Below are 576716 nucleotides of genomic sequence, written 5' to 3'. Positions count from 1 at the left end.
CAGCAACTTTATCTGCTGCCATGCCTTCCATTAAAGATGAGTAAACATGACCCTTGGCATCCATCTTTTTCGGGAATTTGGCAAGGCCAGAGATGGGCTTTTGAGGAAACTTGAGACGATTTGCCCAGAATTCAAGTTACACATAACATTGTGAAAAATAATTATTCCAACCAGTATCTCATCTCCGCCCCGGAATCCGGGCATTATGAGTTAAAGTTACAGGAATGGGACTAACACATCGAGCCAGAAATATGGAGTCCTTTACCACATGCAGATTCCTGATTCCCGCAACTTTGCCATGGGTATTTTCCACCTGCTTGGAGCAGGTGGATAATGTCAGTGAACTTGTGGGATGTTTTTCCAAGTGCTGAAATACACTCTGTAAAACCAGACGTGGTATTCCTGCACTTGGTCATTTGGGAGCAGCAACACTGGCCCACTTATAATGAGTGGGAGCATTTTCTCCTCTCCAAAGATTTCCGCACTGCCTGACTCATGATGAGTCTTATGCACTGCTTGGACACCAGAGTCCTCTTCCAAATGGGTCACAGGAAAATTAATTACCTTGGTCTTCTTCTTCATGATTCAATAAGGAGTGTTTTTTCAGCTATTTTTTGTATCGCGTGAACTTGACATTTACATTTACATGAGAAAATAAGTTATCCCCTGGGTCAACCAATCAAGCATCTAGCACATACTGAATTCACACATTCAAACCCCACCCTTCAGTTGTCACTTGTGTCATATGTATATTTGATAGTCCTAAATCTAAATCACCCCTCCATAAAGCTTGTAAACACACCTGAACAAATCAATATTACAGTCATGGAGGTAGGGTGGTGCAATCTGCCCGGGATGTGTCGTCCGGCCGGCAGGCACCTCGCACCTCCTGGTACCACGTTTGGAAAAAAATGCTTATATTTTTTTTTTTTATAGCCAAATGAACACACCCTGAATCCGTAAAATAGTATACTGGCATGGGTGATAGGGATTAGTTCCAACAATGGTATTCTCAGTAAGAAAATAATAATATGGAACCACATATGCACTTGAGTTTGAGTGATAATCTTAGATCACTCTGCTGTTTTGATAGTCTAAACGTCTGATGTAAACAGAAGAGTGCAACCAGTGGGTTACGGGGTGTAACTCTATTGAGGTAAAAATACATTTTATAAGGATCAGGAATTTAATATAAATAGGACCTGAAAGTAGAATTTAAACAATAAAATTAAAAATGTTTCTACTAATTAAATAGCACCTGTGGAATCTTGCATGGGAGTATTTGGCGTCCAGCAAGCCTCGTGTTTTTAAGTATGTGAACATATGAGTATCTGGAAAAAGTGCTTGAGTAAGAAAGTTTGATGGGAAGCATGGTATGGGATGCATGTTACATCTAGACTAGGTAGAACTGTGGTTATGAATAGGAAACTGACCATGTTAGGTACAGAAAGCTAATACACGGCATCGAGTCATTTGTAGCAAATTAATGTGAAGAACTGTGAGGTTTTATTTTAATTCAGGAATGTAATAAACAACAAATTAATGTGATTAAAATGTTGTATGATATTGTGAACTGGGGATTAGGAGGTGATATTTACTGCATATGGAATCTACCAGGAACACATTTAACAAAAGAGATATGTACCCATTGTAAGAACGATGATAAGAGAATATTTCAGAATGTTTTTTAAAAAAATAGAAAGGGTAATTGTATTTATGAGCACATGCATAGCTAGGGGAAAACAACACAGCCTGAACAATTTTAAATAGCCGATGTGTAATGTTGTTTTTATCCTTTTATTTTTGTTTAGATAAATTTGTCCAACCAAATTGTGGGTACGAAAGAGACAGGAAACTTTGTCTTGATAAAAGTGTTTCTCATTAAGTAATACACCAAAACTCGTCGACGCATCTGTTAAACATCAAATTCAAGGAACAATGTACCAGAACTGACCTATTGGATTCTGGTGATGTTTATCGTGATTCCTTTGAATTGATACACCGATGATTGTATATAATATCACGGAATTTGAGTCTCTTTCTGGGTTTTTTATTGTACAATGTATGGAAATGTTTATGCAATAACATTGCCGCTATATTGTTTTTAATGTTTTTAATGGATTTTGGATACTAATAAATATACAGACTGTAATATTGAATTGTTCAGGTGTGTTTACAAGATTTATGGAGGGGTGATTTAGATTTAGGACTATAAAATATACATATGACACAAGTGACAACTGAAGGGTGAGGTTTGAATGTGTGAATTCAGTATGTGCTAGATGCTTGATTGGTTGACCCAAGGGATAACTTATTTTCTCACGTATTGTGGTACCCTGTCCCTTGGATAGCTGGGCCATTCCCTTCTATTTTTACATTTACATAACACATTTACATTTACATATACATGTATATTTACATTTACATCAGAGCGCTTTACATGAGCACCAGTTACAGTTACATAAGGACCAAGGGCGGCTCCTCCATGTGGGCAGAGGAGTGTCGCCCCACTGCTTTTTTTGCAGTGCGAGAAGCAGAAACATAAAATGGTATTAAAACTACCATTTTCCGTTTCTGCTTCTCGCACTGCGAGAAAGCAGAAGGGTTTGGTTGAGGGCTGATGCTTGGGTGGTCCTGCTCTAGGACAGAGGAGGAGTGGCTTGTCCACTCTGAGGGCGCTGACTGTTTTGTTGGCACCAGGGCCGACCAAACTAGTCACACGCACTCTCCCTTTTCTCCATGTAGGCTGCATGCAGCCTACATGGATAAAATGGCCCCCCATAGATGCCTGTCTGGTCGGTGTCCCAACCAATCACAATGCTACAATTGCAGCATTATAATTGGCTTAGGGTAGGGTAGGGAGGCTGCCTGCTTCCTGTGTGGAGCAGAGACGACGCTGGATGATGCAAGACAGGACCGGGCCAGCCAAGGTATGTTAACTTTTTTTGTTTTGTTTTAATTAAACCAGCCCCCCGCACTCCGCCCCACCCGCGAGTCATGCTGGCCACGACTTATAATGACACATTCCTTTTTTGTTGGGCACAGAGAGATTAAGTGATTTGCCCAGAATCGCAGGATGTTTAGCGTCATTGCAGTGACTCAAACCCGGTTGCTCAGATTTGAGGTTGGCCGCCCTAGCCCTTAGGCCACATCCTCTCAGAGATGTTTTAAGGCATGGAAAATTGGGCAATTGCCTAGGGAGATAAAATGTTCCCCACCACTGTCTATTCCTCTCCTTCCATCTCTCCCTTTCTCTGCACCTACCTCTCCCGCTGACTCTTTCTCCCTGAAAGTTTAACGTGTATTTTTTATTTGCTTCATGCAGTCTTCAAATAGCAGGAAAGGGTAATAAAATGGAAAGCTGTTCTGAACAGTGTGAAAATATGTCTTTCCCAGGCCCCAAAAGCCTTAAGATGACACTGGCTTTAATGTGGAGGGGGTGGGTGGCCTGAAGTGAACTCGCGAAGCGAAGCGCGTGAGGAAGTTCGGGTCCGTAGGGTTTTTAATTTTATCGTAGGCAAAGGACTTAGGCTGCCACTGGAAATTTGTACACTCTGGCTTTGCTGTGCTAAATTCGGATATGCATCGTTGCGTTTTTGTATTTTCTTGATTAAAATATGATTTTACTCTTGTTTGGGGAAAAGTAAACATCATGTTGGTAAATAAAAATATATAATAGTTCTCCTTTAATATCATTTTATAACTTGTTTGGGGACTTTTAGTTGCCACCACATACTCCCCAAATGTGAATTTGAGTTGTGCATATGCCTTTCAGTATTGAAATGCTATTTAAGTACAATATAATAAAAAAATGGATCATGCTTATTAAAATTACTGATTGAGGGTGAACTGAACATTTCACAAAGGGCGGTCTGGAGTCATAAAAAAAAGTATTGCCATGGGAAAAAAGAATAAAGAAGCAGATAGAGGCTGAGAGAGACGAGGCAAAGAAAATTGAAGGGAAGAACTAATGAAGAAAGGAAGGGAGGGATGGAGGGTGAAAGGAGGATGAAAGGGAGGAAAGGTAGGAATAGAGGAAGGAATGATAAGAGGGTCTAACTAGGGAACGAAACAATTGAAGAAGGAAACTGTGGAGGAAGGGATATGGCAAAGAAGGATGTGAGAGAGGAAAGCTGAACGCACGAATAAATAGTCAAAGAGAAAGCAAGAACAAAAGAAGGAGAGGGAATGATGACGAAAGGAGGAAGAAATACAGGAAGAAAAAGGTCAGAAGTAGTCGATGGATAAGTGAAAAAGTCAAGAACCTCTGGCGGTGGGTCCCGGACAAAGTCTCCCCGCCACTGTAATGGGGACCTAAGTGTTGTTCTGCGGTCTCTCATTCACGCAACGTAGCGCAATAACTTACTTGGTGCCCTGTGTTCCGTGGCTTGCATGTAAATCTGGACCCAGGTGTTTCATGTATTCCTAAAAGGTGAAACGTCTGATTCTGTTCTCAAGTGAAGAGGAAGACAGTTCCTTAACGTGGGTACACTAATGGGAAGGCTATGATCTCCCATCCTCTCTTTAGCAAACCAGGGTATTTCCAGAAGGTGCAGACTGCAAGGAGGTACGTATTTTTAACTCTGCTTGAGAGGAAAATAGGTGCTATATTATGAATTTCTTAACATTCTATACACAGAAGAACCTTAAAATCAATCCTGCATTTTGTGAGTAGTTTATGGCGTTATTTCAACAAGGGAGGAACACGGGCTCTTCTGGTGATTTAATATTCAGTCACACTGCGGTATGTAAGCACAATTTGTAGCCGTTTTAGGTCTTTGGCTGGAAGGCCCAGATATGATAAATTAACATAAACCAGTCGAGAGCATATTGCTGATTTAAGTATATCTCTTGAAAGGTATGGTGCAATTTGTTAAATCGGCCCAGGCATAAAAATGCATTTAGAGACACTGCAGAAAGCTGTGCACACATAGAAAGCTAAGCTTTCCATCAATAATACTCCCAGGCTCTTAGCTGAAGGTTTTGCAATGGGCGGCATTCCCGTGTCAGTCTCCATGAAGTGGAGGGATTCTCCCAATATGAAACACATTGCAAGCCTTTCCAGTGAATTCATATTAACACAATCTAAGTCATTCCACGAATAACCACCGAAAACACACACACACAAACACACACACACACACGTGAACACTTTTCCTGACACAAGCACACAGAGTAACACAGAAATATCTTTAACTTACTTTGATTGCGCTCCCCGGATGGGCTGTTCAGATCAGGGCACTCTTCAGGTCATGCAACAACAGAAACTCCACGCCAAGGTACAAGGAAGCTGGATAGAACAGTAGGGGTGGGAGTACCTATAGGAAATCCTGCCTGAAACCCTCCCCGTTTTCTGAGAGAGACAAATAATATCAGAACAGGCCTGTGATCAAACCCGTGCCGTTTCCTCGCAAATCCAATTGGCCACAGGGAATCGCTGATGGATGCTCTGGTTGCCTAGTTTTAGCAGATGCATTGCACGGTTCACTAACACAACATCAATGGAAAAAATATTGATGTTAAAAATATCAAGTAAAAAATATAGACAACAAAAATATCGACTCCGGAACTTAAACAGGTAAGTCAAAAAATAGCGACTTAAAAATATCGATGAAAAAAATACAGATGTATAAAATATTGACTTTTATATAAATATAAAATAAAATATATTAAATATATTAAATATTGAATATAATATTAACAAAATAAAATAAATGTAATATACATTTTAATAAAATATAACAAATACATTTAAACAAAATAAACACACAAGCATAATAATTTATACATATAGTTACTTTAAAACAATTAATAAACTATTATTTTTATTTTTGTTAAAAGTTTAAAATGATATAAAAAAGTAACATTATAGATTAATAATTTAAAATATAAAAAAACAAAAATCTATACTAAATTAAAACATTAAACTATAGAAAAATATTTAAACTTACATTTCACAATACAATCAGTGCAACAGTAGGGAAAGTGTTAGATAGCAAAGGGGTAAAAATAACTATTCCCACTCCAGTGAGTGCAAAAGTAGGGTAAGTGCTGGATGGCAGAGCAATTACATTTACTATTCAAACTGCAGGGCGTGCAACAGCAGGGAAAGTGTTGGATAGTGGAGGGGTAAAAATTAATATTCCCACTCCACTGAGTGCAACAGTAAGATAAGTGTTGGATAGCAGAGAGGTAAATATTACTATTCCCACTCCAGTGAGTGCAACAGTAAGGAAAGTGCTGGCTAGCGGAGGGGTAAAAATTACAATTCCAACTCCAGTGAGTGCAACAGTAGGGAAAGTGATGGATAGCGGAGGAGTAAAATTTACTATTCCCACTCCAGTGAGAGCAACAGTAGGGAAAGTGTTGGATAGCTGAGGGTTAAACCTTACTATGCTCACTCCACTGAATGCAACAGTAGGATAAGTGTTGGATAGCGGAGGGGTAAACATTAATATTCCCACTCCACTGAGTGCAACAGTAAGATAAGTGTTGGATAGCAAAGAGGTAAATATTACTATTCCCTCTCCAGTGAGTGCAAAAGTAGGGAAAGTGATGGACAGCGGAGGGGTAAAAATTATTCCACTCCGGTGAGTGCAACAGTAGGGAAAGTGTTGGATAGCTGAGGGGTAAAAAGTACTATTCTCATTCCAGAGAGTGCAACAGTAGGAAAAGTGTTGGATAGCGGAGAGGTACAAATTACTATTCCCACTCCAGTGAGTGCAACAGTAGGGAAAGTGCTAGATAGCGGAGAGGTAAAAATTACTATTCCCCTCCAGTGAGTGCACATTAGGGAAGTTTTGGATTGCAGAGAAACAAAAATTACTATTCACACTCGAACAGTTAAAAATATTTATATATATATATATATATATATTTTTTTTTTTAAATAATACAAATAAGTAAACAATATTTAAAAAATAAAAAAATATATATTAAACAATTAAATGAACACATATAATATTATTTACATATAACAAATACCTACAAATATTATATAAAATAAAATAATAAATACATTTATAAAAAATAATTATTTTAAACTGGAAAACATTTACAAACAAAAAAAAATTATTAAGACATACATGTATTTATTTTATTTCCTACCCTATAATCTCACACCAATAACAAAACACTACAACATTTTTATTACATGTATTTCCATAATTAACATAATTAACATTATTACTAATCAATAAAAAATATTATTAACTCCTTCGCCGCGGGGCTAATTCCCCCGTGGCGCACGGTGCCCCGGTGCTGATGACCAGCCCAGGCTCATCATGCAGCACGGTGCTCGTGTGCTGGTGACGAGCCTGGGCTCGTCATGAGCCCGCCGCGCAATAGAACGCTCAGCACAGCGGGGGAATTATCCCCGCGTGTGAGCGTTCCACGGCTCATGATGAGCCCAGGCTTGTCACCAGCACACGAGCACCGTGCTGCATGACGAGCCTGGGCTCGTCATCAGCACAGAAGCGGTTAGTAAAAAACTGAATAAACATTAATTGACTACAAACATTTTAACACTATAATATCTACAACAAACACCTAAATTAAACTATAAAATAATAAAACACAATTACAACTTATTTTTAAATTAAAAACTATTACTATTACCAACTAATAATGATATAAATTATAATGTATTTAATACTCACCCTTTACCACTTTAAAAGTATAAACAACACACAAATAATGATCAAATAATTAACATTAATTAACAACTATATATTAATTATTTAAACACAAATTACTTCCCACCCTGTACTCCTGTAAACATCACAATACACACCATAATTAATTACCAATTAATTAATTAAATTAAGTTAATAACCACTTAATAATTCCTATAAACATCACAACACACATCTAAAATTAAATACACAACTACCCAATTATTACTTAATTCATAATAAATTACTTTACGCATTTAATAATATAACATCTCAATTAATAAAATATGAATAAATACATAAAAAATCCAATAAATTAATATAATTAAATGACTTCCTTCCCTATTCCCCTATTAACCCACAACACGCTACGGAACTAACAACGCAAAATTCAACAACAACAAAAATAACTACTAGAAATTTAACACATATATTAAAAATACAAACAATTCTTATGCAAAATATATACTAAAATAAATACATAACATTAAAAAAATGATACTTTTGACAACTATATTTTTGCAAATGATATTAAACACTTTTAAAATCGGTATTACTTACCTTAAATCGATATTCTTGACCAGAATATTCTTGCTGGTGATATTTCTGAACCACAATATTAATGACTCGATATTTGTACAGCTCGATATTTTTTACTCGGTATTCTGTCTCTGCATTGCATTGCACTACTTGAGGCATGCACAGTACATCTGCTAAAGAACCTGAATTGTGCCTATGTGAGCAGATGTCACCTATGTGAGCAGATGTCACCCATGTGCAATCCATGCATCTATCTGCAGACTCCTGTATGCAAGGCAGTCTGCAGATGTATCCTCATCATTTTAGGCTGAGTGCTCTACTATTCCTTTCTCCTGTCAGATCTCTGAGCACATAGTCTGACATGCGCACACCACACCTTCAGCTTTCATGAAAACAGTATCTGTTTTCATTGAAAGCTTCCTTGGAAAGTATTGGAGAAACTTTCCATAAGTTAAGGACCTGGGAGGCAGCGTTCACAGAGGTGGGGGAGTCGACGCAACTTTACATGAGCTACCTCTGTTTTACGGAATTTACATCCATCCAAGACCAGAGATACCATATTATTATTATATTATGAAGGCAGCTGACTCTAAAGTTTCACCTAAATTAGTGAGTCAAGCACTTACATGTATATCTTGCAGCCAACGGTCGCAAGATTCACTGTTAATGCTTGACCATATACCTCAAAAGGGGATGGAGGATCCTTTTGGAACTCCACACATTATAGGCTGTCATTTTCCTATCAAAGAGGAGAGTTGCGCTGCATGGAATCGGTATCTCAGAAAGGACAATAGTAATATACTGCCAGGCCTCTGATTCCTGCTGCTGCAACACTAGATCTTATGGTCAGTCGTGTCAAAGGTGGCTAATGTATCAAGCAAGACCAAGGCTGTAGTGTGACAGAGATCATTGTTTTCATCTATGATCATCTAATATGGACAGTATAATGGACTCAGTGTTATGGCTCCACTCAACAAAAAAAAATTGGAAATTATCAGGGAAATTCGTCATGTATACATTTTTCTTTTGTCATAACATCATATTGCCTTCACCATTGGCACTTAAAGTAGTCTGATTTTATGATTTTAGAGTTGAACCAAGTTGCTGCCTTTAATCTTTTTTAGGTCTCACCTAGGCAGTGCATACACTGTCTCTTCAAGACATGCTGTATCTAGACTATTGGCTTTAAGCACCATCCATCTTTCTTATTGGCTACTTTTGCTGTCCTTTTTAAATGGCTGCTTTTCACTGGTTAATATGGTCACCAGTCCCTCCTTTTTTACTTGTATAACCTCTCATGAGGTCTGCCCCTATTACATGTGGTGTTACTCGTCATGTTATTTAATACTGTCTGAGCACTCCTTTTTCTTTTTTGCTTGTTTAGGCTCAAGAACTCACTTGCGTGCATGCTTGCCCCCTCTCCTTGTTTTCTGAACAGCTGCTCTTCATATTTGGTAAACACTCACTCCCCCTCCTTGGCTACAGCTGCTGCCTCCTCCTTCCTCCTGCTTTTTTTCTAATAACAGAAAGCATATGTGGCATGCCACAACGTTGTGCTTTTTCTTTAAAAATGCAGGCAGGGCCTTTTAAACATTTTTAACTATGCATGTGCACTTATGTGGGTGCGTGTGTGCCATGAGTCTTTTATCAACAGTGCCCACCATGCTTCATATTTCATATTTCATGAAGCTCCGTGGCCATGAAGCGGCCACCATGTTGTTAAAACAATGCACGTCGCTGCTGCTGCTCCAACAGGCCAAAAAATCTTTCCCTTAATGGAAACATGTTCTTCGTAATGTGCTTTTTTCAGTTTACAGGTACATCTGGGCTGTGAAGGAAGCACGGCTGCCTCCAAGCCATTTCTTAGCTCTTCCATATGAGAAGCCGTCCACCATTTAACAATGGTAGTCACTGATTGTTTTTAACATTAAGGGCCCTATTGCAACATCGGGTGGAGATTCCTCCGCCCGACACTGCCTCAGTCATGTGACTGACTGACATCTGGTTGACGGTCCCGACCGACTAATTAGGATGCGACTGAACACAGTTCGGTCACATTGCTATACTTTACAATGGAGGCATGTATTTTGGCCACAATGCCTGCTCCCATTGCAAAACAGGAGGTGTAGTTCATCCCTGCACCCTGTGGCAGGCACATCAAGGTGCATGCAACGCGGTGCAAGGATCATCAGGGGGGCACCATAGGTGCCCCCTCGGCCTCCAACCAGAAGCCGTGCACCAAAGGGGACCCTGCTGGGGCCCCCCAAAGTCGAGTTCCGACAGCCTTTCCATGTCGGAAAGGCGGGCACTGAAAGACTGCCAAAAACCCGGAATATATTGATGCGGTTGGAAAGACTCTGGCCGACAGTTGGAGCCTTTTCCTACCTCATCGTAATCTGCCCCTAAATTCTTTGACCCTCAGCCTACATACGCACAACGAGGGCCTGCACAGTGCTGGGAAATCACATACTTCATCCAGGAGTTCCAGATGAGCTTCCTTGTGTTCAATGAGAGGTTATGATTATTTTAATTGGCTTGTGCTTCTTTCTAACCGCCCAGCCTGTTGGTGCCATTGCATGCAGTACTTTGTTGGAGACGATGAATTTCAGCAAAATAAAAGAAACAAAACTTCAGAAAGGGAGATGACGAGCCAAGATGCAAATTAATGGCTAATACAACTCAGTCAGGTCTGTGTATTGTGAAGCTGCAATCGCTGGTAGACAAGTGACTTGGAAAGATGTGGTTTCCAAGCATCTCTTCACTTTTCTTAAATACGGAAAATCTTTCTGAGCCTCATGCAAAGAGCATTTACAAGTAGTCCAGATTTGTGAAACTGATCTTAGCCTATCTGCCGAAATAAATCAGCAATTTTTCTTCAGTAGGTAGCACATTGGATGCAAACAAGTTGGTAAAAAAGGGCATCAACATAGGAAGGATGTTTATGAAAATGGCTTTAGTGTTAAATATGTTATAATCATTATATTTATTTACACCGATAACCTTTAGCCACAACTATATGTCTATATTTTTTTCATATCTTTAAATTGATCCCCATGCGTCCCTAAATCCTCACTCCAGCGCAAACAAAAATTAAAATGATTGCCATTTACAACTCCAATAGCTCTAACTTTCACAAATGCGAGATCAATTGCACTGCAAAAGCTTGTTTAATTTGGCGACTTATGACAGGGATTTATTTAGCAAAAACTTAAGTTACCCAATTGGTAAGTAGAGTGGCCTGCTGAAAAGTAGTAAGGGCTATTCTCAGTCCATTTTGGGCCAGTGACGCACTAAGTAACCTCATTCCTATTAATTGTTCTAGATTTGATGATGAGCAAAGTCAATTGAATATGAAAATGGCCTGAGTAGGGTTCGACAAGTAAATTAGTTAATTCTAAGTTATAAATCCATTTTGAATCTAGATTGTGGTCCGTTTTATGCATGGGTCTTTGATTTTTCTGAATAAAACTAATTGAAATCATGAAATCTAGAAATTCGATGTACTTATCCCTAGCTTCATGTTCCTCTGCCCATAGTTAAAATCATCAATTATTGCTAACTAAGTATGATGAACCAGTTATGGGCAAACACACTCATTGAATTGTCTGACAAATTCTGGCATGCTTTAAAGAGGTTGGTAAACCAAAATAAATATTCTAGAGCTGTTGTTTAAGTCTAGCTAAACAATAGATGCTCTGTAACATGTTATGGAATCAACAGGAAGAGGTCAGATGGATAAGTCTTTGCTTAAGAATACTGCCACTCCCCTTCCTCTTTTAGGTTCTTCTCCATTTCTATGAATCAAACAGTTTCCTAGTGGAATAGCTCCCAGCACATTCGGTGCAGACAGTTAGTTAACCATGGTTTTGTTATAAAATACATTTCTGCATCACCCTTAGTAAGCAGATAGCCGATTTCTACATTGGGCCTGATCCTGATTCGGTTAGGAAATCTTCCCGACCGAATGGGTTTGAGAATAGTTTCCGACCCACTCGGATCGGGAGAGTCCGACTGACCGAGTACGATGGATCCAGATACTTCCAGATACGAATGGCTCGGGCTCCAATTGACTTCAATGGGAGCCTATGTTCCGACCGAATGCATAGGCTCCCATTGAAGAAAGGGATGGCTGGAGAAAATTGGGTAACCTGTGGTGGGCACCCCCGGATGCCTGTTAAAATGGCCATGGCTGGTAAGGGGGGGACACATGGTACCCCCCACAGGCCTGATTGGGAAGGCTCCGGGTGCTGACTGCCGATTCGAGTCAGACGATGTTAGGGGCCATTGAGCGCTGTGGAGACACAAACAGTCGCATTCAATGTTCTCGAACTACAGTTCCCAGAAGCAGACAGGATTACGTAACGTGACCTTGAGGTTTGAGGTCACGTGCGCGGAACTGCACAAATGCGGTGTGTGTCGACAGGACGCTGCTGATAATTCCGGATCAGGAGGTTTGGAGCGTTTAGACAAAATATTGCAGAGTACTGGTAAGAGTGTCAAGTGACACATTCTGTTATGGTCGGAGCGGAGAGTTATTGACGCTGGGAGATTCCAACAGTGCATTTCTACGTGCCGAGTATTGTGGCCAGTGTCGGGTGTTCGGCAGGATTGCCGTCAACGTTCTGGTGTTTGTGCACATTTTCAGATTTGAAGTTCCGCGGCCAAACAGACTCTCCCTAAAAAACTGTAGACTTGTAATTGTACTTACAGAAGACATTTCCTGAGAGTTGTTCCTCATTGGACTACAGGAAGTTAGTCGATTAGTTGCTCTTTTCCCTACGTTGGCGAGCTTCTCTAGAAAGGCATCAATCGGAGCTCTTGCGAGGGAAAAAAGGGTTTCCTGTTGTACTGAAAGAAGCGTGGAGTATTGAAGGAAACTGTGTTCTCTATATCGCTGTAGCGCTTTATACAAAGTGGTATTTGGTTATCCAAGTGTGTTAACTTATTTATCCAGAACTGAACTAAAGTGATATGAACAGTAATACTCCTTTTGGTTACTGAGTGAGGAAACTCAGGGATATGATTATCCAGTGACATGATACCCTGCCAATATGAACTGTCAGAAAATACTTATGCTTCATCGTGTTTAAATGCCATATATGTTTTATGTTTTGTTTCAGGTGTAGTGTATGGATAAGGAGAAGCTTCTCATTTAGTCAGGTACAGGAAGGTTATATTTCAGTGTTGTTAGAGGTGTGTTCTCGAGTGAGACCAAGACCGATAACGTTCTCCTATGTTTCAGATGTTCTGACGGTTGACAAGCATTATATACACTGCTCCTGAATTTGAACTATGTTATTTTGTTTTAACAGGTTAGTGGGAATAGCAACATTGATATATTAGAAAGATACGGAGAGAAGGAAAACAGAACACTAAATCTTCTTTATTTGTTCTTGTGTCTTGGTACAGGTCTCCCTCCCCGCAGTCCCCTTCCTTTCCTTCCTGAACACAAACATATTTTCCCTCGCTTTACCATTCTTTAGTCTGCGTAATACTATATTGCAGACTTGGGGCGGTGGAGAGATGGTTACCCATTGAGCATCGTTTCAACCCTGAGGATTGGATTTGGAGCGGAACAGACCACACCATTCGAAAGGTTGTCCGATTCCAGCGTCGTACTCGGATGTTTGAAAACGTGGCCCGTAGAAACGTACGATTCTGCTCTGTACGGCTCTGTCATTCCGAATGCCCTCGGGTTTGGATTGGGTTATTCCTAATGCCTAACTCGCATCGTACTCAGTTGGTCGGAAACCTTTCCGATTCGGTTAAGACCTTCCTAACTGCATCAGAGTTGGGCCCTCGGTCGGAAAGACACGTTCCCGATTCAATTTGGAAGGAGCAAATGCCATTAGGACGCCTTCTTAACCGCATCTGAATCAGACCCTAGGTTTGTGTTTTATAACATTATATGTGAGCTATATGTATTCTTATATGATACCAATTAACCTTGATTTCCAAGGTTTATATGGGGAAACCTCTGCACATTCTTGAGTTTCCACTCATAATTGCTAAAGAGGCTTGACCTATATGATAACTGCATCTACAAAATTGGTTAAAAAGGTGCTTAATATTTTTCCAAGTATAATACATTTGTTACATTTCCCTATGCATTACCATAGGAAGAACACCATCACCAGAGCAGAAATCTAAAGTATTAGAGATCATTTAAAAAGTAAATTAAACTTTAAAAAATAAGTAAACTATTTTTATCTTAAATATAAATGTAACTTCATGTAATACATTGATTTAACATTTTGGCTTAATTAAAAAAAAGTCTACAGCACCTTTAATGTAATTTTGAAATAATTATTTAATTAATTTACATATATTAAATCAAAAAAATAATTTTTGGGGATTTATTTTAAAAAATGCTACCTAAAGTAAAATGTTTGTATTTACTTTAATCAATTTTTTTACAAACAAATTATGTTACACATATTTATAAATTAAACAAGGGTTACTAAAATATGTTAGCATTAAATAATATTTATTTTTAAAATATATATATTTTTAACATGCAATTTATTCATTCAAAGAAACTTTATTTCGGTCAATATGACCTAAAAAGGGCAGCATATAAAAACATTCATTTTTACAAATACATCAAAAGAATTTTTAAAACTTGACATTTCAAGAAGGTTAAAAACACTAGAGATGTCATTTAGTAGATACATTAGTTCCATTTTTAAAAAGGGAGGGTGAAAGGCGTACGGTGAGATCATAACACATATACATACAAGTTTGTTGAAAGTGCATAGTGCTTTAAATAAATAAATAGCTTAAGTAAAAAACTTTGATAAAAAACGACAGGAAAACCCTTCAGTGGAGAATTGTGAACTATAGTACAGAGGGAGGTTATACCAGATGACAATAATAATCTTATCATTTACTGTAACTTATCCAATGGTTCGTTAGATGCTTTCAAAAGTACCCTTCTGGTGCACCACATAGAAAACAGGAATCCTGCGACTGAGTAGACAACTGGGATGTTAAGATCGTACTTCAGTATCCTGAATACTTCAATACAGCTCCTACTGCCCAGGTTCCTGCAAATCTGCACCAGCCATCTTTTCCTCACTTTGTTATAGCCTGGGCAACTAAAAAAAACATGCAACTCTGATTCCTCTGGATAATCACAGGCAGAGCACCAGGCCGCATTTTGAGCTCTCCACTTCGATGTAAAACAGCGGAGAGGCAAGACCCCAAATCTAAATTGTAAATAAAGTTTTCTTGTGGTCACAGGTTTAATAAGATCTAGGACCTTCTCAAAGGTAGAACTATCCTTTATTTCCAGAAAGGCTTTAGTTAGTTTGCCTGTTTTAGAGCTGGAGTGCAATAAAGCCATTCTGTGGTTTTCATAATGAGCCTTCATTTGTTTCCTGAAGATTAGTGGACAAGCTAGCTCTGGTTCAGCCCAGCACTCCCCCAGGCCCATATCTGTCAACATATGCTTAATGTGGGCAAACCAGGACAATCTAACAGCACCCCTCGTCTTCAGAACTTCAGACAATTCTTCTTTGTATGGGAGAAGTTCATGAGTCGACCACAGACGACGCCAGTACAGTAGTGGTCTAAGACTCAACACTTCTGCTAATGCCATTAGTCCGACATCTAATCAAAGTGGAATTAAAGGAGTGCTGCGCGGCAGCCTAAGTAAGTTCCTAATATAGTGATCCTCAACCTGTGATAATGGCTCGGAGTTGCAATGACCCGAGAGCTCTGCGCCATATATTGCGCCCCCTCGTGCCTGAGCCCTGTAGATTTCTAGCGCCGGCTGACAGCGCTCTTGTCTGACTTGTTAAAAACCTTCATGATGTCCCCTGTCGACTGGGCCAATTTTAGTGTTGACTTCACAATGTGGGCCCCCAGTGCATGGTCTCAGTAATGGTGATGCCTAGGTATGTAAAAGATGATACTCTTTCAAGGGGTTTACCGTTAAGTGAAGGATTTGGACGGGTGCTCTTTGATTTGTTAAACACCATAAATTTAGTTTTCTGTAAATTTATCTCAGGACCTCTTTCCTCACAGAATAACTGAAATCTATCCAGAACCCTTTGAATCCCCATTGGTGATTTAGATACCAAAAGGGTGTCATCGGCAAACATCATTGCTGAGATTCTTCGTGAAGCTAATTTTGGGGCATCTAAATCACTTTCTAGTGACAGAGCGTCCATCAGGCCATTAATACAGAGGCTGAACAAAGTTGGCGCAAGAACACAGCCCTGGTGTACGTCACGTTTAATAGGTATGGGTGCTTTCAGTTTTCCATCCCTTCCATATCTTATTTGCGCATAATTATTTTCATGTAAGCGCCTAATAAGTTGAATTAAATACACAGGGGCCCCCAACTCAAGTAAAACTGACCACAATTTTTCCCTTGGCACCAAGTCAAAGGCAGACCTCAGGTCTACGAATATTAAATAGAGGCTACCCCCCTCCAGGTAGACCGTCTTCCAGTACAGCAGTTGTAATCTTAGTACTTGGTCCAGGGTCGACAATTTTTCCCTGAACCCTGCCTGGAGGGGGGAAAGTACACTCTTATCATCCATCCAGGATTGCGGCCTGAGGAGCAAGACTCATGCAAAGATTTTTTGAGGGATGTCAATTAAACTAATTGGTCTATAATTACTCGGTAATAGAGGGGAGCCCTTTTTGAAAATCGGGATTATCTCCACACCGACCCAACTAGTGGGGATCTTCATACCCATCATTATTGCGTTAAAGAGGACCCAGAGGTACGGAGCCCAGATGGATGGCTCACTCCTGAAGAGATCCCAGGGATCTTGTCCAAGCCTGGGGCTTTGCCTGGGGCTATTTTTGCCACTGCTCCCTTTATGTCCTGTAGGCTAATAGTCGGTCCCGAGCTGCCATCAGGATAATAATCTATATCCCTTATAATTAGAGGGTGAACCACTAGTGGGGGGCATCCAACTATTGGAAGCGCCTCAGGTCTCCCTTCCTCCTTGTAAAGGGATTCGAAGTAGTCCCTCCAGACCTCTTCATCCAGATTTGGTTCTAGCGCTCTTTTGGGTATGGTCGAACCAGAATTTACAACTCCCCAGAATGTTCTCATATCTCTATCCCCTAGTGCTGTTTTTAATAAGTCCCAATTTTTCATTTCCCACCTATGTTTCGCTTTATGGACAACTGCTTTATAGGTCCTTCTCAAAAGTTTAATTTGAGGGCGATCCTTTGCTTTAATAGAAGCCACTAATGCACTTTTAGCATTGAAGCAGGATGCGTTATAACACGGGTGGTGCACTGGCCTACCAAGTCTGTTAGGTTTATTGGGAAAAAATAAATGTAATAAGATTTCTTTTAATTTGTCAAACTTTGACCCAATCGCCTCATTATCCATAAGGTCCCTATTATAATTAGATAGGGTAGAGGCTTCTAAGGGAATAAAAAAATATTACCCATGTTCCTCCCAAACTCTGATGCTAAAACTCTTTCGGTTATCATTGGATTTCTAAAATGAATGACTATGCAGTTTCCTTGAATGTCCTTACGTCGTGCGCCAATCCAACCCACCCTTCTTGTAGATAAAATCTCTTTGGTATTTTCGTATCCAAAGTCACTATGATTTATTAACCAGTGAACACATTTGTTATGTAATTCTTGGTGGGATTCTATCTGTCCCTTTCTTAATTCGGGTACCCCTGCCAGAATTAGAACATAGGGAGTTGACTCCGGGGGAAGATTTATGATTGGTGGGCAGTATATTTGATCATTATGCTCATGATTTGGTTGCGTTACTTCTAACCCCTGGCCTTGTTTGTTTAAAGTTTCTCCTGTGCCTTTGGTCGCTAATGGATGGTTAATTGTTACATTTGTTTGGTTTGCAGTAGACTTTGCTGCACTTTTTTCTTTGGACTTCCTAGCCTGTTGTGCGCATTCTGGGATTACATTTATTTTTGGTAAAGGGACTCTTTCATTCGGAGCAAAATGGGGTTTATCTGCTGAGCAGCTATTAGTGGCCTGATTACTTGTCATGGTCTCAGAGGTGGAGTTAGCCTTAATTGTCTCCCTTGATTTTAACCCTTCATTCATAGTTCCATTCAGCCCCTCCAACCTTTCTAATATAGGTCTGAGCTCCTCTTTAATAATAGCTCTCATCTGGATCTGGAGATTTAGTACCAACGCTGCTACCCAGCCAGGCTGATCAGTGGCCTGACATGTGGAATCCACCGCTGTGCTATCCATCAAGGGCTGCTCTATATCTACAACGAGGCCCTGTGTTTTTTTTCTTTTAGCTGGCGGCTTCACTTTAGATCTTACTTTGGCTTTGGTATTTCCGTCTAACTGGGGAGAAGCACTACAGCTCGGGGACTCCATGCACGTCATACCTGAATTTAGTAATGGGTCCTTAGACAACTCAATAGGAAGTGCTTCTATTTCACATGAAGGGCTGGAGATCAGCGAGTCAGGTTCTAGGTACGGTGTAATAGATAAGCGCCTCTCAGTCCGTTCTATTTCTGTAGCCATGGCTCCAAGGGCTTTCTCCAGCATCCTATCTATTGAGGTTTAGGCGGAGCTGGGATTCGTTTCTTGGTCACATCTTTAAAAACTATCGAGTAGTTTAGACAGTTAACTAAACAGACCGATGTGATATACAGAATGAGAGTAGACACACAAGAGATTCAGCGCGTCCTTAGCAGTTCCTTGTCGGTGACAGGTATATCGGTAAGCCGGACCTGGGGGCTTTCAATCTAAATAACAAAAAGGCAAGCAAGTACCTTTGTGTCCAAGTCCCTCTTGGCGGAAGTCAGGGGGGTAGCCCGGCCCGGCCTCTTCTGGCCCCTGACGGCCACAGACGGCCTGCCCTTTGCCCGGGCTTAGCCCAGCAACCGCCCGCTCGCGTCCCTCATTGCGGGAGTCTGTAGGTGGTTAATAGCCCTCGCAGGTGAGGTGGGAGGGGCTGCCATTGTGCTCTGCGGCCCGCTGGTTCCTGGGCCTGGGAGTCCTCTGCTGCTGCCCACAAACACTGTCCCCCGCTCACGCAGCATCTCCCGCGAAGCAGAGGCGCAAGGAGTTGATGAAGCCCCCGCAGGTGAGGTGGGAGGGGCTGCCGGTGTGCTCCTCGGCCCTGCTGGTTCCTGAGCCTGGGAGTCCTCTGCTGCTGCCCACAAACACCGTCCGCCGCTCACGCAGCGTCTCCCATGAAGCAGGAGGCGCAAGGAGTGTATGAAGCCCCCGCAGGTGAGGTGGGAGGAGCTGCCGGTGTGCTCCTCTGGCCCGCTGGTTCCTGGGCCTGAGAGTCCTCTGCTGCTGCCCACAAACACTGTCTGCTGCTCACGCAGCATCTCCCGCGAAGCGGGAGGCGCAAGGAGTTGATGAAGGCCCTGCAGGTGAGGTGGGAGGGGCTGCCGGTGTGCTCCACGGCCCCGCTGGTTCCCAGGCCTGGGAGTCCTTTGCTGCTGCCCACAAACACTGTCCCCCGCTCACACAGTGTCTCCCGTGAAGCGGGAGGCGCAAGGAGATGATGAAGCCCCCGCAGGTGAGGTGGAAGGGGCTGCCGGTGTGCTCCACGGCCCCGCTGGTCCCGGGCCTGGGAGTCCTCTGCTGCTGCCCACAAGCACTGTCCACCGCTCACGCAGCATCTCCCGCGAAGCGGGAGGTGCAAGGAGTTGATGAAGGCCCTGCAGGTGAGGTGGGAGGGGCTGCCGGTGTGCTCCGCAGCCCCGCAGGTTCCAGGGCCTGGGAGTACTCTGCTGCTGCCCACAAACACTGTCCGCCGCTCATGCAGCGGATGCAATTTAATTTATATAGATTTGTAAAATGTCTAACTAAATTATTTTAAGTTAGTATTGTTTCCTATGGTATTCTAAGTTATGTACCTGCCTCCATTATTTTCTCTGGAAGGGTGTTGCAGTATCAGTGGTTTTTCAAGTATGATTGTGGACTTACTATTGCTCCTATTTGGCTGTTATAACGTACACTCGTAAATTTGCCTTCACCCCTGTTTCTACACTTTTGAGTAACTTTACACTTGGAAGTGTGAATAACCAAAATAAGTAAAGATACTCAAAAGTGTAAGGGTAAATGTACACATGTAAAGTACTCACAGTTGTAAGTTACCTTTGTGAATAGCCTTTATAGTGTATTTCCATTCAGTCTTGGGGCCCAATTCCTACTTTGGCAGTGTGGGAGTGGACCATCACGCCAGCACCCCGCTCCCACACTTCCAAAGTCGACCGCTGCTCTCCTGACAGATTATGAGTTTCCTCGTGGTCTAGTGGGCAGTGCTTTGGTGGTCATGCGATGTTGTAGTACTAGGGCTCATAAGTGATCCTTTGTACTGCAGCGCTGAGGGAGCGCCAAAGCAAGTTCCTGAAGCAAGTTCCGCACCGGCCACACAGGAGGAGGAATCGCTATCGTCCATAAAAAATCAATCCACATCTCAACCAGCTCTGACGTCAACCTCGCCAACTCTGAACACCTTCACTTCCAGATCCACATCGACCCCAAGACCACACTAAGAGGCACCCTCCTTTACAGACCACCAGGACCCCGCGCAAAATTCAGTGAAGACATCACGGACTTCATCACTCCACACGCGCTCCCCTCCAAAGATTACATCCTTCTGGGAGACCTCAACTTTCACCTTGAAAAGAACAACGACCGCAACACCACCACCCTCTTGGACAACCTCGCCAACCTCGGACTTAAACAACTGGTCACTTCCCCCACCCACATCGCAGGTCACACACTCGACCCCATCTTCACCTCCAGCAATCATGTCTCCTTCAGCCACACTACGGATCTCCTCTGGACTGACCACAGCTGCGTTCACTTCACCTACAACAAGCCGAAACCCACCAACCACCACCAACCAACTCTGCAAAGAAACTGGAACAAAATCACCATCGACCAGATCTCCTCATCGCTCCTTCTTTACACCCCAGCCCACTCTACTAACCCAGACCAAGCCACCGCCAACTTCACCCTATGGCTATCCAACACCGCCGACATCCTAGCACCACTGAAAAAACGTCAACGCAAACCTGGCAGCAAGAAGGCCTCATGGTTCAACAATGATCTTAAGAAGTCCAAGAAACTCTGCCGCTCCCTTGAAAAGGCCTGGAAAAAAGACCCAACCACTAGCACCAAGGACGCCTTCAAAAACGCCACCCGCACACACCACCAACTTATCCGAAAGGCCAAGAAAACAGCATTCAAGGATCGACTAGACAACAACGCCCACAACAGCAAGGAACTTTTCAACATTGTCAAGGAATTTACCAACCCCTCGGCCAACTCCAACGACATCACCCCTTCTCAAGCCCTCTGCGACTCCCTGGCTCTATTCTTCCACAACAAAATTGCAGACATCCATAACAGCTTCGACAACCAACCCGGAGACCAACCCACCCAACCATATGCTGAACATTCTCCCCCCTTGAACACTCTTAATGACTGGAACCCAATCTCCACTGAGGACACCATCCGCCTGATGAACTCTATCCACTCAGGATCCCCCACAGACCCATGTCCTCACCACATCTTCAACAAAGCAGACTCCATCATAGCACCGCACCTCCGAGACGTCATCAACTGCTCCTTCAACTCCGCCACCTTCCCGGAAAGCTGGAAACACGCTGAACTCACCGCCCTTCTGAAAAAACCCACAGCGGACCCCACCGAACTCAAAAATTACCGCCCCATATCGCTCCTTCCTTTCCCAGCCAAAGTCATTGAGAAAGCTGTCAACAACCAACTCGCCGCTTTCCTCGAAGCCAACAAATCCCTCGACTCCTCACAATCTGGCTTCCGAGCAAAACACAGCACTGAAACCGCCCTCATCGCAGCAACAGACGACATTCGAACTCTACTGGACAATGGAGACACAGTCGCCCTCATCCTCCTCGACCTCTCTGCAGCCTTCGACACAGTCTGCCACAGCACCCTTTTACAACGCCTCAGAAACATCGGAATACAAGGAAAAGCACTTGAATGGATCACCTCGTTCCTCACCGGAAGAACCCAGAGAGTCCGCCTTCCACCATTCAAATCCGAGGCCACTGAAGTCATCTGTGGCGTACCACAAGGATCCTCACTCAGTCCCACCCTCTTCAACGTATACATGAGCCCCCTTGCGGCCATCGCTCGCCAACACAACCTCAACATCATCTCCTACGCGGATGACACTCAACTGATCCTTTCTCTCACCAATGACCCCAGCACCGCCAAAACAAACCTACACGAAGGAATGAAAGAAGTTGCCGAATGGATGAAACAAAGCCGTCTGAAACTGAACTCAGATAAAACAGAAGTCCTCATCTTAGGTACATCCCCCTCTGCATGGGACGACTCTTGGTGGCCGGAAGCCCTTGGAAAAGCACCCATCCCGACAGACCACGCACGGAACCTAGGCGTTATCCTGGACTCTTCACTCTCAATGAACAGACAAGTTAACGCCGTATCCTCATCCTGCTTCAACATTCTTCGCATGCTCAAAAAAACATTTCGCTGGATCCCCACCGAAACCAGAAAAACAGTCACCCATGCTCTGGTCACGAGCCGACTGGACTACGGAAACACCCTCTACGCAGGTACTACCGCTAAACTCCAGAAGAAACTCCAACGAATCCAAAACGCCTCAGCCAGGATCATATTAGACATCCCGCGTAACGAACACATCTCTGGCCACCTGAAAGACCTCCACTGGCTACCCGTCAATAAGAGGATCACTTTCCGACTGCTAACCCACGCACACAAATCACTCTACGACATCGGACCAGAATGCCTCAACTCACGACTGTCCTTCTACACCCCCTCCCGCCAACTACGTTCTTCCAGCCAAGCCCTCGCCACTGTACCCCGCATCAACAAGACCACCATGGGAGACAGATCCTTCTCATATCTGGCAGCTAAAACATGGAACTCACTCCCCACCTACCTTCGCCTTACCCAGAACCACCTAGCTTTTAGAAAGCAACTTAAAACGTGGATATTCGACAAGTAATCCTCCTCCCCTCCCTAAGCGCCTTGAGACCCTCTGGGTATGTAGTGCGCTATATAAATTCTCTGACTTGACTTGACTTGAATGGCATGGACAGTGCAGTCCATGCCAAGAAGGAACTGGGGTGCATACACCGAGGGGGGCACACCATATAGGCTGGACTGGCAATTTCGGGCACCGGGCAAACCCCGGGTAGGCTGGATGGGGTGGGGGCCAGTTTTGTGACTGGGGAGCCGGTTCTCTTGCTGGGGGTGATTTGGCCTTGTCGGACCGACCCATCAAACAAACATTGCTTTAACTTCCATTCCTGCACATTGCCACCTGATCACAACGATTCTATGCATAAAATGCTGGTGCTGTGACATGAGCAGTGACCTGACCCGCCGGCCGATTTCAAAGTAATTTAGACAGCAGGCAGATCAGACCTGACTCATTATAATTTAAAAACGACCTAACCATGTGATCATGATGACGTAGCTGCTCGCAGATGTCACCCCTCCGCGTCTGTGCGCCGCGGTTTTAGTTTAATTCAGCCTTAGGGTGGACCCTGCTACCTGGTGATGCTCATACACTATTAAAAGTAAAAGTGCGCGTGACTCTGAGGCGAGGTCGAGGAGGAGGCAGGCATCACTCGCTCTCAGAGGCCAGACAGACCCCATAATTTAATTCTCCCTGTTTGCCGCCCGCAGCCGCAAGTGAGTCTATTTATGACTGGTATTAGGAGGACCTCGGAGTTGGACCCTATCCAGTCCCGGACCTGTGATCCAAACGTGTGTCTGATACCAGGCAAGTTCTAAAGCAAAACTGCTGTCTCCAAAACGTATATGAATCGCCTGTCACTGACACCGAGTGATGTACACCCTCATGCCAGACATCTCAGGCCCACCAAATCCCACTGAAGACAATTGCCTACTCGCAGATCTCCTCAGCCCAAGGAGTGAGGGCTATGGGTGAAAATAAATCCCCAGTTCCTTGACCCTGTCCTCCCCTCAAATTAGGCCAGTTCCAGTAAAGAGTGAGAGCGGTATGTCCAGCACTTGGAAGAAAGTGCTGCTGACTATTTTTAGAGGCGCTACCAAAAGGACTGTTCCGCCGAAGCAAGCAAAACAAGGGGCCCGTACCCTGGCCAGACTCTTGCATGTGTAGAGAACAAAAAACAACAATTAACAGGCGATACCTGAAAACAAGTCCAGAGCAATACACAGCTGAACTATACCATCGTCCAATTTAGACTGAAAAATAATTCGAATAATTGCAGGGAAACTGGAAGAGCATCAGCGGGAGCAATCCGCAATTTGTATTAGGTTACATTTTCAAAGGGCTTTAATCTTTGCAATCGATGTATGCCTTTCCTCCAAAGAGGAAGCCACCGCTCTCACAGGACGCCTCCGTGTATTAGCTCCTCTGACTGTACCCGGAACCCAGGGTTAGTGGTAAATCCAGTGATGGTTGTTGGCAGGCGCGCAACACGCATTGGCCTCAAAGGGCTTCAGCGTCCGTACCGCCCCCCCGTCGTGTGTGGCAGCCCGGGAAGAGACACTTCCCGGGCCCGATCACAGCCGCACCCGAGAACTTCACAGGTCTTTAAAAGACCTTGTGCATGTTAATGGTGCTTTGTTGTTGTTTCACCCCTTCTAAGAGCCCCTGCTGCTCGACTCTGCCGATTGCCTAAAGATTCAGCCCCCCCCCCCCAAAATTGTTCTTAGTCCCCCCCGAAATTTGACTCTAGTTGCGCCTCTGGTTGTTGGTGACTGCGATTACTTATGTACTCTCAAGGAGACCCCTCCATCCGTCACCGAGGAGCCACACAGCCTTCCCTCATCACTGTCTACTCCATCCACCACCCCTAACCCCACCCCTGTCCAGTCCATCCTTGCCTCCATGTCGTACTTCTTCTCTTGTCTCCAGCATCCTCCATCACTTTACATTGACTCTGTTCTCGTCTCTCGCGCACACGCCTCTCTTTGTCTTCATTCTCATCGTGTTTTTGCTTTTCCTTCCTTTCTCTTCCTCCCTCTCCTTCCTTCTTACATCGCTTCTCCGACGCTCTCACTTGTACACTCTCATTGTTCCTCTCCCTGTCTGTCTCTCCTTCTCTTCCCCCATTCTCTCTTTCCCTTTCACCACATCCCTTTCCCTCTTTCTTTTTCCCTCTTCATTTCCTTCTTCCCTGTACAGTCCACCTCTCTCCTCTGCCTCCACCCCTCTGGTTCTCTCCACCGTTATCGCCTTCTCCCTCCTCCGCTGCTTCTCTTCTCCCTCCACCATCAATGTAAACACTTTCTTCTCTCATCAGTGCGTTTCCTTCATCCCACCCTTACGTCTATCTCCTCTCTAGTCTTCTTCCTCTCACACCCCCTTTCACTCCATCCCCCTGCCTTTCTTCATCCCTCATTACTTCTCTCACTTCCTTTCTCTGTCCCCTTTCCAGTCCTATACCTCACTCCATTTTTCCCACAGGTGCTTCCTGCCTCTTTTCCATCTCACCCCTCACTTGCCCTATCTTCTCTCGCTCCATTTTCCTTTGCCTATTTCACCCCCTCTACCTTCCCTTCCCTGCCTAATCACACTCTCTCTCTCCACTGCCCTGTTTCTCGCTCTCTCTCTGCCTCACCTTTCCACTTGTCCTCTCTGTCTGGCTGTGTGAGTGTGCTCATCTCCTCCGAGCGCCATCACTCTGACTTTCCCTTTTCTTCGCCGGCGCCCCTGCTAGTCTTGTCTTCCCCACCCCTCGGCACTCTTCCTCACGGCCCCCTTCCCATCTCCCTAGCGGCCTCCCACGGCCTGTGCCACTCATGCCCACTGCCTGGTCTCAGTGGCTGCGAGGTGCTGCAGTCTGTGCTCATGGCAGTCTGTCTTGCTCTCACTGACCTCACCCAGTCAGGGCTGAGCCCGTCACTCACAGGCTAGGCTGAGAGGAGGGCGCACACCTGCAACTGGGCTCCTACCTGCAGAGAACACGCACCTCCACACTCTGTGCTGGGGGGAGGGGTGATGGCTAAGTTTGCGCCGCCGCCCGTCACGCCTGTGAACATTTGCACGTTCTGCCTGAATTCAGTCGTTATCCAGCCAATATGGTCAGGTGTGCCCTCAACCCAGCCAATGTGGTTTCACTTGCTTGCAATATTTAAAATGTTAAATAATACTTGTGAGAAAATGTATTTGGTACTTTGGCTAATGGTGCTCGAAAAAATTCTTGGACACGGGGGTGGGGCACAGAATTAAAAAATATGAAGACCATTGGTCAGATGATAAGTTGCTGAGCTTTGAAATCAACACCAAACGTATGACGCAGTTCGAATAGTTCCTTCTCTCTCTGTGCCTACAATTGCAAATCAGTGCACCTGTGTAATGCACATATGTGTAAAATCCAGTGTACTGTGCAGAGCTCTACACATGTTTTTACCCTTCCCCCTCAGCCCCCACACGTGTTGCAGCCTGGCAGACGCCTTTAAGCACTGACCACAGCTTTTCATCTGAGCTGTTGAGCACAGGGAACATTGTGGTAAACACGGCTTAGTGGTTTAATGCATGTGCTGGTGAGCAGATCTCTGTGTCGGGGAGCAGATTAAGACATTTCAGAGGGTTAATGTAGCTGTTGTGAAGCTCACTAACCTCCATGTTACAATCCGGTAAAATAGCATAGAGGTTAATGCACCTGCTGCAGAGTACCAGCAGGGAACAGACTTTAACTTGGCATATATCAAAGATTTGAGGTGGACAGTCCTATCTGGCCCTCCGATTCTAAGGTCCCTAACTTTACGAGCAAAAATACTGGTCAGTTTCACAACAATGACTGTAAAAAACCCCAGTCAGGGTGATCTATGTCACCCATGCAGCCTGCTTACATTTCACATTTTACTTCTTGCATTCCTTATGAGTGTTTGTTTTTTCCATATGTGTTTCTGTAGTTTTTACACAAGGTATGACTCTTGTATAGTGCATATTGTGAACTGATTTGGCTCTAGGCATATGAGTGAGTTCAGGTTGTGGGTGGGTGTTTATGATGGAACACAATTGATATCTCTGCAGCTGAGGCTGAAGAAGTGTGAGTTTCTTTCAGTTCCTGTCAGTAGGTTATACGGGTATTCAGACTGCATGCACATCCCATCCTTGGACTCTCCGCAGAGCGCACAGAGCGATGGTCTCATATGTTCCAATGATAACTGTTGGGAAGTGTGTGAAGGAAGTACACAGCTTTCAAAATGTAGACCGTGCCAAAGGAAAAGAAATTAAATGCTTCCAGGTCTGTGGGTTGTGTGTGACAGGGATGGTGGGGTGGAGAAGATAAATGCGGGTATGTGCAGAAGGCGAGAGCGAAAGGAATGGCTCAGAAGAGGAAAGGGATGACACGGTTTTGCAACTACATGAAGCACAGAATGTTAGGTCCTGTGTTTTCAGCCATGCCCTTCCTTACATAGACCACGACTCTCGGAAAATATTTCTAGTTCTACTTTGCCACATCCCTTGTAGAGACCCCTTGCCGTTTTTATCCTACTTGAAGCACTCGGTATGTATATACTACACTAGGTAAATGCGCCTGTTGTCCATATGCGTGCATAACCCGCGGTCAGCAGGCTTGATTGCTCATCTGGTGCAGTTATCACTCACGCTGCAGACAGCTGCAGGCTCAAATCCCAAACCCACGTGCCGCAGTCCACTTTACAACAGTGGGTCATTGAGTGTACCCGGTCCCTTTCCAGTCTTTTCATTACTCTCAGACTCAATATTCTCATACTCCTGATGGGCAGCAGCGTCATCCTTCTTCACACAACTACAGTATATCTATTGTCATTTGCTTGTACCTTTTAAAGGAAAATAAAGAAGAGAAAAAAAATCAATAGTGGAAAAAGAACGGGATACAAAGGAGAAGGGAGTGAAAGAGAAGCTAGGATGGGAAAGGGAATCGAAGGCAGAAGAGACAAGAGGAAGAAGTGAGAGAAGGAATGGAATAAAGTAATGGGGTGAAAGGAAGGAGGAACAAGGGTAAGGGAGGGAGGAATGAGAGAGCATTAACCAGAATAGAAATTAAGTAAAGAATCTTAGGTGATCATGGAGAGATGGTAGGGAAGAGTGAAAGGGAAAAGAAAGGAACACAATGGAATGAGAGGGGAGATTATATTTAGAACATGGGTTATAAAAAAGGAGAGACAATGAGGATAAGAACTGAAAGGATAAGAGAGCAGAGGAAAAAGAGAGGAAAATCAAATGTCCAAAAAGGTTTAAGAATGGAGAATTTGACATCTGAGTAAAAAGCGCAGAAGGCAGGATTAGGAAAAAGAGTAGCAAGGGAAAGAAAGGTAACTGGGAGAATGCCCTTCTTTCTGGGAAAGAACACGTTTTAACCCCTTCCATGCGGCCGCGATTCTGCGCCTGTGCGGCGGGTTTATGACGGCCCCCAGCTGTCATCAGCACACGAGCCCCGTAGTGCATGACGGCTGGCCGTCATCAGTATGCAAGGGGTTAAAAAAAGCATAATAAACAGCTAGACACAGATTATTGAATCTGGCTGAAAGTGCTTGAGCAGTAGTGAATGTGAAGAAGCCAGGGGCATCTCATAAGAAATGTGTTTAATAGCCAAAGTAGTACAGTCAGATCATCCTTTTATATCTGAGCTAAACTTGCAGTTGCAGTTTAGGGAGATAGTGGTCTTGTTCTAACTGGTGCTCCTCAGTGAGACACTAGATGCCCCCCACAGTGTATTTATTAAAATGCAAACAGAAAATAAGATGTTTACGATTCACTACTTGTGTCTATTTTTGGTGCTCTCTGAAAGAATGTCTATGGGTAAATATGAATGGGTGGGTAACCAGGTGCTCTTTCAGGTCATCATCTTATTATTTATCGTCCCCCGGGTCCCTCTGAGGCCTTTCTTAAATCATGTGGGGATGCGATGGCAGAGCGAGATTTACGCTTTTCCCTCCTGGTTTTGGGAGATGTTAATCTTCATCTTGACCAACCTGACACTGGAGATGCAGCAGATTTCTTTAGTTCTCTTCACCTGGCTGATCTTTCACAACAGGTCACCCATCCTACTCATCAGGGGGGCCATATTTTAGATCCCCGTCTGCACTAACTTTCCAATTCAGGTGGCCAAGCCCTTGTCGGTGTCTTGGTCTGATCATTTTCACATCTGTTTTTCGTGGAAAATTACTCAGCCTGTTAGGCAGGCTAACTGTCATTGTCCACCAACCTTCAGCAAAATAGGCCCTATCCAGTTTTCCAATACTTTGGCCGCGTCCCGGCCTTCTCTCCAGGATGATCTGGAGGGGAATTTGTCCAACTTCTCTGATTTCTGCTTCGGTTTCGCCCCTTTCTGCACCTTGTCGGCCTAAGTTGGCCAGAGATTCTCCTTCTAAACCTTGGTCCTCCTCAGAATTGAAAGCCTTGAAACATGAGTGTAAAGTACTGGAACGGGCATGGTGGTCTAGTGACTATGGCCTCCCAGCAAAAATATTACTTAGAACAAAACAAAAAAGCTATTATAATGCTATAGCAGCCGCAAAAAGCCGCTATTTTGCACTATGTATTGATCAGGCCAATAACAATTCTAAAGAAATATTTGCTATTGTGCAAAGTTTTATGTCTCCTAGCGCTCAAGCTCGAACTGCTCCAGTCTCAGTGACTTGGTGCAACACTCTTGCGAAACTCTTCCTGGATAAGATTTGCTCTATTCAAGCTAGCTTCACTTCGTGTACCAAAGCTTCCATGGTCCCGGTGTCTGGCTGGCCGGTGGACACTGTTACTAGTACCTTGTCAACTTTTTGAAACTATTGAGTTAGCTGGCTCGCTGAAAATTCTTAAATCCTTGAAGTTGGGTTCTCCGAATGACCCCTGTGCCTCTAGACTGTTGGCCGCGTTGCGGATACGATCAACCCTGAAGCTAATAAAATTGTTAATATGACTTTGCGGGAAGGTCGTGTTCCATCTTCTTGGAAACAGGCACAAATCCTCCCTCTCCTCAAGAAACCGTCCCTTGACCCTAAGACACCGGGTAACTATCGCCCTATATCATTGCTTCCAAGCTTGGCTAAAGTCTGCGAAAAGGTTGTTACAAAGCAATTGACCAATTTTGTAGAGGCATCAGGTCTGTTACATCCGGCTCAATTGGGATTTCGTGCCTCGTTCAGCACAGAGTCTGCCTTGCTGGACGTGACGGGCAATTCGCGAGTGTCTGGATGCCGGCGGAAGACCCGCCTGGCCTTGGTTATGCTTGACTTGTCGGCGGCATTCAACACTGTACCACATGTTTTGCTTCTGGTTCGCCTGTCGGAGATTGGGTTTCTGGTTCTGCCTGGCGTTGGGTGAAATCTTCCTTGGAAGACTGGTCTCAGCAGATCTGGCTCCCTCCTTGTGCCTCGGCTCCTCAGAAGGTAGCTACTGGTGAGCCACAGGGGTCATCCCTTAGTCCCTTTTTTTTTAACTTCTATGTTACTCCGCTGATTTATTTAGCGGAGTCTTTAGGGGCTAGGGTGATGGCCTATGCGGATGACACCCAGCTCCTGTTTTCCTGGGGAAGGTCAGAGGACTCGGTCCTTGCAGCCCAACACTGTCTTTCCTCGGTCTTTGGCTGGCTCGCCCGGTCACAGTTAAAATGTAATGAAGAGAAATCAGAGGTTCTCTTGTATGGTGGTTTTCCAGCTGACTTCAGAGAAAGGTTATAGCCTCCTGGTTTCCCCTTGCCTAATGCCATGGGCACTGTGGCAAAAAATCTTAGGGGTTTGGTTTAATGACAATCTGACCTTTTCTACCCAGGTCAAAAAGTTGGTTAGAGGACCTGCTTCGGTACTCTGAAAGCCTTGAGGAAGTTCCTGCCTCTTCTTTCTAGACCTGCCAAAGAAACGGTGGTCCATGCTTTTCATTTTGTCTCGTTGGATTATGCCAACGCGTACTATATGGGCATCTCTGGCTACCTCCTGGACAAATTGCAGGTCGTACAGAACTCTGCAGCTAGACTTCTACTGGGCATTTCACGCAGATGTAGTGTGCGTGCGCATCTGCGTTCTCTGCACTGGCTACCTGTGGAGGTGCGTATAAAATTCAAAACCCTGGTTATTGCCCACATGGCCTTATATAGATGGGGTCCTTCCTATCTCCAGAAGAGGTTTTTCTTTTACAATCCTTTGAGACAGTTGCGGTCATCCTCTCAGCTTCTGATGCAGACCCCTAGATATAAATGGCAGAGGTTAGGTGGGAGTTCCTTTGGGCGCAAAGCTGCCTTGGCCTGGAACGCTCTTCCCTTGAATTTACGTAGTACTCAGGACTCAGTGATTTAAAAAAAAAAAGTTAAAAACTCTCCTATTTGAAAAGTGGTGTGGCTAGTGGTTCCTTTTCTGAGCGCGCGCCGGGACACTCTTCTGAGTATCGTGCGCGATATACAAATGTATTTAACATAAAATAACATAACATCTACTATTTACTGTGCTTTCAAACTTGATACAATTGAATATGTAATAAAATATGCTGTAAAATTCGCCATCTATGTCTATCTTTTCTTCTTCCCACACCCCCCTAGTAGCGGTTGGGCTCGCTCGGTGCGCTTGCTCGCTGCGCGCGGACGGGGGCTGGTCTGGGAAAATTTGCCAGGGCTGCTTTAAGTTCCCAGTCTGGCCCTGCACACCATGTGCTCCTCTTCATGCACCCCCATGCACAGGGATACCAGAGGGCCTTGTAGGGCCCTCTTACTTTCCTTACCGCTACTCTTTTCATGATGGGATCACCGCCATGAAAAGTGTGGCATTAAGGAAAGTCGTAATATGCTTGGCAGTGCCTCAGTGACGCCACCAGCATATTGCTGCCCCAAACTGCCGCTCCACCACCGAGGGATCGCAGATCCCTGGCAGTTAAGGTGGTCGTTTGAGGGTCCGACCGCTGTAGTCCTATTATGGCATTTGGACAACTGGTGTGGCTGTCCCGGGCTGCCACCCCACCTTCACCGTGGGTTTGGCGCTCCAATGGACTGCCAAACTTGTAATCAGCCCCTAAGTGAGTTTGTGTTACAGTAATAGAAAAACAGAATTTGAGGTGATATCTTGCTTGGTGTTTCATTCTTTACCTTAGAACATGTAGCAGAGGTAATTTGACTGTTGTTTGCCTCCTTGTACATGGACCGATAAGCCCTCCACAGACCTACTACTAAGAAGCTAGTCCAGTTATCTTGTGTTTGTGAAATTTCTGTCTGCTGCCTTTTGTAGAGATTTTCCCTAGCTCCTTGCTCCCAGCCCACCCCTGTATCTCTATCCCCTACACATCATATTTAACCATTCTAATTTGGTCTCTTTGTATGTTAGTTCCATGTCCTACAACCTTCCTGCCCTTCTTTGGTAAGAGCGTCTCTAAATCTTCCTTATCTAGGCTTCTTGTTTCTGATAATAGCTGGGATTGTACAGGAGATGACCACCAGTCTACCAAAAATCACAATGCTAGCCCACCATATATGGATGCAGAAATGGTGGGTGTCAGAGATTTACCAGGAGTCACGTTAAATTGCTAAAATAGCTATGTATTTGACTTTTTGCATAGCATGGTCCAATCACAGTGACCAGAGAGCTCTGCTACCAGACATGTTACAAAGTTGCACCTGGTTCTCCCCAATGCTGCTTCCTACCTCATGTCTAGAGGATACCCACTTACTGCATCCACCTTTTTGTCCCCCAGAAAACTATAATCAGTCTGTCAGTATTTCAGGCCTCATTTTAGTCAAGCAAAGGTGTTGTGAAGCAGTTCTATTGCTCAGATGTGATATCGGAATGAGTGGTGTGAGGAGATTCTATCAGTAAGATGTGATGTGGCAATAAATGATTCAGGAGGTTTTGTATGAGATGTTGAAACAGATTATTTTATTGGGGTTAGGTTTGGTCTTAATTACGGGGTGGGAGATGTGAAGGTGTGTCTTAGAGGTGAGGAGAAAGGGAAAGAACAGGCAAATAGGAGAAAATGAAAATTACATTGAAGAACAAAGGCAGAGTTAGAGAAAAGTGAGGAGAGGAGTGGAAACAAGTTACAAAAACAGAAATGTTGAGATGGAAAGGGGCAAAAATGATGCACAAGAGAGAAAGAAGCAGGTGGGTTATTATAGCAGAGTAGGAGAGGAACAAACAGGGTCTGAGAGGAAGGTACAAAGACGTAGCTTGAATAGTAAGACAAGAAAGATAAGGGTTGTCAAAAGGGTGGGATGAGCCTAGGAAAAGAAATGAAGTGGTAGGAAAAAGGAATGCTAGTGAGAGGCAGTGTGAGAGGAAATGAGATGGACAGAGTGAAGGAAGTAAGAAGAAAGTGAAAGGCTAAAATAGGGAAAATGTGTGAAGGTTGTGATAATATAGGATGGAAAGGGAGGGGAGAAATAGCAGAAGGGAGTGAGAGGGAAAGAGATTGAAAAAGGTATTGAATAGGGGGCATGCCACAGAAGATAAAAAGGAGAAAGGGGCGGTCTTTATCCACGGCGGCTGTCCACGTAAATGGGAAATAGTATGGGGAGCGTGGAACAAGTTTAGAGGTTATATTTGCGATCCACCTCAACTGGAGGCGGACGATGTGTCTCACTAATAGACAAGAAAACTAGGACGACAATGAGGAGGGGCCAGTTGCAGCATCTGTGCCAACGTGGGTGTTGTGGAAATGTGTAATGTGTGACATCCTAAAGCTATGCTTCCAGCCACGTATGTGTATCATGTGAATGCATTTTGTCCTGATATTAATACCAATATAAAAGTTTTCAACAAAAAAAGGAGAAAGGGAGGAGAGAAAGAGCAGAGGGAATGCATCGTATATTGTCCCAAAATTGATTGTCACCAAAGGGATTGATGTAAGACAGACGATTATGGGTGTGATGTGAGTGCTTAGGGTCTGGTAAGATTTGAGGGGTCTGATTAGAGCTTGTAAGACTTTTTAAACATACATCAGGAGACATGAGAGCACAAGAGGTGTGGTAGAAAAGATTGGTTAGGTATGATGGATATGGGTGGGAGGTATGGTAGACTGAGTATGGTAGGTTAGGTTTGGCAGCTAAGCTATGCATGGAAGGTTAGGTAAAATAGGTAGCTACGGTATGGTAGGTTAGATGTGGCAGGTAGGTGTGAGAGGGCATCTATGGTAAGTTAGGTAAAGTAAGATAGTTATGGTAGGTTTGGTATGGTTGATAACGCTTGGTAGGTAGGTATGATAGGGTAGCTGTGGTAGATGGTTAGGGAGTAGCTAGGTTGTAGTTATTGTAGGTAGGTATACTAGGGCAGATTTGGTAGATAAGTAGGAATGGTCAGTAGCTTTGGTGAGAATAGTAGATAGGTATGAAAAGTTAATCACTTTTTGTCGGGTAATAAAATGTTTATATTTGATGCTGTAAATTGTCTATTTCTTATTAACTATAATTCAAAGCTTGAAATGAAGACAAACCTTTCCTTTCGAAGAAGAAGGAAATGGTTTATCAATGCAAATGCATGTAGATTGTTGTTAATCATTATTTCTATTATTATTATTTACAAAGGGCAGCTTTGCTGGAAGGACAAACTGTGTAGCAGAGTTAATCTGTACCCTCAAATAAGAGTGCTATGAAATGGAGACTGAATATGAACTTACTTTGTAAGTGATGAATTAAAAAAACACAGGTAGCAAGATATTAGAGAGTTTAGACGAAGGTCGAATATTTTTGTTGCATTTTTAAGAATGCCTATGTGCCGTGGTCTTTAATTTGTGAATAAAACAACAACATGTTATTATGACAGGAAAGTGAAGCACATGAATGCTCAAAGGCGATGAGCGAGTAGCATTGTCTTTATTTTGTGACAGGCTTAGGCATCCAAACAGCAAGCAGTATAGCAATAAATCAGCAATAAAATGTTGTTGGGACAGCAATGTTAATAATGCAGTTCGTGTCTTCATTTGAATCTACACAACATGCTGCATCTGGAACAAACTGACTACTTATGCCATGCTAATATCTACTGAGAATAGAGACTAGACAATGTAACCATTCTTAAAATGCCATGGCCTCAAAAGAGATCCAAACTAAGCAATGGCAAGCCATGAGAAACACATGAAAGCCAATGGCTCAGCTCAAGAGCACTGATCCGATTCTCACGCTCTCTCTAATCTTTTTGATGTATTGATGACCAGTGCTCTCACAACAGACAGCTAAAGCTGTCTGTAGTGAGATCTAAAAATTGGTGCAGCCCTGAAGAGCATGAGAGGTTGGTAGATAGGCTTGGTGCCAGAGAATATCAGATGATATGTATCCACATAGCCCAAAATTGGCAATTGCATGAAAATTAAGTTAGGGATCCACATTACATTATTTAACAGGACACGAAACAGGCATGATATGACATAACATAATGTGACATATTAGAACATATTTATTTGTAAATTGCACATTCACTCCTTGTGGTACATTGGAATCTGAAAGTTACTCAACTCATAGGCACTCTACCCATACATAGATTAAGGAAGCATTTCGAGTAACGATATATAAACAGGTATTTGGGGGAGCGAACTTTACATACGTAAATAACATGTGGGTAGTTAACCATAACAGAAAGGCACAGGCAGGTTTTATAATAACATGCAGGCTGCAAGTGACAAAAGGGTTCCTGGCAATGTCAGAGTGGTGATGAAGGCAAATCTAGTAGGGTGCAGGGTTGGGGGTGAGGAAAAAGGGAGTCCACAATGAGCAGGAGACATCAGAGCTATGAACAGCAAAATAGTATTACAATCACACGACAATTGTATTTTGTTTATTTTTTAATAACCCGGACAAAGGGCGCTATTTACTACAAAATGGAGTAGAGCGGCATTGCAAGCCATTTTGCTGCGGCGAGCAGCGTCATTTTAAAAGCACAGGGATGCTTCATATTAACAACAATATGGTGCATCCCTGTGCTTTCCCCTGTGCTGGAGCATAATTGGCTGCCATGCGCCAGTGCAGGCACCCTTGCACCATGTTGCAAGGGTGCCTGCGTTGCAGAGATGATTGTTTTTGTGCAGGAAGGGACAACTCCCTACACAAAAACAATTGTTAATTATATTCTCCTCTTTCTAAGCGTGCTGCATCTGAAGCATGCATAGAAAGAGGAAAAAACAAGTGAAAATAAAAGCATTTCTCCTCATTGTGCTTCTCCTGTACCTCCCCATGGGGAAGCGAAGGATTATGACCCATTTCACACTTTACAAAACGTTGAAAATCCGGGAATGTGTCAGGTTCCATGGTTGTTGCGTGGGAACACCCTCAGCAACACCCATGGAACGCCCCTTTCACGTAGAGTAAAGTGTGTAAGGGGCCCATATTTACAAGGACATGAAAAGTCACACAGGGTGACTTTACATGGCCGTGTAAATATGGGCAAGCCCATTGCGTTGCCGATGCATTAAAAAAAGTGATGCACCAGCGGCATAATGGGCTTCTGAATTGAGGCCCAAAGTTTCTAGCAGATTGAACATGAATTCCCACATTGCCTCTTTATTTCTGTGTTTGTGGTCTTAAACTAAGTTGTCTGGGGATTTTATTTTTCCATGCGACAATCAGAGGTAATCCTCTGAATCAGTAGTATTGGTCCCATAATCATAAGGTACTTTATTACCCCTATATTTAGGTGTTTCCACATATATATGTAAGTGGAAAATAACTATAATGTTTCGATATGTATCCTGGCAGTAATGAGCAGAATAATACCATAGGAATTTTGATGGATGTAACAGAGTACGGTGTTTCACATCCTTCATGGTGTATTCACACAGTACTAGCAAAGCTTATCTGTGCCTGAAAATGAACTTAAGGCTGAAGTCCATTTAATATGAAAAGTCCCGTTCTTGCAAAACAAATTACTTTTCAAGACACAAAGTGAACCACCCCTTGGACCTGAAATATTAGGTATTATTATTATCACCACAAAATAAACAGGGTCGGGCTGGCCTATTGGCAAGCTGGCAGTTTCGGTAGGGCTGATCTGACAAGTTGGTGGTTTTTTGTTTTGCCTTTTTGTGAGACTTTGTTATGGTCTGGTTGACCGTTCTTTACTGTTCATTTTTCTGCCATTACCACAAACATTGCCTGCAGCAAGCACACATTCACACAGTCACATAAACCTTCCAAAACACTTATACAGCATGTCTTTACATGGTCAAAGCTGCCCTGATTTGAAATGTGGGCCTCTTTTTTAGGTGTCTGATTTGTTACTGAGAGACACTTTTAATTTGGTGGCAGGGCCTATTTTCTGTTACTGTCCGACACTGAAAATGATTAGTCACTTGTCCTTGAAATATTAGATGTTAATATTAGCCATTTCAATGGTACTGTGATCGTTGCTTGCCACTAAAATTGATCTTTAACCTCACAAAATAAATCATCCCCCGAAACTTTGTTAACACAGGGAGTACCTTTGATATAACATGTATCTAACTACCGCATTCCAGATATAACTCTTGGAGGAAACAATCATTTAAGGCCTTATTATGAGTTTGGCTGTCCTACCGCCCGAACACCGCATCTGCGGCAGCCATTACCCCTCAGCGCTGGCTGTCTTTAGATCGCAGTATTGCGAGTTGACCACAGGACCCGTGGTATGGCTGTGGCGGTCTTGCGGTAGTGGTCAATGGTTTTCCATATCTATCGATGCTTGTGTGTACACATCAACTGCAAATGTGTTGAATTCATACATATGCATGATACATGTGGAAAAATACCACTTACCTCTTGCCGGAGTCCGGCCCCCATGTGGCCAGTCCAGGCAACGATTATATGATTAAAAAAGGACTTACCTGTAGATCGCCACAAACAGGGTCGGATTCTTCGGGGTGAAGATGCTGCTGTGAAGGGTGGGCCTAGAGAAAGGGATCCACGTCAAACTATGACAGGTAGAACATGAAAGGGGTGGGTATGCACTAGGCGTGGGCGGAAAATCCGTTCCGCTCGCGGATTTTGCGGATTTTCGGGAAATCCGCAATCCGCGAGATTTGCGAATTTCCCGCAAAATCCGCAAATCCGCGAGCAGCGGATTTTGCTCGCACTGCTCGCACTGTTAGCGTGAGTTCGCGCCCCGCGAATAAGTGCGAAATTGCAGAAATACGATCTTGGCAAAACTGAAAGTAACTACTTACCAGGTTCAAAAGTTCAGGCACATCATTAGTAGCCATTTCCTGCAGTGCTTCCTGAGGGGCCCCTCCAGAGTTCAGTTGCCAGTTGAAACTATTATGTGACCCTGCTCTGAACCTCAGAATAGTTACACATATGCCACAAAGGTCCTGAATTACAGCTAAGGGAGACAAGCAGGAGCCAGGCTGGAAGTTAAAATCCATTAATCAGCCCCTAATTCATTATTGTCAGTTGGGGCAGGGCAGGTGTTGTAACTAATTTTGCAACAATGAAAGCACTTAGCAAGTGCAAAAGATCACTAATCAGGGCGCACTAAGGAAGCAGGTGCCAGCTAAAAAAATATTCTGTGACACATTAATCAGCCCCAAATTAATTCAGGTCACTTGAGGCAGGGAAGGTGTGCTTTGCTTTGCCGAAAATAATGTACACTGGACAACCAGAGGGTGTAGTGATGAAACAGAGGGTGGCATGGGTGGGCCAGAGGGTGGCATGAGTAGTCAGAGAGTGGCAGTGGTGACAGAGAGTGGCAGTGATGAAGAAGAGTGTCCCAAACAGGCTGGACACGTAGAAACAACAAGTTCGCAAAACTTGCGACCCGACAGGTAAGTTCGCAAATTGCGAAATTGTAAAAACCCTCGCGAACTGGCAGAAACACGGGCGAACACAAAAAAAAAAAAAATCCGCAAATTCGCGGGAATTCGCGGATTTTGCGGATTGCGAATCCGCAAATCCGCAAAATTCGCGGATTGCCAATCCGCAAAATCCGCTCATGCTTAGTATGCACCCCAAATTTAGGTAGATTTCCACTTCCTGGTGAGCGCCTATTGACCCGTTGATGCTCAAGTGAGCATGACATGAAACTATTGATTAATTAAATGGAATACAATAAAAACAATACTGCTTATGACTACTTAACCTCATAGCTGCTATGGAACGTCCAGCTCCAGTGCTGGACGTTCCATTGCGCAGGTGCAGTTCGAACGTTCAACGGCCGACGGCAGCACTACGGAGGTAGTGGTGCCGTTGGCCGGTGAACGTACGCAGCACTTAAGGGGTTAAATGATAGGTGTTATCTTAAGTCAAATCAGTGGAATGGCACATGTAAATTGCTGATTCAGCTCTACCGAGTTTTTAAGGTCTGATTTACAAGGTACACATGCATCGTACACTCACACATAAACCATTGAGATTTTTCAGGGTTCTACGTTTGTTATGTTATGTTAAACGTAGGTTTGTATAGCGCACGGCTACTCGATCAGAGTGTCCCGGCTCTTTTACCGATCAGTAGTGAGGTCTGAACACAACATGACGTTTAAAGTTACCAATAGACCGATCCTATTACAGTCCACTCTGAATCTAGTGAACACCTGAGGGCATCATTGTCATAACCCTATTAAAGTTGTAAGATCTACCACAGGGGTATGCAGATGCACTTAACGTGATCCTACGCAGGAAAAGAATTTGCTCAAATAGCAAAGCTCTGATGTGCCAACCTCTGCCTGCCTTCTGACATCCTCCCTCTAGAGTGTCCTTATCTAGACAGAATATACTCTGAGAGCTGGAAGATCAACTCATATAAGTGTCCACTGGTCTCGAAATGTAATTGCTAACAAAACAGCCAGGAGGTTGGAAGGTCAACTTGAAACCTTTTAATAATTGGGCTGATTTTCCGTGCATGGCTCCATGCATGGCATTTTCCAAGACATTTGGCATTTCTTCAAATAATGGATCGAATTTTTTTTAACTCAAAAGCCAGGAATTTCGAATCCATTTGTTATTCATTTTCATTACATCACAGCTAATATAAAGTTTAGCTTACTATAAAAATAATTGTTCATTATTCTGAGAAAATATCTTCTATAAATAGCATTATATTACGTCCACTGAGTTTACTATGTTTAAAGATCCCAATACATATGGGTTTTTTATGTGCTTGAGGGATTGTATTTGAATAATGTATCGAGCTGTGACTCCACAGTGCTGAAACACATGCGCACACTGTGTGGTCTACGCTGACAGTGAAAGGGAAAAATAGTCCAAAATGTTTTAATGGTCTCAGTCTGGTTATTAATGCAGGGTAGGTTTAACTGAACTGAGACGTAACAGACCCAAACTCATAAACAACACCATTTTTGTACATAAAGTGGCTAAGAAACACTGGGGCTGGTTGAGAGGCTCCTTTTTCCCTTTAATGGGCACTCTCCATGCCTTAGTCTTTGAGGTGAATATGTTAGGGAAAAAATGGGGTCTCACAGGTCACTGTCACAAGGAATGAATGATCAAACAAACTTGCCAGTTATTATAGGGTAGGTCAGATAGATCCTAATCATCACTCTACAGTACCTATTATGCAATACCATAATCGCCTTGTATCATAAAAGAAGGTGCTCCTGTAGAGTTGCCGCTTTAGTTGTTTCACGTCACGTGATGACGTGACGTGAGACGGCAGCCATTTTAGGTATCGCGCGTTCCCGAGCGCAATCAGTCGGGCGCCGGAGCTGTGTGGAGTTAACACGCTTGGCGCTCTGTGTGCTAATTTAAATAAATAAATATACCTGCCTTAACCCCCAGAGAGCCTCTGTTATTCCTACAAGGTATAACTTTACAATGGCGACGAGGAGTGCTCGACATTGACGAGGACCCACGAGGTGGAGCAGGCAGAAAGAAGAAAAAAATAAACGGGCCTTGACCACCACCCCCCCTCCTCCCCCCCTGGCACTTCCACAGAGCTTGGTGGCCTACTGGTGAGCAGCACCTCTGGGGAAGAGGAGACACGCAGAGGAGCACACAGAGCACGGCAGAAGCAGTTGAACCCTGTACAGACAGACATAAGACCACGATCTGAGGTAATAAGGCCACTACCACCTCCTGCCACGGGATAAGGGACAGCAAGGCAGCACAGGATCCAAATCTCACACGAATACCCAGCCGAACAGTAGCGCTGGCGGATCCAGGTGCCTTAGAGAGTGGTGAAGTGGGAGACAACCAAACCCAACCATGTGAGGGTGAGGAGAACAGCGCACCAGGCAGCCCTAAGACCCAGAACGTGGAACCAAACAGGCGGGCAACCATGTGCGCCCAATCGTCCTCGGCGACGGCACCGGTCCCATTCCTACCAAAACCAGGTGAGCCCCTAATGAAGTGGGAGGACTGTAAGGAATACATCACAAACTACATAGAAGTCCTGGAGGACGAGAACGAAGAGACTTTCACCAGCATCAGAAAAAGGAGAACCTTGCTACCCAACTTGGGCCCGGAGGCTATCAGAGTATTCAAAAACCTGGTACCCAAGCAGAGACAAGCAAGGGAAGACGATGTGTATGCGCACGCCTTGGAAGAACTTGATGAACATTACCGACCGGCGGTGTGTGTATCAATAGATCGTTATAATTTCCAACAGCAGAAGCAAGAACAGGGCGAATCAATCGACGAGTATGTGGCGGCATTAAAAAAGTTGGCGTCCACGTGCCAGTTTGGTGGGCTCCATGATGAATTCATCAGAGACCAAATCGTAATGCATACGACAATGAAATCAGTACAGGACAAGCTATGGTCTGGCGGCACTACCACGTTGAATGAAGCGATCGCAATGGTGAAAAAGGCGGAGTTGGCACGTCGATGCGCGGACGCGGCAAAAAGAGAAATGGCGGCGAAGCCCATGGTCAACAGAATAGAGGATGAAGAGCCTAAGGGCGGGAACAGGAACACGGGTCCGATCTACAAGGGACCCAACAAGTGGCAAGGGAAACCTGGACCGCCAGGGAGGCAGACGAAAGGAAGTAAGACGTTGTGCTACTGGTGTGGCAGTTGGGCCCATGAGGCGAATGATAAAAGGTGTCCAGCATTCCGGGCCAAATGCATGTTCTGCGGAGTGATGGGACATTATGAAAAGGTCTGTCGGAGGGAAATGGCCCGCAACACAGTGAAATTTGTTGATATGGACCAGGAAGAGGGGGGAGGAAGATGCCACGTGGAAGAGGACGAAGTGCTGTGCATCGAGGAACAGGTACTGAGTGTAGGCACCAGGAGATCGAATAAAACAGTGCTGGACGTGTTAATAGGGGGCGTAATGATAAGTATTGTGGCGGACTCAGGCTCACCATACACATTGGTACAAAGAACTGTATGGATAGAGAAGTTCATGCCCCTTCTAGGTCCGCACCTGGAACCACCGGACATCAGACCGGTCACGTACCTGGGAAATCGCATCCCCATTGCAGGTTATCGACTACTAACATTCGAGTTCAGAGGACGCAGTGCAGAGTGCAAACTATATGTGACGGAGAAAAGCCCATCGGTATTGCGTTGGATGGACCAAGGAGACTTAAAAAATAGGCACTGATAAAGCCAATTGGCCTTGCTTATAATTTATGTTGTTTCTGTTAATTGTTAGAACTGTAGGTTACGCTGGTGAAACAGAATGATACTGTTTCATGATTTTAATAGCGTACACAATGTATTGAAACTGGCGGAAAAACACCCTGTCCTTTGGCAATAAATGGTAACCCTATTTTCACCACCCCTAGCAAATCCCTCCTTTTAACTGATCCCTTGCTGACCAGCGTTGTGCCTTGACTCCCTTTGAAGAACTAGATTTAGATTAACTCCAACGCGGATAAAACCAGCAACTTTTGCAGGCATGGTACTTGAAACTGTTTAGGTCAATGACTACTTGGGGATCTCTTTGAACAACAAGTTGCCCTAGCATGCCCATGCTGTCAAGGCGGCAGGCGCCTTACAGCATCTGCCAACGCAATCCGGTGCCTCAAGAACAAGATCGGCTAACACTCATTAAGAGCTGATCCCCAGGTATACAAGCAAAAAGCAGTGGCAGCAGCAATCTACGGTGGAGAACTATGGGGGTATGGCAACAGCAAACAGCTTCCAAAGATGGAAAATGCTTTCTTGAGATCAACGCTACATTTGGGCCCTGGCACCCGCTTCTTTCCCTGAATCAGGGAATGGGCTTGATCCCTATTTCTGAGCTCCAAGCCCTAAACCTGGTCCTTTATTGGCAGTGGTTAAGCTGAGGAGAGTCCCATCTGGGAGCAATGCTTGAAGTGTTCCCCAGAGGGAAAATCCTTCAGAATCCCTGGGCAAGCTGTGTGAGAAACTGCCTCCATACCCTTGCCCTTGAGCATCTTTGGCTAGACCCAGCCCACATTCCCAGTACTACTGCTGTCACGGTCAAAGAAGCATTTTCCATACTAGGCTCAAAGCTCGTATTGGCATAGCCTGCTCGTCCATTTTAACTCACAATTATTTGTAGATACCGCACACCCTGGCTATGGAATAATATCTGAATGACATTAGCCCCAATGCACGCTGCACTAAATTCCTAAAATTCCGCCTAGGCACCTTGTCCATTAACCCCTTCGATGCGGATGACAAAGCCAGCTCCTCATGGGTGTTACCTGCGCTGGGCGCATGACGAGCTGGCTTTGTCACGAAAGCCACAATTTTGAAATTTCAGCGCGCAGCGGGAAAACCCGCTAGCGCGCATGCAGTTAAAACCAATACTGCTAAATTCTCCAAAAGAAACATCAATTCTGAACTCTGGGATTAAGAAGTAGGCGTCAATGAGTCAATAGTGCACGTTATGCTATTTTGTATCAAGAATAAGCATTTACATATTAAACAGTTTTCGATCACATCTTGCACAGAAGCACTAGCACTTTGCACCAGATCAGAATTAAGAACCATCTACAAGCCTCTGTCCAGTTATATTATGGGAGCTTGGTCTGTGTCAAGAAGGGCACAGAGAGCCCTTACTGAGGCTACTGATCAATCATAGTCTTATATAATTGGGACAGTTTTATTACTATTGGATTTTAGTCAATATATTTTGTGTAACTAGAACGTTTACTGGTATTAAAATACTATTGTTTAGCATTTTATGGCATAAACATGCTAATAGAGAGAGCTACATTACCAACAAGCTTTGAACAACTCACTGGGTGACACCAGAATGGAGTGAAGTAGCCAATGTTGAACCAGTAACAGGAGAGGAATCCTGCAAAAGGCCACTTCACATAACACAGGGTTGGTCCAGTCGCAATACATGGGGTACAAGTTATTACCTAACTCACTGACTCTTGTTCTCTCAACCTCAGAAGGAAAAAATAGAGGATTAAGCACCCATGATTCAAATATAAGGCTTTCAGGCGTTGCAAATATCTCTTTGGTGCAACCATTAGTCAAATGAGTAGCCTTACATACTGTAGGTGTATTCTGGTGTGATTTTTCTATACCATGTTAGGAATATCTTGCTTAAACTTAGACAGTGCTAAGTCCATATGAAGCGCACTGCTGTCAGGGTATGCTATGCTGTCATATGTCATGCTGTGCTAGGCTATGTTACGTTAAACCATGTTTTTAGCATTGTTGTTGTGTGTTTTGTCATTCTGAGTTATGTTGATGTATGTTATGTTGTGGCATGCTGTGCTATGCTGCGTTTTATCATCCTGTGTTTAGTTGATGTGTGTGATGCTCTTTTATATTGTGTTTTATCACGTTGTGTCATTTGGTTAGCCAATAAATACAGCAAATAGAGCAAACATTACCTCTCCATTACAGGCTACACATCATATTGCACCTTCTGCAGTCTTACAAAAGGACTACCTGATGCCCAATCACTCAAATCTAAAAGGAACACATATGGGACAATTTAACCATCCCTGAAACGCCATAGGCTTATGGAAGTGTGGCTCAGGGGTTAGAGGCGGCAGACCCGGAAGCTGAGATCGGCCCTGGTCCAGGGTTCAATTCCCCGCCTCAGTAGGTCTTGGGCTCAAAATTCCACAGACTCGACAATTCTCGCTCCGGTGCTTACTCAACTCACGGGTTCACACTCTGCGACTCTGGGAAATAGCTTGCTTAATCTCCACAACAGCCCCTCGCGGTGGGATGCCTGGCTTTCACCTTGTGGATACCCTGCCGGGGTTATCTCACAGGGGAATACCAGGACGGGTTCCCTAAGCAAGCGCTTAGATACCGGGTCGGTGATTTGCGCTATATAAATACAAGTACATTTACATTTACATGGACAGCAAATACATGCAAATGCCGAACATGAAAGTCAAAGTTGATGCTGAACGACCAAAGTCCACTCCCTCTCTATACCACTTCTTATTGTACTATTGATGACATAAAGCCTAAATTGGTTAAAGCACTCCAGAACCAGATCTAGAATGACAGTACCTTTCTTTTTTGCTACCTCATCACTTTGTGTGACTCATATTTTGTACCTAGATAGGTTTCCAGGTTGGAAAGTGACATTGGAACAGACCATCCAAAGAGATGGAAACATTGATGTGTGCCCTGGTCAGTTTGCAAGTTAACAGGCTACCTGGTGGGACAGGAAACCAATGAAATACAGAGCTATAAGTTTAACTCGGTCTCATTAGCACATTGTGTCATATATGCTAGGGTGTTAATGCTTGCTTTTGTTTTGTGTTCTTTACCATGCTGGTGTGCTTATTTACAAAGGGTGAGTGTGGTATGATTATGTTCTTATTCCTACATGTATTGTATGGTCAAACTCGGAATGGGGCTAGCAGGTTCCCAAAGCGTTCACAGCTGTCTGATTTTGCCATTTGCTGCGAGTCTTCTGATCATGCTGGTCTTGTTCTTCTGTTGTGAGTCTTGAAAAATAAATCTCTTCCACTAAAACCACTGCCTTCCGGTCCTACATACGCACCACAGATTGGCGATAAGATTACCAGGTGATTTACAGCAACAACAAAGTCCTGGAGCCCATCAATATAGATGCTGTGAAGTGTATTGGTATCCCTGTTGTCAGTGCCACAATGAAGAATTTAATAAAAGTGTTTGCTTCTAGCAAACAACATTGTGGAACAGTGTTTTGAACAAGTTTTAAGGTAAAGCATTAGGAAAGTGCATAACTATTTTACTCAAGAGCGCCTGCGTCGGCCATTAACTGCCATCACAAGAACAGCACATGATCTCATGGCATTGCACAGTAGCTCTTTTATGTGAGCTCTAGCTCCATGAGACTCTGCTCTGTACATCTGACTTCACTCATTGTAAGCCATTTTGAGTGTGTCTAACTCAATAATACACGCACATTACTGCACTGGGACCTTGGTTAAGAAGCGGTGGAGGAAATCATTGCAACAACGCTGTTTAATACATAAATCATAATTGTTGTTGGATTTTCAGAACATATCAATTTAATATCTTCTCATCTGAATTTGGCTTGTTAAACATCTTTATTCAACACAACATTAACTCCCTGTGAGCTGTGTACCCTTCCTGTAATTTGCAAGGCGTGTTTACACAAATCTTATAACTGGTCTAATCAAGTTCAAGTTCAAAAGACCTTTATTCGAATTTCATAAAATTCATAAAAGTACCGATTACAGCAATAAATCATCATTGAACTATAATACAGACAAAAGATAAAAGAATTTGTACAGAAAAACATTTCATAATATCATAAAAATTCATACAATAACTATACAATAGATTCCATTTCATTATATTGTAAACATAATAACACCATTTTGACTGGTTTCTGGTTTCAGGGATTTTCCATCGTCGTATGGCTGATCTTAGAAAAGTGCTAGTGCGGAAGGTCAGTTCTTCAGTGTCCAAAGTAAGCAGCATTATATAAGATTCTTTGAGTGTGAGAGGTCTATGTTTTTTAAAATAAGGGGTTAAAAACCATTTAATAAATCTCAGGTAAAATTTGCAGAAAAATAGAAAGTGCAGGTCATCCTGTGTACTCACACCATCACAGGGACATGGAGTGAGGTCAGCACTATGTCGGTATCCCATAGGAAAGGATAGCAAAAATTTTACAGTTCCTGCCCTTAACCGGAATAATAAAGATCACTCCTAGCTGGACATAGGGAGGGAGAGATAGGGTGGCAGAGTTTGCATACACAGTCCATTTCCTATATATTTCATAACGCTTGATTTCTGGGATTCTCTTCCTGTACGACCATTTCTGTAAAGTGCATAAAGTGCGTTTTGAACCTCAACTTTGTCCTTTAGATCAATTGACAATCGATCAGTGAACAAAGTGCCTCTATCAACTTCATTAAGTGATTTAAAAACTTCTGTGAACCAAGGAATCTTCATAACATGTTCGCAATTTAAGCAGTCCTTAATAATATTTTGTGTGAGGACAGCAGCATCATTCCTCCAGATTCTAATCCAGAAAAGAGCTGGTCTAGCTCTAATAAAATCACTTATATAGGGGAGATTGAGTTCATTATGACAAATAAAATCAGATGAGGAAATCGGTGCACCCAACACTTTTCTGCAAAAACGGTTTTCCTCTCTTTGTATACAAATGCTGCTTCCTGATCCCCAAACCTCTGCTCCATACGTAGCGACAGGTGAACACTGCAGTTTAAATATCTTTAAAATAGCCTTAGTGGCACCAATTTTCTTTGGGCGTGGGAGGCTAAAGACAGAATTGTTGGCTATCGAGAACTTGCTCGTGGCGTGGGCCAGATGCCCACTCCACGAGCTGTTCGCAGCGAAAACCAACCCTAAATAGGGAAATTTAGGAACAGATTCTAGTTTATCTGTGCCTATTCGAATTGTGTTGAGTTTCCTTTTGCCCGGGCCACAGGACATAATAAAAGATTTTTTGAAATTTACCTTCAAGTCCAGACCCTCCATAAAATTAACAAAACTGTGTGCAAGCAGACGAAGGGCATTAGGAGTGCGGGCCATAAGCACCGCATCGTCTGCGTATAAAAGCACAGGTAAAGGATTACCTAGAATCATTGGGACATCTGAGGTGGCTTTTTTCAAACAATTAGATAGACCATTGGTATAGATAATGAATAACAGGGGTGCTAAAACGCACCCCTGTCTCACCCCCTCCCTATCTCAATGGCTCCTGAGACCTCTCCACCCATCCCAATACGTACCCGTGCTTTCATGTCAGTATGGAGATAGGCTAGAAATCTAACGAGAGTGTCATCAAGACCATTGGATTAGAGAATTGACCAGAGCTTGGATCTATTCACAAGATCGAAAGCGGATGAAAGATCCATAAAAGCAAGGTAGATAGGGGATGAGCGGCCAACGCAATATTGATCAATTATCAATTTCAGATTTAAACATTACTCCACTGTACCTACCCCGCTCCTAAACCCCATCTGACAGGGATCTAAGAAGTCAGTGTCAACCGCCCATTCCAATACCCTATTGTAAATTATACGTCCTAGAACTTTTAAGGTGTTATCCAAAAGGGAAATAGGACGATAATTCGCTGGATCTGACCTGTCTCCCTTTTTATAGATAGGGACAATAATACTGGTAGCCCAAGTAGCCGGCATGGCTGCTTTTGGGAGACTTTCTTAACTCTCTGTTGGCTAAGGAGGAAGATGAGTCAAACCACCTTGGCTCTTTGTGTTCCTTGGGAAGTGGGACTGACAAGAGGGTTTTAATGGTTAGGCATAATACTTCAAAATCTGCAATTAGTTTATCATGGTTTCCACTAGCGGACAAGCAAGATTTTATCAGATGTGGGTGTGTCGTTTGTACGCTATCTAGAATGGTCCCACAATCAATTCCCCTCCATTTTAATCGAAGACCATCAATTGAGGGTGTGATATCTCTTGCCCCGTTTAAATTCATAAAATTCGGACTAGATGCAAAATTTAAAATCACCAGCAATGGATTATGATCACTAAAGGATGTTTGCACCACAGAAGTTTTTACTATACAGTCTGTTAGTAGTGGTGAAGTGAATACATAATCAATAATTGAGCTATTATCCCTGCTGATAAACGTGGGGGAGTAAGGGAAATTCGTATTGTACCCTACCCTCATAGCATCAGCAAGGTCAAATTCGGTTAATATTTTAGACAATTCTGTTCCCCTACGATCTACTGCGTCAGGGTAGATAGGATCATCAGACCCATAATTCTGTTAATTTCACATTAAAATCGCCCCCTATTAGAATGCCAGTCTTAGTATCTACTGATTGAGAACATTCAAATATACTTAAAACCTTAGATAATGCCAAAAAATTCTTGTTCGGTACACAATAAAAATCATTATTGTAAAAATTGATTAAATAAATCGTGGTCTTTGGCTTTGAATTGTACTCAAGAATTTGAATATTAGGGTTTGCAAGGTTATCGATCTGCAAGTCTCTGATTGTACCACCTGCCAGAGTTCTGATCCCAATGAATAGGCCACCCACTGCTCGGCCAAAACTGGGTTTAGGTGATGTTAAACTAAAACAGTGATAGACTTCTATGTACAGATTCCCTACAGCCCATGTTTCTTGAAACATAAGAATATGGTCTAATCAAAATTTGAATATCAACTTTTATGATGGCATCTGCAGAGCAATTTATGCAACCCCTTCCATTCCGTCCCCATCCAGGCAAACCTGCAATAAAAAACACTTAGTTGCTATTAATGTCAGGAGGTATTCAGCGCCTAGGAAAACTGCTTTTTGAACCTCTGGGCCATGCTGGTCAACAAGCCTGAGGTGTAAGCCTGAGGCATAAGTTCCTCTTTGCCTGAGGGGTAAGCTCCGCAGGGGAGTTTATTGCCTGGCATGGGTATTGGGAAGCAAAGGAAAGGATGCACACACAATATTCAGAGGAACCAAGCTTAATACTTGAAAGGCACAACTTCTTGAAATACAAAGAGTGCAGTAATGAAAGTGTTGAGGTGTATGTAGCTTCATGGCGTATATTAGCATCTATATTAGAGACCAATTTACTTTTCGAAGACGGTCCAAGAAAGACTATTAACTTGCAGAAAGCCAAGTTTGCCAGATGTTGTTACATTGCAATTTTTTGGGAGGAGTTGATGCCTTTTTTAGAAGCTCCAGTCACTCTTGGGGCATCAACTCCGGTGAATATTTTTCTCCATAATTGGTGGTGCTTTTAACTCAAGGAATAAGATACACAGAGGCTGTAACAGGAAATTAATTCCTGCTTGGTATAGGTGTAGGGAAATACCCTAATTGTCCAGTACTTGGAAAAAAATGTGAGTACTGTAAAAAGATAGAGCATTTTCAGGCTGTTTGCAACACTGGAAATACCAGAATGAAAATGAGTGATGTGGATGTAATGAAGTAAGATTGTGTGGATAGGCTGGCCAGTGTTGTTTGAATGTGGATTCAGATGTGTGTTTACTGGGTGAAAAAAATTGATGGGACCAATGTGTGAAGCATGTGCTTGTAATACATCTGTAACTGTGATGGCAGATTCAGGAGCACTCATCACCATGATTTCCCGTAACTTTTTGTAAAAAAATGGCAAGATGAAACTGTGCTACATTGCCCAGATATTGGCCCCAGGGCCTTTGGGGGACATAGTATTGAAATGTAGTGTAATTGTATTAGATCCATAGAATGTTTGACCAGGAGGATACACGCTAAAATGTATGTGGCAGTGAAGGCAAGAACATTTTGGGATGGAGAGATTTGACCAAATTAGGATTACCTTTAGAACCAGGCTCACATAATCTGATAGCACTGAATGAGACATTTGTGCTGTCAGTGGAAGCGAATGAAGAATGGTGCAGTATATGTTGTTTTACTGTTCCATCATTGATAAACTTCACTCTTCTACATTTTCTGCAATTGTAGAGTGTCTTTCCACATGAGCTCTTGCAATCCTATCCATATCATCCTCAGCTAATGTGTACATAGAGTTTATATAACTTCCAAATCACCAATCAACCAACTAGGATAATAGTCAGTATGCTGCACCCTCCATTTAAGCACATTGAAAGCACTAATAATGGTCCTACTAGGAGGTGTAATTGTGATAATTCAAAATCCTAGCATGGGCAAAGTCAAAGATATTTGTCCATCCAGTGACAGCTGTTTGTTTAGCTTCCGCAATCACCTTATTGAACTCTCAGTCAACCCATTCATATGAGAAGAGTACAAGGCTGTTACTTTAGGAATGGTGAACTTGTTTAAAAACTCTGAGTTTGTTATAAGTAAATTGAACTCAGTTATCTGAGGTAAGAACAAAAGGCAAGCCCTGCTTGTCACAACATTACTGCAGAAACTCTATGACTGCCTCAGTTGTAGGTTGATAAATCCACTTAGCTTCAGCCGCATGTAAAAGTTATCAATTACACCAGCAATATAACCTGATGTTCGAACCTTATATGGGTCAAATAATTTTTGGGTTAACTTCTGCCACAGACCATAGGAAAATACGCATTTTTCAGACTGACACTGCTCAAAGATTCAGAACTTGGGAGACAGTGAGTTCTTCACATTGTTCTGCACTTGAAAATCCATATAAGGCCACCAAAAGTTTTCTTTGACATTTTCCGTGCCTGATTGTCCTTGATGTCCTGCACCAGTGAGAGAAACATTAGTTGTTTGTAATATCCTGGGAGGAACAAAACAACCCTCCTTCAAAATAGGAATCCCTTACATAGATAATCTTTCCATAATAGTCCACATCAGTGGTAAATCAGAGGACAAACCCTTTTCCTTTGTCCTCCCTATATATATATATATATATATATATATATATATATATATATATATATATATTATTAATATATAATATATAATATATATATTAATATATATATATTATAATATTATTATAATAAATTATATATATATTATAATATATAATATACATATATTAACTTGTAATACCTCATACAGCAACATACTCTTGCTCCATTCTTCCCCATAAATCATGATGTGGCATATGACAATGACAGCAGATATTTGCACCACTATACAATCATCAAGAATTTCGACTTAAACAACAAAACAATTATACGACAATATGTACAAACAATCACCAACAAGGCTACAAGACCGGATATTGTATGAAACCTCAAAATTGTATCATCGAATCAAAACAGAGATAGAGGACTAGATAAGCTAGTCCGGATCCCCTAGGTTATATGTAGATTATCAAGGAGGACTAGCTAGGTTGTGAAAGGAGACTCAATGGGTACGTATGTGGGCAAAACCATTTCGTTTGGTCATGAAGCCCTCACCCACCAACCTAGTTGGTGGCATGCTTCATCATCGGGCCCATCACAGTGACACTGAATGTGTCCAGGGTGTGCTTCGACTCCAGATTACTGAGCAGCTGGTATACTTGCGGAAAGTGCAGTGTTGGTGAGTGTGAAAGGTGATAGTTAAAAGCTATACAGTGGGTCCCAGTACCCGAGGGTAAATGGATAGACTTTAATCACTGGGCCCCTGTTAGCAACTAAAAAGGCAAACGGAGGCGTTGGAGTGAATTATGATCTCCTTTATCCTGTGTGGTCTACATGTTTCAGCCAGGCCTTTTCTTTACAACTGGCTTTCCTCAGGACCAATGAGTATATGATAGTGCAAATAAATACTTTAAGTGATTGTGATGTTGTTCAAAAGTGTCGCACTCGCTAAGGTGCGGTACGTGTTAGAGGGGGATTCCCTCTGCTTTACTGTACACATAACATAAATGACACAGACAGACATACAGGGTAGAGTCAGTTAGCAAGATAAGTTTACGAACACAACGTATTGACGGCTGCTAAGGTGTGTGAACGACCTAGAACCGGCAGAAAAACGTGGGCATGCTAATCTTCCTTCAGACAAACGGAACTTCTATGGGGAGTGTTTTCTCCCCCAGCGTGGCGGGACTGTACGTCCACCATTTTGAACGAACCTACATTGAGGCACCCACCAACCCCTACTCAGCCAACATAATGACCTGGCGCCGCTATATTGACGACATTTTTATCATTTGGGAGGGGAACGAAGAGACACTAACCGACTTCCTCACATGGATCAATAACCGTGACACCGACTTCCGGTTTACATGCACAAGTAGCTCCACCGTACTTGCTTTCTTGGATCTCAATATCAAAGCAGAACATAATGGCCTGACAACCACCACATATTACAAACCTACAGCGAGGAACTCATTACTCAGATTTGACAGCTTCCATCCCAGACCCCTTAGGGAAAACCTATCCTTTGGACAATTTCTGCGTATCCGACGCAATTGCAGCAACATCAAAGACTACAAACTACAGTCCAAGGCCCTGGTCCACAAACTGGAGGATCGAGGCTACCCCACCAAAATCATCTCTAAAACCTGCAAAAGGGCGCGGAACCAAAATAGAGAGGCACTTTTGGAAACTATCAACAAACCACCAGTAACACCAGTCATCACATGTGTCACAACCTACAACACCGCCTCAAATCAAGTGTCCAACATAATCTTCAGAAACTGGAAGATCATCAACTCGGGAACCAGAAACTGGGAAACCCCACGTTTCGCGTACAAAAGAGCCAAGAACTTAAAGGACCAATTGGTGTCTACCAGATCAAGGGCGAACCCCCGCCCCACAGAAAACATGATCTTGAAAGCTTGGCCACCAACCGTGCAACAAGTTTGCCACCTGAGATCCCCTTCTAAAACTCTTTCCCTGGAAAACGGCAAAACCTGGACACAGCGCCAATTCACCAATTGTAACTCGTCCAACTTAGTGTACCTCATAACGTGCAGGTGCGGCCTCAGGTGCATTGGCATGACAACCCGAAAAGTCAAGACAAGAATGACTGAACATAGGAGTACCATCCGTTGTGGAAAAAACATAAGTAAACTCACGGAACACTTCCTTACCCATAATCACACCCCAAATGACTTACCCGGACAGTCATCGAACAATTTGATGTGACTCACTTCAATGGAAAGGCCCTCCTTGTGAAGGAACAGCGCTGGATATACCGCCTGTCCACGCATATAGATGGGCTGAACGACTCCATCCCATGGAATTCATTGACAACCTGAGCCATTTACCTCACTTTAACACGTTTATGAGTGGCTCCAACCATGATATCTGAAACTCGTCTTTGCCCCCAGGTTGACCACACTCATCGTCTAATCATGTAAGACATTATTGAACTGCAGGTCATCACACCGTGTGCTCCACATGCGCTGGAAGGATGAGCAACCCCTGCCTTTATCGGTACTCTTTAAACAAGAGCCCCCGCCAATATCTCTGCATCCCAGTCTGTATCTACTTAAAAATACGCTTACAGTTAATGCACATGATACCCTAAGTGTATTCAAATAGACCACACATCGCGGTTCTGTTTTTCCTTTATTGACTTTCCCATAATCTCGCGCTGCTACACGCATGCGCACCATCGCGGCACTACTTTGGTAGTACCGATGCCCACAGCGCATGCGCAAATACCACTGATCACGCACACATGCGCAGGGTACTAGATGACTCAGCGCTATGAGCGCGACCGCACCATCTTCTATTTTTACTCTAGCTCCAGGTGCTGTGAATCATACGGGCTACTTAAACCCGACCAGCGGCCCCATTCATTTACCCGGGACACCGCAGCAGGACAACAGGTCTAAGGAGCACGCAGATCGGCAATTCAATGAGTAAAACGCTGTCCTACCACTACGATCTAGGTAAGCAGCAGCATTTTCCTCCCTACAGGTTTGGCGCTAACCTCTTTCTCAACAAAATCTAGGGTCTTTTCTCCCTGCCAGGTGTCCCAAGGAAGCTTTAACAGCAAACAGCAAGTGTGAGGAAAACGGATTATACTTACCTGTACCTCACCCTGCACTTACCCCGCTGTTTAGCCCACCACCCACACATCGGTTTTTCGCTTAAAAACCACACCAGCCATGCAATTAGCATGCCCACGTTTTTCTGCTGGTTCTCGGTCGTTCACACACCTTAGCAGCCGGCAATACGTTGTGTTCCTAAACTTATCTTGCTAACTGACTCTACCCTGTATGTCTGTCTGTGTCATTTATGTTATGTGTACAGTAAAGCAGAGGGAATCCCCCTCTAACACGTAACGCACCTTAGCGAGTGCAACACTTTTAAACAACATCACAATCACTTAAAATATTCATTTGCACTATCACATACTCATTGGTCCTGAGGAAAGCCAGTTGTAAAGAAAAGGCCTGGCTGAAACATGTAGCCCACACAGGACGAAGGAGGTCATAATTTACTCCAACGCGTCTGTTTGCCTTTTTAGTTGCTAACAGGGGCCCAGTGATTAAAGTCTATCCATTTACCCTCGGGTGCTGGGACCCACTGTATAGCTTTTAACTATCACCTTTCACACTCACCAACACTGCATACTCAACAAGTATACCAGCTCCTCAATAATCTGGAGGGATATATGATGGTACAACGCGTTATTTTACAACGCAGACCGTTACATCGCAATTTTTACAACGCAGGATCCATTACAATGCATGCCTTTACAACGCATGTCATTACATAGCAGATACTATTACAACGCATGCCATTACAAAGTAAGTATAGGTAAGTATATCTTTTTTTAAATAATGTAATTTAGTTAATTTAATTAATTTAATTTAATTAATTTAATTTTATTAATTTAAAAAAAGTAATTAATTTAATTTAATTTAATTATTGTAATTTAAGTAATATTAAAATTGCAATTAATTTAATTTATTTAATTTAATTTAACTAATGTAATTTAATTAATTTATAAATTGTAAATAATATAATTTAATTTATTATAATACATTTAATTTAAATAATTTAAAAATAATAATTAATATAATTTAATTTAATTTAATAAATGTAATTTAATTAATTCATAAATTGTAAATAATATAATTTAATTTTATTAATTTAATTAATTTAAAAAATGTAATTAATTTAATTTAATTTACGTAATGTAATTTAATTAATTTATTAATTGTAAATAATATAAATAATTTAATTTAATTTAATGTAATTAATTTAATTAATTTAATTTATTTAAAGTCGTGTTTTTAAAAAAAGTGAACACTAAAAATACCCCTGTACCCCAAAAACCAAAACCCAGGCCTAAAACCTAAAAATACCCCTGTACCCCAAAAAACAAACCTAGCCCTAAAACCTAAAAATACCCCTGTACCCCAAAAACCAAACCCAGCCCTAACACCTAAAAATACCCCTGTACCCCAAAAACCAAACCCAGCCCTAAAACCTAAAAATACCCCTGTACCCCAAAAACCAAACCCAGCCCTAAAACCTAAAAATACCCCTATACCCCAAAATCCAAACCCAGCCCTAAAACCTAAAAATACCCCTGTACCCCAAAAACCAAACCCAGCCCTAAAACACTAAAAATACCAAACACCCCAAAACATATACTCCTATACTCATACTTATTTTTTTTAATTACTTAAATTAATATATTTAATTTATTTTATAAAAATACATAAATAAATATATTTATTTATTTTTAATATTAATTTAATTAAATAATGTAAAATAAAATATAAAATAAAATTATATACTTACCTATACTTACATTGTAATGGCATGCGTTCTAATAGCATCTGCGTTGTAAAGGCATGCATTGTAATGGATCCTGCGTTGTAAAAGTTGCGATGTAATGGAAGTGCGTTGTAACGGGTGTTTCCCATCTGGAGTCGAAGCACACCCGGGACACATTCAGTGTCACTGTGGTGGGCCCGATGATGAAGCATGCCACCAACTAGGTTGGTGAGTGAGGGCTTCATGACCAAACCAAATGGTTTTGCCCACAAACGTACCCATTGAGTCTCCTTTCACAACCTAGCTAGTCCTCCTTGATAATCTACACCTCAAAATTGTACTCATACACCTTTGCAAGAAAACGTGCAAGCCTATGAAAAGCCTTTCCTTATCCAACGTGAGCATGGACATTGAAGGTTTATGATCAGTGTTGATGCAGAATTGTTTTCCCTACAAATATATCTTGAAATGTTTGATCCTTCAGGCACAGAGAGGTGCCACCTCTCTAGTTGTATATTTCAGTTTGGAATCAATACAGGTCTCGAAAGTGCAAGTGTTCTTCCCTGGTGATCGATTTCCTTCAATTCAAGACTATCCCCAAACCCTCACTGCTAGCATTAAGGATCTTCAAAGCGGGCTCAGCCGAGAAGACGCACCAGCACAGTAAAGGGTGTCATAAGATCTACTGCAGTGATGGTGTGGTACAGATTAAAATATACAATAAACTGCATGTAGAATAGAAGGCGCTACTCAGTCTTCTGATACATCCGACTTTTTATTCTATTAATTAAATCTGACCCTCTCTGTTTACCTAAGATTTAATGCTTCATGAGCAAGCTTGCATGCCTTTGGAACACGCTCGGATTTTGTTCTGTGGTATTTACAGTGCTGGCAACAAGATGAGAGCAGAGTGCTCAGCCTTTGCCAAATGACATTGATTTAGCAATTAGTGTCACAATAGCTCAGAATTCATAATTGTTAATTTGGGCACATTTTAATGTTTTTTTAGCGTTTAGAGGGCTGTTTAAGACATACGAGCTGCTGTTTGATTACAAGATGATGAGAGTGCCCTCAATCATAGTGAAACATCAGAGGGGTTCAATTTAGCAGTTGTCTGTGTTTTTTCATGTTCTCTATGCATTTTAAATCCCTTTTTCCAGTAATATACCTGCATGCTGATGTTTATAGACTAGGCGATTGCTTTGCCATCAGTTGATAAATGTGACAATGTAAAACAAGTGTATTGATTTGAGGCCTCAGATCGAGGTCTTTAAAGAAATGCCACAGCATCACTGATACAGGACATTGGTAACCTATGGAAATTCTAGGTATTACATATGGGACCCTGAGTGTGCCCCAAAATGAGAAATTAATGGAGGAATCAGAAATTCTGGTCTTCATCCCACTGATGATTTCTCATTACTGCTGGTGTTTCACCTGGGCCTCTGCCTGATTTTAGCAATCAGAGTCTGCACATGAAAGACTTAATCTCTGAGGAGTTCCTACAGATCTTGTCATTCCAATGGGGCCAGTAACTTCTTTCACTGACTCAATTGGAATTATATGGGGTCTTGCGATCCCCAGGTCCATAATAACCTCAACTCCAGTGTACATTGTGTGGCTAGCTGTCCTTGAGTACATTGGCAGCAGGCTGAATTTGCACCACAGGAAGAAGTGCCAGTTTGCACCTCAGTGTATGTCAATAGATGTCCTCCCTTTCTGCAGTGTAGATTCACCCAACAAAGCATACAGATATGTTAGAATGTGAAAATAGTACATAGTACCATGAGTGGAAGCATTTTACATTTAAAAGGATTTGTGCTGGAAACCATTTTTTCTCCTCTATCTTAGCTGTGCAAATACCTGTGCACTTAAGAATAAGGTCTGACCTTGAGAAAGTCATCTATATGTTTAAGCACACTTGGGTGGACAAAATCCCAACATCCCAAAAGTATGTACAATTTCGAGTTTGCAAATACTGTTCAACGTATTGATGGTTTGGTGATAGAATGTTGTGCAATGACAAAAGGTCAGAGTAGTTCCTGCTTCAAGTTATTCTTAAACACTATATATCACTTGCACGGCTGTTTGCACGTATATTGGCATTTTATATTTCACAAAAACGACATGCAACTGTTTACATTCAGCTGGCAAAATCCTTCAAACCAACATTAGCTACAAAATATGTGCCTTTGTAGTTCAGAGGCATAGACGTGTCGCATAACCTCCAATACAAACCTAGATGGTACACATATTAGAAACTTCAGAAGGATGAAATTATGTAAATTGCATGAGTGATATGACTGGCTCGTTCCAAGTAACCACCTAAAGGCCCGGTTTACTGAGCTCAGAAAGGTGAAAAGCAGAGCTGAGCATGATATTTATGCGCCTTACTGTACCCAGCACTGCAGAACTTTCAAAAATTCGGGCCTTCTATAAATCCTCCCTTCGTAATATCAACCGCCTCAATGGTACACAATCAGGGCTCGAGTCGGAGTACCACATGGGTGGACGGAGGCCCCCCACTTATTTTACCGGGGGGACACCATCCCCCCTGCCAAACAGCTGGACTTCACTCTTTGGCTTCTCTGGAACAAGGAGCTCGGGCAACTTTCGTGACGTCACTTTCGGTCGTGACGTCACTTCCGGTGACAGCGTCCCCCCCACTTCTTTTTTTACGACCTGTGCCCTGTACACAATAGCAAATGAAGCGTTCACAAACACAAGTAAAATTGCAGAGTACCGAAAAAAAAACGAATCCAAATCTTTTTTGAACATTGTCTATATAAAACAAGCATTTACAATGCAACGGTCTCGCCTTTGCAAAAGTTAGCGCTTTTGGCATTGTAAATGACAAATGTTTTATTTATGTGTTGGTTTTGGAAACAGATAAATAAATGGCATTGTCATGAGCAGTAGAGAGTGAGTAGTAGAGAGTGAGTAGTAGAGAGAGTAGTAGAGAGAGTAGTAGTGAGTAGTAGAGAGAGTAGTAGTGAGTAGTAGAGAGTGAGTAGAGAGTAGTAAGTGAGTAGTAGAGTGTGTAGTAGAGAGTAGTGAGTGTGTAGTAGAGAGTAGTGAGTGTGTAGTAGAGAGTAGTGAGTGTGTAGTAGAGTGTGTAGTAGAGAGTGTGTAGTAGAGAGTGTGTAGTAGAGAGTGTGTAGTAGAGTGAGCAGTAGAGACTAGTGAGTGTGTAGTAAAGTGGTGAGTGTGTAGTAGAGTGGTGAGTGTGTAGTAGAGTGGTGAGTGTAGTAGAGTGTGTAGTAGAGTGTGTAGGAGAATGTGTAGTAGGGAGTGTAGTTGAGTGTGTAGTAGAGAGTGTGTAGTAGAGAGTAGTGAGTGTGTAGTAGAGAGTGTGTAATACAGAATGTGAAGTAGAGAGATTGAAGTAGAGAGATTGAAGTAGAGAGATTGAAGTAGAGAGATTGAGGTAGAGAGATTGAATTAGAGAGATTGAGGTAGAGAGATTGAAGAAGAGAGTGTGGAGTAGAGAGTGGAGAGTCTGTAGTAGAGTGTAGTAGAAAGTAGTGAGTGTGTAGTAGAGTAGTAGAGAATGTGTAGTAGAGTAGTAGAGAGTAGTAGAGAATGTGTAGTAGAGTAGTAGAGAGTAGTAGAGGGTGTGTAGTAGAGTGTGTAGTAGAGCGTGTGTGTAGCAGAGTGTGTAGTAGAGTGTAGTAGAGTGTAGTAGAGTGTAGTAGAGTGTGTAGTGTAGAGTGTGTAATGTAGAGAGTGTGTAATGTAGAGAGTGTGTAATGTAGAGTGTGTAATGTAGAGTGTGTAATGTAGAGTGTGTAATGTAGAGTGTGTGTAGTAGAGTGTGTAGTAGAGTGTGTAGTAGAGTGTGTAGTAGAGTGTGTAGTAGAGTGTGTAGTAAGTAGTGACTGTAGTAGATAGTGTGTAGTAGAGAGTGTCTAGTATAGAGTGTGTCGAAGAGAGTAGTGGCTGTAGTAGTGAGTGTGTAGTAGAGTGTGTAGTAGAGAGTAGTGACTGTAGTAGAGAGTGTGTAGTAGTGTGTAGTAGAGAGTAGTGACTGTAGTAGAGTGTGTAGTACAGTGTGTAGTAGAGAGTAGTGACTGTAGTAGATAGTGTGTAGTAGAGAGTGTCTAGTATAGAGTGTGTCGAAGAGAGTAGTGGCTGTAGTAGTGAGTGTGTAGTGAGTGTGTAGTAGAGAGTAGTGACTGTAGTAGAGAGTGTGTAGTAGTGTGTAGTAGAGAGTAGTGACTGTAGTAGAGTGTGTAGTACAGTGTGTAGTAGAGAGTAGCGACTGTAGTAGAGAGTGTGTAGTAGAGTGTGTAGTAGAGTGTGTAGTAGAGAGTAGAGTGCGTAGCAGAGAGTAGTGACTGTAGTAGAGAGTGTGTAGTAGAGTGTGTAGTAAAGAGTGTGTAGTAGAGTGTAGTAGAGAGTAGAGTGCGTAGCAGAGAGTAGTGACTGTAGTAGAGAGTGTGTAGCAGAATGTGTAGTAGAGAGTAGTGACTGTAGTAGAGAGTATGTAGTAGAGAGTGTGTAGTAGAGAGTGTGCAGTGATTTGAGTTTTACATCAAATTAAAAACGGGAACGGAACAAACTCATCCTATACATTATTGTGGTAGGTGCCCACGCATATAGGGTTAAATGATGCGTTAGATGCCACAGGTCCCACCAACACGCTTCCTTTATGATAGGAGAATGCCCAACATCGCGGAGATTTGCTCTCTGTTCTTCCCGGATATTTGTATTTTCAAATGTATAATGTTATCCTGCTAAACGAAGACGATGCTCAAACTATAAAAGAAGAGGGTTTCACAGATATGTTAGTCCTTCCGGGCAAACGAAATGACCCAAAGAAAGATCAAGTGACAGTTTAGAGCTCCAAGTGAGTCTTAATAAAATCAGTGTCTGGAACGCATAGCATCAAAAAACGAGCGGGGCATCAAACTGCAGTGTCATTCAATCAAAGCTTCAAGGCTTCTGAGCGCTAGCCGAGAATTATTTTTTGTGAAGCACTAATCACTGTGGAAGGTGCCCCTGCTATCCCAGATGTGAGAAGTCAGTCTGATATGAAAATAAGCAGTATTTGGAATGAATGTATTTGGCAGGGGGAAGGTGGGGCGGCGCAAGACCGTACTGACGAGTGAACAGGAGCCATTTTGTACTGAGTGATTCTGCCTGTGTGCATGTAGACAAACCAGGCAGCAGCATGAGCATGTGATTCGGTAAAATAACAAGCATTTACAATGCAATGGTTTTGCCTTTGTTAAAGTTAGAGCTATTGGCATTGCTCTTGACACTCTGAAGCTCCACTCTGCACTCTGAAGCTCCACTCTGCACTCTGAAACTCCACTCTGCACTCTGAATCTGCAGCTCCACTCTGCACTCTGAAGCTCTACTCTGAATCTGCACTCTGAAGCTCCACTCTGAAGCTCCACTCTGAAGCTCCACTCTGAAGCTCCACTCTGAAGCTCCACTCTGAAGCTCCACTCTGAAGCTCCACTCTGCAGCTCAACTCTGCAGCTCCACTCTGCAGCTCCACTCTGCAGCTCCACTCTGAAGCTCCACTCTGCACTCTGAAGCTCCACGCTGAAGCTCCACTCTGCACTCTGAAGCTCCACTCTGAAGCTCCACTCTGCACTCTGAAGCTCCACTCTGAAGCTCCACTCTGAAGCTCCACTCTGAAGCTCCACTCTGAAGCTCCACTCTGAAGCTCCACTCGGAAGCTCCACTCGGAAGCTCCACTCGGAAGCTCCACTCTGAAGGTCCACTCTGAAGGTCCACTCTGCACTCTGAAGCTCCACTCTGAAGCTCCACTCTGCACTCTGAAGCTCCACTCTGAAGCTCCACTCTGAAGCTCCACTCTGCAGCTCCACTCTGAAGCTCCACTCGGCACTCTGAAGCTCCACGCTGAAGCTCCACTCTGCACTCTGAAGCTCCACTCTGCACTCTGAAGCTCCACTCTGAAGCTCCACTCTGAAGCTCCACTCTGAAGCTCCACTCTGAAGCTCCACTCTGAAGCTCCACTCGGAAGCTCCACTCGGAAGCTCCACTCGGAAGCTCCACTCTGAAGCTCCACTCTGAAGCTCCACTCTGAAGCTCCACTCTGAAGCTCTACTCTGCACTCTGAAGCTCCACTCTGAAGCTCCACTCTGAAGCTCCACTCTGAAGCTCTACTCTGCACTCTGAAGCTCCACTCTGAAGCTCCACTCTGAAGCTCCACTCTGAAGCTCCACTCTGAAGCTCCACTCTGCACTCTGAAGCTCTACTCTGAAGCTCCACTCTGCACTCTGAAGCTCCACTCTGCACTCTGAAGCTCCTCTCTGAAGCTCTACTCTGAAGCTCCACTCTGAAGCTCTACTCTGAAGCTCCACTCTGCACTCTGAAGCTCCACTCTGAAGCTCCACTCTGAAGCTCCACTCTGCACTCTGAAGCTCCACTCTGAAGCTCCACTCTGAAGCTCCACTCTGCACTCTGAAGCTCCACTCTGAAGCTCCACTCTGAAGCTCCACTCTGAAGCTCCACTCTGAAGCTCCACTCTGAAGCTCCACTCTGAAGCTCCACTCTGCACTCTGAAGCTCCACTCTGAAGCTCCACTCTGCACTCTGAAGCTCCACTCTGAAGCTCCACTCTGAAGCTCCACTCTGAAGCTCCACTCTGAAGCTCCACTCTGAAGCTCCACTCTGAAGCTCCACTCTGAAGCTCCACTCTGAAGCTCCACTCTGCACTCTGAAGCTCCACTCTGAAGCTCCACTCTGAAGCTCCACTCTGAAGCTCCACTCTGCACTCTGAAGCTCCACTCTGAAGCTCCACTCTGCACTCTGAAGCTCCACTCTGAAGCTCCACTCGGAAGCTCCACTCTGAAGCTCCACTCGGAAGCTCCACTCTGCACTCTGAAGCTCCACTCGGAAGCTCCACTCTGCACTCTGAAGCTCCACTCTGAAGCTCCACTCTGAAGCTCCACTCTGAAGCTCCACTCTGAAGCTCCACTCTGCACTCTGAAGCTCCACTCTGAAGCTCCACTCTGCACTCTGAAGCTCCACTCTGAAGCTCCACTCTGCACTCTGAAGCTCCACTCTGCACTCTGAAGCTCCACTCTGAAGCTCCACTCTGCACTCTGAAGCTCCACTCTGCACTCTGAAGCTCCACTCTGCACTCTGAAGCTCCACTCTGCACTCTGAAGCTCCACTCTGAAGCTCCACTCTGAAGCTCAACTCTGCACTCTGAAGCTCCACTCTGAAGCTCCACTCTGAAGCTCCACTCTGCACTCTGAAGCTCCACTCTGAAGCTCCACTCTGAAGCTCCACTCTGCACTCTGAAGCTCCACTCTGAAGCTCCACTCTGCACTCTGAAGCTCCACTCTGAAGCTCCACTCTGCACTCTGAAGCTCCACTCTGAAGCTCCACTCTGCACTCTGAAGCTCCACTCTGAAGCTCCACTCTGCACTCTGAAGCTCCACTCTGAAGCTCCACTCTGCACTCTGAAGCTCCACTCTGAAGCTCCACTCTGAAGCTCCACTCTGAAGCTCCACTCTGAAGCTCCACTCTGAAGCTCCACTCTGCACTCTGAAGCTCCACTCTGCACTCTGAAGCTCCACTCTGAAGCTCCACTCTGCACTCTGAAGCTCCACTCTGAAGCTCCACTCTGCACTCTGAAGCTCCACTCTGAAGCTCCACTCTGAAGCTCCACTCTGAAGCTCCACTCTGAAGCTCCACTCTGAAGCTCCACTCTGAAGCTCCACTCTGAAGCTCCACTCTGCACTCTGAAGCTCCACTCTGAAGCTCCACTCTGAAGCTCCACTCTGAAGCTCCACTCTGCACTCTGAAGCTCCACTCTGAAGCTCCACTCTGAAGCTCCACTCTGAAGCTCCACTCTGCACTCTGAAGCTCCACTCTGAAGCTCCACTCTGCACTCTGAAGCTCCACTCTGAAGCTCCACTCGGAAGCTCCACTCTGAAGCTCCACTCGGAAGCTCCACTCGGAAGCTCCACTCGGAAGCTCCACTCTGCACTCTGAAGCTCCACTCGGAAGCTCCACTCTGCACTCTGAAGCTCCACTCTGAAGCTCCACTCGGAAGCTCCACTCTGAAGCTCCACTCGGAAGCTCCACTCGGAAGCTCCACTCGGAAGCTCCACTCTGCACTCTGAAGCTCCACTCGGAAGCTCCACTCTGCACTCTGAAGCTCCACTCTGAAGCTCCACTCTGAAGCTCCACTCTGAAGCTCCACTCTGAAGCTCCACTCTGCACTCTGAAGCTCCACTCTGAAGCTCCACTCTGCACTCTGAAGCTCCACTCTGAAGCTCCACTCTGCACTCTGAAGCTCCACTCTGCACTCTGAAGCTCCACTCTGAAGCTCCACTCTGCACTCTGAAGCTCCACTCTGCACTCTGAAGCTCCACTCTGCACTCTGAAGCTCCACTCTGCACTCTGAAGCTCCACTCTGAAGCTCCACTCTGAAGCTCCACTCTGCACTCTGAAGCTCCACTCTGAAGCTCCACTCTGAAGCTCCACTCTGCACTCTGAAGCTCCACTCTGAAGCTCCACTCTGAAGCTCCACTCTGCACTCTGAAGCTCCACTCTGAAGCTCCACTCTGCACTCTGAAGCTCCACTCTGAAGCTCCACTCTGCACTCTGAAGCTCCACTCTGAAGCTCCACTCTGCACTCTGAAGCTCCACTCTGAAGCTCCACTCTGCACTCTGAAGCTCCACTCTGAAGCTCCACTCTGCACTCTGAAGCTCCACTCTGAAGCTCCACTCTGAAGCTCCACTCTGAAGCTCCACTCTGAAGCTCCACTCTGAAGCTCCACTCGGAAGCTCCACTCGGAAGCTCCACTCGGAAGCTCCACTCGGAAGCTCCACTCTGCACTCTGAAGCTCCACTCGGAAGCTCCACTCTGCACTCTGAAGCTCCACTCTGAAGCTCCACTCTGCACTCTGAAGCTCCACTCTGAAGCTCCACTCTGAAGCTCCACTCTGCACTCTGAAGCTCCACTCTGAAGCTCCACTCTGAAGCTCCACTCTGAAGCTCCACTCTGAAGCTCCACTCTGAAGCTCCACTCTGAAGCTCCACTCTGAAGCTCCACTCTGCACTCTGAAGCTCCACTCTGCACTCTGAAGCTCCACTCTGCACTCTGAAGCTCCACTCTGCACTCTGAAGCTCCACTCTGCACTCTGAAGCTCCACTCTGCACTCTGAAGCTCCACTCTGAAGCTCCACTCTGAAGCTCCACTCTGAAGCTCCACTCTGCACTCTGAAGCTCCACTCTGAAGCTCCACTCTGCACTCTGAAGCTCCACTCTAAAGCTCCACTCTGCACTCTGAAGCTCCACTCTGCACTCTGAAGCTCCACTCTGAAGCTCCACTCTGCACTCTGAAGCTCCACTCTGAAGCTCCACTCTACACTCTGAAGCTCCACTCTGAAGCTCCACTCTACACTCTGAAGCTCCACTCTGAAGCTCCACTCTGAAGCTCCACTCTGCACTCTGAAGCTCCACTCTGAAGCTCCACTCTGCACTCTGAAGCTCCACTCTGAAGCTCCACTCTGAAGCTCCACTCTGCAGCTCCACTCTGCAGCTCCACTCTGCAGCTCCACTCTGCAGCTCCACTCTGCACTCTGAAGCTCCACTCTGCACTCTGAAGCTCCACTCTGAAGCTCCACTCTGAAGCTCCACTCTGAAGCTCCACTCTGAAGCTCCACTCTGAAGCTCCACTCTGAACTCTGAAGCTCCACTCTGAAGCTCCACTCTGAAGCTCCACTCTGCACTCTGAAGCTCCACTCTGAAGCTCCACTCTGAAGCTCCACTCTGCACTCTGAAGCTCCACTCTGAAGCTCCACTCTGAAGCTCCACTCTGCACTCTGAAGCTCCACTCTGAAGCTCCACTCTGCACTCTGAAGCTCCACTCTGAAGCTCCACTCTGCACTCTGAAGCTCCACTCTGAAGCTCCACTCTACACTCTGAAGCTCCACTCTGAAGCTCCACTCTGAAGCTCCACTCTGCACTCTGAAGCTCCACTCTGAAGCTCCACTCTGAAGCTCCACTCTGCACTCTGAAGCTCCACTCTGAAGCTCCACTCTGAAGCGCCACTCTGAAGCTCCACTCTGAAGCTCCACTCTGAAGCTCCACTCTGAAGCTCCACTCTGCACTCTGAAGCTCCACTCTGCACTCTGAAGCTCCACTCTGCACTCTGAAGCTCCACTCTGAAGCTCCACTCTGAAGCTCCACTCTGAAGCTCCACTCTGAAGCTCCACGCTGCACTCTGAAGCTCCACTCTGCACTCTGAAGCTCCACTCTACACTCTGAAGCTCCACTCTACACTCTGAAGCTCCACTCTGAAGCTCCACTCTACACTCTGAAGCTCCACTCTGAAGCTCCACTCTGCACTCTGAAGCTCCACTCTGAAGCTCCACTCTGCACTCTGAAGCTCCACTCTGAAGCTCCACTCTACACTCTGAAGCTCCACTCTGAAGCTCCACTCTGAAGCTCCACTCTGAAGCTCCACTCTGCACTCTGAAGCTCCACTCTACACTCTGAAGCTCCACTCTACACTCTGAAGCTCCACTCTACACTCTGAAGCTCCACTCTGAAGCTCCACTCTACACTCTGAAGCTCCACTCTGAAGCTCCACTCTGAAGCTCCACTCTGAAGCTCCACTCTGAAGCTCCACTCTGCACTCTGAAGCTCCACTCTGAAGCTCCACTCTGAAGCTCCACTCTGAAGCTCCACTCTGAAGCTCCACTCTGAAGCTCCACTCTGAAGCTCCACTCTGCACTCGGAAGCTCCACTCTGAAGCTCCACTCTGCACTCGGAAGCTCCACTCGGAAGCTCCACTCTGAAGCTCCACTCTGAAGCTCCACTCTGAAGCTCCACTCTGAAGCTCCACTCTGAAGCTCCACTCTGCACTCTGAACGGTCAGACTCCAAAAATCGGCCCTAATCACAATAGTATTATTTCACCTGCGTGAATATAAGTCTTTGAAATTCTGGCCAGTGGTAATACACACAAGTAATATAAAATTGTTGTTCCAAAGAGCATTAAATGGAAATAAAACAAGTACCAGACCCATTGACGCCTGCACCTTTTAAGTGAAACTGACTGAAGCAAGCGCCAGGGCCACGTTGAAAAAAAAAGCCACACACATTAGATGCAGTCAAGGCGCGCTCACGAGGTCAGAAGGCACTCCACAGGAACAACTACCAGACACATTGTTTCATTTCACTCTGAAAGTGCAGGCGTCAAAGTGAAACTGACTAAAGGAAGCGCACAGCCCATTAGATGCAGTCAAGGCGCGCTCACGAGGTCAAATCTCCAAAGGAGAAGCTCGTGACAGCCTGACTACAGCAGAAAAAGCTCGTAACAGTCTGATGTCCACAATATTCCCAGAAAAGTGGCAACATAAGTTGTCTCGCATAGACAGCAAAAGCTTCGCTTTTGCTTTCGTCTAGGCGAGACCTAAAAAGGAAAAAAAGACAATAGCAGGAATGAACACATTATTACATTTCCTTTTCTCCTGAGAAGTCAAGATAGATTTTAGCTCTTGTGAATTACCCGAGCTCATGACCGCCAGGCCTTGCTAAGATAAAGCCAAAACGACTGCTACATCATTAGTATTCACATACACGAGCAAGGTCTCCCTTACTATCTGTATCCTCTTGGCTTGTAGACGCTAATTGACACTTTATACATGCCAAACCCGAAATGCCAAAGTATATGGACAGATCTCCGTAGTTCTCATTGACATAAATGCGTCTGTGAATGTTATGTCTCATGAAGAGTTGCTATGACTTGACCTATGACCAACCCTAGTGCCAACAGAAGTTAGTAACTCTGCCTTGTGGGATATGGTTCCAATTGCCCTCAGCTGGGGACTCATCACTAACACATCACATGAGTACCACACAGTCCAAGCTTGCTTATTCACAACAAAAAAGAAAATTCGACATTTCTCAGCAGCCTCACCCCTAAAGGTCTACAACTCATCTGCACTCTGCAACCAAACCTGTGAGCCTAGTGGAAGGCCCAAAGATTTCCAAACACTATTTATTCCAAAAGAGTTTAGTGCTTGATAGAGAAAGAATCAAATCCCTCATCGACCACACTGCGCAGCCTGTTGCATAGCTTACAAGGCATGACAGCATGTTGAAGATGTACTAAGGAAACTTGGGACACTGGTCTCATCCAATATGAGCGAGTGCCACATTGCCCCCACAGTAGATGACCTTGTGACAGAAGTCATTTATTCGTGTCACTTCTCGCCGCCCACGTGAATTTCACCAGCAGTGTGTGTTCACTTTGTACATCTAGCGAGCATTCCCTTACACAGAAAACAAAGCAACGGTGAAAAGCCATAACACTCCAGCTTTGTGTATGAAAATAAATTGATCAAAAGTTCATATGTATATCATTGCCCAATAAATATCTTTTTTGTGCCGGAAATCTATCCACGGAGATTTAACCTTTAACAATTTATCAGCTCATCATCAGGACAAAAAGAAGCACAGGAACTATGATTGCTACCTGCAGGGCCGGACTGGTCCTAGCGGACAGTGGACGTTTCTCCGGTGGGCCGCCAGGGTGGGGACCAGTTTTGAACCCCTTGTGGGCCGTTTTTAGGTCTCGGCCTACGTAGGCTGCGCTTGCGCAGTCTCGCTGGCGAGAAATTTTGTTTTTCAGTATGGGGGCTTGAACTCGCCCCTCTTCTCCATTGGTTGGCTTCCTAAACGGAGACCAGCCATTGGAGGAGAGGGGCGTCACTCTGTTCAAGCCCAGATTCAGGGGGGGTGTTTTTTAGCTTCTTTCTGTTTTCTTTCTCTCCTCTTCCCATCGGCTGGAATTTTACATTCCAGCCAATGGGAAGAGGAGAGAATGAAAAACACGCCCCCCAGTCCGAAAATGTCGGGGCTTTTCAGAAGCCATTTTTGCTGGACCGCCGCCGGAAGAAGTAGAGAAGCTGCCAAGTCCTCCGATGAGTGCTCGCTTTTGTTGCATCTGTTCCCTGATTGTGCTCGTTTTCTTGCCTCTTCTTGGCTCTGTTCCCTCGTTGTGATTGTTCTTCTGACGTCTGTTTCCTCGTTGTAATTGTTTTTTTGGCGTCTGTTCCCTCGTTGTGCTTGCGCTCCTGCCCCCTTGTTGTGCTTGCTTTCCGGCCCCCTCGTTGTGCTTGCTTTCCTGCCCCCTCGTTGTGCTTGCTTTCCGGCCCCCTAGTTGTTTTCCTCCCCTCAGCTGCTCCCTAATCCCCCCCCCCCTCCCTGCCGTTCCTGCTCTTACCTGTGCCCCCACTGACCCAGCCGATTCATTCTTCCTGCTGTTTACATCTCACGGGCCGGGGTGGGGTCTTGCCCCGTAGATGCTTCAGATGCTTCCTATCAGGCCCCAAGCACTGTCTCCCTCACCAGTGGCCCTGGTGCGATGGGGGTACATTTACCTTGACATACTGGGTGCGATAGGGGTACATTTTCCTTGACAGACTGTATATTGGAAAAAAGCTTGTTTTTGCTCACTATCAACAACCTCTTAGAAACAAACGCTAGGAATAGCGGAGTTGGAAGGCAGTTATTGACGTCAATTGACCACATTGTATTTGTATTAATATTTGTAAACTAAATTCTCCTCCACCGTCTCGTGAATTTCGAGCGTGGGGAAAGATGTGCCTTGGCTGTGGTGGGCGGCGCCTCTGTTTGTACGTGTGTATCTTGGTTTCATTTTTTTGGTGGAAAGGGGCCTCGGTCTCCCCCCAGTACCTCCCTGTTGCCAGGCTGCCTCAGCTGATCCTTTGCGGGGGAACTCCCTGACACGTGCTCAGGCCGGGCTCGGAAAGTTCCCATGACCCTCATTTCAGCCTTTGCGAACTCGGATTCAGTGCACGTTCTGAAACTCTCGGGTTTCCCCAGAGACTATTTTTTTCCCCATAAAGAGGAACCGTCGTAGTCACAAGAACAGCATAGCGCAGACCTGATGGCTCATATCATATGCCCCTTGGCCATTGCTCATACATCCTATAATCAGTCTTTTTCTTTTCTCTCCTCTTTCAGCTGCCTGCTTTTTTCCCCGCCATTTTCTTTCTCCTCTTGTTCACCCCTTTTCCTCCAGTTCATCCCCTTCTTACTGCTCTCTTATTGTTTACCATCATCCTTGCCTCCACATTCTTTCATTTCATTTACAGCCCCCTGTCTCCTTATCCCGTGCTTACTTTGCTGTACATATTCATTGCCAATGCTTGTTACTTTGTGCTGCGTCTGTTCCTCCAAAGTATCCCCACCCTGTTTTGTTCCATCACTCCATCCCATGTTTTCTCTGGTTGCCTCGGTCCCTCCCTCTGTTCCCCCTCGAACCGTCTGAAATGAATCACAAAACAGGGTGCCAGAATTTTCTGCGGAGCGACTATCCTGGGCTCTGCAGTGAGAACTGCGTAACTCACACCTCTGTCACACGTTAATGGCCTGGGGAATTTGGTGGCAAACATACAGGAGGAGTGTCCTGACGGCTCTGCATCCATGCCAGCAGCCTCTCCGGCCAACGCCACTCCCTGTGCCGCTCCCCAACCCAGCTGGGCTCCCCCGGGGTAGCAGTGGCAAAAGGAAGCAGCAACAAGGCAGCCGGTATCTGCCATTCCAAGATGTCTGTCTGGTTAGCTATCTGCAGTAGTCGTGCTGTATTATTGTCCTGTTTCCCTTTCCATGCTCGATTGTGGGTACTCGGTGTGGCCTGGGAGAGAAGGGTAGAGCATCAGCTGTATCCAGCCGTCGCATCTCTACCTTAGCAGCATGTATTACTGCAATGGGGACAACTGTAACCAAACTGACAACGCCATGGTATGAGACCCTGGATGCAAAATGCTTCACTGGCTTTCTCTGAACCATGCATGGTTGCTCTACACGATCCACTGGTGGGTCAGTAGGAAGTTGGTGTGGGTGTCGTATTCTCAGGGTGATGATATGCTGAGCCTTAAAGTCCTTTTCATGTTAATGCCACACGTATCCACTGCTTCAATGGAGAGGTGATACGGGGCAAAAGTTTTCCATTGGCCCTGATTTTGTAGTGAAACTCCATCCAAAATACATATAAAGGCGGCTGTGTGTTAAGTTGAAGTTATTTTTCGGGGCTCTGTGTGTGTGTGTGGCTCTCTGTGTATGTGTGTGGCTCTGTGTGTGTGTGTGTGTGGCTCTCTTTTTTTTAAACTCTTTATTCATGACTGCATCAAATATCACATTTTACATTTATACACATTATCATCCAACAGTATTTTCTCTTTTTCTCCCTTTAACTTTCGGCTAAGTGATATGTAATCTTTCTCAGTTTACATTAAGTACAGTTTGACTATCATTCATTACAGCAGTGGTCGTGTTGCGTTTGCATAACATTGTCGCCTCGTTACTTGTCCCTGTCCCACCCAACTCCCACCCCACCCCTTACGCCTCCTGGCTCCTCCATTGGTTAGGCACTGTGTTTATCGGCAAAGTGACCCTATTCTGTCCAGAAAACCATATTCGTGTGGTGCTGGCTAACCTGTGCACTTGGCGGACATATCCCTACTCTGCATTTCCTCCGCTCTCCACCCTGTAGGTCTGGTTATAGGGTATTCGCCTGTGAGGGCTCCAGGTCATGTCCTCTATCTCCACCAGCATCCGCTCCCATTCCTGCGCAATTGGGTGTTTCCGGAGCCCCCTCTCCTCTTCTCTGCGCAGGATTACACTCTCCGCCCTGCCCCATTTCAGCAAATCTGATCGCCACACCTCTACACTCGGGGACCTGGCTGATTTCCACCTCATAGTTACGACTCTAATTGCCAACAAGAGTGCCAGGTCTAAGAACTTCAGCTGGGCTTTTTGGGTCTTGGGTCTTTTCCTGTGCCCTATCAGACAAGGCAGCGCCCCCTCCGGTATCTGCAGGGTTGTGACAGTATTTAGTGTATGGTGGACTGTCCCCCAGTAGCTGCGCATTCGTGGGCATGCCCACAGCATGTGGAGGACATCGGCCTCATCCATTTGACATCGGGGACAACTATGGGGGAAGCAGGGAACATCCTAAGGAGCCTCTGGGGGGTGAGATATGCTCTATGCAGCACCATAGCTTGTATGAATTTGAACTTGACGTTTCTGGACACCCTTCTGTGGTGTTCTAGGACAATCTTCCAGGCCCCGTCTGTCATAGCCTCTCCTGTGTCAAGTGTACAGGTGTCCCTGAGTGTGGTAAGAGGTAGAGCAGCGTGTTCTCTAATGCCTATGTAGAGCCATCGCACTAAGTGTCCCCCAGTCCCCATATAATGAAGGAGATGTACTAGTTCATGCTGCTCTGGTTTGCTGCGCTGCGGGGCCCATGTGCATCGCACATAGTGTGTCACTGTAGCATGTAGGAAGTACAATCGCAGTGGGGCTCCCGTTGACTGCGCGAAGGAGGCGTGATCCAGTAGTGTGTCGTCCCCAAACAGGTCACCCACTCTGTCAACTCCCGCCTCTGTCCAAGGTTGTAACCTGTGTTGCGTCAGACGTCCCTGCGGTGTTGGGAGCCCCAGCAGGGGGATGTTGTCTGCACAAGGTGTGGTCCCCGCAGTGTACGCCAATGCCTTACGCCAGCACATCAGAGCAGTATGTAGAAAGGGGTGGCAGTCTCGAGGGATCCTGGCTCCGGGCAACAGAAGGGAGTGCAGCTCTCCACGTGTTAATCGATCCTGTGTGATGTCAATTTCGTGTAGGTTCCTACCCGTCACCCACTGTAACAGCCATTGCAACTGGCTTGCGTAGTAGTAACCCCGTAGGTCTGGTACTCCAAGGCCCCCCCGTCTGGTGCTCAGCTGTAGTTTCCCAAGACTTATTTGCCGTCTCCCAGTGCCCCATATGAGAGTAATCAGGATGGTGTTTAGTGTAGCAAATATGTGTTGTGGGAGGAGAACCGGCAGGTTTACGAAATAATACAGTATACGGGGGAGCATGACCATCTTCGAAACTGCTATCCTGCCCATGACGGATAGTGGCAATGACGTCCAGAAGTTCACGCTACTCCGGAGCCTATTAATGGCCTTCCGCACATTACCTTCAATCTGGTCTTCCAGTCTTCTATAAACGTTAATGCCCAGGTATTTAAATGTGGTCGGCGCTATTTGGATCCGGTCATCACCAATTTGTATGTGGGAGGGTCTTTGCCCTTCCCGGAAATAGAAGCCCAGTGATTTCGTCGGGTTAATGGCCAGGCCAGACACGGTCTCAAAACGGTGAAAGATGGTTGCTAGCGTTGAGTGGTTCCCATCCAAATCTCGAAGATACAATAAGATATCATCAGCGTAGATTGATATCATATTGTGCGTTCCCCCAATAGAAATGCCCACCTCGCCCGCTCGGGTCCGGAGTGCAATCGCCAGAGGCTCGAGTGTCAGTACAAACAGCAGGGGTGATAACGGGCAACCTTGCCGGGTGCCTCTGTCTATATCATAACTATCTGAGATGTACCTACCAGTACGCGCTCTAGCTGTCGGGTTCGTGTACAGTAGACAAATCCATTTGATTAGGGAGTCGGGAAAGCCGAAACGCCGTATGACCACGAACATAAACTCCCATGTTAGGGAGTCAAATGCCTGCCGGACGTCCAAGGCGATACAACCGGCCTGAGGAAGGTCCATTGGCGTGGCAGACATGAGGGCGTGGAGCCTTCTCGTGTTCTGGAAAGTGCTCCTCACTGGGAGGAAGCCGCATTGGTCCGGGTGTATTAGGGTAGGGAGGTGGGCCTATATTCGCAGGGCGATAGCTTTGCTAAGTATTTTATACTCTGTGGGGAGCATTGAGAGGGGTCTGTAGTTGGTCAAGTCAAGGGTATCCCTACCAGGTTTTGGTATGGATATAACTGAGGCTTGCATTGTCGAGACAGGCAGGTGACCGACCTCATAAGCTGTCTTATAAATATTCTCTAAGATGGGTACTAGCGTTGCGGAATACGTCTGGTAAAATTCTACAGGCAACCCGTCCATGCCGGGAGTTTTACCTCGATTAAGGGAGCTAATGGCTATTTTGTGTGTGTGGCTCTCTATGTGTGTGTGTGTGTGGCTCTCTGTGTGTGTGGCTCTGTGTGTGTGTGTACAGCTCTGTGTGTGTGTGGCTCTCTGTGTGTGTGTGTCAGGGGCTCTCTGTATGTGTGTGGCTCTGTGTGTATGTGTGTGTGGGGGGGCTCTGTGTGTGTTTGGGGCTCTCTGTGTGTGGGGGGCTCTGTGTGTGTGGGAGGCTCTGTGTGTGGGGGGCTCAGTGTGTGTGGGGGGCTCTGTGTGTGTGGGGCACTCTGTGTGTGTGGGGCTCTGTGTGTGTGGGGCTCTGTGTGTGGGGGGCTCTCTGTGAGTGTGTGTGTGTGTGGGGGGGTTCTGTGTGTGTTTGGGGCTCTCTGTGTGTTGGCGGGCTCTGTGTGTGTGGGAGGCTCTGTGTGTGTGGGGGGCCCTGTGTGTGTGGGGGGCTCTGTGTGTGTGGGGCTCTGTGTGTGTGGGGCTGTGTGTGTGTGGGACTCTGTGTGTGGGGGGCTCTGTGTGTGTGGGTCTCTGTGTGTGTGGGGCTCTGTGTGGGGGGGGCTCTGTGTGTGTGTGGCTCTGTGTAGCTCTGTGTGGGAAACAACCTTTACAACACAACTTTTACAACGCACTACCATTACAACGAAACTTTTCCAACACAACATCCATTACAATGCATGCCATTACAACGCAACTATTACAACACATAACACTACAATGCATACCACTACAACGCATGTCATTACAACGCAGTCATTACAACGCATACCATTACAACGCATAGCATTACAACACATAGTACCCTTACACTATCCAACACTTACCCTACTATTGCACCCCCTAGAGTTAGAATAGTAATTTTTACCCCTACACTATCCAACACTTACCCAACTGTTGCACCCCCTGGAGTTAGAATAGTAATTTTTACCCCTACACTAACCAAAACTTACCCTACTGTTGCACCCCCCTACACTATCCAACACTTACCCTACTATTGCACCCCCTGGAGTTTGAATAGTAATTTTTACCCCTACACTATCCAACACTTACCCTACTAATGCACCCCCTGGAGTTAGAATAGTAATTTTTACCCCAACCCTATCCAACACTTACCCTACTGTTGCACCCCCCTGGAGTTAGATTAGTAATTTTTACCCCTACACTATCCAATACTTACCTTACATGCAATGTAATGTTATGCGTTGTAATGGTATGCGTTGTAAAGATAGTATGCGATGAAATGGAATGCGTTGTAAAGGTAGTTTTTAAAAATTTGTTGTAATGACATGCGTTGTAATGGAATGCGTTGTAATGGATGTTGCATTGTTAAAAATGCGTTGTAAAGGTATGCGTTGTAAAAGTGTGCGTTGTAACGTCATACATCCCTCTGTTTGTATGGCTCTGTCTGTTGTGTGTGTGGCTCTGTCTGTGTGTGTGTGTTTTACTGTCTGTGTGTGTGTGTGGCTCTATCTGTGTGTGTGTTTGTGTGGCTCTGTCTGTGTGTGTGTGTGTGTGTGGCTCTGTCTGTGTGTGTGGCTCTGTGTGTGTGTGTGTGTGTGTGTGTGTGTGTGTGTGTGTGTGTGTGTGTGTGTTGGGCTCTGTGTGTGTGTTGGGCTCTGTGTCGGTAGATTTTTAGGGCTCGCCTGCTGTGCGCATGCGCATAGCTGGCAAGCTCTATAGGGGCTTAAATAAGCTTTACCTAGACTGGCGATTGACTGGCGATTTGATGCTGTGCCCGTGGCTTTTAGGTCAATGCGCAAGCGTATTGACCTAAAATGCGCGTGCACAGCATCAAATCGCCAGTCAATCGCCAGCAGCACTCCTCCCCTGCTGCTTCACACCCTCATGCCGCTCTCCCCGCTCCGCCCCCTCCCCTGCCCGCCGTGTCGCATTTCTCATCCCCCCTCCCCACAGCAATGCCCTCAGCCGGCCGTACTTTCACGTTGACGGCCGCTGGCCGTCTCATTCACAGATAAACTCACTGTCATTTGTTCAGTCTCACTCACACTCCCCAGACTTGTTACTCATTCATTCTCCGACACCCACCTTCCTCACTTGCAGTCACTCTTTCATTCTGATTCACATAGACTCAGTCCCACTCATTTTCACAAACTACTTGCCAATTAATTTCACCCCCCTGCACTCACACGCATGCTCACACATCCACTCACAAGCACGCACATGACATACATTTAAAATTGAGCACTTTTTATTTTTCTTACTCCGCTGCCAGTGACGGTCTCATTCTAGTCCCTGGCGCTCAATTTTCTATTACAGTAACAGTTAATAATCGAACAATATTTAACTTGCTAGTGTAATAATCAATGGGTAGAAAACCAGGTGATAAGAGCCCATAGTTCTGCGTTCCTGGCACCGATTTTGCCACCTCGGAGGCCAGGGGTTGGAAACACAGCCGGTACCAGGAATTGCAAGGGGGAAGCCAGAGGTTGCAGCTGGGATGCGAAGGGTTGCAGCTGCGAGCCCTAAATGATGTCTGTGTTGAAATTATTTTGCCCGCACCTCATTATTGTTCATATTAGGTCTTGCTATACAATAAGGTTGTCCACAGGACCTATTGTTACAATTTCCTAGAAATGTATGTCCAGTGGGTTTTAGCTCTATTCAGCGGTGTATTTCTCTCTCAACTCATACGATTAGATTCTTGAGGTATAATGTCACTGCCTAAGGACTACTCGTATTGCAAAGACAAGTTTAAATATCTAAAGGAGTACACTGAATCATTACATTCTTAATATCATACCTACACAGTATACTCAAAGCAATCCATTTTTGTTTTTTCACAGAGAAAGACTTTTTTAATGTTTAGTCAGGAACTGTGTTCGAGTTATGCCCACATGTACACATTTATGTTTACACGGACAGATGTACAAGCCCGCTGCTTGTAACAAACAAACATTAACAAAAACAATGGGTTTCGATTTAGTGTAATAATGCATTAAGACAAAGGCATTTCACAATCAAAACTGCAGTCTGCATAGATTAGTACCTCGATGCCAAACCCATTAGCTTTATCAATGCTTGTTTTTATTTAAGAATACAATTTACTTCCAAAATGTAAAACATGTTAGAATTTAGTCTTCCGTAAAAAAGAAAAAGAAAAAAAAAAGAAAATGACTTTCAGGCAAGAAAGGTTAGGTCTCCATGTCACATGTGAATAGCAGCAGACCTCACATTTATGGGAACGTTTTTGTTGCACTTTGCATTTCGGGCCAGCTTTAGCTTGTCCGATTTCCTCAGTGAGGGTTTTAACACTGTTTTTAGTTCTGGTCACCCCTGGCCTTGGACATTTAATCCACTTTTGCGCACAATGTTCCCAACCAACCTTCTGTTGGCATGCTTCCAAGTAGAAGTGCTGATGCAGCGACCCATAAAAACGTCTCTTAGCCCCTTTCGAATAACTTTAGTTGCCTGCTGGGGTTTTCCATGCCCTTCTTTGAATCCGGCTGGGAGTCTGTCCGATCTTGCTCTGAGGCTTGCTATTAGCTCAGACGGCTATCAACTTCAAACAAAATATACAATCTAGGAGTTCCAGCGTCTGAGCGGGAGAGGGACAGCACTGCATGATATTTTTGCTTATGAGGAAAAAGTAAGCAATTCAGGTGTGGGCCAAACGTGCTCAACAATAATTACAGGAGCCTGCGCGCTGTTTAACTATCGGGATTACACTTACCACAGTGAGAAGAGTCGGTGTCAGACAAGGTAATATTTTCATGTTGGAAATTGGCTTTTGAAATAATCGAAGTTCATATGTCTGTTGTTCTAAACCACAAGTACTAGCTGTGTGACGGGTTGGAACGCCGCATCCACCACCACCACCGCATCCACCATCACCACATCCACCGCATCCACCACCACCGCATCCACCATCACCACCACATCCACCACCACATCCACCACCACATCCACCATCACATCCACCTCCACATCCACCATGACATCCACAGCCACATCCACCACCACATCCACCACCACCACATCCACCACCACCGCATCCACCACCACCACCACCCCATCCACCACCACCACTGCATCCACCACCACCATATCCACCACCACCGCATCCACCACCACCACCACCGCATCCACCACCACCACCGCATCCACCACCACCACCACATCCACCACCACCACCACATCCACCATCACCACATCCACCGCATCCACCACCACCACATCCACCACCACATCCACCATCAACACCACATCCACCACCACATCCACCACCACATCCACCATCACCACCACATCCACCATCACATCCACCATCAAATCCACCACCACATCCACCACCACATCCACCATCACATCCACCATGACATCCACCGCCACATCCACCACCACATCCACCACATCCACCACCACTTCACCACCGCATCCACCACCACATCCACCACCACATCCACCGCATCCACCACCACATCCACCACTTCCACCACCACCACATCCACCACTGCATCCACCACCACCACATCCACCACCACATCCACCACCACATCCACCACCTCATCCACCACCTCATCCACCACCTCATCCACCACCTCATCCACCACCTCATCCACCACCGCATCCACCACCACCGCATCCACCACCACCGCATCCACCACCACCACACCCACCACCACTACATCCACCACCACCATCCACCATGACATCCACCGCCACCGCCGCATCCACCACCACCGCATCCACCACCACCACCACCACCGCATCCACCACATCCACCACCACCACATCCACCACCACATCCACCATCACCACCACATCCACCATCACATCCACCATCAAATCCACCACCACCCCCACATCCACCACCACATCCACCACCACATCCACCATCACATCCACCATGACATCCACCACCACCAAATCCACCACCACATCCACCACCACCACATCCACCACCACTTCACCACCGCATCCACCACCACCACATCCACCACCACCACCACATCCACCGCATCCACCACCGCCACATCCACCACCACCACATCCACCACCGCATCCACCACCACCGCATCCACCACCACCTCATCCACCACCTCATCCACCACCTCATCCACCACCTCATCCACCACCTCATCCACCAACTCATCCATCAACGCATCCACCACAACCACCACATCCACAACCACCACATCCACAACCACCACATCCACCACCACCACCACATCCACCATCACCACCACATCCACCATCACATCCACCACCACCACTTCCACCACATCCACCATCACATTCATCACCTTCACATCCACCATGACATCCACCACCACATCCACCACCACACACACCACTTCCACCGCATCCACCACCACCGCATCCACCACCACATCCACCAGCACCACCACATCCACCACCACCACCACATCCACCACCACCACATTAACCACCACCACCACCACATCCTTCACCGCATCCACCACCACCTCATCCACCACCTCATCCACCACCGCATCCACCACCACCACATCCACCACCGCATCCACCACCGCATCCACCACACCCACCACCATCACTTCCACCACCACATCCACCACCACTTTCACCACATCCACAACCACCACCACCACATCCACCACATCAACACCACATCGACCACCTCCACCACCACCACCACATCCACCACCACCACATCCACCACCACCACCACCTCCACCACCACCTCCACCACCACCACCACATCCACCACCACCACCACATCCACCACCACCCCCACATCCACCCCCACATCCACCACCATCACCACCACATCCACCACCACCACCACATCCACCACCACATCCACCACCACATCCACCACCACCACCACATCCACCACCACCATATCCTCCAGATCCACCACCACCTGGCTCTGTGTGTGTAGGTGCAAATGCAATGTTCTTGGATTGTCGTCACAATAAAATACACTGAACATAATCTTCACAAAAGTTATTTACAAACGTTTAAACTATTGCCATTATAAATTACAATAACTTTTATTTAAGTATTAATTATTTACAAAATTAAAAGCCATTGTTATTTGTAATATCAATACATCTAAGTCACGTAAATACAACACACATTGCATTACAAATGCTATAGGTGTCACATTTGCAAAAGTTAAAACTATTGACATTGTAACTGACAAAGCTATTAATTTTGCTACTTTCAAAACCAACACGTAAATAAAAAAAGTGTCATTTACAATACCAATAGCTCAAACTTTCCTAATGCGAGACCTATTGCATTTCCAATGCTTGTTTGTAGGTGGGTCTGTGTGAGGGTGGCTCTGTGTGTGTAGGTGGGTCTGTGTGAGGGTGGCTCTTTGGTGTGTAGGTGGCTCTGTGTGTGTGTGGGTGGCTCTATGTGAATGGCTCTGTGTGGGTGGCTCTGTATGTGTGTATGGGTGGCTCTGTGTATGGGTGCAAATGCAATAGGTCTCGTATTTGCAAGATATTAAGCTATTGGCATTGTAAATGACAATGCCATTTATTTATACGTTTTAAAAACAAAAACATAAATAAAAATATTGTCATGAGCAATGCCAATAGCTCTAACTTTAACAATGCTGAGACCATTGCATTGTAAATGCTTGTTGTTACTGGGGGCCAGTAACAAAAACAGCTGCAGTGTTTTACAGGTTACAGCAGTGGCCCGTGCAGGTAAGGGAGGTGAAGCATTGGGGCCGGCTGGGGGGCTTCCACAGACGATGACAAGGGAAAATTAATAATTTATTTTATTTTCTGCATGGCTGTCTGCCGAAATCCCCCCCTAAAAACTCCTCCCCCCTCCCCCACCCCCCCACGGATGGCTTGACTTAATTGCCAGGGCCAATTTCCATTCCCGGTCTGGCACTGTCTGCCTGGTTCCCGAATGGTAAAGTATATTCAGAGTAGGATGGTAAAGTATATCCAAAGTAGTCCGGTAAAAAAGTTAATGGCAGGGACAAAAGGGTGTCTGCAATTAGTTCCGCGCAGGGTATCTTCAATTGAGTTAAGCTGTAGGAAAGATTTGCACTAACAGTGAGAGCAGCGCTGTCACCGAAGCACCAGAATCCTTGTGCTCCCTTTGCACATCGAGCACTCTCTTTATTTAATACTCGATAGTACCATTAATCAAGTATATATTTTGACATCTACAAAAACATTAAATAACTATTTTTTGGATTATTGCTGGCCATATCTTTCTTGTAATTCATTTATATAAACAATACATTGGTTTGAAGTATTGTATAAATGACACGAATTGTTTGCTTAAAATGGTGCCCCTCTGAACATTTTGTGACATTAAAAAAGGAGGCCACACCAATATTTATTTGGGTGTTGCAACTAGCACCTCTACTTATATTGCGCCAGCTTTTAAAAGCCACTAATAAATTCCCCTGTAGTCATGATTGTTTTCGAAGCCAGCTCTGAGGTTTGAGAATTGGACACCAAATATCCAGAAATTCTAGTACATATGATTTACAGACTTTCTAGGACAACAACTTTATGGACAACATTTGGATGGCTAGCTCCCCACCCATCTGACTGACATGCTGACCATCTTGGTGGTTCCTGGCACACCTGCATTTAGGATACCATCCAACTGGAGACAGAAAAGTGTAAAAAATGTTAAAAAAGGAACAGAACTACTTCATCTATGCACCCAGTACCTGGAACAATATGCCAGTATCCATCAGCAGCATCCCAACCATGCTGCAATTTAGAAAAGTATTTAAGACGCACCTCTTTAAAAAACAATACATCATGATGCAGTAACAGTACACGTGGACTGACAAAACCCATCTATTTCTCCATTCGCTTGTTGACTGCACCTTTTTCTTTGACCCTGTGAAGCGATTTGCTGCTTTTTAGTGAAGTTCAAGATATGTAAGTATTACATACATACAGGAATACGTACAATTAAAGTTTGTTACATTTTCCTACAGCAATAAAGCGTATTCCCTAAGCTGTTAATTGTTTTTCATGGTGCTGCACCCACAGAGTGGCAAGACTGAGGGGTCACTTATAGTAAGCTCACATATATCACCCTAAAAACATTATTTCACACTAATATCATTACAAAACATAAAAATATTGTGTTTGTATATATATATATATATATATATATATATATATATATATATATATATATATATATATATATATATATATATATATATATATATATATATATATATTACCTACTGGCGGTCGCCAGTAGGTATATATAGTTAGGATTTTTTCTCTATGGAACTTTTGAAAATTCTATGTCTAATAACTTTGGCGTTTGTGGACGGAATCGGCTGAAATTTTTTTTGGGGGTGTTTCGTCAAGGGGGGGCCGAGAAAAAAGGGGGGTCCCAAAACGCGTTTTTCCCATTCATTTTTCCATAGGGCCTTTGGCCTCACTTTTAGCTCGAACGGCTGAATGGATTTACACGAAACTTGGCAAAATTGTAGGGACTGTTTGCCCGATGTGCCTTTGCTGGGTCTCAATATATGTGCTCCAGTGGATTTTGAGAAATTAACGTTTAAAAAAACAGAGATATCTGTGACAGCGTCCTAGATAGCGCTCCAGATCGCGTACTTTTCGCGTAACGGAGCTTTGCGAAGCGAAGCTGATTGGTTCTCCGGTGTCTGTCAACATTCTAAACAGTCCGTAGCGGCCACCATCTTGTCTCTCGGTATGATCGAGAGACAAGAGGAGGCCAAAACGAAGGGGGAAATGAAGGAAATGGGGCAAGGTAGACCCCTTCTGACCCCCTAGGATTGATGAGGGGGGATATTAAAGTGCCTCGCGGGGCCAAAAAAAAAATTTTTTTAAATTGTTTTTTTCGTGGGGTGCGCCCTGTTCGCGTACCGGAAAGCGGTCTGGGGAGCGTACTATAAGGAAACAAGAATGATTGACTTTTAACTTATTGTATGTTTATTGATTGTTCGTTTTGTTGTTTTTTTTTGTTTATTTTTATTTACGTAGCTACATGTAGGTATCAATGTAGAGTCTATAATTTAATAAACGCCGTCTCCTTTGTAGATATCTTGCCTGTTGTTAAAGAAGTTTTTGTGGTACATGGAATTCATACCATATTCTGTCTGGAAAGCCGAAACAACATGGAGGCAGGAGATGATAAAGAAATGTTTAATATACATTGGAGATAATATAGTGGGAGAAAGGAAGTAACTATGAATAAAGTTAGTATGTAATACTAAAAAGTTGCACAGTATATTTAAAGTCTGATTTCACGTTTTTATCAATTTGCTACTAGTTTTCAATATACATATAAAAATAAATAATGTGTGAAACTATTTTTGAATTAAGAAATTAAAATTTATTTTTCAGATTGTTTTTCAAAATTTAAAAGAAAATCTAAAAAGTCGTGATCATTTTTTTCTTCATTTTTCAGTAGAAAATCTACTGCATCTACAAATTGCACAGGTTCATTATTTATTGTGTCGTCGTAGAAATCCATGTCAACTTCTGTCTCAATTTTTTTTTCTGTTTCAGTTTTCATGTTGTTTTGTTGTTCTTCCATTTTCAATTCTGAAAAATTAATTTTTAAAAAATATATCAGTACAGAAAGGGCATTGTTGGGTTTCAGTACAGACAGGCAGTTTGGTTATTTAAACAGTGTTTTTTACTTTGGGCAGTGTATGGTTTCAAATTGGAAGTAGAAATAGGAGAAAATTATCAAATAAACTCTTAGTCAATTCTGAATTATACTATAGAAGTCTAACTCTATCCTTATCTCAGGGCCTCGCACTCAGCCCACCGGCTTGGTGCCACGCACTGGTGATGTGTCCTTTTGTTTTCCTGGAGATCTATCACAAAGAAAGGTGTCGCCTGCAATTAAGGTCCATTGGCGGGGGCCCCTCCTTGGGCCTCTCATGGATGGTGTCAGGAGGTATAGGGGAGGGAGAAGGAGACTCTCCCTCAATTGCAAGGAGACCATTCACAGACACCGTGGGGGGCCCATTGTCCAGCATTTTGGCGCTCCCTCATTTTTAACTTTTAGACCACAATCAATTCTCACACCTATGAAGGTGTGAGAAATGCGTGTGGATTAAAAGTTAAAACTGTGGGGGCGTCAAAATGATGGACAATGGGGCCCCCACAGTGTCTGTGCATGTTCTCCTTGTAAGTGGCCAGTTATGTAATTTGGAGGGGGACTTGTGCACGTTCCCTTTTAGCTCAGGCCTTGCAAATCCTTAGACTGGCCCTGCCATAACTAAAACAGAGAAGTCTATTTTATTCTATAAGTATTACAGAGTGAAAGAATAAAACTGTTTGAAAATGTTTTTCTAATTAGCTTTCAGTACAGAACATACTTCAGTTTTAAAAATAATATCTTACCTTTTAAATATAATTTGAAGTTATCAGTTGATTTTTTGTTGTTCTGCACTTCACGAAGTAGTAGTCAAAATGGCTGTGTTTCTCTCTTTGTTTATATATGTTCAGGTACATAACCAATCAAATGTCATGATATAATAGTAGAAATTGAAAGTAATATTTTAATTGGTTGTCATTTCCAACACTTCCGATATGTTTTGTGAAGTAATTTACCTCAGGGATTTTAGAGAGTTCTACATGCTAAATGGCTAAATGGTATTCCAACTAAATTTGTGAAAATGGTAGGAATTGGTATGTAGTATGAGCTACTGTTTAATTGGTGAAAGTGTCTCCAGTGGTTTTTCTGTAAATTACTTTCCCACCTTTTTTGAGCGAGTGCTTGTCAGTGCGTTTCCCGGTATGTGAACTTGCAGTGTTACGGGAGTCCTCCATTTTGTGTTTTGGTAGAATTGAGATACAAGATGGAGGGTAAATAATGTTCAGAATGGGTAGATTGGGGTACTTTAGCCGTATGCTGTTTCCCTAAGTTTTCTGAGGGTGGCTGAGGAGGGTCATATATGTCGATAAAATAAAAAAGGTTTTTTTGCGTGGTTAGCTGCAGGTACGCGAACTGGGTAGCGTACCGGGAAGCGAATATAGGTGAAATTAAGTGAAAAAAAGGTTCATTCGAAATTTTAAAAGAGTACACTAAGTTAAAGTAGCTCTGAAAAGAGCTTTTGGGTTTTGTGTATGTTCTAGAAAGTTATAAGTAGGAACCAATACACATTCTTAAATTTAGTATGAAAACTCTGTTTCCCTCATCTGAGAAATGCACGCCATCTCCTCTGTAGATATCTTGCATGTAGTAACGCAAGTTATTGTTGTAGATGCAGCCCATTCCATGGTCCCTCATGTAAGCTGAAACAGACTTATTTACATGCTTCCTCGTTTTCTCAATTTGTGGACAAAATTGATTGGACCACCTCCATTTATGTCTTTGGCATATATTAGAATATACCAAGGCAGTTTGAGGAAAAAGTGTCATCAATTGCTCAAAGGTGTCCTTTAAAGGCATTTCCAGACCTACCCCAGTGCCCAAATCGTTTCCTCCACAGTGCACTATTATGAGGTCAGGGTTTGGCAAATGCAAAAAGGTTTTCACCAATGGTATCAATTGGTGACATTTCAATCCTCTTCGTCCAATCCATTTGATTTCCACATTTTGTAAATTGAGGTTGTGTAAATTTTTGTTATCAGCATACCTGTGAGCCCAGTGGATGTAGCTATGTCCCAGAATCCAGACTGAAAACATGGCTAGAGGAGTTTTTGCTGCAGTCAGATGAAGTGTGGGAATGAAATGGCAGTTGAAATAGTGATGTTTGTAATGTAAAAAACTGTGGAGTTTAAGTGCAAATGATTCATTAGCAGTGATTGGTGTATTTTCATTGCTGAAAACAGAAAGTTAGGGTGTATTGATGTGTTCTTTGAAAGATGTATTTTGAATGGTTATTTAAAAATGTTGTTATGAAAGATTGCAGTGGATTAGCAGGTGTACTGAGAGTTCAGAGTTCATTTGAAACATTGTTGTGTGAACTTGTGGCCATGATAGGTCAGGCAGGCGGTAGTTGCTATGGAAAAGAGGTAGAAAGGGCCGAGGGGGGAAGGGTGTTGATTTGAAAAAAGTGAGGGAAGAGTTTTTATTGGCTGACATGAGAGATATGTGTGTTGAATATCAGCGTTTCGGTGCCTTTGTTGGTTCCAGCCTCTGGAGTGCATACCTTTAATTCTGGTACAGAATAATTGGTGTGTTTCTGAGACTGTTTTCAATTTCAAAAAGAATTTGTAAAGGTGAGTTATCGTTTATATATTTTAGTTAAAGAGTAGTATGCTTTTTTGCGTAAATAAGAAAGTCAGCTGTGTATTTAAAATGATGTTTTGCGTCAAGTGTTTGCATTCTGCTTTCAAAGGCGATTTTGCATTTTTCATTTATAGGTGTATTATTGTTTTACATAAAAGGTTTGAAATCAAATGCATGCACACTTAGGGCCCGATGTAGGTGGTCGTTTAGGCCATTTACCGACTGGTTACGGCCGATTTCGGTCGTTTCCGACCTGTAAATGGCGAAAAGGTATGTAGGCGCCTAAATCCAGGGTCACATGTAGGTAAATTTACATTTACAGAATCGGAGAAATTGTTTTTGATGGTAAAATGATGTGACTCCTGCAATGCGTCGCTTTTGCGGAACAGATATATGATGTAATTGTGTTGTTAATGTTACGGTGTACATGTAAAAATGTTGCATAAGTGTTGCACGGGCATTGTAGATACTCTCATATGTGTGCTTAGCAATTTCAAGTCACTTCCCCCGGGTTCAAGGGCCTTGTAAATACGTCTCCATGTGTGTCTGGTCATTTGAAGTCATTTTCCTTGTAGTGTAAGGCCCTTGTAAATACGCCCCCATGTGTGCCTGGCAAATTTTCATTTTGATTGTTTGAGTTACATAGCCATGTTAAAAGTTATTGAAAAAAAGGTGCAAGTTCCTTAAAAAAATGTTTTCATGTGTATTAGGGCATTTTAAGTCTGTTCCCCATGAATGTAGGGGCTAGATGTAGGTGGCTGAAAATAGCCATTTACCGAAAGGTAACGGCCGAATTCGGCCGTTACCGACCGGTAAATGGGCATTGACATGTAGGGGCCCTTAAATGTAGCGTTTTCAGTAATTTTACCGAATCGGTAATTTTACCGATTCGGTAATTTTACCGAATTGGTAATTTTACAGATTCGGTAATTTTACCGAAAATGCAAGATTTAAATGTGGGTAGCCAATTTTCCATTGGCACATGGCTTTCAGAATCGGTATTTTACCATGGAATACAAATCCATGGTAAAATACCGATTCCTGTGTACATGCACATCTGTGCATGTACACATATGCCATGTGACAGACAGACGTGTCCTTAGGGCATGTCTGTGTGCCATATTGCACACATGCCCTTTTTTGGGGTGCTAGATGGTGTCAAAGTGATACCCCCTGCACCCTTGACAAATTCGGTATTGAATCGGTATTTGAATTGAATCCTACGGGCTTCAAGGCCCATAGGATTCAATAGCAAATACCGATTCGGTATTTACCAAATCAGTAAATACCGAACTTTTAAGGAATCGGTAAAAAACGATGTGTATTAGGGCATTTTAAGTCTGTTCCCCATGAATGTAGGTGTATTATTGTTTTACATAAAAGGTTTAAAAACTTTGTTTGAAATCAAATGCATGCACACTTAGGGCCCGATGTAGGTTGTCGTTTTAGGCCATTTACCGACCGGTTACGGCCGATTTCGGCTGTTTCCGACTGGTAAATGGCCGATCGGTATGTAGGGGCCTAAATCCAAGGCCACATGTAGGTAAATCTACATTTTCAGAATCGGAAAAATTATTGGTTCGGTAAAATACCGAATCGGTAATTTTACCGATTCTGTAAATTTGCTATGTAGGGGGGACTCTTCTGAGTCCCAAAGGCCTTAACGAGTCGGTATTTTAACATGAAATTAAACTTCATGGTAAATTACCGATTCCGGTGTGCATGCACATGTGTGCATGCACACTTATGTCATGTGAAAGGCAGACCTGCCCTTAGGGCTGGTATGCCTGCCAAATGGCACCTGTGCCTGTTTTGAGGGTACCAAAGGGTGTCAAAGTGATACCCCCTGCACCCTTGAGAATACTTTTTTTTTTTATAGCATTGTCGAATCTCGTTCTTACTGTTATTGATTTACTGTTTGGTAATAGTGGTTAATAACATTTTTTATTATATTTCACCACAGATTCAACTGCAGATTATTTGGGAAATAGACAATGCCGTCTAAGGATAGAATTCGAAAGGCTACAAAACGTCAAAGACAGCAGTTACCAAAAATTTTGCAGCAGTCCTCTACATTAATATTAACTCAACGGACGAAGAGAACACCGGGTAAGAGAACGAAATCATTCCTTAAAAACATTTGTAGAAACAAAAGTATAACTACAGAACAAGTTTTAGTCCAGAAAAAGAGAGCCAATTTAAATGGAAAGGAAAGGCCCGTCAAAAAAGTTTGTGCTAGAGCAGGAGATAACTCTGTGCATGGCAGTAGAAGGGCAAATATATTCAGGGACATTCGTAAGCGAATGTTCCGCAACAGGGTAATTGTCAATTTGCTAATACAATTTAAAAAAGGTCAACAGAAAGTGTCATTTTATAAGAAAAAGAAAAATGTAGAGAAAATTATTGATCCGGCTTTCGAAATCAAGCGAAAGTTATTTATTTTGGTAATTAATAGAATTAGGAAACTAAACAAGGTAATCTATGTTTTCAAATCTAATAGTAGATGGAAGAGAGACGTCAATCGGAGTAATTTTTGTGAAGTTTTCTTAGGAGAATGGATGCATAGTTCAAATAGTGAGGCATTTTTTAATGAGAAGAGTTATTTTTTCAGGACAATGATTTGGTGCATGCAGTTGACAGCAGTGGTCGAGCATATGAGGTAAAAGATGGTCATCCGGTTGAAAAAGAAATACTTGTGTCTGCAGATGCAGAAGAGGCGCTAAGTGATGAGGTTTTAGGGAGACGTCCTAAGGGACCAGTGTACACCTGGAAGTGTAGTTCTATTTGCAGTGTGCGACAGGATTCCATCAATTTGCTTTGTGATTTTATACGGACGTTTCATAAGAAAAGTGTAAAGCAAAAAATAAAGTTGTTGCAAGAATTAGATCCTTGCAGAGTGAGACAAGTGACAGGTTTGCGTGGTCATTCACTGGCTTGTCTTTCTAGGAGAGTATGCCAGAGTGTATTTCATCATTTCAGGATGCTTGCAGTGCATCATAATAAAGTGAGGAAATTAGTTAGAATGTTGCATTATGCTAAGAGTCCAGCAATTATGCTTAAAAAATTAAGCAGAGCTCTTTTGCATGGTTCTGAAGTAGATGTGAAGAATATTTGTCAAGAAATTGAGTTCTGGGGGAGGAGCCAAGATGGCGACCGGAGCAGACGTGTAGGCTCCCGGCTCCACCAGCCCTTGAGCCCCGCATCAATATCCTGCTTTCTATCCTGTTTGATTCTGGCGGCGGAACGATTGGAATGATGCGCTGACCCTTTCTGTAACTCCCCGAGCTCTCAGCCTGCCCAGAGGCCGGAGATATCAGCGATGCAGTTCGCAGCGCTGGACCCTCGCCTGCACTGCCGCTCGTCACCGGACCTCGGATGCATGATGGCGGCCGGTCTACCCGAGTAGCGCCGAGGACCTGGATGTGGTGCCATTCCCAAGAGACACGGTCCTGCCTACACTGTCTGCCGAGGTTTTTCGCCAGCTATGCCCAGAACGTGATTGATGGACAGGGGTGCTCCGAAGGTGCGGATTCTGTGTGCGGAGCCGTATGTACGTGGCATGGGTAGTTCGGAAGTCCGGATCACTGTGGGCAGCCTGCTTCTCTTTTCCAGCGTCCAGCCTGATGCAAGGCGGCCCTAATTGACGGGCGCCCGATTGAACTCTACCCGGGTGGCATCGGAGATCTGCATCGGTGCTTGTTCTTGCCGCACCTACCCCGGCTGCTTCAACGGACTATCGGTAGTATGGCTGGACTTGATGACTCGCGGCGTGGCAGACATCGCCCACCCCTGCCCGTGGACTGTGTAACCCTGCCTGCGCTGTGGACTAGCTCGCATGCACTTGTTTGGGACACCGAGCCAAAGGGGCTCCAGCCGTCACTGTCATGTGGATCCGTTCTGGCCGCCCTGTGTGCATTCCGCTTAGAGATGCGCAATGGCTTTTACGAACTGGGTGAGCAATTTGACGAAATGAAGTCTGATCTGGGTCGGGGCGCAATGCCTGTTTCCAGCAAGGCTTAGACTTGTCTTTGCCGTTTACAGTGATTCCTCATGCCTACAGTGATTGTGTGCCTGCTGATGAATCTACCGGCGCCCGGGGCCACCTGCCCGCCAGACCCGCTCGTGATACTTTGTTTCCCCCTCCTCCGGAGACTGCCTCACTGTTGCCAGCAACATCGCTATTGTCTAGGGAACTGGCTTTGCAACCTTTGGCCCCCTCGATGACTCTTTCATTGTGGCTTTCGCTCTTTTCCCCGCGGAACCTATCTTCTCCGGATGCCCAGGTGGAACTATGTAAGGTGGACAAAGGACTTTATGACGATGGTCGACGGCCATTTTGCGCGCCTGAGTCATCTCCTTCTTCTATGCGGCCATATTGTCTCTTTGTGTTCGGGGGGATGGGCCTTCCTGGGGGAATGTACTCTGGGTTGCATCCACGATCGGGTCAGGGCTAGGCTGCTTTTCTTTACTGTCGCTTCACGGGCTGGCTGGGACGGGGTTGGACCTGTTTGGTAAACGTTTTGGGCGCACACCGCGTGATGACTTTCTCCATCTGTACTGATATTGTTACTTGCTACTGTACTGGAGTTTTCAGGGTGGATGATTTACTTGTGGCTGGGGTGACTGGGAACATGTAGAAATGGCCCTCCTCTCGATTCTTCCGTGTTTTTTGAGGGTTGTAGATTAGCATGTTCTTTTCTCACTCTCTATATCTTGGGTTTAATAACATCTTCCTTTTTTCTTCCTTTTTCTTTCTTGCTAAATTTCGGGTTTATGGGGCGACAGACACACTGCTGGGGGGGGTAGGCCGTAGCCTCTGCATGCGTGTAGGGTGGGGGATGGGATTTTAGTTTCTTGGTTTCAGTTTCTATGGTGCCTTATTTTTCTCTTCACTTTTGTTTTTCCTTCTTTATTCTGTCTTGGGTCCGTGTCTGGGACTGTTAGGGGGTGGGTGGCAGTGTACACTGGGTGTGATGTTGGTGTTGGTACCTCTAACGTATGCAGTTCTAGCCGCCATGCCGCCCGGGGGGGACTTGACTGTTAGGATGTTGATTATGTGGTATTAGTAGCTACTGTCATGTTACGAATGCACGGACTCTACCTTTTTAGCTTTATTTCTCTTTGTAAAATTAAGAAAACGTCAACTTTAATAGCTGCATCAAATATAAAATTAACCTTCACTTCTCCTGGGACATGGTATCGCGGCACTTTACAGTGTAACTTCTAAATGCTTGCTGATGGTAATGAAGTGATATTGTGTCGCCGTATTGCATGCACTGGTGCTTTAAATATCCGTGGCCGGCCTGATGGTTGTGGGCCCGTATTTGTTCTTTTACTGATGCACAATAAAGGTTTTCCAAAAATTTAAAAAAAAAAAAAAAAAAAGAAATTGAGTTCTGTTATTTTGCTGGTAAAGAGAACAATGTTGATATTGAACCACTAGAAGATGGTAATGTGGAAGACAGTGAACAGATTTTCAGTACAGATAAGTTTCACAAGGAAATTTCCACGTTTATGGTAAAATCAAGTGAGAGGCCTAATTTCACTTGTGTGTGTTGTCAACTGACTTATTATAAGAATCAGACTAAGTTAGTGGATATATATGCAAAGAGTGATGTGGAAAACAATAGTGAATGGAAGGATTTTGCCACATACTTGATGGTAGAAAATTGTTTTGATTTGGGAGCAGACCAACATATGTGTACTTATTGCTATAACAAATTAAACCAAAATCAGATGCCTGCTAGAGCGGTTTATAATAATCTGGAAATAGATGACATTCCTTATGAATTGAAGGATTTAAATACTTATGAATCTATTTTGATTCAAAGTGTCCATCCCTTCCAGGCTATTGTACGAATGGAGCCAAAGACAGGGAAGTTGCCTCCATCAGATTTACAGAGAGGATTAAAGGGAAGGGTTGTTTATTTGCCTTTGGATTTGAAGAAAAACATTAATACAATTGGAGTAGAGAAAGTGGAAGAGGAACCTCTGGTTATCATAGTTAATGGTGTTCCGACAAAGAGTAAGAAAATCTGGCAAGATTTAGTGGATGTTAGGAAAGTTCAAAAGGCAACATTGTATTTGATAAAAAATAATAAGTACTACAAGAATGTATGTGTTGCAGAAGAGGAAGTAAGTGAAGAAGAGGACAGCGATTTGTGTCCTGGTCAAATTGAGAAAATAGAAGCCTCTAAAAAGGAAGAAATATATGAACATTATAGTGTTCATCCTTTGCATTCCAAGGAAGTCATGGGGAATGCTATTGAGTTGTTTCAAATGAAACAAGCCAAAGGGAGTCCTATTAGTGTTTGGGAGGAAAGTTTGGAAGCTCGGTGTTTCCCTCAGTTATTTCCCACAGGTCGAGGAGGACGTTATGATGAGCGACCTGTTCAAATTCCTGCTTCAGAATACCGTACTTTAAGAATGTATACAGAAGATCCTAGGTTTCGACAATGGATTCCCTATTTGTTTCATCTACTGTTTGAAAGTGATCTGTCTGGACTGTCTTATGCAGTGAACCACATCTTGAAAAGTGGTATACAACTGCGAAATATCTCGGCAAGGGACTTTATGGATAAAGTCAATGTGCAAGACAGTATTTTGGATTCTCACCTGATTAATCTCATGGCTTGTCAGCGTGGTACTAATGAGTATTGGTACCGCCGTCATGGTGACTTAAAATGTATGCTGAGGAACTTAGGAACTCCCACATGGTTCCTCACTCTCAGCTGTGCTGAGTATGGCTGGGAAGACTTACTTGAATTTCTACGAGAGGTAAATGGAAACATTGAAAATATTGAATTTAAGACACCCGGAGAACTGTGCTCTTTGGATCCTGTGAATGTTTGCAGGTACTTCAATCATAGATTTGAAGCTATGATGTCTTTCATCACGAACAAGAAAAATCCACCTCTTGGAGAGGTGTTGGATTTCTTTTGGAGAAAGGAGTATCAAGCAAGAGGTGCTCCTCATATACATATGCTACTATGGATCAAAGATGCACCCAAATTTGGAACAGATCCGGATGACTTGGTGATGAGTTTCATAGAACAGTATGCTACATGTGCTGTTCCAAAGACAAATGAAGACAAAAGTCTAAGAGAACAAGTTTTACGGTTTCAAAGTCATTGTTGTGGAAAGTACTGTCGTCGTAAATTCAGAAACAAGGACAAATTCTACACAAATGTCGTTTTGCATTTCCACGGTCGGTGTTATCAAAAGGAAGAGTTAACAATTTGATGTCATCGCTGCGACATAATGTGACGAGGAAATCACCCAAAAACACATACAATTTGAAAAGAAACGAAGAGCCCAAGTACATCAACGACTACAACCCAGTGATTTTGTCCATGTGGAATGCTAACATGGATATACAGTTTGTGGCTGACAACTGTATGGCTGTGGCTTGGTATGTGACGTCTTACAACACTACAAAAGAAAAGACAGAACTGAAGGATATGTGGGAGGATATTTCCCATGAAAAGAGCCTCAGTAAGAAGTTGTACAGTTTCAGTCTGAAGATGTTGTTGCATCGAGAAATTGGAGCTTACGAATGTTCTGACCGGTTATCTTCAGCAAGTCTCTATGCCAAATCTAGGAGTATTATTTGGGCGAGTCTTGGTCTTGCTGCAACGCGTAATCGAGTTTTGAAACCTGTACGGGAAATTGAGTATTTGGCGGAGAAGGAGCCAAACAGTACAGATATTTTGAAGAGCAACATGTTGGATACATATTATCCAAATAGAAGCAGTCATCTGGAGAATGCTTGTCTGTATGAAGTTCTTCAAAATTACGTTTTCAAGAGGAACATCAAAGAAGATATTGATAAAGGTGTGTATGCTGTAATTGGAAGTGAGGGATGTCTGGTCAAGCAAAAAAAATGTTAATTGATAAATCATCGAAAATTGGATTGCGAATCTCCCGAAAGAAAAGAGTTTTTCTATTTAGCTCTTTTGCAACTTTTCAAGCCTTGGCGTGCAGAAGAGGAACTGCTTGGGGATTTCCTCTGTTACGAAGACTCTTTCAATGCAGCCAAGGAGTCCATAGAATGTCCTGTTTTTCCAAAATATCTACAAATGTTGAATGCAGAAATTGAGCAGGAAGCAACAATTGCAGCCGAGATTGCTAGAGACAGTTCTCAGGACAGTCAGAGTTCTGTTTCATTGAGTCAGGATCCACTAGGAGAACCAGTTATTGAAAATGAAGCTGCCACTGCCATGATTGAAGTGGAAAGAGCCATGGCACATGCTCAGAAGGATGCGGTTAACTTAGAAGAATTGGAAAGACAACTTAACGTTGAGCAGAGGAAAATATATGTTGAAGTTACCAACCAAATTGAGCATGGATTAAGTCATGAGAAGAAAGAGTGCTCATGTACGTCGTTGAAGCCTGTCCGACTGTACGTGAGTGGAGAAGCCGGAACTGGAAAAAGTTTCCTTATTAAAGCAATTTCATGTTATATGCAGAAAAGGACTGATTCATCACTGTCATGTGTTGTGACCGCTCCAACTGGACTGGCAGCTCATAACATTAAAGGGATTACTTTGCATCGGTTACTGATGCTGCCAGTGGAGCATGATAACAAATTACAATACCACAAGTTATCTGGAGATGCTTGTTGTGAAGTATCTCAAGTTTTGAAGAAGATGAAACTTCTTATTATTGACGAAGTAAGCATGGTTTCCAATCTCATGCTTGCTTTTGTGCATTTAAGAATGCAGGAAGTTCTTAAAACAGAGTATGATGTGTTATTCGGTGGCAAACACATCATTGTTTTTGGTGATCTTCCGCAGCTGACACCAGTGAAAGGACAACCAGTGTTTAAACTGCTTACACATGAAGATACCAAGAAGTGCCTAGGGAGCATTGGCAACGTTAACATATGGTTAAACTTCAGTTATGCTGAGCTGCGTGAAAATATGCGTCAGGCGAAGGACGAAGATTACAAGAATATTCTACAAGATATTAGAATCGGGAGAGTGACTGAGCGTGGTAAACAAGCTTTACATGCACGCTTATTGTCAAATTTATATCCAGAAGAAGACGTTTTGCCAGAGGATATTTTTCAGAAAATTACTGTGAAGAAATCTGGAATATGTTTGATGCCAACTCTTGCAGAATGTTCCATCTTCAACAACAAAATGTTGAATTTAGAAAAACAAGAGATTGTAAAACTTGAAGCTATTGACAAAATAGAGCATATGGGAGCAACAATTATTTTGTCAGAGAATTTGAAATCTAAATTGGATTCATTAGAGAAGACTATATCTAAAACTGCGGGTTTTGAAAAGACTTTGAATGTATGCTTAAATTGCCGAATCATTTTGAGAAGGAATTTACATGTTGAAAGAGGTCTGGTAAATGGATCAATGGGTAATGTTGTTGATTTTGAGAAATACAGGAATAGAGATGGAATTGAATTTTTAAAAAATAAATTTGATGGCATTGAGGAAGTACAGGTAATTGGTCGTTGCTCTGCTAGGTTTTTGCTTGTTAAAGACTTATATGTTCGCCGTAAGCAGTTTCCTGTTTGCTTGGCATATGCAGTGACAATTCATGAATCGCAAGGTTTAAGTGTAGACACTGCTTTAGTGAATATTGGCAGTTCTGTATTCAAAGAGGGTATGGCTTATGTAGCATTGTCACGAGTCAAAACTTTATTGGGTTTGTACTTGATTGACTGTGATGTCACAAACATTTGTGCAGATCTAGATTGTGTTAAGGAATACAATAGGTTAAGAAGAGAGTATGCGCCACATTTGCCTCAATATCCTTTGATTGAGAAGCGTGTGGTAGGCCGGAAACGAATAAATATCAGTAATAGTAGGGAGGTTGTAGCAAAAAGAGCAAAAGTCGATGAACCCAAAAGTGGAAGCAGGAATAAAATGAATTCTGTTGATAATGTTGTTGGTTTTAAATTTGAAAATAGTTCTGGTGTGAACTGCTATGCTAATGTAGTTGTTAATGTTCTCTTTTCACTAGAGACTTTCAAAGAACAGATTGTGATCAATTCGGAACAAAGTTTATGCTGTTTGTTGAATTCTGTGTTAGAAAAATGTAGTGCTGATAAAACGAGAGTAGAAAGTGTGTCTGAAATTCGTTTTCTGTTAGACGAATGTTCAGGTCAAACAGAATTCTCTGAAAATATTCAGCAGGATTGTCAGGAGTTTTTAATGTATATGCTTGATGTATTGCAAGATGAGGGTGTAGATGTAGATTATCTATTTGGCCTTTCTTATCAATGGCAGCATGACTGCGAGAACTGTAGGCTATCAAGTACTACTAGTGTAGACTCAGAAAGATTTATATATTTAACTTTGCCTGACAGTAAATCAGTATCCTTCAATAAGCTAGTAAATGCAGCCGATCAAAACATGGAGTGCAGCCAATGTAAGTCTGGAATGCTGTCCACGTTAATTTTACGAAGTTATGGCCAGTATGTCATTTTAATGTTCCAACGATGTAGGCCTGATGGAACTAAATTGACAACTTTAATTAATAATTTTGTGGCTTCGCAGTTGTCAATATCAGGAAGGACTTTTAAAACTACTGCAATTATATATCATAACGGTCCATCAACTAATTCAGGACAATACACAGCTTATTTAAAATCTGGAAACGGATGGTCATTCTGCAATGATTCTGTTTTAACTTTTAAAAAAAGATTGCCTTTCCATCTTCAAAATTCTTACCTGGTGTTCTTACAACCAAAATTTTAGGAAAGGAAGCTTGGGATTTGTTTAGAGGAATTTATAGAGGTTCCAATGGCTCCTACTATATATGGCCTTGTGGATAATTGTAGTACAGAGCGAAAACTATTTGTATTTATAAGCAAAGTCAAGCAGCAGATCAAAAAAAGGAGTAGAGTGATGTCATCAGTGATGTCACTGACCATGTCATTAATGATGTAATATGTGACATCATCAGCAGTGGATTGCGGGTGCGCGATATATAGTTATTGCAACTAACTATATATGCGAATTTCTATGGTTTTGTGCGAGTAAATTAAGGTTTTGTAAATGCTAACCCCTAACTATATATGGCCTAAAACCTATGGTTTTTCAGTGAATATATATATATATATATATATATATATATATATATATATATATATATATATATATATATATATATATATATATATATATATATATATATATATATATATATATATATATATATATATATATATATACATATATTCACTGAAAAAACCATAGGTTTCACGCCAGTTATAGTTAGCTGGAAATTTTACTGACATAAAACCATTAAAATTCCCACGTTATAGTTAGTTGGACTCACTATAACTTGCGCGTGCAATGCACTGCTGATGACGTCACATATTACATCACTCATGACATGGTCAGTGACATCACTCATGACATCACTGATGACACCATCCAGTGAATGTGTGTCTTTCTGAAAAATAAATATTAGTGAGTAATGTTTGAATTTTTAAATATATGTATTAGTGTTTCACTTTGTGTATAAGTAGCTGCATGGGTTGGTGAGTAGGTACATGTGTATGTACATGGGTTATTAGATGTTTTATTGGTATCAGTATGAGTGTTTGTATTGTTTAGTGTGGGAATTACTTACAACATTGATGCATGAGTGTCTGACTCACTGTTTGTATGTGTTTTGAAGACAGCATATGTGCAGGACTGTATGGGTGGATGAGTGTGTATATGTGTGTGTTAGTGAGTGAATGACTGTCTCACTAGTGTCTTTATCAGTAACAACATATGTTTTCATCTGATATATGTGAGTATTGATGTTTATAAGTGAGTATATGTGAGATTGTAAGAGTGCCTGTGTAAATAAGTATGCATTTCTATAAGTAATTGTTTAAGAGAGTGAGTATGTGTAAGTTTCCTTAGAAGTAAGGTGGTAGTGTGTGTATAGCTGTATTTGCAAATTAATGGATGCTCAATAGTTTATTTGCATGTGAGATTATGTGTGTGAGTAACTTTTGGATGGCTGTCGGTGTGTAATAGGATGTATAGGTGTTTCACTACATATGATGAGTGAATATATGTATGAGTGACTATGTAGAACTGTTGGTGAATGAGTGGATGTGTATATAGATGGTGGTATTGCTGAATTGGTTGTTGTAACTGGTATGGGTATCACCACTTTTTTGGAAAATGTTAGTTTTTATTTTTCAATGTGTGTTTCAAGGGTTACTTTACAGTGAAAGGAGGTCAGTCTCTCTGTCACAAGGATGGTGTCATCAGTGATGTCAGTCAGTCAGTCAAAATACTTTATTGCGATAACTTAATATCATATAAAGACAATGGCAAAATACAGATTGTTTAAAATACATATACAAAAAGTACATACTTTAAAAACAGTTAAAATACAGTAAGAATAAAAATCATACAGCATGTTACAATTCATATCAATATAAAGTACAAAGTGCAAAGTGCTAAGATGCTAAAAGGATACTAAAAAACCCCAGAAAGACAAACATAACTGGGACCAAATGTGTCCCTATTACAAGTCCTGTTATAATTACAAGGTGCCTTTTAAGGTACACAGTCTGTACTACTTAGGGGAGTAGCCGCATTTTGTAATCTAATATTCCTGCTCCTAATAGCACTCACCAGGAAACTAGCCACATGAAACATAATCTTGGGAGTCTGTAGAAGCTGTAAATAAATAAGAGCAGGTTTAACTTGAATAAATCCAGGCTCCTTAAGGATAGGCACAAGGAACTTTCTTCTAGCATAAATGTAATGACTACAGAACATCACTAGGTGCACAGTTTTTTGTTCGGAGAAATGATCGCAAGAGCATGGTAACGCCTTTTCTGGGGTGCTCCATACGGGATAAAAACCAAGATTAAAATGTATCAAGTTAAAACGGAAACGAATTAAAATAAGCCTGTGGTAAGGGTGAGTCACCTTATTCAAATAATTTTCTGGGCCGTCAGGTATAGATAATATTAGACTGGCCCTAACACTAGGTTTTTTCAGCTCACACTCTTCTCTCTCCAAAGATAGAAGCTCTCTCATTGCACACTTTGTGAGCGCAATATCTTTGGGTGTTATAGATTCTATTGCAGAATATAGCTCTGGCCTCCCCAACCTGGAAAAATTTTCCTTGATGTATGTCAACCACTTAATGTTGTTAGCTTTGTCCAAACACAGACAATCTCTCATGATGATATGGTTTAAAGGGATTTCTTTGTTAAGCCACAACCTCAGCCATGCTACTAAAGGTGCTGTTTTTATCAAGTCTGTGACGTAGCCTTCCCCTAATTCCATATGAACAGTGTAGGACGGGGTCGATTGTGGAACACCAAGAACAGATCTAAAAAATTTATTTTCCATGATCTGTAGGGGATCCAGTCCCCTATATCCCCAAATTGAACTACCATAGGATGCTACTGAGATACATTTAGCCTTATAGATTTTCAATATGGCTGCGATTGGCCTGGCCCCAAGTTTCTTAGAGAACCCCTGAAGAGCTGCAGATGTTCTTGCTAACGAAGTTACTCTATTCTTTACCTGGGCTCCCCAGTTTCCCTTCTCATCAAATGTAATCCCTAAATAGGGGAAGGAGGTAACTCGAGCAAGCTTCTCCTGTCCGCAGAGAAAAGTTTTGTGACAGTGTTTTCTTGCTACTCTGCCCATAAGCATAATTTGGGATTTCTTCGCATTTATTTTCAGATCTAGTGAACCCATAAAGGTTTCAAAGGCGTCCAGAAGGCGTTGGAGCCCCACCCCGGTACGCGCAAGAAGAACCGCGTCATCCGCGTAAAGGAGAACAGGGATCCCCTGTTCCCCTGCACGCGGAATATCGGGGGTCACGTCCCTAGGAGCAGGTTCCAAGCCATTCACATATAGTGTGAACAGTAGGGGTGCCAAAATGCACCCCTGTCTGACCCCTTTTTCTGAAGCGAAGGCATCGGTACACCTTCCACTCGAGGTAACTCTAATTTTTGCAGTAAGGCCCGAGTGCAGGTCAGCCAATAAATTGACTATTGTCCTATCCAAGCCCATTTCCAGCAATTTTGACCAAAGCTTTGATCTGTTAACCAGATCAAAGGCAGAGGAGAGGTCCATGAAACCGAGGGACAAGGGCCCCTCCTTAGCCTTGGTGTATTTCTCTATCAACAAGTGGAGATTAAGACATTAGTCCTGGGTACTTCTTTTAGGTCTAAATCCATATTGCACATTTGTCAGAATACTGTTCCCAGTGGCCCACTCATTTAATTTTACTAATATAACTCTTCCAAGGATCTTAACTGATGAGTCAATCAATGAGATTGGTCTATAGCATGCAGGATCCTGCCTATTTCCCTTTTTAAACACATGGATAATTATAGAGGTTTTCCATGAATCAGGAATATTATCATGGCTTAATGCATTAAAGACCCTGCAGAGTAGTCTAGACCAGAAATTAGGGAAGCATTTAAAGGCGTCTGCAGGAACACCATCGGGTCCTGGCGCTTTTTTCTTCAGAGTACAGTCTATGGCATGTAAAACTTCCGTTGCCTCAAAGTGCAATTGATTCCCAATGGCTATACTGTCATCCCCCTGAGCCCCAGGATCTTCGCTGGTATGATCAGAATAGATATCACTAAAGTGTTTTATCCAACCTTCATCAGGTATATTAGTTTCAAGGGGGGAATTCTCCTCCCCTGTAAATAAAGGTTGGTTGACAATCTTCCAGAATTCTCCACTGTTGTTCAATGTTGCTGGATCTAAGAGCTGGGTCCAGGCTTCATCTTGAATCTCTTTTTTCCTATCTGCTATGGCTTTTTTATACTGGGCTCTACAGGTAGTGATAAGTTCACTGTCTTTCGGAACAGCCTTTAAAGCATTTAGCAGTGCAGAATGTGCTTTTGAACATCTGTGATCAAACCATCTTTTGATGGGCAATGTCTTAAGTTTAGAGCCAGCAAACAGTCTGTGATTAATCTTACTGCAGATGCTACCAAAGGCAAGTATCACTTCCCTATTTTCAGCCTCGCTAGAAAGGCACACATCAACCTCGTCCTCAGCATCAGAGAGTACCTCTTGTACAAAGGATTCAGGGGTTATATTATCCCATTTCAATCTGCGTCCCTGGTCTTTAACTTTGAGTACTTGCTTATTAATGCAAGGACCATCTTTTCGCCCTATGAGATCAGTAGTTACTAGGTCCAAGGAGACAGGATTATGATCACTGAAAACAGAGACCACAGTTTTGTACATTAAAACCTTACCTAAAAAACACAATGAAATAAATATATAATCAATAATAGAGCCATTGTCTGTTCCCTTAAATGTAGGGGCCCTGACCCCCCCCTCCCCGCACCCAGACTTATATAAGTTCCATCTTGCTAAAAAGTTTTCTAAACATTCCCCCTGTTTGTTATGTTCAAGATGGATAGGCGAACAATTGGGAGGGGATTCTACTTCATCGCAAAAACACAATAATAGACACGGGTGTATATTAAAGTCACCCAAGAAAATGATTTCAAAAGAATTTACATTTTTACTGTAGACTGACAAGAACTGATCCAATCTATCTAGACTATATAGAGTACAGTCAGATGCATTGGCGTTATAAAAATTTATAAATAAAATATTGGGATATTCTGCTGAAGAAAGTTCAACAATTAAACATTGCTCGGAGCCCGAATCACATTTCTTTAGGCGACCTTTAATATCTACTTTAAAAAGGCTTAACATGCCTCCCTTGGCTCTTCCTGCAACGCTAGACACTGCTGGAATACAAAAATGACTATAGCCATCTAATGAAAAACTATTTTTTGTGTCCCATGTTTCTTGTAATGCAATAATGTCAAATTTAGTCATAACATCTGTCCATGCCACATTTCCTACTTTTGCCTTGATTCCTGCAATATTCCAGGTAAGCATACTAAATACAGGTACATATTTCTCTTCATGGCTTTTTTGTTCAGACAAAAGTCAATCATTTTGGTCCAAAAAGGATAGAGGAGCATAACGGTTAGACAGCAAAAGGGGTTGTGCAAAAGGATTTTGGTGAACTGAATGAGCTGGATGGTTTACAGTATTACGGTGTTGATCTTGGCCCCATCTGTTATTCATATCCCAATTATTGTCCCACCCGAATGCAGGGGTCCTAGGGTAGGTGACATTCTGTTGTTCTCCATAGAAAAATTTTAAGGTTAATGGGACAACAGTACCCTGTCTACGTTGGGGCGGGAGTAAGTTAGTGAGGATGTTTGGCAAAACGCCTGTATGTGAAAAACTCACTGCTACACGATCCCCTTTAATATTTTTGGGACAATTTCCTAACCAGGGAACCCTTTTTGCGGTCTTAATCTCCTGAGCCAGTTGCTGCCCCCCCCCCCGGGGCTAGCCTCATGTTATTTGTGAGCCATTGCAATGCCTTATTTGACAAAGAAGTGGGAGATTCTACTATACCGGCTTCTAGGGGGGGAACGTTGGCTAGTACTAGTACAACAGGTGAAGCTTCAACTATAAATTGTAAGGGATCCGTTATCTGGGCTTGTGCTGGGGGGATATCAACTGTTAAAAGGACCATCCCCTTTACCAACTGTTTCATTAGCATTTAATACCGGTAACTGCGTTGGGGGATTATTATACAACAGTTCATCTATTCCTTCACCATCAGCATTCTCTCCAGTATTATTGCCCAGGTTAACAACCAACGTAGTAATATTTTCAACTCCCTCCACTAGCTTGTTCTGCTGCCCTCCTAGCTTTTTAACCTCAGTTTGTAGTTTATCTATTTTAGCTACTAGAGGTTTAATGATGGCTTTAATTTTACTTTCAATCAGCTCAGCAATTTTTACAAACAAGTCATCATCAACATTAAGTTTTGCTTTCCCCTCTCCATTTTCCTTTAATTTAGCCTTTGGAGTATTTGCCCTCTTCCTCCTTGTCCCCGACCTTAACCCTCCCCGTTTTGGCTGAGTTTTTGCACTAGAACATTCTGACCGAGGGGCATGGTCAGAGGTGGACTGACCTTCATCTGAAAGACAAGCCTGTATCTCCTGTTCAGAGTCACTGTCTAAATCGTTCACAGGGTCCGCAATAAGTACCTCGGGGGTTGGCACTATATTCTCAAATGAATTGCTCCTGCCCTGGTTAGTAGGAAGGATAGGACGATCCTCGAGATCAGTCTCCAAAGATATAATGTAATCGGTGGTAGGAAGTATGGTAGGGCTCAAGCATCGTAGGTCTGGTGATTGACTCAACCCCAAAGATTCTCTCCTCTGTATATTTATTTTTTGCACAGTTTGGACCAAGTAATTTTCCATAGTTGTTGTTGTAGTAACAGTGCCGTTTTCGGCATCCTGCCACTAGAGCCAGAAGACTATCTCCTCAGCCTTAAGTGTAGGTGATAAATTAAATACAACAATGTCTTACTTGGTTATTAGGGTGTGCCTCGAGCGTCCAACAGCGTTTCTGGCCCTATCCCTGTCGATTCCTGCCGATGAGGGCCGTAGAGGGCCCGCCCTTTGCCCGGGCTTAGCCCTGGGCGTCCCGCGAGACGGGGGTCGCGCTGGTTAAATGCGCCTCCCGGGTCTCTCTGCGCGTCAATGATGCGCACCGCCTCTTGGCCTGCCGGGCAATGTAGTCCCGGAGCAGCGACGCGTAAGAACTGCACCTGATGACTCCTGGCGGTGGCGGCTGTAATGTGCCTTTCCCTTGCTGCCCTCCGTGTCAAGCAGTGCTCCGCGTTCTGGCACAGGTAAGCGTGGCCTCTCTGGATGCTCCCCCGCTCTCACTGGGGGTCGCGCTGGTTAAATGTGCCTCCCAGGTCTCTCTGCGCGTGAATGATGCGCGCCGCCGCTTGGCCTGCCGGGCAATGTAGTCCCGGAGCGGCGACGCGTAAGAACTGCACCTGGTGACTCCTGGCGGTGGCGGCTGTAATGTGCCTTTCCCTTGCTGCCCTCCGTGTCAAGCAGTGCTCTGCGTTCTGGCACAGGTAAGCGTGGCCTCTCTGGATACTCCCCCGCTCTCACTAGGGGTCGCGCTGGTTAAATGCGCCTCCCGGGTCTCTCTGCGCGTCAATGATGCGCGCCGCCGCTTGGCCTGCCGGCCTGCTGCCCTCCTAGCTTTTTAACCTCAGTTTGTAGTTTATCTATTTTAGCTACTAGAGGTTTAATGATGGCTTTAATTTTACTTTCAATCAGCTCAGCAATTTTTACAAACAAGTCATCATCAACATTAAGTTTTGCTTTCCCCTCTCCATTTTCCTTTAATTTAGCCTTTGGAGTATTTGCCCTCTTCCTCCTTGTCCCCGAACCTTAACCCTCCCCGTTTTGGCTGAGTTTTTGCACTAGAACGTTCTGACCGAGGGGCATGGTCAGAGGTGGACTGATCTTCATCTGAAAGACAAGCCTGTATCTCCTGTTCAGAGTCACTGTCTAAATCGTTCACAGGGTCCGCAATAAGTACCTCGGGGGCTGGCACTATATTCTCAAATGAATTGCTCCTGCCCTGGTTAGTAGGAAGGATAGGACGATCCTCGGGATCAGTCTCCAAAGATATAATGTCATCGGTGGGAGGAAGTATGGTAGGGCTCAAGCATCGTAGGTCTGGTGAATGACTCAACCCCAAAGATTCTCTCCTCTGTATATTTATTTTTTGCACAGTTTGGACCAAGTCATTTTCCATAGTTGTTGTTGTAGTAACAGTGCCTTTTTTCGGCATCCTGCCACTAGAGCCAGAAGACTATCTCCTCAGCCTTAAGTGTAGGTGATAAATTAAATACAACAATGTCTTACTTGGTTATTAGGGTGTGCCTCGAGCGTCCAACAGCGTTTCTGGCCCTGTCCCTGTCGATTCCTGCCGATGAGGGCCGTAGAGGGCCCGCCCTTTGCCCGGGCTTAGCCCCGGGCGTCCCGCGAGACGAGGGTCGCGCTGGTTAAATGCACCTCCCGGGTCTCTCTGTGCGTCAATGATGCGCACCGCCGCTTGGCCTGCCGGGCAATGTAGTCCCGGAGCAGCGACGCGTAAGAACTGCACCTGGTGACTCCTGGCGGTGGCGGCTGTAATGTGCCTTTCCCTTGCTGCCCTCCGTGTCAAGCAGTGCTCCGCGTTCTGGCACAGGTAAGCGTGGCCTCTCTGGAATCCCCCCGCTCTCACTGGGGGCCGCGCTGGTTAAATGCGCCTCCCGGGTCTCTCTGCGCGTGAATGATGCGCACCGCAGCTTGGCCTGCCGGGCAATGTAGTCCCGGAGCGGCGACGCGTAAGAACTGCACCTGGTGACTCCTGGCGGTGGCGGCTGTAATGTGCCTTTCCCTTGCTGCCCTCCGTGTCAAGCAGTGCTCCGCGTTCTGGCACAGGTAAGCGTGGCCTCTCTGGATACTCCCCCGCTCTCACTGGGGGTCGCGCTGGTTAAATGCGCCTCCCGGGTCTCTCTGCACGTGAATGATGCGCGCCGCCGCTTGGCCTGCCGGGCAATGTAGTCCCGGAGCGGCGACGCGTAAGAACTGCACCTGGTGACTCCTGGCAGTGGCGGCTGTAATGTGCCTTTCCCTTGCTGCCCTCCGTGTCAAGCAGTGCTCCGCGTTCTGGCACAGGTAAGCGTGGCCTCTCTGGATACTCCCCCCAGTGATGTCATGAGTGATGTCACTGACCATATCATGAGTGATGTAATATGTGATGTCATCAGCAGTGCATTACACGCGCAAGTTATAGTGAGTCCAACTAACTATAACATGGGAATTTCAATGGTTTTATGTCAGTAAAATTTCCAGCTAACTATAACTGGTGTGAAACCTATGGTTTTTTCAGTGAATTTCATAGGTTTTTTAAATTCAAAATTCCTAACTATAAGTCTCACTTTATAAGTAAGACTGTTAACGCTCTAGTTGTTCTTGAGAACACTCTGGTACATTGTATCATTGGGCTATAGTTGGGCTACATATGGCTGATATTTGGGCTACATTAGTATTTTTTTTCTCTGGTGGGCATCTTTGGGCTACATTTGGGCTACATTTGAGCTACATTTGGGCTGTAACATATATTTAGCCCAATGTAGCACAATATATATTTTTTTAAAAGTTATTTTTCGTAAAAACCACTTGAGTATAGCAAAGGCACATCGGGTTACCAATCCCTACAATTTTTCCCATTTTTAAAAATTATTTTTTTTTCTTCCTAGGAGCGCTCCCGGAGCGCGCCCCGGTGAGCGCCCCAGAGAGCGTACTCGTTTGAAGCGCCCCGGGGAGCATCCTGTAAGCGCCAATATTGCGAACGAAAACATGATCGTGACGTATCGCGTAACCGCGTGATGCGTCATATGACGCACAGCGTAAGCGCACCCGACAGCACGCATGCGCATACGATCGCAAAACGTTCTGACGCGCTTACGCTACGCGACCCGGGGCACGCCCCGCGGCGCGCCCCGGGTCGCGTAGCGTAAGCGCGTTGGGTCATGTGACCTGAAAATAACACTTTTCATTGGTTCAAAACACTTTTGGTTTCCAAATGATGAAAGCCCTGGTCATGTGACTTGAAAATAACACTTCTCATTGGTCCAGAACAGTTTTTTTTCCAAATGATGAAAGCCCCCTCCTTTTTTCTTTATTCTGACTTTGTCCTTTGACTGAGGAAGACCTGTTTGGAGATCTGTCTCTAATATATTCTTCTTAAAAAATGGCTACAGTAGCAGCAGCAGCTGGAGCATCTACCCCACCACCACCACCACCACCATCAAAACGACCACCAGAAGATCACATTGGTGGTCAAGAAGAAGAGGAGGAGGAGGAGGAAGAGGAGGAACGCTCAAGGCAGTTCCTGCAAGAAGTTCATCAGCCCTACAAACCAAAAGAACACTTCGTATGGTAGTTCTACAAAATCCCAAGGTGTTTCAAAAAAGTCAACGCTGCAAAGGTGACTTGTTTGATTTGTGTTGCAGAGCTGTCATGGGGGAACCCTAACAAAAAATATTCCTTCGGGAATCATACCATGATTCGGCACATGATCCGTTGGCACCAAATCAACTATCCTGCTGCAGAGGTAAGGGGCCTCTGCAGTAATCTGCCCCCATCATCATCTAGGCCCTCAACATCAAAAGAACCAACTCCATCGGGTTCAGAGGCAACAGAGACAATGCCTATCATACAACCCAAATTTAACGATTTTAAAATCATGTGCAGATATTGTGGTAAGTTAATTTGCTATGGTGAGCAAAGTGTTAAACTTATCATCTGTGCTGGGGAGAACCATAAGTGCCCGAAAAAACCCTAATTTTTTGCACAAATTTTTTTGCTCCAGTTGAGCCATTTACAATTCCCTGTTTTTTGTTGCTCCCCCAAGAAAATACAAAAAAATATAAAACTGTTCAGAAAAGCCATAAAAAGTAAAAAATGTTCAAAAAACAAAAAAGAAAAAAAAAACAACAAAAAGAAAAAAAAAACAGTTATTTTCAGAACTACCTCCCATTTATATAAAATGACTTACATTTTTAAACTCTGCCATTCTCTTTTCTACCCGGTGCGCTCCCCGGTGCGCTCCCCGGTGCGCGTACCGGGTGCTCCCACCGCACAAATCGAAAAAAATAACATTTTTTTTTGCCCCGCGGGGCCCTTTTATAGCCCCCACATGAAACCTAGGGGGCCAGGGGGGGTCTACTCTGCCCCCTAATGGTCTTTGCCCCCTTTGTTTTGGCCACCTCTTGTGTCTCGATCATACCGAGACACAAGATGGTGGCCGCTCCGGACCGTTTGGAATGTTTACAGACACCCGAGAGCCAATCAGCTTTCCGTGCGCAAGTCACGTAGCGCGCCCGGAGCGCTCCCCGGAGCGCGTACCGGGTGCTCCCCCCACGGAAATCGAAAAAAATAATATATTTTTTTTGCCCCGCGGGGCCCTTTTATAGCCCCCACATGAAACCTAGGGGGTCAGGGGGGTCTACTCTGCCCCCTAATGGTCTTTTCCCCCTTTGTTTTGGCCACCTCTTGTGTCTCGATCATACCGAGACACAAGATGGTGGCCGCTCCAGACCGTTTGGAATGTTTACAGACACCCGAGAGCCAATCAGCTTTCCGTGCGCAAGTCGCGTAGCGCGCCCGGAGCGCTCCCCGGAGCGCGTACCGGGGCGCTGCCATAGATATATATATTTTTTTTAACCTAAATTTCTCAAAATCCACTGGAGCACATATCTTGAGACATAACAAAGGCACATCGGGCTACCAGTCCCTACAATTTTGCCAAGTTTGGTGGAAATCCATTCAGCCGTTCGGGCTAAAAGTGAGGTCGACCGCCCTATGGAAATTAACATGGGGAAAACGTGTTTTGGGACCCCCCTTTTATCTCGGCCCCCGCTTGACGCATCCCCCCCAAACTTTCAGGGAAGGACCGGGGCTCAACGAGGCCATTTTGAGGATATTTTCAGGCAGATTCTTCAACCGGAACCAAAGTTATTCCAAATAGAATTTTCAGATTTAACATTGAAAAAAATCCTAACTATAACTACCTACTGGCAACCACCAGTAGGTAATATATATATATATATATATATTTTTTCTTTTTTTTTTCAAAGGCTCTGCAACTGAAGAGGCACTCCACAGCAGGTAGGTGATTCCTACTTTATTACAGCATTTGAAGGTGCAATTCCATCAGAATTTGAATCCTTTTGCCAACGCGTTTCTTTGCTGTGCGCTCTTTCTTCATGGGCTGATGGCGACTGCTCTGTTCAGCAAATTGCTCCCACATGCTTATTTATTAGTTTTTACATCCAGTATGTTTGCTACATGGCACATGCACTCTGGGAATTGTAGTTTGCCTTTCTTTTCACCCATAGTGGGTTGTGCAGTTCGTCATCCATATTTTAAAGGTCACAATGATTTGTAATGTTCAATGTGCAATGTAAAGCCCTCCAGTGGGCCCCGGCATGTTAATAACACCTCCGATTAGTTTTGGGCTCCGCTGTGCCATCACTTCACTCAGGCAGTGCTGGTTCCGAGGGCCCGTTCACCTACGGCTTCCTCCTCACTTTCTGGGTGGTGCTCCTTCAACGAACAAAGCTGTTCGTGTAAATATTTTTTTCAAAGGCTCTGCAACAGAAGAGGCACTCCACAGCAGGTAGGTAATTCCTACTTCCTACAGCCTAACTCAATTGAACATATCATCCGCGTACCCAAAACGCAGCCTGCACGCACCCTAAAAAAAGACGCAATCATCCCAAGGCCCGCTCCCTCCTTGCACAACTCTGCAAATGCGCCTCCTGGTCGATTTTTGAAACGTACAAATATTTCTCTAAAATTAGCCGAACTACGAATTCCGATTTACTGACCTGTTATCAGGAGAGAAGCCAGTGCTGCATCTTTTAGCCCAGCACTGACCCTGAAAATTAATTCTAAGCAAACTTACCAGTAACTTGTATTACCTTCCATAGGAATCCATTGTGTGGTTTTCACCAGAAAAGTTTCTAAGTGTGGATTTTTGAAACCTACAAATATTCCTCTAAAATCAGCCGAACTACGAATTCCTATTTACTCACCTGTTATCAGGAGAGAACCCAGTGCTGCATCTTTTAGCCCAGTTCTGACCCTGAAAAGTAATTATAAGCGTACTTACCAGTAACTTGTATTTCCTTCCATAGGAATCCATTGTGTGGTTTTCAGAAGAAAAGTTTCTAAATGTTGATTTTTGAAACGTACAAATATTCCTCTAAAATCATCTTAACTACGAATGCCGATTTAGTCACCTGTTATCAGGAGAGAACCCAGTTCCAGTCCCAGTCCAGCCCGAACTCCAGTTCGGCTGGACTTTTCCCATGAGGCACAAGGTCAGACTGATTTGCATATTGCCATGTCTGAACTGGGGTGGCAGAGTGGGCTAAAGAACGTGGATGGATTAAACCCAGATCTGTTGACTGGGTGTGAGTGTTTGATTGGTTCAGATGCTCCGTCCATCACCACCCCCTTTTGTACCGCTTTGTTCGCCATAAGTTGGCAGGGTATGCTCAGACCTGAGACCCTTGCTCACTTTGCCACTGGATTCAAGCAAGCCTGGCTGAAGATGGCTGTAATGCCAGAAACCGGTCCTAGGAAGCTTGTTTCGGGTCCAGGGAAGTCATGGCTTGGCAGTTCGGGCTGGACTGTTCCCATGAGGCACAGGGTCAGACTGATTTGCATATGGCCATGTCTGAACTGGGGTGGCAGAGTGGGCTAAAGAACGGTGATGGAATAAACCCAGATCTGTTGACTGGGTGTGAGTGTTTGATTGGCTCAGATACCCCATCCATCACCACCCCCTTTTGTACCGCTTTGTTCGCCATAAGTTGGCAGGGTATGCTCAGACGTGAGTCCCTTGCTCACTTTGCCACTGGATTCAAGCAAGCCTGCCTGAAGACGGCTGTAATGCCAGAAACCGGTCCTAGGAAGCTTGTTTCCGGTCCAGGGAAGGCATGGCTTGGCAGTTCGGGCTGGACTGTTCCCATGAGGCACAGGGTCAGACTGATTTGCATATGGCCATGTTTGAACTGGGGTGGCAGAGTGGGCTAAAGAACGGTGATGGAATAAACCCAGATCTGTTGACTGGGTGTGAGTGTTTGATTGGCTCAGATGCTCCGTCCATCACCACCCCCTTTTGAACCGCTTTGTTCGCCATAAGTTGGCAGGGTATGTTCAGACGTGAGTCCCTTGCTCACTTTGCCACTGGATTCAAGCAAGCCTGGCTGAAGACGGCTGTAATGCCAGAAACCGGTCCTAGGAAGTTTGTTTCCGGTCCAGGGAAGGCATGGCTTGGCAGTTCAGGCTGGACTGTTCCCATGAGGCACAGGGTCAGACTGATTTGCATATTGCCATGTCTGAACTGGGGTGGCAGAGTGGGCTAAAGAACGGTGATGGATTAAACCCAGATCTGTTGACTGGGTGTGAGTGTTTGATTGGTGCAGATGCTCTGTCCATTACCACCCCCTTTTGTACCGCTTTGTTCGCCATAAGTTGGCATGGTATGCTCAGACGTGAGTCCCTTGCTCACTTTGCCACTGGTTTCAAGCAAGCCTGGCTGAAGATGGCTGTAATGCAAGAAACCGGTCCTAGAAACTTGTTTCCGGTCCAGGGAAGGCATGGCTTGGCAGTTCGGGCTGGACTGTTTCCATGAGGCACATGATCAGACTGATTTGCATATGGCCATGTCTGAACTGGGGTGGCAGAGTGGGCTAAAGAACGGTGATGGATTAAACCCAGATCTGTTAACTGGGTGTGAGTGTTTGATTGGATCAGATGCTCCGTCCATCATCACCCCCTTTTGTACCGCTTTGTTCGCCATAAGTTGGCAGGGTATGCTCAGACGTGAGTCCCTTGCTCACTTTGCCACTGGATTCAAGCAAGCCTGGCTGAAGACGGCTGTAATGCCAGAAACCGGTTCTAGGAAGCTTGTTTCGGGTCCAGGGAAGGCATGACTTGGCAGTTCGGGCTGGACTGTTCCCATGAGGCACAGGGTCAGACTTATTTGCATATAGCCATGTCTGAACTGGGGTGGCAGAGTGGGCTAAAGAACGGTGATGGATTAAACCCAGATCTGTTGACTGGGTGTGATTGTTTGATTGGTTCAGATGCTCCGTCCATCACCACCCCCTTTTGTACCGCATCTTTTAGCCCAGCACGGACCCTGAAAAGTAATTCTAAGCGTACTTACCAGTAACTTGTATTTCCTCTATAGGAATCCATTGTGTGGTTTTCACCAGAAAAGTTTCTAAGTGTCTATTTTCACAATCTAAAAATATTCCTTAAAAATTGCCTGTATGGCTTAAACGCATTCTTTCGACTGTTTACAGGAGATGCACTGTCTGTGGAACAGTAGGGAAAGCGTTGGGCTTCGGAGAGGTAACATTTACCATTCCCCCTGCAGTCTGTGCAACAATAGGGAAAGAGTTGCACTTCAGAGGGATACGATTTACTTTTCTCACTACATTTTGTGGAACAGTAGGGAAGCTTTGGACTCCAGAAGGATAACATTTACAAGTACCAGTGCAGTCTGTGACAACAGTAGTGAAAGCGTTGGACTTCAGAGAGGTAAAATCTACTATTCCCACTCCAGTCTGTGTAACAGTAGGGAAAACGTTGGACTCCAGCGAGGTAACATCTATTTATTTATTTATTTATTTAAACTTATAATGCGCACAGCTACCCGCAGTGTGTTTCCCGGCGCTCAGGGACAGACTAAAGAAGAAGAACTAACATGCTGATTTTACTGATATGTAGCTTCAAATCACTGCTGAAAAAGCCAAGTTTTGAGTCCCTTGCGGAAACGAAAAAGATTGGTTTCCGTCTTCCGGGTCACAGGAAGAGCATTCCAGAATTTAGGACCCAGATGGGAAAAAGAGCGGCCTCCCATTTTTGCTAGCCTAAATCTGGGAACGGAAAAATCACCATTCCCTGAGGATCGCAGAGTTCGACTTGGCTTCTAGGCCTGAACTAGGCCCTGAAGATATTTGGGGGCTGAGCCTTGTTTGATTTTAAAAACATGACAAAGGGCTTTGAATTTAATTCGGCTCAGGATTTTGAGCCAGTGAAGGTCACAAAGTGCAAGAGAGGCGGATGTTCTCCTAGGGACATTGCGAAGGAGCCGGGCAGCCGCATTCTGAACAACCTGGAGTTTCTTAATAGTTGTCAGATCGGCTCCAAGATAGAGGACGTTACCATGATCCTGGCGTGAAACAACCAACGCCTGGACTACGGTTCTTTGTGTGGAAGGGGGCAACATCCACAAGATTTTTTGAAGCCATCTCAAAGTGGCAAAGCAAATAGAGGCCACCTTCACAGCCTGCTGTCTTATTGTGAGTTTATCATCAATGAGGAACCCGAGATTGCGTACTACAGTGGTGGGCTGAGGGGTAGATCCCATATCCTTGGCCAATGGTGGGGGCCCCAGAGATCCTTACCCTTGCCCAGTATCACAACCTCGGTCTTGTCACCGTTTAATTTCAAGAAATTGCTCTTCATCCAATCGGAGACTGGGGTCAGACCTACTTTCAAAGCAGAGGTTTCATTTCACTCCTTGTTAGAAAGAGAAAAGATAATTTGTGTGTTGTTGGCGTAGGAGTATAAAGTTAGACCGGCTTCCTCCACAATAGTAGCCAGGGGTCTCACATAAATATTAAATAGTAAAGGACTAAGTACAGACCCCTGGGGAACGCCGTACGCCGATGGACAAATTATAGAGGAGGCAGAGGCAGAGAAGACCTGAAAAGTATGGCCACTTAAAAAAGAGGCTATCCAGGCTAGACCAGCGCCCTCCACTCCCAGGGACCGAAGAGTCGCAAGACGGATGGAATGAGACACAGTGTCGAACGCTGCGCTCAAATCAAGAAGAATGAGAGCGGATGTTTCTCTGCGATCGACACTGTGTCGCAGACTCTCGGTAACTCCTAGAAGTGTGGTTTCGGTGGAATGATGTGCTCTAAAGCCTGACTGAGACGGATGTAAAAATCCCGAGCTCTCAACAAGATGGGTTAATTGCATATTAATATGTCTTTCCAGGATCTTAGAAAGAACGGGAAGCAATGAGATTGGCCTGAAATTAGATAAGTTGGCAACATCAGCTCCAGCCTTTTTCAGTAAAGGAACAATCATAGCATGCTTCCACTCCTGTGGGACATGTGACTCAGATAGTGAGGAATTGAGAAGTTGCTTTAGCACGCGGCCTGAACCAAGATCGAGTTGTTTTAAAATTTTGGCCGGTACCGGGTCGCGAGGGGAGCCTGATTTAATGCTATTCAGGCAGGAAAAAAAGGAAGCATTGTCGAAAGGTGACCAATTTGTAAGTTTAGCCGTCAGAGAAGGCAGATAATCTGGGGTCAATGCTGGCTCTGGCAGCAACGCATTTAGAGGGACTCAATGAGTCGTAGATACGTTCCACTTTTACTATAAAAAATTCTGCAATTGAATTGCATTGAGCCTTGTCTAGGGCAGGGGGAGCGGGTACCAAGTCCGCTCCTGTTCGTTTTTTCACAACAGAGAAAAGAGTACGAGGACAATTTCGGGCGTTCGTGACCATATTAGCAACATAGGCGGCTCTGGCCATTTTGCATTGGTTATGGTATTCTCTAAGGACTTCCTTGTAGGCCACTTTACGGGAAGCGGAGTAAGAACGTCTCCATTTCCTTTCAAAGGACTTACAGTTGGATCTCATACGCTTTAAATCGTCAGAAAACCAGGGTGCAGGAGGCCGATGAAGTGAGGAGTTCTTAAGTGTCAATCTGTCATTTCCACTCCAGTCTGTGCAACAGTAGGGAAATTGTTGGACTCCAGAGAGGTCAAATGTAATATTCCTACTCCAGTCTGTGCAACAGTAGGGGAAGTACTTCACTTCAAACACATCAAATATTGGAAACATATCCCTATTAATTTTTAACAAATATAAAGCTCTTAGTATAAAGTTTACTAATTAACCAAAAATAAATTATGCACATAATGATTAAAAACAATTAAACAATTAACATGATTATTAAACAATGCTAAAAATGAATTCATGATTTAAAACATTGGCCATTATTTACTTAACCTACCACACTATACTCCCACAAACCTAGCAGTCAACACTTTAGGTATAACTAAAATCAAAAAATGTAACACAATGAACATAATTAATAACTCATTAAATATTAACACATACATTAATAATTAATACTAATTAATTAATAAATTAAGATGTAATTAAGTATTGATTATTCAATTAATTATTAATTAACTTGATGATGGCCAACCTGATTTTTCATCCATAAAGGTTTGCTAAAAGTATGACAAAACAAGCAAACATTGACAAAGCCAATAGGCATACAGCCAAAGTAAGACCTATTGGCTTTGCAAATGCTTGTTTTACTCATTGGCACAAAAACGCTCAAATCTCCAGCCCAGTGGCTTCCTTGACCTGCCTGTATGCTCTGTGCACTAATGAAGTGTTGGGCAACATTTTCAAGGGCTACTCTAGGTTCCTACATCTATCTTGCACACACTGGTTTCCTGTTATTTAAGTTGTATTAACAAAATAAGGAATATAGAAAATAAATGTTTTAACTTTTCCAAATATGAAAGTTAGAGGCAAAATCAGTGACTTCCACTGATTGGACATGATAAAAAGAAGATCAAATCTGTTTGCTCTATTCTGTATCAGACAAATAGCAAAGAGTACAAAACAATTTCCCCATATTTTTCCCACCAGTTTCAGTAAAGTGACTCCTTTTGTTGAAGCATCCTCTAAGTATTCTCTTCCTACCTACTTCTACTCATGTGCCGAGTCTATTTGATGTTTGAGGCACTTCGCACTTATACCTTTTTTACACAAAATATATGCAGGGCAAAAATGTGTCCTTTTTACACATGCTGGTGATTCAAAGGTGCCCAGAGTTTGTGGATTCTCTGGGCCAAAGTGTAACAAAGGCGTTTTTTAAATAACAAAAGGGCAAAAAGTGATGTGGAAGAAGATTATTTATTTCTTCTAAAAATGGCATCAACAAAAGGTTTACTGATCTAAGATCTCCTTCATCACAGCTCTCAGAAACAGGCTCTGTTGTAAAAAATATTTTTATCCATGCTTTTTTCATTTTTCTGAGTGGTAGTTGAGTTGTCCTATTTTTCCGTCTTATACCCACTTGCAGTCTGATGTGGAAACAGGTGTAAAACCCATAGATGAACACAGAAACCTATACAGTTCTAAAATGTAAAAAACATTTGAAAATCAGCAAGGCGTCATTTGTGTACCTTGCTCAGGGTTTTCCAATATAAACTAGCGGCTGAACAAAACAAGCATTTGCAATGCAATTGTTATCGTCTTTGGGACCTTATAAGTATTTAGTGAGGCAGCATATTATCGCACATTAGTGAAAGATAGATCTCTGTGGCTATAAATGTATCACTGTGTAAGCACTCGTCAAATAATCAGATGCAGCCACCTCTAAAATTCTACAGCATGTGGTAGTTTGGCGGCTAATGTAAAGTGAAATTGAACACCCATGGGGAGATTAAATCAAGCGCGGAGGAACTGTTGCCTTCCTTAAGAAAAGCCAGCTTTAAAGGTGCACTTTTGAATGTCGGAGAACGAAAACTGAAGCTGACGTCATCAATCAAGCAGCATTCTGAATGCCTATTGTTGATGACCGCGAGAGAAGCAGAGCTGTACTAAGAAGTTTCACATGACTTCAACAGAAGGCGACCAACCGATGTTGATTTCATTGTGGAGAAATCCAGCAGCCCAAATTGAATACTTCGACAGATTGCATGCAGGTCGCCTTGTTTTGACAATCTCTTGGGTTTGCCATCTTTTGCATGCCTGTCAGGACATGGCATATACATAATATACCAAGAGTTAGTGTACATTACACACATAAAGAAAATAGTTAAACACTGTGGGGTTTATTAGGATGGCAGACGGATGGCCGCAGCCGGGCCGGCGGTAGCAACCTGGAAAACCGCCGGTCCCATTAGCATGGCAGTGAGAGTTTCCGGCCGCCACTTTTCCGCCGGTACCAGTCTACACGCCCGCCTAGCGGGAGGAACTGGACCACTACAATGGTGCCAGTGCAGGGCCAGGCTCTGCCAGCATGAATATGATGCCGGCGGTAGCCAGCCTTTCCGCGGCGGTGGAAAAGCCATGGAAAGTAACCCTGGGTGTAGTACTACAGCACGCTTGCGGGGTGTGCATAGTTTGTGCTGTTACTCACTATGCGAATTGCACGTAGCACAGTGCAAAAACGCGTAATGTAGCGGGCATTTTTTGCTTGCTCGCGGTCCGCAATGTCAAGTTGGCGACCGCTAAGAGCAAAATCAACATCCCGACGAGACTTTTTCATCATTCGCGATTGGCAACATCAAGTTGCCGATCGCGAGCTTGAAAAAGAAACCTCCGGGTGAGTTTCTTAACCCGGGGAGGTCAGGTTTCTCATTGCGAGTGGTATTGTATGCTCGCGACCGCTCGTGATGAGAAACTACCAGTTCGCGTTGAGAAAGATGCTGCTCGAGTACAAATCTACTCGAGCGGCAGAAAACAACCGCTTGCACTGTGCAAGATGCCGTTTGCAATGATTGCACAGTGCGGACAAGCATCCGGCACTGTTCAATCAGTGCGAACAGATTTTCCCTACCGCACTAAGCAGTTCGTGTAGCTACGCGTAGCGTGCGTAGTGCAAAGTGCCCTTCTTGTAGCTACGCGTAGCGCTACTTTACAAACTACGCCCAGGGTTATTTGGAAAGGCATGCAGAGAGTGTCTCTGGGTTTGCCCAATGCAGGCCCCCAATGTGTTTGGGGGTGTGGATGCACTGGGGGGGTACCATGTCCCTGTACCAGGTGGCAGGCACTGTGAAGTGCCTGCCACGCAGTGCAGTGATATGCTCCTTTTCACATTGCGGCAGTGCTGCTGGCAGCAGCAACCGCCGCAATGTTAAAGGCCACGATCGTTCCGCAGCGGTCGGATTTCGACTGCGGAGCATACTAATTGGACCGGCAGTTATGTTGTGGTCCTAGCGGGCGGTATTTCCCGCTACCATGGCGGTCAGTGTGAGTTTTTGACCGCCATCCTAATAGATCCCATAGATTTTACCTTTGTTAATTGCGTGCATTCTTGTATTCATTGAATGCAGCATGTCCATGCAGAAGTATAATTGACATAACCTTGAAAAGGGTTAGTGTAGTGCATCGACCCCCTAAATGTGTCATGTCCTAACATCAACAGGAAAAGTAAATGTATGCATAGGTGTTTGTAAAGCAGTTTACAAGGGGAGTCCTGGAATGTGTTTTTACATTGTTACAATGGAGAATAGCATTCATGAGTGGCAAGACTTAATCACTGCTTAATTTGAGCCTGTGGTTGTAGGTGGGGCCTACCAACACTCATTTTTGGGATTTGCAATTATTTTTCCTCAACAAACTTCGATTCAGTGGAAGCGAGAGGAAAACATTAAGAGGGAAAGAGAAAGACTGAATAACGCTGACAGAGGAAGAAAGCAGGGATGAAAAATTGTCTGTTAGAGTGACATAAAGGGGTTGTCTGTAGTGATGGATTAAAGAGGCATGAGATGGAATCAAGTTTATGCAGCATTGGTATCTGGAACACCAACCTTTGATAGCAACAGCCGCAGACTTTTGGGCCAGGGCACTTATTTTTTTTGCAAATTAAGCCCTCCATATTGCACGGAGATGTGTTCTCTGAAGAGGGTTGGGGCAAATCTAATGTTAACAGGGTCTTTGTTGCTGAGGATAGGGGCAGAGATGGAGAAGGCCTGTCTTCTATTAGTTAGTTGCCATTTTTGTTTGCAGTCCGGGGATGTCCTGGCTTCTGGTCAAGTCAAGTCAAGTCAAAAGATTTATATAGCGCGCTACATACCCAGAGGGTCTCAAGGCGCTTGAAGAAGGGTGGGGAGTTACTTGTCGAATATCCACGTTTTGAGTTGCTTTCTGAATGCTAGGTGGTTCTGAGTAAGGCGAAGGTGAGTGGGAAGTGAGTTCCAAGTTTTAGCTGCTAGGTAGGAGAAGGATCTACCTCCCATGGTGGTTTTGTTGATGCGAGGTACAGTGGCAAGGGCTTGGTTGGAGGATCGTAGCTGGCGGGAGGGGGTGTAGAAGGATAGTCGTGTGTTGAGGCATTCGGGTCCGATTTCGTAGAGTGCTTTGTGTGCGTGGGTTTGTGTGGCATTGTGCTTCTGAGATGGGTAGTTTCTCTACTGGATATTTTCACGGGCCCTTTCTGAGAACCTTATACGTGACAGTGGTGGTCTTGAAAGGACAATTGCATGAAAATGCAGAACAGAGAAGTCAAGTGGACCTTATTTTAGCATCCTGGCACACATCTTTTTAGCTACAATATTAAGAAATGAGCTGAAAGTTAGAATGAAGCCAGGCAAATCTTGCTGAGTTTAAAATTACATTTCCCCTCTACATGCAAGCTGGCACACATTTGACTAAGAATGTACAAACATTGGGCTATGGTTTCCGTGAGCATACCCTCCACACAAGCACAAAAAGTTTACCAAACTAAGTCACCTTTGCAAAATGCATTGAATGCCATTAACCAGCGAGATTTGCATTTTATTTTGGTTGCTGAGGCATCATAGCTGCATCTTTCCCTCTCAGAGTAGCCAAACTGTTCTCACTAAAAAACAGCAACCATTCTCAAACAGGAGTCTTCCAAACACTCAAAAATTACCTGTTGTAGAAAAGTGGGGACGGATTCCGTAAACCTTCCTTCTTATTACTCCGCTTTTCTCCAGAAGATCCAGAGCGACTCTTGGTATGTGAGCTCCTTTAATAAACTATATTAGTTTGACGTTTTTAAAATGTAAGCTTTAACTTCAAGGAATCGTGCAGGATCTGAACATTTTAGCTTTGTTGGGACCTAGCGCTGGTGATAAAGCCACCACCCCGTCTTCGCCTTTGGTGGGTTTTTAGTGGTGTTACATTTCGGGGCTGCCGGACTAATGCCCGCTCTCATTCCTGTCTCTTTTTTTCTCTTAGCGCCAGGATGCCTGCAATGGTGATAGTCGCGCTTTACAAATGTCTAAAATAATAAATAATAATAATAATAATAATAATAATAATAATAATGCTACTTTAAAGAATGAAGGAAGAGACGTCAAGCGAGTGACGTATGTATAGACGAGGCAGCATTTCAGTGAGTGCTACCAGTCATACTATAGGCTTAATTTAGCGTAACTTTCACGCTCTGGTGAAATGCTGTTGCACTGAAGAGTCCTGCAAACAGAAAAACATGCAGGCGTTTCCATAGCCAGCCTTTAGTGAGGGTAGTCTCGTATCTTATTAGGTAAAAATACCCACAGAGCACATTGAGATAAGTAGCACAATCAGCAGAATCCTATAATTATGAAATGAATGCAGTGTTTTAAAAGTGAGATGTTTGTTTGGGTTGTGAATCTCTCCAGCCACTGGATGGGGCAGATGCTGGCCATCGCTGGGTATAAGCTATCCCTGCTTTCTGGTGCCTGCCTCTACTGCAGAGCGTAACAAGGCACCACAGCCAATGGGAGGGAGGGAGGTTAAAGTCACCACGGACAACAGGAGGGAAGGGGGTGGGATTAAGGGACCACAGACAACTGGAGGGAGGGGGTTGGGGTAAAGTCACCACAGATAAATGAACGGAGGGGGTGGGGTAAAGTCACCATGGACAACAGGAGGGAAGGGGAGGTAAAGGCACCACGGACAGCGGGAGGGGAAGTAAAGGCACCACAGACAACGGGAGAGGGGGGTGGAGTAAAGTCAGGAGGGAAGGGGAGGTAAAGGCACCATGGACAAATGGGGTAAAGTCACCATGGACAACAGGAGTGGTGTGGGGTAAAGTCAGCACAGAAAACAGGAGGGAGAGGGTGGGGTAAAGTCACCACAGACAACAGGAGGGAAGGGGAGGTAAAGGCACCTCGGACAACAGGAGGGAAGGGGAGGTAAAGGCACCACGGACAACAGGAGGGATGGGGGAGTGGGGTAAAGTCACCACGGTCAACGGGAGGGACGGGTTGGGGTAAAATCACCACAGACAATGGGAGGGAGAGAGGCTGGGGTAAAGTCACCACGGACAATGGGAGGGAAGGGGAGGTAAAGGCACCACAGACAACTAGAGGGAGGGAGAGTGGGGTAAAGGCACCACAGACAATAGGAGGGAGGGGGTGGGGTAATGAATGTCACCATGGACAATGGGAGGGAGGGGGTGGGGTAAAGTCAACACAGGCAATGGGAGGGAGGGGGGTAAAGTCACGATGGATAGCGGAAGGGGAGGTAAAGGCACCACGAACAACTGGAGAGAGGGGGTGGGGTAAAGTCACCACAGACAAGGGGAGGGGAGGTAAAGGCACCACAGTCAATGGGGGACGGGGTGGGGTAAAATCACCACAGACAATGGGAGGGAGAGGGGCTGGGGTAAAGTCACCATGGACAACGGGAGGGAAGGGACACTAAAGGCACCATGGACAACGGGAGGGAGGGGAGTGGTGTAAAGGCACCATGGACAACGATAGGGAGGGGGGTGAGAAGGCACAGACTGCAGGAGGGTGGCACGAGAAGAAAATAGTCCCACATCTAAATAAAACATACTCTGCAACACTCGAAATAAAGGGGCCAGTAGCCATGGGAGGATACAGATGACAACAAGGCTGTCATAAGGAGGGATTAACAAACCTAACACCAATTAGAAAGCAGCATTTAGGAGCAACAAAGACACAAGCCAATGAAAAAGACGGGCGGAGAGTCAGTAGAGCTTCCAGAGAGCTTCCACTCCTACTGAATAATGCATGCCTCGCAAAGCGAGCAGCGCATGCACGCTGCTGCTATAGGCTCGACGTAAAAATGAAAATAAGTAGGACAAAATTGAAATAGGTCACAACGTTTTTATTGGTGATTTTCTTTGTCCAGATGGTCAATTTACAAAAGTAAGTAATATTCTGTTCCATCAGACCCTTCAGGTCAAAGGGCTATATAACATTTTTTGGTGGCTCAAAAACAAGGGATACCCAGAGCAAACAAATGAGCTGCACCTTTTCATGATTTTACATCAGCCAACACTTCACAAGAAATGTTATAGTGGGAGAAGCCTCTGGTGCAAACTCTGGAGCCCCCACCACATCTCAAACCAGAGGTGTGGTGACGCGTCTTTGAGAGTCCTGCTATGTCATGGAATCTGCCCCGTCAGATTCCATGACAGGCAGTTGCTCTCTGGCCCCATTTAGTTGAGACACGTAGCCGTGTCTCTCATTTCAATAAACTCTTATAACTACCTAAAAGGATCTCCTGGCATTATCTTCCACATTGGCGATGATCGGGAAGAACAGCGGAGTGCACATTGAGTGAACCAACACAAAAAAAAGACGAGTGAAAAGACGAATGAAAAACGATTTAAGAAGAAACGCGGTGAGGGGCCAGAGAAGCGGTGAGATCATTCCTTTTTCGCTAATGTGCAGCACTTAAAGAAACGTAAAGCGTTAAAGAAATCATATTGTTTTTTATAAAATATTCGGGTTAAAACCCACAGCTGACAAGAGAAGGTATCCCGAATGAAATACTTACTGAGAATGGTGTACAGTTTAGTTCTTGTGAGATGCAACTATTCTTAGAAAAATGCAACATCAAACACATCCAAACACCGTTGTACAGTCCGCAAAGCAATGACAAAGTAGAACGGTTTAATAAGGTTTTAGTTGAATGTATTCAGTCTACTTTGAAATGCAATATGGATGTGGAATTGTCCCTAAAGGAGTTGATTTGGAGTTACAGAACAACACCCCACAGTGTCACAACTAAAACTCCGTTTGAGTTAATGCGAGGAAGAAAAGCTAACACTGAATTGTGTCCTTCTTGGATGTCTTCTGATCTTTACAAAAATGTGGATATCAGCGATACATGGGAGGTAGCTAAATATAATTCAGATGTTTACAACGCAAAGAGAATTGTTAAAGATACTAAAAAAACAAAACTGGAATTAGGAAATTGGGTACGGGTCAAAAATCCTTGTCTTGTTGGGAAAGGTTACTCTAAATTTAAAACACCATTGCAAATTGTAGATTTAAGAAGGAATGCTGCTAAGCTATCTGATGGGAATTGGTGGAATATTTCTCGCTTAGCGATTTATCCTAGTTCTAGTTATGTTAACTTCCTAGTTCTAGTTATGTTAACTTCAAGCATTCTAATGATCACTACAATGTTAGTAGTGGAAAAATTGAAGAAGGAAGTGTGAGAAAAAGTTTGCGTACAAAATTTATGCCAAAAAAATTAGAAGACTTTGTTTGTGATTAATTGTTTTTTTTTTCATTAGAAGGAAGGAAAGGCAGTTTTCGATCTATAGTTGAATTATAAACATACGTATACATCATCATTTGTAATATTGTTTTAAGTATAAGTACATGTTATTGTCTACATGCTGTAATGTTGTTTATTCATCTTTTGTTTGAAAAAGGGGAGATGTGTGGTGACGCGTCTTTGAGAGTCCTGCTATGTCATGGAATCTGCCCCGTCAGATTCCATGACAGGCAGTTGCTCTCTGGCCCCATTTAGTTGAGACACGGAGCTGTGTCTCTTATTTCAATAAACCCCTATAACTACCTAAAAGGATCTCCTGGCATTATCTTCCACAAGAGGTCGAGATGTTCATGTCCTCCACATTACTGCACAATTGTGGAGTATGTGAACATCGCATCTTCTGAAGTTAAATTTGCACTACAGCCTGCATGGAGAACGTGCCTACCCCTCCAGCCCCTGGCTTGGCACGTGTCACAGTGCTCAAACCAATCACAATGCATCGCATCACAGCGTTGTGATTGGCTGAGGGGAGGGAACCTTGATACCTGATTCCTGTTCCTGTCTAAGTCGGAGGCAGGAGAGCAGAAGTAGAGAAGACGCGGGATCCGGCCTCAAGGTAAGTTTTAAAAATGCATTTATTATGACCCGCCTGCGTAACCATCCACCCGCAACTCGCTCCCTCCACGACTCCCACAGCACCCAGCCCCCCACCCATGACCCCCCTGCGCCTGCCCCCTCACCCACGTGCCCTACCGGCTGCAACTGTAAATAAAATTACATGTCCGATAAAACTATGCCCTTTAAAAGGCACAAACCTTTGAATTTACATATTGTTAAAAAAGTAACAGGTAATTTTCTTAAAAAAGGCACACGATTACACCTCTTTTTCTGAAAATGAATAATTGTAGTGCAGCTGCTTTGAAAACCCCCAGAGTTAAATGTTTCATATAAAGTTTTTGACGGATGACAGGCTCTCTCCTGACTGAGGGTTTTTGGCAAAAGCTCTAGTTGGCGGTGATGAATGATTGCTAGGCATGGCTTTGCCACCACATCGGTATGATGCGCAGAAGCGAGGGCCCAGTAACGTTTGCCAAAAACCTTGTCCTATTAATTAGTCATATGCCAATAACACACAACGGGGCACTGTAACTGGGTTTTTATACTTATGCTTGGATGACATTCTTAATTAGGTGAGAAACAGCTGGTTCAAATTTAGTCCAGACAGGTACATAAGCAGTATGTGTTAAATGAGGAGAATATGACACATTTTTCCATTCATTTATAAACAGCATGCATTATGATAGATATTTACATAGGATAGTTTAACGGATTAAGATGCATATTTACAAGCCCCTATTGCCACAGGAACGTCACTTTTTAGGCATTCCTGTGGCGATAGAGGCTTCTCCTTATTTACAAGGTGGCATTAAGCCACTTAGCGTGAAAGGGGTGGGCAATGGGTCTGGCCGTTTCGCACAAACACTCATTGATTTTGATGCTGCTCCATATTTATACGGGTGGTGTAAATATGGGCAGCGCAAAAATGAAGACCAGGGAAAACGTGGTCATAAACAGGTGAAACAAGGAGAAATGCTTTATTTCTCCTCATTTTTGCTGTTTCTATGTGTGCGGCAAAGTGCAAAACGCTATGTATGATTCAAAAATGACGAGTTGCAACTTCTATGTGTGCTGCACAAGCAGCACACATAGGAGTTACAAATCGCCATTTTTAATTGTTTATGTACAGGAAGGGATACCTTCCTGCACATAAACAATAATTCCCACAATGCAGGCTCCCTTGCACTATGGTGCAAAGGGGCCTTCGTTGGTGTTAGGCACCTAATTTGTGCTGCCAGGGCATGGAGAAATGCAGGGCTGCGCCGTATTGTTGTAAATAAGGTGCAGCCCTACGATTCTGAAGAGTCGGAGTTCGGCGTTAACCTTCTTGGCTTAACGCAGCGCTCTGCCACTTTAGTTGTAAATATGCCCCTATGTTTGTTAACAGAAACCTATAATGGTACATTAATTAGCAATATTACCTATTATTTAAGCTTTACTTAGATTTAATCTTGTGGTGAGCACTATTCAAGTTGTCAATATTGTTGTAAGTATTATTTCTGTTATTATTGTTGTAGGAAAGTGGAATATTATTTCGGGTGCCTTTTATCAAAAGAGAGAAAACTCACAAATGTTCATACTGAAGCCTCTCTGTACGGTCTAGTGGTGGCATCCCTATTTGTTTAAAATGGTTGTCACGCTTGATCATTGGACCTTCATCCTGTGTACCTTGTGTCACCCTTGGGGCACAAACAAGATAATACAATTGCATGTGTTACGCACGGAAATTCAGTATATTATCACCGATATAGAGGTGTTAAGTTTAAGGGCCTTATTATGAGTTTGGCAGTGCAGTCCATGCCGTGCAGGTACTGGTGTGCATGCACATGAGGGTGACACTTCGTGTGCCTCCCTGTGTGCATCCACATGGCATGAGGCACCAGGGGGCCTGTAGGTCCCCCTTTGTTTTCTCACTGCCACACTTTTCATGACGGTCACACCACCATTCCCTGGAGGTGACGCAGCGGTCTGGAAGTTGCAATATGCTTGGTGGGGCCACACGGTCCTGCCAAGCATATTACAAGTTTCCTCTCCACCAGCAGTGTCATGGAGGCTACTCCTCCATGTACACCATGGCGAACAGGAAACAAAGGGGGCACTACAGGGCCCCCTATGCCTCCTACGCTTGTGGATGCACACAGGGGAGCATAACATGTGCCCCCCTGTGTGCATGCACAACAGTTTCTGCATGGCATGGACTTATGAATCCATGCCATGCAGGAACCTTGTGAGGCGTTCCCATTGCAGTGCCTTTTTCAAAGGCACTGCCTCCTTTAAAAGAGACACCACCCTGGGACTGCCTTCGCCGCCACCCACCTTCCACACCACCCTAGAGTCGTAATCCGGTAGACGGGTGGCTGTGAGTCTCGGTGGTGTGGAGATGTGGCAGTGGTGTACCACCCTACCTTGCACCAAAGAAAAAAATATCAGTCAGAAAGTTTAAAAAAAAGTTTCTAAGTCCCACTTCAAACTAGGACTGGAAAAAAATTGAAATTTCTTCTATGTCTCAGTGCAGAATGGGATTGCATCTCTTTTTGAGAAGAAAAATCCTCTTTGTGTAGGACTGAATGTGTTGATACCGCTGTGGAACAGGAGGTCAGATACCTCAAGCACGTCGGTTCCATTGGTGCTCTGGAGCTTTCACACTGAAAATCTTTGGAGTTCCAACTCAGGATGAGAAGCTGAAATTCGATTCCAACACTGTGGATCATATACTTTTCTTGGAAAGTGTTCCTGAAGCTCTGGAGGCAAAATTATCAAGTTTCCAAACTTTCTTCTGCTGCCCAAACGATCACAGGAGTTTACTTCTAAGGACCTCAGGACCTTAGGGGAAGGCACTTATAGACCCTCGTCTTGCCAGATAAAGGTCAACAACAAAGCACAGTCCCAGGCCACTTGCCACTGATCCAGTGGGATTATTCACAGGAATATCCTCTTTAGCTTATTTATGTTTCTGGATGCAGCCTGGGGATCAGCCTTACGGTACTTGGAGATTTTTCTGCCCTTGGATTTCTAGTGGAAGGGTGTCCAATCTCCTCAGGTTCATTTCACAGGTCACAGATGCCATGTGGAGCGGTTGTATGATGGAACAAGGCATGCCTGAACAGAGCATGCCTGTACCATGCATTTTCGTGGTAAAGACATGATTGGTAAAGGGACAAGTATGATAAAGATCATACTCCTGCCCCCAGCCATGAAAACTGTCCCTTTTACCCCATCCAACTCAGCCCTAAAAACCCCAAACACTACCCTGACCACAGCCACCCTTCGCACTGAGACCTAAAAGCTGTCCCCTACACCTGTAAAGTACCCCGACCCAGCCCCTTGCCCGAGGCTTAAAACTGCCCTTCAAATTGTCCCTTTTCCCCCACCCCGCCCTGAGCCCTAAAAACTGTCCCCATGTCCTAAAAACTACCCCGACCCCAGCCTCCCAACCCTGAGCCCTAAAAACTCTCCCCACCCCTGTAAACTATCTTGATGGGGCCTACAACTGCCCCAGTCCTGAAAACTGTCCCTTTCCCCAGCCACGTCCTGCGCCATACAAACTGACCCCACACCCTGAGCCCTAAAACCTGTAATGAACCCCGACCCAGCCTCCCCGCCCTTAGCCCTAAAACTGCTCCCTGCCCTATAAACATCCCGACCCCCAAGCCCTAAAATCAACCGCCCGCCTGAAAAAGTACCCCTCACTCCCAAGACCCGGCCCAAGCCCCACTTACCTTACTTCATAATCTCCCAATCTTCCTCTTCCTGTCTTCCTGTGCCCAGCCATCCACTCTACATCCAGACTACGCATTGCTTTAAACACGCGAATGCGTTGTTAAGGCTTATGCGTGGTTAAGGGAAGTGTGGTTTGGCTTGCGGGTAAATGGCACGCGTGGTGACGCTGTGTTGTTAAGGCCATTTCCCATGTTGAGCAGGTTCAGTCTGCCTGGTATCCTTTCACAACTCCAGCAGTGTTCAGAGGAAGTTTGGGGGAGGGTGCAGCGTTGTAGAGTTTATCAGACTTTGGGTTGGAGACACCCAAATGCACTCTTAGTCCTTCTCTTACAAATAAAGGGACTGTTACCTGGCTCTAGCCTGCCTACTTTTCCAGTAGTTCCTGTTTCCTTTACGGGAAACACACCCAAAACTCAATATTTCAGTGCAAATCCAAGCTGGCCAAAGTCTTCTGCCACATTAAACTTGAATTCTGAGTGCTGGGGTATGTAGGGGACTGTACTTTGAAAATTACTAGTGACCTACCTCATTTATTACGAACATTTGGTTTGAAACAGGCCCTGGATCCATAACAAAAAATTGGACTGATGTATTGTAAGACAAAGAAGGGTTCTTCAGCAACCAGACAGGGGATACACACAAATTGTGATCTGAGCCTGTTTGACTCCTTACAAAGATGTAAAAGTTTTACATGTGCCTCAGACTGGCCTCTCATGCAGGACTTGACACTGTGATGCCAACAGGAGGGGCAGTGGCTCCCACTTTGAATATTTTGCTAAGCACGGATTGGTCATCCTTGCCCATTCAGGTTGACCTCCCAATCAAAGAAGTCTATTGAGTGGCTCCTGAAAGGAATTCCACAACTCGTTACAGGTAGGGTATCAGCTGCAGATCAAAGCTCACTAATCTACACTGTCTCCGGCAAGTAAATCTGAATTTTTCTGAATGCCATATGTATTAGAAAAAAAACAACATTACCAATGAACTGCATTTTTCAGAGCAGGAAAAGTTGCTGCAGCTCTTACCTCAGGGATAATGCAGTAATTGTGATGTAATCTGTTTTATCAGTATTTACCAGTTTTACCATAGGAACTTAATTAATTTAATCATCTGACACTTCCAATCCACCCCAACTGATTGGCAATAAGGTAATTGTGTGAATTATTTAGCACGCAAAAGTGGGTTATTATGCCTGTGAAAGAGTTTGTTCTAATAGATATATCTGCAACCATGAAAGCTGATGGGCTGCAGGCGACCAGGCCTCAGCGTTTCCGGGGTCACAAATAATGCTTCAGTCCACATGCAACATTCATTTAATGTTACATGCCATATGTGTAGCTTTTTACATAATAAACAATGGCCTTATAGTAAAATTAAATATGCCAAATGGTTTTTTTTAAGCAAATCTCAACTTTATAGGTAAGAGCACATACGCTATGTATTGGATATCAATATTCCAGTACTAGAGTTCAAAATTACCAGCGGGTGAGTCCCATAAAACATGAAAAACTAGGGCTGACCACCGAAGAAGGCTTGATTTTGCAAAAGTTATCATCCTTATTATTATTATTTATTATAATTTTTACTACTACAGCTATCAGTAGTAATGGTAGTATTCTTATCAGTATCATTTTTGTCCGTGCAACCTCCTTGTATAGAACATTTCCAGAAAATTGTGCAAGAAAGTATATAGATTGTATTTCTTTATCATATTTAAAGACTACTTCGGAAAATGCAGCAATAAAAATTATTAGATCTGAGCATCAGTGAAGTGGAAGAAGGGTTTTGAAAGTAAGTGGGGCGGAAAGGACAGCGTTTTAGTACAGGTAAATCAGACTTGATAAATCCGCCCTCCATGACTCAAGGCGTCAGAGTATAAAATGTCAGCTATCCTCTTGAGTAGAGCATCAGAGAGTGTGTATATACATTGAGTGTGTATATATATATATATATATTCACTGAAAAAACTATAGGTTTCACACCAGTTATAGTTAGCTGGAAATTTGACTGACATAAAACCATTGAAATTCCCACGTTATAGTTAGTTGGACTCACTATAACTTGCGCGCCTGCAATGCACTGCTGATGACGTCACATATTACATCACTCATGAAATGGTCGGTGACATCACTCATGACATCACTGATGACACCATCCAGTGAATGTGTGTCTTTCTGAAATATCAATATGTTTTATATATGTATTTGTAAAGGTCGATGGACGAATAAATGTTTATATAAGTGTGTAAATAAATGTTTATTTTTAATAAAGTATTGATTGGTTAACTGGCTTATAAAGTGTATCTTAGTGAATACATATATTAGCGAGTAATTTTTAAATATTTTAAATACATATATCAGTGTTTCACTTTGTGTATAAGTGGCTGCATGGGTTGGTGAATGAATCACTGTTTGTATGTGTTTTTAAGACAGCGTATGTGCAGGACTGAATGGGTGGATGAGTGTGAATATGTGTGTGTTAGTGAGTGAATGCCTGCCTCACTAGTGTGTTTATGAGTAACTACATATGTTTTAATCTAGTATAGGTGAGTATTGATGTATATAAGTGAGTATATGTGAGAGTGAGAGATTGAAAGAGTTCCTGTTTAAATAAGTATGTGTTTCTATAAGTGATTGTTTAAGAGAGTAAGTATGTGTAAGTTTCCTTAGAAGTAATGTACTAGTGTGTGTATAGCTGTATATACAAATAAATGGATGTTCAATAGTTTATTTGCATGTGTGAGTATGTGTGTGAGTAACTTTTGGATGACTGTCAGCGTGTAACAGGATGTAAATGTGTATCACTACATATGATGAGTGAGTACATGTATGAGTGACTATATAGAACTGTTTCTGAATGAGAGGATGTGTATATAGATGGAGGAATTACTGAATTGGTTGTTGTAACTGGTATGGTTAGCTCAATTTTTTTGAAAATGTTAGTTTCTATTTTTGAATATGTGTTTCAAGGGTTACATTACACCCAAAGGAGGTCTATCAGTCTGTCACAAGGATGGTGTCATCAGTGATGTCATGAGTGATGTCACTGACCATGTCATGAGTGATGTAATATGTGACGTCATCAGCAGTGCATTGCAGGCGCGCAAGTTATAGTGAGTCCAACTAACTATAACGTGGGAATTTCAATGGTTTTTTGTCAGTAAAATTTCTAGCTAACTATAACTGGTGTGAAACCTATGGTTTTTTCAGTGAATTTAATAGGTTTTTTAAATGCTATTTCCTAACTATAACTGGTGTGAAACCTATGGTTTTTTCAGTGAATTTCATAGGTTTTTTAAATGCTAATTCCTAACTATAACTGGTGTGAAACCTATGGTTTTTTCAGTGAATTTCAAAGGTTTTTTTAATGCTAATTCCTAACTATATAAGACCTGAAAGCCCACCAGGAATCTCCAGTATGCGCCAGGGGACTGCATTGCAGAGAGGTGTAATGAAGCCACAACCCTTTTTACACCTCTCTGCAACGCAGCCCCCGTGCATGTTTGAAGAGGGGGAACTAATTCCCCTTGCATACTGGGGGCCCCTGGGGGCCAACTAGCCCACCTGGAACCTCCAGTATGCGCCAGGGGGCTGCATTGCAGAGGTGTAATGAGGCTATGCCCCTTTTTACACCTCTCTGCAACGCAGCCCCCTGCCGCGTTTGCAGTGGGTGAACTAATTCCCCTTGCATACTGGGGGTCCCTGGGGGCCAACTTGCCCACCAGGAGCCTCCAGTATGCGCCAGGGGGCTGCATTGCAGAGAGGTGTAATGAGGCCACACCCTTTTTACACCTCTCTGCAATGCATGCCACTGGCGCGTTTGCAGAGGGTAGACTAATTCCCCTTGAATACTGGGGGTTCCTGGGTCATATCTGCCCAAACACCGATATTCCGAACGATTGAAAATGACTTTTCTTGAGAAACATTTGGATTTGGATTATCATGTCCTATACTTTGGAATTTTTGAAAGACTAACTTTGAGGATGCTATAAATTACTCAAGTCTGCCCGAATTTTGTGGGTAAAATTGATACCTAGTCACTTTGAATAAGAATGTACTTACGTCTCGTCTAACATTTGGAAGAAATATCTAGTTATATGACAACAGGATACCGACATAACTTGAAGGAAATAAGAACGCCCTGAAGACGTTCTGTTGTACAGAACAAAATGTTTCAGCTGGCTGTGGTACATAAACTTAAGGAAAATAAAAGCATTTGAATATTCACCAAGATTCAGCGCTTCAATAAGAACTCTAAGTGATATGATTTGATTGGACTCATGGTGCTGTGCCAAACTTTGGAATATTCTCCACTACTCTCTACTACTTACTCTCTCCTACTCCACTACTCTCAAATACTCACTCTCTACTACTCATTCTCTACTAATCTACTACTCTCTACTACTCTCTCTCTACTACTCACTCCCTACTACTCGCTACTCACTACTCCCTACTACTCACTATCTACTACTCTCTACTACTCACTCTCTACTACTCTCTCTCTACTACTCACTCTTTACTACTCACTACTACTCTCTACTACTCACTCTCTACTTCTCACTCTCTACTACTCTCTACTACTCACTCTCTACTTCTCTCTCTCTACTACTCACTCTCTACTACTCACTCTACTACTCACTCTCTACTACTCTCTACTACTCACTCTCTACTACTCTATCTCTACTAGTCTCTACTACTCACTCTACTACTCACTCTCTACTACTCTACTATTCTCTCTGCTACTCACTCTCTACTACTCTCTACTACTCACTCTCTACAACTCACTCTCTACTACTCTCTACTACTCACTCTTTACTACTCTCTACTACTCACTCTACTACTTACTCTCTACTACTCTCTACTACTCACTCTCTACTACTCTCTACTACTCACTCTACTATTCACTCTACTACTCTCTACTACTCACTCTCTGCTACTCTCTCTACTGCTCTCTACTACTCTCTACTACTCACTCTCTACTCTCTACCTCTCTACCTCTCTCTACTTCTCTCTCTACTAGTTTCTACCTCTCTACCACTACCTCTCTACCTCTACCTCTCTACCACTACACCTCTACCTCTCTACCTCTCTCTACACGCACACATATACACATATATGCATATGCATTTCTATATATGTATGTGTATGTATATATATATAAAAAAAACAAAAAAAAGATTTTTTTTTTAAAACAGCTACTTTTTTTTAAAACTGTCATTCTTTTTCCCCATGGTACGCTCCCCGGTACGCTCCCCGGTGCGCGTACCGGGCGCTCCCCCGGCGAAAAGCAAAAAAAAAATTATATTTTTTGCCCTGCGGGGCTCTTTTATGGCCCCCACATCAAATCTAGGGGGTCAAGGGGGGTCTACTCTGCCCCATTATGGTCAATTCCCCCTTTGTTTTAGCCACCTCTTGTGTCTTGATCCTACCGAGACACAAGATGGCGGCCGCTCCGGACTGTTTGGAATGTTTACAGACACCCGAGAGCCAATCAGCTTTCTGCACGCAGGTCGCGTAGCGCGCCCGGTACGCGCCCCGGTGCGCGTACCGGGGCGCGCCTATAGATATATATATTTTTTTGAACCTAAATTACTCAAAAACCACTGGAACACATATCTTGAGACATAGCAAAGGCACATTGGGCTACCAGTCCCTACTATTTTGCCAAGTTTGGTGGAAATCCGTTCAGCCGTTCAGGCTAAAAGTGAGTTCAACCGCCCTATGGAAATTAACATGGGGAAAACACGTTTTGGGACCCCCTTTTATCTTGGTTCCCGCTTCACGAATCCCCCCAAACTTTCAAGGAAGGACCGGAGCTCCGGGAGGCAAATTTGAGGAAATTTTCAGGCAGATTCGTCCACAGGCGCCAAAGTTATTCCAAATAGAATTTTGAGAATTTGCATTGAAAAAAATCCTAACTATAACTACCTACTGGCGACCGCCAGTAGGTAATATATATATGTATATATATATATATATATATATATATATATATATATTGCAGTACTCTATCCACCAGGAATCCAATGGGGCAACACAGACTCAGATAGACACACGGACCCAATTTCTTTGTGCAATTTCATTTATTCAATGTTCTGCCCTGCATCCCATGCCGCCATGACGCGTTTCGGTCCGACCTGTACCTTGATCACATGACGCGTTACTCATGGACAGGCGCCAAATTTAAAGTGCAAAATTCACAAAATACCAAGCAACTGTGTCATCACATGTATAAAACTGGAAGACAGACTATGTATTGCAATATAAGTAAAACATACTGCATATTATTGCAAAGTGGCTACAATGAAATGTACAAAGTTAAAATTCCATATAAAAATTTTCATTAATGTACAGAACTTAATACATAATAATTTAAATATGTATTATAAATAAAGTTTTTAAAAACTCCTTAATTTTATCCAAGAAGTTTTAACTACATATATACTGAAAAATCTCCAGTAGCCACACAATTTGAGTACTAAAGTACAGTCTGTAAATTGCTGCTAAGATAATAAAGCCCAAGTGGGCAAGCACTTCAGATAGGCAACCAAACCCAAAACTTAATGATCGATTATATCAACTGCCTGAATGTCAAAGGCACAAACTAACGTGATATATGAAGTAAAAAGTGGAAAGTGAACCCAGATTGAATCCCTAAAGATCCAAACATATCACACCATTGTGTAAAAAGAATTGCTGATAAGTGAAATGTGTTGTTAAAAACAAAATACATTATTTCAATCCAAAGGACGCAAATTTATACATTTGAATCATAATCTGACGTATGAATGGAATTAAACTGATGGGAATCTAGTAAGTTGGACTTCAATTAATCATTCAAAGCTCCCTTATGGCATTGAAATTTCAACACCGTATAAGTATATACTCTCCATAACATAGGTTTCATCAAGAATAAAAGAGGACCAGCTCCACACAGTACAAGGTATAATGATTCATATACAAGTATATAAATCCTCTGTGGTGTTTAAGCCCGTAGGAGATTTGGAGTTTAGCTCCAGAATATATTTGGTCTCTAATACTCGTAAGGCACTATCTCTATCCCCACCCTTGCGCGACGGCGGTATGCAGTCGATGGCATAATACCAAAGAAGAGTGTTATCACTGCCATGTTTGGCCTCAAAATGCCGTGCAACGGGGTATGATTGGTCTTTGTTATTGATAGCCCGGAGGTGTTGTAGAATCCTCATGTGCACGGGTAATTTGGTGCTGCCGATGTAGCGGAGTGCACAAGGGCACTCCAAAACATAAACCACATATTCCGTTTTACATGTAATACGTCGTTTGATTTTTACCGGTTGGGGCAAGAAGGGGGTGTTATACTCCTTAACGTTTCTAGCATGTTTACACGCTTTACAAGTAAAGCATTTGAAGAAACCTTTTTGTTTAGACATCCAATTTGAGGGTGGCCTGATTTCTGGATTACATTTGTCTAGAGTGTTACCCGTGGATCTGGCTTTGCGAAATGTCATTTGCGGGGTATGATTGCTCTTGATCAAATCTTCGCCAATGACTGGATCTTTTAACAGTAAATCCCGATGCCTCCTAAGTATTTTTCTTATGGCCGCTTGTTGTTTACTGTAGGTGACGATGACTCTCACCTTATTAGTAGCGCCATTAGATGCAATAGGGATTTTAGGGGCCAGTGCACTGTCACGAGTCAGATGCTCCGTCTTGCGGATAGCCTTCTCTATAATAGAGATACTGTAACCCCTTGAAAGAAACCTTTCCTTACAACTTTTTTGGGCCAGTTTGCATTCCTCCACACTACTACATATACGTTTGATCCTCAGCATCTCCCCATACGGGATGCTGTTAATCAAATGTTGGGGATGGTGGCTAGATGCATGTAATACTGAGTTCCCAGCGGTCGATTTGCAATGTAGTCTGGTACATATGCTGTTATTACATATGTACACCTCCACATCAAGGAAGACTACCGACACTTTGCTCATTTGAGCGGTAAACTCTAAGTTCAGTTGATTGATATTTAACCTGTTAATGAAATCTCTGGCTAGGTCCTCTGACCCCCTCCACAAAAGGAAGAGGTCATCAATATACCTAAGCCAGAGAGGGACATGTGTCTTCAAGGTTGCCTCATGCTCTTGTTTCAGGACCTGCTCCTCCCACCAGCCCATATGTAGACAGGCGTAGCTGGGGGAGAAGCAGGCCCCCATGGCAACCCCCCTGATTTGTTGAAAAACAGTGTTATCAAAAGTGAAATAGTTATATTCCAAACACATTTTGATCATATCAATCAACATTTTGTAATGAAGCATAAAACATGCAGGTCTGCGATTTAGATAATGTTCAACTGCTATGATCCCATCCCGATGACCAATAGAAGTGTAGAGGGACGCAACGTCCATGGTAATTAAAATCAAGTCATCAGACCAGTTATTGTCATGAATTTTTCTTAAGAAGTCCGAAGTATCCCTGACATAAGATGGCAATGTAAGCACCCATTCCTGTAGAAAATAATCTATGTATTTGGATGTGTTTTCAGTCAGGCTACCAATAGCTGAAATTATGGGGCAACCTGGGGGTTTGTGGATGTTTTTGTGCACCTTGGGAAGAAAGTATTTAGAGGGTACAGCAGGGTAATCATTATGCAAGAATAGATATTCATCATTGCTAATAAGCCCACTGCTTTTCCAAGCTAACAATTTCCCATAATAATCCAACCAAGATGACTTCACCATTTGTAAATTACTACGTTTATAGCAAGATACATCATTCAATTGACTGTATGCCTCCTCCATATACATGAGTCGCGGCCACAGGACAATGTTGCCCCCCTTGTCCGATTGTTTGATGACAAGTTCCTCATTGGCCTGTAATTTCTTCATCAGTTCAATGTAGCACCGTTGTTTACAGTTCATTTTGGTGCCACCATGATTGGTGACTCTGTATAGGTCTTTTAAATCAGAGGCAACAAGTTCATGAAATCGATCCACGTTGTCATGCATCATTATAGGCAAGAAAACTGATTTTGGCTCTGTATCTAATTTTAGCAAGTTTAAAGAGTGGTGCATTTAGGGTAACTGAGTGTAACAACTAAAGAGCGAGAGCACGTTTTTTTTACAAGGGATGCTTCACCTGTGTAGAGTTAAGTGGATAAAAGTGGGCGGGAGCTGGGAGCAGCCAAGAGATTTGTTGCTGATGGCACAGGCCAGAGTATTCCGTGGCTTTCCGTCGGGTGAGAGAGAGAACATGGATGATTTACGAGCAGGAAGCGCTCACAATGAACCGATTTAAAAATAGAAAAGCATATGTCACGGTAAGCGTGGGCTAGTTTAATGTTTTACTAGATTAGTGAGCCTTGGTTGGAGGGGTGATTAATAAGGGAGTGGAGCATTTCTTAGTAAACTTTAGATAATGGTTCTGGGGAACAGGGGTTAACGTAGGATGATGTTTGTCTTGCTGTTGTTGGTAATAGGTATATCCAGAATGTGCACACAAGCGCAGGCAATATACTTCATAGTTTAACATTCACAAGAGTACAGGTAGTCATCAAACTGTATGATTACGATGATAGTGGCAAGTGTTAGTGATCTGTATATTTGTATTTCTTATAGATGCCCCCGAAGAAGGGTTTTATATCCGAAATGCATTGGGCGTGTTTGCAATAAAACGTGACATGTGGAAACTTACGTCATCTTGTGCTTTTTGGAGAAAGACATGAAGAGTAACTGAAATGAGTAAAATGAATTGACCAAACAAAAGGAGAAAAAAGGATAAAAAGATTAATTAAACTGTTGTATAAGCGTAGAATTTTATGCTTTGATTCATTGGATTCGTTCAGACACATGGTTGTGCAGTTTGATGGGAATCGACATGTGGTTCTCTTGTGTTCGTGTCTTTATGGTACTACCAAAATCCATAAATTCTAATCCCAGTGCACCAATAGGTTCATTTTGATCTCCCTGTAGTTGTTGTAAATCTAAAAACAGATCCACATCCCCTGCGGAAAGCAACGGTGGGCTACTTGCATATTGAGGAATGTTAGTTTTCTCTTTCCTAGCCTTTATTTTATGGTGTTTTTGCAATTTCAGTTTGCGAATAAACCTGAAAACGTCCAGCCGGGTTTCAGAATAGTTAAAATTGCTCTCAGGGCTGAAAGAAAGACCAAGAGACAATATTTGACATTCGGCCTTATTAAGTGCAACATCAGAGAGGTTGATTACCGTATTGGCAGTGTACCCAGGATTTACTTCCGATTCCACCTGCCTCTCGTGGCTTTCTTGGGCGGTTTGTTCGCGTTTGCGCCGCCTGTAGCACCTCCTCCTTGCCCCCCGCTTGGCATTGGCGCGCCTTTTTGCTGTCGCTGCTTCTTCCGGGGTCTTAGCGTGTCCCTCCTGTCTTCGCACAGGACATTCATTTAATCCGCCCGTGGCATGATTAAAACCCCGTCTTTTGCCACATTTGACGGGCCGCCTTCTTCTTCATTTTCACTGCCAGTGGTGGAGCTTTGCTCAGAGGTAGATGTTAAAGAGGGTGTACTATCCCCCATGGTGCCTTGTTTCTTACGTTGGTTAGCCACATTACCTTTGTTTTTTGCAACTCCATATCTTCGGGCAAAGGTAAAGACATTACCGTTTTGATAATCCAATTTGTCTCTGTTAAATTTGAATGCTTTGCGTTTTTTTATGGCATCTTCATCTTTCTGTAATTTTGTCAACATGTCCTGTCTCATTTTCTTGATATTTTCAGTTTCCTCAATAGCAGCAATTTCCACATTGAGTTCATCAATTTTTGCCTGCAATTTGAGTCTATCACTAGCTGCATACTTCACCAGTATGCGTAGCAGTCTGGCAGATGAATCAAGGTTACAATCCGCCCATTCGCCTAACATTGCCGGGTCCGGATTTTCATAACTCGGGGCCAGGGTAATCCGCAAGCCCCTAGGGACCCTGCCAACTTCCAGGTACCGAGTAAGCGACTTCTCCTCCCACCATTTCGCTTGCTCGGCACGCATCAGTTTTTCCAAGCGTCTAAATAGGTCTCTTGCGCCTGAGTTCACTTGCGGTGCAGCGTCCTGTTGCTGCACCGCCATAGCTGACCCCCAGCCGGGGAATCATCAAAGATATCGATCGCAGCCTCCTCTCGGCTTCGTAACGCCTCCGCGGCCATGATGCAAATCGGGCAATAAGGAATTTAGACAGTGGGAATTCTTTTCAACACAATTGCAACTCCACACTGAGCACTCTCCTTACTGGATAATCCGGTGATCTCCTACCTTGCCAGATATCTTCCGGTTGCTCGGATTCACACTCCGGCCACCTCGATTCCGGTATCCCAGGCAAGAGTTCCTTAACGGTTTCCAGGGGCTTCTGAGCGGCTCGCTCCTCACCAGAGCAAAATGAATACGTCCCGCCGAAACGAGACCAGCTGCTTCCAATGCCGCAACGCCCAAAACGATGGAGGGGTTTTCCGCAAGTGTCGACGAAGCAGTTTGACACCAAAACACTGCAGTACTCTATCCACCAGGAATCCAATGGGGCAACATATATATGCAACAGCTGCAGCCTCCCAGAGCTTCGTACTGAAACGACCAAGGAAAACCACACGAATCCAGTGTAAATGAAGTGTTCAAAGGTTTATTTAAAAGCTGAGCCTAACACAATCTGACACGTTTCGGGCATCCGCCCTTGCTCACAGACAGTCAGTAAGTAAGACAACCACAGTTAAATACCTGGTGCTCCACAGTTTTTTTCAAGTTGCATTTTTTTCTTTCTCTTGCATTACACCATGTGATCATAGAAATGGAGGACATACTACATTTTTAGTGCTATAAGGTCTGTTTTCCAAACAATTTTTACCAAGGTCTGTTATTAACTATATAAAATGGTTAAAATCCACATTTTTAAAAAAGAAATCAATCCATTATTCCTTGTAAAGTGCATTAAGTGACCAACATAAAATAGATCGGACACTCAGTATTGTAAATCAGGCAACATGACTGCATATATTGCTAAAAAAGTCCAATTTGTAAGTAAAACCTTATCTATGTGCAAATAAGCAATAAAGTGCATTTTCAAATATCCTTATAAAGTGCCAATGCAAAGTGCAAATTCCACGACTCTATATATAGTCAAATAAAGTGACAAATGAAATTTGGTGCAAATTACGCAAAAATGTAAACAGTTGGATGTAATACAAAAAGAAAAGGTTCTTTGATATTCAAATGTAATATAGCAACAACAAATATAAATGCCTAAAATGCAGATAAGGACAATAGTCAAAATGCCAAATTGGAAAAATTGACTAATAGTGGAAAAGGACCACTGTTGAGTTTTCTCAAAACAGTTGTAGATAAAGAAACAGAGATTAACAAATAGTACCCGATGGCTATGTCCAAAGATATAAATGAGATAAAGTGCTACCCAAATAAAAATTAAATAAAGGGAAGCTTGTATGATAACAACCATGAAGCCATAAGTGATAGGAAAAAGGGGAAGTGGTAAATGAACGAAATTCTGTATATTAAAATTAAACATGAAGGTGTATAGCGGCTGACACTTAGACTAACCCAAAATAATAAGCAAAAATATCTACAGGAAAACATGCAAATCATCCGTTGTGTTAAGCCCATTTGGGAATCTGCTATCTAGTTCCAAAATAAATTGAGATTCCAGTCTCCTAAGCATCCTATCTCTGTCACCACCCCTAAGAGGCTTATCCACTAAGGCGCATGACGAAGTAGGTCAGGCATTGAAGATCATTTTTGTGATTGGTTTTAAAATGCCTGGCCACCGGATATGATGGATCGTTATTTACGATGGCTCGAAGGTGCTGGAGAATCCTGACATGCACAGGCTGTCGTGTACTTCCAACATATCTAAGTCCACATGTGCATGTCAGGACATAGATAGCAAACTCAGTCTTGCAAGTAAACTGACCCTTGATGTTAACTGGGTCAGGACTGAAAGGTGTATAATATTGGGTAGTTGTTTTACCGAATTTGCACGCCTTACAGGAGGTACAACGTTTGAACCCAATATATATATATATATATATACAGCCGTATATAATCTTAAGAAGGGTTGCCATCGTCATAGATGTCCCTACTGTCTTTATCTAATTATATAATTCAGACATGTATATCCATTGTTATAGTCTATTATAGTATACATATTTATTCTTGCGTATTTTGCACAATCATGATGTTTACATTTTCTATATGAACTGTTCAAATTTTAATATGAATGCTATTTAATTTTGATAAATTGTAGCCATTATTTATTGATTTTTAATCAAATCAATAAATTATTATCAAATTGCATATATTTGCACAGTCAATATGTTTACATTTGTTAATACAGAATGTTTAGTCCATATATGTTTACATTTGCAATTTTGCACTAATACTAGTTAGACTATTTCTACGATTATCTTGCATTTAGGCAGATATATTTATTTCTACATGTTTGAAATGAAAATTAACAATAGAGAATGACATCACTGAATTTATTCAGCATAAGATTTATTTGATGTGTTTATATTTGCATCTATCACCCTTCGTTTCGAAATCTATGAACTTTAGACATTGTGAGTAGTATGTTGTCTATATCTATGATCACATGGTGTTCACTAACGCGTTTAAAAATAATGGCACACACCGGCCAGACTATCTGTGAGCAAGGGCATCCGCCCGAAACGCGTCAGATTGTGCTGTGGTAACCAATAAACATCTTGCCTGAATCTTTGGGACTCGCTTTGGTTTTTCTGCTCGCAGATGTTGGAGGTGCAGGACCAGTATTTTTTAAAAATATATATATATATATATATATATATATATATATATATATATATATATATATATATATATATATATATATATATATATATATATATATATATATATATATATATATATATATATATATATATATATATATATATATATATTATGGGGAGACTTGAAGCCACAGAACACTGACCTTTGTGTTCCTGCCATGAGGGGAACGGCTCGCTGAACTTGTGCCCACTACCGCCGTGAGGTGAACAACTGCTCCACCGACCACAACATCGCCGCAAGGACAGGGACTCCATTTCACAGCTGCCTCTGGGATCCACGGCACACGTGTGATGCCATTGCTGCGCCCGGAGGCACTTGAAAACTGCAGACCGCCGAGCACTCATTGGGAAACTTGAAGCCACAGAACACTGACCTTGTGTTCCTGCCGTGAGGGGAACGGCTCGCTGAACTTGTGCCCACTACCGCCGTGAGGTGAACGGCCGCTCCACCGGCCACAACATCGCCGCAAGGGCAGAGACTCCATTTCCCAGCTGCCCCTGAGAGCCACGGCGCATGTGTGACTCCATTACTGCGACCGGAGGTGCTTGAAAACTGCGTAGCGCCGAGCGCTCATTGAGAGACTTGAAGCCATAGAACACTGACCTTTGTGTTCCTGCCGTGAGGGGAACGGCTCGCTGAACTTGTGCCCACTACCACCGTGAGGTGAACGGCTGTTCCACCGGCCACAACATCACCGAGAGGGCAGGGACTCCATTTCCCAGCTGCCCCTGGGAGCCACGGCACACGTGTGACGCCATTGATGCGCCCGGAGGCGCTTGAAAACTGCGGAACGCCTCACGCGTTGCGGGACGCGCGCAGGACTAGCCGGGCTGAGACCGGGCAGAGTGCGGGCCGTCTGTGGCCATCCGGGGCTGGCCAAGGCTGGGCTGGGCCACCTCCCTTTATCTTTGTTGTATTTTGGTTCTTTATGTTTTTATGTTTGTTTATGAGTCCGTAATGTAGTGTTGTATGCGAAGTGAAGTGCATTTGTTTATATTTTTGGTTTTCCCCAGTTAGAGTCCCATTGTCCTGTTTTTCCTTTATCTAGATTCTCCTTGCTCACCATTAGGGTTGAGATTCCACTATGACACCCATTCCAGGGAAGGGAAGGGGAAAAACTAGCGCTACTAGCATACCGGGTGGGTCTATTTCTAGAACTATGGAACAGTTTATAACGCGGGCAGCCGTTGTATTTGAACGTGAGATTGCTCTAACCGAGAAGAGACTCTCTCTCTAACCTATTTTTAATAAACGCTCCTCAATGGGTACCTTAAGAGACGCAACCACGCCGAACCGCTCTTCCCTCCACTCCTCTAGAGAGGTAACTGGTTTGAATACCAGTAGTGTTGTTGAAGGTTCCGCGGTATCTGCCGATAGTTCCTCTGTTGCTCCCTCTCGATTAAGGACACCATCGAGGCTGGGCTCTGCAAGTTCCAATGTATTACCGACCAAACACGGGAAAAGGAAGCGTGGGGGAGGAGCCCAAAAGGGTAGGAACGCTAAACTAGCTAAAACCACTATCCAGTGTAAAGCCACTGCACCCCTGCCTTCTGAGGGAGTTGCCAATTTACCAGCGAATAGGGACTCTGTAGAATTGCCATTCCAGACTTCTGATAAATTATTGGGCCAAATAGAGCACCTTATGAAGTCTCTGATGTTTCCCCTTTTTGAGAGGATTAAAGGGATTCTCGAAAAATTGGGGAACTTGGATAAGTCAGTCAAAACTAACACCTTGGCTTTAGAGAAGGTTATCTGTCGAGGTAGTGATCAAACGAGTCCAGGTCCGGGAGGCCTAACTCAGGATTCCGGTACTAACCTATCGACTATTACTAGGCATGCCTTGCCCATAGCACCCCCATGCCAAAACTAGACTGAATTGAAGGGCATAAATGAAGAATACTCAGGCACTGTCACTAGTAAGAGTGCTGTAGTACCACAGAGTGTAGTTAGGCAGGAGAGGAAATCACCTACAGTGGCAGCAGTAGCCACCCAAAATGAGGAGAGGGTAATTGAAAATACAGGTAGGAAGTCAAAAACACCCATTATAGACCTCCCGCCTGACTCAGCTCCCTACACTGTTATTCTGTCTGGAGTACCTGAGTTGCCACAGGGCAAGTTGGAAAACCACAGGGAACTGAAGAACAAAGTCATTTTTTGACTTAGCAGTTTTAGACCTCTCCCTGTTCATATCAATTAGGGAGATTTTACTAGTATGGAGGGTTAGCTGGTTGGGTAGTAGACGTATGGACAGGGAAGGGGATTGTGTGATTGTAGACTTCTGAGATCCCAGAGCAGTAACGTACATCTGTGAAGGGTGGGGGAGTTACAGGGAGGGTGGGATAAAATCGCATAGCCTTTGTTATTTTTATCCTAGATTAAATATGGTCCCGTCCCTACTCACAATGAAAATGCCTGATTTCCATCAGAGTCTTTTGAACCCAGTATTTAGGGATGAGCCTCAACATCATAGGTATGACCACTTTAATACTCGATTTAGCCACCCAATCTCCACATTTAACCGTTTTACCCCGCTATCGAATCTAGGGGAAATTGACTGACTTGGGGAAGAGAAGGCCCTGATACAATCCCAGCAATCTGGCTGTCTTCCATCTGTCTCTTGGGGGGTTGATGACATCCATGTACTGCAGAAGTCAGACCCGGCCGCCCCTCTCTCTACCCTGTGTTTAACACCTATCCTAAGTTTAAATAGCTCAATCTCTGTTAATTGCCAGGTTGGGACCCGTAGCCCGGTTGTTCCTATGACGAAGGCTTCATCCTTGACCAAAGCTGGTCTGGAATCTAAGCTTGTACTACCTGACTGGACTAGCTTTATTGATAAATCAGATATCTGGTCATTTCAGGAAACTTGGGCTATATCCCCGGCTTTTCGAACAGGTTTCCTGAATTTCTCTAGACCAGCGGTGAAGGGCGTAAGAGGTAGACCAGTGGGAGGCTTAGCAATCTGGGTCCGCCAACGTGAGGGTGTGATATCAATAGAGATCCCGATTGATAGTTTGGATATGATGGCTATTCGCGTTAGCTCTACAAAGGGCTTGGATGTTATCTTTATCAATATTTATATGAGGGGTCTTCCAGGGGGGAAATGTTCCCCGGTTGCTCTCTTACTGGAGAGTTTTTTAAGCACCTTACCGAATAGTGTAAACAGGGTGGTGATGGGTGTATTTTAATACCTGCTTCGAGCCCCTAGGTTTAGAGGATGGCAGGCTCTCAGAGGCTGAGGATTCTCTGTGGGGTATCCCCAGGTTGGAATTACAACCCATTAAGAAATGGACACAAGCTGCCCTGTTTATGAAGGGGTTATCACTGAATAAGGGTATGCGAGCAGTAAATGGTAGACTGAAGTCAGATAGACTAGGGGCTGTGACATATGACAATGGAAGATCTGGGTCCCGTATAGATTACATTATGGTAAATCTAGAGATGTGGTCTGGCCTGTTAGATATGGAGGTCATAAGTAGAGCTGAAAGTGACCACAATCCCCTAGTACTCTCTATAAAAGACAATAGCTTTTCTGAGTCTATTCTGGCTAAAACTCCTAGGGTTCAGGCTACTTTAGCCAACAATGAAAGAAGGGTAAGATGGCCAAAAATAGCCTTAACCCCTTAAGTGCTGCTGACGGCCAATGGTCATCAGCAGCGCTACCTCCCCAGTGCTGCGCACGACCATTGAACGTCCATTCAGCACTAGTTCTAATGGACAGCGCAGCACTGGGGAGAAATGTTTACACGCAGCTAAGGTGTTAAATGAAGGTGCTATGTCTCGGATTAGGAGCATGCTTACGGCCACATTGGACAAAATCCACTCTTTCGGGCAGTAGCAAGAGCTTATAGAAAACTTTCCTACCTTACATAGTGCCGCTTTACAAATCTTAAATTAATATTTGTTAAGAGTTTTCCGCCTAATACCAGAAGCAAAGAGCTGAGACCTTGTTCATGGTTTGTATGTAGACAGGCTCAAAGAGCCCTGCACATAGCCATAAAATCTAGAGCCCAGGATACCATTCGTAGTTGTAGGGCCACATACAAGGCTGCACAAATCTCAGCTAAAAGGAACTGGGATGAGGAACGTTGGAGGGAACTGCTTGAGGCTTGTCAGGGGCATAATATGATCAAATTCTGGCATTATCTCAAATGGGGCAATCGCCCCAAAGATGCAGTTCCTTCAAATTTTGTGGAGCCAAAGGAATGGGTCTTGTATTATGGCAATCAATTTAAAGCTAAGCCTAACACCAGTGCCATACTGCCTACCATTACTTGTGATGAAGCCCTGGTATTTACCACGAGTGAAGTAAGGGCGGTCCTAAAGGCAATACGGAGGTGTAAGGCACCGGGTCCTGACTCTATTCGGGCAGACAGCTTTAAACAGGATCATGATCTTTGGGTTCCATACCTGACATCATTAGCTAATGCCCTTGCGATAGGAGCAGGGGTTCCTGATTCATGGCTGGGAGCTGAGATCCTTCCAATTTATAAGAAAGGCGACCGCTCCACTCCGGCTAATTATCGACCAATTAGCCTTATCGATGTGATTCAAAAAATTGTGGCACGCCTTCTCTTGGGCCGAATTCAGTGCTGGATGTCGGATTTTGATATTTTATCACCACTATAGGCAGGCTTTCGCCCGCATATGGGGACCCTTGAACAGGTATTTAGGTTTATGCTCTTATATTGGAAAGTTGTACTATTGGGGGGGGGGCGTTTACTTTTTGCGGCCTTCGTTGATCTTAGGTCTGCTTTCGACCTAGTACCCAGGTCTAAGTTGTGGGAAGTCTTACTGGGGTTGGGCATGCCAAGAGAACAGGTGGCATTACTTATGAACATGCATGCGAATACCTATGCCAAAGTCAGCTTGGGCAAGCCAGGAGAGGTGACAGATAGATTTGCGGTCGCTAAAGGGGTTAGACAGGGTTGCGTATTAGCACCGACCCTGTTCTCCCTGTTTATTAATGGGGTGACAAATTATTTTTCTAACTTCCCGACTGATGCGCCCTCCCTAGCGGGAAGGAAAGTTCCCTTGCTCATGTTCGCTGACAACACGCTCATAATTTCTAAAACGAGGCAGGGCTTACGGTATGTCACTGTTACAACGCAACTTTTACGTCGTAATGCTGTTACAACGCAGCTTTTACAACGCTGGTTCCATTACATCGGATGCCATTACAACGCAGGATATTACATAGCAGATGCTATTACAACGCATACCATTACATCGTAAGTATTGGTAAGTATATAATTTAAAAAAAATTTTTTTTAATATTATATAATTAATTTAATCATTATTCATTTTAAATAAATTAATTTATTTATGTTTTTTAATATTATAAATTAAATATATTAATTTAAGTAATTTTTTTAAATAAGTATGAGTATAGGAGTATATGTTTTGGGGTACTGAGGTATATGTTTTGGGGTGTTTGGGTATTTTTAGGTTTTAGGGCAGGGTTTGGGTTTTGGGGTACAGGGGTATTTTTAGGTTTTAGGGCTGGGTTTGGGTTTTGGGGTACAGGGGTGTTTTTAGGTTTTAGGGCAGGGTTTGGGTTTTGGGGTACAGGGGTGTTTTTAGGTTTTAGGGCTGGGTTTGGGTTTTGGGGTACAGGGGTGTTTTTAGGTTTTTGGGCAGGGTTTGGGTTTTGGGGTACAGGGGTGTTTTTAGGTTTTAGGGCAGGGTTTGGGTTTTGGGGTACAGGGGTGTTTTTAGGTTTTAGGGCTGGGTTTGGGTTTTGGGGTACAGGGGTGTTTTTAGGTTTTAGGGCAGGGTTTGGGGTTTGGGGTACAGGGGTGTTTTTAGGTTTTAGGGCTGGGTTTGGGTTTTGGGGTACAGGGGTGTTTTTAGGTTTTAGGGCAGGGTTTGGGTTTTGGGGTACAGGGGTGTTTTTAGGTTTTAGGGCTGGGTTTGGGTTTTGGGGTACATGGGTGTTTTTAGGTTTTAGGGCTGGGTTTGGGTTTTGGGGTACAGGGGTGTTTTTAGGTTTTCGGGCAGGGTTTGGGTTTTGGGGTACAGGGGTGTTTTTAGGTTTTAGGGCAGGGTTTGGGTTTTGGGGTACAGGGGTGTTTTTAGGTTTTAGGGCTGGGTTTGGGTTTTGGGGTACAGGGGTGTTTTTAGGTTTTAGGGCAGGGTTTGGGTTTTGGGGTACAGGGGTGTTTTTAGGTTTTAGGGCAGGGTTTGGGTTTTGGGGTACAGGGGTATTTTAGGGTTCAGGGGTAGGGGTAGGTTTGTGTTTAGGGCTAATTAAATTATATTTACCATTTTTAAATTAATTAAAATTTATTTATTAAATTAAATTAATTATATTACATTAATTACATTTTTTAATTAAATTAATTAAATTAAATACATTATTTTAATTAATTTAATTAAATTACATTTTAAAAAATATTTAAATTAAATTAATTTCATTATATTAATTTAATAAAATTAATTACAATTTTTATTAAAATTAAATTAAATAAATAGATTTTATTTTATTAAATTAAATTAATTACTATTTTAAAATGTATTTTAATTTAATTAATTAAATTAAATTAATAAAATTAACGTAATTACATTTTTTTTAAAAAGGTATACTTACCTATACTTACGATGTAATGCCATGCGTTGTAATAGCATCTGCTATGTAATGCCATGCGTTGTAATGGCATCCGATGTAATGGATCCTGCGTTGTAAAAATTCCGATGTAACGGAATGCGTTGTAAAAAAACGCGTTGTACTGACACCAATCCGGGCTTACAGCTAGCTTTGTCCCATTTTGAGCTTTTTTGCAGCGAACATGAGCTGGTGGTGAACGTTGGAAAGACCAAATTTATGGTCCTTCAGGGCCCAAGAGTTGTTAAATCCAAGGTTAAAATTAGTGGGGTTACATTGGACCAAACAGAGGTCTTTACATATTTGGGTGTCACCCTGAGTGAAAACCTTAGCTGGAAACCCCAGCTAGACCTTTTGTCCCTTAAACATGCCCAGCTTGGGAGGGCTCTACTGAAGGAACATTCTAACTCACTTACTAAACCCCTGGCCCGATTGATTAAAATTTATGGCTCAAAAATGTTACCTTCCATTTCATACGGAGCGGAACTGTGGGGTTATAGCGACTTATCTAGACTGAAGGTGGCACAGAATAAATTTCTCAGAACAGCTATAGGTCTACCCCAATCTACTCCTTGCCTCCCCCTATTGTTTGATTTAGGATGTAACCCGATAGAGGATGTGGTACGGTATAGACCACTTGCGTTCTGGCGGCGCTTGTGGACTACTGAGGCCATCTTGGAGAGAAAGGGATTACAGGGGGCTTCTAGGGTTCCTTGGTTATCCGCTCTTAGAGTGTCATTGCTGGATATGGGATTGGAGCCTCTGTGGGTAGATCCAGCTAGCGCCAATTTTCCACCGAAGAATATCTTTAAAGAAATGTATTGGAGAAGGATCAAGGAGAAGAGATTATCTACTGCGTGGGGGACCTCTATGACCTCGGCCTTTCAAGTTATTAAGGAAGTTCCGAGCTATGAAGATTATTGGGACATTATAACTAAACCACTCGATCAAAAATTGTATCACCAGCTGAGAGTGGGCTCACCCCCCCTACGTGGGTTAACACACTCTTGGAATTCGGAAAGTAGTGATAAATGTCCCTTTTGTATAAAGGAAGTAGAAACTATTGATCATTTCTTATTTTGTTGTACAATGTACTCACTACCCAGACGAGTCTGGTTAAGACCTGTATGTTGTTCATTGGGCAATAGATCTGCAAGTACTGCATGTAGGATTCTGAAATCGGACACTTCCACCTATTTTGTCATTGGTGTGTCAAAGTTCGTTAGCTGGGCCTGGTCTATACGATCACAGAATCATAGTCCCTGAGTCATACTTCAAGTATTGTTCGTGGGTTAGATGATGGTTTTAACACTTTCTTTTTAGGAGTTGTCCTTTTTCCTATGGAACCAGTCATGTGTCTTTCGGTGTGATATTTAATACTGTTTTATTCCAGGTTTTAGTGTGTACAGTATTTATGGTTTTGTAATAATTATGAAATGTATTTTATGCTTGATGTATATTTGTCTTTTATGATACAAAACGAAATAAAGACCTCTTGACTTACTGACTGATATATATAGATCGAGAGACAAGAGGAGGCCAAAACAAAGGGGGAAATGAGGGAAAGGGGGCAAGGTAGACCCCTTCTGACCCCCTAGGATTGATGAGGGGGATATTATAGAGCCACGCGGGGCCCCAAAAAAAAAAAAAAATTCCGATTTTTTTCGCCGTAGAGACGCGTCTTGGTACGCGAACCGGGCAGCTAACCGGGCAGCTAACCGGGAAGCTAACCGGCAGTGTAACGGGAGTCTGAGGAGTAGCTGATTGGCTGTCAACATTGTAAACAGTCCGGAGCGGCCGCCATCTTGTCTCTCGGTAGGATCGAGAGACAAGAGGAGGCCAAAACAAAGGGGGAAATGAAGGAAAGGGGGCAAGGTAGACCCCTTCTGACCCCCTAGGATTGATGAGGGGGATATTATAGAGCCACGCGGGGCCCAAAAAAAAAAAATCTGATTTTTTTCGCCGTAGAGACGTGTCTTGGTACGCGAACCGGGCAGCTAACCGGGCAGCTAACCGGGAAGCTAACCGGCAGTGTAACGGGAGTCTGAGGAGAAGCTGATTGGCTGTTAACATTGTAAACAGTCTGGAGCGGCTGCCATCTTGTCTCTCTGTGGGATCGAGAGACAAGAGGTGGAAAAAAAAAGGTGTAAATGATGAAAAGGGGTAAGGTAGACCCCTCCTGAACCCCTAGGATTGATGAGGGGGCTATTAAAGTTCCCCGTGGGGCAAAAGAAAAAAAAAATTGCGATTTTTCGTGGTAAAGGTGCTTCCCGGTACGTTAACCGGGCAGCTAACCGGCAGCGTAACGGGAGTCCGACATATTGTGTTTTTTGAACGTTTGTGATATGTGCACGTGTGGATTTTGTCTAATTAAGGTTAAAAAAATATATATATATCTTTAAGCGTGCTCTGGCGTGCTTACGTTATGGGTTTGGTTTGCGCTGCAGAGACGATACGTCACGGTTATGCGATGCATCATGAGGCGTCTCACGGGCTACGTGATACGTCACGTAATAAAGAATATATTTTACAGCTATAGATATTAGCTTTTAAAAAACCAATGAAATTCACTGAAAAAACCATAGGTTATAGACCATATATAGTTAGGAATTTGCATTTACAAAACCTTGAAAATTCACTGAAAAAACCATAGGTTATAGACCATATATAGTTAGGGATTAGCATTTACAAAGCCTTATTTTATTCGCACAAAACCATTGAAATTCCATATATAGTTAGTTGCACTAACTATATATCGCGGACCCGCAATCCACTGCTAATGATGTCACATATTACATCATTCATGACATGGTCAGTGACATCACTGATGACATCACTGATGACATCTCAAATGACATCACTGATGACATCACTGATGACATCACTGATGACAACTTCCAGTGACTGTATGTTTCTGTAAAGTTAAAATATGTCTTACATATTGAAGTATGAGTGGATGTATAAGTGTCTGGATGAAGGATTTAGTAGGTGCATGACTGACTGTATGAAAGAATGATTAAATGTGTCTCACTGAGTGCATGGGTTAGTGATTAAAGTGTCTTAATTTGACAATCATTATATATGTTGTTCTGTAAACTGCTGCATGTTTAAATCAGTAGCTATATCAGTAACTATATGGGTTATTGAATGGTTGCCCAAGTATTTGTATGGGAGACTGAGTATGTGTGTGGGTGGCTGGGAGGTGTATGACTCTGTGCATAGATGTGTGAGCAGTTGATTCCCTAGGTGTATGGGTTCAAAAGTACATGTAGAAACAGCTTTATGGACAGTTGACTGTGTGCATTAGTGTATTGGTGAGTGAATGGATATCTCAGTGCTACATGTCAAAGTAAGTACATATGTAAAACACAGTCCATGTGAGAGTTGACATATATAAATAACTGAACATAAGAGCCAGTGAATGTGAGAGTGGCTGTATGGATCATTGTGAACTTGTATCAGGGATTGTATAAGAGATTAAATATGTGTTAGTATATGTTTGAATAAGTAAGGTGTGTATAACTGTATAGTTGAGGAAATGGAGGTGTGATTGATTCTTTGCATGACTGATTAGGTGTGTGAGTAACTCCATGGATGTGTGACAGTATGTGAGTGTCTGTTTACACTGAGTGTATCTAAGGTTATATTAGAGTCTGAAGATGTTCATTGTATTATCACATAAACGATATCATCAGTGATGTAATCAGTAATGTAAAATGAGATGTCAGTGATGTCATCAGTGATGTCATTTGAGATGTCATCAGTGATGTCATCAGTGATGTCACTGACCATGTCATGAATGATGTAATATGTGACATCATTAGCAGTGGATTGCGGGTCCGCGATATATAGTTAGTGCAACTAACTATATATGGAATTTCAATGGTTTTGTGCGAATAAAATAAGGTTTTGTAAATGCTAATCCCTAACTATATATGGTCTATAACCTATGGTTTTTTCAGTGAATATATATATATATATATATATATATATATATATATATATATATATATATATATATATATTATAAAGCATTTTAACTTACTGATATCTCTTGTTGCAGTACATTCGCTATAGTTTGTAATATTTTGTGGAAGTACCGCTGTATACAGTGATGACAAGTCAAGATGTGATTGACTAATGACTGCCTTTACAACAGTTAAAGGCAGACTTGCTGTTTTAGGTATACTTTGGCAGTGTTCTGCCTTACCCCTTCAGCTATAGGTAAGTATTAGGCTTGCTATTTCCTAAAATGGCAATAGCTGAGGAAAAATATTTATAAGTTTCTACATATTTTTTTTTTAATAAACGGAGTACTGCAGTACTTTCTCAGGGGTATTGACGTTTTTAAAATAAATTAAAAAATAAATAAATATGTTAAAACAATTTTAAATGCAATGCACTATACTATATTTTACAAATATAATGTGTTAGAATGCATTTTCTATTTTTAACATATTTAAATATATGCAAAAAAAGTTTACAGAGTAGCACAGTAATATCTACAAATTACTGAGCTACCTAAAATATTTTTTTACAAAAATGCGCTGCTCTCCCTAAAGGTCTCAAAAAGTATATAGATAATTAAATAAATCTTTCTACCTAATAACACTTCAATAAAGTGGTAATACGTAGGGAACAACAATAAAACCTACTATTTACCTTTATCCAAGACCCTATCCAGAACACAGAAAAATGTGGGACGTAGCCAAACTGTAGTAGAAGCTACATGGCTGGGGGTATGGCTTGCCGATCCAAGATGGTGGACTCACTTTAAGAGTGCTCCGGGACCCCTCCGCCATCTGCCCGTAATCCTCACCTGAACTCAGCCATCCTATAATGAATCTTGCTGTGTGTGTGGCGTGTCGGTCCTGGCTGTATTCTCGGGACTTCCGGACTTCCACTGAGCCGTCCTGCTGCTATGACCTGGGGCGGCGCATCTCGCATGCAAAATGGCGGCCCTCGCAGGTGACTGTGGTGCTGGCTGTCACTGCGGTGCCCTTCCCGGCTCTGCGGGCGCTCTCCCATGAGTGGGGGGACGCCTTGGACACACGATCTGATCAAAAGCAGCTGTCAGCCTGAAGGACTTTTCCCCTCGCCGCCCGGCCTTCCCTCGTTGGTGCTGGCGGACACAAGACCTGACCAAAAGCAGCTGCCAGCCTGCAGAACTTTTCCCCATCCTGACCAAAAGCAGTTGCCAGCCTGCAGGACTGTTCCCCTTGCCTCCCAGCCTTCCATCGTTGGTGCTGGCTGAGGCGGGTCTGAACTGCGGGGAGCCTCGGCAGCCTGGCTGTGACTCGCGGCTGGAGGCTCTCCTGGAGGCGTGGCCACTGCCTCGACTGCCACTTCGGGCAGCATGGATGAGAACCACAGGCTGCACTCCTGCTGAAGCCGGGAGATCGACGGAGGACCTGAGAGCGGCTGTTTGGGACGCTGTGGAGCGGGTGAGTCTTGGTGGTGTTGGGGGTTCCGGAAGGCTGCTGGGACCCCCGAGTGCCTCCTCTCCCTATCTCCTGGCCTTTCCTCACAACCTCATGCCAGCGCTGACGGAACTGAACCGGGTGCGTGGTGTTTAAGTGGCTGGCCCTGCATCATGCCCAGGTGAGCCTTCTAGAGGGGTGGCCATGACGTTGGCTGCCATATCGTGCAGGGGAGGAGGAGGCTGCACTGGCTTTGGTGGCGGGGGGACCTGGAGGAGTCCTGGGGCGGTTGAGCAAGGAGTAGCAGAACAAGTGAGTCCTGACGGTGCCGGTGGGGGTCCAGATGGTGGCTGCCCCCCCTGCGTGCGCGAGAAGCTAGTGGTGGTAGAGCCGGCCCTGTATTGTGCTAGAGATCCTGCCTGACTGGGAGGCCTGAGCGGTCCCCCCCTGACCTTGCTGGTAGGGCCCCCCCCTGACATTACTGGTGGCAAAGAGAGGCGCTCGGGCAGCGCTCCCTGGGCTGGGGTGCTCGGGCTACTTCATCGTGTGGGCCCATTGCTCCCCCTGGTTGGCCCTGGCCCCTCCCTTCTGTGGATCACGGTGGATGGGGGAAGACTAGGAGTCCCTCCTGATTTCAGCGCTTGGGCGGTTTCCCCTCACGGATGCACCACCATCCAGGGACCTACCACCTGGGCCTGTCGGCCATGTATCTCGAGAGGCGCCCTGTGGTATTTTAAGACCTCTCCCCGGGACTCCCTCGTCTCTCCCACCGGGCTGGGGCCTGGCACGGTCCCCCCACCCCAGCCAACGTCCTTACCTGCTGCATTTTTGGCCTAGAGAGGGGAAGGCCTCCTGCTGCATTGCTGAGGCGTGGCCGTGCCAGGGGCGCGGGGGCCTTGGTGGGCAGGGGTCCACTCATGATCCTGGCACGGACTCTGTTCTTTCTTCCCACCTGCCTCTCACCACCTGTGCTGGTGTGGCTGCCCCATCTGGAGCGGAGGGCTCGGCTGCACATATCGGGCCGCGGCGGCTTGGGTCGTGCCTTGTCTGAGCATTGGTAGCATTACTTGCTGAACCCTGGTCTACTTGACTACATCCTTCGGTCTACTGCAGTGAGAGATCCACTTCTGGCTCCCACAGGTGCCATCATGGGCAGAACGGATAAGTCAGCAAAGCTCCCTGTCACCCAGATGAAAATGGATTATTTCACTACCTCGGAGGGTGGGGCGACCGGGGGAACTGCGGAGCACGAGCCTCCCTTATCCGCGGACTTGTCCACTATTCTACAGGCCATCCAGGCCTCACTAACCTCGGTCGAAGGTAAGATTGCGGAGGTGCGCAATCTTACCTGCCTCATCTGGCAGGACCTCAGGAACGCCCCGGCCCAGATCAAGGAAACTGAGAGCCAGATCTCTACCATTGAGGATGATATGCAACAACCCAAGGGGCAGGTGGCCAGTCTCCAATTGCGTACGCAAGAACTGCACCGCCAGGCAGAGGATGCAGAAAACAGGTCTCAGCGCAACAATCTACGCCTGGTGGGCTTCCCGGAGGGGGGCGGAGCAGGGTCTCACGGCAGGCTTCCTGGAGAGGTGGTTAAGATCATGGGTCTCTCTTTCTACATGGTTCGCGAATGAGTGGGCCCATCGCTCTCTCGCTCCCAAACCGCCACCGGGTGCGGCCCCATGACCAGTCCTAATGAGGATGCTTAACTTCAGAGATCGTGATGCCATCTTGTCTGAGGCTCGCAAGCAACAGTAGCTCCACTACAAAAACCACACAATCATGATCTTCCCGGATTTGACCCGTGAGGTCCTGGGTCAACGCCACTCCGTTGGAGAAGCTAAACAAAAACTGAGGGCACTCAACATCTAATATAGGCTCCTTTTCCCGGCACACCTGCGAGTGGTGTTCGCTAATAAGACCACGTTGTTCGACAATCCCAAGGAGGCTTGGGCCTGGGCGACGGAAGACCGCCCTCTGCGCATCGCTGACCAGCCATCCCTTGTGGGGGGGGGGGGAAGGGGGTGGGCCTATTCAGCCACACCCTTCACTCCCCAGCCTCAGCGTAACAATTCATGCAGGCATCGTGGACAGAGGCGGACCAGGTCAGAATCCCCACCGGGCCAATCCCCACCACAGCCAATATTGCTCTCCAATGGTTCCTTGGCCGGGAGGCGCTCTGGATCCTCTGGACACCTGGGCCAAGGGGGTGCCTCGCCACTGCCTCTGATCGATCTCCCGGACACGGATCTCTTCCGCAGCCCAATGCTCCTGGGGGACCCTGCCTGAGGGGGTCTCCTGCCAGGCCTAGCTCCGTAGCCGGAGATGGCCCTCACACATCTGAAACATTTCTTCCTTTTCTGATGGACTCGTTCAAGCACATCCTGGCAAGAGGAGGGGTCCTACATGCTTTCCCATTTCCAAGCATTGAAGTTTGGATTGATTCACTAGTTTATTGTTGGGGCGACAGATGCTTCAGTACCTGAAGTGTAGGGTGGGGGGTGAGGGAGGGTTTGGGGGTGCTGGGCCGTTGCCCTGAATGTTTTTCTTAATTTTGTTTATCTTGTTTTTTAGTTTTGTCACACCAGCACTCACACAACACTCTAATTGGCGCAAACTGGGACATGTAGACTCTACTCCTGACACCTTGGTAAGCAGGACGATGTCTGCCTCGACTACCACGTTCCCCCCTTGTCGACCCATTACCATACCATCACAGCCGGTATGCCTGACGCACCATCGCTAACCACCTCCCTGTGTATCATGTCTTGGAATGTTAATGGTCTCTTGGATCGTTTCAAACGCATCGCTGTTATACGGTATGCACAGCGTTTGGGGGTGGACAGTCTGTTGCTGCAAGAAACACACCTGTTGGGGAACCATTGCCCCTTTTTGGCATGATACAGGTATGATAGAGCTTGGCATTCGGTGTTCACTTACGGCTCTCGTGGGTTGGCGATTCTGGTGAAGCGCTCCCTTCCCTTTGTGACAGTACGGATGAGCCTCGATGCCCAGGGCACCATGGTGGACCTTAGTGGCACCCCTTAACCTCATATCAATCTATTCTCCCCCCCCGCAATGCTGACAGATACCCTAACCAAATCTGCCAACCTTCTGGCTTCCTTGCCTCTGGGTCCCACTTTCCTTGGAGGTGATTTCATTGCAGTTTCCGCACCTGCCCCGGACACAACTGGCCACCCCTCCCCTAGCAGGATTGCACAAGCAAAACAGCTGGCGGCTTGGGCTACATCCCTGGGTGTCTGTGATGCCTGGCGAGTTTGGCACCCGCATTCTAAACACTTTACACACACCTCAGCATCGCTCCACACTCCACACTCAGGCACACATCAACACCATCTTTGTCCATCAATGGACTGGCTCCAGATTCAAGATGTCTCAATTCTCTCTAGAGGCATCTCTGACCATTCCCCAGTGATGCTCCATACGGGTCCCCCCGCCTTTGCCCGTCAAACATGGAGGCTAAATGCCTGGCTCCTTCAGGATAAAGAGTTTCGGAAGGTGGTGGGGCGGGATCTTAGGCATTACTTCCTTTCTAATGAAGGGTCGGTCTCCTCACTGGGTACCCTACGGGAGGCGGGCAAGGCCACGATTAGAGGGGTTGCTAAGGGCCAGCTCAAGATCCAATATAGGCCCAATTGGAGCAAATTACCACACAGGAGGTGTGGGTTCTGCTCCTGGAGCGCACCCAGGCCCGATCCCTTGATGCTTCCGATGCAAAACTTCTAACCCGGCTTCGCGCGGAGATCATGCAGCTGTCGCTGGATGCCGCCAAGCTCCTTTGGCGCTCATCTGTGGCCAGGGTGTATGGTTGGGGTGACAAGAACAGGTCCCTCCTTCAACGCCTTGCTACATACCCTAGGGCGAATCGCATTATTCCCGAGTTTCTGGCACGGGACGGTTCGCCGTGCCGCTCCCCTATGGCTTTGGCCCAGGCCTTTGCCATCTATCATCCTCAGCTCTATGAGGCCAGACCTCCCACAATCTCTCTGGCAGCCTCCCATGTGTGGGCCCCATTGCCCAAGCTGACCTTCACCGACCTATCACCTGCGAGTTCGGGGAGGCGATCGGCCTTCTTTCCTCTGGCAAAACACTGGGTACGGATGGTCTCCCCCAGGAATATTATGCACGCTATCGGGACACGCCTAGTAGGGCTGTATTGGGAGGCGGTAGAGAAGGGCTCCTTCCCTCGTGAGATGGACATGGCCACCATTGTGATTCTGCTGAAATTCCAGCCGCCCTCGTCCTGCTGCGCCAATTAACGCCCAATTTCACTCATTAATACTAAGATCAAAGTGTACGCCACAATACTCACCCAGCGGCTTAAACCCCATTTATCCACACTGGTTCATCCCGACCAGTATGGGTTCATGCCCTCATGTGGAACTGGCATTGTCTTCATAGATTGCAATCCGCTCTGGCCAACGTCACTTCCTAACGCCATAAATGGCGATTCTCCTGGTAGACTTAGAGAAGGCCTTCGACTCGGTGGATTGCGGGTTTCTCAGAGACGTCTTGGAGAGGATGGGCCTCAGTACCCGGTTCCAAGCGATGGTCAGGGTCCTGTACACCTTTCCGAGAGCTCGAGTCCTTGTAAATGGGGTCCTATCAGAACCCTTCTCTATTCGCAGCGAAACAAAGCAGGGCTGTCCACTTTCCCCTCTGCTCTTCGCTTTGGCGATGGAGCACTTGGCATCCCTGATGTGGTCGCGTGAGCACGTGCGGGGGTGGGAATGGCCCAACACCGAGCCGGACAAAATTGCCTTATATGCGGATGACATCCTCATCTACTTAGCAGATCCTGCCCAGTCGAGACATCATTGTCTTCCCATTTTGCACTCCTTCGAACGGACCTCAGGCCTCTGGCTGAACCCCAATAAATCTGTTCTGGTCCCCCTTCATCTGTCTAGAGAATGATTTGACTGGCAATCAGTACTACCTCTTCACCCTCAATCCTTTAAATATTTGGGGATCTGGATGACCCTGCTCCCGGAGCTGAGCTGGGTCCTCAACGTTACTCCTCTGGTGAAACCTGCCAAGGCGGACCTCCAGAAGTGGCAGTCGCTGCCCCTGAACCTCATGGGAAGGGTCGCCCTTTTAAAAATGATGGTCCTCCCCCACTTCATTTATGTCCTTTACTTTCCTTGTGTTATCCTAAAACTTGGTTTCGCGAACTAGATTGTACAGTCTCCAGGTTTTTGTCGGGGGAAAGGTAGGTCCCGATTGGCGCTGAGAACTTGTAGGATCCCTTCGTTTGATGGGGGCCTAGGAATGACTCATCTCTATTTTTATTATCTTGCGACGGAGCTTCTCTCCTTACATGACTGGTTCAACAGGGGTTGGTCGGACCCGGTCTATAGGCTCAAGTTGGGAGAGCTGGGTCTAAGATTCAGTCTATGATGTATGGAGCCCCTATTTCCACTCGACTTCCCGATGTGACGTGTTCATTGTTGCTGGCCTGAAGGGCTGCACTGCAGCACACCAAGTGGACGCACACGCTGACACAGTGTACTCTGTTGTGGAATGGGACCTGGCTCAAAGAAATGAACGAACTGCATGGTTTCAGGGCTTGGGACCTCATAGATATTTCGCAGCTGGGAGACGTGTGGGTGGGGGACCACTTGCGTTCGTTTGGAGACCTCCAAAACAGATTTTCACTACACCAGTCACAATTCCTTTAGGTACCTGCAGCTGCGACATGCCCTCCACTCACATCTTATAATGGGTACACAGCTCCCCGACCACAGCCCACCTGAAGCTCAGATAATGTTTAGGCAACTGGGGAAGGGTGGCATCTCACGTATCTATCGTACACTGATTAATAATACTCCCACCTCCTTGAATCCAGTGCGGGCTCAGTGGGAGGACTGGGTTGGCCCCCTAGAGGAAGAGGACTGGCGTGATGCCCTTATGGCCCCAACAACAGTAACCGCATCCGCTTGGCTGCGCCTGGTACAGCTCTACTACCTACACGCAGCTTATCTCACCATCACCACCCCCTTTTGTACCGCTTATCTCACCCCGGCGCGCCTCCATCAGGCTGGGTTTAGTCCGACCCCAGCCTGTACTAGATGTGGTCACGACCTGGCGGATTTCCTTCACATGGTGTGGGCCTGTCCCCACCTGGCATGGTTCTGGAAGGAAATAGAGGCAGAGCTTAGCGAAATCTTGGGGTTGGAGGTCCCCCATGACCCTAAGCACACACTCCTGGGTATTACTGACGGGTTAGATGGGTCTAGGAACGAGAAAGTATTTCTAACTACAGCATTGATGGTTGCCAAGAGAGACACCGCGGCCTCATAAAAATGCCCGGAGCCCCCGAGTGTCAGAAGATGGCGGGCTGGGGTGGACAGGTGCGCCACACAGGAGAAGGTTATGTATAAAGCATGTGGGTGCCAAGAGAAATATCGCAGAGTGTGGGTAAATGGTTAGGGAAGGTGGGCTGATCGTTGAGGGGACTGTCTATTTGTCAAATAATTGTATTTTAAGAGTATCTGTCCGATGGTTTGCGCAGAGTCTTATATATAATCCCCAACTTCCATGGGTTTATGATGCAATGCTGGTGTATTCCTTTGTAAAATCAATAAAAGTGTGTTGATCAAAAAAAAAGCAACATGGCTGCCTTTCATGTTTGATAAACATATCTATTAGCCAATCACATACTGCTCTCTCATTCACATGTACCACAGTATACTGTGAGCTTACCATGGTATACTAGGGCACTATACATAAGTATTTTAAAAAGTATAACTTTCAAACCACTAAGACTATTCATATATAATAACAACAAAACCATTTACTCCTTATAATGTACATTCTCACCACATTACATCTGCATCTGTTAGCACCCTTTAATGCTACGACTGTTTCAATAACCACACTTCGCTCTATGCCACTCTACTCTAGGGCACGCCACTCTATGCCAATGGACTCTACGCTATTACACTCTATGCCACTACACTCTATGTCACTTCACAATACTCCACTCCACTCTAAACTAATCCACTGTACAACACTCCACTCTTCTACATTCCACTCCACTCTACGCCACTCCACTCGACACTTCTCTACTGTATGCTATTACACTCTATGCCACTCCATTTTATCATGCTATAGTGTATGCCATTCTACTGTATACCCCTCCAGTCTACGTTACTCCACTGTATGCTATTCCATGGTACGCAACTCCACTATACAATTCTCCTCTATGCTATTCTACTCTGTGCCAAACCATTTCTCATGGAGCCCAAACACTTGTTTGAATATGAGAATGTCAAGCATGGTGAAGGAAGTGTAGAATGTGTGTTTGAGATCTTCAAGATATACTTAGGCCCATGAGAACTACAGTGTACATCAAATAGGTCAGGAGAACATTGCTTATGTGGGTCCTTTCAATTGGAAGCATTAGTGCCACCTAAATATTTCTAATATGAAATGAAACCAATAAGTCCCACTTAATATAAGGCTACCCCCTACATGTTGGCATATCTTTGGGCATCTCCTGGAGACTTGTGAGAAAGGGGCAACATCATTTTATATTTCTACCCTATGTGCTCACCCTCTCCAGCAATCAGTGTTTGTGGCTGATTCTGAACATACATTTTAGAAAATATAAGATTGTGTTTCTGAAACGTTCTACTGGTTTTCTAATACTTCATTGCCAGAAGTGAGATTTCCTAAGGGTAGGATATAAATACACATAACCCACTCCCTCACCATTCCCTACCTATGACCGCACATAATACATCACTCATGACATGCTCTTTAACATCATTGATAACATCACTGATGACATCTAATGGTGTTCATAAAGTTATATTAATTTAAAAGTGGTGCACAATTTATAAATCATACCCTGAATTTACAATTTACAAGATTAAAAAGAAAGAAAAAGAATAGTATTTACAATAATAGTTATGACATTGGAAAACGTTTGTGAGAGCACATTGCATGGTAGAGTGGTGAGTTATAGATATTGTAGTATATATTTGCATTGAAAAAACAATGGTTTAATGGTTTATGGGTGTACGTAGTGTGGAGCTGGTCAAAATTCCCTGTGGATACTGAATGGGAAATTGGGAAAAATGCACTTTGGGATCCCTATGCTTTTTCCCGGCCTCCGCTTGACTTTTTATCAATGCTTTTGTAAACTTTTCTTCATTAATACAGTATATGATAACAAGGGAGCAGGTGTGTACCCCAACAAGTAAAAACAACAAAAATTAAAAAGCAAATCTATCATACCTGGTACAAATAAATTTATTTTCCTACCTTGACAATGCATCATGGGAGTAGTAGTACACATACGTTACGTGCTGTACTGTGTGCTGATGACAACACCAAGTATATCTGTACATCATAAAAATGTCACAAACACATGGAGCACAGTTACATCAATATTGTGAACAAACAGTAACCCTTTATTGGCACTAACTACGAAAATGCATTTCCACATATGACACCCAGGAGTAGTCAGAAACAACTAATGCTGAAGGGGCTATTGACACACGTGGAAATTGAGGACACAACATCACCAACTACTCATCCAATCACCACAACTCTAACTGCTAGGAGAGCAACCATCTTACCTCTACCAGACTTTTTAGACAGTGATGAGGGACAATCACAGAACAGGGACACCACAACATTTTTGGGCAGGACGCAGAGATATCGCAGTGGCCAACTATCACCAGTCCACAATGATAATGTGTAGGATGACGTGTCAGAGAGTTCTCTCATGTTTAATGGCTTGGAGAAGTCTATCATCTTTGTACAGCGCCTGCAAACAAAATAAATAAGGACTGCCAATAGGCATCTACTACAAATGTCTATCTCGATGCAACAATTGGAGAAAGGGCAGGACCAGGGGATTTCTGCAATGGAGAAGGAGAACCATGTGCAGAGAAGGAGGCACAGGCAGTACCTGGCACACTTTGATTCCTTCACCGTTCCATCAACCGGTTGGCAGTAGCCACAAAAACAATAGCAGGGCGAACTGTCAGCATACAGACTGGCATGGGGCATTGCTGTCAGGATATTTCACGTGGACTAGTGCAAGTGACCACAATCCTTGAAAATTTTCAGATCCACAACCTCTGTATCCTCAAATTCCTGCCCTATCTGAGAGAGAAATGGGCTCTAGCCTTAGTGCACATCTATTTAGAAGGCATGTAGTTCTAGGCGTTCACACTGAAATACATCTGCAACTGCCATGGCATGAGTTCCACAGTCTAGTGTTGTCGACAAGGCACCCAACCCCAGAGGCTGGAAGAAATGAACTACTGAACACTCAGAGTCATGAGTCTACTTTGTTTTGATTGGCCTCTCAGTTCCGCACCATGCATTACCATGTTTGATGTCAATTTATTAGATGTTTTAACTACTCTTACCTCAGAAATAGTTGTTGATCTCTGTGCGTCATGCTTATCCCTCTGCTGCATGTGTACCCTCCTGCTGCACGTGTAGTGGTGGTAATTCATCATCAGAGTCAGAGTTAGGCTCTGTAGGAATGTTGTGGAGACCTTTCTTTATTGCAATATTGTGCAGTATGGCACATGTGCCGATGATCTTGCAGATGTCACAGGTCAGGCTTTGTTGGCCTGTTGGAGGCAGTGAAACTGGGACTTCAGGATCCCATAGGTCCTCTCTATGATTGAACATATTGTCCTCTGTGCCATGTTATACTGCTTTTCACTTCTTATGCTTGGAGTCAGGTAAGGTGTGAGTATCCAAGGATGCAAGGCACATGTCACCTTAAGAGAACGAGAAGGAAAATCCCTTAGGTCACATTACACAAACTGTCCTGAACACTATTCATTGAGTCTGTGATTCTCTTATCTAGTAAAAAAAATGCTAAATTCCCCCTGCAACAGTAAGTTTTGTATTCATGGTGGCAGAACAGGAATGAGTCATGGGGGCTGCCTAGGGCTCTGACACAAGGTCTGTTATGGTGCAGTAGGTAAGCATGGGCGAATTTTGCGAATCTCGCGTTCGCGAATTTAGCGGATTTGCGAACTCGCAATCCGCAAAATCCGCGAATTCTCGCGAATTTGCGGATTTTTTTTTTGTGTTCGCAAGTGTTTCTGCCAGTTCGCGAGGATTTGGTACTAGTTCGCAATTGCGAACTTACTTGTCGGCTCGCAACGGTCGCAACTATGTTGTTTCTACGTCTGGTTCATCATCACAGCCTCCCAGCACCCTCTGTTTCACCACTGGCACCCTCTCTTTGACCCATGCCACCCTCTGTTACATCAATGCCACCCTCTGGTTCATCATCACTGTAGAAGATGGGGGGGAAAAGCAAGCCCATCTGCCCTGCTTGAACTGACATGAATTAATTTGGGGTTAGTTTATTAACAACACCTGCCCTGCCCCAACTGGCAATAATGAATTAGGGGCTAATTAATGTGTCACTGAATTTGAAGTTCCAGCCTGGCACCTGCTTGTCTGCTCCCTTAGATGTAAATCAGGACCTTTGTGGCATACAGTTAAGGTCAGAGCAGGGTCACACAATAGTTGCAAGCAGGCAACCGAATTCTGGAGGGCCCCCTCAGGAAGCACTACAGTGAATCGTTACAAATCATGAGGTTGACCTTTTGCACCTGCTCATTGCTTTTGCTTTTGCAAAAATCGTTTTTTGTTTTTTTCGCGCTATTCGCGGGGCGCGGCGTCGTGCGAAACCGACCGCGGAAGCCGCCAATTCGTGCGAATGAGCTTTATATTTTTTTGCGGCTTGTTGTTTCGCGAGTTTTTTTGCAGTATTCGCGAGCCGCTTGCAGCGCAACACGCGAATTTACCCCAAGGTCGAGTATGGGCGCGGCCATTTTGTTTGCGTGACGTATTTCCGTTTCCGCCCGCTATGTATAATCTCGCGCAGTAAGCGCATTGCGAGTACAAGTTCGCACGAGATCGCGAGGAAAATCTCGCGCAAACTTACTTTCGCGCTCGTGAACGGGCGCCGGCCATCTTGTTTTTCATTCGTTTCCTGTGTCTGGGCATGGTGTTTAATCCTCTTGCTATCTTTGCCATCCTTTGCTTGTTTTCAGGGTTTTTTTTAACAATTTTGCTTCTTATCTATCCCTCTCTTTTCCTAGCTGTATATTTTTGTCTTTTCTGCTATTTTTCTTTACTTTTAAACTACTTTTTTAAACTCTTTACTTTTCTTCTTCCCTATCCTATTCCTTCTTAATTTTCTACTTCCTACCTTACCTGCCCAGACCATGGTGAAGCCAGGCGCCGTGAAGCTGCCCAGGCACTTGAGGGCGGCAGCGGCGGCGGGGAGGAGGAGTCCTGGACCCCGTGCCAGGACACCATGCGGTCGATTGAGGGGGAGCAGGTGATGCGACGGGAGATCTTCAGCCCGGAGGAAGTGGGCGCGCTGGTCTACTTCGTCCAGCGCCGCCTGCCCAGGACCATCGCGGGAGGCGGCAGGATCGCGGCCGGCGGCTACAACATCCGGGAGCTCCGGAAGCGGTGGGAGAAGGTGTGCTGGGCCATATCCCACCTCTACGGGGTCCAGCGCACCTACAGCCAGGTCAGCCATCAATGGACGGACCTCCTGGACCGGGAGCGCGACCTGCTGGACCAGCTCGGCTTGGAGATCCCCGGGCTTGGTGAGTAGTAGTAGCCATTTCATCACTCACTACTATGATGTTTTCTCCTGCTCTGTGTTGTTGTATTGCAAATATTTGTTTTTTACATGGAGCAAGCCAATAATGCCGCTGATGACGATTACATTGTAGTTAAATTATATTTCAAAATCTTCTGTGCATTTCAGGTGCACTGCTCTCCTTCTCAGTGGCGTTGCTACTATGCTTATTTGTTTTCTATTTTGTGGTCTCATTGGCCTGAGTAACTATTATGTATGAGTGTACTTTACAGAACTGCGTAATGCTAGACACTAGGGGGCAGATTACATTTACAAGCCCCTTGCGCCATGTTTACGTTGCCTTGCGTGACGCAACAACGGTGTAAACGTGCCGCATCCCTGCGAGTCATTTACAGCATGACGCATCTAGGGAGATCTAGGAATTTGAAGTAAGAAGCAACTTACGTGATTGCTTGTTTAGATAGTCCAAAATTAAATTAGATGGAAGATGAATTGTGACCCAATTTATCAGTCAATTTGTAGGCAAATCCTGAAAAAAAAAAATTGAGCAATCACTGAAGGTAAATGACGAGGCTCCTGCCTAATGCCCCATTCCATGGTGCCCTGCACGAGCGTGACTTGTTTTACATTCATAACTTTTAATTCACGTTGTTCGCCGTTTGTTACTCGTGATACACACTCCGACCATGTGTAATCATTCGCTGATAGAAGCTACCAATCTAACAAGAACACTGGATTCTTTCTCGTTTGCAATGTTATTTAATGGTTTGGTGGTTTACACGCCATGTCAATCACACACTCGTTTGTTTTTTTCAGGATTTGCCTACAAATTGACTGATAAGTTGGGTCACAATTCATCTTCCATCTAATTTAATTTTGGACTATCTAAACAAGCAATCACGTAAGTTGCTTCTTACTTCAAATTCATTGTACCTAATAAAGCCTGAATAACCCCTATAAGCATTGCAACTGACTCAGAATGGCCCATTTTCTGTTTCAGACTTTATGACTTGAACACTGAAAACACAGGTATGACATAAGATCGTGCTGATCAGTATGTGAGTTGAGGGTCGCTCATGTGTGGTTTTGACTGAGTGTTTGTTTATTTATGTTTTTCAGATTATGTCTGTCGGTCCTGAAGAGAATCCCTGAAATTAAACAGGGATTCGAAACGCGTCGACCCCCCCTTCTCCTCTTTTCTGATTTATTCCGTTTTGCGACCAACCGTCCCCTTTTTTGAACAACCTGCAAATATAAAATCAGTGTGTGGTCGTATATGAAAAAGATATATTTACATAGGCATGTTTTCATTTGTATGTATAGGCCTACCTATGATTTGAGCAGAGTTTCTGCAATAGGCCTTAGTTCAAATAGCTTGAATTGAAAATAGAGGTTTCTTACTAGCCTCATTACTTCTATATGTTGTCTATTGTCTGACTGTTGTCTAAAAGCGTCATTTTTTCATGTTGTAATTTTGGTATTGATACCCTATTGTCTTTGTTTTTTGGTTTTTGTGGATTGAAATAACCATTTAAAACAAGTGTGTTTTACATGTTGAACATTAGATGAGTTCATTGTCAATACTCATCCAAATTAATCTTTTGTTCAAATTGACTGGTCTACTTTGTTTTAAAAGCAAGGAAAAAGAAAAAGAAAATATAAATCCAATGAAATAAATTATCTTTCATAAAATTTTCAGACTGAATTACTGGGCTTTAGGTTGAGTAAACTTCTGCTCAACACCTTGTTAAAAGTACAAATTATTGCACAGTACTGGCAATTTCTTTGTTCATTTTGTATCTGGCACAGCCTTACTGTGCTTTTGCCAAAACCCTCTTTGTTACACAGTATTTGCAATGCGGCGCACAATGGGCCCAAAACGTCACCGAAGCTTTACTGCTGGAGTTGCGTCGCAACGATGGCGCAGCTCCAGCAATGCTCTGGGGTACCCTATCTCCCCAATGCTGGGTCAAGCCGTACGTCTGCTTCAAGCAGGTGCAGGGTTTGTGTGACGCATCATTGTCCTAAAGGTGACTGATTGAAATTTTGTAGATTTCCCTCAGCCACTTTTAGGATGTGTTCCAGCGCAGGAATGCCCTCCCTTGCGCCGGAACGCCCCCTGATGGCGCAGGGCTTTATAACGGGATGCATCTCCCAAATGCGTCACGTTGTTATAATATTATACGCCGCACCATGGCGCCCTTTTTTGTTTAGCTGCTGCGTCACAAAAGTCACGCAAGAACGGAGCAAAAGAGCCGCAAGGGGCTTAAATCTGCCCCTTCCTTTGTACCCCTGACAATAAGAAAAATAGTGGCGGTGGATTGATAGTTTGACTATTTAAATGACTGGTAATGTAGCAGGCAACTGTTAGTGTTGTCACTGATCTGACTGAAATCACAATGGAGTTTGTCTGTCACTTTGCGTCTTGCCTGCGGACTGCTGCCTGCCAGTCCTAGGTGAACCTTTCAGTACTTTGTTTAGTGAGTTACGTGACTTTCGAAGTCACAGGTCCGCAAATAAATGAAAACTAACCCTAATCAATATAATTTCGCGGAAATATTTTGTTATTGTTCTTTTGAAATGTTTGATTTGGTTGACATTGACAAGCAACAATCATCCATGTTTTCTGTTCTTTCTTTCATGTTGTACGTCAGCTCCCCCCAGGGGCGAGGGGAGGACACAGGAGCAGCAGTCGGCGGATGCTGTTGAACAGGGCCAGGATCGGTCAGGCGAGGGCTCCTTTGCTGGCCCCAGTAAGTTTTCATTTTAGACTAGTACCTATTTTTCCTAGCGTTCCTCATTTGATTTTTCAAAATCGTCTTTGATCTTCTTGTAGACTGTATCTAAATTCTTATCCTGCCTCTACTATGACTCCCTGTGGTATTACTAGATTATTCTTATTAGTCTGTCTGTGTAGCTAACTAAGATTGCACGGTTGGCGAAACTCCCATTCTAGTCAGCAATAGCTCTATCAACTTAGTGCAGTCCTCTGGGATTGCCCATAATGTCTTTTGAAGTGTTCTATCTGCTTTGAAAATTCCCAACTATAAAATGTGAATGACCACCAAGAAAGAATAAGATATACCTTTTGGTTTGGATAGGAGAACAATCCATACCACTACAGTGGCGCGGACAATTCTTCTGCAGAAACAGAACTATGGACAATAAATAGTGCATTGCTTATCAATTAAAGTAGGCGCTGTTAGAGTTTCCACATACCTCTGTGATAACAGACTTTGAACCCCCAATGTCCTTACTGACTGACTACATAGTGTGGCACAGTCATTTACCTCCCGAATTCATCGATCATTGATCCCCAATGATGATTATTATCCAACGTAGCTGAAGAGTACGGAGTCAGAGTCAAGAAGTGTCAGAGGCACGGACTCATGCTTGCAAAAATTGCAAAACCTTTCGCTCAGTCACTCTAGTCACTCTGGACCAAAAAACACAGAGTCTCTCTAAGTTTAAAAGCTTTATTAAAAGTAAACACATTTATTAAAATGAAGTCATAATAAAAAAACGAAACGTTTAACTGAGAATGTAAAAGTGGTTAGTGCTGACGATTAATTGAAGACATTTCTTGTGGTCGAGCCGAGCTCTCACCTTGTTTCAACTTGATCTTGTTGTTAGAAGTCCATCTTCTGTCTGTGTGGAAAAAAATGGTGCGTGTTAAAAAGCCAGCCTTCATCAGTTGTGCCAAAAAGTGCTGCATTACATTGTTTTCACATGTCTTCATTCCTAGACCAAATACTAGTGAGTGGTTTATTCTAACATTCTTAAATGTACTTTGTAGGCGGAGGTGGTGGTGCTCGACACGGAGGCGGAGGGCAATTCCTCAGGGGAGGATGCGGCGGTTCCAGTGCCGGCTGTGAGAGTTCAGACGGTGGTGGTGGCGGGCAGAGGTAAGCTCTTATATATTCCTTACTTATTGAGATTGAAGACGTGGCTGGGAAGGAAAGAATATGAGATGCATGGCTTGGTGAATGATGATGCAATGATTGGTGGAAGGACAACAGCCTGGGTGGGTGACACAGAAACTGTATGTGTCCATATACCTGGATCATGCTACTATCTGACTCTTAGATAGCATATGTGTATCTAGAGCAGGGGTACTCATAGTACGGCCCGCGGGCCGGTAGCGGCCCGGCAAGCCTTCCTTGGCGGTGTGCAGACCTTGCAGACAATCACTGCTCCCCCGGTCCCGACAGAGCAGAGTGGAGATGCAGGGCCACAAAGAGGTGAAATAGAACAAAGCCTCTGCTCTGTGGGGCCGGGCAAGCAGTGATTGTCAGGGTGGAGATGCAGGGGCGCTACAACAAACAAAGCCTCAATAATATGTTAATGGTCTTTTAAAGACCTGTTAAGTACTTTGGTGTGGCTGTCTGTGTGTGCGCGTTGAGGAAGCTGTCTCAGCCCGGGCTGAAGGCTGACACAGACAGACACACACACAGTGAGATGACAGAGGGGGAGGGAGAGGGAGGGCAGGAGGGAGAGAGAGATGGAGAGGGAGGGCAGGAGGGAGAGCATGATTGAGAGAGATGTATGTAAATGCTGGGTCTGGTGGCTCAGTGGATGAAGGCATCTGCTGCAGGGACCTGTGTGCAACCTCATGGCCACAAGTTTTCGTTTTGCTTTAGCCCCGCCCCCTCTGACTCCGCCCCCACCAGTGCAGCCCTCGGCCACAAACTACACTGTAAATTTAGCCCCTGAGAGAAAGTTTGTGAGTACCCATGATCTAGAGAGAGTAGACGGTCAGTGGATGAACTAAGTGTAACTTTGAAGAGCATGTAACACTGCACCCGCACGTCCGTTCCAGTGTAGGAAAGGCAAGGAAAAGAAGTTTTAATTTTGTCCAAATACTACCATCAATAGTAGCAGGAGTTTGTATTGCAAGCACAGCATAGATCCGGTTATTACGGTGGCCACTCCCTACCTCTCTTAATAAGTTTAGTAGTACTCAGTCATTCATGTGTTCAGATGTATCACTGGTCACTCAATAAAAAGCAAAGCAAAGAGCTTCACCACCTGCATGTACTGGACGGGTACAGTAACGCAACGCAAGTCTAGGTCACTCATCATGGCGTGCGTCTCTTTTTCTCGGGTGCAAGTTTACTGCGCTGGCATTATGCCGGCTTGCAGAAGATAACGTACCAATTTTCCTAAACAAGAGACAAGAAGAAGAATAAGACTGGTGTACTTTCCTAGTCGACTCCAATGGAAGTCCATAGTGCTCGTAGAATTTGTTCCTTAAACTCCCACTAATGTTAGAGCAAGGATGAAGAAGTGTGAGGTTAGATAGATACTGGCCTCAATAGTTATGTAATGCGCTTGCAAGTTGCTAGTTGTACTGCAACACAAATTTCTGCTGAATGATTGAGTTAATCTTAAAGAGCATTGGTTACAGACTATGTCTTTCTTTCTTCATATAGATTCTCCTTCCAAATGAACAAGGAGGAAGGAGCTGGCTAGAGCGGCCCGGCAACGGAGGATCGATGCCACTGTGGCCGAATATCGGCGGCTGGTGGCCCTGGAGGACGAAGAAAGTGTGCAGTCGACCACAACAACAACGTCGTCTGCATCGGCCTCCGTGCCCCCACGGGCTGCCACCCAGCACAGTGGTCCACCCAGACTGAGCCGGGCTGCCAAAGCCAAACGCCACTGCCGAGTAGCAAGGACAACAGTTTCCTCTCACAGCCGTTGCACCTGCAAGGCAGTGAAGGCACGATTGCGCCGCAGTACCCTGATGGTGTCCCGCCTCCAGCAGGAGCTCCACCACTTTTCATACGTGTTGGAGGGGCTCCGCGTAGAGCACGCCTTGCTCCACCAGGAGCATGATGCCCTGGCCCAAAAAGTAGACAGCATCCACCCATAGTGTCCCTTGCCCCTTTTTTAGAGACTTTTGGGGGGTGGGAATTGGGAGTTGGGTTTTTGGGGACTTTTGAAGGACAATCGTTGGGGTTAGGGAGGGTCTTGCGGGAGATTATTTTGTTAGGGATATAAATATACTTTTTCAAACTTTATCTGAGCATACCCGTTTCTTACTGCTTGCCTGGTGGGTGGGGGTTTAACAGTGACTTTGTTTTCCTGAAAGTTTAGTTCCATTTTCTTCCTTTAAGTGTAAATGCCCAAATGTTTTCAACACTAAGTGCCTCTCACAGAGTAAGTGAAGTGGATCCAAGAGTCCTAGGACTTTAGTAGTACTACCGTCAGTCTCTCGTCTCTCCTACTAATACTCCATTATACCCCCAAACCACCAAATGCTTATCTTACCTGTAATTTGTGTTTGAAAGTAGGGCTAGACCCAGGGCTGGCTCCACGGGAAACAGCGAATAAGGTTGGCAATCTTGGTCGGATAAAATTTCCTCATAGCGGTGGTACTAGTGGTGTGACACAGTGGCAGTTGCATGCCTTTGAAAAAAAAAGAAAATTAAATCTGGTTTGTCCTCCTGAGCAATTCAACGGTACAATAGAGAATATAGCGGGTGACAGAAGTACACTAGAACAGTGCCACATTGTAGCCTAACAAATGGTAAAGTATAACTACTAATTCGGTTGAAGTTCTTTGACATTAGCCATGGGTCTTTGTCAAGCAGAGTAAGAATATATCCTCGGATTTCTTCACCAGCCTGTTGCTATCACCTTATCCTCCCCAGCAAGTGTGTGGATTTATTGCTGTAATTTAGTCACACATCAATCAAAACCACACAGCCCGGGGGAAGAGGGTTAGGGTTTGAAAAATGGATGGGTACGGGGGTTTTTGGGAAAGGTTTTGGGAGACAAGAAAAAATAGCACAGCATGGACAAACAATTGTGAACATAAACAAATCTTTGGGTACAAACCTATCCATCAATCTTTGAAAGTGCATGCACTACTGCATGCATGTCAGTGAAAAGTAAGTAGTACTTTCGACAACTGTGGAAGAAAGAATGCGACAGTACAGGGCGTGGGTGGAAATATTGATAACTATATTCAACATAAGGTCTCTGTAGCCAGATACCTGAGAGCCTTGCTGGTCACTCTAAATCCATTCACAACACTCAATGGGGTTGGTCTGGAAGGTATAGTAGATAGAAAAGGAGAAATTGCTTTTTTCTAGGTGTCCCCTCATTCACCAGGGTTGCCCCTTGGTGACATGCTTCATCATTGGGGCCATCTCAGTCCTCTACGGGCTGGGGCGTGCTGCGACTTGCGAATTACGTAGGAGCACTTACAAATGACTATGTGTGGTGCAGATGTGATAGTGGAGTGGACTAAGTGATGTGTTAAGGGATCAATTTAGAAGCAGAGAGAGATCCAAGAAATGCAGTCACAGTCAGAGAAAAAGGCAAGGGATACTGTATCTATTTTGTTGTAGTTGTCCTGTTGGAAGTGGTAAGTAAGTTGCCTGCAGAAAAAAAATCCTCTTATTAGCGGCACTCCTCCATTGCAGCCGACGCTTCGTCCATCGATGTTGGTCACCAGAAGACACCCTGTAAAAAAAGCACAGCATAGACGACAAACAATTGAACATAAACAATTCTTTGGGTACAAACCTATCCATCAATCTTTGAAAGTGCATACACTACTGCATGCATGTCAGTGAAAAGTAAGTAGTACTTTCGACAACTGTGGAAGAAAGAATGCGACAGTACAGGGCGTGTGTGGAATTATTGATAACTATGTTCAACATAAGGTCTCTGTAGCCAGATACCTGAGAGCCTTGCTGGTCACTATAAATCCATTCACAACAACACTCAATGGGGTTGGTCTGGAAGGTATAGTAGATAGAAAAGGAGAAATTGCTTTTTTTCTAGGTGTCCCCTCACTCACCAGGGTTGCCCCTTGGTGACATGCTTCATCATTGGGGCCATCCCAGTCCTCTACGGGCTGGGGCGTGCTGCGACTTGCGAATTACGTTGGAGCACTTACAAATGACTATGTGTGGTGCAGATGTGATAGTGGAGTGGACTAAGTGATGTGTTAAGGGATCAATTTAGAAGCAGAGAGAGATCCAAGAAATGCAGTCACAGTCAGAGAAAAAGGCAAGGGATACTGTATCTATGTTGTTGTAGTTGTCCTGTTGGAAGTGGTAAGTAAGTTGCCTGCAGAAAAAAATCCTCTTATTAGCGGCACTCCTCCATTGCAGCCGACGCTTCGTCCATCGATGTTGGTCACCAGAAGACACCCTGTCCACTGCCTGCCTGATGCTGAATTGTGGCTCGCTAATGTGAAGCCTGACTCCATCCTTTTTTCCCCATTGCAGAGACTGAAACCCGACCTGTAATTATTCAACGAAAAACAGGAAGTGATATAATATTACAACACCACTGATAAATAAATATAAGGTATGTAGGCTGTGGAGTGCAAAAAGTCGCAATTTGATTTTCCTAGTAGACAGTACAATATTTTTGAAAGTGCGTACTCTGTCTGAGTCACCTTTTGAAAGATAAATAAGTAGGGGCAAATTAATGTAGCGGATCTTTCCCCTCAAGCTAGGTGTACTGTAAACTGTGTTTTAGAACAAAATTAGATCTTCCTAGCAGTGCTCCCACCCAAACCCTTACTAAAGCCAGTCGCAAAAATGTAGAAGACCCCCAATCAAATCTCAAAAAACGAGGCCTAGCAGAAAACTGGTGACAAAACTTACTTTGAAAGTAAAAGTAGGCCAAAGTACCCCCTTACTAATTACCCCTTACCCACCGTGGATTGCATTCAAACCACTTGCAAGCAACCAAGCAAAAGTATCCATAGCCAGCATCGCTCCAAGACTCGAAATCCCCCCCACTCAAACACATGCAATAGAAATACTGCTAACCCTAACGAACCCTAAGTTAAGAATAGTGGCAAAGGCTTTCTTTAACTATGCCAAATCCCCCCTTTCCCACCATGGATTTTCTTCAAATGACTTGCAACCAAAATTACACATTCTCACGAGTGCTCTAAGACCCCAGAACTCAGTTGCAAAAATCTAGAACACCCCGAAACACATGCAATCCTGCTGCTAGGGCTAACCCTAACGAACCCTAAGTTACAAAAAGTGCCAAAAGGCTTTTCCGCGAGGATTTTGTCCCAACCACTTCTACCCAGTATTAGACCTTCCCAGGAATGCCACAAGACCCGCCAACCCACCCGCCAAGAAGCATAACACCCCCAAACAGGCCAAAAGCAAAATCTCATACTTGCAATATTTCTCGGCCTTCGGTCCAAACGCGCTGCGTAGCTAGGCCATAAGTCGGGGTTGCCACCACGGATTTCCTGAAAAGCAAATGCAATCAAGATTAGAGTGTCCCAGCAGTGCTCCCAGACCACGAAACTCACCCACAAACAGACGGAACCCCCCCTAAAAGCACCTCAAAGGCAAGCAAGTCATCAAAAACACAAAAAAAATTCAGCCTGGGATTTGGTCCAAACCACTTTTATCCGGTATTAGAGCTTCCCAGCAATGGCCCCAGAGCCGTCAACCCAGGAGAAAACGAGTAGAAGACCCCCAAACAGCCAAAGAGCAAAAGTACAAAAATGGGGACTTTGTCAGTTTTTCCCAAATTTCCCAAATCACTCCGCGCGCGCTCTGCAGCTAGGCCCTAACTCCCCTCTGCCACCATGGATTTGCTTCAAACCTCTTGCAAAGTAAAGTATATATAGCCAGCAGTGCGCCCAGACCCCGAAACCCACCCACAAACACCAGGAAGCCCCCCAAACAGGCCCCCGAAAACGCTACATTGAGCAAAATGTCAGAAATAGCCAAAAAAAAATCGGCCTGGATTTTGTCCCAACCACTTCTACCCGGTATTAGACCTTCCCAGGAATGCCACAAGACCCGCCAACCCACCTGCCAAGAAGCATAACACCCCCAAACAGGCCAAAAGCAAAATCTCATACTTGCAATATTTCTCGGCCTTCGGTCCAAACGTGCTGCGTAGCTAGGCCATAAGTCGGGGTTGCCACCACGGATTTCCTGAAAAGCAAATGCAATCAAGATTAGAGTGTCCCAGCAGTGCTCCCAGACCACGAAACTCACCCACAAACAGACGGAACCCCCCCTAAAAGCACCTCAAAGGCAAGCAAGTCATCAAAAACACAAAAAAATTTTCGCCTGGGATTTGGTCCAAACCACTTTTATCCGGTATTAGAGCTTCCCAGCAATGGCCCCAGAGCCGTCAACCCAGGAGAAAACGAGTAGAAGACCCCCAAACAGCCAAAGAGCAAAAGTACAAAAATGGAGACTTTGTCAGTTTTTCCCAAATTTCCCAAATCACTCCGCGCACGCTCTGCAGCTAGGCCCTAACTCCCCTCTGCCACCATGGATTTGCTTCAAACCTCTTGCAAAGTAAAGTATATATAGCCAGCAGTGCGCCCACACCCCGAAACCCACCCACAAACACCAGGAAGCCCCCCAAAAACGCTACATTGAGCAAAATGTCAGAAATAGCCAAAAAAAAATCGGCCTGGATTTTGTCCCAACCACTTCTACCCGGTATTAGACCTTCCCAGGAATGCCACAAGACCCGCCAACCCACCCGCCAAGAAGCATAACACCCCCAAACAGGCCAAAAGCAAAATCTCATACTTGCAATATTTCTCGGCCTTCGGTCCAAACGCGCTGCGTAGCTAGGCCATAAGTGGGGGTTGCCACCACGGATTTCCTGAAAAGCAAATGCAATCAAGATTAGATTGTCCCAGCAGTGCTCCCAGACCACGAAACTCACCCACAAACAGACGGAACCCCCCTAAAAGCACCTCAAAGGCAAGCAAGTCATCAAAAACACAAAAAAAATTCCGCCTGGGATTTGGTCCAAACCACTTTTATCCTGTATTAGAGCTTCCCAGCAATGGCCCCAGAGCCGTCAACCCAGGAGAAAATGAGTAGAAGACCCCCAAACAGCCAAAGAGCAAAAGTACAAAAATGGGGACTTTGTCAGTTTTTCCCAAATTTCCCAAATCACTCCGCGCGCGCTCTGCAGCTAGGCCCTAACTCCCCTCTGCCACCATGGATTTGCTTCAAACCTCTTGCAAAGTAAAGTATATATAGCCAGCAGTGCGCCCAGACCCCGAAACCCACCCACAAACACCAGGAAGCCCCCCAAACAGGCCACCGAAAACGCTACATTGAGCAAAATCTCAGAAATAGCCACAAAAATAAATCGGCCTGGATTTTGTCCCAACCACTTCTACCCGGTATTAGACCTTCCCAGGAATGCCCCAAGACCTGCCAACCCACCCACCAAGAAGCATAACACCCCCAAACAGGCCAAAAGCAAAATCTCATACTTGCAATATTTCTCGGCCTTCGGTCCAAACGCGCTGCGTACCTAGGCCATAAGTCGGGGTTGCCACCACGGATTTCCTGAAAAGCAAATGCAATCAAGATTAGAGTGTCCCAGCAGTGCTCCCAGACCCCGAAACTCACACACAAACAGACGGAACACCCCCTAAGAGCACCTCAAAGGCAAGCTAGTCAGCAAAAACACTAAAAAATGTGCGCCTCGGATTTGGTCCAAACCACTTTTATCCGGTATTAGAGCTTCCCAACAATGGTCCCAGAGCCGTCAACTCACCTGCAAAGAGGTAGAACAACACCCCCACAAGTGCTGAGTCTTTCTTCATTGGGCGTAAACCAGCCCTCTGGTTTGATGGAAATAGGAGTCTGGAGGAGGAGGATAGAGGAGCATATTCTTCTGAACTTGTGAACCTGAGGAATGCAGACTGCGGCAACTTCAAAGCAATTAGCAAACCAGTGAAGACAGTTCTGCTGATGGGCTTGTTTTTGTGATTATCTGATTAAAGTTTGAAATATATTAACTGTGCACAACAAAGAAAGACAGACACACAGGAATAAAAGTGAATAAGGACGAAAAAGAAAGTTATTGATTCGTTGTCTCATTTTCAGGGCTCGGTATCACGGTCCAGGAATGAGAATAAGGCTTCGTCATCATACTCTGCGAATTCAGGCAGGGTGAGCTCAGTGTCACCTGACAGAGTAGAAATTCCCTCATCTATGTTGCTGGCCACCTCGTCTTCATCCGGCGCGCTTTCTCGTACTCTGAAATCTGGTGGTATGAGGTGCTGATTCATCTTGATCATTGTTAACCTCTCCACATTTTTGGGCGAGAGGCGGCTCCGTTTGGGAGTTACAATGCCACCAGCAGCACTGAAAACCCGTTCAGAAGACACGCGAGTGGGCAAGACAAGTAGTTTAAAGCCAGGTTGGTGAGCTGTGGCCACAATTCTTTTTTCCCATGCCAATACGCCAATGGGTCAGAATTAACATAGACCTCTGTTGAGTCATTCAGATAGTCCTTCACCATCGACTCAAGGTCCTCATCCAAGGTTCCTCCACTTTGCTTAGCTCTTGCTGTGCCTCTGACCTTTTGAGAACCAAACCCACGCAGAGCTAGCCAATCCTCTTCAGCCTCCAATGTTTCTGTTGTGTCTCGTGCAGATGATCCGGTTGCTGGTGTCTTTAACGGCTGAGAGGTCACTTGTGCCACAGCCACAGGTGCAGATCGTGGATTGTTTTGACTGGGGATGGCCTGCTGATGTACTGCCATTTCCTTCAATTTCCAGCCGTTCTCTTTCAAACCTCTTGGCTGACAAGGCTAGCCAATGTTTGTACTTTGGAACATGTTCATCATCAAAAGGAAAGAATGCTTGGCCTGCCAGCGCCTTTTTGTAGCGTGGATCCAGAATAGTAGCACAAATGTAATGCTCTTCTGAGTGGATCTTTTTAGGACGTTCATCACCTTGTAGGAGCTCTAATAATTTCTCAGCCAGAAGAAAAGAGTCTTGGTTTTTTACATCTTTTTCAAACACAGAACACACCTCCTTCAGTTGGTCCTCCAGCATGTACAACAATGAGATAGCTTTTCCCAAATTACAGTCCTCCTTGCTGACTGCACGCGTGAAGAACTCAAAAGGACGAAGCATGCGTGTCAGGCTTTGAACTATGTTCCATTGCGCCGCACCCATCCTCAGCTCCTCTGTACCCTCTGTAAGGAAATATTGATCGAGTTCCGTATACTGCTCATACAGACGCTCAAGCATGTAGAAGGTTGAGTTCCAACATGTTACCACCTCCTGGATGAGTGCTTTCACTGGCATTTTACGTTGATATAGCAGGCTCCTCAGCTGCTTCCGGGCCTTAAAAGAATGGCTGAAATGCTTGCACATTTTTCGGCAGGTGTCCAATACGCTGTGGGCTGCACTGCCTTTATTACCCAAGAATTTTTGGACAACCAGGTTTATACAGTGCGCCAAACACGGCACTCTGAAATAGTTACCGTCCCTCATGGCCTTAACTATATTGGCACCATTGTCCGTGGAAACATAACCAACCTGGCGTTTTAGTGGGGACAGCCAGTTAAGGACCTTTGTGTTAAAGACATCCAAAATGTTTTCTGCTGTGTGACGTTTCTCAAAACCAAACATGGCTAGTGTTGCATGTTTCCGAGCAGCTTGTAAAACAATGTCCGTGTCAACACCTGTGTTTAGCTTTGCTTTAGCCCCTGAAAAAGAGACCAGTGTGCAGTGATGCACATGTAATCAGCGCCTGCGGCACTGGTCCACATGTCTGTTGTCAGATGTATAGTGTGAACAGCACTCTTCTGCAAAGCAGCCCCAATCACCTTCAGAACATCTTCATGTAGTGCTGGAACCGCAACTCGGGCAAAATACAACCGGCTAGGAACCTTCCATTTAGGGCAGAGCGCTGCCACTAATTCTAGAAAACCAACCCCTTCTACAAAAGAAAAAGGGAGAAGGTCCAGAGCTAGCATTTTAGCCAGCTTAGTGTTATACAGACGCGTCAGTGGGTGGTTGCGTTCATATTGCGCTTCTGTAAACAACATCTTTTTAATGTTGCCCTGGACCAAGGATTTACGGGATGATGATGATATCTTCGACCCAGTTACGCTCGCTGATGAACTTTTCCGCATTGATGTCTCACTCTCTCCCACACTCTTAGTGTGCCTCACATGGGGTGTGCTGCTGAAAGGGGTACTGGGTGTAAGTGAAGTGTTTGAATCGTCTTCTTCCTCCTCGTTATCATCAGATGAAAAATCAACGTTTTCATTACGTGTAATTCGGGCTTCCTTGACCGCCTCTAGGTGCGCAAACCATTGGACAGGGTGCGCTCTCTTAAGATGACCTCTCTGGCCTCCGGTACCATAGTTGGTACCAAACTTACCACGACTAACTCGAAACTTACACATGCTACAAATGGCTACGTTTTCCATTCTTGGGCAAACACTAAAGAAGTCCCAAACTGGAGACTTGAAATGTCTTTGGGGGCCGGAGGAGGCGGCAATACTGGTGGTGGTGGTCCTGCTGCTAATGCCAGATGAAGTGGAGGATGTGGATTGCCGAACTTCAGTACGTTTTGCACTTTCACCACCACGGTGTACTAGTTAACTCCAAATCTAATGATTGTTGTGTTTCCATTTCCATTGCCTCCTCGTCGACATCATCATCACGCTCAGCAGCTTCTCGGGATAGGGTCAAAATGTCTCTTTGCTGCATGCCCGCTGGGGCTGCAGTGACCTTTATGATGACTGGCTCGTCGTCATCGTGAGAGGCTTCACCAGCAGCAGTATGCGTCACTTCTTGTTGTGCCTCATCACACTCCATAGCTATGAGTTTTTCGACGACCTTCTTTTTACGCTTAGGTATCTTTGTCAGATCATGGTGTGCATCACTCTCAGGCTGCCGTGGTGGTACCCATTCGTCATCCAGATCATCAGAAGGCGGTGGACTTGAAGAAGATGTAGACACCAACCTTGATCTTTTCCTTGCTAGGGATGTGGAAGACAATGAATAATCATCAGGAGGAGTGGCTTCCAATGATACCTCGGCTTGATTGTCGATTTCCTGATGTGCCCCTACTTCGGGAGGGACAACTATTGTGTGAACTTGTTGTGACCCTCCATGCACCTCTGCTTGTGCATCTCCTTGCGCTGCCTCTCCTTCCACATGTACTTGGGCTTGTACTACTTGCACATGTTGTTGTTGCGGCTGTGGTTGTTCAACACTTGTCAGATGAGTTACAACAACCTGTGTTGATTCAGGGACATTGCTGCTACTTTCTTGCGATGAGCCAACATCACTGGTCGATGGTGATTGGAGAAGTACACTGACTGCCTCTGAAGCACTCAAGGGCTTTGACTTAAGTTGGCGTGGTGGTGGAGGCACTGAACCCAATGGAGCGGGGGTGCTGCTCCCAGCTTGGTCCCCAGCAGATCCTGCTGCTGCAGATGTACTTTTTTTTTTGCTCCCAAAAAACGTGGCGGTTGGCACACCAGCCTCCTTGGTAACTTGCTTCTTCTGCTCCTTACTAGCAACTTTCTTGCTAGAGGAGCTACGGAGACCTTTTTGTTGGGGCCATCTTCTTCAGAGCAGGTCAGACAGCAGGCCGCAGTTGCACGAATTGTAGAGTTGTCTGAGGCCAGACGTGACGTCGCGTGACGTTATGCTGCACACACACCCCGCTGCAGGACTTCTTCCTGGCACTGGTGGTTCTCTTGAGTCTTGTGCACCTAAAAATAATGGAAGACAGAGGAACATCAGTTCAGTTATACACCCCAAAAAAATCGAAAAAACCCCCAGAAAAATCAGCACAATCCCATTCCATCCATGCCCTCCATGATGTTTAAGTTCAAGACACCCCACAGAAAGACTAGGCCCATGCAAGACTCAATACCCCTGGTGAAAAGGCCACAAGTACAGACCCAAAAAACGAAAATCACTGAAAAATCAGCACAATCCCATTCCATCCATGCCCTCCATGATGTTTAAGTTCAAGACACCCCACAGAAAGACTAGGCTCATGCAAGACTCAATACCCCTGGTGAAAAGGCCACAAGTAAAGCCCCAAAAAAAGAAAATCACTGAAAAATCAGCACAATCCCATTCCATCCATGCCCTCCATGATGTTTAAATTCAAGACAACCCACAGAAAGACTAGGCCCATGCAAGACTCACTACCCCTGGGCATAAAGGTTGAAAAGTAGGCAAAATGGTTGCAGGCCTAACAACAATGGCTACATTCAAAATGGCCACTTGCCTCCCAGCACATGGCCAGGGCCTGTAGCAGCACTCAAAATGGCCCCCAGCCACATGGCCTGTCCCTCCATGCCCTCCATGATGTTTAAGTTCAAGACACCCCACAGAAAGACTAGGCCCATGCAAGACTCAATACCCCTGGTGAAAAGGCCACAAGTACAGCCCCAAAAAACGAAAATCACTGAAAAATCAGCACAATCCCATTCCATCCATGCCCTCCATGATGTTTAAGTTCAAGACACCCCACAGAAAGACTAGGCCCATGCAAGACTCAAATACCCCTGGTGAAAAGGCCACAAGTACAGCCCCAAAAAACCAAAATCACTGAAAAATCAGCACAATCCCATTCCATCCATGCCCTCCATGATGTTTAAGTTCAAGACACCCCACAGAAAGACTAGGCCCATGCTAGACTCAATTACCCCTGGTGAAAAGGCCACAAGTACAGCCCCAAAAAACGAAAATCACTGAAAAATCAACACAATCCCATTCCATCCATGCCCTCCATGATGTTTAAGTTCAAGACACCCCACAGAAAGACTAGGCCCATGCTAGACTCAAATACCCCTGGTGAAAAGGCCACAAGTACAGCCCCAAAAAACAAAAATCACTGACAAATCAGCACAATCCCATTCCATCCATGCCCTCCATGATGTTTAAGTTCAAGACACCCCACAGAAAGACTAGGCCCATGCTAGACTCAAATACCCCTGGTGAAAAGGCCACAAGTAAAGCCCCCAAAAACGATAATCACTGAAAAATCAGCACAATCCCATTCCATCCATGCCCTCCATGATGTTTAAATTCAAGACAACCCACAGAAAGACTAGGCCCATGCAAGACTCACTACCCCTGGGCATAAAGGTTGAAAAGTAGGCAAAATGGTTGCAGGCCTAACAACAATGCCTGCATTCAAAATGGCCACTTGCCTCCCAGCACATGGCCAGGGCCTGTAGCAGCACTCAAAATGGCCCCCAGCCACATGGCCTGTCCCTTCCCATGAACACCCCCAAAAATCGAAAAACACTGCAAAATCAGCACAATCCCATTCCATCCATGCCCTCCATGATGTTTAAGTTCAAGACACCCCACAGAAAGACTAGGCCCATGCTAGACTCAAATACCCCTGGTGAAAAGGCCACAAGTACAGCCCCAAAAAACGAAAATCACTGAAAAATCAGCACAATCCCATTCCATCCATGCCCTCCATGATGTTTAAGTTCAAGACACCCCACAGAAAGACTAGGCCCATGCTAGACTCAAATACCCCTGGTGAAAAGGCCACAAGTACAGCCCCCAAAAACGAAAATCACTGAAAAATCAGCACAATCCCATTCCATCCATGCCCTCCATGATGTTTAAGTTCAAGACACCCCACAGAAAGACTAGGCCCATGCTAGACTCAAATACCCCTGGTGAAAAGGCCACAGGTACAGCCCCCAAAAACGAAAATCACTGAAAAATCAGCACAATCCCATTCCATCCATGCCCTCCATGATGTTTAAATTCAAGACAACCCACAGAAAGACTAGGCCCATGCAAGACTCACTACCCCTGGGCATAAAGGTTGAAAAGCAGGCAAAATGGCTGCAGGCCTAACAACAATGTCTGCATTCAAAATGGCCACTTGCCTCCCAGCACATGGCCAGGGCCTGTAACAGCACTCAAAATGGCCACCAGCCACATGGCCTGTCCCTCCCTATGAACACCCCCAAAAATCGAAAAACACTGCAAAATCAGCACAATCCCATTCCATCCATGCCCTCCATGATGTTTAAGTTCAAGACAGCCCACAGAAAGACTAGGCCCATGCTAGACTCAAATACCCCTGGTGAAAAGGCCACAAGTACAGCCCCAAAAAACGAAAATCACTGAAAAATCAGCACAATCCCATTCCATCCATGCCCTCCATGATGTTTAAGTTCAAGACAGCCCACAGAAAGACTAGGCCCATGCTAGACTCAAATCAATGTTCTTCAGATCGTAGAGTTTACTGTCACCGAGTGAAATGTCATTAGGTTTAATGTGGTAAAATAGAATGGAGGAGAGGGTTGTACAGCGTACTTTTGAAGAGTGTAGTGTCGTAGAGTGGAGTAGGGTGGGGTGGAGTAGAGTGGAGTCAATTGTGTTACAGTGGAGTGGAGTACAGTTGAATAGCATACAGAAGAGCAGTGTAGAGTGGAGTTTTGTAGCGTGGAGTAGAGTACAATGGTATAGAGTGGAATGGTGTAGAGGGTAGTGTCATAGAGTAGAGTAGAGTGGAGTGGAGTAGAATAGAGCGGCATAGCCTACAGTGTAGCAAATTGTTATATAGTGCAATGGTGTGTTGTATATTTTAGTGTTGTGAGTACACTGGAATGGACAGGTGTAGTGTAGAGTCAGGTAAAGTGTGATAGATTGGAGTGGCATCTTCTACAGTACAGTGGAGTTGTGTGCTGCAGAGTGTTGGAAAGTGTTGAGTGAAGTACAACAGTGCACTGGGGCGCAGGGACATAGAGTGGCATAGAGGGTTGTACAGTGTAGTGTAGGGGCATAGAGTGATGTACAGTGTTATATAGTGGCACAGAGTGTAGTAGACATTGTAGAGTGGAGTTGCAGAGAGTGGAGTAGAGTGTGGTAGACTTGGTGGTGTAGCATGGAGTGTTATACAGTGCCATAGAGTGGGATAAAGTGTCCTGAAGTGAAGGAGAGTGGAGTCCAGTGGAGTGGCAAAGCAAAGTGTGGAGTGGCGTGTTCTAGAGTACAGGTAGAATGGAGTCGTGTAGTTTATAGTGGAGTTAAGTGTGGTATACTGGAGTGGTGTGTAGTACAGTGGAGTGGAGTGGAATGGTGGATTGTTGAGTGTTGTAAAGTGTCATTGAGTGGAGTAGAGTAAAGTTTTACAGAGTGGATTAAAGTGTACAGTGGAGTGGTATGGAGAACAGTAGAGTGCAGTATGGTAGAGGGGGTTGGGATAGACAGTCAGACAGTTGAGTCGCGTAGAGTAGCAGGCAGTGGAGTGACATAGAGTGCAGTAGTGGAGTAGTGTGTCATAGAGTAGAGTGGAGTACCTGGGGTGGAGGGGCATAGAGAGAGTTGCGTAGAGTTTGTAGAGTGGAATAGAGTATCATAAAGTGCTATAGAACAAAGTAGGGTGCTCTACACTGGAATTGGCAGGATTACATTGTGGTACAGTGTAGTGCTATACAGTGGAGTATAGTGTTGTGCAGTGGAGGTGCATAGACTGTTATTGAGTGGATTATAGTGTTGTTGAGCTGAGCACAGTCTAGTGGTGTTAAGTAGAGTTGAGTGACATAGAATTGAGTGGCTACATGCAAAAGCATACAGTGAAGTAGCCTACAGTGGAGTGGCTTAGACTGTTGTGTGGCATAGAATGGAATAACATAGATGGAATGGGGTAGAGTGGAGTTATGTACAGTGGAAGAGCAGAGAGTACAGAGTTGTAGAGTGGAGTGGGTATAGTGGAGTGGCATTGACTGCAGTGGCATAGAGTGGAAAAGCGTACAATGGAGTGCTGTAGAGTGGAGTAGCGTACAGTGGAGTGGGGTAGAGTAGAGTGGCATACAGTGGAATTGCATACAGTGGAGTGGTGTACAGAGGAGGAGTGTAGAGTGGAGTGGCAGGGAGTGAGTGGCGTAGAGTAAAGTGGCATACAATGGAGTAGCATAGAGTAGAGTACCATACACTGAAATAGTAGAGAGTGGAGTACAATAGAGTGGAGTGGTGTAGAATGGAGTGGTGTACATTGGAGAAGCATAGAGTGGAGTGGGGTACATTGGAATAGTGTACAGTTGAGTGGGACAGAGTGGAGTGGCATAGATTGGAGTGGTGTGGGGTACAGTGGAGTAGCGTACAGTGAAATAACATAAAGTGGAGTGGGGTAGATTGGAGTGGCATAGAGTCTAATAGCATAGAGCTAAATTGCATAGAATGTAGTTGCATACAGTGGAATAACGTGTAATGTAGTGTCATAGAGTGGAGTGGGGTACAAGTGAGTGGCGTAAAAGTGACATAAAGAGGAATTGCGTACAGTGAACTGGCGAAGAGTGAATTGGCGTATAGTGGAATGTGGTAGAATATAATAGTGTTCAGTGGAATAGCGTAGAGGTCAGTAGCGTAGAGGTGGAGTCAGGTACAGTGTAGTGGCATACAGTGGAACAGTGTAGAGTGGAGTCAAGGAAAAAAGTGTAATATTATATAGTGGACTAGTGGTGTAGAGTGAAGTTGCATAGAGTGGAATAGCATATAGTAGAGTCGCATAGAGTGGCGTGGCATACAGTGGAGTAGTGCAGAGTAAATTGGAGTAGAGTGGAGTGGAGTAGAATATAGTGATGTACGGTGCAGGGGTGTACAGTGGAATAGCGTAGAGTGCATTGTAGTGGAGTGGCGTTCAGTGGAGTGGCATAGAGTGGAATAGCATAGAGTTGAGTGGCATACAGTGGAGTTGTACACAGTAGACTAGTGTAGAGTAGTTTAACATACATTATAGTAGTGTGCAGTGGGGTGGTGTAGACTGGCGTGGCACACAGTGAAGTGGAGTACAGTGGAATAGAGTGCAGTGGAGTGGTGTACAGTGCAGTGATGTAGAGTGGAGTGTGGTAGAGTGGACTGGCATACAGTGGAAGAGCGTAGAGTGGAGTGGCGTAGACAGGGCCAGTGAAATTATGCAGTAGGAGAGGGCCAAATTATGCGGCAGGGTTGACACACTTATGTGACACAAAATGTCATAATTTGCATCACAATGCGCCACATTTTGTGATAGTATTGCTTCATTATTTTGTTATTTTTACACTTGTTAACACTGTTGGGTGTTGATTACATCTCATTAGTAACAGTTGAACACCCAAATATAGCAATAAGCAACAGAAAGGGGGCCAGTCAACCTTTGCAAATGTCCTTCCACTGCGCAGCAACACACATCATTGTGTTTTAATAACTTTTGAACCATTTGAGCTAGAAATTATTTTTTCTAATAATTAATATCTGCAGATATGCAGCAGATGGTGGAATATGTGGCAGATGCAGCAAATCCATAATAATGTGAAAATCTCTGTGTCCACACAATCCCATAATTCCAGTGGCTCTGGGCATAAGGAAGAGTGGCGTGCAGTGTAATAGCGTACTGTGGAGAAGCATACAGTGGAGTGTTGTAGAGTGGAGTGGGGTACAGTGTAGTGGCATAAAGTGTAATAGCAGAGAATGGACTGACTGTAGAGTGGAGTGGTTAGTGTGGGATGGCGTGCAGGGGAATAGCATACACCGAAGTGGGTGATTGTGGAGTAGCATAGACTGGAGTGGCACATAGTGAAATAGCGTAGAGTGAAGTGGTGTACAGTGCAGTAGCGTACACTGGAGTGGGGAAGACTTGAGTGGCTCAGACTTTAACAGCATAGAGTTGAATAGCGTAGAGTGAAGTGGTGTACAGCGGACTAGCATATAGTGGAGTGGCATCGAGTCAAGTGAGGTACAGTGTAGTGGCATACAGTGGAATAACATATAGTGGAGTGGCGTAAACTGGCATAGATTGCAGTGGCTTAGAGTGGACTTGCACACAGTGAAGTGGCATACAGCGTAATAGTGAAGAGTGAAGTGGGATACAGTGGATTAGCGTACAATGGAGTGGCATTGAGTGGAGTGAGGTACTGTGTTTTGGTGTACAGTGTAATAGCATAGACTGTAGTGGTGTAGAGTGGAGTGGCATAGAGAGGAGTGTTGGTAGACTGGAACACCATAGAGTGGAATCTTGTGGAGTTGAATCGGGTAGACTGTAGTGGCATGCAGTGTAATAGTGTACTGTGGATTGGCATAGAGTGGAGTATTGTAGAGTGGAGTGGCATACAGTGGAATAGTGTAGAGGTGGAGGGTTGTGTGGCATGGAGTGGAGTGGCAAAGAGTGGAGTAGTGTACAGCAGAGTGGAATAACTTTGAGTTTACTGGCATACAGTGTAGTGACATAGAGTGGAGTGGCACAGTGGAATAGCATAGAGTAGAGTGGAAAAGCATAGAGTGTAGTAGTGTGAGAGTGGAGTGGCTTAGAGTGGAGTGGCGTAGAATAGAGTAGTGTACTGAGTAGTAGCACATAGTGGATTTTCATAGAGTGGGGTGTAGTGGAGTTGCATACAGTAGAGTGATGTACAGTTAAATAGCACACAGCTCCAATGACCCATGGAGGCAGCTAACTTTGCGGTGAAGCCAGTCAGCACTGTTACAAGCATGGGTGGACCAACAAAAGAAATAATTAGGAACATGTAACATGAATTCACAGAGGTGGCGGGTTATCAGGGGAGGGCAGCAGCACACAAGGGAAAGAGCTAGAAGACACATGCACCTCCTGGATGGCTGAAAGATAAAAAAAAAGTAGTTCCCAAAAGGTGAGCAGTGGAAGGATACAGGCTACCTAATCAAAAGGATGGTATTTTGGTTCTGGTCCAATAGAGCGACAGTCAAAACAAGGGATTACACGTCATCAAATAAGAAACCAGCAAAAAAAATGAACAACAAGGCCAACTAAAGGTAAGCAATAGATGGGCTTTAACCCGTTACCTGCGGCGGTAATTCCGCCGCAGTGCGGGCGTTTCCGATCGCGGGTGGAATGCCGTCGGCCAATGGCTGACGGCAGCACTGGGGAGGTAGCGTTGCCGTCGGCCATTGGCCGACGGCAGCAATTAAGGGGTTAAGTCCACTGTAATTTTCTGGTAAGACCTCAATAGATCTGTCTTAACGAGACCAAGTTGTCCGGTAGGTGTGACCTAAAAAACACAAATAAAGAAATATAATTGCTGAAGCTGTGCAGCATGGCTAAAGAGTAAACAAAAAAAAGCATCTGTTCACTTAATTTTGTAGGTACATGCAACATTTATGTGAGTGCCTACAAAACGACCCAGGCTTTTTTCCCTTTTATTTACCGATCTGAAATGGATCAGTGAATACAATTTTCTTTTAAAGTAGGGCAACAGTTTTTTTTTCCTTTTTCCAGGGGAAGATGTGGAAGAAGAAGCATGGAGGGTCCAGGTGGGGAGGGAATCCATATGCGGGGCCAAGCAACACAGGGAGAAGAAGTAAGACTGAATGTGGGGGTGAAAGCAACTGTGAGGGCCTGGGTCTGGGGGCCCAATACAGGGGGGTAGGCAGAAGCAATACGGGGAACAAAGAGGAACATAGAGGAAGGGAAGCACCAGGCTAGGGATGGTAATGTGGAACTTTTAGGGCAAGCATACAAATGAGAAAACAAAATGGGGAAGATGCACACTAGGGTGAACACCAATTGGAGGTGGGTGGAGGAGTAGCACACCAGTGAGATAGACCAACAGGGAGCATAGCAGAGGGGAGAAAATCAGTACACGGGGAGACAGTTGAGAGACACATGCACTTTCGAGGAGTGCTTAACGCTTATGAAAAAAGTAGTGCTTTAAAACTGAGCAGTAGAAAAACACAAGTAATGCGTCCATGTTTCAGGGGGGACAAATACAAGGAGAGCACATTAAGCGCACACAATCTGATGAATTAAAAGCAAGCAAATGACAGGCACCAAGCTCGCCATAAACTGAGAATAGATATTTTCGACAGGTAGGAGAGACAAAAATCACTGGTATACATCTCTGCAGACTGACGAAGAATGAAAACTAGATTTTTCATGCGTTGCACGTACACGTTCCTGCTTTATTACTATAGATAAGTGTGGGATTCAAATAAAATGTATTTGTTGCAAGGACATCATTCACTCTCACTGCGAGTGCTGTCAAAGAATAATTGATATTCTACGTTGCTGTCACAGCCTTGAAGGTGAAACTTGCTAGAGGGATTTCTCTCGAATAACTTTGTTTGAAGAGCACCTATTTATAGGTATGCTTACAGGCAGACCTCATACCTGTCAATCAGAAGGCTTCCCTCTTTTGTATCTACACGGTGAAATCTCTACTTCTGTTACCATACATCACTGTAATTACTGTATCACCCACATTTTCCCCCACATACACTTCGGCAGGTCAAACGTGCTACAATTAACCAGTGCGGTCAGCAGTAAATTCCACCTGTTATGGAGTGAATACTCAGAAAAGGAGGTATTTACTTCCTATGCATAATCAGAGCCCTGCTGTACAAAAACTGTAAAGTCCTGTCCATTTGCAATGAGATATTCCACCCCATGCTCTATCAGAGGCTCCGTGTCGTCCCGGACACTAAGTGGCATATTGGCATTAAGAAAACATTGCTAACACAAATGCTTTTCCATTCTGAAAACACAGGAATGTGCCATATTCACATAAATGCGGCACACCCCTGTGTTTCCCCTATCGCTGGCACTGAGTTCAGCTGCCTAGCGCCTACGCAGGAACCCATGCTCTTTATTGGGGGTAAGATTGTTAATGTGCAAGAGGGTTCCCCTTCAAGCACATAAACAATCTATAAATGCCGTTTTGTAACTTCTGTGTGTGCTGCTTAATGCAGCACACATAAAAATTGCAAAACATATTTTTTTTAAATTATTGTTTGTTTGTAGGAAGGAGAACATTCCTGCACATAAACAACCATAGGCAATGTGTTGTTTCTATGTGTGCTGCACAAGGCAACATCGAAAATGTGGAGAAATAAAGCATTTCTCCTCAATTCAGCTGTGTAAGACCAGGTTTTCCCTGGTCTTAATTTTGGTTCTGCCTTCTATTTATGCTGCCCTTGTAAATAAGGGTCAGCGTCAAAATCAATGGGTGTTTCAGTGGAATGGCCACCACAACACCCATAGCCCTCCCCTTTCACGCTAAATACAGCGAGGGTGCCTTATTTACAAGGCAGCGTTAAGCCATGTTAAGTGGCTTAACGGTGCCTTGTAAATAAGGCGAGACACCTATCGCCATCACAACGTCACTTTCAGTGATGTTGTGGTGGCGATATGGGCTTATAAATATGCCCCTAAGTACTAATTCTGAAGCACTAAAACAAGGCAGACGGTGGAACCTTCTTTGTAGATGCACCTAACCAAGATAACTCCAAGAGTAATTTCCCCTTATGTTCTAGACTGGGGCTTGTGTGCACACCGAATAACCACCCACCATCACAGTGATAGTTCTAAATAGAACTTGACATAATTTCATTCATAAGCACAGGTGCACCACATATAAAAAATGTGAAATCCATATCACAAACATATTACAAAGACAATGCGAATAATGTCCAATTTTTTAGAAATATCCACTTTATTGTTCCATTTGTAAGCAAGAACAGCCGATGCGTTTCGTCCCAGAAGGGACTTCTTCAGGGCTGTATTATGATAAGACAAAACATATAAACATACAATTAAAATCATGACCAATTGATATGCTCAGCCGAGCAATAATAGTCACAAATTAAAAACAGGGCTACTGGTGTTACAATATTCAATCATGTCTGAATATGCATTTGGCGCCTCTGATACCAGGCCATCGGACCACGGCCTCCCCAAATCCAGAACAATATCATATTAACAATACATACATGTAATGCACGCACCTTTTTGTTGTCTCGGAAGTGTCCTGGAGCCATGATGCTTAACACCCTGTCTCCCCCTCGTCACCTCCCGGGCGCCAGGAAGAGGTACTAACACCCGATGAGTAACCAAGGGGAACACAGGGGAACAAAACAAGGGTAAGAAAGGAAAAGAAAATGGCGCTCCACACTCCTCGTCCACTCAGATGATGTGCACTCTTCTGGTGATGGCACTGCAGTAAAAATACAAGAACAATAAGTGAAAACTATCCCCTCCCTTTATGTTCCCAAAATATGGAGTGTGATGTAATGTATCTTTACCTATTGAATTGTGGAGATAACATATAAGGAAAAGAGGGAAGCGTTCTGGGACGTGAATGTCTGATTTGTTATGGTCTATCCAATGTAGCCGTGATCTAAATAAAACGTAACACAATAAATGGTGCGCACTATTAATACAAATGCTGTTTCTCTGTTTGATGTGCAACTCACCAGTTCTACAACGTGAGAACACCTATATAAATCTCCTTAACCTAATGACCAGCTTAGGTTTTGCGAAATCGAAAATACCACTCAAACTCATGGCAAACAGCTCTTAAACAAACGTAGTCAAGAGAAAAATCCAATAACTAACAGAACCGCTAAAAGTCCACCGCGGTAATACCTATAACACGGAAAACGAGAACAGAACAATCTATCAGAAGCAAGCCACTTCTACAGACCTACGGACTCTCTAAACGGGCTCTCAAATGCCGGACGGAATGAAGAAGCCTCCGCGAACCACTAGCTCCTCGGACGGCAACACCGTGACCCGGAACGACAAGGGTAACACTCTTGCTAAACGCGAAGCGTTTCCTGAAGGTTTGGGGCGGGCTTAAGACTAGGAACACTACTCTAATGCGCATGCGCTGCTAAACGCATGCTCCAAGGCCCGTGTAATCATTTTTGCCAACCATTGCCAACCATGTCTTTGATTCACGTGGGCAAACAAAACAACCTAGAGGAATAAACTAAATGTAGATTTAAGTCTTTGTGAGAGTGATGCCTCCATGAACCCGACAGGCATGACAGAACACCCCTCCCACAATGCCCCCCACTGGTTTGGGCTTGTGGGGTTACCGCCTGTGAAACGCTCGCAATAAATGTGGTGCATGTATGTGGCTGGCAGGTTCCCAAGATCTTTCCTCAACTCCAAAGCCTTTCCAGTGTATCAGATACTGGAGGCGGCGACAAACTCTTCTGGAGTCAATAATAGCACCCACCTCGTATTCATCACTAGCATCTACCACTGAGGGAAGAGGAAGGGGAATTGTTGGCAGGCGGGTATCAGGCAGTACCGGTTTCTACAGGGAAACGTGAAAAACAGGGTGTATTTTCATTAAGAGGGGTAATTTCAACTTCATGGCTACAGGATTGATGATTTGAATAAAAGAAAAAGGACCAATATATTTGGGTTTAAACGTACATGCACCCTTCAAGGCCAAATGTTTAGTAGACAGCCAAACCTTATCATTTAATTGGTAATTAGGCCCTGCATGTCTGTGTGAGTCTGCTGCCTTCTTGTACTCCATCTTTGCTTTGTCCAGATTGTCATGGATGGTGGAATGTACTGTTTGCAAGTGGGAGACTACATCTTGTAGGGCAGGAATGGCACAAGGTCTCAAAGGAGAAAAGGGCAGAACTTTAGGATGGAATCCATAGGAAGCATAAAAAGGGGAAAATAAAGTAGAAAAGTGATGACTGTTATTGTATGACAGTTCTGCCAACCAAAGCAGCTCATCCCACTCCTTTTGGTCCTGCAGTAGTTGACACCGCAGAAACTGCTCTAGGCTTTGATTCACCCGCTCTGTTTGACCATCCGTCTGGGGATGATGGCTAGAAGACAGGCGGACTTCCATATGCAAAGAGTTACATAATTGTCTCCAAAATTTGGATATAAACAGTGAACCTCTATCCGTGACCAGGACAGAGGGCAAACCATGCAGTCTGACTATGTTTTGTAGAAAAACACCGGCAAGAACAGAAGATGTGGGTAGACCTTTTAAGGGGATGAAATGAGCTGACTTGGTGAACATGTCAACTACAACAAAAAGAGTGTTATTGCCTCTCTGTGTCCTAGGTAACTCGACTATAAAGTCCATTGAGACAGATTGCCAGGGAGCCAAAGGCTTGGGAAGTGGAATTAACAACCCCACTAATCCTTCGTTTGATGGTTTTCCCTGTGCACATATATGACATGTTCTAACATACTGTTGTACATCTTTTGCTATATGAGGCCACCAACAGTATCTCTGTATCAATTCTAATGTTCTCTTGTATCCTGGATACCCCATGTGCATGACACCATTCCATCACCTGATTTTGAAGGGGTACTGTGGGGATGAACAGCCTTCCCTGCACATAATGAAGGTCTGTCTTGACTATGGATTGGTGTTGTTGCAATACTTCTTTGGAAGAGGTATCTTGTTGGGCATGTTTCACTTGTAGGATGAATTCCTCTTCAGTAGTAAGTGCTCCTATTATTTGTTGGGGTGCAATGATACAAGGAGGGGTTTCATCCTGTGGGAATGGCTCAAATCCCAGACGAGATAGTGCATCTGCTTTACCATTTTGTCTGCCTGCTCTGAAATGTATAGTGAAATCATATTCATTGAAAAATTGTGTCCATCTCAATTGTCGCATAGACAAGGCTCTAGCTGACTTTAAATACTGTAGATTACGGTGGTCTGTCAGGACAGTCACTGTATGGTTTGTGCCCAATAAGTATTGTCTCCATTCTTCCAATACCTTTTTGATAGCTAGGAGTTCCCTTTCCCCAACTGCATAGTTTACCTCAGCCGGAGTCAACTTGTGCGAATAGTATGCTACCGGATGTAATTCACCGGTGTCCCTGTCTGCTTGAGAAAGGACACCTCCACCACATACGGACTAGCTGGATCAGGGTGTTTGAGAATGGGGGCCTGTGTGAACGCCTTCTTTAGAATGTTGAAAGCCTTGTCTGCCTCCTCGGACCAATGAAAGGGGACCCCCTTTCGCAACAAGCGAGTGATAGGAGCTACAAGCTCAGAAAACTGATGTATAAAGCGCCTATAGAAATTCGAGAATCCAATGAATTGTTGGATTTCTTTTACCGTTTTGGGAGGTGGCCATTCCAAAACAGCGTTCACCTTTCGTGGATCCATGCTCAGACCTGTTGCTGATACAATGAAACCTAAAAACGCGACCTGGTGGCGATGGAAAAAACATTTGTCCAGTTTACAAAAGAGATCATTGTTTTGTAACTGATGCAAGACGGCTTTCACATGACCTATATGTTCCTCAAGGGTCTTGGAATAAATTAGGAGGTCATCGATATATGCAATAACGCTTTTGTCAAGATACTCCTTCAGCACTTCATTAATAAAGTTCTGGAATGCTGAAGGAGCATTACAGAGCCCGAAGGGCATCACCAAGTATTCATATAGTCCAAACTTGATGCAGAATGCCGTCTTCCACTCATCTCCCTCAGCAACCCGGACCAAGTGATATGCCCCACGTAGATCTAATTTCGTGAACCATTTGGCATCCTTTATCTGGTCGAGTAGAGCGGAGATGAGAGGTAAGGGATACTTGTTTTTAATGGTGATGTTGTTCAAGGATCTATAATCGATGCAGCAGCGTAATCCCCCCTCCCTTTTAGGAATAAAAAACAATGCCGAGGAAGCAGGGGATATAGAAGGTCTGATGAAGCCAAGTTCTAGCATAGTATCAAGGTTTTCCCTTAAGTATATGTTTTCCTTCTCGGTAAGGGAGTATACTCTACTGGTCGGTATACGAGCACCTGGCTGTAACTCAATCTGGCAATCATATACCCTATGAGGAGGTAGGCAGGTTGCTCGTTCTTTATCAAAGACTGTTTGGTAATCCTGATACACAGGGGGTAACATTTTATCAGGCTGTTACACCGATTCCCCAAGCGTGGAAGGGTATGCTCAGATGTGAGTCCCTTGCTCACTGCACCATCAGGATTCAAGCAAGCCAGGCCGAAGACGGCTGTAATGCCAGAAACCGGTCCCCGGAAGCTTGTTTCCGTTCCAGTAAAAGAATTGGCTTGGTAGTTTGGTCTGCCCTGTTCCCATGATGCACTGGGCCAGGGACAGACTAATTTGCATGTAGCCAGGTTCTGAGCTGGGATGGTGTAGTGAGCTAAAAAACGGTGATGGATCAAGCACTGATCTGTTGACTGGGTAGGAGTATTCTGCTTAATTCAGAAACTCTGTCCATCACCACCCCCTTTTCTGAATCGTTTTGTCCACCACAAGCATGGAAGGGTATGCTCAGATGTGAGTCCCTTGCTCACTGCACCATTAGGCTTCAAGCAAGCCGGGCCGAAGACGGCTGTAATGCCAGAAACTGGTCCCCGGAAGCTTGTTTCCTTTCCAGTAAAAGAATTGGCTTGGTAGTTTGGTCTGCCCTGTTCCCATGATGCACTGGGCCGGGGACAGACTAATTTCCATGTAGCCAGGTTCTGAGCTGGGATGGTGCAGTGAGCTAAAAAACGGTGATGGATCAAACCCAGATCTGTTGACTGGGTAGGAGTATTCTGCTTAATTCAGAAACTATGTCCATCACCACCCCCTTTTCTGAATCGTTTTGTCCACCACAAGTGTGGAAGGGTATGCTCAGATGTGAGTCCCTTGCTCACTGCACCATCAGGATTCAAGCAAGCCCGGCCGAAGATGGCTGTAATGCCGGAAACCGGTCCCCGGAAGCTTGTTTCCTTTCCAGTAAAAGAATTGGCTTGGTAGTTTGGTCTGCCCTGTTCCCATGATGCACTGGGCCAGGGACAGACTAATTTGCATGTAGCCAGGTTCTGAGCTGGGATGGTGCAGTGAGCTAAAAAACGGTGATGGATCAAGCCCTGATCTGTTGACTGGGTAGGAGTATTCTGCTTAATTCAGAAACTCTGTCCATCACCAACCCCTTTTCTGAATCGTGATCGTTGGGAAAGCATGAAGATTTACAAAGGAAATGCAATTGACACTGGGTCAAAAATGCGGCACATTTCGAGGGATCTCCATAGAACCTCTCAGGGGGTGCCAGAGGAATTTTATGAGGTGTCACCACTTGAACTACAGGGGTTTGATTACTAGCACTGGCTCCCTCTCCTCTATGTTGGCTCAAATCCTCTAGTCTATCTGCAATGGCTTGGGTTTCACGTTGGAGATTCCCCACCATGCTAGCTACATCCTGTAATGTGAGATCTATGACACTCGGGAGACAAATCTATAGAGGCTTCGCGTTCTGTAATGGATGCACCTTTTTGTTGTCTCGGAAGTGTCCTGGAGCCACGATGCTTAACACCCTGTCTCCCCCTCGTCACCCCCGAGCGCCAGGAAGAGGCACTAACACCCGACAAGTAACCAAGGGGAACAAAACAAGGGTAAGAAAGGAAAAGAAAATGGCGCTCCACACTCCTCGTCCACTCAGATGATATACACTCTTCTGGTGATGGCACTGCAGTAAAAATACAAGAACAATAAGTGAAAACTATCCCCTCCCATTATGTATCCCAAAATATGGAGTGTGATGTAATGTATCTTTACCTATTGAATTGTGGAGATAACATATAAGGAAAAGAGGGAAGCGTTCTGGGACGTGAATGTCTGATTTGTTATGGTCTATCCAATGTAGCCGTGATCTAAATAAAAAGTAACACAATAAATGGTGCGCACTATTAATACAAATGCTGTTTCTCCGTTTGATGTGCAACTCATCAGTTCTACAACTTGAGAACACCTATATAAATCTCCTTAACCTAATGACCAGCTTAGGTTATGCAAAATCGAAAATACCACTCAACCTCGTGGCAAACAGCTCTTGAACAAACGTAGTCAAGAGAAAAATCCAATAACTAACAGAACCGCTAAAAGTCCACAGCGGTAAAACCTATAACACGGAAAACGAGAACAGAACAATCTATCAGAAGCAAGCCGCTTCTACAGACTTACGGACTCTGTAAACGGGCTCTCAAACGCCGGTCGGAATGAAAAAGCCTCCATGAACCACTAGCTCCTCGGACGCCAACACCGTGACCCGGAACGACAAGGGTAACACTCTTGCTAAACGCGAAGCGTTTCCTGAAGGTTTGGGGCGGGCTTAAGACTAGGAACACTACTCTAATGTGCATGCGCTGCTAATACGCATGCTCCAAGGCCCGTGTAATCATTTTTGCCAACCATCGCCAACCACGTCTTTGCTTCACGTGGGCAAACAAAACAACCTAGAGGAATAAACTAAATGTAGATTTAAGCCTTCGTGAGAGAGATGCCTCCATGAACCCGACAGGCATGACAATACAGTTAAATAACTCTCATTACATTCCTAATTAGGACATGAAAAAGGATAGATCATACCAGGAAAAAAAGGCATTTGTATGAAACTCATTAAAGATAAATCACAATCAGAAATATCATCTGCCTACACCATTATCATTAAGAAGAAGAAAAGTAAGCGGTAGAAAACATTTCATGGCAGCGCCGCGTACCGAGAGAATTACATGGATAACAATGGGACCTACCGTGATCAATGGGACCTACCGTGATCGATCCTTGGGGGCAATTCAGCCGGTAGTATCGTGGCGAATAGGTGTTAGAATAGCTGCTGCTTGTTGCACTGTTTGTGTTAATCTATACCAAGACAAAGGAATATCTAAGAAACCAAGCGGAGCCTAGCATATCTCCTCAGTAGCCTGGTAAATCTCCCCTCCCATTGCTAAAATATCCAGGATAGAAAGTTATCCAAAGGAGGCATGAGACGTCACTCACATTTCAGTATATGTAGTGAAGTTTATCTATTCACTTCTTCTTCGAAGTAGACAAGATCCCTGATCAGGGTAAATGGAGAGAAGGCTGTGGTAAAGACTGTGAAGGATATAAAAAAAGAACAATATATAAATAAATGCATGTATGTCGATGGGCCAAGTGTGGATTCCGGCCCCAGAATCTCTACCATCATAGAATGATAAGGATAGGCCTGCATTAATATTCTTAGTGGGCATAAGTCCCATCGATGGTCTAGTATTATTACTGCAAAAAAAGATATAATTTATGTTTTTTAGGGATCAACATAATAAAGGACACAGCCATCTATATGTAATAAACACCGAAGTTTAAATTCAATCTACCAAGTCTCCCCTAGGGGGACCTCCGGGCGGTTCCCTGTCAGGGAAGCACTCCGAATTGAGAAATGCTTACCCCTATTAGTCCCACTAGTCGAGAGGCTTATGTAAGTAGAACGTGCACCTTCAAAATAATGTGCAACTTTGAACCTAAGAAGGGGAAGAGAAGCAAGGCAATCTGGGAACTATGGGGCATATTACCAAGGGCATTATCGCCGCATTAGCAGGACTTTTTCCCGCTAATGCGGCGATAATTTTATCGCCCTATCACCAAGGTGTCGCTAACACCAGTTAGCGACAGCTTGTAGGCGATAGCGGGCATTTAGGGGCCCAATTTGCATGTCAGCGATAATTATCGCTAATGGCATGCAAAGTGGGCGTGCCAAGATGTTAGCGACTGAAAACAGTCGCTAACATCTCTAACTCCTATTAGCAACTTTTGGAAATATTCGCGCTAAGAGCTAATATCTCCAAAAGCTAACGCCTGCTAAAAGCAGTTCTTAGCCATGTTATCCAATGGAAGGTGGATAACATGGCTAAGAACATTGTCACGATAATGCATGAATATCGCTGATTTTTCAGCGATATTCATGCATTTCGCAGGATTTTAACCGCTTTTGAGATAAACCTTGATAATATCAAGGTATCTCAGCATTAAAAATCCTCGGTGCTCGGCGATATTTTTTTCCCGCTAACCAAGCAATAGCGATAATTATCGCTATTGCTTGGTAATATGCCCCTATATTATTTAAAAGTCAACATCATAAAAAGCATAGCCATCTATATGCAATGAGCATCGAAGTTAAATGTAATCTGCCAAGTCTTCCTAGGGGGACCCCCTGGCAGTTCCCTGTCAGAGACACCTATCGCCATCACAACGTCACTTTCAGTGATGTTGTGGTGGCGATATGAGCTTATAAATATGCCCCCAAGTACTCATTCTGAAGCACCATGTCACTGCTACAGTACACAAAGACTCCTCCTAGAACCACATGTTAGCTGCTGTTTTATCTTGTTCGGTCTCACTTTCCACCCCATGCTATGATGGAGTTGGCAATCAAGTACTGCAAAAAAACGCCATGTACACTTTCAGGAAGTCACTGTGCAGTTGTTTCTGCTTAGGATGCTGGATCACAAAATAAATTCAAATTATGTATTCGGAGGAACACTTTTGCCTCCGTTTAATTTTTAATAAATGTGTTATTTTGTATTAGAATTCCTCTATTTACACTCCGAAGAACACCAACTAAAACGGACAGAAAACAACTAATGATGAGTAATTTCAAACAAAGTGAATTTTCCTTTGCATGAAAAATCAAGCGTTATTCCTTGGGGTCTACCATGTCTCACTGCTGGCCTGAGATGCTGTTGGTAGCAGATAAGTGGTGGGCAAGCATTTCTTTGTGGACTGACTCTCATACTCACCAATGGCCTCCACCATTGTGTTTGTGAGAGCCAGCAGAAAGAAGAATGCCCATGGATCACTAATCATGGAATGGTGCAGTAGCAGAGGGAAAACAGGACAAACATTTCTCTTGTGGTGCTCCCTCAGATTGAAAGCCAGACTTTCTTTAGAATACCTTCTCTGCAACCACGTGCACCGGCTTGCACGTGTAGATATATCCACAGCTTGTAGCTCACTGTATTCTCCACTTTTTGAGGAGATGCAATTTGCAATTTCAATGAAGGCTTTGGGAGCTAGAGTCCCCATCTAATACATGCTATCCATACAATGGCAGACTTAAATCACAAGATAAAAAAAGAGGGAACAGGTATAAGGCAGGAGGCTTCAGAGCTACCAACCATTCTCACAAAAATATGAACAGTGTAGCTCCTACTGAGCCCAGAAACATGCAAAAGTTACACGCCACACACGTAGCTCATAACTGATTTCTTTATTCACCGGCGTACAACATTCGCCTGAACTTATCATTATGTCCTAGCTGTTAATGACCACACCTTAACATCTCCCCAAATAGTTATGTAATTCTCTCATTGAGTCTGAACAGAACCGCGGACTCCTGTTACTCATAGTCTTAAGACACTACATCTCCTCCTTCGTTAAATAAAAAGTGTAAACCACAGAAGCATTTATATTTCTTCGATAAGTCATCTAGGTGCTGCGCATTTTTCAGTCAAATCACATGACCTGAGAAAGTTGAGATGCACCCTGAGTGGACACTGAGGGTACAGGAGCTGATGTTCGATCTGGGCCATCAGGTGTGGTGCCCCATCTGGGATTACAGGGGCTATTGACTGTTGAGATAGGTGTCTGAAATGTGATGAATCCCTTGTTAGGGGTTTTCTGGGAAGCTGCACCATTATCATTTGTCCCTTGAGTATCACAACTCTCAGCAGCACGCATAGGATCAGTTTTCTGCCTCTGTTTTTGTTTGACATGAACCCAGTCACCTTTATTAAAGACGAGTTCCAGAGTTCTCCGATGTTGATCAGCATATGTCTTCATTTTATGTTTTCAAGTCGTGTGAGTTCCACGAACCTTGACAGCAGTCCAAGTTTGTTCATTGGTCCACTGTGGAAGTTTTCTTCATACAGCTCACCCAAATAGCAAGGTGGCAGTGAGGAGTCAAATGATAGGCATGGAGAGATTGGCATAAGGCTTGACTCAGCTTGATTCCCTCCATCGATACACATTGGATCACGCTCTTTAGGGTGCCCATAAAGCATTCTGCGACATCGTTATATTGGAGCCACAAAGGAGTACTTTTTTGATGCTTGACGTTGAGTCAAGTTAGATATTGCTTGAACTCTTTGCTATTGAACGGTGGACAATTGTCAGATTTGAGCATGTCAGGGATGTCCTATGCTGCAAAGATGTTATCTAGCTGTTCAATAACCTTGTCATGTGTTGTTGATGTGTTTACATCCAGCAGAGGAAAACGGAATACTCATCAATGACTACCATAAAAGTATGTCCATTTGCTAGGGGCCCATATAATTCAACGGCTACTCTTTCCCACACACATGCAGGAAGATCAGTCATGGTTAGTGGATACTGGGTCTCTGTAGGGTAAAGGTAATTGCATAGGTGGCACTCCTTTAGTTCCCTTTCAACTCGTGCATCCATGCGCGGGAACCACACTCAATATCTCAGGGCTGTTTTGGTGTCGACAATGCCACAATATCTTTTGTGAGTGAGTTCAATGACTTGCTGTTGGAGACAGTCGGGCATGACGATCCATGAGCCTCTGAACCCAAAGCCTTCTTTAGTGACAGACAGTTCATCCTGTACATTCTTGAACTTTTGAAATTTAACATCATCACTTAGAGGTCGAACACTTTGTCTCATGACTGCGCTGAAATAATTTCTTTAACACCTTCCGTGCGGCCCCGATTCCTCAGTGTGCTGGGCCCCTATGTAAATGGGTGTGGTCGTGACGGAACCATTCCGTCATCAGCACAGCTCAACCGTGACTGATGACGGAATGGTTCCGTCACCAGCATCAAAGGGGTTAAGGGCAAGCATTTCTTTATTGGCATGTGTAACAGCAACGATATGTTCAACGGATAAGGCTGCTGGCATGCTGGACCTTACAATGAAGTTGATGTACTCTTCAGCTGGGTTTCAATTTTGCGCTGTGATGATGTAAGGGTACTCGTGGGAAGCAATGTGCAGGGTTTTCGTTCTTGCCTGGCTTAAGCGCAATTGTATTGTTGTACTCCTGTAAACACAGCCCCCACCTACCAGTGCAAGAGGGCATCTTAGCTTTTGGGTTTCAGAATATCGTGAGCACTGCTTGGTGCTCTGTCACAATCATGAAATGCTTTCTATAATGAAATACGTGAAAGTGTTCGCAGGGACACACCACAGCCATACTTTTCTGAGTGGAATGGGCACATTCTGTGTCAGACAGACTTCAGATAGCATACACCACAATGTGTCTATGAGTATTTGGATGTCCATTAAGCTGAGTCAGGATGTTTCCCAGCCCTGCTGGCCGCATCAACAGTAATCTCAGTATGCAATTTAGCATCAAAGTAAACAATTTCAATGGCATTTTCAATAGCATTCTTTATACTTTTGAAGCTTTGGTGACATTCAGAGGGCTTTTGGAACCTGACATTTTGTTTAGTCAGGTCTCTAAATGGGGCACTCACTGTGGCAAAGTGACGAATGTACCTTGAACAATAGCTGGTCATGCCCAAGAAGGATTTTTGCAGGGTGACATCCTGTGGGGGCTGGGTGGTTGACGGTGCTTGTACTTTTTCTGGGTCAGGAGTCATTTCCCCATCAGAAAATATATGCTCAAAGAACTAGGCCTGTGCAGTAAATTTCGTTCTGCTGGCAGAATTGGCGATATTTTGACATTTTCGTGTCCCGCGGAGAGCTTGAAAATTTCCAAACTTTCGCAATCTGACGCAAAACTGAAGTTTTTTCTTGTTCGCGCTTTAATAATGCGTTCTCACGCGCGGTCCCTAAGTTTGCCGGCAAGTTTTCCTATCTATTCGCATGTACCAAGAGATGTTGCATTGTTGGTAACCGGTCGCGCTATCCCGCGCAAGTTTGCGATCACGAACACGTAATTCGACCTGGAACAGAAAATAAGCATCGCAAGCAAGATGGCCACGCCCATTAGCGGCCGCATGGGCAAGTTAGAGGTAAATTTCCCATCTTGCATGCAAAAACACATTGCGAACGGGCAGGAAACGCAATCTCCCAATCTTTGTGAAAGTTCCCCATGCTCGCGGAGATTTTGCTCAATTTTGCGATAGTTTGCGAAAGTCAATTTTTGCAAATTCCGCCCACCCCTATTCCGAGCTTGCATTGATTCTAGTCTGTGTCTCTAAAGTCTTGACACCCAGCACACACGCAGCAGGCACAAGTCCGACCAAACTCCAAATCCAAGGCCAGTAAAAGCCATGCTAGGGCTAGCAATCATTTTTGCCAGGGACGTCATCAATGTTTGTGCTTTTGCGCTACCAAATTGAGGGCCCTGGGAGCTGGTTGGCAATCCCAAACACTGTGGCACACATACGGCACCAAGCATAACGTCCTCAGCTAGGATAGGGTGCAACAGGTTCGTGCTAGTACTAACACACAAGTGCTGCAAGCTACAGCACATGTAGTTACCCATTGTCCAATCATACCCAGCCATGCTGCACGCACTCTGTGATCATTCACTCAACTTGCTGGCCCAGGCCCGCAGCAGATGCATCCAATGTATCAAATCAAGGACTGAGCGGGCTGGCCCAGCCTGGGTCAACATAGCAATGACTGAGATGAGTTCTTTCCCCCACCAACCCGGCTGCTTTCCTATAATGAAAGTCTGCATAAGCTACAGTTCAGCAGCCCAATAATAAAACTTGAAATTGGGTATGGCCCACCCTCCTCTCATCCAAGGTAACATTAAGGGCCTGATTACAAATTTCGCAGTGCAGCAATGGGGTGGCATACCACTGCCCCATTCCTTCACTGCCAAATTCAACCGCCGCCCTCCCGCCATATTACGAGTATTCTCGCTGTCTGACAGGCAGTCCTCTGGCTTTCCCACGGCGGTAACTTTGAAAAAGCCACCACAATAATAATACCAAAGCAAGTTTCTGCATGGCATGGACATTTAAGTCCTTACTGAGAAGGAACTGGGCGTGCATGCAGACAATGGGTACAACGTGTGCACCCTGCATGCATCCCCATAGCCAAAGGCAACAGGGGGCCCTGTAGCGCCCCCATAGTTTTCTCGCCACCAGCAGTTTCATGGTGTGAACACCGCCATGAGACTGCTGGCAGTGAGGAAACCCTTAATATGCTTGGCAGGGCAGCAGCAGCCCCGCCAAGCATAGTGCGGCTACTGCTTCACTGCCAGGGATCGCAGATCCTTGGTGGTTGTAGCGGTCCTAAAAGAGTCCAACCACTGTACTTGTAATATAGCAGTCAGGCCATTGGTGCGATGGTCCCCAACTGCCACCACAGATTTGGCATTTCAATGGACCGCCAAACATGTAATCAAGCCCTAAGTATTTAAGAGCCCTAAATCTTAGATAGCGTTTCCAGTGATGCCCTATTATCCATATTTGCTACTAACATAAGCTAGGACTCCAGAAAAGTGAGTTCCTCACTATTAGCTGTCAATTTCTGAGCCTGAATTTTCTACCTCCGAAACTAAAACTGAGGGTCTTCCCTCCTATTGCGACCTTTAAGGCATCCCAAACCACACAGCTAGGAGCGCAACTTCTGTTTGCATCCATAAAGGCATGTGTTCAACATATTCCAAATTCATCAACAGCCCCCTAAAAAATAACCAGGTCACAGGTTGGGACTTTTCTCCACATATTATGATTGAATAGGATGCAAGCTCAACATTAATAAGACTGATCACAGCCGGATCATCCAGGTTTTACCCATAGACTGACCAGTTTGTAACCACATATTTCCCAACTAAACACTCTACCAGAGCCCATTGAATAAATGTTTTAAAAAATGTCTGACTAACCTCTAACCCTTTCCTGTGAGCTAATATAGCTACCCCTTTTGTGATGGTCCCCTGCATGGTATATGCCAGAAGTTCATATCCAAATGTTTCCAACACATGTTTCTTGGACCATTCGATGTGGGCTTCCTGCACACAAATATAACGTTTCAAACCTTCCACCACTTGCATCCTTTCGCTAATATCATTCAATCACAAATATTTTTTAGAGTAACAACCCACCGGCAACCAACTCCTGCCATTGATGTTTTTTGAAACCGGCTTATCATAAAATAGCCCTCTACAAAAAGCCACCCTTTCCATGTTTTTCAGTGTTTGTATCCCTGCATTACCTTCTCATCTTTTGTGTGCACCCCTAACCATCCACGGTCCCCACCCTTCAATCCCCTGTGTCCACCCTTACAACAAACCTTCACCCCAAACCACCCATGTACCCTACTCCACTCAAACTAGACAGCCAGACCAACAAGCTATTTGAGATGGACTGCGTGCTCCGCCTCCTTCCAACATATCATGTCATTCAACCCCCACACTATAATCGGGAAATAGAGGAAAAAATAGTATCATATAACCCAAAAATATAATCTAAGCACATAATTTACCCAAAATATTCATATTTGATAGCCAATAAGGATGCAAAGCAATAATTCTAAACCACCTTCAGTTCTTGTAAACAATAAAAGACCAACATACCTGCTTAATAATTGATACAATTCCAATCAAAGAGCAACCATCATCTCATTTGGCGAATCATATTGCCACACTTGATTTTTGCTGTAGCTATACATTCTTTAGCAACTCTTTAGGCTAGCCCAGCCAAGCAATCTTTGCCCAGTCCAGCCCGAACTTCCAGGTCAGGTCCTCCCTGGACTGGAAACAAGCATCCTGGAAAAAAGCATCCTAAGACCGGTTTCGGGGTTTCACCCCTCTTAAGCCAGGATAGCTTGATTCCAGTGGCATGGAAAGCACGGGTGGTGATGTGGGGCGGGGCAGGGTGAGCGGTAGTAAACTACGGAATACAGCCAAATACAGGTAAGTAAACATATAAATAAATAAAACGAATTTCGTTGCATGCACTGCATCGCCAAATTCGGTTGCAGTGTGCGCAACAAAATTCATGTTATTTATTTATATGTTTACTTACCAGCATTTTGCCCTATTCTGTAGTTTACTACCCCCCACCCTGTTCCTCCCCCGCCTCAGGTCACTGCCTTGCAGCACTTCCACCACCAACTGCTACTGTCCAAAGTTCCCTGCTTACACAGGTCCACAAAATCCACACGCAGTTTAGGGCGTCTTTCACCTCCTATTAGGACATCCAATCCAGCATTCTCTCCCTTAACCCCAGGCTGAAAGGCAAAGGAGCTTGCATGCAGCCGATCACGCAGCTGCCATCTTGACTCTAAAATGCACCAGTTTAAGACTTCTGTTTTAATAACAATTCTTCAGAAGATACTTTATCTGATGCTTTGTAGGTAAAGTAAGGTCATCAGTTCTTCAATTGACCTTCTATTTTTGTATCGGTAGGTTTCAGTGGAGTATGCCGCTGCCCGCGTCCCACACAGGGGGACATTGGCAGGGCAGCCCCCTTAGTGGCCACTAGTCCAGCCCCCTCCCCCTGCCTTCTCCTTGCGCGCTGGGGTTGGGAGGGATTCCAGGGAGCCCCTTGCCCCTCCCAGGTACCTGCATGCCACTCCAGCCGGGGGAGGGCCTTCCTGAATGTTGGCCGCTGGTGGCGTGGCACGAGTGTCCCCGGTGGCCCAGTTGTTTTTCGAGGACAGAAATTAAGTGCGTGCCCCCGCCTGGGCAGTAGGGGCTCGGCGCGCTGGTTGCAAAGGAGCGGGGAGAGGAGGACAGAGAGGCGCGGGACTTCTGTGTAGTTTCTTGTTATCATTGCAACGACCGCCTTGTGGGTCGGTAGAGGAGTTAGCCTAACTACTTGGGCGTTCGTTCCCGGACCTGGGGGCATGGGTTCGCGTCCCAGCCACGATGCCAGTGAATGCATACCATTATTCTGGGATCAACACTCCCAAGTTCTGTGATTCTGGGAGCATCATTCACAGTTGGTATAGGCCCCTACCGCTTTGTGTGTTCGCTCGCCGTGTGCGGACGATGTATTATTTCAGATAGGGGGGAAATTATGGTCACTTGTACAGGCTCGTGCTTTGTTGTAGAGCCTGATTAATGATTAGCCTGATGATCCCTGATGGATCTTGGTCTCCCCCCCCTCTTACATGCATCAAGCAGGGACGGATACAGGATGTCTTTCTCCTTCGTGGCCTGTTGCCGTTTGCATGGGCCAGCTTTCCCTTTCTGCATGCAGGACGCCTCGGTCTTATCGTTTGGTATCGTCGATGGATCAGGCATCCCGTGTCCCTGGGATATGCGCTGACTGGTCCGGTGAGCCTGGGACTATCGGTTTAATTGGGGTATAGGCTTTTCCGTGTGTGCGCACTCGCTGCCCTGTGTGCGGGATGTGTTTGTCTGCTATGCGTGTTTATTTTCTAGCTTGACGCTTGGGAGGGTAGACAGAACCTGGGTAAGACGCTTGTGTGCTATCGCTACGGGTGTTCATGTATGGGTGATTTGTCACGCTGTTCTTGTCTCGATAATTTTTTGAGGGGTGTCAATGCAGCATCACATTTTATCCTGCCCCTGTGTGGCAGACCCTACATTACTCCTTTTTGCCGATGAGCCCTTTAGAAACACTCCTGAGATTCTGCACGTGGCTCGAGTTTCTCTACCTTGGTAGGGGATGTCTGTCCGTTATGGGGCAGGGCTTTGAGCGTCCTCGTATGGTATTTAGGGTTTTTTCGCCTGGCAAAGGTGTGGTAGCCTCGGTGCAACTCGCGCATCCTAATTGGGAGTCACCGGTGTACATATTCCGCTGTTCATGGGTGTGTGGGTTCTTAGAAACAGTTTGCCTAGCTCGTGCTTCTATCGGTCATAGTTGGAAGCTGGTTGGTGGCTCGAGCTCATAGAGGAGCTGGTGCTCTATCTACATTTTCAACCCTGTCGTCGTGCCCCCCCCCGACCTACGCCTGGCGGGGTACCCTCTCGTAATTATCTCCGGATAGGGGGAAAGCACAGCCATCTTTGTCGGGCGTAGTCCCAAAGGATGGCAGGGGGCACGCTTGTCCCCGGGCTTTCTCTCGGCAGGGTAAGCGCGAGCACGGTGCAGCCCGAGCTCGGGGATGGTGCTGGCGTTAGGCTTGGGAAGTTTGCTTGCTATATGTTAGCGCACGGTAGTAAGGCGTCCGGGGACGGCCAATGTTATCGGTAGTTGGGTGTCACGATCCGGCGCACGTGGGTAATGGCGGCTGTGGGCGGCCATTTTGTGGGTCAGCAGGTTTTACAGGATCCGGCTCACGTGGTTGATAATGGCGGCCGGTGCGGCCATTTTCTTTTCAGGAAGGGTCTCCATGTCCACATCTGTTTACTGATAGGGGGTCAGTATTTTAGGGACCTGGTTCTTTGCGCTCGTTAGTATTTAGCATGTATACCATGTGCTGGTGACTTCCTTTTAGAAGTTTGTAGTTACTGAGTGCAGCCTCTGTTTCTCAGCAGTGTATCCCGGTGCGGGCGTGCGCATGCTTAGAACTCATTGAGGAAATAGTGCTCAGCACAGACGTGTAGGTTGTGCGTTTTGGTCCCTTTTGGGTGGGGCTATTTTCACCGTACACGGTTTGTGGACTTTCTTTGTTTAGCCGCATCCATCACGGTTGGTGGACTTTCTTTGTTTAGCCGCATCCGTCTTTGGCAGCTTGTCTGGGGGGGCTCTTGGGCTGCGGCGCCGCGCGCCAAGAGTTACGGGTCGTGCCCGTGCTCTCAATTTCCTGTTGGGATGCAATTATAGGCCCGAGTTAGCCCCCTCAACGAGCGGTAGATGGTGATCGGGAGGTTCCCGGTTTTTTATGTTGGGTTCAGCAGTATGCTGTGGATCTTATTATGCACCCCCAACTCGCGTAGAATCCTGGTAATCCATCTACTTACGCTGTTTCCTGTGGTACTAAGCTGTTCGTCTTCCCAGCTGACAGTGCCGATGGGGAGCAGTGTGGCTTGATTTCGCGGTAGGTACTGGGCTTCTCGGCGGCCACAGTTGCTGTATTGGGGGGCTGCGGCGGGGATCAGTGATCTTTCTCGAGCAGCTGGGCTGTCGTTGGTAGTCCCTACAGCCATGCCTCATTTTAGACCAGGCCCGTAGAAGTGAGTTGGAGGTGGCCCAAGAGCTTGATTCAAGGAGGCTTTCAGCCCCAGGTCACAGGAACTTGATGTGGGCTCGTGCGTGACCTCCCCGATTAGAAGGTGCGCTGGGGTACTCTTTCAGGTATCCGCTAGCATGTTCAACAATTTGTCTATGGATGATAGCTCTGGGGTTCCAATGTTGTGGACATTTCTGCAGAGATAGCACACTACAGATATCGTACGTGCAAAGGAAATTATCCTAAGTAGAGACCATTAACACGGAGTATCTCAAAAGTTTGTAGGGAATTTTGGCTCCGGCGTACCTATGGAGCATCCTGGTGAGGTGTTAGATGTCCATGGCTGTATTTGTTTTGCAGCACGTGTAGCAGCATGAATCAACTAGAATAGTGACATGTATGCAAGTACAAAAGCGTACTATGTATTAAGTAGAGGCTATTTGCTGGAAGGCTTGGCAGGCAGTCTACATGTACATAGATCCCTTAAGAATTGGTGGCACTGGTGCAATCATCGGAAGCACAGCCTGTTATAAGTAGCATCACTTGTTACATGTGTCAGTGATGTGTGCGGGTTTTAACGAGCACCACACGCAGGCAGAAGGACATTTGGGCATAACGGGCAGACACTGAAACATTAGAACTCACCGGCTAGACACCTCCTTAGGCAAGGGGATTATATCTTGCTATCTTGGATGGTCCTCCTTCATTTATTAGAGTTTTATTTTATTGGGTCGAGGTCATTTGGTGGGCCTAGGAGAGGTGTTCTGGTTTGATTGGTAAGGGGACGAGTTATGAGGTCCTTTTATCGCAAACACCAAAGTGCACTGGTCGTTACCAGTCTGCGCATTGCTTCATGCTAGTTTGCATGTCCTCCGCAACTCTGCTAAGGAGCAGCTTTGTTGCATGCTCCTTGCGGTATGCACCAAGCATGTATGCATGTGTATGTAGGGGCATGGTATTCTCTTTTAAGTACAGATTACTCACGTTACACCAGTACCTCCTAGAGTCAGGCGTGCCTGTGTCACTCTCTGCGGTAGGGCTAGCACTTCCTGGAGCCACTGTGTTCCAGGCTGGCATGGTTCAAATCCAAGGGTCTTGCTTTTGCAGCAGGTAGGGTTTTTTCTGGGTTATGACCCAGCTAGCAGTGATGGGATTGTGAAGGGTCACCCCAACAGGGAGACAGTGTCAGCCTGTCTTTTGCTTCTTGGTTTGCAACTGGATTCGTTAGTTGGCAGGGGTGAGACTTTTCACCATTTTCCCCTTCCTCATTGAACAAGCAATTCATTTGTTTTCTTCTGGGGTAGCAAATTTTGTTTGCCTTGGGCCGACTGCACCAGTGAGCCTCTCTTTGAGCCTCTCCACTATGGCGGGATATAGCATAGCACACGATAGTCCTTTGGGGGCATGTTCCCTTGGTCATGTACTAAGTTTAGTTCCATGTATAAGCGCCTATTTTCTCAAGCACAGGTACTGGCAGGCAACTCCTTGGGTTAGAAGAGATTGGATTTGTTCATGCAGCTCTCTATTGACGTCCAGCTCGTGCTTTTTCCAGTGATTAGGGGTCTCCCTCTTCCGTCTGGTTTTGCGAACACGAAAGTGTCATTCATAGGCTGTTTATTTACACTCTGAGTGTAACGAAAGGATGACTCTGCACACGTTGCGGTTATCAGTTGGCAGACATAGAGGGGGGTCGGCTAACCCTAGCTGGGCTAGGCAAGAGAAAGTCAGAGATAACGGAGAACTCCACAAACCTATTGAACCAAAACGAAACCCTCAAACGCAACCACAGACTAAATGAAAAAGAACCCCGAGAGGCATATGAAGGTTATTCCTGTTGTACGATGCAAACATTGCAGATTTGACTTTACATCAGACAAGAGAATAGTGGGGGACGAGTTAGTAAGGGACGCTGGATCATTCAACCCAAAGCGCTCCGGTCGTTAGCAGATTCGGCAGGTGAATAATGGGTGTAGTTTTAAGACGCTGCATCAATGCATCAAACAGGCTTGGCCTGGGTAGCGTATTGGACAGTGTTGGCCCCTGTCTCACTACAGAATATCACGATTGGCAGTAGAGGGAGAGGACAGGGCGTCTAATAATGTTTTCTGTCTCTAAATGCAAGAAAGGCGTTGGAGAACCGCCCTACCCAAAGGGGGAGACCACATGCTATCAACAGGATAAAGGTCGTAGCACATGTGGGGCAGTTTGCCAGGGTCCAGGGCCCATGCCCTCCTCAGTTGCTTCAGTTCCGGATGTGGGGCGCACAGGTTACACCCAGGATAGTGAGACGCTGGCAGTCACCGGGTGGGGACACATTAGATAGCCCCTGGGCAGTAGTGTGACGTCTCAACCTGGAAGAATCTGAGTAGGTCGGGTAGTAACGCAAGCAGGAGAACCATGGCGGGCTCCGTGCTGAGAGTCTAAATGCGGTGTCTGGTAGGGGCCCTAGGGGGGCAACCAGGTCCTGACTGCCCATAGGGGAGAGGAACCAGTCATAGCTTCGCGGTTCCACAAACAACTATGGCATGTGCCCCCAGTGCGCCCGAGTGCTCCTGCCAGCTGCTGGCATCTGCCCATAGGTAAACGGGAGGAGTGGGGGGGCGGAGCTAGCCGGCGTCTATGGCGGACGCGTAAGAGCGAAGCTCCGAGCTAGCGCCACCAAATATCCGGCAAAGATCCTTTTTTAGCGGCGAACACCGAGCGATACCGGCGGGGGCTGACTCCCCTACCCCTGACAGACCTCCGACTGAAATTTGGGAGAGGAGCGGGCACGGGAAACCTCCGTTTGCACGTCCGATTGGAGAGCGCCGGACCAGGCCGGGATCCCCGCCGTTCCTGAACCACGAAGCCGAGTTGCGTCACCCGACGTGCGGCCGAGAAACGCAGACGACCCGGAGCTGAACGGGTCCTGATGACGGCGGCCCTCACGATTCCCCCATACGCTGCAACCACATCCGAGGGGGCCTAGAAAAGACTTTGGGGGCGTCAGGACGAGCAGAGGAGACGTGAAAGAGGCGACATCTCAACGAGGTAGCCAGTGGAGCCCACGTGGCACCGGCGGAACCCCGCAAAGGTACACGCACCTCTGCCCTCTAACTAATAGGCCCCCCGGTACTTCGGAGACGCGAAGCAAAGATTGGGGAGAGAAAGGCTGATTCAGAACTGAGGACCCCCACCACAAGAGCGGCACACCGAAGCGGTCCCGGGTAGTTCTGGTGCTGGTGAAACTGGAGAAGGAAATATCGGCGGACAGACATCTAGGCCTGTAGGCATGACCGAGCCCGCCAGGACATACGAACTGAGCTGACTGGTCAACGGACCCCCTGTACCGGCCTGCGAACAGAGAGGGGACGCACGCTGAACATTGGAAACCTATCATACTCTTAGACTCGTGATCCCCAGCCTCCCCAGCTACCGGAACGATGGGCAAGGGGGACAGAACACAGACGAAACTCACGTTCGATCAACGGAGACAGAAGGAGCCAGAACAACCGGCTGCCCAGTCTCCGGGAGCTACTGGTGACCCGAGTGCCTCACTGTGTGCGGAAATTAAAGGGATGCTGACTACAATGGAGAAAGGCCTGCAGGAGGGTATGTCGGCCATTGGCACCAAGATTGACGCGCTGGCGTATCGGATGGACCGGATGACGGAAAGAGTGGACAAGCATGCGGAGAGGCTGGATATGGCGGAGCGCAGATTGACAGAGGCGGAGGAGGCGCAAACAGAATGGGACGCCGACCGCAAACAATTTGGGAGGCTGCTTCAGGTGATACAGGAGAAGTCGGAGGACCTGGAGGCGCGCTCCAGGCGATCCAACATCCGCGTCACGGGAGTGGCGGAGTCGACCCAAACGGGTAAAATGGAACTCTTCGTTGAGAAGCTCCTAAAGACTTTATTGGGGGACGACACCTTTTCCCCTATGTTTATAGTGGAACGCGCCCATCGCACCCTGGGACCAAGGCCTCCCCCGGGCGCGAACCCTAGGCCGATCATAGCGAAACTGCTCAATTACAGGGACAGGGACACCGCCCTCCATGCTGCTCGAGAGAAGGGGAAACTACAGTACGAGGGAATGGACATATCATTATACCCTCATTTCACCTCAAAAGTCCAGGAGGAGAGGCGGCGATTCGTCCCATACAAACAACAACTTAGAGACCTGGGATTGGACTACGCCATGTTATACCCGGCGCGGCTGCGCATCAACAGACAAGGACATTCGCACTTTTTCACAGATCCCAAAGAACTGCAAAAATCGTTGAAGCAGTGGATCAGGGAGAACCGGGGAAGCCCGACGGCGCGTGCAGCGGAGCGTACTGGCGAAGAGGACCTTGAGGATCAGGACTGATGAGAGGGGGAGTGCAGTGACACACTCCGGAGGCTCAGCTACTTCTGTGCTCACGACACCCCCCACTTGGCTGACCGGGAAGCGCCCACACGGAGCAAATCACTGCAGCTGCCGGACTACTGTATGCGATATTGTGGGTGAGATCTGCACAGTTTGAAATGGTTCCAATGGGGGGCGGCGCTGTCTCTACTGCAGTTATCCTAGGCTGGGGTGGTTTTGCGGGGGCCCGGCACAAGGAAAGAACAGAGAGGTTGGGGTGGGGGGGGGGGTAGGCCCAAGCATGTTGGTAGAATACTGTACTTACAACTTACGGCCGCACTCGCATAGGGGGGCGCGGGCGAAGGGGCAGCTTATGGACATTGCACGGGAGTCCCGAAAGGACGGTGGACGACAAAAAGACTGAGTAGGCTACCTCCGCCCTAGTGCTTACAGCGGATACGGCTCGTATTGAGCCTGTTTGGGGAAGTGTTGAATGAGATTGAAGATGGGTGGGGGGGGGGATGGAGGGGATTCGGTCACACCAGGTTGGGGTTGGTTGACTGTGGGAGGTGGGGAGAGTTGGGAGTTCTGGGTTCAGGGATGTTCGGGGGGGGGGGGTCCAAAATGTGCTCTGAACTGTTACATTCCGCAGGGGTGGTGGGCAGGTGCTGCTTACGGAGGGTGGTGGTACTTGTAACTGCTATGCATACAGAGACCTTTAAGGCTATTACTTGGAACGTGAGGGGATTAAATGACTATCGTAAACTCCGCAAGGTGCTACACTATCTTCAAAGACACCACATAGACCTGGCGCTACTGCAAGAAACTCACTTGCCCAACACCAGCAAGATGCTCACGCACAGGGGGCTTCAGGGAAACTCACAGCGCTAGGGGGGGATACACACACTACTCTGCGTACCACAACATCCACACCAGGATAGATTACTGGCTGTCCACACACACACTACTCTCCACGGTCAGGGGCTGCAGGGTGCTTCCCCGTACATTATCGGACCACTCCCCTGTATTGTTGGTACTGAACACCCCCAAGCAGAGAATTCCCCCGTTCACGTGGCGTTTCCCGCCATATTCCTTGTTGGATGAGGTGTTTAGGGCTGACCTGGGGGAGGACATAGATAACTTCTTCGCTACTAATTTAGGCACAGTGGACAGCTTCGGGACGATATGGGAGACATTTAAGGTATACGTCAGGGGGGTGGTCATGGCGAAACACTCCAGTGTCCTGAAAGCCATTAGAAACAGACTGCAGTATCTGGAGGGGCAAATAGCAGACTTTGAACGTCACCAGCTGCTAGACCCAACCCCGCCAGGGGATGGGACCTTGCAGGATCTACTGAAAGAGTTCCATGAGGAGGCAGATAGGGAGGTCAGACATCTAGGAAAATATGCGACAGCGCGCACGTATGGAGAGGGAGACCGCCCAGGTTCACTACTAGCGAGGATAATGAAGGGCTCCAGGCGCAGGCAGGTAGTCACAGAAATGCAAACTTCAGGGAGGGCGATGCTAACAACGGAGGAAGACATACTAGCGGAATTTAGGAGATTCTACGAGGAACTATACACCAACAAGATTTCAGGGGTGGAGGACCAAATTGACAACTACCTAAGCTATATCAAGATGCCATTCCTCGAGAACTGGCAGAGGGAATTCCTGATGACCCCTATACTCCGCGAGGAGATATCAGACGCGCTAGACGGCATGAGATCGGAAAGCGCGCCCGGGATTGATGGATTAACGGTGGCCTTTTACAAGGCGTACAAAGACAAGCTGTTACCCTACCTCTCTACCCTTTTTGACGAAATATGTGAGCACGGCGTTATGCCGCCCTCTATGAGAGATATTTACAACAAGGGGTGGTGAGGGACAGAGTCTCTGAGTTAAGCAGAAAGCTCTCACCCAGTCAAGAGATCAGGGCTAGATCCAACACCGTTTTTTAGCTCACTGCACCATCCCAGTTTCAGAACCTGGCTGTATGCAAATTAGTCTGTTCCTGTCCCAGTGCATGATGGGAACAGAGCAAACCAAACTACAAAAGCCAATTCTTACACTGGGAAGGAAACAAGCTTTGGTTTGGCTTGGTAGTTTAGTCTGCCCTGTTCCCATGATGCACTGGGCCAGGGACAGACTGATTTGCATATAGCCAGGTTCTAAGCTGGGATGGGGCAGTGAGATAAATAACGGTGATGGATCAAGCCCTGATCTTTGGACTGGGTAAGAGTGGTCTGTTTAACTCAGACACTCTGTTCATCACCACCCCCTTTTCTAAATCGTTTTTGGCCACTATAGGTGTGGCAGGGTATACTCAGACATGAGTCCCTTTCTCACTGCTCCATCAGGATTCAAGCAAGCCGGGCCGAAGAAGGCTGAAATGCCAGAAACCGGTCCCCGGTAGCTTGTCTCCTTTCTGGTGAAGAATTGGCTTGGTAGTTTAGTCTGCCCTGTTCCCATGATGCACTGGGCCAGGGACAGACTGATTTGCATATAGCCAGGTTCTAAGCTGGGATGGGGCAGTGAGATAAATAACGGTGATGGATCAAGCCCTGATCTTTGGACTGGGTAAGAGTGGTCTGTTTAACTCAGACACTCTGTTCATCACCACCCCCTTTTCTAAATCGTTTTTGGCCACTATAGGTGTGGCAGGGTATACTCAGACATGAGTCCCTTTCTCACTGCTCCATCAGGATTCAAGCAAGCCGGGCCGAAGAAGGCTGAAATGCCAGAAACCGGTCCCCGGTAGCTTGTCTCCTTTCTGGTGAAGAATTGGCTTGGTAGTTTAGTCTGCCCTGTTCCCATGATGCACTGGGCCAGGGACAGACTGATTTGCATATAGCCAGGTTCTAAGCTGGGATGGGGCAGTGAGATAAATAACGGTGATGGATCAAGCCCTGATCTTTGGACTGGGTAAGAGTGGTCTGTTTAACTCAGACACTCTGTTCATCACCACCCCCTTTTCTAAATCGCCCTCTATGAGAGAGGCACTCATTGTCACAATATTGAAACCAGGCAAGCCCCATGACCTTCCAGGATCATACCGCCCATTGTCCCTTCTAAACGTAGACGCTAAGCTTTATGCGAAGGTCCTGGCGACCAGGCTGGCACTCGTGGCCCCTGAGTTGGTAGCCCCGGAGCAAGCAGGGTTTATCCCGGCTAGGAACCTCACTTACAACATCCGCACGGTCATGGGAGCCATGCAGCACACCAAACACGACACCAAAGCCATTGCGGTCTTCCTAGACATGGAGAAGGCCTTTGACTCCGTAGAGTGGCCTTTCATGCGCAAAGTACTGAAGAAGCTGGGGCTGGGAGAACTATTCCTCCAACTCCTGGGCGCGCTTTACCATAAGCCCACGGCGAGAGTTAGACTGGGGGATGCAGTCTCGGAGCCGATCGCCATCAGCAGAGGCACGAGGCAGGGGTGCCCCCTCTCCCCGCTACTCTACGCACTGGTGGCGGAGCCGCTGGCAAGTGCGATTCGGGAATACCACTCTTATGAAGCCATCAACTACCCCACCTACAAGATCGGTATATCCACGTATGCGGATGACACCCTGCTATACGTCAGAGACCCGGTCAATAATCTCTCATCGGTCTTGAGGGAAGTTGTGAGGTTTGGAGCACTCTCGGGACTGAAAGTTAACTGGTCAAAGTCAGTAGCTTTCCCACTGACCCCAATCACCGAACCTTTCGAGATGGAATACCCGCTCCAGTGGTCCACAGAACCGATAAGGTATTTGGGCATCATGCTCCACACGGATCCTGACATTATGCTGAGGGAAAACTACGGGGTTGCATATACCAAACTCGCTGACGACGTTGAGCTCTGGATTAAGCTCCCGCTGTCTCTGATGGGAAGAATTGCTATGATGAAAATGGTTATTCTCCCGAGGTTTCTGTTTCTTTTCAATAATCTCCCGATTGTCCTCTCGAAAGCTTTCTTCGCAACCATAAACAAACTCCTAGTGAGACTGGCATGGGCTGGAGAACAACCTAGAGTGCAATGGAAGGTACTGCAGTTGCCATACGAGCAAGGGGGACTGGCTGCACCGGACCTGGAACGCTATTACAGGATAGCGCAAGCCTCCCACCTCCACACTTGGATTCATGGCAATCAGGACATCCCGCATGTGATTCTGGAAAGGCTGTTCGCAGACCCCACCCCGCTCCCAGCGACCATCTGTGGCCCTAAGGACCGTAGAGTAGGTATGCTGGACTCTCTCCTGTCCACTAACCACGCCTGGCATTCCATATTGCAGAGGCAAAATAAAGAACTGATGTATGCACCCAACATGCCGATACAGTGGGCGCTTTGGCTCCCCACTTTGACGGAACCAGGTGTACACAGGGCCCTCAACGAACTGGGCGCGCGCACCCTGGGGGACCTATTCGTGCAAGGGAAGGTGAAGACGTGGGAACAGCTTTCACAAGGGAGGGATCGCACCTCATTACTTCAGCGCTTCCAGTACCACAGGGTACGTAGTGCCCTGCTAGATCAGCTAGGCCCCGACATGGAAGAACCCCCTGACGTCCCAGAACTAGTATACGTCATTGACACTGAGACTCCGAAGAAGCTGATTTCTAGGCTTTATAAGATAGGACATGAGCACACGGCACTGCACTACACGAGGGCGCGCTTAGCCTGGCAGACGGACTTAGACACCCAAATTGACGACAGTATGTGTGCGTACTGCTGTGCGGCCTCCAGGCGAGTTTCACTGAACGGGAGGCACCGCTTGGTCCACTTTAAATTTTTACAACGGGTATACCATACGCCGGAACGACTGCACAGGTACGGCCTCCGTGACACGCCACGCTGTGAGAGATGTCACGCCCAGGTTGCGGACTTCCTACATTTAGCCTGGATGTGCCCGGGAGTCCAGAGGTTCTGGACCAGCGTATTTGCTGAAATGAGCACTATCATGGAGTTGGACTTGGTATTGGACCCAGCCCTCGCTCTACTGGGCTACACGAGGATGGTACCTGTCTCAGTGAGAAAGCTGGTAAGCATGGGCATGCTCCTCACAAAACGAGTAGTCGCTTTATGCTGGATGAGGGACCTACTACCTACACTGAAGCGGTGGGCCAGCGACATGACGTACTGTAACACTCAGGCGGAGTCATACAGTGAGCTCCTTCCGCCCCGAAGTCGACCCAAGAACTTCTGGGGGTTGTACCAGACCTACCTAACTTCCAGGATAGACGAGGACGAACTAGTAGAGGGGGAGGGGGAGGAACAGGGGAGTGACTCGCACTTGGAGCCTGGGTGAATCGGACAGGGCTATCCCCTACACAACAGACCGTCATTGGGCAGTAGGAGTCACCCCATCCCTAGAAGTGTGAGAACATGGGAGTGATCCTCTGGAACGATAGAGAGTAGCATGCAGCACAAGTCACAGCACACCAACGGGACGCGCGCTAATTTACACGAAGAGCACAGTCTGGGGACCAGTTAAGGGGAGGTGGGGTACATGGGGCGGGGATCTGGTTGGGAGAAAATGTTAAAAATGTACAGATTCGTCCTTATACATACAGTGCACATCGCAACATTGATCGTATGGGCCTACAGAAGGAGACCTGCTTCGGCCGGACTGCTGTTTTGAATGGAAATCGAACTCTTTGTTTTCCATGTGTTATACCTATGTGTCATGGATATGGCGAGGCGGCCCACTGCCGGCCCGAGAAGGGTTGTAGGCGAATGGCTATTTGAACTTTGTAATGTGCTTTTTCATGATAAATAAAATAAAAAAATAAATAAATAAAAAAAAAAGGTAAACGGGAGGAGTAACCACAAGGGTAGACGTCCACCCGGAATGTTGCATATAAGGCTGGCTCACACATACACAATCCAAGATCTGGATGATCCAAAAAGAATGCCCCAAACCATGGTCTTTTAGAGTCCCTTGCGGGTGGGATGGGAGTGATTACAGTAATGGGTCTCCCTCAGCCTCACGATTTTTAGTGATTAACAATGAAGTTTCATCCCCAGCCCTATGGTAACTCTACAGGGTTCGCAGGCAGTGGAGGGCCCAGGGCTAGGTGCACCTGTAAGTGTGTGCCCTGAGTCAGAGTAGGGGTGAGTCAGGTCATAAGATGGGATAGCTGAGGCATTATAGGGGTATGGCAGGAGGCAAAGGTAGTAAGTACCCTGCACGGTTTACTGGTATGATGAGGGCTAAAGGAGGCCCAAGCAGCTAAGCGCAGGATGGAGGAAATCAGTGCCGGGCATAGAGAGGTCAGCCTAGGTTCAGGACAGGACCCCACAGTAGATGGCTTGGGCAGCTCAATCAGGCAGGTGATTTGAGCAGGGGCCTAGCACAGCTAAAGGTGACTACTGCAGGTGGCAAGCAGGCACCAAGAGATGAAGGCTCAAGCCCATCGAAGACCGTTGATAGCGCCTGCGCCAGAGCTAGGATCTAGGCAGTGGGGGTAACTGCCAGAGCTAATTGAAAAGGGTGCAACTTCTGAGGGAGGCGTGGGGTCAACATAACTTGACTACTCACTGCTCGAAAGGGCTAAGCGAGTTATTAACAGTGTAACCAGTTGTCCAACTGGGATTACATCCGGCCAGGGTGCGTGTCAGATAGCCGCCTGGGATCCAACGAATGCTCGAGAGTTGCTGGGCACGAGACGGGTTGCACGACTAATGCGAATACATTAGGGGCAAGCATAAGATAAGAAAGGGAGGCCCATGCCCTTGACTCGTAAAATAAACCCAGTCAAATAATGATACCTGCGACAGAGCATGAGTGGCAGGATAGTCCCATGGGGGGAGATGGTCATTGTGGTGCTCCACAGGTCTGGGACAGCCGCTCACACTAGCTGGAGCCTGTAAAGGGGGCCCCCAGCGAAGCCACCATGAATGGGCTATGGTTGGACAAGTGACCCCCTGAGTTTGTAGCCCGGCACCATTACCGGTATAAGTACTAGGGTCATAAGTGGTTAACGGGTCTAACCATTGGCAGGTTGGCTTTCATGACATATGCAATGTCTTAGGGGACACCTTGCACTATTCCTGCTTACCTGATGGGCCCCCGTTGCGGGCGCCAGGGATAAATGGATCGTAACTACGAAGTTGTCTGGTCAAGGTGGCAAAGCCGGGATGGATATACCCCTCCCGTACATGCACAATGACCTTGAAGCTGTAGGAAGCAAGTAGGGGGCACAGAGGTGGGGGGTCTGTTATCGACGGTAGCCTCCTCCAGAGCTGTGGCGGAGTTACAGGGCGATCTGGAGGCAGACGGGTACAGTAAGGGTACCTCTGCGGCAGACCGGTACAGTAAGGGTACCTCTGCCTGGCACAGTAAGGGTGCCTGAGCCAAAGACCTGGTGCCGCAGGAGGTTCCTGAAACCACGACGGCGCCCCGTTAGTCCTTCGGGCGGTTGGGGGGCCTGTACCAACCGGGGGTGTGCCATTCCGCTCCGCCCTGAAAGGGGCGGGAGTCCAAGATGAGGATCTACAAGGTGCGGCACTGTACGGGCGTCGACCCACTGTGCTGGCTGGCTGGCTCGTCAGGCGGGCGGGACAGCGAGGGGCTGCCTCCCCTGGATCGCCCGTAATTGACCCACTAATGACATACTATGGTTGTATGATAATAAACCTGCAGCAGTTCTTTACCCATAAACAAAGTGTCTGGTGTATCTTTCATGGGTAAAATGTTTACAAGTGTTGGGAGGAGCGGGTGACGGTGTGGGCACTATGCCGCTGCCCGCGTCCCACACAGGGGGACATTGGCAGGGCAGCCCCCTTAGTGGCCACTAGTCCAGCCCCCTCCCCCTGCCTTCTCCTTGCGCGCTGGGGTTGGGAGGGATACCAGGGAGCCCCTTGCCCCTCCCAGGTACCTGCATGCCACTCCAGCCGGGGGAGGGCCTTCCTGGGGTGGGCGTGCCCGTATAAAGGGTCTGGTCCGTCCTTGCCGCGGCCTCTGCTTCCTGCCTCTGCCCAGTGCTCGGCCACCATCCTCGGGCTGCTCCATCGGCCTCCCCCCCCCTCGCGAATGCTGCACCCACCCTGTCCGCTCACCCAGCAGCATGTCAGGCGGCGCGTAATTGTTGGAACGTTTTAATGTTTTTTCTGTGTTGCAGGCGGAGTTACTGGGCGATCTGGAGGCAGACGGGTACAGTAAGGGTACCTCTGCGGCAGACCGGTACAGTATGGGTACCTCTGCCTGGCACAGTAAGGGTGCCTGAGCCAAAGACCTGGAGCCGCAGGAGGTTCCTGAAACCACGACGGCGCCCCGTTAGTCCTTTGGGCGGTTGGGGGGCCTGTACCAACCGGGGGTGTGCCATTCCGCTCCGCCCTGAAAGGGGCGGGAGTCCAAGATGAGGATCTACCAGGTGCGGCACTGTACGGGCGTCGACCCACTGTGCTGGCTGGCTGGCTCGTCAGGCGGGCGGGACAGCGAGGGGCTGCCTGCCCTGGATCGCCCGTAAGATGACCCACTAATGACATACTATGGTTGTATGATAATAAACCTGCAGCAGTTCTTTACCCATAAACAAAGTGTCTGGTGTATCTTTCATGGGTAAAATGTTTACAAGTGTTGGGAGGAGCGGGTGACGGTGTGGGCACTATGTAGTGTTGCTGGGTTATGGGCAACACCATGATGTGGTTCGCCCCGTGGAGAATGTTTGTAAGCCTGACGCATCTAAGTACCATGGCGACGGCTGGCGTGCACCAGCAGAAGTTAATAAATAGCCCAGGGCGCCGGCTTTGGTTAGTTTAGAAACATCAACCTGACCCAATGGTGTGCATCATCCTTTGAGGGAACAAAGGCCTAGATGAGAACATCACCTTGGCGATGAGGGGGCCATGATCCCTGCGTGTGTCCTCGCTCATTCATCCAGCCTCCTGCAATCTCTTGTTAGGCCCGATCACGACGCCTATACTTCCTGGAGCTCCGGTGCCCACACCGGAAAGCAGACAGAGGCCCTCTTTGCACACCCTGCTGCTCACTGCGTGTGGTGGTCTGCCTCATCCTGCCCTACGGAGCGCGAGGGGCAGGGCTCCTTGCCACTCTCTCTCCCTCTCCCTCGGCACAAGGGAAAGTCCTGCTAGTAATAGTGAACACTGCACCAGCAAGGCAGCCTGGTGGCCATCCCTGCTGTTAATTTGCAAGCCAGTGCTCCCTGTCTTACAAGAAGCCCTCACAAGGCAGAGGGGCACCAAAAAAGAAAAAAGAAAACAGACAAAATACAGAGAAGAATGCCAGCACTGCAAGGCTCCCAGGAGAGCCTCCATAGATCAAAACGAACAGGTTTCTAAATGTCAGTGCTGCAACTGTGCAAACACATCTAGCCCACCATACCATAGGAACACCTCCCCTGCAAATACCAGAAAGTAAAGCCTGTGCAGTTCCCTACGTAACAGCCAGCGCCACGACCCCTCAAGCCCTGGACTGTGGCCACTTTGGCCTCCTAATCACCCCTGCTGTGCTCCACTCCTCTGCCACATGGCTTCCATTCCACCATTGGAACCTTTCACAATCACGGGACCTCCACCCAACCAAGCCGCTCGTTGGAAAGCATGGGTAGAGCTCCTAGGGAATTACTTGAAAGTTTTTGAAGTCCTCGCAGGCCTTCAATGCTACAACATTTGAGTGGAGCCAACATCGAGGCAGTGGTTGAAGCTGGATCACCACAAAACCAGTGCTCGAGTCGGGGTACAACGTGGGTGGATGGCGTCCCCCCACGTATTTTACCGGGTTTTTACCGGGTGGACGCCGTCCCCCCTGCCCAAAAGCTGGACTTTCAATTATGGCGTTACTTGCCCGCACAGCCGCCCCGTCGATCTCCCAAGTCAGTCTGTCTAAAATCAGGACGCAAGCTAGAACGTTAGAGAAGCTCTCAGAACTGGTGGCACCACTGTGCGGCTGTTTGAAGAGAAGCCTGCTTGCCCTGGCATTTGAAGATGATCACCACTTGCCCCGAGCGCTAATGTTGCCAGGCGACAGTAACAATTCCAGGGAGACCGGGTTGGGGCACAGGCAGGAAACTGAAGAGGGGACATGTGCTGCCGTAGACTCGGACACCTTCGCAGGGCGGCCGGCAGAAAAACAATTAGTCCTGCCATCTTACTGTTGTGACGTCACTTCCGGTGACACCACCTAACTTGGAGCGTCCCTCCACTTCTTTTTTTAGGACTTGTGCCCTGCACAAAACTAAGCCACTTTGAGGGATGCCATCACAGCGCACTTCAGAACTTTACACAACACAGACTACAAAAGTTTTCTTCTGCGCTAAGTTCGACAGCAAGAGAAAGCTTACCAGCACATGCACTCTCAGAGATGAAGATGACGAAATCCAGGCCCAGTTTATTCAAGGTGCGCCTCCTCTAAGCTGCATGGACATATCTTACAGGAGAGATATCCTTACATAAGGGTGTTTTAAAGAGCTCTCCCACGCTAGAGTAGCCCACATGGACCTGCACTTGTCTACCCTTATCAAAGAAGAGTTGGTTAATGCCCTCCAAAGAATGGTGCACACAGGACAACTGGAATGTGCCAAGCCATCCACAAACTCCGCCAAACAAGGACCACAAGGCAGCACCTGTGGATTGTGTGGTGGCCCCCTATCCCATGCCAGAACTTGTCCCACCAGCTGCAAAGGTTGCAGTGCATGTGGAAAGCCAAACCTCTTCTCCAAAGTCTGCGCTCCTCACAAGGACGATGACCCAGGGGCCTATGGAAGGTGGTGCGCACTGTAGAACCACACCCAAAACACCTGTCAGACGGCGACATGGATGAAAATAGCAAAGCTGTTGTCCAAGTGGTGAGGACACTGGACACCCTAAAAGCCGCTCACTAGATAGCCACTATGTGCCACATTGAAGCACAGGAGCACACAGTCTCCGCTATCATAGACACCGGGGTCTTGATCATTCTCATGGCCGCAGATGTCTACCACAGTCTACCTGACCCACCAGCACCTCAGAACACCAGTGTGCAAGTATACACCTTTGGCAACTGCTCACTGCTGCAGCTTCGTGGCTTGTTACCAGCAGACTTGTCCCATAACTCTAACCACGGAAGAGCGAAAGTCTACGTATCACAAGAAGGGGCAGAGTCCCTCCTCAGTTGCAGCACAGCCCAGTCATGCAATTTGCCTTTGGTGTGCAAGCGTATAATCTGGACCGCCTGTTGCAGGATTTCACACCGCTGATCGGATTCGGCTGCCTGATAGGTCTGGTCATTCAACTGCACATTAATGAGTCAATCAATCCTGTGTCCCTCAGGCATAGAGGACTGCATTCCACCTTCGACCCAAGGTAGAGGCCGAACTGAAACTCCTGTAGAAATCCGGTATCATTGAACGGGTAAGAGGCCGAAAGCTGTGGGTGTTCCCCATTGTGTTGACAAAGAAGCCCAAGCAACCTGACACAGTCCACATTTGTGTAAACATGAGGGTCCCTAGCGATCAATCAGAAATGTCATCTCACATCAATCATAAGAGGACATAATCAGGAGTTGTCGTGCTCCCAATGGTTCTGCAAAATGAAGCTCAGGTCAGGCTCCCACCAAATCCCACTGCACTTGGACTCCCGTCCTATCACCACCTTCTCAACTCACACAGGCCTCTGAAGGTACACAAGACTCAACTTTGGTATATCCAGCATAGCCAAAGTTTTCCAGAACATCATGAAGAATGTCCTCCATGGCCTGATTGGAGTGCTCAATGTGAGGCCCCATGCTTGAGGAGCATCTGATTCATCTCCATGCCATCTTTACATGGTTCAAGGAACAAGGGCTCAGGCTACACCGTGAGAAGTGTGACTTCCTATGAAGGGACATCTGCTTCTTCGTATAGTGCTTCTTTGACAAGGGCATCTGCCCCAATCCCAACAAAGTAATCCAGTGATGGGTGTCAGATGAAGGATCCATGACTTGTGCTACCTGAAATTCTCATACGGAGCACACCAATGCATTGTGAAATCCAATAACCTGTTCAGGAGCAAGGTTTGGTTCCTGGGCCTGGACCAGAGAGTGGAGGCTATCACGCAAAACTTTCCAGTCTGCCTCGCTACAAGCCTGCCTGACCACTCAGCACCTGTCATCAACGAAGCGGGCCCCAGTGCCCCATGACAGAGAGTAAGTGCATATTTCAGCAGAATACCCGGGGGACAACACATGCTGGTCATTGTGGATGACTATTCATACCATCCCGAAGTAGAAATTGTGGTGGCAACATCTGCCTGGAGAACCTCATGGCCACTCATGGCCTGTTCGAAGAGATCCGCATGGACAATGGGCCTTCCTTCAACAGCTCCAAGCTAGCTGATGACCTGAACTCTCACAATATCAAACACCGATACATAACCCCTTGTTGGCCCCAAGACAACAGGGAGGTAGAGCTTCTGATGAAAACCCTCACGAAAGCGATCCAAATTTCAGTAGCAGAGGGTACCACCACTGAGCATACCTTGTACCAATTCTTACGGGAATACAGACTCATATCCCACTGCACAACAGGCATCTCCCCAAGCAAACTGTGTTTTGGCTGATCTGTAATGAATACCATTCCCCGCCACCCTGCATGGGATGAGGAGCCAAAACCCCCTGTATTAATTGTTCTTTCGGAGAGCCCACAACAATGAGCACACCTCACACATATGAGCTAGGGAGAGCCCCATCAAGCCCAGAGAGCGAGTGCTTGTGAAAGACAGCCACCCAGGCGGAAAGTTCAGACTACCTTTTTAAATGGAACCCTAGGTTGTCATTGACATCAAAGCTACAAAAGTGATGGCCAAAAGAGGCTTGAGTGTGTTACATTGACCATCTCCCAGGTCAAGAAAGTCCTGTGGAGACCTATCTCTACACCCGGGTGGCTACCCCACTGGAGGACGCTGCAGCGAGTAGGCCCCTGGACAGCGAAGGTGCTTACAACCAGGACCTAGAACAAGATGCGCATTCTGAGGAACTGTTCCCAGCGCCGTCGCTCGGCCCCCCTCAACATTTAGAGATTACGTCCCCGGCAGCACTCAGCAGGAGCACAAGATCTTCACCGGACTGCTCAGCCAGGGTGACCAGGGGAGGTATCTGCTGCAGCCACAACCCAAGCTGTCTCAGAGGTCCAATGACTTTGTGTGCGACTAACCTGAGACTAATGGCGGTGCTGCGTAGGTCCATCTTTTCCACAACACCAAGTAAGAGAGTTATATGAGAGGTATGTCACGATCTGGTCTGTGGCGATGCATTATTGTTAATTATTTTATTTTTCTGTTTAAATGTTTGAGATGGTTTGTATCTCTTGGTAAAGACGGAATGTAGCGTTGCCTTCTTAGCATAAAGCATGTGATGATGTTGTGCGGATAGAGTGGGCCCACACGATTGGCACACGTTATTACTAGATACCCAGTCTCACAATCCAAAATTCCCCTCCGGCTAAGTCTGGCGGTAGACCCCAATATTTTGTCTTTAGATTACCACTTGGTATGATTTTTCAAGGCCATTGCCAAACATTTCATGCGTGCCCAACATACAACAAGCACCCATTTCTAATTTTTGAAAATCTTTTAAAAAAACACTTGACAGCACCAGTATATGGCCCCCTCTAGAGTTAGCTAAATTAAAATTAATCAATATGGCAGGTTTGCTTCACACTCTGTAAATAGACAGCACCAGCACGAAGCCCTGAAAAAATACAGGGCCTGGGAAACTATGCCCTACTCCTTTCCCTTATAACAGCCCACTGCGAAATTAATTGCACCCCTTGCCTTTTGCACAAGACATGAACCTGGGGTGCTTGTAATATTTGTTTTGGGATAATGGATGTTCAGACAGAATTGTTTGCTAACTGGAAATGTGAAAATAAACAGAAGATTGAAATTGACATATCATTTTGCTGGATTACAGGGTCAACGGGAAGGCACAACATGAGTGCAGCTCGGATTAGCGTGGCTGTGTGCAACAAATACCTGTTTTCTAGAGCGTCACACAATGAAATAATTATACAGTTTGAGGCTGTAGTTATTGTAGTTCTAATCCCACTGTAGTGAATTAAAAACTCATGTAACCCGTGATTATCTCAGAGAAACCATTCTTACAAATGAATGCTATCCATAAAGAAGTAAACGCAACAAAGAACGATAATTTTGTTTGGCTAGGACCATCATTCAGAATCTCATTTTCTGTGAAAAGTTTTTTAGATTTGCTTATTGAAGAATAGGCCTTATCGTAATGCATGGCCAGTTGTAATTTAAACAAATCTACTTGGCAAACAACATATATTTGGTTATTTTCTTTGAGGTAGCAGCCATATTCAAGCTGATTCACATCCTCAAAAGTTCAATTTGTAGTTTCATTTGTTTTTCTATTCCTTTTGTTGAGTGCCAGCTTTCTGTCTTGTGGCTAGTTAAAAGAACTTCCACATCTACAGCTGTTTACTTATATTGCATCTGATGTATCAGTTATTTGTAGGTGGGTAGATTCCAAGGGGATAGCAGGTGGTGGGGGGAATGTCAGGGTACAAGTCCCCTAGATATGTACAGGTGTGTGGTGAGTTATTCGGAGGTCAGGCCTCAGTCTTAGTCCCATTCATCCCTGTCCCTAGGCATGATGACAAACTCCGGGAGCTTTAGGAAGAACCTATCAGACATCACAGGTCCACTCCGAGACCTCACCAAGTCATCCAGCTCGTGGGTGTGGGGACCAAAGCAGGAAGAAGTATTCCGACAGACCAAGGCCGCCCTGGCCGCCTATACCATGCCGGTGTACTTCAACCCCCAGAGAGAATCATAACTAGTGGTAGACGCTAGTCCTACTGGCCTAGGGGCAGTGTTGAGGCAACGGCAAGAAAGTGGAAAATGGGATCCGGTAGCATACACCAGCTGCACAATCACACCCATGCAGCAGTGCTATTTCCAAATAGAGCGCTAATCGAATGCTATCTTATGAGGCTGCAGCGACTTCTACATCTACCTGTATGGCCCCCCCTTTCTTGTCATCACAGACCATAAGCCACTGTTCCCATTCTTCCAATGGTCTTCGTCAAGGTCTCCTCAGAGGATTGAAAAAAGGGATCCTACAGGTGCAAGAGTTTCAGTTCACTGTGGAATACCGACCTGGCACCCCGAACCCTGCTGACTTCCTGTCCAGGCATGTTCGACCAGCCACTGTTCCCAAGGCTGCTAAAGCCACAGCCATGGAGAATACTTGCGGATGATTGTAGATTGCTTAAAACCACTCCCGATGTCCCTGGAGGAGGTATGGGTAGCCACCCAGCGCGATGACTGCTTACAGAGTGCGATCAAGGACATCACCACCGGTGACTGGGCCACTAGGTGTATGGTGTCCCTCCTGCTACTCTTGGCATATTGATATTTCTTTACCATGCATCATTCTAATATCCAAAGGTATCTTACAACAGATCTGATTTCAAGCAGTGTGGACCCAACTCTTTAACTTGATAAAGATGCCTCTATACAGGACCCATTTGACTTTGAAGCATTCAGTTTCCCCCAGATGAGATGCACCTTGCTCCTTTTAGAGGGATGTCTGACGTTACAACGCATACTTCTACAACGCACACCTTTACAACGCATTTTTTACAACGCAACATCCATTACAACACATTCCATTACAACACATGCCATTACAACAAATTTTTAAAAACTACCTTTACAACACATTCCTTTACAACACATACCATTACAACGCATAACATTACATTGCATGTATAGTAAGTATTGGATAGTGTAGGGGTAAAAATTACTATTCTAACTCCAGGGGGGTGCAACAGTAGGGTAAGTGTTGGATAGTGTAGGGGTCAAAATTACTATTCTAACTCCAGGGGGTGCAAGAGTAGGGTAAGTGTTGGATAGTGTAGGGGTAAAAATTACTATTCTAACTCCAGGGGGGGCAACAGTAGGGTAAGTGTTGGATAGTGTAGGGGTCAACATTACTATTCTAACTCCAGGGGGTGCAAGAGTAGGGTAAGTGTTGGATAGTGTAAGGGTACTATGCGTTGCAATGTTATGTGTTGTAATGGTATGCGTTGTAATGACATGCGTTGTAGTGGTATGCATTGTAGTGTCATGCGTTGTAATGGTTGTGTTGTAATGGCATGCGATGTAATGGATGTTGCGTTGTAAAAGTTTAGTTGTAATGGTAGTGCGTTGTAAAAGTTGCGTTGTAAAGGTTGTTTCCCTTTTTGGAGAGCACTGCTCCACAGATTGCTGAAATGTTGCCTTGTATCTTTTGGAGGTCAATTTTGCATCCACAGCCACAGCTTGAAGTGATAACGACTTACAGAGGTACCAGCCAAACTGTACTGCTTTCCTATATTCACAAAGCAAACCGAGCCATATCGAAAAGTACACATTTATAAAATGTCCTAATTTAAATCAGTTCACACCTGAGTCACTAAAATGTTAGCAGTTATTGATAAATGAAGAGCGGGCTGCTCTTCCCTGCAGTCTCCTGTCCCTCGCTTTGTTAGGGTGGAGCTGACAACTCCTGAGTATGGATTAATTGTGTTTCCTGGCAAGCTAAAGTCATGATTACGAGTGCCCCAAAGGTGTTTAGATTATTGTCGCTCCTGTTAAAATCTGATATCCTACGATTGGAACTGTTCATGTGTGATAGTTTGTTATCTATTACAACTTTAGTCCTTCAAAAAAATAAATAGCTGGTGGTTTTTGGTACTTTCTGCACGTCTCAGTATTTTTTTGGGGTGGTTTGACCTACCAATATATACCTTGGGAAACCCGTAGCGGTGTGGACTTTATCGCACATTGTAATTACCAGGTATGGTAAATTCCAACCAACTCATAACTGCGAGCACTGTGCAAACAGGGGCCAGTATTATCAGGATCTCTTGTATTCAGTGCCTACGTCTGTATAGCCAAAGGCAATATACTCTCAACCAAGACTTTGTAAGATACATATTGTTTGACATGGTGCTGTTCCCATTAGAAACCATCTGCAAAGCCTTTTACCTATAAACCCCTGAGAGGAAATGTGTCTATGTCACTATTCATATTTGTTTTGAATTTGTCTAAAGATTCGGAATTCGTTAGGACATCCTGTCTACCAACAGACAATAAGAGATAAGCCACAAATTCTAAACAAAAGGAAAATGTCTGAGAACTTGTGTTAAAGGCCTTTCGATCTGATGAGCAGTCGATTAAGTGTCTTGTTGAAGATGATGAAGGTAAAGTTCATCTACAATCAGTGGGCAAGAGCCACAAAAGATTGTGTGTGACCAGCTGTGTCTTACTTCTAACATATGTAATTTGCCATTTACTTTGGAGAATAAGCCGCATTCAAGAAAAAGACGTTTTGGGGATTGGATATTATTTATAACAAACAGTACTATTTTAATCCCACAGGACCTCAATAAAAATGTAAAACGTATTTTTGGTTAAAGGTGTACATTGATGGATTTGCAAAAGTACCAATGTCAACTTTTTGCATATTACGGTTCAATGAGATAAGATCATGGAATTGTGGAAAGACTTTGTTGCAAGGATATGTTTGATATGAATAGAAGTACAATTATCTTAGTTATCCCTGCTATGCAAATGATTAGCAAAACCGACTCTCTCTATTAATCTTTATAATCCATTTATTGTTTTTTAAAATAGCATGTAATAAACTCACACATTAGAGGAAAGCTCTAATCTATGGCTGCTTAAAAATAGTATTTGCTCAGAAAAAAAGGAAAAAATGTCCATTGGCTTCTGGCAATATGTTTGTGCCAGTTAAGGATTGGGGATCATTTCTTTTGCAAAATTCAGTTTAAGTTCAAGTTTTTTTTATAAAAATTTTGTTTCAGTTAAATTGTCCTTTATCTGTTTTCTGAAGTTGTTAAAGAGTGTATCTGTGTCTCACTCGTTTCTTTTCGTCTTCTTTCTTGGCCTGATTCTCAAAGATTTTTGAATTGTTATGTTATGTTAAGTTGCTTTTATAAGGCGCAACCTACCCAAAAAGGGTTTCCCAGTGCCAGCCAGAGGATGAGACAGAGTATGGATTTACTGATTGAATTGCCATGTCTTTAAATTCTTGCAAAATCTAACGAAATTTGTTTCTAAGCGAAGAGATGCAGGCAAAGTATTCCACAAGGTGGGACTGAGAAAGGCGAAAGAGCGGCCTCCCATCGGCAAGAGCCTAATCCTGGGAACCAAAAATGTTCCTGAGCGGCGGAACGCAGTTGTCATGAGGATAGTAAGGTTGGGCCAGGGCCTACAGGTACAAGGGAGCTGTGCCGTCTTTGATCTTAAATAAAAGGCTCAGTGTTTTAAACTTAACGTGATTTTCCACTTTCAGCCAATGGAGCTTGCGTAAGTAGCTGGTGGTGGGGGTGGATTTGGGAATTCAACATAATAATCATGCTGCCGCGCTTTGTACTGCCTGTAGCTTCCAAACTATATCTTTGTTGGCCCCTAGATAGAGAACGTTGCCATATTCCAATCTCGAGGTCACAAGTGCCTGGACCACAGTTTTCTGGGTGGAACGAGGAAGCATCCAGACAACTTTTCTCAGTCACTTCATTATAGTGAAGCAGGTAGCTGCCACTTTTACTGCTTGCTGTCTCATGGACAGCCCAAGTTACAGACTTGTTGAGAGGGCTGAGGTACAGTACCCAATTCAGTGGGCCAGTGGCGGGAGCCCCATAGTTCTTTATTAATTTCAAAGATAAGGACCTCGGTCTTGTCACCGTTAAGTTTAAGCATGTTTGTTTGCATCCATGTTGCTACTTTCCTTAAACCGTCTTGAAGAGCTGACGGATTGGCCATTCTCTCAGAAGATAGAGAGAAGATGATCTGAGTATCATCTGCGTAAGAGAAGAGAGAGGGCCCAGCCTCTTCAACAATCGTCGCCAAAGGTTTAACATAAATAATAAAAAGTGGAGGGCTAAGAATAGATCCCTGCGGGACTCCACAGTCAGACGTGTAAGGTTCCGATGTGGCATCAGCAGAAAAAATTTGAAACGTGCAGTTGGTAAAAAAAATATTAGCAATTTCAGCACTAGATCAGAGATGCCGAGAGCTTGAAGGGATCGTATTAACACTGTGTGAGACACTGTTTCAAAAGCAGCGCTCAGATCGAGTAATGTGAGGGCTACTGTGTCCCCCATATCCAAGTGGTGTCTCAGCATCTCCGTCACGCCTAACAGGGTTGTCTCTGTTGAGAAACCGGCTCTTAAACCAGATTGAGAGTCATGTAAAAATTGTGAAGATTCGATAAACTGTGTGAGTTGATCATTTATATGTTTTTCCAGAATTTTTGAGTCGATCGGGAGAAGGGAAATAGGCCTAAAATTGGAAAAATTGGGCAGGGTCAGCGTTGGCCTACTTCAGTAGCGGAAGAATTATCGCATGCTTCCACTCTGGTGGAACAGTTGCTTCCTGTATAGAAGCATTAAGAAGATTCATAATTAGTTCAAGGAAAGGTGTGTCAAGTTGTATTTCTGATGAATATGAAAGCCACGTATGATTTGAGATAAAAAATTTGCAAGTGGCTCCTGATTGAATTAGCCTGTAGCTTTCACGTAATAAGAACAGGGGACATTCGAATCATGCACCATTTTAGGATATTGGACATATGTATCAAAAAAAAGTGTTGCGACTCTCAAATTGCGATTTTTAGCGATTCGCAATTTGAGAATTGCAAAATGCAATATTTGTAGGATTTGCAAAAAAAATATGTGAATCCTACATATACCTTAATTGTAACTCGCAAATTGCAAATCGGAATTAAGGAATTCCTTCCCATTCATTCCTATGGGCCTTGAGGCCCATAGGAATGAATGGGAAGTCATTCGCTATTTGTGTTTACCAAATAGGTAATCGCAATTTGTGAATGCAATTTTGAGGGTGTAAGGGTGCCAAAAGGACACCTGGTTGCACCTCTAAAATATGCATGTGTGCGCATGTTGCTCACATACATGCCTATATGCGCCATAACTATGAAAAAAGCAAAAAACGTGCTTTTTTCTAGAAAATATCAAATTACCACCAACTTGAAATTGGTGGTACTTTGCGATTCCTTAAGGCCAAATAGCAAATTTATGGTGCATCCAAAATTGCATTTAAGGAATTGCAATTTGCAATTCCTTAAGTGCATTCCCAAAATAGGGAACCTCAAATTTTGCAGTTCTCTATTTTACGATGGCCTTTTGGGATGATGCATCCCAAAAGGCTTTTTCCCATTCACAAATGTACAGATTCTAAGAAACGGCCCGTTTGCAAACGGGGAAAAAGGCTTGATACATATGGATTAATTTAGCCTGTGACTTACGCAGAATATGAACAAAGGCTACTTTAATGTACACAATTTCACTCATTTATTTTGAGTGCCTCTTCGATTTAGGTGCTTGCTTCCACTATTCTTTGCATTGGTCTGCTTCTGAATGAAAGATTTGCATTAAAACAAACCACTATTTTTCAATTGTTTGTTAAACTCAAATCCTTTTCAAGTTTGAGTGTCTTCTCAGTGGCGAGTCTATTGTTCCCCTGTCATCTGTGGGATGTGTAGCTCATTCGGCTTTGTAGTTAAATTACAAACTATAGTATTATTGTAGTATTTAACTTTTCCTTTCTTCAGAAGTTATGGAGACAGGATAATTGCTTGAATCTTTGAGAATGTACATTTTTAGCCCATGCGTTATTCTTTCTTATATGAGTCATTGTTTGACACTCTCTATTTATCCAAAACTCGTAATTTAAAAAATTACTCATTAATTGTATTTGCATTCATTGGATTTGTTTTTCGTATTGTTATTGTGCAATATGAGCACACAGAGATGTTTTAAGGCATGGGCATACTGGACTTTTGTAAACAAAAAGTGACGGATGGAATGCATTAGTTAATCCCATCCACTGGTAATTTGTTACCCAATCCTTCATTATTTTACGCAGCAGGTCACCTCAATTTTGATCCAGCTATATGTAAATCAGCCTTGACTCTGTTCCAGTGGGAACAGTCCAACCCAGTAGCTGGGTGGGCAGTGGTAACTTTACCAGTCCATTTGCCTGGTCGGGGTAGGACTAGGTTCTGGCCCTAGTCCATTTGTCACCTTGGCGTTCAGTCACAGGTCAAAGTTTTGTGCCACCGGTGTCAAAGAAGATATTATAAAATACTTTGGCATTCACAGCTCTGCTTCTGCGTATTGGGTCTGACTACGTGTGACATTTCCACGCTTTCTGTGTGCTTAAGTGTGACATTTCATGCAGAAGTGTGACACTTTGAGGTGTTGAGACAGTGCTGGTCTTTTATATTACATCTCTTTACATTTTTGATATGTCGTAGAGCCTCTGCGACAGTGAAACTTGTCTCAGGAAAACAAAGTCATTCAGGCTACAAAAACAACTGAAAATGGGATATGACAAAATGAGAACTCAGTTTCGGTCTCAAGACCTTCCACAAGACACCAATATGCAATACCAATAGTGACAGATGCAGGCAACGTGTGTCATAATGTAAAAGTTTTTCTCTGGATAGAAGCGGAGCAGTGGTGGCTACTCCGCTAAGACGGAGGACCATCACTCCACTGCTTTTCAGCAGTGTAAGGAAAAATAAAATTCTAATAACTGAGAGTTATTATCTTTCTATTTTTTCCATTTTGTGGATGCGGCAGCTTTGCCAGGCAGTGCGGGCGGGGCTGCTCTGCTGCGGATCAGGGGAGGGGAGGAGTGGTTTTCAGTCCCTAAGTGCGCATGAATGTTTGACCAGCCCTCTTGGACCGGCCAAACGTTCATGCTCACTTTCCCTGTTCTCCACGCAGGTTGCATTACAGCCTGCATGACGAACATGCCCAGGCCCCCATTCCCGGCTGAAAACCAAACCTTCGCGCACAGGCCGATCACAATGCTACATTGCAGCATTGTGATTGGTATGGGGAGCCTGGGTGCTTACGAATCACAATGTTGCAATACAGTTTTGTGATTGGCTTAGGGAAGCCTCAGCCTGGGTGCTTCCTGGAGACATCAGGAGGAGAAATTCTTCCAGTAACCGGCATACGACTTCAAGGTGGAAGGACGCCGAGAAAGCTGGAGACATTGGGCAACCTCCACCGAGCAACCCAGACCCAGCAAACTCAACCTCTCAAGTGCCAAACCCCCAGCCGGAGGCGTCGCAGGGAGGCAATCCGAGAAGAGGAGCCGCAGGGGGGAGGGAGACAGGGGAAACCTCCAATGAGGGCAAACAGAAAAGGCCAGCAGTAGGGGGACCAAGGCTGCCGAGACCATTCCGGAACCACCAGGAGAACCTCCGCCCGATCCAACCGAATCTTCCGGAGGACCCTCGGAATTAAGGCAAACGGAGGGAAGGCAAATAGCAGACCCCTCGACCATGGAATCAAGAAAGCATTGGTGGCCCACGGCAACGGAGAGGGAATGATGCTGCAAAACAGAGGAAGAAGGGAGGAATCCTCCGAGGCAAAAAGATCCAGCCAAGGAAGGCGGAACCTGAGGACAATAAGATCGAACAGATCCGGGGACAGACAGAGGGACACCGAGGAGGGGATCACCCTGCTCAAAGAATCCGCAGGCCCATTCTCCTTCCCTGGAAGATAGACCACCGTCAGAGACAAGAGATTCGACTCGGCCCAAAGGCCGATCTTCTGGGACAGGAGAAACAGAGCATGAAACATGCCCCCTTGGTGATTCACATAAGCACGAACCACCTGATTGTCGGTCTGCACAGAGACCGCCCGACCCCGAAGGAGAGGAGCGAACCAAAGAAGAGCCAACCAAACCACCCTCAATTCCTTCCAGTTCGAGGACTGGAGGGACTCGAAACTGGACCACCGACCCTGAGCCTTGGAGGCACCCAGAATGGCACCCCACCCCAAAGCACTGGCATCCGTGGACAACACGACCACAGACTGAGGAGGAAGGAGATCGAACCCCCGGGAAAGAGACAGAGGGGACAACCACCACTGGAGATCAGCCCAAATCCCTGGAGTGACAGGGATCAGAGTCTCGTAGTCCAAGGAGGCAGAATTCCAGTGCGAAAGGACATGATGTAACAGGGGGTACAGATGTAGCCTGGCCCAAGGAAGAAGATGCAAAGTAGACGCCATCTCCCCCTGTCTCCGCAACCAGAGACGGGCAGACACCCGGGATTGGGACAGAAGCCAGGAAAGGTGACGAAACAAAGTCAACTGGTGCTCCTGGGAGAGGAACACCATGCCCAGGTCCAGGCGGAAGAGAGCCCCCAGGAACTTCAGGGACTGGGAAGGCACCAGGGAGGACTTCCTGTGGTTGATGAGGAACCCAAAGGAACCCAGAAGAAGACACACCTGGTCCACATCCGACAGAGCCTGGGGAAAAGAAGGAGAGACAATCAACCAGTCATTCAGATTGGAAACACCTGCAGCCCCCTGGAATGAAGAATACCCACCAGAGGGGACAAGAGCTTGGTGAACACTCTGGACGCCGATGAAAGGCCGAAGGGAGTACCCGGAACTGATAGTGAATGGCCCCCACAACAAACCGGAGAAAACGCTGGTCTGCCGGATGGACAGGAACGTGCAGATGCACATCCATCAGATCCAGGGACGCCAGTAAGCCTCCCGGAAGAACCAGAGGCAGGATGGATTGGAGAGTCACCATCTTGACTGGACGATGGAGGACGAAGCGGTTGACCCGCTTGAGATCCAAAACAGGACAAAGATCTGAAGTGTCCTTCTTGGAGACCAGAAAGAGGATCGAATAGCAACCCTCGCCCCATTCCAGAGGAGGAACCTCCACAATAGCCCTCTTCTCCAACAGAAGCCGCACACCCGCCAACAAAGCCTCCCTTCGCAGAGGAAGACGGGGCAGGGGAGTCCGAACAAAACCCGGAAGAGGAGGAGATAAAAACTCAATCTGGCAACCCTTTGACACAGTCTGGACCGCCCAGGTATCTGGCACTGACAACCACAGGGAGTGGAAGGACTGGAGATGACCACCAACTGGCAAAGGCAGACAGTCATTGGGAAGAGGAGGAAGCGGAGGTGGCAACACTGGCAGCGGCCCGGGGCTTGGCACTTCCAGGGGCCCCCCGCCACGACCCCTGCCACTAAAGGGCTGAGAAGCGCCACGAGCAGGAGGCCCAAAAGCGTGATGGTATCCAAACCCACGTCCCCTAGAAGGGGGGCGGACCGGAGCCACCAGCTTGCGGTTAAGCATGAGCGGATTTTGCGGATTGGCAATCCGCGAATTTTGCGGATTTGCGGATTCGCAATCCGCAAAATCCGCGAATTCCCGCGAATTTGCGGATTTTTTTTTTGTGTTCGCCCGTGTTTCTGCCAGTTCGCGAGGGTTTTTACAATTTCGCAATTTGCGAACTTACCTGTCGGGTCGCAAGTTTTGCGAACTTGTTGTTTCTACGTGTCCAGCCTGTTTGGGACACTCTTCTTCATCACTGCCACTCTCTGTCACCACTGCCACTCTCTGACTACTCATGCCACCCTCTGGCCCACCCATGCCACCCTCTGTTTCATCACCACACCCTCTGGTTGTCCAGTGTACATTATTTTCGGCAAAGCAAAGCACACCTTCCCTGCCTCAAGTGACCTGAATTAATTTGGGGCTGATTAATGTGTCACAGAATATTTTTTTAGCTGGCACCTGCTTCCTTAGTGCGCCCTGATTAGTGATCTTTTGCACTTGCTAAGTGCTTTCATTGTTGCAAAATTAGTTACAACACCTGCCCTGCCCCAACTGACAATAATGAATTAGGGGCTGATTAATGGATTTTAACTTCCAGCCTGGCTCCTGCTTGTCTCCCTTAGCTGTAATTCAGGACCTTTGTGGCATATGTGTAACTATTCTGAGGTTCAGAGCAGGGTCACATAATAGTTTCAACTGGCAACTGAACTCTGGAGGGGCCCCTCAGGAAGCACTACAGGAAATGGCTACTAATGATGAGCCTGAACTTTTGAACCTGGTAAGTAGTTACTTTCAGTTTTGCTAAAATCGTATTTCTGCAATTTTGCACTTATTCGCGGGGCGCGAACTCACGCGAACAGTGCGAGCAGTGCGAGCAAAATCCGCTGCTCGCGGATTTGCGGATTTTGCGGGAGATTCGCGAATCTCGCGGATTGCGAATTTCCCGAAAATCCGCAAAATCCGCGAGCGGAACGGATTTTCCGCCCATGCTTACTTGCGGTTCTCTGCCGATTGCTTGACCATATCCTCCAGCTGAGGACCGAACACTTTGGAACCTTCAAAGGGCAACTTAAGGAGGACCGACTTCTGGGAAGACTCCGCCTTCCAGGAACGCATCCAAATATGACGATGGGCAGCGATGGAAGCACCAGAAGCAGCCGCCGCCGCCCCCAAATTGTCGAAGGAAATATCCGAGAGGTACCTCAAGTGTAACTCCATCAAAGACAAAAGAGGCGTGGCATCCTCGCCGTCTTGCAGCAGAACGGACAGGGACTGGAAATCCTTAAGGTGCGACTGAACCATATAGTTAGAATAGGCAGTCGCACGGACAGAAAAATTAGAAGCAGCATAGGAACGCTTCACCGCCCCTTCAACGCGCTTATCCACAGCGTCCGCAGGAAGGGCGTCATCCGAAATGACTAAACCTTGAGAGGAAAGGCCAGCCATCAAATTGTCAACTTTCACAGCCTGAGGGAACTTAGTAGCAAAACCCTCAAGAGGGTAATGCTTGGACAGGAAACGAGGAAAAGCAGACTTGTCCAGCTCCTTCCATTCGTGAGACAGAACTTTGCGCACCGCCCCGTGCAAAGGAAAAGAGTCAGGAGCAGGCTGGACATACTGCGTAAAGAAGTCATCCTCTAAAACATCAGCAGCAGGAGGAGAGAATCCCAAATTGGACCGCACATGGGTGAACAGTTCAGAGAGCTCAGCACCCTGAAAAAGCAACCTCGCACAACCTCATCCTCATCAGGACCAAACTCATCCTCAGGAGCAGCCTGCAGATCCAACGAACCACGAGGCACCTTGGGAGGAGGCCCAGCCGTGTCCCTAGCCAGGAAAGCACCAGCCACAGCCTCATTAATAATCAGGTGCAGGGCATCAAGAGGGGCAGCAGGTGAAGAAGCATCAGAAGCCATGTCCGCAACAAGAACAGAGAGCTCAGCAGTCAGTCCTAAATCACCAAAAACAGGCACAAGCAAGGACAAAAACTAGCCATGAAGGACCCCATAAATAGGACATGAAGTCCAGAGGACCCGAACTCCCGTGGGAGCAGGGAAAAGGGGGCCGGCATAAAAAGCCCAGTCAGCTGCCAAAATCGCCACCAACAGCACAAGAAACATAAGTGCGCCGCATCACCAACACCAGATAACCCCTGCACGCTAATGCAGGGCGTAGCGGGACCGGAGAACACCCAGGAACGGCCGCTGAAGCAGGCCAACAATCCAGGTGAGTGAACACAAGCGGAGACGGCCGCTAACGCGAACCGCGTAATCAAAGGAAAAAGACCGTCGTCATTACACAGAGGCAGCGCGGGGGAAATGACAGCGGGAAAACAAAAGGCGGCCGCTAAAGCAGGACGCCGTAAACAGCAAACAATGTAAACAACAGGGAACTTACCCAACATCAAGGCAACCCCGTCCAGCACAGCCAGGCAAACAGGCACATAGTGCAGAAAAAAAAGAACAGGATGTTCCGATGCTGCACTTCCCCCTTTATTGTCACGTGATAGTGACGCCATCTTGGGGAAGTGCAAACAGCTCAGCTAGGCTAAAGGTTTCTGTGAAGCAGACTAGCTGCTCACTTGTAAGGAATGGGATGGGGAGACAGGACGAGGAGGTAATGCTGTGTCATTGCGGTGTGTATTTCGTGTTGTGTATACACTGTCAGTCCTGCTTCAATTCTTAGGTCAGCTATGGGACGGTGTGCTTGCTCTTGGTGCAGTAGTCACGCTAGTGTTTTACCCGCATGGTCTGCAGTGGCGTGTGTGCCTGTCGAATACGCTGCATAATTGTGGCACCGGAGCCATACTAGTAGATCCATGTGCTCTGCCCACAGTGTGTCGAGCTGTCTTGTGTCTCTGCTTCCCTCCGCCTGCTTTATTTCTTGGCCCATTATCTGTGGTTCTACTTTGTTGAGCGCCTCATTTAGCTGTTTCCGTATGTTCCAGGTGGCCCCTAGACAGTGCCCTCTTAGAGTCACATTGAAGGCATCCCACTAAAGGAGAGAGTCCCCGTTGGAATGATCATTTATCTCAAAGTGTTCAAGTTTTGCCGTTGGTTGTAGGAGCCACATGGGGATCGTGGGGTGTCTTGTGTCCCATGTGATCTGTAGGAGTCTGAATGTGTGTGCCCAGGTACTCGGTGTGTTTGATAAGTATGAGGAGGGCGGGCGACCAAACTATGTGATCAAGTCTGACGAAGATCATGTACTGGGGAGTAGAACGAGTAGATTCGCATAATGGAGTTAAGAGTTCACCAGATGTCTATCAGCGAGCAGTTTGTTAGCCACTCTGACAGTGCCAGTGCATTGAAAATTGCTGTGATGCGTGTTAGGGGTGGGTATGACCTGTCCAATTACACATCCAAGAATGAGTTAAAGTCCCCTTCTATAAGCCAGGGGATTCTGCTTCATCCGGCCAATACTCCTGTAAGTTTTCTAAGGAATTAGGCCTGTTCCACGTTCGGGCGTCCATTAGTTTGCTTTCACAAATACATATCTTCCCAGCAGGTCTGTGACTACTTCTTCTACTATGTGCAGACCTGCCCTTGTCCATATCAGTGCTCCCCTTGCCTAGGAAGAGTAATTTGTGCTATATACTTGTCCCCTCCATCGTTTGTGGAGGGTGTATGCTTCAAATTTGGGTGAGATTAGTTTCCTGTAAAAAGGTGTGCCTACGCTGGACATATGCCTATACTGAGTATCTGCAGGCAGGTGTATGCATGCCCCTCAAGTTCCATGTTAGGGTGTTAGTCTGTGCCATGAACACTTTTTGTAGCCTTCTGCGTGGAGGGGTTGAGGTTGGTATTGGGATGGGGTTAACTTAATAGGGAGTAGGGATGCAACAGAGTTGCGTGTAACATTATGAGGGCGAACTCGTAGTCAATACTCGTCCAAACTGTAAGGACAAATAGTGGCAACTGTGATGTTTAATATATCTAACTGCGGGGGTGCGTGATGTGCATCCATGTGTGTTGGATTACACCCCGATGTTTACTAGAAGGGATTGGTGAATCCCTTCTTTCCCCTTTCTTGTGTCCGGGGTTCAGTCTTGAGCTAATATAGTTTGGTGGGGAGGGCGCTTTGTGCTGGGGGTATACAACCTAATCTAAGTCAGTTAGGTTCACAGCGCGTTTAGGCATGCATCTATTGGATCGAGGTACATAGATAAAACCTTGCTTTAGGTTTATAGACAGTAAAAGAATACACTTAGTAAAACATTTGTCTATTGTTCAAATTATGTCATCAGAGGTCCATGGCGTGATGTCTGGTAATTGGAGGGAGTCTCCGCCTTTGGATCGCGTCGGCAATGATCCAGCCCAGCTCTGGGAGAGGGACAAGCGTGTCTCAGGTTCGGAGATCTGAGAGTTGGCTCAGATGGTTGCAGCTACATGGAGGGCCTCCTGTCGTTCCATCATCCTCTGTTCCATGTCAGGGATTGTGGCCTGTGGTCTTGCCTGGCTGGGGCTTCTTCCTCTGCCGCATTGGCGATTTCTTCTGCCCTAGCGGGGAGATTGTGTGTTCTCCAGTGGTTTGGGCCCCGTTAATAGTCCCGATTCTTCCAGCCAGTGCAAGACTTCAAAGGGTGTTTCAAAGAATTGTGTTTGTCTTTCGCAGCGACTCACAGTTTGGCTGGGAACATGAGGGAGTATCAGATGTCCAGTGTCTGGAGTTGGCGCTTTACACCTGTGAATAATCCTCATCGTTTCTGTACCTATGTAGTGTAATACGGGGAACAGCATTATGCGTTGTTTTTGCACCTTTATTCCAGCGACCTTGCGGGTCTCTCTTAGTACCGTGTCTCTGTCCCTGTAGTTGAGCAATTTTTAAAGCAATGGTCGCGGACTGTCACCTGGGGGTGGCTGGCAGGCTGGCACCTGGTGAGCCCGCTTCTCCACAAACTGGAGCAAGAGTATTTCCTCTGCAAGAAGCTCCCACAGCCAGTGCTCAACATATGCGACCGGGTATGTTGTTGCGCTGCAAGCAGCCCTCTGCGTCTTTCAACCTGTCTTCGAGGATGTTCACACGGACATGATGTCTTGCAGTGCTGCTGCGTGGCTGTGGGTGGTTGGTTTTAGTTCTAACAGGGCTTGCTCATTTGTTTGGACTTTCTCTCATAGCTTTCAATGGTCGGCTCTCAGTAAGGTGAAGTCAGATGCAACCTTATCTATTTTAGATTCTAGTGAGGTCTGGGTGTGAGCCAGGGCAGCACCTATCTTCTCCACCACGACCAGGACCGGGTTTTGTGGAAAGCCAAGGTTTGTGCCTCTCCGGTGCATTCTTCTTCCATGCTTTGAGTCCCTTGAGCTTCTGAGTGTGCTGCAGGTTGTTGCCTGTTAGTGTGTGGGCAACTCATGGCTAGCTTCTGTGCAGAAGGTATGCAGGTGTGCATCTGGATGTTCATCCGTGAACTTTTAGCTGTATCAAAGCAATCGCTGTATCAAAGTAATTGCAGAATGTGTGGGGCGGGAGGGACTCACAGTAGTTCTAGTCCTTGTGTGCTGTTGTCAGTTACTCTGCTTTTTGCAGTTGTGTGCTTGTTCTTCCTTTTCTTTGTTCCCCAGTTCTGCCATTCACAAGTGCTAATGTTCCCTCCAAGAGAGAGTGAGGCTGCTCGTCAGGCTGTCAGTGCGTGCTGTGCTTATGTGGGGTCTCACCCCTCACTGTCAGGCAGGGAAGCTGCGGCTGAGGGTTTGACGTTTATATCTTGTCCACTGCGCCTCAGGTGCCTCTCATGAGGATGCTGTGTCGTCTGTGATTTCCCGCCGGATGTCAGGACGTAGTTCAGGGCCCCTTGGGGCCACCCGTGGATTCAAGCTATATGTAACAGTGTTGTCCCTGGCGGGCATGTACCAGACGGGGTCTTGAAGTGTTGGGGACACGTGTTTTGGTAACTCCTCGTGGTGTGCCTTAGTCTTGTGCGCAGGATCTAAAGCTCGTGGGCTGCCATAGCGGGTCTCCAGTCAGTGCCCTGGTCCGGGTAGGCAAAGCACCTCTTCGGGGCCTCTACCCATGCGTCTCGACTTCCCTCACCTTATTTCCCCCATCAGGAGCTTCAGGTCTGATTGCTTACAGCCTGTCGTCTGTGATGCAGTCTCAGAGTAATTGCTTCACTTTGCAGAGCCAGGTCTGTGTCGGCTGTTGCCTTATTTCTTATGGGCATCTAGCTGCTAGCATCAGGGTTGCAGGTGTTCCCCGGGTGGCCTCTAGGCGGGGCGCTTCTGTTCAGATCCGGGGCTCAGGCCAGTGCAGGCCTGGTGCAGGCTTCAGCTAGCTCAGCTTTACAGCACTTATCTCGCCAATTGTTGCGCTGACCTCCTCCCACAGGCCTTTGCTGCTGCATTGGGTCGACTCCTGGCGCTATTCCTCTTTTCGCTGGGTACGGGTGTCAGCCTCTTCTCCGGTTACTGCTCCTCCACACGAGGAGGGGGCCCCCCGCACTATTAGGCCAGCCTGCCCGGCCTATCTTCCACCACCTCCGGGCCCCGTGGCTAACCTTTGGGGGCCGGCAGCCTTCGTGTTGCCGTCATTGGGCGGCTTCTCCCTGTTGCAGTAAGGGCACATTGCGTTCCTAGGCTCGAGTTCCGCTTACCTCAGCCGTGCTCCGATCTAGTCTTCATCACCACAGCCTTCTTATGTACCCCACTTTGCAGTTTCAAATTAGGGCACTGCAGACTCGCCCCCACCCGTGGCCCTCTTTCAGTTCCACACTCTCCTGCGGTGTGTTCCCTGGGCTGGGCCGCCTGTGCACTTGCAGTGCAGCGGCATGCTTTGTTGCTGCTTTTTTCCCCCGACTGGTATGCTCACCGACACATCTGGGATGGGTTCCCCCGCTTCAGGCTGGTGTGTCGGGATTACACGCACCGTTTTTCATGATAAATGGGGCGCTAAGAACTCACATACGCCATCTTGGCTAGCTAGCTACGCCCCCCTGCATGCTTCAGTCTCTTAACATGTCGAATTAATCTCACTGCGCTCAACCCACCTCATCAGATTTTTTTCATCCCCCTAGGAGTCAACATCAGTGGCACCTTTCCTCCCATCGAGCCATTTTCCCAGAGGATCAGCCCGGTAACAACATGCACAATGTCTGCACGCCAAGTGCTCCTTTACACAGATAGGCCACTGCTGTCAACTGTCCAAAGACTGGGTTCACTGAACTGCAAGGCGCCCTCTTTCATTGGCCCTGGTAGCAGCAGTTTGCAGCTCTCACAGGCAGCAGCTCTATCCTCTCATTGGTGCTGGGTGACTCAGTAACGCTTACCTTGGTACTAACCAGTCACCCATGTGTATAACCCTCCTAGAGTCTCACTTTACCAGCAGACAGGTCATTCTCTTATTTAATACCTATAAGTCGCCCCTTGGGTAGGACATCGATAGCCCAATGGGCAGGATGTTGTGTATTTAAAAAGTAGGAAATTTGCTTTTTATTTTTACATGTCATGGTAGTGAAAACTTTTAAATTTGTTTTCACTACTGCAAAGCCAACCTCTTCTATAGGATAACATTGGAGTTACCTTATTACATTTAATACGCTGTAATTTCCAAATGGGAACACAAAACGGTTCTTGTTTGCTGTCTTTAGAATTGTAATGAAAAATCTTCTCTTAGCACAGGGATGACAAAGAGCAACATGGACCAAAGAGAGGGAAGAGACGCACATGAGGAAGCCAGCTCAAAAACTCATGCACTTGTGTGGAGTGCTTAAGACAAAGAAAAAAGTAGTCCCCTAAAAGTAAGCAGTGGAAGGACACATTGCTAATGAGCCAGGGGACAGGAAACACAGGATGGACAAGAAAAGTCATTAAATAAGAAGCAGACAAATAAGAAAGACTGTAAAGCCATCCAATGATAAGCAATGGGCAACCATAAACCCCTCTATGTTCTTAGTAAGCTTCAAATATGTCTTTCGTAACCAGACATCTTGCACTCTTTGATTGGCTTGATCAAAAGACAGTGCAACTCTGGCAAGCGTGAAGGTTAGCGAGCCAGCAGAAAGGGGCATAGCTTTAAATGGCAATAATTCTCTCAGAGTTCACCATCAGCGGTAATTAGCAAGCATTGGAAATTCCAATAGGTCTGGCTTTAAAGGAATGTTGTGTGATAATGTGAATCATTTCAAGTAAATAACATGGGAACAGATATGTATTTGTGTGAAAGCAAAGAATTGTAGAATAATATTGGTGTAAGTTAAAGGTCAGATGACAGTTGTACTGCAAAGCCAGACCTCCTACCGTTGTGCTGCTGCCAGAGAAAATCACCATACATTATCTAGTTACGTAAGACACTTTCATAGCATTCCATTGTGTGCGACTGCATTTCAAGCTTAAGTAGCTGGATAAATAAACAAAATGATCACAGCTAGTGAAGGGCAAGCACTTTTTCCAAAGGTTTTATTTTCCCTGGAACAATTGCTTTTCTATAGTGCAGACAGATAATCGAGTCGCCTATAGGTGCCTGGGTGGTTTTAGTTTGTGGATGGGTGTACCTGATGTGGCACAATTGAGAGGTCTGAGGTTGAGGTTAAGTTTGAAATTAGTGTGAGTTTCTCACAGTGCCTGTCAATGGGTGATAATATGTTAAGAAAATACTCATCCACTCCTTGGCCTCTCTGCTGAGCACAAAGAAACAATGGTCCTGTATGAGGCAAATATTATCAGTCTTCTATAGGATAGTAAGTAAAAGAGGAATGAACATCTGTTGACATATTGAAAGTGTTAAAAGAAATGAAAATGGTGTGCACGTGTGTTTTAGAGGCTCAGCTACTAAGGATCCAGTGTAACGGGGCCAAGAGGTGGAAGGGAGCCCTGCGTGCAAACCTCATGCTTCAGTTTATTTAACTGCCAGTCCGAGTTTTATGTTTTGTTGCTAGTACCTGCCTGGGATCTGGATCTGTGTTTACTCTTCCTAGAATTAATGTTACGTTGGGCGAGATGCAGAGGTGAAGTAGCAGTTTCGAGGCTGTAGGTCTGAGATTCGCTGCTCCTGCTAGGGACCTTAGCTGCGTTGTAAGTGGACAGCTTAAGCTCAATCATCAAACTAAAAAGCGACACAGTCAAAGACAAGTAGCAATCTCTGAGACACCAGGGACGAAACTGCAAGTTTACCTGTAATGTAATCCAGTTCTGGATGGGACTGGCTTCTGCTGTTGCAGCTCAATCTAATTTTAATTGACGTATATCATAAACACCGAGCTGAAAAACCAACTTCTAGAAATAAAAATAAAGAAATATATTCTAAGAAAATATTGTGGCCAAGAAAAGCAGCCTGACCATTTGAGATTTTAGACCTACAAAGTAACATTTGTAACATAAGGGCCCAGTATTTATATAGAGAATACCAGGGGCGTAGAGGTCAATGGGGTATCATTGACAGTGGTACGGGGCCCAGAGTACTTAGGAGCCTTCTGAACCTGTATTATAAATGTATTTTGCTGCCCATCCAATAGTTGGCAGGCCCACCTCACAGCTGACAGGCCCATTTTCATTGCTTGCACTAGGGCCCATGATGACCTTATCACATCACAGTTGTGCACTATGCGGTTGTATCAGTACAAATGCATGCCTGTGCACATTTAGTGGGCATATCAATAAAAAGTGTGATGTCTCTAAATGACAGTCAGGGCTGGCTCTAGCGTTGGTGGCGCCAAGTGCGATAATCATTTTTGATGCTCCCTCCCCTATGACCTTCTCCTCAGATTCCCTCACTATCACTAGGCAAAATTTCCCCTCAACTCTCTATAGCCGACCTCACATACATTTAATTTGTTTTAAAGCGCTGGTAAAGGCTAACTCACTGATATGAATGTATATCTCCCCAAACTAACACTTTTTAGTGTCATTAGGAATAGATAATGTAAAACTGGGATAAAAATCATAGATGTCCTAACCTATTTTATGCAGTTTGCATGCAGCTCTTTGATTACAGTTCATAATAGTCACTGCTCTGTCAAGTTGCATCTTATGAACTGTGGAGACAAAAGGATCTCTGTGGGAAAAGCAGTAAACCACTCAGCTATCCACACAAAATACAGATCTGTGACATGGGTTCTTTGCAGCAGGCACATTAACACCCTGCGCCACTTCATGGCAATCCAAAACTGCTCCTAGACAAAACTCTGATCTCTGTCTCTAGCAGCAACATTAATCACAAGAGTTACCTTGACATTTTGATTGATACCTGAAAGTTGGACACACAAGGAACTATGCAGCAGGTGTTTCTAAAGCATAAATTATTGCTAAACACAGCAACCCCCATGAGGTCAGCCCCTTCCCCAGGTCAGTGCTCAGTGCGGCTGCACCAGCCGCACTTCCCTAAAGCCGGCCCTGAGTTCAGTGTCACACCATGCTTTGGTGATGCATTTGTGAGAGTGTGCTCCAAATGCACCACCAGCTGCATGCTGCAGCCTTTACACTCTCCTGCTGACAGTGCGTGGCCCACTCACTACACTTGTCCTTGTCTCTGTGTGCCGCTTGGATATTTCACAATGCCCATGACTTCAGTGATGTAACATTGAAGGCAACACCCCACTCTAAAAATTGTTCCAGCACTATGAGTAACACCTTCAGTGCTGACTTTACCTCCTGCACTCCAGTGTAGTACAAGAAGGTCTTTTTCCTTCACGCCTCTGCACTATTGTGTTTACCACCCGCAAGATTAAATCACTCTCCACGAAGGAAGTAGGGATTCATAAATAATGAGGGAGAAAAAATGCCTCCTGGATTTCTCTGACATGCTGGCATATACTAATTTAGCCACGTCATAATCAGTGGGTGTCCATAAAGCGTGGTGTGCAGTACCCCATAAACACATCATGAACAAATTTGTGGCCACTGTGGGGCATAATGACTTCTGTGCATACACACACACTGCAAAAGCTGCACTCATAGGAATTATTTTTGCGCGTGAACTGGCCTCCCGCTTCGTGAATAAGGAAAGAAGAATGCCTATTCAGGTTAAATCAATCTTTCTATGCACAACATATAGCAAACGACTCAATGTGCACCCTTCATTTTGTTACAAAAATCTAATCAATTGAAAAAAGTTTTCCAAAGACCATCAGTTAATGGAATCCATCATTTGAGGTGACATCTCCACGGCACTTTACTTAGTTGCATATGTGTGGGTTGTACTTGATGGTTTAAGAGTCTGATGCCTCTGGCCAGGTCCCAGGTGCACCTGGTCACCTTTTGCCACTCATTAATTCATGCACTCCGTGCTGTTGCATTGTAATGTACTTGAAGTTGTAAACCATCTCATATCCATTGCATAAGTGCACTGCTGGACATTTGGCACACTACACCGTGGGGGTTTGCAAGGGAGCTGTACTTTCTATGGGCCTATGTGCGATGCATTTTGGTGTCAGGCCTGAATGACCAGAGATTGGCATGAATGACCGGAGAGGTGCTTAGCATGAGAGAGGTGCTTGGCATGAGTGACCAGTGAGGTGTTTTAACAGTCTTGGGTTGCGGTACTTACAAACCTGATGGAGGATCAGGGGGAGGGAGTATTCTGTTTACATTAGTAGCGCCTATACCTTACATTGTGGGTTCCATGTTGTATTTTGATTATCGAAAACTTTAAATTAGGGAATTATTGGAAAAACAAAAGCAGCCCTGCCAAAATTGCTCAAACCAGTCGGCTGCCTTCTTCTCATGCTATCTCTCTTTCCATCTATCCATCCGTCCATCCATCCTCTCCCTCTCTCTCTCGCTCTCTCTCTCCGTTTTTCCTCTCTCTCCTCTCCATCTCTAATTGTTTTCTCTGTTCCTTCGCTCTCCCCGCCCCTCTTTCTCTCTCTCTCTTGAAGCCTCCATGTGCCAGCTGCTACTACCGGAGGGAACTGGGGACAGAGGTACCAGGAGCAGCCCCGGCTGGTCTTTTAAAACGGGACACCAAGGGCTCCAACCCACAGATAAATGCCCAGTGGAATAAAAGGCCTGTCCAGCCCTGCTTTAAATCGTGGGGTCTATAGAGCAGGGAGAGAGAGAACAGGCCTGCTTTTCCACCAAAATATTTAAACTGCTTTTAACATATACCTATCACGCAAAAAACTGAAAACAACAAGTATTCGAAAGATACGTAGAGCGAAGGCTAAAAATTATAAAAACGGACGGCGTGTGTGTGGTGTGTAATGGCAATGAGAAGAAAGGCCACACCAACCAAGTAAAGTTGGGTTTTGAAGTCCCGCCCAGAAGTCTGGCTTCTCTTTTATTGGTCAATCGAACACATCACCTCTATGACGGAAATCGAGAAATTCACACAGAGTTTAAAACACACTTGTTGCATCTCTCTTCTTTCTTTTCGCATGAATAGAACAACCGGCACTAACAGTTCTGGCCAGCAGCCATTTCATACCCTGCCTTTCCAACCTTACTTTTGAAATAGAGTTTGAGCTGAAAGAAATGGGCAAAAACTGTTCCCTGATCGTCTAACTCTTTGTGAACAGTCAGTGGGGAAGCTGGGCCATCTTTATGATTGTTCTGGATACAAAATATTCCAAAGGATAATGATAAATTGGGAGAAATTGTTCACCCTCTCATATAAAAGATATATTCAAAGCTTTAGAATAGTTGAAAACCTTCCATCTCTGTAACATTTCATGTGTTATCAACATAGGACCGTTCTGTCCATTAGAAACACTAAATAGATAAAGAGCGTATTCACAGATCACAATCTTTTCCATTTTCAGGGGTTGAAAGTATTTGCAACAAATTTTCAAGGTTATAAAATGAAAGATTGGACTAGGCCGAGCGACGTCAGCATGACATTTGTTAACCCTTCTGGATTATAGCTATGTATATCTCTCCTCCCCCTCCAGGAATTGTGCAATGATATTTGTTGCCTGAGGCAAAATAGTATTTTGCTGCTGGTGCCCAACCGGTAGGAAATGGTTATTTTTCTTGCTTTTCCTTATCATATGGTTTCAATTCGTTTTGCTCCAACCTTATCACTCATCAGTGATTAAGTAGTAAGGAGGGATCACTGACAGAATATAGACAACAAAAATGTCGACCTACAAAAATGTTGTGACAAAAATATCGTTGTCAAAAATATCGACCTCCTATCAACATAATGGTAAGTACAAAAATATCGAGAAAAAAAATATCGCTGTTAAAAATATTGTTGTTAAAAATATAGTTTTTTAAAAAATGTTTAAGAAATAATAACTTCGAAATATGCAACACATATGTTTAAAAACAAATGCAATACTTACACAAAAAAATAGAACACATACATTTAAAATACATACTAAAATACAGAACGCTAACTAAAACAGCAATATTTTTGCAAACGATATAAATAACTTCGATATTTTGGAAAACGATATTACTTACCTTAAACTCGATATTCTTCACAACAATATTCTGACAGTCGATATTTTTGTATTACGATATTTTAAACTTGCTATTACTGCAAGTCGACAGTTACAACTCGATAATATGTTTGTTTACCAGTAAAGAGATCCACAATTGCATGAACAATCAAAACACCTCAGGGACCATCTCCTGTTGCCTAGAGCACACCCATTCTATCAACATCAATGTGGTGTACATCACTGACTACTTTGTCAATTACTTACACTTCTGCGCTGTGTCTGAGACATGTCCTGATGAAAGCTGAACCAGCTGATGACGGTACTTTTATGCAATGCTTCATGGGAGCCGGTGGATGCTGGCGGGGGACACCAGAACTCATTTCTGGTGTCCCGCACATATTTTTCTGCATTAGACATTTAAAAGGGCAAGACAGAGAAAGACAAACAAAACGGAAAGATGGAGGAAGAGAAAGATGGACAACTGTCATAAAAGAATAAAACAGGAACATACAAGAGCAAGATAAAGGGGTGGGGATTGTATGGTAGTGGATTAAAGAGGCAAGAGGTGGAATGAAAATGACACAGTCTTGATATTGAGCAAACAGACATTTAATTGCACTTGCTGGCCGCAGGATTCTGAGCAGCGCTTTGGGCACTGACATGTATTCTTTCAACAACTAAGCATTGCATGTATGCATGTATCATAAGCTTCCCAACGTAGTGATAGTATTCAACGTCTTCTCCCCATCATCATCCTTTGATTAATCGCTCTCACTTTAGAGCTAACTGCACTAATGACTGGTACTCCTTTCAAACTGCTTGTTGTAGGTCACAAACTCCCCTTCTAAGCATGAAGTAATCCTTCTTTGATTAACCTAATCCTATACTGACCCATGCACCTCAGCCCATTGCTTTCATGCTTTTTGGTGACTTTAATATTGATCTGACACACCACAGGCCACACACTCCTTTCAATCAAATTCTCTTACCACTCAATCAATAAAACTTACTACTCCTTGTTCACCCTTTATCATGGCAACGCCCTGGATCTCATCCCCACTTCAAATGTATTCTCCCAATGTACCTCAATGATCAACTCATTTCCCTTTTATCATTTATTAATAATTAACTTTGTTGTACCCATTTGGTCCACATTTAATAAACATCCACACCCAACTTCAAATGTAAAATAACAACTGACTCCACCCACCTTCAATAATCCAAGCCACAAAGATTTCACTCTTCTCTTGACTCATACATCTAATCCACCCTTTCACTCCCACATGACCATGTCCCCAGTTTTTCATTACAGCACTGAACCACAACCCAAAATTCAGAATGAAAAACATCTAAAACTCATGAAAACCTACAGACCTACCTGGATGCCTTTCATGTCCGTAGGGCCTCTTAAGACTCAGCCAAATCTGAGTTTTACATCAGAGAGGCCTTGCCTCTTCACCCTCAACTACAATGTACAAGTTCTGCTCTATCAAGTCTCTTTTCTACTCCCCATGCATTATTGCCACTCTTTCTAACATTTAATCTAGTGACTTCAGAGACTACTCCCACAGAAGATTAAAACAATTTAGAAATCCTCCTGCACTACTACGTTCATTCCTTCCACCGTTTGTCACACTTCAATCCTTGCATCTCCTTCAGAAGTGGTATCAATACTCTGCATCTCCAAACCATTGTGCTTGTCATGTAAACCCTTTGTCCTAACTCATTAAATCATTTACCCTGTTCTCTCAAATTTTATTTGCCTATCCTCGCCTTTCAATTGCTCACTTTTTCTCAGGCCTGCACACTCACTGTGATAGAACAAGCCAAGGGTCAACTAATCTACTCTGACTGACAGCCAACCGGTATTACAGCTTCCCTACTTCACAAAACATCTGTCTCTTCAGGATAAACTCAATAAACCCAGGGGTCTTGCTAATGTGGCATACCTCTGGTTCAGCGCCAGGGTCCTTCAGAATGTACCAGGGAGTGACCCCAAGATAAAGTAGGTGGAAGACTTCCCAAGCCCCTTCTCAGAAACAGGATGGTGGTTTTGGTTGGTGAAGGCCGGGGCGCCCCATTTGCAAACCTACTGTTTTGAGTGTTCCCAGCTAGGACACAAGCAGGGGGACTCTGTCCTGAGAAACCAACCACTGGTGGGACCTCTACAGGGGTAGCCTTATGGGGTAAGTATTCCCCAGGGGCAAGTTATAGACCATGCTGTGATGTCCCTTAGCTGGTAGGTAGATTCAGAGAGTGTGTGCGTGAGATCTCTGAGGGTGGAAGGTGTCTTTCCAGTAGGTGAAGGTGTGTAGTGTAGTTCCTATTTTCCCAATAGGCTCTGCAAATTGGAATAACATAAACGATAGTTTAGACGTAGGACTGAGGTCGACTAGGTCTATATTGAATATGTTAGACTTAATTTAGGTTTGCCAGCTAGCTCAGAGGTCACTAGAAACTTTCTCGCGAATGAACAGGGAGGAGTGAACTTCCCTGATTAGACAAGAAGGGATTCAGCTTCTGACAACCGCATAAACATGACAACTTTGCTCCCTCAGAATAAGGAGTATATCTCCAGAGTCATGTGAAAACAATAGATAGCTATTTTACTTAGTCAATCACAATCGTGCATACTTAGTTTCACCAGAGTGCAGAGAAATAGAGAGACGGGCGTTTTCAATAAAAGGTGTTATTTATTGAGCAGTCTTCTTTCTCATGCAAGAGAAATGAATTGCCACAATTGCAATACTTGTTAAAGTAAAGTGCCTACAGTAAAAGGAGTATTATGAAATAATACTGTAAAAGCATTTATATGGTTTCTGAGCCATATGATACTTTAAAAGGTATAAAATATATACAGTTACATACAATGATAAAAGTTTGACTAAACTTACTCAACTGGTGCATCTAAATATGCCTACCCCGGTGTACCTAACCTAAGCCTAGTACGTGGGAGGGCGTAAATGAGCTGCAGTTTAAGTTAAGTTAGTTTTAGCCAAGAATCTGACTCAAGAATTCTCTAAGGGTCTAATAAGCTCCGTACCTTGGTTTTAGAATGAAGGAGGTCTTGTATCTCGCTCTCAGAACTCGATCTCCCAGTCACCCGCAAGGGTGACTGGAAACACTGGAGCAGGATTTTCTCAGCAGGAGAAAAAGACAGCGTCTTTCTCAGTGCGTCAAATGGGAGGGACGGCTTCCTTCGGCACTCGCATCGGCTGGGCTTCGGATAAGTAGATAGCCACTCTACTCCACACCACCGTGTGTTGCTTAAGGCAAACACTAGTATATTTATACCTGCAAGGTGCCGTGTTTGACGTAAGGTTGGACATAAGACGTCAATAAAAGATGTCACTAAGAACTGGCCATTCTTTCAGTGCTCGCAGGAGTTCTAGGACAAATCAAAACAAAAGCATGGGGAATTCCCAGGTTGCTGGAGGTTTGGTTTGTTGAAAGAACTCGTTGTGCTCTCTAGGAGTCTAAGGAAGTAGCCTTGCCATATTTGGTTTGCATTGGCTATTACTAAATATGGATTTGATTCATATGCCTTTATAAGGGTATGATTTGTCAAAACCACATAAGGGCATAATTCGGGATTATTTAATTAGGGTCCTAGATAAGATCACAACAGGCGAATGGGATCCCTGTTACTACTTTGATGGACACTGGCGCTAGCCAGACCATGGTAGTGGAAAGGCTCATTTCACCAGAGCAGTAAACTGGCCAGGTGTGTATGGTAACTCATGTTCAGAGGCTGGACTTTTTCCACCTCATGGCTCTGGTATCCCTGGAGTGGGATGGAGAGGTGACCAAGAGGAGGGTTATAGTTAGTCCCCAGATGCCCATAAACAGCAGGCTAAGGAATAAGTTTACCCCAGTGTCAGCAGATCTGGAAATGGTGACGGCCCAGGGTGCCCTGACAGTTCAGTTGCCTGTGGGCACCACTCCCAAAGGGAGAGTACATGGGGCTTGATGGAGGTAGCAATAGTCTACTGTGGGAGGGCCATTAGATCAGGGCTCTCCTGCTCTAAGAATAGAGAATCCTCAGACTGACTCTGGTGAGGCCCCTTCTGCTCTGCAGGTGCTCCCTCTGCTGTTACAAAGGCAGAAGGCTGGGGACCTGCACCAGTCAGACCCCTGCATGACACAGACTGAGTGTGTCACCCTTGAGGAGGGAGGTTGTGCCCCTTGGAAGTACTGGCTCACCTGTGCAGCCTCAGGAATAGGCCCTGGGCTGAGTGGCCAGTCTCAGGCTACCATCCTGGGACTGGTGAGAATGGGAAGGTAAGAAGGGTGACTAACACCTGGGGCTGGTGCCCCCCACTTTGCGAAACATCAGGGTCCAGAGAACCTTGGATGGCCTGCCCTGGCTCTTGACAATGACAGCTGTCAGTGGCCTCTATTTGTTCCTGTCCTTATGGACAGAGTTTTCCTTGAGTTGGGGACAGAAGTATGATCCAAGGTGTGGAATGGGTCAAATAACTTGGTTGGCCATGGTGATACTGTCTGCCTACTGGGATGCATCTGTGAGCAAGTTAAGGTTAGGTGCTGCCCGGATGGGGTCCCCACGTGAGGAGGAGGGTTCCGCATTGGTTAGTTCAGTGGGCCAGAAAAAGTGTAGACAGAGGGTTCCAACAGAGGTTAGAGGGGCATAAAACTGACAAATACCACTTCATAAGAGGGCCTTCATCCTTTTTCTATCACCTAAGCAGGAAAGCCCATCAAGGTAGATTAGTCTATCCTCACTTTTGGCAAAAGGGGGGATCATGTTGGACTTCACCCTCTATGCAGAGTCATTCTCAAACTTTTTGCCTTCACCCTCCTGGTTTCTGAACCTGTTTTGTGGGCTTCTAGGACTCTGCACACTTTCCCACTGCTAACAAGTGCTAAAGTGCTTGCGCTCTTTCCTTTAAAGATTGTAGAATTCATTTACACCCAATTGGCACATTCTATTCACCTGCAAATTCCTAGTAAACTGACACCACACATACCCAGGGCCTGTAAATTGAATGCTACAAGTGGGACTATGGCACTCATTGTGCATTGCGCCATCCACTTAAGTAGCTTTTTAAATATGTCTCAGGCCTGCTATTGCAGCCTGTGTGTACAGTTTTAAACTGCCATTTTGACTTGGCAAAATAAACCTTTTGCCTGTCCTAAATCTTCATTTTTCACATATATACGTAATTCCAGGGTAGACACTAAATAGCCCACATGGCAGGGCGCAGTGTACTGAAAAACTAGGACATGTACCTTTAAATTTTACATGTACTGGTAGTGAAAAACTCTTAAATTTGTTTTTCACTATTGCAAGGCCTGCCTTTCCCTTAGGATATTATTGGGTCAACTTATTGCATTTAATAAGTGATAACTTTCAACTGGGAGGAGGTAGGAATATTGAGTTTCATGTCTAAAGAATTGTACTTCAAACCCCTCCTTATTGGTAAAGTTGGATTTTCGGTCACAATTCCAAAAATGCCACTTTTAGAAAGTTGACATTTTCTTGTCCCAACCATTTGGTGCCTACATCCTGGGTCACATGACTAAGTGTAGCTGATAGTTGGTCTTTTTGTATTTCTCCCAAACAGTGAGGCAAAAGGAGAATATGTACTGGCAGGATGGGCCGTCTCGGACTTGATGAGGGGGAGGAGTTGTCACCTACCACATCTGCACATAGCAAAGGCTCTGCCTGACCACACTCACAATGGTTTGACACTAGTCTTTTGTGACCCCAGACAAGCTAGAACCAGGGTAGGAAGGCATAAAATTCCCAGAAACTTTGGGGGTGGAAACCTCTAGAAACGTCTACCACTTCAAAGTGAGAACCTGGCAGAAATATTTGCCCCTCAGACCTAACGCTTCAGATTACTTCCGGATCTGTGGACTTTGCCAGGAAGAAGACTGCCCAGCTGTGAATTCTGCCCGACTAACCTGATTGCTGACCAAGGACTACTTGCTGCCCAAGGCCTGCTGCTACTGCACCAGGGCTCTTTTGCTGTTGTGAACCACCCGGCTGAATCCAGCCTGCCTATGTGGATCCAGAACTCCAGTAAATTTCCAAGGGTAATTTGGCTGTCCCCTGTTCTAAGTCACAGGGACATAACAGGCTTCTTCGACATCAACGCATCTCTCGGCATCTTGATGCAGTGCGGCGCAGCTCACCTTCAAATCCGATCCAGCACAATCCAGCTCATCCTTGATGCAGTAGCATCTCTTCGCAAGTCCTTGCAAACTCAGGAGGCTTTCTCGACAGCAGCGCAGAACAACACAATGCCTTTCTTTGTTGACAACTAATGGACTTATTGCGGACTTATTGCGCATTGGCAGGAGGGACCCGTTTTTCCATCAGAGAGGATTTCTGTTCGTCTCTCAAATACGGAGGATGGTTCTGGATTCCACCGAACCGCTGTACATTAGCTGAGTGTTCTACATCTTATCTGACGTCCTTCCGGGTCTTGTTCCCATACCTTGGACCTCTGCAGGACCGGGCCGATCCCCCTTGCACTTCTTGGATATCACCTAGGGCCTGTTCCAGTCTGGCTTTATGATCTGTGTTGCCAGCCACGACTGTGACTAGGACTCGCACTTTTGGTCTTTCTACTTTGAGAGACCGCGCTTAAATCTATTTTCAGTGTTCTGCACCCTGATGAAGAAAGCTTGTATTGGCACTTTTCCGAAATGCGCGTCTGCGCTTTCTTAGGATGTCTATGTTTGAATGTGTTTGTGTGTAGTGGTATGTTAATGATTTCAGTTTGAATGTATGATGAGTGAATTATGTGCCAATCTTTTATTGTCTCTTGTGTCCTTAGGCTGATGTTACATTTTCTATGTATGTTTTTCTAAGAAAAATGTATACAAAAATATGAGAAAGAAATGTATTGTGTATCAATTAACTACTGACAATTTATATTAAACAACATGTTTTTATGTGAATAAAAAGAAATATTTGATATTATTTAGTTGTTCTGTGGGCGTTTCTTGGACTGTTGGAGATATTTTCTTTCCCTCTTTCTACCGTTGGGAACTCCCCTTTCATGTTGTTTGACTATTTTCTCGCCCTGGCGGGTTGTTCCCTGTTTATTGTGTTTAGGATTCAGGGTCCCTCTTCTGTTTTTTGCCTTATTGATGAATGAGCCATCTCCTTGGTTACAGCTCATCAACCCATCGTTGCTTGGTGTATCTCTATCTAGATTCAGTATTGCAAAGCAACAATAGCTGTGTACAAACATACTGTTCCAAACTAAATTATGAAGAAAGAGTAGTCAAAAAGGTGGGCAAAAGTTATATATATACATATATATATATATATATATATATATATATATATATATATATATATATATATATATATATATATATATATATATATATATATATATATATATATATGAATATATATATATATATATACATCAAGGTTTGCCCTTCAAAAAGCGAGTCCGCACACCACTTCAGGTAGGTTACTTTCCTTTATTGTTGTACTTCAAGTGAGCCTCTTAGTCGAGCGTGAGCTCTCCTGCCACTGCCGACGCGTTTCGGAGACACAGTCTCCTTCTTCCAAGGGGCTTATGTGATAACGAGTTCCGCTTCTCCACAATACCACTAAATTCATCATAACAGTAAAATTTGTGCAAGACAGGAGGAAAATTAATGAGAAAACATTTCATATATTTACAACAGCCTAGCTGCTGCTACAATTGGAAATTGTAACCTGGTAGAATACATACAAATGAATTATTATTAATCAATATATACACTGCTATGATACTAGGGAACCTATATGTCATGCAAATCAGAATTGATAATCACACCCAAATAGTACCAAACCTCAATGATGTATACTAACATTTGACAGATGAAAACAAATATCATCAGCATATTGGTCATTTTTAGATACCAGGGAACCTCAATATCTATAGAACATCTATAAAAAGCTGTGCATATCTTCAGTGTTATTTAACCCATTTGGCCACCTGCTGTCAAACTCTAAGATCATCCTTGTTTTGAGCTGACTCAGGCTGCGCTCACGGTTGCCACCCCTCAGTGGTTTAGGGACGGAGCCTACCACAAAATATTGAAGGCACGCCACATCATTATTGTGATGTCTTTTAAAATGGCGTGCCAGGGGCGTGGCCAAGATGGCGGTGTGAGCGGACGTGCTTTCTCGAGCTCCCGCCGCCGGCCGCCATTTAATGGCATAGTTATAGCTTTCAGCCCGGCCTGAGCGCTCTCCTGGGGGCCTGGACTGACCACAACAGAGGCGGAGTGCTGGAGTGCAGCGTGGCCGGTCGCCGACACGCAATCCCTGCCAATACTGCCCCGGACTGTTGCGGCCGTTGAGGCCTGCGACGAGCGGAGAGGGGGAAGCGAGGCCGTGGTGGGCGGAGCCCGGACGCCGCCTCGAGTGCACCCGAAGCCGGCGGCTGAGGCGACGGCAGGCCCGACCCGCGCTGCGGAGCGCGAGGCCCCCTGAGATCCCTGGACGGGGGCTTCTGCGGGCCTGCCACATCTTCCTGTCGCCTGAGCTGCACACCCTTGGAGTCTGCGGGCATTGCCGGAGCCTGCCGGTGGAGCGCGTGGGGGTGCCTGGCGGACGGCCTCGAGATCTGAGGTGAGGAGCAGGAGTGAACGGGCGGCCCCCCAGCGCCCGGCGAAGCAGCACCGGCGGAGCAGGGAGCTCGGAGAGCGATCGGCGCCCACACCGGGCACCCTCACGGGCTGAGTGGTGGCTGCCCTCGCCATAGGCCCTGGTGACACCGGGGGACAACAGGCCGGCGCCATTTTGTGACTTTGCACGCCCTGCCTGGGCCTAGCCTTGCGCTCTCCCCCTATTGCTGGCTCTCCCCTGGGGCTCTGCCCCCTGCCACTAAGAGCCCATCGGACTCGGGCTGGACACCGGGATTGTGGGGGCAGCGAGGGGCGGCGAGGACTTGGCAGCATGACGGACACCTGCTAACTGGGGGACACAGAGGGGCGCTCCCACGTGGTGCTGTGCATCGGCAGTTCTGTTGGCGACCTCCGAGGCTGGTGGCCTGTACCCACGCGGGATCCCCGGGAGCAGTTTCCTGCCCTGCGACTGGGCCTCGACAACGCCTGGCACTCCCACGCTGCGCAGTGAGCCCTGGGCCGCCTAATTGCCTGGTCCTGCGGCGCAGCCCACCCTTGAGACCCGGAGCCTCACGGCACCCAGTGAGACGGAGTTGGCGGAGCGGGGACAGCAGGGGTGGAACGGTAGCTGCGCCGGGCCCTCGCACGCTGGGTGGTGCCAGCCCCAACATCGATCTCGGCAGTGAGAAGCAGTCGCGGGGGGCCGCCATCTTGTGTGACAGGGCGCCGGGCACCGGGACGCGCTCTACCCAGGCGTTCCCTGCTGACTGGCCCCGGCCTGCAGCCCGGCCCTCACGGCAAGGGGTCTGGTGAAGCATGGCCACCGGGAAGTCCCGAAAGGGAGGCACCATAAAGGAACTCTTCACCCCTAACACCACGGGGAAGCAGACGGACGCCGCGAAGTCTGGCCACCGGACTGGCGCCGAGAAGACAGCCCCCAGCTCTCCATCCTTGGGGCAGACGGACCCCGAGGGCCCTGTGACGCGGTCCTTCCTGGAGTCCCTCTTCACAGATCTGAGGGAGGACATCCATGCCTTAAAGAAGGAGCTCCAGGAGGAGATCAAAGAGGTGCGCCGAGACACCGACGCAATCGGAGACATAGTGGCGGACTTGGAGGCCAAAAGCGATGTGCGGGATACGGAGATAGAGGCGCTGAGGCAGGAGTTGGCTCGCATACATGACCAGCAAGTAGATCTCCAGACGCATGCCGAAGACCTAGAGAACCGCTCCCGGCGGCAAACATCAGGATCAGGGGAGTGAAGCAGTCCCCTGACATGGAAGATCTCTTTCAGTTCACCCAGAAACTGTTTAATCACATACTTGGCCGACCGGCGGACTCCCCGCTGCGCCAGGACAGAGCCCACCGGACAGGCCCGCCTAGAACCAACGACGCCCACCCGCCGGACATCCTGGTCTGTGTGCAAGACTTCAGGACGAAAGAAGAGATCCTTGCCAAAGCGCGCCAGGCGGCACCGATCACCTTTGGTGCACATGCCCGACCCTGTATCAGGACCTGGCCGCCCTTACCCTGGAGAGGCGACGCACCTTCCGGCCAGTCACAGCAGAACTGCGACGGCGTCACATCTCCTACAGCTGGGGTCACCCCTTCCGTCTGGTGTTTAGACTGGGCAACAACCTTCACCAGCTGCGCTCCCTCAGGGAGGCCTGCCACCTGCTAGACATGGAGGAACCGGTGGTGGACGAGGGGCCTACGAGGGACGGTCCTACTGGGGAGGGGACCCCCGGGCGATGGAAGCAGCAGCGACGTCGGCGCAGGCCGAGACGCCCCGCGGCTACGGAAATTGAGGAGGGTCAACGAGCCGCAGTGGAAACCGTGGCACAGGGCTTGGTAAAACAGGACAGCGGCTGACCTGCTCTCTGACGGCACTCTGCCCCAGCGGTGTGTTGTAAGGCCGGGATTGTGCGTGCCGGCGGCGGGGGCGGTGGGTTCGGACTCCGCATACCCCCCGATGGAGACTTTGATGCTTCCTCCACGGCTGTGGAGGGGGGATGGAATGGTTCGTCTACACCGTTGCCACTGCCCACGCACTAAGGATAAACTATGCCACGGGTCCAGTGGACTGTTAACTGGACCTGGGACTATGTTGGACCACGATTTTTCCATAGTTGGGACGAAGGGATGGGGGATGGGATGGGAGGGGGGAGTTACGGATGTTTGGGGTGGGGGGAGTTGAGGGGAGGGGGGGAGGGGGGAGGGGACTCTCCTTGTCCAGGGGATTGCTCTACTTGTCCGGGGACCTTGGGCTCTTTCCTGGGGGCCACGAGCTGGAAGTGCATTGTTCAAGGGACTGCCCCACATCAGGCTGCCGCTCTGCAGGCGCCGACCACAGCTTCCCACTCACTGCACCCACCATGACACACCCACTGCGAATACTTTCCCTTAATGTGCGAGGTCTCAACAGCCCGGTCAAACGCAGAGCGGTCTTGTCTTTCCTGGACCGCTCGAAGGCCGACATCTGCCTTCTACAGGAGACACACCTGGTGTCCAAAGATCACCACAGGCTGAGGTCACGCTCCTTCCCGTGGCAGTTCTTCTCCTCCACCCAGAAGAAGGCCGCTGGAGTAGCTATACTGGTTGCCAGGTCTTTTCGAGGGCGGGTCATGCAGAAGGAGGCCGAGATTAAAGGGCGGCTTCTCCTCCACAGCTTTCAGGTGGCGGGTCAGACATTATTAGTGGGCTTGGTTTACGCACCAAATGAGGGTCAGGAAAGGTTCCTTCTCACTGCACTCGAGGCTGCCACGGCCACAATGCACTCACACTTATTACTTGGGGGGGACCTAAACTTGGTGTTCCACAACACGGCGGACCGCACGGGCCAGAGGTTTGGGCAAGTGGGGGCGCTCTCAGCGACGGGACACGCACACCTCTCAGATCTGGCCATCACTGACCTATGGCGACATTTTCATCCACACACGGCGGCTTACACCTACTACTCGGCGGCTCACAAAACCTATGCGCGACTGGACTATTTCTTGTGTTCTTCGCAGCTGACGGCGCAAGCTGAGGACGTAGAGATACTCCCGGCCTCGCTGTCCGATCACTCACCGGTGATAGCGACCTTCCGGGTAGCGCCCACGACGGCACCGCAGCGTCACTGGCGGCTTTGAGATGGACTCTTGCTCAATCCCGCCACACAGGACAGGCTCAAGACCGCACTAGCGCAATTCCTGGCCCACAATGCCAACGACGACACGACCAAGGCCACTCAGTGGGCGTAGCTCAAAGCAGTCTTGCGGGGCGAGATCATCTCCATTGCCGCGGCCGATAACAAGGACAGTGCGCTGAAAAGGGCTGAACTCACTCAGCGAGTGGCTGAGTTGGAACAGATGCACCAACGCACCGGGGCCACGCGGGCGTGGCGACAGTTGTGCACGGAGCGAATGATGCTCGCAGTGTTGGACCAGGATGTGGCCGAGTACGCCGCCATCCGTCTCAAGCACATGTATTACACCGGAGGGGACCGATGCGGGAAGCTCTTAGCGAGCAGACTGCGGGCGCAGGAGCAGAGACGCCACGTACGCGCCCTCACCTCCCCACTTGGGGCGCAGGTCACGGAGGACGCGGCTATAGTGGCGACTTTCGGCGAATTCTACGCCGGCCTCTATGGCGCGGATTACCTTGACCCGAGGGCGAGCCTGGACTACTTGCACGGCGCGACGCTCCCCACCCTCACCCCAGCGCAGGCGACCTTCCTGGACCGGCCCATTGGCCTGGAGGAGGTCATATCAGCAATATCTCGCCTTAAAGTGGGGAAGTCGCCGGGGCCGGACGGCTACACGGCGGCCTTCTATAAAACATTCTGCCCACAGATTGCCCCCATACTGCGCGACCTGTTTAACACCTTTGATCGACCCGGTGCTATTCCCCCTGACCTGCTCGAGGCGGCCATATCGGTGATCCCCAAGGCCGGCCATGACCCGGCGGACTGTGGCTCTTACCGGCCCATTTCCTTGCTGAACGTGGATCTGAAACTTTACACCGGCATCCTCGCGAGTCGCCTAGCGCCGTACATGCAGCAATTGGTCGACCCTGACCACTCGGGTTTCATTTCCCAGAGGCAGACTAGCGACAATACCCGGCGAGTCCTCCATCTCATCGAGGCCGGCTCGCGTACACGACCGGGCTGCATGCTCCTCACCATCGACGCAGAAAAGGCGTTCGACAGGGTGCATTGGCCCTATCTAGAACAGGTGTTGCAGCACTTCGGGTTTGGGGAGACCCTCCGCCACCGCATTTTTAACTGCTATCGGCGTCCCAATGCGGCGGTGCGGGTTAACGGCCATACCTCCCCGAGATTCGAAATTGGCAGGGGCACTCGGCAGGGCTGCCCGCTCTCTCACCTCCTGTTCGCCCTCTATATGGAGCCGATGGCACAGAGAGTGCGACAACACGACCGCATCTCGGGTATCCGCTTTGGTGGTGACACTCACAAAATTAGCCTATATGCGGATGACGTACTGCTGTCCCTAACTGACCCGATGCAATCCATGCGAGCGCTCTTTGTGGAGCTCCATGCCTTCGCGCAGGTCTCGGGCTTTAAGATCAATGAGGCGAAGTCGGAGGCCCTGAATATCTCGCTGTCCCCCGACATCCTGGCAGAGGTCAAGGCGGAGTTTAAGGTGCAGTGGTCGACCACCTCTGTTCCTTATCTGGGGGTCCACTTGGCGCCGACGGTGCGGGCCACTGCGGAGGCCAACTACGCGACCCTGACGAAGAAGGTCCGTGATCAATTGCGGCGTTGGAAGCCGCTCGCGCTGTCTTGGCTCGGCCGGATCGCGGCGGTGAAGATGGCTTTGCTCCCGCAGATTTTGTATCTGTCTCAGACGCTCCCCCTGCGAGTGGCTTAAAAACACCCAGTCGGACCTCTCACGGTTTATCTGGAATGGTCGACGCCCGCGATTCAAACATACTATTGCGACCCTGCCGTGGGGATACCCGACCTCACGCTATACTTTCAGGCGGCACAACTGCGCACACTAGTGGAGTGGCACCAACTAGAGTCGGGCAAGCACTGGCTCTTTCAGGACCAGGCAGTGGCCGGTCCCCCATTGCAGGGAGTCCCATTCCTCCCACGGCGCCACAGACCTCCCAATTTGTACGCCTCGGACATCACGAGCACTGTCCTTGGAGTCTGGGACAGGGTGGCCGTGACGAAAGGATTGACCTCCTTTCCATCGCCGATGACACCGATTTTCGATAACCCTGACTTCACACCGGGACACGACACACGGGCATTTGCGGCTTGGCGGGCGACTCCCTGCAGGGCTGTGGGCCACATGTTTGACCTCAAGGGTATACTTCCATTCCACCAGGTGAAGCAGGACTATGGTGTCGCCGAGGCAGACCGCCTGCGATACCTGCAGGTGCGGCACTGGGTCCTTCACCCTTCCATCCTGCCAGGCGCCCAACGACATCTCACACATTATGAGAGGTGGCTGTTGACCCGCACATCTGACAAGAAGTTGATATCAGATCTCTACCAACAGTTGCTCCTCACCAACACATACACATATAACGCAGGTAGGGTCAGGTGGGAAAGGGACTTGGGGCGCCAACTCACACGGAAGGAATGGGAGGGTGTCTACTACAGGGCCAGACACTCAGCCCACCACGCCGTCTCACTGAGACGATGACCAAAATTGCCACATATTGGTATCGTACCCCCGAGAAGCTGCATCAGTGGGACCCCCGGGTGAGCGATCGCTGCTGGCGGGGCTGTGGGGAACTGGGGACTCTGGAGCATCTGCTTTGGAGCTGCGACAAGCTCCGTCCGTACTGGACCCCCATTTTGGACTTAATTGACTCCCACCTAGATACACAGCTACCCCGTTTCCTAGCCTACATCCTACTAGGCCTCCCTAACGCCCTTATGTACCCCCTGAAGTCCTGGAGAGGCAGACTGATCGCATTGGCATTGGGGGCGGCGGTACAGAACATTGTGGCTCATTGGAGGGCGGTCCAGGCTCCGCTGCAGCTAGGCTGGCTACATAGGCTGTGGGCGATCCTGGGCATGGAGAAGCTCTCGCTGACCGCGGCGGGGAGGGGGTCAGACTTTGCAGCTTTGTGGCTACCCTTCCTCTCCCTGTTGACCGGGGAATTCCTGGAGGTGAGTTGCCCCCGGTATCTGCGGCTGCTACGCCTCGCAGATACCCCACTGCCGGAGCCTAAGACACGCTCACACAAACGCAGGGGCCCGGCGGGGGAGGCTCCGACTGGTCTGTAAAGAAGGCAGCGCTGGTGTGTCACCCTATGTTTGACTATTGGACAAGGAGAGGGGGGTGTGGGGAGGGGGGGGTCCGGGGATGCTCTTGTTTCATGTTGAACTCATGTTCCTTTTTGCATTCTTATTGGCTCCGCTTGCACCTCTTGAGCACCTCTTTTGACGCGGCCGGCCCGGATGGGTTGTAGGCGGCTTGCTGTGTTAATTAAGAATGTCTGGTATCACCATGTGGGGCGTAAACCGTGCCTCCGACCTAGACTGCCTCCCCTCGGAGTCGGCGCTGATGCTTTTTGTGAGGTGCGGTGTGATTATTTTCTGCCCAATAAAAAAGATTTAATACTAAAATGGCGTGCCACTGGGTAGGTCGGATCAGAATGAAAAATTGCTCGTAAATGCTGCAAAATCCTGACGTGCACCTGTAGCTTGGTACTCCAAACATATTTCAATCCACAGGTGCACGTCAGGACATACACAGCAAATTCTGTCTAGCAATCATAACTTCCTGAAATTGCTATTTCTTGAGTACTAAAGGGTTTTTGGTAATGCGTAGTATTTATTCCAAACTTGCATGCTCTGCAGCTAGAGCATTTACGAAAACCTGACGGTGCTTTCAACCACATGTTATTAATTACTGTCTCTGGACTGCTTTTATCTAGAGTAGTCCCCATACTTCTCACCCTTCTAAAAGTTATAGTGGGACCACTTGGTAGACTTGAACCCAATACATTGTCAGTCAACAGGATCGGCCAGTTTTTCTTCACAATGGCCCTAATCTTTCTCTCTTCATTGCTATATGATGTGATTAGCCTTGGACTTTTAGTATTGCCATTCGTACTAGCATATTGTGGGGTTTTATTCGATTCAAAAGATGCAGCTACTTCGTTATTTTCGAAGAAGCTCTCCCTAGGTCTTAACTCCGCCTTTTCTACTGCATTCTGCAAAATACCTTCAGAGTAACCCCGTGCTTTGAGTCGTTTTAGCATTTCTTCAAGACAGTTGTTGAAATCAGGTTCTGTGCTACATATCTTTTTAGCCTCAAAATTTCGCCATAAGGTATACCGGCTATTAAGTGCTTGGGGTGCAGATTCGTGGCATGGAGGGTGGCATTCCCGGCTGTGGGTTTCCTAAATAAGGAAGTCTCTATTCTTTCATTCTTGATGTAGAGTTTCACATCTAAGAATTCCACACTGTTTTATCTATGTGGGAAGTAAATTTTAAATTAAGCGAGTTTTGGTTAATTTCATCCACAAAAGCCTGGGCTTCACATTTATCTCCTTGCCATAAGATGAAAATATCATCAATGTGTCGGAGATAACATATTATTTTTTCTCGAACCTTATGCTGAGTCTTAAGGACCTCTTCCTCCACCAGCCGACGTGTAAACACGCGTTGCTGGGGGCGAAACAGGATCCCATTGCCACTCCTCTTAATTGTTTATACAGGTCTTTGCTAAATAAAAAGAAATTGTAAAACAAACACCATTCAATGAGTTTGATCAAAGCCTTATTGTGTTCATAAAACTCACCAGGTCTCGTAGACAAAAAATATTCCACCGCAACCAAACCTTGTACAAGATTGATACTAGTGTAAAGACACTCAACGTCTAATGTTATAAGCAACATGTCATCACTCCAACTCAAATCATTAATTTGAATCTTTTAAAGTCCTTAGAGAGTTAAGCTGTCCTAAAATAATGAAAATGATGTCATGAGTGATTTATTATGTGGTTTAATTAGCAGCACATGGCGAGGGCACAAGTTATAGTTACCTTATGGCATGTGTTAGAATAACTTGAGATAACTATAAATATAAGTGCTATATTTCTACGGTTTTGTGTGTGTAGAAACTATAATGTCCCTGTAACCTTTGGTTCTTTTAGTGACTTCTGAAGGATTTTTTAATTTTATTTCCATTACATCCTGGTAACCTTGTTTTTTTCAGTGAATTTCTCAATTTTTCAAATGCTATTTCCTAACTATAACATCCCTGTAACCTTTGTTATTGGATGTGTGAGTGGTTTGTGGGTGTTTAAGTGGATGTGTCAGTGTGTGGTGAGTGTGTCAGTGCATGCCTGACTGCCTGTGTGGGTTTGTGATTGGATGTGTAAGTGGCTGTATGGGTCTGTGAGTGGGTATGTGAGTGGCTGTATGGGTTTGTACATAGGTGTGTGAGTGTGTGTATAACTGCCTTTGTGGGTCAGTGAATGGGTATGTGAGTGGAAATTTGGCTCTCTGGGTGGGTGTGTGAGTGGCTGTATGAGTAAGTGGGTGTGTAAATGGGTGTGTGAGTGGTTCTTTGGTCTCTGAGTGGGTGTGTGAGTGGCTGTATGGGTAGTTTTCTGGGTCTCTACGTGGGTGTGAGAGTGTCTGTACAGGTGTGTGAGTGGGTGTTTGATTGTGTGGGTGTGTGAGTGTGTGAGTGGGTGTGTGAGTGGCTGTACAGGTGTGTGAGTGGATGTGTAAGAGGTTGCATGGGTGTGTATATGAGTGTGTGAGTGCCTGTGTGGGTCTGTTTCATGGCCGTAAGGGGTCCCTTTCAGAGCCCACCATCAGTCCCATGGGGTCAGGAAACCTCTATACTGACCCTTTATATTTTATATATTTTATTTACACTGTATTCCCCCCCCTTAGGAACCATGTCCTGATTGACAAAATGGAGGCTGCAACTTTTCTCTTAGGTTGCGGCCAGCCAATCACGGCATTGCTGTTGGTGCATGGATCTGTGGACCCACCATGGTAGTTCCGCAGTCGATCCGCATCTCTAGATATATGTACATTTCTTTCTTTAAAAACTCCAAATCTGCTGAACAGATTTACACCACAGTACACAAAGCACTCCTTCTAGGCAGGATCTAGCATTCTGCCAAATTTGGTGTAATTCCATTCCGCACTTCGGGCTGTAGTCGTGTCTAAAATACCCATGGAAAATTGCTTTGGGGAAAATACGTTTTGGGACCCCCATTTGTCTTGCCACTCGCTTAACGAATCATCCCAAAACTTTCCAGACAATAAATATTAAGTACATTAAAAAAATGATATAAGGGGGCAGGGTAGGGATACCTTGGCCCCAGGCCACACAGGGCTACCCAGAGTTCCCCCCTGGGGTCAACTTGTTTTAAACAATGGAAATTTGTGCTGCACTCTCATGGGACTCCTGCAGTATTAAAGAGAATGATGACCAGGGACATATTCTTCAATTATAGACACCGGAAGCCCACTCCTGGGGCCACATTACACAAGTGGGAGTGCACAGCCCTCATCCCTAAGCAATTATATGTCCTGGGATGCCCACACCCAGACCGATTAATAAAATAAGAGGTGAGGGGTCACATGGCCCCCCTCCCCAAGCCTTTTATGGCCCACGAACCCTAATACTCAAGTCACTAAACTTTTTTAAAAGGAAGGGATCCACGTGGCCCCTCACCCTGAGCCTTCTCAAACCCTGGGGTTTCATCCTCCGGGGTCTCCGGGGCTGGCTCACTTGTTGTGCCCTACTTGCTATGTGTGCAGGACACAGTAGTTTCCCTGCCTGAACCAGTGCGGACAGGGAAACTTGCATTTCCTCCCATCTGGCAGGGGCATTTTTTAATCGTCTGCTACGCTGGAGCAAACACAAAGTCTGCTCCCAGTGGGCGAGAGCTTTCAAAATGATTGTGTGAGCTAGGAGCAGACATTTGATCTGTTTCACCTACCCACGCTGATGAGGACAGGGAAACAGATCAAGATATTGCTCCAGCCTCGAGGGAGCACCATAAATAGCTGCTGCCTGTGCGGAGGGAGCAATGCACCACGCAGGTAGCCTGCTGGGGTCAGAGCCCTGGGACTCCCATTGTGACCCCTAACAAGTATATGGTGGCTGCTCTGGCTGGGCACCATGGTACCCATCTTAAATTAATTTGGGCAGATGGGGATGGGGTCCTGAGCACTGAAAATAGCTCAGGGAGGGGGCCCTGCACCACCCTTCCCCTTTAAAAGACACAAAGGCCCAGGGAATCTCAGGGCCTAAAGAAGTTTGGGAAAAGGGGCAATGCTGCCCCCACTCCCCTTTAAAATATATGTGGCCCTGGGGGATGGGGTCCCCAGGGCTATAAGGGGCTCAGGGAGGAGGGGCTGCATGGTCCCCCTCCCTCCCCAGGGCCTAAAAAGGAACAGTGAGGGGGGCCTCGTGGCCCCCCTCAGCATATATGGCCCTGGGGTGGAGGTCCCCAGGGACATAATAGGCTCAAGGAGGGGGACTGTGCTGCCCTCCTCCCCTTTTGATGTGTATATATACGGCCCTGGGGGGGACGGTCCCCTGCCATAATAGTCTAGCAGAAGGGAGTGCATTAAATAAAAAGAATAACCCTGGGGTAAGGAGTACCCAAAGACTAAAGAAGCTCAGGGAGAGGCCCTCTCCCCTTTAAAATACATATTGCCCTAGGGGGTGGGCTCTACAGGGCTATATTAGGCTTGGGTGCATGGCCCACTCCACTTTAAATATATATATATTCAGTAAAAAAAACATAGGTTTCAGGCAAGTTATAGTTAGGATTTAGCATTTAAAAAACCTTAGAAATTCACTGAAAAAACCATAGGTTTCAGGGGCGTTATAGTTAGCTGGACATTTCACTCATACAAAACCATTGAAATTCCCCCGTTATAGTTAGTTCAGCTAACTATAACTTGCGCACCCGCAATGCACAGCTGATGACGTCACAGAATACATCACTCATGACATGGTCAGTGACATCACTCATGACATCACTGATGACATCTCAAATGACATCACTGATGACATATTACAGTAAATGTGTGTTTTTCTGAAAATAAAATGTGTTTTATATATGAACCAAGCCGCCAAGCTTGTCTGTGGCCAACCAAAATCTTGTCATGTAAAACCGCTGTTAAAAAAGCTACATTGGCTTCCAGTCACTCAACGCTGCCTTTTTAAACTTGGTTGTACAATTTATAAAGCCCTCTCTGCCCGCGGTCCGGCTTTCATCTCGTTTAAAGTAAGGCGCTATGTTCCGTCCCGTGACTTACGGTCAGCAAATAGGAACCTCGAACCTGCTGACTCCTTGTCCATAGAAACGCAAAAAACAAGGAGGTTTAAGATTTTCATTTCTGGCCCCACAATTTTGGAATTCTCTTTCTCCTGAACTGCGACTGTCTACTTCTTACATCCAGTTTAGAAAGTCTCTTAAAACTTGGTTATTTGTCCAGGCCTATATTTGAAAGTTTATGTATTGTCACGGTAACTGATTGACTCTGCTTAGCGCCAAGAAACCGCTGGTGAACGTGCGCTCTATACATTTCTTTTAAAATAACATAACATAACATATGTACATCTCAAGGTCAATGGAAGAAAAAATGGGTATATAAGTGTCTAAATGGATGATTTGTTTTGTAAAATTGATTGTATAATGGACTTCTTAAGTGTATCTTAGTGAATACATGGGTTAGTGAGTAATGTTTAAATATGTAAATATCAGTATCAGTCTCTCACTTTGTGTATAAATGGCTGCATGGGTTGGTGAGTAGCTACATCAGTGTCTGTATGGATTTTTCGAGTATCAGTATCTGAGTGTCTGAGTGTCGGTATGGTTCAGTGGGGGTATTACTTGGTGCATAGATGCATGCATGAGTGAGTCACTGTTTGTATATGTTGAAGACAGTATGTGTTCAGGACTGTATGGGTGGATGAGTGTCTGTATGGGTGTGTTAGTGAGTGAATCACTGTCTCAATAGTGTCTTTATAAGTAACTACATATATTTTATACTAGTATGTGTGAGTATTTGTGTATATAAGTGAGTATATGTGAAAAAGTGAGAGTTTGGAAGAATTCCTGTATGAATAAGTATGTGTTTCTATAAGTGATTTTTTTAAAGAGTAAGTATGTGTAAGTTTCTGTAGATGTAAGTGTGGTGGTGTGTGTATAACTGTATATGCAAGTAAATGGATGTTTGATTCTTTATTAGCATGAGTGACTATGTGTGTGAGTAACTCTATGGATGAGTGGCGGTGTGTAACAGGATGTATAGGTTTATGAGTACATATGATGCGCAAGTACACATATGAGTGACTGTATAGGACTGTTGGTGAATGAGTGGATGTGTATGTAGATCTTGGAATTACTGAATAGGTTGTTGTAACTGGTATTGGTATGTCCATTTTTTTTTAAATTTGAGTTTCTATTTTTGAATATCTGTATCAAAGGTGAAGGACTGGGTTATTTAAGACCCAGCGGTGCCAGGGGACAACACCTGAAACCTTCGTGGGTAACCTGTTCCGGCGTACAAGTGACAGAGACACGGGACACTTCCTTCGGCGTCAAAGATTCGAGGTTTATTTACTGCAGGGAACACAGAAGTCACAAGAAGTACACAACAAGTATGTTCGCGGGATCTGCTTCAATTTGCTACTGTGGATCGCTCCTTTTATACATATTTCTCCCATAGGCTTACATGGTACACAAAGGTTTACAACTTGGTTCCCATAATTATCCCCGAGAGGGGTCACTTTGATGTATTCAGGGTCCGGAACATAAGTGCAGAAACATTTGGCGGTTCCCAACTGTAAAAGCCCATCTTCCCACCATTAGTACATTCCAATCAGCAATAAACAGATCGAAGAAGGGACAAAGACAGGTGCAGAGGAAAACAGGACAGTGGGGAGATCGGAAAAGGGTGTAAAAGGGGAGGTATTGGGAAACACGAGCTACAGGCATCAAAGGGATGTGCCTAATGAGATGCACGGCTGAGACAATAGACCGGCACGGCAAGATGAGCCTCGAGCGGGGCCATCTGCCTTACAGTATCATCCCCCTCATCATAAAGACACTTTCAAAGGAGATGTGTCTTCCGCAAATGTCTTGGGAATCCCAGGGTCGCGAAGCGGACAACGTCCGTTCGCTGGCTACTTGAGGGCAAAAAACAAAATGGATGCCGTATCTAAGATGGAACCCGTGGGTACAGATGGATAAACCCACGAAACAGACGAACGGTTTAGGTTAGCACAGCGAAACTGCGTACACCCACTAAACTCGTCATTTGCGGTTCATAGATACCAGACTCGACCATATTCGTGCGAGTCGAAAACACCACTTACAATCGTCACGGAACCTCAGACGCTCCTTTTGCCCTCATGTAGGCAAGCACTAGTCAGAATCATATTCGATATTCATCAGACCATCTAGATGTTGCTGTAACATCGCTCTGTCCAACCGAGCTCCTTTGGCAACAGGCGGTTGTCTTATACACGTCGTAGCACAGAGGCCACATAAGGCAGGACCACACTGCACACAAAGGCAGCACGTGAACAGGAACGCCACAACAACTCCGATAATCATCAGAATCTTCCAACCCCAAGTCGACATCAGGCCCTAAAACCACCCAAGCAGCGTCCAATCCCCTACGTCCACGTGTATGGACTCAGAGATCTTATGCAACTTTGAGATGGCTTGATAGACGGTCGGAGCGTTATCTGGAATGAAAATGCAGCAGCTCGAATGGATCACCTTACATACCCCACCTCGATCTGCTAAGATCACGTCTAAAACCATACGGTTTTGTAACGTCATAAGCCTATCCGCCTGAAGTTCTGTGGTGATATTACCAAGGGCACTGGCAGTAATATTAGCTGTCGATTCCACCACTCGAGTCAATTGTCTCAGGTTCCTACTATTAACCATAGGCCCCCAAAACGGGAGGAAACCCTTGAAAAAGTCTCCTGCCTCTTGACCGGCAGTGTCCTCTTCGCTAATTATGCCCCTCACAACTCTAGTCTTGTGATAGTCTACATCTACAGTGAACGTCGGAGGCAACAGATTTGCGATAAAACATGAGCCCACAAAGTCGGAGGGCAACCATGCATACGCACGATCATGGCAGACAAAATATGTACCCTTGGCAGCCAGGAACACAGGGGACGAGACCATCGGCAGAATGTAATTCTCGGAGCAAGCACTCTCTCCAAGACGAGCTTTCGATCTTCGGCCACGACCCATTAGACAGAAATTACCAATGTGGGGTACGACCCATATCGGAGGCGAGCTTCTAAGCTGTTTTTCACTCGTGAGCGCACTATACTCGACCTTACTCAGGACCCTATAGGCTTGTACCTCTTCCTCTGGGATGAGCGACGGCTCATAGATATCTCTATCCAAATCTTCTATCGCTATAGACAAAGGCTTATGATACGAGCCAGGGCCAGAGTAGGGAGAACGTGGCTCTCGACTGGGGTAAGAATCTAGTGCGCTCCGAAACATTGTTTGAAATGCTCGAGCTGAACCCTGGGAACTATAAGGTAGGACCAGATATGGAATTCCCTTATCAGTGGTATGTGACATTAGCCCACACACCCAACAATTAGTAGTATTAACCACTAACTGGTGCTGATGAAGGAGCTGGATAAAGGAATTATTTCGGAATTCTGCACGTCTAGCCTGTTCGTGTTCGGGTAAGATGTGGAAAGAATGAGGGGATGCAGTGGAGGTAAGCTTAGGGTCAGAAGTAGGAGTAGGTATGGCAGAAGATAAGAAGTACGACATCATGTAATACACCCCACCCGCCAATAGTACAGAAACAGTCAAAAACAATACGAACACTTGAAGCATAAAACATTTGGTACGAATAAGTTGTTGCAATTTGAATCTTTGCGCCTGAGCTTCTTCCAAGTCCATCAGCTTTGAAAACGCCATCCCCTATGACCGTCCGCAACGTTTCTTGACGCACTTCGTTCTGTGTAGCAGTAGTCAATCCCTAGGAGTTCCCAGGAACCGACAGTCTTTAACCTAGCGTCAAGACCTACTAACCAGAAGGAAGTACACGCGCGGCCCTACGGCCTTTATTCACAATGTATGTACAAAAAGTCTCTCAGCTGTGGAAGCAAAAACACATGCGGAACGAAACTCAATATATACAAAAATAATCACAATAATACGGGTGTTCAGACTGATCGTAGCAAACGGGATAATGCAATTGTCAAGGGACAAAACGAAATTTCTTTATTAGTCTTTAGTGCTGGATCGCAAAAAGTATCGAGTTTCCCCAGGACGTGTCTGTTCATCAAACAAAGGATCCGATGAGGGAACAGAGTTCTGCTGATCAGCCGAATGTTCTGGTCTTGAGTCTTTTGGTGACAAATGTTCAACAATGTCTTTCTGCTGCACTGAGGACTCTCCGACAGGTTGTGCGTCGCTAAAAGGTACAAAAGCCGGCAATCCTTCGGTTTCAGCTGAAGCAATGCCCTTCCTCACCCACGAGTCTGCCGGTAAAGGTATAAGAACCTTCTTTGTATGAGTGGCATGCACCCAATTTTTTCGACCTTCCAAACGGACGGCAGTTCTCGTGGCAAGGAGGACCTGGAAGGGTCCAGTGAAGCGGGGTTCCAAATTCTTCTTGCGAGCAAAGTTGCTGGTAACCACCCAGTCTCCGGGTTGGAGCTGGTGGCCTGGACCCTCCGTCTGCGTCGGCAGTGCTTCGTAAACCTGTTGGTGAATTAACCTCAGTTTAGCAGTCAGATCATGAAGATAGTCAATCAACATTGGGTATTCAAGGCTAGAAAACACACCCGGTCTAGGGACCCCCCAAACATTCGCAGGACGACCGAACACTATTTCATAGGGACTAAGCCCTACTCGGGAGTGTACTGTCGCCCTTGTTGACAATAAAGCTAAGGGTAAAGCGTCAGGCCACGAAAGACCAGTCGTAGCCTGAATCTTCGCCAGCTTTAGTTTAAGGGTGCCATTATACCCTTCAACCAAACCAGCTGACTGGGGATGATTGGCGCTATGGAATTTTTGATTAATTCCAAGGCCATTACACACACTCTTCATCACACTCCCCACAAACTCACTTCCGCTATCAGACCATACAATCCGAGGCATTCCATACCGAGGAAAGTATTCCTTCAGCAGGGTTTTCGCAGTCGACAGGGCAGTGTTGTCTTTGAGAGGGTAGGCTTCAATCCATCGGGAGAACGCGCAAACCACAACTAAAACGGATTTCAGGTTATTGCATCGCTCCATATGGATGAAGTCTAATTGAATCACCTCAAAAGGACATGATGGGGGAGCAAAATGGCCAGGAGGTGTTGGGGTTCCCTTACCAGGATTGTACAACATACATACCATACAATTCTTAACCAACCGTTCAGCACATTTCGTGATACCATCATTCTTCCACACAGGGGACAGCAACTTACAAATACCTTTCACGCTAATATGTGCTAACCCATGTGCCATTGTCACAACAGTGTCAAGTCTCACGGCGGGGTCTAGACGAGAACACTGCCTTGAGGCGCATTACGATACTAAAACTACATTTCCCATGTTTCCAGGTCAGCGCGCGCGACGCCCGGGTTGATGACGTCACACGCGCTGAGAATATTACCGGCGAAGGAACAGAAGCGCCCGCCGTTGATTCTGGTTGTGAGCTGCAGGTATCGAGCGTTTCCAGCGTATCCTTTTTTGTAGTATATTCCTTGCCGGCTGGTGAGTACTGTAGAAGCGTTCCGCTTCTGTCTGGGGGTGGCGTCGGCTGGCGCTTCCCATTCCTTTTAGAGTCCTCGGCTGAGGCTCTTGTGTTTTGCTTCCGTGTGAGATTCAGTGGTGACAAGCGGTATCTGCATTGTGTACACTCCGTGAGGAATACAAGTGTGATCTTGATTTCCATTGAACTGCCATCGTTTGCCTTGGGGTTTTCTGTGCGTCCTAATCAAAGGGAGAGTGTTCTGATCAATGATATCCACCTGGTCTACATCCTCTCAAGGAAGGGAATTTCGGAATCATCTGTAATTAGACTCTGGATTCCAAAAGGTGCCTACTTGACTTTGGGGAATATAGGCACACAGTATCAGTGATTAGACTTTCTTGGCTTATATATATATTTCACTTCGCTATCCAGGACTATTGGGAGCAATTTGTGTGCAGTATCAAGAATTGCCTAGTGAAGTAACTGGGCAAGACAAATAAGGTCATAAGACAAATTCTTTGTCTTCTTTTCTTTACTTTTAACAACAGGGTCTTATGAGCTTCGCCTGGCAGGCTAACTTCCATACTGACCCCTGTTGAAGCCCTTTGTGACAATTATGTTGGTATGTACTTTATACTGTTGTGTTTAATTAACTAGAACCTTGCTGATGGTAGAAACTGACCATAGGGTTCTTGTCTTCTAGAAATACTTCAAGTACAAGTTTTCTGATTGCCAGGCAAAGCCAACCAATTATTCATTTCCAGGTATACCACAGTCACCTTACACTAGGGTGGGGATACAGGTTGCTACCAAGTGAATTGTATATAAGTCTGTGCTTGTCTCATGGTGCCTTGTTCTCGTTTCAGCTTCCCTTCCCTGCAGCTCCCATCCTACCCTTCCTGATTATCCCTCGCTCGATCATTCCTGTGTGTCTGTTCACATTCAGACCCAGGGGCTGTCGAGAGGTGGACCCCATAGAGCATCGTGAGATCCTGAGGACCCGTGGCCCTGACAGAATCAACGGCCTAAGAAATTTAGTCCTCCCGATTTCACGATACCATGTCCACTATGGATGATATTTTGGCAGCCCTGGCACTGGTCCAAACTAAGCATGAGCGGATTTTGCGGATTGGCAATCCGCGAATTTTGCGGATTTGCGGATTCGCAATCCGCAAAATCCGCGAATTCCCGCGAATTTGCGGATTTTTTTTTTTTTTGTGTTCGCCCGTGTTTCTGCCAGTTCGCGAGGGTTTTTACAATTTCGCAATTTGCGAACTTACCTGTCGGGTCGCAAGTTTTGCGAACTTGTTGTTTCTACGTGTCCAGCCTGTTTGGGACACTCTTCTTCATCACTGCCACTCTCTGTCACCACTGCCACTCTCTGACTACTCATGCCACCCTCTGGCCCACCCATGCCACCCTCTGTTTCATCACTACACCCTCTGGTTGTCCAGTGTACATTATTTTCGGCAAAGCAAAGCACACCTTCCCTGCCTCAAGTGACCTGAATTAATTTGGGGCTGATTAATGTGTCACAGAATATTTTTTTAGCTGGCACCTGCTTCCTTAGTGCGCCCTGATTAGTGATCTTTTGCACTTGCTAAGTGCTTTCATTGTTGCAAAATTAGTTACAACACCTGCCCTGCCCCAACTGACAATAATGAATTAGGGGCTGATTAATGGATTTTAACTTCCAGCCTGGCTCCTGCTTGTCTCCCTTAGCTGTAATTCAGGACCTTTGTGGCATATGTGTAACTATTCTGAGGTTCAGAGCAGGGTCACATAATAGTTTCAACTGGCAACTGAACTCTGGAGGGGCCCCTCAGGAAGCCCTACAGGAAATGGCTACTAATGATGTGCCTGAACTTTTGAACCTGGTAAGTAGTTACTTTCAGTTTTGCCAAGATCGTATTTCTGCAATTTCGCACTTATTCGCGGGGCGCGAACTCACGCTAACAGTGCGAGCAGCGCGAGCAAAATCCGCTGCTCGCGGATTTGCGGATTTTGCGGGAAATTCGCAAATCTCGCGGATTGCGGATTTCCCGAAAATCCGCAAAATCCGCGAGCGGAACGGATTTTCCGCCCACACCTAGTCCAAACAGAGTTGCAAGCATCTAGGACTGAGACTGCTGCATTGCAGGCTCAAGTGGATAGGTTGAGTCGTAACCCTTTCAGTGCTGGTACCCAGCAGGCCTCCTCTGTTGTAGTGGAAGTTCCCACCCCGATTCCCCTGGCCCCTCCCGAACGTTTTCATGGGGATAGCGGTAAAGTGCAGGTATTTCTTACGCAAGTGTTATTGCACTTTTCATGCAAGCCCAAAGTATTTAATACCAATCACGCCAGGGTAGCTTTTCTCATCTCGTACTTAGCGGGAGATGCTGCACAATGGGCAGTACCATTAGTGAAAAGAGATGATCCATTATTAAGGGACTGGGAGGCTTTCCGGGCTGATTTTGAGAAGACTTTTAATCGCAGGTCAGCTACACTAACAGCAGACAGGGAGTTCCTAGGTTTGAAACAGGGTAATAGAGATCTGATAACCTACCTCAACGATTTTAGAAGGCTTATCGCGGAAACGGATTGGCCTGAAGAAAAGAGACATGCCATTTTCTATAACGGGCTCACGGAGGAAATGAAGGATGTACTTGCTCAGATTGATCCTCAGCCCAGTACATGTGAGGACATGATCAGCCTAGTCTTGCGGCTAGATCATCGCCTGAGTGATCGTAAGGGGGACAATCGAAGAAAGGATCGGGTAACCCCAAGATTTGAGAATCTCAGAGGGCCAGAAGGGGCATGCCAATCCAAATCTGAACCCATGGAAATAGGAGCCGTGAGGTCTCCGCTAACTACGGAAGAAAGAGAGTATAGAAGAAAGAAGGGCTTGTGTCTGTATTGTGGTCGGAAGGGACACTTCATTCGGGAATGCCCTAACAGGAACAAAACAAGAACAGAGTACAAGAAGGTGTCTGTGGTAGCAGCAGAACCGGAGTCGGGAAACGAGAAAGCTTGAAGGCGGGGGAAGGGGCTCCTTCAAGTAAGTTCATCATCCCTTCATTGGACGGTGTGGAAAGACGAGACGGTCTACATTTTTTTGTGGACGTTAGGCTGGAAGTACAAGAGAAGTCGTTAACGATAAGAGCTATGTTGGATTCGGGAGCAACTGGGTGCTTTATGGATCATGCCAAGGCCGTCGAGTTAGGACTAGCTCTAGTAGAAAAAGAGATTCCCGAAGCAGTGTATGCCGTGGATGGCAGAAAATTGGATTCAGGTCCTATCCGGCTGCAAACAAGGGAGCTTGGTATGACAATGGTGGCTGAACACCAGGAGCTCAGTATGGAATGATTCTGGGGCTTCCATGGTTGCGAAGACACAATCCCACTATAAATTGGGAAAATCAAACTTTACACTTTACGTCGGATTATTGTCAACAATACTGTTACCCTGTGCACTCAGGACCTGCGTCTGGTTTAGCTAGTATACATCACATAGCTACCGCAGCTGAACAGGATGTAGAACTTCCATTTGAGTATCGTGAATTGGCGGAGGTATTCAGCGAAAGGAAGGCAGAAACATTACCACCACATCGGTCTTACGACTGTCAAATCGATCTGATTCCAGGGGCTAAGATCCCAGCGGGGCGAGTGTATGCACTTACTGAGCCGGAAACCATACATCTCCGGGAATACCTAGATAAGCTCTTGAAAATCGGCTTTATCAGAGAATCCAAATCCCCAGCAGCCTCTCCGTTATTCTTCATCCCGAAAGCCAATGGAGAACTCCGAGCTTGTGCAGACTATAGGGCCCTAAACGCCATCACAGTCAAGAATAAATATCCCCTACCCCTCATCAACGTGTTGTTGGAACAAGTTAAACAAGCAGTTGTTTTCACGAGACTGGATCTCAAGGGGGCGTATCACCTGGTTCTAATGCGTTCAGGCGATGAATGGAAGACGGCCATCAAGACCCGTTTTGGGCTTTACGAGTACTTGGTGATGCCCTTCGGGCTCTGTAATGCGCCAGCCGCCTTCCAGTTTTTCCTAGATGATGTACTCAAGAACTACCTAGACCGGTTCGTTGTGGTGTACATTGACGACATCCTGATCTATTCCAACAGCACAGAACAACATGTAGAACATGTGAAGGCGGTATTGAGAACATTACTGGAACACCATCTCTACTGCAAACTCAGTAAGTGTGAGTTTAACTCTACATCTGTGGAGTTCCTAGGAGTGGTGCTCACACCCTATGGTCAGGAAATGTCCGAAAGAAAGATCCTAGCAGTAAAAAATTGGCCCATACCTAAGTCTGTACGGGACATTCAGTGTTTCATCGGGTTTGCGAACTTTTATCGTCGGTTCATTGAAAACTTCTCAGCCAGGGCCTCCCCAATGACAAGGTTATTAAGGAAGAAGGTGCCCTTCGCATGGACGGATGATGCTCAAAAAGGTTTCGATGACCTTAAGAAGGCTTTTGTTTCTGCTCCTGTGCTGGTGCACACAGATCCCAGTAGACCTTTTATAGTAGAAGCGGATGCTTCTGACTCTGCAGTAGGAGCTGTATTGTCCCAACGTCATCCTGATACCGGCCAGTTACATCCGGTAGCTTACCTTTCTCGCACCCTGAATTCGGCGGAGCAGAATTACGTAATTGCTGAAAAAGAGTTGTTGGCAATAAGAACCGCTTTCCTGGAATGGAGACACCATTTAATGGGAGCAAGACATGTAGTAACTGTGTTTACCGACCACCGTAATCTACAATACATGTCTGCGGCACGACATCTAACACCTAGACAAATGCGTTGGATGATGCATTTTGCGGACTTCGACTTTATTGTCACATACCGACCAGGAAAGGATAACAGAAAGGCGGACGCATTGTCAAGGCAATCCACCAAGACGGAACAGATCGAAGTAAGGGAGGAATCCATAATCGACCCAAAGAAGGTGATCGGCGTCACCTGTACCCAGATGTTCCTCAGAAGTGTCATTAGAAACATCCAGAATGACGAATGGAAGAAATGGTTGAGTGAACACAACGAGTGGAAGATGGTTCAGGGTCTTCCGATGAGACAGAGACAGCTGTTGTTGCCCATTCAAGCCTTAAGAAAGCAAGTGTTCCAGTGGTGCCATAGTGCGCCGTGTGCGGGCCATAACGGAATCAGTAAGACTCTGGAACGAATACTAAGACAGTTCTGGTGGCCAAACATTAGGAAAGACGTGGCTGAGTGGGTGGTTGAATGTCCTATATGTAGCCAAATGAAGGTACAACACTCTAGACAGGCAGGATTGCTACAGCCTCTTCCCACTCCTGAAGTGCCTTGGGAAAACATTTCTATGGACTTTGTGGTGGGCATGCCGAAAGATCAGGGGTGCACTGCCATTTTGGTGGTGGTTGACTATTTAACCAAAATGGCTCATTTCATAGCCTGCATACAGGTTCCTTCAGCTAGCGTGTTAGCCCGACTTATTCTCACCAACATAGTAAGGCTACATGGGTTACCCCGAGTGATAATTTCAGATAGAGGTAGCCAGTTCACCGCAAGGTTTTGGAAGACATGGTGCAAAGCCTTAGGAATAACATCTAGTACCTCTACGAGTTTCCATCCTCAGACCGATGGGCAAACCGAAAGGGTCAATCAGACACTGAAACAGTACCTGAGATGCTATGTTGAGGTCACAAAGGAAGATTGGGTAGACAGATTATGGCTAGCTGAAATAGCCTATAACAGTGCAGTACATAGTTCCACCAAAACCGCTCCGTTTTTTAGCACCTATGGTTTCCATCCTAATTTTCTGCCGTTTCACCATCCTGCATCAGCCACCCCTGTCCCTGAAGTACATGAAAGATTACAAAACATTAGTAAGGCATGGCAGCATGTCAAGAGCCAGTTACGGCAGACCAAGGCGAGGTACAAGGCCTATGAGGACAAGCACAGACAAGAAGGGCCTATATACAAGGTGGGTGATTACGTCTGGTTGTCCACCAAAAACATACGCTTTAAGCGTTATAGTGTTTTCAATCCCAAATATATAGGCCCGTACAAGGTTGTCAAGTTAATCAATCCTGTGGTGGTTAAGCTGGCTCTGCCATCTTCTTTACGTATTCATCCGGCCTTTCACGTGTCTTTGGTGAAACCCACGCGAATGCACAGAAAACTGGTTCCTGCTGAGGTTGTCGTGAATAACGAAGAAGACTATGAGGTGAGAGGAATTGTGGACTCTAAAATATACCGCTCTAGATTGTGGTATTTAGTGGCTTGGAAGGGTTATGGCAATGAAGAAAACTCCTGGGAACCTGCATCCAATGTCCATGCACCCAAGTTTGTGAGGATGTTCCATCAACGATTCCCGACCAAACCATGCCTCTGTCAGTGTTCTTCGGGAGAGGGATGTACTGTCAAGTCTCACGGCGGGGTCTAGACGAGAACACTGCCTTGAGGCGCATTACGATACTAAAACTACATTTCCCATGTTTCCAGGTCAGCGCGCGCGACGCCCGGGTTGATGACGTCACACGCGCTGAGAATATTACCGGCGAAGGAACAGAAGCGCCCGCCGTTGATTCTGGTTGTGAGCTGCAGGTATCGAGCGTTTCCAGCGTATCCTTTTTTGTAGTATATTCCTTGCCGGCTGGTGAGTACTGTAGAAGCGTTCCGCTTCTGTCTGGGGGTGGCGTCGGCTGGCGCTTCCCATTCCTTTTAGAGTCCTCGGCTGAGGCTCTTGTGTTTTGCTTCCGTGTGAGATTCAGTGGTGACAAGCGGTATCTGCATTGTGTACACTCCGTGAGGAATACAAGTGTGATCTTGATTTCCATTGAACTGCCATCGTTTGCCTTGGGGTTTTCTGTGCGTCCTAATCAAAGGGAGAGTGTTCTGATCAATGATATCCACCTGGTCTACATCCTCTCAAGGAAGGGAATTTCGGAATCATCTGTAATTAGACTCTGGATTCCAAAAGGTGCCTACTTGACTTTGGGGAATATAGGCACACAGTATCAGTGATTAGACTTTCTGGGCTTATATATATATTTCACTTCGCTATCCAGGACTATTGGGAGCAATTTGTGTGCAGTATCAAGAATTGCCTAGTGAAGTAACTGGGCAAGACAAATAAGGTCATAAGACAAATTCTTTGTCTTCTTTTCTTTACTTTTAACAACAGGGTCTTATGAGCTTCGCCTGGGAGGCTAACTTCCATACTGACCCCTGTTGAAGCCCTTTGTGACAATTATGTTGGTATGTACTTTATACTGTTGTGTTTAATTAACTAGAACCTTGCTGATGGTAGAAACTGACCATAGGGTTCTTGTCTTCTAGAAATACTTCAAGTACAAGGTTTCTGATTGCCAGGCAAAGCCAACCAATTATTCATTTCCAGGTATACCACAGTCACCTTACACTAGGGTGGGGATACAGGTTGCTACCAAGTGAATTGTATATAAGTCTGTGCTTGTCTCATGGTGCCTTGTTCTCGTTTCAGCTTCCCTTCCCTGCAGCTCCCATCATACCCTTCCTGATTATCCCTCGCTCGATCATTCCTGTGTGTCTGTTCACATTCAGACCCAGGGGCTGTCGAGAGGTGGACCCCATAGAGCATCGTGAGATCCTGAGGACCCGTGGCCCTGACAAACAGCTAGCACATACGCATCTGGCAACATCCATCTCTTATGTTCCGACAAGTCAACCCAACAACCATTCGCATCCAACTTTCCCGCACTTTCTTTCCACTTCGTCTTTTCAGTCTCGGTGGCCTCATTCTGTATCGCTTTCACACTCTCGATAGTATCCTCACACATGCTTGTTTCTGTAGGCCACCTAACCGAACTCGTCACATACATTCGAGTGCTAAGGTTCCGGGCAGTCTCCTTAGCAGTCTCATCCGCAAACGCATTACCACGACCGACATCATCCGTCACCTTACGATGCGCACTACATTTAACAATCGCTACCTGCTTAGGCAACGTAAGTGCATCCAAAAGATCATTCACAAGCTGGCCATGCTGAATCTTCGTACCATGCGACGTCATAAACCCTCTCTCTCTCCACAATCGTCCAAAGCTATGGGCGACGCCAAATGCATATTGGCTGTCGGTAAACACATTCACACGTTTCCCTTTCGCTAACACACACGCTCTAGTGAGAGCAATCAGTTCTGCAGCCTGGGCAGAGTTCTGATTCAATCTTGCAGCTTCCACAACAGTATTCAAAGTTACAACAGCATACGCAGTAGTCACATCACCATTTGGCAATTTAAAACATGAACCATCCACATACAAAGTCCCATCGGGATCATCCAAAGGAGTGTTTTTAAGGTCCACGCGACCTTTTGTTTCCTCCTCAGTCCTTAAATAACAGTCATGAGCTGTTATTTCATCTGACTCTGTACTGATTGGCAATAAAGTCGCCGGGTTTAGGACATTACAACGTTTTATCTGAATATGACTTGCCAAAAGCGTCAATTCGTACCCAGACAATCTTGCACTCGTCAAGTGCTGAGTTTTTGTACGATTCAAAAGAGTGTCAACTGCATGCGGAACCATCACCGTAAGCATATTATCCATGACCAATCCTGCTGATTGTCGGATGGACACCGCAGCTGCCGCTGTTGCTCTCAAGCAACCCGGCAATGCCCTAGCTACCGGGTCCAAGGTCGAGGAAAAATATGCACATGGACGTTGCTTACCACCAAAAGGTTGCGTTAAGACACTCAAAGCACAACCTTCCCTCTCGTGAACATATAATGTAAACGGCTTGCTGTAGTCAGGGGTACCTAACACAGGAGCCGAACACAATGAGTCACGCAATTCAGAAAAACTCTTCTGACATTCTTCCGTCCATGGTAAAGGAGTTGAAACATCCTTGCACGTAAGAGCCACCAATGGTTTCGCTAGCAATGAAAAATTTGGAATCCATTGCCTGCAATATGACGTGATACCTAAAAAGGCACGCACATCTCTTTGGGTTGTTGGCACAGTCATCCGGGCAATTGCTGCAATTCTTTCTGGGGTCAACCGCCTTCCCTCCTTTGACAATAAGTGACCTAGATAGGTTACTTCTTGACAACAATATTGGAGTTTAGAAGGTGACACCTTGTGATGTAAGTCACAGAGATGTTGCAGCAACGACACCGTAGCAATTTTGCAAATGTCCTGAGTATCTGCAGCCACCAATAAGTCATCGACATATTGGATTAAGGCCGCACCAGCCGGCAACATAAACGCATCCAGTTGACCCTTCAAGGCTTGACTGTAAATGGAGGGACTCTCACAGTAGCCCTGAGGAGCACGTTTAAACCGGAAACTACGACCACCAAAAGAGACACCGAAAAGGTCTCTGCTTTCTTCGGCAATCGGAATGCTAAAGAAAGCATTCTTCAAATCGATCACCGAAAACCAAGATGCAGAAGCTGGAATCAGAGTCAGTAGCGCCGTGATGTCAGGCACAACAGGGAACTGAGGAATCACAATTTTATTTACCTCCCGTAAATCGATAACAAAACGATAAACAGGCGGTTTCGAGGGATCAGTACGTTTCAGAATGGGCAGTACAGGGCTATTGCACACGTTTCCCCGAGTTTCTTCAATAACATCTTTCTCGATCAGATCATAGATGATCGCTAACAATGCTCGTTCACCATCAAGAGAGATTCGATACTGGGGAATACGTGGCAATCGCACATTAGATTTCAGCTGAACAACATAAGGGGAGATGTCAAGCAGGCCCACATCATTGGGACCTGTTGCCCACAAAGATGCAGGAAGAGAACTCAATTCCGGTGGAAGCTTATCGAGAGACAAGTACATAGGAGAGACAACCCTCTCACCCAAAGTAAGCTTTACTCCCGCAGGAGAACAATACAAAGTCGCACACAAACGTTTTAGCAAATCCAGGCCCAAAAGATTTTCACCACAACCAGTAGTCAAAATCAACGGAGCTTGAAGCTCGCGAGGCCCAATTGTAAGGGGCAAAGGGCGCGAAACTGGATTGCTAACGGGGGCGCCAGAGAATCCAACGGAAACATTTGTTAAGCCAGACAAAGGTGCGCCAGGGAGTTTCGAATGCATTATGGAACTTTTCGCTGCACCAGTGTCCAACAGAAAAGGCTCAACGACGCCCGATGTAGCAACTGCGACGTAAGGCCCTCTCTGATCAACCGGAACTGATACCACTCCCTCTCCTTGTCTATGGCTGTCCTAGTAATTACTGTCGTCAGTTCCCTGATCGACGTAATAATCGTCTACATTGTACTGCGCAGATCGTCCTTGCGAGGATCCACGTTGATCAAAACAATTATTGGAATTTGATGAGTTATCTGAACGATCATTTTGAGCACCACGACCCCTACCACGTGATGTCTGATGAGAACCACCACGACCTCCTCTAGAGGAGTTACCACTATTACGATCATTTAGAACAGGACAATTGAATTTTAAGTGACCCTCCTGTCTACAATAGGCACACTGATTGTACCCTAACGAAGATCTTTGGGAAGAGGAATCATTTCGAGATTGCGACCTATTCGACTGTGGCTGCGATCGATTCCGCTGCAAATCATTCTGAGTCGAACGCGGAGGATAAGCCTGATGCAACAACACTTTAGTTTTGAGTTCTTTCGTCTTTTTATCTGCGCGGTCGTTCTCTTCTTTTTCTCTGTTCTCGTAATACTGTGCCGTAGCCAATATTTGAGCAGAAGTAGAGACAGCCCACGCACTCTCGGAATTTTTTAATTTGTTGCTCAAGTCAGGCAATAAATTGGAAACAAATTTGTCCACAAACAACCTCTGACCACCTTCGGTACCCATATCCTGACCGCTGTGGTCGATGAAAGCCTCCTCGAATCTCGTGAAGAAATCCGAGACACTCTCGTCCTTCTTCTGTTTACAAGCGGACAGTTTGTCCCAATTCACCCTCATAGCAGGCATAAGCGTTTTCATTAGGGTAATTATTCTCTGAGGGAGATCAGCAATCAACTGTTCGGGTTTAGCACCACCAGTTTGCAACCCATCCGCCGCTACAAGGGCAGCCCAAACACCACCTAATTCATTTGGATGATTTTCCTGACGAATCTTAGCCCATACCGGCTGCGGTACGACATTGCCAAACAGCATATCGATATCGGCAAGAGTCATTATCGTAGCGTCTATGAGCTGCGACAATTCCTTATAGTACCCTGCAGGATTTTTACGAGGGTCAGGCAAAGATTGCTTCACCTGCAACACTTCCGATCGTTTCCACGGGAGATGAATCCATACTCTCTGGAAGTGTGGCAGGATCGGCGGAGCTTGAGTAGCATCACCGGGTATGTACACTGGTGGAACCTCTCGCATGGGAAACTGACCAGACGCATCGAACTGTCTTTCAACGTCCTCAACGAACAAGGCTTGAGGTATCGGAGAGGGACGGAGGGCCAATAATTGCTCGATGGCACGTCGAACATTTGTACCCACTACCATTCCGCTCGAAAACTGAAGCTGTAAGTTGGTCAAAGCAGCTAACACATCTTCCGATGCATCTGCCGAAATTTGATCGCGCAAAGCCTTGCACATTTCTTCAAAAACATACCTCTGTGTCGGTATATTGAATTGACTGAACGTATTCAATACCGAACGCGGAGGATTTCTATAGGGGTGCAACATCCATGCCATCGCCATATTATACAGCGCAGCACGTTCCCTATTACCGGGGAGCTGACTACGTCTTTGTGGACCATCCGAATCAGCGGACTCAAGAATAGGTCCAAGAGAAGTAGCAAAATTTGCAGCCATTGAAGGGGTGCGGCGTCGAGTAGTTGGAGAAGTATAAGATAGAGTAGTAACAAGAGAAGGAGTAGAAACGGACGAAGCAACAGGAGTAAGTAGAACAGGAGCAGTAGCGGGAGCAGGAGTATGTGGAAGTACAAGCGGAGGAGCAGTAGGAACAGCAGTAGGCAAAGGAGCAGGAACAGTCGGGAGAACAGGTACAGGTTGAGGAACAGGTTGGGGAGGAAGAATAGGAGGAAGTACCGGAGGTACCACAGGAGCTGTGGTACCCTGTGCATACGGAGGTGGCGATTTCATAAGATAGGACATTAAGGGATCCTCAATTAATTCTTCCTTTTTATCCGGCTCCGTAGGCAAAGCGGGATAGCATTTATCTATAGACATACGCTGTAGCCTATCAAATACTTCCTTTTCCTTATCCTCCTTATCACGCTGGAACTGCTCTGCTTTCTTTACAATGGTAGCAACACCATCTCTCTGATTACGTTTAGTCTGTCTGATCTCTTTCTGTCGGGCCTCTTTACGCCACAACCGAAAGGCATCAAACATGGCCGGCCTTGACTTTTTCTTAAACAATTTAGCCTCAAGGTTATCTAAAATCGGGGTCTCAAAACTACCGTGAGGTGGCCAACTAAGGACACCATCTTTTCTGGTGTAACAAATCCAATATTCATTAAAAGCAATCGGGCCTAGCCCATGTTTACTATAGAGCTCATAAGTGGGAGTTCCAACCGGAGGTATCGGACAAGAGTCCTCCAGTCGGGAATCCGTACCACAACAACGAAAACAACTGAACAAAGTACTACGGCTAGGCATCTCGCACACTAGCTGAGTTTCACAAACTTCAAGGGTTACGGGATTTACCAAGTCCCAGCAATGAACAAAAACCCTCGGTCTTTGGCGGCTGCAGTCGTCAAATATCACAACAAAGTACCAAGAACCACAAATGCAATGGAACCATGCAACAACTAAGCAACCACAACTAAGAACTCTGGGAGCGACCCACAAATACTTAACTCAAAGATCGATGGCGTCGCCAGGAAGGCCCGTCAATCGTCTCGCTATACCAAGGTCTACGCCAGGCGCCAAAACAGGTCTACAGTCAGGGCAGCAGTCCGTCGCAGCCGTCAGGAGGCGGGAATCTTCGCGGGAAAAGTCGTCAGGCCACTTATTTCGACAACAGGATCGATGAAGCGGGGTGCACCTCCCCTTGGAGATTTCACACGAAGTTCCTCACGATCGTCGGGCTTGGACCGGTACCACTGATGCAGCCCCACATTGGGCGCCAACTGAAGGACTGGGTTATTTAAGACCCAGCGGTGCCAGGGGACAACACCTGAAACCTTCGTGGGTAACCTGTTCCGGCGTACAAGTGACAGAGACACGGGACACTTCCTTCGGCGTCAAAGATTCGAGGTTTATTTACTGCAGGGAACACAGAAGTCACGAGAAGTACACAACAAGTATGTTCGCGGGATCTGCTTCAATTTGCTACTGTGGATCGCTCCTTTTATACATATTTCTCCTATAGGCTTACATGGTACACAAAGGTTTACAACTTGGTTCCCATAATTATCCCCGAGAGGGGTCACTTTGATGTATTCAGGGTCCGGAACATAAGTGCAGAAACATTTGGCGGTTCCCAACTGTAAAAGCCCATCTTCCCACCATTAGTACATTCCAATCAGCAATAAACAGATCGAAGAAGGGACAAAGACAGGTGCAGAGGAAAACAGGACAGTGGGGAGATCGGAAAAGGGTGTAAAAGGGGAGGTATTGGGAAACACGAGCTACAGGCATCAAAGGGACGTGCCTAATGAGATGCACGGCTGAGACAATAGACCGGCACGGCAAGATGAGCCTCGAGCGGGGCCATCTGCCTTACAGTATCATCCCCCTCATCATAAAGACACTTTCAAAGGAGATGTGTCTTCCGCAAATGTCTTGGGAATCCCAGGGTCGCGAAGCGGACAACGTCCGTTCGCTGGCTACTTGAGGGCAAGAAACAAAATGGATGCCGTATCTAAGATGGAACCCATGGGTACAGATGGATAAACCCACGAAACAGACGAACGGTTTAGGTTAGCACAGCGAAACTGCGTACACCCACTAAACACGTCATTTGCGGTTCATAGATACCAGACTCGACCATATTCGTGCGAGTCGAAAACACCACTTACAATCGTCACGGAACCTCAAAGGTTATATTAGGGTGAGAGGAGGTCTGCCAGTCTATCACAAGGATAATGTCATCCTTGATGTCATCAGTGATGTCATTTGAGATGTCCTGAGTGATGTCACTGACCATGTCATGAGTGATGTAATATGACGTTGTCAGCAGAGCATTGCGGGTGTGCAAGTTATAGTTAGCTGAACTAAGTATAACGGGGGAATTTCAATGGTTTTGTATGAGTGAAATGTCCAGCTAACTATAACGCCCCTGAAACCTAAGGTTGTGTGAGTGAATTTCTAAGGTTTTTTAATGCTAATTTCTAACTTTAACGTGACGAAACCTATGGTTTTTAAAGTAAATTTCAAAGATTTTTTAAAGACTAGTTTCTAACTATGCCTACAGACGTAGGACATGTGAAGAAAGACGAAAAATGCACAGAGAGAAATATAAGAAATGCAGAAAGAAGCAACAGAAGTCCTCAAAGACGAGGAAAAGTGCAGGAAGAAGGAAAACATGCAGAAAGAACAAGCAGAGGAGCAGAAAGAAGCCTTGATGCAAAATCATCCTGTACCCTCAACTTTTTCAGATGGGTACTGGTGGTAACCGACTCCTACTAACAAGTCCTAGAGCCAGTGCTATGCTAAAAGTCACTGAGAATACAGTGAAAACACCTACATATACTAGGGAACACTATGCATTATGGTACCCCTGTTATTACCATGGCCTCCTCTGTAAGACCCTTGTACATAATAGGGCAGGGGGATAAAAACTATCTCTTTAAATGCACCACAGGGTGCGTTTGCACACTGGTGAAGGGAGGGGGGCATGAGGTGACGTGTGCACACACCCCCTGTGGCCATTTTAATTTGGGGGATAAAGTCCCCTTGAATCCTGAGAGTCCTGTTGCAGGGATTCTGCTTCTACACAGAACTGTGCACAGAGACCCAGGACCTCAGTGAATTCTGGTGTACCAAAAAACTCACCTTAGTGCCTAGAAACCCTAACCAGCTAGCATCAGTGTCACATTAGTTTTTCGTCCTATAGCAAAGGAACCAATGATTAGACAGCCCAGAACATGCGACTTAGGTTATACTCAGGAATGGTGGCAAGCAAGAACACTCTTTCGTTATACTCTCATACCAGTCCACAACAGGATTAAAAAAGAGACACGGAAAGGTTAAAATATTCATTTTAATGACGTGCTCTAAGATGCAGTTTTTTTGCTAACATAAGCAGACATATGATTAGAAATAATATGATCAGCATTGTTACAATTCCATAAAACACAAAAGGAGAAATCATATTACAATGATGGTGAAAATAGGTACTATACCACCTAGTAAATCACTGTCCCTAGCTAGGAACTATGTTTTATAAAATATAGAAGGTCTCCTAGGCTTGTTTAGGGGACCTCAAACCTCCAAGATCAGCCAGTGTGCTTCACATCAGGATCTGCAAAAGTTCTCTGTCTCTCTGGAAAAACAGGCTTCTTCCGAGTGCCTGAAGTCATGCTTACAGTGTATTATTTAAGGCGCCAGAATCACATTGGCCTGCAGCTGCATATATGTCATGGCTAAAACGTGAGCCGATCAGCTCAAACAACGGCTACCTTGTTATGATAACCTTGGAGGCTTTAGCACCCAGTGTGCAGACTAGAGTCACGATGTAAGTGTAAGGATGCTGAAAACAAGCCAGTCTCATGTGAACCATTTCACGCAGCCTAACTTACAACAACAGTTACATGTAGTGTTGTGTGCAAAAGCAGCAAAAAGGAAAATTGGCATTTAAACTTCTAATAAGCCCATGCTAACTATAGAGTGTGAATAACAAGGCTCAGCCCACACTACAACCTCCCTTGAACGGAGAACGCACAATAGCGGGGACAATTTTCAGGACCAAGTTCAAAAGTTCACCAAAGTGGATAATTAGTTGTAAAATCCGAATTAGTAACCCTAATTTTTTTTTTCTAAAAACCAACAGGAATGTATATTGTCAAAACATATGTAACTTGTGGAGTTAAAGAAAGTTAAAAGTTGAAAGGAAAAAAGGTCATACCAATACGTGTCTATGAAGCTTAAAAAAGTTATAACTTCAATCCAACAGTGTATAGGCACAGTACGTTGCAACCGCCTCCAACAGGAAGTTGTTGTTTTCGTCAGTGAACATTTCAGCCATCCAATTTAACAATGGAAAAGAACACACATGTTCCTCAACAGTTGGAGTCTCTAGCACCATCAGAGGACAACTTGGGTTCTCTTCGAGATAACTGTGTGCCAGAAAGTCATGGGCTGCTGTCTATATGTTCCAATTGCCCAGGACCCCATGAGCCGCTGCACGGCCATAATCCCAACTCCAGAACAATCTAGATCATGAGCAACTAAGGGACTCATTAGTAGATCATAATCCGAGTTAGGAGACACACGTGTTGCAGAGACACAAATCCCGAGCCCATTCAAATCTGCAATCCAGGCAGTGGAAAATTGGCTGCACGCATGTAAAATACGAAAACCGGAAAAATAAACCATACGCCACACTCAGAGTCGCCAGAGGTAGCCATCCATAGTATTCAAGCATCCGGTTACGAAGTAGGAGCAGCCAGGACAGACCGAGGTGGGGCGCAGAATGTGCTACCATTTTGCAGCAAGCATATTAACAGCAGTACACCGGTAGCTAAGGGGAGAATTAACTGGTAAACCGCCAAAGACGCTGGAAAAAAAGTATGAAAAAATGCCGGTATCACACCAAATATAGTCTGGAATTAAGTCACAGGCCAGAACTTACTACTTTAAAAAAGTGTGCCAAACCTTCGGTCGAAGAGGCATTAAAGATTGTGTGAATCAATGCCCCAAAATGCAGAGGGAGATCTGTGTTTACTAAAGCATGTACCTCAGTATGAGTATTCGCCGCGTGAAGGACAAATGTTTCATGGGCAGATGTAAGGGCGACTTCCTTTTGAGACAAAAGCGCTCTTATTCGCCTCATCTTGTTGAACTCTGCTTTCAAGGTCAGAATAAAAGGCCAGATGGATACATTGAGCTTCCCATGTGGAGGAGGAAACAGTACATTCTTACAGCAGACAACACGCTGAGAAACAGGCACGACGTACGGAATTCCTGCCAGCATACCACAGCAATCTTCATTACTTAAAAGTAAATAACTACAGTTTGCTAATACTCTGAAAGTAGATGTAATAGCCGGGGGTGTACCTTTTAAAATAAAGGCCAAATTCGGTGCTTCTTGTGTGCAAATACAATTGTATATTCCTACAGACCAATGAGTGATCGGGTGCAAGCTTCACCATTTAAATAAACTTCTTTTCCCTCCCTCAGACACCTATAGGTGAAAGGAAGAGACCAAGCTTAATGGAGGTATGCAGTACCCAATGCTTCATATCTGCCTATGGAACAGTGTTTCATGCATGCTTCAAATGTAAACAGCGGGAATAGGAGCGTTATTAACCCATGAATAAGCCAAACTGCAGAATTTGTCTCGGCCACAGAAAATGGTAAGGGTTCTAACTTTTCAATATGCAAAAGTGAAAACGTGGCATCTTTCATTGACATAAATTGCTTTTTAACAGTCAGATTAAATGGTAAAAACAGTGAAGAAGTGTTCATATAGTCTCAAGGCACCTTCCCAGCCTTCAACGTTTGTAAAGTCCATGCAAACTGCATAATAGAACGCAATTGATTTTGACCATGGTACTAAACTGAGACTTCATCTTGCACAATATAACAACAGATGAAACAATATTATCTAATGTGTAAATTGGGGAAGAAAGTGTATTAATGCTGTTATCTACAACTGCAAGCACTTTTTCTAAATTAGCTTGCTCAAGAGCACGTAACCTAGAAACAGCTTCAATTTGGGACAGCTTCCAAACTTCGTTGTAAACTGCATAAATCCATCTTTTGGACCTGCCTTTCGCAGGACTTTTTACAAAATCATTCAGGTCAACAATGTCAGTCAATTTGGATAAATGGAGTTTAACAGACGCTAAGGTGGAATGTTTTAACCAGGTCTGACATAGCTTGCCTACAGAGTAGGTAGTGACAGAATGGTAACTCTCAAAACGTGGGTCTGTCTGAACTTGTGTATAGCCAGGGGCCAAACCCAGAAAACGATGCTGGCATGAATCTGCACTTTTTTGCCATAATAGCCAGCCTTTAGGATCCAAACTGGAAATGTTAAAGGATGAATTATGTAACAGAGTCTGTAAATCACTAAGGGACCTACTGGTCTGATTATTTCAATTGGAGTATTCTCCCAAATCAGGAACAGAGGGAGCATTTCATTTTTTAGACGTAGCCAATCCAAACAGGTGGTTTGTGAAATAGTCGAATTCAGAAACAATATATGGTTCGGGATGAGACATGCACGATGCAAAGCCTCAGTGCCTTGCGCTTGCCAACTTTTAGAACCCCAAACAGATTTAAGATCAATAGTATCTTTCCACAGCTCATAGCCCCCTACCATGGGCGTCCGCAGACATTTTTCCAGGGGGGGGCAAAATGTTAACGTCATCACCATCCTCTGACATGATGTGTGCCAGGTGGGGCACAAGAAACACTGGGGCGCAGAACTAGAACAGACTCAATTAAATGTCAGGAATCCAGGACATGTGACTGACCCTGCCACAGACCAACAAACACCACCTGTAGGGAAAACGCTAAACTTTCTGACAAGGTGCTTTATCTCTGTCTGCTAGGTGTGCAGACTTCCGGGTCCTCGATCCAACACCAATCAAGGCTTTCTTCAGCACGATTCGATTTTTATCAGAATACTTTAAAACAGTTTATGATTAAAGCACCAGATTAAATATACTGTATGCACAGTGTATGTTAGGGATTATTTGTAGCACACATATTCACCAATATTGGCTTCTTGGTGCTAGAATTCATGATAACTTTTATCCAAAGTTAAAGCACAACTTCAAAGTTAGTAATAAATAATGCATCAATCATACACTCTAGTGATTCGCCAATGGGTGCTCCCTTTACTTGAATTCCCTGGGCATTGCTAAATTTTACACACATTCAATTAATTTATACAAAATAAAATGTATAGGTCCAAATGTTAGCTATATTTTTTAAAAGAAACTGAGAGTCCCTCTACGTGTAGTGAATGTCAAACTGACAACGTGCGCACGTTTAGGGATACAATAATGGCCAGCTCCCTTAAGCGGGAGCCCGGCACCGTAAATGTGTGGCACATGCGGTGCCCGCAGCGGCGGCACATTACAGGTCCAGGGATGCTGAGTCTTACACAGTGGTCTTTGTGGGGAAAAAAAAGTAGGGGAACAGTGGGCGGAGAATCAGAGGGCGGGAATAACCCAAGGATTGGATCTGTGGGTGGAGCCAGAGGTGTGGCCAGAATGCGCAGACATCCCAATTTTTAGTATTTGTTTGGCATTTCACTGCCCAGTTTAATCAACCAATGGATACACATGAATATTTAAGGATATAATGAGATATTGACATTAAAATATATTCACAAAGTGGGATATGCTTCTAATCACAGAATGTACCAAATACGATAAAATGTGGAAATACAAGCCATTTGTCTCCGAACCATGGAGTTTCTGTCATCAGCACTTCTCCCTTTTCCCACAACAGCAGTTCAAACATGAATGGCAAAATATCCTAGTTTGCAAATGTTTTCTCTAAAATTATGGCTCTGTCATATTTGATCATAATGCAAGATCTGCTGCATGATCTGACCATTTAAACGAATAAATAGTTTGTAGCTCAAACATATCAAAAGTTAATATAAAATGTGACTTGTGCTGCTGCAGAGTGGATAGCCTATTGTAAAGGTTGACTGGTCACCTTTCTCACTGCTGCGTTTGTATGTTACTCTGGTACTAATAAGGCAACATCTTTCCAGAGACGGTTAGCATGTGTACACGAGTCAAAATAATAAAATATCTGAAAATATACTGCATTACGTTGCAACCTTTTTTTTTAATGCACAATTTAGTCCACACTACGGCATAATGTTGTCATCCTTTTCTGCATAATTAATTCCAGTGGCCCCACAGCAGGCAGCTCATGTTAAAAGTGCTTGTGAATGAAGCAGGGAAACTGTGAAGTTTGCGAACTTAGTTTGGTGTGTGTGCAAATCCTGCATTGCCAATCCCTGGTGAGTTGCAGCTACTACTGCTGAAACAAGGCCAATGGAGGTACCTATCGGTGAAGTAGACTGGCCTCAAGGACAGGGCCAGCCATAGCACTGGTGGTGTCCTGTGCATTAATGTTTGTTAGTGCCCCCCAAAGACCACCTCTGCCATGGATTCCCTCACTACCACCCTTTAACTGTGCCCCATAACCACTCTCTCTCAGATGCATTTAATTTGATTTACAGCGCCACTCATACCATTGTAGGGTGTCAGAGCACTTTACATCACACACTACACAGAGACAATCAATATGTGTGGAAATCACTGTATAGAAAATGTTACATAAGACTAAGGACTACAAGATGTAGGAGTCACATGACAACCATACTAGTAGCCGGTATAGTTTTATAGTGATTGGTCTGGAGAAACACAATACCCCGGAATTTAAAACGTAATGCCATGGTTGGGGGTTCTCCTTAAAATTCAGAATTGATTTCTGTCCAAAAGAACACTTTTTGGGACATTAGGATAATCAAAGACTTGGGGGGGGGGGGTCGTACATAACGCTCTAATTTATACCTTGCAGTTTGTATGCAGCTCTTAGATGACAGTTAATAGCTCACTGTTCTAAGTTAGGATTTTACCTTATAAACTGCAAGTAACAAAAGGATCCCTCTGACAAAAGCAGTAGCCCACTGACCTATTTGCATTATGTGCACTTTGTGATCTGCATGGCGCATGTTCTTTGCAGCCGGTACATTAACCCTCTGAGCTACCTTTCCATGAGTCAAAACTTCCACTAGACAAAATTCTGATCTCTCTCTAGGAAGAAAATTAATCACCAGAGTCATCATGACATTTTTATTGTTGCCGAAAAGTGCTGGAGACCAGGAAGGAGGCAGCAAGCGTTTTTAAAACCATATCATACTTGCAAACATGATGCCTCTAGCTAAAGTCAGCACCCGGTGCGGTCACACTGGTTGCACCGCCCTAGAGCTGGCCCTTCTCAAGGGTCCTGTGATCTCAGTGACTGTTGTTCTAGAGTGTGCTGCTTCATAGGCCTGCCCACAAGACTGGAGGTGAACTTCAGTATGGATAGTGGTGGACAAGCCGTGAAGGTTAACTTACACATGCCATGCTAGGGTCCACGTGCTTGTGCGAAAACACCAGGACTTCTAAGGTGTTGTGAAGCCTTCCGAGGTCTAGCATGTGATTGTGCTCTCGCAGGAGAGTGGTCTGGTGGACTGGTTATTAAGGCTGAACCTGGTTCCCAGTTCCAAATTCAGCAGCTCTGACCATAGTGCCACATCTTCTCCCCCACTGAACACCGTACTACCCCACTGAGAAAAACTCCCACTGTCTTCAACTACAAATTGTTACCTGCTATAAACACCTGGATGCAACTCAATTTAAATTACGCACTAGACAAGAGCAATATGCGGCCTACAAAAAAAAAAGTAACAACATCCTGGAAAAAGCAAACACTTATAGGGAATGCAAAATTTAACAATCCATGGGAAATGTAAGCAGGAACAACATGGCTACCTTAATGCTTTTAAACTCACTATTCAGAAATCAGTGAGTGCTTTTGCCTGAAAAGTTAAGGACACGACTACAGGGCCCTGAATGGACCCATTTCAATGGCCATTGCTTACATCCTTACAAAACGTAAGCAGTATGGTAAAATGACCACATCCCTGGACGCAGAGCCGCAGCACACATTTTGTTTTCCAATCCACACATTGCAGTACCTCCAGGATTGGTGCACTAGTTCCAAGTCCAGGGAAAACAAAGACAAGAAAACAAAAATAGTGCTTCACTGGCAAAGTCTGTAAAAGTGGCGCTAATGTGTTTCAGTGTGAATAAAATCAATTTTGCCAGTTTGCTACCACTCTGTCTTACTTTATTATTTATCTATTCCTCATATTTTAGCCTTTTATTCCCAATGCTGCACTTTGGAATTAAAATGCACCATTTCCAGCAAAAGCGTCTCTTTTTTGGATCCATTTCACAGGGAAGCAAATAAAAGAAAGGAGAGGAAAGAGAGTGAGAACCCCGTCTTGAAGTCACGGTTTTCATGGGCATCCGCAGGGGGGGCAAGGAGGGTCGCTCCAGGGGCGGGCAAGCGCCCCTCCTTGCCCCCCCCTGCGGACGCCCATGCCCCCTACAGCCAATTGCTCGATAAAGGACTTCGAATACAGGAGTTTCGTGTGGGTGAGTCTAACCTTGGAAGAGGACTTCTCAGTCAACTTAAAATAAAATGCATCAGGATTTGATTGATTAAAATCAGTAAAATAAGAAAAAAATTTCAAAAGAGTTTTGGAGCTGCCCTCAATAAGAACGGTACATTGTGTTTAATTAACCACATTTGTAAATGTGTTTGATTTGGACAGAAACGGATTGCCATAGTGTTGGTAACAGAACAAATCAGCATAATTAGCAGAATCTAAGTACAAATCTTCAGCATCAAAGGCAGCATAATATTTCAAATCAGAAAACAGAGCCTCTACAGCTTGGACGTCCCAATCATCAGAGCGAATATTTTGTTTAACCATCCCCCATTAAAACGCGAAGTACATTAGGGACATTAATAACCTCTGTGGGTTCATGGATTTGAAATTTTACAGCATTCCATACTATCCCTTCTAAGACAGGCCAAGCAGTGATATTCACATAAGTCTGGTCCCTCTTCATTATGTGTGATGAGGAGTAGGGTGCCAAAGTTCCATCAATTAGTCTAATTGTAGTTCTTTCTTTAACATAGTGTCCATTCACAAAACGGAAAAAATATACCACAAATCCAATGGACATGAATAAAAAAATTGAAAAAAGCACCAGCCAAATATAGGTCCAGGGGGAAATTAAAAAATGTTTTTTAAACCAAACAGCAAAAATTGAAACTTTTGAAGGGGACTTTGATGTGGAGGAGTTAGTGTCAAATGAAAAACGTGATCGATTAGCCACACAAGCCTCTAAATCGGGCATAGATAAGTCTGTGGGATAAGTATACTCAGTAACAGTAACATCAAGTGGATCACCAGCAGGAGGATTCAATAAAGGATTAGCAACTGTAGTCATCTCGATGGAAACATCAGGTCCAGCAGCAGGTGTCAGAGCCAAAACAGAGTTTCGTACCATAGCTGGACAAGAGACCGCAGGTGTCATACTAAGAGGAATTGGCCACTCTGTGTAGTTTGACATTGTCAATAGAGATGTACCTGGTTTCCTTTCGACCAGGAAGTGGAGGTAAAATGACTGTTCTTGTACCCTGCACTCCAAGCACAGGAACTGGGGAACGACATGAGGGACCAAACTCCTGCTTGTTTGCGACCTTTTCTCAGACCAGTTCACCAACTCGGGGTAGCCAGCCAACTACAGGAATCTGCAATGCAGCACCAGATCTGGAGGGCAAATGGCAAATGTTCCTTTGCAAGACTGTCTCTGGTCTTTTGTAGATTCTGTAAAACATTCATCATGTTCATGTTCATCTACGTCAAAGGATGTGGCCGACGCCGCCATGTATAGACACTAAAGGTCCGGAACAAACATTTTAATGCCAAAGAGCATTTCGTATGGCGTATGGGGTCTGCCCATCCAGAGACTTTCTAGGGAGATTATTAAGTGCATGCTGAACGCTATTGAGGTGGGTGAGCCTGTACCTAATACCCTAGCTGTCAAGGATTGCTTTAAGTCACGGTTCATCCACTCCACAACACTATTGCCCTCAGGCTGATATGGAGACGAAAATTTGACTTGGACCCCCAATAGACGCATGGCATCCTTGTATTCCTTAGAGGCAAAGGCTGGACCCTGGTCCGAATAGAAGGTACCATATTAAAAAATTCCCACAAAGACACGCAAATCCCTTACGACACACAACCACACAAAGCGTGTGCTCGAATCAACTGTAACTAAGATGTACTTATACACAGTATCAGAGGAGAAAGGACTGTAGTGGTCTAAATAAACACACGCAAGTGGTTTATAAGATATGTGCAACTGTGTCTGGGGCGGCCGTGCAGCAGCAGAAAGTTTAATCTGCTGGCAAATGTCACAATGAAGGACATAATCACACATTTGTCTGTACAATCCGCGCCACCAGTTACGCTGCTGTAGAAGAGAGACAGTAGCTGACATGCCGGCATGCGCTGAGGCCATGCCCCCGTGAGCTGCTGTAATCAAAGTCTGCCTGCAGTCGGTGTTGGGACTCAACCTGTCACCAATGTCGTTAATTCTCACATAAGGAACTTTATCAGGACTTAAATGATAAGAGTATTTAGAAGGGAAACCTTTCGGGTAATTACCTCCCTTCTCTGTGGCGGCAATAATTGCCAAGATGTCATCATCAATCTTATTTTTGGAACATGTAACTGCTGCTACTGAGTATGCTGCAACTGCTGTCTTGGCCGCTTCATTGGCAACACTATTGCCAACAGCGTGAACTTCAACACGCAGGTGACCAAGAGTATGAACCCAAATTATTTTATGTTTTATTGTGCGACCTTTGGTGTCACAATAGTTATTTTGAGTCTAAAAGGATAAATTGTCATTGTATGATTGAACACAGTAGTAAGAGTCACTTACGATAAGAGTAGTCACACTGGGATCTGCGTACTCCAATGCAAGCATCAGAGCACGAAGCTCTGCCATTTGGGCGGTACAGTCCTCTAATGTCTGTGTAAGCAAGACATCGGACTTTAATTCACAATCCACCATAGTACCAACCACTATTGCACAGGCCGAAGAATATGCGTGCTTTGAACCCGTAGCCAATTGCGCAGAACCGTCAGTATAAATGTTGCAATGTAAATCCTCTGCGCTAAATAAGCTGGATTGTATGGTATACAATTATGCCGACGACACCCAAATTCTGATTCAGATAGTTCAGTCGCCTTCATCGCAGGCGAACATGCAAGAAATTCTGAAATTCACGGTGAATTGGATGTCGGCAAACTCCCTGAAACTAAACCCGGATAAAACGGAGGTGCTAGCGGTCACCACAGCAGGAAACCCCTGCAGCGAGTTGTTCTGGCCCGGTGAATTGGGACAGCCTCCTGCATCTGCATCCGTTGTAAAAAGTCTCGGGATAAAAATTGATGTCACGCTATCAATGTCCCAACAAGTTGCAGCTGTGGTAGGAACCTGTGTATGGCTGCTACGACAACTTTGGAAGCTGTCAACGCTGCGATCCTCCTCCACTATACGGACTGCGGTTTCGGCCCTGATACTTGCCCGCTTGGACTACGGCATCTCACTTTATGTGGGGTTGCCAAAAAAAATCTTTGGCCAGGATTCAAGGTGTTATGAACGATACAGCCAGGCTGATTTTCAAAAAATCTAGGAGGTCACATGTTACTCCACTGTTACAGGACTTACACAGGCTGCCTGTACCCCAAAGAGTGAAGTTTAAAAGTTTGTGCATCACTCACAAAGCCATTTATGGCTCGGCCCCAAATTTCATCAAGGACAAATTAGCACATTATGTTCCCAGTAGGAGGCTGCGGTCCTCAGAAGCTTGTCTTCTGGTATGTCTGCATTTTAAGCGCTCTACGCTGGGAGGGAGAGCTTTTTCAACCATGCTGCAACCTTTATGGAATAGTCTCCCTGAAAGCCTGCGTAAAGAGACCAATTTGCTCACTTTCAGGAAGAGATTAAAAACTGTTCTCTTCCTGGAAGCTTGGAGCCCCATATAAAGCATGCCCGACTCGCTGCCCCTCCTCTCTGGACCCTCTTGGACAGCACTTAGAGACCTCGGGTGCAATGCCTTTGAATTTGGTACACTGGCTTTCGTCACTGCCTCCAAGGCAGGATACGGAGTAACAACCAAAATGCATGTTCCCTGCAACAGTGCACGCTCCTTAAGAATCGCCATTTGCACTGCTGTCAAAACTTTTTCCACAGTGGAAAACTGCAACTCAGCCGAAGTGTACAAGTGTGACTTGTAAACGATAGGGACTGTGTCATCCTCATTAAAAATTAGGTACGTGAACTCACCGCCCCTGGTTCAAATCTTATCACCAGGTTGGTGTGGTTATCACGAGTCAACAAGAATTTAGATTCTAGAAGATCAGCCTGCAAAGATTGCAAGATGGCTGAATGTTCAGGCAGCCAGCACGATTTCGAGAAAGTAGGTTGTACCAAAGCGTAGAGTGTCTTGATACGCTGGGAATAATCGGGAATATAAGTACGCCCTAAATTCAAAAAGCCCAGTAAAGATTGTAGTTTTTTCCTGTTGTTGGAACGCGCAGCTGTGCGCATTTCTCCAGGAAGTGAGGAGCCAAACCTCGACCTTCATTGTTGAGCTCATATCCCAGGAACAACACTGAGTACTCTACAATGTGAGATTTTACAAAGTTGAATTTATAGCCAAAGTCCGCAAAACGGCAAATAATGCGGTTTACACAACACAGATACGGACATAATTCGTCATCTGTGAGATAATGTCACCCACATACGAACAGGCATCTGGGTCGAGCCCCTCTGAAAGAGAGACTATGCAGGCGGCAATGACGCCTGGACTGTTTTGATAGCCCATAGCCAAACGTCGGAATTGGCATATTTGCCACCACTGGTAAAAGCTGTCTATTGACTACTAATAGGGGACAGATTGTGGGCAAAGAAGCCATTGGATATGTCAAGTGTGCTTTTAAACCTTTTGCGCACGAGACTATCCACTAGAGCAGATCTGTACCGCACAAGTACGACAATGAGAGTTCAGGTGGCGGTAATCCAATACCAAACGGTACGAGCCATCAGGCTTAGTCACAGTAAAAAGAGGGTTATTCATCGGAGACACACACATTTCAATCACACCTTGATATTCCTATTGTTCAAGGATCTCTGCTATGGGAGCTTTTGCTTCACATCGCATGGGGTATTGGGTAAGCATGGGCGTAAATTTCGTTCCGCTCGCGGATTTTGCGGATTTTTGGAAAATTCGCAATCCGCGAGATTCGCGAATTTCCCGCAAAATCCGCAAATTCGCACGCAGCGGATTTTTTTTCTTGGTGATACAATTTTGCGGCGCGCGGCATTTACTTACCGTCATTCATCGTTTGCCGAGTTATTTTTCTTGATATTTTGCGAGTGCTGCGCCATTTTGGATCTTGCTGCGGGATCCCGCGGGAATTTGGCAAGCGCGATTACGTAATCGCGGCTTGCCAACTTGTACAGCGAGAGTTTGTCAACGCGAGTACGCCGTGATCACGTATCGCGGTACTTCGCAATTGCAAACTTGGAGATGCGGCGAGCAGCAACAATCTTGCACTCGCGAAAATACAAAATTTGCAATTCTGCACAAGAAATCCACCAGCAAGCAGCATAAACCTTCTGGAAATTATGATTTTTATCTGAATAACTCCTCAGGTTGACATTTGCCTGCACTTTTTTTGCGAGGAATCCATTTTGGGGAGGGGGGGTGGGAGGAAGGAAGTGCCCCACAGTCTTCAACTTCCTGTTCCTGTCCAGCAGGCTCCTCCCAGTGCTTTGTCCATCTCCTGGTCACTTTTCATTTGGATCTGGAGCTGGAAGGATTACTTTTTGTGGATGCTGCTGGATATTTGGATTTGAGGCCTTTTTGACTTTCTTTGGATCACTTTTGGATTTGAAATTTCACGAGTAAGTTTGTTTGGGGCATTAGAGTTGCTGCAACTACAATTTTGGAATTTTCGATTTTTGGGCTGTTTTGGGGCCTTTTGCCCAGGGGTACTCAGTGGTGGGTGCACTGAGTCTTTCTGTGGGGTGTTTTGAATTTAAACATCATGGAGGGGCTGGATGGCTTGGGATTGTGCTGATTTTTCTGTGATTTTCGTTTTTTTGGCCTGTTGTGGCCTTTTCACCAGGGGTAGTGAGTGTTGCATGGGCCTAGTCTTTCTGTGGGTTTTCTTGAATTTAAACATCACGGAGAGGCTGGATGGCTTGGGATTGTGCTGATTTTTCTGTGATTTTCGTTTTTTTCGCCTGTTGTGGCCTTTTCACCAGGGGTAGTGAGTGGTGCATGGGCCTAGTCTTTCTGTGGGTTGTCTTGAATTTAAACATCATGGAGGGGCTGGATGGCTTGGGATTGTGCTGATTTTTCTGTGATTTTCGTTTTTTTGGCCTGTTGTGGACAGGCCATGTGGTTGGGGGCCATTTTGAGTGCTGCTACAGGCCCTGGCCATGTGCTGTGAGGGAGGGGGCCATTTTGAATGTAGGCACTGTTCTCAGGCCTGCACCCATTTTGCCTAGCTTTCATCCATTATGCCCAGGGGTAGTGAGTGGTGCATGGGCCTAGTCTTTCTGTGGGTTGTCTTGAATGTAAACATCATGGAGGGGCTGGATGGCTTGGGATTGTGCTGATTTTTCTGTGATTTTTGTTTTTTTGGCCTGTTGTGGACAGGCCATGTGGTTGGGGGCCATTTTGAGTGCTGCTACAGGCCCTGGCCATGTGCTGTGAGGGAGGGGGCCATTTTGAATGCAGGCAGTGTTCTCAGGCCTGCACCCATTTTTCCTAGCTTTCATCCATTATGACCAGGCGTAGTGAGTGGTGCATGGGCCTAGTCTTTCTGTGGGTTGTCTTGAATTTAAACACCATGGAGGGGCTGGATGGCTTTGGATTGTGCTGATTTTTCTGCGATTTTCGTTTTTTTGGCCTGTTGTGGACAGACCATGTGGTTGGGGGCCATTTTGAGTGCTGCTACAGGCCCTGGCCATGTGCTGTGAGGGAGGGGGCCATTTTGAATGCAGGCAGTGTTCTCAGGCCTGCACCCATTTTGCCTAGCTTTCATCCATTACGCCCAGGGGTAGTGAGTGGTGCATGGGTCTAGTCTTTCTGTGGGTTGTCTTGAATTTAAACATCATGGAGGGGCTGGATGGCTTGGGATTGTGCTGATTTTTCTGTGATTTTCGTTTTTTTGGCCTGTTGTGGACAGGCCATGTGGTTGGGGGCCATTTTGAGTGCTGCTACAGGCCCTGGCCAGGTGCTGGGAGGGAGGGGGCCATTTTGAATGCATGCAGTGTTCTCAGGCCTGCACCCATTTTGCCTAGCTTTCATCCATTATGCCCAGGGGTAGTGAGTGGTGCATGGGCCTAGTCTTTCTGTGGGTTGTCTTGAATTTAAACATCATGGAGGGGCTGGATGGCTTGGGATTGTGCTGATTTTTCTGTGATTTTCGTTTTTTTTGGCCTGTTGTGGACAGGCCATGTGGTTGGGGGCCATTTTGAGTGCTGCTACAGGCCCTGGCCATGTGCTGTGAGGGAAGGGGCCATTTTGAATGCAGGCAGTGTTCTCAGCCCTGCACCCATTTTGCCTAGCTTTCATCCATTATGCCCAGGGGTAGTGAGTGGTGCATGGGCCAAGTCTTTCTGTGGGTTGTCTTGAATTTAAACATCATGGAGGGGCTGGATGGCTTGGGATTGTGCTGATTTTTCTGTGATTTTCGTTTTTTTGGCCTGTTGTGGACAGACCATGTGGTTGGGGGCCATTTTGAGTGCTGCTACAGGCCCTGGCCATGTGCTGTGAGGGAGGGGCCATTTTGAATCCAGGCAGTGTTCTCAGGCATGCACCCATTTTGCCTAGCTTTCATCCATTATGCCCAGGGGTAGTGAGTGGTGCATGGGCCTAGTCTTTCTGTGGGTTGTCTTGAATTTAAACATCATGGAGGGGCTGGATGGCTTGGGATTGTGCTGATTTTTCTGTGATTTTCGTTTTTTGGCCTGTTGTGGACAGGCCATGTGGTTGGGGGCCATTTTGAGTGCTGCTACAGGCCCTAGCCATGTGCTGTGAGGGAGGGGGGCATTTTGAATGCAGACAGTGTTCTCAGGCCTGCACCCATTTTGCCTAGCTTTCATCCATTATGCCCAGGGGTAGTGAGTGGTGCATGGGCCTAGTCTTTCTGTGGGTTGTCTTGAATTTAAACATCATGGAGGGGCTGGATGGCTTGGGATTGTGCTGATTTTTCTGTGATTTTCGTTTTTTTGGCCTGTTGTGGACAGGCCATGTGGATGGGGGCCATTTTGAGTGCTGCTACAGGCCCTTGCCATGTGCTGTGAGGGAGGGGGCCATTTTCAATGCAGGCAGTGTTCTCAGGCCTGCACCCATTTTGCCTAGCTTTCATCCATTATGCCCAGGGGTAGTGAGTGGTGCATGGGCCTAGTCTTTCTGTGGGTTGTCTTGAATTTAAACATCATGGAGGGGCTGGATGGCTTGGGATTGTGCTGATTTTTCTGTGATTTTCGTTTTTTTGGCCTGTTGTTGTGGCCTTTTCACCAGGGGTAGTGACTAGTGAGTGTTGCATGGGCCTAGTCTTTCTGTGGGGTGTCTTGAATTTAAGCATCATGGAGGGCATGGGATTGTGCTAATTTTTCTGTTTTTTTTTCGATTTTTTGGGGGTGTATAACTGAACTGATGTTCCTCTGTCTTCCATTGCTTTTAGGTGCACAAGACTCAAGAGAACCACCAGTGCCAGGAAGAAGTCCTGCAGCGGTATGTGTGTGTAGCATAACGTCACGCGACGTCACGTCTGGCCTCAGCCAACTCTGCAACTCGTGCAACTGCGGCCTGCTGTTCTGACCTGCTCTGAAGAAGATGGCCCCCAAAAAAGTTCTCCGTAGCTCCTCTAGCAAGAAAGTTGCCAGTAAGCAGCAGAAGAAGCAAGTTACCAAGGAGGCTGGTGTGCCGTCCGCCGCGTTTTTTGGGAGTAAAAAAAAAAGTACGCCTGCAGCAGCAGCGGGATCTGCTGGGGACCAACTGGGAGCAGCGCCCCCGCTCCATTGGGCTCAGTGCCTCCACCACCACCACCACGCCAACTTAAGTCAAAGCCCTTGAGTGCTGCAGAGGCAGTCAGTGTACTTCTTCAATCACCATCAACCAGTGATGTTGGCTCATCGCAAGAAAGTAGCAGCAATGTCCCTGAATCAACACAGGTTGTTGTAACTCATCTGACAAGTGTTGATCAACCACAGCCGCAACAGCAACAACATGTGCAAGTACAAGCCCAAGTACATGTGGAAGGAGAGGCAGCGCAAGGAGATGCGCAAGCAGAGGTGCATGGAGGGTCACAAGTGCCCACAATAGTTGTTCCTCCCGAAGTAGGGGCACATCAGGAAAGTGACAATCAAACCGAGGTATCATTTGAGGAAGCCACTCCTACTGATGATCATTCATTGTCTTCCACATCCCTAGCAAGGAAAAGATCAAGGGGGGTGTCTACATCTTCTTCAAGCCCACCTCCTTCTGATGATCTGGATGAAGATTGGGAACCATCACGGCAGTCTGAGAGTGAGGCACACCATGATCTGACAAAGGTACCTAAGCGTAAAAGGAAGGTCGTCGAAAAACTCATAGCTATGGAGTGTGATGAGGCTCAACAAGAAGTGACGGATACTGCTGCTGATGAAGCCTCTCACGACGACGAGCCAGTCATCATAAAGGTCACTGCAGCCCCAGCGGGCATGCAGCAAAGAGACATTTTGACCCTATCCCGAGAAGCTGCTGAGCGTGATGATGATGTCGACAAGGAGGCAATGGAAACACAACAATCATTGGAGTTAACTAGTACACCAACACCTACTGCTTCCATACTTCTTCCTCGCAAGAAGGGACCTCCATCCACCTCGACCTCAATTAGTGGTGGTGAAAGTGCAAAACCTACTGAAGTTCGGCAATCCACATCCTCCACTTCATCTGGCATTAGCAGCAGGACCACCACCACCAGTATCGCCGCCTCCTCCGGCCCCCAAAGACATTTCAAGTCTGCAGTTTGGGACTTCTTTAGTGTTTGCCCAAAAAAGGAAAACGTAGCCATTTGTAGCATTTGTAAGCTTCGAGTTAGTCGTGGTAAGTTTGGTACCAACTATGGTACCGGAGGCCAGAGAGGTCATCTTAGGAGACAGCACACTGTCCAATGGTTTGCGCACCTACAAGCGATCAAGGAAGCCCGAATTGCACGTAATGAAAACGTTGATGTTTCATCTGATGATGACGAGGAGGAAGAAGACGTGTCAAACACTTCACTTACACCCAGTACCCCTGTCAGCAGCACACCCCATGTGAGCCACACTAAGAGTGTGGGAGAGAGTGATACACCAATGCGAAAAAGTTCAACAGCGAGGGTAACTGGGTCGAAGATATCATCATCATCATTCCGTAAATCCTTGGTCCAGGGCAACATTAAAAAGATGTTGTTTACAGAAGCGCAATATGAACGCAACCACCCACTGACGCGTCTGTATAACACTAAGCTGGCTAAAATGCTAGCTCTGGACCTTCTCCCTTTTTCTTTTGTAGAAGGGGTTGGTTTTCTAGAATTTGTGGCAGCGCTCTGCCCTAAATGGAAGGTTCCTAGCCGGTTCTATTTTGCCCGAGTTGCGGTTCCAGCACTACATGAAGATGTTCTGGAGGTGATTAGGGCAGCTTTGCAGAAGAGTGCTGTTCACACTATACATCTGACAACAGACATGTGGACCAGTGGCGCAGGCGCTGATTACATGTACATCACTGCACACTGGGTCTCTTTTTCAGGGGTTAAAGCAAAGCTAAACGCAGGTGTTGACCCGGACCAAGTTTTTAAAGCTGCTCGGAAACATGCAACACTAGCCATGTTTGGTTTGGAGAAACGTCACACAGCAGAAAACATTTTGGATGTGTTTAACACAAAGGTCCTTGACTGGCTGTCCCCAAAAAAACGCCAGGTTGGTTATGTTTCCACGGATAATGGAGCCAATATAGTTAAGGCCATGGAGCTGGGTGACTATTTCAGAGTGCGGTGTTTGGCGCACTGTATAAACCTGGTTGTCAAAAAATTATTGAGTGATAAAGACATGTTTGGTTTGGAGAAACGTCACACAGCAGAAAACATTTTGGATGTGTTTAACACAAAGGTCCTTGACTGGCTGTCCCCAAAAAAACGCCAGGTTGGTTATGTTTCCACGGATAATGGAGCCAATATAGTTAAGGCCATGGAGCTGGGTGACTATTTCAGAGTGTCGTGTTTGGCTCACTGTATAAACCTGGTTGTCAAAAAATTATTGAGTGATAAAGACAGTGCAGCGTACAGGGAAGTGGACACCTGCCGAAAAATGTGCAAACATTTCAGCCATTCTTTTAAGGCCCGGAAGCATCTGAGGAGCCTGCTACATGAACGTCGAATGCCAGTGAAAGCACTCATCCAGGAGGTGGCAACACGTTGGAACTCAACCTTCTACATGCTTGAGCATCTGTATGAGCAGTATACGGTACTCGATCACTATTTCTTAACACAGGGTACAGCTCAGAAGGAGGACCTGAAGATGGGTGCGGCGCAATGGGACATAGTTAAAAGCCTGACATGCATGCTTCGTCCTTTTGAGTTCTTCACGCGTGCAGTCAGCAAGGAAGACTGTAATTTGGGAAAAGCTATCCCATTGTTGTACATGCTGGAGCACCAACTGAAGGAGGTGTGTTCTATGTTTCAAAAAGATGAAAAAAACCAAGACCCTTTTGTTCTGGCGGAGAAATTATTAGAGCGCCTACAAGGTGATGAACGTCTTAAAATGATCCACTCAAACCAGCATTACATTTGTGCTACTATTCTGGATCCACGCTACAAAAAGGCGCTGGCAGGCCAAGCATTCTTTCCTTTTGCTGATGAAGATGTTACAAAGTACAAACAGTGGCTAGCCTCCTCAGCCAAGAGGTTTGAAAGAGAACGGCAGAAAATTGAAGGAAAAGGCAGTACATCAGCATCAGCAGGCCATCCCCAGTCACAACAATCCACTTCTGCACCTGTGGCTGCGGCACAAGTGACCTCTCAGCCGTTAAAGACACCGGCAACCGGATCATCTGCACCACCAGACACAACAGTAACATTGGAGGCTGAAGAGGATTGGCTAGCTCGGCTTGGGTTTGGTTCTCAAAAGGTCACAGCAACAGCTAAGCAAAGTGGAGGAACCTTGGAGGAGCACCTTGAGTCGATGGTGAAGGACTATCTGAATGACTCAACAGAGGTCTATGTTAATGCTGACCCATTGGCGTATTGGCATGGGAAAAAAGAATTGTGGCCACAGCTCTCCAACCTGGCTTTAAACTACTTGTCTTGCCCACTCGCAAGCGTGTCTTCTGAACGTGTTTTCAGTGCTGCTGGTGGCATTGTAACTTCCAAACGGAGCCGCCTCTCGCCCAAAAATGTGGAGAGGTTAACAATGATCAAGATGAATCAGCACCTCATACCACCAGATTACAGAGTACGAGAAAGCACGCCGGATGAAGACGAGGTGGACAGCAACATAGATGAGGGAATTTCTTCTCTGTCAGGTGACACTGAGCTCACCCTGCCTGAATGCGCAGAGTATGATGACGAAGCCTTATTCTTATTCGTGGGCCGTGACACCGAGCCCTGAAAATGAGACAATGAATCAATAACTTTCTTTTTCGTCCTTATTCACTTTTATTCCTGTGTGTCTGTCTTTCTTTGTTGTGCACAGTTAATATAATTCAAACTTTAATCAACAAATCACAAAAACAAGCCCATCAGCAGAACTGTCTTCACTTGTTTGCTTATTGATTTGAAGGTGCCGCAGTCTGTATTCCTCAGGTTCACAAGTTCAGAAGAACATGCTCCTCTATCCTCCTCCTCCAGACTCCTATTTCCATCAAAACATAGGGCTGGTTTACGCCCAATGAAGAAAGACTCAGCACTTGTGGGGGTGTTCTACTTCTTTGCGGGTGAGTTGACGGCTCTGGGGCCATTGCTGGGAAGCTCTAATACCGGATAAAAGTGGTTTGGACCAAATCGGAGGCGGAATCTTTTTGTGTTTTTGCTGACTTGCTTGCCTTTGAGGAGCTCTTTGGGGGGGTTCCGGCTGTTTGTGGGTGAGTTTCGGGGTCTGGGAGCACTGCTGGGACACTCTAATCTTGATTGCATTTGCTTTTCAGGAAATCCGTGGTGGTAAACCGGAGTTATGGCCTAGCTACACAGCGCGTTTGGACCGAAGGCCGAGAAATATTGTAAGTATGAGATTTTGCTTTTGGGCTGTTTGGGGGTGTAGTGCTTTTTGGCGGGTGGGTTGGCAGGTCTTGGGGCATTCCTGGGAAGGTCTAATAACGGATAGAAGTGGTTGGGACAAAATCCATAAGGATTTTTTTTTGTGCTATTTCTGACATTTTGCTCAATGTAGCGTTTTCGGGGGCCTGTTTGGGGGGCTTCCTTGTGTTTGTGGGTGGGTTTCGGGGTCTGGGAGCACTGCTGGGACACTCTAATCTTGATTGCATTTGCTTTTCAGGAAATCTGTGGTGGTAAACCGGAGTTATGGCCTAGCTACACAGCGCGTTTGGACCGAAGGCCGAGAAATATTGTAAGTATGAGATTTTGCTTTTGGGCTGTTTGGGGGTGTTGTGCTTTTTGGCGGGTGGGTTGGCGGGTCTTGGGGCATTCCTGGGAAGGTCTAATACCGGATAGAAGTGGTTGGGACAAAATCCATAAGGATTTTTTTTTTGCTATTTCTGACATTTTGCTCAATGTAGCGTTTTGGGGGCCTGTTTGGGGGGCTTCCTGGTGTTTGTGGGTGGGTTTTGGGGTCTGGGAGCACTGCTGGCTATGGATACTTTACTTTGCAAGAGGTTTGAAGCAAATCCATGGTGGCAGAGGGGAGTTAGGGCCTAGCTGCAGAGCGCGCGCAGAGTGATTTGGGAAATTGGCCAAAAAATGACTGTCCCCATTTTTGTACTTTTGCTCTTTGGCTGTTTGGGGGTCTTCTACTCGTTTTCTCCTGGGTTGACGGCTCTGGGGCCATTGCTGGGAAGCTCTAATACCGGATAAAAGTGGTTTGGACCAAATCGGAGGCAGAATTTTTTGTGTGTTTTTGCTGACTTGCTTGCCTTTGAGGAGCTCTTTGGGGGGTTCCGGCTGTTTGTGGGTGAGTTTCAGGGTCTGGGAGCACTGCTGGGACACTCTAATCTTGATTGCATTTGCTTTTCAGGAAATCCGTGGTGGTAAACCGGAGTTATGGCCTAGCTACACAGCGCGTTTGGACCGAAGGCAGAGAAATATTGTAAGTATGAGATTCTGCTTTTGGGCTGTTTGGGGGTGTTGTGCTTTTTGGCGGGTGGGTTGGCGGGTCTTGGGGCATTCCTGGGAAGGTCTAATACCGGATAGAAGTGGTTGGGACAAAATCCATAAGGAAAAGCCTTTTGGCACTTTTTGTAACTTAGGGTTCGTTAGGGTTAGCCCTAGCAGCAGGATTGCATGTGTTTTGGGGTGTTCTAGATTTTTGCAACTGAGTTCTGGGGTCTTAGAGCACTCGTGAGAATGTGTAATTTTGGTTGCAAGTCATTTGAAGAAAATCTATGGTAGGAAAGGGGGGATTTGGCATAGTTAAAGAAAGCCTCTGCCACTATTCTTAACTTAGGGCTCGTTAGGGTTAGCAGTATTTCTATTGCATGTGTTTGGGTGGGGGGGTTTTCGAGTCTTGGAGCGATGCTGGCTATGGATACTTTTGCTTGCTTGCAAGTGGTTTGAATACAATCCACGGTGGGTAAGGGGGTATTTGGGCCTACTTTTACTTTTGAAGTACGTTTTGTCATCAGTTTTCTGCTAGGCCTCGTTTTTTGAGATCTGATTGGGGGTCTTCTACATTTTTGCAACTGGCTTTAGTAAGGGTCTGGGTGGAAGCACTGCTGGTAGGGTCTAATTTTGCTCTAAAACACAGTTTACAGTACACCTAGCTTGAGGGGAAAGATCCGCTAAATTAATTCGGCCATACTTATTTATCCTTGAAAAAGTGACTCAGACAGAGTACGCACTTTCAAAAATGTTGTACTGTCTATTTGGAAAATCAAAGTGTGACTTTTTGCACTACACAGCGTACATAACTTATATTTATTTATCTGTGCTGTTTTTCGTTCAATAATTACAGGCCGGGTTTCAGTCTGCAATGGGGAAAAAAGGATGGAGTCAGGCTTCACATTAGCGAGCCGCAATTCAGCATCCGCCAGGCAGGCAGTGTACAGGGTGTCTTCTGGTCACCAACATTGACGGACGAAGCGTCAGCTGGAATGGAGGAGTGCCGCTAATAATAGGAATTGTTTGCTGCATGCAACTTACTTACCAAATTCAACAAGACAACTACAACAATAAAGATACAGTATCCATTATTTTATTCAATGAGTGTGTGTGACTGCATTTCTTGGATCTCTCTCTGCTTCTAAATTGATCCCTACAGCCATTCTATATGTTTTACTTCGGCTATTTTTTTAAACTAATTTAATGTAGCCCTGTACTGTCGCATTCTGGCATTCACGGTTGTCGAAAATACTACTTACTTTTCTGTAACAATGCATTCAGTAGTGCATGCACTTCCTTTATGTCACGTAAAAGATTTATGGTTAGCTTTGTAACTAAAAATTTCTTTATGTTCAATTATTGTTTGTCCATGCTGTGCTTTTTTTTTTCTCTCAACAAAACCTACCCAAAAAGAAACCCCCATTCCTATCCATTTTACAAACCCTAACCCTCTTCCCCCGGGTTGTGTGGTTTTGCTTGATGTGTGACTAACTGACATCAATAATTCCACACACTTGCTGGGGAGGATAAGGTCATAGCAACAGGCTGGTGAAGGAATCCGAGGATATATTCTAGACTTACTCAGCTTCAGTACTATTTCTTGTAGTATTAGCCAATGTCAAAGAAATCCTACACAAGTACAAGTTATACTATAAATACTTTACCATTTGTTAGGCTACATTGTGGTGCTGTTGTAGTCTAGTGTACTGTCACCTGCTATATTCTCTATCGTACCGTTGTAATGCTACAGTAAGGACAAACCAGGTTTCATTTGATTTTTTTCCATAGGCATGCAACTGCCACTGTGTCACACCACTAGTACCACCGCAGTGAGGACATTTCATCCGCCCTGGATTGCCAACCTTATTCGCTGTTTCCCGTGGAGCCAGCCCTGGGCCTAGCCCTACTTTCAAACACAAATTACAGGTAAGATAAGCGTTTGGTTAGAGGTAGTATAATGGAGTATTAGGAGAGATTGACGGTAGTACTACTAAAGTCCTAGGACTATTCAGGAAAACAAACTTACTGTTAAACCCCCACCCACCAGACTCAAAAGCAGTAAAAAACAGGTATGCTCAGATAAAGTTTGAAAAAGTATATTTATATCCCTAACAAAATAATCTCCCGCAAGACCCTCCCTAACCCCAACGGTTGTCCTTTAAAAGTCCCAAACCCAACTCCCGATTCCCACCCCCCAAAAGTCTCTAAAAAAGGGGCAAGGGACACTATGGGTGGATGCTGTTGACTTTTTGGGCCAGGGCATCAAACTCCTCGCGGAGCAAGGCGTGCTCTAAGCGGAGACCCTCCGACACGTTGGTAAAGTGGTGGAGCTCCTGCTGAAGGCGGGACACCCTCAGGGTACTGCGGCGCAGGCGTGCCTTGTAGTTGCAATGGCTGTGAGAGGCAGCTGTTGTCCTTGCTGCTCGGCGTTTGGCTTTGGCAGCCCGGCTCGGTCTGGCTGGAGCACTGTGCTGGGTGGCAGCCCGTGGGGGCACGGAGGCCGATGCAGCCGACGTTGTTGTCGTGGTCGACTGCGCACTTTCGTCGTCCTCCAGGGCCACCAGCCGCCAATATTCAGCAACAGTGGCATCGATCCTCCGTTGCCGGGCCGCTCTAGCCAGCTCCTTCCTCCTTGTTGGTTTGGAAAGAGCATCTATATGAAGAAAGAAAGACATAGTCTGTAACCAATGCTCTTTAAGATTAACTCAATCATTCCGCAGAAATTTGTGTTACAGTACAACTAGCAACTTGCAAGCGCATTACATAACTATTGAGGCCAGTATCTATCTAACCTCCCACTTCTTCATCCTTGCTCTAACATTAGTGGGAGTTTAAGGAACAAATTCTACGAGCACTATGGACTTCCATTGGAGTCGACTATGAAAGTACACCAGTCTTATTCTTCTTCTTGTCTCTTGTTTAGGAAAATTTGTACGTTATCTTCTGCAAGCCGGCATAATGCCAGCGCAGTGAACTTGCACCCGAGAAAAAGAGACGCACGCCATGATGAGTGACCTAGACTTGCGTTACTGTACCGGTCCAGTACATGCAGGTGGTGAAGCTCTTACTTTTCTATTACGGGTGGCACTGAGAATACTCTGTTACAAGGGCTACTGCTTAATTAATTTAACTTTCACCCTACAGTGCAAATGAGTACTAGAAATGGAAAATGAAGAAGATAAATAATCTGATTATCTATCACTTCACATGGGATGTCTTTGCTTACATATGGGATGACTTTAGGTGCTTTGCTTTTTATTGAGTGACTAGTGGAACATCCACACATGAATGACTGAGTACTACTAAACTTATTAAGAGAGGTAGGGAGTGGCCACCGTAATAACCGGATCTATGCTGTGCTTGCAATACAAACTACTGCTACTATTGATGGTAGTATTTGGACAAAATTACAACTTCTTTTCCTTGCCTTTCCTACACTGGAACAGACGTGCGGGTTCAGTGTTACATGCTCTTCAAAGTTACACTTAGTTCATCCACTGACCGTCTACTCTCTCTAGATCATGGGTACTCACAAACTTTCTCTCGGGGGCTAAATTTACAGTGTAGTTTGTGGCCGAGGGTTTGTGGTGGGGGCGGAGTCAGAGGGGGCGGGGCTAAAGCAAAACGAAAACTTGTGACCATGAGGTTGCACACAGGTCCCTGCAGCAGAAGCCTTCATCCACTGAGCCACCAGATCCAGCATTTACATACATCTCTCTCCCTCCTGCTCTCCCTCCAGCCCTCCCTCTCCATCTCTCTCTCCCTCCTGCCCTCCCTCTCCCTCCCCCTCTGTCATCTCACTGTGTGTGTGTCTGTCTGTGTCAGCCTTCGGCCCGGGCTGAGACAGCTTCCTCAACGCACACACACAGACAGCCACACCAAAGTACTTAACAGGTCTTTAAAAGACCATTAACATATTATTGAGGCATTGTTTGTTGTAGCGCCCCTGCATCTCCACCCTGACAATCACTGCTCGCCCGGCCCCACAGAGCAGAGGCTTTGTTCTATTTCACCTCTTTGTGGCCCTGCATCTCCACTCTGCTCTGTGGGGGCCGGGGGAGCAGTGATTGTCAGAGTGGAGATGCAGGGGCGCTAACAGGTGAAATACAACAAAGCCTCTGCTCTGTGGGGGCCGGGGGAGCAGTGATTGTCTGCAAGGTCTGCGCACCGCCAAGGAAGGCTTGCCGGGCCGCCACCGGTCCGCGGGCCGTATTTTGAGTACCCCTGCTCTAGATACACATCTGCTATCTAAGAGTCAGATAGTAGCATGATCCAGGTATATGGACACATACAGTTTCTGTGTCACCCACCCAGGCTGTTGTCCTTCCACCCATCATTGCTTCATCATTCACCCAGCCATGCATCTCATATTCTTTCCTTCCCAGCCACGTCTTCAATCTCAATAAGTAAGGAATATATAAGAGCTTACCTCTGCCCGCCACCACCACCGTCTCAACTCTCACAGCCGGCACTACAGCCGCCGCCTCCTCCCCTGAAGAATTGCCCTCCGCCTCCATGTCGAGCTCCACCACCTCCGCACTGGCCCCGCCACCAGATGTTCCACCTACAAAGTACATTTAAGAATGTTAGAATAAACCACTCACTAGTATTTGTTCTAGGAATGAAGACATGTGAAAACAATGTAATTTGTGACTGTCTACTCTAAAGTAAAAAAAAATGTCCCTTTTTCCAGGGAAGGGTGTTGTCTTGCTGCACTTTTTGGCACAACTGATGAAGGCTGGCTTTTTAACACGCACCATTTTTCTCCACACAGATAGAAGATGGACTTCTAACAACAAGATCAAGTTGAAACCAGTTGAGAGCTCGGCTCGACCACAAGAAATGTCTTCAATTAATCGTCAGCACTAACCACTTTTCCATTATCAGTTAAACGTTTAGTTTTATTATGACTTCATTTTAATAAATGTGTTTACTTTTAATAAAGCTTTTAAACTTAAATAGACTGTGTTTTTTGGTCCAGACTAGAGTGACTGAGCGAAAGGTTTTGCAATTTTTGCAAGCATGAGTCCGTGCCTCTGACACTTCTTGACTCTGACTCCGTACTCTTGAGCTACGTTGGATAATCATCATTGGGGATCAATCATCGATGAATTCGGGAGGTAAATGACTGTGCCACACTATGTAGTCAGTCAGTAAGGACATTGGGGGTTCAAAGTCTGTTATCACAGAGGTATGTGGAAACTCTAACAGCGCCTATTATAATTGATAAGCAATGCACTATTTATTGTCCATAGTTCTGTTTCTGCAGAAGAATTGTCCCCCGCAACAGTAGTGGTATGGATTGTCCTCCTATCTAAACCAAAAGGTAGTATCTTATTTTTTCTTGGTGGTCATTCACATTTTATAGTTGGGAATTTTCAAAGCAGATAGAACACTTCAAAAGACATTATGGACAATCCCAGAGGACTGCACTAAGTTGATAGAGCTATTGCTGACTAGAATGGGAGTTTCGCCAACTGTGCAATCTTAGTTAGCTACACAGACAGACTAATAAGAATAATCTAGTAATATACGAGGAAGTCATAGTAGAGGCAGGATAAGAATTTAGATTACAAGAAGATCAAAGACGATTTTGAAAAAATCAAATGAGGAACGCTAAGAAAAATAGGTACTAGTCTAAAATGAAAACTTACTGGGCCCAGCAAAGGAGCCCTCGCCTGCCCGATCCTGGCCCTGTTCAACAGCATCCGCCGCCGCCTGCTGCTCCTGTGTCCCCTCGCCCCTAGGGGGAGCTGACGTACAACATGAAAGAAAGAACAGAAAACATGGATGATTGTTGCTTGTCAATGTCAACCAAATCAAACATTTCAAAACAACAATAACAAAATATTTCAGCGAAATTATATTGATTAGGGTTAGTTTTCATTGATTTGCGGACCTGCGACTTCGAAAGTCACGTAACTCACTAAACAAAGTACTGAAAGGTTCACCTAGGACTGGCAGGCAGCAGTCCGCAGGCAAGACGCAAAGTGACAGACAAACTCCATTGTGATTTCAGTCAGATCAGTGACAACACTAACAGTTGCCTGCTACATAACCAGTCATTTAAATAGTAAAACTATCAATCCACCGCCACTATTTTTCTTATTGTCAGGGGTACAAAGGAAGGGGAGGATTTAAGCCTCTTGCGGCTCTTTTGCTCCGTTCTTGCGTGACTTTTGTGACGCAGCAGCTGAACAAAAGCGGCGCCATGGTGCGGCGTATAATATTATAACAACGTGACGCATTTGGGAGATGCATCCCGTTATAAAGCCCTGCGCCATCAGGGGGCGTTCCGGCGCAAGGGAGGGCATTCCTGCACTGGAACACATCCTAAAAGTGGCTGAGGGAAATCTAGAAAATTTCAATCAGTCACCTTTAGGACAATGATGCGTCACACAAACCCTGCACCTGCTTGAAGCAGACCTACGGCTTGACCCAGCATTGGGGAGATAGGGTACCCCAGAGCATTGCTGGAGCTGCGCCATCGTTGCGACGCAACTCCAGCAGTAAAGCTTCGGTGACGTTTTGGGCCCATGGTGCGCCGCATTGCAAATACGGCGCACCATGTTTGGTGGTGGTAGCGGGCCGCACAATTACTGGCGCATCCCTGCTACTTTGCAGGGATGCAACGGTAATTGCAATTCTGCCCCTTAGGGGCATACTTACTTACGCGTTCTGGCACATCTCCAGAGATGCGCCAGATCAAATAAGTCACGCAAAACTACCCTTGTGACACGGCAGATGCGCCTCATTTACAATGCGGCGCGCCCTGGCACAAGGGTAGGCACTTGCGGGACGCATCTCGTCACGTAAGAGCGGCGCATCGCTGGAGTCACGTCGCCAACGCAATGCAACTCCAGTAATGCTCAGGGCCACCCAATACTTAACATGCTGTGTCAGTCCTTACGCTTGCTTCAAGCAGGCATAAGGAATTGAATTGACGTAGCAGCGTCGCAGAAGTGCCTGCGTTAAATCTTGTAGATTTCACGCAGGCACTTTTGCGAGGTGCACAGCCGCTGGACCGCCCACCCTGTGTACTAGGAACACACCCATTGTGGCGCAGGCCCATGGCTTTATAACGTGACACATCTCCCTAGATGCGTCACGCTGTAAATGACTCGCAGGGATGCGCCACGTTTACGCCGCTGTTGCGTCACGCAAGGCAACGTAAACGTGGCGCAAGGGGCTTGTAAATGTAATCTGCCCCCTAGTGTCTAGCATTACGCAGTTCTGTAAAGTACACTCATACATAATAGTTACTCAGGGCAATGAGACCACAAAATAGAAAACAAATAAGCATAGTAGCAACGCCACTGAGAAGGAGAGCAGTGCACCTGAAATGCACAGAAGATTTTGAAATATAATTTAACTACAATGTAATCGTCAGCAGCATTATTGGCTTGCTCCATGTAAAAAACAAATATTTGCAATACAACAACACAGAGCAGGAGAAAACATAGTAGTGAGTGATGAAATAGCTACTACTACTCACCAAGCCCGGGGATCTCCAAGTCGAGCTGGTCCAGCAGGTCGCGCTCCCGGTCCAGGAGGTCCGTCCAGCGGTGGGTGGCCTGGCTGTAGGTGCGCTGGACCCCGGAGAGTTGGGACATGGCCCAGCACACCTTCTGCCACCGCTTCCGGTGCTCACGGATGTTGTAGCCGGCCGCGATCCTGCCGCCTCCCGCGATGGCCCTGGGCAGGCATGCTGTCCTGGCACGGGGTCCAGGACTCCTCCTCCCCGCCGCCGCTGCGGCCCTCAAGTGCCTGGGCAGCTTCACGGCGCCTGGCTTCACCATGGTCTGGGCAGGTAAGGTAGGAAGTAGAAAATTAAGAAGGAATAGGATAGGGAAGAAGAAAAGAAAAGAGTTTAAAAAAGTAGTTTAAAAGTAAACAAAAATAGCAGAAAAGACAAAAATATACAGCTAGGAAAAGAGAGGGTTAAATACGATGCAAAATCGTTCGAAAAAAAACTGAAAACAAGCAAAGGATGGCAAAGATAGCAAGAGGATAAACACCATGCCCAGACACAGGAAATGAATTAAAAACAAGATGGCCGCCCGTTCACGAGCGCGAAAGTAAGTTCGCACGCGATTTTCCTCGCGATCTCGCGTGAACTTGTACTCGCAATGGGCTTACTTCGCAAGATTATACATAGCGGGCGGAAACGGAAATACATCACGCAAACAAAATGGCCGCGCCCGTACTCGACCTTGGGGTAAATTCGCGTGTTGCGCGGCAAGCGGCTCGCGAATACTGCAAAAAACATCGCAAAATAACACGCCGCAAAAAAATATAACGCTCATTCGCACAAATTGGCGGCTTCCGCGGGCGGTTTCGCATGACGCCGAGCCTCGCGAATAGCGCAAAATTACCAAAAAACGATTTTTGCAAAAGCAAAACCAATGAGCAGGTGCAAAAGGTCAATCTCATGATTTGTAACGATTCCCTGTAGTGCTTCCTGAGGGGGCCCTCCAGAATTCGGTTGCCTACTTGCAACTATTGTGTGACCCTGCTCTGACCTTAACTGTATGCCACAAATGTCCTGATTTACAGCTAAGGGAGCAGACAAGCAGGTGCCAGGCTGTAACTTCAAATTCAGTGACACATTAATTAGCCCCTAATTCATTATTGTCAGTTGAAGCAAGGCAGGTGTGCTTGCTTTCCCCTCCATCTTCTACAGTGATGATAAACCAGAGGGTGGCATTGATGTAACAGAGGGTGGCATGGGTGAAAGAGTGGGTGGCAGTGGTGAAACATAGGGTGCTGGGAGGCTGTGATGATGAACCAGACCTAGAAACAACATAGTCGCGACTGTTGCGAGCCGACAAGTAAGTTCGCAATTGCGAACTAGTACCAAATCCTCACGAACTGGCAGAAACCCTTGTGAACACAAAAAAAAATCCGCAAATTCGCGGGAATTCGCAAAATTCGCCCATGCTTAGTATTTGGGTTGAGGCTGTGGCATAGACCGTAAGGGAATCTCATGTCCCGGGGAACATTTGTCCCACCCACAGTGAGTACGGTACAAAGCCAGCGCAAGCGCCTTAGCCCAATCTTCTGCAACATGCATAGCCTGCTCCTTTGGCACTGTGTGCGAGAAACTAGGGAGGATTACCTCCTCCGCTTGTGGAGCGGCTAAAACAAACGGTGGGGGCCAGTCGACCTCTGCCAACAAAATGTCATAGGTAGTACTTAGATTTTCCCAAAATACCCCCTTTATGGTACGTTGTATGTCACCTTCAATTAAAAGGACAATTTCAAAAAGTCTTTCAGGGGGAGCCACTCTAGTGTCAGCTGTCTCAACTACAACAAATGTGTCAGTCGCTGTCACCTTCAGTAGTGGACGCAGCGCCTCTCGCACAATGGTAATCTCCGTTGCGCTGTCCAACTTCGCCAGCGCCCATGTCAGATTCAGAAGCTGCGTTCTCACTATCTGTGGCATATCTCGCTGTTACAGCAGCAACTTTCCTCGTCTGAAACCGAAATCTTTGACGTGAAGAGTCATACTGCTTGCCTTTACCGCCAGTCTTGTGGGGTGGGTATTGCTTCGCACCCCTCCCCCAGCCGCTATCTCCTCCACCGGTGGGTGAGACCGATGAATCCTGCAAAGAACGATCGCCATCAGCAACGACATCACATCGTCACAAGACCTCTGCAACTCCCTCGCCACGTTCTTTCACCGCAAGATCGCCGACCTCCACAACAGCTTCGACGCCTAGACTCTGCCCCCTGCCACCAAACCAACGCCACCTACAACCACCCTCAGCGCTTGGACTCCCATCAGCACCGAAGACACCGCCCACGCTATAAACACCATCCTCTCCGGCTCTCCTTCCGACCCATGCCCTCACCACATCTACAACAAAGCCGACACTATCATCGCTCCCCAGCTACGGAACGTCATAAACAACTCCCTCATGTTCGCCACCTTCCCAGAGAGCTGGAAGCATGCAGAGATCAACGCCCTACTGAAGAAACCCACAGCGGACCCCAAAGACCTCAAAAACTTCCGCCCCATCTCTCTTCTTCCCTTCCCGGCGAAAGTGATTGAGAAGATCGTCAACAGACAGCTAACTGCATTCCTCGAAGCCAATGGGTCCCTCGACCCATCCCAGTCCAGAATTTGAGCCAACCACAGCACCGAGACCGCCCTCATCGTAGCCACCAACGACATCAGGACCTAACTCGACAACGGAGAACCCACCGCCCTCATTCTCCTAGACCTTTCAGCCGCATTTGATACTGTCTGCCATCGCACCCTAATAACCCGCCTCCACAATGCCGGGATCCAAGGCAAAGCCCTGTACTGGATCACCTCTTTTCTCTCCGAAAGAACCAAGCGAGTCCGCCTCCATCCCTTTCGCTCCGCGGCCACCAAGATCATCTGCGGCGTACCCCAAGACTCATCACTCAGCCCAACCCTCTTCAAAATCTACATGAGCCCCTTCGCCACCATCGCACGCAAACACAACCTCAACATCATCCCATACACCGACGACACCCAGCTTATACTCTCCCTCACCAAAGACCCTACCACCGCCAAACTGAACCTCCAGGAAGGAATAAAAAACGTCACAGAATGGATGAAACTCAGCCGTCTGAAACTGAACTCAGACAAGACGGAGGTCCTCATCCTCGGACATTCCCATCTGCCTGGGACGACTCCTGGTGGCCCGCAAAACTAGGCACCGCACAGACACCCACTGACCATGCACGTAACCTGGGATTCATCCTGGACTCCTCTCTCACGATGACCAAGCAAGTCAACGCCATATCATCTTCATACTTTAACACCCTGCGCATGCTCCGTAAGATCTTCCGGTGGATCCCTACCAAAACTAGAAAGACGGTCACCCAGGCCCTCGTCACCAGCCGACTTGACTACGGGAACGCCCTAGACGCCGGATCCACAATCAAACTCCAGAAAAGACTCCAATGCATACAGAACGCATCCGCACGTCTCGCCCTCGACATCCCCCGCCACAGTCACATATCAGCCCACCTGAGAGACCTGCACTGGCTCCCCGTTAGCAAAAGGATCACGTTCAGGCTCCTCACCCACGCACACAAAGCTATCCACGACATAGGCCCTGAATACCTCAACAACCGCCTCACATTCTACACTCCAACTCGCAAACTTTGCTCTGCCAGCCTCGCCCTCGCCACCATCCCACGAATCCACAGAACCACTGCCAGAGGAAGATCATTCTCCTACCTGGCGGCCAAGATGTGGAGCTCCCTCCCCGCCCACCTACGTCTGACCCAGGACCACCTCACATTCAGGAAACACCTCAAGACCTGGCTCTTCGAGCGGTAGCGGCACCTACCCCCCCCCCCCAGCGCCTTGAGACCCTCAAAAGTGAGTAGCGTGCTTTACAAGTGAACTGATTGATTGATTGATTGATTGATTGATTGATTGATTGATTGATTGATTGAAGAGCAAGGAGAACATTGTTCAGGAACCTGAAAGCGATCAGGTGACTTAATCTTAGCGCGGTCGCGCAATTCATAAGTGCGCTCAGTAGACACAGGTATTGGCGAGCTGGAACGGGACCCCTGTTTCTGTTGCTTTTTCCCCTGGTTTTTATTTTTAGTCCAAGTCTGTTTTGGACCTGAGGGGGGATCATATTTGTCAGATTTCCCCGCCTGTGTTTGCTTTTACGCTGCCTTGGCAAAAGGCTAAATACCCAAACTATTACGGCCAGCAGTCTATAAACGCGTCGGCACTGTTGTTTGGGAGATACAAAGTATTATTGTTGTACAAAAGCTAGGACCGGCTGGTCCAGCATTAAAATATATATAAGTCATTTAATTACTGATATTCTATCCTCCCAACCCCTAGTTTCTCTCATTCAGTGTTTGCAAGTTTTTTGTTGTTTGTGATAAAAATGTTTGTATTATTTTTTCAATATTTGTTTTATTTAATGTCTGATGTGAGAATACTTTCTAATGTGTTATATAATGGTTTCTAAATGTGTAAATAGTCTTTGCCTTTAATGTTTGTTAAAGTTTGTTTAGCCTTGTAAATATTTGCAATCAATGTCTTTTTCTGTCAGCAATTCTTTGAAAATATAAAAAATACAAAATGATTGACACAAAATAATGGTGTCTAGGGAAGCGACAATCATGGGCGTCCGCAGGGGGGGGCAAGGAGGGGCGCTTGCCCGCCCCTGGAGCGACCCTCCTTGCCCCCCCTGCGGATGCCCATGAAAACCGTGACTTCAAGACGGGGTTCTCACTCTCTTTCCTCTCCTTTCTTTTATTTGCTTCCCTGTGAAATGGATCCAAAAAAGAGACGCTTTTGCTGGAAATGGTGCATTTTAATTCCAAAGTGCAGCATTGGGAATAAAAGGCTAAAATATGAGGAATAGATAAATAATAAAGTAAGACAGAGTGGTAGCAAACTGGCAAAATTGATTTTATTCACACTGAAACACATTAGCGCCACTTTTACAGACTTTGCCAGTGAAGCACTATTTTTGTTTTCTTGTCTTTGTTTTCCCTGGACTTGGAACTAGTGCACCAATCCTGGAGGTACTGCAATGTGTGGATTGGAAAACAAAATGTGTGCTGCGGCTCTGCGTCCAGGGATGTGGTCATTTTACCATACTGCTTACGTTTTGTAAGGATGTAAGCAATGGCCATTGAAATGGGTCCATTCAGGGCCCTGTAGTCGTGTCCTTAACTTTTCAGGCAAAAGCACTCACTGATTTCTGAATAGTGAGTTTAAAAGCATTAAGGTAGCCATGTTGTTCCTGCTTACATTTCCCATGGATTGTTAAATTTTGCATTCCCTATAAGTGTTTGCTTTTTCCAGGATGTTGTTACTTTTTTTTTGTAGGCCGCATATTGCTCTTGTCTAGTGCGTAATTTAAATTGAGTTGCATCCAGGTGTTTATAGCAGGTAACAATTTGTAGTTGAAGACAGTGGGAGTTTTTCTCAGTGGGGTAGTACGGTGTTCAGTGGGGGAGAAGATGTGGCACTATGGTCAGAGCTGCTGAATTTGGAACTGGGAACCAGGTTCAGCCTTAATAACCAGTCCACCAGACCACTCTCCTGCGAGAGCACAATCACATGCTAGACCTCGGAAGGCTTCACAACACCTTAGAAGTCCTGGTGTTTTCGCACAAGCACGTGGACCCTAGCATGGCATGTGTAAGTTAACCTTCACGGCTTGTCCACCACTATCCATACTGAAGTTCACCTCCAGTCTTGTGGGCAGGCCTATGAAGCAGCACACTCTAGAACAACAGTCATTGAGATCACAGGACCCTTGAGAAGGGCCAGCTCTAGGGCGGTGCAACCAGTGTGACCGCACCGGGTGCTGACTTTAGCTAGAGGCATCATGTTTGCAAGTATGATATGGTTTTAAAAACGCTTGCTGCCTCCTTCCTGGTCTCCAGCACTTTTCGGCAACAATAAAAATGTCATGATGACTCTGGTGATTAATTTTCTTCCTAGAGAGAGATCAGAATTTTGTCTAGTGGAAGTTTTGACTCATGGAAAGGTAGCTCAGAGGGTTAATGTACCGGCTGCAAAGAACATGCGCCATGCAGATCACAAAGTGCACATAATGCAAATAGGTCAGTGGGCTACTGCTTTTGTCAGAGAGATCCTTTTGTTACTTGCAGTTTATAAGGTAAAATCCTAACTTAGAACAGTGAGCTATTAACTGTCATCTAAGAGCTGCATACAAACTGCAAGGTATAAATTAGAGCGTTATGTCCGACCCCCCCCCCCCCCAAGTCTTTGATTATCCTAATGTCCCAAAAAGTGTTCTTTTGGACAGAAATCAATTCTGAATTTTAAGGAGAACCCCCAACCATGGCATTACGTTTTAAATTCCGGGGTATTGTGTTTCTCCAGACCAATCACTATAAAACTATACCGGCTACTAGTATGGTTGTCATGTGACTCCTACATCTTGTAGTCCTTAGTCTTATGTAACATTTTCTATACAGTGATTTCCACACATATTGATTGTCTCTGTGTAGTGTGTGATGTAAAGTGCTCTGACACCCTACAATGGTATGAGTGGCGCTGTAAATCAAATTAAATGCATCTGAGAGAGAGTGGTTATGGGGCACAGTTAAAGGGTGGTAGTGAGGGAATCCATGGCAGAGGTGGTCTTTGGGGGGCACTAACAAACATTAATGCACAGGACACCACCAGTGCTATGGCTGGCCCTGTCCTTGAGGCCAGTCTACTTCACCGATAGGTACCTCCATTGGCCTTGTTTCAGCAGTAGTAGCTGCAACTCACCAGGGATTGGCAATGCAGGATTTGCACACACACCAAACTAAGTTCGCAAACTTCACAGTTTCCCTGCTTCATTCACAAGCACTTTTAACATGAGCTGCCTGCTGTGGGGCCACTGGAATTAATTATGCAGAAAAGGATGACAACATTATGCCATAGTGTGGACTAAATTGTGCATTAAAAAAAAAGGTTGCAACGTAATGCAGTATATTTTCAGATATTTTATTATTTAAACTCGTGTACACATGCTAACCGTCTCTGGAAAGATGTTGCCTTATTAGTACCAGAGTAACATACAAACGCAGCAGTGAGAAAGGTGACCAGTCAACCTTTACAATAGGCTATCCACTCTGCAGCAGCACAAGTCACATTTTATATTAACTTTTGATATGTTTGAGCTACAAACTATTTATTCGTTTAAATGGTCAGATCATGCAGCAGATCTTGCATTATGATCAAATATGACAGAGCCATAATTTTAGAGAAAACATTTGCAAACTAGGATATTTTGCCATTCATGTTTGAACTGCTGTTGTGGGAAAAGGGAGAAGTGCTGATGACAGAAACTCCATGGTTCGGAGACAAATGGCTTGTATTTCCACATTTTATCGTATTTGGTACATTCTGTGATTAGAAGCATATCCCACTTTGTGAATATATTTTAATGTCAATATCTCATTATATCCTTAAATATTCATGTGTATCCATTGGTTGATTAAACTGGGCAGTGAAATGCCAAACAAATACTAAAAATTGGGATGTCTGCGCATTCTGGCCACACCTCTGGCTCCACCCACAGATCCAATCCTTGGGTTATTCCCGCCCTCTGATTCTCCGCCCACTGTTCCCCTACTTTTTTTTCCCCACAAAGACCACTGTGTAAGACTCAGCATCCCTGGACCTGTAATGTGCCGCCGCTGCGGGCACCGCATGTGCCACACATTTACGGTGCCGGGCTCCCGCTTAAGGGAGCTGGCCATTATTGTATCCCTAAACGTGCGCACGTTGTCAGTTTGACATTCACTACACGTAGAGGGACTCTCAGTTTCTTTTAAAAAATATAGCTAACATTTGGACCTATACATTTTATTTTGTATAAATTAATTGAATGTGTGTAAAATTTAGCAATGCCCAGGGAATTCAAGTAAAGGGAGCACCCATTGGCGAATCACTAGAGTGTATGATTGATGCATTATTTATTACTAACTTTGAAGTTGTGCTTTAACTTTGGATAAAAGTTATCATGAATTCTAGCACCAAGAAGCCAATATTGGTGAATATGTGTGCTACAAATAATCCCTAACATACACTGTGCATACAGTATATTTAATCTGGTGCTTTAATCATAAACTGTTTTAAAGTATTCTGATAAAAATCGAATCGTGCTGAAGAAAGCCTTGATTGGTGTTGGATCGAGGACCCGGAAGTCTGCACACCTAGCAGACAGAGATAAAGCACCTTGTCAGAAAGTTTAGCGTTTTCCCTACAGGTGGTGTTTGTTCGTCTGTGGCAGGGTCAGTCACATGTCCTGGATTCCTGACATTTAATTGAGTCTGTTCTAGTTCTGCGCCCCAGTGTTTCTTGTGCCCCACCTGGCACACATCATGTCAGAGGATGGTGATGACGTTAACATTTTGCCCCCCCCCCTGGAAAAATGTCTGCGGACGCCCATGGCGACAATAAATTGGTTTCTTACCCTGTATCAAAAAAACGTATTGAGTCACTGTGGTTTGGGTACTTTGTGTTGTTCACTATTGATATTAGGTCTAGCCCTCACCACATAAAGGACCTAACCCCTTTTGTTCCCAATTGATAGAGCGGGTGCATACCCGCGAGGGTTTCTGGACTGAACATAGTCCTTTGATTAAAATACATTCATTTGATTGGAGGGACTTTCAGTCTCTCCAAAATATGGCAGAAAAAGAGACTCTGTCTTTCACTGAGACACATATTCAAAATCTGATAGCTTCATCTCCTTTTTCCTCGGTAGCTTTGAGCACTAGCGCAAAAGAGCAGAACGAATCAGACAAGTTGATTCGACTACGCATAAAACACATGAGAACAGAGCTACACGGTTACTTTCTCTTGAGGCACCTCAAGGGTGGAACTATCCCTTGGGGCCTTCAGGTGAAAAACGTACCCGTCATCTTTACAGAAGACGGGGAGTATATAAAAGGTTTTAGCTACATTAATACCAAATGCAGCCGGGACCTCATGGTCCATACCATTGAAACGGCACAACGTTTATGTAATAAGGAAGCACAGGAAATAGAGGAATTGACCAAGTCCATTGAGACCAGCCAGGTGGTCACCGATGCAAAGTTCCTTCTGGACAAAATAGACAAAGATATTCAAATCTTTAAGGACAATACCATAACTGACAAAAACAACAGATACGAGCGCGACGTCAAGGCGTTTAAAATAGAACAAGTTTATCCATTCCTACGTGAGGACTACTACTCACAATCAGATTCTCGTCAGGCCTTATCAACATACCAGGGCAGATCCAGAAACCGATTCAGTACTTTCTCAAGCACATCTTCTTCAGATTCAACGGGGTCTGACAATAGAAACCAAAAGAAGGGAGTGTCTTTTTTAGACAAAGTCAAACAAACAAAACCCAGGTACAAGATACCATGGGAAATGCGAACCCGGAGCAGCAATTGCAAGTCATAGGTAACTCCTCAACTGTAGTCAATTTGTCATCTAGAGTTCTGACTATGGAGGAGGAAACAGTACTCAATCTTGGTCTAAAATTCGTACCTAGTAGGAACACCGATTGCACTAAATTGAAAATGGAGGTGTGAGAAGTTGGCCTGATATGTAGTGTTTCCAATTCTGGAACCACTTGGTATCAGTCCAAACAAACCCCAAAGATGTCAGGTTGTAAGTCAACCTTGTAGACAAGCTATCCTAATGGTAGCATGGACTAAGCAGCCTTAAAGGCTTAACTTAAGAGGTCGTGTTAAGCGAGCTGTTTTACCACATACAATCCTGTAATCAAATGAAAGGACACCACACAAGTATATATTGTAAAAATATATGTATTTATTTCTAAATTACTCCCCAGTACTCTTTATGAGGAAAGGGGCACAAGCGTTAAATCAAAAGCACAGTAAAACATATAAAGTTGCACAATTATGGATGAGGGCGGGTGGCCACTCAGACCATATACTAAAAAAGTGGTATAAGGAACACTTATCGAACAATGGTTAGGCCTAGGGCCTAGAGATTCGCTGGGAGCAGTCAGGACTAGCAATGATGAAGTCGGGAGTAGCCCACAGGAGACGGGTGCAGCACGGAAAGTGCGGCGCGCACCAATGCAAAGTCAATGGTGCGTAAAAGTTGGATAAAGTGAATTAAATGATACTTCCGCTGAACCTAGGAACACAAAACTTTAGACACAGACCCTAGAGGTGTGTACCAGTGTAAGGACACCAGCGTTGCAAAGTTACCTCACCCACAGGCCGTGGGTGCACAGGGTCGAAGTGGCGTCGGGTTCTGTCACGCAGGTTCTTGGTGCTTGAAGCTGTGCAGCTGCAGGCGCTGTGAAGCAGAAGTGTCCGGTGCGATCCAAGGGTGGATCGAAGTAGAAAAGTACCTGAAAGCAGAGGGGACAGAGTCTGGGTCACTCAGCAGTGACCAGGGTGGAACCAGGACGGAACCAGGCAATGTTGGGCGCAATCAGGCGGTTGTCGATAGGCTTCTCTCCGCTGTCACGTGGGCTCTGGGGCATCTGCGACGTCCAGGAGCAGGTCACGATCTTTCCCACGTAGGCTCTCGCCGTCAGCACCGTCGGCTTCAAGATTGCAGCAAACAGCACTTGGCAAAAGCAATCCACGCAGAACCGGGAGATTGCTTATCACTCGAACCAGGAGGGTCAGAGTGGGGGCACCTTTTCACAGGAGCTGGTGCAGATCTGGAGCAACCAGAAAAGTAAGTCGTATTTCAGTTTTCGTCGGCACAGGGGCCACAAGCCAGCTGGCAAGTGACCGGGCCAACGCGTCGAGCACACACAGGCAGAAGGGCCCCACGCAGCACTCGTCGAGTGTGGAGGGGTGAGCTTTGGTGCAAGTGGAGCTCGGGGCTGGGGCTTCTCAAACCCCGGTGTACAGCTTCGAGGGTCACTCGTGGGCTGCACGGTCAGCGTCTCGTGGCCTTTCCAAGATGGCGTGCCCCACGCTTCCGGTCGCCTCCACGGGTCTCAGCTCTGCAGGGACTGTGGATCGGGCAGGTAGAGGGCAGGCAAGCTTGATCTCGTCGATCTCTGTCGCTCGAGTTCCGGCGGGAACTGTAACAAAGCAAAGGTCGAGGGCTGGATGGTACCTGTTCGCACAGGGTGGTCACTCCTTGACCACAAGGGAGATTCTTCAGTCTTCTCACGTCGTGTAGAAAGTCGAAGGGTCCAGAATTCGTTTCTTATGTTTCTTCAGGATGATCTGAGGTCCGTTGGGACTGCTCCCCCTCTTATTCGAATCTGGGGGGTTGGACATCCTGCTAGGTCCCCTCCTATGGGTGGGACCCAGGAAGGGGGTGGTTACACCCCTTTCCTTTGATCCTGGCCGCGCTGGGACAGGGGCTGGGAGGCCCCAGAACCGGTTTGGCCGGATCCTGCAAGGGGCAGCCTTGTGCTCCCCAGGCAGTGTCTGGTTTCTTTGAAACCTCCCTACTCCAATCCACTATCTCCTGTCTGGGGTGGTTTGACACCGCCCTGTGACAGGAAACTCTTTGTCCAGGCCTCCTCTGCCGGGTTTCGGTCAGCAGCAGGAGGCCAGACCCGTGTCTGTGGCAGGGGCATCCATTTTGTGGATCTGAGGCTCATTTTAAATCAACCGCGTTTCAGTAAAGCAACATGTCTTCTCCCTCTAGAAGGGTGGAATGCTACCCCCGTCGCCAGAACTGGCGAGGGGGTAGTATTCCAATTCGTATGACACCTTACACGACATGTTTTGATAAAGCCAAACCAAAGTTGCTATATAACCGCGAGGATTATAAGGAGCTTAAGAGTATATGGTATGGCATTATCCCGGATCAGCTTAGGGAGTTGTTCCCGACAGCTGCAGACAGGCTCAGCTCATGCCAGAGCTCCATCTCACATAAAACCACGCACTCTGCCTCCAGGATTGATGAGGCCTTCCATAGGAGTGGCTCACAGGCTATATATGTGTCCAGATATAGGTTTAGATATAGGTATACTATATCTAAGCAAGGGGTGATTACACCCACTTGCCCCAGCTGTGTGATCAGCCAGTTGTGTCAATTTAAGAACCAGCCAGGGGTGGCAAAAGCTATGCTTCAGCCCCTGGTAGGCCTTGGTGGCACCTATGCCCTGAGCACCTATAGTGCATGGTACAGGGGCTGACAAGGAGTCCATTTCCAATTGTGGTATGTACCTATAGCACACGTATTATAAATTTAGAGAGAGAACAGCAGGCTGGGGGTCTGATTAGCAGGCCCACAGCCTCAGTAAGTCGAAAACCAGTGAAGCAAAAAGCAAAAATTGGGGTGACCATAGGATAGCAGACCCTACTCTCCTACATAACCCCCCCCCCAAACGCAGGGACATTAAACTTAACCTTGACCAGATAAGTCTTCATGTTCTAAGTGGAAGTACCTGGAGAGACCATCTGCATTACCATGGTCAGTCCCTGGGCGGTGCTCCACTGTAAAGTCCATCCCCTGTAGGGAAATGGACCACCTGAGCAGTTTGGGATTTTCACCCTTCATCTGATTTAGCCATAAGAGGGGCTTATGGTCTGTCTGAATTAGGAAGTGAGTACCAAACAAGTATGGCCTCAACTTCTTCAGGGCCCAAACCACAGCAAAGGCCTCCCTCTCAATAGCTGACCAACGTTTCTCCCTGGGGGTCAGCCTTCTGCTAATAAAAGCAATGGGCTGGTCTTGACCATCTTGATTAAGTTGTGAAAGCACAGCTCCCACCCCCAACTCAGAAGCATCTGTCTGTACAATGAACTGTTTGGAGTAGTCAGGACTCTTCAGGATAGGTGCAGAGCACATGGCCTTCTTCAGGTCATCAAATGCCTTTTGACAGCTAACTGTCCACTGAACCTTTTTGGGCATCTTCTTGGATGTCAAGTCATTCAATGGTGTCACAATGGACCCATACTTCTTTACAAATTTTCTGTAATACCCAGTCAGGCCCAAGAAGGCTCTGACTTGTGTCTGGGTAGTTGGAGGAGCCCAGTCCTGTATGGTCTGGATCTTGCTCTCCAGTGGTTGAACTTGACCCCCACCTACTAGGTGGCCCAAGTACACAACCTTGCTCTGCCCTATCTGGCACTTAGTAGCCTTGATAGTCAGGCCTGCCTTTTGCAGGGCCTCCAGAACCTTCTTCAGGTGGATCAGGTGATCCTCCCAGGTGGAGCTAAAGACAGCAATATCATCTAGATATGCTGCACAAAAGTCATCCAACCCAGCAAGGACTTGATTCACCAACCTTTGGAAGGTGGCAGGTGCATTCTTCAAGCCAAAGGGCATTACCACAAACTGATAATGTCCACTAGGGGTCGAAAATGCTGTTTTGGCTTTTGACTCCTCAGCTAGTCTGATTTGCCAGTAGCCAGCTGTCAAATCAAATGTGCTCAGAAACTTGGCAGAAGCCAATTTATCAATGAGCTCATCTGCTCTTGGAATGGGATGAGCATCTGTCCTAGTGACAGCATTGAGACCTCTGTAGTCCACACAAAACCTCATTTCTCTCTTCCCATCTTTGGTATGAGGTTTTGGCACAAGGACCACTGGGCTAGCCCATGGGCTCTCTGATGGCTCAATCACTCCAAGCTCCAACATCTTTTGCACCTCAGCCTTTATACAATCCCTGACATGGTCAGGTTGCCTGTAGATCTTATTCTTCACAGGCAGATTGTCACCAGTGTCCACCTCATGGGTGCACCAGTTAGTCTGACTGGGTGTGAGTGAAAACAAATGTCTGTGGGCCTGCAACACCTGTCTGCAGTCCACCTGTTGCTGCTCAGTGAGGCTGCCTGCCAAGGCTACTCCATCAACTGAACCATCATCAGGGTTCTGGGAAAGCAGGTCTGGGAGAGGGTCACTCTCTTCCTCCTGTTCCCCATCTGTGGCCATGAGGAGACTCATGTCCTCCCTGTCAACAAATGCTTTCAATCTGTTTACATGGAGCACCCTGTGGGGGCTCCTAGGGGTGCCAAAGTCAACCATGTAGGTGACTTCTCCCTTCTTTTCAATGATAGGGTAGGGTCCAGTCCATTTGTCCTGGAGAGCTGCTGGCCCCACTGGGTCCAACACCCACACCTTCTGTCCTGGCTGGAACTCAACCATAACAGCCTTTTGGTCATGCCAAGCTTTCTGTAATTCTTGGCTTGCCTCAAGGTTTTTGGATGCTCTCTCCATGTATTCAGCCATCCTGGAGCGGAGACCAAGTACATAGTCCACAATGTCTAGTTTAGGCTTTTTGAGAGGTAACTCCCATCCTTCCTTCACCAAACTCAATGGACCCCTTACAGGGTGGCCAAACAAAAGTTCAAAAGGGCTGTAGCCAACCCCCTTCTGTGGGACCTCTCTGTAAGCAAAGAGCAAGCAGGGTAAAAGGATGTCCCATTTCCGCCTAAGCTTCTCTGGTAAACCTTTTATCATTCCCTTTAGGGTCTTGTTGAACCTTTCCACAAGCCCATTGCACTGTGGATGGTAGGGTGTGGTAAACTTATAGTTTACTCCACACTCTTTCCACATTGCTTTTAAGTATCCAGACATAAAGTTAGTACCTCTGTCTGAAAGAACCTCCTTTGGAAAGCCCACTCTTGAGAAAACTGCAATGAGGGCTTTTGCCACCACAGGAGCTGTGGTGGTCCTCAGGGGAATTGCCTCTGGGTACCTGGTGGCATGATCCACTACCACCAGTATAAAGCTGTGCCCAGATGCTGTTTGAGGATCCATGGGACCCACAATGTCTATTCCAACTCTTTCAAAGGGTACCCCCACCACAGGTAGTGGTATCAGGGGGGCCTTTGTTATGCCACCTGACTTACCACTGGCTTGGCAAGTGACACAGGAGCGACAAAACTCCTTGACATTTTCTGACATGTGAGGCCAGTGAAAGTGTGGAACAAGCCTGTCCCAAGTCTTATTCTGGCCTAAGTGTCCTGCAAGGGGAATATCATGGGCCAAGGTAAGAAGGAAGCCCCTAAACTTCAAAGGTATAACCAACCTCCTGGTTGTGCCAGGCTTGGGGTCTCTAGCCTCTGAATAAAGGAGTCCTTCATCCCAATACACCTTATGGGTACCTTGAGCATTCCCTGCAGCCTCAGCAGCAGCTTGCTGTCTGAGGGGTTCAAGTGAAGGGCAATCTAATTGAGCCTGCCCCAGGTCTGCCCTTGAGGGTCCCCCTGTCCCCAGAAACTCAACCTGTTCAGGTTCAAGCTCATCTGAGACAGTCTCCTCTTGGACTGCAGAATCAGGTTCCTGTGAAACTTGATCCTCAACCTGGGGCAAGTGGGAAGGCACAGCCTTAACCCTCTTGCTCCTCCTCTTGGGTTGTGGTTGGTCTATTGTTTCAAGATCCACCACTGGTTCAGGAAGGCACTTCTTAGCCTGAGACCTTGTCACTGCAAGGACATGAGCTGAAATCCCTAGCATTTCTGCATGAGTCCTGTACTCCACTTCTGACCAAACTGAGCTTTCAAGATCATTGCCCAACAGACAGTCTACTGGGAGGTCTGCACTCACAACAACTTTCTTTAGGCCATCTACCCCTCCCCAGGAGAAGTTCACAACAGCCACACTATGGGAAGTAGTAGAGTTGCTTGCATTGGTCACTAGGTAACTCTCACCTAGTACAATCTGTCCAGGGTCCACAAAGTCAGGTGTCACCATAGTGACACTGGCACAAGTGTCCCTGTAGGCCTGAGCCAGTTTCTCATTGATTAAGGGAGTCTGCCTATATTTGCCCAGGTTACTGGGGCTTACTGCAGTGGTCAAAGATAAGTCCACATCATATAGGAGAACTGCCTGTGTGGGGATTCTGACTAGGCCAGATTCCACCTCAGTACCCAGGGTCAACCCTACTAAACCCTTTGGCTGTGTACCACCACTGCTAACTGTACTAGGGGGTGCAGGTGCTTTAGGAGCTGCAGTGGTGGGGACTGGATTTTTCTTAGTGCATTCACTGCCCCAGTGTGAAACTGATTTGCAGGTATTACACCAAGGTTTCTTTGGGCCATCATTCTTCTTTTTCTTGTTTCCATTTTGGGAACCCCCCTCCTTAGTGCTAGTTTGGGGGCCTGAAGACTTCTGGTCCTTTTCTTTATCTTTCTGATTCCCACCCTTCTGGTCTGTTTTCTTCTGGTCACCTTGGTTCTGGTTTTTCTGCTTAATCCTTGTTCTGACCCATTTGTCTGCCTTCTTTCCCAATTCTTGGGGAGAGGTCAGATCAGAGTCAACAAGGTATTGATGCAACAGCTGGTTCTGACAGTTATTAAGGATCTGTTCTCTCATCATAAGATTGTACAATCCTGTATAGTCTGAAACTTTACTTCCCTGCAGCCAACCCTCCAGAGCCTTAGTGGCACAATCTACAAAATCAGTCCAGTCCTGAGTCTGTGCTTTTTGGGTGTCTCTGAACAACAACCTGTATTGCTCAGTGGTTAGGCCAAACCCTTCAATAAGAGCACTCTTCAGAACAGAGTAGTTTTTGGCATCCTCAGGTCTAACAGTGAGGAGCCTGTCCCTCCCTTTCTCAGAAAAGGAGTACCATAAAATTGCTGCCCACTGGTCCTCAGGGACCTGCTGTACCATGCAGGCCCTCTCAAGAGCAGTCATCCATTTGTGGATATCATCCCCTTCCTTGTAGGGGGGCACAATTTTTGTCAGGTTTCAATTGTCATAGGCCCTGTCTTTTTCTTTAGGAACTTTGCTGCCACCAGTGGCATCTAAGCCACACAATTTTCTTTCTCTTGCTAAAGCAAGTTTAGCTTGAGCCAAGGCTACCTCTTCCCTTTCTATTTGGAGTTGGACAGCCCTCATTCTAGCCCTATGCTCTTTCCTCTGGGAGGGAGTCATCCCTCTCTGAGATTCTCTTGAGGCACTAGAAAGGTGAGAGTCCCCTGATAGAGATCTCTCCCTTCTGTTACCTGGGAGAATTTGGTTATGAGATCTGGGGAGGTGCTGGCCCCCTCCATTCCCATGTAGGTCTAGGTTGGCCTGGTTAAGGCTGGCAACCTGTACCTGGTTTCCCCTCTGATCCTGATCTTCAGGCTCTTCTAAATCTGAGCCTTCCTCTTCCTCTTCCTCCTCCTCTTCTTCTGGAAGATTCTCATTCTCAGGAGAGTTTATCCCTTCACCTGATTCTAAGGGAGCCTGACTCACCTTATCTAGGTCATCCTTTTCTAGGAGAGCTATTAGGGAAGGAATGGTAGGGCCTCTGCCCTTTTTTAGCCCCCTGGCTGTGCACAAGGCACTCAGGTCTTTGTGGCTAAGGTTGTCATATCTGGATGTTGTCCCTATAGGATCAACTTCTACAGGAGCAGAGCCTGCGGCTCTATCTGTATCAGACATGACTGCTAGTGAGGTGTAAGTGGTGCACTTACCTACACTAAGTGTTTTCCTACTGTACCTTGCTAGTGAGTTGTAGTCAGGGTGTGCTAATCCCTTTAATCTACAACTACTAAGTTCAGTAGAACTTAATATGCTAAGCTTTTGATTTATATGTACCTAGAGGTACTTGATGTGATCTTTCAATTTGATAAAGATTGCAATGGTAAAACAAACAGCAAGCTCAAATCCGCACCGCTGCACACCAATGTGAGAAGTTGGCCTGATATGTAGTGTTTCCAATTCTGGAACCACTTGGTATCAGTCCAAACAAACCCCAAAGATGTCAGGTTGTAAGTCAACCTTGTAGACAAGCTATCCTAATGGTAGCATGGACTAAGCAGCCTTAAAGGCTTAACTTAAGAGGTCGTGTTAAGCGAGCTGTTTTACCACATACAATCCTGTAATCAAATGAAAGGACACCACACAAGTATATATTGTAAAAATATATGTATTTATTTCTAAATTACTCCCCAGTACTCTTTATGAGGAAAGGGGCACAAGCGTTAAATCAAAAGCACAGTAAAACATATAAAGTTGCACAATTATGGATGAGGGCGGGTGGCCACTCAGACCATATACTAAAAAAGTGGTATAAGGAACACTTATCGAACAATGGTTAGGCCTAGGGCCTAGAGATTCGCTGGGAGCAGTCAGGACTAGCAATGATGAAGTCGGGAGTAGCCCACAGGAGACGGGTGCAGCACGGAAAGTGCGGCGCGCACCAATGCAAAGTCAATGGTGCGTAAAAGTTGGATAAAGTGAATTAAATGATACTTCCGCTGAACCTAGGAACACAAAACTTTAGACACAGACCCTAGAGGTGTGTACCAGTGTAAGGACACCGGCGTTGCAAAGTTACCTCACCCACAGGCCGTGGGTGCACAGGGTCGAAGTGGCGTCGGGTTCTGTCACGCAGGTTCTTGGTGCTTGAAGCTGTGCAGCTGCAGGCGCTGTGAAGCAGAAGTGTCCGGTGCGATCCAAGGGTGGATCGAAGTAGAAAAGTACCTGAAAGCAGAGGGGACAGAGTCTGGGTCACTCAGCAGTGACCAGGGTGGAACCAGGACGGAACCAGGCAATGTCGGGCGCAATCAGGCGGTTGTTGATAGGCTTCTCTCCGCTGTCACGTGGGCTCTGGGGCATCTGCGATGTCCAGGAGCAGGTCACGATCTGACCCACGTAGGCTCTCGCCATCAGCACCGTCGGCTTCAAGATTGCAGCAAACAGCACTTGGCAAAAGCAATCCACGCAGAACCGGGAGATTGCTTATCACTCAAACCAGGAGGGTCAGAGTGGGGGCTCCTTTTCACAGGAGCTGGTGCAGATCTGGAGCAACCAGAAAAGCAAGTCGTATTTCAGTTTTCGTCGGCACAGGGGCCACAAGCCAGCTGGCAAGTGACCGGGCCAACGCGTCGAGCACACACAGGCAGAAGGGCCCCACGCAGCACTCGTCGAGTGTGGAGGGGTGAGCTTTGGTGCAAGTGGAGCTCGGGGCTGGGGCTTCTCAAACCCCGGTGTACAGCTTCGAGGGTCACTCGTGGGCTGCACGGTCAGCGTCTCGTGGCCTTTCCAAGATGGCGTGCCCCACGCTTCCGGTCGCCTCCACGGGTCTCAGCTCTGCAGGGACTGTAGATCGGGCAGGTAGAAGGCAGGCAAGCTTGATCTCGTCGATCTCTGTCGCTCAAGTTCCGGCGGGAACTGCAACAAAGCAAGGGTCGAGGGCTGGATGGTACCTGTTCGCACAGGGTGGTCACTCCTTGACCACAAGGGAGATTCTTCAGTCTTCTCACGTCGTGTAGAAAGTCGAAGGGTCCAGAATTCGTTTCTTATGTTTCTTCAGGATGATCTGAGGTCCGTTGGGACTGCTCCCCCTCTTATTCGAATCTGGGGGGTTGGACATCCTGCTAGGTCCCCTCCTATGGGTGGGACCCAGGAAGGGGGTGGTTACACCCCTTTCCTTTGATCCTGGCCGCGCTGGGACAGGGGCTGGGAGGCCCCAGAACCGGTTTGGCCGGATCCTGCAAGGGGCAGCCTTGTGCTCCCCAGGCAGTGTCTGGTTTCTTTGAAACCTCCCTACTCCAATCCACTATCTCCTGTCTGGGGTGGTTTGACACCGCCCTGTGACAGGAAACTCTTTGTCCAGGCCTCCTCTGCCGGGTTTCGGTCAGCAGCAGGAGGCCAGACCCGTGTCTGTGGCAGGGGCATCCATTTTGTGGATCTGAGGCTCATTTTAAATCAACCGCGTTTCAGTAAAGCAACATGTCTTCTCCCTCTAGAAGGGTGGAATGCTACCCCCGTCGCCAGAACTGGCGAGGGGGTAGTATTCCAATTCGTATGACACCTTACACGACATGTTTTGATAAAGCCAAACCAAAGTTGCTATATAACCGCGAGGATTATAAGGCGCTTAAGAGTATATGGTATGGCATTATCCCGGATCAGCTTAGGGAGTTGTTCCCGACAGCTGCAGACAGGCTCAGCTCATGCCAGAGCTCCATCTCACATAAAACCACGCACTCTGCCTCCAGGATTGATGAGGCCTTCCATAGGAGTGGCTCACAGGCTATATATGTGTCCAGATATAGGTTTAGATATAGGTATACTATATCTAAGCAAGGGGTGATTACACCCACTTGCCCCAGCTGTGTGATCAGCCAGTTGTGTCAATTTAAGAACCAGCCAGGGGTGGCAAAAGCTATGCTTCAGCCCCTGGTAGGCCTTGGTGGCACCTATGCCCTGAGCACCTATAGTGCATGGTACAGGGGCTGACAAGGAGTCCATTTCCAATTGTGGTATGTACCTATAGCACACGTATTATAAATTTAGAGAGAGAACAGCAGGCTGGGGGTCTGATTAGCAGGCCCACAGCCTCAGTAAGTCGAAAACCAGTGAAGCAAAAAGCAAAAATTGGGGTGACCATAGGATAGCAGACCCTACTCTCCTACAGGAGGCAATAGAATTTTGCCGTAAAATCAGACTGAAGGCGTTTTTCACCAATGCTCCATTAACCTCTAGTGTAGAAACAACTGGTTTGAGGAACAAATCTACTTTTGTTCCTTACACTAATATCCCAAAACAGGTTCAAGCCTTCGAACAGACATTACTCTCTTCCATCACCAAGATGGAGAAAGCCAAGTCCTTTACCAAACAAAATATGAGTAAAAAACAGAGAGACATAATAGGTTCGCTCAAAAATGACCCTTCCATAGTGATTAAACCGGCGGACAAGGGCGGGGCGATAGTCATTTGGCCCCATCCTATGTACCTGTCAGAGGGTGGGAAGCAAGTCAACAATACCATCTGGTATCGCGCACTAACAGAGGACCCCACAAAGGACATCCAGGGACAAATTGCGAGAGTCTTGGACTCCGGCAAAGAAAGTGGTTTCCTGGGCAATAAGGAGTATGATTACCTCTTAAAGAAGTGCCCTAGGACCCCTGTCCTCTATCTTCTTCCGAAGATACATAAGAGCTTGACAGAGCCCCCCGGACGTCCCATCGTGTCGGGCTGTGACTCCTGTTTAAAGCCGATAGCGCAATATGTGGATTTCTTTCTAAAGCGATTTGTGTGCCAGGTTAAATCTTATTTGTGTGACTCAACCGACTTTTTGAACAAAGTCGAAGGTACCATCTTTGATCCGCAATCGCAAATCATGGTCACAATGGACGTTTCGTCCTTGTATACCCAAATCCCCCAGGAAGAAGCCCTAGAAGTCATGCAGTTATATCTGGACATGAGAGAAAGACCACATCGGGTTCCGACTGCCTTCATTTTAGAATTGGCAGCAATAGCACTGAAGAGAAATGACTTCACCTTTAACGGTCAGTTCTACATGCAAGTGAAGGGCACCGCCATGGGATGTCATTATGCCCCAGAAATGGCGGGGCTCTTCATGGCGCAGAATGAAGAAAGGTTTGTGGACATGAATAATCCCTTTAAACATCAAATACTACAGTGGTGCAGGTACATAGACAACGTCTGGCTCCTGTGGCAGGGGAGCCAGACCGATTTAATGGCCTTTCACGGATGGCTGAACACTAGGCACAGAGATATAAAATTCTCAATAGAAAATAGCCCTAGCCGGATGACTTTTTTGGATATTGAAATGAGGTGTGTGGACGGTCGGTTGGTTTCATCATTGTTCAGGAAAGACACCGACAGAAACACGATTTTACACCACAGGAGTGCACATCCCCGCAGTCTAAAAGCTAACTTACCCTATGGGCAATTATTAAGAATAAGACGGAATTGCTCAGAAATACAAGACTATGAGCTGCATGCCCAAGCATTTTGCTGTGATATGCAAGAGCGTGGTTATCCACAGAAGCTCCTCAAACATTCTCTTAAGCGTGCCAAATATACGCCTAGAGAATGTTTATTACAAACCAAACAGAGCACACCTTTGGAGAAACTCGTGTGCGTCACCACCTTCTGCCCGGACACACACAAACTAAGACAGGCTGTATTAAGGAATTGGCATTTGTTGGAGGGGTTGAGCTGCCCGTTCCCCAAACCCATTTTTGCCTATAGAAAAAACCGCAGCATTGGCCAGGAACTCATCCGAGCTGATGTGGTTATTCCTAAGCCCAAGAGCGACTTATTGGCGCAATGGAATCTCAAGCCTATCGAGGGCCACTACAAGTCTGGAAACTGCGTCGCCTGCTCCTGCACAATAGAAGGCGACGAGTTTGTACATCATGCGATCAAGTGGAAGCACAAAGAATTTTCTAATTGCAGAACAAAGAACGTTGTGTACATGATTCTATGTCCGTGCCAATTAATTTACATTAGAAAAACCAGTCAGCAAGTCAACCAAAGAATAAGCCAGCACCGATCGCGAATTAAGAAAAAGGTGATGTCTGCTCCAATGGTGGAGCATTTCTGTGAGAAGTCCCACAGTCAACAAGAATTCAAATGGTCTGTTCTGTACACTATGAATTCCAGGTCAAAATGCCACGACGTCGAGCGCGTTCTGTTACAAAAGGAAGCGTATCTGATTTTAAAATTTAGCAGTGCACAGACTGGTTTGAATAACATGTCTGAGATAGCGCATATCTAATTACATCTGTCCTGATTTGGTCCTCTATCTCATGAGAATAGGTCCCTGGCCCCGAGAAGCCACCCAAAACGCTAGCACATCCCAGCAGAGTCATTCTTTGACTTAAAACAAACAATACATCAAATATTTGGGAGTAATGCACCCATTACTTCCAAACTACGATAAGGTGTTGACGACAATATGCCCTGCACCTACTCATGATTTTTCTGACAATAACAAAAATATTTTTTAAGTAATTGCGATTTATGGGACTACATGCCCCATAATGCATCAGCACAGTTTCTGCATATAACAAACAGGAAACAGCGGCGGCCATCTTTATTGAGAGAAATTCGAATCCAGCAGCACAGAGCAGGAGCTCCAGCTACAGGTATTTGCCCCACTTGCACTAACACAGGCTCGCCTAGCGCTGAACTAGCAAGAACATCCCACTAAGGTCGCGCTTTGTTTTTCCCTTTAGAACGCTGAAATTAACAACCCCTTTCATGCGCAAACGAGAGATCAAATCAAGGTGGTTAACCTTTCTTTGAATTCTCCAAGCGAGTATGAAACACCATTTGCACGCCGCTAAGCCTCTGAATGTCAATCTCTCCCATATCTCAGAATCCAAATTGATGGTTACGCAGCTCCTAATGGATCCTGCCAGCACTCGGCACTACCCAAACTAAAAGGTACGCTTCCACTTCCCCAAACTGACTCAGCCACTAGCACATTGAATGAATCAATCATGTAATTAAAAAACATCCTTATAATCTTTCTAGGCTTCTCTGTTCGGCCACGCTATTCATTTAAACGGACCTCCAAAAGACCTCCTCTGAAATTCTACATTGAGCAGCCTTGGCATGTAGCGCACACCGTCATTATAGCTACTTCATGGTAATAAGGAGCCCACACACTAGACTAAGCAAAACATTGCTTTTGTGTCCTACAGCTACAAGACACATACAGCCCTGATGACAGACCAGTGACTCCAGTCTGGTCTAGAAACGCGACGGCAGTGTTGTTTGGGAGATACAAAGTATCATTGTTGTACAAAAGTTAGGACCGGCTGGTCCAGCATTGAAATATATATAAGTCATTTAATTACTTATATTCTTTCCTCCCAACTCCTAGTTTCTCTCATTCAGTGTTTGCAAGTTTTTTGTTGTTTGTGATAAAAATGTTTGTATTATTTTTTCAATAATTGTTTTATTTAATGTCTGATGTGAGAATACTTTCTAATGTGTGATATAATGGTTTCTAAATGTGTAAATAGTCTTTGCCTTTAATGTTTGTTAAAGTTTGTTTAGCCTTGTAAATATTTGCAATAAATGTCTTTTTCTGTCAGCAATTCTTTGAAAATATAAAAAATACAAAATGATTGACACAAAATAATGGTGTCTAGGGAAGCGACAATAAATTGGTTTCTTACCCTGTATCAAAAAAACGTATTGAGTCACTGTGGTTTGGGTACTTTGTGTTGTTCACTATTGATATTAGGTCTAGCCCTCACCAAATAAAGGACCTAACCCCTTTTGTTCCCGAAGCATCTCGTATAGGCTTGAGCAAAAATCATACCCCATGTGGTACAGTCAGTCACTTCAGGTACTAAGGGCCAGATGTAGGTCGGCAATTACCGGTCGGTAACGGCCGATTTCGGCCATTACCGACCGGTAATTGGTTTTTCAGATGTTGGGGGTCCGAATTTTACCGAATCTGTAAATTTACCGATTCAGTAAATTTACAGATTCTGTAAAATACAGACTCGGTATATTTACCGAATCAGTAATTCAAGACGTAGGTGGAACTTAAAATAGTACCACAGGCCCTTAAGAATTTGTTATTTACCATGAAATACTATCTCATGGTAAATAACGAATTCCTGTGTACATGCACATATGTGCATGTACACCTGTGCCATGTGGCACACATACATGCCCTAAGGGCATGTATGTGTATCACATTGCACACATGCCAGAATCAGGGGTGCAACAGGGTGTCAAAGTGACACCCTGTCCCCCTTGTAAATTCGGTAATTTTACCGAATCGGTATTTACTGATTCGGTAATTGACATTGATTCCTATGGGCCTCAAGGCCCATAGGAATCAATGGCAATTACCGAATCTGTAAATACTGATTCGATAATTACCAAATCTTACCGATTCGGTAATTGATTTGGTAAATATACCTACATCCCAATTGCCAGTTCTTAAATACCGAATCGGTATGATTCGATATTTAAGAATCGGTAATCGGGGATTACCTACATCTGGCCCTACGTCTTTTTGCAAACTAATTGTAAGAATCCTGTGCTTCTCCACAGGAGTTGTATTAGGAAATACTTCCTCCAGTTGGTCAAATTTCTCGGTAAGCCAAAAAGGCATTTCATCCTTATCTTGGGGATGCTTGCCCATAAAAGCATTAACCATAACAGGACTAAGCTTCAATCCGCTCGGCCCAACAGGATGCGCAGCAACACCAGGGCCCCCACCTGGCATGTTGCGGGAAATATAATGAAAAAAAGTCCTAATAACCGCCACTGCAGAGGTAGAAAGGGGCCTCAATTCAAGTAAGGGACATTCCCCTGCAAGTGGGTGCGGGGTAAATCCAGCCAAAACAGGCCAAGAAGTGCCTGGAATGGACAAAGGACCTAATCTAATTGCTGTTAGAGGGTGGGGAAGGGCGCCATCAATCCCAAAGCGGTGCTGCCAAGCAGAAATCGGAACCTCCTTTGTCTTATAAGGAGTATACTCTGCAGGCACGGCAGTGGGAGTGTAAATATGTAACATATTGGTATCTGCATTAACCGCAGGAAATGTAACCCATGAGTAGAAAAGCTCAAACTGGTAACATAACAAAAACGACTGCCATGCCTTCCAAGGCGACGTTATAGCCCTGTAAATGATAACGGACCACCATCCTACTATGCTGCAGGATGTCAACGGCCGCCATTATGAAACAGGAAGAAAAAAGAACAATGCAAAGAAAATACCACAACTGGGTAATAATCCAATAGAAAATTGTTTTAAGTTATCAAGCTTGAAAAGACCTATGTAACTATAGGTAGGTTTATCCTTCACCACTGTCAACCGGAAACAATAGTGAGGGGGTCGTGGACTTATATAAGCACTACTCAAGAGTCTCACAATGAGACCACAATGTTAGGTGTGCAATGTCGCAGGGATTCTGCTCCTACACAGAACTGTGCACAGAGACCCAGGACCTCAGTGAATTGTGGTGTACCAAAAACCCCACCTTAGTGCCTAGAAACCCTAACCAGCTAGCATCAGTGTCACATTAGCTCTTTGTCCTATAGCAAAGGAACCAATGATTAGACAACCCAGAACATGCGACAGAGTCCAGTAGGCAAATAACTTTAACGTCCATGAAACCCACATATTTTGACAATGTATTCCATACATATTTCATCTTTTGTTCCATACGCCTACACTGCGGTCAGCAGGGCTCACAATTCGAATTCAGTCTTGATTTAATAATTGCAGAGTCAACTGTACTCTATGTCTTCGGATTTTGTCAAGAGGAAGTGACATAAAGCATTTCTCAATGTCTGTGCTGACTACTGCCTTCCATATACACTGCGGACAGCAGGGCTCACAATTCAGATCGGGTCGCGATTCCAGATGGCATAGTCCAGTGGGCAACAGACATTGCTCCCAGTGCAGCCTGCCCGCACCACACATCATCGCTGGCTGCGCACACGCTGAATGCTTCTAATGTCAATAACTCAGTGCACCACAAGTCACCACCACTTGGCCTTATTGAGGCAGAATTCATTAGGCAAAAGACATTGCTCCCAGTGGTGCCCGCCCGAACCACATATCATCCCTGGCTGCACACACGCTGAGCACCACTGTTACCACTAACTCAGTGCACCACAAGTCAACACCTCGTGGTTGTGGGCCCTTGCTGACCTCTACCTCCGACCTACACTGCGGTCAGCAGGTCTCACACATATCCAATCAAATCCTGTCCTGCAAGGTCACGCCATCATCGCTGGCTGTGCACATGCTGAGCTCTTCAGGTGCCACTAACTCTGTGCATCACAAGTCATGGACCCTTTATGATTGAATTTTGTGCTGCAGACACTGGATGCAACAATTTCACCTCAGGCAGCAGGAATATCCTGAAGGGACATTAACAATTTCTTCACATGAGCACGCTCATCTCTGGTGCCCCTACCTCAGTGCACCACAAGTCACGGATCCTTTATGATTAAATCTCTGTGCCAGTAGACAGTCCCACTATCTATCTAACTGTGTCCGTGTGTTCATTATGTATGCATGATGGCCCTTGGACCTACCACATTACATTGTGCTGGTGACTACGCACGCAACCATGTTACCTCTGGCAGTGGTTAAGACCTTGGTTATGTAAATTTGTCTGGGTCATTCTATGAGTACATCGGTAGAGACTGGATGATTAGAGTACTGCAAGCAGAGTGTATGGTGAATTTATAAGTGCTTGAGAATTGGCAGAGGCATTGGATAAGTACATATGTTGGCGTAGCCTAACCCCGAGCACGAGCTTGGCTCTAATTGGCTGCCAACCAGTGGCAACCCCTGCAGAGCATCAGGATTGCAAACCAAGCCTCGGGAGAGCCGACTTGTGAGTAGGCACTGCGCCGGTTCCTGAGGCACCCGCCTTCTTTGCTACAGGATCCCCGCAGCCTTTGCTCTAGTACCCTGGGTTCCCGCCCACTCAAATCTGAGCCACTGGCTAGCTGGAATAGCGCACGGATGCCTGGTAAACAGAGTCCAGGAGCTTGAAATTCCCATTGTGGTATACTGTATTCTCATTCAGTGGATACCCTCCCAGGTCGTTAATCTCTGGATCAAGGAATTCTGACTGTTGGATCCCCGGAGTCCCTTCCACTGGATCCCCTAAAGCAAGCTGCTGGGTCCGTGGAGCAACGGTAATAAAAGGCCCAGAATCCTGTCTGTAAGATATTCCCAGCCCCACAGCTGGATCATTGACATATGGCGGATAGAATCTATGGAAAGCATAAGTGGATTGGGCAGAGTCAGCGTCTGCCAGTCAGGGGCACAACTAGAGCCAAATTTCAGGGGAGGCTGATAACAATTTCAGGGGGGGGGGGGGCTAATTCTTTCAGTCATAGGCAGAGTGAAGATGCAGGGGCTCAAAGAAGGGGTGAAAACACAACAAAGCCTCATTTACAGGTAAGTAGTCTTTTAAAGATCTGTGAAGTACTCGGGTGCCCCACTGAGAGCCGCGCACCCAGTGTGTTCACACTAGGGGGTCACGCTGAGAGCCGCGCACCCAGCACATTCACACTGGGGGGCCGTGCTGAGCGCCACTGTAGGATAGCCACTCCAAACTTTTCTAAAAAAAAACAGTCCACTGCCATTAATTTATATACGCCCCGAGGACCCCATCTGTGTGGTCCCCCTTCCCTTGTCTACTTCTGGCCCTAGGGACCCCATTCCCCGGGGTCTGGCCTCTTCATTAGGAACTGTGGGGGGAACCCCAATGCCCCTTCAGTCCCTCTAGCTCCCCATCTCCTGCGGGAACCGGCATTGCTTTTGGGCAAGGGGAGCTTCTAACATGCAGCTCCCCTTGCGCAAAAGCAATCCTGAATTGCTTCATTGAAGCGAGAGCAGGTTTTCCTGCTCTTGCTTCAATGAAGCAAAGCAGGGTTTGCTGTGACAGAACGGTAGTCATGCTCCCGCCCTGCCATAGCAAACAGCAATGTCCCGAGGATGGGTATCCCGGGACATTTCATAAGCCGGCCCTGGGAGGGTGGTGGTCCCCAGCGCCCTCAAGGGCTCCAGGAGGGGGGCCGCGCGGCCTGCCTCCATATATTTTCTTTTATTTTGTAACTCTGTTTATTTTCAAAAAGAAAAACGTTGGTCATTACACAAATATATTCACAGTCATTGCAGTGTTGCATTCACAGATTCCTGTACAAATATACTTCTCCGGATATCGTTATACACAGGATGGCAGTCGTACATGGATCATTATGGCATTAAAGGTTCGTCAAGGGAGGGGATCTCACATGGTTCACACAGGTTTTCACGGTACTCATTCCATTTTGACCAAATGGCCACCCATTTCCTGGGACACCCCCGAGCCACATAGACTGTCTTCTCTTACAACATGCACCAGTCCATATCATTCTTCCAGGCACTTATCTTTGGAGGTGTACCTGCTCCCCATAGGCGTGCTATATTGCGTTTAGCAATTACCTGTCCAAGCGTTGCCCATATTCTACCTTTTGCGGACAAGTCCATGGGTTCCCAGATTTTCAAGAGACACCTTTTAATTTTGGGTTGCAAATCGACCCCCCAGACAGTCCGCTTCCAGTAGTCTTGTATTAGAGGGCATTCTCATAGTATGTTTAGGAACGTCCTCACCTCCCCACACTGTCTCCTACAAAGCCCGTCCTCGCTCCTCCCCATCAGTACCAGCCGTTTACCTGAGATGTAAATCCGGTGTAATATTTTTAGTTGTATCAGCCTCAGTTGTGCTATTATCGCTACTTCTTTGGGGGAGGAAAGCACCTCCCTCCATTCCTCATCATCAATCTCCAGACCGTCCGTCTCCCATCTTCTCCTAAGTGTGAGCAAGGGATCAGGGGTGTGATGTGTGAGTTTTTTATATGTGAGGGAGATAGCCCTCTCCGACAAATGACCATCAAGCAGTCTGTCTTCTAGAGGGGAGGCCTCTGGGAGCGTTGTTCCAGGTGAAATGTTGGAATGGGAGAGTGCATGATTTGTATGTAACGAAAGTACTCTGTTTGCGTTAAGTCGTATGTTTGTTGTAGTAGGCAAATGCCACCATTCCCTTGGGTCCCCTTAGGTCTTTTATACAGGGGATCCCTATCAAATCCCAATTATGAAACACTTTTGTACGACCCAGAGTACCCAGCCTTTACGAAACCCAGAGCGGGGTAGCCAACGTGAGTTTGTCCGCCCATCCTAGTTTGCAGCTGACAATATGCCAAAATTGGACAGAGTGCATTGTAAGTCCGGTGCGGGGGTATCTGTTAGGTTTAGAATAGAGCGCAGCCTCGAAGTACCCTCCCGGGAGGAGCCACCTGTCCATCCCATACCCGGAGTCGTCCCCACCACTATATGTGCTCTGATTGTGCTGCCCAGTAATACTTTCGGATGTCCGGGAGTGCTATACCTCCATCGTACCACCCTAGTGTAAGTTTCTGGAGCGATATGCGCCGTGTTCCATCCCACAACAGGTCTCTCTGAGTGGCCACAATATCTGTAAAATACTTATGTGGGACTATATCTGGTTAGTTCTGGAGAGCATACAAAAAACGCGTTAGCGCCATCATCTTAACTAGAGCAGCCCGACCCAGTAGGGACAGCAGGAGCCTTTTCCAAATGGTGGTGTCCCTTTTGAATCTCTGCAGAGGTGGTAAGATATTCCTCTTGTATCGAGTCGTCTCGTCCCTCGAGATAAAGATTCCAAGATACTTGAACCCCTCTGTGGCCATCTTGATTGGGCAGTCACGCGGTATCGACGGGGGGGTGCCATGTAGGACGTATAGTAGTGTTTTCCCCTAGTTGATACTGTAACCAGAGTTTTTCCCAAAACTGGTGAAAATGTCTAGGGCGACTCTTAGGGATTTAGAGGGGGAGGCGAGGTACAAGAGGATATCATAAGCATAAAGCAAAATCCGATCCTCCCAGCCATCCGCCCATCTGAGCCCCCGTAATGAGAGGTCCTGAAGTATCCAGGCCGCAAGAGGCTTCAGGGAGAGGGCAAACAGCAGGGGGAGAGAGGGCATCCCTGCTGCGTTCCTCTTTCTAGTGTGAACATTTCTGAGATCTTGTTGTTCGCGCCCACCTCAGTTAATGTCTCAGTGTAGAGAAGGCGCAACCACCCAATGAATTTAGGACCGAAGCCCATCTTCTTGAGGACGGCTATCATATAAGTCCATTCCAGTTTGTTGAATGCCATAGCGGCATCCAACGAGACCACCACTGCTTCTTCCTGGATCGTGTGGCAGCGTCCTAGTACTCCATGGAATCGACGCAGGTTGAGCGTAGTGTTTCGATGCGGCATGAAGCCCGATTGGTCGGGGTGGATCAGCTTGGTAATTATAGGCTTTATCCTGTTCGCGAGGAGCTCATCGACGATTTTGGGTTCAGCATTTAATAATTATATCGGCCTATAAGAGGTGTACAGCTCTCTGGGTCTCCCGTCTTTAGGGATGGCCACCAGTGTGGCAATGCGTTGGTCTCTTCCCAGAAACCATACTGTCCTCGAACATATTTTTAAGGTGTTGACACAGGCAGTCGGGTTTGAGTTTGAACAGTTCAATAGGGAGACCATTAGGCCCCAGGGCTTTCACAGGCCGGAGTTCACTGATTGCCTTGGCCAGCTCTTTTGCGGTGAGTAAACCCTCCAGAGTCTCCCGGTCGTCGGCAGAAAGAGTGGGTAACTTAATGTCGGCCAATAGTGTGGTGTTAGCGCTCTAGCCGGCGCGAAGGCGAGTGTGACGTAACACGCATCCGGCAAGGAGCGTGAGGACTGCGCATGCGCGAGCGGCGGTTCGCGCTCCCGAGAGCTTGCTGGAGCGCGATCCTAGTAAGACGCCCGGCGCTCTTCCCCAGTGTTTTACCTAATTAATAAATAGAGTCTTCAACCTATACCTGCTGCATTTGAGTGATCTTTGGGGGGGAAGCCTGATACTCCACAGTGGCGACGAGGAGTGGGATCTATCCCCACACGTGCACAGGAAGAGAAAGTAAAAGTCTCCTACACCACTAGGAGCAGTGGAGAGAGAAGGAAAGACTCAGGGCACACCGAAATCACCCGCATGCAGAGGAAGGAGAAAGGCGCAAAATCGCTGTAAGACCTACGGGAAGAGCGTCGCAGAGGCGCAGAGACCCGCACAAGCACACTGCGTGCCCAGGAGTCAAGAGACACTGCGACCTGCACAGGAGCACGGTAGGGCCCTGGCTGAAAAAGGTGACCGTGCGGAAGGGGGAAGAGGAGAACCCAGCCCCAACACGTCGCAAGCAGGGAGTGCTAACACACCGGGCAGCCCCAGGAATCGGGGAGGGAACAACAGCGCGCCCGGCAGCCCCAGGAATCAGGAAGGCGAGCCAGAGAGACAAGCCAGAATGAGTAACCAGGCGTCCTCACTCACGGCGCCAATCCCGTTTTTACCCAAACCAGGTGAGCCCCAGATGAAGTGGGAAGACTGGAGGGAATACTTCAAGAACTATCTAGAAGCCCTTGAGGACGAATCCAATGATGAATTCACCCCCACAAGAAGGAAACGAATGCTACTGCACAACCTCGGCCTAGAAGGCATAAGGGTGTTCACAAACATAGCGACGACACCTCCACAAGCAGCCGATGCAGATGTTTTCAAACAACCCCTAGAAGACCTAGACGCACACTACTGCCCGGCGGTATGTGTTTCCATTGATAGGTTCAACTTTCAGCAAAGGAAGCAAGGAGAGGGAGAATCGGTCGATGACTATGTAGCAGCCCTGAGGAGACAAGCAGTCACGTGCAAGTACGGGGCACTGGAGGAGGACTTCATCAAAGACCAGATAGTGATGCACACCACTAACAGGAATGTACAAGACAAGCTGTGGGCTCACTGTGAGGCAACGCTAAAAGAAGTAATCGCGATGGTGAAAAAAGCTGAACTTTCTAAGCGATGTGCCGAAGCCGCAAAAAAAGAGAGTGCGCAAAGAATTATGGTCAACAAAGTTGATGACGCGGAACCATCAGGAAGACACAAGATGGCGCCTGGAGACAGCAGAGGAGCCAGCAAATGGGCTGGAAGACCCGGACATGCCGGGAAACAGTCCTCGCACGCCAAGCCCATGTGATATAGATGTGGGAGTGCGAATCATGCAGCACAAGACAAACGCTGCCCTTCTTTTCGAGCAAAGTGCATGTTCTGTGGCCTGGTAGGCCACTACGAGAAAGTGTTTCGGAGGAAGGAGAAGAAATCAGTGGTGAAGTACATAGCGCACCAGCAGCAGGATGATGGAGCCGACGAGGAGTCAGATGAAGATGACAGAGTGTTGTGTATTGAAGAGCTAGTGCTAGGCATTGACACTCAGCGCTCCGTCAAACTGCGAGCGGACATGTTAATAGGGGGAGTCAAATCAGAATTGCGATTGACTCAGGATCCCCGTACACCATCGTGCAGAGGTCAGTATTGGAAGACCCCCAGGACCTAACCCTAAATTTGCACTTACTCTGCAGGAAATTTTAGCCCCTCACATTAAATCCAAAGAAGACTTTCTTCTTTTGGGTGATTTTAATATACATGTAGACTTACCCACACTTTCCGAATCCACTGACCTGATTACTGACCTCTCTAATCTAGGTCTAGAATTACAAAACCAAGGTCCCACTCATAGAGGAGGACATATGCTGGATTTACTTTTTTCTAATTGTGCCAAAGTCATCTGTTCTTCAGCAAAAGAAGTGTCATGGACAGACCACTCAATGTTAGAATTTTTATTAGTAACTCCATTAAGTACTGCTAAGAGTGTCTCTCTTCCCCCCATCTGGCGACGAAAATGGCACAAAGTCACTGTTAACAAAATCCAGGAATTCTGAAAAGATCCGGAAATTTTGACAACAGACACAGCCGATATGGCTTTAGCTAAACTTAACATTTCTATAAAGCAAGCCATCGATATTGTAGCCCCCTTAAAAAAGCATAAACTGTATCCTGTGTCCAAACAAGATAGCTGGTATACCTACGAACTGAGAGTAGAAAAGCAAAACTGTAGGCGAGCTGAAAAAGCCTGGAGAAAAAGGAAAACCGAGAGTAGCAGAGCAGTTTTCTTAGACGCTCAATCAAAGTACTACAAAAATGTTAAACTTGCCAGAAAACAGCACATAACGCTACAGATATCACAAGCAGGCAATTGCTCTAAGGAGCTTTTTAATATCCTTCAGAACTTTATTAAACCGACCGCATGTGAGAGCTCAGAGGACTTCTCACAAGACCTATGTGATGAAGTATCGACATTTTTTGAGGATAAAATAAATAACATCTATGAAAAAATAGTAGCAGCCAACAGCGCTATAAATAAAACCACCAATAGTCATCCTCTGACCCCGGCAATAAACAACAATACAATACCTCTAACATCCTTTCCCCCAATTACTAATACAGAGCTCCTCTCCCTTTGCAGCCAAATTAAATCAGGGTCGCCAAGTGACCTTATTCCCGCCAAGATGATTGGCCCCATGATTTCTCTCCTGGGACCTCCCATATTAGATTTGGTGAACATTTCACTAACAAAAGGTCAGGTTCCAGCAGACTGGAAAAAGGCGGTGGTGAACCCGATTAGAAAAAAGGCATCTTCCCCATGGACAGACCTCTCCAATTTACGACCTATCTCCCTCCTACCCTACCTGGGCAAGGTTACGGAGAGGCACGTGAATACCTATCTCTCTCAACATCTTGAGGCGACGGACGGCCTGGACCATTCACAATCAGGGTTCAGGCCAAACCACAGCACAGAATCAGCCCTTCAGACGGTGACCAACAACATCAAAATGGCACTGGATGATGGCAGCTCAGTGATTCTGGTGCTGTTGGACCTTTCCGCCGCTTTTGATACGGTGTCTCACACGGTGCTCCTCAACCGCCTAGGTGAGGTGGGTGTAGAGGGAGAGGCTCTGGCATGGATGAAGAGCTTTTTGACTGGTCGTTATCAAGAAGTTAGGCTGGGCTCCCACAAATCCACCCTTAGGGAGCTCAATAAGGGAGTGCCACAAGGCTCGTGCTTGAGTCCTACACTCTTCAATGTGTATGTGGCCCCCTTAGCCAACTTAGCAAGATCTTTCTGCTTCACCCCAGTGTCGTATGCCGACGATACCCAACTCCTTTTCCCCTTCAAAAATCTTACACCTGCAATAAAAAGATCTTTTGCAGATGCCATAAGAGCCATTGCAGAGTGGATGTCATCTAACTGCCTGCAGTGTAATGTAGGGAAGACGGAGGTCATGTGCTTTGGGCAAGCGGCGACACACTGGGCATCCGATTGGTGGCCTTTAGAGCTGGGCCCTGTCCCTACTCCCAAGAGTACAGTCAGGAACTTGGGAGTGCTTTTTGATCAGCAACTTACTTTCAAAGGCCACGTTAACCAAGTTGCTGGAAACTGTTTTCGGGCTATTGGTATGTTAAGACGTGTCTTCCCCTACATACCGGACCATCATAGAAAGACGCTTGTACAGGCTCTTGTCATCAGCAGGGTTGATTACTGCAATGGTTTGCTCCTTGGAGCTAACGAGGAGCAACTGAGTAAACTGCAGGTAATCCAAAATACAGCTGCAAGGATTATCCTGAATGCCCCTCCAAGGACACCCTCATATCCCCTGCTGATGAGACTCCACTGGCTCCCAGTGAGGAAACGAGTCCAGTTTAAAACACTATGTACTATCCATAAGAGTATGATAGGGGAGGGCCCAAAATACATGACCAAAATTTTCCAGCCCTACACTCCAGGGCGCCTTTTGCGCTCCAGTCATCAGCAGTTACTGCAAGTACCCAGAGTAAAAAAGACCAGACAAGGCGGCCGTGCACTAGCCTATGCCGGACCAATACTCTGGAATTCTCTGCCCCCAGAATTAAGATCTCTCTCTAGTCACCTGACTTTCCGGAAAATTTTAAAAACCTATCTGTACCCTAGCACATAATGCCCTGTAGCTTCCTACTTTTAGTTTGGACATACTATTTAAATCAGAACTCTCCTTGTTGCAGCAATAGCGCGGAGATACCCCTTCGGGGGTTTAGTCTGGCGCTTTACAAGAATATAAAATAAATAAAATAAATAAATAAAGAGGAATTCAAACCCAGCCTGGGTCCCCAACTGGAACCACCTGACATAAGGCCGATATCATACACGAGCAACCCGATTCCGATGGTAGGTTACCGGAGCCTGAAGTTCGAATTCAGAGGGAGAACAGCTACAGGCAAGCTGCACGTAGTGGAGAAAGGCCCCTCAGTCCTGGGTTGGAGAGACCAGGGAGACCTAGGAATCAAACTGGACCCAGGAGGCAAAGAGCAAGTACTGTTGATGGACGTAGAGCGCTGGCCAGACCTGGAGAGAGTGAGGAGAGATTTCCCTAAAGTCTTCGGAGGCAAGGTGGGGAAACTGGAGAAGTTCATGCACAAAATCATACTCAAAGAAGACTCCCAACCAGTGTCTCACAAGGTACGAAATGTGCGCATAGCAGTGAGGGAAGCTGTGCAACAAGAACTGTCTCGGCTGGAAGAGCAAGGAATCATTGAACCGATTGATAGCTCGGAATGTTTGGCTCCCTTGGTGGTCGCCAGGAAACCCAACGGCAAGGTGCACCTGTGCGTGGACCTGCGCAAGTTGAACAAATGCTTGGTGGTGGAGAAGTTTCCGCTCCCCAGGATCGAGGAAATGTTGGCGGAAACCAGAGGAGTGAAATGGTTCTCCACAGTAGACCTCATGTCAGCATATCATCAAATTGACCTACACCCGTCCAGCAGGAAACTAACGTCCTTCATCACCCCGTACGGATGTTATCAGTTCCGCAGGATGCCCTTCGGACTGGCTTCCGCTGCAGCGGTGTTCCAAAAACTCATGCACCGCCTGTTCAAAAACGTCGATGGCATCCAGTATTTCCAGGATGACATCCTGATAACGGGGAAGGACCGCAAAGATCACGACGCCAAGCTGAACAAGGTGCTGGGCGTCCTGCAGGAGAAGGAGCTAACAGCGGAATGGGAGAAGTGTAGATTTGGCATGACGTCTGTCACCTACTTGGGACACGAGATAAGCGGGCAAGGGATCACGCCCAAGAAGGACAACGTGAGAGCAATCTGCGAGGCCAGAGCACCAGCCAGCAAAGAGGAGGTGCGGTCATTCCTCTGAATGGCTGAGTACTACAGCAAATTCGTCCAACATTTTGCCTCGAAAACGCATAGGTTAAGGCAACTCATAAGGGACAAGGCATCGTTCCAGTGGGATGACGAGGCTCTGAGAGAGTTCGAAGAGCTGAAAAGGAACATTAGCCAAGCGGTGCCCTTGCACGGACATGACCCAGCAGGAGTCACCATTCTCACCACTGACGCCAGTGAAAAGGGCCTAGGGGCGGTCCTAGCGCAAGAAAGAGACGACAACACTGTTGAAACTCTCAGCTTTGCGTCCAGAGCGTTGTCGCACACTGAACAGAAGTTCAGCGTCATTGAGAAATAGATGCTGGCCGTCATGTGGGCCATGGGAAAGTTCCGGCAGTTTCTGTGGGGCACAAGGTTTTGCTTACAAACTGACCACAAGCCGTTGGTTAAGGTGCTCACCTCAAGTGGGCATGCCACAGCCACCCTGCGGATAGCGAAGATGACTCTCAAACTCCTAGAGTACACGTACGACGTGGAGTACATCCCAGGGACACGCAACAAAGGGGCTGACTACCTCAGCAGAGCCTCAGCCATGGAGGAAGCACCCATACCTGTAGAGGAGAATGAAGAAATGGTAGCGGTCATGGAAGACATGGAAAAAGCCATCAGCATACAGGAGTGGGAACACGCATACGAAGAGGATGTGAATTTAGAAGAGGTTAAGAGGTACCTCGTCAGCGTATGGCCGGACAAAAAAAGGTTAGGAGAGGTGCCTAGGAAACAGTATGAGGTGCAGCAGGAATTATCCATGAGTGACTCAGGAACCTTCCTGTATCGTGGTGACAAGGTGGTGCTGCCAGAGAAGCTAGTCCCAGCCCTACTGAACCAGTTACACGAAGGCCACCTTGGCATCGGAAATACCAAGTCAAGGGTGAAACAGATGTACTGGTGGCCAGGAATGGACATCCAGGTTGAGAGACATGTGAGAGACTGCGACCAATGCAAGGGATCAGAGAAAGTACTCAAACCCTTGAGGCCTGCGTTGGGGAGATTTGAGCAACCCTGTGATCTGTGGGAGGACATCGCGGTTGACATCCTAGGACCGATATTGGATGGCCAAGGTACAGCCAAATACTTATGTGTGTTGGTGGACAAGTATTCCAAATGGCCGGAAGTGCATGTGCAGGAGGAAATAGACACGGAAGTAGTAATCAAATTTCTCACTGCAGTGTTCCTAAGGGAAGGTATCCCGAGGACAATATTGACAGATAATGGCCCGCAATTTACATCTGATAAGTGGCACCAGGACACCGAGAGGAATGGGATCAAATCGAAACATACCTCAGTGTACCATCCTGCCAGCAATGGGCAAGTTGAAAGATTTAATCGAGTCCTCATGGGGTCGATTCAGTCGGCCATAATGCAAGGGAAAGACTGGGAGACAGAAATTCAGAGAATGTTGTGGGCGTACAGTATCACCCCCACCTCAACAGGGTATAGTGCCTTCCAGATCTTAAGGGGCAGGCATCCGTTCACGAAAGATAATGTGGTATGGAGATAAAAGACCATCGACAGTAAGTGGTCACCTGCCGTAGTCCAGCACAATTTCGAGAAGGCCCAGAAAGTGTACACGGACCACTACAACCAGAGAAGGAGAGTAAAGGACTCGATTTTGGAAAAAGGGGAGCGGGTGAGAGTTAAACAGGCAGTACTGAGGAAGAAGGGAGAAAGCAAGTACAGCCCACCCCTACAAGTGGAGGAAGTGTACAACAGAGCAGCAGTTCTCAGCGATGGGAAACTGTGGTCCTAGGATCGCATCGTAAAGATAAATAAGATCGTGCAGTGGCCGGAGGAAAAAGGGACCAGCATTTCTGCACAGAGACAAAAGAGAGAAGCAGAAGAAGGAGCGTCAGACGGCGAAGGCCAAGGAGGAGGAGATGCGTGCATAGAGTGTGAAGAACTAGTTGAGCCGAGTGTGAGGGAGACATCAGCAAAGGAAGAAGTGACACCCAGGAGAAATTAACATGGTCAGGGGAGAGAAAAGGTGGGGAGCCCTGTGCCCGAGGGTATCCACGAAGCCTCCACTCCGGTAAGGCGCACGAGTGCTGGGAGAGTGATAATCAGGCCGGCACACCTCAGAGACTTTGAATGAGAGAACGTTGAACACTGAACTATAAATGTCCGTTGTGTAAAAGGAGGAGATATGTGGTGTTAGTGCTCTAGCCGGCGCGAAGGTGCGTGTGACGTAACACACATCTGGCAAAGAGCGTGAGGACTGCGTATGCGCGAACGGCGGTTCGCGCTCCCGAGAGCTTGCTGGAGCGCGATCCTAGTAAGACGCCCGGCGCTCTTCCCCAGTGTTTTACCTAATTAATAAATAGAGTCTGCAACCTATACCTGCTGCATTGAGTGATCTTTGGGGGGGAAGCCTGATACTCCACAAAAAGCACGGAGGAATCCTCCTCCCGCCGCTCCTACCCCTGCTGTATATTCTTTTGAAATGAGCTGCAAACTCGCTAACAATCTCCTAAAGTTCAGTCAGGGGGTGTCCCCCTCAGTCCGAAGCGCAGCCACCACCCTCTGCACTTTCTGCTTTTTGTCTAACCAGGCTATTAATTTGTCTGCTTTGTCCCCTTGGTCATACACCCGGCCGTCTGTCTCTTGCTAGGTTTTTAGCTGCGTCTGTGGCTAGTTCCTTATATTCGGCCGTTTTGAGCTGCATTTGATGCCGGGCCCCGGAGTCCCATCAACATGCGCTGCTCCCTCCAAAGTGAGAAGGTCACGTTCAATGGTCTGCATTTGTGTCTCCTTATCTTTGCGCTGTCCGGCAATTATGGAGAGGGCTTCACCCCTAAGTATGGTCTTAAATGCTTCTCAAAGGACAGCAGGGGATTCCACCATCCCAACGTTTTCCCGGAAATATTGATCGGTAGAGCGGGAGATCTTCTTCTTGGCCTCAGGGTTATGCAGGAACCAGGAGTTTATGGGCGCAACACAGCCTACCTTCTGGTACCCAATAGTGAGGTGTGCTCATACCTTGGAGTGTATATTTACAACAAGGGGTGGTGAGGGACAGAGTCTCTGAATTAAGCAGAAAGCTCTCACCCAGTCAAGAGATCAGGGCTAGATCCAACACCGTTTTTTAGCTCACTGCACCATCCCAGTTTCAGAACCTGGCTGTATGCAAATTAGTCTGTTCCTGTCCCAGTGCATGATGGGAACAGGGCAAACCAAACTACAAAAGCCAATTCTTACACTGGGAAGGAAACAAGCTCCCGGGGACCGGTTTCTGGCATTACAGCCGTCTTCGGCCCGGTTTGCTTGAATCCTGATGGTGCAATGAGCAAGGGACTCACATCTGAGTATACCCTTCCACGCTTATGGTGGACAAAATAATTAAACAACAAGGGGTGGTGATGGACAGAGTTTCTGAATTAAGCAGAATACTCTCACCCAGTCAAGAGATCAGGGCTAGATCCAACACCGTTTTTTAGCTCACTGCACCATCCCAGCTCAGAACCTGGCTATATGCAAATTAGTCTGGTCCTGTCCCAGTGCATGATGGGATCAGGGCAAACCAAACTACAAAGCCAATTCTTTCACTGGGAAGGAAACAAGCTTCCGGGGACCGGTTTCTGGCATTACAGCCGTCTTCAGACACTCTGTTCATCACCACCCCCTTTTCTGAATCGTTTTTGGCCACTATAGGTGTGGCAGGGTATACTCAGACATGAGTCCCTTTCTCACTGCTCCATCAGGATTCAAGCAAGCCGGGCCGAAGACGGCTGAAATGCCAGAAACCGGTCCCCGGTAGCTTGTCTCCTTTCTGGTGAAGAATTGGCTTGGTAGTTTAGTCTGCCCTGTTCCCATGATGCACTGGGCCAGGGACAGACTGATTTGCATATAGCCAGGTTCTGAGCTGGGATGGTGCAGTGAGATAAATAACGGTGATGGATCAAGCCCTGATCTTTGGACTGGGTAAGAGTGGTCTGCTTAATTCAGACACTCTGTTCATTACCACCCCCTTTTCTGAATCGTTTTTGGCCACTATAGGTGTGGCAGGGTATACTCAGACATGAGTCCCTTTCTCACTGCTCCATCAGGATTCAAGCAAGCCGGGCCGAAGACGGCTGAAATGCCAGAAACCGGTCCCCGGTAGCTTGTCTCCTTTCTGGTGAAGAATTGGCTTGGTAGTTTAGTCTGCCCTGTTCCCAAGATGCACTGGGCCAGGGACAGACTGATTTGCATATAGCCAGGTTCTGAGCTGGGATGGTGCAGTGAGATAAATAACGGTGATGGATCAAGCCCTGATCTTTAGACTGGGTAAGAGTGGTCTGCTTAATTCAGACACTCTGTTCATCACCACCCCCTTTTCTGAATCGTTTTTGGCCACTATAGGTGTGGCAGGGTATACTCAGACATGAGTCCCTTTCTCACTGCTCCATCAGGATTCAAGCAAGCCGGGCCGAAGACGGCTGAAATGCCAGAAACCAGTCCCCGGTAGCTTGTCTCCTTTCTGGTGAAGAATTGGCTTGGTAGTTTAGTCTGCCCTGTTCCCATGATGCACTGGGCCAGGGACAGACTGATTTGCATATAGCCAGGTTCTGAGCTGGGATGGTGCAGTGAGATAAATAACGGTGATGGATCAAGCCCTGATCTTTGGACTGGGTAAGAGTGGTCTGCTTAATTCAGACACTCTGTTCATCACCACCCCCTTTTCTGAATCGTTTTTGGCCACTATAGGTGTGGCAGGGTATACTCAGACATGAGTCCCTTTCTCACTGCTCCATCAGGATTCAAGCAAGCCGGGCAGAAGACGGCTGAAATGCCAGAAACCGGTCCCCGGTAGCTTGTCTCCTTTCTGGTGAAGAATTGGCTTGGTAGTTTAGTCTGCCCTGTTCCCATGATGCACTGGGCCAGGGACAGACTGATTTGCATATAGCCAGGTTCTGAGCTGGGATGGTGCAGTGAGATAAATAACGGTGATGGATCAAGCCCTGATCTTTGGACTGGGTAAGAGTGGTCTGCTTAATTCAGACACTCTGTTCATCACCACCCCCTTTTCTGAATCGTTTTTGGCCACTATAGGTGTGGCAGGGTATACTCAGACATGAGTCCCTTTCTCACTGCTCCATCAGGATTCAAGCAAGCCGGGCCGAAGACGGCTGAAATGCCAGAAACCGGTCCCCGGTAGCTTGTCTCCTTTCTGGTGAAGAATTGGCTTGGTAGTTTAGTCTGCCCTGTTCCTATGATGCACTGGGCCCGGGACAGACTGATTTGCATATAGCCAGGTTCTGAGTTGGGATGGTGCAGTGAGATAAATAACGGTGATGGATCAAGCCCTGATCTTTGGACTGGGTAAGAGTGGTCTGCTTAATTCAGACACTCTGTTCATCACCACCCCCTTTTCTGAATCATACCTTGGAGTGGTCAGATATACCTCTTGGCAGATGTGTGATCTCTCGAATGGTAGTGTCAAGGTGCAGAGGTGCAAGGATATAGTCTAGCCTAGGGAACGTGTGGTGTGGTCCAGAGAAGAATGTGTACTGCTGCAGGTTTGGGTGTCACATACGCCAGAGGTCAACTAATCCAAATGCTTCCTGGAGATTGGAGAGCCACTGGTGCCCCATTGAAGGTCTCGGGGGGGTGCCTATCCAGCCTCCCAACACTAGCGCGTTGAAGTCCCCCCAATGAGAAGCTGTCCCTCAGGAAGGGAAAGGAGAAGTTTACCTAGGTCATGATAAGACTGGGTTTGGAGACCCAGCAGGATATAGACCGTTACCAAGTTGAGCACGCGTCCCTCCCACCTCCCAGAAGAGCACCGCATAGCGCCCCAGTGGGTCAGTCTCCGAGTGTTCATGGACAAATGGAAAGTTACGATGCAACAGAATGCCCACCCCGTGGGACCCCGACGTGAAGCCTGCATGTGTTCCAAGTGTATAACCCCATCTATTAAGTGCATGACATGCGTTACCTTTGAGATGTGTTTCTTGCAATAGGACAACATCCGAGAGGTGCCGTTTCACAAATTGAAGAACCATACTCCTCTTGAGCTTGTCCCCCAACCCATTGATGTTCCAACTAAGGAGTTTGAGACTTTTATCCCACCTTGTAGCCATCGCTGGAAGCTATCTCAGTACACAATCTGTAGCATCTGCAACACCGCACCAGTGCACAAGTACATTTCCTGCATTACCAACTCAAGCCCTCACCACCATCCCCCCAGGCATCACCACCCATCAATAAAAAACAATGAAACTGTAGTCCCCCCGGCCTCCCCCCACCCTGCTACCCTGCCACATAGGTTTAGAACGACCCACATCCCCAACTAGCAGAGCGTCTGTCCCCCCCAACAAGGAAGGAGAGAAAAACACCCCCCTCCCCCTGAAAACTGTTAAGTGGGGAGATGCGCTGGCAACAACTCCAGCCGCCGAAAGCCTTTCCCCATACATTTAGTAGCTTATCAAGCCTATGCACGTACATTTCAAATATAGCCAAGCGGCACCATCAGTTCCATCTCGCCCCTGCCAAGTGCGTTTAGCAATGTCCCATTGCCGGCTGGGCAATCTGCCCGTGAAATGTAAGTAATGAAAGTTAGGAAGTAGCTCCGGCCCCCTTTGAGCAAATTCCGCCCTTTCCAGGCATGGAGAGTACATCGCCCTCCCGGTAGGTGCCGCCCCAGGAAGCCCGCCCCCTGTAACATAAGTAATATTTATACATTACAGCACAACTTGCAAAAATCCAAAAAAGTAATCTCTCCAGTCCATACCAGTCCACTAGCGTCTCTGAACACCTCCCATCTCAGGGCTGTGAGATCTCGATCGCCAGGAGCGCTGACTTCTTCTGTCGGTGTCCGATCTGCCATCTAGTGAACCCGGTGACTTGGCCTGAGTAGTATCTCTCCATCCATCACCTGCTGCGGTTGTCGACGTCTGTAACGCACCTCTTTCAAGCCAGTCCTGCACCTACAAAGGCGTTGTGAAGAAGAGGGACTTGCCGCCAGCAATTATTTTGAGCTTGGCAGGGAAGAACATCATGTATTTAATAACTTTTTCCTGAAGCGTCCGCTTTCACCCCATCAAAGGAGCGCCGGTCCCGTTGCACCTTGAGAGTACAATCGGGAAAGAACCTGACATGCAAAGTGGGCCCCAAGATGATCGCTATCTCCTACTAGCTGTCGCTAACTGGTGTTAGCGACAGCTAGGTAATAGGGCGATAAAATGATCGCCGCTTTAGCGGGAAAATAGTCCCGCTAAGGCGGCGATAATGGCCCTTGGTAATATGCCCCTAGGTTCTAACTAACTCCCCTCCCTATAATAGGCTTAGGGAGGGGTGCCACTTGTCCCCCTTAAACTTAAAAATAACAGCCCTGGGAGATTGTGTCCCCAGGGCCTAAAGAGGCTCGATGAGGGGGCAATGTTACCATGCACTGCTCATGACCTCATATATTACATCATTCATGACATGTTCCATGGCATTATTTATGGCATCACTAATGACATCACAAATGACATTATTGATAACATCATTGATTTCATCAACCAAGCTTCTTTTGCACACTTTACTCTATAAACGAGTATGGCATTAGAGGTCTGGAAGTAAGCCAGTCAGTCAGTCAGAAAGGCTTTATTTTGATAAAAACATATCATAAAAGCATCACATATTTTATATAACACATTTGAAGTTAAAAACAAGTATTAATCTATTTACGCCAATATTTACAACCAATACTAAGAGTTAAAAAAACAATATTTAAGAAATTTATAAAAATCCAGATTAAACATTTTGCTTAAGCCTTTTATTTCTAACGGACCATGCCCAAGATAAAAATTTAGAGAGGCCACAAGCATACGAAGGTCGCGAATCTGCCATCAAAATGCGCAGTGCCTCATTGTGACACCTCGTGCCCAACAACCGACATAACGGTTTGAGCCACCTTTTCCTTGGCTGCACATACGCCGGGCATACAAACAAAAAATGCGCCACAGTTTCTATTCTGGTTAAACAGACAGGGCAAAATGCTGTTGTTTGGGCCGGGGGTTTCCATCGAGCAGTTAGGGCGCGCACTGGAAGAGCCCCGACCCTAAATCTAAAATAAAGAGCCCTATCAGCTGACTTCCAGACAATGTCGAGATAAGGTTCCCGAGATGGAGAGTCCTTAAAGTTTAAGAACTCGTCCGTGAGTCTACCCAGGGTATGATCAGTGCTCCTTCTGGACGCAGCCCAGTTCCAGTAAAGGATCTTTAGGGTTGCCTTGGGGGAGAGGACCTGCTAGCCCATGCTTCACTAAGGCCCAAATCACCAAGTAAGGCTTTTACATCTTTCATCCACTTTACTTTATGCCATCCTGGTAATGACATTGCTTCTGATAACCCTTTAGCATATTTGGCCAGTTCAGGCACTCGCCACAGTCGGGCCCATAAGAGCAACGGCCGGAGTTTTTCCAAATCATTGATGGAGCGACAGCCTAAATCAAGCAATAGAGGTATCATTGGGGTGCTCTGTGGGAGTGACATAAGGTCTCTAAAGAACTTGTTTTCGGACCTAGTCAGATGATCTATATTGGCAGTGCCCCAGCCTTTTCATGGAGTAAAGACCTCCATGAAACCGCTGGCATGCCTGAAACTCGTAATATGCATGGTGGTGCCACAGTGGTACCACTAGCATATTACTGAGGCCCTGACCACTGCACCACTGTCGGGGAACCAGAAAGCTGTGATATGGCTGATGGACCGCCAGTGTGGCAAAGGCTGGACCACCACCAACGTGCCCCCATGAGTCTGGCAGTCCTCGGAACGTGTTATGCATTCCACATTCCAGGTTGCCCAATCTTGGAATGTGGAATGCTGAAGGATTAAGCGTGTCTTGATGGCAGTTGCTGCTGGGAAGCTGAAGAGGGTTGAGCAATACAACGATCTTCTAACTACCACTGGACCTGATTTCTTGTATTTCCTTCACCACAAATTTGGCGATTTTTACAACACCCTACAACCCTCAGAAGAAGCAAGAAAGAATCTATGCCTGCTAAGTATAAAGAAAAAATTTGAGAAAGATGAAAACTGTAAGTACGGCGCAACGCAATTAAACACTAAGCGCTGCACATTTTGGGCACGCACCTTACCTCCATGCAAAAGCTCCGCTTCTGGCCAAAAGAATGTCAGCTTCCCATGCTGTGTAACGAGTTGGGCACCCCAAGCATTCATTCAAGCGATGTTGGGCATTTCTTCAAAGGAGGAATTTCCTGCGTTGCATCACAGGCTAGGCATCCTTATCAGGGACATTCACACTGATGTAGCCACGCACGCTTTGTCTCATGTTACAGTGTTGCGTGACAGCCATTTATTTTCTTGTTCAAGGGATTGTGTTACTACCCAGGCTTTAATTTAAAGGACAAACACATTACGTAACCGCACACGCTATTTTACATAAGACAACATTGCATGGCAACCAATTTGTTTAATAAACACAATCCTGACAAAACTGTCATCAACGTTGTTATACACGCTAGTGAATCAGTCACAGCGTTGTTTCTTGTTTTTAAATCAACAAGCACTGTGTTACACACACATTCCATTACCTCCTCGTCAGCCCTCCCCGTCCCAGTCCTTACTAATGAGCATAGCTCCTCCCACCAGAAACTCCCAAGCAACTAAAAACCCATCCCTTCCCTCCAGGCCACACCCACACCCTAAGGCATATAAGCATGTGACCCGCCCATCCACATCCTGTTTGTTTTTTCTGCTGAATTCATTTCCTGGCAACTTCGTCGTGGGGGTACTGGACCGGTGCCTCCTTTCGGGTAAGTGTGAAACGGCCTGCTGGGCGGCCGTTTGTTCCCCTGTTGTACCTGTTTTTATCATGTACTTTTGAGTCCCTGCTTTAGCGGGACCGTGGGGTTGGGGGGCCTTGACTGCCTGGTGTGGGGTGGTGTCTCCCTGCTGCGGCCTCCCCTCTTCCGGGTATGTTCCCTGCCCTAGCGGGTGCACCCGGGGAGGGAGGGGGGGTGTGTTGGGCGCGGCTAGCTTCTCTGCTCGCCAGGGGCGTGGCGGTTGGGCTCCTCCTTGGAGGTGTGTTTGGGGGCTCGGTGCTCGTCTCGGGCCCGTGTTTCCCTTTTTTGTATAAAGCGGCCGCAAGAACAGGCTCTGCAATATCCCTGCGGGGAAACGCTTTGAGCATTTAAATGGACGGGGCTCTGTCTACCGGGGCTTCGTGATCTCTGGCCGCGGGTCGCTCCCTGACCCTTTTTAGGGGGCATTGCTTTGGTTCACACAGTGGGCCGTGTTTGCGATGCTGTGCCTGTATGCTTCCTTTGGAATGTCCGGGAGTTTGTGTTCCCGTGTCTGTTTGGAGGCAGGTTGCTTTGCATGTGGAAGCTGCTCTCTCTTTCGGTCCTGTTTTGGGCTGCCTGTTCTTTCTAGGGCCCGCCTCGGCGGGTCTTGGGCTCAAACTTCCACGGACCCGATTTTCTTGCCTCGGTGCCTATTCCAACCCTTGCGGGTGTGTAGTGCGCTATGCAAGTGTCCATATGCATTTATTTGCGTTCCGTTTGTCCTTCAGTTTGGGGGCGCCTGGTGTTCTGGATATATTGGGCTGCGCCTCGTGACACTTGCGTGGGGCTGGTACTTTTGGGGGTCGGGACTCTGTGTGCTGGGGCTGCGTGTCCTTGATTCCTCCCCTGTCCTCTTTCTCCTGCCGTGGGTCGCTCTATGCCCCTTTTTTGGGGACATGGCTTTTGTTTAAGGCGGTGTCCTGTGGTGGTAGCGCGACTTGTCTTCCTGCTGGGGCCTCTCCTCTTCCGGGTTGGTTCCCTGCCCTGGCGTGGTCACCTAGGGTGGGAGGGGAGGTGTGTTGTGCACGGCTGGCTTCTCTGCTCGCCGGTGGCGTGGTGGTCTGGCCTCCTTTCCGGTACGTGGTGTCGGTCTGCTTGGCGGCTGTTTTTTTATTCCCCTTGGATGCCTGTTGTTTCGGGTTCATTTGAGTTGCTGCTTTGGCGGGTCCATGGGGTTTGGGGGAGTCCGGGACTCCCTCTTTCTGTCTTGTTTGGACTGGCCTGTGGGGGAGTGGCGTTCCCTGATTGGCCCTTGTGGATCTTGCATTGCTTGGTCTGGGCGCTACTTTCTCTGTTCTGTGCCCCTGTTGGTGATGTGTGGTTTTGGCATGTATGGGCTCTGCTGTCACAGGGAGGTGGTGGTTGCTGGGTCTTCCGCTGCGCCTTCCTTTGGGCATGGTCAGGTTGCTTCTGCCACGTGGATCCAGTCTTGGTTTGGTTGGGTCCGGGGGGGCGAGCCTTCGTGGTTTTCTGCTCCGTGTTCGGGTCGCTTTTTGGTTCCATAGGTTCTGGGTGGGTGGACAGTCTGTAGACTTTTTCACAGTTCGCCTGTTGTTGGGGCTTATGGGCCTCCCCTTTCCTCGATCTCTGTGTATACTGTGCAGGAGGGGGTGTTGGGGTTGTTTGGCGGACATGCCTTTCCCCGGTTTCTGGACGATTGGGGTTTCCTTTACGGTGGTTCGCTGGGGTATCCGGGCTGTGTGGCGAGTGGTTCCCAGTGGCTGGTGTAGCAGCTCGGTGCCTGGTGGTGTCCATGGTTGCGGTTCCTTCTTCTCCTGTGGTCATGCGGGATGGGGGTCCTTAATGCTGGCTTTTGCTGCCTCTGGTTTTGCGGTCCGGGCTGCGTCTTGCCCTGGCTTTTGGGTCGGTCACTTCGTGTGTCTGTCCGTTTTTTCTGTGCTGGTTTGCTGGTTGTGGGTCCCTCTGCCTCTTTTTCCGGGTTGGGACTGCAGTTGCATTTCTGGGCAGACTTATTCCTTTGCAACCCTTGGTGCGATGGCGACGGTGGCTGGGTCCTCTGTGTCTGCTCGCTGGGTTTTGCCTTGGAGGACGGTACTGCTTGGGGGACTCCCTTCATGGTGCTTCCCTTCGCGGGCTCTTTCCTATTTTGGGATCCGTGGGATTGTGCGCCTGCTTTTGGGCGGCGTTTCATTCTAATTTGGTGGCCCTGCCCTTTGGTGGTATGGAATGGGGCCGGGGTGTCCCTTCCTTCCTCTTGTCCCAGGGTCTACGGGGTGCTTCCTCTTCTCCTTGTCCCTCCTGGTTGGGCTGGGCTACTGGCTGTGTTCTGTGCTGCCCCTTTTTCCCGTTTCTCAGGCACTATGGCGGGCTTTTTGCTCAGGGCTCGGGTCTCGTTTCTGAGGGGCGGTGTTGTGAGTGCAAGTGTTTCGGCAGGGTCGGGGGGTGTACTCGCTCCTGTTTCTGTTCCGGGGCCCTTCTGGGGTCTGCTGTCCGGTGCTGGTTATGGCAGCTGCACGCTTGTGTCTCCCTCGTCGATCCTTCTGGTTCTCCGGGACACGTTCTTCTTATGCCGGTTCCCGCGGCTTCTTTGCCTGCTAGGGGGTTCCGGGTGTTCCCTGCCTTGTTCGGTTGGTTGATACTTCCTCTTCTTTCCTTCCGGTTTAGGCCCTTTCAATGGGTGTTTGCTGCCTCCTGATTCAGTTTGGGGTTTCTTTACTTGATGTCTTCCTTCTTTGCGTCACTCATGTGCTGCTGTTTGTGGGGTGGTTTCGGCACCTCGGTTGGTGGGGTTTTCCTGACGGTGCCCCGCAGACTACGGTGGTGGTTGGGGGCTCGGTCTTCCTCTACTCCCCGGCGGCTCCATGTTCGGCGGCTGTTCCTGCTGCTGTGTGGTTTGTCCTTGGGCCCGTTGGCTCTTGTTCCCCCTGGCGTGTCTTGCTCTGGGCCTCTTGCAGGGCTATCCGTTTGGGTCCTGTGAGGGGTTGGTTCTCTGACCAGGGCTCTAGTGCTCTGTGGAGTGTTTTGTGCCTCTGCTGTCGCAGGCTCCCGCTGGACGGTGGGTTCATTTCCTGCCTCTGCTTTCTTCGTGTCCCATGGGGGTTTTGTGCCTTCGGCCTTGCTTGCCTGGGTGCTCCTGATCTTGTTTGAAGGATCTGGGGTTCTGCAGTTTCTGGCCAGGTTGGTGCCTGGTTGGGAGGTCGCCTGGGTATGCTGGGTGCTGTTGCTGCTCTTGTGCCTCTGGTGGCGCTGGCTCGCTCTGGTCTGGGGTTGAATCCTGATTGCCTGTGCTTTCAGTCTGTCCCATGGTTGGTTCGGTTGGCCTGGCCTTTTTCTGCCTTGGTTCCTCCTGAGGTTCATATTGGTCTGGTCGGACTGTGTGCTGGTGGTGTGTTTGGTCGTCCGCCTTTGTTGTGCTGGGATGGCTTCACTTGACGGTTCGGCTGTTCGGCCGGGAGGGGGGGGGCGTTTTCTTCCTTGTGGCCCCTTGGTCTTTTCGTCTGCCGGGGGGTTTTTCTTCCCGGGGCGGCTCTCCTGCGTGGGGTGTTTCCCTCCCGGTCCGAGTTATGCCTCTTGCTGTCCTGGTTCAGAGTCTCGTGGTTGGGCCTGTTTTGCTTCTCCGGGGATTGCCTTGGGTTGAGGTTGTTCTCTGGTTTGGTCAGGCACTGTCTGCGGGGTGGTTGCCCTGTCCTTCTGTTGTACGGAGGCCTGCTGTGTGCTTTTCCCCTGTTTGCACTGGTTCCATGGGTCCTGCTGCAGGTTGGACTGGGTCGGGCCTCGTTTGTCCTGGTGGCTCCGGTTGGGTCTGGGTGGCCTTGGCTCCCTCTGTTGTGATTGGCGGTGGGGCGTTGCTGGTGTTTTCCGGTGGTCCCTTGTTGTTTCCCCTCTGTCTCGGGGTGTCTGGTCCACTTGCGAAGGGGAAATGTGGCTCAATGGTTGGTGCGGCAGACCCTGATGCAGAGGTCTAGCCCGGGACCAGGGTTCTATTCCCCGCCTCAGCGGGTCTTGGGCTCAATTTCCACGGACCTGATAATTCTCGCATCAGTGCCTATTCTAATTAAATTAAATTGGCTGTGGTGTGTCGGGTCCTCCTGGCTTTGGGGTGTTCTGTCTGAGTTTTTTCTCGGTTCGGGAGCCCTTCGCCTCTCCTGTCCTGTGCCTGTCATGGGGTTTTCTTTCCTGGATTGCTGTCCGACGCAGGGTGTGTCTGCATTGGATTCCGGGGCTTGTCTTGGGTTTTTGGGTGGTTGGCTTCGACTTGGGTCGGGCTGTATCCTCCCTGCGAGCTCTGTGGGCGGTTGGTTGGCCTTTCGGGGTTCAGGCGTTGGGCTGGTGCGCCCCTTGATGTCCGGGTGGTTGTGGGGTTGTTTCCCCCTGGCGCCGTTCTTTCGTTCCTTTGCTCCTTGTTGGAGTTTCTGGTTCTGCCGTTTTTCTGTCCTGTACCTCTTACTGGGGTTTGGGGCTGCTGCTCTGTTTGGCGGTTGTGCGGACTCTGGCGGTGTGCCTCCTTCTGCTGTGCCTTTTTTATGGGGTGGTGTTCCCTTTTTGTTGCCCTTCAGCTGGCTGGTCGTGTTCTGGGGCCTTCTGTGGCTGCTTTCCATCAGTGGCTGTGTTGGCTGTGCGGCCTGCTGTTGGGCTTGTGGTGTGTTGACGCCTATGTCGGTTCGGGGCTCCTCTCCTCTGGGGTAGCTGCTCCTTGGGCTTGCTTCTGGGATGGGGCTCCCTGGCCGTGTTCGGTGTGGATGCTGCTGGGTGTTCTCCTCGTGCTTTTATGTCCTGTAGTCATTGAGTGATATGGGGGACTGTGTCTCCTGGGTCTGGGAACGCTGGCTTGCGTTCTGCTCGGGTTGTGTGACTTTCTGCTTGTGCGGCTTGAGTCTGTTTTTCTGCTATGTGAAGCCGATTCTTGCTTTGGTATCTGCTCATTAGTAAGGACTGGGACGGGGAGGGCTGACGAGGAGGTAATGACCGGTTACTCACCGGTAATATTCATTACTCCGAGTCGTAGCCCTCCCCGTCCCAGTCCTGGTTCCCATCCCTCCCTCCCTGTTCGGCTTCTTGTGCTTGGTAGTACAGGATGTGGATGGGCGGGTCACATGCTTATATGCCTTAGGGTGTGGGTGTGGCCTGGAGGGAAGGGATGGGTTTTTAGTTGCTTGGGAGTTTCTGGTGATAGGAGCTATGCTCATTAGTAAGGACTGGGACGGGGAGGGCTACGACTCGGAGTAATGAATATTACCGGTGAGTAACCGGTCATTTCTGCATGTCAATCAGTTTCAACATTGTGCAGCAGTCATCTCTTCGGAAAAAAAGAGATAGACATTTTTATTTTTCGGTCGACGCACCCTGAAAAGATTACAGCTTTATTTCATGTTTTAAAATCTACACGCACTGTGACATGCACACATTCCATTTCTGCATGTCAATCTATTACAGCGTTGTTTGGCAGCCATTTTTTACAGATAGTCTTCTTTTTCAGTGGATCCACACTGTTAAGATTACGAGTGCGTTCAGCAGTTGACAAGTATTACTGTGATATGCACACTTATCCATACTGTGTTTCTTGTCTTTGAATCAGCAAGCACTGTGACGCGCACACATTACATTTCTGCGGGTGCTTAGCGGTGTTTGTAACAAATATGTTTCTGTATTGTATTAGAAGTTTTTACATAAATTAAATACTGTGACGCACACATTTCTATCTACGGGTCATTTTCAACGTGGGAAAATTTTAAAGTCAGCACTGTGATACGCACACATCTCATTCTACGTGTCTGTTTTTTTTGCTTAACATCACATCATTTCTGAACACCTTAATAGGCCTTGACTGAACTAATAGTTTTCTAAAATATTGTACTGTCACAATGAGTATGCAGAGCATAAAAGCATCTCGTCCTTTTCTCCATGTTCCAGGAGATCCACCCATTCAATGGCGTTCGTGGTGTAGGGCTTTTACAAAATATGTTGGGGTAATTGGTGGAAACAGGTATTGTCCTGAACGAAAAAGGCTTTTGTTGGAACATAGTCTGGGTTTTGAGGGGCAGTCTGTATGTGAGCATCTACCACCTTGTGAATTAAGAGAGGAAGAGGAAGACATTGATGAGTATCATTTGGCAGTAACAAAATTAGAAAAACAATTTGATGTCCAACCTAACTTAATTGTTAACATACCCAGGTTTTTCACCAGGAAACAAGATGAATCCATTGTTACATATGTGGCATTTTTATGTGCATTACTGTCTGAATGTAAAATTTGAACAATACACATCACAATTCATCAGATATCAGACTGTGGTCAGGTGTTGGGATAGGAAAGTTTAGGAGAAATTGTTGACGCTGAAAAATCCTATCCTCACAGAGACTACAGATATCATGAAGAGTATGGAACTCTCAGGCAAGTCATCCAGGGAGCTGACTCACAAACCGGAAAGTGGTGTGTCTGTTGGCAAAGAGAACACTAGTTTCACACAAGAGGGTCCTGATAAGATTGTCTCAAAGAAAAAAGAAGGGAAAGACAGTTTTTTTTAATTAGAAGAACATTTGTTTCAGGTGTGGTAATGCAAGACATGGTTTCAATGGTCACCGTTGCCCTGCTTTTAGTGTCAATTGCAGATTGTGTGGTAGAATGGGACATTTTGCCAAGGTGTGTCAATCCCCAAAAGATAAGGTCAAAGTTAACTCGGTTGTTGAAAGGGGAGTGATGATTCAGGAAATGAACAATTTGAGAAAGATTTTATTGTGGTTGTACAAGGGGGTGATATGGATTGTGTCAACCCGTATGAGGACATTTTGGTTGATAGAAAAGTAGTTAGCTTGTTGATTGAGTCAGGTGCTAGGATGACAATGGTTACAGATGATTTGTTCAGAAAAACGTGGGGTGAGAAACTTATATCCTCCTGACAGAAATCCTGTTACCTATGATGGGAAGAAAATCGAGCTAATGAGGTACTTTGAGTGTCAATTAAAGTTCAAGGAAAGGGTGATTTTTGAAAAAGTCTCTGTAGCAAAGAAAGGTTTGAATATCCTTGGATGGTATCACCAAGGATTATTCGGCATGACACTAAGGCCAGTTAGGGAGGTTAAGGTGTCAGTGGTTGCAGAACGTCTTGTTAGCGAGCAGTCAGCACCAGGAAATGGTGTACAAAATGGATTAACAAGCTTCAAGAAGTTTTTACTGACAAGTTGGGAAAGATTGCAGGTTTTTAGCACAGGATTAAAATACAGAGTGGCAACATGCCTGTTAAGCACAAGCTGAGGAATGTTCCTTTTAGCATATGAGAAGAATTATCACAAATTCTTAGAAAAATGTGTGAAGATGGTGTTATAGAGCCCATTGAGTCTTCCCTTTGGTTATCCCCATTAGTTATAGCGAGGAAGAAAAATGGCCAACTAAGGGCTTGTGTGGACCTCAGGAGGCTTAATAAAGTCATTTGTTTGGACTCACACCCCCTACCACGTATTGACGACATTGTCTCCGCATTTGCAGGTGCCAAAGTTTTCAGTAGTTTGATTTGGCGTCTTCCTATCACCAAGTTGTTCTTGATGAGTCATCCAAACATTATACAATTTTTGTTTCTCCAATCAGGACTTTCCAGTTCAAAAGGATGCCTTTTGGATTGGCTTCCGCAGCTTCCATTTTCCAACATGTTTTGGAAAATGTTTTGGGTGGTCTAAAGGAGTAGTGACTTTTCAAGATGATATACTGGTGGCAGGTGAAGATATGGTTCATCATGATGAGATCATGGATTTAGTATTGAGAAAGTTACAGAAAGCAGGTATTGTTGCCAATCAAAAGAAATATGAATTTGCGAGAGAGAGCATAGAGTACCTTGGACAAGTGATCTCAGAAAAAGGAGTATCACCTAGACCTGATCTAGTTTGTGCTATCACCGATGCACCATGTCCTACAACTAAGGAACATGTTGTGTCTTTTCTGGGAGTTTGACAATTCTATGCTAAGTTTGTTGAACATTTTTCTGCCAAAACAGCCAACTTGAGGGAATTGTTAAAGAAAAAGAAAATGTTTGCGTGGTCTTCAGAGTGTCAAGAAGAATTTGACAACCTCAAGAAAGACATTAGTTCTGCAGGGGTTTTGGCACCTTTTGATCCTTTGAGGGAATGCATTATTACTGTTGATGCAAGCAATTATGGTTTCGGTGCAACACTGTCTCAGAAAAACAAAACTGGAAAAGAAGTCACTTTGGGTTTCACATCAAGGTCGTTGAGAGAGAACGAAAAAATATATTCTGAGATTGAAAAGGAGTTGTTGGAGTGTTATTGGGTGGTGGAGAGAGTTAAATGCTTCATTTGGGGGAGAAGGTTTGTTTTACAGACAGATCAGGAGCCATTGGTAAACATTTTAAGTGGCACTGTCATCAGAGATCACACTCCGACATTGTCAAGATTGAGTGCCAAGTTGTTGCAATATGACCTGAAAATGGAATGCATCCCGGGTGGGAAAATTGTCAGGGCAGACTATTTATCTCGTTCTCCTGTAACTGGTGATGTGAACTTCAACGATTGTGATGAGGATTGTGATGAGTGTTTAATAGCTGCAATGGATGTTTGTCAAGGACAGGCATTCAGTGAGGATGAATGGAAGTTGAACATGGAAGAGGATGGAGATCTGGTGATAGTGAAGAAATTTGTGATTAAAGGATGGCAGAGAGAACGAACGTTGCCTGTGAATTTGCAAGTGTACATATATGTAAGAAAGAAGGGGTATCCCCGACTAGAGTTCCTAATTCGGGATGGATATAGTATTTGAAAAGAAATAATTAGGAACTAATATTTAGACAAGGGACAGAGACGGACTAATGACAGCACAAACTATGATTAAACAAAATGCATGGTACAACATTATTTTATTAAATATTCATTATAGTAAAAAACATTGTTATTTAAATATACATGATTGTTGCGTGCATGCCTCCATTATACATGTGATTTTTTATCTACATATATAGACATATATTGTTAGATCCTATACATATTTCATGATAATTGATTTTAACTCGAGGTCTGTGCGGAGGCTTGTTTTAGCACATATGTACATTAAAACATGGCTAAGTATGTCATCTACGCGCGTTTCGGCTGAGGGCCTTCATCAGGGAGCCATGTAGGTATCCAAGTGGACCTGAACGTATAATTGGTATTGGTTCTCACACGGATGGAAATGAAATTTCAGAGTAATCTGAGATGGAGGGTGGTCTGTCTTGAAGACGTGGGCGCTTTAATTTGTTTTACTAATCTGTTTCTGGTTTTCTATTTTCATATATCTTGTTATTTAGGAGTGAGCTTCTGGTATTAAGCTGTGGGGTTACTCCTATTTGGTGAGAGGCTGCGTACTGCTGGTACCCAGTAGATGATGTGCAGATAACCTGTTGACTAGATTTAATAATTCTCTAGATGGGGGTCTGTTGACGGTTCTGGTCGCACTGGCAGTCTTAAATTTGCGTCAACTGCATATGCACTGGGGGTCTGTAGGCTTCTGAGCGTTAGCAGGCGGGTGCCGTCATGTTGATGGCAATACGGAGACACATAAAGTGAGGTCCTATCGGCGTCTGTATAGGTGGCGCCACCCATACAGACGCCGATAGGACCCCCCAATTGGAAGGCGATCGAAACAAAAACATCAGTCACTTTATGTGTCTCCGTATTGCTCACCAAATAGGAGTAACCCCACAGCTTAATACCAGAAGCTCACTCCTAAATTCATTTCCATCCGTGTGAGAACCAATACCAATTATACGTTCAGGTCCACTTGGATACCTACATGGCTCCCTGATGAAGGCCCTCAGCCGAAACGCGCGTAGATGACATACTTAGCCATGTTTTAATGTACATATGTGCTAAAACAAGCCTCCGCACAGACCTCAAGTTAAAATCAATTATCATGAAATATGTATAGGATCTAACAATATATGTCTATATATGTAGATAAAAAGTCACATGTATAATGGAGGCATGCACGCAACAATCATGTATATTTAAATAACAATGTTTTTTACTATAATGAATATTTAAGAAAATAATTTTGTACCATGCATTTTGTTTAATCATAGTTTGTGCTGTCATTAGTCCGTCTCTGTCCCTTGTCTAAATATTAGTTCCTAATTATTTGTTTTCAAGTACAATTTGCAAGTGTACACCAAAATTTCAGAAGAACTTCATATCCAAAAGAATGGAGTGTAGATGAGAGGAGACAGGCTTTTTTCCTCCCTTTGGGTTGAGACAAAGGATTATTGAAAATCGCCATGAGGGGCATTTAGGACAGACGATAACAAAGAGAAAAATTAGAGAGGATTACTGGTGGCCAGCAATGGATACTGACATAGTTAGCAAAATATAAACGTGTGTCATTGGTGCCAACATCGACAAGTACAACTCTTCGTCTCCAACCTTGTGTCTTACCTAAGCATGTGCGAATTTTGCGAATCTCGCGTTCGGGAATTTTGAGGATTTGCGAACTCGCAATCCGCAAAATCCGCGAATTCTCGCGAATTTGCGGGGGGTTTTTTTGTGTTCGCGCGGGTTTCTGCCAGTTCGCGAGGGTTTTTGTACAATTTCGCAAACGCGAACTTACCTGTCGGGTCGCAAGTTTTGCGAACTTGTTGTTTCTACGTGTCCAGCCTGTTTGGGACACTCTTCTTCATCACTGCCACCCTCTGTCACCACTGCCACTCTCTGGTTCACTCATGCCACCCTCTGGCTCACCCATGCCACCCTCTGTTTCATCACAGCACCCTCTGGTTGTCCAGTGTACATTATTGTGGCAAAGCAAAGCACACCTTCCCTGCCTCAAGTGACCTGAATTAATTTGGGGCTGATTAATGTGTCACAGAATATTTTTTTAGCTGGCACCTGCTTCCTTAGTGCTTCCTGATTAGTGTTCTTTTGCACTTGCTAAGTGCTTTCATTGTTGCAAAATTAGTTACAACACCTGCCCTGCCCCAACTGGCAATAATGAATTAGGGGCTGATTAATGTGTCACTGGATTTGAACTTCCAGCCTGGCTCCTGCTTGTCTCCCTTAGCTGTAATTCAGGACCTTTGTGGCATATGTGTAACTATTCTGAGGGTCAGAGCAGGGTCACATAATAGTTGCAAGTAGGCAACTAAACTCTGGAGGGGCCCCTCAGGAAGCACTACAGGAAATGGCTACTAATGATGAGCTTGAACTTTTGAACCTGGTAAGTAGTTTCAGTTTTGCTAAGATCGTATTTCTGCAATTTAGCGCTTATTCGCGGGGCGCGAAGTTGAACTGGGAAGCCGCGAACTCACGCGAACAGTGCGAGCAAGCCATAAAATCCGCTGCTCGCGGATTTTGCGGGAAATTCGCGAATCTCGCGGATTGCGAATTTACCGAAAATCCGCAAAATCCGCGAGCGGAACGGATTTTCCGCCCATACTTAGTCTTACCTGAAGGTCCGTGGTCTAAGATTTTGGTAGATTTCATAGGACGATTCAGTGTCTTACCACACAGGTTCAAGTTTACAATGGTCATTGTTGATTATTACAGCAAGTGCTGGGAAGCTGATTGTATGGAGGAACCCAACACTGCTGTTGTTTTAAGGTCTCTCAAGAAACTGTTTCTTAGGGAAGGATTTCCAAAGGGAATAGTGTCGGACAATGGGTCCAGCTTGTTTCAAAAGAGATGAGAGAATTTCTGGAGAAAAATGCCTTCTCCCACGCGTCGCCAGAACCTGGAACACCCTCCCCCTCATCCTACGACAAACCGAAGACCATCTAGCCTTCAGGAGACAACTCAAGACCTGGCTGTTCGACCAGTAGCAACAGCGCCCCCCCTCTCCCCTCCCTCAGTGCCTTGGAACCCTTGCGGGTATGTAGTGCGCTCTACAAATTGTATTGATTGATTGATTGCAGAAGAACTTCATATCCAAAAGAATGAAGTGTGGATGAGAGAAGACAAGCTTTTTTCCTCCCTTTGGGTTGAGACAAACGATTATTGAAAATGGCCATTAGGGGTATTTAGGACAGACGATAACATTGGTATTGATTGATTGATTGCAGAAGAACTTCATATCCAAAAGAATGGAGTGTAGATGAGAGGAGACAGGCTTTTTTCCTCCTTTTGGGTTGAGACAAAGGATTATTGAAAATCGCCATGAGGGGCATTTAGGACAGACGATAACAAAGAGAAAAATTAGAGAGGATTACTGGTGGCCAGCAATGGATACTGACATAGTTAGCAAAATATAAACGTGTGTCATTGGTGCCAACATCGACAAGTACAACTCTTCCTCTCCAACCTTGTGTCTTACCTAAGCATGTGCGAATTTTGCGAATCTCGCGTTCGGGAATTTTGAGGATTTGCGAACTCGCAATCCGCAAAATCCGCGAATTCTCGCGAATTTGCGGGGGTTTTTTTTGTGTTCGCGCGGGTTTCTGCCAGTTCGCGAGGGTTTTTGTACAATTTCGCAAACGCGAACTTACCTGTCGGGTCGCAAGTTTTGCGAACTTGTTGTTTCTACGTGTCCAGCCTGTTTGGGACACTCTTCTTCATCACTGCCACCCTCTGTCACCACTGCCACTCTCTGGTTCACTCATGCCACCCTCTGGCTCACCCATGCCACCCTCTGTTTCATCACAGCACCCTCTGGTTGTCCAGTGTACATTATTGTGGCAAAGCAAAGCACACCTTCCCTGCCTCAAGTGACCTGAATTAATTTGGGGCTGATTAATGTGTCACAGAATATTTTTTTAGCTGGCACCTGCTTCCTTAGTGCTTCCTGATTAGTGTTCTTTTGCACTTGCTAAGTGCTTTCATTGTTGCAAAATTAGTTACAACACCTGCCCTGCCCCAACTGGCAATAATGAATTAGGGGCTGATTAATGTGTCACTGGATTTGAACTTCCAGCCTGGCTCCTGCTTGTCTCCCTTAGCTGTAATTCAGGACCTTTGTGGCATATGTGTAACTATTCTGAGGGTCAGAGCAGGGTCACATAATAGTTGCAAGTAGGCAACTAAACTCTGGAGGGGCCCCTCAGGAAGCACTACAGGAAATGGCTACTAATGATGAGCTTGAACTTTTGAACCTGGTAAGTAGTTTCAGTTTTGCTAAGATCGTATTTCTGCAATTTAGCGCTTATTCGCGGGGCGCGAAGTTGAACTGGGAAGCCGCGAACTCACGCGAACAGTGCGAGCAAGCCATAAAATCCGCTGCTCACGGATTTTGCGGGAAATTCGCGAATCTCGCGGATTGCGAATTTACCCAAAATCCGCGAGCGGAACGGATTTTCCGCCCATACTTAGTCTTACCTGAAGGTCCGTGGTCTAAGATTTTGGTAGATTTCATAGGACGATTCAGTGTCTTACCACGCAGGTTCAAGTTTACAATGGTCATTGTTGATTATTACAGCAAGTGCTGGGAAGCTGATTGTATGGAGGAACCCAACACTGCTGTTGTTTTAAGGTCTCTCAAGAAACTGTTTCTTAGGGAAGGATTTCCAAAGGGAATAGTGTCGGACAATGGGTCCAGCTTGTTTCAAAAGAGATGAGAGAATTTCTGGAGAAAAATGCCTTCTCCCACGCGTCGCCAGAACCTGGAACACCCTCCCCCTCATCCTACGACAAACCGAAGACCATCTAGCCTTCAGGAGACAACTCAAGACCTGGCTGTTCGACCAGTAGCAACAGCGCCCCCCCTCTCCCCTCCCTCAGTGCCTTGGAACCCTTGCGGGTATGTAGTGCGCTCTACAAATTGTATTGATTGATTGATTGCAGAAGAACTTCATATCCAAAAGAATGAAGTGTGGATGAGAGAAGACAAGCTTTTTTCCTCCCTTTGGGTTGAGACAAACGATTATTGATAATGGCCATTAGGGGTATTTAGGACAGACGATAACATTGGTATTGATTGATTGATTGCAGAAGAACTTCATATCCAAAAGAATGGAGTGTTGATGAGAGGAGACAGGCTTTTTTCCTCCTTTTGGGTTGAGACAAAGGATTATTGAAAATGGCCATGAGGGGCATTTAGGACAGATGATGACAAAGAGCAAAATTACACCTGCCGGAAGCTGGAGAACATATGGCACAGCGAAAAGTCACCAGGCAGCCGCACTGCCCACAAAGACGCCATCCGCAACCACCATCGCCTCATCAGGACCGCCAAGAGAACCTCCTTCAAAAACCGCCTCGACAACAACGCACACAACAGCAAGGAGCACTTCAACATCAATAAAGAACTCTCCAACCCCCGCTCCAACGCCATCGACCTAACGCCGTCGCAAGCCCTGTGCAACTCCCTCGCCACCTTCTTCCACCGCAGGATCGCCAACATCCACGACAGCTTCAACCCCCGGATGACCCAAACAGGCCCCAACATGCTGGACCCACCTTACCCCACCGACCACGAACCCCTGACAACTTGGGCTTACGTTAGCATCAAAGACACAATCAACTCCGGCTCGCCGTCTGACCCTTTTCCACACCACATCTTCAACAAAGCCGGCAGCTCCATCGCACCCCACCTGCGCAACATCATCAACCTCTCCTTCGAGAACGCAACCTTCCCTGATAGCTGGAAACACGCCGAGATCAACGCCCTACTGAAGAAACCCAAGTCGGACCTGAGCGAACTCAAAAACTTCCGGCCCATCTCCCTGCTTCCGTTCCCAGCTAGGGTCATTGAGAAGATAGTCAACATCCAGCTCACCCGCTATCTCGAAGACAACAGCATCCTAGACCCCTCTTCCGCAGCAACCACAGCACAGAGACCGCCCTCATTGCCGCCACAGATGACAGACTTCAGGATCCTACTGGACAATGGCGAGACAGCGACCCTCATCCTTCTGGACCTCTCTGTCGCCTTTGACATCGTCTGCCAATGCACACTACGCACTCGACTCCACGATGCAGGGATCCGAGACATGGCCCTGGACTGGACTTCCTCCTTCTTCTCCGGCAGAACCCATAGAGTCCGCCTCCAACGGTTCTGATCCGAAGCCTACGAGATCATCTGCGGTGACCTGCAGGGCTCCTCCCTCAGCCCGACGCTGTTCAACATCTACATGGCGCCCCTCGCACGCATCGCCCGACATCACTACCTCAACATAACCTCCTACGCTGACGACACGCAACTGATCCTCTCCCTCACCAAGGACCCCCTCACCACCAAATCCAACCTCCACCAGGGAATGAAGGCCGTCGTTGAATGGATGGAGGGCAGCCACCTTAAGCTGAACACATACAAGATGGAGATCCTCATCCTTGGGCCCAACGCCGCTGCATGACTTCTGGTGGCCCGCGTCACTGGGGACACCCCCCGCACCCACCACCCACGCACGCAACCTGGGAGTCATCCTCGACTCGAAACTCACAATGGCCAAACAAGTCAACGCCGTCTCCTCCACCTGCTTCAACACCCTCAGTATGCTCTGCAAGATCTACAGATGGATCCCGACAGACACAAGGAAAACATTCACCCAGGCCCTAGTGAGGAGCAGACTCGACTACGGAAACGCCCTCTACGCGGGCACACCAACCAATTTCATCAACAGACTGCAAAGAATCCAGAATGCCTCTGCACGCCTGATCCTTGACGTCCCGCGCTGCGAACACATCACCCCGAACCTGAGGAACCTGCACTGGCTCCCTGTCAACAAAAGAATCTCCTTCAAGCTCCTGATCCGTGCACACCAGGCACTCCACAGGACCGGCCCAGCCTACCTCAACAGTCGACTCTCCTTCTACGCACCCAACAGGAAACTCCGCTCCACAGACCTCTCCCTGGTCACCATCCCACGCATCTGTAGAGCCACAGCTGGAGGCAGATCCTTCTCCCACCGTGCCGCCACAACTTGGAACACCCTCCCCCTCATCCTACGACAAACCGAAGACCTTCTTGCCTTCTGGAGACAACTTAAGACCTGTTCGACCAGTAGCAACAGCACCCCCTCCACTCCCCCCCCTCAGTGTCTTGGAACCCTTGCGAGTATGTAGTGCGCTCTACAAATTATTTTGATTGATTGATTGCAGAAAATCTTCATATCCAAAAGAATGGAGTGTTGATGAGAGGAGACAGGCTTTTTTACTCCCTTTGGGTTGAGACAAAGGATTATTGAAAATGGCCATGAGGGGCATTTAGGACAGATGATAACAAAGAGTAAAATTAGAGGAGGATTACTGGTGGCCAGCAATGGACACTGACATAATTAGCAAAATATAAAGGTTTGTCATCGGTGCCAACAGCGACATGGGTATCAAGCTTACAACTCTTCCTCTCCAACCTTGTGTCTTAGCTGAAGGTCCATGGTCTAAGATTGCTGTAGATTTCATAGGACTATTCAACGTCTTACCATGCAGGTTCAAGTTTGCACTGGTCATTGTTGATTATTACAGCAAGTGCTGGGAAGCGGAATGTATGGAGGAACCTAACACTGCTGTTGTTTTAAGGTATCTCAAGAAACTGTTTCTCAGGGAAAGATTTTCCAAAGAAATAGTGTCGGACAATGGGGTCCAGCTTATTTCAAAAGAGATGAGCGTGCCATTGATCATAAACGTATTGCTTTGTACCATCCACAAGCATATGGTTCAGTGAAAAAAAATGAATTGCACTTGGGTTGATTGCATCCAATGGTCTGTTCAGAATGTAGTTGCTGTACACAAAGCTGTTGAGGGCATGTTGTGGTCACATCACACGAATTGTAATGCTGTGACTGAAAAAAGTCTGTTTCAATTGATGAGGAGAAGGGTACCCACGTCCAAGTTGTATCCCGCATGGTTGAAGAGTTATCAGTCTAAAACGGAGGAAGGGGATACTGTGTATAAAATTATACGTCCCAAAGTAGAGGTGTACCAGAGCAGGGTGAAAGAGTATTATGACAACAGACACAGATTTGCTAAAGAAATGACATGCATTAGTGTGGAGGATTGGGTACGGATCAAGGTTCCCACTCATGTTGTGAAATGGAAGTCAAAGATCATGTATGGGTGGATGTGGTGTCCAAGAATGCTGTTAGGGTCAACGGTTATGAATGGTGGAATAAAAATAGGGTGCACAAAGTTAGGTCATGGATAAGAAGGAGTATGTTTGTGATGGCCAAAGCAAAATGTCTGACAAAGAGGAATGCTCAAAGTTGTCAAGTGATGACCTGAATGGTTTGTGCACGTCTGATGTTCACATGCAAAAAATTGTTGATGAAGATGTTTTCTTTGCGGGACACCGCAGAAGCAAGAGGTCTGTCACCAGACCAATTGAATTTCGTGATGTCTAAGGATTTCAATCATTGTTTATGTTTGCTGTATTGTAGTCTCGCATTTGAGTTTTTATTTCCTAGTTTTGTTTACTGGGTGAAATCTGTTTGCTTTTGTTTATTTAATATGTTTGTGAAAGGAGGGAAATATGTTGTGATGTGATGCTTTCCATATTCCAGGTTGCCTAACCGTGAAATGTGGAATGCAGAAGGGTGAAGCCTGTAACGTTCTCTTGATGGCAGTTGCTGCTGGGAAGCTGAAGAAGGTTGAGCAATAAAACGATCTTCTAACTACCACTGGACCTAACTTCTTGTATTTCCTTCACCACAGAACGTCAGACTCGTAATTAGTCCCTTAATATCTACTACATATAACCTTTGCCCTGTTGAAAACTTTCTCTGCAGAATCTAAAATCTTGTGTGGAACATACTGGACACAAGTCGTCAACTGTCACCTGCACACAGTTACACCTAATTACAAAGATTTAAACGTATTCAATACCTCTACTCACCTGTGATGCATTAGGAGCACATGTGTTTTGTAAACACTTACACCCAGTAGCTGGACACAGGCTGTATAAAATTAGTTAGAGATATAATAAAGTAGTTACCCTCCACTATGTAAACTATAAAACAAACTAACACACTCATTGGATGATGTCATCAGTGATGTCATGAATTATGTAATTTGAGATGTCATCAGTTATGTCATAAATTATGTCATAGAGCATGTCCCCTGAACCATGAAACCCCTTACCTTCCTTTACATCTACCTATTCCTGAACCCTAAAATCTCATTACCCCCCTTAGCCTCAACCACCTCTAAACCCTAAAAACCCTTATGCCCCTTTACCTCACCACACAACTGAACCCTAAAAACCCATTACCCCCCTTTACCTCTGCCTTCGCCCTACAAAAATATAACCTCTTTTTTCCTCTAGGAATCCCTGAACCCTAAAACCTATGTGTCACCTTTGCCTCTATCCATCCCTGACCCCTTAATACACCATTGCTTAACCCTAAACCCTACCTTGTTATTAAGTGACATCAAAAATATGTCATTTAAAAAATACTTCCATGTGCTGTAAAGGCTTGCACTGTAAAACGCTTGAAAATGCACCTTGTACTTGCCTGCTTTGTCAAAACTTGTGTTGTGACAGCCATTGTGGTAAATACTACATTGTTAACATTACACACCTACACAGCAGATGTTATCTTTCAAGGCTAGTATCCCACTACAATCTATGCCTCATTTATCTACCCTTGCTTCTTCCTGTCCCCACAAAACAAGCATTGGAAAAGTCAATAGATCTAAGTTCAATGTGCAGACACATGCAGAGTTAACACATTAGCATAAGACACACTGAAAAGCATTATCAGGAGAGGACAGAAAAGGTTATGGTTGCAAAGTAATATCCTGTGCAGTTCAAAACAAGCACTCAAGTGGCGTTGAAAGCGCACACCCAAATAGCCAAAAAAGATAAGTGAGATATGAGCACCCCACGGTGCTTAGCCAATATTTGATAAACGAAGTCTAGAGAAAATGGCTGAAAGAGGATTGTTGAAGTGGGTGGACCCATAGTCCAGTTTTTTAATATAATGAAAGCAATAGGTCTGCTCGACAGTTGTGCTGTGAAAAATTAAATCTAATGGCTCATCAAAGGCATGTACTCCACCCATGCATAGCCCCTGTGCTCACCATCCTCCTAAAATATTCTAAAAAAGAACTTGTATGTTTTGGCAAACAAAAATGAAAAAGTCCTCAACAGAACAAAAGGATGATTTTCAGTTCCTTACACTGATGTTATCTTATTTACACACATATTATGTCTACACTGAAGGAAAGAACCTCCTCTCTACTACCACCATCAATTGGAAGTAACACTATAAATGATCTTTTATATACTTAGCAGTTGGTGTTTTACAAGAATTATTAGTCATATAATCCTTCTGCAGCAAAAAACATGAGAGCTAACATTCAGCAATACTTTGAATACATGGCGAACAGTTCATTTACAAGCTAACTGAAGTAAAATAAATTACGTAAATAAGGTATGCTGAAGAAAATAACTTTAGAAACACACTCAGTGTATAAGACATCCTGCAACAAACGTTTAAAAATATGACCAATTCTGTTAAAAATGCAAAAAAGTGTATTTCATTAACATGAAGAAGTGTTTCAGCTCAGTACATCAGATTACATCAGTCCATTGAAAAGTATTTTTTTAAGTGATAGTTTTAAAACATAAACAAAGGTAACATTTGTGTCTACTCCCACCCTGACAACAATGTCAATAGTGAACTTAGAGCCAAGTTAATTGCTGTGTGGACCCCTCTGGGTGGCCTGGGTAGTTGTTAAACTTGGGCAACATTATAGTTTCTTAAATCAAACACAGGAGAAGATTTTGTACAGTGCATATCCTGAAAGCATGCATTTCAACATGATCTTACATGTGATAATGAGAAAATAGGAGGCAAAGTGAAATAAAACAATTGCCAAGGATCACACAATTTGGCCAGGTGGAGAAGCCAGGATTGATCATAGTTTTCTGGTTTCACATTGTGCAAATCCCTATCATTCCAATCAATAATGGAGTTATTTATGTTTTACATTTGACTCTCCCAAGGTAGTGTAAGTAGATAAGGCTTACTCTTAGATGCGGTAGAGAGATAGCGATTCAAAAATAGCATAACATAGTATTGTCAAATCTATGACTCTTCTAGAGACTAGTGGTTTAATTTACAGGGCAGTTTGGAATGAAAACCTCTAAATAGATCCATGACTCACTGACTTTGCTCCCCCTATTCCTGCCTTGCCTCTCCCACACACACACCACACCCCTTCCAGCAAAGCAACACTCCCACCTTGCTGGCATCAATGCGGCCCTCGGGCACAACAGAGACCATACTTTGTGGCCCCATGGTAAATGTTTGAGAGTCCCCGTGATAAAGAGTAACGAGTACTGGGAGTTACCAGTTGAATAGTGACGCCTGGTATTTTCATCCACTAACATGTGACCAACTTTAAAAGAAATTGGCAAAAAATGCAGAAGAATGTTGGGATCAGTGGGCAAACAATGACTCCTTCATGGTATTCCCCACTTTTCAGAGGATAGCCCGATACTCTCACAGCCCAGAGTCGCTCTGAATTTGGCCCCAAATGTTAGCTACAAATTATACATTACAATCTTTGTCTGTCAAAATTGGGAACTCTTCAAAACTATACGCATAACAGCAACTAATTATTTTCTATTAAATTGGCACCGTTTTTAACGGCTGCTGCTTTCCAAGCAGCGTTTGGCATCTTTCCCCTTCACTTGTCTTGCCAAAGTTTCTTGCTCTCACGACAGGCTCTCTAAGGTGACAATCGCTCTACTCACCCGTTCCCAGCGCCTGCCTCCCTGCCAGTTGCTCTCAGTTCGCAGCCAGGCCTACAGGACAGGGGTGGGGGAGGGGAGGGGTGGAGGATGCAAAAGACAGCCAGAACGATCTCTAGGAAACGGCTCGTCAGAGAAAGCTGTCAGGATTAAGGCTCGAGTAAAATGTAACAACGGCCTCTTGTTTTAAGTTTACATTTTAGAAAGACACCTGTCCCAGTTACAAAAGTACAGATGAACCGACAGGAAAAGTCAAGTAGGGCCAAATGTGAAACTGCCCTTTTTATATACCTAGGGGCTTATTTACAAGCCCTTTGCGCCACTCTTATGTTACTTTTCCCCTGTTAAAAATGACGCAAAAGTGGCGTAAGGGTAGGGTGACCAGGCGTACATGTTTTGCCAGGAAGGTCCCCCGTTTTTAACCAGCTGTCCCAGCAAATTTCAAGAAATTTAGCTCAAGTCCCGGTTTTTTGAGAGGGTCGACTGAATACAGTGGGAGGTGTTTTTTATGTTTTACAAAGCAGGGAAAGTTAGCAGTTGTTTCAAGAAAGCATTTTAATTAACAGGCAAGCTACTGGGTTTAAAAATTACATTTTATGTATGTTCTTACTGCCTGTTCTGTAATTCTCTGCTGAGGAGCGCTCTATCGCTTGAAGTAAAATTGTAGTCCTTCTCCTATTTTTGTGAAATGTCCTGGTTTTTGGCTTTAAAATTCTGGTCACCCTACATAAGGGGCTTGTAAGTAAGCCTCCTACTGTTTTATGTTGAGGTGCTCTCCGTTGTAACAGAGGGCAGAATAGGAACTCTAGAGCGCGAATCCATGGCTCCTGGACTACACAGTAGGCAGTCCAGCCACTGCACTGAGAGACAGATGATAAAAAAGCAGAAATTTTTCAGTTGTCCAATTGCAAATTTTTTTAATAAGGTACTAAAATTGAGAAAGTGACCAAATATTTGCAAATCGAGCATATTGCACTCATTTTCACACTTGCTATTGAGAAATGCAAAGAATGTGCAAGTTATAAAACATGCCTTTGTAGCTCACACAAGCCAACGTCTGGAGTCAGGGATGAGGAAGGTTCGGAAAGTAAATCAGGAAAATATATTTTGTAGTTGGAGATAGCGAAGAATGCAATTTTCTTTCAAAGTCAGGGCACTCCCTCCTGAATTTAGTGTGTTGACATGTAAGAATTAGTAACAGGCCACTCATTACCACTATGGTAGCTTTGTTCACAGGGCCGGACAGGGAATGCAAACCAGCCCTTGTAATTGAGTCGGGCCGTCCGAAGGAGGGCTGGGAGGGTGGGTCGGGTACAAATGAAAAACACTGCCGCTGCTTTTGTTACAGGGGGCCGATATTGCAGCTATGCTAAAAAACAGGGCCGGTAACAAAAATGGAACCCACCCTGGCGGCCCACTGGGGAAACACCCGGTGCCCGCAGAGGTAATGTGTGGACCAGCTGAGAGAAGCAGAGAGAGAGAAAATTCGCCAACTGGATTAGCTTATTTTAAGTTAAAATGGAAAAGGTATACAATGAGACCTACATAGACCTCATTTGTGAAAAGATGTAAACCTGAAGCCATAAGCAGAGGTGGAGAAGCATATGCGGCAGTCAGGTGCTTTGTATACCTGTTTGTATAGTTACTCCCTACATAAAGCTGGCGCTCTATGTCTGCATCCTCATGTGGTCACAACCCATATAGATACATATAGAACGGAAATGTGGGCTTTTAGTCAGACCCCTTGAAATTTTTAGAAGTTGGCTGGCTGGGCTGACCGGAAAGACAGCATTTTGTGGAAAATGATATACACTTATTTCTAAAGCACTCCATGAGAGTGTATGTGTTTTTCATCTCTTTCCCATGTATGCTTCTCCCCCACCTAATACCAACCCATCTCTCTATGCTGTTGACTCGCTTTTGTTGCAAGCTCTCTAGTTCTTGTCTGCCACCAAGCTCCCTACCTGCCAGCGCACCATGTTGCTTTCTCGCTCGTGTACCTCTGACCTCACTTTGCTCTACCTCGTTTGCTGCTTTTCTACTGTCCCCACCCACCCACTCGTCTATTGCGCCAAATACCCACAGACCTATTGGCTTTACTGCCGCTTTTTTTTCAACACTAACAGTATAGATAGAGATGCAGCTCATTGGTGGAGCTAAGTATTTGAATAGGTCACTCACCACCTATTTGCTTTTGAGCGATGCACACAGCACCACCACACACGAACTACGCAAATGATAACGTCTTGAGAGTTAGCGACTTTAAATGAGACAATAATTTAATGTAGCAAATAAAGGTATTTATATGTAAAAGTCATTAATAGAGTTATATTTCGTTTACTCTATATTTTACACACTTTACCATCAGACTCAATTAAAAGAGCAAAATCATTCCCCAGCCAACATTAAAACATACATGACAAACATTTTTAAATCACAGTTTGAGAGCCTTCTTATACCACTTACTATAACTAACACATAGGCCAAACAATTCTTGGCATACACTAAGTCAGTCTACACTGATGGTGAATATTTATTTGACTTTCACACAGGCCCATCCTTGTATGGTATGATTAGGTTAGGCAATAACTTTCAAGAGCGTCTTGGACTGATTAAAAGGCACTAAAGACCAAGTAGGCATAACTGTAAGCCACTTTTGCTACCTTAACCTTACAATTGCATTTAGTTGTTAGACCTGGCATCCTTGGAGTTGTTTCCCCAGACTTTTTGCCTTCAGATGTCCTGGTTCTACTGTTGTGGCTAACTTTGCTTATGCTGGCTTTATAATTCTGAAGACTTTACCTCTGCTAACAACTGCTAAAGTGTGTGCTCTATACTTAAAGCATGGTAACATTGGCTTATACACAATAGGCATATTTAATTTACCTAAAAGTCCCTAGTAAAGTGCACTACATGTACTCAGGGCCTGTAAGTTAAATGCTACCAGTGGGCATACAACAATGATTGTGCCACCCACTCGAGTAGTCCTTTAAACATGTCCCAGGCCTGCCACTGCAGAGCCTGTGTCCGCAGGTTTAAACTGCCATATCGACCTAACATGTTACATATTGGCTAACCCTAAGGTAGGCATTGAACATCCCATGGGCAGGGTGCAGTGTATTTAAACAGTAGAACATGTACTTTTGAGTTTTACATGTCCTGGTAGAGAAATACTCATACATTTGTTTTCCAATACTGCAAAGTCTATTTCTCCCAGAATATAACATTGGGATTGTCTTATTACATTTTATAAGTGTGATATCCAATTGGGAAGAGATAGAACCCCCAAATTTGGTGTCTCTAGAATCACAATTTAGAAACACAATTTATGGTGAAGTTGGAATTTAAATTGCAATTCTGAAAATACCAATTTTAGAAAGTTCGCATTTTCTTACTGTAACCATTTGGTGCCTTCTGCCTGTTTCTGTATACAAGTCTGGGGTGGGTAACAGCTGGCTTTGTGCATTGGTGCAGTAGTGTGGCTCACTGGTTAGAGGCGGCAGACCCGAGAGCAGAGGACGGCCCGGGACCAGGGTTCGATTCCCGACGCGGCAGGTTTCTGGACCAGGGTCAGCGGACTCGATAATTCTCTAGCCTCGGTGCCCACTCTGATCAGCGATCACACTCGGCAACTCTGGGCATAAGCTTGCCTCATCTGCACTAACGGCCCCACCAGACTGCCGGGGATGCCTGGTCTCACCCTGGAGATACCCATTAAGGGACCATCTCTCAGGGAAGCCAGGAAGGGTTTCGCAGCGGTCGAAGCGCGGAGATACTCCTCCGGGAGTCGATCCTAGCGCTATATAAACTTGCAATTTCCTCTAGACAGCCACACACAAAGGGAGCTTAGCTGTGACTGATATGCCATCCAAATCTCGATGGGCCATCCTGACAGGATGGGAAAGAGGAGCTGACACTTACACTTACATCTGAAAGGTTTGTGCCTTGTCCCCACACAAAGAGATGCATACCCCCTATAGTGAGTCTGGAGCCAGGGCAGGAGAGAAAGGGAGACTTGTGAACTTCAAATGCATCTCTTTAAAGTCTCCCCCCACTTCAAAGTCCCAACTCGGTAAAAGTACTGGGCCTCTGACACCACCAATTCAGAACACTTTTGAAAATGAGGATATTCTACCAGGAAGATGGACTGCTGTGCTGCTTTGATGGACTGCCATTTGTCTGAACTGCTTTGTTGTGTTGGCCTGCTGCCCTCTTGCCTGGGAGTGAGGAGGACTGGACCTGCATCTCTACATCCCAGAACCAAAGTATATCCAAGGAATTGTTGGCTTGCCACCTGTTTTCTAGTGATATCAAAGATTCTCTGCCAAGTGGTGCAAACCCATTTCCTGGGCCCTGGAAGTGAGTTAAAAGCGCTATATCTGTGAAAATCCATGCATCAATGATGTTCCACTGATCATACCCAGCGCATTTTCCTTGAGACACCGCTTCTGCTGGACGGACAGTACACTGCAACGCCAACTGTGCGATGCATCATCTCCAGATTCTGATGCATCTCCGACTCTGCTCGCCTGGGTACCGATGCATCGCTTCATGTTGCTTGCATTTCCTTCAGCCCAGCAGTTTGATGATGACCTGGTGTTCTTTGCATCTTGACTCTTGACATGTACCTTGATGGTGCGCAGCTCAGGACCAGCGCATCACCCACATCTGTGAGACTGATGAAGTACAGCCTCCCCTGCTCCCCGTTTTCCTCTCGACGTCAATGCATCCAAGGTATCATTCAGCAGGCCACGGTTGGTCCCTGTATTCGAACTGCGCTTTATCGGGGTCAACCTCAAACTTTGGATTTGACCCAGACAAGCACAACCAGATAACCCCAGTTGGTGCTATTTGTTTCTAAGCACTACAAAACAGCTTATTGTTTAAGAATTTATATTTTCACTTCTACTAATCCGATTTTTGTCATTGTTTTCATGTTTTACAAATATAAGATTTTTTTTAACTGGTGTGGGGTCTTTTTGTGGTGTTTTCACTGTGTTAATGTTGGAAGTGTTGAACAAATACTTTACACATTGCCTCTTAAGTTAAGCCTGACTGCTCTGGGCCAAGCGACCAGATGGTGAGCACGGGTTAATTAAAGTGTGTTTCTGACTTACCCTGACTAGGATTGTGGTTTCTGATAGGACAGAGCGCATACCTCTGTCTACCAGAAACTCGATTTCTTACAGAACTCACCATAGGTGAATACATTTTCAGCTCCCAGTGAACACTAAGCTCACTAAGTCATTTGTATGAAATTTATGCTTAGTTTAGCTCTACCATGAAGTGCTACCTCTGGCTTAATGGAGAATAGATACAAGACAGATTTATCTGGCCAGTCTCTAGAGACCCCCCCCCCCCCTAATTATATTATTTGTTGGAACAGCACTTCAACTGTGACTCTGTCAGGTAAGTTGTAAAGGTGAATTTCAAATACCTTCTACGTCATCATTCTGGCCATTTCCCCATATTGTGTGTACACAAAGTACAATTGTTTGTGGTCCTTATTATGAAAGAAGTACATTCTTGTAGGAGCAAAGGGTAACCCAAAATTGAGACACCCCAACATTTTCCTAAAGCACATTTTCCTACAATTTCTGGATAGGATCGGAGGTTAAATCTTAATTTCATGAGGCAATGTGTCTCCGTTTTAAGGCACCCAGAGCATCAACTTTAAGAAAAATAGTATTTAATAATTTATTAGGCCCCCCTCAAGAATTGAGATATAGATCAATGAAAAGGTAAAATGTTTTATTACAGAATTAAAAAACAAAAGGTACATAGTTAATGCCATGAAGCTCTAAAATGCAGAGTTATATATAGTATGCAAAAATCAGAAAACATTTTAAGGGTTCCAATGGGCAGCAACATTAGAACAGAATAAAACAGTTTCCCTAGTAGAACAGCAAAGTCTTCTCACTCACCCCTAAAATCGAGGGATTTTATACACAATTTTTGAATATTAAATATGAATGTAGGTGCATTCATCATGGTGTAAGTGAATGTATAATTTCTTCAACAATCAGAGAACATGCAAATTAAACACCACATAACCTTAATACCTAAGCACCAGCCTACTACATGAATAATTATTTAAAACCCTCAATCCTAATATCATCTGGAGGTGCTCAAACAGAAAAAGACACATTAACAATAACACTTTATGTGAATGAATAGGTCTCAGTGAACAAGCAGAAGGATTTGCAACATGTTGCGAGTCACAGCTGAACTGCAGAAGTTCATCTTGAGCAGAACTGTAATACCATTGTAAATATCCTAATACATTTCAGCTTGACATGTAAATGTTGTATACTTGTAAAGCGCACAGCTGCCCACACCGCAGGCGTCCCGGCGCTGTATACCGCTGGGGAACCCATCCTGGCTTTCCCTGTGAGATGGTCTCTTCTGGGCACCCCCAAGGTGAGACCAGGCATCTCCGGCGCTGAAGGGGCCGTTGTGAAGATTAAGCAAGCTATTGCCCAGAGTTGCAGAGTGGGACCCAAGGTTAGAGTAGGCACCGAGGCGAGAATTATCAGGCCCGCAGACAGTGTGTGGAGAGGATGTGAGCATAGGATGAGTGACTGAGTTGACTTCCATTTTGGACAAGACGGCGTTTCACACAGAAATGTGGACTAGTTACCACATATTAGAAAAGCACTTCGACATATCATAGGATCTTTTTTTCAAAGGGCAGTGCGATAAATCAGTTGGAACATGTGAAATCAAGCATGATGTTGTCCATTGCTACTGATGCAAAAAAAGTATGGATCCCAAAAAATCTCTCACATCCTTCAATTACACTCCAAGATCTCGCCCCTTTCCCCTGTATTTAGCTGCATGCTCTTCACGCACTTCTTCAAGCATACTCTAATCATCAACCATTCTCCCCAGTATGACCTCTACAAAGGAGATAAATAACACACCAACATATGTTGTAGGGAATGTTTTTTGCAGTAAAATTCTGATTTGTTTAGTACATTTGAATCTAAGTTCATAGGTGTATTAAACAATAATATATGTGAAGGTTACATCCATGATGCAGGCAGTATTATTTTATTAAACTAATGAGAAGCCGAAACATGGTTCTTTCCTTCCAAAGTCACTTTTCCGAGGCTTGATCTATCAATTAGATCAGAAAAGGTCCCTGAATGTTGGCACACTTCTGTTCTATCAAAGCTCTTATCGGATTACAGATAGATGCAATAAATCTACCTTCTGAGCTCACAGTATTTAGTGGTATATTGCCTCTCGGAGATGAGGGGACTGTAAGGACGATATCTTCTCTATATGTAAGGTGGTAATTTCCTAGTGCTTAATTTGAGGCGGTAGTTGCCGGTAGAGGCCACTGGCACTCATTTTTGGTAACATCACTTATGTTTTCTCATTAGACTTTCATCAAAAGCATGAGAAAGAGAATCACAAAACACGGAATGAAAGAGGACGAAAAAGATGGGAAAACAGTGACATCGGGAATAGCAGAGATGAGAAAGAACCAGCAAGAGTGAGATAATAGGCAGGAAGTGTTGTTCATGAATAAAGGCATGTAGCGCATTCAAGAGTACACAGCCTTGGAATTCAGCACCCCCAATATTTGTAGCGACAGCAGCAGGACTTTGGGCCCCGGGATCTATCGTTTTATAAACTAAGCACTGCAAATCCCAATTTTTGATCAAACAAGCGCATGAGAACGGATTGGAATTTTGAGTAACATGGTCAATGCCATGTCAGTATGAAAGTTTGTTCCAGACAGATTTTGTCAGGTGAAAACCTAAATATCAGAGTACAAGGTGCAGACAAAAAGCACAAAATGCAAAATTTAGTGCAGGTAATGCCAACACCTCACGTTCTGGCTTGTTCCTATGTATTATTGAAACAAAAGGTATTCACTTCTAGTGCGGGAAATACTGATTTAAACACATAGGGGGAGATTTACCAAAAATTCACGCAGTGCAGCCCCCCGTGAGGCCGCACTGCATTGCACGACAAGGAGGGAGCTGGACAGGGCCGGACAGGGAACCAAAACCGGCCCTGGCAAAGTGCTCAGCCGGCCCCCCCTCCCCACTGGGGGGGAAGAGGGGGGGGGGGTTGGAGGTGCCGCCGAGGGTTTTGCTAGGGCCGGTTTTCAGCCCCTGTAACAAAATCGGCCTCCAGGGGCTCAAAACCGGCCCCCACCCTTGCGGCGCACCGGGGGATTGCCCGGTGCCGCTATGGCCAGTCCGGGCCTGGAGCTGGAGAGGTCCATATCTTCAGAAATATGGCTATCTCCACCCATTTCCCTTGCGCCGGTGCTGATTACAGCTGCCAAGCGCGACACGTACACCTCAGCCCCAAAGCGCTAGTGTATGTGCATTAGTCTAGCATAGCTTTTGTACAATGCCCAGACACAATGTTAAGTTTTTCCGACTTTGTATGCGTGCTGCACAGTGCAGCACGCATGCAAAGTTGTAAAAAGAATGAGAAATAAAAGTATTTCTCCTTCTGTGTTCCCAATTGAAAAAGGCTCAGTTTTCTCACTCTCAACCCAAACTACTTTATTTAGTAAATTGGGTGTAGCGTGACAAATCTTGGATGGTTACATGCTCCACCCTTGGTACGCCCCCATCTCACTTCAGTATTGTAACTGGGCTTACATTGCTCAGCTTGGTAGAAGGCACTGGACCCTTTATTCCAGCGAACATCTGTATACCCTGTGTTATAGTCCACTGCATAACTGACTACCTGGGCCAGCCTATACCATGTGCGAGCTGAAGCCACTGCCAGGGTGCAGACTTTCATAGGAGCTGTGCAGAGGCATAAGTAGAGCTTTTGCCACCTAGGGCGGTCTCTGAGTTTGCCGCCCAGTGAATGCCGGTGCAGGTAAGTAGGGGGGGGGGGGGGGGGGGGGGTCCACAGACAACGAGGAGGTAAAATAAAATTTAGAAAAAGATACCCACTTACCTTGTGCTCGCCAAAATTACCCACCTCACCCACTGCCCCCCAAATAGTACCCATCGCCCCCCTCAGCTACGCCACTGACACAGTTGGATTGGAATTAAAAATCAGCCTGGGCAGGCAAAGTTTTATAAAAAGAAGAGGGGTCTCTGGCAGAGGCATGTTTTCTTAACTTTTCTTAGATTAAAAGAAACTCACAGATTAATTCACACTGGTGAAACACACCTGAAAACAAGTGAGGCCACTTCTGCTCAGGCCCTCCTGCCCCGCTCAATATGCATACAATAATGGGCCAGTCCAGCAAGGGAAAGGGAGTGACAGCTCTGCCCGTTGATTAAAGGGAGGCAATGGATGCCATCTACCTCCAGAAAGGCCACTCAGACATCCACTGCGCCGCTGGCAGCATCGGAGCAACACAGAAACTGCCCAAATCGGCCTCCCGAGGCTGCCCAAAAAGGCATCCCAATGCTAGAACTCGGATACCGGCGTCTCGGACATTGCCAGAGTGCCCGCGTTACCAATACGCCCCTGGCCCAGAGATTCAGGCTGATGTGGTTCCAACAAATAGGTCATTTAAACACTATTTCTGGAAGCTGTTGGTACCAATTCTGCATTTTGACAGCTTTCCTTCTCATGGATCTCCTTTCTCTTGTCCCTTCACACTCTCATTACCCCTGCTCTCCCATTTTTTATCACATATGCAGTTATTTAAAGAGGATGAATAGGAGGAAGCAGCAAATTTGGTTTCACCATGGGTGCTCCCTGAGCAAAACATACCGGCTTTGCTGACCGCTCACACCCAGGCTCATGCCACTCTACATCAGATGATGACACCATGCACGTACGCACTCACAGAGAGCATTTCCATGTTTACGCACGCGCACAACAAATCTGCCGCAAAGCACATTCATCCAATGTATGTCCAGGCACCTTCTTCTATATTCCTTTCCACCTCTGTGTACTCGTGTTAATTTTTTGACTGTACACATAGAATTGCCACCTCAGATTTAACTGCGCCACACTGTAACGGTCTAGTTGTTCCCGTGAGAGACCTATAGCCCGGAAGGGCAACCACACATTGTAACACTCTCTGGCCAGGCGTGGCCAGAGAGCTTAAATAAACAGGCGGAGGTCGCACCAGACTTCTGGCCCAGACCACCACTCTAGTGCAAGTGTCCTGTGTTTGCGTGAGTGCAAAGATTGCATAGGCCTCAATATAAGGCAAAGTTACACTGGCGACGAGGGTGGGCGTCTTTGCCCATCTACTGACATCCTCCTACCTCAGGCTGCAGGAGTCTTAAGCCGACTGGGCGTTTTTTCTTCCTGGCGCCTGCTCATCGAACCGGCGGCCTACACGCTCCCGCAACATCCTGAAGCCAGCCTACTGCTGCTAGGGCGGAGTGAGGATCTCCGGCCGTGCTCCTTGCGCACCAACGGCGGTGAAGTATCCCCTGTCGTCTGCCAGCCACCGCGCGCTTTCCACTGCCTGCCCTGACAGAAGCTATATTGAGGGGAGCCCCTCATCAAAACCAAGCATTTACAAGAGAAATACTGTCTCGAACAATCTTCTTACGCCCCGAGGAGGCCTGATGCCACCAACAGACAATAGACGATACAAAGGGCAGGGTGCCACTTATAGGCATCTGCTCGTGGAATATAAATGGCTTCTGATCAAAAATGGATGACCCGGACTTTCAAAAGTATATTTCTCGATTTGACATAGTTATGTTGCAAGAAACGTGGTTAACATCTACACAACACATCGCGGGCTTCACTTGCTTTTCATCGGCAGCAACTAGAGTCAACAGATTTGGTCACCAGTCAGGAGGCTTGGCTACATACATATCTAACACAACAATCTCATCGGCAGTTCTTATGAAATCTTCCACATCCACAAATTGATCAGTAAAGATAAAATTACAGCTCGGCAACAAAGAAGAAGAGATCTGCCTGGTTAACGCATATGTCCACCCCAAACATAGAGTCAATGACTCTAACTTAATTTCAAACCAACTAGCGGAGTATGTCTCTCAAATGGAAAAACCACTCCTCCTCTTGACTGGGGATTTCAATCAAAACATGCTTGGTTCATCAACAGAAGAAGAGGCTCTGGCTTTAAACAAAATTTACACCATACCTCAACAAAGCTCCCCGCTACGTAGGAAAAAGCATTTAAACAATGCTCTACTCAAAGACCTAGAACATCATAATCTTCGCGCACTAAACGGAAGATTCTCCACCGACTCTCCGCCTGTAGAAACATTCTACTCACAAACAGCGAGCTCCATCTTGGATTATACATTTGCCAGTTTGGCCTTATTTCCCCATATCCTGGGATTCAGAATGGGGGACAAGGGCGAAAGTGATCACCGCCCCCAGGAATGCCATTTAACGGCAAAAAACGCCCACTGCATTTAAGCCAGACAAAATGATAGGGGCTATTCATTCCATCAATCAAAAATGACTTAAATGCACGCCAACCAATCTAACAACTCTGGCAGAAACTGCCCTTAAATTACATAACACGCTACAATCAAATGTGGTTGGGCATATCCAATACTGGGAGCTATACACTGAGTCTCTGCTACGAGATCTGGCAACTAAGCCCACCCAAAAAAGCAATCTTCCTAATAAGGGCACCAAATCCAACTTAAAAAGAGGTCAGAGAGCACAACTAAGGTTACACAAAAAACAAATTAACTCAACTTTACGGAAGCCAAGATCATCTGCCGAGAATACAAACCTTCGGATAGAGCTGAGGAAACAAAGAGCGGAACTCAAACACACAAAATGGAACATAAAACGAGGCTGAAAACGAAACATGGGCAAAACTGCTATATGATACCAAAAGCAGTAATAGTGCACGCTTTTGGCAATCGGTGAATAGGATTCTGCGTCCAGAATATAAAGAACCAGGCTCGCACATCATGGAACAGACATGGATTAATCATCTCTCCAGCCATTTCAACAACCACCTGGAACAGGCAGGAGCCCAAGAATCCACCAAAATAGAGCCCCACCACACAACGCCCTCGTCAGAGTCTCAGATTAAGAAATACCAAGGCCTACCCGAAAGTATCATGGTTGCATCTGCCTCTCAGCAAATAACACTAATATCAAAACAAATTTGCCAGGGCAGGAAAGAAGGCACACCAGGTCCCAATGGCATACCGTCAGCTCTATTCAAGTAAAAGAGCATAGAATGGGCCACTATTATGCAACCGCTATTCTGGGAAGTTAGACTTCTAAATAAAATCCCAGATCCTGTAGAGGGTCGACAATTGTCCCCATATATAAAAAAGGCGATAAAATGGATCCAAACAACTATCGTCTAGTAGCCCTTCTTGACAATGAGGCAAAATACTTTGCGGGTACAATCTTAGAGGAGATTGTTTCATGGGCGGACTCTAATGAGATTATACAATTGAACCAGACTGGCTTCCGGAAAAACACTGGAACAACTACAAATATTCTGGCCATCTCACTAATGATCGATGCAGCAAAAATACGAAAATTGCCGCTGCACATGTGCTACATTGATTTCAGTGCGGCATTCGATAACATTGAGAGACAGACTCTGGAGGAAACTGGCACAATGGGGAATGCTGCATTCCACTTTAAGTATGCTGAAGCTTCTCCATTCTGACACCTGGGTGCAGGTGAAACTAGGAGGCGGCACACATCTGTCATCTAAAGTCCGCACTACCAAAGGCCTCAAGCAAGGGTGTGTGCTTGCCCCAATTTTGTTTAATTTGTATGGCGGATCTACCAGGCATATTAAACACCTGCAATTCCCATTCCCCGAGGCTGGGAGGGAAACCCCTGAGTAACCTTTTGTACGCAGATGATGTCGTGCTACTGAGCCATACCTACATCGGGCTCAAGCAATTATTAATTCAAATGCATAGTTATGCCACGGAAAACAAACTAAAAATTTATTTGAGCAAAACTCGCACTATGTCAATAAACATACACAAAAAGCCTCAGAAGATTTGGACACTGGGCGGCCAAAATATTGAGTCAGCTTCGGACTTCAAATACTTGGAAGTCATCTTCGACCAAGACCGTTCATTCTCACAGCAAAAGCTGGAAGCAAAAAGGAGAGCGTCTTGTATTGCCGCCACATTAAAAAGCATAGCTAACCAACTAATGGGACCAATTCTGACTCCTTATCTGAAAATCATCCAGGCTAAGCTACTACCTTCCATCTGCTATGGCAGTGAGGCGCTACGTGGGAGAGATGCCAAGAATCTGGACTTAATCCAGATAAAAGCCTACAGAACAATGTTTTCGCTCCCGTCCTATACATCGCCCGCCCAACTCAGGCTGGAATTTGGATTATAAAAACAAGCTCTTGCAAGACAGGGAGCTTATATTATCTGCTGCCACAAACTTCGTTCTGCTACTACTAACACTTTAAATGTGCTGTTATGGCAAGACATTCAAAGCAGGGACGTATCTCAGGCAAGATCTTATCTGAAACAGCCTTGGGGGCTACCAAACTAACCACGATCTGGGATATGCAACTCGGCCACAAAGCATTCAAAAAACTGGTTTGGAAAACTGTCAAAACTCTTTCACTACTAGAGGATAAAGAGTCATTTGCTAAAAGAAATCATGCATGGATGACCATAAACTCATATAAATCCCTGACACCACAACCATACTTCAGCCAGGGTTATTCCAAGACAATAAAACTGAAGTTTCTGAAATACAGACTAGGGGTCTTGCCTACTAGAGAGCATTTTCCACCATGGCTCAGGAGCGATGGCCACGAGGCCTGCACCTTCTGCAATACAGAGAAGGGCGATATACTTCATATGACTTGCCTCTGCCAAGAGTTTAGGCCAGCACGCCAACAGTTCTTAAAGGACCAGCTTAAACAGATAGGAACTCGCAGTAGAAGGCAAGCAGTACTGGCTTGTCTTAACCCTGCAAACACAAAACTGAACTGCAGGTATGTAAAGTTCCTTGCGCTAATTGAGCAGAAACTGCCAAAAAACATTACACAGTAAATATATAGACGCTTATTAGAATTTAATGATACCTGCTCCTACCTAAAAGTAATGCATCTGGACATTAGATTGGGCTTTTACTGTTTGCTCTTTTAATGACGTTTTAAAGAAACAACTTCTCTTATGATATTTTAATCTGTTTTGTAAAATGTTTGCACTGGTTTTAATTAACTATGCACAATAAAAATTACCTTACCTTACCACTGCCTGCCCTGGGTGTGTCACAGCTCACAAGCAGCCTCGATGTCGCGTGCATGCGCGCATTCCTCAGCCGCGTTTGGTGCCTGCCATAGCTCCCTGGCCTTCCCGCTCTGCCACGCGAGGATGCACCGCACAGCCTGCTGGTCTCAGTGAGCAACCGCATGCTGCTCGTGCTTCTCTCCTGCTCCGTGTGACCCTGTGTGTGCCCTGCTGCCTGGCTGGTGTACATGCCTGCACGTGCCTCCGCGAATACGATGGCAGGGAAGGTACCAAGCCTTTTAAGTGGAGGGTCATCACCCAAGCACCCAAGGTGAAGAAAGAAGTACCGGGCTGCCCAGACGGGTCTGACGTAAACCAGTTCCCTTCTGGTGAGAAGCTGACCAGACCCTATTGTGGGGGTTACTTCGCTGCTGCCACCGACATACCGTCAGGCCACTCCAAGCAGCAGCAGCTGCGCCAGCAGCCCATCAGAACGTGCCGCCAGCCCAACATGTGACGCAGCCCACGTCATAGCATCACAAATACGTGTGTGGAAAAGTGTGTTGCATCACAAAAGGCTAAGATAAACCCATCAGACCACCCTCGTGGCGGCATATCATCATGTGGGAATAGGCAGTCGCTCCCCTTCCGCTCGGCTTAGAGCGAGGGGCACCGACGGATAGAGCGTGGCCTCAATTTCCTGAGCGGTTGCCGGGCGAGGTGAGGTTTTCACCCACACAAAGCTGGGAAGAAGATTCCTTTCCTGTCGTCATTGGACATTGAGGTTCTAATTTTCTGGGAGACATTTGGCTTCTTTAAGTACATTTCACGATATTGTGTGTAATTAATGTTTTTCCACATTTGTATACCTTTCACACCATGTTGCAGTAGCTGATCACCTTAAAAGGTCCTGATGAAAGCTGGAGAAATACTCCATCTAGCTTAAACTAGTTGACCATACTGCACAGCGCCATAATGTAGTCTTACTTATCTACTACCAGGCGTGTTTTTAATCTTGACACCTACCCTTATCCCGATAAGCAATTTCTTTAGTCTAGGTAGTCATTTTTAAATAAGCACTTTTCCTTTAAGCACTGCACTTTCTTTGTACTATATGTTGCGCACAATTGTGGCTAAACGCACCGTTTTCCAATTCCACACCGTTACTTGATGGTACGGGCGGTATACGGAGCGACTGCCTATTCCCACATGATGATATGCCGCCACGAGGGTGGTCTGACGGGTTTATCTTAGCCTTTTGTGATGCAACACACTTTTCCACACACGTATCCGCGTGATCCTTGCTCACCATTTAGGACAACACACCATTTTGGACCTGGTCTTCTCTTTCTGTGTTTTTTACCTTGAGTGTAGGGGCATGAGTTGACAGGTCGTTAAATTATTACCCTTTTGACCCTTTGTAAATTTGTGTTTTGAGAATAGCGTCACAAATGACAACGCTGACCCCGTTCAGCGAGCTGATTTATCCAGCCACAGAGTCACACAGGTAGACAGTATGGATTGGCAGGCTCAACAATTACTTCACTGCCACCCATGAGACAGATGGCGAGGTTAAGAGGTTGCTACTACTCCATTTTGGTGGGGAGGAATATATAAGCTTTTTGCTCACCTCTCGGACACCGGCACTCTCACTGATTATGACCCGCAACTCAATCCAGTCTACGAGCGCTTCAAGCTCTGTCAAGCATGCCAGAGGGAGGGCAAAACAACGGACGCCTTCCACACCTGCCTGTGAGAGATGGCCTGTATCTGCACGGACGACGACCAGAATAAGGAAGTAAGAGTCCAAGCAATCGAAGGGTGCTTCAACAAACATTTTCGGACTCTCATTGTGCGACAGCCAGGAATCACTTTGGAATTAATCCCCATCCTAGCAAGGTCACATACACTTTCTGATGCCAGAGCAACGGTTATGGATGCCATGCTTGCCAAACGAGCAGAAAAGCCAGTAACACTTAAAACTGAAAGAGCAGATGCAGTACGCACCCTATCCAGAGGCACCCGAGGGTGGTGGGCAACCAAAACCCTGTGATGACCGTGCTGTGGCTACTGTGGGAATGAAGAACATTCACTAGAGGAATGCCGCGCAAAAGGTTGGACGTGCTTCAAGTGCGGTATCCCCAATCACTATGCAAGTGTCTGCAGAGGAGGAGCCCGGAGATGAGGAGCTTAGGGAAGGCGACCACCATCAAAGGCGGTACAACACCTAGCACTCGACGAGGCGGACAGTTCCGAAGCAACAAAGACACTAGCCAATCGAAGACAGGATTTGGAAGACTCATTCATGGAAGACGGGGCAGAAGTCTATCTCATCTCATTTGCCAGAGACCTTAAAAGAAGACAGAGACCATAACCGGCGTGCACCATCGGAATTGCAGGAACACTGGTAACCGCCCAATTGACACGGGCGTCCATAAATGTAATGGGTTGCCAACAATATAAGCAACTGAAGCCAAAGCCAGCGTTAACCCCATCAAAAGTGAACATCCTGACGTATGATAGCCAGAAGCCATTACCTCTCAAAGGGAAGATGATGGTGCAGGTCAAGTGAGACAATTACGAGGTCACCACGACGTTCCACGTCATAGACCAAGAAGCAGACATCTTAGTAGGCAGCCACACGGCTGAAGAATTTGGGCTGGTGACATTCGCCAACGCAGTCAAGACACTACAGACCGACAACATCCTCGAGCTGTTTCCACAACTCTTCACAGGTCTTGGGAGCATGAAAAGATCCCCGGTAAAGTTACACATTGATAAGGCAGTGAAACCGGTTGCCTCTCGACACCATTGTATACCTTTCCATCTCCGGCCGATCGTGTAGCAAGAACAGCAGAACCTAGAGCAGCAAGGGGCGATAGAAAAGGTCATAGGACCGACACCATGGGTGTCGCCCATGGTCATCGCTGAAAAACCGAAGAAGCCAGGGAAGATAAGACTCTGAATCGACATGAACATGCTGAATCAAGCAATAAAGCAAGAGAGACACCACACACCAACGGTCGATAACATCCTGGCTGACCTCTATGGCTCCAAGTGGTTTTCTAAGCTCGATCTCAACGCTGGCTACCACCAGCTGAAATTTGCAGAAGAAAGAAGATATATTGCAATATTCTCAACACATCTGGGGCTATGCCGCTACAAGAGGTTGAACTTTGGGATTTCTTCGGCAGCGGAGATATTCCAAAATGCAGTCAGAGAGCTGCTGTCAGGACTTCAGGGAGTCCTCAACATCAGTGACGATATTCTTATACATTCAGCAACTCTCAAAGACCATCATCGTCATCTCCGGGCCACTCTCCGACACCTGGCCGCCCATTGAGTAACACTGAACCTGGACAAATGCCAATTCTTCCAAAAGTCTATTGAGTTCTTTGGCTATGTGTTCAGTCAAGACGTTGTGCAGGTAGACCCTAGGAAATCGCAAGCGATTCAGCAAGCACCGGTGCCTGCCACAGCATCGGAAGTTCGGAGCATCATGGGCAAGGCCACCTACTGTGGTCGGTTTATACCCAATCTGGCTACAGAAGTTAAAAGATCTCCCTGCCTAACGATGGTCGGCAGGGAGCGCCATTCAACGAGACGTACTACCCGCCACCGGACATAGGGAGCCCTGCCGACCATCGTTAGGCAGGGAGATCTTTTAACTTCTTAATCTCTACATCACTGAGGACTAAGAATCTCCTTACGTCCTATGAGACCTGAAAAAGACAAGTACCCATCGCTTTGGGTTTTCAGAACTGTACCAAAAAATATATCAAAGAAACCGCAAATCTAATGACAAGACCTTAAAAGAACTGCATAAAGTCTAAAACCTAGAATATCCAGGAACGAACCTTACTAAGCATCCATCCACATTAAAGGGTTCCGGCTGGCGGGTCTAACTACCTATTCATCTAGAAAATCAGTTTTATCATACCTGACATCGAGAGGATTTTAAAAAGAAAATGAGAATTTATTTTAAACAACTCCTTGCTAAAATTATCCATTAATATTGTGTGGCTGCTCCAGGAAGAAGGCGCTGGCCGCCGAAACGCGCGTAGAGACTGAATTTTCATGCCACCCACCCCCATTTTTTATTGTTTGTTAATTGTTAATATGTGAATGTCAACTATATACTGTGATTTTTTACTGCTATTTTTATGTCATATAAATGAACTCTTTTAATTTGTGTCAATTGATTAATAAATACTTGTGTTTTAGCCAGCTGTAGTCTACTGCTATATATTCTTGATCTATATGTGACTCAAAGTATAAAATTGCCTAGGTTGTTACTTTTCAACTGTACCCATGAGGCACAGGGTCAGACTGATTTGAATATGGCCATGTCTGAACTGGGGTGGCGGAGTGAGCTAAAGAATGGTGCTGGATTAAACCCAGATCAGTTGTCTGTGGGTGAGTGCTTGCATTGTTCAACACTCCGTGCATCATCCCCTTTGGTTTTGTTGAGCAACAGAAGAAGAGCACGGCCCAGACTAATAGCACCAGGATGCACCGTCCTTGTACTGCACCATCGCAGCGGAGGGAAGTTCCGCACGATGTATGAGCCAGGACTGTGGACAGTACTAAGAGTCAACAGGACTGCCCTCACTGCCAAGAAAGGAGGAGAGATCATCACCCGGAACATCTACTGGTTCAGAAAAGTGCAACTGGACGATGCCGAGTTATCACCTCCCAGTGGACTAATCTATGAGGAGGCTCCAAGTGGATGCCTCAGGCCGTGCTCAGGTGACACTCAGGACAGGGATCACAAGACCTTCAATCCAGTCAGAGACTGTGAATCACAAAACATCACTGAGACTCCGGTGGCAACCAGCCCGTTAAGAAGTCAATGAGATACCCAGCACCGGTACAACTTAAGACCAAATCCAAGGCCGAGTCAGAGACTGGCAGACTTTGTATGTTACGCTAGCCGTTAACATTTTGAACATTTATTTGGGATGGGATGGGTCTAGTTGTTCCCAAGATGAGAAACCCATTGCCCGGAAGGGCAAACACACATTTTAACACTCTCTGGCCAGGCGTGGCTAGAGAGTTTGAATAAACGGGCGGAGGTTGCACAGGACTTAGACCACCACTCGATGCAAGTGTCCTGTGTTTGCGTGAGCGCCGAGATAGCATAGGCCGCAATATAAGGCAACGCTACTCACACGTCTGACTGAGTGCACCAGGGCTCGAGTCGGGGTACCACGTGGGTGGACGGCGTCCCCCACTTATTTGACCGGGAACTCGATAACTGGAGCAAATGGAGCCACACATTCACTCTTTGGCCTCTGTGGGGCGAAATCGGAGCCCATTCAGAACGCAGCTCACGCTCTGGCTTCTCTGATTCAATCGCATCTAAGGGGTGAGCGAGGGGAGGCAATTAGTGAAGGTGCAAGCCACCTTTTGTGACGTCACTTGCTGTCGTGCCCGTCAGCGTCCCCCCACTTCTTCTTTTAGGACTTGTGCCCTGGAGTGCACTTATTATGTCCAGTGTCCTTACTGGTCATTCCTGCTTGTATCTGAAGCCACACCTGAACGTTTTTCACCCTGATAGTCAGTGCAGAAACATTAACAACGTCTTTAAATCACCGTCTTGGTTACAATAAAAAGTACAGTCTTGTTTTGAAGCAAGAGACGTTCAATGCTGGGGCTGTCACTCCAGTTTAAGAATACAATTTAAGTTAGATATTGGAAAGAAAACGCTAAGGGCGAATGTATTGCAGCCCGCCCAACTCAAATATTTGCGCGTTTTTTCTCCCTTGCCACTTGGATTTTTCTGATGCGTGTCAGCCCGCCTCGGGCGCCCGCCTGCATCACTAATAATAGCAACGGGGACGTCTCCTGTAACTGACACATGCAGACAGAGTGCAGGTGGTGCAAAGCGGCACACAGAGCCTGCTGTCCTAGACCCCAGGCAAGGCAAGACACAACTCATCCCTCTGAGACGACCCACCCAACCGCCTCGTAACCGCAATGGCGACCGATGCTTTGTTCTGCCTTCCTTTCACTTCGTCGCATTTCATTTCCTACTTCCCCAGATGAAAATCAATTTTGTTCACATCTTGATAAAGTCTCCAGGCCCCTAAACTGTCAAAATCAATCTGATTTCACTTTCGTGTATACAAAAAGGGATTGACTGTGAACCTCGTTTGATTCTTAATGCTTTCATTGCAGGGTTCTTTTGTTATTCTTTGCCGAGGTTTTGTTGTTTTTGCACATAGGAGACTGTATGCCAAATTAAATATATTTTTGGCATCGGTAATAAGAAGTATGCACACATTTTCTCCTGTTTTTACCCCTTTTAGGGGGAAAAAAGTTGTAATCTCTTTTTTTAAATGTGTTTATTAAAGTTATTTATATAGTGCGGGTCTAGCCACAAGGTCAATAGAGAGTTTTACAAGTAACATGTACATAAGTAGTAATCATTGGCATTGTCCTAAAACAATATGTTAATGCATGGCAGAGTCAAGAATTCCGGGTGATATCTGAAAAGGTGAGCTTTTAAATCTGTTGGACATGATGTTATCAAGTTACGAATCAGTCATGGTTTTTCTGTGAGTGGATTCTATATTCTTAAAGTTTTGCAGGAGAAGGATTGTTTCAGCGTCTTATTCCTTTTGGTGTTTTTTGAAACTCCAATAGGAGGTTGGTTTGACACTGGGCTTCTCTTAACTCCTGGGGTGTATAGCTTTTTTTAGAGGGAGCCAGAGAGGCCAAGATGTAGCAACTTATAGGCAGGGGCACTGAAATTATGCGGCAGGGTTGAGTAAATTATGCAGCAAGAAAAGACCAATTATGAGGCATAATGCAGCACATTTTGTAATAGTACTACTTGATCATGATTTTTAAACTTTGCAACACTGTCTGGGCATTGGTTGTACCTCATTAGGACCAGTTTAATACTCAAATATAGAAATACGGAACAGCAAGATGGCCAGTGCATATTTGCAAAGTGCCTTCCGCTGCACAGCAACACGTTGTGCTGCATTTTTGGTAGCTTTTGAATTGTTTGAGCTAGAAAAAAATGTTATTGTTAAAATCTGCAGATTATGTGGCAGATGACGGATTATGTGGCAAATGCGGCAAATCTACAACTATGCAAAAATAGATGCAGAATCGCATAATTCCAGAGGCCCTGCTTGTAGGCGATTCAGGCCCTTTCAAAGTCAATTCTGGTTTAAGTAGGAGCCAATAAAGGGCAATATGTACTGTTTACTGGTCGCAAAATACTTTTAGGTAATTTGCGACCAGTAAAAAAGTTTAAGGACTGATATATATGTCAGTATCTCAGTTTTTATAATTCGGAGTCATAGTGGGCAGAGTTCAATAATCTACCTCGTGCATGTAGGTCGCAAATTACAGCTAATTAAAATTGGAAGCCATCAAAGAGACAAGTTACCACCTCCTTTGAGATGTTGGTAAAAAATCAGCCCCTTCCGTTTTGCGAATGAGTCTACAGATGTCGTGTGATATCCTTTGCCATGCTCCTAAAGAATCAATGTTTTGCAATCGGGTTTTGGTCAGAAAACACAGATTCATTAGATACTGATTTGGTATTTGGAAGAGACTCCTACAACATGCCCCTTCCAATTACTGAATCAGTATTATTTTGAAATCCCATTTTAGGAGTTTGAAAAACGTTTCCCATTCATAAAATGCGATTAGTAAATATGAAATAGCATTTTTTTCAATAGCAAAGGCAGAATCGGAGCATATTTGACCTTTGCAATGCTTAGTACATATGTCCCAAAGATCTTTCAGAAATGGAGTATTGTGGTCTCAATTTTTTGCACCTTTGCGAGGCAAGCTGAATCAGTGAGAATGGCCTTGAAGGGAGGCAGGATGAATTTCAGGAACCCGTAGGGCATTGTCCCTGTGACTAGAGCCTCTACTGCTCTGAAGTCATTGTGATAATATTTAGTTTTACTTTTAGTGGGAATAGTTAGAATTATTTAGTTCTTGAAAGTTTAGTGACGTGGGTGACATAGTGAGATTTTGTTCCAAGGTGAAACAGTGACGCTATGGTGCTAATGTTGAGAGAGTCATTTTGGGGTTTCCATGGACTAGAGGAGGAGGAATTCACTTTTTTGGTGGCTTCAGTTTCAAGACAAACAAACTCCTCCAGTTCACAATTTTTTCAAGGTAAGATTTAACATTTGTAACATCAAATGATTTAGAGTTGTTGGCTCCTCAACTCCCAGATCAAACTTGGAGGGTCAAGGGCTTATACGCCATTTGAAAAGTACTCTCTACATTTCAACAAACACGCTATATCAACCATATACAACATGCTGAATACCCCACACGGCCACATTAAACACACCTCCTAGAGGGCCTGGGAGATGGAACTACACATCACCATGGACTGTAGGAGAAATATTGACTCGGGCAAACAATTACACATCACTTTCAGGAGGGCGAGAAACTGCACTCAGGATATTATACTGCTGGCACTACGCTTGGCCAAAATTCAGAATAGGAGTACCTCTCAGTACTGGAGGGCGGTGTATGTAAGAGCATAATCATACCCATATCATGTGGTTCTGTCCCAGACTCCAACCCTTTTGCCATCGAGCAAATCATTGGGTTAGACATAACCAGATGTGCAGTGTTGGTTTTGCTGGGACGCTATATTTCAGAAGTTTGCCCACTGCATGGTAATTTAGGTAAATTGATTTTCACCTCCCGTTGGCAGCTAATCAAACTATTGCCATCCTCTGGGGCCAACAGAAGGAACCCAAATGGATCGAGCTTGTGTGGCGGATTCCTGCCATGGAGAACGTTTCTAAAATGGCACGGGGGAGGGGAAGACTTTCTCCAAACAACCACCTTGCCTCTTAGAGTACTTTGGCAGAGACTTTAGGGAGCTGACTGACCCAAAGCGACTTCAAACTTTAAAACTCTCACACCCTTCAAAGCTATAGGACAATGCTTGTCTCATCTGCACAAGATTTAGTCAGATTTAGTCAGGATAATTGTATACAGTGGAAATTTTTTAATAAAAACTTATTTAGACCTAAAATAGTTGTCTGTTGTCAGCACATTGGTGTACCGTGATTTCTTTTTCTGGGAGCATCTAACCAATTGCTTTCATGCAGAGTCTGAATAGTGAGGGCAAAATTATAAGGTAATGAAGAACTCCACATATAACCGACAGGGTAGTACATTTGATCGTGCATACTTTAAGGGAGGCTTTTGCTAAAATTAGTGTGGCAATGCCCTGAGTGCACGTTTGATGCAGAAGAATCATCTACATATGCTGAGGATGTAATCCAGTGCACAGACTTAATTTATCCCAGAGTGCCAAGATGTCTGTTTCATTTTTAACACCTTTATTTAAAGTTTCATGACAGAAACATATGATCAGGAAGTAAAAACATACAAAATACAGATATCTACATTACAGTCGGATAGCTGGACCTCAAATGAAATTAGACACCATATGTACAGGTATCACCACATCTCTTCACACCCACTCCAGCTTCGGTTTAAGCTACCAAATATTGGTTTCAGTCTTACTGGGGTATAGAATCATTATAACATTAATTTATAGACATTGTCTTTATATCTTGTGCAAATTAAAGTTTTTACTTCTGTTTGCCAGATAATGAGCACAATGCTTGGATCTGAAACTGGAGTACTTCCAAGCTTTTTGAATGATAATCATTCCTTACTGTTTCTTTTCGGATTTGCATTAAGTGATTTGATGTCTTAGGATATTTTTAACATCTTGCCGGAGAAAATCTTGACAATATTGGTTGCACTAGGGGCTGAGCAAGGGATGTTTAGTTTATGAAGTTTGTTGGTCATGGGTTTAACTGTTTGGAAAAGTGCTCAGAGATCCACACCCAGCACCTTGGTGACCAACACTATTTCTTTCCCAAGTCAGTCTTGGACTCCATTTTGTCCACGGGCCTTATCATCATTACAAAACCTTCCACTTTTCCCCCAATGCCCCTGCAATAAACCTCTTCCAACACTTGTCCCCGTCCCCCAAATAACCCATAAGCTCACCCACCCTGGCCAAGTTTTAATCAGGACTAGGAAGACATTCCAAGATCTATATTTGGACTCACAAGCCTTTTCCCTCACAATGCCATAATGAAGTCAAAATGTTCCTATGCTTTCTAGGATCTCCTCCCATTCTAGTCTCTCCTTACCCCAACCGAATAAAATCATGGTTACCCACACCCAGCTCACCTTTGTGCCTCTCTACATTCACTTCCCTGTCTCTTCTGGTCATCCACTTAAACTCACTTATCTAAGTAACGTTGTCACCATTACTGCACCATGTTGTCAATGTACCCTCCACCTGAGCTCTCATCTCACTCTCCACGTTTATTCCTGAAAACAACCACACCATCCACCCAGTCCCTCCCTTTATAACGTGAAATACCATTGCCAACACAATGCAACACTCTGTCCCCCTCCCCTCTTACAAATCCTGCTAAGGCACATGAAAAAGCCCAGATTTGCCTACCCCGCAATCCAATCACAAAACCTATTGCCCTCCCAATCCTAAATTATCCACCACCCAAGAGACTAGACCCCTCGCCTCTAAGCAATGCCAATACACAATTCCTCCTTCACAAAGCCCAATATCCAATGTTCAGTTTCTCCGAATAAAGATATGGCCAAAGTTGACACATGAAGGCAGCCAATAGAAACATGCATGCCAACTTGCAAACACAGCGCTAGAGCAGCCAAGAAAAATCAAGCCCAGGACCTGTATGCCTCAACAACAATAGAAGAGTATCCATGGGTATCATGTGCCAATACAAACTAAGATTGCATCTGAATTAAATAACTTGATCTATCCGTGAATATCACCTGAAGGAGGTGTTCTTGGTTTTCGTTGGGGCGTACATGTTGCAGAGTGTAAAAGTGTGAGAATGCTGCACTATTGTCAGCACTACCAACCCTCTCGGTACTTTCTGCTACTGTGCATTGGATTTTGCCTTGAAATGTGTTGGCCAGTAGTGCTGCAATTCCCTCCTCTTCTCCGGGCCAGAAAACAAAAGTTGTTGCATTAAGCAGCAGGACCGAAGGCGACCCCAGTACTTCCAGAGTATGTGAGTTTCCTGGAGTAGAAAAATGTCACAGCCAGAGTTCCTGAGTAAGCAAAGCCCTGAACCATGTTTCACAGGAGAGCAAATATTTAGACAAGGATCTTCAGTCATGAGCGGGAAGTGTTCTGCCATATGGTCCCTCAGTATATATTGCAAGAACGTAGGTGTCTCATGTGTGTTGATCATGTGATGACCAGGGATGTGGATGGCATATTGTTTTACTGTAGTGTGGTTCCCAAATGTCCCCATGAACTGAACAAGCGACCTTATAAAAGTACCAATAGCCCCAACTTGATTACACCAATCAAGATGTAGGGCTAGCAAATGCCCATTAGGTCCATGCTGCAGCATACCTGCTATAATCCTTCTGGTTCCCCACAGCACAGCCTCCTGTGCAATGTACAACTTTACATCAAGCAACCCTCTCTTCCCCCCCCCCCTCCCCCATTTCATCTCAGGTCGACCAAAGTCTCAGACTTAAGACTCCCGGTGGCCAGCTTGGAGTTTCTCCAGAATCGCTGGTTTTTGACATCTGTGGGCTTGTTTTTGGTTGCCTCTCCCCTTTCACCTTCATCCACCAACCGACTCACTGTGCTGCTCGATATCTACGGAGGAGAGCTCCCAGTGGGAGTGTTTCTCCGCCATCTCCGGCAGTTCCAGAATTGCAGCTACTTTCGTTAGTGAATGAACTGCATGGGCTTCATTGTTTCAGGTGAAAAGTAATTGAAAGCGATGAGCTCACTGGAGCTTTATTGCATTACTTTGTTGGAAGGACCATAGGACCATGACCGTTTTAAGCCACCTGTGGTGCTGTAGGATGCCCACGGAAAGATCCTTGTACAAGCAAATCGTAGCTCCCTCGAATTGTACTCATTTGGCGAGCTGCATCCATGATCGCCTCCCACTGGATACTAGTGTAGACAAGTCAGGATATCCGGTGGAGCATTTCCTATTTTGCAGCTCTGTTAACCCTATGGGTCCTGTCTAGTTTGGTGCCAGGCAGAGCCAGATCGGCGAGAAAGTGGAGGAGTAATTGCTTTACATACTAATAATGTCTCCTTTTCCCGCTTCCTGTGGTGCTTCCAAAATGTGTATATTTAATTGCTGTGCACTATTTTCAAACACGTCCAGGTGGGCTTGTAGTGCGAAGTTATGATCTCGCGGATCAATCTGCTCCCTCATATACGCGTCCAGTTCCTCTTCCCTCGCATACGTACTGTTTTCTAGGGTGGAGACTCTTTGGGCCAATTCCCCAGTTCTTGTTTCATGTCCTTCATGTCATTCACGGCCTCCTCCTATAGGAGCATAATATCCTTGTAGAGCCTACCAAATAGATCCTCAATGAAGGCCCCTGTGCGTAGTGACTCCGCTCATGAGGACGAGGATCTCTGTGGGGAGGGGTTGCAGCTGTCTCCTTAGTCAGGGGTCCGCTTTCAAGGTGAGTCGGTTCTCTTGAAGGAGACGTTGGTTAGCATATCTTTAAGAAAGGAGTCCTTTTGTGCTTTGTTTGTCGCCATCCTTTCCGGGACAACAGTCTGCAGGGGCACCGCTGGACTCAGTCATCACAGCCCCTCATTCCTTTGTTGTGCAACCGCTGTTCAGTCGTACCTGTGAGGCCTAAGCATCAGTTTCAACAAATCCTGTTGAGGTGATAGCACAGACACTGGTCCTCACCCCCCCAAGACGCCCCTCCCCCACTCTGTAATCCATACCCTCCAGATGACTGGTCCACAGCTGTAATTTCTCTCCCGCCAGGGCCCTGTCCCACCGAGGCCACATGTGCGGCTGTAGTAAACATCAAAGGGGTGAACAGAACCCCAATAGTGCAGGCTGATCTAGGGTGGGCACAGTTTAGGGCCAGGTGGCCTGTATATTGGCCCCTGTGTGAGTCCTTGACCCCGAATTAGGCCAGCGCACTAGTGCGAGGCCCGACCACCTGTCTCCATCTCTACCAAATAGGCCTTGCTGTTCACTGCTCAATCAGGGCCTCTTGCTCCTCTCTGTGCAGCTGAGATGAGGGTGGGCAAGGCCGGCCTGTACGTAGTCCAGGTCCTGCCGGTGAGAGGTCTCTATTTTCCTACACCCCCTCTCTGTGCCATGGGGCATCTCCTTGGGCCATGGGGGGTCAATCTTAGCCTATAACACAGGAGGTAGAGCTTGAGTGCTGTTGTGCCGCAACCCTGGCACCCGAAGTCCCACAGGTTCGGCGCTCACAGGCCGAGTCAGCTCAGCATGGCCCGTGTCAGCTGACTGTGGCAGTGGCTTTGTCTCTGCTCTCTAGAGGGGCTGTGTGGGGTACGTTCTCTGTTGTGGAGTAGCCGCTGTACCCCCCATAGGTTGATTCGAGCGGCGGGGGGTAGGTTAACAATGGAACTGGGAGGAGAGGTGCTCCTACTCCATTGCCATCTTTTAGATTGCCCTTTTGACTCTGGCAAATTAAACTTTTGGCTGGCCCAAACCTTCTTTTTTCATACACCTAAGTCACTGTAGAGGCAGCCCTGGACAGCCCAGAGGGCAGGGTGCAATTATACTCTAATGCACTTCTACAATGCTGTGCTGACTTGCTGCCTTCTGCCCTCTTGCCTCAGTGAGGACAGGACCTGCATCTCTTGAACCCAGAACCCCAGAGTGACTCCAACAGTTAGTTGGCTGGCCACCGGATCTGAAGCCTCAGGTACACAACAGGTTTGCAACAACCTTGCACCTGCGTCTAGACTCTGGACATCAGTAAGCATACCCTGCCAAGTGGTGCCACCTCAGTCTATACCATTGGAAATGGGCATAAGGTGCTCTTCCAGAATCCATGGATTCTGCAGAACTGCTACATCACCTTTGCTGCGCTGCGCCACCTCGAGCAGAACCGATTACTGAGTGGATCAGAACCGCCGCAAGGACGTGCATTGCCCCTGCTGTTTCTTTGAAACCGACACTGTGCGATGCATCCTCTGCACAGTCCCTTATATCCCACATAGAGTACAGCCTTGATGGCCACGTTGGACTCTGCATTGCAGTCTCGCAGCTCTTCGGAACGGATGCATCGCCCGACTGTGTGACGCTTCCTCAATGCTGGACTTCATATTGCCAACCCTCATCCACAGGATCTTAGACAATGATGGAGGACCTCGCCACACTTCGGAGCAAATGCATCATTTTGGCTGAACCATGCTTCTTCCACAGACTGATGAGGGGGTGCATCCTGAGTTGGAACTTCCTGCCAGAGCAGAAAGCAGTATATCTTACAAAGACCTGTTCACAGAGGAGCCGGCAGACAGGAAGGCAGAGAGGGAGTTCAGGCTGGTAATGGCCAAGCTCAGGATAGCGGAGAATAAACTGCCCATGGAAGCAGAACAGTAGAACACAGAGGCAGAGAGAACCTTGGAGGAGAAATTACTTCTGGCTCATGAACTGCTTCTGAAAGAGCTGGACATCAAGGACAGACAGGCAGGGTCCAGCTGTGATGGCGGCAGCATACCTGCTGTGTCCTCTCTAGACAGGAGAGCTCATATTCCCAAAGGTTTGGTGCCTGACTTTGCTGTGGGGGCTGACATTGACAAGTGGTTTGAAGCTTATGAGGAGGCTTTGCAGATGCATAGGATCCGTGAAGAGGATTAGGGGGGTCACTTCTGGAAGTGCATCCGTAGTGAGGGGAGGAACGCCCTACTGGCCCTAGATAAGTGGGCCAGAATGAGGTATCTCCCTATGAAAGACACCCTAGTCAGAAAAAATGGCCTCAATCGTGAGAAGTACAGGCAGAAGTTTAGGGATAGTTGCAAACTGGACTGGCTTTCCTGGGTGGATTTTGTGGATTTCTTTTTAAAGGCACTGGATGGTTGGGTAGTGAAGTGAAGGACTATCAGGGGGGCTGTATAACTTGATTGCAAGAGAGCACATATTCAGTCATTGTTTTTGAGATCTGTACCATCACCTTAACGATAGTAAGCTCACTGGTCCCAGGAAGCTTGCTAAGGAGGCAGACCACTGGCTCAGAACCAAGTCAAAAAGAAGATACATGGGGGTAACCCCAACAAAGGGGGTTCAGATTCCCTCCAGCAGAGTGAGGGGTCAGACAAGGGAGGCACAGACAGATCCTAGAATAAGTGTGGAGGAAAGAGCTCACATGCCCAGTCTAAGAAACAGGGAGGAGGTTGTGTTGGGTGGTGCCCCAAGATGCCCCATTTCCAACCCTGCAATTCTAATTGTTCTCAACCAGAACACAGGCAGGGGGATTTTATCTATCCTAAGAAGTATCCCACTTTTGGGACATCTACAGGGGTGGCCAATATGGATTATGGGGTAAGTAGTAGGCCTGGGTGGAGTTATTCACTCCACTATCAGAGTTTGCCAAATTCGGGAACTCGTTGTTCCGCCCGGAACACGGAGTTCCTTATAAATTCCGCCTTCCTCCCCTTAGCTGAGTTTTTTCTGTTGGCACGCACAAGACTTGGCACCCGCTAGTGTGTCTTCAGGCTCTATTTCATGACACTGGCAAGAGGGAGCGACCATAGCTACACCTCGAGCAGATTCACTACTTGAGAAGCTGCTAAATCTACTAAAAAAGGCATTTTCGAAGTACTATTCCTCTCCAGCCCTTCAAGTTGTTTTTTAGTGCGAGAAGCCTTCATTTTATTTTACTTTTTTTATATTAAGTAGGAAGTGCACCAGAGACGTACACTTCCTGTTCCTGTCCAGCAGGCTCCTCCCAGTGCTCATGTCCCTCTTCTGGTCACTTTTCATTTGGATTAGGAGCTGTATTGCTCACTCTCTTTGTCTGCTGCATATATACATTTGGACTTAAGAACTTGGGGGCATATTATCAAGCCTGTGCGCTAAAATTATCGCCGCTTTATCGGCCAAAAACGGCCGATAAAGCGGCGATAATGGGCTTGATAATATGCTCTGTGGAATTCCAATCGAAGCCCATGTTAGATGTCTTCACATCTAACATGTGCTTCGATTGGAATTCCATAGAGCATATTATCAAGCCCATTATCGCCGCTTTATCGGCCGTTTTCGGCCGATAAAGCGGCGATAATTTTAGCGCACAGGCTTGATAATATGCCCCTTTGTTTTTGAGATTTCACAAGTAAGATTAAAAACTCTTGTATAAGGTTGCCGTTTGTTTGATAGAGGGTATGCGCCAGTATGTCGTTATACTTTTATTTGATTTTTAAAATGTATTGTGGTGTGTCAGCTACAGTTTCAGTAGGGGCCTGGTTATATTTTGTGATCTAATTTTTCTTCTTTTGTAAAGGAGCAATGTTGCACAGTTCAATACATTTTGTCCATGTTTGTAAAATTTCAATATTTATTTATTTTACCGTGTTACCTAGTCTGCCAGTGGTCATCCAGTCAGTAGACCCAAGCCAATACTAGTTATGGGTGCATGAAACAGCGGTTTCTGTGGTATATGTTGCTATAAAACATAATTTAGGTCTGGGATTCATTGGATTAAATTAAAAATGTTTTTTTCTTGTATATCACGTTTTTTGTGTGTACAAAAAGTGTATATGTGGGGTAATATTTGATGTCTTGTGAGGATGTGTGCTGACTTGTACCTTTTTATAGGTCAGTTATTTTTCGTTTTTGACATTGCTGAATTCATGGTAGTGTTTTCTTCCATGTTACCAATGCCTCCTTTGTCTAGCCAGTGTGTGTTTGTGTGTGTTTCCCGTAGGCGACTATTTGCCTTTGTCTTCAATGCCATGCCAGAAGGAGGAACAGCCATCATCCACATAGAGAACATACAGTGTACCACCACCACCGACAAAACCACCAACCACATGGAACCTCTCAATTTCAAGTTCCACACGGACAACAGGACAACCGTCAGAGGTACCTTTGCATACCAACCCCCAGACCCATGCTCCAGCTTCTGCAACACCATCGCAGACTTCATTGGACCCCTAGCTTAAGACTCCAAGGGCTATATCTTCCTCGGTGACCATACTTTCCACATCGATGACTCCAATGACAAAAACACTGCACACTTTCTCCACAGTATGAGCAGCCTCGGATTGCCCCAGATCGTCCACGACCTTCACACACAGCAGGACATATGCTGGACCCTATTTTCACCTCCAGCAACTGTATCAAATACAGCCCGGTCACAGAACTCACATGGAACGATCACTCCATCCTCCATTTCAGCATCTCCAGCCCCCACACTGCCCCCCAAGATGACCAACACCCCCCACTGCAGAGGTAGAGTAACCAGCTGGGCGAACGGACTCAACACCTCCAAACCTGCTACCGCCATCAACCTCAAACGGAGTGGAAAACTTTAACTCCTGGATCACTCTTTGTGCAGACAGCATTGGCCCCATCAAAAGCAACATCCAGAGAAAATCCTCCAAAACGGCCAGCTGGTACACTCAAGATCTCCGAACAGTGAAACAGGACAGCAAACAGTTGGAGGTAAGATGGCACGCCAGCTGGGACACCCACGACAGAGCAGCCTTCAAGACTTCCCTCCACCTCTACCACTGCCTTCTGAAGGCAACAAAGAAGACAGCTCTTGCCGCACGCATTGAAACCAACTTTAACAACACCAAGGAACTTTACAACATAGTTAAGGATTCTCCAACCCGACTGCCAGCGAAAACAACATCCCACCCTCACAGGAGCTGTGCGACAACCTCGCCCACTTCTGCCACAACCAGATCTCAACCACCTACAGAACCTTTGATCCCCAAACCAGACCTATGGACTTCCTCGACAGATACGCCACTATAGTAACCGACACGAACCACACCTGCAACATCTTCTCCACCCGGGACAACACCTTCACCATGAAACCCATTCACTCTGGGGCTTCCGCAGACCCATGCCTGCACCATATCTTCATCCTTGGAAACCAAAGGGTCAGCCAGGAACTCACCACCCTACTTAATGGCTCTATCACCACCGCAACATTTCTGGATGCCTGGAAACATGCTGAAGTCAGACCACTACTCAAAAAACCCTCTACCAACGCCAGCAAACTCAAAATCTACCAGCAAATCTCCCTGCTCCCATTCCCAGCAAAGGTACTGGAAAAGATCATCCACAATCAACTCATGACACACCTTGGAGGAGAACCAGCTACTCTACACCTCCTAATCCAGCTTCTGTAGCAATTACAATACCGAAACCGCCCTGATCACAGCCACTGATGACATGCAAACCCTCTTTGACCGAGGAGAAACAGCAGCTTTGAACCTTCTTGACCTCTCAGCACCCTTCGACACAGTGCCCCATCACACTGATTGAAAGGCTCCACCACATCAGCATCCAAGGGAGCATGCTCAGATGGATCACCTCCTTCCTCACTCGAAGAACCCAGAGGATCCACCTCCCACCTTTCACCTCTGAACCCAAGGAGATCACCTGTTTTATATTATATGCTTTTTGCATTTTTCACCAGCACCCCCTTGCCTCCCAATGGGGTTTTCATAGTCTCCTAGTACACCAGCAATTAATTATTGTTTTTATTTTGTTATTTTTTAATTTTAATGTTCTTATTTTATTTAAATATTTTTTATTTAAATTGTTTTCTATTTTTAGTGCAATTTTCTTTTTTTTTAATTTTCCCACCATCCATCCAACATTGGCCTGCCATAGGCATACAGCCTAACAACAGCATTAATGTTTTAAGGATTATTCAATTTCCTCTGAATCCGCTGCCTGCCACAGGTACACAACACGCACCAGCATTAATTTTTTAAGAATTATTCAATTTCCCCCTGGTCCCCCTTGCCTGCCATGGAGGCACAATAGCATTCATTTTTAATGCATTGTACACTTTTTCCCTGAACCTCCTTGACGGCCAAAGGTGTCTCCCTTAGATGCAGACTAAAGTAAACAGTTACATCTGTATGCTTTTCTTGCTTGTTTGCTTTTAGCTGCACAAGAGACATCACACACAGTACTGTCAGACAGTCACATGAGTCCTCCAATTTCTACGGCTTGTGCAGCTAAGTGCCACTGCCAAATGACAGCTTCAAGAGTGCCCCAAAGAATGGTGCTGCCAAGAAAGTGGCCAGTGAGGAGGAGAAGAAGCAGATTAGAGTGCAAGCCAAAACCTTTTTTGGTAAACTTGCACCTGCCTGAGGGGAGCAAGATGGGAGCAGCACTCCAGCATCAACTGCACCACCCCAACCTTAGCCCAAGCCCATGTATCCTAGCAAGGCAGCCACTGCAATCATGTTGATGCTGACGAGCAGTGACATTTAATTGGATTTGTCTCTTTCGCAAAGTAGTACTCAATCGTAGCAGGAAAGTGGACAACAGCCGCAGCCAGCAATGGATCTTACTGAAGTAGGAGGAAAACAAGAGGTTGAACTTCCTGCTGAGCAAGAGCCTCCTCTTTTACAACCATTGGCTTCCAGATCTCCAGCAAGAAAAAGGAAAGGTGTTATGTTTACAGAAGGATCACTAAAACACATGCATACTCTGATCGCTGCTTGTGAGTTTTTATTTGTGATACAGAAAGTCAAATTGGGAAATTAGTGGTTTCTCCCGTAATCTGATGTCGTTGTCAGGGGTTTCTAGCTTCTCCTCCTTGGCGCTCAGGTTTCTCGGTTATGTAAGATCCTCCCCAGGACCGGTACATGAAAAGGAAAAGGAAACCGATATTAGGGCGAGGTTTGCCACTGTAGTTTAGGGGACGGGTAGTGAGGGAAGTACACACGATAGAAGAGGAAGAACCCAGCACCAGGGAAGAGGGGCGGGTGTCTCAGGGTGCAGACTACCACAGAAAAGTGTCTAGCCTAACCCGGTCCGAGACCCAAAACTTGCCGGACAGATCCTCGAATCTACTCCCGGCTCGAAAAACCCCTGAAATCAGACACACAACTGTTGAAGACACGGCCCTCCGGGGCCATGGCGGGGCCAGCGTCCTCCTGTCGTTCCCTGGAAATCCCGAATTCCTAGGCAGCAGCTCTGCTTTCGTCTTCGGTTGATGGACTCTCTTCGTCTTCCTTCTTCCGGTCGATGACAACCTACTTGCCGGCCCCTTCCATTTTAAGCAAAGTCTCTAGTAGTTTTGGCTTGCAATTTTCTTTCCTAAATGAATTATAAGCAGTTCCTTAAGCGCATATTAAACAACTCTGAAGACTCGTATGCGGTTTACTTAGGAGAAAACATAACATCTCATGTACTCACGAGAAAACTTCTGTAGTATAGAATTCAGTTCTGCATTCAGAAACACACTTTTCCAATATTCCTCAGTGGCGTGAATAGGAAATGAAAGCGGCGGACCTGGGAAGAGAGAGACTCAAGACTAATGCCTCTCATTTAACCCAGCCGCCGCAAATACCTGTCATCCCACGACGGCTGAAAAAATAACAACTCTCTGAACTAATACCAATCTGAGAAGAGCTGAGTTGGCGAGCGGTAAACATCCTCGCGAATTTCTTTGACAGAAAACCGGAGCACCAACCACCTGTGAGACCTCCACTGGCTCCCCATCCAGGAGAGATGTTAGTTCAAGATCCTCATGCCTGCCTACAAAGCTCTCCACAACCTAGGACCTGCCTACATCAACCATCCACTGAACTTCCACCAACCCTCTAGAAATCTGCGCTCCTCTGAACTGGATGACCTACTCAGGCATAATCTGAGACAACTCAAGGCCGGTACAATATTTCATTGTGTTTATTTGATATGAATGGCGAGAGGCTGCTGCATTAGAAGGAGTGAAAATCTTTTCAAATGTGTCTGGTTAGACATGTGGTAGAGCGTTGCAGGCATAGCTGCCAGTTGGGCTTATGGCATGTGTGACATCTGAAGCCAGTTTTGATTTTTCACCCTACAGCATTATTCATATGGGACTGATTGAGCGCATATTTCTACTACTAACAGTGAAAAAATGTCCATAATATGATGAAATACTGTTGAAGATAAAGCCAGGGACAGAAAGGTGTGGGTATGTGTGAGTGGATGTGTAAATAAATAGAGTGAGCGATGGATGCATCATTGTGGGTCGGTGGATAGCCCATTCATTCATCCATGTATTCACTAATCAAAGTGATCCCCATTTATCGACCCATGAATGGAATCAATTGTCGTTTGAGGCCAGGTTTTTGGTGGCCAGGATTAGACAGAAGTGAGCAAGAGAGGGTACATGCCTGTTTGGAGTGTGCTTAGAATGGCAAATCGCAGAAAACAACCGTACATCCCTGCAAAGCAATTGTCAGACCCACAAAGGCATGGGGCAATGTTGGTTTAGATATAGTGGTGTTCATTATGAGAAGGGGTGGGTCCAAGATTTGTTCTCAGTAGCCAAAAGTCAAATTTGTAAGTTAGGAAACCACATCATTACATTTTTAAATGAGGTATTTCCAAAGGAAGGGTTGCCAAAAGAGTCAGTTACTGACAATGGTGTACAACTAATGTCTCAGTAAATTAAATGTTTTGTGGAAAAAATTGGCATAACCCACATTCGAACCTCAGTGTATGTTCCCCAAAGTGGTAGAAAGGTTGAAAGATTGGATAGAGTGCTGAAAAAAGGAAAACAATTGGCGGTGAGCAATAATAAAGATTTTTGGCAGTATTGATCCAGCACACAAAATATTATTTTGAAAATCTTTTCATTAGTAACCACAGTTCATAAATCAAAATGGAAAATCATTCAGTAGCAGAGTCTTTAGATGTCTTTTAGAAGTTCAATCTTTATTTGGTTCTTCAAAAATGTAGCCAACGCGTTTCATCCTCCACGGACTTCTTCAGGACTACAAATAATATATATATATACACACAATTAATATATGTACAATATATACACTATTTTAAAATTTAAAATACATTACATTTCATTCCACTTCAACATATTTAAAAAAGCAACAAAAGAGTCCAAATAATGGTCTTTAGAGACTTATGCACATTTGATTGCATATCATTTTCACAACACATTTTTTTACAAAAGTTTACATATTTACAATGAACACATCTATGACAGGATGAGTCCTATGGCATCTTCCTATGCTAAACTCTGCTACTTTCTTTTCTTATTGGGTGACTTTGTGCAGTAGAATCATAATTGAACCTATGAAAAGGAACAGAGGTGGGCCTAGCAACCTTGTTACCTACGACTTTTCTTGGTGGGTTTGGATATTGTACTAGTTAATTTTGTGCCTGTGTAATTTAATTTCCAATTAAAAAATATATATAAAGCCTGACAGTTGGCTTACCAAATAGAATGAACTCTTCTTAGGACTGAATATATGCATATTCTTCCATCCAGTAAAGGAGCAGTGTTTGTCGGAGCCGCGTTGAGGGGAAGGCAGTCTACTAGACCGTGCAGTAACCGTTGCTATACTGAGCAGTGAGGAAGGAACCCCCTATACCACGCTTAGGCTCATGAGGTCAGACAACCTTGATCTATAAGTTCTTCTAACGCCAATTGGGAGCAACAGAGCTTATCTACAATTCTACACTGATAGGTACATTTCACCTATTGTTTTTTGGTAAAATACACTTTTACATTTTACATCCATGTGAGTAAGGTGAGGATAACCGTGCATATCCTCGTCCTGAAGAAGGAGTCGCTGTACTCCGAAGCATGTCGACGCTTTTTAGAGGTTGATATACCCTAATACGTATAATTGTCAACCTCACATTGCACCCTTTTAACAATACCAGCCGAGGACATAAGAAATATTTTTTTCCTACGAGCCAGGTATTTTTTAACCTTCACTTTTTTCACCTCAGCACTCACACTCCTTCCCTCACACACGCAAACACATAGTTCACTATCAGTGCTGCTACGTATCGGTGAGTCGCAGCACGCCACATCCCGTAGAGGGGTGCGAAGGCCCCGATGATGAAGCATGACACCAAGGGGCCTGTGGTGTGTGGGGCATTTAAACATCACTGTGTGCTCCCCATCACTTTAGGGATCACTACCACCTTCTGAGTGGATTCCATTTTGTTTAAACGAATTACCAGGGGAGACTGAATCCACTTGTTTCTCTCCCTCCCTCCTTTTGTTATATTTCTATTTCGATAATCTAAATGACAATCTGTTCAATGTAAAATTGACTATGAACTATTCCAGAGAATCCATTGATATTTTGGATTTGAGACTTATGTCAATGGCCAAAAAATTAAAAGTGACATTTTTAAGAAACCCACAGCGTGTAATAGTATTTTACATGCTGATAATGCACACCCAAGGGGAACAATAAATGCTATACCCTTTGGTTATTATTTGTAGCTCTGAAGAAGTCCATGGAGGACGAAACGCGTTGGCTAAATTTTTGAAGAACCAAATAAAGATTGAACTTCTAAAAGACATCTAAAGACTCTGCTACTGAATGATTTTCCATTTTGATTTATGAACTGTGGTTACTAATGAAAAGATTTTCAAAATAATAATTTGTGTGCTGGATCAATACTGCCAAAAATTGTATGTCAGAACAAAATTTTTTTTTGTTCTAGGAGGTTTAGGGAAAAGAATCTCCGATCCGTGGCACCATAAAGAACGAGGCAATACACAGGATAGGTGCAATTGTGTCTAAAACCCCTTTTCCCATTTTTCTGTTCTCAAATTGAGCAATAATAAAGATGTAAAGAATACGGTAGAAGAACTAGTGTGAACATAAAGTGTGACACTGTAAGAATAAAAACGTATGCCCATTTAAAAAAAATTAAAGGTAGGAATCTTAGCTCATGACTAAGAAGGTGCTTGATGGATGAAAACCATAATGGAGTAGCTAAAGAAGAATGCGTAGGAGAAAATAAATGGAATGGTGCGGTGAGAAAAAAGAAATGGAAAGGAAGGGAAGGGAATGTCATAATTAAGAGAGATGAAAGTTTTATAGTGCAGTTAACTCATGGAAATGTTTGGAACAAACCCAAACTTGTTTAGGTTCCTTGTGTATATCCTGAGAGGAGAATGTGAAGGGGGTGAGCTTGCGATTAATTTCTTTTTTTCGTAGGCCTTGCATGCTTTCAGTTCATATTCCTTTAAGTATGTTGCTAAGGTTGTTGTATAACTTGGCTTTCATAGCAATTCCTGATCACATTCGTATACTTTAAATTGTACTAGTAACGCAATTTAATGTTATTTTGTTTATCTTTTTGTTTTTATCCGAAGGAGATGAGTTGTATTTCTTTCTCCTTTCATTGTGTATAATATGGACTTTTTTTATGTGTTTTAACGCTAAAGGAAAATTCTAATTTAGTCAGATTGCAGGAGGTTTCTTCTCCTGTGAAATTGTTTGTTAATCAATGAAGAATAGAAGAAGAAGCAATTACCAACTATGCATAGAACTTATGTGTCGATCCCAAAGACAGAAGTGACAGTTGGCGTTTTTCTTGGCTCACTCAGAGTATGTGAGTTCTGTTTCATACTCCACTTCCTTATTGTTTATTTGCAGACTGGTGGGCACCCAAGAAACAGAGGGGGAGGGCGTGTGGCTAATTTAAAGAGCCGGGCTGCACCAACAGACTTAAAATTAGGAGGTACTTTTAATTTTTCCTACTGCATAAAAATGCTCAGGCTCATTACTACACCACAAACCAGTACTTCGACCTGGGGTTAAAATTTCAAGGAACTGGTTTTAGGATGGCAAAGTCACTCAGTGGAATTCCAGGTTTTGGTCTTGCTCCTTCTAGCTGTCAGACGTTGAAATGTGTCAGGCTCCAGAAAAAGTCGATCCTTTAATTATTTTTTATAGAAACTCCGGAAAAATTCTTGTTAAGATGTATTTTGTCACAGTGAGGCGGTAGGTAACCTTTCAAATGTGGCACTCAGATTGCTGAACGCAGCCTGTTAATCAATCTTCATTAGCCGCTGGCATCTGACTTTCATAAATGATAATGACTGGTTGTTCTGCCTGTGTTAATTTGCAGAGGCCCGGAGAAAGCATGTGGCTGTTAATGAGGCGGAGGGGCTAGCAAAGGCGGAGGAGTGGGGATCGGGGAATTAGGAGGCCCAGTGCGCGCTCCTTTGGGGAATGGGGTGCAGCATGTTCTGAGAGGGTGCACATATTTAATATTCGAGTCTAAATGTCATCTTGTCAGGTCTCGGGTGTAGTGGCGATGAAATCTGACACACATCGCAGTTGCAAGCATCTCGCATTATTTCCATGCTAATACTGCACTTGTAATACTAGAGTGACAATTCAATTAACCGGCAGGTGTGCCATCACAAATCATGCAACACACCAGCAGGCGTGCCATCACAAATCTTGCAACACACCAGCAGGCATGCAGTCACAAATTATGCAACACACCAGCAGGCATGCTGTCACAAATTATGCAATGCACCGGCAGGCGTGCAGTCACAAACAATGCAATACACCGGAAGGCAAGCGGCCGCAAATCATGCAATACACCGGTAGACGTTCAGTTACAAATCATGCAATACACCGGTAGACATTCCGTTACAAATCATGCAATACATTGGCCGGCGTTCCATCCCAAATCACGCAATACACCCGCAGGCGTCCCTTCACAAATCGTGCAAAAGACTGACAGGCGTGCCGTCCCAAATCATGCAATACACTTACAGGCATGTCATCACAAATCATGTAACACACCAGCAGGCATGCCGTAAAAATCATGCAATACACCAGCAGACATGCTGTCACAAATCATGCATTACACGGGCAGGTGTGCCATCACAAATCATGCATTACACCGACAGGCATGCCTTTACAAATCATGCAATAGACTGGCAGGCGTGCCCTCCCAAATCATGCAATAGACTGGCAGGCGTGCCCTCCCAAATCATGCAACATATCAGCAGGTGTGACATCACAAACATGCAATACACCGGCAGGCATGCCATCACAAATTATGCAATACACCAGCAGAAGTGTAGTCACAAATCATGCAATAAACCGGCAGGCTTGCCATCATAAATCATGCAGTACACCAGCAGGCGTGCCGTCACAAATCATGCAATACACTAGTAGGTGTGCGATCACAAATCATGCAATACACCGGCAGGCTTGCCATCACAAATCATGCAATACACCGGCAGGCTTGCCATCACAAATCATGCAATACAACGGCAGGCTTGCCATCATAAATCATGCAATACACCAGCAGGTGTGTCCACACAAATCATGCAATACACCGGCAGGCTTGCCATCACAAATGATGCAATACACCGGCAGGCTTGCCATCACAAATCATGCAATACACCAGCAGGCGTGTAGTCACAAATCATGCAATACACCGGCAGGCTTGCCATCACAAATCATGCAATACACCGGCAGGCTTGCCATCACAAATCATGCAATACACCAGTAGGTGTGCCGACACAAATCATGCAATACACCAGCAGGTGTGCCATCACAAATCATGCAATACACCTGCAGGCTTGCCATCATAAATCATGCAATACACCAGCAGGCGTGCCGTCACAAATCATGCAATACACTAGCAGGTGTGCCATCACAAATCATGCAATACACCCCACCAACTGGCGTGCCATTGCAAATCATGCATTACACCTGCAGGTGTGCTGTCACACATCATGCATTCATCAGCAGGCTTACCATCACAAAACATGCAATACACCCCAACAACAGGAGTGCCGTCACAAATCATGCAATACACCTGCAGGCGTGCCGTTACAATTAAGCTATAGACTAACAAGCATGCCGTCACAAATCATACAATATAGCTGCACGTGTGCCGTCACAAATCATGCAGTACACCAGGAGGCATGCAGTCACAAATCATGCAATACACCAGCAAGCGTACCAAACAAATCATGCAGTACAGCAGGAGGCATGCTGTCACAAACCATGCAATACAAGAGGAGGCTTGATGTCACAAATCATGCAATACACCCGCAGGCTTGCCATCACAAATCATGCAATACACCCCACCAACAGGCGTGCTGTCATGTCACAAATCATGCAATGCACCTGCAGGCGTGCCATCACAAATTATGCAATAGACCAGCAGGCAGGCCATCACAAATCATGCAATACACCAGCAGGTGTGCTGTCACAAGTCATTCAATACCCCAGCAGGCGTGCCATCACTGATCATGTAATACACCGGCAGGTGTGCTGTCACAAGTCATTCAATACCCCAGCAGGCGTGCCGTCCCAAATCATGCAATAACACCAGCAGGCGTGCCGTCACAAATCATGCAATAACACCAGCAGGCGTGCCGTCACAAATCATGCAATAACACCAGCAGGCTTGCCATCACAAATCATGCAATACACCAGCAGGCTTGCCATCACAAATCATGCAATACACCGGCAGGCTTGCCATCACAAATCATGCAATACACCAGCAGGTGTGCCGACACAAATCATGCAATACACCAGCAGGTGTGCCATCACAAATCATGCAATATACCGGCAGGCTTGCCATCATAAATCATGCAATACGCCAGCAGGCGTGCCCTCACAAATCATGCAATACACTAGCAGGTGTGCCATCACAAATCATGCAATACACCCCACCAACTGGCGTGCCATTGCAAATCATGCATTACACCTGCAGGTGTACTGTCACACATCATGCATTCATCAGCAGGCTTACCATCACAAAACATGCAATACACCCCAACAACAGGAGTGCCGTCACAAATCATGCAATACACCTGCAGGCGTGCCGTTACAATTAAGCTATAGACTAACAAGCATGCCGTCACAAATCATACAATATAGCTGCACGTGTGCCGTCACAAATCATTCAGTACACCAGGAGGCATGCAGTCACAAATCATGCAATACACCAGCAAGCGTACCAAACAAATCATGCAGTACAGCAGGAGGCATGCTGTCACAAACCATGCAATACAAGAGGAGGCTTGATGTCACAAATCATGCAATACACCCGCAGGCTTGCCATCACAAATCATGCAATACACCCCACCAACAGGCGTGCTGTCATGTCACAAATCATGCAATGCACCTGCAGGCGTGCCATCACAAATTATGCAATAGACCAGCAGGCAGGCCATCACAAATCATGCAATACACCAGCAGGTGTGCTGTCACAAGTCATTCAATACCCCAGCAGGCGTGCCATCACAAATCATGCAATACACCGGCAGGTGTGCTGTCACAAGTCATTCAATACCCCAGCAGGCGTGCCGTCACAAATCATGCAATAACACCAGCAGGCGTGCCGTCACAAATCATGCAATAACACCAGCAGGCGTGCCGTCACAAATCATGCAATAACACCAGCAGGCTTGCCATCACAAATCATGCAATACACCGGCAGGCTTGCCATCACAAATCATGCAATACACCGGGAGGCTTGCCATCACAAATCATGCAATACACCAGCAGGTGTGCCGACACAAATCATGCAATACACCAGCAGGTGTGCCATCACAAATCATGCAATACACCGGCAGGCTTACCATCATAAATCATGCAATACACCAGCAGGCGTGCCGTCACAAATCATGCAATACACTAGCAGGTGTGCCATCACGAATCATGCAATACACCCCACCAACTGGCGTGCCATTGCAAATCATGCATTACACCTGCAGGTGTGCTGTCACACATCATGCATTCATCAGCAGGCTTACCATCACAAAACATGCAATACACCCCAACAACAGGAGTGCCGTCACAAATCATGCAATACACCTGCAGGCGTGCCGTTACAATTAAGCTATAGACTAACAAGCATGCCGTCACAAATCATACAATATAGCTGCACGTGTGCCGTCACAAATCATGCAGTACACCAGGAGGCATGCAGTCACAAATCATGCAATACACCAGCAAGCGTACCAAACAAATCATGCAGTACAGCAGGAGGCATGCTGTCACAAACCATGCAATACAAGAGGAGGCTTGATGTCACAAATCATGCAATACACCCGCAGGCTTGCCATCACAAATCATGCAATACACCCCACCAACAGGCGTGCTGTCATGTCACAAATCATGCAATGCACCTGCAGGCGTGCCATCACAAATTATGCAATAGACCAGCAGGCAGGCCATCACAAATCATGCAATACACCAGCAGGTGTGCTGTCACAAGTCATTCAATACCCCAGCAGGCGTGCCATCACAAATCATGCAATACACCAGCAGGTGTGCTGTCACAAGTCATTCAATACCCCAGCAGGCGTGCCGTCACAAATCATGCAATAACACCAGCAGGCGTGCCGTCACAAATCATGCAATAACACCAGCAGGCGTGCCGTCACAAATCATGCAATAACACCAGCAGGCTTGCCATCACAAATCATGCAATACACCGGCAGGCTTGCCATCACAAATCATGCAATCATGCAATACACCGGCAGGCTTGCCATCACAAATCATGCAATACACCAGCAGATGTGCCGACACAAATCATGCAATACACCAGCAGGTGTGCCATCACAAATCATGCAACACACCGGCAGGCTTGCCATCATAAATCATGCAATACACCAGCAGGCGTGCCGTCACAAATCATGCAATACACTAGCAGGTGTGCCATCACAAATCATGCAATACACCCCACCAACTGGCGTGCCATTGCAAATCATGCATTACACCTGCAGGTGTGCTGTCACACATCATGCATTCATCAGCAGGCTTACCATCACAAAACATGCAATACACCCCAACAACAGGAGTGCCGTCACAAATCATGCAATACACCTGCAGGCGTACCGTTACAATTAAGCTATAGACTAACAAGCATGCCGTCACAAATCATACAATATAGCTGCACTTGTGCCGTCACAAATCATGCAGTACACCAGGAGGCATGCAGTCACAAATCATGCAATACACCAGCAAGCGTACCAAACAAATCATGCAGTACAGCAGGAGGCATGCTGTCACAAACCATGCAATACAAGAGGAGGCTTGATGTCACAAATCATGCAATACACCCGCAGGCTTGCCATCACAAATCATGCAATACACCCCACCAACAGGCGTGCTGTCATGTCACAAATCATGCAATGCACCTGCAGGCGTGCCATCACAAATTATGCAATAGACCAGCAGGCAGGCCATCACAAATCATGCAATACACCAGCAGGTGTGCTGTCACAAGTCATTCAATACCCCAGCAGGCGTGCCATCACAAATCATGCAATACACCAGCAGGTGTGCTGTCACAAGTCATTCAATACCCCAGCAGGCGTGCCGTCACAAATCATGCAATAACACCAGCAGGCGTGCCGTCACAAATCATGCAATAACACCAGCAGGCGTGCCGTCACAAATCATGCAATAACACCAGCCGGCGTGGCATCACAAATCATGCAATACACCAGCAGGTGTGCTGTCACAAGTCATTCAATACCCCAGCAGGCGTGCCGTCACAAATCATGCAATAACACCAGCAGGCTTGCCATCACAAATCAATGGGATGTGCTCTGCAGACCAGCTTTGTTTTTGCTGTTTTACATTCAGGTAGCTGCGCTCTTTGATTACAGTGAACTTACAGCATCCCCAGGCTATTTTTCTGTTTGTTCAAGTGAGAAATGTTTTGTGATGCAGATTACTGCTGAGCTTTTGCAAGGTAACAAGTGAACGTGTTTGTGATCTCTATTATACTCCATAAAGGTCCAGCACAGGGCAACGAATATCAGTTGGAAATTGGAGTTTAAGAGAAAAAGCTGTATTGTGGCTAGACCGTCCCTTTTGAGGAGGGGCCTAAAACAATTTGCATTGATTGGTCCTGGTCTGTGATGGCACACACAAACTAAAAACAATGACATATAATATGTGTGCCAGTGGGTTAGTTTGAGTCAAGCTTTTTTGCCTGGCAGGATGGCTCAGTGAGTTGAATGCTTTCTTCTGACAAACACAGTGGTCTAACATTCATGTGCTCAAATACTTACCAGTGCAGTCTTTCATTCTCACATGGTTACTACATCATGTTGCATAAATTGGATGATAGTAACAACCATGTGTACAGTGCTTACACATGGCTAACTTAATATGCAGCGCTATTTAAAGACAAGTTAATATAATCATTATCATTCCTTTCATTTGTCCTTAGTGTGTCCTAAGCTCTCTGTGCCGCAGGACATAAGCTGCACCTTGCTGATGAGGCCTAACAAGGATGCCTCATGCCTGTTCAGATTAAGTCAAGCATTTCTATATATCACTTTTATGCTGTTCAGTCTGCATTAATAAGTGCTTATTTTTGTTTTCGTACTCCACTTTCTCCAAGGCTATCCTGTATTGGTCACTGTGAGCACCACATTTGATATATCTCACAGATCCTCCACGAAGAGCCTTGGAAGAACAGACACCATACAGCGACACTTAGGGACATATTTATCATTATTTCATATAACGCAACGCAGCAAGACACCTTACTGCTCTGTGCTGTGCTGCGTGAAAGGAAGGGGGTAGGAATGGGCTCATTCCTGCTCTCTCCTTGTGCTTGCGCACAAACTGCTGCCTAGCGCCAAAGCAGGTATCCTTACACTGTGGTGTAACAGGCAGGATTGTTTTTGTGCAGGAAGCGACCCCTTTCTGCACAAAAAAATAATCCTCTGAGGCGTTTTCCTCTTTCTACATGTGTTGCAACATGCAGCACACTTTGAAAGAGGAAAAACAAGGAGAATTAAAGATATTTCTCCTCGTTACACCTTTCCTTGGAAGGCGTAAAATTATGATGCATTTCCACCATGCTCTACCTGTGGAACGCCTCCCTGGGACATAGTAATACAAAGGAGAGACCTGCACTGCCTTTCATTACTCCAGAGTTATCAAGCCATGCAGGGCCACACAAGGTGGCCTTGCGTAGCTTGGTAAATCTCATTATAGGATTTGCTTCACCCTGCGCCGCCTGTAGTGGCGGCGCAGGGTGAAGTCTTAATAAATAAGCCTAAAAGTCTTAATAAATAAGCCTCTATGTGAAGGGTCACCCCCATGGAAAAAAAATAACGGAGTTGTCTCAAAGTCAATCTTATCCCACATTGGTAGAAATCTCAAAACACTGACTTTGGAGGTAATTAGGAGGTGTGATGATTAATCTTTCTGAGCCTACCACAGAATGGAGTAAAGTGGCGTAGAGTGGAGTAGAGAGTTATAAAGTGTGAGGTGTAGAGTGAGTAGCATGGAGGGGTGTATAGTAGAGTGGAGTGGAATAAAGTGAAGTTGCATTATTTGGAGTGGTGCATAGTAGAGTGGAGTAGAGTGAAGTTGTATAGAGTAGAGTGGTATAGAGTGGTGGAAAGTGAAGAAAAGTGGAGTGGAGTGTGATAGAGTAGAGTCCCATAAAGTGGAGTGGAGTATAACACAGTGTGGTAGGGTAGAGTGGAGTGTCATAGAGAGGAGTAGAATGCAGTGGAGTGGAGAGGAGTGAAGTGGAGAGTAGTGGAGTGGAGTGGTGTAGAGTGGTGTGGCATAGAGAGGAGTGGCATATTGTTTGAGTAGAGTGGCATAGAGTGGAGCAGTCTAGAGTGAAGTGGCATGGAGGGGTGTAGAGTGGAGTGATGTAAAGTGGGGTAGAGGGGCGTAGAGTGGCATAGAGTGGAGTAGAGTGTTGCAGAGTGGAGTGGCATAGTGTGGAGTAGAGTGTTGTAGACTGGAATGGAGTCGGCTATCGTAGAGTGCAGTGGCATAGATTGGAGAGGTGTAGAGTGGAGTTAAGTGGTATGGAGTGGCATAGAGTGGAGTGGCATAACATGGAGTCGAATGCCATGTAGTGGATTTTCATAGGGTGGGGTGGCATTTAGTGGAGTACAGTGAAGTGTTGTGAATAGAATGGTGCATAGCGGCGTAGAGTGGAGTGTTATGAAGTGGAGTGTCATAGAGTGAAGTTGAGTCAAATGAAGTGGAGTGGTCTGGAGTGGAGTGGTGCAGATAGGAGTGACATAGAGATCAGTGGAGCAGAATGCAGTAGAGTGGAGTGGTGTATAGTGGAGTGGCATAGAGTGGAGTAGAGTGTTGTAGAGTGGTGTGGCTTAAAGTGGCATAGAGTGGAGTGGCATAGAGTGGAATTGAGTATCATAGACTGGAATAGTGTAGAGTGTCTCGTAGAGTTAAGTGGCGTAGAGTGGAGGAAAGTGGTGTGGACTGGTGTAGAATGGAGATGAGTGTCATAGAGAGGAGGAGCATAGAGTGGGGAGGCATAGAGTGACGCAGGGTGGTGTTTCATAGTGTCATAGAGTGGAGTATCGTAGAGTGCAGTTGAGTGTTGTGGAGTGAATGGCATAGATTGGAGAGGCGTAGAGTGCAGTGGAGTGGTATAGAGTGGAGTGGCATAGCATGGAGTAGAGTTGTAGAGTGGAATGTCATAGAGTGAAGTTCCATAGAGTGGAGTAGGGTGTCATGGAGTTGAGTGGCATAGAGCGGAGTGGCGTAGAGTAGAGTGGCATAGAGTAGAGTGGCGTAGAGTGGAGTGGGATAGAGTGGAGTGATCTGTGGAGTGGTGTAGATTAGAGTGGTGTAGAGGGGAGTGGCAAAGAATGGAGTGAAGTGGTGTAGAGTGGCATAGAGTGGACTAGAGAACGTGAAGTTGATGGTAATTTGCGATTGCTTAATGCAAAGTCGCAATCTTAGATACAGAATCATTCTAGTATAAAACATATTTGCTGCTACAATCAGTAGACAGAAGCTAACGTAAGAGATTACTAGCACCAATAGAGAAAATAGGTGCCATAATTGTACAATTGTGCTAAAACAGTCAATATATGCAGGCATATAAAACATGACAGCAATCAAGTGTACTTTTAAGATGTGGACCCTACCTAAGTGTACCTAGCATGTATGTGGGTGTGAAGCCAAGAATCTCCTAGGAAAGAGCCAACCCCGTTACCTAATGGAAGAGAATGAAGGACCCTGTCTTGGTCATGATTTGAACACCCCGCAAGGGATGTCGGACCACTGTGTGTTGAAGCTTCAGCGTGAAGGGACCTCATTGTCTTGTGTCAGCGTGGAAGCATCTCCCCTAGTTACCTAGTGAAGGTGCAGTACTTTTATACCAAAAAGGTAGCCTTTGGGTATCTACCACAATCAATATGTTGTGAGTACAATTATGTAAATGAACTAAATCAATAATTGCAATTCTACAAAGTATTTCTGTCGCCCTAGAATGAAGATAGTGATGACTTTTGTGCACAGTATATTAATCCTGTTATGTACGTCATATGCAGGGGATTTTACCAAGAATCCTAATAGATTATAAATGAGGCTAGTTTCAGAGAAAACAATCAACATTTATTCAGCACATAACTGGGTAAAGGGTCAGTGCTAGAACCATTATGCACCTCAAGGCAGGACAAATTTAGGTAAAAGATCACTTTGCTACTTAAGCCTCGGTTAGGGAACATAACACTCACTCCTCATCTGAAGGCCGACAGGTTCAACTGATGCTAAAATATGCCAGCTAAAAAGCATAAAAACATTGGTATCAAACCAATGTCTAAAAACATGTTATATGTAAAAAGGATGAAAATTCAAAAAGCTCTACAAGTCCATTAAAAATAAATATACTATTAGACTGACTGAGCACTTTGAAAGCCATGGTGCTCAGTGAGAGCAGAAGAAAAATGAAGCAAAACTATGTTTCTCATTCCAATTTGGTTTTGTTTTGCAAAGAGCCGAATTGTTCCCATCACACGGAGAGCTAAATGTTTATGTGTCCTGTGTGGGCGAAGCAACATCACTGTCGCGTCCCTGTAACACCTCTTGTATCAGGTCAATGGAGCAAAGGTGATCTTCTCCTGTTCCCACAGCAGCAGCTGAGAAAGCACTCAACACCAGCGAGACTGTCTTAGAGCCGTTGTCCGTTCCACCATAAGCTGAAGCATGCCCTGGAGGCTCTAAGTTTGCCGTCATCATCATGGGAATACGCTGAGGACATTAATACACACGGGTCTTTAAGGGTCTATGTCAAGTGGCGCAACCAATGGATGAATCAGACACATGTCCAACACGTATTCATATGTGCAGAATAGGCAGCAGAACACAGGCATGATCCAGTCAAACCAGACTGCTCTGAACAATAGGAACCAATGCTCGCTGAGCTCCCGAAGCCCAGGTTTTCCCAGATGGAGTACGATGCATTCACAACAAAGTCACACCTGCAGTACTTTTTCATTTTCTCAATGAACTGAGTCATTCATTGCGAAGCAGAAAAAACTAAAACCAGGATGCCCACTACAAGTAGTAGGACCATCAGAAGCCCTCCAAAAACGCTTCCCAGTACAGAGTGCATTAATGCTGGAATAACTCCAAAAGATTGTCTGAAAGGTGCTTAACAGTTCAGAACCTATGTGTTTAAATAGGTGCACGATCGCCCTCATATCATACATGTTAAAGATATGATGAGCCATTTCCCTGAAATGAAGTGGGAAGTTCGTATGGACTAGCGCCTGTATCTCAGATGAAACCCTTTTAACCTGGAGATCAAAAGTCTCTCGGGCTGAGGTTAAGGCCACATCTTTCTGAAGAAGCATGGCTTTCAGTCTGCTCAGAGATCCAAACCATATAAAGGAGACATTCAATCAAGGCCGTATCATTGCCTCCCTAACTGTATGGCCGGTGGAAACAATACTTGCATACAACAAGTAACCCTGGAACTTACTGTGACTAGATATGGGATGCCTGGTACCCTTCCACAACAGCCTTGAGCATTCAGCATTAGATAGCTCCTAATCAAGAGCAGCTCGAACACCGGATGAATCATGATAGCTGGGAAAATCTTCAAGTAACAGAACAAGTTTGAAAACGGAAGTATTATAGGCCCAGTGAAGTGAAGTGTCTGGGCAAACTAAGAACCCACTTAAAGCACTTTCACGGTTTGAACTGCTGAGAAAAACCTTCAGTGTCCCCGTTCCTACATCTAAATCTGTACGGTAATTCCCAGGACTCATGTATGTACCCTTCTTCTAGCTCTTCATATCTGCCTACCTGATAGTATTTGAGACAGTATGGAGATTGGAATGTCATGACTGGCAGTGTAATATAGCCATGGAGTAACCATTCTGTGGAAGGTGACTCAGACAGAGTGAAAGGTAATTGGGATTGTCCATGTTCTAGAATAGAAAAATCTTGTTCCATATATCTATTGCAGAAGTCACAATGTTGCCCAGTGAATACATTCTGGATGATAATGTGGTCATATCATTATTGACCACAGTCAAGGCCTTTTCAAGTTTAACCCTATCTATTTCACATAGTCTTTCAGCAGCCTCCTGTTGAGGGATGTTCCACAGGCAGTTGCAAATAGCATACAAGAAGCGCTTGTGATGTGGCTTCTGGGGACCTAACAAAAAATCCCTAAGATCCATGTCACCTGAGAGAAGGGATAAGTGAGGTTTCACTTGGGACAGTGTTGAGGTCTTTAGCCACTCTTGGCATAACATCCCAACACTGTAAGACATGGGTACTCGCAAACTTTCTCTCGGGGGCCAAATTTACAGTGTGGTTTGTGGCCGAGGGCCGCACCGGTGGAGGCGGGGTCAGTGGGGGAGGGGGAGAGGGGCTAGAAAAAAAAAACTGTGACCATGATGTTGAACACAAGACCCTGCAGCGGACGCCTTCGACCACTGAGCCAACAGACTCCTTCTCTCTCTCTCTCTCTCTCCCTCTCTCTCTTTCTCTCTCTCTCCTCTCTCTCTCTCCCTCCTTCTCTCTCTCTCTCTCTCTCCTCTCTCTCTCTCTCTCTCTCCCTTCTTCTCTCTCTCCCTCCTCTCTCTCTCTCTCCCTCCTTGTCTCTGTCTCCCTTTCCCTCCTTGTCTCACGCTCTCTCTCTCTCCCTCCTTCCCTCTCTCTCTGTCTGTCTCCCTCTCTTGATCTCTCTGTCTCCCTCCCTCTGTCTCCCTCCCTTTCTCCCTCTGTCTGTCTCCCTCGTCTGTCTCCCCCGGTCTGTCACTCTCGGTCTGTCACCCTCGGTCTGTCTCCCTCGGTCTGTCTCCCTCGGTCTGTCACCCTCTGTCTGTCACCCTCGGTCTGTCTCCCCCGGTCTGTCACCCTCGGTCTCCCTCCCTCTCTCCCTCTGTCTGTCTCCCTCACTCTGTCTGACTCCCTCCCTCACTCCATCTCTCATTGACTCCCTCTCTCTTCCTCTCTCCCTTTCTCTCCCTCCCCCTCCCTCCCTCTGTCACCCTCTGTCTCCCTTTCCCTCCCTCTGTCTCCCTTTGTCCCTCTCCGTATTCCTCTCTCTGTCTTTCTCCCTCCCTCTGTCTGTCTCCCTTCCTCTGTCTGTCTCCCTCCCTTTGTCTCCCTCTCCCTCCCTCTCCCTCCCCTGACTCCCTCTGTCTTCCTCTCTCCATCTCTCTCCCTCCCCCTCCCTACCAAATGTCTCCCTCTCTCTCCCTCCCCCTCCCTCTGTCTCCCTTTCCCTCCCTCTGTCTCCCTCTGTCCCTCTCTGTCTCCCTCTCCGTCTCCCTCTCTCTGTCACTCTAACTCTATCTGTCTGTTCCTGTCCTTGCCTCCAGCTGTCTGTCACCCTCCCTCTGTCTGTTCCTGTCGTTGCCTCTATCGGTCTGTCTCCCCCCTCTGTCTGTCTCCCTCCCTCTGTCTGTCTCCCTCCCTTTATCTGTCTCCCTCTGTCAGTCTCCCCCTCTCTGTCTCCCCCTCTCTGTCTCCCTCTCCCTGTCTCCCCCTCTCTGTCTCCCTCTCTCTCTGTCTCCTCCCTCTGTCTGTCTCCCTCTGTCTGTCTCCTTCTGTCTGTCTCCCCGCTCTGTCTCCCCTCTCTGTCTCTTCCATCTCTCCCTTTGTCTCCCTCCCTCCCTCTCTCCCTCTCTCTGTCTCCTCCCTCTCTCCCTCTGTCTGTCTCCCTCCTTCTCTCCCTCTGTCTGTCTATCTGTCTCCCTTTGTCTGTCTCCCCCTCTCTGTCTCCCCCTCTCTGTCTCCCCCCTCTTTGTCTCCCCCTCTCTGTCTCCCCCCTCTCTGTCTCCCCCCTCTCTGTCTCCCCCCTCTCTGTCTCACTCTCTCTCTGTCTCCCTCCCTCTGTCTCCCTCTCTCTCTGTCTCCCTCCCTCCGCCTCCCTCTCTGTCTCTCTGTCTCTGCCTGTTTCTGCCTCTATCTGTCCCTTTCTGTCTGTCTCTACCTATAACTCTCTTTGTCTCTATCTCTGTCTGCCTCTGCTTCTGTCTCAATCTGTCCCTGCCTCTATCTCTGTCTCTATCTCTCTCTCTCTCTCTCTCTCTGTCTCTATCGCTGTCTGTCTCTGCCTCTATCTGTCTCTGTCTCTGCCTCTATCTGTCTCTGCCTCTATATATCTCTGACCCTGTCTCTACCTCTATCTGTCTCTGCCTCTATGTGTCTCTGTCTGTCCCTGACCCTATCTACCTCTGTCTGCCCCTGTCTTTATCTGTCTCTATCTCTATCTGTCTCACCTCCCCGGCTCTCACTCCCTGCTGCCCTCCCACCTCACCGGGCTCTAACTCCCTGCTGCTCACCCCCCTCACCCGGGCTCTCACTCTCTGCTCTGCCCTCCCACCTCACTAGGCTCTCACTCCCTGCTGCTCTCCCACCTCACCTGGTTGCTCACTCCCTGCTGAAGGCTCTCACTCCCTGCTGCTCTCCCCCCTCACCCAGGCTCTCACTCTCTGCTCTGCCCTCCCACCTCACCGGGCTCTCACTCCCTGCTGCCCTCCCACCTCACCTGGTCTCTCATTCCCTGCTGCCCTACCACCTCACCCGGGCTCTCACTCCCTGCTGCTCTCCCCCCTCACCTGGGCTCTCACTCTCTGCTCTGCCCTCCCACCTCACTGGGTTCTCACTCCCTGCTGCCCTCCCACCTAACTGGGCTCTCACTCCTTGCTGCCCTCCCACCTCACCTGGTCTCTCACTCCCTGCTGCCCTCCCACCTCACCGGGCTCTCACTCCTTGCTGCCCTCCCACCTCACCTGATCTCTCACTCCCTGCTGCCCTACCACCTCACCGGGCTCTCACTCCCTGCTGCCCTCCCACCTCACCTGGGCTCTCACTCCCTGCTGCCCTCCCACCTCACCCGGGCTCTCACTCCCTGCTGCCCTCCCACCTCACCTGGTCTCTCACTCCCTGCTGCCCTCCCACCTCACCGGGCTCTCACTCCCTGCTGCCCTCCCACCTCACCCGGGCTCTCACTCCCTGCTGCCCTACCACCTCACCCGGGCTCTCACTCCTTGCTGCTCTCCCACCTCACCTGGTCTCTCACTCTCTGCTGCCCTCCCACCTCACCGGGCTCTCACTCCCTGCTGCCCTACCACCTCACCCGGGCTCTCACTCCTTGCTGCTCTCCCAACTCACCCGGGCTGTCACTCCCTGCTGCCCTCCCACCTCACCTGGTCTCTCACTCCCTGCTGAAGGCTCTCACTCCCTGCTGCTCTCCCCCCTCACCCAGGCTCTGACTCTCTGCTCTGCCCTCTCACCTCACCAGGCTCTTACTCCCTGCTCTGCCCTCCTGCCTCACCCAGGCTCTCAGTCCCTGCTGTCCTCTTCAGACACCCCCCACCCCCACCACCCCCATGCCTGTGTGTGTCAGCCCTGGCTGACACAGCCTCATCAGTACACACACAGCAGCCGCACCCCAGTACTTGACAGGTCTTTAAAAGACCATTTACATGTAAATGAGGCTTTGTTCACCTCTTCTTAGCACCCCTGCAGCTCCCCTCTGACTGTAGCTGGAATCGCCCGGCCCCCACAGAGCAGTCTCCCTCCCTGAGTCCGCACTGCTGCTATCAGAGGTGTTTGCTGACGCTTAAAAAATAAATAAAAAAGAACACCGATGTTATGTCTGTAAGGCCCACGGGCCGCCATGGAAGGCTTGCCGGGTCGCGGCCGGCCCATGGACCGTACTTTGAGTACCCGTGCTGTAAGATGTCACCACCCGAGTGTTCTGATTGTACATAGCAGTGATCAGGCCTATAGATACTAAACCCTTTCGTGGTAACCCTAAATCTTGATTGACACCTATTTGTGTCAATAGACCATGTGTACAGTTCATTTACTGGCATTTAAATGTTGTTGTGTGCTAAACAAAACAATATCCTACAGCCTTTCGTATCACATCTGCAGCACCAATCACGATTGTCACATAAATCCTCTCACTTTACAGTCAAAGAAAGAAAAGTAAAGACCAGCCTCCCTCAGAAGACAGAGCCTACCGCTTGACCTCTGTCTTTGAATGCACAGCACATGTAACCAGATAAAAACAAATTTCAAAAGCCTATTTATTGCTCACTCAGTTCTGAACTCCAGCATGGTTATTTAGGGGTGCTCCAGCACCCCAACTGCCCTACTTCCAGTGCCTCTGGCATGGGTGTGAAATTGAGGAAGAGGGCTGTTTAAGTTCTGCTATTAGCAGAGAACGCTGATCAAAATAAACAAGTTTGTAGACAGAACATTGCTCCTCCAAGGAATGTGAGATAGACGAACTGGTAGTGGCAATGATAAGTAGTATCAGGTATGCAGGAAGATAGGTGGCAGGAAACCTTTTCAAAGAAATACAACACTTTTACTGCTTTCTGAACTTGCATACAAGGGAGATAACTGAAAACACATGTACTCTTGTGGTGTGCGACACGAAAAAGAAAAAAAGAATTCCCATAGCGCGAGCCTTTGTGGAAGAGTACAAGAAGCCAGTCGGAGAGGTGGTAAACAGGTTATGCTTCACAGGAGGCACAAAGACATGCTGGTCAGCCTAAAACAAGTAAAGCCAGCAAATAGAAAGCAAGCAAATGTGAGTTACAAAACATAAAGCTAATGGTAAGCAATGGGTGGAATGCATTCTTAGGGAAGCTTTCAGCATGTCCCCAATAAGTCTTTGGAACCAGACAGCTGTGCTGTCTTTTCGGCTTCCACCTGAAAATAATAGTCTTTCATTTTTGCACAGTTTTTGCAAAATTCTCTACATAAACCATTTATATACTAGTGTTACCTAATCTAGACAGGTACTCATTCGACCAACCACAGAGGAATCGGAGACTGAGGTGATCTTTGGTAGGTTTGAGCCCAGAACCTTTAGCTCACATTCGCGAGAAAGTGCTTAACTCAGTAGAATGAAAGTGTAGCTGCCTGCTTCCGCCCAAGAAAAGTGTGAGTGGAGGGCTTCATGTGGTCTAGTTAAATGTATGTAGAGATGCTTAGGCACTATGCATCTAATGATGTGTGAACCCTGAGGAGAAGTACTGGCTCTGTGCCACTATCCTTATTGCAGTCTTGATGAGAGGTTTGGAGACTATACCATCTTTCACTTGTTAAAAGTAAAGTAATACTGGTGTTGTTCAATGAAAGCATGGCAGCTTTGCTGGGAAGATGCTGGCCCAAAACCGGCCCCCACCCTTGCGGCGCACCGGGGGATTGCCCGGTGCCCGCAACGGCCAGTCCGGGCCTGCAAACGAAAGAAGAATGAAACGCTGTTTAGAAATTACTACTATTTGCATCTGTAACCTGCAAATCACACACAGCTCCTAACAGTGGAAGTCGTGGTTGCCCCAGGACATGTTCCCTTCTGAGAAGTCATCTTCCCAAGTGAAAAACCTTGGAGTTGTGTTTGATGACGACCTCTCTTTCCGACCCCATATTTTGGGGCTATCAGGGAAATGCTTTGGCATCCTCAAGATGCTCAGGAAATTCCTTCCACTGCTCTCCCTGCAATATCGTAAGACTGTAGTTCAGGCGCTTGTGGGGTCTCGTCTAGACTACGCAAATGCGCTCTTTGCAGGCCTGCCAAAGTACCTTCTGTCCAGACTGCAAATTGTCCAAAACTCAGCGGCCAGAGCCATATTTGGCCTGCCAAGGAGAGCCAGTGCCTCATTGCTGCTAAATAGGTTGCACTGGCTACCTATTTCCAGCAGAATCCGGTTTAAAATCCTCACGCTGGCGTTCAAAGCCCTCCACTCTGTGGGCCCCAACTACATTAGGAAGCACATCGCTTTCTATGTTCCGCGGAGGATGTTGCGGTCAGCCGATTTGGCTAAAATGGAGGTGCCTGCTGTCAAACGAGTCCGGATGGGAGGCCGGTCTTTTCAATATGTGGCAGCTCGTTTTTGGAATGAGCTCCATCTCTCCCTCCGTAAAGCTAATAACCTCCTAGCTTTTAGGAAGGAGCTGAAGACCGTGCTCTTCTCAATGTAATCACTGTGACTGTAGCGTTTCTGCCTTTGTGTTTCTGGGTTTCTCAGGCCTCTTTGCTAAAGCACCGGGACACCCCTTGGGGTAGCCGTGCGCTCAAAAAGTACGGCTATAACATAACATAACATAACAGTGAGTACTTAACTTGCTGTCCAATCACAGTCCTGTAGACCCACTGAGACCAACTGCCCTGATCCATGACGTCAATTTAAAAGTGTAATGCCCGTTCTGAGGAGTGTTGCCACTGCACTTAAAAAGTAGGCAGGCATTGCTAAGTAGTGTTTATTGCTCCTCTAAAGGAGTGACAGCACAGCTGAGAAGAATCTATTCCTGACTTACATTTCATCTAAACAACCGAATAAAGAATGGAATTTCAGAGTAATCCTCAACCCATTACCCAGTCACTGGGAACCATGTTGATAATTCTGCACCTGAAATTACCGATACCACGGCAAAAATAATTTCACAAAATTAGGATATTAGCCTCATTATGAGTTTTGGGTAAAAAAACCCGAAAAATAATTATAGAACACAATTTTTCCCCGCCGATTCCTGCGGGTCATGTCACTCTTCTGTCCAGTTTCCCTGTACACATTTAACCAGGTTTGTCGTGTTGTAATGTGAGTAGGGGAAAGAAAAATCAGCAGTGTGGGTGTAAAGGTTGGTTTTTGCCCCATCAGAATGAACACAGCCTTTAATCAGTGCCAAAGAGCAGTGTTATGCCCCGCCTAATTTTCATGAATATATTTCATAGAAGGAGCTTATAATGTGCTATTTGCCACATATTCCAGAAACTGCTGCTTGTCACATATCACAATCCCCCAGTAACGTTTTAATTGCTCTGTGTGCCACAAACCCCATCATGCAATAGTAGTTCCTCCACACAATTGATGTGTAGATTCCCCTAAATTCCATGTAAAGTTTCCTTTAAAGCTAATGCACTGCTAACCACAGTTTCTGCGAAAGCGTTCTTAAAAATGGATAATTTGGCACTCTTTTTTCCAGACCTTCCTTCGTTGGGAACCTTGAAGTGAGGCTACCTTCAATTGCATCCATTTTTACCACAATGATCCGATGTGCTATTATAAAAACACCGGTTTTACGACACATTGCAAGGTGGTGATGCACCACTCTTGCACACACGTTTATGACGTTTTTAAGATACAACATGGATTAGGAATTTTAGGACTCATCCAATTCATGTCAGCAACATCCTCCTGCCCTCTGGCGAGGGTCTGAGTCTAAGGAAGTATTGGAAACAGTAGAAAATGGAAACTGGGTTCTCCAAGCCCTGTTTAGCTTTAGCTCTTGACACCACAATGTGCCCCCGGGGCAGGATAAAGAAGGAAGCATCCAGGACAGCAAAGGGGCAAGTCAGAGACAGCAATTGTTATCCCTGGTGTCCCCATCCTTTCCACTCTTCATTGTGTTGCATTTATTAATGACAAAATAGCACGCACTGATGGAGTCAGAGACTTTGACAAAAGGACACAGTCTAAATTCTGCCAAACTAGGAATATTTTTCAAGGTGGACAAAATGGCCTTCAGTCAGGTATGAAAACTGCACTCATCACATGACAATTGCTTGTTTTTCTAGTAGAAATTTCAAATGGCCAGATGTAATGGTTTCTACCGTCTATATTTGTGTCAGCAAACTTTATATGTCCTGCAGAAAAAATCAAGGAAACTGTTACGGTTTAATTAGCATGCCAACTGACAACAGAGACCAGTAACAACTTACAAGATATAACAGAACTCAACTGTCAATATTTCAGTTGTAGTTTAGTAGATGGCTCAACACCCTCAGCACCTGTTGCAGCACGATGAACCCCAGGGCAAATAGTCACCGGAAATTCCACAAGTACAGGAGAGGATGGAGAGGGAATTGAGTAGTCCACAACACATCCCCTCCACAGTTAATAGCAATAAACAACTAAGGTGTTTGTTCCATTCTGCTGGTCCACTAATACTATACTGAAGTCAATGGAGTCCTGAACTGTCAATCAAGCCATCCTTCATAAGTGAGAATTCTTAATTCACTATTATAAGTGATGTGTATACTGGCATTGTAAGGATAAACAACACCACTGTTGAATATATTCAACCCAGGGTAAATTAGGGCACTAACTACTGATCCTAAATGTTTGCCTCTGACTCGTTTCAGCACAAAAGGCAAGAGATATGTTGACCGTCACATAGAACTTGGGGTCCATTATTCCCCCTACTGGTTCGCATATCATTTTAATCTTGGCATGAGTTACCTCTGATATTAAAAGTTTGACATTTAGGAACCTGCATCAAATTTTAGCTGAAGCAATTTTCCAGTCTATCACCCCCCTCTCCAGGATTTAGTGAAGAGCATCATTCTGTTGTCTGGCTAACACCAGACAGAGAGACCATAAGATCCCCGGTGAAGAACCCCCAAGATGGGCACACTGGGTATTGCAGCGCCCACCCAGTGAGGAGTACAAGGCGATGGTGAAGCATGCCGCTTCGGTGTGTGAGAGTCAGTGCTTCCTATGCAAGACTTGTGGACAATTCAAAATGTTAGTAACCTCAGTGTCATGTTGGTGGACAATTATAGGGTCCAACTAAGTTCACCGTAGTGGATGAATTAGTCCATTGAGCCAATGTGTGCAGGTTTATTTTCTTGTAAATAAAGGAGCGTGGTTTATCAAACTTGGTTGCCCACCATTTTATCTGACATTAGGTATTGATCCAGTAACTCTAGGCATGAAAGCCTCTCTACTTGAAATGCTGTACCCCACATACCTGAGTGCTACATCATCTCTGCCGTGTAGCTCACAAGCGGTGCATAATATATAAAAGAAAAAGGACCGGGGTACAAAGATTTGTTCAGAAGGCAGTGGCCGGCACAATTGAAGGTGAGTGCGGAATACTAACACTGAATAGTCTTGATTGCACCTTATCCATCTTAAATCCATGACTAGAAACTCCCTGGGGCATATTTACAAAAAAATGTCAGAGCGCAGTGCTATAACAAATTTGGCTCCCCTACATTTTTAAAATGCAGGGGTGCCCCGTATTTACAAACATACGGCTCACTTCTGCGTTTCTCCTAGTGCTGGCACAAAAAAACCTACCTAGTGTTAGTGTAGGCACCCTTGTGCCATGTTGCAAGGGTGCCTGCGTTGCAGGGGCGATTGTTTATGTGCAGGAAGGGACACCTTCCTGCACATTAACAATCAATAATGACAATTTGCTCTTTCCATGTGGAAAGAGTAAAAAAAACATACGGCTCACTTCTGCGTTTCTCCTAGTGCTGGCACAAAAAAACCTACCTAGTGTTAGTGTAGGCACCCTTGTGCCATGTTGCAAGGGTGCCTGCGTTGCAGGGGCGATTGTTTATGTGCAGGAAGGGACACCTTCCTGCACATTAACAATCAATAATGACAATTTGCTCTTTCCATGTGGAAAGAGTAAAAAATTAGAAGCAATTAATTAATTATCCTCGTATTGCCATTCTTATACCGGGTATTACCTGGCCTTAGTTTAGCTTTGTAAATCTGGGGCAGTGTCAAAAAGTAATAGGTGTTGCGGTGGAACGGCCACTGCAACACCCATTTCCCGCCACTATGCCACAGTAGACGGCAGCGGAAAGGGGCATATTTAAAGGTGGTGGTAAGCCACGTTAAGCTGCTTAGTGAAACTTTGTAAATATGTGACATGGCGCTACACAACCGGAGCATCAGAAAAAGTGACACTCCGGTGGCGAAAGGGGCTACTAGATAGGCCCCCCTGTCTCTTAACTTCACCTTTTCTTGTTTTTTCCCATCCCTTCTTTCTCCATTTGTCACAGATATTTCCGTATTTCTTTTCTCCCTGATTTTGCACAGTTGTGTTTTCTCTCTCTTGCTCTAGATCAAAGTCTAATGAGCAAAAATAAGTGTCAGTCAACAAAAATGAGTGCCAGTGGGCCCCACCCTCAGCCACAGGCTCCAATGAAGCACTGAGATGTGAGAGCATTTCCTTGCTTTATTATTGCTTGCTTCTTACCACCTTCTATCTGTTTAAGTTTGCATTAGCCTTTATGAGATGCTTATTCCCACAGACTCCCACACAGCTTTAAAGCCAAACATATGATACTGTATTCATATTTGTAGCAGACGCTTCATGCTCTTATTACATTTTACAGCTTATCTGGTGTTTGGCATTCCGGAGGTAAAGGATTTAGCACACTTAGGGAAATCAAATAAAGATGCTAGCTTATTAGGTTGCAGATCGTCAAGCCTTTTGGAATTAGATATATAGCAATTACTTCTTCTGCATAAATGAATACATGTTTAAGAACCTCAGCGTAACAGTTATTGCATAAATTATTATTTGTATTACTCTATCACCCCCGTGTCTTGTAAAGCGCTCTGATATCTGTAAAGATCTTGTTCGCGCTATATAAAACTTTCAAAATAAATAAATAAATTGTTTGGGAACCTCAGTGCAATAGTTGTTGCACAGATTTATATATTGTATGAGAACCTCAGTGAAATAGTAATTGCACAAAATAATATATTGTATGAGAACCTCAGTAGAATCGTTATTGCACACATTTATATACTGGATGAGAACCACAGTGCAATCGTTATTGCACAATTAATATATTTTATAAGAACTGCAGTGCAATATGCTATTGCCCACATCCTTATATTGTATGAGAACCTCAGTGTAATTGTTATTGCACAAATGTATATATTGTATAAGAACCGCAGTGCAATAGCTATTGCCCAAATCATTATATTGTATGAGAACCTCAGTGTAATTGTTATTGCACAAATGTATATATTGTATGAGAACCTCAGTGCAATAGTTATTGCCCAAATCATTATATTGTATGAGAACCTCAGTGTAATTGTTATTGCACAAATGTATATATTTTATGAGAACCCCAGTGTAATAGCTATTGCCCAAATCATTATATTGTATGAGAACCTCAGTGTAATTGTTATTGCACAAATGTATATATTGTATAAGAACCGCAGTGCAATAGCTATTGCCCAAATCATTATATTGCATGAGAATCTCAGTGTAATTGTTATTGCACAAATGTATATATTGTATAAGAACCGCAGTGCAATAGCTATTGCCCAAATCATTATATTGTATGAGAACCTCAGTGTAATTGTTATTGCACAAATGTATATATTGTATAAGAACCGCAGTGCAATAGCTATTGCCCAAATCATTATATTGTATGAGAACCTCAGTGTAATTGTTATTGCACAAATGTATATATTGTATAAGAACCGCAGTGCAATAGCTATTGCCCAAATCATTATATTGTATGAGAACCTCAGTGTAATTGTTATTGCACAAATGTATATATTGTATGAGAACCTCAGTGCAATATAATTGCCCAAATCAGTATATTGTATGAGAAACTCAGTGCAATAGTTATTGCCCAAATCAGTATATTGTATGAGAACCTCAGTGTAATTGTTATTGCACAAATGTATATATTGTATGAGAACCTCAGTGCAATAGTTATTGCCCAAATCAGTATATTGTATGAGAACCTCAGTGTAATTGTTATTGCACAAATGTATATATTTTATGAGAACCTCAGTGCAATAGTTATTGCACAAACTAATATAGTGTATGAGAACGTCAGTTCAATCGTTATTGCCCACTCAGGCATTATAGAGTATGGTGGATCTCTTTCCCCTCTGTATTGAAAGGCTTCGGGTAAATTGTGCCGGTTGCTAGGGCTTGGTGATGCATAATGCAAATTTTCCTGCACACATCTCGAGCTATGGCCATGTTATGAGCGTGTGAACAAAATATACTAACAAACATGTACTGGGGAGCAACTCTGGTCTCTCTTAATAAATACTGGAAAATGCAACTGAATTTCAAAGCTTTGCAGGTGAACCAGCTTGCTTTCACAAGAAGGCCATGATTGGTAAGAATGCCCTGCCTTTCATTTGTCAGAAGCAATGGTGTAATACTGCCCCACCAGGCAATATGAATTAGGCGTAAGATGTACTAATATATTGGTCTCAAAAAGTGATTTCAAATTGCGCACCAACATTTTGAGACCAGTGTCTGATTTTAGAAGCCAACCTGTGTACTATTAGGTCAATTAACAAAATTACCATTCGCTGGTGACGTAGAATTACCTGCTTATAAAAATTATTAATTAGACAGGCCACAATATGCGACCCTCAGCGACTGGCTACCAGGGCTGGACTGACAATGCAAACCAGACCTGGCAATTAAGTCAGACCGGCCTCGGGGTGGGCTACTGCTAAACCAGCCCCCAGTAACAACAAGCATTTGCAATGCAATAGGTCTCGCATTAGTAAAGTTTGAGATATTGGCATTGTAAATGACAAATAATTTATTTATGTGTTGTTTTTGAAAATAGATACATTAATAGCATTGTCATTTAGAATGCGAATAGCTTAAACTTTTGCAAATGTGACACCTATTGCATTTGTAATGCAATATGTGTTGAGAGTGAGTGAGTGAGTCAGTGAGTGAGAATGAGTGGGAGAGTCAGTCAGTGCCCAGGAGAGTCAGTTAGTGAGTGAGAGAGAGTGGGTGAGTCGGTCAGTGAGAGTCTGTACAGTGAGTGAATGAGTCAGTGAGTGTGAGAGTCAGTCAGTGAGTGAGAGAGAGTGGGCGAATTGGTCAGTGAGAGTCTGTTAGTGACAGTGAGTGAGTGAGTGAGTGAGTGAGAGAGTGGGAGAGTCAGTTAGTGAGAGAGTGAGAGTGGGAGAGTCTGTCAGAGAGAGTGAGAGAGTTTGTGTGAGTGAGAGACAGTGTGAGTGAGAGAGTCAGTGTGAGAGAGAGTTAGTGTGATTGAGAGTGTCAGTGAGAGAGTGGGAGTCTGTGAGAGTGTCAGTGAGAGTGTGAGAGTCTGTGAGAGTGTCAGTGAGAGTATGATAGTCAGTGAGAGTGAGTCAGCCATTAATGCAAGTTATTTGCAGGTAGGGTGAGCACTCTAAAGCTTAACTTTTATTGTGATAATGATTAGAATATACTGCCATTGCCACTGGGTGTTGTACTTATGTCAACATAATCCTGCATCAAATGGTGTTGGCATTCAGCAGGGATATTTGTGCTATTTTAAACGTCATAAAAGCAGTGCTTACAAGGAATGCGTTTTTTTATTTGCATTTTTAAAGATCATTAAAGCAGTGCTTACAAAGGGTGTGTGCGATAAAAAAAATTGTTTGCAGACTTATTGTATTAACTTTAATTTGCGTAGGTTCCAACATTAGTGCATAGGAGTGCGCAGTGTGCGCGTACCAAACTACTATTCAAGAACTAGGGCCTTGTTTCGAATGCCACCTCTTTTGTAAAGGTCTCTGCTGGGGAGAGATTCAGGAACTACCGTATGATAAGTTCATAAGCATGTATTAAATATTTCTGTTGCCAGTCACTGCTGCTTATGATGATAGAAATTGTGATAAGGGAAAAGGCCATTTTGGAAGTTTTAGAACGGGCCAAGATAAAAAATCTGATTGCACCACAGAGTAGATGGGCAGTTTTTCGGTTGAGTGAGTAGACCTCCTGCTTTCTTGCTCTCCTAAGCAGCATATCTACCTCGGGAATCTTCAGATCCGTTTCGTTACAGGAATCCTAGATCATTTGAGGCCATGTGTACAACTTCGTTCTAGTGGTTCCAGTTTGTGCCTTGTGATGCTCAAGTTGGTGTATTCCTAGGCTATTAAGTCGAGCTAATAAAACGACCCAAGAACCCGTAGGTACTGATATATTTCTAATACATGGCCGCCCTGTAGCCTGTTGGAGAAGCGCTGTCATGTGAATCACGTTAAGGAGTTGGAGGGTAGAGCAGGTTGCGGGCTGCGTTGCTGATCTATTGCTGAGTCGGAGGTATGCGCTCACTAATCAAGGCATAATCATGAAAAGGTGCTAAGGGCCGCTCCTTAAGTTAGGGTTTAGAAAAAGAAATAAATGTAACAGGAAGGGTGCAACATTCTCACAGTTGCCTGCAGTCGTCCTTTAGAATGTGCTTCCCGCCCCTCTGTGAGATCTGAGCCCTATTGCTTTAGCCCGTCTCTAAATTGCTGCAATATATTATCAACTTCAAAAGCTTGTATGTTGCCTTTTATTGCAGAGCTGCATGCACTGAGCCCCAGCAGACTCTACTAAATAGGGAAGTAAAACGCACATAGACCAGCAGCAGGCTGGGCTGGGTAAATTGTCTTTTTTTTCTTTTTTTGTTGTTGAAAATATGTGGGTTTGATTGGAATTGTTAGTTGTGGAATTGTGTGGTGTGAAATTGTGTGGCGTGGAGTGTATTTGTGTAGTGAAATGATGTGGCATGGTAGAATGTTGTGTGTAGTAATTATGTGGTATTGAGTTTACTGGAATTGTGTGGAGTGGGATTGTGTGTTATTGAGTGTAATTATGTGTAATGGTATTTTGTGGAGTTTAATTATATGGTAGGCTGTGGAATTTATATGCATTTTTACCCCAATATTTCTTTGCGGCAATATGAGTAATTTTGGATGACACCTTTATCCTGTGCGTGCAGCCATCGTGCACAATAAAGATGGGGGGGGGGGTACTTCAATGGCTTCTAATAAGCAGGTGCTCGACTTTCGCTGGCAGGGCCCAGGAGGGGACCCAAGTGGGGCCCCTTTGATTCCTGGACACGTCTGACTGAGGCGCAGCTATGCTAAGCAGCGAGCAGGCAGAAGAGGGGGGGCTGACAACACCTCACACCCCAGGGAAGACAAATGCTTAGCGTGCTTCAGCGTGGAGGGAGGGGCGCTGGTGGGCACTGCCCCGTGCTTACAGGACTCCAGATCAAAGGGCTGCTTGACGTGTGCAGCCGCAGAAGGTGGGGGTCCCAGTGGGGGCCTTTGTAATTAATCAGACGAGGGGCCCCCACCAGCTCATCTGCATCACTTATCAATGCCCCCTGGCGAGGGAGGCTCCCTGGCTCCTCAGAGGGGTGGGCTCCTGGCACCCCGGCCTGTGACCACACAGAAACAACCTCACTGTGTCTGGGTGGTGTCACGTGTGATGTGTGTACATGTGTGTCATCACAACCGGAAGTCCCTCTCTGCAGCTCCTGCCTCCAAAAAGAGAACCACCAATGATGGGAAGAGAACAGAGTGACCTCCCTCCCAAGCTGGACGGGTCAAAGGTGGGGTGTAGGAGGGGGGCTGTCCCCGCGAGGGCAGGGGTAACTACCTCTGACCACTCAGGGGCCCACCCTCCTCCCGGAATGTTACCGAGTAGTTGGAGTCCGACCCTCAGAGGGGAGGGTGATGCATTTGTAGAGCGCACAGCGAGGTCCCACCACCCCACAAGGAGACACCACACTGCTGTTTAATATCCAAAACTTTATATCACACTCTTAAGTCGGGCTCATCAATACACACATTTCAATATAGGGGCAAGATGGGGGCTGAGGGTCTTCTCGAGCTCGTTGGGACAGTTCTGGTAGGTGGGGCCTGTTCGATGTGGGCAGTACTCACAGTCCTGCTTGGTAGGGAGGAGGGAATCGTAGGGTCCTGAGCAATCGGCTCACAATCCTTGGGCCCCGGAGGGGGGTCGAGGTCGATCGGTCTCTGTGGCTCTCCACAAGGGGGCTCCTAATCCTCGAGCCGGACCCTATGTGGGCCTTGGTGGCGTAGCGTACCCTGCGTGCGACTCCGAATCCTAGAGCCGGGGGGTACTATGGTGTTCTTGGTGCACGGCGGGCACTATGTATGACTCGCCCCTCTGGGGGTCCCTGGAGTATCTCCTCTGGCTGCCGGGACACTGACATTGGGCACGGCGGGTGTGTGCCTGAGTGCGGTCCGCACTCACGTCCTTGAAGATGAGGGGCGCACCAGCGGGTGCATCTCGGAGTACAGTCCGTACTCACGCCTCTGTAGATGAGCGGTGCACCAGCGGGTGAGTCTCTGAGTACGGTCCGTACTCTTCGCTCCGGGTCCTTCTGGCTCACTGGCAGGGTGTGCGGGGAGGTACAGCGCATCCTGGCTGGGGGGAGGATTCGGCGCACAACACCGGGGCGGCCAGGTGTACGGGACGTACCAGTGGGTCCGTTGGTCTTTGCGACACCCCACAGTGTGGCCGAAGGTACGGGGCGCACCAAGAGTCCCCCGGCGGCAGGAGCCGCAAGAGCGTCAGCAGGGCTCAGGGGTCTCCACGATGTCTTTGCCCCGGAGCAGCGACAGCGTCAGCAGGGCTCGGGGGTCTCCACAACGTCTTTGCCCCGGAGCCGTGACAGCGTCAGCAGGGCTCTCCGTCACATCCAAAAGACCCCTTCCAGTCGGGAAAGGGCTCCAGTTATAGGGCCTCACCCCTTTGAAGATCTTTGATCCTGCCGGGTTTCTTTGATGACCTCCCCCTTGTGGCCTGGGCTTCCTGCCAGATGGCCTCTGGCTTTCCTCCAGATGGGGCCAAGCTGTCAGACGGCCAGGGGGGAGCGGTGCCGGCCTCGGGGGAGGCTGGGTAATCAGCCGAAACTACTCCACCCCCCTTTCTAGTGCCCAACTGTTGACACCGGATTAGGTTCGCCTTGGCTGGGGGTTTCTGGCCTTAGGTTTCTCTCCACTGGGGGGGTGCTAGGGATCCATGCTATGTGGGGCTCGGGGACCGGTGGTAGGGGCACTATTCTGGGGCTACTGTGATCTTTCTTTCTCCCCACTCGGGGTTGGTGGAATGTGGGGGGTCCGGGGTCACTGCTGCGGGGGTGCTTCTACGCGGGGCTTGGGGCGAGGTCTGCAGGAGTTTGGCTGGGAGGAGGGAACAGATCTGGGGACTTCAGGGAGGAAAGAGTGTAGGGCGGCCCACGCTAAGGCGGCTAGGTCTAACATGGAGCAAAGAGTAGGGTGACGCTGGGACGCGCACCACAGCCTGGTGCTGCCACCTGAACCCTGGGGGCAGAGTGATATCATCACAGCGCCTTTATCGCCTCTGGTGAGCTGCTCCATACAGCTCCTGCAGCCATATGCTCGGCTCGGGGCTGCGTTTTCCCGAATTTTGCTAAATGACACAAAAAAGCAGGAGGTGAAGGTAGGCCAGATGAAAGATGGAAGAGGCGCCCGTCCCCTTGTCGACCTGTGCACACATGCACGCCGACGTCTCCTCCGTAAAGCACGCGCCACCCCTCCTGGCAGCTGTGAAAGGGTCCTTGCTGGGGACAAAACATGGCGTCCTTTTTTCATCGCAGCACTGGAAAACACTCAGACCAAACCACCTGCCTTTCAACCCTTGGTGTGCATTGTTCACCTGCAATGTTTGCGCACTCATTACATGCGTAGGCATACACATGGAGATGTGCGGGCTTGGGTGTGGTCTCTATCGAGGCCAGCAGCATGCGTTTGAAATGCATGTTGGATTCACCAAGCCTCTGCAGGAGTATTGCAAAGAACGCGCGAGCAGGATGCAGCCACAGAAGCTGATCACTTGTTTTTAATAATGCTGATTTTTTGTGTGAAAAGCAATACTAACCAGCATCAAAGCATCCCCTGGGAAACTCTGTTAATTAAGGGGTCATTACGTCTGTCTAGATGGTGCTGCCTTTTTACACTGTAATAACGTGATATTAGCAGCACTGAAAGAGAATAACGAATTAATCATAACGGAAGAATCGCAATCACACACAATAAAACATCACCTAGCGCTATGAAGGAGAGCTCGGCAGGCATGTTAATACCATTATGTGTTTAAATAGTCATTAATAACAGATTTTGCAGCCCCCTTCGCAGCAGGGGTGAGGGCAGTTTATATAGGGTGAACTTGTCTCAAAGGCATTAGATATGAGCGCCAGATTACAGTACACAAGGTCAGTTTTGTTTTGTATCCCTATGCACGGGGAGATTACGTGATTTCATTTGCCCTGAATCACAGATGTTGAGCGGACACCGGGATTCGAACCCGGTACCTGGGCCGCCCTCGCCATTGAGCTGACCTTGGGTTGACCTGTTCCGCAAGCTGCCCGCGAGCCTCCCTGACATCTCGTTTGGCTCTCGCCCCACGGTGACGGCGAGGCGTGGAGTGCACGCTCAGGCCTCGAGCTGAGGTCGGCCGTAATTTCTGCCTCTAATTGGCTCCTTCTGTAGAACATGGCTCTTGGCAAGCGCAGCCCAAAGTGGGATTGAATTTAGCAGCCTCTGAGGTTTTTTGTCTAGTGTTACATTTCCAGTTGTGGCTCTTGAAAAACCACTGCACAGCTGGGTGCACCTCGCAGCAGCACTAGCACAAACTGCGACTGCGAGAGGCCGCAGTTGCTGAGTGCCACAGTCCACTCTTTGTTCTCCTGAGTGGATCCCCCTCTCGCTCTATTGAGGAACCTCAACGGATTTATGCTCAATTTTCACAGTGTGCAGCAAATCACAGTTTTCCCTCAGTGCACCTCAACCATAATCAGCAGCACCACATGCGGTTTTAGGCACTAGTGCTGCTCGTCGGTATCCGTAGATGCGCGTTAAGTAACGCCCACGCTCACGTGAAAGTGCACCCCGTGAACGGGGTTTCTACTAAAGGGATTTTTTTTATTATTATCTCGCATTCAGTGGATGCTCTCCCTTGCCCCTCACTTATATTTTAGGATTTATTTTGGTGTCTTGTCATCATGTGCTTTTTCTTCATAGTTTCTGCACTAGTCAGGCTAAAAGCCATGTATGTAAATGGAGTTTGTCATAGATCTGTCCCTTCCACAACCTATTTCCACTACAGAGAGGTCTTGCACTCTTCCTGCTGAAATTGCTCCATCTTTTTTTAATAACAAGCGGCACTTCAACCGAACGCGATCCTATTGTTAAAAAAAAAAAGCCTGCGAGTGGTGGGCGCACGCGCGCCACTGTGAGCATATGTCTTCAGTTATCGCGGCCGTGATAGCCGCAATAATTGAAGACACATGGCCTTTGGTGTGCGTAACAGACACCAGTAGGCCATGAGCGGAGCTACGCGACCGCCCATGGCCTATTGTGTGTTCTGTTTTAAAAGTACACGCACGCAAAGGCTAATGAAAATGAGCCTAGGAAATAACACGCGCGAGCTGCGTGGAATTTCCAGGTCCATTTTCAAAACCCCAGGAAAAGGACTCTGGCTGCGTGACACTGTTGTCCAGTGTACGCTAAGCCCGAGACCTAAAAAGTATGTCGTGCGATGGGTGCAAGGATTCAGTGTTTTTAATAAAGTGGATTTTTTTTTTGAAAAACAGAGAGCTGGTGGGGAGCAATTGAATAGAAATAAGCATGTTGTTAAAATTAACTTTATAGCAAAGTGTTTTTTTTTTTTTTTTTTTTTAAAACCTTTATTTGTTAAATGCACAATACACAGCGTCTGCCTACAACCCCTCGGGGCCGGCCGCTATGACATATTGGAACAGGATATAAGAAAAAACCAATAGGGCAGAACGCCGTTAAAGCAGTCTCTGAGCGAAAAGTATCGTGTAGAACATAGAACCGTAATGTCAGGATAGGAAAAGGTTTAATTTTATGATTTTGTCGAGTACAATTTAGAGAACTACGCAGAAAGTCGAAGCTAATCACCGACCAGGATAGCCATCATCGTTCAAGGAGCACCCAGAAGGAGGCGTGATAGAGGAAGGTATTTGTCAGGAAACAGGTGGCCACTGTCAAGGAACTAAGACCAAACGCTATGCCACAGAATGATACAACACAATAAGCTCCCTACTAACACTGAACCCCGACCCCAAAGATAATAAAGAAATATAGAAGAGAAAGAGACAGAAGAAGAAGAGAAAAAGAAAGAGAAAGAGGGCCATAGAGACAAAGAAAAAACACAAAACACATCCCATCCCCCCACCCTGCATACCAGCGGAAGGCCACGGCCCGCCCCCCCCCAATAGGCATGCCTGTCGCCCCAAAAGAACCCCAAGTGGGAAAGAGAGTATTGAGAGTGAGAAAGACCATCCCAATCTCCGACTCTCTGAACAGAAGCAAGAGAAGAAGGATAAGAAGACATATAAGACCGGAGGAGGGCCAAATAGACGTTCAAAACAATCAGCGTTGTCACCCTCGGCCACCCGTCCCCGGACCCCGACCCAGTACCTGACCAACATTTAACTCCCAAAATGTCCGTTACAGTCCCAGCAAAGCACACATCCGGATACAGCCAAAAGAGAGAAGCATCCTTATCCTTGTCCCCTGCGATCCAGCAAGTCGACGGAGTCCAGATCTAAAACAGCCACCGTTGATGAAGAAAGCAAAGGTGAGGTCCACTGCAGCACACGATGCCAGCCACCAAAGTCACACCGCCACAGAACCAGACGGTGAATGTCCATCCAGAAAGTGTCAACGCACAATCGCAACGCGTGAAGGGCAGCCAGCAAGAACAGCAGTTGCAACTCCAGGATGGACCGGTGGGACCCGCGAGGAAGCCCCGAAACAGTCGTGAGGCAAGGCGCCCAGACACAAGTCCCCAGTGTCCGCCAAGGACCGAGATCTCCACACACCCCTGCAACAATACTGGATAGCTCGGCAGCAGCGACATCACTCTCATCCAGCACCATCAAGTCCGTCTGAGCAGGTTGGCAGTCACAGACAAGCACCGGGTGTGGCGAGGTGCACAGCACAGAGGGCGCGATATGTCCATCCAAGGGTTCTGCATTAACGGAGATATCCGGTTGGCATTGCAGGTTCAGGACCATGGCACGCATAGTTCCACGGAGGTCTGTCAGGGCAAGCATAACATCCGCGAGGCTGAGGGATACCGCAGGAGGAGAGGGAGCTGCCGTCCCACGCACCCCGGGCTCGGGATCACGTCGCAACCCTCGAGACTGGATGCCTTCGGCCATCATTTCAGCCGCCCACCAGTAGCCGGTCCCCAAATGTTGTCGCTTCGGGAGCACAGCAGCAAGACGATGCCCTTCGCTCAGTCCCCGGCGTCCGTGCAGCACTGTCCACTAGGTGCACTCCAAATGGCCGCCGAGCGCCCAGAACAAAATGGCTCCCGGCGCAGTCCCGAAAGACAAGAAGATGTCCGGAGCCGTCCACTGGCCGTGGGGAGGGTGAAGCCTGTCGATCACGGTGATAAACCGAGTCCGGCGCCAGGGAATGCAGGACAGGGCGGCACGCTGCAGCCGGGAAAGCAATGCGGTAAGAGATTCCAGTCAGCCGACCCCGTCCTGATACAATGTCAGCTGTAGCTGCAACGAGGAACGGCAGCCTCCGGAGAACAAAGACCCGGCCGCAGCGCTGCAACACTGTAGCAGGGATCGGGACTCCTCGCCGTCTCTGCCACCAGGATCGCGCTGAAAAGAACACCGCTGGACACAGGAGCGCCTCGCGGATCCAGGACTCCGACAAGCGGGCAGGATGATGAGCAGGATCTTCGGCGTTTCGGGAGATGAACGGAAGGGTCGGCGGAGCCGAAGGATCAGGCGGCCATCATGGTCGCGGGCTAGGCTCCTCCTCAGCAAAGTGTTTTTGGATTAATTTAGGAGCATCTTTTTTTAAAGGCAAAAGGCGTGAATATTCCATTATAATGGTACTTGTTGAATCCTTGCGTTCTAGTTTTTTTTGTGAATGGACAATGACATTCCTCTACAACTGGAGTTCATTTGCATGCTAATTGTGAGTTCATTAGCATCGGATTGTCTGTCCAAGTAAATAATTGGACATGCTTGATTAATGCTGAGATATTAATATGGTTTGGCTTGGGAGTAGGCTTGAACTTCCGGAGGCAACAATATTAGGAGCGATAAGTATGTACAGCAGCGATGAAAAGCATTTAGCATTTTGCCAAAAGCATTGGTAAAACCAGTGGATGCCATAAAGAGGCCAATTGGTTTTGCCAATGCTTGTTTTTTAAAGTAATGTGTGTGTGTGCGCGCCCGCGTGCCCCCTCACCCATCCTATCCCAGTCCTAAAGTGTCGTTTTTTTGTTTTTTTGGGGAGCGGAGTGAAGGCGTGAATGTATAGTTTGAGTTCATTGTCTCTGAAGAGCACATGGCTTCCACTCTGCCTACCTGGAACCTGAATGTTTTAAAGGGGCCATCCAGTGACCCATGTCACTTGAGGCCTCCATACCCAAGCAGCCATCAAACAAAGGAACATTTTGGATTGCCTATTGCTGCTGATTCTTCAAGATGGAGTGTTTTACATTTATTGGCCCCTTTAAGGTAACGTGAATTCCCAGGGCTCCTGTCTCGGATCGAGTTATGTGGCGTTTTTCTCTATAAGGAAGTTACTCTGTTTCCCTAAAGACTGCAGATTTTCTATGGTAATCGATCGAGAAGTTTGTGCAAAGAAAGAGAATCAATGAGAATGGCAACACATACAGCGCCACCTGGAGGCATGTATGAGCAGAGTGGGCAATAGTGGCATTTATGTATAAAAAAATGGTTACTTTAAGAGAAATTTGCATCTAAATAGCATTTTGTAATAGTGATGAGGTGACCTCAACTGAAGTGCTGAGGTAACTTTGGAGCCCAGATACAAATACCTTTCTTCAAGGCATCTCAGTGGGTTGGCTCAATGGTGCACTGTGATTGCAAGGAAGAACGGTGCATACAAATCTGCACCGCAGACACTATGGCCACCCCAGGGGGCATGATGCCACCCTGTCATGCAGCAGGTCCACACTGCGTGAGGGAGCAACTGCATGCATCCACCCTCTTTCCAGCTTTGGCTGTTTGTTGTAATTAACGGATATGCACCTTAATTATTGTCACCTGCAAAACTTCAAAAGTTTATTTTCACTATTCACAAGCGTTGCAAAATGACCCGTTTTTCCTTGGCCTTTGCTAAGATTGTTCTGCTCGTGGCACGGTAATCTGGACACTAATAGAACACGACCAAGTCAAGAACCGCCTGTGGAGTGCGATTCAAGATGGTGGCACATTTGCGACTAGACTTTGTATAAGAATTTTCTTTGTGAGTTAAAGATTTGGAGAGCTTTTCTGTGCAGTATGGTGTTGTGGGTAAAAAGAATACCTAATTATTTAAAATAGAAGTCACCATTATTGATTGCAGAAGTTCCAGAGTGGAAGGTTGCTTAGACCTTTGTTATCCCTCAATGGCAGAGGTGATGTCAATCCCAGATTGATCATTTGGCACAGCCTGAGAGTAAAAGTCCAAGCGCTTTGTCGGCTGGTGAAACAAGCATTGTCCGCGTGGCCGGGCTGAAAAGAAATAATAATTTTAAAAAAAACAGCAAGTTGCGCGCATGCGAAATAATGTTTTTTTAAATCGCGGGAAGAGAAAGAATGTAAATCCGACGGAGCTAAGGTCAAGTAGTGAGTCACACAAAGCCGCGAGGCAGGAAAAGAGGCGAGAAAGAAAAGGCGGGGCAGAACTACACGGAAGGGGAGAGAAAAAGACGAGTGGGCGAAGAGGAGCCTGAGAGAACTCGCAGCGGAGATCAAAGGAAAGGCGAGCAAGCATATGGAGAGTGAGGGGTGTGCAGCGTGGTGAGCTGAAAGCGTGTGGCAGCAGAGGCAGAGCGCGGCGCACACACAAAGTGTCTGGTAGCAAATAGCAGCTTTTCACAATGTGGGTGGTTGTGCTCACATGCACTGTACCCGATCCGCAGTTTAGGTACACTTTTGAAAGCCTTACTATAATCTCGCCAGCATCCCTTTCGGGGTTGCTTAGGCGAGACCTAAAAACAGCCCCACTGGTGCAAAACTGTCCCCCTCCCTTGCGGCCCACAGGGAAAACGCCCAATGTCTGCCACGGCCAGTCCAGCACTGCTGACTACAAAAAAAAGAATGATGGCCTGGAAGCAATAGCAGACCACCATACGTTTGTTTGCATTTCTAAACAGGAAACTATTTTTTTAAACTGCAGTGCACCTTAAAGAAATCGATGGTGCTTTAAAGTAATAAAACTGTTGTATTCAGTAAAACATCAGGTGGAGCAGGCTATGGTGTCCTGGTCCACTGACTTTTTCCCGTAAGGGGAAGGGATCCAAAGGCACCCTTTCCACTTTGTGAAACCTTGCAATCTCCATGAGATGCTGGTAACTGTGCAATGGTTTGTGAACAGAACTGCGGTCAGCAACCATTGATACATTTTATGCCAGATCACAATTTGGAACATACACCCTTTTACTCCCCTTCCAAAATGGGATTTGGTATGGTTCACAAGATCCATTTTACAAGTCTGGAAGAAATTTCTACTCCTAAAATGTTTTTTACACTTTCAACTGGTATTTTGCTGCCACAAAACCAGTGATTTTGCAAATCACAGGTTTTGCAGATGTAAAATACCTTCGTACAGCGGGCCCTGGATACCGCTGTTGCTTTTAGCCTTTCTGACTGCAGTCATTATGATGCTGTGAACCCCGCCTGTAAACCGACTTTGCTTAGCAAGTGCGTTAGGCAAATGCATTTATGCCTTTTGAAACAAAGCATTTTACCCTAGACACAGAATAAGTAAAACCCTTTTATATTTTTGAGGCCCCTTAGTCCCTGTCCATGTTTTATTCCGGGAGCTACATTGACCTGGACAGCATGTTCTAAAACACTACCTAACATTTTAAAGAGTGTTGTCAATGAGATATTTGATATTGAGCCTCATTATGCATGCTCTACGGAATCTCAGAATGTGTAACTTAGATGGCAGGCAATTATCTCAAGGTAATGCCTTTTTGAATGTTCAACAATGTTATACTAAAGTAACCGACTAAGTAGAAGTGAAAACATAGATGCCTGAAAAATGATCCAGCAGAGAGTGAAATAGAAATTTCGGAAGTTCCAAGATAAATCAGTTTCCATAATTACAGTCTACATTATAGCTTCTTCCTGTTACTAGTGTGACCTAAATTCCTTAGGAATAACCCATTTTGGCAGCGCATAATTTTGATCTATTAACAAAATTATGCATTAGGGTTCCACAAAGATCTTTTGACACACTTATGAGGGCTTTGCTAAAGCTGTTGAAAATTCACCTGTGGTGGAGAGGTGGGATCATAAGCCAAGGCCCCAAAACTCTCCTTTTATTGCCGCATTTATGAAGATCTTTTCTTATTACCATGTGCAAGAATTGATGAGCAGTATTTGACCAAATGTGAAAGGCCAGTCATGATTTCCTTCGTTCTGTGCCTTTTGCACAAAAAGAGGCAACATCTGTTTCTTGGATTTCAAGCTGTTAACATAAAGGACTTTGTTAATCACTTATTCTAAAGTGCTCATATGTGGCCCGAGGGCCACAGTAATTGAAACCATTACATGGATACAGCACACTATAAAAGAAAGTGAAAGATAAAAATCAAATATACTCACAGGAAAGCAGCCTATAAAACATAAAATGCATGCTATTATATAACCCTTAGACAATTCACTGAAAAACCCCAGAAAAAGTATAAGTGCAAAGACTCAAAAGTCACAACATTTGGCAGTTACGTTTCTAGAGCAACCTTGGCTGACTCCCATAGCTAAGACTACGGTCCGGCTACAGATAGTCATACTCAATGGCAAGGTAAAAGTATATCATAGCATGAATATTATTTGGCACACATATTGTTTTCCTACATATTGATTACACAAATATTGCCTCATTTAGTGGTGACAATGCAACATCAACCCCACGATCGGACAATGCATTGTATGCAACATTCAGGACACACAATTTATGTCACATAATATGTCTGAATTGATTGCAAACATACAACCCACATTCAACATGTGTAACCCATTGTTTCTTACTCCTGATAAATGGTTGGCTAGTACTACTGTTGTGAACCCATCGCATCGTACACTCCCAAAGCCATCCTTAAACACATAAAACTCCTCCTTGCTCCACTCACAACTTCTGTATGGCAGCTGCAGGCAGGCTCTCCACTCTTGAACTTACCCGATTCACTCCAACAGGCTCATCACTGCCCCATCTGTCAAAGTATTTACCAAAGCCATCAATCTCCTTTCTAGCTCTCTGCCACATACTAATGACTCCTTGACTTCCGGTTGCTCTTTGATCATCCTTCAAAATAGCATCAAGATGAATACACTCTCAAGTATCACAGTCTATTTTTAATCCCACAATAGCTCTCGTGAAGATGATACAATAACCCTCTAAATGAAAATGCCATGTCTGAGTTGAGTATTAACTGGAAGGTTAACCACTTGATAATTCTGTGCTTTTCCTGAAAAATTAATACTATCTCCCCCACCCCCCACCCCTAGCTCTAGGCTGTACTACAATACCTATATTCACAATGGAAAAAGGAGTAAAGGAGTAAGTAGCTAGCAGCACTAGTGTCAGTACTGTGGAGTATTATCCTAGAGTTGTTTCAGATCATCCAAAGATACATTATCCACTCATAATTTTGTCAAACAACATATACACCACTCTAATATCACTCCTATGATTTTCAGATGGCTTCAACCTGTGCTAAGTGTCATCAGGGCATGTGTTAGATTATTTATGGCATCTATTTCATGATTTAATTCATGCAAGGGTTGTACATAAACGTTGATGAAATACAGGGCTAGACATTACCTTATAGAGCAAAGGGGAAATTGTGATCTATGTTAATCACCCTGACCAATGCACAATTGTTAGAAACGGAACAGCTAATTCACTCCATTACATTATCTGACCCCATGGCCGCCTTGACAAGCTGTACCAATAAATTAAAGATAGTGGATGGTACAGTGTCATTAGCAGCTAGTTTGACTTTTTTTTAAGGAAAAGGCATAATCCACCTATGTGCCAAGGCCTCTAAAGTAGAGAACGTAGATAAAGTGCCATTAACAAAGTCAGTGGTAATCAAAACATTAAGCTATTAAATACTATTTCTCTAATGCATTAAAAAGATTAAAATTGTTCTTCCAAACGACAAATTATAATAATAACACTTAAGTACAGTGAATGCGTAATACATATATTAAAAACTCATCTAGGATATAATGCCCAAAGCCCATTGTATTCGCCTCACTAACTGCAGTTCAGCATCGAGAAAATTATTAGTAATTTTTAGTGTGTGCTGGAAAATATAACTGATCATCAGTAGGCGTGGTAGAAACAGTTCTTTGACTGTCTGGTGATCAAAATTGCATATTCCTGCATAGGTCTAACAATTTAGGTTCAGCAACTGCATCAGGGAACATGGAAAATGATTGGTAAACGGCAGGACATCTACTACATCCGGACTGCCACAGAGCAGCATAAACTCCCTGTCTCAATTTTGATTGGCTGCATACCATGTAGTCAGGTTGGTCTGAAAGCCATGTTCGGATTGAGTAACATGTTGTTAAGAAGAACAGATGCACAACTTGGCATTTTAGCATTCTCTTTGCCCACGCTTCGGCCAATTGGATTTTCCCAGTGTTTCTTTCACTCTGGTAGGTTGCTGTGCAGCTTCCCACAGTGGCTCCAAGACCCCATGACTTTCTGGATGGGCAAAGCAGACCCTTATGACGTAGTGGTTGTAGGGCCTCACTGGTACACTTCATACGAAATCGAGGCGACGAAAGTAGTTGAATTCTGTGGCATCAACAAAATGCAGAATCTGGTGGATTCCACTACATTTTCTCTGGGTCCCTATTGAGAGTGAATTCTGCTTTATAGTTTCCAGGCATTCCACATATTTTAGGATGCAGCAAAATGAAAAGAAGGGTTATGAATGTATTTTATAAAAAGAAGGACTGTTACCATATGTTAAGTTGTCTTTTTAATCAAAAGAGGCTGCAATCTGGTTTATGTGGAAAGCGGGCAGAGAAATAGAAAGTGGACTAATGCTGCCAACAATTTAAAGATACAGGACCTCTAGTGTCGCTATATCACAGACACTTCGATGGTACAGACACTGTAGTTAGAGGGAGGCTTTCTAGTTTATATTTTAATTATGTTGTTCTCTGTTTATTGCATGAAAAAAATCTGTATTTGTGTGTACACAAACAGGATACTACACATGAAAGGTATTATTAAGTCGGAGCTAACCTGTAGTATAGGGTATAGGAATAGCAATAGGTTCACGCCATGGTGGGGACAAAGGAGGCTTGTGCACCTATGTCTCTAACATGCTAGGATGTACAAAAATAGAAATAGTCGCTAACAATATGTATTATCACATTATTCTAATTGCAGTTGATAAAGTGAAGGTTTTAGTCTTGATACATTTTTATAACAACATCGAAGGAATGGACGTTGACAATGTTTTTAGAACACTAGGAAATGATGTTAAAACTGTGATGGAAGGGAGATTCAAGGAACCCTGTGTTATATGGGCTGGAGACTTTAATTGCCCCTTATGTACTAAAGGGGAGAAAGGGACCTGTGGAGTTAACCTTGATAAAGACATTTTGTTCAGTCACTTTGACCATACTAAGTGTGGGGACCACTTAAACGAAATAATATTTGTGAATGACTTGAGTTTTGTGAATGGTCTGATTAGCCCTGAGGCCCCCTTTCTTCCTACCTTTAATAGAAGGGGGGCAAATACAGTAATCGATCATATTATCATGACTGCCAGACATGGCAATATGATACAGGACTTTGCCATCCTCGATTTTTCACTTAGTGATCATTTCCCCTTAAGTTTAACCCTGAGAGTGAAAATTAATGAAAACCGTGGTAAGGTCAAGCAGAAAACAATAGTTGATAACATCTCTATGGGAAGAAAAAATGGCTATTCCATAAAGTGGACTAAAATTGCGTCAGAAGATTTTCTCCAAAAACTGCTGGAGGGAATGTTGCCGCAATTTTATGTATGTACAGATGAAAACACCACAGACTCTGATGTAATCAAGAACTTCCTGGTGATTACAGAACAAATCAGAAAGTTGCTATGGGTTGATACTAAAGGTAGATGTAGGGTTGAAAAGGGGTGGTTTGATTCCGCTTGTACAAAGGCGTACTCAAACTTAATGCAAGCACTACATGCCTCTGTAAAGGATAGAGGTCTAATTAGATAATGTAGGAACATCTATAAGCAATCTCTTAAAAGCAGGAAAAATGCCCTCAAAAAAGAAGCCTGGGAGGCCTTGTGCGCGGCCTCACTGAGTAAAGATCCCGCATTATTTTGGAACATTGTAAATGCACCTCTCTTAAATTATAATAAAACAGACTCGCTAGAGGTGGCAATATCAGAAAGAGAGTGGGTTGAATACTTTATAGGACTGTACTCTGATGATCATGACAAAAAGGATGGTGCGGCTGAGAACATCCAGATGGAAGCTTCCATTTACCCTTGTAGGGTTTTATCCCCAGAAATTACTGTAGCAGAGATCCATGAATGTATTAATGCATCTTTGGGTGGGAAGGCACCAGGTCCCGATGGGGTCCCGGTCGACCTGTACAAAAACAATAGGGAACTATGAGCCCGATTGTTGCACGCCTATTTAATGCAACTCTACATGAAGGTTTACTTCCTTCGTGGTGCCAATTTCTATTAGTACCAATCTTTAAAAAGGGCGATCGAGACAGCTGCAAGTGCTATCGCCCAATATCACTATTGGACTCCACTGTCAAGATCCTAGGTAGGATAATTTTAAACAGACTCCAAATTTGGGCCGACGAGAACAAAATTATAAGCGATTTACAGTATGGCTTCAGGAAAGGGCTAGGGACAATTGAGCAATGCCTGAACCTGCCTATTTTAACTGAAAAGTACACCAAAGCCAAGGAGGGTCGAATATTTCTAACATTTGTAGATCTTACTTCTGCATTCGACTGTGTCTCCCACAGTAAACTTTGGTTGGTTATGGGCAATATGGGTGTAGATTGCTCTATCATAAACTTCCTTCGGAAACTTTATGCTGGAGCATCTGCAAAAGTTAGATTTGGGAAAAATGGGGAATGCACCAAATCTTTTGGAATTCAGAGAGGGGTATGCCAAGGCTGCGTCCTTGCTCCATTTCTCTTCACACTCTATATTAACGATGTGGAGCGCACACTGCTGATTGAGTGTAGGGACCTCCCAATGGCAGGTGATAGGCCAATACCAACCCTGCTATACGCCGATGACGCCGTCCTCATGGCCAGAACACCGCAGGCTATGCAGAGGTTGGTTACCTCATTCTGTGATTTCATGACAAGGTTAGATTTGCATATTAATTGTTCCAAGACCTTCACTATGTCCTGTGGATCGGGATCTAAAAACAGGAGAAGGGCACTTTATATTGACTCTACCCCTGTTGATGTTACCCCAACATTTTGTTACCTCGGAGTTTTAATTGATTGCAAGGGCCAATGGAATACCACTGTCAGCACTAGGAGACTGCTGTTCTGTAAATCAATTATGGCCTTAAAGAATTTTAGCCGTAAAATTGGAAAGAGACCAATCAAGGAAATGTTAACCATATATAAAGCTACCTCTGTAGCGATTGTAACATATGGCGCAGGGTTATGGAGACATGCCAATGTGAGCTCACTTCAGGTCATTGAAAGTCTCTTTTTGTAATACCTTTTAGCAGTCCCAAAGAGTGTTTCAAGATATGTTTGTCATGTAGAATTAGGGGAACCCTGCTTGGAAGATACTATAAAAACGGCTCCAATTCTACTATGGCACAGAATATGGACAGCGGACGAATGTAAATTAAATCGAACAATAATGTCCAATGCGGTTGGCCTAGAGAAAAGCGACAAACTTAGATGGCTGTGTTATGTGAGGAAATTCCTCACTGCATTGGGTATGGGGCATTATTTCACAGAACCATCTTCCTTATGTAACATTTCTAGAAAATCTTTAAAAGAAAAGTGTATGATGTATCTGCACGAGAATAGAACTATGATTGAAATGAAGAAAACAACTGTAGTAGCCCACGAACAAATCGTGCTTTCTAGGAATGTACAACCTTATTTAAGCCTACCAATGAGTGACCATGAAAGGTTTTTATTGATTCGTTTTAGATTGAATTTGCTGTTTCGGCTACTTAGTTTCCCAGTAATGAATGATTGGTCCAAAACTATGACAAATGTCCTTGTGATGAATTGTCAGTACAAACGGATATACATATACTATTCTTTTGTACATTTTATTCTGTACCTAGACGAACGTGGGTTATCCCACTTTTAAAGACCATGGGAATTAATCGTTGTCGTCCTGCCTTTTTAGCCATAAAGAAGCTCAATAGTATTTTAAGTGTCGTATTTATCTCCTCATTCCCTAAAAATGTTTTTAAATCACTAAAATCAATTGTAATCTGAATTGTGTGGAAACAACTTTTGTCTACTGTAATCAATTGTATTGCAAGAATTTCCTCTTTTCTTTTATTGTACTTTAATGGTTATTTTGTCTTAATAACCGAATAAAGTTTTGAATTGAATTGAGTATTAATCAAAGACGCGTTTCCTCCATGGAAATACCAGGTTGAATATCTACTCATGCAGGTGAAATAACATCAATAGAAAAGAGCTGCAACTGAAATTAAACTAAGACATTTTTCAATAAAAAATACGAGCTTTGCAATAATTCTTTAGGTAGGAATACTTTCTATGAAGTAATGACTTCATTTGAATATAATACATGATACAGAAGGTTTGATCTTTAAGAATCCTTGTTAGGCCCTCTTAGAAGAAATACTATGTTGATTAGCAAATAGTTATTTTGCATAACTTTTTTAATATTATGACTTTGTGCCTGATGATAGCCTTGTGGAAAAGTTTATGCTTAATGCTGTAGGCCTGAGTTGGTTGTGGTGACAAGCTAAAGGCGGGATTGATGCACGGGAAGCATTATATCCAATGCCATTTGTCTTGTCTCCTTATTATAAAAAGTTATGACAAAGGCAGTCTGTCTAGCATATTTAGTTTTTATGTAGTTAGTTTTTTTTTAAACAAATCATTGAAACTGTAGGCACATTTCAGAGAGAAAATAAATCCTAAATCAAAGGCCACTGAGTATTAGTTAAATAGCAAGCATCAATTTATTTTCACTGAGTATTCATTCATAAATTCAACCATATATGCAAAGGCATAATATGCAGCATTGTACGCGGTTACTGTCAAAGGGAGAAAAAGAGAGTGTGCAGATACGTGCTCATGTGGAGAATAGAAAATAGAGATGGGAATCATCAAGAGGCATATGGTAACAATTTAATTATGTTATGACAGAAGGGATCCAAAATATTCTATTAGAACCAGTATCCCTACAGTATTGGGCCTACCCCTACACACAATTATAGCTCCTGTTGAATTTTGCAAAAATTCTTGTCACAGTGTAACTTCATCTGTGGTTGGGGGCTAAATGTGTGTGGATTCCTCTGCTGCGGGTCTTCCTCAGGACAGGGAAGGGGAACCGGGACAAAGGTCGTGGTGAAAAACCAAAAGATTACTTCAGGGCTGTATAGTTTAAATCTAGTTGATTCATTAGGGTTGGAGATAAGTCGAGTAGATGCGGCAAGTGACCTTCAAGTCAATTGTCGCAGTATGGGCATTCAGTTCTTAGAGTGCTCTGTCAAGTCACTAGGGGAGACGTGCCGCATCTGCCGGCGCCTCAAGAAGCTTTAGTTTCTTGATACGCCGACAGATGCGGCAATAAATAGATGCTAGCTATTTAACTAATTCTCAGTGGCCTTTGATTTAGGATTTATTAACTCTGTGAAATGTGCCTACAGCTTCAATGATTTGTTTACATAAACAGGAATTTAGGTTAGTCTAGGACCATTTTTGCTATATAGATTGACAGCCAGGTCCTTCGACTTTCTACTGGGTTACCCCCTTTATTAAATCTCATTTTTGCTATATCACTAATTTTGTGACAAGCAACTCCTAGCATATCACATCACAACATCAGTGTGATTTCGCAGTGCACTGATAAGTACCGGTGACAGGGGTGTGTAGGTAATAGCATGCCTTTATGTCGCATTTATGATCAATCAGAATCGCCAGAAGTCTCTTTCTCCACTTAACCATGAATGAATGAGCACTGTCTCCTCACTATAATATTATTTTTCTCTGTAGTTTCTTTTCGTCCTCTCTCTAGGTTGGATGTCGGAACTGCTAGTGAACGTTCCCTTAGGTGCTATGACGTCGAATAACCTGAATATAGGTATCATAGGATTACATAGTGTCACTGTCTCTGATTCCTTTTCTTTACTCATTTTTCTTCACCTTTACCACGGTCCTGATGAAATGCCACAGGATCCACTAGTGACCCAATTAAGGCGCGAAACATGTCAAGCTAATGTACTCAACACCACTATCACCTTCACCCACTGACAAGAGAACAGTAGGAAAATACTCACTCCTCTGATATAGTTTCCCAAGAGGCCTTCATTGTCTACAGTTTTTAATCTTACCACTTGGACCCTCAAATAAACGTTTCTAGGGGTATCGAGGTGGTAATTTTAACTCACTAATTCCCCCCCACACAAAAGCACTCACAACTGCTGAATTAACTCCAAAATGAACTCCGACAAAGAGCCATTTTGCGGGTCCGTAGGGGATTTCAGCACCACCCCCACGAGGAGCAACGCCCGATGAGTAAGCATGACACCAGCATGGGTGTGTGAGGACACTCTTTCCAAAAGGAGGAATTCCCCGATCTTCATCACAATCCAACCTTCACTGTGAGTGCTCCCCACTCACTAGTTTCCTTAAGCTAACAAATTGGTCCGCTTTGACTTCTATTAGGAACAGTTACCCCTTAGGGATTACCACCTGGACAGACCATTCACAATAAAATTTCGCTTTCAAGAGGAACAGACTACAGTTGGTACAATTAGGCTGTGGAGGAAACGTGCCCTTGCCTCTTTTGCCTTCTATTTTTTTCCTCCTCTACTAAGGAACCACTCTAATTTGGATACTGCCCTGGCAACTATTGAGAATGCCATAATTCGTACACTGGATTAGGTGGTACTTGCAAAAATTAGCAAGCCTAAGCAAAGGAGCATGTTGACCAGTAGTTCACAGATTCTTTGAAGAATGAAAAGCCAGCATGTAGGAAGCTACAACAGAAGTCTTCAAAAAAGATGAAGACCGAGTTATTTATAAAAAGGTCATAAGGCTTTATCTTAATAACATTAAAATGGCTAAAAAAGCCCGCATTGTAGATCGAATAGACAATACTGTTAATTCATCTAAAGATTTGTACACGATTCTTAAAGAATGTACTAATCCTTTGTCCTGTAAAGAATCTATTCCTGCTTCTCAAGCTTTAGTTGAAGATCTTCCTGTTTTTTTAACAAAAAATATTTTCAAAATGTGTAACTCTTTTTGAAAAGGAATTACACATGAAATAAACCAGGAGTACATTTCGGAACAAACTGTCTGTCCAGTGCTGTTGGAGCAGTTTAATAGGGTGATGCCAGATCAAGTGAACTCCCTTACAAATCAAATTAAGTCTGGATCTCCTGAAGATTATGCCCCACCTTATATTATTGCTATTTTGGCCTTGGCCCTTATTCGTAGACTGAAACTCTCCTACCGGGTCCCATACCCGTGATTCCGCAGCCCCCAACTATTCCAGGACCACAGTGTTTTCACGGATATGCTCACAAAAGGAAGAACCCATGGAAGTGGCGGTAACTACAACTTTTATTTGTACTCTAGAAGGGCATCGAGTGCCACCATATCATCACCAGAGAGGCCCTAATAGACACTGGGGGTCTCCAAAGCATAATGCGTCACCAGGCCGTACCAGGCGGTGTACACAACACTACGGGTCTTGTGAACATACAATGTGTACATGGAGACAATAAGTCTTACCCCACTACGGAAGTAAGTGTTCAACATGAGCCTACCACTAAACAAGTAACCCTTAATATAGGGCTTATTCCGAAGTTACCAGAAGCCCTAGTGCTAGGTAATGATTACCATATATGGATGAGCTGATAAGAACAAACAAGTCTGAAGGAGACTATTGGAGAGAAACAGACCCTTTTCCTAGATAGAAGATCAAGAGTGGGCATTAGCCAAACCTAAGAAGAGTAAGGAACAGAAAAAAAGAGTAAAAGGATTGTATTTGTGTGGCACAAGCCTATAATAATGGGGCTTCCATGTGGGAAACAGATCAAAGCTTTCCCGCAGCACAACAGGTGGATCCTACTTTCCAGGAGGCCTGGAGGAGCGTGGCAGACAACGAAGATCTCCAACAATTAGGTCTCCAATTCTTTAGGAAATAGCGTTTGTTGTATCGGAAGGGGAAAGTGGTTGGACGCCCTCACTGTTAATTCCACTGGCATTCAGGGAGAAGGTTCTGTTCCTGGCACATAGTCATATTTTGAGGGGTCATTTTGGAGGGGAAAAAACTGAGAAAACCATTCTATAACAGTTCTATTGGCCTGGCGTCTATTATCAAGTCTGTAAATATTACCGGGAATGTCCCATCTGAAAAACAAATACTGTTATATTCCCCCCAATGTGCCTTTACACCCTTTTCCACTCATAGAAGAACCCTATTCTGGCCACTCCCTACCTCTCGCAGTGGATACCGTTACATTTTAGTAATGGTCGATTATGCGACCCGATTTCCAAAAGCAGTCACCTTGAGACAACCCACTACAACCCAAATAGCGAAAGCTATGATTAACATATTCTCTAGGGTAGGATTCCCGAGAGAGATTATAACCGATCAGGGGACTCCTTTTTTGTCTAAGTCAATGAAAGAGGTGTGCCAAGAATTGAAAATAAAGCAAATACACACAGCTACTGTCATGTAGCGGCTTTCGCCATTCCGAGCACCGCAAAGCACATGCAGGCTCGGAAATCCTCACTTCCGGGCGGAAGTGAAGTCCCGGTCTAGTTCTCCGCCACCTAGAAGCACTTCCGGGGTTAAACACTTAAATGCGTAAATCTCCGCCGGATCGGTGCTTCTGATTCTGAGTGTACCCTGTCTTAACGCCCTTGAAGTCCTCGCCTGAGATTCGAGTCACGGTAACTCATTCAGTGCAGATGCGCTGTTCGTGACATTTTCCTTTGCCGCTTTTGGTGTTTCAATTGCTGTTTTCCCTGTGTGTGTTTCATATCGCGCAGGAGCGCTGTTGAGCATATCCCCTGAGTATTCCTCTTCACATGCAGCCACGCAGGAGCGCTGCTGCAGTTACTGTTTAGTTGAGCACAGGAGCGCTGTTGAGCATATACATGTTGCGCAGGAGCGCTGTTTGAACATGTACTGGGCCGCGCTATAGCGCTTATCCTGGAGCCTTGGTTTTGGGACACATCGCGCAGGAGCACTGATTTCTTAGTGGTCAGACATTGCACAGGAGCGCTATTTCCTTGGTTATTATTCACCGCGCAGGAGCGCTTTATCCTGGGTTATTTTGTCCTTTGGTGGTTTTTCTTGCTTTTCTCATTTCTTGCGCAGGAGCGCTTTACTTTAAGACATTGCTGAAGCGCATGGGCACTAACTTGCTGACATTTCTTTCCTTGGTCCTACACACATAGTGCACCTTGGTAAGTTCTGGGAACAGGGCCTCCTTCCTGCATATGTTTCGTGGTTTGCTCTGAAGCAGGAGTAGTGCCTTATCCTAATTGGGTCTTTTCTTGTTCCCTCAGCCGTGCCAAGACCCTACCCTACTCCACTTCCATCAAAGACCTCTCCAATCCTTATTTGACCCCCATCCCTGGATCCATCTCATCCTTGCCGGGTGCCACTCCCCGCACAGGTCAGTTGGGTACAGGGGCGGTGGTTCTTGTCGTCTCTGCGGAATTGCTTCACAAGCCCAGGTGAGTCTTGTGGGGCACCCAACAGCTACCTACTACCCTCAAAAAGATATAACGCCACCCTGAAAACCATGTTAAAAAAATTGCTAGATCTAGAGACCAGTAAGTGGGAGGACATGTTGCCACTCGATCTTGTTGCCATTCGGTGTAAGCAACAAAAGAGTACAGGATATTCTCCTTTCGAACTTCTGTATGGGAGACAACCCCGTACTCTGCTAATCATGGTAAAAGAAGAATGGGAAAAGGAAGAGGAGGGAGCAAAACCCCTTTCTGAGTATGTATGGAACCTAAAAGCTCACCTACATCAGATAAGGAGGATAGTCAAAACTCACCTAGAACAGGCCCAGGAGGCACAGAAAAAACAGTACGATAAGAAGAGTGCAGAAAGATCCCTGAATGTCGGAGACTTAGCTCTCTTGATGATGCTGACCTCCAACCATAAGTTTTTGGGACAATGGCAGGGTCCCTTTAAAATCCTTGAGAACTTGACTCCAGTCACATATCGTCTGGAGTTAGACCCTCGGAATAATCACATTACCTTAATTGAAGACATGGGAAGGAGCCAGACCAGCCCTTTTGGGACAGACTCAGAACCAAACCCCTTTCCATCAGGCCAGTATTGATCCAGAGCTACCGGAAACCCTCCAGCAGGAATTACAGGAAAGATTGATGTCTTTTCAGGAGGTGTTTACCTTGACTCCAGGGAGAAACTCCCTGATTCAACACACCAGCCACATCACCCTAGGCAAAAAGGTATGGGATGCCACACAGTCTCCCACCGCACCCTAATACGCAGACTCTACGACGCAGGAATCCAGGACAAGGCCCTCGACTGGATCTGCTCCTTCCTCTCCGGGAGGACGCAACGGGTCAGACTCCCCCCTTTCCTCTCAGACCCCACACCTACCACCTGCGAAGTCCCCCAGGGCTCCTCCCTCAGCCCGACGCTCTTCAACGTCTACATGGCTCCACTTGCCCCCATCGTCAGAACCTACGGACTCAACATCGTGTCATACGCAGACGACACCCAGCTCATCCTCTCCCTATCTAACGAGCCCAACACCGCCAGACGCAACTTTCGAGAAGGCATGGAAGCCATTGCCAAATGGATGAAAAACAGCTGCCTACAACTAAACACCAACAAAACAGAAGTACTCATCATGGGCCCAAACCCCGACACCTGGAGCGACACCTGGTGGCCCACCGCCCTCGGAAACCCGCCAACCCCCACAGACCATGCACGCAACCTGGGAATCATCCTGGACTCCGAGCTCAAAATGGACCGCCAGATCAACTCTGTCTCATCTTCCTACTTCCACACCCTCCGCCTCCTTCGTAAGACCTTCAAATGGATCCCCCTTGAACACCAAAAGACAGTCACTCACGCCCTGGTCACCAGCAGACTCGACTACGGCAACGCACTTTACGCCGGAATAAACAAAAACCTCATCCGCAAGCTACAGAACATCCAGAACGCCACCGCAAGACTGGTCCTCAACCTGCCGAAACACTGCCACATCTCCCAGCACCTGCGCACACTCCACTGGCTCCCCGTCGAGGCGAGAATCACCTTTAAGATGCTCACCCACGCACACAAGGCCCTCCACGGCACCGGACCAGCATACCTGAACAGCCGGCTCAAATTCCACGCACCCCAAAGGACCCTACGATCAGCCCAGCTCTCCTACGTCGAGGTCCCCCGCACCAGAAAGACCACATCGGGAGGCCGCTCCTTCTCCTTCCTCGCGGCCAAAGCATGGAACGCCCTTCCGCTCCACCTCAGACAGACAACATCGCTCCCCATCTTCGCAAGAAACCTCAAAACCTGGCTCTTCGACAGACCCCCTCCTTGATGGAATGGAACCTGCACCCCCCCACCCCTAGCGCCTTGAGACCCTTACGGGTGAGTAGTTGCGGTTTAACAAACTCCTGATTGATTGATTGATTGATGCCATAGAGAAGGAAATACAAAACATGCTGCAAATGGGAATAATTGAACCCTCCAATAGTGAATGGTGCTCCCCAATCGTAATAGTGCAGAAACCGGATGGTTCCATAAGAGTTTGTATAGCCTTCAGAGAAGTCAATAAAATATCTCAGTTTGATGCATACCCCTTACCACGTGTAGATGAGATGATTGAGAGGTTAGGAAAGGCTCAAGACACCAATACCCTGGACAAATTTAAGGCATACTGGCAGATACCTCTGCGAGCACAAGACTAGGAAAATACTGCCTTTTCCAGACTGGAGGGACTCTACCACTTCACTATGCTTCCTTTTGATTACATGGAGCCATGGCCACCTTTCAGAGACTGATAAACCAGATCCTTAAGCCTTGTAATAAGTTCTCAGCAGCTTACATTGATGACATAATCATCTATAGTGATTCCTGGGAGGAACACTTAATCCATCTATACCGAGTGATATAAGCCCTAAAGGAAGGAGGCATGACCATAAATCCCACCAAAAGTCATCGGGCTGGTAGATCAGTGATGTATCTTGGGTATCTCTTAAGGGAGGGGTACATTAAGCCTCAAGAAGAAAAAGAAGCAGCCATAACAAACCTGCCCTTCCCTGACAAGAAAAAGGATCTCCGGGCCTTCCTGGGTATTCAGGGGTACTATAGGAGATTTATACCCTCTTTTTCCCAAATAGCTGTCCCTTAAATGGACCTTCTGAACCCCTTCAGTGTGCATGACGGCCCCCGGCCATCATGTGTCATGGTGGGCATGTGCGGAGGACGGCCAGGAACCGTCCAAATCCTGCCGACTATTTAAAACGCCCGCACAGGCCGAAAATGTGCGCAGCGCCGAAGGGGTTAAGAAAAAAGTGAGATCTGACAAAGAGCTTAAACAACCATCCCCACAGGCAGTACAATCATTTCTTAGCTTAAAGAACGCCCTGACAATCAAACCTACACTTCTTAGTCCGGATTACACCAAACTCTTCATCCTACAAACAGATGCCTCAGAGTATGGCATAGGGGCATTTCTATCCCAACATGATTCGCAGGGGAATGAGAAATCTATAATCTACAAACATCGAAAACTGTTTCCCCGAGAGAAAAACTACGTAGTGATAGAAAAAGAGGCTCTAGCCATTAAATGGGCCATTGACTCCCTGAGATTCTACCTGGATCGAAGGAAGTTCACTCTATACACAGACCATGTGAAGAAAATCGAAACCTTCTCAGGGGTCTCACTGATACACCTGGTCCTTTTAAATCAGCAAAGAAGAGAATGGCACAGAAGCTGTGATATGAAAGACATATTTATTGACCTCAGATGAGGGAAACTACATCACACAGTATCCTCAGGTAACTGTAAGAGGCATTCTAAGGAGTACAGAAAACAGGGGCCTTATATATGCTTAGGTTAGATTAGTCAGCATAAAGTCAAGGGGAGGTCCTGGCATGTACCATCATGCAAAATGACTAATATGGGTATACAAGATTTGCTTGGACAACAAAGTGGGAGGAGAGTTATTTCTCAGTGTAACTTCATCTGTGGTTGGGGGCTAAATGTGTGTGGACTCCTCTGCTGCAGGTCTTCATCAGGACAGGGAAGGGGAACCGGGACAAAGGTTGCGGTGAAAAACCGAGAGATTACTTCAGGGTTGTATAGTTTAAATCCAGTTGATTCATCAGGGTTGGGGATAAGTCCCACAGTGCTGTTGAGTTGAAGCGGCAAGCGATCTTCAAGTCAATTGTCGCAGTATGGGCATTCAGTTCTTAGAGTGCTCCGTCAAGTCACTAGGGGAGACGTGCCGCATCCGTCGGCGCCTCAAGAAGCTTTAGTTTCTTGAGACGCCGACTGATGCGGCAATAAATTGATGCTAGCTATTTAACTAATTCTCAGTAGCCTTTTATTTAGGATTTATTATCTCTGTGAAATGTGCCTACAGCTTCAATGATTTTTTATATAAACAGGAATTTAGGTTAGTCTAGGACCATTTTTGCTATATAGATTGACAGCCAAGTCCTTCGACTTTCTACTGGGTTAACCCATTTATTAAATCTAATTTTTGCTATATCGCTAATTTCGTGACAAGCAACTCCTTGCATATCACATCACAACATCAGTGTGATTTCGCAGTGCACTGATAAGTACCGGTGACAGGGGTGTGTAGGTAATAGCATGATTTTATGTCGCATTTATGATCAATCAGAATCGCCAGAAGTCTCTTTCTCCACTTAACCATGAATGAATGAGCACTGTCTCCTCACTATAATATTATTTTTCTCTATAGTTTCTTTTCGTCCTCTCTCTAGGTTGGATGTCGGAACGCCTAGTGGACGTTCCCTTAGGTGCTATGACGCCAAATAACCTGAATATAGGTATCATAGGATTACATAGTGTCACTGTCTCTGATTCCTTTTCTTTACTCATTTTTCTTCACCTTTACCACGGTCCTGATGAAATGCCACAGGATCCACTAGTGACCCAATTAAGGCACGGAACATGTCAAGCTAATGTACTCAACACCACTATCACTTTCACCCACTGACAAGAGAACAGTAGGAAAATACTCACTCCTCTGATATAGTTTCCCAAGAGGCCTTCATTGTCTACAGTTTTTAATCTTACCACGTGGACCCTCAAATAAAGGTTTCTTGGGGTACCGAGGTGGTCATTTTAACTCACTAATTCCCCCTCACACACCCGCACTCACAACTGCGGAATTAACTCCGAAATGAACTCCGACAAAGAGCCATTTTGCGGGTCCGTAGGGGATTTCAGCACCACCCCCACGAGGAGCAACGCCCGATGAGTAAGCATGACACCAGCATGGGTGTGTGAGGACACTCTTTCCAAAAGGAGGAATTCCCCGATCTTCATCACAATCCAACCTTCACTGTGAGTGCTCCCCACTCACTAGTTTCCTTAAGCTAACAAATTGGTCCGCTTTGACTTCTATTGGGAACAGTTACCCCTTTGGGATTACCACCTGGACAGACCATTCACAATAAAATTTCGCTTTCAAGAGGAACAGACTACAGTTGGTACAATTAGGCTGTGGAGGAAACGTGCCCTTGCCTATTTTGCCTTCTATTTTTTTCCTCCTCTACTAAGGAACCACTGTAATTTGGATACTGCCCTGGCAACTATTGAGAATGCCATAATTCGTACACTGGATTAGGTGGTACTTGCAAAAATTAGCAAGCCTAAGCAAAGGAGCATGTTGCCCAATAGTTCACAGATTCTTTGAAGAATGAAAAGCCAGCATGTAGGAAGCTACAACAGAAATGGAGGTCCTCAAAAAAAGATGAAGACAGAGTTATTTATAAAAAGGTCATCAGGCTTTATCTTAATAACATTAAAATGGCTAAAAAGCCCGCATTGTAGATCGAATAGACAATACTGGTAATTCATCTAAAGATTTGTACACAATTCTTAAAGAATGTACTAATCCTTTATCCTGTAAAGAATCTATTCCTGCTTCTCAAGCTTTAGTTGAAGATCTTCCTGTTTTTTTAACAAAAATTATTTTCAAAATTTGTAACTCTTTTAGAAAAGGAATTACACAAGAAATAAACCGGGAGTACATTTCGGAAAAAACTGTCTGTCCAGTGCTGTTGGAGCAGTTTAATAGGGTGATGCCAGATGAAGTGAACTCCCTTACAAATCAAATTAAGTCTGGATCTCCTGAAGACTATCCCCCACCTTATATTATTGCTATTTTGGCCTTCGCCCTTATCCGTAGACGGCAACTCTCCTACCGGGTCCCATACCCGTGATTACGCGGCCCCCACCTAATCCAGGACCACAGTGTTTTCACGGATATGCTCACAAAAGGAAGAGCCCATGGAAGTGGCGGTAACTACAACTTTTATTTGTACTCCAGAAGGGCATTGAGTGCCACCATATCATCACCAGAGAGGCCCTAATAGACACTGGGGGTCTCCAAAGCATAATGCGTCACCAGGCCGTACCAGGCGGTGTACACAACACTACGGGTCTTGTGAACATACAATGTGTGCATGGAAACAATAAGTCTTACCCCACTACAGAAGTAATTGTTCAACATGAGCCTACTACTAAACAAGTGACCCTTAATGTAGGGCTTATTCCGAAGTTACCAGAAGCCCTAGTGCTAGGTAATGATTACCATAGATGGATGAGTTGATAAGAACAAACAAGTCTGAAGAAGACTATTGGAGAGAAACAGCCCCTTTTCCTAGATAGATCAAGAGTGGCCATTAGCCAAACCTAAGAAGAGTAAGGGACAGATAAAAAGATTAAAAGGATTGTATTTGTGTAGCACAAGCCTATAATAATGGGGCTTTCATGTGGGAAACAGATCAAAGCTTTCCCGCAGCACAACGGGTGGATCCTACTTTCTAGGAGGCCTGGAGGAGCGCGGCAGACAACGAAGATCCCCAACAAGTAGGTCTCCAATTCTTTAGGAAATAGGGTTTGTTGTATCGGAAGGGAAAAGTGGTTGGACGCCCCAACTGTTAATTCCGCTGGCATTCAGGGAGAAGGTTGTGTTCCTCGCACATAGTCATCTTTTGAGGGGTCATTTTGGAGGGGAAAAAACTGAGAAAACCATTCTACAACAGTTCTATTGGCCTGGCGTCTATCATCAAGTCTGTAAACATTACCGGGAATTTCCGATCTGACAAACAAATACTGTTATATTCCCCCCAATGTGCCTTTACACCCTTTTCCACTCATAGAAGAACCCTATTCTGGCCACTCCTTCCCTCTCGCAGTGGATACCGTTACGTTTTAGTAATGGTCGATGGTGCAACCAGATTTCCTAAAGCAGTCGCCTTGAGACAACCCACTACAACCCAAATAGCGAAGGCTATGATTAAAATATTCTCGAGGGTAGGATTCCCAAGAGAAATTATAACAGATCAGGGGACTCCTTTTTTGTCTAAGTTAATGAAAGAGGTGTGCCAACAATTGAAAATAAAGCAAATACACACAGCTACCTACTACCCTCAAACAGATGGTCTGGTAGAAAGATATAACGCCACCCTGTTGTAAAAATGTGGGTTTCCATACTAGTATCGATGCCCGGATGGCTGGCGCAAGTCGCCTATTAGTTCCCATTCTGAATAGTTACCAAAATAAAGAGACGGGCGCTGGGAGCAGGAATCTCAAGAACAGAATTTATTTCTCATGAGGAGAGCCTGTCATTTCAGACACGAAACAAGGTGTCATCGGGAGGTGCTCTAACAAGTGAGCTGAGACTCCGTCTTTTATACTTTTACAAAACACTTGGCATTACAATCACAGCATTGTGAAACAAAGAAAAGACATCCCCATAATCCTCGTGTCAATCCTACCCCACATGTGTTCACAATAGGGACCCTTGACCTGCTGATAAGAGGGGAGGGCAATCATGCAGCTGAGTGTTCCGTCAACTGTTTAGGATGTGTGCGCCTGATCATAGCCCAGGGGGTGGGGTGGCCAGGATCAATAGTGGGTCCTTTGAAGAGGAGTGACTTCATACAAAAAAAGGGGGGGGGCAGTAAATGGTATCTCCTGGCTTTAGGCGATGGCCTCGGACATGTGTGGTCAGTCGGACTCGGGGGAAGAGGTCATCAAAGGAGTAGTATTCATGCCGCGTGGACAGTTGAGTGCGGAGGGAGGGCTTGTCAATAGAGGGGCATTCATGGAAGGAAAGGAGGTGTTGGTCAGGCGCGGCCGTGACTTCCAAGGACAGGGTCTTGCAGAAGAAGGTTTATGACTTGCCCGTGTGAGGGAGAAGGGGAAGGGGGAGCCAGGGTGTGCACAGGGACAGAGTCGCACAGAGAGAGAGATCTTATGACTCATGCATGAGAGAGCGGTGATAGTCAGGTGCAGCTGGGGAGGGCTATGTCAGCTGGGGCGAAGGTGGCCTCTTCAAGAGGGAATGGGGGTTTGCGTGGGTCAAGCAGAAGGGCTGCCTTTCAGGGCAGGGTCGCGCAGAGGGAGAGGGTTTCATGGTTTATGCATGTGAGAGAGAGGGGGGGGGTTTCAAATACGCGCAGAGAGGAAGCCGGTGTTTCTAATCTTAGGCGGGCAAAAGGCTAGGGTGCCTAAAATGGCTGTCATGTACACATGGGTACAGGCCTTTGCTGACAGAGTGATGCAGTCAATGCTTTACGGTATTCATGGTGCATGCAGGGAGAGGAGTGGGAAAAGGGAAATGAACGTTGCTTATGTACATCAATATTTCTAATTTTCTACACTGTAAACCACGTTAAAAAATTGCTAGATCTGGAGAACAGTAAGTGGGAGGACATGTTGCCCCTAGAACTTGTTGCCATTCGGTGTAAGCAACAAAAGAGTACGGGATATTCTCCTTTCGAACTTCTGTATGGGAGACAACCCGTGCTCTGCTAATCATGGTAAAAGAAGAATGGGAAAAGGAAGAGGAGGGAGCAAAACCCCCTTTCTGAGTATGTATGGAACCTAAAAGCTCAACTACATCAGATAAGGAGGATAGTCAAAACTCACCTAGAACAGGCACTGGAGGCACAGAAAAAACAGTACGATAAGAAGAGTGCAGAAAGATCCCTAAATGTCGGAGACTTGGCACTCTTGATGATGCTGACCTCCAACCATAAGTTTTTGGGACAATGGCAGGGTCCCTTTAAAATCCTTGAGAACTTGACTCCAGTCACATATCGTCTGGAGTTAGACCCTCGGAATAATCACATTACCTTTATTGAAGAAATGGGAAGGAGCCAGACCAGCCCTTTTTGGACAGACCCAGAACTGAACCCCTTTCCTTCAGGCCAGTATTGATCCAGACCTACCGGAAACCCTCTAGCAGGAATTACAGGAAAGATTGATGTCTTTTCAGGAGGTGTTTTCCTTGACTCCAAGGAGAAACTCCCTGATTCAACACACCAGCCACACCACCCTAGGCAAAAAGGTATGGGATGCCATAGAGAAGGAAATACAAAACATGCTGCAAATGGGAATAATTAAACCCTCCAATAGTGAATGGTGCTCCCCAATCGTAATAGTGCAGAAACCGGATAGTTCCATAAGAGTTTGTATAGCCTTCAGACAAGTCAATAAAATATCTCAGTTTGATGCATACCCCTTACCACGTGTAGATGCGATTATTGAGAGGTTAGGAAAGGCTCAATACACCAGTACCCTGGACACATGTAAGGGATACTGGCAGATACCTCTGCAAGCACAAGACTAGGAAAATACTGCCTTTTCCAGACTGGAGGGACTCTACCACTTCACTATCCTTCCTTTGGATTGCACGGAGCCATGGCCACCTTTCAGAGACTGATGATCCAGATCCTTAAGCCTTGTAATAAGTTCTCAGCAGCTTACATTGATGACATAATCATCTATAGTGATTCCTGGGAGGAACACTTAATTAATCTATACCGAATGATATAAGCCCTAAAGGAAGGAAGCATGACCATAAATCCCACCAAAAGTCATCGGGCTGGTAGATCAGTGAAGTATCTTGGGTATTTCTTAGGGGAGGGGTACATTAAGCTTCAAGAAGAAAAAGAAGCAGCCATAACAAACCTGCCCTTCCCTGCCACGAAAAAGAATCTCCGGGCTTTCCTGGGTATTCTGGGGTACTATAGGAGATTTATACCCTCTTTTTCCCAAATAGCTGCATCTTTAATGGACCTTCTGAACCCCTTTGGTGTGCATGACGGCCCCCGGCCGTCATGTGTCATGGTGGGCATGTGCGGGCGACAGCCGGGAGCCGTCCAAATCCTGCCGACTATTTAAATCGCCCGCACAGGCCGAAAATGTCCGCAGCGCCGAAGGGGTAAGAAAAAAGTGAGATCTGACAAAGAGCTTAAACAACCATCCCCACAGGCAGTACAATCATTTCTTAGCTGACAATCGAACCTGCACTTCTTAGTCCGGATTACACCAAACTCTTCATCCTACAAACAGATGCCTCAGAGTATGACATAGGGGCATTTCTATCCCAACATGATTCCCAGGGGAATGAGAAACCTATAATCTACAAACATCGAAAACTGTTTTCCCGAGAGAAAAACTACGCAGTGATAGAAAAAGAGGGTCTAGCCATTAAATGGGCCATTGACTCCCTGAGATACTACCTGGATGGAAGGGAGTTCACTCTACACACAGACCATGTGAAGAAAATAGAAACCTTCTCAGGGGTCTCACTGATACACCTGGTCCTTTTAAACCAACAAAGAAGAGATTGGCACAGAAGCTGTAATATAAAAGACATATTTATTGACCTCAGATGAGGGAGACTACGTCACACAGTACCCTCAGGTAACTGTAAGAGGCATTCTAAGGAGTACAGAAAACAGGGGCCTTATATATGCTTAGGTTAGATTAGTCAGCATAAAGCCAAGGGGAGGTCCTGGCATGTACCATCTTGCAAAATGACTAATATGGGTATACAAGATTTGCTTGCACAACAAAGCGGGAGGAGAGTTATTTCTCCTTACATCAGCAAGAATAGTCTGACAGTTATAACATAAGAGCAGGGGCATTTTACTAGCTAGGCCTCCCTGAGCATGTGCAAGGCTGTGAAAGAGGGAGAAAGCACAAGATGAGCACATGGCTAACTAAGATGGCTGCCAAGTACAAAATGGCTTTCAGCTCATGCTAACAGATCCCTGCAATCTTTAACACATGCATCACTGGAGTGGCTTGCCCAAAACAAAGGACATAATGATTGAATCCTATGGTGGTGCCTGTCCTTACAAACTTTTAGATTCACTATTTATCATAGAAAAGGAAAGGAGCAAACCAACTCTGATAACTCTCTAGGTATCCCCTGGATCCTTTTCTTGTAAACAAGAAACTTAGGGAAGGGGGGTGTGAGGAAGACGCCGAGAGTAGGACCTTGAACCCCTGTTACCTGTCCTGGAAACCGAAGATACCACAGACATCGAAAAGCCAGAGTACGAAAAGGGTTGACCCGTAACGCCAACCTCTCCATTGCATGAAGAAGGAGGTGGCTTTAAGGAGAAGGACCAATCAAGAAGGCGAACCAAGGAGGAAAAGGCAGAGATGGAAAACGTGGCAAGAACCAACGAGGAGGAGAGCGGAGGAAACATTGAGGTAAAGCAGCAGGACGCCGGAGAAGAGAAGCGGGAAGACACACCGAGAAAACAGGATGACAAAGGACTCAAGAACCAGGACAAAGAAGAGGAGAGAGGAGCTGTGGATTCCCCCTCCCGCAGGAGGTGTGAAAACACCGCTGTAGCTCAGGAGAGCTGTGGCTGGGACGGTGAGTGAACCGGGCGAAGTGAGGGCACCAAACTAGAAGGGGATGGTTTATTAAGGCACGGGGAGGAAGTTCAGGGGTGGGTATACTGCACCAAAGTAAGCCGCCTAATGTCATTTCTTTTGGGAGGATATTTCTTGGTTTCTACCATTCTTTTTCTTTACCGTTTACCGATGTCTTGGGGGTATTACTTGGGTTTAGGCACACTGAAATGAAGTTAAAGAAGCAATCAGGAATATAGATAAATATAGACTGATTGGCATTGCACTATATCAAGTGGTACTTGAACCTACCAATGTAATCAAACCAGTAAAACTAGCGAGTCAGTTTATCATGGTTGCACCTACAATTGGGATGCTGAAATGGAAATGCAACTGGTGAGCGCATTTCCTAAAATGATAACTGAATAGACAAACATGGCATAAACTCTACCATTGCAAATTGGTACAACTAAAACAGCAGGACTCACATTTTCTGAATGAAAAACAAATGCTTGCGGTTAATTTAATTGCATAAGTGTAATTGCTTTATGTTGTGATTAATCTTATCTTCATCTTCATGGATTGGCAAGGAAACTCACCAAAACAGCATAAACCACTGATATGTTAATCACCCAAAGTGAAGTCAGGGGCCTCCTTTCAGGGCGCACTTTCAATTCAGTTTACTTCATATGAAAAGAAAAGATCATTAAGATAAAATTCCATCGAATGCAAGACCAGGGCAGACTCTTAGCCTTACTGCCAAGGGGCTCTACACTTACTGCTACTCAAACGTGCGGTTAATTTAATTGCAGACTTTAAAACATTTTGTGTTGTTATTAGTCTTATCTAAATCTCTGTGAATTGGCAAGGAAACCCACCAAAACCGCATAAACCCTGGATGTATTAATTATTGAAGTGAATTCAGAGACCTCCTTTCATGGCGCGCTTTATATAATAAGAAATAATAAAATAACTTCATGCGTTGAACATGTCACGTCCTGTACCTCCTCCTCCCGAAAAAAGATTTTCCACAAATGCCGCAATTAAGGAGGATGACTACAGCTTAAAATGAGGTACTCAAAGAAAGAGGTAAGACGAAAGTTCATGCAGGATACTACTCACCGCTTGTAAAACCCTGTAATCGAATGGTGCAAGTCGAACGGTGGCAGACTGCTGGTCAGAGATACTATCCGAATCACTAATTTGTGAGGAAGTAGCTCTCTCCTACATGATGTGCAAAAGGGTCAGTATTTTAATGTGTCTTTCTTGCAAAGGATCCCACCAGCACCTCACTGTGTCTGCTCCACCCAAGCTGCCATCAGAATCCTCCCCTCTCATTGTTCCACATTGCAACCCTAGCTGATCGACATATCAGAAGTCAGTGGCGGCTGGTGACATTTGAAAGTGGCGAGGCGTAAATACTGCACTGTGGGGAACGAGCGTCTGTTTTCATTTTTCATGACAGTTAATAGCATATCTGACTTATTAAAAGCCTCTACATTCAATAAGCTCAATATGCAATAATTATGTAGCGCCATAGGAAGAGGAGTGTCATCAGACAAGAACTACTAGAGCTAAGCCTGGTAAGTAGTGTTGTGGGGATAACCAGAAGCTCCTGAACAATGGAATACTTTGCGCTTAGAGAAAAACTCATACATTGTCATTCACAATCAGCAGAAGCCATGCAATAATCCGTCTTGGATGCGCAACTCTTTGGACAACGGAAATCAGTACACAAAACACAACAGATTCAATTCCATTTATTGACTGCATTATCAAACTCACAGCGTACGCTGACGATGTTTTGGTCCTAAGTGAACAGGCTGATAGAGCTATACCTGCCTTGCTCTCCACGATCGAGGAGTTCTCGTGTGTGTCCGGATACTCCCTGAACAAGGACAAAACTGAGGTGAAAATGCTAAACAATATGAGTGCTAAAAATATTTTAGGCGATTCTGGGCTTACCTGGCAACCGAAGAGCTTCAAATACCTAGGCCTAGAGTTTGAGAGAGACCTAATTATGACACTAAAAATCAATGAAGATATACTCTTCAAGAAAGTACACAAGCTACTGGAAGGGTGGTCTCCGAAATTCTTGTCATGGTGGGGTAGAGCGGAGACATTAAAGGTGATGGTCACCCCTTTAATTAATTATATGGCAAGCATGCTCCCTATGACCTTTACAGAGGACTTCCTACAAAAAACAGACAAATTATTTAGTGACTTCTTATGGAAGGGGAAGAAGCCCAGAATCTCTATGAAAAAACGACAACTCCCAAAACTTAAAGGTGGTCTAGGCTTACCCAACTTCAGAAACTATCAAACTGCTTTCTTGTGTAAGCAAGGGGCTTCCTGGTTCAATGAAGGACCTGGCTACACTCCATTGTGGATCAATATAGAGAAGGCTGTCATAGGCAAAGCCCCTCTCGCAGCAGTACTCACCATTGACCTGACACACCTCACACACTCTAAGTGCATGATGCTCAAAACCAAAAGAGCTCTTCTCAGACTAGACCATACACATAAATCTGGCCTACAGATAAAGAAGTTGGCTTCTTCATCCCTATGGCGTAACCCACTCATAAAGATCAATGGCTCGTCCCCTTCTTGGGATTATTGGTCAGACAAAGGAATCGACGTGGTCTCGGATCTCTACGATGGGCACATGCCATTGCCTTTCTCAATGATCCAGTCTAAACATTCCCTTCAGCCAATTGACTTCTATGCATTCCTAAAGCTAAAGTCAGCCATGTCCGCGCGCTCGTTCACACTTTCAACACCTTGGCTAAAGTCGACGCTCCCTCACCTACAATCCTCAGGTCACTTTGTATCAAAAGTTTATAAATTGCTCGCGCCGACACCAAGCAAATCACTAAGACAAAACGAACTTAAATGGGAAGCAGAACCTAACAATACCGGAATAGATATTAGCTGGGATAGGATCCATGCTTCGGCCCTCACACACAAGGTATCACCAATCCTCTCGCAAACCAAATACATGATACTCAACAGGGGGTTCTGGACCCCCCAAAAATTATTTAAACTTAATCTAAGAGATACCCCCACTTGTTGGAACTGCTCCCTAGCTGATGGTGACCTGCCACACATGCTATTCCAATGTCCTATGTTACACAAATACTGGTCCAGCGTCTTTGACTTTATTGAGCACATATTCGACATCAAACCGAGGAGGGAATTCATTTACATAATTCTGGGGGCCATTGATCCAATGTTACTAAGAGACCATGAAGTTGTCCTCTGCCACTGGAAGGCAGCTTCAGAGGTCTCTTTCAATGCTTGGAAGGAGTGGCTATCTTGCATCAGAGGAGTAGATAATCCTGCTCCACACTCTTCCCCTTAGCAAGTTACCAACAAGAGACTCTGGACCTCTCTGGACGCATCTTCCTTCTACTTTGACCCGCCGTAGTATGCCCATTAATCGCTAGGCGCCTAGTACGCCCGACAAGTAGCCACCCGGAGACAAGTCACAAATAGCACGCTGCTACTATATAATAGTCCAGCACATTCCATACACTACCAGTAAGATCTTGTACTTTATTGGTTGAGCTACATTATGCTTTCACAAGCTATATCCTGGAAACAAGATGCATGAGCACGACGGTTGTTTGCATACTGAATATTGTGGAAAACCAACTGTTAATCAAGCCCACACTGTGATCACTACGATACTGTATCCTGTCATTGTACTGCAGAACTGTACTTTTGTTATCATAACCAATTATAATGCATCTACTGTAGTATAATATCATCTCAACTATCAATACCATCCTCACGTTTGACCTTATATCTGTCAAGAAGGTGTGGTTCTGGATCAAGCTCTGTGTTACTTTACTTTTATTTCTCTGTCCTCAGCAATGTAATGACATGATTGTTTGTATTGTTGATTCACATTTGCTTTCTTTTTCTTTTCTTTCTTGTCTAATAAAAACGATTTGAACACAAAAAAAACACAACAGATTCCTTAGAGTTTGTCTGCTAAGGCAGGTTGGTGGGTGGTGCGCCTTCTGCACAGCTCTCTATGCAATGTGTGCCAAACTGAAAGCACATTCAAGGTGCTTTACGAAGAGTTCCTCTGCTAAAGCTGGTTGGTGGGTTGGGCGCCTGCTGCACAGCTGCCTAAGCAACGTGCGCCAAACTGGAAGCACATTCAAGGTGCTTTACAAAGAGTGTGTCGGCTAAGGTAGGTTGGTGGGTTGAGGGCCTGTGCAATGTGAACCAATTGACCGGCCAGTGATTCTTAGTTGGCAGCCAACGCTTGTTAACCGAAAACAGATTTCACAGATTAAAGGACCAAAAAGACGACTAGCGAAGAAAATCACATTGCTGCCTGCAGGTACTACCTAAAAACAAACCCCAATTTTGAGCAAAGACAAAGCGGTTGGCCCGCTGTTAGTCGGGACAGTTAGTTTAAGATGCCGCTATCTTTCCTCTGTAGAAGCAACATATTATCTTCAGCTTGCAGATCCTAAGCACTCGTTCAGTTTAAGTAGAGGTGAGAAAACAACAATCAGTTTTCCTCTTCTCTGCATTGGTTGCAGTTTCCTCTGGGGACTAGGGGAATATACCCAGTGTGTCCAACCCCCAGAAATTTGGATCATTCATAAAATGATGTCCAAGGCAGGAGTCCCCAAGGACTCAGGACCCGAAGGTTCTTCGGACTCTTCTATATGAGAAAGACTGCTAGATGCCAGTCGTGGCCGGCATTACGGGCGGGTGGGGGGGGGGGTGGAAATGGGGTTGTCGCGCCGCGGATGGGATGGGGAGGGAATCGGGATAAATAAAATAAAAGTAAAACTTACCTTTCCGCTTTTGCTTAAGTCCCGAGACTCCCGACTCCCGCCGTCCTGCCTTTTGAATTCCTAGGGTGCTCGTCATCAGGAAGGCTGCAGGCAGCCTCTCTCCCCTCCACCTCAGCGTTGTGATTGGTGAGGCCGCGCCCCACCGGGTCATTTTCTCTATTTATGCTCTAGCATACATAGAGAACAGGGAGAGTGGGCGGTGTTGCTCGAGGGCAGGGGGGAGTGGCTTGTCCACTGTTGTTTATACTGACTGGGCGGCCTCAGGCTGCCCAACAGTCAGTATGAACAACAGTGGGCAAGCCACTCCCCCCTGCCCTCGAGCAGGACCGCCCACCCCCAACCAGGAACTTCTGCTTTCTCGCCGTGCGAGAAGGCAGAAACAAATGGTAGTTATTACCATTTATGTTTCTGCCTTCTCGCACTGCGAGAAAGCAGGGGGCCGGGCCCAAACGCCCCTATAGAGGAGCCGCCACTGTAAGAAGTGAATACCACATAAAATCATATGGTAAAGCCTACAGGCCCCCAGCAGTGGATTGTTATTGCTCTGTAATTGTATGTCTGTATGACGGGTGATTGCCTTGTAGGCTTAGGCTCAGTGCTTGCTGTCTCAGTTGATTATGGTGATGGGCCAATGATACCGGCTAGAGGCCTGACTGGTCAACTCTAAAGAATATTTCTGATGTCATAGATCTGATTTGTTTATTGTGAATTTTAAGTAGAACTATTGATTGTGAAAAGTATATGTTAAAATCAATAGGTATTGGAGGGTGGATTGTTATTTTCTGTAATAAAGCCTACAAATAGGTATTTTTGTGTTGTTTACCACCTCTGACAAACCCTAAAGGTAGACAATGTGCACTATAATGATTCTAGCTAAAATCTCTTCTTAGGTGTCAGTCAGAATCTTGTGATAAAAAATTAAACACATAGAACTCTATATATATATATCTATATATATATATGTATATATATATATATATATATATATATATATATATATATATATATATCACATCCACACTGCTGCTTGAACGACCCTCAACCAAACAACGCTGATGCCGTCGGTAGCAGCAGCCGCTACCTTGATGTCTGTAGGTAGCTTCCTTCTAATTGGTGGGATCCAGTACCTACAGATATATATATATATATATATATATATATATATATATATATATATATATATATATATATATATATATATATATAAATAATATCCATGTCGATGCATAGAGAGCCTTTGGATCAGCTCTGCTCAGTCACTGGTCTGCCTGGGTGTCGTTTACACTCCTCTTTCATCCAGGACAGCGAACTGCATGGGGTAATGGTTCAGTCCACAAAAGTCATTGGCTTTCTTGCCCTGTGAATGACCACATTTTCAGATCACATGTAAAATTCCCCAAGAGACCATCTTTCAAGGTGGTAGAAACCCCCTGCCACCAGGCAGGGTGGTCTTCAGCTACTTACCTGCCCCAGTTTAGATGATCTCTCCTCCCATTCGACAGGGTCAAACCTGGTCCTAAGCTCCCTAAGTGTGACTGCATTCAGGGTATCTGGGATGGTCCTAGAAATGAATAGGAGAAGCCCTCCTTGGCATCTCCAAGTCAAAAGAGGTAGTGTTAAAGCTGCCTTTGGTTCTGCCAGTTGTTTCTGTCCCCTCCCAGATATCTAATCCCTGCTAAGTGGTTGTGCGGACAGAGCAGAATCCTAGAGCTTTCACCCAAAATGCCATGAATGGTTTGCAGCATTCTCTGCCCTAGTGCACTTGGAGAATGCAAGGGAACATCTATGGTTTGGGATAAACCTCAGTTCTCCATACTCTACCATGAATCCCTTGTGCTCTCCCGGCGCCCGAGAAAGGAAATAACCTTGGTACCCACCCTTGAAGTTCCACTCCCACACACGTTTCTGAGGCCAATATGGAGGCACAGTTGGCAATCCTGCCAGTGGGGCTGAGCCACCATGTTCCACTGCTACTATCCCTGAACATCAATTTATAAATATGCTGACATGAGTTACCACCTGAGTGAACAGGGCAGCCACCTGGTGTGTGGAAGAAGGGTCTAAAAGCATAAGCTATTGAAGTGTCATTACCTACCTTTAAATTAAATGGATAGCAGACAGATGGAGGAGCTCACTGGAAACTGATATCGCTCACACCTTTCAAGGTCTAAAACTAGGCAAAAGAAGAAAGTATAATTTTGATTGGTTTTAGCAGAGCTGCTTAAAGGAGCTCAACCCCATTGCATTCTTCGGTAAAGTGCTGCTTTAAAGATGGCTGCCTGAACTAACATAGAGGTTGCAGACCAGGCAGATTGACATTGAGCTTGTTAAGCAGTCTGTTGCTCTTCCAGAGGAGACCAAATAGGTACCTCATGTGAGCCAGGCCGCCAATTCTCTTGAACAGTCTATTATTAAATGTAAATATGTATAAGGCCTTCCATGTTCCGCTCCCACGCGTTGGTATATTAAAAACAAACTTTGAATTTGAAATATAGTGTTTGCCAATTCTGCTCATTAGCTGAGGTTTGAATCAAATGAAAAGGACTGGAAGAATCCGACAATTTTATATAATTTGGACTCAAGCATCCAAAACAATTTGAGGACAGCATCTCAATGGCCGCTTCCTGTATTTGCTTTAATGTGCTGACTGCCTGCCCTTCTGCGCTGAAAGAGACAAGTAACATATTGTCTAAGCAAATGGTTGGTTTAATTGCTGAAGTTGTCAGGTCTATTAAACAACCATAATATTTAGATTTCTCTTTTAAACAGAATCCAGGGCCTTATTTGGAGTTTGGTAGGCGGAGGTTAAACCATCTGTATGGCGGAATACTTTACTCCCACCATACCGGGGGTGCACTGCCTGCCAAGATGTCTGCTGGCCCAGTGAAAATCTCTTAACATTGGCAGGAACTGCTGTCACAGCAGTTCCTGTCAATATATTAAAATTTGATGGACAGCTAGATCAACATGACGATAATATTCATCAATGGTAATATCCATTAACCCCTTCACTGCGGCGGCTATTCCGCCGCTGTACTAAGGGGGCGGGGCGGAAGAGCGACGGGCGCATGCTGGTGACGGAACCGCTCCGTCACCAGCCGCGGTTGCGCTGTGCTCATGACGGAGCGGTTCCGTCACAGCCCCGCCCGCTCAATAGAGCGTTCAGCGCAGGCGCGGAATCTGCGCTGCGCAGGCGTTCCGAGCGGGCCGTGACGGAACCGCTCCGTCATCAGCACAGCGCGACCGCGGCTGATGACGGAGTGGTTCCGTCACCAGCAGGGGAGGGGTTAATATGTTTTTGTATTTTTAAAAAACAAATCCAAAGCAGGATTTTGTTTTTGAAAATACAAAAACTAAGGACCCCCACACTATGAGACTTCTCACCTGTTGTGTGGGGAACATTTCACCGTTTTCACAATCCCTTACTGACAGGTTTTACCAGGCATTGACAGACTATGATAACTGGCATTCAAGTACTCGCTCTAAATTGGGTGGACGAATGGCTAAACCTACAATGGCTGTTCCTGCATTGGGCTGATGGATTGGTATGTCAGTGACCGAGACAGAGTAGTGTCTGTTGCTCATCAACTTAAGGTCCACTTGTTTGTAAATCAGGCAGGTGGACCTTCCGTTTGGCAGTTGAATGCACAGCTACTAAGAAAGTGTCCCGGCGCGGAACAACATGTAGACATCCCAGTTACAAGTTCAGTGTAAACAAATGTGTTTTTAACATTTTCCAAAAGCTGGAATGGAGTACCCTCTTCGTAAAACTCGAAATCAGCCCCTCAGTTTTGAATGCAAGCTTGTTTTCCCCTCCCTTTTGAAATATTTTATGAATCTATAACTGTAAGGAGCCATTAGCTAATTATATGGTTTACTTTTTGAAAATGTGCGTCTACACCAATGTGAACTTCAGACTGGCCCAATCGAACCCATTTAGGAACTGCTAATTTATGTAAACAATGTTAATCACTCTGCCATTGATAGGTGTAATTTCTAATTACAATGGTTCTGCTTTTGGCAAAATAACAGCTTTTGTTGGCTACCAGAGTTTTGATAATCACAAAAAAGATTGTTAATGTGACGCATAAAGAAACTATCCTTAGACCCACTGTTTGTTGAAATCCCTTTTCAATGGACAACATTTTTGTATGTATATGAAGTAGTTCCATTGCGGTGTATGGATGGTGAAGTGTTCATGCACTGGTTGAGGACATCCTACACAACACAGCAAGTGGCTGTGGTAGCTGAGGGGCAAAAGCAGTCAGAAACCGCCTGGCCAAGAGCAGATGTACATTCTCCAAGCCCAACCTATGCCTGCATAGCCCTGGGGCAGGGTCTCATGGACAGTGTGTATCGACGGTGTCACGTACACAGGAGGATGGCAAAGAAGACAACGAGAAGCTGGACACAAACTTCCACATTGTGAGTAACTCACCGTCCTCGAGAGAACATCCTTTACTCTGTGGCACACAGCTAACAAGTTACATGCCACAAACAACAGAGCACAAGACCCAGCTATGGAGGGGACTGGATGGATTTTATATGGAACTCACATACACACCCTTTCTCTACCAGTACTGTAGACAAAAAGGTCAATGATGCTGGGTCCATGATCAAGTATTGCCAGCATTCAGTTACCACATAGCCTTGTGGGGTGATAGGGGGAAGGGGAGTAGCCCCATCGACTATAATTCGGGCCATAGACTTTGAAACAGCCCTTAAACAACAACACACACTAAATGGAACACCTCCAGTGAGTCACTGTTTGGCAAACAAATTGGATGACAACACAGAGGAAGACAGAAAAAATAATCAAACAGGGGCAGGCCAGGATAGCCATACTGTGTACCCACCACTCTTCCCTACACATGAATCCACCACTAGGCCCATGATAAAAACTCTCCTCCGACTACTGAACATGAAACATAAATCATCCTCCAGTACTTAAGTTCTGTATCTGAAGTTGGGTGACCTCATAAATGCACTATACACTTGCATTCCCCTCTCTCAGCAAATAAATACTAACACACGATCTCGAACCCACCCCTCAGACTAGTGATGAATTCAGAGCTACACCCCATACATAAATGTACCTTTCACTACTATACTTGGACAAACCCACTTCTGTATATGGCTTTACCACTCACCCCTGTATATGGATTCAGCAAAGAACCTTTGTATGAGGCACCACTTTCACTATTGTTCAAACCAACCGCTCACCAATGAATACAGGCCCCCTCTTCTGGAATCTGGAACCCCCAGACACTTCTGCACAAGCTCACCTATGTGCTTTAAGCACCAGTGAAAGGGCGGTATGCATCCTTGCGCACCCACATGAACCTCCACGCTCGAGCCTCTATGTGAATGCACCTTTAACCTGCTGCTCATGCAAGAGGGAACCAACCGAAAATACCCCTCTGGTAATAAGAAGTACTAAACAAATGGTAAGACGCGCGATACAAATGTAACAAGTGCTATACAAAGGGTAGTAATCGCTATACATATGCACATAACCTAACCTATGTGTAGGGTTTCACCACTGACCCCTTGCACTCTAATCTACACATAGGCCTTCATCATACAACCAGCCCTTACCTTAAGAATAAACCACAAAATTACAAGGGAATGCTAACATATGGTAATCAGAAAGGTTGATATGTTTTTCTTTGCACGATCAAACATACAATAGGCCTTCAGGTGTAGCTGTCATTGTCCACGCCTGAATGATCAATATTAAGGCAACAGTCAGAGACTCCCTTCCAGAAAGCACTTAAAAAACAAGACAATCTACGTATGTCCTGGTGGAGTGGAGTATCCCAGCCTCGGGTTCTGTGTGTTTATATATCACTGTATTATTTTGTCTTCCACGTTCCGTTCAAAGCCACAATTCACTGGCAAAGCCCAATTCCATCACTTTAGTCATTTAAAAAAAAAATATCTAGTGGATTATTAACTTGTTGTAATTAAAGAAGTCCTTGAGCCAGGTATATATGACACGCTGGTTTTAATTAAGTTTAGTTTCAAGTTAGGTTTCAGGTAAATCAGTAAAAGATGACAAAAACTCCACCAGGAGCGGCCTCCCTGCCACTCAGCCTGCCTGCCATCAGCTGCCACTCTACACAAGACAGGCACCCAGAATTCCATGATGTCATCAGGCATTCCAAGACCCACACCAGCTGAGCAGCAGGGAAGTCACCCAAGCTAACTATAGCATAACTTTCATAAAAATATTGCCAGGCGGGGAGTTGTAATAAAAAAATAAGCCTCGGGGGCGCTTTTGGGGAAGTCTGCACTGCTCCCAAATATTCCATAAATGCCACGCGCACAGAAGGTTTCTGCCCTTCTCGTGCTGTGGCGATGATGAGTCTATGGTAAACAAAGGCAGTCCAGGGCAGTAACGTCCCGCCGTGCACCACTCTCATTCAAAGTTCGAATCTGATAATGTGAAGAGCAATGCCACCCGACTAGGCTGGGGCAGAGGGGCACCGGTCGGTCGAGAAAGTGCTTGGACTGGTGCTCTCTGCCACAAGCCTTTATTTAGCTCAGCAGCAGGTTCTCAGCACTTTCACTTCAATACAAAGTTGGCAATTGCAGCACCAGTGTTTTAGCGGCGCAGTAAACAGTTAAAGGAAAATAAAACAGCTAAAGCCTTTTTATTTAGCAGACAAATCCATTTTAAATTGGATTAGGGGCGGCCGCTCCATTAGGGTGGAGGAGCGCCGCCCCCTGCCACTAGCAGAAAAGAAAACGATAATAAAACAGCTTTTAAACCCGTTTTATTATCTTTTTATTTTATTCTCATGGACTCGCCCCAAGGACTCTAACGAGTCTTGGGGGCGGGTCCAGGGGATGACTGTTGGTGGGGAGTTGTGAGCACTCCCTTCACTGCGCATGAGGTGTTTGACCGGCCGTCTCAGGCCGACCAAACACCTCCTGTGCAGTGAAGCTCTCTCCAGTCCCAGCTGCATTGCTGGCGCTCGAGAGAGCAGGCACAGGCTCCCAGTCTGCCTGGGAGCACAAGTTGCTGGCGCTCTGGCCAATCCTGAACCTTCTCTCCTGTGAGAGTAGCTTCAGGATTGGCTGTAGGGCTGGCTGCGAGCCTGTGCCCAGGACCAGAAGGAGGATGAGGAGATCCGCTGGATTTTTTTTTTTGCCCCCTAAACCCTCCCCACCTCACTCCTTTGGCCTGCCCGCCCTCCCACTTTGGCAGGGGGCGGGCAGCTACTGAGTAGCAAGTTTGAGCATTGGCACAAACCTACTGAACAAGCCCAAAAGAGGAGAGTGATGATATGTGGCTCGTGCTGCCCTAACCCTCTCTCACTTACTCAGCTCTCAGGAGAAAAAGCACTTACTGGTGCACTCCACGTCCACGCAGCGCTTCTGGTCCGAGAACCTCTGGTCCACAGAGCCATTCTTCTTGCCCAGGCTGAAGCAGTAGCAGAGCAGGGTGGCCAGGAGGCAGAGGAGTCGCCCGGCTGCAGCTATGTTGCCAGCAGCGCCAACTGGAGTGTGTCATGTTAATATGAAAGCGGGTGCCATGCTAGAACCTAAAGTGTTGCGCCCAGGGCGGGAGGGAGATGCAGGCGCCATTGTTGATTGTGTGCCATGTAGCTCATTTAATTAAAAAAAACAATGTTTGGGTACCGGGTTCACAACAAAGGCGCGAGTGCGCCATATCAAAGATAAAGCGTGTTGTAAAAAGAAAAGAAATTCTTACACTGAAACCGCTTGAAGGCAGCTGTATGATGTGTAAACATTAGAAATTCACTCCAATTAAAGCGTGGCAGGAGGGGGCTGCAGGCGGCAGCTGCCATTGGTGATTCTACACCCATGTAAAAACTCATTAAAGAAACTAGTGCCCACAGACTTGAGAACACATACCATGTAACAACCGAAGAAAACGGGCCAGTCGCCATGGAGGGTTACAGATGAATACAAGGCGGTACTAAGGAGGGACTAACAAGCCGATTAAGGAATCAGAAGCCAGCATTTACGAAGGACAAAGACACAAGCCAATGAAAAATATGAGCGGAGAGTGGGCGGTGCTTCCATTCCATACCCCACTGTAACAGGTCTCGCAGAGTAGCGCATGGTCGCTGATTCAGGCTCGACCAAAACATTTCTACAGCTTTCAATCTTGTAACAGTAATCACATTGGTTTCAGATGGGTTTCCACTCACTATGGCTGGTGCACTAAATGTGATGAAGCATGCACAGGGAAATTAATCAGATGAGGCAAGCAAGGCAGCATGAAAGGGGAATTCCCAGGCAGGTTGAAGTCCATGCATGACAGGAACAGTTGTATCCGTCACTGTGCCCATCTTGGTGACACTGGTGGCCGGTTATGTCTCTTGCTTCCAAGTCACTGCCTCGAAGTGATTGCACAGGCCTCCAGCCTGCAACTGTACTCTAATCAGGAGGGACTGTAGGTGACAAGGATAGGTCCCCTAGCAAGGAACTCATGCTGCTCATTCCCCATGACCACCACCCAGCATCCTGGAAGGACAGAAGGGCATTTAAACTCGAACAGCATTTTTTCTGCCACAGAAGCCAGTATCGAACTGAGAGTCAACTAACCTAGCCCCATAATGTTTTGCAGCCTTTGTAGCATCCCATATGCCAGTAAGATTACTAGGTAATTTAAAAAATAACAGGCCCATTAAGCCACTGAGCAAAGCCCTTCTCATCTGAGGATGCCATGGAGATCCATCTCTGGCATTGTTGCAGTGCACCAGCTGTCATTCAGCTTTTGATTTCCCAGCATGACCTGTCCGGATCCCAAAGACGACTTCATGGGCTGTAATGCGGTCTCTGCTGTCTATGTTGAAAGTACTTAGAAAAGGAGGTAGGACCTGGGGGCAAGAGAGACTCAACCAGCTCACGGGTGGGCTTGACTTCATCTGAGCTACAGCAAGACATCTTGGCAGGATCTGGTTATTGGAGAAATTGATGAATGGGGCTGGACAAGCTTCCATTTTTCCCTGGGGACGTCAGGGGTGTAGTTGACAACCTACCTGATTTCCTACTCCACTAGAAGGCTTTATTGGTGGAGTGTTATGTGGTGTTCTTCCTATCTCGTGGCATGAAACCGTAGACCTAGAACGAGCTCCCGATCAACATCAGACACGCCCCCTCACTGACAGGAAGCAGCTCATCTTTCCACCCCTTCCCAGTAGCACATCCTGGAAGCAAGGCTCCCACAGTTCCAATGCTGCAGCAGTGCTTAGGCTCACAGTAAGGAGAAAGGTTTGCAGTCGCAGAACCATAATTCCTCCCAAGCCTCTGCCAGTACCCTACCGCAATTATGTAGCAAGCTTATAGGTGAAAGTGCCTCTTTGTTGATTAGTGAGCGCTCATGCATGCATTCCGTCATTGACATATTGACTCATTCTAGCAACCGCCCCTTTGTCTGTCTACAAATCCACACAAAAAAACTCACCAACAAACGAATGGGTGCCTTCAGTTAAAATGTTTTGCAAATGCTTGCCTATTAATGTAAAAGTGGAGATTAATTGCTAACATTAACATAGATCAAGCTATAAGTAAGGAATGCAATGAACATGAATGCAATCCTCAACACCCTTAATGACCAAGGAGTTGAGAGAATTTTTGAAAACGTGATCCTGATTTTCAGAAAAAATATTTGCAAGACATATAGAACTGTGGAATGTGACAGCTTATAAATCCCACAAGCCCTTCGTTCTGTCCATTTTCCTGCCTACTCTTGATTCTCGAGGTCAGCATAGCAGTTAGATTAAACTACATATGCTCCGAGGCATCTATCTTTTTTGTCCAATAGTAGCTTTTCAAAATCATATTTTGAAAAGCCAACACTCATTCTTAAATTTATTCAAGGTCACATCTCAGGCCACCTTGTGTGTCCACACAGAACACCTGATTAGGTCATCACAATGACATGACTCTGAACTCTGGATGAATTATGGCTTGTCCACAAGTATATGCAATAGTTTGTACAATGCTATCATCTCCAGCATTGTGATCCTATCCATCCAAGAAATAAACAGTTAACACACATTGACTAATGTCAAGCTGTTTCTGCAGATCAAGTTCCTGAAATGTATTTTCCTTAGAGTTGAGAAACATTTCTAAATAGATGAACCCTTGCAGAGCCTGGGTGTAGGTAAAATAAAAATCACACTCACTGGTGAGTTAAGGGGACTTCACTTCTGATCAATCAAAAGGTGCTTCATTCTTCCATAATGGTATGACTAATAGACGTTTAATACCTTTCAGTTTGGGACCAATTCTCCTTACATCCCTTTTGTGTCAACCTAAGCATTGGGTAATATGGTCTTTATGGTCCACTTTCGCCTTTAGGACAACTTAACAGCTTCCCACATTGCCAGACCACTGTTTGCCATCCTTCAGTATAAAAGAATTGTACCCTTGGTCATGGAGATGTTGAGTCGGTGTCACTAGAACCTTTGGGTCTCAGAAAGATTAAAGTTTCAAGCAATAGTGTACCGTAATCTTAAACCAGGAATCAGAGAAGCACAGTGTTTGGAATTGGTTATTGATCACAAGCAGTATTTCGTTTGTGATATTTTGTTGTGATTGTCGTTGTGCCTTTTACTGTTTATCTATTCAAGAATCTCTGGTATGGTTAAAATTGTATTCTTATGATGCAAAATAACATCCTTGTAAATGCATTACATATTTATTGGCTCTATTATAGCTGTACTGTATTACACATCAAGTTTCATTATTTATGGCAATCCTTTAGTGCTAAGCTCTGACTGTTCGACCAAGCTACCACAGAGAACGAAGCAGGGTTGAAACTCAAACTTTCCATCACAGCATCAACTGCCCTGGTCTACAGGTAACATCCGCAATGCCCTCTTTGATATAGTTTAGTGGTCACTGTGACTTTTTAATTTTGAAGGAACTGCCTAGCACTGCAGCTGGATTAAACCTAAGGTAGAGCTTTCTAATTACGTATTCAGTTAAGTGTTCCCCAGACAGTGTTGGTGTGTTTGTCCCAATAATTAAAACCTTTTCTCTTATGCTGGGTGTGAATACCTACGGGCCGATTCACAGAACTATCTTAAGACAAAATCCTAAACTTACTACTTTTGGTATTCACAGAAGGCATTTAGTAGTAGTCAAGTTAGAATTTTGTCTTAACTTTGACTTAAGACAAACTTAAGACAGACTTGAGAGAGGCTTAAGAAAGACTTAAGACAAACTTCAGACAGACTTAAGACAGACTTAAGACAGACTTAAGACAAAATCCTAACTTAAGTCTGTCTTAAGTCTGTCTTAAGTTGGTCTTAAGTCTGTCTTAAGTTTGTCTTAAGTCTGTCTTAAGTCTGTCTTAAGTCAGTTTTAAGTCAGTCTTTTTTTTTTTTAATATAATTTTTATTTGCAGATACCAAGAAATCACCAGCATAGTATGCATTGTTTAGCCGCCACTGACGTGGGAGAGTAGTTACAAGAAATGTAGTGTACACGGCCATTCAGCCCACACCCCGGAGGTCGGGCGGCATGCGTAGGTTCAGCATCTCGGGCATACCAGCCGAGCTGGTGGTGGCATTTCAAATCACAGTGAACATCTGCTTTTCTTTTAAGATAAAGTCCCACAAACCCCCAACTCTTATCCCCCCCCCATCCCCAACAATTCAACTGAGTTGTCGCTGCTGCGACTGTCTTATGTCAAACCACGTCTTACACCTTGGGCTGCTTCTGAAGCCTATCCCCCGGGTACCTTGGTTTACCAATATGCAGCCTTCCCACTCCCGTCCCACCCTCCTCCCCTGCGAAGCCGGCAGCATTGCATAGCCTGTGTGTGTCACAAACCAGCCTCAGTGTCCACATGCATCTCGCCACTAGGGTGACCTTGAACTCAGTTCTGGCGCTCATGACTCATTTACAGTGTGGCCCCTCCTCTCCCCTTAGGCACATTCCCTCATTGTCCCCCCTCCAAGCTGTGGTACTGTCTCCACTTGGCCCACATTCTGCGGAATTTCTTAGGGCACCCTCTCGCTTTGTATGTCACCCTTTCCGCTGCCATATAGAGGTCAAGCCCTCGTCTCCACTCCTCAATGCTCGGTGTTTCAGTGGCCCCCAGTATTTAGCTATGTCCCTTTTTGCGACTACCAAAGCCAATACTAAGAAAATGAGCAAAGGTCTCGGCAGATCGACCTCCGTCGTCATGCCCAGTAGGGCAAGCTTAGGCTCTGGCGTGAGTTCTACCCCTAACACCTCCCCGAGTTCCGTAAAGATGTGCGACCAGTAGGTTTGTATGTTTGTGCACCCCCAAATGATATGATAAAAGTCCCCTTGTTGTCTGCTGCACCTGAGGCAAGTTGGGTCACTTATTTTTCCCATTTTTAGGAGGCGTACTCTATCGAAATATGTCCTGTGTAACACATTTAATTGAATGAGGCGTAGCCTAGATTTGATCGCTACTTCCCGGGGGTGCATGAGAACAATCTCCCAGTCCAGATCCTCCAGCTCCCCTACCTCGGCCTCCCATACTCCTCTAAGCTTCGACAAGTCCCCTAGCATATTATTAGTCAGGGTTTTGTAGGTGAGGGACACCGCTTTGCTCATAACATGCTCCTGGAGGAGTCTGCCTTCCAGTGGTGCATATTCGGGTATCTCTGTGACTTGGATATTTTGTGCCCTCCAGGCGTGTCGTAATTGTGTGTATTTGAACAACTGTGACTGGTGTAGTCCGAATTCGCTCCAGAGAGCCTGGAACGACTTCAGTTCACCTCTGGAGATCACATCGCCTATGTTCGATATTCCGATATCGTCCCATCTTTGGAATCCCCTGAGCTTATCGAGTTCTGTCAGCCACCGGCAATGCCATAACGGTGTTTGCCTGGTGGGTCTCCCCTCCCAACCTGTGCGTTTGGTAGCCTGTCGCCAAGCTTTCAGCGTGATCACCGTTGCTGGTAAGAGTGATTTCCTAAGTTTACCGCCGTACAGATAGTGTAGTATGTTTTTGGGTGACAGTTTATATCTTTCGAGTGCATACGTCGGGTGGTCCGCCGGAACATGTATCCAGTCATTGACCGGGGTCAGGTGCTCCGCCCAGTAATAGGCCTCCAGGTTAGGCAGGGAGATGCCTCCGCTATATTGGTGGCGTTGGAGCGTCTGCAGGGCAATACGCGGTTGCTTTCCCAGCCATAAAAAGGTGCGAAGATCGGCATGAATCTTTCGCAGCGCCGTGGTCGGTAACGGGTAGTATTCGTTTTGGAGGGCGTAGAGGAACTTAGGCAGGGTGATCATTTTATACATCGCTGCCCTGCCCAGAAGCGTGAGTGGCAACCGTTTCCACCTGGCCATGTCCTGCACTGCGTCTCCCATTATTCTGTCTACATTCTTGGAGAAGGAGAGATTCCTGTCTAGGGTAATATATACACCTAGGTATTGAAAGCCCGTGGATGTAGTGACTAAGCGGTCAGGGACGTTTCCCCACTGCTCCCTCCCCTGTGGGTCATAAAGGACCGACTTGTGCCAGTTTATAGTATGGCCTGCTCGTGCCCCAAAGTTGTCCAGCACCCTAAACAATTCTGGCACTGTCGTGTCGGGCTTGGTGATGTACAGCAGGACATCGTCGGCATACAACAAAATGTTTTCCTGCTCCGCAGTGGAGGGGTCCAACGAGAAGCCCTGGATGTCCGGGTTCTGCCTTATGTTGAGTGCCAAGATTTCGATAGTCAGAGTAAATAAAAGGGGGGACAGTGGGCACCCCTGGCGGGTACCTCTCTCGGTACGGAATTCGCGGGACAGCCTCCCGTTCACTCTCACTCGTGCTCTCGGGGCCGTGTACAGTAGTTGTATCCATCCACACAGTTTCGGTCCAAAGCCAAACCTTTGGAGTACCGCCATGAGGAAAGGCCAGTGCACCGCATCAAACGCTTTTTCAGAGTCGAGTGAGAGGAACCAATGTGGTTCGGTCCTCCCTTTGACTTCCTGCAGCCAGTTGTGCGTGCGCCTGAGTTTTAAGTCAGTCTTAAGTCAGTCTTAAGTCTGTCTTAAGTTTGTCTTAAGTTTGTCTTAAGTGAAACTTAAGACACAATCCTAACTTTACTACTACTAAATGCCTTCTGTGAATACCAAAAGTAGAAAGTTTAGGATTTTGTCTTAAGTTAGTTCTGTGAATCGGGCCCCTACTGTTTTATGTGTATTTTTGCACTACTTGTGGAGGTTCCATTAGAAGTGATTAGGATCAATCACTTTTTCTTTCAATCTCTCTTTCACACACTTTCTCTCTCTCTCTCTTTCTCTCTCTCTCTATGTGCTCTCTGTCTCCCAGAATACTACCTTTTGTTTGTGTTCACAAGCACATAAATCTCAGGCACTGATCTTGGTACTTACCATTAATTGTGTAAGTATGAGGAAATGCGGAAAGAGTGCTGATTCTTTGACCTGTTTGTTATATGGTGTGCATGTCAGTGTTGCCAAGGTCTTGATGGTACATTTTGAGTTTGGACAAATTACCACTGGTAACCTCGCAGGTAAGGGCACTCAAAATATCGCCAGGGACTCACAATATAAACATTCAATTTGATGGTGCAGCTAGGTGAAAGGAGGGTGGTTACCAGACTACCCTCAAGACCACACTAGAGTGTGGTAAAAAACATTAGACAGTGGGAGTTCTCACCTGCACTCCAGTGTATCTAAATATAACAAAGAACCTAGTCAAGGTTAAATGAGGTAAGCAAAGTACATAACACATTTGTATCATATAGCAAGGTTATGACACCAATATTGTGACCACAGGTAACTGGTCACAGAAAAGAAATGTCCATTCCTCATATCCTGGTTCAAAAATCCAATATATCCACAATAGTCCAAAAATCAGTGTTCACAAACTGTATGTTTGACCGCAGAATTCTTCTTTATTCTTAGTTTCTTTTTGCTTGATGTATCAAAGTTTCATACATTCAGTCTACAGTCAACACGTGTTTCGTCTGGCTATTCACATTAGCCAATGACTTCATCAGGGCTTTAAACGTATAGAAAATAACGTCACAGAAGATTCATCTGATCCTCTCGACTGTAAACGATCTCTTTGTCCTCTCATATGTCGATAATATTTTTCTCAACCTCAAAATTGCTTCATTAGTGGCCCAATATTCCCGTATCTGAAATGGACCTTTCCCGATATCACCATCGTATCGTCTTATTTCAAATTCCGGCGTGCACGTTTCAGGTCCATTTCAGATACGGGATGAAGTCATTGGCTAATGTGAATAGCCAGATGAAACACGTGTTGACTGTAGACTGAATGTATGAAACCACCACCCAATGTCCAGCTGGTCATGGCATTTCCATGCTGCCGCTATGTCATGCTTGGCCACTATCATGGCTGTATTAAAAAATAGCTTGTCACTCCTGGAGCCATCTAGCCCGCCGTGATTCCCAATAGTGAATGGCATGAGTCATGAGGAACCCCCCAACGCAGGACCTCCGTAAGCTCTTCTTCAATGGCCCCCCAAGATTGCTCCAGTCGGGGGCATGACCAAACCACATGGAAAAAATCAGCCGGGGCATGATTACATCTCGCACAAGCCGCGTCTGGGCACAAGCCCGCTTGATGTAGGCGCAGGGGAGTGAGATAAACTGCATGTAAATAGAAGAGTTGGATCCACTTAAGTTTGGCAGAGGTGGGGACTGTCCTGGGTGCCATGAGGGCGTCGTGCCAATCCACCTCATAGAGGGGGCCCACCCATTCCAGCCATTGGTCCTTCAACCTATCCAGGGAGGTGGGGGTGTTGTGGACTAAGGTGCGTATATGCAGGAGTTTGTCTGCGCCTCTGTAGGGCTATGGTCGGGGAGCCTTCTGTCATCCGTGATGTGCGTTTGGAGGGCCTGCCGCTGCTGCAGATACTTATAGAATTGAGAAGAGTGTAAGGAGTAACAAGTTCGGAGCTCCTGGAAGGAAAGCATATGGCCTTTAGCCCATACATCCCCTACGTGTGAAATGCCAACGAGGTCCCATGATTTAAACCCCTGCAGGTCACTAACTTTCTGGAGCCAAGCCCCAGGGGTGTACATTGAGTCAGCTTACGCGTCCAACCGGTGTGACGCAACAAGGCCCGCCAGGCCAAGAACACGGAGTGTGTCACGTCAGGTGGTTGAGATGGAATGGGCTCGAGCCGGTAGGTTGGATCAGACCATTCCCCATTAAGCCAATCACGGACCACCAGGAGACGTGCAACCAGGAAGTGAAGGTATAAGTGTGTCATCCCTATTACCCCATCAAAGGAGGGGGATCCAACATGCAGACAGAGCCAGGTGTGACCTCCCCCCAATCCAGAGAAACTTGGTAGCTTGACTGTCCAATTCCCGGATCCAGGACCTGGGGAAGCAGGAGGGGGTATTCTGGAGGATGTAAAAAAATCTGGGGAGTAACATCATTTTAAACAGGGCGACCCTCCCCAGGGGGTTAAGGGGTAGCGTCTTCCACTTATGGAGATCCTCTTTGGCCGTTTTAACTAATGGGGCGACATTTAGGGACCAGCCCAATTCGGGAAGAAGGGTGATCCATATCCCTAAGTATTTAAAGGATTGTCGCCGAAGTGGTATGGTGGATTGCCAATTGTAGCATTCCCTAGAGAGGTGCAGTGGAACCAGAACTGATTTCCCAGGATTCAGTCAAAGCCCAGAGGCCTGCTCGAAGGATTTAATATCTGGAGGCAGTAAGGCCCCGAAGAGGCTGGGTCAACCAGAAAAATCAGGACGTCGTCCGCATAAAGTGCAATCTTGTCCATTTCCGCATTGGGCCACTCCCAGCCATGATTTCGGTCCTCAGCCCACACCAGGAGGCCAAGGGCTCCATCGCCAGGGCAAATAGCAATGGTGAGTAGGGACATCCCTGTCTAGGGCCCCTGCTAATGGGGAAGGCCTCTGACAGTACACCGTTGACCAGCACACGCACTTGCGGGTGGGCGTAAAGGACCTGAACCAGGGCCCTAAATTGGGGCCCAAACCCCAACTCGGCCAGCACATCCTGTAAATATGTCCAATCCCCCAAATCGAATGCCTTTTCAAAATCTATGGACAGGAGAGCCAAATATGGGGTTAGCAAGTGCCGGTGGGCTAGAGTCAGCTGCCGCCTACGGAGGCAATGGCGGGTTCCACGTTGAGACATGAAGCCACATTGGTATGGGTGGACCAGGGAGGTTAAATAGGGCTTTAACCACTGAGCCAGAATGGGGGCATAAAGTTTAACTTCTGTATTGAAGAGGGAGATGGGATTATAATCCGCACAGTGACACAAGTGAGGCTGGAATTTCAGGCGGACCACGATGTCCATTTCTGTCAGAAAGGAACCTCGTTCGACCTCTTCAAGAAACAGGTCGGCCAGACTGGACACCAGAATTTTGCGGTATGCTGCGTAATATTCCTCGGGTAGTCTGTCTGGGCTCGGGGTCTTAGTGGGTATGTAACAAGGACCCCCTGAGAGTAAGGATACAATAGTTCCTAGGTCAGGGAAAATAGAGCAATTGACAAAAAACAACCTAGGCAACTAATGGTTCATAGTATAATATATATAAGGACAAAAGGCTATACAATTCTTAGAAAAATATAAGTTTTATTATTGATTTTTTAAGCATTTAAAAAAAGACATATGGCAAAAGACAAGAGATTAAAAACAATAGACATACATAGAGTCATGAGTCATACAATATCATACATTTACAACAAAAAATTTTGGCACATCATAGGTATGTTAAAAAGTTGAAAGTGGCAAATTGGGTCTCTACGCGCGTTTCGGCGAACCAGCGCCTTCTTCTGGAGTAGCCACACAGTTTTGGGGTAGCAGTAAATGCCTCAAAGATTTATTGCACATATGATTGATGTCTGGATTTTTTCTTCTCCTTCTAGGTAGAAGATGTGTTCTAAGTCTGATATTGGAGTGATAAAAAGGATGAATTCCCGCCAGCCAGAGACTTTTCATAGAATAACCATATTCAGTATCGTCTATTTCTGTAGGATTAATTGATCTTTGAATTTTTGATAAGGTGTTCCAGGATTCAAGCGAAACAGAAAGGTGACGATATATTCATAAGGACTCCTTGCCTGAGATATTAGGCAGGGCTTCAAATCTTTAAGTGGATGAAGGGTGTGCGGTGATTTATGCACCAATTCTCCCTGTCTAGAGTATTCAACAGAGCGCTTAATGAAAAGAAAGTTTAAAAGATCTCCCTGCCCGAAATTGACGGCAGGGCTCTTTGTAGCAAGAGGGTTAAAAGATCTCCCTGCCCGAGGGTTCTCAGCAGGGCTCCAAATGTCTGGCGGCGGGAACGTAGCGACGGGCGGCGGCTAGATAGCGGGTTTGCTTTTTTGTTGTAAATGTATGATATTGTATGACTCATGACTCTATGTATGTCTATTGTTTTTAATCTCTTGTCTTTTGCCATATGTCTTTTTTTAAATGCTTAAAAAATCAATAATAAAACTTATATTTTTCTAAGAATTGTATAGCCTTTTGTCCTTATATATATTATACTATGAACCATTAGTTGCCTAGGTTGTTTTTTGTCAATTGGGCTCGGGGTCTTGCCTGAGGAGGTAAGGGAGATCGCTTCTTCGATTTCTTTTCGATAAATGGTAGCATTCCAAATCCTTCTGGGTGATCACCTCCAGCCGAGGGAGACGCATCCTACCTTACTCAAGGAATTCAGCACGCAATAGGTCAGGGGCACGGGCTGTGTATAAACGCTGATAGTAGGCGGAGGAGGTGTTGGCCATGGGGGCACGGTGCACCTTTCCAGACTCATCTGCCACCTCTGGGAGAATGCAGTTCGCCCTGGGGTACGTAGCTAGCATGTGCAAGATCTTACTGTTCTTGTCCCCCTTGCCATAAATTCTCGCTACCTACGACCTCCATAGGAGCCTAGCAGCGTCCAAAGATAATTGCCCAATTTATTCCCGAAGGTGATTAAGCTCTCGGGCCTGGGCTGCATTGTCAGACAGAGATAGTAGTTGTTCCAAGCAAAGCACCTGTGCTTCCCTCGAAGATATTGCTCGCAATTGTGCCTGCCTCTGGCTCTTGAGCTGTCCCTTTGTGACCCCCCGGATGGTTGCCTTTCCTTCCTCCCATAGGGTACCTGGACAGGCTACGGAGCCGTCGTTGGTGAGGAAATAATGCTTGAGTTCGGTCCCCACCACCTTTTTGAATTCCTTGTCTTGGAGGAACCATGCATTCATTCTTCATGTTTGGTGGGCTGAAGGAGGGGGAGCGACGTGCTAAGGAGCACTGGAGAATGGTCGGAAATACCTTGAGGCAGAATGCGGACAACTATAATCTCTGAGCATTCAGGTGCAGGGACAAAGATTGCATCTATGCTCACCCGTGTGTGGTGGGCCGCGGTGGTGTGTGTAAATTGCATGGTGGGGGGGGTGCCAAATGCACCATGTATCACAGAGGCCAAGTGACTCGGCCCAGTTCTTGAGCTGCTTCACTTGCGCCGTACGAGAGGCGGAGGGAGGACTTGCTGTGTCAAGGGCCGGGGAGGAAACTGCATTAAAATTGCCTCCAACAATCGTGGTACCCAGAGGCATAGTGTTCACCAAGGCAGCGGTATGTCTGAGTGTATGTGAGAACATAAAGGGGGGGGGGGCGTAGATAGATATGAGATTGATGGGAGAGCCAGCTAATAATCCGCAAACTGATACAGATCACCCCTGAGGGTCGTGAGTCACCTAAGAAGGGACAAAGGGCAGAGGGTGCCTCCTGAGGATAGCCACTCTGCGAGAACCCATGGAAAAAATGGAGTGCCATATTCTATTGCATCCATAGCATCCATAGCATGCCAGGAAGGGACAACAATTTCCAAGGAGGAGCCTTTCTTACAGCATGAGGCTGTCTATGTGGAGGCGTTTGCGCATAGCGCAGGACCGCCGTGCGTTTATGCCGGTCAAGAAGACCATTAACGTTCCACGACAGCATGTGGAGTAATGCCCTAGGTGTAGTACTAGCAGTCAGATCAGGAGGTAACTACTCTGGGGTGTGCAGTCTGGCAGGTGTGCGTGAACATGTGTGGGAGCCCGCAAATGTATGGGCATTTGCTTACAGTAAGGACATACCCATCTCTTGCAGAGGAAGCATGTGTCATTCTGTGGGTGCTGAAACAAAAAGGCAAAAAAAAATACATTAAAAGGAATAACGTTCCCAAACCTCCCCCTCACCCACGCCCCCACCCTACACTTCAAGAAACAGAAGCATCTGTCGACCCCCCATATGAACAATACCAACGCTCGTATTAGCTGCGTGGAGGACCCCTCCAAAAGGGCAGATATGCAATGGATCGGCATTAGATCTAAACATTAAACTTAGAAGTCTAACAATATCAAAGAACCCCATTTCGGAAGTGACCGGACCGATAGTCAATAAAAAGCACATCGAGCCTAACAGACCCTCAAAGAGTCGGAGTGCGGGAAAGATCCCAGTCTGGTCTGGGTGAGCCCACCCAGGATGACGATGAGGTCAGTTCGGGTAGGTCTTCGGTAGAAATTGCCTGTTGCGCGGCGGAGAGCCTGACTGGCTGGAAGAGTCTCGGGACCCATGGGCCGCCATGCTCAAGGATCTGGGTGCTGTTGTTTCTGATCCCCCCCCCCTATGAGATTGCATGCGGTGCTGGCACCGGCGTCCCGGCGACCTTGGCCCCTCGGGCTGGGAGCCTGCGGGCCCCGGTGTGGGGGCACACCCCTGGCGCATGGGACGTTGCTCCGTCAGCTATGTCCACGCTGCTTGGGGTGAACAAAAGAACTGTGTTGGGTTTTGGAAAATAACTCGCAGGCGTGCAGGGAACTGGAGTTGATATTGTAAGCCAAGGGACAGCAGCTTCTGTTTAACATTCGTATAGGAGCACCTGAGTTCTTGCACCTCCTTAGTGTGGTCCCGGAATACTATAATGGTATGGTTTTGAAACTTGAGTGGACTCGTAACTTGTGCTGCTCGCAGTATGACGTCCCTGTGCTTGAAGTTAAGAACTTTTAAGATGATAGGGCGAGGCGGAGCACCCGGAGGAGGTTTGGGTACAAGGGACCTGTGCGCTCTCTCCACCATAGACCAGGACGAGATGGTGTCCTTAGGCATCCTTGATGTGAACCATGCCTCAACGAAGGTGGCCACCTGTCCTGTCTCCAACCCCTCGGTAAACCGCACCAGGCGGAGGTTGGTATGATGGACCCATTTTTCAGCATCCTCAGCCCACCGGTGAAGCTCCCTGGTATGAGCGAGGAGGTGGGCCACTTGCTCTTTCAACTGTGAGATATCTTCCTCCACGGTGGATTCAGCCTCTGTCAGCCTCGCAGTAGCATTCTGGAGATCCTGCCAGAGGAGGGACACGTCCACCTTGATCTCTCTAATCGTCCCTTCATTGGATGCCTGCGAGGCACTGATGGCCTGGAGGATGGTGTTGAGATCCCTATCCTGGGGAGAGGGAATGCCCCCGCAACCCTCCCAGGGGGATCCTGCTCAGAGATATTGAACCGGTCCATTTTCGCCTGTGTGGGAGCCTACGTGGATTCGGGGGCCCTGTCTCTCCCCGTAGCAGCAGTATTTCCAGTGATTGGTTCGGTAGCAAGGATAGGGTGTAAGGGGGAACCCAGCAGGTACAGAAACTTTTCCGGAAGGCCAGCACCCCACCGGCGCATGAAAGAACCAGGCAGTCACTCAGGGACTGTGTGTGGGGCCCTGGATTACCATCCAATGAGATGACCGCAGACACTTGCCCCAGAAAGGCCGGACCCCAAAAGCACAAAGTATGACAGGCCCAGCCCTGTTGACACAGCAGGCCATGCTCCAGACTTCACGGATCCACTCACTGCACGTCAGATGAAAGGAATGCCACTGCAATGTACCAGATTGCCCCGGGACAGTCTCGGAGTGGTAGAGGACAATGGGGGGGGGCATGCACTCCTCCCCACTCGCCCTGCTGCCCGACACGACAGCCCACCACCCGCCCCACACACAGGAGGATGGAGACACCTTCAGGCCCGATAGGAGGTTAGCCCAGAGGAGCAGGCCGTAGGCATCAGAAAAGGGAAAGCCCAGCCCCGCCTAGGCAGCAAGCCGCATTGCAGGCCTTAGTGCCCTCCACATGGGGGGCCGGTGGGAGATGGTCCCCCCAGCGCACTGGAGCACACCACCCTCGAGATCAGCATACAGCAGTGGGGGGACGTAGAGTACCCCACCACGCCCTGCCCAGGTTGGGGGCACGCAATGCCACACGCGCTGCTGCCCAATCCGACAGCCAGTACCCGCCCCACTTACCGGATGGTATGGCTGCCTTCAAACCCAACAGGAGATCATCTCAGTGGGGCAGGTCACAGGCACGGCAGGCAGACAGGACAAGCCCCATCTCCTCAGCCGGTTGCGTCGCAGGACCCGCTGCCCTTCATACAGCGAGAGTGGCGGTAAACAACAGGGCCCACCGGTCTCAGAGGCAGCCACCCTGCAGCGAGTTGTGGAAGAGTGGCCCACAGCGCCAGGTCCGGGGGGAGGGGGGGGGGCACATGCCTCCACACGCGCCACTGGCCAGGCTGACAGCGGTCCCTGCCTCACTCCCGGGGTTGGTACCGCCTTCAGTCCCGGTCTCAGGCCAGCCTATCCCACCAGGCCATTGGTGTAGATGCAGAGCAGGCCTAGTAATGCGGGCAAAACAGGCCGTGGGTGGGTCCCACCGCCCGCTGCAGCAGGACCAGCCCAGAACCAGCTTTGCAGCAGGGAGGGGGGTGCAGAGAGTTCACCTCGTCAGACCGGGGGGTCGTTTACCCATGTCGCTGCCAAAACCAACAGCCGGTCCCGTCCCCACTCACCACAAGAGTGCGTAGCCGGAGCCAGCAGCCTAGGGCCAATCTGGTGAAAGGATTTGCAGGCGCCCCTCACCACCGCCGGTATGTTGCGCTGCCCACCAGCCGAGATGCTGGCCGATCACCGGAGGACGCAGGATGCAGACCTCGAGGTCACCACCACCACCAGCTCCACGGGCGGTCGGGTCCCCAGAGCTCCTCAGGGCCGGTCTCGTCCGCCAGTCACCTGCACTCCGCCCAAGGTCAAGGCACCAGAGGCAGCCTGGACGCTACCACCCACAGGGCTCCTGCCCATTCTGGCTCATGGGAGGCATCTTGGCGCCACTGGCAGCACGCCACCGCCACAGGAAGGACAGGCCATGGCAGGCCGCTGGCTGCTACCGGCCACACAGACCATGCACCAAAATTCCGGACTCAGGAGGACGATATCACCACGTCAGGGGTCCCCTACATGCAGGTAGGACTCGTGGATGGCTGCCGATATGGGCTGGATTCAAGGCGGATGACGGAGGGGTCCGGAGCAATCTTAGAGTGCAACCGCCATCTTGACGCCTCAGGCCATGCATGGCCAGAATATCGAATTTAAGGTAAGAAATATTGTTTAAAAAATATAGAAGTCATTAATATCATTTGCAAAAATATAGTTGTTTAAAATATCGATTTTTTTAATAAGTGTTATGTATTTTAGTATATATTTTAAATGTATGGGATGTATTTTTTTGTATAAATATGGATTATGTTTTTTAATATATGTGTTACATTTTTAGTAGTTATCAATTTTATTTAAATTACATTTTGCATTTTTTAGTTCTGGAGAGGGTTGTGGGTTTACAGGTTATTAGGGTAAAAAAAAATGTAATTATAATAAATGAATGATTATTTTTTTATTTACTAATATTAATTTAATTATGATTGTATAGTGTTATTTGTGTTTTTATTTTTTGTGTGTGCATTTAATGTTTTTGTGGGGTTTATAGGCATATAAGGTAGGAAGTTATTTATTTTGAACTCATTATTAATTGGTTGTTAAATAATAATAATTAATTAATTATGTCAATTTTAGAAGTAAATGTTTCTAAATTTACATGTGGGTTGTGAATTGTGTGGTGTGATCTGGTAGGAAATAAATGTATGTAATAATGTTTTTATTCATAAATAATTTCTAAATAAAAATATTTATTTGTTTAAAAATTATCCTTTTATTTTATTTAATATAACATTTGTAAGCATTTGTGATATGTATTTAACATTATAATATGTTTTTATTTTAACATTTTTGATATTAGATATATTTGTATTTTAGTTTGTAACATATTTTTTTCCATTTATTACAACAATTTTGTAGTTGACATTTTGTTTGTTTCTAATTTTGCACTGACTGGAGTGTGAATGGTAAATTCTACCCCTCCGCAATCCAACACTTTCGCTACTGATGCACTGACTGGAGTGGGAATAGTCATTTTTACCCCTCCGCTATCCAACACTTTCCCTACTGTTGCACTGGTTGGAGTGGGAATAGTAAATGTGATCCCTCCGCTATCCAACACTTTCCCTACTGTTGCACTCATTGGAGTGGGAATAGTCATTTCTATCCCTCCTCTATCCAACACTTTCCCTACTGTTGCACTGACTGGAGTGGGAATAGTAAATTCTACCCCTCTGCAATCCAACACTTTCGCTACTGTTGCACTGACTGGAGTGGGAATAGTAAATGTTATCCCTCAGCTATCCAAACCTTTCCCTACTGTTGCACTCACTGGAGTGGTAATAGTCATTTTTACCCCTCCGCTATTCAACACTTTCCCTACTGTTGCACTGACTAGAGTGGGAATAGTAAATGTTATCCCACGCTATCCAAACCTTTTCCTACTGTTGCACTCAATTGAGTGGGAACTGTCATTTTTACCCCTCCGCTATCCAACACTTTCCCTACTGTTTCACTGGCTGGAGTGGAAATAGTATATGTGATCCCTCGCTATCCAACACTTCTCCTACTGTTGCACTCATTGGATTGGGAATAATAATTTTAGCCCTCCTCTGTCCAACACTTTCCCTACTGTTGCATTGACTGGAGTGGGAATAGTAAATTCTACCCCTCCGCAATACAACACTTTCGCTACTGATGCACTGACTGGAGTGGAAATAGTAAATGTTATCCCTCCGCCAACCAAACCTTTCCCTACTGTTGCACTCACTGGGGTGAGAATTGTCTTTTTTACCCCTCCACTATCCAACACTTTCCCTACTCTTGCAATGGCTGGAGTGGGAATAAAAGATTTGATACATCCACTATCTAACACTTTCCATACTGTTGCACTCACTGGAGTGGAGATAGTATTTTTTATCCCTCTGATATCCAATACTTTCCATACTGTTGCACTCACTGGAGTGGTAGATTTAGGTTTAAAACAATTTAAATAGTTTAATGTTTTAATTTATAATAGAATGTGATTTTAATAGATTTTATGTTATTGGTATATGTATAAATATATTTATGTGTTAACTTTTTATATACTTTTAAAATTATTAATGAAAATTCATAGTTTATTAATTGTTTTAAAGTAAATACATATATTAATGACTATATATGTGTGTTTAACTTTTTTAAATGAAGTTTATGTGTTATGTTTGAGTGAACTTTTTTTCATATGTTGTGCATGATCGTATCGTGTCATGTGTTAAGGTTGGTTTGGTTACATGAGATAATGGGTTGTATGGTGTGCCTGCACCAGCTTTTGTGCTGTTGAGTTTTTCGATGTTGAATGGAGTACATATTATTTCCTCACAAGCAGGTTGCCGGCCATTTCCTTCCAAGTATTCATCATTTACCATATTTTACATTCTGGGCTTAATTCTTGATTTACTTTTTCAGTATCGTCATCTGATAATTTGTACATTTACCACACTATATTTACCTTTGTTTTTTAAATTATGTTACTTATATATGCATGCCCCCAAACCCACTATCCCTCTTACCCATAATCACTTACAAACTAACCATTCACCCCATTCCCACTTACCTTTAACCTCTTACCTATAACTTTTTGGCCCCTCAGCTTTAATCCCTTACCATTACCTCTTGTAATTGTAATTGTAATTGGATTTACATCGCACTTATAACTCCTGATGAGGCATTGGAGCTCTTTATGCCAGGCAGTATGCTGCTCTGAACCAAGGTTAATGGTTAGTTTAGTGGAATTGGTTACTATTAGTAATTAGGGTTAGTCTTGTGCGCTCAAAGCAAACTATTCCATGCAGTCATTACAGTTTTTTATGGTGGTAATAGTGGTTAGTTGCAATCATTAGTGGAGGAGGATTAGGCACATGGTTGGTGGGATTAATAAAGGAATTAGATGAGATTAGATTTTGTTAGGTTGTATTAGTATTACTTTCAGTGGAAGGAGGAGAGCTTGTGATCTTGTAAAGGACTTGTGGGAAATTTGCTGAAATAGGGAATAGTTAAACGTGCATTTATAACAGTAGGTTTTGCTCAGAGAAAGGAGGAATGAAGAGGGTGGAACGGAAGGAGAGGGACCTTTGAAAGAGAGGGAGAAGAAAAAAAGAGGCAACAGAAGTTTTAATTAAAGGACAGTTTTTAAATTCTGGATTTAAGGAATGTAGTGAATATTTTTGAGACAGCATGCCGTTTCAGGATACTCTTATTCCATTACTCTTAATTCATCACCTTTATCCCCTAACCCCTTACATTTAACCCCTCTGTTTTACACCATTCTTCTTATCATTAATCATGACCCTTAACCCCATACCTTTAACCCTTTACCAATGCCCCATTAGCCTTTTCCTTAACTCTTAACCTGTAACCCCTTACCCTTAATCCAGTACATTTAACTTCACCCCTTACTCTTACCTTAACCTACCACTCTAAACCTTATATGATAACCCCTACTCTCACCCCTTTCCCTAACCTATTACCAATAACCCCATAACTTCTTACAAGTAATCCCTCCCCTTTACCAATAACTCTGTAACTTGAACCCCTCACTCTTGTTCCTTTATAATTACTCTCATTACCTTACACCTAACTGATGTTTCCCTTACCATGTATCACTTACCCTTATGCCTTACTCGTAACCTTACCCTTTTCCCCACCACTTTACCCATAATCCCTACACTTAGGACCTGATTGCGATCATGGTGGACAGGGTTTCTCCGTCACAAACATAACGGATACCTCGTCTGTCGTTTTACAAGTTCCATAGGATATGATGGACTTGTTATACAACGCACTGGATATCCGTCACGATTGTGACAGAGTAACCCTGTCCACCAAGATAGTAATCAGGCTCTTAATCTCTCACTCTTAAATCAACTCATTTACCTTTACCTTTACCTTTTACCTCTCAACTCTTTACACTTTATCTCTTACCCTTAAACCTTTACGCTTACCAGTAATTCATTACCCCTACCTTTACAACCTTAACTCAACCTCCTTGTCCTTAAGAGCATGCCATTCACTTCTTATCCCTAACCCATTGCTTTTAACCCTCTACCCCTACTATTAACTGTTTACCTTTAGCCCTTTTCAATTAACCCATCACACGCTTACTGTCAAAAATATCCCAGGTGACAAATAACTTTCCAAACAGTTTGTGGGCCCAATGGAACGGATCCAGTATATTGATGAATACCACATCCCAATTTACATTTGCAATGTTTGTTCTTGGCCCTGAAGAAACATTGCACTAGCCACCCAGGATCTGTCAAGTGGTAGATTCAACAAATGCCTTAATGTGCAAGTCCCCGCAGAAGCCAAGAGACACCCTGATGTCGTTCTAGTCTATGATCAGGTGCCTGCTTGAAAAAGTCTTCTCTGGCTGCTTTTCCTCTGGTGATTGTGCTTCATTGCCTATCGTGGATGTGAGCTCTAAAAGGGCCCTATTTCAAGAAACGGTTTATTTTGGGGAGAATGACATCCACTTGTCTTTGTTTATTGTAGATTTCCTCTGCTACTACAAATCCCATCCTTCTCTCATTTCCTCTGGTGTTCGCTGTCACCTAGCAAAGAGGGTTTTCTGTTCAGTTCTGCCTGGAGAGAACCCACATCAACATGTTCGGTTGTCAAAAGTGGCCTGAATTTGCAATCCCTGTGCCTACAGTCCTCTAAAACAGAAGAGAAGGGAGGAAGCCTCAGCACTCTAATTGGAAGAAGACAGCACTTTGGTTCACAAAGGCTTCTTGCCTGTGCCAACAAAGTGAAGTAAATACCGGGCATCTGGATAAATAACTTTGTTCATCATCTTGACATTGATGATACCCTTCACTTCAGTGTTGGGTAGCTGCATTGCATGGAGCACTTCCTTTGATGATAGTTACTCCCCCTCATGCTAGAGTAGAGCTTGGATTCCTGATACATCTTACAGCATTGACTAAAAAGCAATAAGCACTTGGACAATCCTGAAAGGACTCTAGCTGCCCTTAACACCTGAAGCTCTGCAGAAGATTAATCGGATTAGCTATCTGGGTGCAGGCTGACTCCCATTGCTAAGCTTGTTAATAAGCCAAGTCTGTTTTCTGCCCCATTTGTATTGTCTTTCATTTCTCTATTTTTCTGCACTTGTCTTTATTGACTTCATTTCTTTCTTTTCTGCCCCTGTTTCTCCCCTTCCCTTTCCCGGGTCTTCCTCCTTCTTTTCCCTTCTCGCCACTACTGCTCCCGCAGACCCTCCCACTCCTCCCTCCCAGATGTCTCGCCATGCCACTACCCCTACTTAATGGCAGCCGCGCTGCTGGTGTGCCAAAGGCATGCCAAATGCAAGCCCATCTGCGCCTGTCTGCTACCCACCCGCGGCCAGGAACCCTGGTCCTTCGACATACCAGCCCCACGACTCTGCAACTCTCCACGCACACCACCTTGGAAGAAACAACTGCCAGCTGCCAACATCGAAAACCACCCATGGCCAGTTCTCCTTCCAACACTGCCTCCGCACCTTCACCCGCATCCGGACCCCCACTGCCACCACAAACCCACCTGATGCCAGGGCACTGAAACCCCTGAGCTGCATCCCCCTCAACGTACGCTCTCTGCACAGACACGCAGTAGAAATCTGGGGCCTCCTCGACACCCTCTTGCCCAATGTCGCCTTCCTCACAGAGACCTGTGCCAGAAACGCACCCGACACCAAAATCGCCTTGCCCGATGGCTACAAGACCCAGAGTAAGTACCGCCCCAACCTCCCCTGAGGCAGACTCGCCATTGCACACAAAACCTCCCTCAAACTCACCACATCCAGCACAAACGAATCTTCATACTCTATGGAATACCTCCATTTCCAAGTCCAGGTCAACCCCAGAATGACTCTATGTGTCCCCCTTGCCTACAGACCTCCCCAATCACGCGACACATTCACCACTACCATCGCAGACCTCATCGCGACCTACGCCATAGCATCCACAGACTACGTACTTCTCAGAGACCTACATTTTCACCTCGACAACCCCAGCGACCCCAGCTCTACCGCCCTCCTGAAAAACATCGCCAACATTGGCCTGAGACAGCTCGTCACCACACCTACCCACAAGGCAGGTCACACCGTTGACCCCATCTTCGCTGGAGGACACAACGTCCGCTTCACCACACCTTGCAAACCCTCTGGACGGACCATCACTGTGTCCACTTCCCCTTTTCGAAACCCACCGCACACAAACCTACACTTTGCCCCGTGCAGAAACTGAAGCAAGATCACCGAAGAGCACCTCAACCACGCTCCTCCTCCCACCACAACCGACACCAACTCTGCAGCCAACATACTCCACATAAGGATCACCAATTGCGCAGACACACTTGCCCCCCTCCTGTACTCCGACAGACAACACACCAGGAAAGCCACCTGGTTCACCACTAACCCCCGAGAATCCAAGTGCATGTGCTGACAACTCAAGAAAACCTGGAGGAACAACAAAACACCTAATGCACATTCTGCCTACAAGACTGCCATGACAGAACACCACCAACTCATCAGAACCACAAAGAAAAATGTAATTCAGAACAGAATCCTCACCAAATCCCACAACTTCAAGGAACTCTTCAGCATCGTACAAGAATTCAACAAACCCCCCAGCGAATCAATCGACATTTTGCCTTCCCAGGACCTCTGCAACAAACTCAGCTACTAATTCCATCTCATGATCAGTACCCTCTACAGCAACTTTGACGAGCAGAACCTAGGCATGACTCTTTTCCTACAACCAGCAACGCAACCCAGCCCACCATCACTACCTGGACCCCTGTCACCAAAGAAGACCCTGCCAAGATGATGAGAAGTATACACTCAAGAGCCCCCACCAACCCCTGCCCACCCCACATCTTCTACATAGCCGCCTCTGCCATCACAACCAAACTACAACAAACCATCAATTGATCTCCCAAAACAGCCACTTTCCCGATGACTGGAAAAGCGCAGAAATCAAACCCCTCCTAAAGAAGCCAACCGCAGACCCTACGGAACTCAAGAACTACTGACCCATCTCTCTCCTCCCCTTCGCAGTACAAAGTCACCAAGAAGATCGCATATGGCTGGGTCCAAACTGGAGTGGTGTAGTGGGCAAAAGAACAATGGATTTAACCCAGATCTTTTGACTGGGGGAGAATGTTTGCATTGTCTGCATTCCGACCATCATTTGTTTGTGTTGCAATCACCCTTAGGGAGACCGCCAGTCAGGCACGTACACACTTTCTTGGAATGCGAGTACCCGGGCGTAAGTGGAGCAGGAGCCTGCGGCACTACATCTTCCTGCAGGCGGTGGGGCTTGTCAGAATGAGGATAAGAGCAGTCCCTATTTAAACACCTCCTCCTCCTGAGGAAAATGCTTGAAAATCCGTTCCAGAGCGTTTGAAGATGGCGGATGGTGTTCCCCGGCGGATTTCAGCTAGAAGAATCATCCAGCATTTTCCCGAGACCCCGAGGATTCCTTTCTGGCAGCGCCTGTCTGGAAGTTGGCCCGGTTCCCGTTTTCAGGCAAGGCTCGTGTGAAGTGCAGGTATCTCGGCAGCAGTGCCGGAGCGGTTCCTTCATTGCCACGACTTTGTTTTCTTTTAGAGCCCAGCAGGTACATTTGGAAGGAGCACCGGAGCGCTTCCTTCCTTACCGCGACTTTGTTTACTTTCTTATTGCTGAGACATTATCAGCCCCTCCTGTCTCCCAGTTCGGTACAGCGGTCAGGGCACCGCAATTGAGATATCGGAGTGTTTTTTGTTCGCTTCATCATTATTGACTTCTTTTCCATTAATTACCATGAAGTATGTCAAGCGCAGTCTTGTGGCTAATTGCATTGTGACTGTGTGCTGGATATCGTTTTGCTCCTTGCTCATTACTCCGCAATACCGTGGTGTCGGATTGCAGGGGTGGACACCTTTTGAATCTCTCTGGCTGTGTTATAATCTATACTCGTGCAGTGCGGCTATGAGTGTTCTTTCCAAGAAAATTGAACAGTAGGAATTGCTTCACTGCATAACTAACTTTAAGGCTAAACTACCTTTTCCCTGACTGAATCCTTTAGTTAGTGAACTATCCAGTGGAGTTAATCTGTTCACTCGGGTTTATTAGGAAGAGTAGCTGCAAGGCTCCTGGTGAGTGTCTGTATGGATTAACATTGTAGAACGCATCTGTGTATTGAAGTGTGTGCTTTTCATACCTGTTTTTTTTCTTTTACACTGCAGTGCCAAAACCTAGAAGGGTGCCATTCGGACTCCTAGACCAGACCAGGGGGGTACGAGGGCAACTGCAGCACAATTTTTTATTTTATTTCTTCCCCTTTTCCCCTGGGCACGACCTCCCACAGCAGTGTTCTCTTCCTCTGTTGGGGATTGCGTTCAGGAGAATTGGGGGAATTTTTGACTACCATTGTCTCCGCTGGCCACAGTGAAAAGGTTAGTGGTATTGTTTGTTTCTTGTGCTGTTGACAACCTGACAGTTTGCTGTAACACTTTTCGCCCTAAGTTAGATGGGTATGCACAGACGTTGGTCACTTGATCACTGTACCACTGGATTCAAGCTAGCCTGGCTGAAGTAGGGTGACATACCCTGAAACCGGTCCCAGGATGCTTGTTTCCGGTTCAGGGTGGACCTGGCCTGGTAGTTCGGTCAGGACTGTTCCCATGGGGCACAAGGTCAAGACTGATTTGCATATGGCTGAGTCCAAACTGGGGTGGCGTAGTGGGCAAAAGAACAATGGATTTAACCCAGATCTTTTGACTAGGGGAGAATGTTTGCATTGTCAGCATACCGTCCATCATTTGTTTGCTGTAACACTTTTCGCCCTAAGTGGGATGGGTATGCACAGACGTGGGTCCCTTGCTCACTGCGCCACTGGATTCAAGCTAGCTTGGCTGAAGAAGGGTGACATGCCCTAAAACTGGTCCCAGGGTGCTTGTTTCAGGTCCAGGGAGGACCTGGCCTGGTAGTTCGGTCTGGACTGTTCCTATGGGGCACAGGGTCAAGACTGATTTGCATATGGCTGGGTCCAAACTGGGGTGGCGTAGTGAGCAATAGAATGATGGATTTAACCCATATCTTTTGACTGGGGAGAATGTTTGCATTGTCTGCATTCCATCCATCATTTATTTGCTTTAACACTTTTCGCACTAAGTGGGATGGGTATGCCCAGACGTGGGTCCCTTGCTCACTGTGCCACTGGGTTTAAGCTAACCTGGCTGAAGAAGGGTGACATACCCTGAAACCGGTCCCAGGATGCTTGTTTTCAGCCCATAGAGGACCTGGCCTAGTAGTTCGGTCTGGACTATTCCCATGGGGCACAGGGTCAAGACTGATTTGCATATGGCTGGGTCCAAACAGGGGTGGCATAGTGGGCAAAAGAACAATGGATTTAACCTAGATCTTTTGACTGGGGAAGAATATTTGAATTGTCAGCATTCCGTCTATCAATTGTTTGCTTTAACACTACAAGACCTCCGTGACAGAACACCACCAACTCATCAGAACCACGAAGAAAAATGTAATTCAGAACAGGATCCTCACCAAATCCCACAACTCCAAGGAACTCTTCAGCATCATACAAGAATTCACCAAAACCCCCAGCGAATCATCCAACATTTTGCCTTCCCAGGACATCTGCAACAAACTCAGCTCATAATTCCATCTCCAGATCAGAACCCTCTACTGCAATTTTGATGAGCAGAACCTAGGCACAGCTCTTCTCCTACAACCAGCAACGCAACCCAGCCCACCATCACTACCTGGACCCCTGTCACAAAAGAAGACCCTGCCAAGACGATGAAAAGTATACACTCAGGAGCCCCCACCGGCCCCTGACCTCCCCACATCTTACACAGAGCCGCCTCCGCCATCACACTTCAACTACGACGAACCATCAATTAATACCTCCAAACAGGCACTTGCACCGACAACTGGAAAAGCGCAGAAATCAAGCCCCTCTCAAGAAGCTAACCACAGACCCTACGGGACCACAAGAACTACTGACCCATCTCTCTCCTCCCCTTTGCAGCCAAAGTCACAAAGAAGACGTCAACAACCAACTCACCAACCTCATAGAACCCAACTCGATCCTCGACTCCTCCCAGTCCAGATTCCGTAGCAACCACAGCACCAAGACTAACCTACCTACCACAGAAGACATCCGCACTCTCCTCGACCAGGGCCACATGGCTTCCCTCATTCTACTTGACCTCTCAGCAGCTTTCGACACCGTCTACCACCACACGCTAACCACCAGACTCCAACGACGTCGGAATCAGAGGAAACACCCTCGCCTGGTTCCGCTCCTTTCTCACCGGCCGAACCCAAAGAGCCAGACTCCCGTCATTCCTCTCTGAACCACAGAGATCTGCTGCGGAGTACCCCAAGAATCCTTACTTAGCCCAACACTCTTCAACATCTACATGGCCCCCCTCGCCACCATCGTCAGAAAACACGGATTCAGCATAGTATCCTACACCGAGGACACCCAGTCCATCCTCTCCCTCACTAACAAACCTGACATCACCAGGCACAGCTTCCGGAACGAATGAAAGACATAGCTTCCTGGATGAGCAACAGCTGCCTTAAGCTCAACTCAGAGAAAACTAAAGTCCTCGTCCTCGGATTCACCCCCTCCGCATGAGGCAACACCTGGTGGCCCACTGCCCTCGGCATCCCCCCACCCCCACAGACCACGCTCAGAACCTCAGCATCATACTCGAGTCCTCCCTCACCATGAACCGCCAGATGAATGCTGTGACTTACTCGTGCTTTAACTTCCTACGCGTCCTCCACAAGCCCTTCAGATGGATCCCCCAATCCAGAAAGATTGTGACCCACGCACTCCTAACCAGCAGAATGGGCTATGGTAACACCCCCTACGCCGGATTGAACAAATCCCTACTCCTCAAACTCCAGACCATCCAGAACGCGGCAGCTAGACCCGTCCTCAGCATCCCAAGACAACACCACATCACCCAGCACCTACGAGAACTCCACTGGCTCCCTGTTGAAAAGAGAGTAACCTTCAAATTCCTCACATATGGCTACAAATCCCTCCACAACATCGGACCCCAATACCTCAATGATAGAATCTCCTTCTATGCACCCAAGAGAAGCCTTTGCTCCGGCGATCTGGCCCTGGCCAAAATCCCTCAGATCCGCAGAACCAGAGCAGGAGGGTAATCCTTCCACATCACAGCCAAGACCTGGAACAAACTCCCCCCTCAGCATCAGACGAGCCTCCACAATGCAAGCTTTCAGGAAGAGATTCAAGACCTGGCTCCTCAGATGAGATGGAGCTGCCCGAATTCCCTCCCCACCCCACCCCCAGCGCCTTGAAGCCCTCACGGGTGAGTATTGCGCTTCACAGATCCCTGATTTATAGGTTTCCTGAAGTTATGCTGGTCTGGAAGCCAAGTTTACTTGGACAATGGAGTTTCAGAGACTTCCTACCACCATTATGAGTGAGCTTAAAGGTTAAATTTTTTTGTATAGTCCAACTTTCACTTGGAAAGGGTATCATAGCACTTTGAAGAAACCAAGCTTAAGCCAAAACTAGATAGCAAAGAGTAATTGAGTTGAAAATACAGGGAGACATCATGATTAGGGCTCCCAGAATTCCGTTTTTACTGATTTCTACAGATAAATACAGACAGAAAAATATTTATTTTCCTGTCTGTATTTATTTTTAAATACAGAAAATATTTGGAAAATAGGTCTTCTTTGGATGATTTTTTCTACTGTCAACAATGAGTGTCTAGTCAGTAGGTGTACAGACTAAGAGGTCGGGGAACTGAAAAAAGACAATAGATTTCCTAATTAAGCTTAAAGAAGTGCAGATCTACAGTAATTTATGCTATTCTACAATACAAGTGTTTTCAGATAACGCTACGATAATGCTGCAACCTTTTGGACATTCAAATCTGAGTATATATGTATCAATCAAATAAATGTGGCAAAATATCCATTGCAGCTTCATTTATAGAAAACACAAAATAAAAATGGATAAATACAGAAAAAATGAGCAAAAAATAAATATGAATAAATACTATAGAACCAGGAGCCCTAATCATGATATAACTATCAGACATAGAGAAAAACCAAGTCCTTAGTGATTTACCCAAGCCTTTGAGAATGTGCACTTCGCTGGCTTTTAACAAATACATTGGTATTTTGCAAATAGACATATGTACTAATAGCTCGGTTCACAAAATGCTGAATTATGGGGGTCACAATTTGACCTACCTCATAAATATTAATGCGGTAGATCACAAAATGGGGCCCACTATGATTCACTACCATCACATAGAGGAAAGCTTGCTGGGGTCAGCAGATCACCACATGGGGGATTGCTTTTAAATAAAGCAATCTTTATTTTTAAATGCAGCCCGGTCATACTAAAGGAAAACGGAATACATTAAAAAATAATGAAAAGTTAAAAAAAAGTTTTAAAAATAATTTATGGTCCATTCGTCCACTGCCTACTTTAAAAAAACATTTTGTCAACTTTCACATAGTTGAAGGGCTCTCCTGGAGATCCCTTCCAGTTAAAAACAGGTTACTACTACCTTTGCTTAGCTGGTAAAATATTAATGTTTTACAACTGGAGTTAGGTTTCAAAAACATTAATACATATCAAAAGGAATGGGTATTTGGACAGGAGGTACACAGTCAAAATATCGATTTTGTTATTTCGACTTACACTTATATCGAGTTGCTAATATCGATGGGACAGAATATCGATGTCCAGAATATCGATGGCCAGATTATCGACCCTAAGGTAAGTAATATCGAAATAACTTATATCGATAGCATATATATCGATGTAAGTAATATCGACATTACTTATATCGATAGCATATATATCGATGTAAGTAATTTCGATTTACTAATATGTGTTAGAAATATTAGTTAAGTATTTAAATTATTTGTTATAATATGTGTTTAATATGTTTTTATAAAGAAAAAATATATAAAAGTAAATAATATGTTTTACTACCAGAGCGGGTTGTGGGTTTATAGGGGAATAGGGTGGGAAGTAATTTATTTGTAATTAAATAATTATTTTTTAATGATTAATTTATTTTGCTATTCAATAGTAATTGGCAATGAATTATTTTAATTGATTAATTGATTAATTAATTGCTAATTTATGTATTTTTTAGGTAAATTATATGTTTTACTACTGGAGCGGGTTGTGGGTTTTTAGGGGAATAGGGTGGGAAGTAATTTATTTGTAATTAAATAATTTTTTTTAATGATTAATTTATTTTGCAATGCTATATTAATTGGCAATGAATTATTTTCATTGATTAATTGATTAATTAATTGCTAATTTATGTATTTTTTTAAGTAAATTACATGTTTTACTACTGGAGCGGGTTGTGGGTTTTTAGGGGAATAGGGTGGGAAGTAATTTATTTGTAATGAAAAAAATATTTTTTAATGATTAATTTATTTTGCTATGGAATATTAATTGGCAATGATTTATTTTAATTAATTAATAGAATAATTAATTGATAATTTATGTATATTTTTAACTAAATTATATGTTTTACTGCTGGAGCGGGTTGTGGGTTTATAGGGGAATAGGGTGGGAAGTAATTTAATTGTAATATTAATTTATTTTGGGTAAATGAGTATTTTTAGGGTTCAGGGTCAGTTTGGGGTTTTTGGGTAAAGGGGTACTTTTAGTGTTCGGGGTCAGTTTTGGTTTTTGGGGTAAAGGGGTATTTTTTGGATTCAGGGTCAGTTTTCAGTTTTTGGGTAAAGGGGTATTTTTAGGGTTCAGGGTCAGTTTTCAGTTTGTGGGTAAAGAGGTTTTTTAAGGGTTTAGGGTCAGTTTTCAGTTCTTGGGTAAAGGTGTATTTTTTGGGTTCAGGGTCAGTTTTCAGTTTGTTGGTAAAGGGGTTTTTTAAGGGTTCAGGGTCAGTTTTCAGTTTTTGGGTAAAGGGGTATTTTTAGGGTTCAGGGTCAGTTTTCAGTTTTTGGGTAAAGGGGTATTTTTGGTGTTCCGGGTCAGTTTTCAGTTTTTGGGTAAAGGGGTATTTTTAGGGTTCAGGGTCAGTTTTTAGTTTTTGGGTAAAGGGGTATTTTTAGGGTTCAGGGTCAGTTTTCAGTTTTTGGGTAAAGGGGTATTTTTAGGGTTCAGGGACAGTTTTCAGTTTTTGGGTAAAGGGGTATTTTTAGGGTTCAGGGTCAGTTTTTAGTTTTTGGGTAAAGTGGTATTTTTAGGGTTCAGGGTCAGTTTTCAGTTTTTGGTTAAAGGGGTATTTTTAGGGTTCAGGGTCAGTTTTCAGTTTTTGGGTAAAGGGGTATTTTTAGGGTTCAGGGTCAGTTTTAGGTTTTTGGGTAAAGGGGTATTTTTAGGGTTCAGGGTCAGTTTTCCCTACTGTTGCACCCACTGGAGTGGGAATAGTAATTATTGTTAAGTAATTATATATTATATATGATTTTTAATTATTATTTTTTAAATTAAATATGTATTATTATATTTTTTTCCTTTATTACATATATTTAAATATGTTTAAGTAATTAATAAGTATTATTTACAGTATTTTTTATGTTATTTTAAATTAAAAAAAAATCGATATATTTAACAACGATATTTTTAACATCGATATTATTTTTTCGATATTTTGGTACTTACCATGTTGTACATAGGGCGTCGATATTTTTGCTATCGATATAATCACGCCGATATTTGTGTAGGTCGAAATTCTGTCTGTCGAAATTCTGTCATAGATTCTGGACAGGATGCAGTAAAAATGCCAGTTCCAAATCCTGATTCAGTATGGATTCCGAAACCCATTTAACAATTCAGAATACCTTTTCAGAATCATTAAATGCCCGTAATGCATTTGAAAAAAGGTTTTATCTTTCACAAACCCTCTGATTTACTGAATCAGAGTGTTGGTGAACACTAAAACCCTTAGCACATGAGCTCCTTTGAGTGAAATGAAATAAAATGAAATATCGTACTTGTATAGCGCACTGATCCCCAGCTGTGGTGTCCTGGTGCTGTACTCATACCACTTTGGAACCCTTCCTGGCTTTTCCCTGTGAGATGTCCACTCCTGGGAACCCCCAAGGTGAAGCCAGGCATCCCAGCACTGTTGGGGCCATTGTGGAGATTAAGCAAGCTATTGCCCAGAGTTGCAGCGTGGGACCCATGATTAGATTAGGCACCGAGGCGAGAATTATCAGGTCCGAGGAAATTGAGCCCAAGACCTGCCGAGTCGGGAATTAAACCCTGGTCCCGGGCCAGACCTCTGCATCAGGGTCTGCCGCTCTAACCATTGAGCCACACTTCTCCACTTGAGGGCAGAAGTAATCCCTTCTTCAAATTCTCTTGTAAATTTTACTGAAGAATCTCAACCTCTTTTGCTGTCTAGACTAGATTTAGCCTTGATGAATGGGCTATCCAGACATAGGTCTATCGGGCAATCACACTCTCAATGTCGACGAACGGAATCAATCCCTTTTTTACTGACGATGTCTGTGAATTTTTTTAACTGGGGAGGATTAGGCCGACTGGTTTGGTTGTAGGGCATAGCAAGTTCAAAGTTGCGTCAACTCTGAGGATGGGTTCAGAATGCTGAATTGAATGATCTCTCTTGTCTCTCCCAACTTATTTCAGGGTTATGGTGATTCAACATGTGATGCCCATTACGATGGGAAATGATTGGGCATCAATTAGGTCAAAATGTATCTTTTTTCAAATGCCCTGTCTCGGTTGCCATAAGCGATGGAAGAGTTTTGTGACAGACTGCTCCTACTGTTAATACAGTTCCACATATTTCTGCCTTATGTTCCTTTACTGGTGTCTCAGTAATCTGAATTTGTATTGCAATTTGAAACTAGTTAGCCATAAAACATCCAGATGCTATGGAGTCTGCCAAGACATAGATCATGATCAGACTTTGAGAAGTGGCTATCAGTAACAATGGATTAAACCCAGAACTGTGACTTGGGGTGAGTGTTTGAAAAGTTTCAACACTCTGGGGCTGATTCCGATCTAGGTCGGAAAGCTCTCTGACCGAGCCAGATCCAGAGTGTTTTCCGACCGTGCCGGAGTCCTGGAGTCCGACCAAGTGAGTACGATGCCGCTGCATGCTGCCCGACTCGGTTTGGTCGGACTCACATAGAGGTCAACGGGAGCCGGTCATAGGACACGTACATGGGCTCCCATTGACTGAATTGGTACGTCTCGCCCAAGGGCGCCCCCTACAGTGGTTACACGTCAGTAACATCCGCACCGTACATGCCGGTGTTGGGGAGACCCTTGGGTCTGAGTCATAAGGCTGCAGGTGACAGGGGGTCCGAAGCGGACACCCAACGGGCAACTTCCCGGACGTTTTGCGAGCTGGAAAATCGGCTCACACAGGCTGTCCGACGCGTGCATCGTACTGGCTCTGTCGTAAATCGCATCCATTGCACGGCACGGTTTACTTACGGATGAGACATACGGAGCGGTTCAGACCCGGAAACGACTCGGTCAGTGAATTTCATGTTGCTCGCATCGTACTTGCTCGCTAGTACAGCTGTACGAGCCGGGCGGAAAACACGCGTGCGGCTCGTACTTTTTCCATGCGGATTGCATTCGGTGCCCTTCCGAGCGAGATCCGAATCGGCCCCTCTGTCTATCATTTTATTTTGTGATGTTGGTATCAGTACTTACAAACCAATAATAAGCTCAGTCTTTAATGGGCACCAATAATCTGTGAGCTCGTCCTGTGTCCCTATTATTGAGGGATGAGCCGACTCGTTTCCCTAAAGTTCTGAGCAAATGTCACTCCTTTCCACAATAAAATCAGAGTTTGGTTCTCCTTCTGCATTCTTTTTTCTAAACACAGGGTCTTTAATGTCTCTCCAATATGCTTTGGTTCTTTTGCAGAGATCACACTTTCACCACTTTCAGGGACTTTAGGAGGCCACATTCCGAAGTTAAACGTTTGATGTTCAGCTCTGTGAGGTTGCTATTCAACTTATGTCTGAAGTAGTAGTCTGGTTCTAATTGAGAGGCGTAGCCCACATCAAATCATCTTTATTAAGGTATGATAACATGAACTTTATCTTGGAAGTATGGAGTAGTTGTGGGCTCACCTAAAAGTGAAATTGCTATTATGCCATAAAGCTTTGGAATCTATAAGGATCTCCTTCAAACCTTGCAGGAAATACTAGGACCAAATTACTGGTTACAAGAATATGTTGCTTTATTTATATTCACCAATACTATTAGGGCTCACTGTAGGATTGCCAATATGCTGAGAAGTCAGAATAGGATAAGCAAATCAGGGAGTGAACTGGTCTACTTGATGTAAGAAAATGTCTCACTTCTGAGAATTTCTTGTGAATATTAGTAATGGCTTGAGTCACCATTTGAACAGGACTTTCCAACTGGTCCATTTTGGGCCTGCCAAAGGTATTGGATATCGGAGTTGTAGATCCATTGAAAGCCAAAGTCATCCCTGAGTTTCTGCACTGGTGAACAGAATGGAATGTTCCACCAGACCTAGGAATCGGGGGAGAATCAGGGAAAGGAAGGAAGAAAGAGAATTACCGTACTGAAGCCCCCTCCTTGTAGCACATCTTTTTTGAGGGAACTGCACCACTATGGGTGGTATAAAGGTTGGTAGAGCTGAGCCAGCTAGATGACTGAGGACAAAGTGCAAGTATATGATGCCAGATCGATAAACAATAGTAATTTAATGTATGTAACAGTTCTTTCCAATTCCAGCAGTGGGTGTTGCTGTGATGAGCTGTGAGCTGACTTGTTAATCATCGGAACTGCTGCTGCAATTAAGGTCAAATTTCACTTTACCTGCAACTGTGGTAGGAAAATACTAGGCAACTGCCTCAATCTCATGATTTTCAGACCAGAATTACCTGTGGTCTTAGGAAAGGTGAGAAGACACGCCCCTTTGAACTTCATGGGCACACAATTCATTTGATGCTGAAGAAGTAAGCTGTGCTCGCAGAGTGTGGTTGCCACTGGTTGTCAGTCTTCAAGCCTGTAACACACACTATATGAAGAAATCAGTTGAAGTCAGGACATACCACAAGTTCTAGGGTACCATGGGAGTCTCACAAGACTTGCAACAATGCTGCCCATTTTGGATTCATGAAGTGTAGGTTCCTCATGTTTCAGAGTGTTCTTCTCTAGACATAAATACACTTGGCTGCTGCAGCTATGTTTTGCTGTCAGAGTTGGAGGTAAAGTGCAATACCTGGAAATATTGAATACTTTCCAATATTCAGAGAATTATTCTGGGATTGTATTTACAATAAATGATACACAGACCGATTTAGAGTTGGCGAACAGCGTATTCTGTCTTCCAAGCCCTTGCTGTTCCCGCCTCATTTAAAAGCAGATGGGCCTTAAGTTTTCTGTTGATGGATTCTGCATTGGCTACGTCCACAGAAAACTTCCTCTTAAATCTCAACAGTGCAGGAGCCATCAGAGGAAGGATAGTTTGTTTCCTGCCTTGTGTAGGGTGCATGGTGTAATGCCTTGTTTCCTCTCAGTGCCAGGAAATATCTGGTGGTGAGAGACAAAAATGGGTCTCTCAAGGCCACTATCTTATTAAGCCCTCTCTTGGCCCAGCTCAGTGCCAAATTTCCAGAGTCTAAGTAGCAGAGGGCTGCCTTTTCTCCCTGGTGCCTCCTACATTAGAACATGCTACATTTCTCCAAATGTGGATTTTGATTTCCCAAGGCTGCCAACTATCTGCTCCTGATGATGACTTGGGTCAGAGAGCTGGGTCTCCGAAGGCTGCCATCTTCAAGCTCCCTTGCATTGGCCTACTCGGTAGGATGCTCCAGGCTCTAAGTAGAGGGGGGTTGCATTTGGGGGTTGTGTTTTCTTCATGCAGTGTTACTCCGCCGCTCTGTGGATTCCATTCGTTCCCTGGGTCGGATGACCCTGAGGGCACAATCTGCCTGGTCTGCCATTTCCGGGCCTAAAAGCAGCCGCCATCTCTGTTCTTCTTCTTAAGGAAAGTGGCCTGACTGGTGAGTTCTTTTCAGAATTTAGCAAATCACTTTTTTAAATTGAACCCACCAGAGTTTCAAGTTGACCTTTCTCTGGTATACATTAACATATGGAAACCATCTCATACTTGCCCTGGCCTCCCTTGGTGCTGTAGAGCACTAGTTTTACTGACAAAGGGCTCCATTAGAGAATATATCTGACTGCTCTCATAATACCTAAAATGTATATTAAAATGGAGGTAAATGTGGTTTATAAGATATTAATTGTAGTTCTGCATTTAGAAAGCATTGACATATACAACTGAATGAAAAATTAGAACAAATCTAAGCTAATTAATGGAGATAAGATGAGAAAACATTCTAATGTCTCTCAGCAAGAGACTCCGCCATCACCTTTCATAATTGGTCATCCACTGGATCAGACAACAACCTGAGTGGCTACAGGTGACCTAGGACGAGCTCCTACACTCTAATCTACAAATATCTCTCTATAGACTGCAATCTTCCCACTCTATTTCAGCCTCCTCTCTGAATTGCAGTACTTTTAACTCTGGGTTGTCAAAAGAGAGTCAACCCACTCATTTTATAAGGAAATCTTCTAGGTTTCACCCAAGAGAAATATTTATTTTTGTAAAAGAACTCTCACCCACTAGTGTTTCTAGTGACATGCTGCATCTTCGAGTTCACCCCAATAGATGTTGTTTGGGAGTGTGCTTCTTACCTCGACTTTCGAGGGAGCAATGATATGGTGGGTGGGGATCTAAATGTTTAAATTGTCTATATGGTTACCCAAGTCTGTGACAGACTTTTAATGAGGGTCCGTTTGGCAAGGGGAAAAACAGAAGGTGATACTACCGAGCTCAAACACTCTAGCATCTAGATAAGAAGTGAGTCAGAAATCATCACTGCAGACTCGAAGCTAACCAAAAACCAATGGCATACCCCACTCACCAGGTACTAACCAGCTTTTCACCAGGAGATAACGGACCTTATCAATATACAATCCCTCGTACCCACCAACAACATATCCTTTGAAACAAGCATTTACAATGCAATGGTCTCTGCATTATTAAAGATAGAGCTATTGGCATTGCTCATGACATTTTTTTTTAAATCATAAATAAAGGGCATTGTCATTTATATTGCCAATAGCTTAATCGTTAAATAAATGGCATTGTCATTTACATTGCCAATAGCTTAATCGTTAAATAAATGGCATTGTCATTTAAAATGCCAATAGTTTAATCGCTCGCAAATGCATGACCTATTGAATTTACACCCACACAGAGCCACACACACACCCAGAGCCACACACACACCCAGGAGAGCAAGCACAGCTGGGGGGGCAGGAGAGCAAGCACAGCCAGGGGGCAGGGGAGCAAGCGCAGCCAGGGGGCAGGGGAGCAAGCACAGCCAGGGACCAGGGAATGCACCACAGGGAGGGGGCAGGGAAGCAAGCACAGCGAGGGGGCTTCTCGGTATAAATAAATTAAAGATGACTGCAGACTGGCGTTCTAAAACGTTCAAATTGAAAAACAGATATAATTAAACATAGAACACAGCATAAAAATAGTTCAAGCGCGACATACGCTTTTTTTATTAAAACAAAAAAGTAGCCTGGTGAACAAACCCTTATGATTAAAAATTATCTTTACAGTAATAAGGCGTTTTGGAAGAATACTGTTCTGTTACGAAAAAAAAAAGTATCGGATTTGAACTAAGCGCCCGCAGCGGCTTTGTTGGGTTTTTAACAGTTTCATGGTGTGGGAAATTGTGCTAAAACCGTGAGTGGAAGTAAAACAAGTAATAGGGAGCAGCATGCACAGAAAGACATAATCGGAGGCCCCACTTAAATACACTGGCAAATCAATTCAGAAATAGCAGTCAAACACAAAATAAAATAAAACTGCACAGAGCAGCAAGAAGCCGTATAAAGAAATACCAAGAGTTCACAGGTGGAACCTGATGCAAAAGGAGCATTTCCCAAGTAGCAATAAAGGGCCACATAACATAATTGACGCCACTGAGTATAGAGGGGTCTCCCAGAAGCTCTGGGGCTGAAGAGGTCGCGCAAGACTTTGGAGGAGGAGAGCAGGGCAGAGGAGGGTTCGCCAGGAGCTCAACGGACCGGGGGCTGCAGAGCTGCGCAAAGGTGAGGAGGACTGAGGCTGGGTGGATCCGTGGAGCGCAGAGAGGGCGCGGGAGCGATGATGGTGCGTTTAGAGAGGCAAGAGGGAGGAGTATGGATGTTGGACCCTGGGGCTGCTGGTTCATGAGCGAATTAGGAGCACCACTGAAGCTCTAGGGGAGGGAGTGCAGACAGGCCCGCGGGGGTATGGGGTCAGCGACTGAAATACGAGCCATATACTGACCAGAACCGTGGCCGCGCAGAGCAACTTCAACTTTTCCTCGTGTGTCTGAAGCAACTGATGGTAAAAAACACAGTCATGGACATAGAAATGGGACTCTTCTTTACCGAATGAAAGTGACTATTCCAAGATGGCGGCAGGCTCGCCTGAACATTCTCCCCGCGGTGCCTCCTTGTGAAAATGCTGGTCTCGCGAAGAGGCCAGACCTACACAGTTAACTGACCCACTCTTCTTTCCCGAGGCCATTAGAGCCGTTGGTTTGGATCTTTGTGGAACAGAAAGTTTTGCAGAGTTAAGTTCACGAGCTGACAAAGAACAGGCACACCCCCCCCCTGCAGACCGGCTCCCAACCTCAGGGAGCTGACGCAACACTAACTTCCGCACCTCAAACCCACGCTTTCCAATAATTGCCCACCTATTCGCCCAAAATGAATCCATGCCCCTTAAGTATACCACTAAACTTCCTCTTAGAAATAAGAAAAAGCAAGCCGTCAGGAGGGCAGTGGAACACCGCCACATTTCTCCGAGGCGAGGCAGAAATGCCTCGAAGAAACCACAGCCATTTTCGTGATTGGGGGCGTGTTTTCGTTCTCTCCTCTTCCCATTGGCTGAAAGGTAAAATTCCAGGCAAAGAGGAGAGAAAGAAAACAAGAAAGAAGCTTAAAAAAACGCCCCCGAAAACGAAAAAGACGGGGCTTGGACCGAGTGACGCCCCTCTCCTCCAATGGCTGGCCAGCATTTACTAGGCCAGCCAAGAGAGAAGAGGGGCAGGTTCCAAGCCCCCGCTAAGAAACATTAAATCTTCGGGCTCCGCCCACACTGCTTACAGCAGTGCGACGGAGTCCTCAACCTAAAACTACCCTTCAATGGACAAATGAACAGCACTAAATGAAGTGTCAGAGACACTAAACACATCAGAAATAACAAACTTTCATTAAAAGTCAGGTCTTGCCTCCACACTCCAAACGATCCACACACAATGGTTGACTTAACTCTAAAATACTACTACGTCCTATATATTCCAATAGATTGCTCCATTAAAACATAGAAAGAAAATTCCTGCCCATTGTTCAACAAAGATCTAGCTGAAGAAAGGAGAAAGCTCAGAATAGTGAAGAGAAGTCAGAGACCAGAGCCTACTAACCTTCATCTAACATTCCAACAAAATGAAAGAAACAAATAAACAAAAACAAAATTTCAAACCAAAATCCTCCATCCTCAGATGCCAACTAGATGAGACAAGAAGTTGTCCAAGCAAACCTTTTAGCATAATTAGTAAACAAACAACACTTTTTACCGAAACTGTTATGGACTCCTTACCTTAAGTGTGACTGGTTCTCCTATGTCTCCACTCACAAGATCAAGAAGATAGAACACTCACTGACTTAACATAAAAGGAAAATCTCTCCCTATCCACATCACATCTCTGCGTGTCTCTCTCGAGCTCTACACTGACAAGTCAGTCGGCTTTCCAACCTCATCAATGAACCCAAAAAGCAATGCCAAGTGAAATTAATTCAGGGTGCTCAGAGTAGACAAACTCAACAAAACCATACCTAGTCCGAAGCCTGCTGTTCACATTTTCTGATCGCTGCTCATCCTCTCTAATCAAAGAGATCAAACTCCTCATCTCCCCTCTCTGGACTTCAATAATAAACACCTCACTGTCACAAGGTGCATTTTTTGACAGCCTGAAAGTAGAACATGTCATCTCACTCAAAAAATGGAGCTGACACTTAAGAAATGAACACTCTCCTGGCCAAGCTTGTGGGAACATCCTTCAACGCACTAATCACGGCACCCAAAAAACGATGAATTAATTTCACCTCAACACATCAGGTGTGAATCTCTTCCATAATCTCAGGATTATGGGAGAGGTTTAGATGTTTTATACGAATATTTACAATAACAACCACGTTTTCTACAACAACAAAAAATTGTTGTGGGTACCGTTCTTTTTGTCCTTTCATTGTTGTATTGAGTGATTCTGGTTAGTGTTATTAGTGTTTTTCTTTCCTTTTAGCATACATTACTTTCACTGATTCATTGGAGCTGTTACATCCTCTTTAGTGGCATGTGTCATATCCTTTAGTGTAGATTTCTGCCAGACATATTGTAACCAATCTTTAAAATATACAAAGAGTAAGCTTCAACTCCTCCCACAGGAGTATTTTTCTTCTCCTCAGTCTATTGCAAACAAGTCAACAGACCCAGTGGAGACTCTCGATTCTTAAAAACATTTCTTTAATTTAGCTGTCTCCCTCCTGAAATTTCCCCCATCTCGGTGCAAGGCAACAAGGAAAATAAACCACCCAATTATTTCTATATATAATCTCCCTTTTATTGCTTTCCTGATATTGGCATGTGTTCTATTGGCTGTTTGGTATTTCTTTTCCACCTCTGATGGCTCCTTGCATTGCAAAGCGTGAAGAAACATCTTACATCTCATCTCATAAATTCCCCACATCACCACTCAGTGAATTCTCCATCTCTCAGATGAACTATATTCAAAAAGCAATGGTATACCTCGTGTGCTGTTCACTTCAGAAAGCATTGTTCAATGTTTAGTTAGGACTGAAATGTCATGCCTCTTTGCTTTGCCAATGCTTTTTTTCACCAGTTCTCCAGTATTACTGGAAGCGCACAGCCCATCGTTTAATGGAGTCACAGGTCCTCTGGAATTGCTGTCCATTAACCCAAAGTGCGGAGACTTCGCAGGACGCGAAACGCTGATTTCTTTTTTAATAGCCAATACTGAAAGCATCTTGTCTCCTTTCAAGTTCATCTGGAGCTGCCTCCCTTCTGCCTGACTGTGCATTTCGGCATTTGTTTCACAGCTCCCGCTGCTGTTGCCATCATTTATTTATCCCAAATCTTATTACTAAGATTAGCCTTTGATTTATGTCACATTGACTAACTGTTGCTAAATATATCGGCTTGTTAGCATCCTGCTGAAAGATCCTAGGGCGCTGCTAATGAAACTGATCCGCGTCTTTACAGTGAGCTCAGCTCTTGCAACATTCTGCTGGAATATAATTATATTCCCTTTTCATTCAAACAGAAGGACGAATTGTGCATGTGTTACGTGGGCGCAATTTCACAATTGTTTTGATTTCTCACTCCCCCATTGGAATGTGAAAATATGTTATGTTATGCAGATTTGTAGAGCGCACTATCACTGGGGTTGGTACCCTGGCGCTGACCAGGCGAGAATTTAGTCACACCTAGGGCCTCCTGGGACTACTTCAATAGTTGGTTCTTCAGCTTTCTGCTGAATTCGAGAAGTAAGCAGGAGGCTCTTATGTGTAGCGCCTTTAGGAGATGTAGCAGAAGGCTCGACCAATGGATCTCGATTTTTGTTTGCGTGGGATTTGTAGGAGTCCGGTTGAGCAGAGGTGTCTGGAAGATTTGTGACAGCAGATGGGGTATGCTGGGCTAATGTTACATGGTCATTTGAAAGTGTGGGTGAGGAGTTCAATTGGGCTAATTTGTAAATGGGGAGCCAGTAGAGCTACTTCAAGTGTGGTGTGATGTGAGTGTGGCGTGGGAGGTTGAGAGTTATTCTGGCTGCCAGGTAAGCATGGGCGGAAAATCCGTTTCGCTCGCGGATTTTGCGGATTTTCGGTAAATTCGCAATCCGCGAGATTCGCGAATCTCCCGCAAAATCCGCAAATCCGCGAGCAGCGGATTTTGCTCGCACTGTTCGCGTGAGTTCGCGGCTTCCCAGTACAACTTCGCGCCCCGCGAATAAGTGCAAAATTGCAGAAATACGATCTTAGCAAAACTGAAACTACTTACCAGGTTCAAAAGTTCAGGCTCATCATTAGTAGCCATTTCCTGTAGTGCTTCCTGAGGGGCCCCTCCAGAGTTCAGTTGCCAGTTGCAACTATTATGTGACCCTGCTCTGAACCTCAGAATAGTTACACATATGCCACAAAGGTCCTGAATTACAGCTAAGGGAGACAAGCAGGAGCCAGGCTGGAAGTTTAAATCCATTAATCAGCCCCTAATTCATTATTGTCAGTTGGGGCAGGGCAGGTGTTGTAACTAATTTTGCAACAATGAAAGCACTTAGCAAGTGCAAAAGATCACTATTCAGGAAGCACTAAGGAAGCAGGTGCCAGCTAAAAAAATATTCTGTGACACATTAATCAGCCCCAAATTAATTCAGGTCACTTGAGGCAGGGAAGGTGTGCTTGCGTTGCCACAATAATGTACACTGACTGGACAACCAGAGGGTGCTGTGATGAAACAGAGGGTGGCATGGGTGGGCCAGAGGGTGGCATGAGTAGTCAGAGAGTGGCAGTGGTGACAGAGAGTGGCAGTGATGAAGAAGAGTGTCCCAAACAGGCTGGACACGTAGAAACAACAAGTTCGCGAAACTTGCGACCCGACAGGTAAGTTCGCAATTTGCGACATTGTACAAAACCCTCGCGAACTGGCAGAAACCCGCGCAAACACAAAAAAAAAATCCGCAAATTCGCGAGAATTCGCGGATTTTGTGGATTGCGAGTTCGCAAATCCGCAAAATTCGCGAACGCGAGATTCGCAAAATTCGCCCATGCTTACTGCCAGGTTCTAAATGGTCTGCAGCCTTCTGTTGAGTTTTTTGTTAATCTCAACATAAACGCTGTTCCTGTGGTCCTTCTTGCTTGTGAGAAGGGCAGGTGTGACGGTTTTCAAAGTGCTGAATTGACTATTCATCTCACACTGAAGTTATTTTAGTCTCAAGTAAAAAAATGTTCACCTAGTTTTACAGAATTATGTTACCTTGGTAGTCCTGAGTTCACTGTGCAAATCTCCACTAAACCTGTTATTAACACTTCTTTCAAATATAAATATAGTGAACTTTGATTCCTCTCACCTCATAATATGGGCTACTTGGTGTATTATTCCGCCTCTGATGGAGTTATTGGATTGCAGTGCATGAGGTGTTATTTTAAAATTAACATACACAGAATTATCACTTAACAAATGTTTTCTACAACAGATGAATTGAAAGTAATAATTGTTGTTTTCTTTTTTTTCACAGCTGCATCCTTTTTTTGTGTTTTATTGAGGGAACAAAATGCAAGCCAGACTCATTGGCTTTGCTAATGCTTGTTGAGTTTCTAAACACTCCTGCAGTTTAGTCGCTGGTAACCCCCACATGGCATGGTGCTTTGCACAGATTACCTGTGTTGTATCATGTAAAGACGGCAGACATTTTACTAGCCTAATACTACTAAAATATGTACACATTCAAAACACCGGTATGGTGTCCTTATAGTATGAGATTGTTACATCCTAGATGTAATTTGGTTGTCCTGCAACTGCATGAACTCAACCTTTCAAAAACTGGCATTTTATTAATTAGAAGGTTTTTTACAACTCAGCGTATGCCCTGTGGCCCATTGAAATTTGAGCACCTCCACCCTGCCAGCAAGGTCGGAAAGCTCAGTCATCATGGATGCAGACCTCTCTCTTCACTAACACTGTATGTACATCAAGTAATTAAATCTTTCTTCAGACATTCAGGGCCCTTTAGTACAACCTCTTCTTCTTCTTCCTGGGATTCGCCTAATTCATGCTTGACAACTGTCACACTTGCTTTCTCCGAGCTAGACTACTCCAGCTACATATAGTAGGCACCGCCCCCATTTCCTATAGTAGAAACACTGTCAGGTTCTTCTTGCACATCTTTTTTTTAAGTTTGATTTATTGAGAATAAAAAGGGGGGGAATAAGGGAAGGGGGGTGAGAGGAGAAGAGTTACAATAAGTGGATAGGAGAAATAAGGAATGTAATAATAATACAAACATCATAAAAAGTAAGCATTACAAGCATGAAGAATTATGAACACATCATAAGAGTACTAATACATTTGATAAAACATACTATATTGAGGTTTAAGAATTATAATGATCAAATAATAAGTAAAAAACAGGTATAAGGAAATCACGGGGGTTTGCGAACTTCAACTGTTTCAGGATCAGGAGATAAATGAACAGGGGCAGAGGAAGAGAGGTATATTACTAAAGGGAGCCAAATTAGATCACGTTTGATAGCTAGGGAGATGGGAGATACATAGTTGGTGTCTAAACGATGATTAAAACAAACTGCATTCCACCAAGACTGATATGAAATATTTGCAGCCTGTTTCCAGTTAGATGTGACAATACGAAAGGCAACAGCAATGAAAAGGTCAAGTAGACGGTAATGATTGGTAGAATGAGGAAGGTCTGGTGAGAGGGAGCCAAGAAATACTAGTGAGGGTGAGAAGGGGACCTGAAAATGGAAAATCTTTTGTATTTGCCGCCAAACAGTCAGCCAGAAATGGTAAGTAGGGGGGCATTCAAACAACATGTGTTTAAGATCGGCAGAGAGGCAGGGACAAGACCAACAAGTAGAGGGAGTGTCTGGTGAAAAGTGGGACAGAGCAAGTGGGGTAAATAAGGTTCTGTGATAAATGAAAAATAAAGTTTGAGTGGTGTTAGCAGCTCTAGAGGTCTTATGAAGTTTAGTCCAAATTTTATCCCACAGAAGTACAGGCCAATTCTGAGAAAAGTCTAACTCCCATGCAAGTTCAATGCGAGATTTCAATCTATCAGTAGTAAAACGGAAAGAATTGTATAGGGCAGATGCAGAAGGAGAAGTCTCCAGCAAAAGGGAGGTGGATTTGCGATCTAAAGGAATATCGTTAGAGGATGAAAGAGATTGAAGATAGGAGAGCAAGACTGGATAAAGGGAATTGTACTGCGAATGGGTAGAAGCAGGCAAGGAGAAAAGAGATTGAAGATCCTTGAAGGAGAGAGGCATACCTTGAGAAAGTAATTGAGAGATCCAACATATTCCTCGAGAGTGCCAAGATTTCCCAAAAATGGTACGATTACCGATTTTTAGAAGAGTGTTATTCCAAATCGGCTGGTCGTGTATGGAGAGGAGTGACGGATAGGATGAAGATAAGTAGGGAGAGAGAAGCTGACGAGAATGTGAAAGAACAGGCGAGCGAAAACGGGTTAGAGAAGATGTAAAGGATAAGAATTCACGGAAGGTAAAAGGAGAAATGAAAGAAGATTCCATGCTTAGCCAGACAGGAGGATAATGAGGTAAGATAGACAAAAACCAACGAGTCGATTGCTTGAGGGAGAAAGCACGATGATACTGTTTGAAATCCGGAAAACGTACTCCAGAGTGAGGTTTGTCTTTACGCAAAGAAGCAAGAGCTATTCGAGGATGCATACCGTTCCATAGGAACTTCAGTAATAAAGAGTCAATCTTCAAGAAGATTTGCTAAGAATATTAAGAAAAACCCGGGAGTTATCAGAGGAGAGACGTCCTTTGACAAAGCCAGATTGTTCTGGACCAATTAAATCAGGTAAGAGGGGATCCATAAGAAGTGCTAATATTTTTGCTAGAATTTTGTAATCAGTGTTAACCAAAGATATTGGTCTATAATTTTTGCACAAGGAATGATCCTTATCCTCTTTTGGAATTAAGCAAATTAAGGCTTGTTGAAAAGAACCGCTAGAGGAACCGGCAGCAGAGAAGGATTGAAATAAGAGTAAGAGTTTGGGAAGAAGAAGAGAAGCAAAGTGGCTATAAAATTCAATAGTAAACCCATCAGGACCTGGAGATTTACCGTGACGAAGTTTGGACACAGCATGGGAGATTTCAGAAAGTGAAATGTCTTGTTCCAAAGCATGAAAGTCAACATGTGAAACCGAGGGAGAGGGAAGAGAGTGAAAGTAAGAAAGAAGATCATCAGACGTTGGAACCTGTTCTGGGGTATATAGAGTATCGTAAAATTTGGCAAATTCAGAAAGAATATCTTTATCCTTAAATGTGGATTCACCGGAAGAGGTCTTGATAGATTGAATTTTTGTACGTTCCTTACGAATCTTTAAGTAATTGGCTAGAAGTTTCCGCATCTTGTTCTTACCCCCATAATATCTAGAATTACATTTCAGCAGAATGTTAGAGGCAGCGTCTGTTGTGAATTTGTTAAAAGAAATTTTTGCGTCAATAAGAGCTTTAAGAGAGGTATCAGATTTAGAAGCATAATAAGCAAGTTCTAAAGCTTTAATATCAGCCATAATTTTCTCCGACTTGGCCTCTCGAAGTTTCTTCCGTCGAGACACAAAATTAATAATAAAACCCCTAGAGGCTGCTTTGAATGAATCCCAAACCATAACAAAAGGGGAGTCAGGGGTTTGATTTAAAAGAAAAAATTCATTGGCAAAGGCAGTGAATTCGGTACAAAAGGAAGGTTCCAAAAGTAAAGCATTATTAAATCGCCACCTGCTTGAATGGGGAGAGAATGGGAGTAGGTCAAGATCTACAAAAACTGGGGCATGATCGGAAAGTAAGATGGAGCCAATTTCAGAACGAATAGCATGTTGGGACAGGGATTTACTGAGAAAAATGTGGTCAATGCGGGATTGGGATTGATGAGGGGGGGAAAAGAAACTGTACTCTCTAACATCTGGGTTGCATAGTCTCCAAATATCTACTAAGGCATTATTTTGAAAGGAGTTCACAAACTGTGTGTGCTTTCTAGAGGGAACAAAAGTGACTTTCGAGTGACGGTCAAGAAAGGGATCAACAACCTGGTTACAGTCTCCGCCGAGGAGTATGTAGTCTCCAGGAAGAGAGGACAACTTAGAAGAGATAGTAGGCCAAAAGGATCTATCGATCCCAGTAGGAGCATACACATTAAAGAGGGTGAGTGGGATGCTATCGATGAGTAGATTAACGATGAGCCAACGGCCATCAACATCACATTCATGAGTAATCAAGGAAACATTTAACTTTTTATGTATCAAAAGTACAACACCATTCTTCCTAGAACTTGTAGGAGAACAAAAAACATGACCCACCCAACAACGTTGAAGTTTCAAAGCTTCTGGTTCAGCAAGATGAGTCTCTTGAAGAAGAGCAATGTCAGTTTTAAGTCTTGCTAAATGTGAGAGAACCCTCTGTCTTTTGATGGGATTCGTTAATCCCTTAACGTTCCATGTTGTTACACGGAACGTAACAATTTAGAAAAACAGCTGAGTGCAACATGCGTAGTAATGCATAAAAAATACAATGAAGAAAAATTGAGAAAAATGGAAAGAAAAATAGAGAAAAGGAGGAGAAGAACAGAAAAAGAAAAGGAGAAGAAAAAGCAGATGTGTGAGGAAAAAGTATAGCACATGTGATAGAAAAAGGAATGAATTACAGAAGAAAGAAAGAAAAAGAGAAGGAGAGACCAGGAAGAAAGTAAAGAAGAGTGCAAGAGTAAGAGATAGAGAAAAAGGATAAGAACAGAGATGAACAAAGAGACAGTACAAGTCCGAAAAGGACGACTGAGAGACATACTTACGAAAACGAAAAGGCCCAAACAGGGATGGGGATGGTGGTGGCGGGAGGTGACGACGACAACAACCAGAGCGGGTAACCAACCATTAGTATTTGGAAATCCAATGGGCATGTCAGAAAACAATAGGAAGCGTCAGGATGGATTTGACAAGGGAAATATCTAAAGGAATGAGAGAAACATTAGGAAATAATGTAGGGATCCACAGTGAAACATGACTTGACTAAGAATATTAGTATATAAAACAGTAGAATGAATTAATAAACACTTATAATAACAAGGAACGGCAATTAATACAGAACAAAGCAACAACAATGAAGAAAAGCAGAACCAACAATCAAACAAGATCAGGAAAAAGACGGACAGCAGACAACAAGGCTATTCAGCCAGGCCTGGAGGTATCCATGACATCCGTATTCTGTTGACGGAGGAAGGCTTGTAGAACCGCAGGATCCTCATACGTGATTGTTCTGTCTTTTTACGTAAATTGAAGAGACAAGGGTGTAAGAGACCGTATCTAGCATTAAGAGCTCTCAACTGAGGTCTCAGGTCCAAAAACTTTTTCCTCCGATCTGCGGTGGCTTTGGAGACATCCTGCGAAAGATAGAGACGATGACCTTCCCATATGATTTGTGTTGTAATGTGAAATAGTAGTCACAAAGTGGTTTCATGTAGAGGTTTATTTGTAAAGTTCCAAGATGGTAGTTGCAGGTTGAAGTCCAAATTAGATCTGGTTCAGAGCCCCACCAGGAGCTGCATCTTCGCTGCTCAGCCCACTCTCACCAACTGACACTCTTCCAATCAACCAGGCACACCAACATTCCACACAGTCATCAAGCATCCAAAGATTCCATACATACACGCATACACACTGGCTGAGCAGCATAAATGTAAGTACTACATATCCTCTCTCCTTATGGAAACAATCAACAAAGATTAGTTATAACTCTATGAGAGAGCAACATATGTCTGTAAACGAAATGATACCACGTTGCAAACAAATCAATGTAACCATGGAGAAGAATGAAAGCGGAAATAATTGTGGAGCAGAATGAGGTAAGTACAAATTGCAGAAGAACAGAGAAAGAAATAAAAAGTACAGATAACCAGCAAGGAAAGGATGCAAACAAGAAGTGGGGAGCTGCATCTTCGCTGCTCAGCCCACTCTCACCAACTGACACTCTTCCAATCAACCAGGCACACCAACATTCCACACAGTCATCAAGCATCCAAAGATTCCATACATACACACATACACACTGGCTGAGCAGCATAAATGTAAGTACTACAATTTGCTTCTTGAGCTTGGCGGCTGAGAGGACCTGCAGGAGGTCGGTATACTGCAAGAACAGCATGATAACACCTCTAGGCTTGGTAGCAACTTTAGGGCCAAGACGATGTGCTCGCTGAATGTTAATGGTGGATAAGGCTGGAGTGTACAGTATTTTCGCAAGGAAAGATTGGAAAAAGATGGTAGGATTGGACCCTTCTGTGAGTTCCGGAAGGCCATATAAGTGTAGGGTGTTCCTGCGATTTCTATTTTCCAAATCCCCAGTTTGACGCCTGAGTAGAAGGATTTTAGCCTTTATGGAAGGAATGCGGGAGTAAGTAGAGTGTAAAGAATCTGAGGATTGTTCCAAGGTCGTGACACGTGAATCCAAAGATGTCCATTTCTCTTGCATGGCCTGTATGTTTTTCGTGGTGGCTTCCATAACGGGCTTGAAGGCACGTAGCTCCTCCAAAATGAGGTCCATAGAGGAAGATGAAGAATTATTTCCAGGAGATGGTGGGTCTTTCTTCAGACGCTTGGATGAAGTCAAGGAAGATTGTGTCTTACCTCCATTCTGAGCTTTAGGAATAGCCCCATGGGCCGAATCAGACTTCTAGGACTTGCCCTCCTCCATTTCCTGGGTAGGAGAGTCGGAATCAGATCCAGCAGGAAATTTCGGTAAAGGAGTGAGCTTCAGAGTACGGAGTTTCCCCATATAAGGCAATCAAAAAAGAGGAGCAAAAATAAGAAGCCAGTGCAAGATAAGAAAACTCCTCAGCATCAAGCGTGTGATGGTAAGTGATAACACTAGGTAGGAGGAACAGGAGCGAAACCAATCAAAAACGTAGTACTGGAGGCAGCTGGTGAGATGAAACTTCCTGACGAGGTGCCGTATTGCATAATACAACAAAGATCATATAGGCGAAGAGGAACAGTCGGTGGAAGTTGAAAGGTTGCACAGTAGGTCCAAAATGGCCCTCAAACGCGTCACTGGCAAAGCATAAGAAAGAGAATGTCCCAAAGAAAGCCAGAAGCAAAGACAATAAATATCACCATTGAGGGTCAATGCTGCAGAGGGCTTCAGCTAATCAGGAGAGAATGAGGACAAGCATGTGTGCGAACAGAGCATCCGCCGCTGAAATCTACCGCTGGTGCACAAAATGGAGACTGGAGCTTTGGAAATGAGGCCTCACACAACTTGTGCAGAAAGTGGTGACTGGAGTCGTGCGGGCGAGACTCTAGCTTGATTTGCACAGAAGACCTCGAAATTGGGAAACTTCCTGAGAGGCATTGTGAAGTACAGCATAATAGAAGCGCAATTGAAATGCTGAGAAGCGCTGCTAAAATGGACTACATAGTGGTTGCTGAAAAAATGCAAATTAGCCTTGTGAGTATCAAAAATGCCTCAGAGAGTAGCACAAATGGAGTTTGAGGAGAAGGACGCCTCCAAGAAAGCCAGTTGCAGAGTCATTAAGGCTTACCACGTGCAGTACTGTAGAGGCTGTCAGGCGATCAGAGGAGATGCAGCAGAAGCATGTGTGAGGAGAAAACGGCCGGCCGTCGCTGGAATTTGCGGCCGGCGCTCAAAATGGCAGCTGCAGCCGCGGAGAAGAGACTCCTCGATATCCTCGTCGCAGGTCCACGAAATAGTGAGGGCGCTAGGCTCTCCTCACGTTCCGGTTCGCGAGACAATGTTAATTGCGCAGATAATAGTAAATAAAAGTGCCCGTTTGAAGAGACGAGAATGGGCTGGTGACGGAGCGCTCGGTTCACGCCGCCATCTTGGACGGCATCCAAGCTACGCCCCCCTTCTTGCACATCTAACATTAGTCTATAACATTACTCCCTTCGATTTCTTTAAGATTCTTTGGCCCAGATTAACAAAGCACTTATGTTGTCCTTGCCTCACCCAAGTCGATGCAAGGCAAAGCGAGTGCTGCTGTGGCATTTACAAAGCAACGAAAATTGAGATTTGCAAGGCTGTGCAACACTATTCAGCAGCAGTGTAAAACAACGCAGTACCTTGCTCTGCCTTGCGTTACCCTGCATTGGGTAGACGTTACACAGATCCACCCATGTATTTTGATGCAAACCCAGATTTACTAAAGTAAGGAAACCTGGGATGTGCCAAAAAGGTGTGTCTACTCTAGTGAGGTCTAACAAGGAGAACTATCTTTATTTCTCCTCACTGATTCCTCTTTGCATTTGTGCTGTATCCTTCCTGCAAAAAAACAGTCCTGAACACAACACAGGCCCCTTGCGTCGCAGCGCAATGGATACCTGCATTGGAACTAGGCAGCCACAAGTGTGCTAGTGCATGAAGATCGTAGAAGTGCACAATTTCATATTGGATATGTCACATTTCTGCTTTCTTCCTTTCCCACAGGGACGGACTGGCCGTAGCGGGCACCGGGCAATCCCCCGGTGCACTGCACGGGTGGGGGCTGGTTTTGGGCCCCTGGGTGCCGATTTTGTTACACGGCAGTTTTTGCAGCATAGCTGCAAAATCGGCCCTGTAACAAAATCGGCCAAAAACCGGCACTGCCAAAGAGCTCGGCGGCACCCCAACCCCCCCCGGGGGGGAGGGGGTTAGCCGAGCACTTTGCCAGGACCGGTTTTGTTTCCCAGTCTGGCCCTGCTTTCACAAAACACACAAAGTTCCCTTGCTGCATTGCGTGAAAGAATAGTAAATCAGGCCATGTGTGTCATATTGGATAATCCATGGTGAAGGCACCCAATCTTCAAATCTATCATCCACGGAGAAACCTGAGATCAAAGGCAGCACCTTTAGTAAAGATTCCTATAATCCAAAGAATCCCATGAGGGGGTGGCACTTTTGGTATAGATCACTAAGTTTCAGGGCTCACTTCTGACTCGATTTAGAAGGATCACAGACTACCCCGAATTCTAAAAACGAATAAAAATTAGCTCTCATCTCATTCCCACGCAATATGCCATTAATATAGGTAGGTAGCCACCTGATAGAAAAGAGGTTCTACGAAGCATCACAGACTCTTGTGAAGGCCAATTAGATAGGTGAGGATATACTTTAGAAATTTCTAAACCCCATGGACTGATGTAGTGGAGGTATGCACTGCAAAAGCACAACTTTGTCTTGAGACATAAACACGCTCGCCACCAATGCCAAGATCACAGCCACAAATACACAGTGTCCATCAGTTCCCAACACACAACACCTATCACTCCCAACATTAAAAACATGCATTCTACTAGCCAAGCGTGAAAGTTCAAGCTTGCATCAAAATGTACATAAGACTTCCACCTGAATTTGAATTTGCCGAAACGCGGGGTCCATGCTGCTCCAATACTTTTAGACACATACACGTGTCACTCAAGACCGGATGTTACCGTGACGGTCTTTTACAGACTGATACTTACCATGTGACTTATTACCACTATCCATGGAATTTTCATTGAACCCAACCGGGTTGGAATTTTCACTGGTTTAGGGAATAGACACTACGTCCATTGTGACTCGAGCCCTGAAGAGTCGGAGATCATTTTGCGTCAGACAAAACACGTGTCGGCTGGCTGTTTTCCGTGCTAACACGAATTAAAGGAACAAAGAAAAACCATAAACAGACTTTGTTTTGATGCTATCTTATATACCAAACTCATGTTATGAAATATTGACTATATGTGTGCACAGGACTATTGTAAGCATTATTTGATATAGTTGTGCGAGCTCGAGCACTTAATTTTTTTTGTTTTCACAGTAACACAGAGACACAGAACAGAGCAACTGAGCTGAGCGAGAGCCGAGCAAGAGCCGCTACACTCCCTTCTTGAGACCGGAGCCGCTGGGCAGTTTCTTTACGGCCGGAGACGACAAGTAGCCTTGGGCGCGGCTGGAGCCACGATACATCTCTTGGCCCAGCGTCTTGCTTCGCATCCGAAGCCGCTAGGCGCTTTACCTATTGCCGGAGCCGCCGGGCATCTCTGAGAGCAGCAGGGGCCGCCAAAACGCTCCTTGACGTGGCGGAAAGCCGTTGGGCTGTTCTCTCTGCGGCCGGAGCCGCTGGGTGCCTTTTCTCACGGCCGGAGCCGCTGGTCAACTTAGAGCGCGCCCAGAGCTGCCAAAAGTTACTTTGAGCGGTGGGGAGCCGCTGGGATGCCCTCTCTGCGGCCGGAGCCGCTGGGCACTTTTCTCGCAGCAGGAGCTGCCAAGCGGTTTCGGGCGTGGCCGGAACCGCCAGGCACTGCTTTGGGCGGCGAGGAGCCGCAGAACGTTTATACTCGTGGCCGGAGCCTCTGGGCGCTTTTCTTGCAGCCAGATCCGCCGGACAGGTTTGAGCGCGGCCGGTGCCGCCAAACATCTCTTGGCGCAGTGGGGAGCCGAAGGGCACTTCTCTTTGCGGCAGGAGCCGCTGGCCACTTTCTTCGCTGCTGGAGCCGCTGAGGAGGGGTTGGGGGGGGCAGCCGACCACCGGGGGGCTCCCCCCCAGGGCTGTTTGGGAGGGGCGGGGGGAGGAGGGTTTTGGACCAGAGGCAGCCATTTTGTATTTTGGGCTTGTTTTTGATATAGCCCAAGGCAGCCCAATGAATAAGTACTTTGGGCTGCCTCTCCCGGCCACCATTTTGTCATTGGTGACCTGGTGGCCGGGAGCTTAGTGTAGGGATTTTTTGTCAAGTTCTATTTGAGTTAGTAAAGTTTATTTCATCAGTGGGATTGTTTCTTACCTTAGAGATGGTAGCAGAAGATGTTTGCGTTTTGGGAGCGTTGCGGCTTCGGGGCGAAGCTGGCCACCTAGACGTGGTTATTGGTGAGGGGGCCGGGCCGTCGCGCCCCGCGCGGCAGGCCTCGGCAGGGGTGGCGGTGGCTGCTTGCACGTCGCCGGAGAAGTCCAGAGTGGCACCAGCAGTAGAACGGGGCCGCCCGCAAGCACGGAAGTCGGCCCCGGTTCGGCAGTCATGGAAGGTTGGAGAAGGCGAGTTTCTCACAGGTAGGCCTTGGTGTGCGAGACGGTGGGAGGGGTGCAGGCGTTTTCAATGATGAGGTTTTGCCCTCTGGGCCTCAGGCGGCAGGTCCGGCGCTTGGGCGGAGGTCTGGGTCGGCTCCTGGGTGCGTAGGTGAGCGGGGGGGCCACTTTGGGAAGAGGCGCTCCATTTTTATGTCGGCCGCAAGGGGAGTGGAGGGTATGGAAGGGTTTCCAAAGGGGGCGAGTGGGTTTTTCCCCTTAGCGTTTCTCAGCAAAGTGAAGAGTTGGTGTTTGGAGGCAGGGTGTGCAGTTCGGGCTATCAGTGCGGCGGGAGACATTAACACCAGGCAGGGAGGAGGGGTCAAGGGTTTTGTTGGCTCAGGGAGGTACGCGGCAATTTCCTGGGGCTGGTGCAGAGTTCGTGGGGGACAGGAGTGGGGGGTGAAGTAGTGGGCCACTGTGTATGCTGGTCAGAAAACTGCTTTTCAAAGGGTCTTTGGTCGAAAAGAGAAGGAGGCGGTGTCGGGGCCCAGTGGGGTGAGGGCGGGGGGAGGTTTTCGGTCAGCCCTTTTCTTGTTTTTCCCCGTCTCCACCTGGCAAGTAAGCTTTTTCTGTAGTGGATAGCTCGCCTGGGGAGGGGGAATGGGCGCAGGTTGGAGGGTGGGTTGGGGTTGCAGCTTCTGGGGCTGGGTCAAGGTCAGTTTGAAAGTGAGGAGGGTGCTGGGGGTTTTTCTACTTCTCAGGAGGTAGAGCGGGATGCAGCTACAGGAGAGCAGGCCTGGGAAGGTTTGGCTGTTTTCCCGCTGGGCTGCAGGTGTGAGGGGTTTGGTTTCAAAGAGGCCCAGCGGTGCAAGAATCTCACGGAGCATGCCCCCCCCCATAAGTTTCCAGGGCCTGTGCAGGGGGCGTTAGGGGTAGGGTCTGAGGCTCAGAGGAGGGCACGGGGGAGTTAGAAAGGGCGTTCATATAGCGTCCGTGTCTGCGCCAACAGATTTGGCAAGTCTGGAGTGGAGTGAGGGTGAGATTGAAAGGGAACCCCCATTCGGTTTGCCCGCGGGTGGGTGTTGTTACGGAAGGGGTTTTAGGGCAGGTGAGTACAGGTGTGCCAAGATCTTCTTGGTGGTGTAGTCAGCAGGATAAGGGCAGTTGATTCGTGGCAAGCTCCCAGTACACCAGTCCAATGTTTTTCTTTACAGGGTAGGGGCCGTGGTGCGTCGACAGACTCGGTAGGGCGTTGTACGGCCCAGCTGCGCCGAGGAGAAGGGAGGGTGGAGCCTTGCGTGGCACATCCGTAACCAGCGAGGGATCCCGACGAGGCCAGCGCACGAAAGTCAAGCGCGACTTCGCTGGCCCCAACAACCAGCAAGGTCCTTCGTCTGCTGGCTCCGTGGATGGATCTTTTCGACTCAGTCAACGCGAGGGGGAGTATCGGCGGGTACGGTCGGCTCCCCCATCTGGAGCAGTTTCAACACTAGGGCTGGTTTTCGAAATGATGGGTCAAGCAAGGCCCGTAATGTCAGTTTTGTGGCGGAACCTCTACAGATAGAGGAAGTGATGGTTTTGGATTATGATGATGACAGCCCCGAAGAAGGGGAATTGAGGGATGTAGAGGAGGGGGGGTGCCTTCTCATCTGTTGCTAGTGTTTTACAGGCAAAGCGTGTGGTGCAGCAGGTGGTGTCGTTGAGCGCCAGGAGAGAGTACGGCCCCACAGCGAGGGCTCCTCGAACGGTGGACCCAGTTGAAAGTCGGCTTGGAGAATGGGTCCAGGACGGGCGCCTTTGCTTGAGCCAGGTGAGCATGTTGTCCCACGGGCCAAACCAGGGATGGTGTCGGTGGGGACTGGGGGTGACAGGGTATGGGAGGAGCCGGGTGATAAGCTCCACAGGGGTAAATACGCAAAGATAAAGGTGGGGGCACTTTGGGGAATGTTTCACCAGGGCGAAAGTGGAAACTGGGGTGAAGACGGGACCTGCAGTGTCAGGTAAAGACCCAGTACCGGAGCATGTTGTCCCACGGGCTAGACCAAAGATGGTCAGTGGGAACTGGAGGTGACAGGGTATGGGAGGAGCCGGTGGTAAGCTCCACAGGGGCAAATACGTCAAAGATCAAGGTGTGGGGACTTTGGGAATGTTTCACCAGGGGTGAAAGTTGAAACTGGGGTGAATACGGAACCAGAAGGGTCAGGTAAAGACCCAGTACCTAGAAGAATGGAAATTAAAAAATTACCTTACATGGGGGTGACTAAGCCTTTGGGGGCTCATTTGATGCTGGCCACAAAAGAAAGGATATGGAAAGGTGAATATGTTGAGAGTTAAAAGCTCCTGCATAGGGAGGTGCATTCTAAAGAAGGGTCTAAGGAAGAGGAGTATGAGTTGGCAAAACGACCAAAAGTGGCGCTTACAATTGAAAATTGGACGGCAACCTTCCTAGTATATGCCAGTGTTTATTGCGAGAAGTACCCAGAGCGATGTGTGGCCATATTTAAATATGGGGATGTGACTCGGAAGGCGCAGATTACGGGGAGTGGTTATGCATGGGCCCAGTATGACGAGGAGTTTAGGGCCAGGATGGCTTGGGACCCAGAGGCAAAGTGGGGTGAACTGGATTCCACTTATGGCAGCACACATTGGGAGCGTCAACTGGGGGGAAGACGATATTCTCGGCTAGCGGTTTACCTTTAGTTTCCTGGCTCTTTCAGGGGAAGCCCACCCGGGTAGGTGTGGGTTCAGTAGCTGCCGCTCCAGGGGGGTCAGGTGCATGCTGGGAGTTCAATAGGGCATGTGCACACGGAGTATGTAAAGTTAGGCAGGAATGTTCTCAGTGTGGGAAAAAGTAACCTTTGGTTAGATGTTGGGGACTCAAGACGCAAGGAAGCCAGCAGTGGCATCAGTCAGGTGGAAACTCTGCAGGGCCTTCACAGCAGTGCAAGGAAATAGAGGGGCTAAAGGACCTCAAGGGTCTGGGCCCAAGGGCTCCTACTCCAGTTAATCTGGTGCGTTTGAGGGCTGCTCTGCAGGACTATGATGTTTGAGAGCGGAACAGGTACTGTTGGAGGGTTTGGAGGAAGGTTTCCATTTGGGTTATGATGGGTCTCGTCAGAGGAGGTTGGCAGGAAATTTGAAATCCGCATTTTGAACATACGTCAGTGGTACAGGACAAGTTGAATAAAGAGGTGCGAGAAGGCAGAATGGCAGGCCCGTTTCCAGATTGGCCAGTGCCAGAGTTGATTGTGTATACAATGGGGGGCGGGGGGGATGCCCAAGAAGGAAGTCGGGCAGTTCAGGCTCATTCAACTCCTATCGTGGCCTGAGGGGTTTTCGGTCAATGATTTTATTGATGGGGAAGCAGCCTCAGTGTCTTATTCCTCAGTTGACGTTGCAATGTCACTTGTGGTGACCGCAGGCGCAACTGCAGAGATGGGGAAGGCGAAATGCGACATAAAATCTGCATTTCGTTTGCTTCCCGTACATCCGGATGAGTGGGGGATGTTGGGAATCCAGTTTGACGGTCAGTGGTACGTGGATAAGGCTTTACCGATGGGCTGTTCATGGTCTTGTGCTTTGTTTTTAGTGTTTCAGCACCTTGCTACAGGGGTATTTGATACATCATACTGGTCAAAGGCTGGTTACACATTACTTGGACGACTTCTTTTTTGTGGGCTCTCCGGGCACGGCAGAATGCCAGTGGGCGTTAGACAAATTTCAGGATTTGATGGGCGAGCTGGGTGTGCTTTTAGCACCAGAGAAAGCGATGGGTCCATGTACGACTATGGCTCTCTTGGGCATCGAGCTTGATTCTGTCAGGGTTCAGGCGCGATTGCCGTTGGAGAAGAAGGAGGCAATGTTGTCTTTGCTGGGATACGCTGGCTAAGACCAAGGTGACAGTGAGGGATATACAAGTTTTGCTGGGGGAGCTGGCCGGATCAGTGGAAGAATGGTGGGGGGAGTATTGCCTTTTTGGAGCTTTTTACGGTTTTGGTGGCTTTGATTTTGTAGGGCAGGGAGCTGGCACATAAGAGAGTGTTGTTCAGGATTGATAGCATGGCGTGGTTCAAATCATTCAACAGACAGTCGGCCGGGGACGAGCAGGTTCTGAAGCTGTTGCAGGTGTTTGTCCTTGGTTGCTTGATGCAGGATATCGCTTTTAAGGCCCTGCATATTCCTGGTGTGGACAATGATATCGCGGATGCTTTGTCCCGTTCCCAGGGGTGAGATTCCATGGGTTGGCCAAGGAGGTGGACAGGTCACCAACACCTATGCCGGAACATCTGTGGTATGTAGGCAACGTAGGGTTGTACAACTGGTGGTAGGTTCTTTTTCTGTGTTTACTCGCGCAGCCTATGCTTTGGCAGGGAAGAAACATTTGGCGTCGGGTGCGTGCAGGAGGGTGGAGTCGTGGCAACGCTCTGAGGATGTACTTCAGTTTCTGCTTGAATTGATTGATGAGGGCCTTTCAAAAGTCACAATTTCTGGTAAAATAGCAGGCATTTCCTTTATGGGTAAGCTGTTGTGGGGTATTCCCCTTCTGCAGAAGAGTTGGGGAAAGGATGTTAGAAGGTTGGGATGAGAACGGGGTAGGTCAGCCTTGTCTCGTAGGCCGGTATCTTGGCGGATGTTAGCGCGTCTGTTGGCAGTGCTTCCTTCGTTGTGTGGGATGGTTGGGAGGCATGTTGTTTTTCACGCTCATGGTTTGGATGTTTTTGGTGCTTTCCGAGTTTCCGAGTTATTGGGTTTCAGGTTGAGGGTTGGTTGGACGTGGATAGATGTTTTCTTCGCTGAGCATGGGGTTCATATTTGGTTGGCAAGAGCGAAAACTGATCAGAGGAGTCGGGGAAAAGGGGTTTGGTTGGAAGCAGGTTCTTCTGGGTCTACATACCCCTTACACTGGGCGAGGCTTTGGAAAGAATTATCGGGTGGGGAGGCTGGTTCGCGGGTTTTTCATCATGCAGATGGAGGCAGAGTAACTGATTATCAGCTTCGTAGGGGGCTGCGCAAGGCACTAAAGGAGATTGGCTTGGATGGGGGCACAGTTTGGGACTCATACTTTCAGGATCGGGGCAGCTACTGAGGCCAGTAATCGTGGGTAGGCTAGGGGGGGTATTAGGTGGCTGGGGCGCTGGTCTTTCAACTGTTTTCAGCGCTATGTGCAGAGTGATACAGATGCTGCTCTTGCGTTCTCCTCTTTTTCTTGATGCTCATATTATTTTTCTTGTTTCAGGTTCTGTAGCGGGCCCCCGCTCGTCGTCTTTGACTATTTAAATCATGGGGAATTCGTTGTTAAGTGGGCCCAGAACAAGCTTGTGAGTGCTATTTCGGACAGAAGTTGGGTTTCAATGAACTCCTTTTTAATATTGTTTGGAAAGGAAAGGGGGGCTGTTATGGGAGAGTTGGTTCCATCTTGGAATAAATGGTTGGTTGGGGTCAATGTCCGGACGTTTTGTTATTTCACTTGGGAGAGAATGACCTTTGTGGGGTGAAGGGGTGGTTTTGTTACGCGCTATAAAGAAGGACTTGGCTCTTGTGAAAGAGAAGTGGTCTGGTTGCCATGTTTGGTGGACTGAGATGGTGCCTCGTAGGATGTGGAGGGGTGCACGTAAGCCTAGGGCAATGGATAGAGCGCGTAGGAAGGTAATTGGGGAGTTTCTCGTTTCGGCAGGTCATTAGGTTTTGGTAGAGTTTGCCATAGAGACGTTAAGTTTGAGTCGGTGGAGTTTTTCAGGGGTGATGGTGTCCATTTATCGTGGTTGGGGATGGACCTTTATTTGCTAGAGTTGAGTGAGGCTCTTTCTGGGTGCCTTAAGGTACAGGAACACCCCAGGGCAGGCTAATTTGTTGCGTCAGGGTATAGGTTTGGGCACTTTATTAGTGGGCGTTTTTGTGTGGTTGTGGGGGGCAGAAAGGGGGGGGGGTAGGTCCCCCCCCCCCCCCGGCTTTCTGGGTGGTGGAGATTGGTGGAAGTTTTGCCAGGGCTGGCTGAGCTTTTGGGTTGGATTGTTATCGTTGGGTTTTAGACAGGGATTGTTTGAGCAGATGTATTGTTGGGGCATTTACAGTGGTTGGGTGATTGTAAATGGTGAAGGGGCAGGCAGGGGATTTGTGGTTTAATAGGATGTTAATTGATAAGCATATGTGTTATGTTTTGAATTATGATATGGTATTTTGTAATGTTGTAATGCTGGGGTGGGGGCGGGGCTCAAAGATCTGTTAGGGGCGGGGGAGGGGATTAGGGGTTAGTTATACGGCCTATTTAGTGAGGTCTAGTTTTGTAAGGCATTGTCGAGGTTTTTGTGTTGTAATGTGCACCTGTTCCAATAAAGCGGCCTTTTTCACACTTAGAAGTTGTCTGTGGTCTTCTCCCCCCCCCACCCCTCCCTCCCAAGGGGGATTGGGGGGGGCGGCCGACCACCGGGAGCCTCCCCCCCGGGCTATTAGGGAGGGGCGGGGGGTTTGTCCCCTCCCTCCCTCCCTCTCTTTTTTCTACTTTTTCTCATTTCCTGGGTTTTTCAGGTTTTTTCCCCCATGGTTTTTATTCTTTTTGGGTTTCTTGGGCTCTTTTTCCATCTTAGTAGATGGCCTGCTTTGTTGGTTCTGGTGTGCAGGGTAGTTGTTGTATCGTCGCTTGGAGCAGGTGCAGTGTTTTTTCTGTGCGGAGATTGGTGGAAGTTTTGCCAGGGCTGGCTGAGTTTTTGGGTTGGATTGTTATCGTTGGGTTTTAGACAGGGATTGTTTGAGCAGGTGTATTGTTGGGGCATTTACAGTGGTTGGGTGATCGTAAATGGTGAAGGGGCAGGCAGGGGATTTGTGGTTTAATAAGATGTTAATTGATAAGCATATGTGTTATGTTTTGAATTATGATATGGTATTTTGTAATGTTGTAATGCTGGGGTGGGGGTGGGGCTCAAAGATCTGTTAGGGGCGGGGAGGGGATTAGGGGTTAGTTATATGGCCTATTTAGTGAGGTCTAGTTTTGTAAGGCATTGCTGAGGTTTTTGTGTTTTAATGTGCACCTGTTCCAATAAAGCGGCCTTTTTCACACTTAGAAGTTGTCTGTGGTCTTCTCCCCCCCCCCCACCCCTCCCTCCCAAGTGGTTCTGGGAGCGGCCAGAGCCGCCAGGCACGTCTTGGTGCGGCGTGGAGCCGCAGATCGTTTCTTTTTGAGGGCCGGAGACGCAGGCCATTTTCCTAAACTATCTGTGGGTCAGAAAAGAGAAAAGGAAAGGAAAGCACACCCTTTTTTCTTAACCAGAAAGACGGAGGTAGGACTGAGGAGATACATAAGCTCCAGAGCACCAAATGATCATACTAATGGCACTCTTGCCCATTTGGGCTCTTGCTCTTTTGTTCAGTGCTCTGTTGGTTCCTCGCTAGGTCTGCTCTATTTCCATACCTATACAAAACATACATAGTGGCAGCAATGTGCTATACAAATGGCAAACACAATACAGCTAACGTAGGGTTTATTGATGGCCGGTCGTGTTTTGCTTAAATAGACGACTACAGTTTTTGGAATTCAAACAGAAAAAACATGAGACAGTGAGGTAAGTAAGAAGAAAAAAAAGGTTATTGAGGGAAAGTTAGCGAGAAACAGAATTTTTTCCCATGTTTAAATTACATTTTAGAACATAATGTTCTTCTGTAACCACGTCCTCTTGCAGGGCCAAATGTAAAAAAAGAGGATGGATCTTATGGAATCTGTAAATCAATAGGGGCCTGATTAGAACTTGTTAGTTTCGCAATCAGATCCTTCAAAATTTCTCTTGACAGGTATCATTCCCAACTGTAAAGTGTGTCACCTACCATATCTTATGCCCAAACCCACTCCCGCAGCGCAAGAAGAGTCTCAATTGATTAATTCTCCGAACTGAAAGCCACCATAACAAATAGCCTCCGTTACTAATATATTCCTCCATTAAGCCAGGGGAACCCATTCCCAAGAAGATTAAATCATCTCTGCTTCACCTCCTCGCGCCTCTTGATCTCACTTAAGATATTACTGATCACACTTACACCAAAGGCAACAATCTACATTTCATTGGTCACAGCACTTCTTCTCAAGACACAAACAATGCTTTATGGTGCAACCAGCTCAAATCCACAAATGTGGCCCCAGATTGATGAAAAACTCCAGAAACGCAGTACAGAAAATGAAGTTGCTGCGTTGCGTGAAAGAAAGGGAGTAGAACCATGACACATCTACTAAGATTTGGTGCTGTTTTCCTCTCTCGCTCTACTGGGGCCCTTTAGGCTGCCTTAAGCCAATGTACGCTCTGCTGCACCATAGTGCAAGGGTCTGTGCATTCTGTAAGCAATTGTTTTTGTACTGGATGGGGACACTTCTAGTATAAAAACTGTTCTTTAACCCATTCTCCTGCTTTTTAAGTGTGCATGAAGCCTGCATGCGGCACGCATTGAAATTAGAGAAAACAAGGAGGAAATAGAACATTTCTCCATGTTACACCTGACGAGAGAATCTGCAAGATTTTGGGGCAAACTCCTGTCTACAAATGTTTGTAGATAGGGATTTGTGTCAAAACCCATGGGTGGTTAGGTGGTACCACCTATGTACCACCCATGGAACACCCAGTAGACACAAAGTAAAGGAAGGCAGCGCATAGCGCAACTTTGCATTATTGTGGGAGACCAACCAGTGCAAATTCTGATTTGCATTGGATTGTAAATCCCAGCAGAAAACTTTTCATCTTGTTTGCCTTATAAAAGCATTGCAAACCCAGCACAAAGCACTAGTTAATCTGGACCTTGCTCAAAAACTTACATCAGCAATCCCTCCGCCAAGCGCTATCCTGCCTCGCTACACCTACCTGTCGAACTCAACTTCCAATGCCATGCTGCGTACAGATGCCACCATCACTGGAAGCTGCCACGATGAACCGGACATCCTCATGAAAAGAAACAAGGCGCGGGCTCACTGTCTGGCTTGCATCATACCCAAGTAAAGACTCGTGCTTATGGACTCCATTGTGGTACCTGAAGAAAGCAATCTCCCTTGTCACAGTCAACGCCTACCTAGACGACAAATAATGAGAGCAGAGCCTTATTAACAGTCAGCTCTCTAGACATAATCCATCATACACTCAGTAGAAACATTAATGGACATAATTGAAAAGAGAGAGCATTAATTGCTTCCAAATGACCCTCATTTAAAGCCTCTTAACCCACGGACCACACACAAATCGCAGCCTCCCTATGAAGACATATTAATCTAGTTTCCAACATGAAAACTTGAAAAAAGGAATTCAACTGGGATTCAACTTCAGAGTGGCCCTTTAAATCCAAGTAGGTACTGTTCTTTCTGAAAAGCCAGTTAGAATCTATTTCACATGTTTAGCTTTGTTCTACCCGAGAGGAAAGCGGTGTTTATTTCTTCACATTGGTGTGTCACACTAGAGTCTCATCCTGAGAACCCCTCCTCCCCCCGATCAGCATAGCTCTCTAGCAGGGGGATACACTCGAGGTACCAACTTGCAATTAGCTTTAGTATGCGCTAGGACTCAAAATCCAATCACAAATGGAATTAGGGTCAGGACTTGGAAATTCGGATTACTCTCCCTCTCTCTTTGTTTATATTTCGCTTTCCTACTCTATCTCTGCCCCCCCTCTCTTCCGCCCTTTCATACGTGAATGATGTGCTGTTATGTATGTTTGTTTACTGCATACCATGACAAGCATGGGATGTTTAGTGTGATTGGCGAAAATATGAAAAAATTGGACATTCTAAAGGGCTAAAATATCCAACACACACCATGTGAAATGCACACTGTCCACCCACCTAGTGTCATGTGAAGTCCCTGGTGTATTGAATGTTTTTTTGTGATAGGAGAAGGTTGTCTGTTGTGTTGCACTTGCAGTAGAATAACCCTGAAGTAGAGTAATGCCTCAACTTTCTGCCTCTCTTCGCTGCAGAGCTCGATGGGGACTTTACACAAACACTTACCCATTGCAACTGCAATCTTTCAGAATGCTACAGCCTTGTATCATCTACCTGAGTCAGAAATAGGAGTATGACAACTTATAGTCATGGATACTAATGTAAGACCACCTCCCAGCACTTGTGCATGGAAGTATGCCTTAGTGATAGAAGACGGAAACAGGTGGCCTGCAGACGGAAATCAACGCAAGCCATGGGGTTAGAGGCCCGGAACCTGGCAACAATGTACATACTCCAGGAAGGAAGGCTGCTGTAACAATCACTATAGTAGTGCTTCTGCCTGCCTGTTTCAGATGCAATATTCTGATTGGGTGACTGCACATGAGTGAACGGGTTAGCCTGGAAAATTCAAGACGTGTAGCTGGTCTCTGAAAGGATGAACCACTGCGTGCGTGTGCTGTCCACCAGATCACCCCGTGGGACCTCTCCAAAAACAACGTGGGTGACAGGGTCCTGGATTTACCCAGAAAAAGTGAGCAAACCTGGTGTTTGATGTGAGTGTAAGACGTTACAACGCATACATTTACAACGCATGCCTTTACAATAAAGTTTTTACATTGCAACAACCTTTACAACGCACTCCATTACATCGCATGACACTAAATCACATTTTTAGAAACTACCTTTACAACGCATTCCATTACATCCCATTATACCTTTACAACGTATATCATTACAACACATACCATTACATTGCATTTAAGGTAAGTGTTGGATAGTATAGGGGTAAAAATTACTATTCTAACTCCAGGGAATGCAACAGTCGGTAAGTGTTGGATAGTGTAGGGGTAAAAATAACTATTCTAATTCCAGGGGGTGCAACAGTAGGGTAAGTGTTGGATAGTGTAGGGGTAAAAATTACAATTCTAATTCCAGGGGGTGCAACAGTAGGGTAAGTGTTGGATAGTGTAGGGGTAAACAATACTATTCTAATTCCAGGGGGTGCAACAGTAGGGTAAGTGTTGGATAGTGTAGGGGTAAAAATTACTATTCTAATTCTAGGGGGTACAACAGTAGGGTTAGTGTTGGATAGTGTAGGGGTAAAAATTACTATTCTAATTCCAGGGGGTACAACAGTAGGGTAAGTTTTGGATAGTGTAGGGGTACTATGCGTTGTAATGGTATGCGTTGTAATGGTATGAATTGTAATACCTGCATTGTAGTGACATGCGATGTAGTGTAATGCGATGTAGTGTCATGCATGGTAATGCCTGCATTGTAGTGACATGCGTTGTAAGGGATGTTGCGATGTACTGACTGCGTTGTAAGTGTAGTACGATGTAATGGTTGTGTTGTAAAGGATGTTTCCCGTATGATGCCTGCAGTAGTCTGAAACAGAGGATACCATGAAAAATTGATGGGAACACCACCCAGCCATCTTCTGAATGTGTTACATTGAGATATACAAGAAAGGTGGTTTTCTGGGCCTTCAATTCAGAACGTAGCTTCCTGATGCCGTCTATTTCACTCAAGTTCCCATTGTATTTGAAAACATAGACGTGGTAGTGTTCCGCCGCTGCGTAGGTAGTGCCAAGGGGTATTTAAAGCCAGAAGGAAGAGGGCCAGTCAAGAGGTTAGAATAAAGCTTAAGGCCGTATATGAAACTGACAAGCTGCATGGTACTGGGAAAGATGGTACATTCATCAGTGAATTTACAGTTATTGTGCAGTATATTTGACCCAGTACTTAACTATTACAAGTTGTACCTCATGGAATTGGGAATTATCATGTATCGCTGATCGAGAATACCACAAACAATTCCCAATTCTCTGGGGTTTAACACATAGATCTGCTGCCTCTCATTTGCTGCTGTTTGCAGGTGTGTGGGACCAGTGGTTGGGGTGAAAGGTGAGGGAGGGTGAAGGAGGGAGTAGGGCAGGGGGAGGTAAGGTTAGTCCTGGCAGGTGGGAGCATTGTATGCTTTCACCTGCCAGAAAAAACTGGATAACAAGTCTTGGCTGATTGTGAGCCAAAGACCCATGTGATCTTACAGTGAGAAATTAAAGGATGGTAAACATGGGTTCTGGTTGTCCCACGCGCAGAAAAAAACAGCTGTGTAAAAGCCTTCCGTCTCAGAATCAACGAAAGAGAGAAATTCTATGCGGAGAATCCATCAACTCTGCCTGACCCGTGGTTGAGGCTTTAGTCAGGAAAAACAAGCTCTATTGGTATAGTTATAGTACCACAACATTTACAACTATCGCATATCGGTATTCAAACCATATGGGAGATGATGATTCTCTGAGGGGTTTGTTTTCTACTACTCCCTCCCACCCGGAGGAACATTAGCAGCTCAATCTGTAAAGCCAATAGAAAAGAGAGTCAATTAAGTGCAACCATTGTGAAGGGTCATTAAACCGTCCAATTAATACTGCATACAGATCGGTAAAAAGCATGGATGCAGGGATGCTTACTTAGGTGCCACCAAAGCTCCCTGTAGATATTATATATATTCGATATGCATGAGCATCTCTACGGGCACAATTAAGACAGCTTAAAATTACTTTACAGCAATCAGGATCAGCTCGCAGTCACCATGGAAGGCTCTCAAAAAATACCAGCTACATGGTAAACCTCCCAAAATGTTCACGGCAAACACCTTTCCAAATAAAGATTTTTACTAAACGGTATTTGATGTGTGGCATTAATGTCCATACCGTGGTTTAATGAGCCCTCGCCCACGTCTATCAAATGATGATAGGTGTAACACCCCACTTCTTTAATCAAGGCTTCCAATTGCTCCAATTTTACTGAATATAAAACCATAGCCAATATTACTGGAAAAGGGGAGTCCTGTCGACTTTCGGAAGACAAGTACTTCAAAACACAATTGGTCTGGCTTGCATTTCACGGCCTAACTAATGCATTTAAATTGCCCACAGCAGCAAAAAAAAGATTGATTTCTATACAATGCATCTCAGAAAAAGTGTTTAATGTGTGATGATTCAGTTTATTTCTGGGAGGTAAAACACTCCCTCCTGTTTGGTAAAGCGTGAACTTCGTGGAAGGCGGAATGACAAACGTACCCCAAAAATTGCAGAGGAGCGCTATTAGTCGCTTAAGTGTGAAGGGAGATGGCACCTTGTTGGCATGGAGACTTCCTCTGTATCCCCGCCACCCTCAGAGTTCCTTACGGACTATTTCGCGTGGTGGTCAGCCAGGGTTGGATTAAGATTAAAAATCGGCCCAGGCGTGTTAAAATAAAGTGGCCCACATTTGCATATTGCCTTTCTGCAAAACACTACTTCGGCGAAATTTTATTTAAAAAACGGGGGGGGGGTTAAAAAATGCACGGATTAGTGTACACTGGTGAAACACATCTGAAAGCAAGTGTTGCCTACTTTTGCTCAGGCCCCCTGCCCCTGCTCAATATGCATATATTAATGGGCCGGCCCAGCGAGAGAAAGAGTGTGACACCTCTGCCGTTGATAAAAGGGAGGTAATAAATGCCCATCTACCTCTAGAAAGGCCACTCAGGCATCCACTGGGCTGCAGGTGGCAACAAACAACGCAGAAACCGCCCAAATCGGCCCCCCAGGCTGCTCAAAAAAGCAGCCCACATCTGGAATTCGGATACCGGCCCCTCTGGCATTGCCCGGGTGCCCGCGTTACCAATCCGACACTGTGTTCAGCAGGCCCTACAAGACCCGGATGGGAATATCAACAGAGGACAGGCAGCCGGTAAGTGCACCTGTGACTCCTCGCGGACAACCTATTTATCTCTAAATTCCCTAAGGATGGAGGCGCACTAGGCCGAGGAAAACCCACCCATCCTGGTCCCTACTTGTTATAGATTTGATCTGTTGTGATGGCAAGTAATTATAACTGCAGCAACTAGAGCCACGCATTTCAACTCTCTTCTGAGAGTTTTGGGCGGGTACAGGATTGTCTAGAAAGCTGGTTGGCCTGGCGGCGATTCAGGCCTTCTAGCCTTACCTCAATGGTTTCCCCCACTTTTCTGTTTCAGGTGGGTATGGGGCTGATTAGAAAGAGGGCCTACCAACAGGTGGCCCAAACTTCCAGCCTTTCCTCTGGGTTGCGGATGGATTTATGTTTTCATGGATGGTGCGTAAAGCAGTTTGCTGCTGCAAGTTTTGTAAATATGTAATTCATTGTTATCATGATGCCATATTCAGTATTGTACAGCCCTGTGTTTTACATAAATGTGTTGGATTTCCATTCCTGCTTCCTGAAAGTGGATGTAATCGGAAACGTGTGAATTCTCAATGCAATATTCTGTGTCATGATATGATTTATCCTTACTCTGTATAGAGAACATGTTTACAAATGCCTTGTGTAATATGTTAAGCAAAATCAAGTTACTTCATACTTGGAATATCAAAGAAATTGACAGTGACTCTTCTTTCTCTCGCTAACGGTAAGAATGGTTTTGGGTAGGACAGGAACCTTGCACAAGTGCGCCTACTATGATTTACTACACAGCCAATATCATGATATAAGAATGAAATACTGCTCTGGGAAAAGCCAAGGCCCACTCTTAGAAATGGGACTTCTATTGTGGGATGGGAAACCGGCACGTATAGCGCAACATAAACTGGTCCGGAGCTGGTATGATGGGGGAATTGCACTACCTAACGTGAAATTGTACTACTGGGCTTCGCAGCTTGTGGTGAAAAACCAATGGTTACATGCCCCGCAGGAGGAACCGGCATTCAGACTGGATAGATATGTCTTGTCCACTGATCACCTGATGAAAGCCCTTTATACCAATAAGAGAAAGAACACACTAACAGGATCGACTGCTCACACAATCAAAATATGGCATACAGCGCAAAGAGCGTTGGGATGGGAGGGAGCATTGACACAGGCCACCCCCCTCTGGGAGACCCGACGTTTAGGCACCTTGGCCAACACCAAGGGATTCAAGAAATGGGACCTCATTGGTATTACCAAAATAGGAGATCTATGGGTAAAAGGGGGTCCTGCCCTTCGCAAAACTGCGAGAAACGTACGGAATGGCAGAGACGGAATTCTATAGATATATACAAATCAGACACGCGCTCAAGAGCGTTATCCCCCCAGACACACAATTAGCAGAGGCCTTGCACCTGGAGGACAGACTCCTCACTGACTATATGGAAAAAAAGGCCATCTACACGACGTATCGTAAGTTAGTGAACAAACAACCAGACCCCACGACGACACTAAGGGAAAGGTGGAAGACATAACTAGGAGACATGGAGGACTCAGACTGGCAGGACCCGCTGGCTTAGCCCCGGGAAGGAGCGATCCTATCCATGCTCAAATCAATACAGCTTAAGGTGCTTCACCGCATATACTACTCACGCACTACACTACATAAGCTGGGGCACGCGCCTGACTCATTATGTCTGCGAAACTGTGGACTCACGGGAACATTCTACCACATAATATGGGAATGCCCACAAATACAAACCTACTGGGAACGAGTAATGAATGTGGTCTCACAGGTGGGGGGGCGGAAGTTCCGCCAGATCCCAAGAGATGCCTCCTGAAAGCTTGGGAGCCCACAGGACTTAAACTTGGCAATGAGTCACTGGGCCACGCTTGGGATGACAATAGCAAAGAGAAACATAGCTAGGAACTTGGGCTCCGGAGTGCTCCCCACATACCAGCACTAGGAAATGACATGGATGTCGCAATGGTGGCTGAAAGGGCGGTATACACCCATAGAGGCTGCCCTAAGAAATGGTCCAGAATCTGGGTAAAGTGGAACGAATTCAGAGGGAATCTATGCGAGCCTCCGCAAATAGACTTAAGCCCGGACAACAGCCCGTGAACAAGGCACCGTCAGGGTTAGGATTAAAAGATGCCATCGATAAATGGTAATGAGTGTGGGGGAGATGGTAAGGGTTAGGATTAATATACTGAAATGTGTAAAGTTATAATGAAAACTCATGTGGATGCCGTGATGTATGATATATGTTGTAAGCCAAATGATAATGGAGATTGTTACATTTTATTTTGAAAAATGAAATAAAAAAATTTCACCAAAAAAAAGAAATGGGACTTCTGGTTGGCTTCGGTATGTGCCTAATCCAGGCAGAAACCCCCACTCTAGTCACAGCAAGGGAGTTACAGATTTTAGATAACCCCTGCTCAATCCCTTGGTATCTTGGCAGAGCAGTCAGGCCTAGCTCAGAGAGAATGTGTAAAGCATTTGTACAACACACACACACCAGTGACACACTAGGCACACCACAAAGGAAACTCCACACAAGGTTATGTAAAAATAGCCTTTGTATTATCCGTAAAACACATTAGAAGGTAATCACATATACACACTGTGCCACCTGGAACTTGGTATGACTTTACAGGGATTATAAACACCACTGGGCCAATCGGGCCACTGTCATAACATCACACAACTAGTGTCTTTTCTTTCACATGGCTTATTATAAGCATATGGTGAGGTTCCAGGTGACTGCACCTGCTTGAACTACCCGGTACATGGGTAACCATTAGTTGTTATTTCTTTTTGTCTTTCTACAGGTCATTGAGCTTGTAGCAGACCGCTGTAGGCACATTTTAGCCTTATATTTCACTTTTTTATAATACATCTTGATATTATCTTGAAATACGTGAGTAAGGTGGGGAAGTTGTGCCCTCGTCCTGAAGAAGGAGCTTTGCCTCCGAAACATGTAGACGCACACCAGAGGTCCTGTTCATTAATACAACAGATCTGACCTCACACTGCACTGTTTTTTAATAGTACCAGCCAGAGTTAAGAATACATTTTTCCAATATACTCACGTGCCAGGTACTTTTTAAATCTTCACCACGACCCACCACTCACTTGTAAATACACCCTATACACATGCACCACATATAGTCATTAACTATAAGTGCTCCCACGTAGTCGTAGGTCGCAGCACGCCGCATCCCGTTAGAGGGGTGCGAAGACCCCGATGATGAAGCATGACACCAAGGGGCCTGTTGGTGTGTGAGGGGTATTTTACAAAACACTAAGTGCTCCAACACATGTTGAACACTTCAGCCTACCTGAGGGCTGGATTCTCTTTGTTTATTAAAGTATCTCTGTGGAGCAAGAATCCATTTCCCATTTGCTCTACCTCCCCCCTCTTGTTTTTCGTATAACATCACATATGTCACCATTGGAAGAGGTGTGGCGTTGGAAGAGGTGTGGAAGAGGTGTGGTGCAGTGGCCAGGGCGACTGATGCTGGACGCTGGGGATCACGGTTGGTTCCCCGTCTCCGGCGGCAGGGGTCTGCCCAGCACCATGTGACTCTGGGCAATAGCTCGCTTAATCTTCCCGACGGTCCCCAGCGCCTTGACACCTTTGGGGAATTGTTCGCGCTTTACAAATACTGACATTTACTGTTAGTGAAGACAACCAGTAACTACTGGTAAGAGTATACTTAGCATAAACAGATTAGTCATGAAGATGATAGCATTACCTAGTATAGCATATTATGCAAAACATCATAATCACATCAGGCCCACCTTAGGCCTAAACTACATGATAGGTTATGCGTACACCACATCATCAGCACTGCAATATCATGAACACTTGTAGGTTGTAGATATCCTTAAAGGTGCACCACAATCAGTGCGACACTGGCACTCTCTTTTAAGGTTCTCGGTGTCCTGGGTATAGGCCATTGGGCCACATGCCCGCCTATCTCCTAACAGATGGCAACTCTTGTCCCTAGAAGCTTCCGTCAGGTTCTCACCCCGTTCATGGACTCCATGCCATGAGCAGAGGGGCAGAGGTGCAACTCATCCTGTCTCCGCAAAATAATGCCCCCAATGCTGTGACTCTTGTAAGGGCAGCTGCTGACTGCTGCCCGGGGCTGCTGCTCTGCACATAGGGTAATGTCGGTGCGACCCCTCGCCTCATGGATCGGCTGCTGGGACAGTTCGTATTCTGGAGCATTCAATGGGCTCCCATTGTTAACACGCTGCCGGTGGACTCCGGCTCCGTCCACAACCAGGCTTCATCTCTTCCTGCCACAGCCTCAGTAAACACGCGGGGCTCTCCTCCTCCTTACAGGAGCCCCGCCCACAATCAGGCATCCGCTGCCTGACTTCCTGGTGATTCCTCTCTCGGCCACAGAATACGGAGCGAAGTCTCCGCAACATCTTGGCCCTGGCAATGTAGCCCAACACAAGCTTCATGGCCACGCGCTACTCCAGGCACCAGGTACAATGAAAAGTAGAGCGCTCACCCTGCGCTGGCGTCCGGTCAGCAGGGGAGGTACTGTGAGACACAACCAGGGGGCAGACAGTGCACCTCTCACAAAATTGACAAGGCCAGGGCTGGGCCCAGGTAGGCCAGCTCACAAGGCCCTCCAGCAGAGGGAAGTCCTTTGTGGTGGTCGCTCCTGGTGCCCAGCAGTCCTCCAGCAAGCACCAGTTCAGTACAACATACTTTACATTGGGTCACAGCCCCAATATTCATGTTACCTCAAGTCTTTGTTCTGCCCTGGTACAGGGCCTTGGACCCAGTCTAAACCAGTTCTGCGGGGCACTTGACAAATGCACAACACTCCCCATTTTCAGTGTAGGCTCTGCAGACACACCACAGGGGGTGGAGCCAGCAATGTGGAAGGTAGGCAGTCTCAGTCCTATTCAGGCGCTACTCCTCCCACTACTCCCAATGCAGATCAGGCCTATTCAGCATAGTGCCGACTCGCCCAGTTCCTCTGGAGCCACTGCACCTCCCCAGCCCCTGTCATCCAGAGCCAGACATGCAATACACAACAAACAGGCACAAAGACACATAGCACAGAAATGTCCACTTCTAAAAGTAGCATTTCTAAAATAGTGATAATAAATCTGTGAACACCATTACGCGGCATTTATCACCACTGTTCCAAACATACCACACTTGATCATGCCACCCCTCTCATAGCAGGAATTACCACTGAAACACATATGAGGGAATCCCCAATGCATTCCTATCAAAGGGCAGCCTCACGGCAGTGAGAAACCAAATAGGCTGTTTGTCACTACCAGGACATGCCAAACAGTTAAGGCACATGTCCTACCTTTTACCTACACCGCACCCTGCCCATAAGGCTAGCTAGGGCCTACCTCAGGGGTGACTTATATGTAGTAAAAGGGGAGTCACAGATGTGGGAGCCACTTTATGTGCTACGTCACAGCAGCAGTAAACTGTGCGCGCAGGCCCTGCAATGATAGAGGCCTGAGACAGGTTTGAAAGACTACTTTGGTGGGTGGCGCAAGCAGCACTGCAAGCCCACCAGTAGCATTTAATGTACTGGCCCTGGGTATATGAGATACCACTTTACAAGGGACTGATAGGTAAATTAAATACATCAAACAGGTGTAGACCAATCTTACCAAGTTTACCATAGAGCACATGCACTTTAACACTGAACAGCAGTGATAAAGTGCCCAGAGTCCTAAAACCCCCAATTACAAGAGGAAGGCAAAAAGGTCTGGGATGATCCTGCAAAAAGAGCCAAGTCCAACACCCACTCTTTGTATATTTTAAATCATTTGTAAAAATAGATCTTGCAGCCATCTGGACTGTCAAAATCAATAATGGATCAGGCATTGACTGATAACTCCTTTACCTGCACTCTGCAGACCTGTTTCAAACTAGTGTGGATTGTGCAATGTTCTGACCATCAGGGCCGGGCATGGGCTAACCCAAGCCTGGGACACTAATATTCAGAGGGCTGCAGCGGGGAGCTGCCTGACTTAATGTCATGCAAACAGCATCTCATCCGTCCCACTTTGTCTCAGTCGAGTCCAGTTAAAGACTTTGTAATCAACACTTAATATACCTCAGCATAATTGTTAGCACCCCATCAACCCCCCCCCCCCTTCACACATCTTTTTTTGTTTTTTTGTTGTGGTTTTATATAGCACGAACTCGGCGAAGGTATTGGAGCAATTTACATGAGCACCAGTTATCTTACACCATGACACATTCATTTTTGGAGGCACTGGGAGATTGAGTTATTTTCCCAGAATCGCAGGATGCTCAACCAACGCCGATGATCGAACCTGGTTCTCCAGCTCCAAAGCCGGCAGCTCTGGCTAGTAAAGCCACATCCTCTCCCATCTTTCTCACAACTCCGGCCGTCACACCGCAAGGACCCCTTCCCCCATGGTAGTGGTCAGCCTTCATCACCACGCTCATTTTTTGAGAACCAAATAAATCTGTGCAACACATTTTCCCAAAAGGTGGCAGAGTTTCCCCTCTGCACTGTACAAGAAAACTCTTCCACATGTTTCTTCTGATTGAACATTCCTCGACAAGGAAAATAAACGTTAAGAAATGCAGTTTTTCCTTGCCCTTGAAAAGAATGGGGAATTCTGGGCGCTGAGATTGTTTCCAGCATTTTTGCTTCCTGGCATTGACCTATCATTGTTTCTATTGTTCTTACTAACTTAAAACATTTTGTGCGAAATGGCGGTTTAGTTTTATATCCCCAGCTCCCTTCTCATGTTCCAGGGCATTCCAGGTGCCTATAGGCTGGGCCACCACATTACTAAATGCTTTAAATAAAGTGAAAACGGAATTGTCATCTAATATAGGTGATGAAAAACAACATTACGCTGGGGGTTCTTCTGAGGGAACGCCAACAAAGGACATAAAAGCTGTCATTTCAGTCATTTTTTCTCAATTCATTATTGGAGTCGCTGAATGCCTCCTTTGTAATGAGGTAGGCGCATATTCCCTCCCGTTGCTTTGAAGCTCTGTACGAGATCCCTTCTTTCATACTAGAAAAACTCTATATTTTACAATTGCATTCTTTGTTCAAGGGTATTTTCGCTCACTCCCGTCCCATGAAGCGACCAGGCTGGTGTTGGGTTGTGGAGTGTGTGGTTTGATGCAGGGGCGGGATGGGGACAGGAGACGCGGGGGTCGTTGCACGTTGCCAGTTCTAATGAGCTTCGAGGATTCATTGAATGCGGCTTTACATAGGAACTCGTTATGTGCATGAAACAACGCCGATGCAAAGCGACAAACGGTAACATTTCCTGTCTAATTATTTAGTAGGCCTTTTGTTTGTGAGGGTTCAGGAACGTTCGGGTTTCAACTGCGAGGCCGCGGAACAACGACCTCTTTGAAGGAAAATTCCATTCATCTGTCAATTCCAATTTTATGGAATATTATGTAATGTGCGTTTTTGTGGTAGCATAATTCTTGAATAGCAGCGCACCCCGTGTGTGAGGAAGAGGTTAACGAAAGTTGAGGTTAGGGTTGATGAAACACCGTCCAGTATACCTCTACATAATGGTACCTGCTGCAAGGCAGCTATCGTCTCTCAGGTGGACAGTACACCTCTGTCTCTCACTCCTTTCCATCCACCACACTTTAAGCCTGTGACGCAAGACACGATTAAAGCACCACTCTGGTCAATCAAACACGACACCAAAACACTTCCCCAATGGACCGCACTCAAATACAATATCATTCTAACCAAGCACTGCCTGATGGTGTAACATGCTACCCATCTGGCAATGCACTCCAGCACCTGTCATGGGTTATGAAGCACAGTACAAATGCAATTGCAACTACCTAGTTGATGTAGTGGCCTTTCGAAAGAGGAGAAGCCTTGTCAAAGCCGATTGGGGAGACAGTTGCGCTCAGCAGTGGGAAAGGTCCTTCCGACACAGCGAAAACGACTTGATACACCCGCTGTGAGGTAGGCTACTAGGGTGGCCAACTAGCATGGGTGCAAATTCAGGACGGTGAGTGTGAACATTCAGGACAAAGGATGACTTAAGGTCAAAATTCAGGACAAAAATTCGAGACAAACGATAAGTTTTACAGACACATCAGAGGAGGTCGCGCAATAGTATATACGTAAGTAAATAGACAACGAACATAAGTACAAGTCAAAATAAGTTTGTATTAGCTTGAAACAATCGTGCGCTTCCCGATTTTTTGCTATGCACGCAGATTTAAGCAATAGCGCCGGCTTTTTTGTGGTGTATCATATGATCATAATCTATTTATATGGTTGATACACTAGGTTGTTTAGTCGGTTATTTTGTTTACAGTTCGTGGTCTTGAGCAGGCATGTTTGGTGAGAAAAGTAGTCTGCAAGATCTGCTCGGATGGACTTTGTTACTAGCATCTCATATCTGAGTACCATTGTGAGATGTAAAGCAGCACGCAAAGAATGTAGGTTATTGGAGCCTGCAGTGCTGGACTAGAAGGCAGCCCTGCGAGTGGCCAGTTTTATGTGTCAGATCGCTTCATGTATTTCATGTCTATTCAGCTGGTGATGACTGGTTTAGGGGCTGGTACTGTTCTGAGTGATGGATAAAACCCATAGCGGACAGGTCTTGTCTGAGGGTAAGAGCATTATGCAGGAAAAGAGAGTTATTAACCAGCCTGCATAGGCTATAATTGGCTGCACACTGGTGAGTGTTATGGTATTATTGTGGGCCACAACGGTTAGATAGGAGTTGACCTTACTATATAATGCCCTGCCTAGTCATACATCAACCTTCCTTACTTTACCTGTATATGGATAATAGTATACTGAATGGACTGTTTGTATTGCTGGCGGTGTAAACTGCAGATTCTCATTGATGCATAGAAACTGTATACATTGTTGAGGCATTATAGTAGGTCAGAAGGAGGCACTGTCTTATATATACAGAATATTTTCCATTGAAATGGAAGCAAAATGCCTGCAGGCAGTTTTCCTGATAAAACTATATAACACACAAATAATAACGTGAGGAAATGTGGTTTCAGCAAATATGTATAATTTCAACATCACTAAGTAAAGTGTCTTGATTGTTTTGACCCTATTAAACCCCTGTTTCCAGTACACTTCTGAATTATAAACAAGTGGTCCATTTGTGGTTTCCTAACTTCTGATACGTTTTTAAAAATTGTCATAGTTCATTCACAGGTATTTAAAAAATGTTGTGTGTTACAAAAAAACGGAAAGCTTACAGCCTTTGTTTTCACACACCCTTTACCACCACAACAAGAATGTCAACTAGTCTACCTGTCAACTGGGTCCACTTTACTATTCTTCCTTTAACTGCAAAGTTAGAGAATTTTGTATACACCAATCCACATGTTTAAAGAATTAGCAGAAATGTGTCAGGCGATATAGCCGGACATTTGCACTCTATTCTTCTCAACTCGAACTCATGATAAGCCTGGGTAGTATGTGTGATAGTTTCCTAGACTATGTGCACTTGATTCTAGGCTGTTGTGCAAGGGTGTGAAGTTCATACATTTAGGGTTTTGTTGTGGGTGGTGCTATAGAGGAGATACATGGTGTTCGGTTGCTCATTATCTAATTAATTCTGTTAATGAGGAACATTTTGCCATTATCATTGCCCAATTTTTTGACGTAGAAATGGTGAAGGCTAAAGTGGCCATTACCCACCAGCGGCTAGAAAGTGAGGGGTGAATTTCTGATGTGTCTCATTTGTCCAATTTAAACATTCAGACACCTTTTATCCCAAATTGTATAAAGTTCCTCCTACTATACAATCATGTTTGAATGGGAAGGTAGAGTAGTTTAAACCTGCGGAGATCAGCACAGACAATGGTGGTTATTTTGATAGGAAAGATGGGTAAGACATCTTCCTATTAGGCTATGTCTTCAGATCACAATGAGTTTAAGGGGGCTTTCATCAATGACACAATGCATACTCGTACACCACTGAAGGTTGTGGATGTATGACGTTACAACGCATACTTTTACAACGCATACCTTTACAACGCATTTTTTAAGACGCAACATCCATTACAATGCATTCCATTACAACGCATGCCATTACAACGAATTTTTAAAAACTACATTTACAGCGCATTCCATTACAACGCATACTACCTTTACAACGCATACCATTATAACGCATACCATTACATTGCATGTATGGTAAGTATTGGATAGTGTAGGGGTAGAAATTACTATTCTAACTCCAGGGGGTGCAACAGTAGGGTAAGTTTTGGATAGTGTAAGGGTACTATGCGTTGTAATGAAATGCGTTGTAATGGTATGCGTTGTAGTGTCATGCGTTGTAATGGTTGCGTTGTAATGGCATGCGTTGTAATGGATCTTGCGTTGGAAAAGTTTCATTGTAATGGTAGTGCGTTGTAAAAGTTGCGTTGTAAAGGTTGTTTCCCGAAAGTTATATGTCCTCAGATGGAGGAGACAGCTAACTCCCCACACAACAATAACTATTTGAAAAGTAGTGCTCTTATATCGTCTAGGGTCAAGTTTGCGCTATATAAAATTTTATAAATAAAATAATGACACATCCATGAGTATTCTCACATTTCATTATGTCTCAGCTCAAGGAATCCACTAAGTATTGCAGTTCACAATGATACACCAGTCAGATTTTGCTTACCTATGAAATGTTAATTCACATCCTCCTTCATGAGGCTCTCCCAAACACTGATGTGCTTAAAGATCTACCTTCTGTATCAATTTTTTGTATTAACTCATTATTATACTCCAAGCTACCCAGAGGCTGTCCTAATACAATTCCTTTTAGCCTCAAATACCCGTCTCCAAGCCAATGTAGGCCAATTTAAATACTGCTTGGGCAAGTGCACTCCATGTTAGTGCAAATATGAACAAAACAGCCTCCTAAATGGACCCCAAACACTCTCCAAGCTATACTAATGAACAGTTCAAAAGATACTATGTACTGGGCTAGCTCAAAACATATTGTGGCATTACTCGGCCAAAATTTGACATATATGGAACATCAAGCAGGAGCATCTCCATAAAAGTGGTCGGAGTGACAGCAGCATTGGCATGCGATAGTAGCCACATCACGCTGTCAACCGTCATACACTAGCCTATTCACATTTTACTAACAGGCAACTCACTACGACTAAGTAAGCCTTCGGACAGAAGCCAAGTCGTACCAGGACAAAAATCATAAAGTAGCTTGGACAGACAGATACTCATCATATACCAGCCGGAGCAAACCATGAATAATCATGCAGCAGCTTGAACACACACTGTACCATTTCTTAGCAGCCTCGACACACAGTGAACCATGAGACAGCATGCTAGATACACTAAACCTCTGGACATCACCCTGGTCTCTCAACCATTCATATGAGGGTAGACTGGCAACGCTATCAACCAAATGATCATCAGGAATCACCAGGCAATATAAAACTGGTGGTATGGGGAACCATGAAAAAGAAACATAAACACTCAGTGGGCCTAATGAAGGAGAGCTCATTATCGTGCAGTTCAGGAAAGGTAGATTCATGGCCTGCTTCATGTTTAACCTTGTAAAACATGCACTTTTGCATCCTTTGCAGAATACACAAACATTGCTTAAACTCTACTCTACATAAACTGTTGAGGCAGTGGTTGGGTATTTCTTAGAGCAAAATGGTTTGCAGAGTTTTCTGCAGCCTGGCAAACAAAATATACTTTGATCCCTGGTTCCTCACCAAGCTAGCAGTCATATTTAAAGCAACTGAGAGTGGAACTGCGAAATAAAGATCAAGTCACACATCGTTTAAGGCTGACAGAGCTAACTTAACTTGACAAAAGCACTGGCCTTCAGTTTAATATTCAGACATTAGTTTGCTATGCGTACATGGACATACTATTGTAGTGCAAGTAAAGATTAAACAAACTTGCAAGTAGATCAAGGCTTAGTTTGAAGAGGAGAAGGTCCCTGGGATTGGGAACCAGGATTAAAAGAGAGAAGTGAAGGTACACATATTATGCAGACACAATGGGGCTTATTTACAAGCCCCTTGCGCCGCTGGTACATCACTTTTTCCCATATTAAAAGTGACACATCGGGCGCGCATAGGGCTTGTAAAAAAAGCCTCAATGTTTTGTAGAAGTGTGTAAGCCAATGTATAAGAAATGTTACCTGAGACCCACTGGAACTATTCAATTGTCCAGTCACTGCAATTATTGCATAAATATAGATTTGCTGCATTTGCCACATAATCTATCATCTGCTGCATATTCTGCAGCTTTTAGTTCAAAGGATTCAAAAGTTACAAAAAATGCAGCAACACGTTTCCACGCAGTGGAAGGCCCTTTGCAAAGAATGACTGGTCACCTTTCTGTTGGGTATTGCTATATGTGGGTGTTAAACTGGTACTAATGAAGTGCAACCTATGCCCAGACAGTGTTAACACGTTTAAAAATGGAAAAAGAATGAAGTAATACTATTACAAAATGTGCTACATTACGCCACATACTTTGCCTTTTTTTGCTGCATAATTTGCTCAATCCTGCCTCATAATTTGGCCCTCCCTGGACACACAATTCTAGGAGCCCTGCTCATACCAATGAGGACTACAAGATCTAGGAGTCACTTGTCATTTATACTGGTAGGCAGTATATGTTCAGACTACTTAGTCTGGAGAAATGCAAACTCAGAATTTAAAACATAACATAGTGGTTGGGGTTGTGTTTACTAATAAGTAATTATTATTATCCAAAGGAACACTATTTATCAACGTTAGGATAATGAAAGATTAGAGAACCAGTGCATTGCAGCTTTCATGCTGCTATTTGATTTTGGTTCATAACTCACTGTCCTATATTAGGATTGTATTTTATGAATGCAATTAACAAAAGGGTCCCTGTGACAAAAACAATACCTCACTGAGATATATTGCATTAAAGATACATTTTTTATCTGCATGTTACTCGTGCTTCGCTGGAGGCACATTATCCGGCAGCGCTACTTTATGATGAGTCAAAACTCAGCCAAGACAAAACTCAGATATCTCCAACAGATATATTAATCACCAGAGTTAAACCAACGTGTTTGGCCTATAAATTGTTGGCACACAAGGGATCGGTGCATTTAACCTTGTAAGAAGTGCCAAAATGCAACCCTCCCCTCCGCCTTCCCAGAGCTTGCAGCCTTATTCATGAATCCGAAATCGGCTCGCAAAGGGCCAGATTCTGAGAATCTGGCCCTTTGCGAGTGTGATTTTTGCATTTGGGATTCATCATCCCAAATGCAAAAATCGCTAATTGCGATCTCGCAATTTTGCGAGGAATTTCATTTAAGGAATCTCTATTTGAGATTCCTTAAATGCAATTCATCGTCCAATTTTGTTTTGCGAATTCACAATTTCTGGCCGCAATTTACCGCGAGGTCAGACCTCGTGGTAAATTGCGAAAACTCAAAAAAATGCTTTTAAATGCATTTTTCTGAGTTGCATGTTACACACATACATGTCCTTTGGACATGTGTGTGTGCAACACCTGTGTAAAATTTCATTTGAGGGGTGCTACAGGGTGTCCTTTGGACACCCCTGGCACCCTTCAAATCGCTATCTTATTTGCGATTAGCTAATTGCTAATCGCAAATAAGGAATACTCCCCATTCATTCCTATGGGCCTTTTGGCCGATAGGAATGAATGGCGAGTTATTCCTTATTTGCGATTAGCAATTTGCTAATCGCAAATAAGGATTATGTAGGAATCGCATTTCTTTATGCAATGTCTACATGAATCCCGTTTTGCGAGTCCTTAATAGCGATTCGCTATGAATCGCTATAAGGGGCTCGCAAAACGGGAGAATGATGAATCAGGCTGTTGGCCCCTGGTGAGGTGACGCCAGCCCCTGAACAAAAGCAGAATGTCATGCCCTGGGCTGGAACAGGAGGAGGCCCAGCAAATGATGTGATGCACATAGAGGCCCATTATCATTCTGTATGGGATAATCGTCTAGAATCAGAATGACACTCCAACACCATGAAATCCATTCAAATTGGGGCAGGTGTCCCACATGATTTTAATAAAATAATTTTGCCTAAATTATTTACTAATGTTTTTTGATTCCAGCAAGCCGCCATCCAAGCTGCTGAACAAGTGCACGGCCTATCAGAATACAGGAACCAGATGCGTACTTGATTTATGCTAACGCAATAGAAGTTGGGCTGTGCAAGGTGCTTCATGTAGCGTGAACACTTAAACCTCCCCTTCGTGCACCGAACTAATCTGACTATCATTGATACCAGAGCACAGAAGTATAAGGAGTATTAAGTAAGTAATACCTTTGCAAGGCTGAATTTGATTTTGGAATCAGTGTAACTCCAGCATCACATGTACTTGATTAACCATTCTTAATAATAATAAATAATAAAGAGTTTTATAGAGCGCCTGGTGACGCCTTCACGGCGTGTCCCCGCGCTGCGGAGAGAAAAGACCAAAAAGAGAAGCGGAAACCAACCTACGGACAGAGAGTTGGCTAGTTTTTATACAGGTGAGTCTTTAGGAGTTTTCGGAACTTGATTTCAGATCC

Source organism: Lissotriton vulgaris, chromosome 7 (assembly GCF_964263255.1).
Source record: "Lissotriton vulgaris chromosome 7, aLisVul1.2, whole genome shotgun sequence".
Lineage (NCBI taxonomy): Eukaryota > Metazoa > Chordata > Amphibia > Caudata > Salamandridae > Lissotriton > Lissotriton vulgaris.
The sequence above is the reverse complement of the archived record's forward strand: the minus strand, read 5'-3'. Positions refer to the sequence as shown.